At 40.6% G+C, this 511,121-nt stretch overlaps 2 protein-coding genes across 43 annotated transcripts in view; one reads left to right on the plus strand and one right to left on the minus strand.

Moving 5' to 3' along the window:
- Positions 1–209,764: 209,764 nt before the first annotated feature.
- Positions 209,765–463,251, minus strand: EPB41L2 (erythrocyte membrane protein band 4.1 like 2). 34 transcript variants are annotated; one of them, XM_038396891.2, is made up of 24 exons: positions 463,013–463,053; positions 436,167–436,226; positions 358,629–359,113; positions 357,339–357,551; positions 310,461–310,565; positions 298,142–298,184; positions 273,977–274,052; positions 271,559–271,777; positions 269,384–269,471; positions 267,555–267,707; positions 266,486–266,583; positions 260,726–260,898; positions 251,398–251,582; positions 248,972–249,607; positions 240,451–240,483; positions 236,684–236,830; positions 230,847–231,014; positions 229,426–229,479; positions 228,665–229,228; positions 227,123–227,245; positions 226,387–226,485; positions 224,015–224,095; positions 219,237–219,351; positions 209,765–210,982 (listed from the first exon to the last, which is right to left on the minus strand). In XM_038396891.2, exons 3-23 carry the CDS (start codon positions 359,097–359,099, stop codon positions 219,244–219,246), a joined length of 3,837 nt encoding a protein of 1,278 aa, XP_038252819.1. In that variant the 5' UTR covers positions 359,100–359,113; positions 436,167–436,226; positions 463,013–463,053; the 3' UTR covers positions 209,765–210,982; positions 219,237–219,243. The 34 variants fall into 34 exon arrangements, with proteins under 34 accessions (XP_038252819.1, XP_043366876.1, XP_043366875.1 ...); XM_043510941.1 differs by lacking the exon at positions 463,013–463,053 and adding an exon at positions 437,393–437,569; XM_043510940.1 differs by lacking the exon at positions 436,167–436,226 and having other exon boundaries at positions 463,013–463,116.
- A 33,790-nt stretch (positions 463,252–497,041) lies between these two features.
- The window catches only part of AKAP7 (A-kinase anchoring protein 7), a 148,438-nt gene continuing 134,358 nt past the window's right edge, over positions 497,042–511,121 (plus strand). For 3 of the 9 annotated variants that reach the window (XR_005292145.2, XM_038396895.2, XM_043510974.1), the window contains exons 1-3: positions 497,049–497,409; positions 508,207–508,359; positions 509,188–509,324. Coding sequence is in view for 8 of the 9 variants with exons in the window: in XM_038396895.2 (XP_038252823.1) it covers positions 497,145–497,409; positions 508,207–508,359; positions 509,188–509,324 (555 nt within the window). In the remaining variant the exon portion in view is untranslated. Of the gene's footprint in view, positions 497,410–506,092; positions 506,130–506,282; positions 506,372–508,206; positions 508,360–509,187; positions 509,325–511,121 lie in introns of those variants that run through there. The other 6 variants (XM_038396894.2, XM_043510972.1, XM_038396897.2 and 3 more) reach the window with 5 other exon arrangements.

Below are 511,121 nucleotides of genomic sequence, written 5' to 3' on the forward strand. Positions count from 1 at the left end.
CTACTTTCTACTCATGTATTTGATATTTTTAAGTATCTACCAGATAGTTTGTTTGAACAATTTTCAGCCTGTGGAATGTCTACAAACTGTTCACTTTTATTATTAACTAGTTATTATTCATCATTTGTGGTGTGTGATTGTTCATCTAAACTGAGATTTTCAAAAGAGCCCAAGGAAGTTAATTCAACGTCAGGAGAATCTGGGAACCTAACTCATCAGGCTCCTTTAAAAATCCCAACCCTAATCTAATGGTGGTGTTTTTCCCCCATATTAGAGGACTGAAACCTTCTAAGCAGGAGAACAATAAAAGCAAATAATAAATATTCTTGTTAATCCACAAATATCCTTCTCTACATGGAGATAGTGGTATTTCTATGAAGAATAAACATTTCCAAACATTTATGTGATCAAAACCCTATTTTCACAAATATTTGCACAGTCAAAAAAAACCCAATTAAATTTCAAATGAATGGTTGTAAATAGTGTTTAGCAGCAATCAACCAGCCCTAGTTACTACCATCCACTAGCTACAGAATCCTAGATGGTATGTGGCAAGGCACTTCCTTTGCCTCGCTTGATTCATTGTTTTCCCCTATGGTGATGGGTTGGGAGGATGGGGGAAATTGGTCCTACTCCAGAGCATTTTTATTCATCACTTGGGTTTTATTTTCCAATATTTACAAGGAGGATTTTGGGGGAGGCCCAAGCAGTACTCTTCAGCCAAATTAAAAAAAATAAAAAAAGAAACTTGGAACACAATAAGGGAATAACTTTCCCTGCCCCCTCTCTGGGGTGTTATCTTATTATGCTGGCTGCTGGGTTCCAGACTTTCCCCAAACTATTCATTAGCTTGGTTGTTTCCTCTATAGGGAAGAGAGCAGCCTTCCACACAGGAGAAACCTCTTCTCCCTGCTGGCATTAACCCTTCTGCAGTTTGTCTCTCACCTCTCCAAGAAGAAGAGGGGTTTTTAAAGGACACTGGCATCCCTTAATTGGACTCAGGTGTCCCTAGTTGACCTGATGTAACTTTTTCAGCTCATAGAAAAAGGGCCTTTAGCATTCTGAGGCTAAAATACCTGTCTTCCACCACACTTTGGTGGCCCGCCCACTTCCTGAAACCCAACAGGACCACTCTCTGGTGGCTGTCCAATATGACTTTGTCACAGGGGCCTATGTGAAATGAATTGGCAGACCAGTTCAGTATCTCTGCAAAATTCCCAACATAAAGAATTAAAAGTGAATGAGTATAGAATCTGAACTGTACTCTTATCTTTAGGGTTGTTCTCTCATGGTTGAAGCAGATTGACAAGACAGTGTCTGGAAGCTACTACTGCACTGAAAATTGATCTATCATCTGGCACCTTTCACAAGTACTAAATAAAACTAAAATAAATTACAGACCTGTTTCTGTCAACCATACATAAAGTAGTATCTTATAGTAGTTAGCTATTACTCCACAGGAGTAAAGGTGCCAGAATCTGGCACTAAAGAAGCAGACCACCTTGATTTTGGTAAATACTTGTAATAGGAGAGCCTTCTTTCTTCGTAACCATCCCTAAAATAGACAGAGAGTTAGTACTCCTTTAAGAAACAAATGCTAATTTCTGTCTCATCATTATTCATGTAATACTGTCTCTCATTTTTGATGAGGAAGGATATCCTCTTAAATGAGTTCTGAATCTCTGAGTATTTTCCTGAACACATATATAAAATACGGCAGTCTGAGCAAGTAACCCAAATTCCTAATTCTTCTTGTGTGGCATTTTCGTATAACATCTTGATAATGAGTATTTTCTTTTAACTGTTGCTTTGATTTATGGCATACTCAGTGTGACTAAGAATTAATTAATTCTGACTTGATAAAATATACATGTGTGACTCACGTACTGTATCTAAATTTAAAGCAACTATAAACCACATTGCAATACTGATGGCATTTCTTTGATGCACACAGTTAGAGATGGACTGAACTGGTACTGAAAAGTTCACTTGACGGAATATGAAGATGCCTTTTGCTTCTAAATTAAGCATGTTGAAAGGCTTAATTTAAATTATATATATATTTGATTCACATACAGTATACAAGAATATTATATATATATATATAAAGTGGATGAATATTTAGTTAGTTAAGAATAAGATAGGAATGTTGGCTTGTGTGCTGCCTGTACTACTCTTGCTTTTTGGAATGATACTAAACCACACAACCATGGAATGAAGATTAAATCAGGCCTGTTTTGATACAAAGCCTATTTTAACGTGAAAGAAAAAAAGAGGAAGATTGTAATTATGAAAGATTACCTTTTGGCTGCAATGGTCTTTGTTGTGACTATTACATAGAAACAAACAACAAAGCCCATAATACGTGTCTGATGCAAATGGTCTGCCAGTAAGAAACTGGTTTTTATTTCCTGGCTCTAGTCACATGATCTGGATCAATACCCCTGCCATCCAATAGGTGTCAGTATGCACTTCTGTGGCTACTGTTACTTCAGTTTTATAGGCTTTGTATCAAGGAGACTTCCCCTGCAAGATCTGGTCATAAGTAAATGAAAGCAAAAGTAATTAGCTGTGAGTCACACACACAGACTGGAAACTTGATTTACAGGCACAAGTTCTTTATTATTATTGTTTATTATTTGTATTACCATAGCACCTAGGAGCCTTTGTCATGGAATTTGTAAATACTATTTTAATTGTATAAGTGTTGCACAACCTTACTTTGACCCTAGATGTCTGATCTGCAAACAATACTATTAATAAAGTTTCATGCAACAATATAAAAAAATTTAAGAAAAATGTGACTAAAGCTGTATTTCACCTTACGTTTCTTTGCTCTTAAACAATCCTTTACATAGCATTTAAACAGAAAAATAAACCCCTCACCTAATTTATTTCTAGGGAAAAGCTGTGACAACCATATCTAGTGTTCCAGCTTGCAGTGATCCTGGGATTTTAGATCTGAGTTTATGAGACAGATATGAATTTGGTGGTTTCAGATTTCTTTGTTTGTGATAACTATATGCTAAAAAAACTGACCTACTAAAGAAGAAATTCTGAAGGTAGGCTTGTGCAGCATGGTGTAACTCATGCTTATAGTGTGGCTCATTGTCCTTTGTGCCTGCAGTAGCTAGACCACACAGAGAAGGTTTAGTTCACTACTGCCTGTGAACTCATGGACCTGGTTGTTTAGCAGTAGAGGCTCATGCTTTTAGATGCAAAGGTTACAAGTCCCACCAAGACTGAATCATTTCAATGGCATAAGCCAGATGTCATTATGTTGAATTTGAAAAGGCCTCTATAGGTATGTCTACATGGCAATAAAAGATCCATGACAGAGTCCCAAAGCCTGGATCAGCTGACTAAGGCTTGTCAGGCTGGGCTGTGGGGCTCAAAATAGAAGTATAGCTGCTGTCAGGCTGGCTGGAGTCCGGGCTCTAAAATGCTCCCCCTTCGCAGGTTCTCAGACCCTGGGCTCCAGCCAAAGTCCAAACATCTACACAGCTATTTTTAGCATCACCGCTGAAACCCAGCCAGCCCAAACCAGCTGACCCAGACTCTGAGACTCACTGTCACAGATTTTTTTTTTTACTGCAGTGTAGACATATCCTCTATGATCCAAGTGTTGTTTTAGGCTGATGACTGAGATCATCTTCATCTGCTAATAAATCAGGACTACTATATTTGCTGTATTTAGAAATTCCAGAACTTCATCTATTTTTGGTAGGAGATCATAGAATCATAGATCATCAGGGTTGGAAGGGACCTCAGGAGGTCATCTAGTCCAACCCCTTACTCAAAGCAGGGCCAATCCCCAACTAAATCATCCCAGCCAGGGATTTGTCAAGCCTGACCTTCAAACCCCTAGGTAACCCATTCCAGTGCTTCACCGCCCTCGTAGTGAAATAGTTTTTCCTAATATCCAACCAAAACCTCCCCCACTGCAACTTGAGACCATTAATCCTCATTCTGTCATCTGCTACCACTGAGAACAGTCTAGATCCATCCTCTTTGGAACCCCCTTTCAGGTAGTTGAAAGCAGCTATCAAATCCCCCCTCATTCTTCTCTTCTGCAGACTAAACAATCCCAGTTCCCTCAGCCTCTCCTCATAAGTCATGTGTTCTAGTCCCTTAATCATTTTTGTTGCCCTCTGCTGGACGTTTTCCAATTTTTCCACATCCTTCTTGTAGTGTGGGGCCAAAAACTGGACACAGTATTCCAGATGAGGCCTCACCAATGTCAAATAGAGGGGAACGATCACATCCCTCAATCTGCTGGCAATGCCCCTACTTATACAGCCCAAAATGCCATTGGCCTTCTTGGCAACAATGGCACACTGTTGACTCATATCCAGCTTCTCGTCCACTGTAACCCCTAGGTCCTTTTCTGTAGAACTGCTCTGAGCCATTCGGTCCCTAGTCTGTAGCGGAGTATGGGATTTTTCCATCCTAAGTGCAGGACTCTGCACTTGTCCTTGTTGAATCTCATCAGATTTCTTTTGGCCCAATCCTCTAATTTGTCTAGGGCCCTTTGTATCTTATTCCTACCCTCCAGCATATCTACCTCTCCTCCCAGTTTAGTGTCATCCGCAAACTTGCTCAGGGTGCAATCCACACCATCCTCCAGATCATTAATGAAGATATTGAACAAAACAGGTCCCAGGACCGACCCTTGGGGCACTCCGCTTGATACCGGCTGCCAACTAGACAGGAGCCATTGATCACTACCCGTTGAGCCCGACAATCTAGCCAGCTTTCTATCCACCTTATAGTCCATTCATCTAGCCCATACTTCTTTAACTTGCTGGCAAGAATACTGTGGGAGACTGTGTCAAAAGCTTTGCTAAAGTCAAGGAACAACACGTCCACTGCTTTCCCCTCATCCACAGAGCCAGTTATCTCATCATAGAAGGCAATTAAATTACTCAGGCATGACTTGCCCTTGGTGAATCCATGCTGACTGTTCCTGATCACTTTCCTCTCCTCTAAGTGCTTCAGAATTGATTCCTTGAGGACCTGCTCCATGATTTTTCCAGAGACTGAGGTGAGGCTGACTGGTCTGTAGTTCCCAGGATCCTCCTTCCCTTTTTTTAAAGATGGGCACTTCATTAGCCTTTTTCCAGTTGTCTGGGACCTTCCCCGATGGCCATGAGTTTTCAAAGATAATGGCCAATGGCTCTGCAATCACATCCGCCAACTCCTTTAGCACTCTCGGATGCAGTGCATCTGGCCCCATGGACTTGTCCTCGTCCAGCTTTTCTAAATAGTCCTGAACCACTTCTTTCTTCACAGAGGGCTGGTCACCTTCTCCCCACGCTGTGCTGCCCAGTGCAGTAGTCTGGGAGCTGACTTTGTTTGTGAAGACAGAGGCAAAAAAAGCATTGAATACATTAGCTTTTTCTACATCCTCTGTCACTCTGTTGTCTTCCTCATTCAGTAAGGGGCCCACGCTTTCCTTGACTTTCTTCTTGTTTCTAACATACCTGAAGAAACCCTTCTTGTTACTCTTAACATCTCTTGCTAGCTGCAACTCCAGGTGTGATTTGGCCTTCCTGATTTCACTCCTGGATGCCTGAGCAATATTTTTATACTCTTCCCTGGTCATTTGTCCAATCTTCCACTTCTTGTAAGCTTCTTTTTTGTGTGTAAGATCAGCGAGGATTTCACTGTTAAGCCAAGCTGGTCGCCTGCCATATTTACTATTCTTTTTACACTTTGGATGGTTTGTCCCTGTAACCCCAATAAGGATTCTTTAAAATACAGCCAGCTCTCCTGGACTCCTTTCCCCCTTATGTTACTCTCCCAGGGAATCCTGCCCATCAGTTCCCTGAGGGAGTCAAAGTCTGCTTTTCTGAAGTCCAGGGTCCATATTCTGCTGCTCTCCTTTCTTCCCTTTGTCAGGATTCTGAACTCGACCATCTCATGGTCACTGCCTCCCAGGTTCCCATCCACTTTTGCTTCCCCTACTAATTCTACCCAGTTTGTGAGCAACAGGTCAAGAAGAGCTCTTCCCCTAGTTGGTTCCTCCAGCACTTGCACCAGGAAATTGTCCCCTACACTTTCCAAAAACTTCCTGGATTGTCTGTGCACCACTGTATTGCTCTCCCAGCTGATATCAGGGTGATTGAAGTCTCCCATAAGAACAGGAGCCTGCAATCTAGTAACTTCTGTTAATTGCTGGAAGAAAGCCTCGTCCACCTCATCCCCCTGGTCCGGTGGTCTATAGCAGACTCCCACCATGACATCACCCTTGTTGCTCATGCTTCTAAAAGTAATCCAGAGACACTCAGGTTTTTCTGCAGTTTCATACCGGAGCTCTGAGCAGTCATACTGCTCTCTTACATACAGTGCAACTCCCCTACCTTTTCTGCCCTGCCTGTCCTTCCTGAACAGTTTATATCCATCCATGACAGTACTCCAGTCATGTGAGTTATCCCATGTGTCTGTTATTCCAATCACATCATAATTCCTTGACTGTGCCAGGACTTCCAGTTTTCCCTGCTTGTTTCCCAGGCTTCTTGCATTTGTGTATAGGCACTTGAGATAACTTGCCGTTTGTCCTGCTTTCTTAATATGAGGCAGGAGCCTTCCCCTCTCGCACTCTCCTGCTCGTGCTTCCTACTGGTATCCCACGTCCCCACTTACCTCAGGGCTTTGGTCTTCTTCCCCCAGTGAACCTAGCTTAAAGCCCTCCTCACTAGGTTAGCCAGCCTGCTTGTGAAGATTCTCTTCCCTCTCTGTTAGGTGGAGCCCGTCTCTGCCTAGCACTCCTCCTTCTTGGAACACCATCCCCATGGTCAAAGAATCCAAAGCCTTCTCTCCGACACCACCTGTGTAGCCATTCGTTGACTTCCATGATGCGATGGTCTCTACCCAGGCCTTTTCCTTCCATGGGGAGGATGGAAGAGAACACAAATTGCGCCTCAAACTCCTTTATCCTTCCTCCCAGAGCCATGTAGTCTGCAGTGATCCACTCAAGGACATTCTTGGAAGTATCATTGGTACCCATGTGGAGAAGCAGGAAGGGGTAGCTATCCGAGGGCTTGATGAGTCTCGGCAGTCTCTCCATCACATCGTGAATCCTAGCTCCTGGCAAGCAGCAGACTTCTCTGTTTTCCCAGTCGGGGTGGCAGATAGATGACTCAGTCCCTCTGACGAGAGAGTCCCTCACCACCACCACCCTCCTCTTGGGAGCAGTGGTCGTGGACCCCCCATCCCTAGGACAGTGCATCTCATGCCTTCCAATCGGCAGAGTCTCCCTCTGTTCCCTTCCCTCAGATGTATCACCTAGTCCACTCTCCGCATTAGTCGAGAGAACATGAAAATGGTTGCTTACCTGTATCTGCGCTGCTGGTACATGGACGCTCCCCTTTCTTCTTCTGGAGGTCACATGCTGCCAAATTTCTTCACTGTCCTCCTGTCCCCTCTGCACAGCCTGCTCTAAATCTTCAGAACATCATGTCCATAGAAGCATATCCAGACATCTGTCCAGGAAATCTTCAGTTTCTCTTATGTAACGCAGGGTCGATACTTGTTTCTCTGAACCTTGAACCTTCTCTTCCAATATGGAGACCAACTTGCACTTTGTACAGACTTTGTACAGACAAAGTCACTTCTGTCCTGTGGAAGAAAGACAAACATGGCACATCCAGTGCAGGTCACAACAGCTGAATGCTCCCCGTCCATATTACTTGCCTTTTACAAGCTTCCTCAGGAGTTGTAGTAACTACTCAGAGAAGCCGGCAAAATGTAAGCCTCAGTGGGCTCTCCCCAGGCGAACTCCCAGGCAAACTCCCTCTGTTAGCCTCTCTGCTGTTTGCCGCTCAGCTGGTTTGCAGCTGACTGGCTTTTTGTAACAGTCAGGCCCACTCAAGACTCACCTGGAACAAAGGATTCCCAATTCACACTTTTCAAATAACCAGTCAAGCACCTGGTCAAACTGTCAAACTGTATAAGTCACCTGCATTTGCTAATCATTACCATGTTTCTGGCACTGCTATATGTGTTTTTATTTCAGTGTTAATATGGGTGCTTTCAAAACATCCTCCAGTTCTCTCTAATTAAATATTTACCTGCTTTTACTTTAGTCAGTTTAGCTCCTTTTTATTACAAAGGTTTTTTCCTTACATTTTTGTTCAGGTACCATTTCGTAAGTGAGCACTGTTTACAATGGAGAAGCAAACTTATCAGAATTAGTTAGGGCTGCAGAGGAGCTGAATATTTATTTTAGTTAAAATGATCCTTTAACAACAGAGTCCAGACAAAAAAAATTCTACTTCTCCTTTTGTCCAATTATCATCTTCTAGCTTGTTCTTTCACTCTCCTTTCCCACATGTTTTGCAGCCTCCTCCTATTCTTCCTTCCCTCATTCTCATACGGTTTCCAACTCCCTTTTGATATCTGATCACCAAGGCCCCATCTTGCAAAGAGTTCAACGTGGGTAGACACCAGAGCCCATGAGGAGCACTGTTGATTTCCTTGCAAAATCCAGGCTCCAGTCATGATACACGAGCATGGGGTAAGGGGTGGAGGTGGGAGTGATGGATGGGACAGGCCTTCTATAGAAAAGGAAGGGGAAGGATTGACAGAGAAGGGTCTTTTAGGAGCAGTGAAGGGATGTGAGATGATTGCAACCTCTTCTGGGCCGAGGTTTTATACATGTCTTTATATGAATTTTTATGACACCTAGCACAGGCAAGCCCTGATTATGATGGGGGCCTCACATAGTATAAATCTTACAAAATAAAAGGTGGATGCAAGGCTTATATAAGCTTCAGATAAATATCCAAATTTTAGATGCTGATCCAAACTGAACTGACCTGCCATGCCGTATCAACTTTGTCCTTCTCTCTCCTGCCAAAAAGGAAATTGAAGGAGCTATCTGCACAAACCAAAGAAATGCCTTTTAAACAGGAAAATGAAATGCACTCTAGCCACTTCCCAACTCTGAAAAAGATTAATTCTCAATAGCTCTTTCAGTTTTTGTAGAATATTATTTAATAGTAAAACTTTACCGATCATGTGCTGCTTTGCTTTTTTTCATTAAAGCAAATTACATAGTGTTTCTATTGGTTATGGTAAGTGATATGATGCTTCCCCTGGCCCCTCAGGAGTATGTGGATAAAACCTGTCACTAGTCAGAATTGGATTTCATTAGTTTTAAAGCATCACAGACACTTTCATTGTAGATGGGGCTTGACTGACAACACAAAGCAAATGAGCCCATTGAGAGCACTGACAGGACCCATCTATGCTACAAATATAACTGAATCATGGGACCTAAGTACAGACACAGATGGTTCAAGATTTGAACCCATGGTTGCCTGATGATGTGGCCAGGTCCCATCCACTCTACACATTTTAACCATGCTGTAGCTGGGTTATTGGACAGCTGTGTCATAACTGATGCCTTGAGTTGGTTTTATTTGTGAGGCAGACAGGGCCTTAAGTCCCACCATAGCACAGTCTTTTATTCATACAGTTTTCTTGGGAAGCTGGAGAACAGCAATGAATTAAAATGAGGGGAAAGAGTCGAGTTAAGCTTCCGTTCCAGAAGAATATCCTTTCGTATTACAGAAAGAGTTCTAAAAGTCACTAGAAAAAATGGGTTGCAAAGGGTTTATATCTTCACAAAGTAAGTTTAGTTAAAGATGGTGTTTTTCGCTTTAAAAAAAAACAACCCAGAAGGAGTTTAAGGAGCCTGGCTACAAAAGAGCAGGGTTAGCACAGAGAACCTTTCCCATCTCAACACAGAATAGGATTTATCAATTAGTAATTATTCTTGTCAAGGATGGATTCATCCTGACAGCAGCAATGAAAAATTCATGACAGAGACTTACCATTTCTAATCAGCTGTATTACTATGTGGAGACTGCCAAACTTCGGAGACCAGCCAGTGCTAAGAACACAAACAAACATCATAGTTTCCATAGTAACTGAGATCACCTTGGAGATGATTAATACCAGTATGATGTACAATGGGTGTTCCAAAGATATCATCCTTTGCTGATTTAATCATGATCCAATATAATGTCATTTAACATCTTAGTGAAGATAAAGGAAACTGTATCTCGCAAGTATTTTCTCTTATTCATTAGGGGTTGGGTCCCAGAGGGAAATGCCTACTATCTGCTTTTATTCTATTTCTTGCTAGCAGAAGAAAAACAACATATGGCCATGGCATTTGAGCTATAAGAACACGGATAAAGTGGATACTTTATAGGAATGGTAGGTAATTTCCTGAAAGAAAAATACCATAAAAGCATGAATTACTCATCCACTGTATGAAGAACCATGCAAAACAACCACTGAAATATTTCAGCTTGAGAAGCACTGCTCCAAAGCCTATCTGATGTGGGGGACCAGCAATTTTTTTTCCCAGTGTTTTTCCCAATTTTTTTTTTTGCAGCCGATGGCTTGCGGACTGGCACTGGTCCACGGACCACCAGTTTGAATAGCACTGCTTTGGAGAACACATGAACTGGTGAAAAAAGGATTTTTGCCTTCTGTGAGAAACACTGTTTGTATGACAAAATAATGGAAACATTCTGGATGGGACCAAATCCAAAAGTTTCCAAGTTTTTGCGCAAGGTGAAATTTTGCCATCTTCACAAAAGCCATGTTGTGGAAAATCAGAACAGAGACAAAAATCCCATTTGTCGTGGATGCTGTCAGAAAGAAACTTGCATTGTCTAGGAACTAGCACAGGACTAGGAAAAGAAAAGTGTGGATTCTGTTCTTGACTTTCATTATGTCATTGGTTTAGTAAAAAGTGGATAATACTACTTATAAAGACGACGAGGAGTCCGGTGGCACCTTAAAGACTAACAGATTTATTTGTTAGTCTTTAAAGGTGCCACCGGTCTCCTCATTGTTTTTGTGGATACAGACTAACACAGCTATCCCTCTGATAAATAATACTTATGTGGCACCAGTTAATCAGTATTTCTAAAGCACTTGAATAGAAGGTGCTAGAGAAGTAATAATTTTATTATTTTCATGAAATTAGCATAAAATTTGATTTTCATTGAATTTGTCATTGGTGTGAATTTTTTCACATATTCTATCGTATATAAGTTTCAAAGTGGCAACTCCATGTTAGAGATATGAAATATTTCCCAAAATGGGCCTTGATCCTCTTAATTCCAAAATAGCTATATCAGTTACATTCAGTTCTTATTTTCTCAAATAAGAACTGTGAACAACAGGTTTAGGATAGTTTTATCATTCTAATAGGTTAAAAATTACAGGGGAAAACTTACCTATGAATAAATTAATACTTACCTAAGTAAGGGGTGTAAGACAAGGTCCTTACTTTGTACCTTTTTTCTACACATTAATTTTCTAATTCAGCTCAATTCAAATGCAGGATTCTCTGAGGAAGAAGTGAGAGTGGTTTATTCTTCTGTCAAAATTTTACTAAGGTCCAGATAATTAAAAGTACTTAGGTGTCAAACTCCTATTGATAGCAACAGATTTAGGTACCTAAAGAACTTTGAGTATCTGGGCCTAACTTTTTGATTTGATTCTTATATCTAATTCCCAAGTGATTCTTGCTAGCAATGATTGATAAAATGATTGATTGTGCTGAAAACTAAGAACTGTATCATATCCTTTCCAAACAAAAGAGCATATAATCCAAACATATTGGTGATTCTCTGTACATTTTTATGTAGGATACCAGATTCCTGCTATATTCATCCCTTTCAATAACACAGCTGTTGTTCTGCAGAGCTGGCAGTGGAACATATATGCAGATATGGGAGGGAAGCTTTGCAGATAATTAGGTGCAGATTCTCTTCTCACATATTCCAGTTTTATACTGGTGTCATTCCATTCACTTCAGTGGAATTACTCTGATTTAACACTAGCATAATTAGCCAATATTTTGCTCTATATCTGAGGCATATTTGAACATTTTTAGTTAATTCAAGTGCTTCAGTTAGAACTCAAAGCATGCAGGAGAGTTTAACAGAATTAGGTACATTGTTTATTAACTTGTAATTGTGAAGTATTACTTTTTCTTAGTCATTTTAAATATAATAAATCATTTATAGGCTTCTACACAAAATACTAGAAGTCAAGAGATTCTGTTCAAGAAGTCTATTTTCAACTCTGCCTCAAATTTCCAGTGACAGATCACAAACAATCTGATTGAAATCAATGGTAGCTACAGGTGTCGTCCCCTTGAAAATCAGGCCTTGAGCATTTCAAATTCACTATCCAAATTAACGTACCCTTTAGACAATTTTGAACTTACCTTCTCTCTCCCCTCTTTGGTAAAATGTGGACAATTGTACTTTTTTGTAGTTCCTCCTGTTAATGTTTTGACGCTTATTTCATTAATCTTTATATCATTCTTTAGGAATCCTTGGATGTGTTCCTTACAAGTGCAAAACAGTACTGTATGATTTGATATAAATAGGCTTTTGACTCAGGGAGTCAAACACAATTTTTGAGCCTATTTCTGATTTTGGCCAGTATGCCGAAAAAGTGATACCATCTGATACACCAGAAGTAGCCAAGAGTGGCAAACACATTTATATCCTATGTCATTACTAGTTTAACAATCAAACTACAGACTTGATCTGACAAACACTTAGGCACATGCTTAGCTTTGCTGTCATGAATAGTTTAATTGATTTCAGTAAGACTACTCATGGTAGTAAAATATAACCCATGCATAAGCCTTCCTATTCTAGTCTATAAGGGTTCTTATGCTGTGCTTATCACAGTAATAACTGAGTGCTGGATGTCTGCAGGACTGGGTGCTTAATGTTGAAACATAGAACTTTTAATCAAGCTATTAAATAGCAAAATGTAGGCTCCCCACCCCATATGCAATCAGTGCAAGTTTGAGCACAAATAGTCACCTTTTAACAGAGCTAGCGGTAGAGTTGAAAATGCCTATTGCAATTTAAAGCATTTCACAGTTTACAGACTTCACAGAAAATTATTTGGATCATATAAGCTTCAGAATACATACTAACAAAAATAAGAGCAATTTCCTTTCCTTTCAAAGCACCATATTGTGACTTTCAACCCTCCCTCTGTGTGCAGACAGACTCCTGATTTAGGGAAGCCACTGTAGCAATAGATAGAGACAATCCTCAGAAAAGTTTTGAATTTGTATTAATCGAGCATGCATTAATATGCTAATAATGAAGAGCTTTGTACAGTTTTCAGCTGCCCTCCTGCTCTGAGTGACAAGAACTGATTTGCTTTTCGTCTGGGATGACTGTTTTTTGTTTTGTTTTTTGGATTAATTATGCTAAGGTGTCTGAAATAACACAAAAAAGTTCAGAAATGCAATCGTATTTTCCTGATACTTCTTCAGATATGGCATTATCCTCACTGTAATCCAAGTGGGATACATGTAATATTAAAAAATCAAAAAATCAAGGCTCTCTCTTATCTCAATGCAACAAATATTATACGTTTTATGTTTCTTAATGCCTCCTTAGAATTCAGATCAGTGATAGATATGTAATAAAGGAAACAACTTGTTGAATTACATTTATTATAAAAAAAGAGAAGGAAAGCCGATTAAACAAATTTCTCCATATGTCTATAAAAAAAAAGTCCACAAATGATTGCTAAGTTCCTTCCATTTGAGAAGGATTCGCCACCCAAAAAATGAAAATTTTTTTAAAAAGATCAATGGACTAGATTTGTTTATCTTTTTTCCCTTGTTTTTACGCCAAATTCTTTCCAGGTAACATCTATAAGCTATTGCTTTTCCTATCCATCTGTTCCACTAAAACTCTTGTCCAGGTTCTCAATCTCATTTCATGATTATTCCAACAACATTCTCTCTGGCCTTGACATATGCAATCCACTCATATTCATTCAGAATGCTGCTGAAAGATAATTTCCTAGCCCATCGCTTGGACCACGTCACTCCTCTCTTTGAATCTCTCTTCTATTGCATCAGATATAAGCTGACTATTTTCATTTTCCACATCCTACAAATTATCTTTCATTCACTATTGAAATGTCAGCTCCCACCTCTGACTGGCCCATAACACTAGAATCCATCATCCACTTAAGTTTTCAAACATGCACCTTCGTGTTTCTCCCAGTTTTCCCCTCCTGTTTGGGAGGAGTTCCCTGCAAACAAAGTCACCTCGTTATGCTCCTTCAGATACTCCTTAAAACTCTCCTTTTCCATCATGTCTACAAAAAAATTGACAACTGTGAGGCCTAGGTAGGCAACTGGTGTGCAGAGACCCCTGCCTATCACACTGACTAATGCGGTCTCATTGTTTCCTTGTACCTTCCATCTGTCTGTCCGCTCTTTTCTCATACTTAGATTATAACTCTTTGGGGCAGGGACTGTCTTTTGTTCTGTCTTTGGATAATGCCTAGAATCTGTGACGGGACTCCTAGGCACTATAGTACTACAAATAAAAATAATGAGTGTTAGTTATCTTGGTATAAAATCTTAGTGGAGACAAGACATAGCTAGCTTTTATCATAAGATAGTTAGGTAAGGTCAACATTAGACCCTCCACCCATGATTGACCTCACCTGGATACATTGCAATGAAAACTACATAGCCTTGTCTCCATTAGGATTTTACAATGAACTCACTAATGTATACTATTACACCCTGTATATGCATAACCCTTTTGGCAGTGAAGACATAGCCTAAGAGCTAGATCATGCCACTGAGACACTGCCCTTAGCAGTGGGCAATATGGCACTGCTACTCATATGCAGATTCTCACTGCAAACTTTGTTTGTTTTTATAAACAGAAATGCTTCCAATATTTTAGGCAGCACTAACTAAACTGACTTTTCAGTAGTTTAGATGCATTCTTTGATCTTCTCAAAACTTTTCTTTGAACTTAAACCAAACCTAATTTGCAAATAGAATATCTTGCAAGTTGCTTGCTCATTAATGTAGAATTAGTTCCTTTTGATATTTTGACAAAGAAAATGTCAAATAATTAAGCACCACTACAAATTGGGTTTACTGAGATTTCCAAAACATTACAGGCATTCATGTTGTTCAGACAATAAAAAAAACAGCACTTAAGCCCTTAGGTCATTGTGGAATCCTATGAAACCTTAAAGTATATTACTCCTATGTTGAGCCTTTGTATGCCAAGTTTCAGCCTGTCATGGTTACTGGATGGTCTCCATCCCACACTTGCCGCCCAACATATATTTTGTAGCTTTAGATAGGAATTGTTGCAAAACATTTCCTTATCTGAGCTATTTATAGATCAATCATTAAGCAGTAATTAAGGATTTAATCCACCATTTTGATAAACTATTATTTTCAGTTTAGATGTGTAGTGAAGTCAATTAAATCAGCGCCCAATGATAAAAAGTGCCTGTCAAAGGAATTCAGTTACTTGTGGACTAATTTCTGTAGCACTTACATTCATACAGAATTCTGGGTCTGATTCTCCACTATCTTACACCTCGTGTATTCAATTACGGCTTGGGCCTACAAACACTTAACTTTAAACCAAGGGTTTTCAATTCAGGTGTCCACCCTGCCTTTCTCATATTGCAAATTAAGAAGGGAATCCTGGCTAGTTGGGAGAAGGTACTAGAGAGGGTCTTGCTATGGAAAATGGGTTTCCTGAATGGGAACTTTGAGAACAGTTTTAAGCATATGAGTAGGCCAACTGAAGACAATGGAAATACTCCTGCTTAAAATTTTGGATGGATGTAAACTAAAATGTTAGAAATGTTGGGGCCTTACAACTGAGCAAAGTGGGTGTAAAATGCTGCCAAATCAGAATGCTCCATTTCTTCTGGTGGTAGTTTGTAACACTCACTTTTGCCAGGTATAATTACAAAAGGAGCAAAGCAGATGAGACCCAGCCATCCTGGCTTAATTTTAAACATCAGAAATACTATTATTATTCCTTGTATTACTGAAGTGCTTAGGATAAAAGGAGTACTTGTGGCACCTTAGAGACTAACAAATTTATTTGAACATAAGTTTTCGTGAGCTACAGCTCACTTCATCGGATGCATTTGGTGGAAAAATACAGAGGGGAGATTGATATACATACATAGAGAACATGAAACAATGGGTTTTATCATACACTCTGTAAGGAGAGTGATCACTTAAGATAAGCCATCACCAGCAGCAGGGGGGGAAAGGAGGAAAACCTTTCTTGGTGACAAGCAAGGTAGGCTATTTCCAGCAGTTAACAAGAACATCTGAGGAACAGTGGGGGGTGGGGTGAGGGGGAGAAATAACATGGGGAAATAGTTTTACTTTTTGTAATGACTCATCAATTCCCAGTCTCTATTCAAGCCTAAATTAATTGTATCCAGTTTGCAAATTAATTCCAATTCAGCAGTCTCTCGTTGGAGTCTGTTTTTGAAGTTTTTTTGTTGAAGGATAGCCACCCTCTGGTCTGTAATCGAGTGACCAGAGAGATTGAAGTGTTCTCCAACTGGTTTTTGAATGTTATAATTCTTGACGTCTGATTTGTGTCCATTCATTCTTTTACGTAGAGACTGTCCAGTTTGACCAATGTACATGGCAGAGGGGCATTGCTGGCACATGGTGGCATATATCACATTGGTAGATGCGCAGGTGAACGAGCCTCTGATAGTGTGGCTGATGTGATTAGGCCCTATGATGGTGTCCCCTGAATAGATATGTGGACAGAGTTGGCAACGGGCTTTGTGGCAAGGACAGTTTCCTGGGTTAGTGGTTCTGTTGTGTGGTGTGTGGTTGCTGGTGAGTATTTGCTTCAGATTGGGGGGCTGTCTGTAAGCAAGGACTGGTCTGTCTCCCAAGATCTGTGAGAGTGATGGGTCATCCTTCAGGATAGGTAGTACATCCTTGATGATGCGTTGAAGAGGTTTTAGTTGAGGGCTGAACGTGATGGCTAGTGGCGTTCTGTTATTTTCTTTGTTGGGCCTGTCCTGTAGTAGGTGACTTCTGGGTACTCTTCTGGCTCTGTCAATCTGTTTCTTCACTTCAGCAGGTGGGTATTGTAGTTGTAGGAATGCATGATAGAGATCGTGTAGGTGTTTGTCTCTGTCTGAGGGGTTGGAGCAAATGCGGTTATATCGTAGAGCTTGGCTGTAGACAATGGATCGTGTGGTATGATCTGGATGAAAGCTAGAGGCATGTAGGTAGGAATAGCGGTCAGTAGGTTTCCGATATAGGGTGGTGTTTATGTGACCATCGCTTATTAGCACCGTAGTGTCCAGGAAGTGGATCTCTTGTGTGGACTGGTCCAGGCTGAGGTTGATGGTGGGATGGAAATTGTTGAAATCCTGGTGGAATTCCTCAAGAGCTTCTTTTCCATGGGTCCAGATGATGAAGATGTCATCAATGTAGCGCAAGTAGAGTAGGGGCATTAGGAGACGAGAGCTGAGGAAGCGTTGTTCTAAGTCAGCCATAAAAATGTTGGCATACTGTGGGGCCATGCGGGTACCCATCAGGGAGTTTCTTGAGCAAATGCTGTAGTTTCTTTTGGTAACTCTCAGTGGGATCAGAGGGTAATGGCTTGTAGAAAGTGGTGTTGGAGAGCTGCCTAGTAGCCTCTTGTTCATACTCCGACCTATTCATGATGACGACAGCACCTCCTTTGTCAGCCTTTTTGATTATGATGTCAGAGTTGTTTCTGAGGCTGTGGATGGCATTGTGTTCTGCATGGCTGAGGTTATGGGGCAAGCAATGCTGCTTTTCCACAATTTCAGCTTGTGTACGTCGGCGGAAGCACTCTATGTAGAAGTCCAGGCTGCTGTTTTGACCTTCAGGAGGAGTCCAGCCAGAATCCTTCTTTTTGTAGTGTTGGTAGGAAGGTCTCTGCGGGTTAATATGTTGGTCAGAGGTGTGTTGGAAATATTCCTTGAGTCGGAGATGTCGAAAATAGGATTCTAGGTCACCACAGAACTGTATCATGTTTGTGGGGGTGGAGGGGCAAAAGGAGAGGCCCTGAGATAGGACAGATTCTTCTGCTGGGCTAAGAGTATAGTTGGATAGATTAACAATATTGCTGGGTGGGTTACGGGAACCAATGTTGTGGCCCCTTGTGGCATGTAGTAGTTTAGATAGCTTAGTGTCCTTTTTCTTTTGTAGAGAAGCAAAGTGTGTTTTGTAATTGGCTTGTCTAGTTTTTGTAAATCCGCACAGACACACCCCTAGAACCCCGACCTGGGGTATTCTATCTGCTACCCAAGATCCATAAACGTGGAAATCCTGGTCGCCCCATCATCTCAGGCATTGGCACTCTGACAGCGGGATTGTCTGGCTATGTAGACTCCCTCCTCAGGCCCTACGTTACCAGCACTCCCAACTATCTTCGAGACACCACCAACTTCCTGAGGAAACTACAGTCCATTGGTGATCTTCCTAAAAACACCATCCTAGCCGCTATGGATGTAGAAGCCCTCTACACCAACATTCCACACAAAGATGGACTACAAGCTGTCAGGAACAGCATCCCCGATAATGTCACGGAGGGGATACCATCATAGGGCCTAATCACATCAGCCACACTATCAGAGGCTCGTTCACCTGCGCATCTACCAATGTGATATATGCCATCATGTGCCAGCAATGCCCCTCTGCCATGTACATTGGTCAAACTGGACAGTCTCTACGTAAAAGAATGAATGGACACAAATCAGACGTCAAGAATTATAACATTCAAAAACCAGTTGGAGAACACTTCAATCTCTCTGGTCACTCGATTACAGACCTAAGAGTGGCTATCCTTCAACAACAGACTCCAATGAGAGACTGCTGAATTGGAATTAATTTGCAAACTGGATACAATTAACTTAGGCTTGAATAGAGACTGGGAATGGATGAGTCATTACACAAAGTAAAACTATTCCCCATGTTATTTCTCCCCCCCACCCCACCCCCCACTGTTCCTCAGATATTCTTGTTAACTGCTGGAAATAGCCTACCTTGTTTGTCACCAAGAAAGGTTTTCCTCCCCCCCCCCCCCCCCCCCCCGCTGCTGGTGATGGCTTATCTTAAGAGATCACTCTCCTTACAGTGTGTATGATTGTTTCATGTTCTCTGTGTGTGTATATCAATCTCCCCTCTGTATTTTCCACCAAATGCATCTGATGACGTGAGCTGTAGCTCACGAAAACTTATGCTCTAATAAATTTGTTAGTCTCTAAGGTGCCACAAGTACTCCTTTTCTTCTTGTAAATGTCGGTGCGCATATATTGGGCTCATACGTACCATAAGATAATGTTATTATCTTATGGTACGTATGAGCCCAATATATGCACACTGACATTTATTTAATGGACAAATGTACAGTGGCTTTAACTTTTGTACAACTTCTGCCCTTTGTGGTATAACTACAACCTCACAAAATAAACTGTAGCTCTGACTTGAGGAACATGCATATCCAAAGACAAAATAATGAAATTAGGAATAAATGGCTGGGTAGATGGTCATCTTAGATTAAAAGCTCTTCTGGTCAAAGGACCATTTCTTCATATGCATTTGCACAGCACCTAGCAGAATTGAGTACTAGTCCTGACCGGAGTATCTGGGCACTGCATTAATACAAATTTTAAATAAATACATAAAAGATTTTGGACTTTGGAAACAAGATCTATCCCAAGTTCCCAATCATTATCAGTAAAATGTATATCAGAGCTGGAGAATGTTATTAAAATTCAATTTAGTAGCTTTGAGGCCTGTCCCTCCAGGGGAAGACAAGCTAATACTGACTTGTTCGCTGCACAGCCATAATGAGAAGACATCCTAGAGTGAGTGTAAGGTCTTGTAATATAACAAGCTCCTATTTTGCACACTTTTTTAATTAAGTGCCCTATTCTGAGCGCTAATGTCACACTGTGGACACTAACCAGGAAATGCCTACTAGCATCACTCATATGAATACTTTATTAAAGGGAGACTGCATGAGTTTTCAGGTGTAATTAATATAATACTAAAAGCAACCTCTGATTTTACATCTTGCAGATTTGCATCCAGAGCACATTCCCCTCCCCGCACCCCGCAGCCATATATGTATATTTCACTTAGAGTAATTGCAATTACTTATGCTCAAATACATTTGTTAGTCTCTAAGGTGCCACAAGTACTCCTTTTTTGCAATTAAAAGGTGCCCACTAAAAATGTGTCACAAACTTGGAGCTAGCATTGCTGCAGGGTGTTGTTTTGCCCACACATTATATTAACAACCATTCTTAATTTACATTGGGCTGTTTCACCTGTTTTATCAAACCCTTTTTCTTTTCTGCAAACATACAATGTAATCCACCCTTCATACATGCATCTTACTAAATGTTAACATATCTACCTCTTTGTTCACACACAGCTAGCTTCCCAACGGAGGAAAACAGAACGCCTCTCCTTAGAGCACCACTGGCTTTAGAGATTTCTTTTCAAGACCATACACAATGAGTAAGATGAGTTTAAAATGAAAATGTCTGTGCGAAGTTGCCTTGTAAAAGTTTCAAGCCTTATGGGACTATTCTGACAAGTAGGCTGTCTGGCATTCATATACCTACTTCATATACCTATACCTATAGTCATATACCTACTTCATTTCAAGCCCCGATTTTGATTTTGATTTAATATTCATTTAGGCATTTTAAAGGGAATATTTTCATGGGTGTCTGCCTTCCTATGTGTCTATAATTGAGGACATGGGAGGAAGGGAGTTTGTTAGATTAATTTCTCCTGAGGATGAACTTGACATTTCCTAGAAACATTGTGTCATGACCAATGGGTCTCAAACTCAAGTCCACAGGGTTCATGAGAGGCAAGCCTCCACCTAGCAGCATTCTGACAATGGCTTACCTGGGACCCACGAAGCCCATTCCCACTGCGAAGCTCCATCCCTGAGCTCCAATTGGTGGAGCCCCAGAACAGCTTATTGGCCCACTGGCCCTACTTTTGCCAGCAGCAGGAACAGGAAGCTGTCCAAATAACTCAGCTCTGGCTCTTGCTCCAGAATTTCCTGGCATCCCAACCCAGCTTGACTCTTGACACCTGATCTGTAATTTCTGACCTCCAGTTGGTTTCCTGTCCTGTCCTGACTTTGGTTCCCAACTTGGGGTTCTGATCTCCAGTTTCTCTTCTGCTTCTGATCTTCTGGTATCCTGATCCTTGACCCTATTTTGTGACTGTGGACTCTGGCTTTCGCTACTAGGTCTAGCTGTCCACAACCTGACTGTGACATAGGGTTTTGTTGTACACCACCATCTTCTCTGACATTGACTAAAGAGAGATTTCAGCGAGCCATATAAACAGTCACTCTGTCCCCTCTCAGACAAATACTAGGATAAAGAAAAGTCAAAAGGCAATTTCAGTTTTTATGTTCCATTGCTGTTGATGCAGCAAAATGTATACAGTATCTTTGCTATAAATGTCTCTTGTGGAATTGTGTGTTCACATGTCAAAATGAAAAAAAAAATCTGAATTCAGACATAAGCTGTTAAAAATTGAGTAACCCAAAGAAATTAACTACTCTACATGCAATTGCAACCAAAGAAAGGAATATCATATTTCCTTGATTTCTGGACATGAGAAAGTCCAATATTGAGTTAATGAGTTTTTAAAAATAGAATTTATATGGTTACTTCACTGTTCTTCATTCTGATAGTCTCCAAAATAAAACTGAGCCTGGAGGGAACATGTTCTAAAAGGTTACATAAACCTGAAAAAATTTTGTTTGGTTTAGGAACAATTTCTCAGAGCCATTTTTAAATGTACATCAGTCCCTGCAACTTAGCATATTTCTGAAATGTTACTGTAGAACTTTTCTTAACATTATTTCCTTGTAGCCCTAGGGGAGCATCATAAAAGTACAGATGACCTATGAAGAGAGCTCAAAAATTGCTCACAAATGGCTTCTTTTCAGATTCTCAGCAATACTAAAGGTGGAAGGTTTTAACTGAATATTCCTAACACCCCAGTTTATGTAAATGTTAAGTTATCTCAGAATGAGGAAATTAAACAATGATGGTGTTCAGAAAAGAATACACTAATAATTCTCCATGTGTTCTTTGCTTTACTCAGACCGTACACTTGAATGTTGATTTCTATTCCACTGCTTTTCATACAAGATACTGTTGCAATGCTCCCTAAAGCCTTCCCTGGGTCTTTTTGTAGCAACTGATTTATACACCAAGTATCAAAACCATTAAAGACTGTGAAAGTGACAATTATATTATACAGTGTACTGTCTAGTGTTAGAAAAGGGGCAAATTAATTCCCAGGGTGATCACAGTGACAAATATATCAGGAAAAGTCTTAAGAATAAAAGATAGTTCTCAGCAAAGAGAGACTTCAATTGTCTTCAGACTTTAGATCAGGGTCTAAATGCACAACAGATAGTGGTGAATGTCTACAAAGTTTAATTTTAAAAATATGTATTTACTGAATATTAATATCTTCAGTATGAATGCTTAACATGACATCTGTACCCATAAGCATAGTTTGACTTCTATATGGGTGGAGAAAAGGGCAGCTCCAACCAGTCCAACAGGGCATACATTCGGGGAGGGCAAATTTTGTGCCTGCCAAGACTTGCAGTTTGGGGGTGGCAATACCCCCCATGCCCATCCCAAACTACAGCCATGTCTGTCATGTGTAACATGGTAGAAAGTTCTATTGCTCCAGAGGATTGGAGTTGGTGACCACAATCTTTATCCTGGAGTTTTAGTGGGTCTTTTTGATATCTTGGGCCCAGGCCATAGAGCACCCTGAAGATAAGGACTAAGACCTTTAAATTAATTCAAAATTCTATAGAAGCCTGCATAGAAGGTGCAGAACAGAATTGATGCATTTGTGGTGGCCTGTATTGTTGAGAATGGGTGTAGTATTCTGTACTTGTTGAAATTTCCTGTGTGCTGAAGGCTTCATTCCCAATACATTTGTATATTGATTGCTGTATTCCAGATGGGAGATGATGAAAGCATGAATAACTGAGGCCAGGTCATTATCCATCAAGAAAGGATGTCATCTCCTAAGAAAGCATTACTTGGAGATGCAGCTATGTGAGAAGTCAGTCAGTGAGGACCACAGGAGCACTCCTGAACTACAGTCTGAATTGACTGATTGTGGATAGGTACCTTCAACCAAAGGAAAGAGAACCATGGCTACAAACTCTTCATAGTACTTTCCTCTGCCAACCAGCATCACCTGTGTATTGTTTGGGTTTAGCTTCAACCTGCTGTTCTTCATTCATGAGCCGATATTGTCCAAGCACTGGCTCATCTTGATGGTGGTGGGGTGGTTCTGAGTGGTGTAGAAATTTGTCATCCTTATGTTGTTGGTACTTGAGTCCATATTTGTCTGACCAGCTCACCTAGTGGCTGCATGTAGATGTTAAATAGCACTGGAGAAAGAATTGATGCTTAGCTGGCAGGCAGACTTTTGTTTTCTGGGAGTGAGACAAGGCTCACTGTATAACATTTGTTTCAGGAGAGTCAGCCCAAAAAAACTGCACAAAAATGCTTTGAAATCTGAAAAAAAAAAATCTGGAATCCAGCAAATCTCTAAAGACTTCACTAAAGATGGCTCTCAGTCTCTTCTTCCACAAAATGGCTATCCAAGAAGAGGCGAGCTGCGTGGGTACCTCTCTCCCTTTTTTAGATGCCACCAACACTCTTGACTAACTGAATAAAAAAACGTGACTGGTCAACCAACTTTTGAAGTTGAAGTCACTTTATATCATAGAATCATAGGAATGTAGGGCTGGAAGGGACCTTAAGAGGTCATGTAGTCAACCCCCCCGTGCTAAAGCAGGATCACGTATACCTAGACCCTCCCTCACAGATATTTGTCTAACCTGTTCTTAAAAACCTCCAGTGACAAGGATTCCATAAACTTTCCTTGGAAGCCTAAAATCTAGTGGGAGCATCTGATGCGAATAACTAGTGTTTCATATACTGTATGTATTGTAATAACATGGGAAGACTCCATTCTTATTAAACTAAACTACTTACAGAGATGTTCCAGAGGCACCTTAACATTCTTAGCTACACAGACTGACTTCCTCATGCCTCTTCCAAATTCTTCCCTCCTACAACCAATGTTCCCGGTTGCATGGAGGTTGACACAAACAGGAGCACTTCTGTGTGGAAGAAATATGCAGAAAGACAAGAGATGAGTCTTTTGGATCAAGGATCTGACTATTTATCAGGCTCACTCTCTAAACAGCCCATGAAGAAAAACACATTTGTTTTTTAAGATAGCAATTTATGTATGAGACTTTTGGAGAAAATAATAAAGGACATTCCCAAAAATATGGTATGGATATTTAGTTTTTATAAGAACATATTTTGAAGAATGTTAAGTACTTTCAGTTGCCACAGTTGAGCCTTATTGGTTCCCTGTTTTACACCTTTTGCAAGGTGTTAGTTTATAACATGCAGTTCTAAGGTGATGAAGAATTTGTCTACCATGTGGGGGCATAACTCCCAAAACCTTTATGGTGCTAATAGGCCTGGCACTGCAAGGGAGACATCAAGGCCATTTACAGCTAGTAGCAGTTCAGCGTAGCTCAGCTGAAGCTGCCTCCTTCTGATCCCCTAAATCTCCCCTCCGCTAGAAACTGCTGCCAATGACTCAGGACTTCTTCTACATGTCCTCTTAGCTGTCAACTCCTCTGCCTTCCACCACCTCACTCAGATTAGTGTGCATTGAAGGCTGAAGACATGAGACACTCTGCTTTCCTTATACTTAGTATTATAATGAAGAATTTGCTAATGATGCCAAGCAGAGAGCCTTAATCTTCATTACTTTCTCTGAATATTCCCATTCCATCCGTTGTTACATTTCCCCACACTTACAATGAGTTTTGATGGGGGAGGGGGGGAATGCATTGACCTAGAGTCATTCATTTCCCATAGAAATATTCATCACTTACACACCATAATTTCAGCGGTAACTCAAGCAGTATGCTTACAGCCTTTGAAATACATAAACTTCTTTCAATAGCATCTTGGAGAATCCATTTGTTTTATAATAAGGGAACTTGTTATGCATGGAGAACCAGATGCTGCTGGTACAAGTGATTTTGAAATACTCTGCAAATGATTTAGGTAATATGTATGATAATTCTTCACAATAAAGCCACTATTCATGTTTGCAGCAAAACACTAATAATTTATATTCCTTGTTCCTGCTCTGCCCTGGTTTTTGCAAGATAATTGCTACTGCTATTACAAAAAGCCAAATAGATTTCTATATTATTGTTTACTATGTAATACACTTTTTAAAAGCCTGACATGGGGGAGGAAGGAGTTTAAATATAAAGATCAAATCCAAAGCTTCATTCAGAGCTGCGGGTGTGGGAATTTTAGGGCTATTTTCCTAGTGAAGTATATTTGTTTTAAATGTCAGAAATGTAGTTTCTCTATAAAAGGCTGAAGGATCACTGTCCAATTCCTGGAGAATAACTGTCCACATCACCAAAACCATCATCACAATTGGCACTAATTGGCAGCCTTTCTGGAAATCTCAGCAGAGAGACAAACACCCACTCACCCTTTAAGGTTGGCTTCTCCAAGGCAGGATTGAGACACATTGTCATAGCAATAGGGGAAGTTTGCACTGTGGTGCTGTAGATAATGAGAGGATTTGAGTCTCCAGAACTTTTATTCTGGAACCCTTCCAAACATTAAATTCATTCATATTATTATTAACTATTCTTATTTTAAAGGAAGAATAAAGTTGTTTCCTTGAAATACCTGCAGTACACAGTTCAGCTTATAGAACAGCACAGGAGAGCATAAAGTAGATAATCCATACCACCTCTCAGTTCTGATTAATGCTTTTCTATAACTACAGGCTAATGAACCTGAACAAATCTTAGTGCCTTGCTGATGTTTCTCCCTTAGACAATGTGAACTGCACCTTAATTACCTGCCTTTGAATGCTCTATTCAATAGATTCTTTTCAATTACTTCCTGGAAGAGACTTTCAGGGAGAAATTATGGCTGGCCCTGCAAGAGTACACTAGCTAGAGCGTGCAATGGGTACATTGAACTCTCCCTCAGCACACCACACCACTCTAGGGCGCAGGCATAGTCGGGCTAGCTGCATGGCGCAGGAGATGGCCTGTATTAGTAGTTCCAAAAGGGGAACATCCAGACCGGGAAGGAGAGGGACCATGTCCACCAATCCTGCACCAGCAGACCTGTACTGCAGGTGCGGGGAGGTGGCGGTGAGTACTGATTACATTTTTAACAAGATCTAGAATGTGAATCACTGCTGCCTCCAAGACACAGCTTTGTTGTTCCCATTACTCAGGCTATTATGAGGAATAACTGAACAAAAACTTTTCAAAGCATATATGCAGCTGTTCTGTTGTGTGTATGTGTTGACTATCAGAATAGCTAATAGCACTTAGCCCTCGGGAGCCAAAGGAGCACCAGCGGCATTCATAAAGCTTCTTAGAGTTCCATGGCACCACACACACTGTTACCCCTCCTTAAGGAGTAAAGCATCCTTGCCAGCTTTTACGGCCAGAGCATTGGTGGGGCACAGCCTGGTTGTACCTAATAATCTCCCCATCCATTCTCCACTATGCTGTCCATTTACATACATACACACACAGAGAAATATGCACACTACTATATACCTATTATTATGTGAACAGGCACATAACAGACTAGCCCTACCTCAATGAGCTTACAGTTGAAGTCTCTGATCCTACAAATGCTTACATACAAGAGTAACTTTACCCAACAAGGTAGTATAGCAAACAGAGGCCTTGAGGGTGGCAGTATGAGGGTAACAGTGGGAAGAACAGATAGTAATGCAGGATGGAAATGTGCAGAGATTTGAGGGATAAGGGGCATGGATTGGGATTTTTTTTAAAGGTATAAATAAGCAAGACATTATAGATGGCAATTGTCCTTACTGGCTACCTAACTAATCATTATATAACGTACTGTTAATTTATAACCCATAAAACTGAATGCGTAAAATAGGTTGCTTTTTCTAAAAAAGAAAAAAAAAGGACTGGAGTATTATTTGATCATTTTCCCTCCTGCATCATAAACCTTCATACCTCCCACATGTGTTAGCTAATTACTTAGTGAGGACAGGAGAAACAACAAACATCAGGTACATTAGATCCAATTAGAATTCATATATTTAGCTCTGTGTGTGCCTTGCTGATTCATTTATGCTACACACCAGGTAACATTTGTTTTACCTACAGTGGGCTGGGAGGGCTATCCAAGAAAGAAGCAGGGAGGGAGATTGAGAGGCATCATTAAGAAGCATTTTTGTTCTCATCAATTCCCTTTATTGCCTTTCCCTTTCATGCTTGTTTTTTTTGATCCCATGGCAGCAGTGCTGAACACCAATACAGTAAGGAGATTATCCTAGTACTTGCACCAAATTTAGGTAGTCATATTCACATTAATAATCTGAGTGGTGCACACCAGACCAAAATCTCTGGATGCGGTTTTTGCAGTGAGGTAATCTGCCTGTTCATAGTAATTACTCTTAATTACAGTCCAGAAGAACCATAGCAGGGGAAAGTATTTTAATTCTACCTTGTCTCTATGTTAGCCCTTCTAATGCAGCGCAACAAAGGATGATATAAACTCTCTCTGTACCATCCAAGCAGGACAAGACAACCCTAGAGCTTCCTTAGTTCATGTCTTGTGGATTCCCATACATTGAAGAGCCCTCATGCTGCAGAGAGTTGCCTTAGTAGCTCCTATGTCTACCTTTTGAGGTAAGACGACTTGTCTTTTGAGGTGAGGTGTGTAGGACTGGGTTGTCTCTACACTCTGGTGATTCCTGGCTATTGGAACATCCTCTGGGGGTCCACAGATAGCTTGCATAAAATAGAGCAGCTCTGATGATCCTCTAAATCATGTCAGAAGTCCAGACCGCAGATTGTCCTCAGGATCTGGGGGGGCTGCAAATGTCTGACTTAAAGGCACCCATGTCTCCTTCCTGCCTGCCCCCCTCCAGTCTTGTGACAAACACAGCATGGTTAGCCTGAAAGGTCTGTCCCACTGATTTGCAAAAGATAGGCTGTTCCCTCCACTGTAAATCATGAGGAGATACACAGAGGTGAAACTGGCTTTAAGTGAAAGCAGAATCAAGTCCAAAGGGATTGCATTCTAACTAGAGCTTGTAAGGATGTAACTCGGGATAAAACTTGGCCCACCTACTGTCAACAATTTTAGATCAAAAGTAATTGACCCTAACTGTCCACAGCGCCTCTAAAAATGGCTCCCTCAGATACCAAGAATACAAAGGGCATGAAGCCTGAATTGTTGTCTCGTCTTTAGAAACTATCCACCCAGAACAGTGCTGAATGGCAAACACAGTCTAATCAGATTAAGGGGCCATTTCTGCAAAGTGTACTCATAATCCCAATAGTTTATTACTTTGTAAAAGGACTAAACCTCAATATTTGCAGCTTTGTTCTTAATTCAGAGACCCATTTTAAAGAAAGAAAAGGAAGTTTCTTCTGTGTAAACAGGGTGTTTTATTTTAATAGCAAATACAGTACAAGTGCAATGACAGCATGCTAATCAAGGGCCTGATCCTGAGCTCCTTTTTGACTGAGTAATGATGGCTGAATTGAGTTCAGACAATTTTTAGCAGGCTAGCTTGTTCAAAGCGAACGCAGATAGATCTCCTTGACCTGGAATTTACACTTACCAGACCTAGTGTAGACATACCATAGATTGTGATCAAATCACCCCTTAACCTTCTCTTTAATAAGATAAATAGACTGAACTCCTTGTTATCAATCCCTTAATCATTCCTGGGGCTCTTCTCTGAAACCTCTTTATTTTTTTCAACATTCTTTTTGAAATGTGGACACCAAAACTGGATACAGTATTCAAGTGGTGGTTGCCAATGTCAAATACAGAGGTAATATAACCTTCCTAGTCTTACTCTATATTCCCCTATTTATACCTAAGGGCTGCATTACCCCTTTAAGCAACAGCATAGCACTGAGAGTTTGTGTTCAGCTAATTATCCACTATGACCCCCAACTCTATCATGTGAATCAGTGACTCTGAGAAAGAGTCTCCCATCTCATAAATAATGGCCAACCTTTCTTGGTTCCTAGATATATAACCTCACATTTGGGTTTATTGAAACACATATGGTTTGATTGAGCCCAATTTAGCAAGCAATCCGTATTGGTCTGTATCAGTGACTCATCCTCTTCATTATTTACCATTCCTCAATCTTTGTCATCTCCAAATTTACTCAGTAATGATTTTATGTTTATTGGTATTAATTATATTATTCTCCTTTAGTTCTTCACTGAGTCCCAGACCAGCCATTCCATTATTTTGTCAGGATCAATATCAGGCTGATAGCCTCTGGGTTATCCTGTTTACTCTTTTTATATATGGCACAACATAAGTTTTCTTCTAGTCCTCTGGAACTTCCCCAGTGTTCCAAGATTTATTAAAAACCAATATTAACAGTCCAGAGAGCTCCTTTGCCATCTCTTTTAAAACTCTTTGATACAAGTTACTCAGACCTTCTGATTTAAAAATATCTAACTTGAGTAGCTGCTTGCTATGTAACACCATCCTGAGTAACTGTTGGGATAGAAAGTATTTCATCATCATGATACAATATGAATACACCCCACATACAGACAAATATTTAAATAAATAATAATAATAATAATAATAAAATGTTGCAAACTGTTATTTATAAAGGAGGCTTTTAGTCTGTGAATAAATATAGTCATTACATTGGCAAACTTCATTATTCACAAAACAGTTGCTATCCACACAAAACTGACAAAGTAATAACCTGTAGTCTTTAATATAATTAAGATAGCATCTAGGAAGTAAATTGGATGTTTTGATTTCAGTAAAAAGTATTTTATAATGTAGAAATATAATAGTTATTAGTAAACTGTTATTAGTAAAATAAAAAATTAGTAAAAAATGTCAACAATTCTGTTTAATCTTTAAAAAAAAGTTCATAGCTAAGCAGGAAAAATTTAGTGGCAGTTATCAATCTGTGCTATCTAGACAGTATAAGAAAATACTAGGAGTATTTACTGTAAAGGCCTCTTCTTGCTTCACCTTTTGGTAGGCTGCAAAATCCTGCCCTCTTTCCCTTTGGGTCATTGGTGGAAAGAGTATTGTTTTGGAATAATATCGTTAGGAGACATCTTGTATAGTGAAATGCTTAATAAAGTCACAGCACTTCATAAGGATCCTAATTCCTGTCTCTTTCCTCCTGGCCCTCTGGCTATTGCAATACAGATACAAACTAATAAACAAATGGCCACACTAGGAGAAAAAACTAATTTAGGTGAACTGTGTTTGTGAAGCAGCTTTCAAAGTAGGTCAGTGTGCCTCAGAGTTCCCAGAACTGTAACAAACTGGCTTAGATCAGAATCACAAGTCACTTTCTATAAGAAGCCCTCAGTTTTGGAGTTTGTTTCCCCCCCATCCCCCTTCATCTGCCAAAGCCCGGATGTATTAAATTTCTTGGGAACAGTACAAAATTAATCTTGTTTCCTGAACTTTTGAGGATGGGAAAGGAGGAAGAGGTGTTCTTATGTCTGAAAGGAGGGAATGATATTTTCTTTACTGGTGGATATTGATCTATTCACTGAAGAGGGTTAGGTAGTCCATTCTATCAGATCAGTTTATCTTTTATAATGTGAACATTACACATGCCTAGACTGTCATAGCACAGTTTCAAAATGACACGCCCTGTTAGGTGATTTTAAATCATATTAAGGCATTTGGCAATATGAACAGGATTGTAGCAGTCATTGCATGCTTCTAGCATTTCTCTACTTATGTCAAATAAGAAATACAAATCCAAAACAACAATTAAAGGGTAAAAAATAAAAGACACAAAACAGGTGGACAAGAGCTATTTGGACTAACAGGCTAGTGGTAGTGCGGATATTGGCAGGGCCAGCTCTAGGATTTTTGCCACCCAAGCAAAAATTTTTGGCTTTTACATGTTTGCACTTTGTTTGGGGTTTTTTGTTTTGTTTTTTTACTGCTTAAATTTTTTAAAAAATGAAAACAGAGAATTTATAGTTAGTGAAATAAAATAAATTTCCTACTAGTGTACTCATTTATTCACCGGGCTGGCCACAGAGTGACCTGGGCTGTGTCTGCCTGGGCAGACCTAGGGCTGCCCCTGCGCTGGAGGCCTTGCCATAGGCAGGACGTCAGAGCCGACCCCAGGGCTCACGTGGTCCGTGCAGGTCGGACCAAGTCACACTGCTGGTGGGGTGCCCAGCCTGGCTGTCGCTGACGAGTAACCAGAGGGGCCTGGAGCTGCATGGGAGGCATCAAACAGCTCTGCCTCCTGTCTCTCCTTCCCCACCAGCATGCCCGGGAGCTTGGCGCTGCCCTCCGGAGCTGGGCGCCGCAGCCCCGTGCCGGCAGGAGCAAGCAGCGGGGGTTGGAGGGGGGTTGCCCGGTCCCCCCAGCCAGGGCACAATCACCTTCACTCCCCTGGTGCCAATCCCAGTCTGAAATGGCTGTAGCAGCCCTGACCCCCGCTCCTCCTCCCGTGCTGCATAGCAAGACGTGGGGCTGTGGGCAGGCTGCTACAGCCATTTCAGACTGGGATTGGCACCGGGGGAGTGGAGGTAATTGTGCCCTGGCTGGGGGGACTGGGCAGCCCCCCCCATGCCCGCTGCTTGCTCCTGCCGGCACGGGGCTGCAATACCCAGCTCCGGAGGGCAGCGCCAAGCCCCTGGGCATGCTTGCGGGGAAGGAGACAGGACCAGCTCTAGGCACCAGCAAAGCAAGCACATGCTTGGGATGGCCGGAATGCCACCCCTGGAAATGTGCCACCCCAAGCATATGCTTACTTTTGCTGGTACCTAGAGCCGGTCCTGGATATTGGATGTGGTTATGCCAGGCATGTGAGCAAGAAGGGTTGTATATTGTGGTGAAGGGCAGTTTTTATTCTGCAATTTCGCTAGCAAGAGAGGAGAGCATAAGAGACTGAATACGGATAATAGAATGTACTGATCTAAGTAACCATCAAAGTGAAAGAGCAAGGAATCAATCACATAAAGGTGTTGGAGGATCTGTAGCCATTCATCCTCCCACTCTTACAATTCTGGCTGGGAATTTTCCCTCCTGAGATCTCTTGCCCTTAGCATTTCTTCTTTAGTTTCTTCCAAAAGCAATTCCTGTTCTCACTAGCCTCATTTTTACCTCACATGGGCTCTTATTAGAGCCACCTGTTGTCGGTAGCTACTGGTGTGGTGCTCTGCTCTTGTTCGATGATGATAACAGTTGGCTGTGTGCGTGTTCCTTCTGTGTGCTGCCCCAGCTCTTTGCAGATAGCTGACACAGAAGACCCCGAGAGAACCCCCAAAGACCACAGACTCTAGTAAGGTACGAAGGCACCCGGCCAGGTTTATTGTCAAACAAAGCACAGTAATAGTTTCCTATAGACTCTACAGGACATACTATGAATATGTGCACCCTAGCAATGGACACAGCTCAGTCAGTGGCAGGACACTCCACTGCCCCCTAGGCTGGACAAAGATATGCACTCCGGGACCTATTTTTATACAGTTGCAGGACAGATTACTCATCCCTACTGACTTATTAAGGTACAGCCCCTTGACTCATTAGGGTGCTGTCTCCCCCTTTGATCATGTTGGTTCAAACAAACAGATCTGTCCATCATGCTTTTGACCGTCTTTGGGATGTACCTGGCTGTTTCTTGTATCTCTGTGAAGTGTCCTCGTATCGGGATGTCCAGGTGCTATCTTGGCACACGTTCCTCTTATTACTACTTATATCATTAGTGCGTGCTTTCTAGGATCCCTTTTCTTGCCAAGTTCTGCAATTAGGGCCTGCCTCTGGCTCGCAGCCCAGCTTTACTTAGCAATGCCTGAAAGTACTTTGGTTCAGGCTTTAGGCCTCAGACCAGGCCTCTGATAACAAGGGTTTATGTTTCAGGGCCTCTTACTACACCACCCATAAAGTCTGAATGGAATGAGTTCCCCTGTATCCTGTTGTCAGAACCGGATGAGTTTGTTGAAACTTGGTTCTCTTTCAAAGTTTCTGCTCTTGCTAAATGTTTCATTTACTGTGATCAGAAAAATAGGTCTCAGCTAATTTGCAAATTGCGCATGGGAGGCATTTCTTGATTTGTTTGGTATTATTTATCAGTTCTTCTCATTCATATTTTCTAGTACCTTCTATTTAGTATCAGCAGCAAATTCCTTTACTGTACTGCTTACTCTCCCTCTCAGATCATTAATGAAGACAGGATCCAAAAAAAAAGATCCCTGCATCAACCCACTTGACACTACCTCCAAAAAGTGATACAAAACAATGGACCAGACTGGACCAGTGACCTTCCATGTGCGGATCTCCTGCTCCCATGTGGGAAAGGAGTCCAGCCACCTCTTCTTTTCCCCTTTGTGGACGGCTGTCAACAGCTGTAGGTTTCTGTGCATTGAGAGTGGTTGGGCTGAGCTGGATGTGAGATATACATTAAACCCCAGTCACACAGCAATGATAATACAACAAGAGGGTATAACTTCCCAGCAGGGACCCTTCCATACAGGGGAACTATCTTAAAAAGGGGATGCTAAAGGTTGGCATTGGATGGGGAGTCTCTGGCAGTGTGGATCCAATGGAGATGCGCTGTGAGGGAGAGGGAAAAGGGTCACTGGGGCCCCAGACTTGGTGCAGAGGCACAGGGCCTCCATGCAGATGGCCCTGTGGCCCCAGTGAATCCCTGAGAAGAACACAGATCTGAGGGGATCAGTGAGGTTTTTAGAATGGAACATTGACCCTGCCCATTTATACCCCCATGAGGATCCCATGCTATGATGCAAAGCAGAGAAAACTCCCCGATGAGGACAACCTATTTCTAGATAGTGACATTATCTGGGCCATTGTCATTTATCATCCTTTCTATATAGTCCTTAAGCAATTGTGCATCCATATGGTGGTATTGCAGGCTAGATTCTCATCCCAGTTACACTGATGTATATCTGCTGTAACTGAGATCAGAATCTGGCCCAATGCCTGAGGAATTAATGTATAACAATCAAGAGAAACGGGGAAGTTATTTAAAAAGAAGAACGCATTTGAAGCTCAGAGTGCTTCACCACCCTCCATTTCACTAGGAGGGTGGTGAAGCACTGGAATGGGTTACCTAGGGAGGTGGTGGAATCTCCATCCTTAGAGGTTTTTAAGGCTCAGCTCGACAAAGCCCTGGCTGGGATGATTTAGTTGGGGTGGTCCTGCTTTGAGCAGGTGGTTGGACTAGATGACCTCCTGAGGTCTCTTCCAACTCTAATCTTCAACGATTCTATGAATGTATTATTTGTACATTACTGTAGCCTGGCAAGTGATTTTCAGCAGCCCAGAGGGAAGGAGACAAGTGAAGGCAGGGACTATGCTGGTGAAAACTTTCACACCTCAAGATAAAAAGTAGCATTGGTAGAAGCTCCAAGCCATAGACTGGACCAATAAGTGTATGATCTGACTTTCTGACCCTCAGTACAATTACAAAGAAACGGCTTGCCATCACCCAACTTGCTGCAGGCTTGGATTACACAGAGCTCATCTGGACAAACAGACAACCACCAGGAGGGGAAAGTATAAAAACTCTAATTGTTTTCATTAGAGCTGTGAATGTCATTCTTGATTTCTATTTGATGAAGGGCACCAGAGGGCCAAGTGCCATGACCTGTAAATTAACCTAGATCCTGGAGAATGAGATATTTTCTCTATCATGAAAAACCATTCCAGCTACAAAAAATAAAATGCAAGTAATGCCTGTTTCTCCTCCCCCTTCGCTGTATATTTAGTTCCTTCACCCATGTCAGATCATTTTAAAAATGAGATCTGTATCTGGGTTTGATTAACAAACGAAAAGAAGAAAGTGATCCAAACTGTACTGGAATCAGCCTCAGATGGTTCTCTTGAATTTTTAGTAATGTAACATCCTAGACACAGTTTCAGAACTGTGAGGCATTCAGCAACTCTTTGTTTACAGTTGAAAAATCACAAATGAATGTTCATAAGTATTTTAAAAAAATAAATGGTTTAATAAAAAGGTGCTGCGGGGGCAGCCCAGAAAATAGACATTGTATATGGATCCACAGAACAGGTACAGCACTGGCAGCAGCAAAATAGGTATATCCAGACTGCAACCAGCGTGCCCAGTTCTTCTCTAGAGCACCCACCTGTAGGGGTGAGAGGGCAATCTAGTCACTATTCCCATTCAGACTTTGGCAACTCTTCTGAGACTGAAAATATGGCCACCAATTAGAATCATAGAATATCAGGGTTGGAAGGGACATCAGGAGGTCATCTAGTCCAATCCCCAATTTTTGCCCCAATCCCTAAATGGCCCCCTCAAGGATTGAACTCATAACCCTGGGTTTAGCAGGCCAATGCTCAACCCACTGAGCTATCCCTCCCCACAGAATCCTGGCAAGATGTTTCCACCTGGACTGGTAGTGTCTAATGTAAACATCCATTCTGACAACCTCCCTACTTCACATAAGGCAATTAACGGTGATCATATGGTAACAAGTTCCAAGTCATTACCAGCCTGAGCTGAACTTAAATTAGTACTCCATTTTTTTAAAATGATATCCATTGCCTTCAAAGGAGCTAGGCCAATTTACACCAGCTAAGGGTCTAATCCCATTTCAAAAGCTATGTGTCCCATTGCTAAATCCCTTGAGCCATCCATTGACCTTTTGTTCTTTTATGTTTGTTTTGTTTTATTTGGGACCAGTGTTCAGTTATCTAGCTAGCTGACTGGCCAACAGAAATTCCTGTGCTATAATTTACCATATCAAGCATAAACTATCCAAATGCCACCAACACATCTTTTGTGTACTTTGGTTGATCTTTTGTCATACTACTGTGCAGCCAAGACTCATCTTTCTGCACAAAAAATCCATGGAGGGGAGGGGAATTGGTTGTTTGTGAGTGCAGGAAGTTAAAATGAGCCATCTGTTGTTTTCAATAGCTACATAAAAATAGTACTTCTAAGCCTTATGACTGTAGTGCAAGGAAAGTGCTTTCATGTTACTGATTTTTTCCTGAATCACCTCAATGCTTGGTAATAAAGTCATAGCTTTGAGGTCTTGTTTTGTTTGCTTTATATTATGACTCAGATTGTGCCCAAGCTTTACATGTGTGCACAAAGGAATAGCTCACAGAGTTTCTCCCTCTTGTGCAATTTCTTGGCAGTAGCTAGACACAATAGGAAGTGCTACACTCAAGGTGTGTGAGGAGGAATTTCAGTTAGCAATGAATCTCTGCAAATGGGGTAAGAGGAGAAGGAAAATGAAAGGCTACAGTTCTTCCGATTCCCCACATCTATGATGACATATGGAATCGTATCTTCTTAAACAGGAGGCATTTAAGAAAGAAAACAGCCGATAACTATAGAAAAACAAACAGCTTTAATTTCAGCTTTGTCTCCTTCATTTACCAGGGACCACACCCTGCCTGAAAACACTGTAGAGCACAGAGTCATCTAAATATGATGAAAAATATATTGCAGGTAAACATACCATTCTACTGCGCTGCAGAGCTGTCCATTGTAAAGAGGAGCAAACATCGCATTTTCTTTAGGGTGAAACACAAGCAGCTTGTGGTTGTTCATATCCAGGGTTTAGATTCAGGAAAGTCTCTGCAATGGACAATACTTTCTCATCCCTTTGTATTTTCATCGAGAACACCATTTATGCATTCTTAAGTTAAATGTGCTGCATGCTATAAGTACAGTACAGACACTTTTCATGCACATTGTAACTACACTGTAATTACCATATAATTTGTTAGGTTAAATACATACATCATAAAATATAACTAAATCACATCTACAGGTATCTGGACCCTAGAAATGGTCACGTTTGAGTTCCGAGCCCATGATGTTAGCATTCCGAGTTTGCCCATCCATACAATGAACCATAGAAGATGTGCATTCTTTTCTCACTTAAATTTCTGATTAAAGTCCATGGGTATTTTGAGTGAGTCAGGATTGAAAAATTGTGCCATAGATATGCATATGTGGGTGATGGTTGTTCCAAATTATTTTTAAACTCTATGGTCCCTCATCAGGCATCATCAACACACTTTCCTGTCCTCTCACCCTATCTAAGGGAGAGGAATTCCCCCCACTGCTGTGTTGCCCTCTTGTGGGAAGGTGGTCAGATGGACTGCTGCCCTTTCTTGTGTTAGGATATCCTCTTCAGGGAATACCACGTGTTTTCAGGAGACACCGTACTTTGCCCACTTCACCTGTCACCTAATGTATTTTCTCCTAGGGCAACAAGATGTCTGCTCCTCCATTGTAATACAACAGAATCTAGGAGACCCCTGAACTGGATCATACTGATCTGCCTCTTTAAAATTTAACACACACACACACACACACACACACACACACACACACACACACACACTTACTTATGCTTTTGAGTTTGCTATGGATTGTAAAATCCTGGAATACACAAAAATCTGTTCTTCATAAAACCCCTGAGGCAGGAATTGGGGAAAATCTGTACCTCCAAACAGGTTCAGATATGTTTAGAGGCAGGAGCTTTGCATCAGTGGGGTTCTTATTTTTATTGAGTAACATTTCACTAAGGAGGGGAGAATCAATTATTTCTAAAGTAAAAACTGTGTTTTGGAGAGGAAATGGTCAAACACAACACACATTATTAAAACAAAGGCATGTCTGTGCTTTGTTCCATCTATAAAACAGAAAATATCAACTTAAATTGAGTCACTGCCAATGCCCACTGACATAAATCGGTACATCTATTTGAATATAACCATAAATGTTGGCCAAACTTTTCAAGCCTGGTGTCTACAGTTAGGCTTCTAATTCATATTCAGGGTCCTCGATAGATGAATTATATAGGAATCTGTATACGAAGAATTTAAAACTCTAACTGTAGAAGTGAAAAAGGTGAGCCAATATTTATAACTGTGGGCTGGGATAATAAAACTCTTACTAGGATGACCTTTTTAGGTGAAGTGCAAATTATTCTTTCAACATCAGAAGTGTGCTTAGAAGGGGGAAAAAACTATTGGATTAATAAAACATTCACAGTTATGCAGAACATGAAAGACAAGGGGTGGATTTTTAACTGGATATCATGCAGTGTAGTTTCCTTTACAAAGATGCAAAATACTCTGAATGTACTGGAGAAGTCATATGCTGCCATGCTGCCACTGGAAATTTTTATTATTTCATTATGGTAGAATGAAAATAAAGGCATACTGCCACTGCGATTGTGACCAGAGTCATTACAGTTCTTTAAACCACAAAGCACAAATTGAAAGAAAATATTGCCATTTATATTAGCAGTGAAATTAAGTTTGTTTAAAACTGTAATACAGAAGAGCAGTGCTTTGTACACTACAGCAACCTCTAACCAACAGAGTTGAGCATTTTAAAATCACAAGATAATAGTGTATGTTTGAATAAATAGAGAGTCTGATTAAAGCCACAAAATCAAGGAAATCCAAAGTAATGAATGAAAAGTAATCAGCAACTCACCATGCTTTGCTATCAGAGTACCATATACTCTAATAATCAAGTTCACTGAATCACACACAGCGTAGGTATATTTCACCACTGAGTTCTGGGCCTGCGCTGCACAATTACACTAAAGATGCTCAGTTCCTTTTGGCATTAAGAGTTTTCTAAATATTGTCATGTACTCTTAAGATGGGTTTGCTTCTGTATATATGCACCACTACCCTAAGCTGTGGCTTATCTGCTCATTACTCTATGTATATAATTTCATCCAGCTGTCTGAAGATTTGATCCCCCCCAGACAGCTGCACTCTGATATTAAATGGTGTGGAAAGGAAAAACAAACAATATTTGCTCATCAGCTACTCAGACAGGCCTTTGAATAGTTTAATCATCATCAACAACAACAATTTTCTATTACTTCCTAGTGGTGGATATCATTTCTTTAACGCCTTCACTTAGTGGTTCAACTGATTCATGATTATGAAACAGATTCAAACCTTATAACCAGAATAATTATTCAGTTTCAGAATTGTTTCTCTTATGATTCCAAGTGTATGTTGACTGTAATTACAGTTGCTGAGGTTAGTAAATAAAGAAGGGGCTGCACCCATAAATAATTGTACTTGCTGAACTCCTTTAACTCTCAAACTACACATTCATTGTGGGATTCATATATTGAGCACTGCAGAAATTTATGTGGGAATTTAATGTTGCATTTCTGAATTTTCATGTTTTGCATCTCTGGAGCATCTTTTCCTCAAGCTGTCATTTCCTCAGACAGTCATTCAGATCTTATGGAATTGCATGTATAACATTTCATTCACTATCACCGAAAATGCTGTAATGTTTCTGCACTTACAACAACCACATGATGTCACAGGATGGGCTCTTCTAGGACCACATGCTAACTCACCCTATTGTCCTCTCAGAAACAAAATAATGTATAAACACAGCCCCAGAAGAAAAACAGACCTCTTTCTCTGATCTTCTGGTCCACAATCTCCTTTTCCTGTGATGAGGTGTGCTTGCTGCATATTCTAGCTCCAGGCTGTCTTACCTGATATTAAAAGCATCTGAGCCTGGTTACCTGATGAGATCCAACATCTCAACTTCTCAGACCATTAGCTCCTTCTTGCTTGTTCCCCAAATCCTGTGAACAAAAATGGAGGTTGGGATGGGTTCCCCAAAGGAAAGCTATTAATAATCTTTAAATTATGCAGTATGAGTACCCTCCCCACCCATTTTTAAAAAAAAACAGGAAAAATCTTCTGAAAAAGTGGTGGGTTTTTATGTTATTTTAGAGTAGGGACCATATGAGGCAGCTGTGCAGGAAGCAAAAACCCTTGGAGCTACCATATCAAAATGTCAATCACCCACTAAACTTAGATGCTCCAGTAAAACCTTGAAAACTGGGTGGTGTCAGATCTATTGGTATCTGCCGGAGAAAGGTTGAAAGATGTGGCATTGAATAATCTCAAATGTTTTCCCTGAATCTGCCCACGTTAATATAAAATACTTTCTGAATATCAGGGGATTTCAGGAAACCGCTAACCTTTTTGGATAGTATAATTATTTCACTTTAATTTCTCAAGAGAACAAATGTAGTTGTTAAAGTTTTTTTTCATATAATCACCTGCCTCAGATTCCCATAGAATATTTATTTAAGATGAATAATTCACAGTTACAGTGAAGTTTTAACAATCTGAAGCATAGTCATTGCTCTTGCTTCAGTAGCCTCTGGACCTTCCCAGCGCTTCATAAGTGTGTACTTATGGGCTGGTTACCCTTCTTTTTGTATATCATTCATATAATATAGAATACAGATACCAGTACTGTAAGCTCTTATTTTTTGGCAACACTCTAGTCTGTAAGTGACTATACAAGTTCTCACTTATGTTTCCATATTCCCTTTGGCCTAAAGCATGAGAGATTGACAATATTATAATAATGAAAAATGCTGAAGGATAAGATAATTAGAGAAGCTAGAGAGACCTGGCTGCTAGAATATGTGACAGATAATTAAACAAACAACGAATTACTTGTTTGATTTCTTGTTCATTAAGAAATGGTTCAACCAGAATTAGAATCCTAGCTGAGGCTGTACTTGTAACAAGGATTTTCACAGCTTCGTAGGAATAAAATGGATTTTAAAATCATGACATATGACATGAAAACAAAAGATCTGAAAAGCTAAAGCTAGTAGCTTGGAGGACATGTCTGATAAGCTTCTGTTTGAATAAAGGATAAATATATCGTCTCCTTAGATTTTCGGATTGGTGCATTTAACCAAGTTTGAACCACGGATAAGAATTGAATGAACAAATTAAAATATAGAAATGAATTGTATATAGAGTAAATATGCTTGCACAAGTAGCTAGAGCTACAGCTTGGCAGCATTACTGGTCTTAAAGGGGGAATCATGCCATCAATCTTTGAAGATGAAGAAAAGGGTGTAATAGGGAATTTGAACATTTAAAAGCACATGATAAGAACGCTCAGTGCATCCATATGTACACACGCACAACTGGTCAGCATGTGATTCACAGTACCCAGCAGAGATGAACTGAGTCTTCTTCAATCTTGTGATCTTGTTACACACAGAGAAGATTAAGCAGCGCTATCCAAAACATTTCAGGTTTTAAAGAGAAAAGGAGGCAAAAATACCCCAACCAATGTGGGCTGTTCCCTTGGTCTTACAAAATGGGGAACAGATTTGGTACATTTTAACTCAAGTGAAGATTTTTAAAACAACAATGGAAACATTTTCTCACAAAATTCAGGTGGGGAACTTCAGAAGATTCAGAGGTTAGTTTAAGATAAATATCCATTAGTACATTATTTATACTTTTAGTTCTACAAAATAGGACTGCCAAGGTAAAAAGAAAAGCCTTTTAACATGCTGTTCCTTTCCTTCCCTGCTGAATCTACAAAGGGCAAAGAGTTTAATTCAGGTTCTTTTTGAAGAATGGGTGAAAATTCAGGTCAGTTTTTAGTTGATCTGAACTGGTTCTCCTTTTCTGTAATAAGAAAGAACTTGTGAGACTAAGTTTTCTTGAATGCTTCTGCATCATTTCTTCCTTGTCCTAAATCCCAGCCTCACTCACTCACTCACTATGCCAAATCATGAGCAATGGGGCAAAACCTGCATACATGGGCTTTCCTCCTTAAGAAAAAAAGTAACATGTCCAAAAGACAATCTCAGCCCCAGCTGCCCAGTTGTCAGTGCATCAGAACTGCAGATGTCACTTCTGGGTATGGGAAGCAGAAGCAGCTGCCCTAGCCCCAGAGTCCAACTTGCCCATCAATGCCTCTTCCACATAATGGATCAGAGATCTGCCACAGAGCTCATCTCTACAACAAGCATGGGATTGTTGTGCAGAGAGCCCTGTATTTTCACCTCTACGTACAATTGTTTATGAAAGTCCGCAAAAAATGGAGACAAACAGACTGATACACACAGTGTTGTTTAAGTTACAAGTACTGTGCTAAGAGGTCTTCAAGGTTCCTAATAAAGTCATTGGTTGGCATGACAATGAACTGACTCTAGAAATGGGAGAAACATTTATGGTTGAAAAAATCACCAAAATGCATTGGGATTGGTTAATTTTAATAAGATGGAGGTTTGTCACCCCTTCTTAGGTATTGCTTATCTGAGGGTCACTAAACAGGAACACCAGGGTGAGTGGACTAGAAGAAGCTTTACTATCATGACTGCCACCCCCATCATATCGTGGGATTCCAAAACCCACCAAGACACTGTTGGGCTTTTGTCACCCTCATCCTAAAAGGAATCCTGATCAGACCCAGCCCAGAGAGAGGGACTCAGATGACACCACCATCTCCACTTGGTTCTTGTCTTAAAAGGAGACAGAGTCAGATGTCAGCAACAACAGCTCTAGAGGATCTAAACTACTTTTCCCTCCCCTCCCCGCCAACAGAAGGAAATTTAATAACCTATTATCTAAAAAACTGCCAAGCCAGGGTGCTCCCCTATAAGACAGTCTATGTAGCTAAAGAGAAAGAGAACAAGGAAAACTGTTCAAATGAAAGCTTTCCTTAAGGCTTTACATTTCAAATGCTTTACTTGTGTTTCTTTCCCCCCTTCTATCTTTAATAAAAGGTTTAAAATATTTTAAATGGTGATTGCTACAGTGCAAGCTGCCATCAATAATGTGATATGAAGCCTCAGACCACACTTAACTGTTCAATGTTGTAACACAGAAAAGGGGTTTTATAATCATCTTATCCCTTTGTTATCAACACAACCGGTTGCAGGTTCTTCCAGTGAGCAGTCCTTGTTGCCTGGTTCTCCTACGTAAGGGAACCATATTTGAGTCCTTGTGTAACGCACATGCCTAATAGGGAGGTATCTCCAAGAGATCTAGAGAGGGGAGGAATGAGTTGTGTCTGGGTCATGGTTGCTTAGCAAATGCACAATTAGGATTCCATGCCCAGAAGTTTCTGGAACTGGGTGTGGTAACTTTGGGCATGCTCAATAGGCTCCCTGTAGCTGGACTAATAGAATGTATTGATAGCAAATAGTCAGGGCAGCTGCTTTACAAAAGGACATTTGGCCTGCCTGAGTTGGGAGAAACTCAGACACAGGAGCAGAAAGCAGGCTGGTGTCCCCCAACTTTGCAGTGGGTTGTCGATATCATTAACTTTACAGCAAGGACACACTGGGAGTGTTTATAGAAAGGGGAAATTGGGAGGGGAAACTAATTAATATAATTTCAATTGTGTACTTTGAATATTATATAATTGTAGCCAAATTGTTTTAATCAAATTGCCTTAACCAGTCTGGTTCACCAACTATCTCTTTCCTTATATAAATGGGATGATGCGGAAAGTGTCATCTATATTTTGCTATTCTGTTTTGCATTTTTCTTGTAACAGAGTTTTTCATATATATACTTAATACTGATTGGTTGGTTAGTTAGCTGATGAGCTAATTCAGAGATTCCACAGTCCAGCAGGTGGAGGAGAAAGTTTGCAGGGGTTCCCGCTAGAGATTTTTGTGAGCAAGAGGGGGAAAGACATTGCTAAGGCAAAAGCACTGCAAACATTATAGAGCTGATGAACAAAGACTCTGAGGGTACGTCTACACTGCAATGAAACATCTGTAACTGACCCATGTCAACTGACTTGGTCTTGAGGCGCTCAGGCTGCTGATCTATAAATTTGCACTGTAGACTTTTGGGCTCAGGTTGGGGTCCCAGAGCCCAAGCTCCAGCCTGGCCTGAACATCTACACTACAATTTTGTAGACCCACAGCCAGAGTCAGCTGATGTGGGCCAGCTGTGGGTGTTTTATTGCAGTGTAAGTCCCTCAGACTCAGGTGAATGCAACCTAAGTTTTTGGAACTCTGTATTTCTGTGGGGACTAACCTGTTCCGATTTAATGCGTTTCTTTTGTTTATATGTATGTATAGCTCTGAAGATAATGTATGTGGATTATGAAATGGCCTTGTTACATAGTAGAAATTAAGCTATTATGTTTATCATTACATTTTATAAAGTTGGTACTTAATTCTTGACTGTGGGGAGGCTGACCCTGTGCAATCCTTGCTGAAAATCCTCAATGACTAAATTCTGGGTCTTAGTGTACTTTTCTATAGGAATTGTATTGAAGCAATAGAAGACGGGCGGTAAAGTAAATGCTAGTCCACCCAAAGGTTACATTTGCACTCCAATGCAGATTGACCACATGGGAGACTAACGAGTTGTTATATAGATTACAGCTGTTACACTTAATTATGGTCTGGGCATCTGGGCAAAGCCAGGGGCAGACTGTGCTTGCTGCTGGGCTCTGTATTTAGCCACACTCCATGCTACATCTGGCACAAAAGATGCAAGGAGCTACAGCCACAAAGGGATTTAGGCATTTAACTACCACTTAAGGTACCTAAAGTACAAATACAAAATTAAGACCCTCAAAACCCCTGCTCAACTGTCATCTAACCCTGTAGGTTCCTAAATTCCCTACGCACCTAAGCTTCTGCAGGTGGGTGTATGCACAGCCAGCTCAGGCCTGGTGTCTACCTTATGCCAAAACCCTGGCAGGATTAACAAACAAAGCATTCTCCCATCTATCTTTTCTGTGGGGCCTGAAGCAGTAGGTGTGCTCTAAGGCTCAGAGATGCCTACTGGATCAGGTCTGAAACAAAAGACAGCTGGAGATGGTGGTGCACCTCCAATAGCCTAGTGGTTAGAGTAGACATCCAGCATGTTGGAGACCCAGGCATAAATCCTCACTCTTCCTGAGAGAAGCAGGGACTTGAACCCAGACATCTCCTCTTCTAGGTGAGTGCCCTAACCACTGGCTAAATAGTCACATTCTCTGGCTCAATGAATATATGTTTCATACAAAGTGGAACAGCTTCAACAGGAGAGACAGAGAGAGACCCATTCCAGAATACCCCATAACTTGACATCAATCCTGGGCAAAGAAATGGAACGGCTAATATGAGATTAAATCAATAAATAATTAAAGAATGAAAATATAATTAATGACAATCACCACAACTCCATGGAAAATTGATTTTGTCAAATAAATTTGATACCATTTGTGACACATGGCCAGAAAAGGTTAAACATCCTGCAAAATAAATAACCCTTTTTTTGTGTATTTACATATGTATGAGTAGGGTCGATAATGTAATCAACAGTCCCTGTCTATGCTGTATTCTGATAATTCAGAGGTCAAAAGAACATCCGATCATTTAAATGAATTGTAAATGCTGTATTCTTCTCTCTTTGAAATGTATAGCAAATAATCTGTGAATGGTGAAGGAACAAGCAAATTGCCGTATGTTAATTCTATAGCTAAGTACCAGTGATGGACCTCCTTCAAAGTCATGCTAATTACCTCTTGGACTCCAACTTCTCAAAAAGGACATGAAATTGGATAAAAGATCTTTGGGTCCTGATTCTTTTATCTCAGATCTGCTTAGGCTTCATCAGGGGAAGTTTGAGTCACAAGACTGAGGTCCTGGTTATGCTAGTACATCCGGAATGTGATATTTGGACATTGGACTATACCCTATGAACTATTTCTAAAAGAACTCTTTGCAACTAAAAAGCTCAGCATCTCTGCTATGAATCTGGACCTAAATGAATTGAACTCATGTCTGTATGTATATTGATGTTTTAACCATACTCACTCCCTTTTGTTTTTTTTTTATAAAGTTTTGTTAATAAGAATTGGCTGTAGCATGTATTTGGGTAAGATCTGGAATATTCATTAACCTGGGAGGTAATGTGTCTGATCCTTTGGGATTGGTAGAACCTTTTCTTTTAGATGATGAAATATGATGAAAATTTCTGTAAATCTTATTTGATGTGGGTACTTCGATGGAGGTCTGAGGCTGGATCACTTTAAGGGAACTGTGTTGTCTGGACTTCTGAGTAGTCAGTAAGGTAATAAACAAGCTGTTTTATGCTGGCTTGGTAAATCTAAATATTGGAATATCCATCAGTTTTGGGGGGATTGTCTGCCCCAATCTTTGCAGTTCACCCTAGTTGAGTGACCACAGCTGGCCCCCACTGGGACCCTGGTCACACCATTCTCTGGCAAAATTACAAGTTTGATTGTAAAAGGTAACTGGTGACATAGTAATCAGCTTTTGGAAGGTATTTGACTTGCACTGGATGATACTCAAATTTAAAAATTAGTACTACACAAAACCAACATGATACATATGAAATGGATTAAAATCTGGTTAACTGAGATCTCAAACTGCAATTGCTTATAAAGAATCATCAACAAGGGGGGGGTTGGTGAGATTGGTCATTGACCCAATGCTATGGCATAATCAACATGCATATCAACATGCAAATCCAAGGTCGTACATTTAAGAATAAAGGATACATTTATAGGATTGGGCATTTTATCCTGGAAAGCAGAAACTCAAAGCAATTTGAGCCAACACCTTCAGCTATTCAGGAGATACCATCATAGGGCCTAATCACATCAGCCACACTATCAGAGGCTCGTTCACCTGCGCATCTACCAATGTGATATATGCCATCATGTGCCAGCAATGCCCCTCTGCCATGTACATTGGCCAAACTGGACAGTCTCTACGTAAAAGAATGAATGGACACAAATCAGACGTCAAGAATTAACACATTTAAAAACCAGTTGGAGAACACTTCAATCTCTCTGGTCACTCGATCACAGACCTAAGAGTGGCTATCCTTCAACAAAAAAGCTTCAAAAACAGACTCCAACGAGAGACTGCTGAATTGGAATTAATTTGCAAACTGGATACAATTAACTTAGGCTTGAATAGAGACTGGGAATGGATGAGTCATTACACAAAGTAAAACTATTTCCCCATGGTATTTCTCCCCCCCCCCCACCCCCCACTGTTCCTCTGATATTCTTGTTAACTGCTGGAATTAGCCTACCTTGCTTGTCACCATGAAAGGTCTTCCTCCTTTCCCCCCCCTGCTGCTGGTGATGGCTTATCTTAAGTGATCACTCTCCTTACAGTGTGTATGATAAACCCATTGTTTCATGTTCTCTCTGTGTGTGTGTATATCAATCTCCCCTCTGTTTTTTCCACCAAATGCATCCGATGAAGTGAGCTATAGCTCACGAAAGCTTATGCTCTAATAAATTTGTTAGTCTCTAAGGTGCCACAAGTACTGCTTTTCTTTTTGCGAATACAGACTAACACGGCTGCTACTCTGAAACCTGTCAAAGCAATTTAGGAGTCATGGAGGATAACCAATTGAATACAAGGTCTCAGTGCGATGCAGTGGCTAAAAGAGATAACAGGAAATTTGGATATGTAAACAGAGGAGTAGGGAGATATCACTACCTCTGTGTGGCATTGGTGAAAGAACTACTGGAATACGTTGTATTGCATCCACAGTTACAAAACATGTTGAAAACTTGGAGGGCATTCAGAGAACAACTACAAGAATGATTTCAAATCTGGAAAAACAAGTCTTTACAATGAGAGTTAAGAAACAATCAAAGAGAAGATCAAGAAGTGACTTAGCACTTTCTATAAGTACCTAAACAGGGAGAAGGTAGCTGACACAAAAGGGCTCTTTAGTTTAGTAGACAAACGCATAAGATCAAATGGCAGGACACTTATGCTAGAAAAATTGAAATATGAAACAACATACAATTTTATCAGTGTGTAAATAACCAGTGAAACAGCCTAGTAAAAGATCTGGTAAATTCTGCGTCACCTGAAGTTTTTAAAAGATGGGATGTATTTTTAATTGATATTCCGAGACTACTTCAACCATATGTTTTTAGGCTCAATGTAATAGTCACTAGGTCAGGTTCTCTGGCCTGGGATAAGCAGGAAGTCACAGTAGAAGATCATAATGATCTTTCTGGCCTATAAATCTATGAATCTTCAGATAAGCATCTATACTTTTAGGTTCTTATCCATACAGAACCCAAAACACCAGTCTCCTGAAGTTTGCCTATGACAAATAGTCACTTCTCTGATTATTGAACAGTTACAGTGTAAAATAATCCATCTTGGGAATTATACAAACATTTAAACCTACATTTCCTTTTCAGTTTATTGGAAACAGTCAATTCAGACACTAAGGAGTAGATTTTTCAGCACAAGAGAATCGGATGCTGAGTTCCCAATATTGCAAATGGAAGCTGTGCATTTTATTGTCTGTTCATTGTCTGATTAAGAGTCACCTTAGGTTTCCAGGTCTGGTCTTCCAACATAGCCACTGAAGGAAAAAGATAAAAAGAAAAAAAGTGATCCGAGAGTTTCCAGTAAGATGACCAGATGTCCCGATTTTATAGGGACAGTCCTGATTTTTGGGTCTTTTTCTTACATAGGCGCCTATTACCCCCCACTTCCTGTCCCGATTTTTGACACTTGCTTTCTGTCAGCCTAGTTTCCAGATGTTCTTCATTGCCAGGGAAATGCTCACCTTTGTGAGCACCAGTTCATAAAAGCTGTTTGAGTGGGGACCAACATTTAGACAATTAAGAGTGTTAGGAAGAAGTTGGATGGGGAAAAATAGATTAAAAATAGAGCAACTGGACAAGTAGCTTCTATGATGTGGTCTGGCAGTGGAGAGGGAACAGAATTTCAAACTACTCTCTCAGGGCTTATCTATACAGCATGAGCAAAGCGCATTAGAGGGATCTTCACTGTAGAGCACTATAATGTGTTGTGCTTTAACTGGCCTTTCCAGACTCTGCTGGCATACCCTGGAAGGAACCTAGTTCACATTGATGTAGTTCTGTTTCAAACAGGACTATATGAACTAGGTACCTTTAAGAGCATAGGTCAGCATGTTAGTGCGCTTTATAGATCGTACCTCTCTGGCGCACATTACAGCACCATTAAGCTCAGGTGCCCATGCCTAGGGGTGTTGAGCAACTGGGGGGGCCCCCAGAAAAATGGGCACCGCCACACACAAACCTGCTCCCCCTCCCAGCACTCCTGCTGAGGAGCAGGGGAAGCTCCCCGCATCCTGACCCCGTTCCCCAGCAGGAGTGCTGGCATGGAGGGGACTGCAGGCAGAGGAGTGGGGACGGGCCCCGCACTTGCTCTGGTCCAGGCCGACACAAACCCCTAATCTGCTTCTCCCTAAGATAGCTACCAATGTCTCAAACAAAACATTCCAAATGTTTTAGGAAATTTTTTTAAAAATAATCAGTCCCCTTCCAGTCCTAATGTTCTCACACAGAAAACAAACAAAACCACACCACAACCTCCCATTAACTGCACAAAGATTGAAATGGGGTGAATTATTCATACCAAATAATTTATTGTATGAATTTGGCTATTATCTGTATATCAGTACTCTAGGTAGTGGTAAGGAGGAAGGAAGGGGAAGATCCACTACCAATAGTTCCCCTAGGCTTGCCCAACTCTCCACTCTCATGTGCAGGCAAGTCTCTATAGAGCTAAGCTCTGAACTATGCATGGCCTTCCCAAATCCTACCCCTCCTTCTGAGAGGTTTGGTTTCCAGTAAGGACCAAATCCAGAAATGCCACAAGAGTGGCTGTTCTAAGCAGGACTGGAACCAGCTCTTTTCTATGGGTGACATACTAGCCCTATTGCAGTCAACGGGAGTTTTGCCATTGATTTTAGCATATCACCCATGGTATTTCTGTCCACCCACCATACCTTGAATATATTTGATTGCATCAAATCAAGATTTTGGAGGGGGTATGCAGGTTAATGAGCCTCCACTGACTCAGGCAGACAATGTAAAGCTAGAAGAGCGAATTACTACTGACAGTGGGAAACCTCCAAATTTAGATTAGCATAAAGTGCTTCATAGCAATCAGAGTTGTAACATCTACTAGGACATCCATGGGATGGTGAGACAATACTGTGGCGCCCTGCAGTTTTTATAACACGGGTCCTGCCCCCACAAACCTATGAGCCTCTTCTCAACATATCTCCAGGAAAAAGGGCTTCCTTGGGGAGCAAGAGAAGAGGGTGGGAAATTTTTCTTCCCTTCCATGCTGGCTATGGCAGTCATGCCTCTACCTTCATTTATCAGCAGCTAACCTACCTGCTACAATTTTACAAACTCTTGGATTTATTTTACTACGAAAAAGATGTTCCATTTTTCTACCCAGTGAGTCAACAGTTTCAAATGAGAAGTAGGTCCATTCTGTGTCTTCAAAAACATTACATTTAAAAGTTTCTTTGGAACAAACAGGCATGCTGAAGTAGTGCAGCACAAGGCAGGAAGAAAAAGGGTTCAAACTAACAGCAAATACTGAGTATATTACACAAAATGTTTTTACTCTCCAGAGAAAATACCCCCTTTTAAAGAACAGTGCATTATATTGATCGATAGAGAACTGGAAATACTACAGTAATAAGAAACAATGTAGAACTTATCATAACATAAACAAACAGGAAATTGGGACTCTTGTGAATTGGCTAAGGACAAGAACATTATTATTAAACTGACAGACAAGGGAATCCATTGTAGTTATGAATTACAATGATTATTTTAGGGAAATACTGTAGCATAGAAACAAAGTATCAAAAGCTTCTTTATATTATAAGCCTCCTGCTTTCCAATACAAGAGTGGAAGAGACACTCATTTTTATCTCATTCATGTTTGGGCCATATGGTAAGAAGACTAGCTTGAAAGATTTTATAAATCCTTCACTAAACCCCAACAGATACTTTGTCGCATTTAAGGCCAAAACATATATAGGTTGGGGTAATAAAATAAAGTAAAAATAACTTGTTAGTAAATAACAATTTAAGGGCACTGTTTATTTTCTGAATAAACCCTTTTCAATGGAAACTCCTTGCCTGAGTAAGAGCTGCAGGATTTAAGTCCTCCAATAACAGGAAAAATGTAAAGATCACACATAGAATATAAAAAAATTGGCCTTAACTAAATACACTCAGGAGCCTTGAATAACTGATATTGGCATGTCTTACATTGTTCATGCTTCTTACATTTTCCCTTAATTTAGGCTGGTTTGTCTTGCTCTTCCTACTAGTTATCCCTCCTAGTCCTCTACCGAAAAGGTAGGAATACATCTCTACTGTGTGTTCATAAAATTCTACATATGTAGTGCTGTATAAGTAAGGCTAGGATTTAGTCGCAGGTATTTTTAGTAAAAGACACGGAGAGGTCACGGGCAATAAACAACAATTCACGGCCCGTAACCTGTCCATGACCTTTACAATATAACCCCCTGACTAAAACTAAGCAGCTCCTGGGGCCTGGGACACCGCTGCTCTGGGAAACCCCAGGGGCCAACAGCTGACCCCTGCTTTGGCAGTGGGAGCTGACTGCCCCCTCCCCACCTGCTGCCCCAATGCCCCTGGGGACTGCTGCTCTGACAGCCTCCAGGGTGGCCCCTTGGACCGCTGTTGCTCCAGGACTGCTGTTGCTCCACTGGCCCCTGGAGCCAACAGCTCCAGACACTGCTCGGGCAGCCAGGGGGCCTCCCCAGCAGCTGCTCAAGTGGCCGGCTACAGGGCCCACCTTAGCAACCAGCCCCTGGGCAAGCTGTTCAGATGGCCCTGGGATCAGATGCACCGGCAGCTGCGGAAGTCACGGGTCTTGGAAAGTCATAACTTTCATGACCTCCATGACAGATTCGCAGCCTTATGTATAAGTGATTTTTAATACCATTACTACTGCTACTTCAGGAAAATGCCCACTCTTGCTATCACTTGTAGGACAGATCCACGCAGAAGCTCCATTTCATTCTTCCTCCCCCAAAACACAATCCCTTTATGACACCTTTTAAGCTATAAATCAATCCAATATGCCTCATATATCAGTCTCCAGCTGACTTCTCTCTATCAATGTAAATACCATAGATTCATAGGTTTCAGAGTAGCAGCCGTGTTAGATTCATAGACTGTCATCTTCATGCCTTATAATGTCATCCTTACAATCTCTCAGATCTATAGACCTTCTTTCCACCACAGATTGAAATGGACCAGTCTAATTTCACTTTGTAAAATGTGTGAAATTTGGCTACCCCCCCCCAGATTTTAAAGATTTCAATTATTTATAACAGATTAAAAAATAAATTTTTTTTTAAAACCTTGTTATAGTTTTCATTATAATGAAATGGGTCATTCCATACCAGCAGTTTTTAAGCAGGACTCCACTGAATGGGGTCTTCTGCTTATAAACTGATGGAATGATACAGTTCACAGGTAAATATGTATGTGAATGTATTTAATGCATTAGGTATTTGACAGATAGTCTTTCAGCATCTTAACATATCCAGCAGTTTAGCGGGTTAGCAATTTCAAAGTGAAATGCTGTTAAAAAAAACAAACTCAAATATATGGAAAAATATGCAGGGGAGTACATGCTTAATGGTGCCAAGCAGTAATAATTTTTAATCTAATAGCATCCCTTTTACACGCAGCTCCAGAATGTCCATAGTACATCCATAAAACAATGATACAACTGTTCTTTGAAACAATAATCTACAGGAGCATCAATTTTTCACAATAATTAGTAATTATGAGCAACAGCTCAAGGGCTGATTTTGTTCATTTATTTGTGGGGATTAATAGTTGTGTGTGTCTGAAATCAGACTGCTACTCTCAGTTTGAAAGGGATGTTAAGAGTGCACATTCTATTTTAATAAGGTCTAAATGCATGTCTTGCAAGCAACAAACAGGATGTGCTGTTTCCATAGAAACAGAAGCTGGTATTATTAAAAAGAAATAAGCCACTCTGTGGCTGGTTCCCCTTAGACACAGTATCATCAACATATATGATCATTTGGATTTTTATTTTGAAAATTGAAAATTAAATCCAAGCCTATTTCCACTTGACTTGATTTTGGAAGCTACTGTTTCTCATTGTCCTGAAGGGAAATCATATGTAAAGAATTAGGGCCCAATTCTGCCTGTAGTTACTCAGGCAAAATTCTCACTGGAATCCTTATGGTTTTGCCTGAATAAGGTCTGAAAGATTGGACTCTCTCTTTTTTTTTTTTTTTTTTTTTTTTTTTTTTTTTTTTAAAGCACCAGACAAATAACATCAGAAATGGGGAATATATTTCAGAACGTTACTGCTCAGACATTACAATTATGAATATATGTATCTTTTGATTGGTATGGAATAGATACAATGCTTTCTAGTGTTGGAGGATAAATAATTTTAAATATAATGATGTTCAAGATAAAAAGTGGGTATTTTTTCTTTTTCTTCTGTAATATTATGCCAATAAGACTAAATTCAGTCCTGTCAGTGTCTCATTTTTTCAATGCTTAAAGAGTAAATGGCAAAGCAGAGGAGTGGTGAGAAAGAGTATCCAGACCTTTCTGCCATTACCATGCTAAATTAGAAGCTGATAATCCAGCTCAACACATCACCAGTGCACAATATTGCTCTATGGAAAGAGAAGTAAGAGGATTGTATAATAAATAGGGGCTTAAAGCCAAGTGTGTGCTATGCTCTTCCCCAAATTTTATTTTATTTCTAGGGCATAAGGATAACACTGTCACTTCTCCAAGTCTTCTACAAACCTAGCAGTTGAGCAGTATGTGCTTTCAATTCCATGTTTATATATAATTGAGGCCATATGGGGCACTCCATATTCATTTCTATTACAGTTACTATGTGGATGTATAGTGCTAGCTGCAACTCATTAGGGAACCACTAAAGACAATGACTTGCATATTGTACATGGATCTCATCTGCACACTGCTGATTGTGGGTGGCCAAATACTGCCACTGCAAATACACATACTGAAGCAACAACCCACAGGAAGTTTTGTATCTCCATGCATGCCATTTCTCTTCATATCAAAACCATTTGTCATGATTTGGCAGCACAATATTGAAAACAGTACTCACTTTGAGGCAACTCTTTCATGCACTAGTTTCCCCCTTTTCTGATAGGCCTAAGTCACATTTGGATGTAAAATATCTTTAGGGCCATGTGTGTTGGCAGCACCCTATCATCACATTGATTATATTGGAGAGATTTCATATTTTAAAGTCGCTTCAGAAAGGTGTTCTTCCATGTGCAATCATAGTGTGTGCATTTAGAATGGAAATTTATATTCAAGTATATTCAATGTAGAACCTGAACACTGTTGTATACTGGTATGTGTGCGGTGTGTATTTTACCATCAATTCTAAGAAATATGCATCCAGTTATTTTTAGGACATTAATAGCATTCTTTCTATTCCAAGCCACGTTGATTGCTATAGGGCTTAGAAGGCGTGTGATGGGGATGTTCATCAGAAACATCTGTCTCAAAGTTTGATATTATTTATTGGTGGAAAGAATAGCAAGATTTTACTAGTCAGGACAGTTTTAATTTGTAATAGATATTTCCATAGCTGACTTTCTCCTGCTAGAGGTTATCAGAAAATATACCCTTATTTTCTTATGCTTACTGTCCTCTTGTCAAAAGTAGAGCTGGTTGAAAGTTTTCCAAATAATGTTTTTCTACTGGAAAATGTCAGTTATCAAAATCAAAACATTCTGCAGGAACATGTTAATGCGGACAAAGCTGCATTTCAATAAGGTACGGTAAGTCTCACATACTGTTATACAAGATCTCTATCATGCATTCCTACAACTACAATACCCACCTGCTGAAGTGAAGAAACAGATTGACAGAGCCAGAAGAGTACCCAGAAGTCACCTACTACAGGACAGGCCCAACAAAGAAAATAACAGAACGCCACTAGCCAGCACCTTCAGCCCCCAACTAAAACCTCTCCATCGCATCATCAAGGATCTACAACCTATCCTGAAGGATGACCCATCACTCTCACAGATCTTGGGAGACAGGCCAGTCCTTGCTTACAGACAGCCCCCCAACCTGAAGCAAATACTCACCAGCAACCACACACCACACAACAGAACCACTAACCCAGGAATCTATCCTTGCAACAAAGCCCGTTGCCAACTCTGTCCACATATCTATTCAGGGGATACCATCATAGGGCCTAATCACATCAGCCACACTATCAGAGGCTCGTTCACCTGCGCATCTACCAATGTGATATATGCCATCATGTGCCAGCAATGCCCCTCTGCCATGTACATTGGCCAAACTGGACAGTCTCTACGTAAAAGAATGAATGGACACAAATCAGACGTCAAGAATTAACACATTCAAAAACCAGTTGGAGAACACTTCAATCTCTCTGGTCACTCAATCACAGACCTAAGAGTGGCTATCCTTCAACAAAAAAGCTTCAAAAACAGACTCCAACGAGAGACTGCTGAATTGGAATTTATTTGCAAACTGGATACAATTAACTTAGGCTTGAATAGAGACTGGGAATGGATGAGTCATTACACAAAGTAAAACTATTTCCCCATGGTATTTCTCCCCCCCCACCCCACCCCCCACTGTTCCTCTGATATTCTTGTTAACTGCTGGAATTAGCCTACCTTGCTTGTCACCATGAAAGGTTTTCCTCCTTTGCCCCCCCTGCTGCTGGTGATGGCTTATCTTAAGTGATCACTCTCCTTACACTGTGTATGATAAACCCATTGTTTCATGTTCTCTGTGTGTGTATATAAATCTCTCCTCTGTTTTTTCCACCAAATGCATCCGATGAAGTGAGCTGTAGCTCATGAAAGCTTATTCTCTAATAAATTTGTTAGTCTCTAAGATGCCACAAGTACTCCTTTTCTTTTTGCGAATACAGACTAACACGGCTGCTACTCTGAAACCTGTTATACATTGGCTGAGTGGATATCTTTTTGTACTAGTTTTCCCTACCCATTTTTGATGTCACTAGCCTCCACTGATAGTGGAGTTTAAGTAACCAAATAGAATATAAATCAGATTCATTCTGCAAAAGAAGCAAGCAAAACAAGCAAGCAGTGACAGGTAGACCCCAAAAAGATCAGGAACAAGCTACAAGTTCAGATGTTTAACATAAACCTCTAAGGTCTGCCAAAGCAAGCCTGAAATCTCACAGTAATAGACTCTCATTTTATTTCTGCTTTCTGTCCCAGCCAGAAAAATGAAATCTAAGGAGAGAAAAGTTAAACTTTTTCAAACTTTAACACATATTTGGTTTGAGTTGGGGCAAAAGTTTGTAAGGAATCCACACTGGTATGCAGATCCCTGAAAACAACATGCAAGGATTTCAAAGCTAGTAAGTAGAGGAGTGTGTGCATGCATGCAATACATAAAGTAACTCATCTCTTCTTGCGTTGTTGCTATAAGAGTTCAGGTTACTTTACCGTCAAGAAAATTAACTATACATTTTCTTAATTGTCTGCCTAGTTTACCAGAACATTTAGCCGTGGCTGCTTAGAGAGCTGCCCAGTAAAGGAAGATTCATCTCTCAAGGAGTCACCCTATATTAAAACCAACATGATACGCTGGAAAGGGACCTCTGGAGATTTTTTCGAAGTGTTAATTAGAGCTGCTGTGGAAGAATACGTTTTGATGGCTGGGTTTTTAAAATGTGAATTTTTGGAAAAGATTTCAACTCAAAGGCAATTGTGCAGACAATTTAACTGTTCAAAGAAAGTAAAACAGCTTTTGCTTTGCTCTTTACGTCCCACCTCTGGAGAATGACCGGGCCAGTCTCAGTCTCCACTCCTCAAGCTTCTCATCCCAGTCCCCTTGCACAGGCCATTCCCAGCCCCTCCCCACAACTACTTCTCCCCAGTGTTCTTGCTCAGCCACTCCCAGCTCTCCCGATACCCTGGGTCCTCATCAGATCCAGCTCCACTCCTCACCCCACTTCTTCCCCCCACCCTACTCTAGTTCTTGATCCCAGTGTCGTTGACTAGCAAATTACAGTCTCTTTCCTCTCTCTTCCCTGGCTCCACATCCATTTTCAGCCTCCCACTCCTAGCTCCTAGTCCTGTCCCCCTGCTCCATTTGCCTTTCTGGCTCTCAGTCCCAGTCTCCTTGCCCAGCCAGTCCCAGTCTCTTCCCCACTCCAACTTCCAGTCCAAATTTTCCTCTCCCTCTTGCTAGCCTCCAGCCCCAATTTCCACCACAACTAACCCTCCTTCCCAGGCTCTTTGTCCCAAGCCACCCCACTTGGCACATCCCACCTCAGCAGGTCGAGCTATTGTCCCCTCGGCATTACAATCAGATAGCTTTCTCCTGCAGGCTACCTGGGCCCAATGTGTGTGTGGTGATGGGGTGTCACTGAGATCACAGAAGAGACCGGTCCCCCTGCTTTCAGTTCAGGTGCCTGGCCCCAGACGTGACTGGGCCCATAGCAGCTCAGAATTACCAGGAAAGTCCAGCTCAGCCCTGCACTGCAGCATGCTGAGAGTAGAAGGGATCTTTGGAGCATTTAGTTGCTAAAACCTAAGGAGTCTCTACTGAACATGAGCAAACCATGATTTTTCGAAGATTTATAACATGGCCAAATTTGGGCAGATTTTCATGGGAGCAGCAAAAAGCACATTTCTAACATCGGACACATCTACAGTGGAATAAGAGACCCACGGCACAGCCACGGCTAGCCCAGGCTCACAGCCCAAGTTGTGTTTACATTTGGGCTCAGGCTCCAGCCCAAGCCTAAACATTTACATCGCTCGATCCTTTCGAGCCCAAGTCAGCTGACCTGGGCCAGATGCGGGTGTTTAATTGCTGTGTAGATGTGCCCACAAAGGCCAACTCCCCTGCCAAATTTCAAGTCCCTGCTTCAAAGCATGAAGATGCCAAAACTTTTCAAAGAAAAGGTCACCAGAACTGACTTACATGGGCAAAACATTTTCTCCTAACTTCATTTTCAGAAACAGTTGAGCCATTCTGGCTGAAATTTTCCAAAAATATTCAGCCTGAGATAGACACCAATGTGGAAGATTCCAGCCCAAAGAGTCTGGCAAAGTTATAAGCAACCAAAAATTGGGTCTTATAACAGGAAGTGTCATGGACCCTTAATAGGCAGTGCGACCAGCCATACCTATAATGACTTATAAAATATCAATTAGTGAATAAATCACACGTTGTAATGCATTCTATGCTATATCGGAAAAAATTACAATAATTGTTTAGTTTGCTTTTGGTTATCAAAATAGCAGTATAGCCAATTCTTGTGATTTTATTGTGTCTCATAATTTTGGGGGTTTTTTTTAAAGCCCCAGCCCCTAGAAGCATGTGATTAGGTGAGAACCTCAGCATTCATTTAGGAAAAAAAAAATGTTTCTAGCACTCATGGTTGTGGAGAAAAGCTTGAAAATGTGACCAAAGTGGATTGATTGTAAAGATTCAAAAACCAGAAGGCAAATTTAAAAAGTACCCATTTATTTTTAAAAATCTCAATACTTGTAAACCAGTCTCATGGTGTTGGGGGTCTGACTTACGACTTTTGAATGCAGGGGTTGGCAATACTGAAATAGTGCCACATGAGAAGAGCAACTGCTGAATGGAAGAGGATTGATTCTCCAGTCACATAGTCTGATGTAAACCTGGAGTAGCTGTACCAAAATAAATAGAATTACAGCGGTGGAGGAGAAGGAGAAAAAAAGGTCCCAAGTAAATTCTCACAAGTTGTGATTAGAATTCCATGATGATTTGGACACAAAAATTGGTGTGTGAAAACTCCACCTCAAAGTAACATTGAAGCATTGAACCCTTGAGTCATTATATAGCACCAGTTTATTTGTATAGTGGGTTGTGAGTTTCAAAAACTGAAGTATTGAAAAATGTTTTCAAAAGGAACAAGTCAGAATTAAAATGAGAAGTGAAACTTGGCTATCAGAATGAAGATAGCAGGCCAGAGCCTCACGTGGTATAATTCAGCGTAGTTCTATTGACCTCAGTGGGGCTATACTGTTCTATACCAATGGAGAAAATGGAACATCACATTTCAAGAGACATTTGTCATAAAAAAAAAAAGACTAATTTATTTGCGACAATATATTTTGTACCACTGAGCTAAACTGGAAGTCATAATGATGAAACAATAAGTGCATTCCTTGCATAAAGAAGTGACATTGAAGACAGCATGGAGATGGCTGTGTCTGAATCAGATGAAATGGGCAACAAGGTTGACATCATTAGCAGAGCAGGTGGTCAGGGAATAATATGGGAAGAGATGGGACTTATTAAATTAACAAGTGGGTTTTTTTTCATGATTTGAGCGGTTGGGGAGGGTTTTGAATAAAGCTTTAAGTCTTTGTTGGGAACATTAACACAAACATTTCTGTTGTGAGTTTGGAAGGTTTTCGAACATCAGAGAAAGTACAGAGTGGGTGGGTGGATAAGACAACCACCACATGATAAGATGGAAACACATTTGTGATCACTTTTCCAGGCACTAGTACTTCTGGCTGAAAATGGTAAAAAAATTAATTCCCAACCCGCTTTTCAGAAAATAAGCCAGCTCTAAAAAGGACGGTGCAAAAAGCTGATACAAAGGTGACCACAAACAAGGACTTATAGCTGTGTCTCTGAAACTCACCCCCCACCCCCGGCTTCAGAACCCAAGCTCCAGCCCAAGCCACAACTTCAAAGTGCTGTCTACACAGCTATTTTTTAGACACCTAGCCCGACCCTGCAAACCCAAGTCTGTTAACCCAGGCTAGGCTGTGAGCTCTGTAGACATACCCTAATGCTCTTCATATCATTTTCTGGTCAAATTCCCCATGTGGACAAGGAGAGAGAGTCTTGTTAAAGTGAAAGTGATTAAATTACAACACCTTGTTACTCAACAAAGTCATGTGTTTACAGGTACATATGCAGATTTCATTGACAACCCTTTCTCCTCGACACATGCGTTTGTGACCATTTGCATTGCTAAAAGGAATGGAGTTCATAAATCTATGGGAGAGTAAATAAGACACTATTTCCCCCCCATGAACAAACTTTTAACTAAGTTCCAGCCATAGAATCTTTATTACTGGTTCTGCCATTGCCATAAAGATCCTAGCTTGACTAAGATCCTGGGTTAAGTTTGCAAGGCTGGCAATTATAAAGACAAGGTTTATTGCACAGTGAGTAAATTTGAAATGGAGTTAGTGAGTCACAGCAAAAACATATAACCCCTTTCCTTTTGTGTCCTATTTACGGTCATCTTTCAGAGTGTAACTGCACTTTACCACCACTACACAGTGCTGTGATGCAGATTCTAGCCAATGCATAATAATAGCAGGTCTGATTTGGATATTTTTGATCAGTTAGACTAAATAGACTGAAGTCAACAAGGTTCCTCCCTTGCTGCAAATATCTCACAAGAGCCTTGCAACATACCAGGTGTGACCCTTGCTGGAGATACCCAGCATAGTGAGGCACCTCGCTCCCACCTGTCCTTAGCGTAAGGAAGTCTTGTCTGTGCCTGCCATGTGCAGCTCCTTGGCACCACCAGCTATGGGCACCACAAGCACTTCCCCTCTCAGCCTGCGCAGGCTCCACTGTCCCTCTGTAGGTTAGCAATAAGCACACCCGACCCCTGAGTTTCTCCCTGGAATGCCCAGCCCATGTTGCACTGGAACTCAGAATTCACAGATTTGATATTCTCAAAGGAATACTACACACCAGCTAATCAGTTTCACTGCTCAGGATCACTGGTCTCTGATCAGCGCATAGCACTTAGAGAAATTAACTTGTCTTCACTATAAATGTAACAAAGAACAGAAATTCAAGAAGCAACAAGTAGAATGGAAACAAATGGTTATATATAAAATACAATCATCACACACTAAACATAACTAACAAGACATTCTCCTTTCTCATAAAGGTTAGGTCGCCCAAAGTTTCTCTCCTGGCATTAAACAGCCACATTAGCTGTGATCCTTCATTCATAAGACAAACCAGCTGGCAGTTTGTTCCCTAAGTGAAGGATAACTAGGTGTACCTCTGCACCCCGAGATATTGTTCCAATCATCCATTGTCTTCACTTATGAACACTTCGCTTTTTCTTGTATAGTATTTCTCCTGGAGACTTTGCAATCACTCGACTAGCATTTGGCTCATAAATCACACAAAGCACAATTTACATATAGCCAGAGAGGTGGTTAAACTTCTCATGCCTGAAAGAAACATGTCACCTTTTGGTGACCATCCCCAACTCATAGACCGTTAGATCATAATTTTCAATATTACATATCTTCTTCATCTTTACATATTAACCATACACATATGTGTCACATGATTATTCTAATCTGTGTGACACTGGCTTCCAGTAGAGACCTTATGTGACATCCTTTGACTAACTATTATCTAGAGAACAGATCCAGGGGATCCCAGTAACCTTATGCACCCTGGTGCCCTCTGCCAGTGGCACCAAGAGATTCCTGGGTCACATCAAATCAACTCCATTAACGGTCACTCATTCTCAAAGGAGGATGACCAGAGTTTCTTTTAGAGATTGCAAAAGAGATTAGGACTGCTGGGGTGTGGTATGGAAAACAAATAAAATTCTTAGGAATGGATCTATACACTAAGTGGGAGAAGTTTTCTTCCAAATAGCCTTGCTTTGTACAGAAACACTAAAGAAAATTGATATGAGTTGCAGATAATGAAGTGAAAGGGTGGAGGTAAAAGTCACAGCCCAAAGGGAGCAAGAAGAATGATGTTTCTTCTCCTCCCCTTCCAAACTCTGTATGGAAATACTGATGCTATGGTGACAAGTTCAGCAGAAGCAACTGTATTATTCCACTACAGGAAGAAACACACACACTTTCATTATGCTGGAAGGATTTGGCTAGAATCTTGCACCACTTTCACAGCATGTGTAGTCAAAGGCACGATATTCTTGTACAAGGCTACTTGTTTTACTTTACCACCATTATTTAAAAGCTGACAAGAGACTCATTGATTCATCAATGGCATAAACTTAGAGATTCTCTCTCTGATTGGCCAGATGAGAGACAACAACAGACTTTTGTGTTGGTAACAAATTAAAAAAAAAGTCAGTCATTTTCTTGGATGAGCATACTCTCTAGTTTACAGTTTAGCTTTCTGATTATCACTTTACTATCTTGATTATAATTTGCAAAACAAAAAAAGTAAAGTAAACTTTCAGTGGAAGAAAAAAAAATCTCCAAACTACATGTTTTGGAAATGCAAAATAGATTTTATCCTTCAATTTTTTGGGTTTTTTTTTAAAGTCTGGTTTTTCATGTTTCATAGACATTCAACTGAAAATGAGTGGGAAGGAGCTTAAAATATATACAAAAATTCTATACATATATATTATAGCACTAAAACATCAATCAAATGTTTAGAAAAGGTCAAACATCTATTTTTTAAACAGCATTTGCCTGCTTGGAAAGGATTTTTACCATCTATATTACTCATGAGTTTTTACCTGCCATATTCCATTTGTGTGTGCACTATAGAATTTTAATTTCAGAACATGAATGGAAGCACAAACTCTTAAGGTGCAAATGTCAGCTAACTGCCATTCTAGATCAGTGATAACAGCTCCTCTGGAAAAAATTAACCTTTATTCCACGTCAGTAAGCAGAAAGACTGCTGACCCATCAGCAAGTTGGTTCAGATAGCTAACTAATAACTAGCCAGGTTAACCATCAAGAGTCACATTTAATAACTGAAAAACATACAGTGTGTAAGGATTAACTGTCTCTGCCTCTTATAAATATCCTCAGAATAATTGCTTATACAAGCTTTCCTCAGCTACAAAGAATATCTGTTCTGCATATTGATACACTTCCACATCTTTAAACCCTAATAACACAACATTTCACCACTCTGAAGCCATCCCATAGATGGCTTTTCACATAGATTCAAGTTCTAATTTTATTTTTGGTTTCAGTTTAGATTTCATTCTTCAAAATATCTTCAAATGTAAAGTACAGTAGAAAGTTCAAATACAAAATAAGAGAACCTGGAGCGTAACAGAAATCATTGGGTTTTCCATGGATGGTATGAAGCATGCTCTAAAGCCCCACTCCAGCAACATACATAAATTAGTGCAAAACTTGTAGCATCTGAATAGTCGCCATTGATTTCAATAAAAAGAAAAGAAGACTTGTGGCACCTTAGAGACTAACAAATTTATTAGAGCATAAGCTTTCGTGAGCTACAGCTCACTTCATCGGATGCTTATGCTCTAATAAATTTGTTAGTCTCTAAGGTGCCACAAGTCCTCCTTTTCTTTTTGTGGATACATACTAACACGGCTGCTACTCTGAAACCATGTTATTCCAATGTGTACTTTCACTGCATGAGGCAGGTGTGATGTGTGGATATTAATGTGATAGTCAGAAGCAGTGCTGGGTAGCTGTCACACTCTTCTTTCCATATCAAATCTGGAAGTCAAAATGATTCTAACGGAGGATGAAGTATATTGGTTTTAGGCAGGATACTGCAGGACAGTGAAATCTGTTCCAATAGCTTTGATTATGGAGAAAGAAGTTTCTCTCCCCCACAGCACTCAAATGCTTCTGAAACAATTTCATTCATTCATTCAAGTTTTCACAACATTCACTACTAAGCTACTTAAGAATGGCCATACTAGGTCAGACAAAAGGTCCATCTAGCGCATATCCTGTCTTCCAACAGTGGTGAATGCCAGGTGTCCCAGAAGGATTGAATAGAACAGGTAAACATCAAGTGATCCATCCCATCACCCATATGGAAAGTTTTGGCCAGAATTTTCAAAGCAGTCTAAGGGAGTTTATGCAGCTAACTCTTGAATATATCAGCCTTCAACTCCAAAGGAATTCATTTCAGAAGCTATAGATAAATAAACACAGAAATTAAAACCCAACATTTAATGAAAAATTACTGGAAATTAAAACCCAACATTAAATTGCGCCTACCTTTGCTTGTCATAATAAGAGCAGAAAAGCTGATCAAAGGCACAATTGCTGGATAAGGTGATGCATGTTCACCATGAGTAAAGCTGCCATACTGAGCATTAATTTTATGGAGTGTTTAATATATTGTAAATAAGTTTTAAAAAAAGTCTCTTTTACTCAGGAATCAGGGCCTGCAGCAGAGCCACGGGCAACTTACTGAGAGCAGATGGCCTGTAGTAGGCTGCCTGTTTGGCTGTGCCACCGGATTGGTTGGAAGAGTCAGCAGACCAGCTCTTATGTCCAGCAGTAGTGTAGCAACTGCACAAAGTATTTGCCCATGACTGTGGTTTCTCTTGTGGCTGTTTATTCCTAGCCTTGCTCCTGCCTTGCCTTATTCCAAGTAACCTAGTTCTGACCCCCTTGGCTCTGATTGCTAACCTCAAAATGGCTCTGACCCATGGTTTCTGACTCCAATTATGATCCTTAGCTCTGACACCTGGTCTCTGGCTCTGACTCTAGGCTCCCGCCTCCTGTTCTAACCTCTAGGCCACAAATTGAATTTGGCTCTTACTATAATTACTACTGATTAGAGCTGATTGAAGTTTCCAGATTTCAATTTTGACAACATTTTCAGTTTTGTTTACTTTTCAGAAGCATAATGACATTTTTCAAATTTTGTAAAAAAAAAAAAAAAGTATTAAAAGTTAGATGAGAAAAGCCAAAAAAATTGATGAATTGATTAAATGTTTTGATCCGCTCTGAGCTTATTCATTAGCATGTAAACTAGTTCCTCTTAGTACAGATAAAACAGTCCCTTTTATATATTACACTACATCTCAATATATCAATTATAAAGCTTTTAGCACACTGGTGGTATTACCATAAGCAAAGAATTAATGATGATGTTTCTATCATCTTACTATTATCCAGATTTATCCCTTCTTATTTAAGGCCAAATTACTTAGGGCAAACATGTGATCAACAGAACAGAGTAGTGAAGGTGAGCATCTGAATTTTCCATCCCTCCTTGGCTAGATGTCTGTTCAGCCATACCCATACAGATACTCCACTGGGAACAGCAGCAGTGGCTCAACAGAGCTGCTCCTATTTAATGGCCAACTGCACATATTTAAGCAGGGCTTTCAGGCCAGAGGATGTGAGTTGTCCGCTGGAAATATTGGCACTATTGTCCCAACCTAGCCACCATGACATTTTCCCCCTATCCCTGAAGAGCTACTACAGAGCTCTGTTCCAAGGCATGCAGAGGTATGCACCAAGCTGCTTTGTCTGCCAGCCATCAAACATAGCAGAAACGTACGACTCCCACTGCATTGGGGTTATGCATTCCTGTATAGGAAGCCACAAGATTTGGCCTTTATGTTACATTATCACAGACTGCAAGTCTTAGGCAGGCACAGATTTGCCCCCTCCCGTTGGCCTGTCTGGAGCTGCCTCCCCAAATATAGAAGTCAAATTCCATTAAAGATAATGAAATTATCTTGAGGTGAAGTTTAAGTGGATTTCCATCAGTGTAAGAGTGGAAGTTGACCGTGTGTGTCATAAGGTTGGTTCATCCTTCTGTCCTGGTTTTAAATTGTGACTCATCCAATTACACTTTGATAAGAGATCAAAGTATTTTCCCTTTTCTTAAAAGATTTAATACTAGATATGTGTTGAAAATTGATAATCCTTAATAAAAAATGAGAGAGGTTCCTGTAACATCTCTGAAGCAAATATTTTGAAGTAGCTGCTAAAGTGGATACCAAGTGAAACATACTTCAGTATAGCCTTGTTGAAAATATTAGGTTATACTGAGGGAAGTTGTTAGACTGTAGACCATTTTGTCTCATATTGTACATTACATCTTGTATATTTTATGTAACATTTGGCTAGAGGATCCCTTGGAAACCACTGGTTATGGGATACATACAAAATGGACACAAACACAAAATGAAAAATAATCTGAGAATGACAGGTATTTCTGGATGCTACATCTGCATCATTTACCAGCCACCTATACTTTCTTGAACTTCCTCTGTGGTATCGTTCAAGTGTGTATAAAGGCAAAGCCTGACCCATTTCACCATTCCACATGCTGATAACTACTGAATGATCCTTTGTTTATTACTTATGAAGCTCTTAACACAAAATGAAAGAGCACAGATATGCACAAGGCAAAAGCAGACGCAAAAGGAAATGCAAAAATTCTGCAAATTATTTATTTAAAAAAAAATCAGCAATTACAGTGAGCTTTTTTTACTGCACAGGAGTGTGTGTCACTTTATGGACATGCGTTATATCTGATAATGTGCTGACTTCAACAGAAGTTGCAGATACTCAACATCTTTCATGACCTGCACCAAAAGGCGTAACTCTGCAAGGCACTGAGAGTTCACTCAGAGGTACTGTGCTCCCTTTATGTCGCATTCAAATCATGGTCACTTCTGGGTGTTCACTAGCTCTCAAAAGGCATTCAGCACCTTGCAGCATCTGGCTGTGAGTAATGACCCAAGTAGATAACTTAAGTGAATAAAGGTTGGAGAAGTAGGCCCCAAGGGCCAGGGCTTGTTATTACTTACTACCATTGCCACACCGGTAGGGCTGCTCAGCATCCAGAGTGGACATTTCAGTGAATGAGGTGGAAAGGGATATGAATCAGGCTTAAGTACTCATCTACTAACCACGGAAACAAGATGGATATCAGCAGGGTTAGGAATTTTTTTTTTAAAATGGAAAATTGGGTTTCTGACTAGATGAAAATTGTCACTGGGGTGTCCGCTTTTCCAGAAAATTTTTTTCCTTGGAAAGCCAAAAACACGGCTGAAGTTTTTAGGTTTCCAGCTTTGACAGAGGGGAAATTTTCCATGCAAAACCTCTTATTTCCTAACCAGCTCTAGTTATCAGCATTACTGACAAAAATGATCCTAATTCTGCCTCCATCAAAGTCATATTGGAGCAGCAGAAGGCTCAAGGTTACACATCCCCAGCAGAAGTAGTTCCTTGAGCAATGTGCTTATCAGTAGGGTTTAATTGTTTATAATGGCTCTCCATAATGGCTAACCTTTCATGGACAAAGTACTGAACAGGACCAATTCCAGACTCCAGCCACCGCAAAGAGTCCCAGAATGTACATTCAGTAGCCTGGCAGGCTCCAGTTTTTTAAAGCATGCAGTATTAAGAAAGTTACAAACACCCAAGACCATCCCCCACAGCCCACATATATTGATGTTAAAACTGAGGGAATCCTGTGTGCCTATGTAATCTGGAGACAGTACAGAACACACATATGCAAGGAGCAGATTTGGTAAGAGATTGCAGTTCCTAGGAACCCACGCTCAAGCATTGAAAATGTAAAACTTGCATAATATGGCAGCTGAGGACAGTCTGTATTCACAATTAGGTTTTCTTTTCTGCCATCACTACACAGCAATGGGATTAAAAGACTTGCTATAAGGAAAAAAACCAACACCCATTAGCCTGACAGTTCCGACAAATTAAACAGCCCACAATGACTTCCAGGCATGTGAACCATACGCTGTCCCTTCAGCTCTTTCTTGGAAATAAGCAATTAATTCCTTAAATGCTAGTCACCATGTGACCAATACACACAAAAATCACTTCTTAAATAGCGCATAGATGTCAGAAATAAGGCTAATCATTCTACCAAAGTTAGCTCAGTATAACACAATCAAGTCTGAAACTAAACAGCAATTCGTATGTCCCAGACAGACACTTGTTTGTTAAACACCTTCTTTTCAAAGAAAATATTCGGAAACACCAGTGCCATAACGGTACGGGCTGCTATACTCAGAGAAAGGAAATAATTACTTCTTAGGAGTCAGTGATGCGCTGCTTCTCAATGCTCCCTGGAGAACTACAGTATGTGCAGAATTAATAAAATGCTAGTCAAATGGTAGAATATTTTAGTTGAAGCTACTCAAGCTCTTGTTTTGATTTTAGGGTTTTATACAATGCTTATCACTGTAGTTCAAAGCAAGGTCCATCTGTTGTGTATCAAAGTGATTTAACTTTTGAAAATATCACACTGTGTAACTGCTTTACTAATGCTCCTGTTTGATCAATGTTTAAATGTTACAGACCTAGGGTGAATTTCATAAGCTTTCTAAATGTTAGGATTTGACACGAGCTTTTACTCCAGAGTCAGTAGCTAGATAATCAGAAGACAGGCTAGTTGCATAGCTGATCATACATATTTTGACAGTGCAAGAATTGCCTTGGGTGGGGAAGGAACATGCCAGTTCCTCCGGCATGTGCAGTCTTCTCTAGCCCAATTCAATCTGTTTCTCCAACCTTAATCCCCCCTTCCCTTCTAGTCCAAATCATTCAGTTACGTTTTCCAGGTCTCCTTCCTAAGTCTCACACCTGATTGACAAGCACAAATGGTCAAGGTCAATTGTTGCCAATAGCCCGCAAAATTCTAATATACTTCCCCCCTTGGTTTACCAGAATCACAATAGTTGCATGTAATGTGCATGAAATACACACTTCAGAAAATCTGGATCATAATAAAGTACCAGTATATGCCCGTAGATGCATAGGTCTGGTAAATGTATGTAAACCAATCAGATAAGTGGTCATTTTGATATTAAATGCAAATTTCTCTCCCCCTTCCTGTGGTGGTTCTTTTCTCCTTGTTACTACTGTCACTCTCCTTAACGTTTGCTGTTTTTCCTTCTAGATTTTTTCATTTTTCCTAAATCTTGTCTGTAATATTTAATGACTCCACTGCTTTTTTCCTTTTCTTTTCCTCCTTCTCAAAAGTCTCACCTTTCCCCCCCCTTGCCCATCCATTCTCCTTTCTTCTGTAGTACTAATGAACAATCTCTATCCTGTTCCTCTTTCCATAAGCAAATAGCTTTTTGTTGCCGCGCAACAACTAGTGCTGGATGATTTCCCCTCTCCCCACTCCCCTCCACAACGAATAGTAAATCTGGGCCAAATTCAGCAAAAAAAAAAAAACAACCCTGAAAACAAATTGAAATGGCTGGTTTTGAAAGTGTCAGTTTGACATTTTGTTTTGAAAACATCAGTTTGAAATTGACATTCAAAACATTGAGTTTCATCCTGAACTAAATGTTTTTTGGTTTAGTGAGGGGAAAAATAGTTTTGGTTAGAAACTAACCGATTTTTTTTTCCTCCATTTGGCCACCATTCCTCCCCTCCCACAATTATTTGCTCAGTTCTAACCACAACCACATAGACAAGGCTTGATCCACATAGACTATGCCACAGCCTGTGTTACACAGAGATGTTGCTGGCCCTCTATCCCATCCTGTTGAGCCTCTGGGATCTGCTTTCCATTGCATTTCAGCTGATATATCTTAGGATAGAACAGGAACTGTTGGTTATGACTTTACAGGGAACCAGTGAGATTTCCACTCCCCTCCATGGCTAGACACAACCAACAGGATGAAAAAGCAGGTGTTTTTGATAATCTCTGGTGGCTAGAGTGGGTTAGCGTGGGCAACAGCTCTAGGGTCTGCTGTTTCTGCTGCCTTGAGTGACATGACCATACTGGGCACCCCACATCTGACACAAGATTGGTATTGGCTAATGGCGCACATGATGAACCATTGGCAATATTAATGTTTTCCTGGTATTTTTATTCTTGTAATTCTTCACTCTTTCACTTGTAATTTGTGTTACTTATGGGGTTACTCTCCCTCAGAAGGAAAATTGTTACATAGTGTTTGCTTATCTGTGAATTGTATATAAAATCCTGCAAACTAATGGAAAGCTTTGTGACACTTCACTCCATATTCTCTATCGAGATATTATGATATGATTATGGCACAATTATGACTATTTTATGCAAGATAGATCATGTGAAATGTCATTGGAAAAGTTATGATTTACTGAATATGATTATCCTATTTTATACTTGTATCATTTTTGTATCTAAAGTTAGGAATATTGACTATTACCTATATTACAAATGTGTTTACACCTGGGGAATGCCCACTATTCAGAATGCTCTCAATCTAGATGGCTGGCTGGGAAAGACCCATTCAGATTAAAGGGCTATTAGAGAAAACAATAGGCCTTCAAAGACGTTTATCTCCCCCCGCTCACTGCCCCCCCGGGCAGAGGGAGGTTGGGGGTCATCACCATGTGCTGGACTCCATCTTGGGATGCCAATGTTTTTCCACTGACTGGCGTGGAAACCAAGCTTTGAAATGAAAGGTTCCCACCATATGCAAAAAGCTGTTTAAGGCTGGGGAGTGACATTATCGTGGTTCTTCACTGACTCCCCACCCAAATCGACTATTGGAAACACCTAAGAAACAAAGACTGACCTGGGAGGAAGTCCTGGACCCAGGCTAGAGGAATTTTTAACCTGTGAATGAAACACCTGGGGATTCCAAGCTGTAAGTTGGTCTAGCTTTCCTCTTAAGAATCTGCAGTCTGCTAGTATTGTTTAGGATGAGAATTTGCTATTCACATCCAATCTATTTAGTATATTAAGCTTAGGTTGCATGTTTTGTTTATTTGCTAGGTATTCTGCTTTGATCTGTTTGCTATCCCTTAAAATTATCTTTTGTAATTAATAAACTTGTTTTGCTTTGTCTAAAACCAGTGTGTGTGGGAATCGTAACTCAGGGCAGAAAGTGGTTGTATATTCCTCTCCACATTGAGGGAGGGGACGAATTTCATGAGCTTATACTGTATAGTTCTCTGTGCAGCACAAGATGATATAATTTTGGGTTTACACTCCAGGGGCGGGGCAGGGGGGAGGCTGGGTTCGTGCCTTAGGACCTGGAAAGTGTCCTAGCTGTTCCTTCCCATGCAGGGGCTGGTTAAAGAACCTGTCTGTATATAACTGCAGCTGGGTTTGTCCCTGACTATATGTGTGCTGGTAAAAGTGCAGGCTGGAGCCCAGGAAAGGGCTTGGCAGGCTGGTCACATCAGTACAGTGTAAAGGAAGCCCAGGCTGGTGGTTTGTGGGGCTCAGTGGTACCCCAGTTCCAGATGGCATCCTGGGGAGAACCCATCACAGGCTTAATAAAGCTTCCTACTGGAGTTAAAAAAACATGATAATGTATTATTTGGTGTATATATTTAAATATTCACAAGAGACACACCAATGCCTTTTCTGTCAGTCATTCAGCTAAGTAGTTCTGCTACTAAATCAAATTTAGAAAGCAAGATACCCGCAATAAGATGAATAGCAACTGATCATGTCTGAACTATTACAACTGTGGAGCACTAAGTTATATGGTTCTGTTCATGTTTAAATAGTCCGCAATACATATACAGCTGACTCACCTACTTCTGAACAGTCTTTCAAATTAAAGCTACAATGCAAGCTGCTTTAATAGCACTGTTGATCTGTCAGAGGTAAAACTTATTACATAATAAGCCCTTTAAGAAGTATTTTTTTTTATTTAAAATTGTGCTCTACACTTCAGAAACATTACATAGAAATTCTAACTGCGGCAAATACTACTACAACCCCTTAATAGGTTGTTCTTTAAAGGTGCCCAAATTAGTCATTAAGAAAAGATGATGTACAAATCAGCTTGCTGAGCCTGACCTCAGAATTGATCATTCTTGTTCTCCAACCCTCATTCTCTTTCTACTGGCAATGGTAGTTTTCTCAGACAGGTCTACAACAAACAAGGATACACTTCACTAACTCTCTGAATTACAGACCCGGTTACATCTCCAATGAAAGCAATTGCAAAAAAAACTCCCACCTTTGCCAACAGAAGGATTATTATCCAGGAGTCAGAATGAGAAGTATGAAAGCTTATTCTAATATAACAGCTTCTTACCTTTGCAGTATCATTTATAGTGTTGGGTAAGAGCAATGCTTGCAGACTAAGATCCCAGTTGTGTAACTGCCTCCATGCAAACAGACTACTTTACCTACATGGCATGACACTGATATTTTGCAAACATGCACACAAGAACTTTACTCAGATGAGTAGTCCCATTAGCTTCTTTATGTCACATGAACTGGTTACTGATCTGGTATATCAAGACAGCATATTCAGCATAGGTTGCTTTCCAGGACCCCAATCCAGATTCCATTGAATTGACGGGAATAGACCAGATTCAGGGAGTTGTCTTCAATGTAACTATTCATGAAGGTAAAACTGGATTATGAATCTATAGGAGTACGTATGTGTTTACAGATTGGTTTTGTCTATTTGGGTATAGGTCTGAAGCTGGCCGCCAAGATCTCTTTGGGCAGATTTCCCAAAAGGAGGAACAGGGTTTTCTTTGGAATTTCTTGCAAGTCCCAGATTGCCTGCAACCCCTGCCTTTGCTTTAAAAGGCATCCTGTTGTTGTGAAATGAACCATAAGAGACCATGTTCCCAACTAAACAAATCCTAAACTGTAGACTGGTCAAGGAGAACACTAATTTTGGAGAGCCTGAGTCAAATGTTCTCCCACTTCAACAGCATTGCCATAAATTGAATTCTGTAGAAATGCTGAGAAATGTGACTAAGTTTTACTACAACTGGTAGGATAGGGATCAGAGAAGCACAATGTTCAGCATGCTTTGGAGTTCTGTAACTTACTCTCTCCTCTGATCACTTCTGCTGCTGTTAGAGGATAGCATCCTAAAAACTTGATCCCGGGAGGTACTTTTCATCCATAACTCCTACTGACTTCAAAGCAAAATGCAGTGCTCAGCACATCTCAGGGCTAAGCCCCATGGTCCCAATACTGTTCCCACTGAAGTAAGAGGCAAAAGGTTTGGAGCAAGATAAGAAAGAGAATAATATTTCATACACCATTGACATGTGGCCAGCAGCAGGGTGAAAATCAGCTATGTAACAGTGCAGAGATTGCTATGCAATGATTTAGGATGTTTAGGGCCAGATTCTGACACCTTTACCCATGAGCACCTTACTGCATGTCATCCTATCGACTTCATGGAGTCAAAGTTCTGTTCAACACAAGTACGGTATCAGAATCCAAGCTTTACTGAAGATATTCTATTTAACAGAGAATGGAGGGATTTATTAAGACAGAATGTGAGGAAGATACTTTTGGAAACAATATCCAAAAGAATACAAGTAGTTTGATTGCTATTAAATGGAGATTGTTGCTCAAAGATGAAAGCCCTATGTGCCCAGTCTTACTATAGCAAACGAGGGTAGCAGTAAAGGTAATAGATATTTGCACTGTGGTTTTCCTCTTTAAGGAAGAATGTAGAGAAAAATATAGGGGGAAAATGTGGATTCAAAATGTCAGGATCAATCACACCTACCAGAATATAGAACAAGAAATACAGCCTCCCATTGTCAGCTCCCCTACACTTTTTAAACAGTAAAAAGAATGGCACAATCATTTATGTGGAGCACAATCAATAGAACAGCAAACAGACATTTCCTAAGGGTGGGGAAAGAATGAGCATAGAGAGGGAAAAAACATTTCAAAGTGGTGAATCAGACTGAGGGCAGGATATGACCTCCAGTAAAGGTTTTTATAAATAGATTCTTCTCTTTATAAGAAAAAAATTAAACTTACCCCATACTCTATTATATTTGAGATATAGCCTCTAGCAGCAAATAAATAGATGTGTTTACACCTGTAGAGAGTTTGCAATTTGATTGGATTTCCTCCCCTCCCCCCAACACCAGAATCTGACAATTGGGATTTTTTAAGACAATAAATTGAATTTTGTCTTGTCTCTATATTTGGTTTTGAATAGAAAAAAAATCAGTTTTCTCCTGGGCAAAAAGTGATGGGCAGACAATGTTTGTCACTTCTTGAAACTGAAATATGTCAGAGTGAAAGTGGAACACTGCTTTTTAAATTTTATAATGTTATAATCTTCCCTTACTCAGGATTCACGGCAATCCTTTACTTGTGCAAGCAAGCCCACTGACTCACACAGTGTCAGGCCCTTACCTCTGGGCTGAGCCCCTGTATGCAAAGTAAATTTCTGAACCCTAAATGTAAGGTCTGTAATGAAAATGCTCTGAAATACTTTACTAGGATTATGCCAGCATTGCTATAATTAGCTCTTCTCTCCTGTCATATTTGAACTCTTGATTTGATAAAGGTTGAGACACTATCCATTTTCTTTGTAAAGATTATTCCAGTCAAAATGTAAATACTACTTGATTTCATATGCACTTTGCATATTCAAGGTATTCACTTTTTATATGGTAATGAGTCAGACAGTGGAAAACCAGCCATTATGCACTCAGTAATAGATCACTGACACTGTTGGATATTTTTATAACAAGAGGATTTTCCCATTCATTTTTGAAAAGGGCTACAGAATCCATAATTTGCACCTAGATATCAACTGGAGGATTTTAGCTTCATGTTTCATCCAAAGGTTTACATGTTCAACAGTTCATCTCTTCCTCCCCAATACCACACAAGTCACAATGGGGCTTAAAACCTAGATCTTTTTAGATTATAAGGCAACTTTTGACCTAATTAAGGCTTCTGTTTTTGTGGGTTTATTTCTCATCTCAATCTGACACTGCAGCTCCAGCTAGCCACCATCTTGGCCACAAGTAATACCCCCATCCATCAGCAATTAAATCCAACTCACAGCAGTGGGAAACAGATCAAGAATATTCAATCACCACAATATCTACAGCACAATCATTTGCATTGGGTGCAGTGTTTTTATCCTGAGGTTAAACTCAATCCATAATCTAATCATCTTTAAAAAAAGATTAGAGTAACATATCCTACTTTTAATTTAAAAACAATAGGATAATCAATTTATAATTCTAAGAGCACTGCATCATTTTTTCCACATTTATATAGTACTATAAAGAAAGACACATGGTGACATTGTACAGTGAGAAGGCTTAAAGTGCAAAGGCATAAGGGAAAACGAAGAACAAATAAGGCAGAACATACACAAAAAGAGAGGTGTAGCCATAATAGCTTAAACATGTTGCGAAAGAGTTTGAGTATTCAAAAGTTTCTTGAATGGGCAGATGAAAGGAGATTGGGATATGTTAGCAGTGAGGCTATTCCAGATAAATGGGGCAGTACAGAACAAGGCACACAGGGTGAAGGAGACAAAATGGGACATGGGACTTTTTAAGGCACAAAGGGGAGTTAGGCACTCCGCTCCCATTAATTTTAAATGTAATTTCTTGGATACCTTTGAAAATCTCCCCCTATATGACAGTACAATAATGGTACTGTTGGGCAAATCTGTCCATCTTAGCATCAGTTCCTCAAATGGGCAAGGAAAGCATGTGTCCTAATAAGAATAAACCTGTAGATCATTCTGTAGTCCACATAAAATACTGTCCACTTAACAGAATTTTATCATATGAATGAGGAAGGAGGACCCTTCTCCTGCTCCCTTTAAGTCAATTGCAAAACTCCCATGGACTTTAATTGGAAGGATGGAGTCCAAAGGGCTTGATGCTGTTCCCATTAAAGACAATGGAAAAACTCTTACCGATTTTAATGGGAGCTGGATCATGTCTTGGGTAAATACCGATGAAGAGAAGGGAAAGCAGATGATGATTGTTCATCGGCTCACGGCTGTCACGAGCTTGGTGGATTGACAGATATGCGAGCACAATCTGCAATACTGGCAGCAGCAAAGTTCCTGTATACAAAAATAGATGATACTAGGTAGGTGTGGGGAAGAGGAGAACACAAGGAGTCCGATTATCTTGTCAGCTACACATGCAATCGGAGTTGGCCATGTGCAACTGATGGGATGATCAGGAACAGAAAACGCAGCAGGAAAAACAAGGTTAGTGGTAGAAGGGTCAAATGACCAGAGCTACCTGGAGAAAGAGACAAAACCAGCAAGGAACAGGTTAAATGAAGGAGGCAAAGCAAGATGTGGGCAGGACATGAAATTATTCAGTGGATGAGACAGAAACAACACTCAGCCAAGCAGAGGAGTATATGTTCTCAAGAATCCACAATGTTCTTGGCAGGCCTGGAATAAGCCACCTGTTTTCCTCTTCCTTTTATGTCTCCCTTTAACTTTGCATATCTCCCTATGTAGATGAAGAGTGGCAGAGTATTTATCTTCATTACACAGTTTGGAAAACACATTTAGTCCTAGATGACTCCTTGCAGAAGTAATCACATCTTGCCAAGAAAGCATCATGCATTTTTTAAAAGTAAATGCAATTAAAAATAAAAAGACTCTCGGATTAGCAAATAAACTATTGAAGTAATAATAATAAAAAAGAGGATAGCAGGGGGAACCCTTTGATTTATATACTTCAGAGAAGAACTGATTTCCTCCAGAAAGTGGTTGGTCTTTTATCTTAAAATCTTTTCCAGTCAGGGCAATCAGGTCACGAGTCACTGGAGTTTTGCAGCAGTAAATATAGTCAGTAAAGTCTTTTGGTCAGTTAGAAAGGGAGCTCTAATTTGGTTCCTTTGCTCTTGGATTGTTCTGTGAAGCATGATGTAGAAACTGAAGGGATCTGTTTAAAAGATTCAATCTCAGATGCGAGAGTTGCAAAAGATAACTTACCATAGGCTGTAGTGACAGGAAAACCCAAACTAAACTAAATAAAGTTTTACTGGGTGATGATTTTAGAGTCCTTTGGCTTGTCCCATATGACCATTTTATATGAAAAGATTTTCACATGACTTCACAACATTATGGCAGGTCACTTTTCTGTGACAAATGTTTTGATCTCAAGGGCTTATTTTTCCCTTTTTATAAAAAAAATTATGCAGAACTAAAGCTTGGACAATATATTTGAAATTATATATACTGATGCGAATGAAATTAGAATGTGGCAGTTGGTGATTAATTGTCCCTATTTATGCCCATTAGAGTTTATAATCTAAGCAGACAAGACAGGCAGAGGGTGGGTGGGCAGTAGCGCTGACTGGGAATTTTCTGATTAAAAAAGTTTTTTTTTTCTTTGTTGATTTGTCAAAAAAAAACTGTTTAAGAACAGGTTGGCTTTGATTAACAATTTGTGATTTTTTTAAAAAAATTGTCAAAATGTCTGTTTGACACTTTCAAAACAAGGTAAGTTAAGTTTAAGTTTTCATTCTGTAATTAGGTTGGCTTAGCTCCAGGCTCTACAGCCCTGGGGAAGTCACCCTGTTACACCCCCCTTTCCTCACTCTGAGGTATTTGGTTGTATTTGCTGGGAAGGTAATGATCTCAACAGTGTTTCCTTTCAGACAGTGGCAGGGGGGACACCTCCCCCTGTTAGCTACCCCATTTTGGCTGTCCCAGTCCCTTGCAGGTTGGAAGCTAATTGAGGGGGTCTGATTTACCTCTTCTGCCTTCAAAGCCAAAATATCATTCCCCATTAACAAAGAAAATGGACTGTCTTCCAACACCCCTACAACCAACACCCCGGGCCCTTCCTCGGTCTGTACAGAAATCAATACTGGTGATAGAGTGAAGGCTTTTACACTGGGAACTCAGATTTCACACCCTGAGAGCATTCAATGGGGTTTCACAACATGGGGTTTAACTACAATCTTAGCACTCCCAGTATCTCTCCATCCAATAAATGTCTCCCCATTTACTACCACCTTCTGTGCCCATTGGGGATCAGACGGATGTGCGGCATAACACGTGGGCAGTGGCTGGGGCGTGAATGGCTTGGCCTGAACATTATATGCCATCAACAGACCGGCTGTGCGATTCCCTCCCTCCAGAGATTGTCACGCAGTTAACTCTGTGAGATTGGGGTACAGTTGGTCTTTCTAGCACTGCACTGGGCCTCAGTTAGTGGAGAAGGCAAACCCAGGCAAAGAGATCGAGCTGGCCACAGATGAGACACCACTTTTCCCCATCCACCCCAGGGTTTCTCAAAGATGGCTTCCCTCCCCATAGGTGTTGGTCTTGGCTTAGCCCAATCCCCATCCTCTGATCCTATTCCATCCCTATTAGGTTTTCTATGAAGGCCAGGCTGACTATCCTCATAATGGTCTGCCAATTTCCAAGCTATGGGTACATCTCTAGGATCTTTGTCTATTAACCCCAGGAGGAGTGGGGGAAGAGTTTGTAGAATTGTTTTAAATCAACCCACCAACCAGTTCCTCACTTTCTTATGTAACCCCTAATTTGTGATGAAACCTCAACATAACATAAGTCATATCCCTGTTTTTTCTTCTGAATTCTCCTGTAGACTTCAGGGATCAATTTAAACTTCTGCAATAAAAGCTTGTTTATATTGCTCATAATCTTTATAGTCCTTTCTGTCTATAGGGGTGAAAATGTCCAAGATCTTTTTCTGTGACAATAGTGGTGCCAGCTATCTTACCATATCCTCCTGCTCTACCAGGTTCAATTCACAGTCTATTTCAAAAGCATTTAGAAACACATCCATGTCATCCCCTTTCCTAAAGTGGGAAAATAATTTGAAGTCTATGCCACCCACTAGAACAGGTACAGGGGGTCTGGCTCTACCTACCATGTTAGGGTTTTGCTGGCACAGTCTCTCCATCTCGAGCTGATGTCTTTGTCTTTTTCTCTCTCCTCATGCTGGTTCAATTTCTCTCGGTTTGCTCTTTCTTGCTCCCGGTCTGCCAGCAGCTGGGCTTCTAGGTGCAGTCTGTCGATCTCCAGCTGAAGCTTCTCTTGGTCTACCTGTAGATCTGTTCACAATCTCTGCTGAAGTCTGGCTGGTACATGGTTATTGTCTCTGTCAGCCTCTGAGATGTCTCTGAGATTTCCCCAACTTGCTGGACTCCCTGCCAGTGGGCTGGATGTTCCTTGTGACCCTGGACCTACTTTCTTTTTCCGGTCCTCAGAGTATAGCAGTCAACTGCTGAGTCTCTGTCTGTTCCTCAGTGTTGAGCCACCTTTCTCTGCATATTGCAATCAGTAGACATTTTTCTTCCAGCTGTTCATAACTCATTTTCCCCTTTCTCTCTTTGCACTATTCCTTTCCTGGAAAAGCTACGAGACTTTCTCTGTGCTTTCCCCTTCTACAGTACTTGATTCTACTGCTGTTGGCACTTTATTGGCAATTCCCCACTGTCATAGAACTGATACATATTGCCACTATATTGTCACAGTTTCAGAGTAACTGCCATTGTATTTTCCCTCCATGGTCCCTCAAGGGCACCCACTTAAGGTTTTACGGCTGCACTGCACTGTGTGATATCCACAGCAAGCCAGTCTCCCTCAAGGCCAGTGTCTGGGTATTGCTTTTTCTCCGAGGGCCATGATCAGCATTTTGGCAACAGTTCACGTTACCACACAGCTTTTTCTAAGTAAGCACCTTTATTATGATGGCAAAAGCATTACAGAGAAAAAATACACATCTAAAAAAACAATAAAACTTTTTATATGCATGCTAAAAGCTTTCCAGAGGTCACCATTGGTCTTATGGGACCCTAGTAGACCAAAGTGTTTGCAACCCTTCCACAAGGGTTGGGGCTCCACTTGGACAGAAGGTCTTCTATGTTTTCTTGATCAGAAAGAAGGTCCTAACGCAGTTTAAATGCAGCCTTTTTAAGCCAAAGGTCCTTTCTTGTTTTTCTAGGCTCTGGAAACTCAGTTTGAAGCAGTATATGCAAACCTCCCCAGGATGTGGTACCTCTCTGGAGATGTTTACAACATGAGTAAGGCACCTTAATCACCTCCCAGTGTTTTAGTTCCTGGAGGAGCTGTGGTAACCTCCCCTGTGGAATAGGACACCAACATACAATTCCTGGCCCATAGTGATATACAATCTTAATACCATATGTTCCCCACAGACACTGTGTGTGACTGCAATGTCTGTCACAATTAGTTCTTGAAAACTTTAAAGATTTTATCCTGTTTCAGGAGAGGAAAATATTCAAAATCTCAAACTCTCACAGGACAGGAAAATCATTTCCCACTCATCTCAAATGGGATCGGAAACAGAGGCACAAAGGGTCTTGCCCAGGGGAACATAGCACTGCATAGATGGGAATAGAATCCAGGTCTCCCAGCCCAGTGTCCTCTCCACTAGAGCAACTTCCAATATGTAAATAGCACCTTAAAGATTATCACTAATGTTGTGCACGTACTTACTGGGGAAGAGTTAATGCTTTAGTATATGAAAGCCACAATTCTATTGATTTCACCATATCTTTTTCATGGCCATTTTGATCAAGTTATTAGGTACCACAGCACTACATTAAATCCTTGTAGTTAAATCTGCTCTCAAGCTTCTGTTTTAGTTTGTCAGACAGCCATAAATTAGTGCCACTGTTTGATTAAAACCACAAACAACCTGTCCACTTGTCCAAATGTGACCTTGCTGAAATAAAAGAAATGAAACATGTCTGGAAAAATGTCAGGGAGAAAAACAGTTAAAAAGTACCACATGTTCTGATGCAGGCCCCCCAGAGCCCTTCTGGAACATAATGCATTATTATTTTTCTTCCCACATTCACAATTGAATTGCTCATGATGGGAAAATTATTAAACAAAATCAAAGATTCTTCCTTTTTTGGGGGGGGAGGGACAAGTGGGGTAAACACAGCTTTGGAGACACATTGGCTCCCTTATCACATGGTTTCTTCTTGATTACTAAAGTGATACTTTTTATGGTGTTGAAGGGCCTGATTCTGCATCCATTAGATACCCACTGAGAGTTCTGAGTGCCAAAGGAAGGAAGAATTGGATCTGAAAAGTACTTTAATGCTTTGGTTTTTATTAAAAAGAAAAGGAGTACTTGTGGCACCTTAGAGACTAACAAATTTATTAGACCATAAGCTTTCGTGAGCTACAGCCACAAGTACTCCTTTTCTTTTTGCGAATACAGACTAACACGGCTGCTACTCTGAAACCTTTGGTTTTTATTGCTTATCAAAGGAATACACAGCTGGTGAGGAAATTAATTGAACATTTATTCACAATAAATTAAAACCCTCTCTGTCTAAGGGACTTATCTGATCCCCACGATAGCAGTATCTGAATCCCTCACAATCTTTCTGAATGTATTCTTACAACACCCTGTGAGGTAAGACCATGCTATTATCCTCATTTTACAGGTGGGAAACTGAGGATAAATAACTTGCCCAAAGTCACACAAGAAATCTGTAGTAGAGTAGGGAATTGAACATGGGTTTCTTAAAGTCTTAGGCTGGTGCCCCTAACCACTGGACCATCCTCTCTAACATACCTCCCTATTAGACAAAAATGCTGCAAAAGGGTGAGTGCTTTTAACACATCTCTGCTGTTAAAGGGTATAGCTTTGGAATGTCTTTATACTCCTTCAGTTGTTTCTTGCCTACTTGTTCCTCCAAACTGGGTTATTCTTGGTTTAATGTTGTTTAAACTAAAGGGGTTAAAACTGGGTGTGTATTTCACTCATTGGGTAGGATTTGGATTTCAATTACTGTGATGTAAATGCATATTAATGAGTTCAGTTGCATTAGCGTTACACAGTATTTACAGTGGTGAAATCGAGTCCAGAGTCTGGTCCATTGACTCTAATCTATATTTCTTCCATGAACTCCTCACCCCAGCTCTGGTCTATTTACACTGGGTTTAAGTACTCTCACTCTGGCCCTTTACAGTAGGTCAGAGAGCTGAAACAGCGTAAAGGGTCCATGAAAGCCCCAGTTCCAGCCAGGGGGAGATTCCTGCAGCACCGGCACTGAGGAAGACAGCAGTAAGGCTTTCACCAAGGATCCCCTTGCAAATTCTAGAGTAGGGGATGTGCTGGGGCATGACTAGGGTGAGAGAGGCATTTTGGGGGCATAGCATCGTCATTGTAGAGAATCCAGTCAGTGCTGTGGCCCACAGGGCAGTCCAGGGAGGCTGCCATAAGTTAGACAGGCCCCCAGGGTTATTTAAATTACATCCAGGGCCTTCTCCAGCTGATGGAATGTGTATCTGCAGTGCAAAGTAAGCCCAGGGTTAATGGGACTCGAATCAGCTGACCCATGTTAGGGAACCCTGGGCTTGAGCATCTACATTATATTTTAACCCTAGGTAAAGAATTTTCTGACCCATGCTCAAATCTAGGGCTCTGGCATCCACACTGCAGTGCGCAGACCTGAGTCAAAGTAACCATATCTCAGAATCCTGGCTCCCTGAAATGTGACTGCTCTAGCCCTAGGAATGTGATGCATGGCAGGAAAACTTTACTGCCTGCCCTGCACATTATCAGGAAGCAGCTTGCTTTGTAAAAGGCTTGATCAGTTCACTCTCCATTGCAAATCCAGGAGGCTCTCTGACAATGTGCTTGCAGATCGGTGATAACAACAGAATGGCAGGTTTCAGAGTAGCAGCCCTGTTAGTCTGTATTCGCAAAAAGAAAAGGAGTACTTGTGGCACCTTAGAGACTAACAAATTTATTAGAGCATAAGCTTTCGTGAGCTACAGCTCACTTCATCGGATGCATTTGGTGGAAAAAACAGAGGAGAGATTTATACACACACACACAGAGAACATGAAACAATGGGTTTATCATACACACTGTAAGGAGAGTGATCACTTAAGATAAGCCATCACCAGCAGCAGGGGGGGAAAGGAGGAAAACCTATCATGGTGACAAGCAAGGTAGGCTAATTCCAGCAGTTAACAAGAATATCAGAGGAACAGTGGGGGGTGGGGTGGGAGGGAGAAATACCATGGGGAAATAGTTTTACTTTGTGTAATGACTCATCCATTCCCAGTCTCTATTCAAGCCTAAGTTAATTGTATCCAGTTTGCAAATTAATTCCAATTCAGCAGTCTCTCGTTGGAGTCTGTTTTTGAAGCTTTTTTGTTGAAGTATAGCCACTCTTAGGTCTGTGATCAAGTGACCAGAGAGATTGAAGTGTTCTCCAACTGGTTTTTGAATGTTATAATTCTTGACGTCTGATTTGTGTCCATTCATTCTTTTACGTAGAGACTGTCCAGTTTGGCCAATGTACATGGCAGAGGGGCATTGCTGGCACATGATGGCATATATCACATTGGTAGATGCGCAGGTGAACGAGCCTCTGATAGTGTGGCTGATGTGATTAGACCCTATGATTGTATCCCCGAATGGATATGTGGTATTACTCCATGGTATTTCTCCCTCCCACCCCACCCGCCACTGTTCCTCAGATATTCTTGTTAACTGCTGGAATTAGCCTACCTTGCTTGTCACCATGAAAGGTTTTCCTCCTCCCCCCCCCCCCCCCCCCCCCCCCGCTGCTGGTGATGGCTTATCTTAAGTGATCACTCTCCTTACAGTGTGTATGATAAACCCATTGTTTCATGTTCTGTGTGTGAGTGTGTGTGTATATAAATCTCTCCTCTGTTTTTTCCACCAAATGCATCCGATGAAGTGAGCTGTAGCTCACGAAAGCTTATGCTCTAATAAATTTTTTAGTCTCTAAGGTGCCACAAGTACTCCTTTTCTTTTTAACAACAGAATGGGTTACACTGACCTGAGCTGCTGCTGTTTGCCAAGGATAGGAGGGGGCTTCTGTTTTCACTTGAGTGGATTGCAGATTGTTGGCATAAAGGAAGTTGTCCTATGGACTTGCAGGATACTTCCAGATGACTCCCCGAACCTGAATCAAGCAGGGCTGTGGCTATACTGCAAAGTAATAGAGTTCAGACCCTGGGTCCTGGCTTGACTTGAGCTTGGACCCTCCAGCCCTGCAGGGTCCTGGGACCCTGAGTTAGGTCAATTGCAGTGTAGACCCAAGGGGAGTTAGCTTTGAGACTAGGCTCAAGCATGGCTGTACACTGAAATGTAGACATACCCAGAGCAGCGCAGGATTGGAAGCATGCAAAGGTGGTTTAAGAGTCACCATGGCATTGGGCTGCAAATTCTGTGCTGCACAGAATCTCACCTTCATGCTTTAGTTTTAACTATCTGGAGAATGTATTAAGATGGACTTGGAAGACTGAGAGGGGACATGATAATAGTTTTCAAATACATAAAAGGTTGTTACAAGGAGGAGGGAGAAAAAATGTTCTCCTTAACCTCTGAGGCTAGGACAAGAAGCAATGGGCTTAAATTGCAGCAAGGGCAGTTTTGGTTAGAGATTAGGAAAAACTTCCTAACTATCAGGGTGGTTAAGCACTGGAATAAATTGCCTAGAGAGGTTGTAGAATCTCCATCATTGGAGATTTTTAAAAACAGGTTAGACAAACACCTATCAGGGATGGTCTAGATAATACGTAGTCCTGCCATGAGTGCAAGGGGCTGGACTAGATGACCTTTCAAGGTCCCTTCCAGTCCTATGATTCTATCTAAGATCCCATTCTTCTGGAAGACATAAATATGGTGTTCAAAGTAAAGCATAAGAGAACACTAGCAGATCTTATACAAACTTGTACATACAATTCGTACGACTGCAGATCAGCACAACTCTTTTGGGAAACATTGTTTTAAAACAATATACTTTGATCTTGGGCTTTCCATAAAACTCCTCCTGGTAGATGATAACACTGTTCCTAGTAATACATCGCTTCCTTCCACCAAATGCATTCCACCAAATGCATCCGATGAAGTGAGCTGTAGCTCACGAAAGCTTATGCTCTAATAAATTTGTTAGTCTCTAAGGTGCCACAAGTACTCCTTTTCTTTTTGCGAATACAGACTAACACAGCTGCTACTCTGAAACCTATCGCTTCCTTTGTTTTCTTTTGATCCAGACCAAATTCTCTTCTAGATCCTCATATTTCCTACATGAATACTTGGCACAACAAAATCTGGGAATTTATTTTATGGAGCAAATTTCTGAAGCACAAACAAAAAGAAAACCCAAAAATTAGCACTGCCCTGCTGTCTGTGCACTCTGAATCCAACACTTATACTATTAGATCCCAGACTCTATTGTCCTTTGACTCTTATTGACAATGTTGCTGGCTAATTTTTCTCTCTTGTAGCAGCTAGGGATAGCCTTAGATTTTTCTTTGCAAATAATGCTTTGCCTTTTCCTTGTCTGTAGTAGTTGTTCCATATGCTGAATTTATTCCTTCTTAGGAGTTAGATGTGTCCCTTGCCCTAAGGCAGCTGCATAGAAGAGTGGATTTCCCGGCTGCGTGTAATCATACTAGGGCTACACAGATTTTGGGCCTGGGTTCTGTGACACATAAGGGTGTCTATATGGTTGCTGATCCTCCACCTAGACAAAGAGACCAGGAAGGGGCAGGAAATAGTCAAAGCCATGACTTTGACCTCCCACATGCTCACCAGCACAGCTAGCTAGATGTGTGGGAAGTAAGCTACAACTTTGACACTGCTGCAGTGAATTATTTACTATATACCCTAGGTGCCTTGGGGATAGACAATGCATTGTACAGCTCATTCTGGGCAGACAGCTACTCACCGCCTCTTAGTGGGTAACCCTATTTTTGTATTATGAAAATTTCTTCTGTTTACTATCTTCAATTTTTGTTGTTGTTTAACACAACTGTTGCTCACAATATGGGACCAATCCTGTAAGGGTCTGACTGCTCTCCACTCCCATTGGAAGTTGAGGATTCTCTATACTTTGCATTAGCCATTCAAATCCTTGTAGGATCAGGAAAAACATTTCAGGGCTTCTTTTAAACCAACAGAATTATTGTGAAGTTCAGCCTAGTGTTCCTAAAATAATAAAAAGAAAAGGAGTACCGGTGGCACCTTAGAGACTAACAAATTTATTAGAGCATAAGCTTTCGTGAGTTACAGCTCACTGTAGCTCACGAAAGCTTATGCTCTAATAAATTTGTTAGTCTCTAAGGTGCCACCGGTACTCCTTTTCTTTTTGCGAATACAGACTAACACGGCTGCTACTCTGAAACCTAAAATAATAAAGGTCTCCATTTGCTTTTCTAGTTAACATCAAAGACCCTGATGATCTTAGCTTGCACTGACAAACATTGATTATGCCTCACAAAACACCTGTGAGCTGGTGCACAAATATTCGTGTGATGTGGGCCATATAAGTATAGCTATACAATAATAAATAATAATACTTCCCAGCTTTTACATAGCGCTTTTCATCTATAGCTCTGAAAGCACTTTACAAAGGAAGTCAGTATTATTTCCCCCATTTTATAGATGGAAAAATTGAGGCACAGAGAAGTTAAATGGCGTATTATTCGTACCAAATAATAGTCAAATACCCAATAATCTATTCTAATTCTACAAAGACTTATGCATGTGTTTATCTCTAACTTTGACTTCACTGGGATTATTCATGTGCTTAAAGTTAAGCAATGTGCATAAGTGTGTCCAGGATCAGGGCCATAGTGATCTGTATGTGAAATAAAATATTCTCCAAACAAACAGCAGCAAAAAAAGAACAAGTTTTAAGCAAGACAGGGCTGGATTCTCTCACCTCAGGATACAAGTAACATATGATGATATCAATGGGACTTGTATTATACAGCAGGAGAATTGGGCCCTAAATAATTAGCATTAAACAGAGTAATGCAAAGATAATGGCAAAACCACATAAGTATTTTACTCAATGAACAATATTTAACTTTGCTTGGCAAAGAAGCACAGGGATATCATGTTCTCCTTCAAACATCTGATCCTGCCCAAAGGAAAATACCAGACAGTCCCAAAAGTCTGCTGATTAGAGATGGGGAATCAATGTCAGTCCAATAAAGGAGACAGGGTGAATAACAATCACCTTTTCTGTATTAGAGTCAAGGTTAGTCCCACTGATATCCAAAAGAGATGAGTCTACACAACGGCTAACGAGCAGCAGAAACTGCAGCCTCAACAATGGTATCAAGAGGCAACTTCTGAAACTGAATTATAAAACCTCATTTGCATTCAAGGCAAAAATTGCTTACTTTATGTAAACAAGAATTGTAAATCAGTAAATACAGCATGCAGTTGCCTGCTGCAACTATGTCAAAACTTAGTTAGTAGACTTAAAACAAAACAATAACAACAAACTTACCTATGCAGTGAGGTGAGCTGTACAGTATCAAAAGAAGAGGGATGAATACCAGGCTTTGGAAGGTGCTTGTGTTGGTGTAGTGACCGTGCTGACCAGGATGTGTGTGAATATTTCACAAGGGGAAAAACAAGAACAAATGTAATTTGATGAGAAAAATTAAGAAAGGTTAGGGAAAAAATGTAGCATTTAAGAAAGCACTTAAATACTGCTAGAGCCAGAGATAAGTTTTCACTTCTATAACACCTTCACCTGAGATTTCCAAAGACAATGAACATTGATCAATTTAGCTTTATAAAACTCCTATGAGGTAGTATTATTACACATTACAGATGAGGAAACTGAGGTATAGGGAGTTTAAGTGACGATATGCCCAAAGTCACATAGTTGTTCATTCAGTGATAAACCCATCATTAGATTTTGGACTCTGGTACTTTAAACTTATTTTAAATATAAAGGAGGCTTCTGCAGAGGACAAACAAACACATTTTGCAAAAAGAAAAGGAGTACTTGTGGCACCTTAGAGACTAACAAATTTATTAGAGCATAAGCTGTTGTGAGCTACAGCTCACTTCATCGGATGCATTTGGTGGAAAAAACAGAGGAGAGATTTATATACACACACACAGAGAACATGAAACAATGGGCCACTAGCCATCACCTTCAGCCCCCAACTAAAACCTCTCCAACGCATCATCAAGGATCTACAACCTATCCTGAAGGACGACCCATCACTCTCACAGATCTTGGGAGACAGACCAGTCCTTGCTTACAGACAGCCCCCCAATCTGAAGCAAATACTCTCCAGCAACCACACACCACACAACAGAACCACTAACCCAGGAACCTATCCTTGCAACAAAGCCCGTTGCCAATTCTGTCCACATATCTATTCAGGGGATACCATCATTAGGGCCTAATCACATCAGCTACACTATCAGAGGCTTGTTCACCTGCGCATCTACCAATGTGATATATGCCATCATGTGCCAGCAATGCCCCTCTTCCATGTACATTGGCCAAACTGGACAGTCTCTACGTAAAAGAATGAATGGACACAAATCAGACGTCAAGAATTAACACATTCAAAAACCAGTTGGAGAACACTTCAATCTCTCTGGTCACTCGATCACAGACCTAAGAGTGGCTATCCTTCAACAAAAAAGCTTCAAAAACAGACTCCAACGAGAAACTGCTGAATTGGAATTAATTTGCAAACTGGATACAATTAACTTAGGCTTGAATAGAGACTGGGAATGGATGAGTCATTACACAAAGTAAAACTATTTCCCCATGGTATTTCTCCCCCCCACCCCACCCCCCACTGTTCCTCTGATATTCTTGTTAACTGCTGGAATTAGCCTACCTGCTTGTCACCATGAAAGGTTTTTCTCCTTTCCCCCCCCTGCTGCTGGTGATGGCTTATCTTAAGTGATCACTCTCCTTACAGTGTGTATGATAAACCCATTGTTTCATGTTCTCTGTGTGTGTGTATATAAATCTCTCCTCTGTTTTTTTCACCAAATGCATCCGATGAAGTGAGCTGTAGCTCACGAAAGCTTATGCTCTAATAAATTTGTTAGTCTCTAAGGTGCCACAAGTACTCCTTTTCTTTTTGCGAATACAGACTAACACGGCTGCTACTCTGAAACACATTTTGCTGAGGCATATGATGGACTATGCTTTGGTAAAAGGATAATGAATGAATATTAGAATAGATGTAGCTCAGATGAGATGTAACATAAATGGATCTATTGGACCAGAATATGAAGGTGATTAAGGCCCACAGCCAGAAGCCCTTGTTCACATGAGGAGCGCAGTTAACGTCACCTGGAGTGCCGCACATGAGGAAGAGCTGCAGAATCTGGCTCAAAGTGTTTAAAAAAATTCTTTAAAAAAATTAAAGATTTTATCATGACATAAAGGAACCCAAACACTGTAGCCATTTAGGAGTATTATTGTGCCTTCTCCTCTAAGAGCTTAGAGTGCTAATTATATTTGCATTAAAAATGTGCCAACACTATGGGGATTGTTTAATTCTGTGATGGTTTAATATTAACTGGTGTTTAAGTAAAAGGTAAGCTAAAAACCAAAAATCAGAGAAATATAGGCTAAATTATTATTGATATGTATAAATTGAAAGGAACTGTTTAAAGAGAAAGAGATTCCTTCCTCTGGGAGGACAATAGTAAATCGCAGAACAAGATAAATTAAAGGTTAAAGCACACCTGAAGCTGCTGAGAGATTGCTTTTATTTTCACTGCCTATATTTTTCCTCTGCCTGGGGATATAAGTAATTTGATTGGAACAAGTAATTTGATGCTATAAAGGGAGAACAAACTCAGAGTTAAATAAGTCAGTTTTCCCAGTTTGAGCAGCTCGTAGACCAAGAGTTATTCTCAGAGCCTGAAGTAGTAGACCTCCATACTAAGGGCCCAAACCTACAAACATGCATGTGATGAGTAGTCCCACTCAAGACAAAGTTAAAATGAATCATATGCAAGACTATTTACAGGACGGGGTGCCTAGGGGAGAGGGGAAGGAAGATAAGAAGACAATGAAAGTAACTGAAGTAGCCCATACTCAACAATCAATTAAGATTCAATAAAAAATGTCAAAGACCACCAAACGCTTACATTAGACTATGAACCTATATGAAATTCCTGCTGGTAGAACACTGGTTATTTTCATAAGGAAGTTCAGGAAAGGAGGCAGGGTGCTCTCCCCAGAGCTTAATTTGTATGATACTTAATACTTTTCTTATTCTTACAAGTACAGAAGAACTCAAAAATTCAGATGACACTAAAAGAATGAACAGTTTTTGACATATTAGGCCTGATACTAGGGTCTATACAGCCACTTTGCACCATTCCAGCAGTATAAAGAAGCCATAATTCCTATTTAATTAGTCCCCCCTTATGCCTAGGGTCAGTGCAGGTGAAGGAGGTGGTGTGCCCCTATTCCCCAGCAGTCCCCAAATGCCAGAATGGTCTCTTAAAGGTTGTGAGAAGCTGATGTAAGATAGAACAGCTTGAAGCTTGTGATCTCTTGTGCTGGGGTCTGGACTGACAATGATCAATTGTGATCACGGAACCGCAGAAGTGACTTAAACCGTAAGCCCACCTTTGGCCCTCCTATCCCCCTCCAGATTTACACCACTCACAACTCATCTTGCCCAGAGACACTGGTAAAAAAACAATGAAGAGAAAAAAATTAATGTCTAAAACTCATTAGGATTCTGTGCACTGAAAACATGCCAGAGAAAATGGTACAGTGGAAGGGAAGGGGACCTGAAGTGTCTAAATTTGCCAGACAAACATGGCCCAGGAAACTACATCTTCAGTCAGAGTTATCAAACCTAAAGACTTTCACTCACCTCCCATCCCATCTCTGCAGTCATTGACAGGAGGCTCACATGCATGCTGCCTTTGGCTCCCTGGCATGCAAGTTCCCCCTCCATGTGTGGGGAAGCTGCAAAAGGGAGATACACTGAAACCTTCAGCATTAACTTACACATTTTCCACACAAGATGCACCATTTTCCCCTTGGGAGCAGGATGTTGCCCTGAGCTGTTCTTCCTTCCCCCACTCCATAATTTACACAAAACTCTGTTGTAGTTCAGAGACTCTTGGTAGCTACCCAGAGAAGGCAGAGTATGCTACTTGAGCAACTTTATTTTGTGTGCTCTCCTTTGCTTCACCATCAGTGCTTCCTTCAACACAATGGGGATTGCTTCCTCTCTTAACAGTGCTATATATTTCTCAGACGTTTGAATGTTTAAAAAATCTGGGTCCAGGTACAAAATGTTGTGGGTTGAGCCCATTTGGTAAATAACATTTTCATTTAAAATTAGTGAATAATCTCTGGGTTTCTATAGAAAGTCTCCTTACTGAAAAGGAGTACTTGTGGCACCTTAGAGACTAACAAATTTATTAGAGCATAAGCTTTCATGAGCTACAGCTCACTTCATCGGATGCATTTGGTGGAAAAAACAGAGGAGAGATTTATATACACACACACAGAGAACATGAAACAATGGGTTTATCATACACACTGTAAGGAGAGTGATCACTTAAGATCACTTACTTAAGTGAAAAATCATTTCCTCCTTACTGAGGAATTCACTGAATGACAAGGACTGTCTTAGCCATGCAGAAATCATTCAGTTGCTAATTTAGTTGGTAGTGGCGAATGATTCCTAACCCTTGAGTCATGAAACAGTGACAGATGGAGAACCCAAGGCACTATTTTTAAATTCAGTAAGAGCCTTTAGTAAGAGCAAAAAAAGATCAATGTTACTACATTATAAGAACACGGGATATTTTTCTATTACTGTTTAAATTCCCTTGCTAAGTTCATGAATCCACTTCTGGCAAATTAGCAGTTGCTTGCGTTTACCAAACCTGAGAGAACCAAGTGCTTTCTACTCTACTGACACTATATTGTGTTGGTCTCATTAGCATTTTGTTAGACCTGTCGTTCATCTCATTAGTATCTCAACTTCATAAAAATTTTGTGGCCCTTTCCTTACATAAGTAAGAAAGCTCAGATCTGAAGGAGTTAATGAAGTTAAGCATTTTCTCTGCTTCCTAAGTACACTTGCTATTGGCACTTGCTGAGCTGTGTCAAGCTGATATTTTTAATAATACACTGTGTTCTTTTTAGCCCATATCTCTGTGAATCACACTGAGCTGAAAGAAATTTCCAGCAGTTTTAGGTTTCATGTACAGCTTGCTATAACATCTTTAACATGGGGGTTCGGATGTGGCATGGGTTTGTGTAAAACGTGTGCCTCTAAATCCTTCCTGACAGTTTGAAACTTGTGTCTGTCACACTCTTAGCAGCAGATGTAAAAATATGTCTTTTAGAAATAAATCTGGGGAAATGTATTTCAGATTTGCTTACTTTAGCAAAAGAAAAAAGGTTTTTGGGGATCATGAGACTCCACTATGCCTTCCTGTTGTATGCATATAACTATGCCTGTTATATTTGGAATAGGAACCATTATCTAATATATTCTGGGCTAAAGATCTTCTGAAGTCATGAGGACAATTTTGCCTGAAATTCCTCCAAGTAAAACCCATCTCTCTAGATAAAGGGCCTAGTTTCAGATAACCACTGAATAACTCCATAGCAGGATGTTCTTCCTATTTCTAAAATTATTTTCTTCCAGTCACCACGCTCTCACAACCTCCACTGTAAGACTGTTCAAATGTGATCTCTCCGGGGCAGTCTTTATGTTATTTGTTTGTATAGTGTCTGGTATAACAGGGCCCTGATCCTTCACTGGTGTATGCAGGTGCTACCACAATGGGAGTAAAATAGTGATATTGAGTACCCCAAAGTTATGCTTGTAAAATGTTTCAGTATGTAGAGAAGGGTGATGCCGAAAGAAAAGGAACTGAGTTTAAATAATTCTACAGGTTCAAAAATTAGGGACTTATTTCATTTCAAAATTTTATGATAATAATGCCAGCTAGCACCATCTATTGGTGTTTACATTCTAAACTCTGATTTTCTCGAGTTTGCTTGTAACTGACTTGTTGCAGATTGCTTCAGGCTGAAACTGGGCATATAAATTGTCAGTACCAAGGCAATGGTGTTTTTAATCAAAAAAAGATCAAAATCAGTTTAAGCTGTTTTCATTTAGAAAACAGCAAAAAAGAGTTGATTGTAGATTTGGGGTGGTTGTTCCAGCAATCCTAAGAAGGTCATTTTCCCCCAGATAAATACATTTTTAATTTGCAGACTGCCAGTGATTTCAGTGGGAATCTATGCATTCAAAAGACTTCACATTTGAAGCTGAAGATCAGAATAGTGTAGGGAGATCTGAGATGGGATTAGAGTAATACATAATTAGCTGACAGAGGAGGATGAAAACACATGAATATTTAAAGAAATGACTTGGCCAAATCTGGGAAACTGAAGTATTACTAGATTTTATTAGGAAATATGCAGAAGCGTGCAAACATCTTAGCTATAACAGTATAGACATTTTTTGTCAGTGATTTGTTGTGATACATTGGCACATTGACTATAGAATGGATGTTCAGTAGAGCCAAAACCATCTCTTCACTTGTTTTTAGGAGGCTTTTAGCACTTAGTAAATCAGGGGTTCTCAAACTGGGGGTTGGGACCTCTCAGGGGGGTCATGAGGCTATTATATGGGGGGTCACAAGTTGTCAGCCTCCACCCCAAGCCCCGCTTTGCCTCCAGCATTTATAATGGCGTTAAATATATAAACAAGTGTTTTTAATTTACTGGGAAGGGGTCGCATTCAGAGGCTTGCTATGTGAAAGGGGTTACCAGTACAATAGTTTGAGAAACACTGTTAATAAATAAATCAAATTATTAAGTAAATATCAGTTGATTTTGAATAGCATAACATGTATTAATAGCCTCCTTGAATATATTTCTAGTGATAGATTATAAGTCACTTTCTTACACTGGTGAGTGGTTACTCATCTGAGTAATCCCATTCACTCTAGGAGGCCCCCTCAGGTGTCTGATCCAATAACTACTTAAGTCAATGGAGAACCTACTATTGGCTATAATGGAATTCAGATCAGGCCCTCACCAAGTAATCACTCCACAATGCAAGTAAGCAGTTCACAATGTGGCCCTTAATATTTATTTAGTATTTCATCAACTTAATAAAGTCCATAATTAAGACCTACTAAAGTGTATGACAAGAAATATTTACTGTTAATTGGCTGGGATTATATTTGGAGAAATACAGAAACATCATTTGAAGAATACTTTTCAATTGGGCTTACTGAGTCATAATTAAACTTCCTTTAAAGATCATTCTTTTTCTTGATTTATGCCTAAAATACCGTAAGCCTTGTCAAGCAGACCAGATATATTGAGCTACATAAATCTTTTAATGTGGTGTAATTTTTATGACAGATTTCAATAATTTATCATGGGACTTTCAAACTTTGAACAGATGTTATATGTTAGAGCAAATTAAGGTTTTTATTTAAGGAACTTCAGGGGTTTTGTTTGTTTGTTTTAGGGAGCATTTTTTACATCCTGTAGCAAGCTTAAGCGTTAACTACAGTAAGATCCCCATCAATTTCAATAGCGAAATATCAGACCCAAGAAGCCCACCTGATACAGGGCCAATCCGTAGCTCATCCAACATGGAGCCAGCTATTCTCAACACAGGTTGCCATGCAAGTGTGAAATCAGATTTTGCAAAGCTGCTACTTTCCACCCTGGTGAGGGAGGCAGGATGGGGTAGAACAAGACAGGGAATGGGCACAGTCTTGGCTTTCCCTACAATGTTCCTGGTAGCATAGCTGCACTGGCACATCAGGTGATGTGTGTTGTACAGGGTAAAGATTCAGCATGGCTCACTCTGTGAGAGAAACATTCAGAGTTACAATCTCCCTCCTGGGCTGCTCTCAGGGCAGGTAACTATCTTGTGATCTCTCCCATAATAATCACGTTCTTAAATTCATTCAAGAACCATAGAGATTTTCTAGGGCTTAGATCAGCAGCCTTCTGCTTGTTAAGATTCTCTTGAAGATTACAATAAAATATTGAGGCTGGATTGAAAATTAGGCATCTCGTGTGGTTAGGATTGGAATGAGAATTCAGGTGAGTGCAAGATTATAGTTCAGTTTTCACTTGGGCCAAATTCTGCTCACCTTACTTACTCAAGGAGCCCCGGTATAGTCAGTGAGCAAGCAAGATCTAGCAGGATTTAGCCCTTTTAGAACCAATTGGAGTTTATCCACTAATTTTAGGAGCAGGTTAAGGTCTTAATATTTTGCCTACTTATTCATGTTGTTGTTTCTGGCATCTGCCAACTTCAGCTGTGCTTACATTCAAAAGACTGAAGTCATTTTATATAGAGGGGGAATGAGAGAGAAATACTCATGGAGAGGAAGTATTACATATAATACAGTGATGTTAGCTTGTTTGTTTGGACTGTCTAAGAACGTCTAAACTTTTCAAACAACATGCTTTCCCCATGTTGTCATTCTTTCTCTCCATGAGTATTTCTCAATTAATATAATTGTGCTTGGCAAAGCTGATGCAAATCACAAAAGGCAAAAAGCACTGTCTAGCTTGCCCCATTAACAAAGGCAGCTCATTGTTTTCTGTTGGTATTCTACTTGGTAGGCCTGAATGCAGTTAATTTACAAGACCAGTACAATAGATTTTGTTTTCTACTCCTATTCTGCCATATCTTGGAAAGCCAATGTCAAGTGGTAGCCAAGACTAGCAGCCTGAGGAACAATGCTTCTACTTTTGAATGTCATTATATCCCTGATCGTTCAAATTATGGAACTGAGCAGTATAAAACATTTTAATCATGGAGGAAGCCAGGAATAGGGTATCTACTAAAGGTGATTGCACTAAAGGGATTCTACTATATAATAAATCAGGGCACCTGCATTCATAAATGGGAATTGGATCTTACAATGATTACCACCAAAATTGTTTGCTTGCTTAGTTTTTGTTTTTAAAAATAAACTTAATTCCAAACACTAACAGACCTAAATCAAGCCATAAGCTACTATGTATCTCCAAAATCAGTCTGAATGCAAATATATCACTATCTCCAGCCATTTCAGCTTTCTTACTGTCAATAAAAGAGCATTGAATGAAAAATGATCATCTGACATCCATATTTGCCAAGTACAGAAGAAAGATATTTCAACCCAACGATCCTTAGTTTGCAAAACTAGCCCTCAAACACTGCATTGCTTGGTATTCCATCAGGGAAGTGGGTTTTCCCTGCCCCCACAGAATGAGCGGTCGTGCCTGCCTACCCAAAAAACACATGGAACTTGGGAAATTAGAAGGATCCTCTTGGGGGAAAATGGCTCTGAAAGAAAAATATCATCACTCTAAGTTTGACAATCTCTATGGGGATGGTGGATGAAATCATCTAATTGGCTCCCCCCATTATGAGGCCACTCACTTCACAGTTCCATCCAGTCCCAGCTCCCTCCTCCGAGTCAGATACCAGCTACATAAACTCCCTGAAAAAGCACAAGAACAAATCTGCACAGACACACCCCTGGAACCCTGACCTGGGGTATTCTATCTGCTACCCAAGATGCATAAACCTGGAAATCCTGGACACCCCATCATCTCAGGCATTGGCACCCTGACAGCAGGATTGTCTGGCTATGTAGACTACCTCCTCAGGCCCTACGTTACCTGCACTCCCAGCTATCTTCGAGAAACCACTGACTTCTTGAGGAAACTACAGTCCATTGGTGATCTTCCTAAAAACACCATCCTAGCCACTATGGATGTAGAAACCCTCTACACCAACTTTTCACACAAAGATGGACTACAAGCCATCAGGAACAGCATCCCCGATACTGTCACGGCTAACCTGGTGGCTGAACTTTGTGACTTTGTCTTCACCCATAACTATTTCACATTTGGGGACAATGTATACCTTCAAATCAGCAGCACTGCGATGGGTACCCGCATGGCCCCACAGTATGCCAACACTTTTATGGCTGACTTAGAACAACGCTTCCTCAGTTCTCGTCCCCTAATGTCCCTACTCTACTTGCACTACATTGATGACATCTTCATCATCTGGACCCATGGAAAAGAAGCCCTTAAGGAATTCCACCATGATTTCAACAATTTCCATCCCACCATCAACCTCAGCCTGGACCAGTCCACACAAGAGATCCACTTCCTGGACACTACGGTGCTAATAAGCAATGGTCACATAAACACCACCCTATATCAGAAACCTACTGACCACTATTCCTACCTACAGGCCTCTAGCTTTCATCCAGATCACACTACACGATCCATTGTCTACAGCCAAACTCTACAATATAACTGCATTTGCTCCAACCCCTCAGACAGAGACAAACACCTACAAGATCTCTATCATGCATTCTTACAACTACAATACTCACCTGCAGAAGTGAAGAAACAAATTGACAGAGCCAGAAGAGTACCCAGAAGTCACCTACTACAGGACAGGCCCAACAAAGAAAACAACAGAACATCACTAGCCAGCACCTTCAGCCCCCAACTAAAACCTCTCCAGCGCATCATCAAGGATCTATAACCTATCCTGAAGGACGACCCATCACTCTCACAGATCTTGGGAGACAGGCCAGTCCTTGCTTACAGACAGCCCCCAAATCTGAAGCAAATATTCACCAGCAACCACACAACAGAACCACTAACCCAGGAACCTATCCTTGCAACAAAGCCCGTTGCCAACTCGGTCCACATATCTATTCAGGGGACACCATCATAGGGCCTAATCACATCAGCCACACTATCAGAGGCTCGTTCACCTGCGCATCTACCAATGTGATATATGCCATCATGTTCCAGCAATGCCCCTCTGCCATGTACATTGGTCAAACTGGACAGTCTCTATGTAAAAGAATAAATGGACACAAATCAGACATCAAGAATTAACACATTCAAAAACCAGTTGGAGAACACTTCAATCTCTCTGGTCACTCGATTACAGACCTGAGAGCGGCTATTCTTCAACAAAAATACTTCAAAAACAGACTCCAGTGGGAGACTACTGAATTGGAATTAATTTGCAAACTGGATACAATTAACTTAGGCTTGAATAGAGACTGGGAGTGGATGAGTCATTACACAAAGTAAAACTATTTCTCCATGTTATTTCTCCCACCCCACCCCCAACTGTTCCTCAGATGTTCTTGTTAACTGCTGGAAATGGCCCACCTTGCTTGTCACCATGAAAGGTTTTCCTCCTTCCCCCCCCACCTCCTGCTGGTGATGGCTCATCTTAAGTGATCACTCTCCTTACAGTGTGTTTGATAAAACCCATTGTTTCATGTTCTTTGTGTGTGTGTATATCAATCTCCCCACTGTATTTTCCACCGAATGCATCTGATGAAGTGAGCTGTAGCTCACGAAAGCGTATGCTCAAATAAATTTGTTAGTCTCTAAGGTGCCACAAGTACTCCTTTTCTTTTTGCAGCTACATAGAGTCTTCTGAAAGAAAGATATTTCAGCAGAGACAGCTGCCTCTCACGTTCATGAATCATGGTGGGGGCAGATCTGTGAACAGAGAGGGATCTTAGGTGCGCAGTCTGGTCCACAATTTGCAGTCCCTTTGGTTAAAAATAGTATATAAATGTAAGGTCCCTTACTATTACTGCCATTATTCCAATTGTCCTGCCCTGCAACAGCTGGTTCTCCGATAACTGACTCCAACTGGGAACCCATCTCTCCTCTGCACAAGCAGGTTTTTGAGTGTAATAAGAATTGTGCCTAGAGCCTCACTTTGAAAATTCTTCCTCTCTTGAAGTGTATTAAAATAGATCAACCTAAGGGATTTCTCAGGGAGATTTTTTTCACCCCTAATATTTCTTTAGAGATCTAGAATATTACAATTTTAATTTTGCTGAGCTCTCACAGAAAGTAGCAGGGCAAAAGGGATGGAAAGCAAAAGAAAGGACAAAGTGGAAATTTGCTGAAGTAGGGTCTGCAAACTAACTTCAAACACAGTTTAAAAGATAATGCTGATTTTTATTAAATGTATTTTTCAAAGGAGGAGATAGATAATAGAATGAAGAAAAAGAGTAAAGACAGAGAAAGGCAGAGACAAAGAAAAAAAAGATGCCAAATGTAAAGGAAGAGGGGTGTAAGGCAGCGATGAGTAAAATAGATAAAATAGTGTGTGTGTACATACATTCCTTCCTCTGCATTGCAATCCCATTCCATATACACATACACAAACCAGATGTGTGTGTTTGCAAAATGTGTAGATTTAAGCCAGAATTAGTAATTTCATAATTACATGTAAATATCAGCAGAATTACAGAAAATTAGGGAGGGCTGACATTTCTGCCCTAAGACTATGCTCCACTTAAGCTTTCAAAAATATGCAGGTAAAGAAGGTGAGGGACAGGCAGAGTAAGCGACTTGCCCAAAATCATACAGGAAATGTGTGGCAGAGTCAAGAAGAGAACCCGTATTGCCTGACCTTCCAATCCTGTTTCTGAGGCACAGGTTCATCTTTTAGCAAATAATTATGGCCTCGATCCTACTCCCACTGAAGTCAATCAAGTTTTACCATAGAATCAATGGGATCTGAATAAATCCTTATGTTCACAAAATTTCACATGCAAAAATATAAGTCACATCATATGAAAATATGACCCGTAACATTATAGATCAAAAGCAAAATTTAATGTCAGTGGGAATTTTACTCCTTGACAATGGGGCCCAATCTTAAGTTCTGCAAGCAGTGTCCTTTTATTTCTACTCACTAGTTTTCTAGGCAGATTTTAGGAGTACTATGCCAAACATCTAGGAATGCTCTTACATAGGGTGACCATATAGGGGGTAATAGGCACCTATGTAAGAAAAAGTCCCAAAAAAGGGACTGTGCCTTTAAAAACGGGACATCTGGTCACCCTACTCTTACGAGTACTGGGATCAAATCATACAGAAAGTCCCGTATTCTACGGTCTCAAAAATCAAAACATTAGCTCTAAAGATTAGCTTGAGAGTGCTGGAGAAAGAAGCTGCTCAGTTTCTCTTGTAAATAAGAAACTGTCCAGAAATGGTTTTAATAAAGGTTCATATCTGAGGTTAATGTCAGTTTCCAGTGTTCATCAATGATGGAATAACTGGAAATTTGAAAATAGGAGACAAAAAGAGCACAGACAGAACAGAGGGAACTACAACACTACTCAAACACAGCAGAGAAAGGAGTAGTAATCACTATCGTATGACACAATTTGAAGAAGACAACCAGACTAAAGATATAAAAAGGCTGCGGTCTTCTTGAAGCTCAAATGATAAAAGTATTTTGATCAAACAAATAAGTCTTTGGAAGTAGGTGTATTAGACATGTGCTGGTTACTATAAGGAACTGAAGATTAGGATGAGGGATAAAATGCTGTAAGTGAAAGTCATTGCATACTGTAGTGATATCAGTTAACATTTTCTGCCTGTTGAAGCAAGAAGGGCACATTCAGAGATCCAGACAACTGGGTCAGATCCTCAGCAGGAGTAAATAAGCAGAGTTTCATTGAGTTCAACAGAGCTATGCTGATTTACACCAACCGAAGATCTGGCACACAAAATTATTGAAACTGTTGATGGTGTCTCTTTAAATGATTTTCAAATGGCAACTTTTGGCCTGAAATGCTCCATGTAGCCCAGCCAGCACACATCTTTTATGGAACTCTCCGATTTAGGTAGGAAGTAGGGCTGTCAAGTGATTAAAAACATTAATTGTGATTAATAGCACAAGTAATTGCACTGTTAAACAATAGAAGACCATTTATTTAAATATTTTTGGATGTTTTCTACATTTTCAAATATATTGATTTCAATTGCAACACAGAATACAAAGTGTACAGTGCTCACTTTATATTTATTTTGTTTACAAATATTTGCACTGTAAAAACAATAGAAATAGTATTTTTCAATTCACCTAATACAAGTACTGTAGTACAATCACTATCATGAAAATTGAACTTATAAGTGTAGAATTATGTACAAAAATAACTGCATTCAAAAATAAAAAAATGTAAAACTTTAGAGCGTACAAGTCCACTCAGTCCTACTTCTTGTTCAGCCAATTGCTCAGCAAATAAGTTTGTTTACATTTGCAGGAAATAATGCTGCTGGTTTGTTTACAATGTCACCTGAAAGTGAGAACAGGCATTCACGTGGAACTTTTGTAGCTGGCACTGCAAGGTATTTACGTGCCAGATGCGCTAAAGATTCATATGTCCCTTCATGCTTCAACCACCATCCGTCCTAATGCTCCTGCTGGAATAGTGCAGCTCTGCACCACCTGCAGCCTGCACCTGTCCAATAATAATATAATCATAGAATTTGGCCCCGAGCCATTGGTGTTTCTTTCTATTTCCCTCTTAGGAAGAAGAAGATAAACAAGGTTTAGACATTAGCTAGTAAGCAAGTGAACTGAACTAATAACCTATTGACTGCTTTTATAATAGAGGCCTAAAAAAATTGCTGGCATAGTTCAAAAGAGCTTAGCCTGGATCAGCTCTGCCATCAGCAATGAAGGTCGCTAGAGTCAAGGAGAATTATTAAAAAGAGAGCATGTAGGCAGTGAAAGAAATAGGACATTCATTTTTTAAAAATATCACCCATCTCCTGTTCCTTGGCTTAGCATTTGGAGAACAGCTGACAGCTGGTTTAAGGAGACTTGGGTAAGTGTGTTGATAAATGAAAAATCAATGCTAGAGAAGCAGATATTATTTGTTTCCCTTTTAGTGGGGAACCTAAGGCTTTCTGGGACTTTACCATTCTGCTGCAGAACTCAGACTTCTGAAACTATTTAAAAACACCGTAACAGAGGCTTAAATTAAATGTATACCTCAAATAAAAGAAAAGAAACAAACAAAAATGCCACCATGGCTAAACAGCAGAGTAAAACAGACAGAAGCAAAAAGGCATCCTTTAGAAATTGGAAGTCAAATCCTACTGACAAAAATACACTTGACTTTCAGAGTTTGTGCTCCTTTGTAAAAGTATAAGGCAGGCCAAGTACGAATTTGAAGAGCAACTAGCTAAAGACACAAAAACTAACAGCAATTTATTTTTAAGTATATCAGAAGCAGAAAGCCTGCCAAACAGCCAGTGGGGCTACCAGATGATCAAGGTGTTAATGAAGTACTCAAGGAAGACAAGGCTGTTGTGGTGAAGCTAAATGAATTGTTTGCATTGGTCTTCACTGGAGAGGATGTGGAGAAGATACCCACACCGGAGCCATTCTTTTTAGATGACAGATCTGAGGAACTGTCCCAGATTGAGGTATTAGTAGAAAGAGGTTTGGAACACACTGATAAATTAAACAATAAGAAATCACCAGGACCAGATGGTATTCACCCATGAGTTCTTAAGGAACTCTGATACAAAATTGCAGAACTACTAACTTTGATATGTATCCTATAATTTAAATCAATCTCTGTAGCAGTGACTGCAGGATAGCTAATTTAAAGCCGATTTTAAAAAAATCTCCAGAGACAATCCTAGCAATTACAGACTGGTAAAACTAATTTCAATACCATGCAAATTGGTTGAAATGATGGTACAGAACAGAATAATCAGACATACAAATGAACACGATATGTTGGGGAATAGGCAACCTGGCTTTAGTAAAGGGAAATCATGTCTCATCAACCTATTAGAATTCTCTGAGGGTGTCGACAGCCATGTGGACAAGGTTGATCTAGTTGATATAAGGTACTTGGACTTTACCTTGATAAAGAAAAAGTAAACAGTCACAGGATAAGAGGGAAGGTCTTCTCCTGGATCAGTAACTGGGTAAAAAATAGAAAACAAAGGGTAGGAATAAAAGATCAGTTTTCACAATGGAGAGAGATAAATAGCAGGGTCCTCCAAGGATCTGTGTTGAGACTGTGGTATTCAACATATTAATAAATTATCTGGACAATGGAGGTGAACAGTAAGGTGGAAAAATTTGCAGACAATACAAAATTATTCAAGATAGTTAAGTCCATAGCTGACTGCGAATTGTTACGAAGAGATTTCGCTAAATGTGGTGACTGGGCAACAAAATGGCAGATGAAGTTCAATGTTGATAAGTGCAAAGTAATGAAGATTGGAAAATATAAAACCAACTCTACATACATACCCCAAAATGATGGTGTTTGAATCACTCTCCATTTACCAATAGTTATGTCTCCTCTCAATCTTCTTTTCTCCATTCCAGAATGAGCCATTCCCATACGGTTAACCTTCCCTTCAAGCTATGGATCTTATCCAAACCTTTTATAATTTTTGTTGCTCTCCTGTGAGCTCTCTCTAATCTATCCACTTGTTTAAAAAGAAACAACAACAGGTGCCTAAAACTCAGTGTTTTTGCTCTAACTAGTGGACTGCTTAGAACATATGACACTTCAACTAAAAACTGACCAATATATGAAGAAAGTAATGACTAATATGACAATTTGTGGTGATTTTCACCCCAGTGCAGAGGGTCTGCACAAGGGTCTATGTTTTTAAACACACACTAAATGCCCCTAATTCAGGTGTTGCTTAGTCTATTGTGTGGGGCCTCTGCACTGTGGTAAACGTCACCCTTAAGGAATATTTGTGAGTCCATTTTAGATTTTTCCTTTATAATTTCCTTGTATCTGAATCAGTCCCTTTTTACCTGTCCTCCAAGAATATGATGACCAATGAATTCTTAGGCAAAGACGTCTGGGGCCCCGTCCTGCTCCTGTTGATGATGTCAGCTCTCCCATTAAATTCAATGGCAGAGGGTAGGGCCTTATGTTCCTAAGTTAGCACTCAGTATCTCTTAGCTGGAATATTAATGTTATGGATAGATAATTAAAAGTTCAAAGCATCCAAATGGAAAAAAAGAGACAGGAATTTGTGAAGAAATGATTAGATGATCTGTTTGAGGCTTGTTTGCATAGCACTGTAAAGTATAACTCATGTTCTTAGTTACAAAGGGAAGAATTATAGTTACAGAATTAAATGACACATATAAGGGAGAAAACTAAATAGGAAATAGTGACATGTCATTCCATATTCTTTATGAAAATAGGCTTATGACATAACTGAGATATACCTTATGTAAGATGGCTCATGTGAGATATCATTGGAAAGGTTATGATTTACTGAATGTGATTATCCAATTTGTATGCATGTATTGTTTCTGTTTCTGAAGTTAGGAATATTGACTATGTGTCTGTATTTCAGTTATGCTGCTTTGGGTGATGCCCTCTGCTAACACTTCTGGTACAATAATGGAAAAGCCAGACAGGGTGGATGGCCCAACAGTGAGGACAATGGACTATGAAAAGCTTGGCCTTCCTGTGGACGCTCCATACTGCCATTGACTCATGGACGCTATGATCCTAGAGATGCAGGTCTTGTCACCTGATCCTAAAACATTACCTGGGACTTCTTGTAACTTTCCACTGTAAGGGAAGGGGGGGGTCAAGTTTGGAAAACAAAGGATCCCCGCCTTATGTAAATCCTATTTAAGGGTGGGAAGGAGGGCAACCAGGACTCCTCCTCTCCATGCCGTCTGCCCAAGAAGAAAAACTGAAGGCAAGTGAGGAGTCCAAACTGAGACTGGGGTCTAGTCTGAAAAGGAATACAACTGGAACTCTGAACCACAGAAGCTTTGCAACCCGCCTGCAACAATATCTAGGGTGAGAAATACTATTGTAACAAATTTCTTTAGTGAAACCAGCTTAGTTTGTGGGTTTGATTTTATTTGCTTAGTAATTGGCTTTGTTCTGTTTGTTACCCCTTTTACCACAAAATCTGCCTTTTATAGTTAATAAAATTTGTTGTGTTTATTATTAAACCCATTTTCTGTAATTTCTAACTGGGGTGGGGGTGGGGGGAGTGGCAAGAAAACACCATTAGGAAGGTTTTCACTAGGCTCTGCACCTGGGCTCTTAGTTCGGGGCAAAGCTGTTCCCTCACCTGCATAGCCCCTGGGGACAGGGTGTAAGGTACTTGGGGCCTGGATCAGAAAGAAGGCTCTGAGTCAGCTTTAACTCAGGCCATTTAACCAAAAGTCTTCTCTTTGTCTGTTGGTCCCTGGAGAATCCAGTTTGAACCAGTACATACAAGACTCTCTCCAGGTGATGGGCACTCCCTAGAGGTGTTACAACCTGAGTGAATTTGCCTAACCACCCCACACTGTTCGTAGTTCCCAGAGTGCTGGGGTTCCCCTCCCCCATGGAAATACAACTACAATTCCTCAGTAGTACATAAACATTTGCATTTTAATACAATGAACTTCTAAAATATTTAAACCTAATTCTGTAAGGTTTAACTTAATTCCATAAAGTTTGTCCAGAATATTGCAGGATATTGTTATATCTGTCAGACCTCTGTCACAGTTCTTTGTAAGGTAGTTCCTCTACAGCATTTCCCCATTAATCTATAACTGTACAACTTTGACTCTCATGTCATTTTTACTCTTAACTTGAAAAAAATACCACTGGGACTTGGAAAATATTGTGTCATTTATTCTATATTATTCAGCAGCAAGGGCAAAAAGATCCGATTTCCTTACAAAAGCCCAAATTTTCTCCTCAGATGCACACATTGAAGAAAGTGAAATCCAAATGAGTATGTCCTAAAGCAGAATTGGCTGAAAGGGTCTATGATGCTAGAATTAGAACTGAACGATTCTGGGACAACTGAGAGTCAATCCTAAATTCCTCCTCCAAACTAGAAAAGGAATCTCTGCCCTTTCCCACTGCCAAAATTTCAAAGAATTTAATGCAGATAAAAAAAAACAGTTTCCCATATGCACAGTTTTTTATATTAATGTTGATTTAGGAAAGACATTTCAAAATTTGCATAATTGCTCTCACAGACCATCTTTTAGTTAGTTACCTTTTGGCAAGACACAAAGTTCATTTACATTCCTTAGAGAAATAACTCAATCGTTTAGATAAAAAAACATTCAGTTTAAAACAGACATTTTAGGCTTGACTATTTTTAATTCCAGTAACACTGTTCAGAAGGAGGGCAGCAGTACTATGATTCCCTTCGGTACAAAATGTGTTTTTTATCATCCAGCCTCAATCATGCAATAGCCCAAGCAATACTAAAGACACCACTGCTTAATACTAGAGATCTTGGACTCCGGTCTCTCTTTTTTAAGCAAAGTAATTGAGCCGCTAATAAAATAAAATAAAAAACCTGTCTCCAGTGCTCCCTACCAACTGTTGCTATTTTGGATGCCTCTCAGTCAGGCTTCAGCCCAGGGTATGGTATTATGGAGAAAGCACTTGTTTCTCTGTGGAATGATGTATGCTGGTCTGAAGACAAGAGAAGCACATCCCCTGCTAGACCTCTGCAGGGCTGCTCATACAGCTACTCATCAAATAATTAACCTCTAAGAAAACTTCAGGGTTCAGTGGAAATGTCCTGAAATGCTTTCAGCCTTTTCTTTCAGATCAAATCCAGAGTGTTGTTATGGGCAACTCTTCATCCACCTCCAAAGCCACACAAGGTTTAATTCTCTGCCCCATGTTATTCAGCATCTGTATGAAGCCATTAGGAGATCAAGTTAGCTGCTGACATACAAAGATGACACACAGCCTTAAATTTCTTGTATGTCAAATGTAAACAGTACCATCTCCCAGCTTTCTTACAGCCTAGCAAAGATCAGCCCCAGGATGATGAGCAACTGGCTAAAGCAGAAACCAGCCAAGACAGGTGATTCTGATAGGAAGGAAAGCCCTTGGGACAATTTGCCTCCCACACTATCAGGTACATTTGTCCTCAGATTATCAAAGAGACATGCACGTTTCTATATAGATCGAAAATATATAGCTTGGACCTGTCTCTACCCACAAGAGAAACATGCTAGTGAGTCACATAAGCTATACTAAGAGGATCTTTTAATCTCTTTGGCCACTTCCTTTCTTCCTTGGAGGTGGAAACATTATATCAATAACTTTTTTTAAAGCTAGAGACTAATTAAATTAACTGCCCAAATATCCTCTTTATAATGTAACAGAAGGAAAATGCAAATCTCAACAAAGCATATCAAGCGCTGGCAGTCAAAGTTCATTAACTATTACAAAACCAAGTACTTGACAATTATAGAGTTATAGGTTTTAAGGCCAGAAGGGACCATTAGATCATTACAGTGTGACCTCCTGTAGATCACAGACCATTAAATCTCACCCATTTACCCTTATATTGAGCTCAATAACTTGTGGCTAAACCATAATTTGTGTTTGGCCAATGCATATACTCCAGAAAGGCAGCTAGTCTTGATCTGAAGACATCGAGAGATGGAGAATCCACCACTTCTCTTGGTGGTTTGTTCCAGTGATCAGTCATTCTTACTGTTAAAAATGTGTACCTTATTTCTAATTTGAAATTGTCTGGCTTCACCTTCCAGCCATTGGTTCTTGTTATAGTTTTCTCTACTTGATTAAAGAGCCCTTTAACACATGGTATCTTTTCTCCATGATGGTTCTTACACACTGTAATCAATCCACTCCTTAATCTTCTTTCTAATAAACTAAACAGATCGAGCTCTTTAAGTCTCTCATTGTCTGGCATTTTCTACACTCCTCAAATCATGTGTGTGACTCTTTTCTGCACCTTCTCAAATTTTTCAACATTCATTTTAAAATGGGATTACCAGAATTGGATACAGTATTCCAGTATCTATCTCACCAATATCGTACAGAGGTAAAATCACCTCCCTACTCCTATTCATTATTCCACTGCTCATACTTCCACAAATCACAATTAGCCACAGCAAAAGTCTAGCTCTTGTTTAGTTGCTTGTCCACTATAACCCTTAAGTTCTGTTCAGAGTCACTGCTTTCCAGGATACAGTTCTCCATTCTGTAGACCTGACCTGCATTCCTTGTTCCTAGATGTATAACTTTACATTTGTCTGTATTAAAATGCATTTTGTTTGAATGAGGCCCACGCTCACCAAGCACCTCTGCCGCCTTGTCCTCATCATGCCATTCCTCCACTCCTTGTTTTATTTTTACAGGTTTTAATCAAGAGAGTGATTTTATATTTATTTCCAGATCATTGACGAAAATGTCAAATAGCTTTTCCACTAGACACACTCTCTTTTGATGATGATTCCCCATTGACAACTACTTTTTGAGATTTGTCAGCCAGTTCTTAATCCATTTAACATGTGCTTTATTAATATGGTATAGTACCGAATTTATAATCGGAATGTTGTGAGGTACGAACTCAAAAACCTTACAAAAGTATATTACATCTACAGTTACCTTTTATCATCAAACTTGCAATCTCATCAAATGACTCAACCTTGCTTCCACAGGCAAATATGGGAGTTTTGCTCTTCATTCACCTCCACAGAAGTAGGATCAGTAGAAAGCTTCATTCATATTTTCTTTAAAAATAAAAAACCATGGTTATTTACAGCTAAGTGTGGTATCCTCCACACTTCACAAGAAAAGACATTCCTTCTTCCGGTAAATTGCCATCAAATAGCATTCTATTTTATGAAAAATGCAAGTATCTCTCTTAGAAACATCTCTCTGTCCTTTGCATCCGATGAAGTGAGCTGTAGCTCACGAAAACTTTTGCTCAAATAAATGTGTTAGTCTCTAAGGTGCCACAAGTACTCCTTTTCTTTTCTGTCCTTTGCAGATACTTCTAGCATACTATGCATAACCTTACAGTTTTCCACCAATCCTTTCTGCCCTAGGATTTATACAAAGTCTTGTCAATAATTAGGGTAAAAAGGGTTATCTGCTGCAGTGAGAGGTGAGCATATTATTCACTGGAATACCCAGTCCTCTCCTCTCTCATGATATTATACTGGCTTATCAACTGTCCCATGAGCTTTGAGACCTGATTTGCCAAAGTGCTGCACCAGTTTTCCATCAGTGTGAGTTCACTGAAATCACAGCGTCACACTGGTATAACCCTGTGGAGAATCAAGCCCATAAAATTTAATAAAACGGTACTTTGTAAAACGTGTAAAGCATTTACACAGCAAAATTTTTCCACTGAGTTTGAATAATCAACTAAGCAAGATGGAAACTCTCTCTTGCAAATAGGCTCTCAATCTGCCAGCATCACAAACAATCTCACCTTTCAGCAAGATGACAGGCACCAACAGCAAGAATCAGAGATGCCCCAGGATTCAAGCACATTTCAGAAATTATATAAGGCAAAAATGTTTCTTTCCACATGAGCTTTTGGAGTGATACACTGATTAGAATGGGCACAACTTTCTTTTAAATTGAACATAAAACTTCCCCCATCCATAGCATTTGCATTATATTGATGTATTCTACAGGAGATAAAAGGGAGGGGGAGGGAAAAAACGGTGACCGTAAGACATTTTCAAACTGTGGAACAAATATCTGACAGGCTCATTTGAAGGATGTGGAAAAGAAAGGCAGCTTTATAGATACACGGATAAAACTTCTGCATGTTTTTGTTTCTGAAACTGTTTATGAGAAATATGAATGGCTGGTATTTACAATATTTCAATGTGAACTGTCTAGTTCTGAATGCATACTGATTGCCCTCTATTTCTATATAAAAAATCCTTAGGATCTGATCCTGTAGTCCTTACATGGGCAAAATTCCTACTATAGTCATTATGTAGGCAAAGCTCCCACTAATTCCAGTGGGAATTGTGTCTGTTTAAGAATACACACTTGCCCCTCCAAATGTATTCTAGAAGATGAGAGTGGTCCTTTCCTCTATTTATTTTTCTATGCAGTTTGTTTTGACTAACTTGTGATATTTGCAACACACCAAAAGCATAGCTGAACAAAATTAAAATGCTGGGAAATGGTTTGTGCGATGTCAATTTCTTTCTCTTAACCACTTTGAATTTCATTTGTATGTGGAATACCAGCAGCTGTTATTAATTTTAAGACTGTATGCTAGCCCTGTGTGATTGATTCCATCCTACTGGACTTCTATTCACTGGATTCCACTAATTACATCAAGTAATTTAGGTATACATTTCATTGAAAAAAAAAAATCTCCCTTTAAATAATATTGTAAAGTCAGGTACACAAGGAGGATGTGTGTCTTTCTGTTATTGGCCTTTGGCAGAAACAGGATATCAAAGCAGATGGACCAATAGCCTGTTTTATGTGGCAATTATTCTGTTCCTAAATCCCCCACCCCAAAAATCACAGGTTTGATATAAATGTCCTCTGAAACACTGAAATGGCTTCTATGTTGCAAACACTGAAGCATGTGCCTAACTTCAGTCACACAAGTAGCTGTATTAAGTCAAGTAGTAAAGATAAACACATGTTTAGTGTTTACAGGATTGGGGCCTAAACTTGATTAAAAGGAAAAATGATAATTAATCATAGGAAAAAAAAGTCCATGTTCTAATACTACATGTCTTTTCTCCATTTCACAATGGAGTTTTTAATAAATATTTAGAATTCATTTTTTCCTTTCCATTTTATCATAGTTCATTGGTTGATAAAGCAAGCTGTGTGGTAGGTAAAAATTAATATTGAGATTAGAGAAGGGCACAGATTAACTCAGGTTTCAAATCACTCTACCTCCTTCTGCAGAGTTTGAGAGTGTCTGGATTCAGAGTTCTGACTAGTCTATTATAGAGGGAAGAGCCATCTGAGAAATTCACACCTGGGTTTGGATTTAAAAAGTTCAGGGGTATTTGGACTTCTTGTTTTGATTCAGACCCATTTCCAATTGAAATGAAAGGGTAACAAACAAGAAAACTCAACACTGGTTTTAGTGCTGTCCTGGAAAATATTCAAGTTTCAAGTGTTATGGTCACTCTCTCTCTCTCACACACACACACACACACACAGTTTTGCTAATTATTAAGTGCCAACAACATGCTCAGTGCTGTAAAAGACACAAATAAATAGCCCCTGCCCTGAAGAGTTTACAGTGTAACAGACACATGGATTATAGGAGGTATGTATTATCTCCAATCTGGGAGCAACCCTTAAACAATTGGGAGACAAATAATCTACGGTTTACATGGATTTATGAATAAGAACACAGTTATCTAAAATATGTATGTACTGTAAGTACTTGCTTTGAAAACCTCAGTATAAAAAGTATTATGGTCCAGATTTTTAAAGGTATTTGGGCATGGCTGCTCAGAGTTGCAATGCCTAACCGATTTTGGAGCATAAATCTCATTTTCAAAAGAGATTTAAACACACAGGAGCAAAAATCCCACCGACTATCAATGAAAATGAGATTTAGTCTCCTAAATCAGTTAGGCATCGCAACAGAGTGCAACACTCAAGTAGCTTTAAAAATCTGGGCCTATGTCTGTGTATGGCGGAAATCTGACTTACCATGTATCTGATATCTGTAATGTCTGTTGTGTTAGTAACGCTTTGATCTAGATCAAGTGATCAAAGGACGAAAATTAGAACAAAATGGTTCCCCCAAAACTCTAAAATATAGTAAGCAAGTACCAGTAACCATAGTCCCATGCAACTGTGAATACTATAAGGGAATAGTACTGCAGCTCCTTGCAGCTTCAATTACGTGCTTTTGATAACCAGAGTTCTCTAAACCATGCCCTTCCTTCATGGAGAACGGTGCTGCCCATTCACTGATTCTGAGTACAACTCAGAGCTCTTTCTCTGTATTTGGCATATTTGGTAACAATCACCAGTATACACTTTTTATTTTTGCTGTCACACATATTATAAGTTAGAATTTGAATAATAGGTATATCTATGTGATTAGTATATTTTCTAGTCTGTTTTGAATGGGTTGGTCACAAGATAAAGGGGTGAACATTTCAAGCCTATTAACTAGGTCTATAGAATCATAGGACTGGAAGGTACCTCGAGAGGTCATCTAAGTCCACCCCCCTGCACTCATGGCAGGAATAAGTATTATCTAAACCAGTGGTGGATAATCTGATTGTGTGCCATGAGACACTTTGCTGACTTTGACCGTCCTCAGGGACAGCCCCACATAGCTCCCACTGGCCGCGGTTCACTGATCCCAGCCAATGGGAGCTGTGGGAAGCACAGGGATGAGAGGTTAAGGAGAACAGTTTTTCTCCCTCCTCTTTGTAACAACCTTTTATGTATTTGAAAACTTAAGTTCCCTCTCAGTCTTCTCTTCTCTAAACTAAACAAACCCAAATTTTTTCAATCTTCCCTCATAGGTCATGTTTTCTAGACCTTTAATAATTTTTGTTGCTCTTCTCTGGACTTTCTCCAATTTGTCCACAACTGCTAATACATCCCAGACCGATGTTTGTTTTTTTTGGCAACAGTGTTACATGGTTGACTCATATTTAACTTGTGATACACTTTTGTTAATCTCTAAGGTGCCACAAGTACTCATTTTGTTTTTACTATGAACCCCAGATTCCTTTCTGCAGTACTCCTTCCTAGGTAGTCATTTCCTATTTTGTATGTGTGCAACTCATTGTTCCTTCTGAAGTGGAGTACTTTGCCTTTGTCCTTATTGAATTTCATTCTATTTACTTCAGACCATTTCTCCAGTTTGTCCAGATCATTTTGAATTATAATCCTATCCTCCAAAGCACTTGCAACGACTCCCAGCTTGGTATCATCCACAAACTTTATAAGTGTACTCTCTATGCCATTATTTAATCATTGATGAAGATATTGAACAGACCAGACCCAGAACTGATCCCTGCAGGACCCCATTTGATATGCCTTCCAGGTTGACTGTGAATACCTGATAATTGTCTGTGAAAGGTTTTCCAACCAGTTGTGCACCCTCCTTATAATAGCACCATCTAGGTTATATTTCCCTAGTTTGTTTATGAGAAGTTCTTGTGAAGCAGTATCAAAGCCTTACTAAAGTCAAGATATACCACATTACCGCTTCTCCCCTGTCCACAGGCTTTTTACAATATACCATAACATGGCCACACATGGGAAGAAAGATTAAAATCACAACCCCTCCTCATGTCGTTGCACAGGTCCAAGTATGGCAGTGGAGAGTGGACAGGGGCATACGCAATCCATGAACAGGTGAGTGGGGAAATGAATGGAGCCTGGGCTCCTCTTCTTCCCATTCTCTCCCCTCCTAAACATGGGACAAGCAGGCAGGGTAGGGGTAAGTTGCATCCTCAGGATGCAGTAAATTAATTTCTACCTGGAGCAAGGAAGACATTTGGTCACAATTCCTTCCTAGGGCTCTTCCTGAGGCAGTGCAGTTACATACCTCTCCTTACTCAGATCTGAGCCTTCCAGCTCAGGCTAGCCTGAAAGCAATGGTGAAGCTGTCTTGGGCACACCAAAGGGGATGTGTAACTACATATCAGAGCTTAGACATTCTAATGACAAAGCACATTAAAAAGTCATTGCTCTGGAAACTTTAGATATTGACGGAGGAAGGTGATAATTACAAAACTGAATAATTTGAATATCTGAAAATCCTTGGAGCATAGTAACCCATTAACACAGCCTGAGTTTACAAGAGGTTAAAACAAATACAGGTTTCGTTTTGCTCCAGCCTCTTAATCTTGAATCACCATTTTCAAGAGAGATTTGTTGCGTCACATCCAATCTGTATAGCATGGTTTAGCAGAAATTGATGCTCCCATACCAAATGCATATACTGGCATGAAATAACAGTGTTGTTTTTGTCTATGGCTAAGACAGCACTAGCCATAGTCACAGCACAACATGAGAGGCTTGGTGACTACATCTTCTGTAGTTAAAATTATGGCACATGTGCAGTGATTACAGTGGCGGAATCGGAGCCAGGACTCCTAACTATTCCCAGGTCTTTGGTATGACCTTGAACAAATCACAGAGGGCCTAATGGGAGTTTGCTATTGGCTTCAATGTGAGCAGAATTATGACTTTACTGTATTTCAGTTTTTCATCTGTAAATTGGCTAGTACATGGAAGACGTGGGGTGCAGTTAGTGCCTGTAAATTCCTTAGGGCAGAATAATTATCTATTGCGATTGCTGAGAGCTGATTCTAGCACTGACTTTTAAATGGGTTTCATACCTTTGAATAAATACAGAATAAACAAAGGAAGTTTTTGAATGGAACAATGGTAAAGAATCACAGAAAGAGTTGGTTTCTTATAACACTGAACATGGAACTTAGTTAGATTAAAGAAAGCATTAACCCTAAAGCGACTGTGTGTTTGCTTCACTACACACTCCTGCCTAGAACCTTCCTCATGAGTCTTACCTGGCTTCCTGCTACACTTTTAAAGAAATAGTTCACCTATCCTCACATCTATGTTTGTGCATAGTGCATTGGAGCAAGGGTGCAAGTTCCATTTTTCTCAAAATGATGTCCTTAGAGATGTTGACGAGTCAGGAAAGTGACAGCCTTTTGTCTATTCCAGTCCCAAATAGTGGGCTACGGCAGAGCAGAGGTTCCTCTCTGGGCTAAATAACTTGTTAAAGTTTTTTGGGGCTTCTCTCATCCATGAGCAAGTGGATTAAAAAGAAGAAAGGAGTGTAGTTTGTACAGGCATCTCCTTTTTGTGCTCTATAGCTGTTTTTCCTGATCACATACACTATGAATTCTCACAATATACCAAACAGCCTGCTTTGAGGAATGCCAGTCTCTAAGCATTTATACAAAGAGGTTTAGTACATTTGATTTCCCATGTAAATAAAACCTAAATCAACAGTAAACAAGAGGCAAGACACTAAGTGAGCTGAAATTGTGTTTTCAGCAAGTGTCAGAAAGTTTTCGAATGAAAACATTTTTGTTCTGATGGTGCAGTGAAACAGCTGGTCATTTGAATAGGAGCCTGTTTTAAAGAGGAATATATAGTTGTAATTAAAGCCCGTCTGCTGTTTTACAGTTTTTGATTATTAAACACAGTTTGCTTTATTAACATAATGCTGGAGATGTAATTGCCTTCAGCTTTTGTTTATTATGATGTAAGCCTGCTGGTTTTGGGGAGTTATGGAGAAGAGTATTCATTTCCCCCCCCTTTCCTGTTGTGTGAACTCCAGCTGAGTTATGTGGTTCTTTTGTTATTGTTTTTAAAAGTGAGTCATTTTTATGGTAGACTGGTTACTTCTCATAGCGTCAGCTGTATACATTAAATGCATACCAAAATGTTAAGGTTTATTTTGTAAAATGTCAGTTTGTTTTAGTTGCTGTTTATTACTGAATTTATCCTACAGTAATAAAACCTGGAAATATGATTCTCCTATAATATTTTGGAGACAGACACTGATGTTGGATACATTCATAAGGGTGAGGAATTCATTCCTATTTTGGCGTTGTGACTTTCTTCACTGCTTGCTGACCTTTCATTTCTTATGAGGGTTCGTGTCCGTCAATTTTTCTGACAGGTTTAAAACCCACAAATTAATAATGTATCAAACTTTAGATTAAACCAGATTTTACACAGACACATGGAGTCTCACACTCAGATGTTGCTTGTTAGAAGGCAATGCTGATATTCATTTTAAACACTTAAATTGTGGTGTGACTAAAGGCCATAACCAGGTTGTGATCCATTTGCTAGGTGTTGCACAAACATATGTATGACAGTAGTTCCTGCTTCAACAGAAGCTCACTTTGGGCCTGATCAAACTGCCTTTGAACTCAAAGGGAGTCCACTGACTTACACATCGCCCCCCTATCCAGACTGATGACTCTTTCATATCAGCTTGAATATCCATGCCTGGAAGACCCACCCAACCACAACAAACCAGGTGTCCACCTTCACACCTGACAACTCATTCCTTCAATAAGCCCTTCAAATGTTAAACCACAGTCTTAGTTAAAGCTGTCTCGTGTGAAAATTAACTCCAATTTAGCTTCATTTTCTGGGTCTTCCATCTATATCTATAAACTCTACAAGGCAGAGATTATACCATCATTTATGTCTTGTACAGCAGCAAATACCTTGTTGACATTTAAATTCCAATGCAAAAACCCATAAGTTTATCAGCAATTCTATCGATCAGTCTTCATAGGCTTATTTTGATGTCACTTAATTTTGAGATTTTTTTTAAAACAAATAATGTATACCCATGGAGCCAATGCAATGGGAAATCATAGTGTACCTACCCCACTGTCATGGTTGGAGGGTGAACTGCATTTTCAACCTCCTTTCAGTCCTTCCTGAATGCATCCCTCAGGTGACAGGCCTGGCTTCCTTCATTCTCTGAAGGATGCAAACCCCCGCCCCAGTTCAACTATCCTTGGATTCCAGTTGGACTGGTGGCAGCCCCAGTTTCCCAACTCTGTAAATGTCATAGGCCCAACTGTACTTAGCACCTGCAATGAAACTTCTCTTCAGGAACCTGTGAGCAGCAGCTGATTAAATTGACTCAAAATAGTTTTATCAATACAAACGTATGATTTATTCACCCCAGGTACACAGTGAACAAAGAAATGGCTTAAAACAACAAATGGCTACACACCTGGGCCTGACCTTAACTTTATCCTTTCCTTGGAAGTTGTGAGTAAGTTCCACGTGGCCCACACCCGCTATTTGTTGTCTGGGAGAAACACTACACTGCTACATTCTCTCAGTGTCTCTCTGTCAGAATCTCACCTCCAGAAGCTGTTGCCTGCTCCTCGCTCTCTCTCTCTCTAGGCAAAGGGTTTTAATATCCCTTTTGATCCTAAGCACTGGCCTTGGGAAAATAAATCTGTTAACCTGACTGAAGTCAGGTAGGTAGGCAGGCATTTCTGATTAATAGTGCCCATGTTGTTCTCTTAACAATGCTTGGTATTCTCTTTGGAGGTCTATTATCTGTGTCATTGTTTCATTTCCTGCTTATTATCCCTAATAGACTACTACTCCCTAACTGTATGGACAGTTTATCCTTCATCTCTTTCTAAATCCCTAACAGACTCCTTTGATTTAACTTGGTGTATTAAAACAAAATAATATCAAGCCTATAAAGTGAAATACATAAAAGATACTCATAACAAATAATATAGATATTGCCCTCATTCTCCATACCCACTAATGGTTGTTAATACAGATCTGGATGGAATACCTCAAGAATATATAACCAATTGACATCCTATTTCTGTTCTGGTTTTGGCTTCATTAGTGTGAATGCCAACATGGTTTCAGTTATTGTCAACTGTGGTTGTACTATTTGTCATGTCGGCACCTCTCCCCAGGGAATTTGACTGGGACCACCAACTCATTTTACATAGGCCACTGACTGCCATCAGACTGTAACAACTTCTAGTCACCTGGGCTGGATTCAAACCATAGAATTAAGCCTCTGTGATTTATAAATCCCTGAGCATTCCCACTGTAACTCTTCTGCCCATCAGAGTTGGCAGCAACGAGGGCCGGGTTCAATATCTAGGGGTTCCATTCCAATAACACATTGCAAAACCAGCTCGAGCCCCCCACCCACTCTACCTGGGACAATTACATACTCCCCCCCCGGGTGCCTCTAAGAGGCAATACTTCCCCTCTCGCAAGAGTCTGAGTGTAGCAAAAGCCTTTTAATAAAGGAGGGAAACAATACGGCATTATGTTGGGGAAACAAACACCAACCATGAGCAAAAGACCCACCCCCAAGTAAGTTTGGCAGAGTCCTTTTCCCCTCAGGGTCTTAATCATCACCAATAGTCCAACAGTCACCCTCCCCCCACCCCAATTTCTGTCCTTGGTCAGTGCAGTCCCCCAGAGTTCAGAAGTTCATCAGTTTACCTCCAAGCCTGGGTGGAAGTGGAGGAAGGTATGGGGGGCATCTTACATGCTCCGCTGCCAGGGTCGACGGCCAAGTGCCACACCTCTCCATGGGTTCTGCTGCAGTCTTCACCACCAGCAGCGCCTCTCTGTCAGCTGCCCTGCTATCTGCTCCACTCTCCACGCCTCTCCGCTAGCTGTCCTGCTGTCCACTCCTCTCCACCAGCCACCTGCTCCACTCTCCAGTAGCTGTCCGATCCTCTGAGCCAGCTGCCCAGCTATCCGCTCCACTCTCCACGCTAGCTGTCCTCTCACCAATTTGTTTTCACTTAACACAGCTCTCAGCAACTTCAGCTCTTTACTGATTTCAGCTCTCAGTGATTTTTAGCTTGTAGCAGGGGGAGCCTCACTGCTGGTGCACCACTAGCCCAAAGTAGGTCTAATGCTTAGACCTAGATTTCGTGATTTCAGCTCTGCAGCATGCAACAAGACTCCTAATGGAGCCAAAATTAGCTCTGTTATTACACTGTGGAGAGAAGAGGGGTCAAAGTAGTGTTTAGGGCCCTCACAAGGGGCCCACACTACCAGGTACACATACCTATCCCCAGCCTCTCTCAATTCCCTGTGTTTTGGAACCCATGTCACTTGCCTAGCAAGTGCTACTTAGTTGAGGGTGAGTCCCTCTGTCATAAAATACCAAGTACAGTTCTACTGTCCTTGATTCACATAACCAGGATAACAACCCTTTATTACTCCTGCCCCAACAACAGAGAGACTGAGGATCCCACAGCAGCCAAAGTAACCATTTGGGCAAGCAGTCCATCATGCTAGGCAGGGTGGGTGTGCCCATGCAAAGGAGAGTGCCCAAGCAAATGAGATCAGCCCCTGAAGTCCTTTTCTACAGCTTACCACAAGATTTCAAGGTAGAGTTCATTCTGACTCTGCTTACACTACTCTGTCATTTCATGTTAATATACTGATATCAACAATTTATGGTTTCAGTGTTGCCTATAGCAGAAGATCAGCTATGAGGGAATCAGCTAACATCTAAGAACGTATCTAAAATAATAAAGGGACTGCAAAAAATAACCAAGTAAATTGCTTTTGGGATGTATGGTCTCTTATTTAATTTTTTTCCTTGCTTGAAAGTCCTTCTAACCCTGAAGACTACCACCTTTTAAAAAGGTTTGGATTAAACATTATTAACCTTTAATTTTTAAAAAACGATTGGTACCACATAATCCATGTAATAGGGCTTGCATGTACAAACAAGTACATGAACAAAAGTGAAATAATCTGAAAGAAAAGTAGGTCTCAGGTCATATAGAACAGCAGCTAGAAAAAATCTATAGCAAAAAGAGGATACAAGAAACACAAATATTCTTTTAGTGAAAGAAAACTGATCTGAAATAAGAAGTGCAAAATGGGGAAAGGGCCATTAAAACAGAGCACTTAAATCAGTTATAAGGGTTGATTCAATGGCCCTTCGTTCAGTGTAATGGTCTAACATACAAGACAAACAGGACACATTTCTGGCTTCAATCTCTCACTTTCCATTCTAGCCACAGCTGTGAGAAAAACAGCAGTGAGTAAGCTCAGCCCCAGGGGAGAGTTTATTCCTTTCATTGCCTCTTCTATCCCAGCAAGCAGTGATGTTTACACTGACGTGCTCCAGAGGGAGTTTCATTCTACTGTCCTTGGACAAAAGACATTCATTATAACATAGGGTCTTTAATGGAGAGAGTGCAATATAGGAATGCAAACCTTAGGGTTTACCCTTCCTAAATTATAGTGGTAATAAAAATCCTCTGAGGAGAATTTGATTCTTTAACAGGTAGCAAATTTGATAAGAATAGAGAGCCTATGCCTTAGTAATCGTTTCCGGATCGGTGGTAGCAATCGATATACTGGGGGTCGATTTATCATGTCTAGTCTAGATGTGATAAATCGATCCCAAGCGCTCTCCCATCAACTCCAGAACTCCAGCACTGTGAGAGACGCAAGCAGAGTCGATGCGGGAGCGGCAGCAGTCGACTCACCGCTGTGAAGATGCCGCGGTAAGTCAATCTAGGTATGTCAACTTCAGCTACACTATTCTCGTAGCTGAAGTTGCGTACCTTATCTCAACTCCCCTCCCAGTGTAGACCAGGGCTTAGTGTCAGAGAACATACCCTTGTGCAGACATAACATACTAACTGATATTCAGTGTGCTTGAAATTTACAAAACATTCAGGTATAGTCTACAATAGACCTATGGGATTGCTGCTCATTTCATATCTTCCTATTTCAAGGCCATTGGCTAGTCAACTAGATTGTGTTATCACTAGCCACTTTATCATATTTTGCACGGTTGCTGTCAAGGTCCAGTTGCATTATCTAATAGTGCTGTCATAAATATAAAGGGAAGAGTAACCACCTTTCTGTACACAGTGCTATAAAATCCCTCCTGGCCAGAGGCAACATCCTGTTACCTGTAAAAGGTTAAGAAGCTCAGCTAACCTAGCTGGCACTTGACCCAAAGGACCAATAAGGGGACAAGATACTTTCAAATCTTGGAAGGGTAGGGGACAAAAGCTTTTGTTTGTGCTCTTTGTTTACGTGGTTATCTCATCTCTTGGGACTGAGAGAGGTCAGACAGAAATCCATCTTCTCCAACCCATCCTAATCCAAGTCTCCAATATTGCAATCAGTATAGGTAAGCCAGGCAAGGCGGATTAGTTTATCTTTTGTTTTATGTGAATTTTCCCTGTGTTAAGAGGGAGGGTTATTCCTGTTTTCTGTAACTTTAAGGTTTTGTCCAGAGGGAGATCCTCTGTGTTTTGAATCTGAATACTCTGTAAAGTATTTTCCATCCTGATTTTACAGAGATGATTTTTACCTCTCTCTCTTTTTTTTTTCATAATATGCTTCTTTTAAGAAGCAGACTGATTTTTCCATTGTTCCAAGATCCAGGGGTTTGGGTCTTTGATGATTTTGTAACAAATTGGTTAGGATATTATTCTCAAGCCTCCCCAGGAAACGGGGTGTGTAGAGCTTGGGCAGATATTTTGGGGAAGACATCTCCAAGTGGTCTCTTTCCTTGTTCTTTGTTTAAAAGACTTGGTGGGAGCAGCATACTGTTCAAGGACAAGGCAAAGTTTGTACCTTGGGGAAGGTTTCAGAGTAGCAGCCGTGTTAGTCTGTATTCGCAAAAAGAAAAGGAGTACTTGTGGCACCTTAGAGAATAACAAATTTATTAGAGCATAAGCTTTCGTGAGCTACAGCTCACTTCATCGGATGCATCTGGTGGAAAATACAGTGGGGAGATTTATTTTTTTATATATATATATATATATATATTATATATATATATATATATATATACTATATATATATACACACACACACACATACATACACACACACACACACAGAGAACATGAAACAATGGGTTTATCATCACACTGTAAGGAGAGTGATCACTTAAGATAAGCCATCACCAGCAGCGGGGGGGGAAAAAGGAGGAAAACCTTCCATGGTGACAAGCAAGGTAGGCTAATTCCAGCAGTTAACAAGAATATCAGAGGAACAGTGGGGGGCGGGGTGGGGGGGAGAAATACCATGGGGAAATAGTTTTACTTTGTGTAATGACTCATCCATTCCCAGTCTCTATTCAAGCCTAAGTTAATTGTATCCAGTTTGCAAATTAATTCCAATTCAGCAGTCTCTCGTTGGAGTCTGTTTTTGAAGCTTTTTTGTTGAAGGATAGCCACTCTTAGGTCTGTGATCGAGTGACCAGAGAGATTGAAGTGTTCTCCAACTGGTTTTTGAATGTGTTAATTCTTGACGTCTGATTTGTGTCCATTCATTCTTTTACGTAGAGACTGTCCAGTTTGGCCAATGTACATGGCAGAGGGGCACTGCTCGCACATGATGGCATGTATCACATTGGTAGATGCGCAGGTGAACGAGCCTCTGATAGTGTGGCTGATGTGATTAGGCCCTATGATGGTATCCCCTGAATAGATATGTGGACAGAGTTGGCAACGGGCTCAAGGAACATTTCCAACACACCTCTGACCAACATATTAACCCACAGAAACCTTCCTGCCAACACTACAAAAAGAAGGATTCTGGGTGGACTCCTCCTGAAAGTCGAAACAGCAGCCTGGATTTCTACATAGACTGCTTCCGCCGACATGCACGAGCTGAAATTGTGGAAAAGCAGCATCGCTTGCCCCATAACCTCAGCCATGCAGAACACAGTGCCATCCACAGCCTCAGAAACAACTCTGACATCATAATCAAAAAGGCTGACAAAGGAGGTGCTGTCGTCATCATGAATAGGTCGGAGTATGAACAAGAGGCTACTAGGCAGCTCTCCAACACCACTTTCTACAAGCCATTATCCTTTGATCCCACTGAGAGTTACCAAAAGAAACTACAGCATTTGCTCAAGAAACTCCCTGAAAAAGGACAAGAACAAATCCGCACAGATACACCCCTAGAACCTCGACCTGGGGTATTCTGCTACCCAAGATCCATAAACCTGGAAATCCTGGAAGCCCCATCATCTCAGGCATTGGCACCCTGACAGCAGGATTGTCTGGCTATGTAGACTCCCTCCTCAGGCTCTTCGTTACCAGCACTCCCAGCTATCTTCGAGACACCACTGACTTCCTGAGGAAACTACAGTCCATTGGTGATCTTCCTAAAAACACCATCCTAGCCACTATGGATGTAGAAGCCCTCTACACCAACATTCCACACAAAGATGGACTACAAGCCGTCAGGAACAGTATCCCCGATACTGTCACGGCTAACCTGGTGGCTGAACTTTGTGACTTTGTCCTCACCCATAACTATTTCACATTTGGGGACAATGTATACCTTCAAATCAGCGGCACTGCGATGGGTACCCGCATGGCCCCACAGTATGCCAACATTTTTATGGCTGACTTAGAACAATGCTTCCTCAGCTCTCGTTCCCTAATGCCCCTACTCTACTTGCGCTACATTGATGACATCATCATCTGGACCCATGGAAAAGAAGCTCTTGAGGAATTCCACCATGATTTCAACAATTTCCATCCCACCATCAATCTCAGCCTGGACCAGTCCACACAAGAGATCCACTTCCTGGACACTACGGTGCTAATAAGCGATGGTCACATAAACACCACCCTATATCGGAAACCTACTGACCGCTATTCCTACCTACATGCCTTTAGCTTTCATCCAGATCATACCACTCGATCCATTGTCTACAGCCAAGCGCTACGATATAACTGCATTTGCTCCAACCCCTCAGACAGAGACAAACACCTACAAGATCTCTATCATGCATTCCTACAACTACAATACCCACCTGCTGAAGTGAAGAAACAGATTGACAGAGCCAGAAGAGTACCCAGAAGTCACCTAGTACAGGACAGGCCCAACAAAGAAAATAACAGAACGCCGCTAGCCATCACCTTCAGCCCCCAACAAAAACCTCTCCAACGCATCATCAAGGATCTACAATCTATCCAGAAGGACGACCCATCACTCTCACAGATCTTGGGAGACAGGCCAGTCCTTGCTTACAGACAGCCCCCCAATCTGAAGCAAATACTCACCAGCAACCACACACCACACAACAGAACCACTAACCCAGGAACCTATCCTTGCAACAAAGCCCGTTGCCAACTCTGTCCACGTATCTATTCAGGGGATACCATCATAGGGCCTAATCACATCAGCCACACTATCAGAGGCTCGTTCACCTGCGCATCTACCAATGTGATATATGCCATCATGTTCCAGCAATGCCCCTCTGCCATGTACATTGGCCAAACTGGACAGTCTCTACGTAAAAGAATGAATGGACACATATCAGACGTCAAGAATTAACACATTCAAAAACCAGTTGGAGAACACTTCAATCTCTCTGGTCACTCGATCACAGACCTAAGAGTGGCTATCCTTCAACAAAAAAGCTTCAAAAACAGACTCCAACGAGAGACTGCTGAATTGGAATTAATTTGCAAACTGGATACAATTAACTTAGGCTTGAATAGAGACTGGGAATGGATGAGTCATTACACAAAGTAAAACTATTTCCCCATGGTACTTCTCCCTCCCACCCCACCCCCCACTGTTCCTCTGATATTCTTGTTAACTGCTGGAATTAGCCTACCTTGCTTGTCACCATGAAAGGTTTTCCTCGTTCCCCCCCTGCTGCTGGTGATGGCTTATCTTAAGTGATCACTCTCCTTACAGTGTGTATGATAAACCCATTGTTTCATGTTCTCTGTGTGTGTGTGTGTGTGTGTGTGTGTGTGTGTGTGTGTGTATATATATATATAAATCTCTCCTCTTTTTTCCACCAAATGCATCCGATGAAGTGAGCTGTAGTTCACGAAAGCTTATGCTCTAATAAATTTGTTAGTCTCTAAGGTGCCACAAGTACTCCTTTTCTTTTTACCTTGGGGAAGTTTTTAACCTAAGCTGGTAAGCATAACCTTAGGGGGTCTTTCATGAGGGTCCCCACATCTGTACCCTAGAGTTCAGAGTGGGGAAGGAACCCTGACAAGTGCCAATTTAAATTCTTACAGATTTGAACTAGGGTGTCCCCAATGTATATACTGATGGTTGAAAACTGAATATATGGGACAGTGATGAGTCAAAAAATAATAGAATCATGGACTACCAGGGTTAGAAGGGACCTCAGGAAGTCATCTAGTCCAACCTCCTGCTCAAAGCAGGACCAATCCCCAACTAAATCATCCCAGCCAGGGATTCGTCAAGCCTGACTTCAAAACCTCAAAGGAAGGAGATTGCAGCACCTCCCTAGGTAATGCATTCCAATGCTTCACCACCCTCCTAGTGAAAAAGTTTTTCCTAATATCCAACCTAAACCTCCCCCACTGCAACTTGAGACTATTACTCCTTGTTCTGTCATCTGCTACCACTGAGAACAGTCTAGATCCATCCTCTTTGGAACCCCCTTTCAGGTAGTTGAAAGCAGCTATCAAATCCCCCCTCATTCTTCTCTTCTGCAGAATGAACAATCCCAGTTCCCTCAGCCTCTCCTCATAAGTCATGTGTTCCAGTCCCCTAATCATTTTTGTTGCCCTCTGCTGGACGTTTTCCAATTTTTCCACATCCTTCTTGTAGTGTGGGGCCCAAAACTGGACACAGTACTCCAGAGGAGGCCTCACCAATGTCGAATAAAGGGGAACGATCACTTCCCTCGATCTGCTGGCAATACTCCTACTTATACAGCCCAAAATGCCGTTAGCCTTCTTGGCAACAAGGGCACACTGTTGACTCATATCCAGCTTTGCGTCCTCTGTAACCCCCATGTCCTGTTCTGCAGAACTGCTGCCTAACCATTCGGTCCCTAGTCTGTAGTGATGCATGAAATTCTTCTGTCCTAAGTGCAAGACTCTGCACTTATCCTTGTTAAACCTCATCAGATTTCTTCTGGCCCAATCCTCTAATTTGTCTAGGTCCCCCTGTATCCTATCTACCACTCCTCCCAGTTTAGTGTCATCTGCAAACTTGCTGAGGGTACAGTCCACCCCATCCTCCAGATCATTTATGAAGATATTAAACAAAACCGTCCCAGGACCGAACCTTGGGGTACTCCGCTTGATACCGCCTGCCAACTATACATGAAGCCATTGATCACTACCCATTTAGCCCGATGATCTAGCCAGCTTTCTATCCACCTAATAGCCCATTCATCCAGCCCATACTTCTTTAACTTGCTGGCAAGAATACTGTGGGAGACAGTGTCAAAAGCTTCGCTAAAGTCAAGGAATAACATGTCCACTGCTTTCCCCTCATCCACAGAGCCAGTTATCTCGTCATAGAAGGCAATTTGATTAGTCAGGCATGACTTGCCCTTGGTGAATCCATGCTGACTGTTCCTGATTACTTTCCTCTCCTCTAAGTGCTTCAGAATTGATTCCTTGAGGACCTGCTCCACGATTTTTCCAGGGACTGAGGGGAGGATGACTGGCCTGTAGTTCCCCAGATCCTCCTCCTTCCCTTTTTTAAAGATGGGCACTACATTAGCCTTTTTCCAATCATCCAGGACCTCCCCTGGTTGCCATGAGTTTTCAAAGATAATGGCCAATGGGTCTGCAATCACATCTGCCAACTCCTTTAGCACTCTTGGATGCAGCACATGTGGCCCCATAGACCTGTGCTCGTTCAGCTTTTCTAAATAGTCCCGAACCACTTCTCCACAGAGGGCTGGTCACCTCCTCCCCATGCTGTGCTGCCCAGTGCAGTAGTCTGGGAGTTGACCTTATTCGTGAAGACAGAGGCAAAAAAAGCATTGAGTACATTGGCTTTTTTCACATCCTCCATCACTAGGTTGCCTCCCCCATTCAGTAAGGGACCCACACTTTCCTTGACTTTCTTCTTGTTGCTAACATACCTGTAGAAACCCTTCTTGTTACTCTTAACATCTCTTGCTAGCTGCAACTCCAAGTGTGATTTGGCCTTCCTGATTTCACTCCTGCATGTCTGAGCATTATTTTTATACTCTTCCCTGGTCATTTGTCCAATCTTCCTCTTCTTGTAAGCTTCTTTTTTGTGTTTACGATCAGCAAGGATTTCACTGTTAAGCCAAGCTGGTCACCTGCCATATTTACTATTCTTTCTACAAGACGGGATGGTTTGTTCCTGTAACCTCAATAAGGATTCTTCCAGCTCTCCTTTCCCCCTCATGTTACTCTCCCAGGGGATCCTGCCCATCAGTTCCCTGAGGGAGTCAAGGTCCGCTTTCCTGAAGTCCAGGGTCCATATTTTGCTGCTCTCCTTTCTTTCTGTATCAAAAAGAAACAAAAGAATCATAGCAATCAGTCTAGATCTTGCGGATAAAACTCAGTTTCAGTTGAATCTGGGTCACTTTTTATGTCTAAAGAATGCATTAAAGAAAAAAGTTCTCAATTCAGCAAAATATTTAAGCACATGCTTACATTCATCTCTATTCAGCAAAGCACTTAAGCACATCATCAGTTTTAGTTCTACTGAAATGAGAAAAGCAGCTTAAACAAATGCTTAATGTTAAGGAATGGGGATAGATTGCTCAACTGGGGCCAAGGTGAACAACATTTCTCAGGGATAAGCTCAGTGATTGAATGGATGGGAAGCTGAAATTCCCAATAGTCCAAGGCTACTTTGCCTCAGAATTTAGGTGTGAAAAAGATACCCAGAAGCTGCTCATGCACGATGCAGCTAGAACACGGTGCGATTCCGCTCTTCAAGCAACTACTTAGTGACAGTTTCACAAGGAACTGAACACTTTTTCTAAGCCCTTGAAGCTTTGCCAGACTACTGGAAAGTCATCGTTGTTGGAGAAGTTGGAAAGGAGTAGCATAGTCTAACTGTGTGGGTTAAATACTCTTTTTCAGGGTTGTTTATTTTAAACTTGCCTCCAAACAGAGAAGCAGCATTAAAGAGCCTGGAGCAGCATGAAACACCATTTTCCATGGTGACTGTAACAGAGTCCTCTCTCCGCCCCTCTTCCTAGGGCCTGCTGACTGCCCAATAAAGCTCAGAGAGGCTTCCTGTTACGCAGCACCCGTGGCTTTATTTACACACAGTTCTCCCACCACCAATGTTGAGCTATGTACAAGGCTTACAGGGTTAGTTACCTCCTTCCCAAGCAGTCAGCCCACAGCGAGGAGACTGCCCATTCTCCTGGCAGCCCTCCTTCATACTGGCTCCCAGCCCTTATAACTGCTGGCTTGTGAGGCCCACAGGTGGAGCCAATCCCCAGGCAAGGCATCATGTCTGTTACACCAGCTCCAATCTATTTCTCTTGATTGGAGCTGGCTGAGCAGGGGTTAATTAGGTGCTTTTGCAGCAGCACCCTGCTACAGTGACATACAACTGCTCCTCCTCCCCTTTCCTCAAGACCTAGACAGAAATAAATAATGAAGAGGCATTTCTAGAATACTGATTTAAATTAGGGGTATTTGCTATGTAAGGTACATCTACACTACAAATGTAAACCCACAGCTGGCCCATGCCGGTTAAACAATCATAGGAACAGGGACTTGAATTGTTTCACTCCCACTTACCACTGAGCTATGGAGTCACTCAGTTTTACGGGCCTGGTGAATATTTAATTATTCAGACAACATGGAACAACGTCAATAGGACAGCCTGAGAAAGCCTAATCCAGAATGGAGGTCTGCTTGGGCCTAATTTTAAAGCATGATTGGAACCTGACTAGACCACTGCCAAGCCAAACCTGAGACTGTCGAGTTGTTTTCATACCCATCTCAACTCTGCCTCTTGTAGTCAGGTCCTGTTGGGTTTGGATCATGTTGTAAGGGTCTACACCCGAATTCCCTATAGCCCAGTGGTTAAAGCACACAGCTGCACTGTTGGAGACCCACATTCAAGTTCCTGTGCCACATCAAGCAGAGTAAGAATTTGAACTTATGTCTCTCATAGCCTGTGTAAGTGCTCTAATCACTGGGGTAACAGTTAGGGGGAGGGGGCGTAACACTACCTCCTAATTTTTGTGCATGAAAGGGCTTAGGCACCTAACTCAAGAAGAGGGTTCACAGCTGTGACCATGCAAGTGGTGATAGAAGTCTCACTCTGGCCTGGATTTAGGCACCTTTAGTCAACCATACAGCATCACCACAAGAGAAGTATGACCATTTATGTCTTTGATATTGCCACTGTTATACAATTGCAACAAATCTTGTACAAAGTATGTCATGTAGGGTGTCAATGGAAATGTCATGATTTGCTAAGTATGATTATTCTGTTTATATGCATTTATCATCTTTGTATCTGGAGTTATGAATATTGGCTATGTACTGGCATACTACACGTGTTGTATCCCTGGGTAACACCACCCTCCCCCCAAATAGAATTTACATTAAAGCCAGACAACTATGTACTGATGGCCCATTAAGGACACTTCACCCTAATAATGGACCATAGAAGAAACTGATCAATTCCAGTAAGCCTTCACCTCAGCGAGAATATGGGCAATGGCTGCATCTGTGAGTCATCAAAGCATGTAAGGACATGTGATCTGCTCATGGACCCTGGACTCCATTTTGGACCAGTAACTTTCCACAAACAGAGGCTGTGAGCTTTGTTTGGGACAAACAATTCCATGCACAAGGCAGAGGAGATAAAAGACCCCTGAAACATCTTGTCTTAATTTCCTGCTTCATTTCTCGGGACTAGATTTTTAACAAGGAAGCTTTGAACAAGGACTGATGAACCCCCAGTATGCTTGGGTAATTTCCAGAGACTTTTGTAAGATAGCAGTTTATCCCATTGCTGCTATTATCCTGATCTATGAATGCTGAAAAATCACTTGTATGTATATGATCTATTAACCATTAAAAACTCTCTTCTTCTTTTATTTTATTATTAAACCTTTAGTTTGTAGTTATTAAAGGGATTGGCATCAGAGTGATTACTGGGTAAGATCTGAGTTATATATTGTCCTAGCTAAGTGGCTGATCTCTTGGGATTGAGAGGACCCTATATCTGATTAAACTGGTTTTCAGTAACCACTCATCATAAAGTCCAGTGTCTGGGTGGTGAGTCAAGGGCTGGGATACCTAAGGAGACTGCATTTTTTGGCTTCTTGTTAACCAGTGTGGTAAGACAGAAGTTCATTTTTGTTACTGGCTAATGATAGAATAACCACCAGTTTCGGGTGAGTCTGGCCTATTTCTCAGCAGTTTGTCCTGAATTTGACATTCTCAGCTTTGACCCAAAGAGGCCCGGTGATGGGGGTGGGCAGGGCTTAGGACCCACCCCTCTCCTCGCATTTCCTATTCACTAGCTCAGGTGGCTCCCCTCCTAGCATGCTAGATTTTGGGGATCCCATTCTTCCCATGCATTGTATAGGGAGCCCGGGTGCCTAATTCAGGGCTGTTGCTTCCACTATGTGATAGGGTGCCTAAACATTAGGCATTGCAAAGTAGAGCGTACATCCCCTTTAGGATCTAGCCCAGAGACTGCAACATATTCATGGTAGTCATACACCTCCTTCCCCCCCAACCCCTAAAGTAAAGCAAATAGAAGATGCATTAAACCAGCAAGCTAAGAGAAAATTTCTAAAAAAACAAGGGAGTTTCTAACATTATAGACATTGATTTGAATCCTTCCTTAGCTGGTGGGCCTCATTGTGCTGTATGAACAAGCGGGGTTCTGCATGACCCACTTCCCCCTACAAGTGGAAAGTAGTGAGGATAGGCAGTTTGTGTTCGTGCTGAGACAGAGGGAAGGAGAGGCTGAGGGAAGCAGTCTCATTTCATTGAAAGGGAGCCCTTTTCTCAGTTCCATAGAATTTAGTGACTCAAAGTTTGAGTAGGTCTAAACTTGGAGTTGGGGGTATGATTCCCAGCTCACAGTGACCCAGATGGGATAGCACTCATCAAGCTAGCACATTAAAAATAGAATGCTGCTGTGGTAGCATGAGTAGGCTGAGGGGCTAGCTGTCTTGAGTATGTACCTACCATCTCTGGGGGGAACACACTCGGAACAGCTTGTGCCACTGAGGCTATCATTCTATTTTTATTGCACAAGCTCAATGACAGCCAGTGTGAAGATGTCTCCTAAGCAGGGAATCACATCCCCCAGCTTCAAGTGTAGACATACTAGGATTTCATCACTAGGGTATTGGCATAATTATATAGATATATTGACTACTTAATCCAAGAGCTTAAAATTGTTTTATCTTTATAAATAATTCAAAATAAAAGTTAAAAATAATTAATTGAACTATCTGCCTCCTACCTAATGTGTTAATGAGACCAAACTTATTCGATAAAGCAGATCACGCTATAACCATTTAATAAGGACAATATAAGCGGTAGTTCATCACTTTGAGAACAATCTGATTTTTCCCCCATACCTGCCAGTACAAAATGAACATGTCACAACATGACCAGACTGCTGTGGTATTAATAAGGGCCACATCCTGGGATGGTGCTGAGCTTCTCTATCTTCAAATGGGAGTTGCAGGTGCTCTGCACTTCTCGTGATTTGGCCTTTAATGTGGCCAACTAGATCCACCATCTTAGGCTCCAATCCTGCACAGGTATTAGATAGTGCAGACCTCTGTTCTCACAATGATGTCATTCTGTCTGCTGGAAACATACACAGTATTCATGCAGACTGGATAATACAACTGTGTTTTAAGTCAATGGGACTCCACATAGGTCTATGGGTCCATGCTAGCAGATTCACATGCAGAACTGGGTCCTAAAAATGCCAGTAAGAATCCTGTCCTGTGGAATACTGAGGCCCCTCAACCACCATTGGCATCAGTAGTAACTGAAGGTCTTCATCAACTCCACCACTTTGCAAGACTGGGCTCAACGAAGCCTTACACACCTATTAAATAGAAAGAAACCATACCCTTAGTGTGGAAAACTGATAAAGGAATAAACTGTCAAGATATTTTATTCAAATAAGCATCATATTAATATTAGTTTTCAATTATAGTATTAAGGTTTGGGGCTTTTACAAAAACCTAATAAGGACAGTAGTTGGCTGACCCCTATTGACACAACCTAGTCTCAATGCATTAGCAGTACCACTTTACTTTTCCCTTTCCCACACCAAGATTTGTTCCAATCATTTTCAGCTCTCTTCCACATTCATGCTGAGGTTGAGGTGTTGGAGCTTGGAGGGACTGGGGGAGGAAAACTAGAGAATGTCAAACAATAGAACTGATGAAAAAAATCTCTTTGTTAGTGTCTTATCTGGTTTATTAATTTAATCAGACACTCCTTTGACAGTTACAGTTACCAGAGTGGCATAGAAAATGAGCTGAGAGAGAATTGTTTCTTACATGTCTCTCTCTTTTATCAGTTATTCTTCCTGTCTCTTTAGCAAAGGATGATATCTATTTAACATGGGATATAGCCTCTACCTGGGAAACGCCTTATGTCCTGTGTTAGGTAGGAGGTCAGACTAGATGATCACAGTGGTCCCTTCTGGCCCTTAGAATCTATGGAAGATATAGCCTGTAAGGAGGGAGCTACCTAGGATTGCATACAGCTACACCAGGGGTGAAGGTACAGCAAGTAACTGCGAGTACAGTGATGCCTATTCTTACAAAAATAATACTTTTCCATCTCCAACAGACTCAGATGATTCTAAATGCTCATAGGTGGGATTCTCTGTGCTTTCATGGTGTCTGGAATCTCTGTACCCAACAGCAACAAGCTACATTCATTGATGCAAATTCTTATGAAGTAACAAAATTATCTACAATCTGACCCCCCCCCCCATTGTATATATATTTTGAATGTCTTGCACAAAAATTTGTAAAAAGAAAAGGAGTACTTGTGGCACCTTAGAGACTAACAAATTTATTAGAGCATAAGCTTTCGTGAGCTACAGCTCACTTCATCGGATGCATTTGGTGGAAAAAACAGAGGGGAGATTGATATACACACACAGAGAACATGAAACAATGGGTTTCATGTTTTCTGTATAAACCCATTGTTTCATGTTCTCTGTGTGTGTATATCAATCTCCCCTCTGTTTTTTCCACCAAATGCATCCGATGAAGTGAGCTGTAGCTCACGAAAGCTTATGCTCTAATAAATTTGTTAGTCTCTAAGGTGCCACAAGTACTCCTTTTCTTTTTGCGAATACAGACTAACACGGCTGCTACTCTGAAACAAAAATTTGTGTAACTGTAACTTCACTAACAGCATATTAGCCTTGGGAACAGTTCACAATCCTCCTCAGGAGCTCAGGTAAGAACTGTAATACTGATAATCAGTGTATTTATAGACTGAATACTCTAGCATTGGATTTTTCCCCCAGTTAATTGGTGGAAACAGGGTCTTCCAGTTTTGAAGCAGAAGCAAGGGGTGTTGGATGGAGGATGTATCTTTCAGTGCCCACTGTAGTGCTGTTTTTCAGTTAATATAAGAAACCTGCCAACTCCACTTTTTCTGATGTGGAAGGAATAAAGAAGAGCTAAAATAAGAGGAGATTAAATAGCAAAAGCCTTCCATAATCTACAGGGAAATGATCCATTAATATTTTATTCATTTGAGGCAATAGATCCCATAGTAATAGTATTACAGCCCTACAGAATTCTCAGACCAGTGTCTCCCCACTCAGTACCATTTTCTAACATCAATCATTTACCTTAATAAGCTTTGCAAATTTATCTCTAGGAAATTTTTCTACTAAAGTGTAATCTATCCTGCTAAAACTGGGTAAACCCGACAGTTTCTCCGAATTAGCCCTCCTAAATAAGCACATACTCTGTGTGCTACAGTAGGCATATTCCCTTAAAATGAAGAAAATTAAGGAAGACAATCTTGACATTAATATAAATAAATTAGCATCTTTCCTTTTGCATAAAGATGTCAGAGCAGCATTCAGGTCCAGGAAACTTAAGCACAGATGCACCTGCATCTAAGCCATATTTCTTACTGCAATAAGAAGAGGAAAGGTGCTTTAACAGAAAGTAGATACGTCTTTGAACCACATATACCTTTACATGGACCAATGGAGTAATGAAATTAAATATGAGTTCAATATAATTTAAGGATCATTGAATATTTTTAAATTCATATTAGTTCAGAGCCTGACAATTTTCAATTACATAAGTGTAGTTTGCCTTCTTACTTTTTTAAACAAAAGTACAACTTTATGGTTAGTTCACCTTTCTGCAAAGAGACAAGGTCAGAAAGGAACAGCTCCCTAAAAGGTACTTTGCATCAACCATCTAGGCCTGTGTAAAACAATAAAACTGGCTCTTTAGATTAAAAAAAATATAGATTTTTCACAGCCATTTACCATTAATGACTCTGTTATTACATACTTGATTAGTTTTGTGTGGATCATCAGGATATCAAAGTTTATACAGATGTTAAAATCCAGACTCTACCAAAAATTAGCAATATTTAACTAAAACTAGAGATAAACTGTGATATTTATGTTTAAATGTAACCTTCCTACAACAAAGCCCCTGATTTAAACATTGAGTTGAGTTCAGGCCAGATTCTGATCCCTAACACAGCAGTGATTGTAGCAATTTCAGAGAAGGTTACTTCCCATACTTATTGCTCACAATCTAGTCAAAGAGAGTTATGTGCATAAAAATCTTGAAAAACTGTGTTCATAATGTAAAATATTATTCTAACTATGGTGATGGGCAACTGTTACAGTGGGAGTCATTCAGGGCCCAATCCAGCAAAGCACTCACTTTAAACATGCTTGACTAACTTGAAGTAGTTTAATTGATTTCAACAGTACTACTTAACATGCTTAAAGTTAGGCATATACTTATGTTCTTTGATGAACTGGGGCCTCGGTGGGAAGGACAAATGCTAGATTCAGAAGAATATAAAGGGAATATTTAATTTTTAACTGTTCTATAAAGTCACATAATCTAGTACACCTAAGAATTAAGATAAAAAAATCTGAGGAAGACATTTAAGCAGCACTGGGAGTCATTGTAAATAAATTTAGGGGCTAAAAAAAGTATAAATTGGAAGTATCCCAAAAATAGGCACTTTCATATTTTTAGATAGTTATTTTTAGAACCATTCATGTGTTTACAAATTTAATTTAAATCAAGCATTGACCTGCTTTATATAAACAAATGCATCAATTATGCTCATTGCCATATGTTTTCTTAGCCAATTATATGAAGAGCTGCCTACATTTTTACAAGGAAATGTATTGTAGACTCCTGAGTGCAATGAAAATATATACAAGCGGGATAAATCCTGGTCTCTTTACTCAACCAAGTGATCGAAAACTTCTTGGAAACTCCATAATCAGAATAAAATTTTATTTAGAAAAAGAAAACCCAGAAAAATAATGGTTTGTGCATGAGTGCATTTGGGTTCACAAAATCTATGGCTTGAAATATGTTTGCCTAAATTTTTGGGAAATTTTCAACATACACATTTGTTAAAATAAAAAAATCTAGTATTAATTTCTGAGCAGAAAAAAAGACTACATTCATCATTGCAATAAATACATTTGTTATAAATAGTTTACCCATAATTGGTCCCAGTTCAGTAAAGCACTTCAACATTTCAACTTTAAGCATGTGTGTTGTCCCACCGATGTAAATGGGGCTGTTCTCATACTTAAAGTTGGTCACATGCTCAAATACTTTGCTGAATTGGGGACCTAATCACCTAGCATAGTTTCTGAAACATCAATATCTGCAAGAATGATAGAGTCCTCCATGTGCCAATCATTCCAGGAGATAAATGGCTAGAAAAAAAGGAGCGTTTCTCAATTTTATATATCACTTCTATTTTCTAGGAGTTCATTCTTTCAAACATGTTTGCTTTAAAAAGGTATTTATAGCTAGAGGTGGTTGGAAAATGTATCATTGGCATTTCAAAAAAAAATTTCAGCACTCTGTAAGCCAGTTGAAAAACACAAACAATTTTTCATGAAAATTTCTGAAAAAAATGTTCACCAAAATTTCAATTTTTTTTTTACTAGCTCTACTTACAGCCTGAAATCACCACCAGAGGAAAGCGAAATAATAGAAGTGTTTATGGCCCACATCTCATGACCCCTCTGCTCACAGAAAACAACAGTTGTCTTCAATAAAATTCTCTCACATCAGGCTCAGATTTGTGTACAACAAGCCTCAAAGCCACATGAATTTTGCCTTGTTTAGGGTTTCACTGCAAACTCAAAACTCAGACTAGATTTGTCAGCCAAACGATGCTGGGCGCAGTTTGGCGTGAATTTAGGCAGATCCATGGTTTGAAATCAGAACTATTCTATTTATGATTTCACATTGGTCTAGCATGAGACCAGGAGACACTCAACAGTTGCAAGTGATGCTTGCTTTGAAATTTTAGGCTTATTTGGAATCAGAACTCCAATAGTGAAATTCATCCCTAAGCAGAGGGCCAGCATAAGGACTACGTGTAGCCCACTGATTAGTGTGTGTTACAAGTCCTCTTCTGTGCTAAGCTACGGAGGATATGAGTTCTTACAGCCCCCAGCTACGTAGCCTGGGCTCTTTAGCTCAAGCTGCAGAAGCTCATGCTTTTTGTCCCCAGCGTGGTGACTCGGTCAAGATGGCAGCCATCAAACTTAAGGTCTATTTTGAGAATGTTAGTGTGACTTACGGGGAATCTAAATGGTGCATTTAGGGCTTAGTGTGGGTCCTCTGCAGAGGAGTGAATTTCACCCCAAGTGACTTGGAACAGGGGTCTGCGGTGGAGGGTTGCAAACCCATGCAGATCTAAATCAAAGAAAATGTGACATAAACCTCCCTAAAGTGAAGCCACCAAATTAGTTTTCATGATTGATGTTCAGTTTTGATGTCTGAAGCCAAACAAAATTTGGGTCCCTGGCTATTTTAGATACTTCACCTCTCTCTTAGGACAGTCCCAGATTGGAATTTTGAGGTTTTCAGTTGTGGGGCTTTGACTCTGAAATTGATCCCCACATTGGTTCAATAGAGCCAGAGCCAAGATTTCATGTTGTCAGGTCTCTCTCTCTCTCTCTTTTCATTCAGGCCCTTGCCACAGGGAGAGTTTCTTTGGTTGTTTGCATTCTCTTAAGCCAACATTCTGTCTTTTGAGTTGTTTTCATTTGTATATGGGTTTATGTGCTTAGAGACAACAAGTATGTGCATCTTAAAAGTTTTTAAATAAATATAATTTGAAAATGTAAGCTCTGGTTTTAGTTCTTTTGCTCTTCCTAAGTTTCTCTCTCCAAACAAATCCATTAATAGAAGTGACTGACATGTAACTGTATCCATTTATTGTCCAATGAATTTATAGACATGGAGACCAAAGGGATGGACTTTTAGTATTTTAAAAGGTCCAGCTATAATCCCTGAGTGAGTGATCAGATACTCCTCACAGACAAAGTGGAAATAGAGCTTCCCTTTAGAACTTATTCACAAAGATCCAGGAAGAGCCGTTTTATAGCTGCAGCATTCCTATTCAATATTGCATGTAAATACATTTGTCTTCATATGTACAAAACAACAAGCCCATGTCTACCAGGTCCTGTATTAATGAAATGCTTTTCTGTACCTCTCCTGATAGACTTCAGGAGATATTGTACCACACATAAAACACTTCGTATGCTAGGTTTCTATGGCAACAGCAACATCTTTTTAAAAAAGTAGCTGTCTTTTTTTCCCAGGTATACTTATTCTTTTGCTGCATTTAAATGAAACTAACTCTACAGAGCTGTGCTTATAACTCCAGAGATCATAATACCGCTGTACTTAAATTATCTTAGCAAATATAGAGGAGCCAAACCCAATCAGCAAATTGTACCTGCTACTTGTGGTAATTTCTCAGTTTCCTTACATTTCTTCCAACTGATACGACAGATTGGGGTAGCTAAGACTTGGGGTTAGAAAACTGTTAATGGATAAAGCTCAGGGTTTTGCCTCAAACTATTTGGGGGGGGTTCAGAAATATTTGCACAGGTACATTAGTTACAATATAGTTAAACTTTTTGATAACAAACTCATGGCTCCAACTGGGCTGGAACTGGTTGGAGCAAACACTGCAATTATGGATTTGTTTCTCTATGTAATAGAACAGTGGTTCTCCACCACAGGTACACGTACCCTGGGAGTATGCAAAGGTCTTCCGGGGGTACAGCAACTTGTCTAGATATTTGCCTAGTTTTACAACAGGCTACATAAAAAGCACTAGCAAAATCAGCACAAACTAAAATTTCATGTAGACAATGACTTGTTTATACTGCTCTATATATTATACAGGGAACTGTAAATACAATATTTATATTCCAGTTGATTTATTTTACAATTGTGTGATAAAAATAAGAAAGTAAGCAATTTGTCAGTAATAGTGTACTGTGACACTTTTGTATTTTTATGTCTGGTTTTGTAAGCAGGTTGATTTTAAGTGTAATTTAGGGGTAAGGAAACTCAGCTGGGGCTCATCCCTCGGCGGGGTGGTGGGGCACCACACCGCATCACTACACTCTCGGCTGGGTTGGGAAATACCCAGTCTATGGCCAGGACCCTCAGCCTGGGTTCCGCAAGCAGTTTGGTATAAGCCCAGGCTTTGGGTCAGGGCGGGGCAGCAAAGAAACAGTCAGGCCCTTAGGCAGGGGCTGAGCAAATAGTTCAGTATAGGCCCAGGCCCTGGCTTTAGCAACCAGGGGGGAGGGTGACAGGGGGGGTCGCGAGGTGGGTGACAGGGGGTCGCAGCCTCACCCACTCCACTGTGTCCCAGCCTGGGGCCCTAGAAGCAGTCAAAGACCCGCTGCTGTGTCAGTGGGGATCCTGGCTGCAACACACTGACATTGACTCTGGCAGTGCTGCAGCCAGACTAGGGTCGGCTGCCCCCAGGCTACTTCCAGACTTCGCCTCGTATGGTGCCTGGTCAGGGTGGTGTCCTCGGAGGGTTCCCGCACCATGGGCTCCTCTGGGCATTGATCAGCATCAGGCCTCGGCCGGTCCAGCCAGTCCTTGGGTCAGCCGCGGCATGCCGGGGTCTCCCAAGTCGGAGCCAGTCCATGGGTGTCTGGCCTCTCCGGCTGCTGTTGCCCAACTGAGCTCCGCGGTTGGGCTTTTCTACTTCCTGTCCTGTGCCTTGACCTCTGAGGGGCGGGTGCAGGATCCACATTGGTGTCTGTGTCGGGGTTCATCCCTTGGCAGGGTGGTGGGGCATCACACTGCCTCACTACAGGTACACAAGACAAATCAGATTCCTGAAGGGGGTACAGTAGTCTGGAAAGGTTGAGAGCCCCTGTAATAGAAAACAAACAAGCAAAAGTCAGAGGGTTAAAGAAGAAACACAAAAGAGGGACTGCACAAGCCATGTGCCAAAGTCTGATGACTTTCAGCTAATTGTGGCTTTGTGTAAGTTTCAGGAGCAGTCCTGGGAAGGAATCATCCTTCCCCTGCTCCTCCTTGGTCTGCAGAGATAGCAATAGTACTCTGGTCCATACAGCAGCAATCATACAGCTGTGAGTAGGTAGAGTCAAGGCTCTGTCTATTCTCTGCTTGTCCCCACACCACAACCCTCCCACATGCTCAGTGGGAAGTAATGGCACACCCAGATTTAAGGTGCAGGCAGCCAAGTAAGGTAGGGTCTTATGCAGTTCGAGGGAAAATTTTACTTATGTGTTGTATCCCATTCCCCTTTTATTTTTCTATTTTTATACTTTAAACTGTATCTTCCTATATGTGTATGCAGCACTCAGAACAATCCATCTCCCATTGCCACATAATGTGAGCACATGGTGGTCTTCAATGTATGTATCCTCACAACACCCCCGTGAGGTAGAAAAGTGCTTTTATCCCCATTTCACACATAGGAAACTGAGACATGGAGAGAATAAGTGACTAGTTCACGCTCACCCAGGAAATCTGTGGCTGAGCAGAGAATTGAACCAGGGTCTCCTAAATCCTAGGCAAGCACCCTACCTGCTAGACCATCCTGGATCAGGGTCTTTCATCATTAACAGGATAGGAATAATTATGCAGGTTTCATTTATACCTTTTCAAAACAATTCATATTTCTACAACTAAAATAATCTTCCTCATCTTCTTCCTTGAATCATTTAATTGATGTCCTGTATCTTACTACCTCAGATTCAAACTTTTTATTTTTATCTCATTATAAAGCTCTTGTCCAACTCTGCCCCTACCACCTATCTGCTGTCATCACTTTTCTTTCCTACATTCTGCTCAGTTCTCACTTTACTAGGAGTTCCCTTTGTCCAAATTCTCCTGCTCTTAATGCATTTTTATCCCTGCTTCTCCCTAATGTTTGGAGCAACATTTATCTGTCAAGCACATTTGATCTCTTTCTTCAAATGCTTCTGTAAAACTCACTTCTTCCAGGATTTCGTGTTCCTTTGCTTTTCGCACCAATAATCCCTCCATGCTATCCCATACCCTAACTGCTGTCTTGTCCTTGTTTGTCTAGTCTTTCTCTTAGGTTGTAAACTCTTCAGGACAGGATTTGGGGCTGGGATTTCATCCTATTAGTTGTTAGGGAGTGACGAGGAGGTGTTGAGAAAGGGCCCCTGTAAAAGGTTTGGACTAGCCAGTACGAGCTGGTAAGCCAAACTAAGGGAACAGAAACATACAATCAATCATTAAGATTTTTGTTGTTTTTTGCCTTGAGATTTCTGAGCTTGCTGGTTTCTAATTGAGCCTGGGCTGAATTTACTCTGTTCACATAGTGCAGCACACAAAAATAGCCCAGATGAAATTTCACAGCAGTATTTGTCTATAATCCCTATACTCCATAGAGACTTTTCATTTATAACATCATTCAAAATCTTGGTGCAGTGATTCCATACAGTCAGTATAAGGTATGCAGATATAATGTAAACATAAAGCTATACGAGTTAATGATGGGTAATTTTTCATAGACTGGGAGGCCAAGCTCAGCTAAACCCTACCATCTTGCATAAACCCCTGTAACCCTGCACAGCAGCAAGCACAGCTAGTCCAGTATGGAGAGAAAGAGAACCTTTACCCAGGGAGCACTTGTATTACAATCCCTCCTGGAAGAAAAGGAGTACTTGTGGCACCTTAGAGACTAACAAATTTATTAGAGCAGAAGCTTTCGTGAGCTACAGCTCACTTCATCGGATGCATTTGGTGGAAAAAACAGAGGAGAGATTTATATACGCACACAGAGAACATGAAACAATGGGTTTATCATACACACTGTAAGGAGAGTGATCACTTAAGATAAGCCATCACCAGCAGCGGGGGGGGGGGGGGTAAAGGAGGAAAACCTTTCATGGTGACAAGCAAGGTAGGCTAATTCCAGCAGTTAACAAGAATATCAGAGGAACAGTGGGGGGTGGGGTGGGGGGGAGAAATACCATGGCGAAATAGTTTTACTTTGTGTAATGACTCATCCATTCCCAGTCTCTATTCAAGCCTAAGTTAATTGTATCCAGTTTGCAAATAAATTCCAATTCAGCAGTCTCTCGTTGGAGTCTGTTTTTGAAGCTTTTTTGTTGAAGGATAGCCACTCTTAGGTCTGTAATCGAGTGACCAGAGAGATTGAAGTGTTCTCCAACTGGTTTTTGAATGTTATAATTCTTGATGTCTGATTTGTGTCCATTCATTCTTTTACGTAGAGACTGTCCAGTTTGACCAATGTACATGGCAGAGGGGCATTGCTGGCACATGATGGCATATATCACATTGGTAGATGCGCAGGTGAACGAGCCTCTGATAGTGTGGCTGATGTGATTAGGCCCTATGATGACGCTTCCTCAGCTCTCGTCCCCTAATGCCCCTACTCTACTTGCGCTACATTGATGACATCTTCATCATCTGGACCCATGGAAAAGAAGCTCTTGAGGAATTCCACCATGATTTCAACAATTTCCATCCCACCATCAACCTCAGCCTGGACCAGTCCACACAAGAGATCCACTTCCTGGACACTACGGTGCTAATAAGCGATGTTTACAAACACCACCTATACCGGAAACCTACTGACCACTATTCCTACCTACATGCTTCCAGCTTTCACATAGATCACACCACATGATCCATTGTCTACAGCCAAGCTCTACGATACAACCGCATTTGCTCCAACCCCTCAGACAGACAAACACCTACAAGATCTCTATCAAGCATTCTTACAACTACAATACCCACCTGCTGAAGTGAAGAAACAGATTGACAGAGCCAGAAGAGTACCCAGAAGTCACCTAGTACAGGACAGGCCCAACAAAGAAAATAACAGAACGCCACTAGCCATCACCTTCAGCCCCCAACTAAAACCTCTCCAACGCTTCATCGAGGATCTACAACCTATCCTGAAGGATGACCCATCACTCTCACAGATCTTGGGAGACAGGCCAGTCCTTGCTTACAGACAGCCCCCCAACCTGAAGCAAATACTCACCAGTAACCACACACCACACAACAGAACCACTAACCCAGGAACCTATCCTTGCAACAAAGCCCGTTGCCAACTCTGTCCACATATCTATTCAGGGGATACCATCATAGGGCCTAATCACATCAGCCACACTATCAGAGGCTCCTTCACCTGCGCATCTACCAATGTGATATATGCCATCATGTGCCAGCAATGCCCCTCTGCCATGTACATTGGTCAAACTGGACAGTCTCTACGTAAAAGAATGAATGGACACAAATCAGACGTCAAGAATTATAACATTCAAAAACCAGTTGGAGAACACTTCAATCTCTCTGGTCACTCGATCACAGACCTAAGAGTGGCTATCCTTCAACAAAAAAGCTTCAAAAACAGACTCCAACGAGAGACTGCTGAATTGGAATTAATTTGCAAACTGGATACAATTAACTTAGGCTTGAATAGAGACTGGGAATGGATGAGTCATTACACAAAGTAAAACTATTTCCCCATGGTACTTCTCCCTCCCACCCCACCCCCCACTGTTCCTCTGATATTCTTGTTAACTGCTGGAATTAGCCTACCTTGCTTGTCACCATGAAAGGTTTTCCTCCTTTACCCCCCCCCCCCCCCCCCCCGCTGCTGGTGATGGCTTATCTTAAGTGATCACTCTCCTTACAGTGTGTATGATAAACCCATTGTTTCATGTTCTCTGTGTGTGTATATAAATCTCTCCTCTGTTTTTTCCACCAAATGCATCCGATGAAGTGAGCTGTAGCTCACGAAAGCTTATGCTCTAATAAATTTGTTAGTCTCTAAGGTGCCACAAGTACTCCTTTTCTTTTTGCGAATACAGACTAACACGGCTGCTACTCTAAATCCCTCCTGGAGTTCACCCAAAGTGGCACAGATCTCCTCCTCCCTACACAGTCCAGCCCAGAACATTTAAACCATTATTTTAACCTCATTTTCAGACTATTCCTCTGTTTAGAAGAACAGAGTTGGTTGGTGTAAAATGTCATAATGCAGCCCCTCTCTCTCTAGGCTCCTCCGAGCAGAAAGGGCCTGAAGCAAAACACCCCAAACTATGCAAAAATTTGGATTCTGATCCATAACCCTCCCTCGCAAATTTGGATGTGTCCAGACCTGTGGTTACAGTGGTGTCTTTTTATGCTCATGCCTGACCCCATAAAGTGCTCTCAATGCTCATTGAAGACAGCAATTCACAGTATCAGACCCAGTGCTGCTACATTCAGCCCAATGAATGAATTTTGGAGTTCAAAGATCTTTCATGCAAACAGCAGCAAGGGATGTGATAATGATGCAAGGGAGGAAAGATGGCTCTTGAAGAATATTGATTTAGCTATATAGTCTAAAGAGCAGATACTTTCACATTAGCATTTACACCACAAATGCTCTCTTTAATTTAACTGGGTTTCTCTTCTGTAATTTAATAGATTAGTCACTCATTGGAGTGAAGCATTGAAGCAACAAATAAATAAAGTAGACAGGATCTGCTGCTGCTGCATGACTTCTGTTTTGTTATGCTGCATGTGTCAGTGAGGAGCAAGGATTGCTTTAATTACCAGCAGCTTTAGTGTCTGATTATTATTATGGTAAAATGTGAATCATGTTAATTTACTCTGGCAGCAGAGCAATGGGGTCATTTGCAATCTTTTGTGGGAGGAAAATAAACTTTACACACCTTGATTTCAGATGGGGTATACTCATTCAGTGGAAATCAGGGAGTGGCACAGCCTCCTGATCTCCTCACTAAGCCATCAGACTTTGCTATGGATATCCAGTATAAAAGCATTGAAGAGTCTCTAGTTCACCAGCTTACAATTAATCTGTAAAACTGCAGTGACTGGTGGAAAAATTGTTCCTACAACTTCTGAGTTTTAAAACTTTACTCGGAACTCCCAGCCCCCTACCCCCAGTTCTATTTTTCCTCCATCTTACCCCAGTTTAGCATTCCCCCACTGCAAGATTCCCCGGTGTATCTTGCAAAGTCAGATGAGGTTCGGAAATCAGTAGGCAGCCGGTTTTTACACAGAATGAAAATGAGGATTCTGTGGTGGCCTCCTTGGCTGAGATGAGTTAGTATTTACCTTAAAAAAAAAGAATGTTTTTACCTTAATGTATTTATCTTAAACAAAAGAATGTTAACCCTCCCCCCCATGCCTTTCTGGAGTGGAAGGTGAACCCCTGTGAACACACGTCTGAACTCTGGGTCTTCGTTAACCAAGGACAGCCAACTGTGAGAGGGCTGTGGCAGAGGAAGAGGGGACTGGCATGTTAAAGGGACATTCATTCATCAGCCTTTCCCACCACAAGGTGGGAAACTAAGGCAAAGGACAGTGCCCAACACACTATGTGGTTGGGTTTACTTATGCATGTTTTGAATGTGGTTGTGATGTTTCCCCAAATCAATGCTTGGTTCTCTTTCCCTTTTAATAAAAGTCCTCTTTTGTTACACACACGTGCAGTGCTTTTGAGAGGGGAAGTGTTGCCTCTTAGAGGCACCCAGAGAAGGTGTTACATTTTCTCAGATTACTGCCTGGGTTCTCGATCTGGTTCTGTTCTGAACCTAGCCCCCTGCTGCCGGCAGAAAGCTTACATTAGGGAAGTGACAGACAGAAATGCAGTCTATGGACTCTGCCAGCGGAACCAGAAATATCTCTATGTTCACCCCATCAAAGTTTAGTAAGGACACTTGTGGACCAGCCTCTCCCCCAGGCCAGATTGGTGGAGAGAGGTGAAACAAAGCAGCTGTCTTTGGGGTGATCACTGGAAAAGGCGTGAGGCAGCCAAGCAACATTGCAGGCTACCAGAAGACTGTAATTGAAGAGCCACCTAGAGAGCCCGGATAGTGCTTTCTCCTAGGGCAGGACACTAGACACCTTCACTCCCAGCTAGTACCTTTAAGGAGGCACCTCCTCTTTCCTTTAATGCATGCAGTTATTCTCACATCTAAGCTACATTTATATTTGGTGAAAGAACAGGTTAAGGACTATTTAGAAAAGCTGGACATGCACAAGTCCATGGGTCCAGATCTAATGCATCCAAGAGTGCTGAGGGAGTTGACCAATGTGATTGCATAGCCATTGGCCATTATCTTTGAAAACTCGTGGCGATCGGGGAAGTCCCGGATGATTAGAAAAGGCAAATATAGCGCCAATCTTTAAAAAGGGAAAGAAGGAGAATTTGGGGAACTACAGACCAGCCTCAACTCAGTCCCTGGAAAAATCATGAAGTAGGTCTTCAAGGAATCCATTTTGAAGCAGTTGGAGGAGAGGAAGGTGATCAGGAACAGTCAATATGGATTCACCAAGGCAAGTCATGCCTGACCAACCTGATTGCCTTCTATGACGAAATAACTGGCTCTGTGGATATGGGGAAAGTGGTGGATGTGATACATCTTGACTTTAGCAAACCTTTTGATATGGTTTCTCGCAGTATTATTGCCAGCAAGTTAAAAAAGTATGGATTGGATGAATGGACTATAAGGTGGATAGAAAGCTGGCTAGATTGTTGGGCTCAGCAGGTAGTGATCAACGACTCGATGTCTAGTTGGCAGCTGGTATCAAGCAGAGTGCCTCAGGGGTAGGTCCTGGGGCGGGTTTTTTTCAACATCTTCATTAATGATCTGAATGATGGAATGGATTGCACCCTCAGCAAGTTTGCAGATGACACTAAGCTGGGGGAGATGTAGATATGCAGGAGGGTAGGGCTAGGGTCCAGAGTGACCTAGACAAATTGGAGGATTGGGCCAAAAGAAATCCGATGAGGTTCAACAAGGACAAGTGCAGATTCCTGCACTTAGGATGGAAGAGACCCATGCACTGCTACAAGGTGGAGACAGACTGGTGGCAGTTCTTCAGAAAAGGACCTGGGGATTAGAGTGGACAAGAAGCTGGATATGAGTCAACAGTGTGCCCTTGTTGCCAAGAAGGCTAACAGCATATTGGGCTGCATTAGTAGGAGCATTGCAGCAGATCGAGGGAAGTGATTATTCCCCTCTATTCGGCACTGTAGAGGCCACATATGGAGTATTGCATCCAGTTTTAGGTCTCCCACCTCAGAAAGGATGTGGAAAAATTGGAGAGAGTCCAGCGGAGGGCAACAAAAATGATTAGGGGGATGGGGCACATGACTTACGAGGAGAGGATGCGGGAACTGGGCTTATTCAGTCTGGAGAAGAGTGAGGGGGGATTTGATAGCAGCCTTCAACTACCTGTAAGGGGGTTTCCAAAGAGGATGGAGCTCAGCTGTTTTCAGTGGTGGCAGTAGACAGAACAAGGAGCAATGGTCTCAAGTTGCTGTGGGGGAGGTCTAGGGTGGATATTAGGAAACACTATTTCACAAGAAGGGTAGTGAAGCACTGGAATGGGTTTACCTAGGGAGGTGGTGGAATCTCCATTCTTGGAGGTTTTTAAGGCCCTGCTTGACAAAGCCCTCATTGGGATGATTTAGTTGGGGTTGGTCCTGCTTTGAGCAGGGAGTTTGACTAGATGACCTCCTGAGGTCTCTTCAAACTCTAATCTTCTATGATTCTATTATTTTAAATTTTGCAAATTATTTCTGCTAATGTCTCTTAAGACATATCCTTTCTTATCCACCCACACAGCTAAAACTCTTGTTAGAGCTCTCCTCTCATGTCTCAATTATGGTAACATCCTTTGTTCTGGCCTTGCTAAAAACAGCCTTGTTCTGCTCATATCTATTCAGAATGCTGCCACGAAGATCATTTTTCTAGCCAGTCAATTTGACCGTGTCACCCCTCTCTTTCCATCTTTTCACTGGCTCTCCCTTCTCTGTCACACCAAACATAAAGTTATATGTCTTCACATCTAACCCTCTTCATGGTTAACTCATGCTCTCCCTATTATCTCTGATTCATTAGCTAGCAAGCACTGGTTGCCTTCAATCAGCCCATGATGCTAGCCTCCCCAGCCTACTTGTCAAATTTTCAAGCAAGTATGTTCATGCTGCTGCCCCATATCTTCAGGAAGTGCTCCCTGTCAACATCCTCAACACTATCTCATTATTCACCTTCAGATCCCTACTCAAACCACTCATTTGTCATGATGCCTACAAAATACTTAACAGCTAGCCTACTGGTATGCAGAGACCACTCCCTAGCATGGTGACCAATATTGTCTCCTTGTTTCCTCATACTCCCCATCTGTCTGTATCTGTTCTCTCCTGTCTTATATTTACAGTTCAAGCTCCTTGAGGCAGGCACTGTCTTTTTGTTCTGAGTTTGTACAGACAGTAGTATAATGGGGATCTGGTCCATAAGTAGAGATCCAACCTACTATGCTAATACAACTAATTAATACTAGTACATAATAATCCACAGCATGATAGCCAGGCCAGTTCAGTGAGTAAGTGGCTGGCAGTTAAAGAAGTGACATATTCAGGCCCAGCAAAGACACAACAGCAGCAGGGAGTTGGCAGGGTTGAGGTAATCAGACAGCTAGGTGATTGTATCACCTGGTCTAATGAAACCAAGATGAAATCCTGAGACCATTAGAACCACCTGAAAATCAAAAACACCCCTGTAAATTGGGCCATCTGGCCACTGTGAACATCTGAACGTAAGAGCTGCCATACCGGTTAGACCCTGGTCCATCTTATCCGGTATCCTGTCTCCAACAGTGGCCTGTGCCAGAGCATAAGTGGGAGTGTACAGAACATGGCAATTATGGAGAGATTCCCCACCTTCCACTCCCAGCTTCTGGTAGTCAGCTGTTTAGGATTACCGGGAGCATGGGCTTGCAACCCTGTCCATCTTGACTAATAGCCACTGATGGACCTATCCTCCATGAATGTATTTAATTCTTTTTTGGATCCAATTATACTTTTGGCCTTCACAAGATCCCTTGGCAATGACTTCCACGGGCTAGTTGTGTGTTGTATGAAAAAGTACTTCCTCTTGTCTCTGTTAAAATGCTGCCCATCAGGTGACCCAAACATTTCTATTGACTTTTTCCACACCACTCATAGGTTTATAGACCTCTATCATTATCCCTCCTTAGTTGTCTCTTTTCAAAGCTGAACAGCCCTAATCCTTTTAGTCTCTCCTTGTACAGAAGCCGTTGCATACCCGTGGTCATCTCTGTTGCCCTTCTCTGAAACTTTTCCAATTTCACTGTATCCTTTTTGAGACTGGGCAACCAGAACAGGACACAGTATTCAAGGTATGGGCTCACCATGGATTTATATTGTGGCATTATGATATTTCTCTCTTTTTATCCCTTTCCTAATAGTTCCTAATATTCTGTTAGCTTCTTTTTGACTGCTGCAGCACACTGAGCAGAAGTTCTCATAGAACTACCCACAATGACTCCAAGATTGCTTTATTGGGTGGTGTCAGCTAATTTAAAACTCATCATTGTATCATCTGTATAGTTGGGATTATTTTTTCCAGTGTGCATTACTTTGCATTTATCAATGAGCATAAGAGTTGCCATTTCATCTGCCATTTTGCTGCTGAGTTACCCAGTTTTTTGAGATTCCCCTGTAACTCCTCACAGTCAGTAGGGGGAAGGGGGATTATAACCATTAGAAAGGCATCGAGTTCCCAAGAAAAGTAAGTGACAGAAAAGAAAAAAAAAAGACCATTACACCTAACAAACAAACCCTAAATTTAGGCTACAAAGAAAAGCCATAAGCATAAAAAAAATGCAGGTAGAAGACCACCAGCAGGGTGGGGGGTTACCCAATTTATTTCACTGAGTGCAACATGCATGATTACCTGCCATGTGGGTACCCAGTCCAAGCAACTCACAGCCCTCAAAACAGAGTACAGGCTCTTTGGGCCACAGTGGCTGAATTGGATGAGCAAAAGGAGACAGAGAAGTACACAGAGAAGATCTTCATAGACAGAACAGTCCCACCTCTTGTCCAACAGTCCCCATATTGTTAAGGAGGAAGAAAGCCTTGAGGCAGGAGATCATCAAGCTGGATTGGAGGGAAACAATCCCATAGTTGGGACCCACCTTTCAGATGATGTCATGATATCTGCACACAGAGGTCCTATAAAGGTAGCCAGGCAGCGGCACAGACAGCTGCAGCGGCACAGGAGCTAGCAAACAGAGCTGTAAACAGGGGAGTTTGAGTGGGAGTTCTGTTGGAAGAGAAGGTATTTGTACTTGGTTTTGTATTTTGTGTGTGTGTGTGTGTGTGTGTATAGAGAGAGAGAGAGAGAGAGAGAGAGAGAGAGAGAGGCTTGTAGGGGCCTTGTGCTGGGAGAGAAGCTGAGCCCTGAGTAGGGGGTGGGGCTTTTCTGACTAGAGGTCCTATAAAGGTAGCCAGCCAGTCAGCGGCACAGGAGCTAGCAAACAGAGTTGTAAACAGGGGAGTTTGGAAGGGGAGTTTGTGTTGTGGTGCTTGTTTGGGGTTTGCTTTTGCTGGGGGGGGGTGGTCTTTTTGGTGTGGCTTGTGTTTCCCAGATTAACAGGACTTGGGTGGGAAGGCTATGACAGATACGGAGGCACCTGTGGGAGTGACTCCTGTAGTGGAAGACACATTGAGGATGACTGGATGTGGAAGCTGTGGTATGTACATGATCCTGGAGGGGGGACCTGAGAGTTTTTTCTGCATGAAATGCCATCTGATAGAGCTGATGGAGGAAAAGATCCGAGGTTTGGAGATGCAGGTAGAAAGTCTGGTTGAGTTTAGGAAGGGCTTTGAGCAGATGATGGAGCAAAGATATGAGGTATCTGAAGGGAAAAGCTCAGACTTACAGATGGAAGCAGGGCTGGGGAATTTTGAGGGGAGACTGGGTGAGGAAAGTGGTCAGTGGAAGCATGTGACTAAAAGAACCAGGCAGAGGAAAAGACAGGCTAGTGAAGGAGAAATAGAGCTTAGGAACAGGTTTGCAGAGTTGGAAAATGAAGAAGGGGCTCAGCAGGTACTTGTTGAAGGTGGAAGGGTAAGGAAGAAGAGAAGAGAGGCTAGTCCTATAGGAAAAGGGGAAGAGTCAAGGGAGACTACACCAAATATGAGCCCCAGGGGGATACAGGATGGGTTGAAGAGGATTATAAGGGAAAATAGGAATGGAAAGAACTTGCAGCCAGAGGGAACAGGGGAGAGACTGGAGAATAGCACTGTCACCAGGAAAAGGCAGGTCTATGTGATAGGGGACTCTTTATTGAGAAGAATAGACAGGCCTGTAACTAGAGCTCATCCAGAGAATAGAAGGGTGTGCTGTCTTCCGGGTGCTAAGATACGGGATGTAGACCTGAGGTTGAAAAGGATCCTAAAGAGAGCGGGAAAGAATCCCCTAATTATCCTTCATGTGGGAACAAATGATACAGCTAGATACTTGCTGGAAAGTATTAAGGGAGACTATGCTAGGCTGGGGAAGATGCTTAAGGAAATTGAGGCTCAGGTGATCTTTAGCAGGATCCTTCCTGTTCCTAGAGAAGGGCAACAAAGGTGTGACAAGATTATGACTGTCAACAGATGGCTTAGGCAGTGGTGCTATAAAGGAGGACTTTGGGATGTATGGCCACTGGGAGGCATTCATGGACAGAGGACAGTTCTCTCGGGATGGATTTCATCTGAGTAGGGAAGGAAATAGACTTCTAGGATGGAGGCTGGCACAACTGATCAAGAGAGCTTTAAACTAGGAATTTGGGGGAGATGGTTGGGAGATGTCCAGGTAATCTCCACGCCAGATTTTAGCATTGAGAGGGAAGACGACGAAGTAAGAAAGGATACAGCCGTGGGTAGGTATATAAGGAGCGAGGGCGGTGTGGATACTAGTCTAATAGGTTATACTGGTTGTAGAATGACTGTGCCTAATAGGGTACAAAATGTGAGCGAGGCCAAACAGCAAAAATTAAGATGTTTGTACACCAATGTGAGGAGTCTAGGTAACAAAATGGAGGAACTAGAGCTACTGGTGCAGGAAGTGAAACCAGATATTATACGGATAACAGAAACATGGTGGAATAGTAGTCATGACTGGACTACAGGTATTGAAGGGTATGTGCTGTTTAGGAAAGACAGAAACAAAGGTAAAGGTGGTGGAGTAGCATTGTATATCAATGATGAGGTAGAATGTAAAGAAATAAGAAGCGATGCAATGGATAAGACAGAGTCCGTCTGGGCAAAAATTACATTGGGGAAGATAACTAGTAAAGCCTCTCCTACGATAGTGCTTGGGGTGTGCTATAGACCTCCAGGATCTAATTTGGATATGGATAGAGCCCTTTTTAATGTCTTTAATAAAGTAAATACTAATGGAAACTGCGTGATCATGGGAGACTAACTTCCCAGATATAGACTGGAGGACCAGTGCTAGTAATAATAATAGGGCTCAGATTTTCCTAGATGCAATAGCTGATGGATTCCTTCATCAAGTAGTTGCTGAACCGACTAGAGGGGATGCCATTTTAGATTTAATTTTGGTGAGTAGCGAGGACCTCATAGAAGAAATGGTTGTAGGGGATAATCTTGGCTCAAGTGATCATGAGCTAATTCAGTTCAAACTGAATGGAAGGATTAACAAAAATAAATCTGCAACTAGAGTTTTTGATTTCAAAAGGGCTGACTTTCAAAAATTAAGGAAATTAGTTAGGGAAGTGGATTGGACTGAAGAACTTATGGATCTAAAGGTAGAGGAGGCCTGGGATTACTTTAAATCAAAGCTGCAGAAGCTATCGGAAGCCTGTATCCCAAGAAAGGGGAAAAAATTCATAGGAAGCAGTTGTAAACCACGCTGGATGAGCAAGCATCTTAGAGAGGTGATTAAGAAGAAGCAGAAAGCATACATGGAGTGGAAGATGGGAGGGATCAGCAAGGAAAGCTATCTAATTGAGGTCAGAACATGTAGGGATAAAGTGAGACAGGCTAAAAGTCGAGTAGAGTTGGACCTTGCAAAGGGAATTAAAACCAATAGTAAAAGATTCTATAGCCATATAAATAAGAAGAAAACTAAGAAAGAAGAAGGGGGGCTGCTAAACACTGAGGATGGAGTGGAGGTTAAAGATAATCTAGGCATGGCCCAATATCTAAACAAATACTTTGCCTTTGTCTTTAATAAGGCTAAAGAGGATCTTGGGGATAAATGGTAGCATGACAAATGGGAATGAGGCTATGGAGGTAGATATTACCATATCTGAGGTAGAAGCGAAACTGAAACAGCTTAATGGGACTAAATCGGGGGTCCAGATCATCTTCATCCAAGAATATTAAAGGAATTGGCACCTGAAATTGCAAGCCCATTAGCAAGAATTTTTAATGAATCTGTAAACTCAGGAGTAGTACCGAATGACTGGAGAGTTGCTAATATAGTTCCTATTTTTAACAAAGGAAAAAAAAAGTGATCTGGGTAACTACAGGCCAGTTAGTTTGACATCTGTAGTATGTAAGGTCCTGGAAAAAATTTTGAAGGAGAAATTAGTTAAGGACATTGAAGTCAATGGTAAATGGGACAAAATACAACATGGTTTTACAAAAGGTAGATCGTGCCAAACCAACCTAATCTCCTTTTTTGAAAAAGTAACAGATTTTTTAGATAAAGGAAATGCAGTGGATCTAATTTACCTAGATTTCAGTAAGGCATTTGATACCGTGCCACATGGGGAATTATTAGTTAAATTGGAGAAGATGGGGATCAATATGAACATCAAAAGGTGGATAAGGAATTGGTTAAAGGGGAGACTGCAACGGGTTCTACTGAAAGGCGAACTGTCAGGTTGGAGGGAGGTTACCAGTGGAGTTCCTCAGGGATCGGTTTTGGGACCAATCTTATTTAATCTTTTTATTACTGACCTTGGCACAAAAAGTGGGAGTGTGCTAATAAAGTTTGCAGATGATACAAAGCTGCGAGGTATTGCCAATTCAGAGAAGGATTGGGATATTATACAGGAGGATCTGGATGACCTTGTAAACTGGAGTAATAGTAATAGGATCAAATTTAATAGTGAGAAGTGTAAGGTTATGCATTTAGGGATTAATAACAAGAATTTTAGTTATAAGTTGGGGACGCATCAATTAGAAGTAACGGAAGAGGAGAAGGACCTTGGAGTATTGGTTGATCATAGGATGACTATGAGCTGCCAATGTGATATGGCTGTGAAAAAAGCTAATGCGGTTTTGGGATGCATCAGGAGAGGCATTTCCAGTAGGGATAAGGAGGTTTTCGTACCGTTATACAAGGCACTGGTGAGACCTCGCCTAGAATACTGTGTGCAGTTCTGGTCTCCCATGTTTAAAAAGGATGAATTCAAACTGGAGCAGGTACAGAGAAGGGCTACTAGGATGATCCGAGGAATGGAAAACTTGTCTTATGAAATGAGACTTAAGGAGCTTGGCTTGTTTAGCCTAACTAAAAGAAGGTTGAGGGGAGATATGATTGCTCTCTATAAATATATCAGAGGGATAAATACAGGAGATGGAGAGGAATTATTTCAGCTCAGCATCAATGTGAACACAAGAACAAATGGGTATAAACTGGCCACCAGGAAGCTTAGACTTGAAATTAGACGAAGGTTTCTAACCATCACTCTAAGGAGTGAAGTTTTGGAATAACCTTCCAACGGAAGCAGTGGGGGCAAAAGATCTATCTGGTTTTAAGATTCTACTCGATAAGTTTATGGAGGAGATGGTATGATGGGATAATGTGATTTTGGTAAGTAATTGATCTTTAAATATTCAGCGTAAATAGGACTAATCCCCTGTGATGGGATATTAGATGGATGGGATCTGAGTTACCCAGGAAAGAATTTTCTGTAGTATCTGGCTGGTGAATCTTGCCCATATGCTCAGGGTTACCTGATTGCCATATTTGGGGTCGGGAAGGAATTTTCCTCCAGGGCAGATTGGAGAGGCCCTGGAGGTTTTTCACCTTCCTCTGTAGCATGGGGCACGGGTCACTTGAGGGAGGCTTCTCTGCTCCTTGAAGTCTTTAAACCACGATTTGAGGACTTCAATAGCTCAGACATAGGTGAGGTTTTTCGTAGGAGTGGGTGGGTGAGATTCTGTGGCCTGCGCTGTGCAGGAGGTCGGACTAGATGATCAGAATGGTCCCTTCTGACCTTAGTATCTATTTATCTATGAATCTAGTGGATCTCAGAAGACATCCAGATAGTGTTGGGGAGAAACCAGTGGTTGTGGTACATGTAGGTACCAATGATGTAGTGAAAGGTAGGAGAAAGGTCCTGGAGGCCAAATTTAGGCTGCTAGGAAAGAGATTTAAGTGCAGGACTTCCAAGGTAGTATTCTCTAATATGTTTCCAGTTCCATGCACAGGGTCAGTAAGACAGGCAAAACTGCAGTCTCAATGCATAGATAAGCTGATGGAAAACCATGATTAGTTTTCATCTTTCTCTCCATTTCTTATGGGAGTGGTTCTGGATACAGCCAAACATTGCACATGATCTGTTTCTCCATGTCACTTACCTGGGTACTACAGCTGCCTGACAGGGAGGGAGATAAAGGGGGCAGGAGTGAGGAGATGGCTTCTCTATCCCAGGCTCAGCCCCTTTTTATGTCCTGTACAGCCAGAAGTGCTTTCCCCTGCATTCAGAAGCATGCACAACCAAGTATTGTATATGGAGATTATTTGACTCCAAGTCTGGTCAATCTCAATTGGCCTTATTTTCAGTATGCACAGCCATGACCATCATACATCTCATCATCAAAAATGGGCCCACAATCTTTAAAAGGAAGTCAGAGTCTTCACTTACTAAACCGTGATACTGTTACCTTGTCACATATAAATGAAAAGTTTCTTTAATTAGAATGTAACCATATAGTCATTTCATTTCCTCTGGTGAGTATTTCCTTTACTAGTGTGTTTCTCAAAACAGAGAAAAAGAAAGATCGAAAGTATTTCAAAGATTACTTCTCCAGTGAAATAAGTGTCAGAAGAGCACATTTACAGTTTAAGGCACTTTGGTCACAGGGAAAAAATTCCTTTACATTTTGAGACCAGAGGCAACGAAAGCTTGATATCTGAAAAGATAATAAAAGATAATAGCCAGGTATCTGTGTCTTTTTCTGTGTTGTTTCTGAGATGGCTTTAAAGACTAATTATACTTCTATTTGAATATCTCAAAATATCTTCAGGCAGTTAGAAATCTGTATAAGTGTAAATTGAAATATGGCTTTCAAGTAAGGCTGTTGATTAATCGTAGTTAATTCGTGATTAACAAAAAATTAACTGCGATTAAAAAATTTATCATGATTAATCACACAGTTAAACAATAGAATACCAATTGACATTTATTAAATATTTTGGATGTTTTTCTACATTTTCAAATATATTGATTTTTATTACAACACAGAATACAAAGTGTACAGTGCTCACTTTATATGATTTTTATTACAAATATTTGCATTGTAAAGATGAAAAACAAAGGAAATAGTTTTCAGAGTAGCAGCCGTGTTGGTCTGTATTTGCAAAAAGAAAAGGAGTACTTGTAGCACCTTAGAGACTAACAAATTTATTTGAGCATAAGCTTTCGTGAGCTACAACTCACTTCATCGGATGCAGTCTGTGGAAAATACAGCGGGGAGATGATTTATATACACAGAGAACATGAAACAATGGGTGTTATCATACACACTGTAAAGAGAGTGATCACTTAAGATGAGCCATTATCAGCAGGAGGCGGGGGAGGAAGAAAACCTTTTGTAGTGATAATCAAGGTGGGCCATTTCCAGCAGATGACAAGAACATTTGAGGAACAGTGGGAGGGAGAAATAACATGGGAAAATAGTTTTACTTTGTGAAATGACCCATCCACTCCCAGTCTCTATTCAAGCTTAAGTTAATTGTATCCAGTTTGCAAATTAATTCCAATTCAGCAGTCCCTCGTTGGAGTCTGTTTTTGAAGTTTTTTTGTTGAAGTATTGCCACTTTTAGGTCTGTAATCGAGTGACCAGAGAGAATGAAGTGTTCTCCGACTGGTTTTTGAATGTTATTCTTGATGTCTGATTTGTGTCATTTATTCTTTTATGTAGAGACTGTCCAGTTTGGCCAATGTGCATGGCAGAGGGGCATTGCTGGCACATGATGGCATATCACATTGGTAGATGCACAGGTGAACGAGCCTCTGATAGTGTGGCTGATGTGATTAGGCCCTATGATGGTGTGCCCTGAATAGATATGTGGACACAGTTGGCAACGGGCTTTGTTGCAAGGATAGGTTCTTGGGTTAGTGTTTTTGTTGTGTGTTGTGTGGTTGCTGGTGAGTATTTGTTTCAGGTTGGGGGGCTGTCTGTAAGCAAGGACTGGCCTGTCTCCCAAGATCTGTGAGAGTGATGGGTCTTCCTTCAGAATAGGTTGTAGATCCTTGATGATGTGTTGGAGAAGTTTTAGTTGGGGGCTGAAGGTGATGGCTGATGGCGTTCTGTTATTTTCTTTGTTGGGCCTGTCCTGTAGTAGGTGACTTCTGGGTACTCTTCTGGCTCTGTCAATCTGTTTCTTCACTTCAGCAGGTGGGTATTGTAGTTGTAAGAATGCTTGATAGAGATCTTGTAGGTGTTTGTCTGTCTGAGGGGTTGGAGCAAATGCGGTTGTATCGTAGAGCTTGGCTGTAGACAATGGATCATGTGGTGTGATCTATGTGAAAGCTGGAAGCATGTAGGTAGGAATAGTGGTCAGTAGGTTTCCGGTATAGGTGGTGTTTGTAAACATCGCTTATTAGCACCGTAGTGTCCAGGAAGTGGATCTCTTGTGTGGACTGGTCCAGGCTGAGGTTGATGGTGGGATGGAAATTGTTGAAATCCTGGTGGAATTCCTCAAGGGCTTCTTTTCATGGGTCCAGATGATGAAGATGACATCAATGTAGCGCAAGTAGAGTAGGGGCATTAGGGGACGAGAGCTGAGGAAGCGTTGTTCTAAGTCAGCCATGAAAATAATATTCTTCAATTCACCTCATGTGAGTACTGTAGTACAATCTCTTTATCATGAAAGCTTTACTTATAAATATAGATTTTTTGTTACTGCATTCAAAAACAAAAAACAATGTAAAACTTCAGAGCCTACAAGTCCACTCAGTCCTACTTCTTGTTCAGCCAGTTGCTAAGACAAACAAGTTTGTTTACGTTTATGGGAGATATTGCTGCCTCTTCTTATTTACAGCATCACCTGAAAGTGAGAATAGGCATTCGCATGGCACTTTTGTAGCCAGCGTTGCAAGGTATTTATGTGCCAGATATGCTAAACATTCATATGCCCCTTCATGCTTTGGCCACCATTGCAGAGGATATGCTTCCATGCTGATAATGCTCGTTAAAAAAAATTGTTAATTGAATTGAGACTGAACTCCTTGGGGGGAATTGCATGTCTCCTGTTCTGTTTTACCCGCATTCTGCCATATTTATCATGTTATAGCAGTCTTGGATGATGACCCAGCACATGTTCATTTTAAAAACATTTTCACAGCACATTTGACAAAATGTAAAGCAGGTACCAATGTGAGATTTCTAAGTTTAGATACAGCACTTAACCCAAGGTTTAAGAATCTGAAGTGCTTTCCAAAATGTGAGAGGGATGAGGTATAGAGCATGCTTTCAGAAGTCTTAAAAGAGCAACTCTCCAATGCGGAAACTACAGAACCCAAACCACCAAATAAGAAAATCAACCTGCTGCTGGTGGCATCTGACTCAGATGATGAAAATGAACATGCATCGGTCTGCTCTGCTTTGAATCATTATCGAGTAGAACCAGTAATCAGCAGGGCGGCAGTGATGGATTCGTCTCTTCCGATCGCACCGACCAATTGCACCGGGCCGCGGGGACCCCCAAAGTCTGTGGCCTGGAGTGGTTGCTCCAATTCGCCCTACACAAGGGACGGCTCTGTTCATCAGCATGGAAGTATGTCCTCTGGAATGGTGGTTGAAGCACGAAGGCACATATGAATCTTTAGCGCATCTGGCACATAAATATCTTGCGAAGCCAGCTACAACAGTGCCATGCAAAAGCTTGTTCTCACCTTCAGGTGACATTGTAAACAAGAAGCAGGCAGCACTATCTCCTGCAAATGTAAACAAACTTGTTTGTCGGTGCAATTGGCTGAAGTAGGACTGAGTGGACTTGTAGGCTCTAAAAGTTTTACTTTGTTTTGTTTTCGAATGCAGGTTTTTTTTGTACATAATTCTATATTTGTAAGTTCAACTTTCATGATAAAGAGATTGCACTACAGTAATTTTATTAGGTGAATTGAAAATACTATTTCTTTTGTTTTACAGTGCAAATATTTGTAATAAAAATATAAAGTGAGCACTGTACGCTGTGTTCTGTGTTGTAATTGAAATCAATATATTTGAAAATGTAGAAAACATCCAAACATATTTAAATATATGGCATTCTATTATTGTTTAACAGCGCGATTAATTTTGATTAATCTTTTTAATCGTGCAATTAATCACAATTTTTTTTAATCGCTTGCCAGCCCTACTTTCAAGAAAAGTAATTAGAATCAGTTACCTGTAAATATGTAATTTCTGTCCTCAAGGGTCATTATACAGTATGTATTGTATGTTTAAACACAGTATAAGTCAGAAAGGATGGCCCACTGGTTAGAGCACTAGCTTATAATGTAGGAAATCTGGGTTCAATTCCTATGGACTTCCTTTGTGACCCTGGTCAAGTCACTATCTCTCAAAGCTTCAGATTCCCATCTGTAAATTGGCAGTAATAATGCTTTCCTACTTCACAGGGGTGTTGTGAGGACAGATGCATTAAACTATGTGAAGTGCTTTGAGATCTAATGATGAAAATAGGCTTTATTGTTTCTGCAGCTAGCGCTGTGCATTTCCTGAGCCCCCATATAGCCCTGACCTCTGTGTACTTTTGAAGATTTTGTTAACTAGAAGTATAACCTTGGGAAGTGTTTATCTTTTAATTAATACTGAGATCTCTGGGCAATGTTAGTTTTTTTGTTCAGTATCCAGACACTCTTGTATATGAGGGCCATAGAAAAAAACTACATTATTTAAATAGTTTTATGTTCTGAATACTCTTTTCCCCAGACACTGCACTAATGGGATCACAACCAGAATAAATGGCTGTGTGTGTTTAACCCAAATAGCTTAGCTTAATTTAGCTCTTAGCTGTGGGATTTGTTCTTCACCGATATTGGTATTTGAGGATTTTTAGAAGATTAATGTTCCAGAATCTTCAGACAGTTTCTGTCAAATTATGGTATCTTGATGATTAGGAAAGCACAGCTTTTAAGATATTTTGTGGTTCCTTGACCAAATTCATCCCTGATGCAATTCAACTGACTTCACTGGAGTTACAGTACAGGTGAATTGGGCTTATTGGGCCATATCCTTTACACTAAATTAGCTGATAAGGACTACTGAGGCAGCTCAAAGCATCCAGAAAGCTGCCACATCTTTGGGAAGAGTCAGCTGGCATGCAGTTGGTATAGCCATCCTCTCCACACCCTCACTTCTATATAGAAGGTGCAGAGGGGGAAAGGATGGAGGGCTCAGCACTTCAGCAGATTCTCAGCCTGGTTCCACATTGTGTAATTTAATTATGTCAGGGGCTGGTTTGGCTCTGGCATCTCCAGGATTGGGAGAAGAAGATGGCTTAGAACTCAGTGCAGAAGAGGATTTGGCCTGCTATTTCACTTTGCCAAATACAATTTCATTTGTAAGATTTTTAGGGGAGAGAGATCGTGGGATAATAGGTAATATTTTGTAGACCTTTAAGTCAAAACTGGAAACTTTTGCAAGGTGACCACTGTAAGGAAAGTAAGAATATTTTAGCTATGTTGTAGCTATTTCATTATAGCACTTAATAGTCACAAATTATACAAAAACCTTCAGGTTACTGTAGCACCACTACACTTGGAATATCTGTGAAATGCACTCTAAAGCATAGCAAAACCTGCTGAGTCAGAATACAAGAAGCACATCAGAAATGTACAATAGCTTTAAGACATGCCCTCATTCTGTAAGAAAATAGCTGGAAAGAGAGTGTTGTCCTCCACAGCTCAAATGTCCATTGCTATTTTCAGTACCCAAGGTGAGAGGCAGTAACGTGATGGATTCACCTTCCTTGACCTTCAGAGTATAGGATAAGACTCATCTCTTCACTAAGGCATTATCCTAATGCATTGGCAAGATTGTTGTGACATCTAATGGAATCTGATCCTTTTTAAGTAAGAGGTCCTAAAAGAGAAAGGGAGAGTTATTGCTTATATGCATGCACAAATGCTTCCATAGAAAATGCCCAGAGACTGGTATAATGGGCTTTTTAGGAGTGTAGATAAAATAAATAATTCAGAGTTTCTCCCCCCACACACACACATACAACATATCTGCAATCTGAAGAGAACTCTATTTTAAAAGCTGCTGATTGGTTGATGAACCAAAGTAAAAAACAGGTAAATTAAGAGCTGCTATTTCTGCACTAAACTGACATCTAAGTGGTAGCAGAGCTGAGAGAGGAGGATCCAGGAGGTTTCAAAGAAGTTCCTATGAATGGAAGTGTCGCTAAAATGCTAATGAATGGATTAATACATTTATTTACATTGCACTGTGCTGGGTGTTCCTGTTTATGTTTTTACAATGCTGTTATTGAAACCTGGCAACCCTACACTCTAAGCAACTATCCCCTTGAAGCTGGCCATTAGAAGGCTTGGCATGGGGCTCAGAGATCATTAGTGTGGTAAGTGGGCGAGGGGTTTTTCATGTTAAAGTCTACCTTTTTTTTAGTCATTATCCTTATTCTGCTTCTCTCACTCCTTCCTTTCTTTAGAAGCATGAAATCTATCATTTTATGATCATTTTCACCCAAATTGCCTTGTACCTTCAGATATATGGCACTAACTTAACTACACATACCTTTGTATGCAGTGTTGTTGTAGCCGTATTGGTCTCAGGATATTAGAGAGACAAGGTGGGTGACACTTGCAGTTAGCAGTGACATTTTGAGTTAGTTTCCCAGACCTGAAGAAGAGCTCTGTATAAGCCTGAAAGCTTGTCTCTCTCAGCAATAGAAGTCAGTCCAATAAAAGATATTACCTCACCCACCTTGTCTCTACACACACCTTTGCCATATAGTGTTGATATATATTTGTAATGTACTTAACAAGTGGTAATATGCATTTAATTAATATGATCTAAATTAGGGCTGTCAATTAATCTCAGTTAACTCACACGATTAACTCAAAAAAATTAACTGTGATTAAAAAAATTAATCGTGATTAATCGCTATGTTAAACAATATACCAATTGAAATTTATTAAATATTTTGGCCGTTTTTCTACATTTTCAAATATTTTGATTTTTATTACAACAGAGAATACAAAGTGTACACTGCTCACTTTATATTATTATTTTTATTACAAATATTTTCACTGTAAAAATGATAAACAAAAGAAATAGTATTTTTCAATTCACCTCATACAAGTACGGTAGTGCAAACTCTTTATCGTGAAAGTGTAATTTACAGATTTAGATTTTTTTTTGTTACATAACTGTACTCAAAAACAAAACAATGCAACACTTTAGAGCCTACAAGTCCACTCAGTACTACTTCTTGTTCAGCGAATTGCTAAGACAAACAAGTTTGTTTACTTTTACAGGACTGTTGACTGCTTCTTATTTACAATGTCACCTGAAAGCAAGAACAGGCATTCACATGGCACTTTTGTAGCCAGCATTGCAAGGTATTTACATGCCAGATATGCTAAACATTTATGTGCTTCTTCAGACTTTGGCCATCCTTCCAGAGGACATGCTTCCATGGTGATGATGCTTTTAAAAAAAAACAAGGTGCTTATGAAATTTGTGACTGAACTCCTTAGGGGAGAATTGTATGTCTCCTGTTCTGTTTTACCCACATTCTGTAATATATTTCATGTTATAGCAGTCTTGGATGATGACCCAGCACATGTTTATTTTAAGAACACTTTCACTGCAGATTTGACAAAACGCAAAGAAGGTACCAATGTGAGATTTCTAAAGATAGATACAGCACTTGACCCAAGGTTTAAGAATCTGAAGTGCTTTCCAAAATGTGAGAGGGACGAGGTGTGGAGAATGCTTTCAGATGTCTTAAAGGAGCAATACTCCAATTCAGAAACTACAAAACCTGAACCACCACAAAAGAAAATCAACCATCTACTTGTGGCATCTGACTCAGCTGATGAAAATGAACATGCGTTGGTCTTCTCTGCTTTGGATCGTTATCGAGCAGAACCAATCATCAGCATGGATGCATGTCCTCTGGAATGGTGGTTGAAGCATGAAGGGACATATGAATCTTTAGTGCATCTGGCACGTAGATATATTGCAACACTGGCTACAACAGTGCCATGTGAACACCTGTTCTCACTTTCAGGTGACACTGTAAACAAGACATGGGCAGCATCATCTCCTGCAAATTGTAACCAAATTTGTTTGTCTGACCAATTGACTGAAGTAGGATTGAGTGGACTTGTAGGCACTAAAGTTTTACATTGTTTTATTTTTGAATGCAGGTTTTTTTGTACATAAATCTACATTTGTAAGTTCAACTTTCATGATAAAGAGATTACATTTGTATTAAGTGAATTGAAATACTATTTCTTTTGTTTTTTACAGTTCAAATATTTGTAATAAAAATAAATATAAAGTGAGCATTGTACACTTTGTGTTCTTTTTTGTAATTGAAATCAATATATTTGAAAATGTAGAAAACACTCAAATATTTAAATAAATGGTAGTCTATTATTGTTTAACAGTGTGATTAATCACAATTCATTTTTTAAAATTGCAGTTTTTAAATCTTTTGACAGACCTAATCTAAATATGAAAATCATATTTACCATTCACAGCACATAACTCATTAGACAAACTTGTTCCATGACACCATCCCAAAAGTTCATTAGATCTTGTACTGAATATTTATCCTGCATTTTTCATAGAATCATAGAATATCAGGGTTGAAAGGGACCTCAAGGAGGTCATCTAGTCCAACCCCCTGCTTAAAGGAGGACCAATCCCCAATTTTGTCCCAGACCCCTCAAGAATTGAACTCCCAACTCTGGGTTTAGCAAGCAAATGCTCAATCCACTGAGCTATCCCTCCCCCACAAAATCCTAGCAGGATGTTTCCATCTGGGGTCGAACTGATGACCTCGAACTGTGTGAGGCGAACGAGATAACCACTACACTACGGAAACCCAGAGTCCCTTTCAGATATTGATGAAATTTCCAAAAGGACAATCCAGAAATGTGGGCCATGTATTACTATTGCAGACATGGACACAACAAACCACTCACTGACAACATAGTGTTAAAAAATTTACCTCATTTGTATCAGAAAGACCTGCACCGGATTTCACAACTAAAGATTTACTTTCAGAAGAGCTCAAATGGCAACTCTTAGATCAAAGAATGGAGAGAATTTATCTCTTGGATAAGACAACACCTGTAGAGTAACCTGTAAAGGAACTTTATACTTTAATTTCAGACTTTTTACTTGAACAGATCTCTGCAGGCCTATGAGTTATCTAGAGTGGATGGGCTTCAGCTTTAGCTGCCATAAAAAGCAAAGGGACTATTTACCAATTCATAAAGCTGATGCATTGTCAAAACCTATTAACCAAAAGAAATTGCTTTATAAAACAAACTTTAGTCCTTGACAATTCAATTATATGTGAATAACCTTACTTGTTCTCCAGAAGATTTACTAGAAAATGAGGCATGCTATTTGCATAAATCTAGATAGTCTGTAGTAAAGAACTTTAATTCAGCAATAAAACTATAATCTTGTGTGTGTTAAAAAAAATTATGAAGTCTTCTTGAAGCACAGGTAAAAAAAAATTCGGCAGCAGTCAGAGTTGTATTTCTATTTCATCTGTGAATAACACAATTTCTATATAGTACAACTGATTTGTATGGCATTTTACAACCAAAGAAAGAGAGTGCGCTGCTCTGAGAAGCTACCAACATAGCAAGGATATGGTATGGTTGATAGTCTAAGTGTAAAGGTACCAGAGAAATGCTTTTTTCATTTAACTGAATAATTTAAAAAGAGTATTAAGATACTGTACTGTATTAATAATAATGCTTATGTTTTGTATAACATTTTTTCATTCATAGAACTCAAAAGGCCTAATAGAAGAGGGTATTTTTGTTCTTGTTTTACTGATGGGGAAACCAAGACTCAGAGAAGTGAAGTGACTTGCCAAGGTCACAAAAAAGTCAAAGTCAGAGCTGGGAATAACCCAGGTCACCTGAGTCCCAGGCTAGTGGCCTCCCTGTCCAGGGACCCATGCTGCCTCTCTTAACTATCACAGGACAGACAAAACATTTGGGGTTGGAGGGAAAAGATCTGTAAATGCTTTGGCTATTTTCAACCAAAACACCACAGAGAAATGCAAACCGTCATTAGTATTATTTATTTTCCTTGGGAGAAGGTGGGCAAGTGCTCCTACCCTCAGCCTCCCTCTCATGGGGGTTCCATCTGCTTTGGCTGTAGCATGGAAGCGCCAAATCAGCTAAAGGAGATCGAATTGGAAGAACCAATGAAGAGCAGACATGAGGCTATAACCTTTCACAATTGATCCCAGGCACACAATGGCTCATCTGTGCAATGTTGATCATAATTGCCTCTTTCCCCTTCATCTGATCCCCCCTCCCCCAATCCAGGAAAACAATCTTTGCTTTTGCATTAGCATCCAGAATTTGCTAGCATCACATTTCTAATTCTCAGCAGGATAGTGAGGATGTGTGGAGAGTGAGAGTGGGGGTGCGTGAGCTAAAGCTCTCGAGCATGTTAGGAATCGCAAATTAGCCCACCAGTGAATGGAACTTCCCCCCTGCAGTTTTTTAAACTGCAAAATGGTCGAATCACGTGAAAACAAATGGTTTCTGACTGTTACATCTTACAGAAAGGGTCTAGTTACTAGCTGTCAGAATTGCCTGTCTGAGTTTTCCCTGGAAGAAGCGATAGGAAAAAAAACTGACAAGCCATCTTGGATGAGAGTAATCAACCCATTTCTACTCTAGTCCATGTTACACAGAGCCAGCCCGTCTCTTTGCTGTAAGATCCAGTTGAAATAGCAAACCCCCAAAGGGAGGATTTTGATGCTCAAAAGAACTGACAAAGAGTTATTTTTTCTTGCACTGTCTCTTTATGCTACAATTGGGCATGGATTGGCCTGAATAGGAAGGACCACCTTGTCAAAATTAAATTGCATTTTCTAGGCTTGACTCCCTCCAATCCAGAGCTAAATTGGGCCTCCTAGGCACAGCTTGTAAAGAGGCATAACCCTAGGAGTGAGGAAGCAGCAGCTCGCCGGCTGCTCTAAAGGGGGAATATTACTATTTAATACATTGCTTCAAGGACGGTAGCACAATCCCCATCCCCCACCAGCTGAATGCTTTTCTGTCCATGGCTCCACCTACTCAGCTGCTCTTGTGGGCAGCAGTCTGATAGCAGTCCCAGCACGAGGGCTGTGATTCGGGTTAGTCCTTATGTTGCCTGGGCTAGTGGGGAGGGTAAGTCATTATTCCTTCCTACTGTACACTGGTATAAGGACTAGCCACCACAATCCAAGGTAAATACCTAGAAGTGCTAAAGAAAAGATAGGAATTGAATGGGTTAAAGATTTGGGGTAAGGGTTTTGTTTGTTTTTAATACTACTGGTTAATGACCCTTAGACAGGCACAAGTCTTTGGTCACACAGATTACTGCTGAATATACTCAGGCTGTATTCAGGAACAAATGCTTTGAGTGAAATTTCCCTCCTCAGTCACACACACATGTAAATGAAACTCTTTCTTCAAGGATTTCCAGGCATGTGCATCAGCCTGTGAAGTACAACAAATATTTTCCAGATGAACTTAAATTGGAATAAGATTTCCCTCTAATTTATGCATTCCTCCTCCTTAACATTATGTTAAGATGTAGTCTTTGCAAGCCCCACTAATTCTTGCAGTCGTCCAAACCATTTTGGACGCACCAAAAAAAACTCCAGAAATGTTTAAAGGTTTCTAATCAATCAAGCTTCTGAAGAATGACAGCTAATTAAACACCAGCATGGCTTTCTTTTTCATGCTGAAATAAATCCAATCCTTTGGAGGCGAAAACTGATGTGGGGTGGGAGGAACCAGTACTGTAGAAACTTGATGGCAGGGCTATACTAGAGAGTTTACAGCAGTGTGCCACAGTAAGCTCTCTAATGTAGCTGCTCTAAGCCAATAGGAGAGAGCTCTCCCATCAGCTTAACAACTCCAGCCCCCATGAGCAGCAGAAGCTATGTCTAGAGAAGCTCTCCTGATAAAACAGCACTGTCCAAACTGGCACTTATGTCGTGTAATTTATGTCACTTGGGGGGTGATTTATTCACACTCAGGAGCGACATAAGTTATACTGCAGTAAGTACTGGTGTAGACATAGCCTAAGATACAGCTAAACTTTTAAACTGATCAAAACACTTTCTCTCTCTCTCTCACACACACACACACACACACACACACACACACACACACACACACACACACACACACACACACTTACTTTTGTAATGGAACTCTCTTGTAGCCCTGGCAATACCTCTTTGGGAGAAATAGCTTAAGCAGGCCAAAAACTCTTTCTAAAGTTCTGCAAAATATTCAAACATTCTGAATCAAAGAAGTTAACATTATCTGTCTCTTTTGGTTGGTTTTACAGGACACACAGAGATTCTTTGAAAGTAACACTGTGAGCAATCCCACCTCATTATGGTAAATGGCTTTGAGTTCCTCCAATCTATTGTGGCATTATATGCTTTCTCATTGAAATGGCAAACTCTGTTCTTCATACAAATGGAGGTGCTATATTATGTAAGATCTGTGAGTGTTGAATAGCTAGAGGATTAATCATCCTGCAGCCATATATTCAATAAGAGACTCTACTGTATGTTAGATCTTCTCTCATATGTACACAGAGGCCATGTGTGCCTCACTACAGCATTAAGTTGACTTTAGTTACGTTGATGTTCATAAACTGTTGTAATTACATTGCTTGTGCATGTTCACACAACACTCCTTGTGTCGGTGGAGCACATCCACAGTTGGTGCTCTAGTGCCGACAGAGAGAGCAGTGCACAGTGAGTAAATATCCTACTGTGCAAAATGCCACCTTCTCCCACTAGGATTTCTGGGAATGGATTACAGTACATTGTGGGCATGGGATCACCACCCCGTGATGCAGTTTTCTCTGTCCCATAATTCCAAGGCCTTCCAAATGCTTTTCATGCCATTTTTCTACTGCCCCTGTAAACTTGTCATCCTCCATCTCTGCCTGAAAGCACGGATCCTGCACTGGTCATAAGTGTTATGAACACAACACGATGCAGCTTATCCTCCAGTATTTCATGAGCTATGAATCTGAACAGGAATCCATGGTGCCTGCCTTGCTGTGTGCCATGCAAAGAAACAATTCAAGACTGATGTTGGCATTCTCTGAGCAGCTGCACACAGCGGACCATTGTTGTTGGGTTCAGGAAACAAGCACTGAGTGGTGGGATCAGATTGTGATGCAGGTATGGGATGACTAGCAGCGTCCGCAGAACTTTTGTATGTGCAAAGCCACCTTCTCTGAACTCTGTGTGGAACTTGTTCCCGCCCTGCGGTGCAAGGACACCAAAAGCTGTCCTAATGGAGGACAAGCATGTGGCAATTGCTTTGTGGAAACTGGCAATTCTAAACTGCTACCAGTCAGTTGTGAATTAGTTTGGAGCTGGGAAGTCAACCATGGGGGCTGTGATGTGCTACGAAGGACTGTGACTCTGGGCAATGTGTGGGAAATAGTAGATGGCTTTGCAGCAATGGAATTCCCTAACTGTGGCGGGGCGATAGATGGAATGCATATTCCAATTTTGGCCCCAGACCATCTTGTGAAGGAGTACATCAACAGAAAGGGCTATTTCACTATGGTATTGAAGGCACTGATGGATCACTGGGGTCATTTCACTGACATCAATGTGGAGAGGTCAGGGAAGGTGCATGACGTACACCTCTTCAGGAACACAGGCCTGTATAGAAAGCTGCAAGCAGGGACTTTCTTTCCAGACCAGAATATTCCAATAGGGGATGTGGAAATGCTCATACTGGTCCTGGGAGACCCAGCCTACTCCTTACTCCCATGGCTCATGAAGCCTGACACCAGAAACCTGGACAGCAGCAAGGAGCGCTTCAACAACAGGCTCAGTAGGTGCAAAATGACCATACTATGTGCATTTGGCAGATTAAGGGTTGTTGGTACTGCCTTTTTGGCAGGTTAGACCTCAGTGAAGAAAATATTCTCAGTCATAACAGCCTGCTTGCTCTGCATAACATTTGTGAAGCCAAGGGGGAAAAGTTTCCCCAGGTGTGGAGCACTGAGGTGGATCTCCTGGCAGCTGATTTCGAGCAGCCAGACACTAGGGCTATTAGAGGGACTCAATGGGGGGCTATTTGAATCAGTGAGACTTTGAAGAAGCATTTTTGACAATGAGCCCCAGTAATGTGTCTTTCGGTAATGGAGTCAGCCAGGCACTGTTTACTTGCCACCTTAAATGACCCCTGAAATGATTCCTGCCTGAGTGTTAATTGTAGAATGCAAATGTGCTAGTTGTCACTGTGTATGAATTTCTGCTACCACCACACTGTGTAGGTCACAAATAAAGAATCACTGTCTTTGTAAGACGAAATTTTTATTAAACACCCATCCAAAGATTAACATTCTTACAAGGGTCATGACAGTGAGCAGCAGTCTCTGAAGTGAAGATCTCACACCTGTGTGTAAGTCCAGCTGTTATGGAAAATATCCCTAGGGGTGGAGTGCAAGGGGTTCTGTGATGGGCTGGGAACATGAGAAGAATGTGTGGCAGGAATTTAGGGAGGGCAAGGAAGGCAGTTCTGTATGGTCTGCAGGGGGAGCATGTAGATGTTCCATCTGCAGCGCAAACAGGGAATTGAGCATCTCTGTTTGGTCCTCCATGAGCTTTATCATCCACTCCTGACCCTCTATTATTGGCTCCTGCCCATCTCCTCTCCTGGCTATCCATTTCTAGTTTTTCATTTATTGTCTTTCTCCAGACTCTGTGTTCACTATTGGCTGATCTGATGATTGCAGCACTTCACAAAACATGTCCTCCTTACGCCTTCTTATCTGATGGAGGCTTTCTGCTGGTGTGTAGGAGCTGGCCCTTAAGGGCACAAATACAGAAATAAAAGAAACACAGAGTCAGTATTGTGTGTGCACTCCTAGTTTTGAATCATAAAAGTTACACACAGCTCATTCTCACTTTCCCTTGGCAAGCATGCAGCGTGGCCAGAGCACTAAACATGGTGAGTTCAGCCTGGTCGTGGGGTTCTGTAAGATGGGATAAAGGGTCTGGGTAGTTTCACAGGGGGATCAGTACATGCACCTATGGACACTATTCTGAATACTGGCCCCATTTTCCACAGGCGGGGTGACTGAAGCTGATATCTCACTATTAAGTGTAACCAAAGATGCAAGGGTGCATCTCCTGCATGTGTGCAGCTTCAAACTGGGTCCACCTGGTGCTTGCCTGGGTGCTACTGGGGTTCCTGCAGAAATAATTGCTGATTGACAAGGCAAAGTTTCCTACAGTGGAGGAAGAAACAAAGCGGTTCTGCTAAGGAACGACAACTGCTGAATGCATCCGATGAAGTGTGCTGTAGCTCACGAAAGCTTCTGCTCAAATAAATTTGTTAGTCTCTAAGGTGCCACAAGTACCCCTTTTCTTTTTGCGGATACAGACTAACACGGCTGCTACTCTGAAACCTGACAATTGAAAGTTTCATAGAGATCTCTGTGGAGGATTCCTGGAAGACCCCAGGGTGCATTAACAAATTTGTTTGCAGGGCTCCCGACTATGTAGCTGCACAGGAGAATGAGAAGCAGATGCAAAGAGTACCTAGTGTGTTGATCCCTTCTCCCATGTGTGCCATCTAACAAAATAAAGGACACCTTTACCTCATGTAACTGTGCAGTATCAAAGCAAAATGAGTACTTACCAGAGCTCCCCTCTGCTGCCTCAGGCACACCAGGTCCAGACTGCTGGGATTGGCTAGACCCCTCCGGAATCAAAAAGAGGTCCTGGCTCGACACATCACCAGACAAGCCTGTCGCCTGTCCCACATTCTCCTCCAACTCGACCTCCTTGTCCACCACTTCGCCCTTGGGGTTGACTCTGCTGGCTGCTGCCTCCAGTCCTCTCTGAATTACCCATGGGACTCTTGGCAGTGGAGGTGGGGTTGCCGCCAAAAATGGCGTGCAGCTACTTCTAGAAGCAGCAATGTTTGGCACCAGAGCAATGGTTGGCCTGCCTTGCCATCTGGTACGCCTGCCTCTGCTCCTTGATCTTAGCACAGCATTGCTGCATGTCCCTTTCCTGCACCTTCTCTTCCATGCCAAGAGCTATCTGCTCAGAGGTGTAAAAGTTTCTAACGCTAGATCAGTGCTGCAATTGCATAGCCTCCTTGCCCCACACACTCAACAGATCCAGCAACTCCAGCACTGGGAGTGCGTTTGCTGTGGAAAGCCAGCATGGTCAGCTGGGAAGATGTGATGTGAGCTGTCCACACGGAGCAAAAAGGAAGCAGAATTTTAAAAATTCCCAGAGCTTTAAAGGAAGAGGGGCACATGCCTGTGTACCTGGCTAAGAGCAGTGGAGTAGAAACTGCTTACCAGAACGGACATGATGAACATTTTGGGACGCCTTCTGGAGGCCACTTAGGGTGACATAAACAAGCACACTGTCTACCCTGATACTGTGTCACTCTAACTTTGTGGCAAAAACTCTATGCAGCTCATCTAAATAGTTTTATTATGTCAGCATGGTAGGAGAGTTAAATCAACATGAGGAGCATTGTTGGGTGTACACCTCCACCATTTTGTGAATGAAACCTGACTTTTGTCGACAAAACTGTGTAGAGTAGACAAGGCCTTATGAAATTGCATTTTTACGGTCCCAGTGGCTGGCCCCCTCTCCCCCATGATTTAATCACAGGTATTTTTAATGTAAGTCATTGACAGGTCACAGGCCATGAATTTTTGTTTATTGCCCGGGACCTGTCCATGACTTACTAAAAATACTCGTGACTAAATCATAGCCTCAGTTATAAGGAATGTTGCAAATACTAGTGAAACTATATCTGTTTATCTAAGATTACACCAGTAAATTTTAAAGGTGACCATGGTATATCTACATTCATAAAAAATTTTTATAAGAATTTGCATCTGCTAATTCCACATATATTATAGAAACACACTCTTATACAGAACTAAAAATGCAACAATTTAAATGAGAGACTTTGCTAGTTGGAACTATGGAGCTAAATTCTGCTTTCAGTCACTAATTACACTAAGAGCAGAATGGCTCATATTTTTTCTGGACTGAATTTTCAGAGGAAGAGAAGCCCCCAGATCTATGTTTTTTCAGAAGGTGGCAATTTTGGATGACAAGGGCAGTACATAAAATAATTTATTTAGATTTGAAGTAGAGAGAAAACAGAAGTGGGCATCTACAGCTACATTAAAAGCATTAAGATACAATTTTAGCATAAACTGACTAGCCTATAAGTTATACTAATAATAATAATAATAATGAATACTCTGGCAAGAGACCTTGGCATCATATTAAAATATTCTACAATGTTTGAAAAAAACCCAATAAATTGCAATGACTTTTCCCTAAAATAAAAAAGTGAGGCTGTTTTAGCTTATTATACCATTCATGGGCAAGCTATTTTAAACGCTATATGTAGTACAACTTAATCAATGGAAAATGAACCTGCACATAGTGAAAATTTTATTATACTGAAGTGAAATGAAATTTCCAAATTGCTTCAATGCAACTGAAGGGAACTCATTCTTCTCACAGTGAAGCTATTTTATTGCTCAAAGTGAGTAAGTACAGTGACGTATGAGATACTTGTGTTTTGTAATGACTTGCCACATATCAGACCTGCAACTCCTCACTTTCATCCTAGATTCCAGGCATAGAGGCAGCTTCTTAGAGTGTACAGAATGTGCTCACCACAACCTTCATGCAGGGGGTTAGGGTTAGGGAGGGTCTTTGTCCAGCTAGCTAGAAGAAAAGACGCATGGCTCCTTTAAGGGCTCCCTTGCTACACGTGGGGCGAAAGTTTACAGGGATGAATAGGAAGGGCAGGAAGCAGTTAGGACCAGGTCAGGAGAAGGTCATTGTACTGCCCATCCTGCTGACCAAAATATATATATGTGGGGGGGAGGGGGGCTATTTACACCCCATGCAGACTCTGAGAGGCCCTATTTCAGGCTGAGGCTGCAACACCCACTCACCTACCCACAAACTTGGCAAAAGGTTCTGGTTTCCTCTTACCACGCTGTGGGTATTACACTAGTTGCCCTTTTCCTTGGGGGTCTGCAAAGGCATTTTTCCTTCACAGCCAGATTGGTTGGGGTGGGTTTTTTCACCTTCCCTATAGCAGCTCAGTGGGGTGGGGTAGGGGAGTTCGGTTATAATGTTGTAATTTAGGATGTAAAACTTGCGGTGGTTGGCCAGTGCAGGTACTCCATATGGAAAGGATACAGTTATTGGATAAAATGGATTGGAAAAGGATTTGAAGGAAAGCATCACTTAGGGGATCTGAGTAAGGGAGTTTTGGGGTTCTGCATCTCATACAGCAGGGACCCAACCCCCCTCCTTTTCGTAGCCCCCTTTAAGGAAACTGATAAAGGGAGGTTGGTCTCCTACATCTCGAACAGCAGGGAGTCAACCCCTCCCTTCTTTTATAGCCCTCTTTTTCCTCACACAAGGGGACGGAAGTGTGGTCCCGACAGTGAAATAGCTAGGACCAGGTTGGAGTTTATGTGGAAATGATTCAGGAAAGGATGATGACCTGCACTGTAGAATTTGTTGCTAGGTTCTCCCAGTTACTTTAAGTGAATAAAGTTGTAGCCTAATTACACCACATCCATCGCCTCCTGTCTTTCTTCCAGCGTGGTCATAAAAAGGCTTTGGTGCCCCACGTTCTGTGGACTCTGAAGCTAAACCCCATATATGGAAGCATGAGAACGAGCTGTGTACACGAGGGAGTGAGAATTCATCAGAGTAAACCTTGATCCATTAAACGTTCACAGGAAACAACCACAAAAGGGGTGCCTGAAAGTGGACAGGCTGGTGGGGGATGAGACTCAGCTGTTAAGGCAATAGGCAGTTCATATCTCTAGCAGGTGCTATGTGCCTAGGAGCTAACACAACGTCTTGTGGCTAATTAGTTACCATGGATTATTTCCTGTCTGGCACTACTGTACAGCGACTTTTACAGGGAAGAAGGGGTAGACAGTAATGTAACTGACCACGCTGTGGGAGTTGCTGTGGTACACACAACCTGTAGAAGTTTGGTAGTGGGCTGGGTGTAGCTCACATGGAGGCAAGTACTGTAGGCACTCCCAGCGCGAGGCCCTTCAGCTTCTAGCCCATGGTGGGTTCCTGTAAACATCAGAGCTTGATGCATAACAAAGAATTGCTTTAATCAGGTTGCCAGAAAACAAATTATTATTCTCGGCACAGTGGCTTTTGGTTATAAACAAAAGATGGCCCAACAATTCCTAATTCAGCTGCACAGGTCGAGTGTAGCAGCACAGGGGTTTGAGGGTGGTGTACCTTGAGCCGAACCACCCCTCTCCCAGAGGCAATCAGTGTTGACCTGCAGATTCCCCACTCAGAGTTCAGTCCCTGTGTCCCCCTTGTTCAGACCCCATCACGCAGCCACTGCCGAGTATCCCAGAACACTGTATTGCCAACCTCAAGAGATCAAAAATTATGAGTCAGACCCGAAAAAAATAATGATTTTTTTTTAAAAGATTACATTGGGGTTTGGAGTTGGTCTTTTAATTTTTGATCTCCCACTGCCCATCCGCAGAGTCATGTGACAATTACATTACCCATTCTTCCAAATTTGTTGGTGTAAGCAGTTTCTCTCACCGCTGTTACTTGTTTCAGGACATGGTATTGCAGGCACTCTCTGCCTCGGTTTACAAGGTGTGGCAGCCAGTCCAGAGGAGGGCAGCCCATGCTGTAAGCGTTGGCATACAGCCTTTAAACAGCTATCAGGGCAGGCAGCCAATCAGAGGGGTTTTCCCTGCATGCCGGGCTCAAATTTGCATGAGGGCTGGAACTTCTTCCCTCATCACCAGACTGGCTCCAACCTCAGCCAAAATTCGGTGATTAACTGCCAAGGTTGGCCTCTGCCAGTAACAAGAAGCTTCCTAGCCTGGCTCTCAGCCTCTCAGACCTGGCTTCCAAGCTGCCTGACCTCACCCCAGAAGCTCCCAGCCTGCAGCTCCAGCATTAGGTAGCTGCCTCCAAACTCAGGCATCCCTTTCATCGTTCATCGTTGACAGTGTCTGCAGAAGACTGTATCATAATAAAGGGCTGTAAGGAAATTGCAGGCTGCAATTTTGTTGTGGAAACTGCAACTTTTAACACGTACCACGATTTTCTATAGTTGCCACAAATTTGAGTGGTGTTGTGACCCCATGCACCAGATTGCAACACCCTCACTCAAATTGCAGTGGGGGGCAGAGTATGGATTTTTGTTTGGTTTTAAACATTTATAAATAGTACTTGAACTGACACACCAAAACCAAAACTTTTACAAACCGTAAAAAAAAAATAAAAAAAAAATCAACTTTCTTACAGCCTTAATCATATTACATATGCACAAGGGGGCCAAACTAAGGTTTGAACAGGCAACTTTTATCCTGGCATTTCCTAACTTCTGAGTGCTTGACATTTGTGACAGATCTGCAAAGCAGGGGACTACAACTGCCACCAGCCCTTTCCCCACTGTACATCCCCTTCCTCCTGGCTAAGCACAGGCTGTTTTTTCTATCATCCTCCTCCCCACTTCACTTCCCTTTCCCAGATAAGGTCCAGAACTAGGAAGTAGCTGGGCACTTTTGGGAGTGGGAGCCATATGGCAGGTGGAAGTTGCAGAGAAACCCCAGACACTGTGGACAGAGCCGCATGTGGAACAGGCTGCATCACAGCTGGGTGCAGGTCTGTGTTGGATTAATGGGGGAGCAGCAGCAGCTGGGTAGGAAACCAGTGCAGAGAGACACTAATGGTATGCTACAGTACAATTAAATACCTCTGGCTGACTCATGTCCGCTGACTCAGGCTCTTGGGGGTTGGGTTACGGAGCTGTTTAAATGCAGTGTAGATGTTCAGGCTCAGGCTGGAGCCTGAGCTCTGGACCCTGCATTTGTGGGTCTCTAAGCCAGACTCAGTTAGGGTATGTCTACACCACACTGTTAGCCCAGGGTTCAATCTCAGGCTCAAGCCTAACCTCCCTTCCAGCTACACACAAATCGTTCTAACTCAGGGTGCCAGGATCCCATGGGAATGGAGGATCCAAGCCTGACTCAAGCTGGGACCTAGGGTTCAAGCTCAAATGCTTTGCAGTGTAGTCAGAGCCCACTGGAATCAGGTTCTGGGAATTTGCCAAAAGTATCCCACAATCCCACATGTCAACTTTCTTTGTCCTCCAAATAGTCTAGTTTGGTGGACAGTCCAGATTTTCCACACTGCACCAGGAGCAAAGAGGTAGAGCACGTGGAAATCTGGGATATAGAATACTTGGACCTGCATAATGCAGTATAGATGCAGGCACCTCAGGTTAGTACCCATGTTTAACAATTCCTAATGTGAGGTTACAAGCGAGTGTAGATGCTCAAGTACTAGGTTAACAATCCTAGGGTCAGCTAGCTTGAGTTCTATTAATCCTGGGCTTACTTTACAGTGTAGACACACCCTAACTGGGCCTAGTTTAGAAAACTGCAAATGCTTATTTACTTGAATAGAGACAGGACTAAAGAGGGGATCCTAGGCACTAGGCCTGAAGAGCCCTGACTCTCAGTTGGAGTGCCCAGGCACATGAACAAGAATCGCTATTGCTCACTTTGAGCTATAACTGTTTAAGCCTCTGTACCTATGGTATTTGCACACTTTCCCCTTTCCTGCCAGCCCTAGTAAAAACCTTTCCCTTATCCATGTGACTGAGTGGTTAATGGAACCCATCAGGGCTAGCTGCCTGCAAGGCCTAGCTGCTGAAGCACCTACAGTGCTTGCCTTCAAAACACAATGCACCAGGCACACTATTGGCACCTCAGGAGTTTGGGATACAGAATAACCCCAATAATTCCATTTTGTAACTTAAATAGTGTTCTCTTAACCTAGTTTTTGTGTGTAATTTCCTAGGTTTTTAGGAAAAACAAACTGAAAAAAAATAAATTCCATCATGTGTCATTGTATCCACACCCACGATTCATCAGCAGCCTTGGAACCTTTAGATACAACACACACATCTCTACCGTTTGAGGTAACAAGAACTGATAGCAGTAGTAGGTCATCATCCTCTATTTGGATTAGCATTAGATGGCGATGAGGCACACACTTTGCCAGTCAGTTTCACAAATACTTGATGACAGAGGAATTGTAAGACTCAAATCTTATATTCTGGGTTCAGTTCCAGACGATGGAAGGGAACATGCTCTAGTGATCACAGATCTTTCTGCTCAACCCCCTTATTTCCCCCCCTCAAAAGCCTTGACCCCTTGTCCTCTCTCCCCTCCAACCTGTCCCTGTTTCCAGGCCCTTGGCTTCTGGTATCAGTCCTTGCCTACACAGACCTAATCTCCACTCCTCAGGCTTCTCATCCCAATCTTCTTGCCCAAACAATCCTAGTCTCTCCTTCCCTAGCTTCATTTTCAGAAATAGCTTAACTGTTTTGGCTGAAATTATCAATAAATAAACAAACAAACAAAGTTCAGCCTTAGGCAGACATCCAGCATGGAAAATTTCAGCCAGAACAATTAAAGTTTGGCAAAATTATAAGCAACTGGAAAGTGTCTTCTAATGAGAGGTGTCAGGCAAGATTAATAATAGTGTATAACAGTGTCAGTAACTACAAATACCTGCACTGAACATCTGAGCATGCCCAGTGTAAACTGAATATTTCCAGAAGCCGGAGCCAATTCAGTGAACTAAGTATCTGTGCTGTTAATGAAAGTGCTATGCCTTTTCTCCTGCCAAATCTGACTACTCATCACTTATTGAGTATTGCACATGGATTTAAAAAATAAAGACACTGACATTCACAAACAGGAGCTATTATCACTCTCAGACATTATTCTACTGCACTGTTTACCAGAGGTTCTCTAAGTATTATTTTAGTGTTTTAATTCTAGTGCTAGTTGGTGCAGCTGGATCAAAGGGTAGAAAAATAATTTGGTTAAAATAATCAACCTGACCTTCACCAAAAACCCAAACTAGACTTTTGGGTGGCTAGGAACATTTCAGTTAACTTTTCCCTTGGCATTATTTTTCATTCTCATGCTTCTTTACATTTGCCTCCATCTGCAAGTGGAAGTACAGAAATATACTGCTAAAAGTCTGTTCTTGTTAGATACCCACCCTGGTTTTACAGATTCAAGAAAGTTTAAGATTTAGGATTAGGCTCAGGTAAACATTCAGAAATACAAATAAATATCTAAACCAGAACAGCTGAGGTTTCCACGTATTAATCTGTTTCTTGGACATCTGTAATCACAGAGATAAAAGAGCAAGGATGGTCATGTGATAAAGGTACCAGGTACCAGGGCTCAAGAGATACGGGTGTTATTCTTGGCTCAGCCAAAGGCTATCTGTGTGATCTTTGGCAAGTCATTTAGCTTCTCTATTAGTTCACTGTATATAAAATGGGCGTAACACCCATCCTTGGTATTGTCCATTTAGTTTGTAAACTCTTCAGGGCAGGGGACTGTGAGTCCCCTATCTCTGCTGGCGCTGGTAGAGATTACTGAAATATAAACAGTAATTAATAAATAGAACTGCATACTGCAAAACATCCCCTTCCTCATCACTTAAGTAATTTGTTTCTTAAGAAAATGACAAACTTGAAGATACGTTTGGGTAAAGAAGAATATTTCATAAAACCCTATGAATAGAGGTTTAAGAAAGATGTATACAATTTAAAAAGTATGCTTATTGCAAAAGAGTTTGCCAGTAATTTTAAGAATTGAATTTACTTCCTGTTTTCTAAAGCAAAAGTGCTAACATGCTGTAGAGAACAGCAGTAGATTAAAGTGGTATCTTTCTATTGTAAGATGACTTCAAGGGAAAGGTCAGTTGGAATTGTACTGTCACTAACCAGTTCTGAAATGGATTGTACACAAAGCAAAAATGAGCAGTGATTGAAGAAACGGGAACAAAAGAGGGGATTGTGCAATGGAATAGGTATTGAGAGAAATAACAGTGTGTTCACATTTTAATGAAGTATTTCACCTATAGTCACAAGTTAAAGCGGAGCTCGACTATTTGAAGAGGTAAGGGACACTACAACGAAGTGAAGCTTATACAGATTTATAAAACTAGCCTTCATTCCTACGTCTTCATACATACAGCCTCAGTTTTGTTACAGAAGGTCACGACAGTGGTTATAGCTGAACAGCTAGAGGAGTCCAAAGATTGTCCTGATTGTTAGAAATGTGAATACAGCAGTTAAAAAGAAACTGCATCCAATTTCCCACATTCATTGAGATCCTATCAAGGTTTACTGAAACCGTACCAAGTATGTTAGCATTTTGAAGGCAAAAATTAGGAGTTTGTCAGCTTTAAATTAGATGAACGTACCAGCAAGCTTATCGTTTTTCAAAGCTCCTTGATTTTTACAGATCAAAGGTTACTCGTCAGGAGAGTTTCACAGATCTCAAAGTGTTTCACAACTAGTAAGTATGATAACAGTAGCTGTTCAAATATATATATATATATATATATATATATATATATATATATATATATATATATAAGTTGATATTTGGTTTGGGATACCACAAAACAGGAATGTGTGTTTAAACTCCTAAAATAGGTTATTATCTTCCCCTTATTAAAAATCTGAGGCAGGGTATATATCCATGCCAAAAATTCAAAGTCAGAAAAGATTAAATCAATGCAAGTCTAGAGGAAAATATATATATTTTTAAAAAAGCCTAAGCCTTAAAACAATTTTTTTCAATAGAATTTCCCAGATAAAAAAATAGATTACAAACAAAATTTCCCAGATCTCGTTGCACATGCCAAAACTAATTCCTACGTTAGCCATGGTGCATTTTCCATTATGAGAACTAATGAAGCAAGATGCTGAAGGCACTGACAATAAAGAAAAGGACATGTTGTCCGAGACTTGTGGTTTATTGCCAACTACCCTGAAATGCAACAATGGAGATCTGTGCTTTTACCACTCAAGATTAACTGTTACCACTCAAGAAAGTGATCTTGGAGTCATTGTGGATAGTTCTCTGAAAACATCCATTCAATATGCAGAGGCAGTCAAAAAACAAACAGAATGCTGGGAATCATTAAGAAAGGGATAGATAATAAGACAGAAAATATCATAATTGCCTCTATATAAATTCACGGTATGCCCACATTTTGAATACTGCATGCAGATCTAGTCACCCCATCTCAAAAAAGATGTATTGGAATTGAAAAAGGTTCAGAAAAGGTCAACAAAAATGATTAGGGGTATGGAATGGCTAGCGGATAATAAGACTGGGACTTTTCAATTTGGAAAAGAGACGACTAAGAAGGGATATGATAAATATCTATAAAATCACGACTGATGTGGAGAAAGTAAATAAGGAAGTGTTATTTAGTCCTTCTCATAACACAAGAACTAGAGGTCACCCAATGAAATTAATAGGCAGCAGGTTTAAAACATACACAAGGAAGTATTTCTTCACACAAAGCACAGTCTGTGGAACTCTTTGCCTGAGGATGTTGTGAAGACCAACACTATAACAGGGTTCAAAAAAGAATTAGATAAATTCATGAAGGCTAGGTCCATCAATAGCTATTAGCCAGGATGGGCAGGGATGGGGTCCCTGGCCTCTGGTTGCCAGAAGCTGGGAATGGACGACAGGACATGGATCATTTGATGGTTACCTGTTCTGTTCATTCCTTCTGGGGCACCTGGCATTGGCCACTGTCAGAAGACAGGATACTAGGCAAGATAGACATTTGGTCTAACCAGTATGGCCATTCTTATGTGCTGATGGTTGAAAAGAAAGTATACATTACCTGGGTCCTGGCAAAAATATTAAAATAATATTATTAAAAAAATAATAATCAGAGAGATGGGCTATTGTCATATAAGGAATCTAAGGGTCAAATTTTCAAAAGTATGTATGTAATTTAGGCACATTTTCAAAAATGGCAGGCCCTTAAGAGTTTAAGTCTCATTGAAAGTCATCCCAAGTGCCTAAATCACTTTTGAAAATTTTGTCTCAAGTCAAGAGAAGTATTCAGGACACTTAATGAATGTAGTGTAATAAAAATGAGTAGAAGATGCTACATGTATATCTAAGCTTGCAGACATTGTGTGAGATAATATTTAATGTGAGAAATAATATTAAAATATTCGCAAAAAGAAAAGGAGTACTTGTGGCACCTTAGAGACTAACAAATTTATTAGAGCATAAGCTTTCGTGAGCTACAGCTCACTTCATCGGATGCATTAGAGCTTATGCTCTAATAAATTTGTTAGTCTCTAAGGTGCCACAAGTACTCCTTTTCTTTTTGCGAATACAGACTAACACGGCTGCTACTCTGAAACCTATTAAAATATTAAAGACTATAATATACGGACACAAAAGGAAGTGGCGCTAAGGTTGTATGTGCCATCTTCACTGTCAAATTTTGACATTTGAGTTTTTAGGCTTGCAACAGTGCCCTTAACTTGCTCTTAAGAGGTATTTTGATATAATTTGCCATTATATCAAATGAACTGGCCAGAAAAATGGGAGTTTCCTTCAGAATTTCTCACAGGAACAATTTCCATATGACATTGTACCATCAAGAAATCACAGTTTTTCCTCAGCAAAAGCCAAAAAAAATTTAGACAGTGAAGAAAAAACCCCTACCTTTCCTCATTTTGATTGTTTTCTAATTTTTGCCAATAAGAAGATATTATAAAAGTTTCCTTCAGAAAAAAAAAGCAATTTCACTTTTACTTGGGAACCTAGGAAAGGTTGGCATTTTCTTACAATTTCAAAATGAAAAATATCAAAAATGCAAAAAAAAAACCACACCACCCCCAAATCCTTTTGTTGTTCAAAAAAATCAAAACATTGTCAAAAATGAGATTTTCTGTAAAAAAAAAATTTGCTTTTGACAAAACCACATATTTCAACCAACCCTTCCCTCCAACTTTTTGTTGACAGTTTTTTTGACCAGTTTTATTTATATTGATGTTCACAGCAAACAGAGTTAGGATTAAAGGGTAAGTATAAAAACTTCTTCAAAACTAGAAAGAATCAGCCTGTTTATGCTTTGAGAGCAAATTATAAACCTAACACTGCAAGCTCTTCCTGCCCTTAATGCACTCTCCAGTGACAGCAATTTAAACCATAGAAGATTACTCAGACAACTGAAATCTTCACTTTAAGCCAAGAAAATCTAACAAGGGAGCCATCAATGTGTATGTACTATTAGAGTGAAAGGGGACATGATGTTTTCAGATAACAAATTGTACTGTATTTTATAGGATTTGGTATGGGAAAATAGTGTCTTTTAGTCACAAAATCTTACAGAAACTAAGAGCCTTGTTATTTTTCAGCAGTTCATCACTTTGTCATTTAGTGATCAGCACCACATACTCCATTTCCCACAGAGAACACATTCAACATTTCAAGTTAGGCTGAGAATGAGAGGAAAGGGGGCCAGACTGCATGATAGGGAAAGGAACCAACTATAGCAAAAGAGAACCAAAGTGGGAGAGTTACTCAGTTACTGACAAATTTACCTCATGCCAAGACATCATGGCCATGATTCAGGTCACAGCTGTTCTCATATTGGTTTCTTAATAAAAAGAAACAGGTGCTCTGTCCCTTTTGCAGCACTTGATGGATCCTTTAATTTGCTATGAAAATCAAGTTGGTACTAGTAATTTTTAGAGACACTGAACTTTAGAAAATTACACAAGTAGCTTTACTACTGTACTTGCAGATTTGTCTATTTGTAGACTTTTTGATGATACATGTGTATGGATAAGAGGAGCACTGGGGCACAGGAAAAAGCTTAAAACTAGAGAGTACTGCAGGCTTAGATGAATATTCACATTTAATTAAAGACAGCCATATGTGCCATCAAAAATATTGTCTTCTGGGCAATGTCCTTTCTAACAGATGTGGTTACAGATGCAGAATAAATATTTTGCAGAAAGGCATAATGGCTGTACAGCTCATCAGGAGAAAAATAGTATATGAAAAAGATACAATAAGCAGCTGCGTGCTGTTTGCCAAGGATGTTGATCTACTCTGGAAAATATCTTCCTTTAAATCTTGCCTGGAAAATCTCACAAGCTTCCTGACATTTACTACTTAGACTCAGGATGAAATTATATGTCAGATACACACACAGTGAGATTTGTGTTTAATCTTAGAATGAGACCAGGTAGCAAAAAAAAAAACAACCTTAGGGCAAAATTGCATATTTTAGTCTGCTTGGTTGCACTTTTCTCTATTGCACAAATGAAGTTTAAGCACTCCCTAGTGATCACAGGTTAGATCTTGGTGCCTGCTCTATGCCCTTTGGGCCACTTAGGTGACACAAAGTGGATGACAATTTGCTGCACCTGCTCAGCAGGTACACAACTGGCATAGCTGGCTCCTGCACCACTTTCATACAGCCCCCATGCAAGGAATATGTCAAGGGTAATGTGCTATGCTCTGGCCTTCCCCAGCTGGCACAGTTTAGAGCAGCTCCCAGGCTTCTCTAAACTCTGTTGGGAATGACATAAAATGACAACCAGGATCAGCGAGCCATTTATTTGATTCCTGATGCCCACCATCCCCACCATGCGAAGCAGAGGATCTGGGCCACAAGCCAAAAAAACAATTAATGAGAAAAAACAAAAGAAAGCGCAATGAAAAAGGTGAAATTAAAAAGTGATCATGAAAATGAGCTGGATAGATGACTAGGAGTTCTGAGCTCTGACAAATCCCACCATATGATTTATACAGAAAGAACTATTGTGCATCCATCTACATCCCCATTACTATTACTGTTAAAATATCATGGATAAGATTTCTGTAAATCCACTCCAGTTACTGTAAGTTATAATAATTACTAATGACTTAATACATGCTAAATATGAGACTTGAGCTGTAAGGTTCAGAGATTGTAGATTGTTATATTATGATATAGTAGTTGTTGAGCTGAATTATTCTTCCCTGATGACATGGAAACATACTTTCAAACTGCTTTTGGTTATGGTCATTTAGATTCGTCTCCAAATCCAGTTAAAGGCAATGGAAATAATAATACCACCTAGATTTCATATAGCACTTTTCATCAGCGGATCTCAAAGTGCTTTACTCTGCCATTAATTTCAGTGGGATATGTCTCAGGCCTTCAGAAAATATGTTGTAATTCAGAGCAGTGCATGTGTTTGAGTAGAGATTAATCCACAAAGGTGATTTCTGAACTGGATCCATCTAAAGAGAGAGATATCTAAAAGCTTCTTATCATCTACCAACCAGAGTGCTCCATGATCTTGGCTTCCAAAACTCCTGAATTTCCAACTCAAAGCAGAACCTCCCAACATGACATAATATAATTTGTAAACACTGATCGTTATGAGCAATGTCCTTCCTAGAATTATAGCCTTCTGGAAACTGTACCTAAGGGGTGAGAAAACATGGTGGCACCACACAGGCATAGGAGTGGAAGGGCAAAGAAAGTTTTTCACTCTATTTTAATATCATTAACTGATGGCCTTGACTGAGGGGAACAGCAGTGGAAATCCAGATCACAGCAATTGTGGGAATTGTATTCCCGAAGAAGCCAATTACCCACCTTCCTCATCCTTCAAGCAGTAGCCAATACAAGATGCTTTGTAGTTTGAAAAAAAAAAAACCAACCAAAAACCAAAAAACCCTGATCTGTCCATTTGTGCAAAAGAGAAGAGCAAAGTCTTAATTTTCTTAATTTATAAATGGAGAACATTTCAACTTGTAAACACATTCTTTAAGAAACCAAACCCCGACAGGGTTGGATCATATAAAAAAGTAGTGTCTTTTAAGAACATTTGTTAGACCTGCTTTTTTCCTAAGATGTTTCCATAAAATACATAGCTTGAATTGAAGCCTCATAACATAGCCATGATTATTATATTTTTAGGAACAGCTAATTACTTAAATTATGTCTTTTTTGACGTTAGGGATGCTAATTTGATTTTTCACAACACAAAATAATCCATACAAATGGAAAACTTGCTGGCCAGGCTGTTTTTACTAGGTACTAGAGGATACCGCTTACATTAGGGAAATAGTAGTCCACTTACAGTATTTTTAATATTATTTGTCCTAGTCACATCAATTCATATATAAAATAATGTAGGATGAGTATTTGAAAACTTGCAACAGTAATTAATTTTAATCTCTTCAGTAAGTTAAGGTGTTTAAACTTGGGTTTTCTTATTAACTCAGACAGAGGAAATTTAGTTCAGGCAGCTCTTGTGCTCTTTACACTAAAGTTACAATAAACTACCCATGCCTGGGGAATCATATAGTTAGCCCTTTGTTAGCTAATATTTGGGGCCTTGAAGGTTGTTTCTATTAGGGAGAAAAAATAATGATAGTATCAGACGTTTCTTTGATGCAAGCCTGTTGCTGTTGTTCTTGACAAGGAATGTACATGTTTGGTCTCCCTGAACACAGCAGGAATCAAAGTAAAGGAGACAGTTTCTTTGCTCACAGGTCCAAGCCTCGTTCCAACCAACGCTCAGCCCAAAAAGCGCTCTCTCTCTCTCGGCTTTCTCTCAGAGCTACATAAGCACCGCTTTTCTTGTTGTCTTCTTGGCTTTCTTGTTGCCTTCTCTGTCTGCATCTCATTCAGACACACATAGCTCCAAATGATAACCATTTGAATTTGAATTCAGAACCCAGGGAAAGCCCACTGGACTATATGGCTCAACTCCTACTCCAGCCTTATCATACTAGCCTGTGACATGGGTGAAAACAACAAGGAGTCCGGTGGCACCTTAAAGACAAACAGATTTAATGATATGGGTGGTGGCTTCTGTTCCTTAGCTATTACTTAACAAAGGGATATTTAATTGCTCCCTCATTCAGATTCAATGGAAGCTGGCTATCATCCCCATCAGCTTCAGTAAGGTTTGTGACTGTCCATAGATCAAAGACATTCTTGCTGGGAACCACCCAACTCCAACATAACAGTATAATTTGGATGGCTCAGAAATGGACTTTTGTGGTTAATGTAAGGAAGCCAGAAGATAGGGATTCTGTTTTCTGTTCTGCAATAGGCTTGTGGTGTGACCTTGGATAAGAAACAATTCAAAGTGTCCCCACGCCAGGAAAACACACTTCAGTGTCTCAGTCCTTTATCTGTAAAATGAAGCAAATTAGGTATCTCTCGAGTGTGGTGGCTTAATTCCCAAAGAGTGCTGAGGGGCTTAATTCATTAATTTGTTTGGCGATTCTTGAATGGAAGGCACCGTTAAAAGGCAAAATTTTAATATTATTATGAGACTCTTTGCCTTTAAAGCCAGCGGCACAAACACATGCCACAAAAATATTGCAGAGCAGAGCTTTCTAATGTCTTTGATTGTAACCCATTATCTAAGTACCCCTGAGCGCACTGCGCCTTTGAAGTGCCACTGATTGAAGAGTGCTGGATAAGAAATGCTGTTGGAAGCCATTGAACATTCAGCAGGTTGCTGCCATGCAATGCTATAATAAGAAGAAAGACAATGCTACAAAAAAGAAAAAGCAGCAGGAAGGAAAAGAACCGAGAACAGTATGTGGGAAGAGAGACCAGCACAAGTTCTGAGAGAAATGGGATTCAGAAACTCACCACAATTTAGACCAGTTTAACACAAAATGTAATTTTTAATTTTTTTTTTAATTTCCTTCTTGCTGTTAAATCTACAATTGAGAACATGCAGTAATTATCCTTGTTACTAATTTTAGGTCTACAGATACCATGTAATTTTCTGTTGTAAAACAACAGAAGTGCCCAGTCATGCTAGACTGATAAACAGTCTCAGAACATAGTCAACAATAAACTTTAGTTACAAGGAATCGGAGGATTCTGAGCCATCCATCTGTTCAACTAACAGACTCAAAGTAGTGTCTGTTGTGCTCATTTCTGCAGTCTCTTACTGACATGTCTTTTATTTGGCCTTGTTGACACCTGTGACATTTATAGCATCTTCAGGAGCCAGTCAGATTTGTCAGCCTCTTGTTATTGAACAGCAGACACTGACCCACGTTGGTAGCTAGGAGATTATATATATATCTGTATGTGTGTGTGTGCGTGTGTGTACCTGTGCTGGTAATGCTGGTGCCCACTCTTCAGTTAAGTATTATTTGGTTCTTATCCTACTGAAACATGCAACTAACCCTCAGCACAACAGCAAAGGTCTTCCTATACCCTGGCAACTCTCACCTAGGCCACTTCAGACAAAATCTCTCATTTATGTGGGCACCTCTTTTTTATGTAATTTCTCCCTGGGGCCAGATGAGTTACATTGACTTAGCACATTCCTCAGCTGGAAATTCAAATGTACTTGACAGCAGGCATTCAGGCACCTGAATACGGCCTGGATGACCACATACTTGAATATGTGCTTCAGCTATAGGTAGGGTGACCAGCTGTCTGGTTTTTGAACAGAACACCTGGTCGAAAAGAGATCCTGGCAGCTCTGGTCAGCACCGCCGCCCAGGCCATTAAAAGTCAGGTCGGCGGTGCTGCGGGGCTAAGGCAGGATAGTCCCTACTGCGCCCAGGAAGCAGCCAGCAGGTCTCGCTCCTAGGCAGGGGGCCACGGGGCTCCACACACTACCCCCTCCCCGAGCACTGGCTCCGCACTCCCATTGGCTGGGAACCACCCAATGGAATCGGGGGGGGGGACGGTGCCTGTGGGTGAGAGCAGCATGTGGAGCCTCCTGACCCCCCAGCCTAGGACCCAGACCTGCTGGCCCCTTCTGGGGCACAATGCAGTGCCAGGACAGGCAGGGAGCCTGCCTTAGTCCTGCTGCACTGCTGACCAGGAGCACCCTAAGGTAAGCCCAGGCCCCAACCCTGAGCCCCCCACAAACCCAAAGCACCCTACTGCACTTCAAACCTCTCATCCCTAGCCCCACCCCAGAACACACCCCCCCAGCCCAGAGCCCTCAACCTCCCCTGCCTCCTAACCCCTGCCCCAGCCCAGAGCCCCCTCCCACACCTTGAACCCCTCATCTCTGGCCTCAGCCCCCTCCAGCACCCAACCCCCTGCCTCAACCTGCAGCCCTCTCCAGCACTCTGAATCCCTTGGCCCCCTCCTGCACCCCAAACCCCTCATCCCCAGCCTGACCCCAGAGCCCCCACCCCCAGCTGGACCCCTCTCCTGCACCCCAACTCCCTGCCCCAGCCCAGAAATCCCTCCCACACTCTGAACCCCCATTCTTGGCCCCACCCCAGAGCCCGCACCCCTTCCCGCACCTCAACCCCCTACCCCAGCCCAGTGAAAGTGAGTCAGGGTGGGGGAGAGTGAGCCACAGAGGGAGTCAGAATGTAGTGAGTAGGAGGTGGGGCCTCGTGGAAGGGGCGGGGCTAGGGTGTTCAGTTTTATGCAATTAGAAAGTTGGCAACCCTAGCTATAGGTAGAAATAACTCCACACAAGTGAATTCACACATTCACAGAAAACAGACACCCATTCAAAGGCATTGTCAAGAAGAAGTGGGTTTCCTAGGACAGTGAGAAAGAAGTACTTCAACATCTGCTCCCTTTCCATTTGATGCTACTTTTACCCATATGTATCCAGGCTTTGAATCAGAGGTGAGTCATTCTTATTTTATTAAAATTAGCAAATATAGTAATAAGTGCTGGATTAACAACCCTGGAAACTGAATCCTATGTACAAGATCAGAAGCTTCCCTATCTTGACCGTGATGGTCCACCTTCAGGAGGCTGAGAGAAGAATTTAGTGTCTATGCTCAGACAGTACTTGTTTGCTGAGATGCCAACAAAGGTGCTAATCATGGTGATTGGGGTGTATTTGGGAGATAGGGGCACATGTTCACTGATAATTGGACTAAGACAAAATATCTTAACAATTTAGCTAGGGGGCGTGGTGCATCCTCCATCACTTCATGTCTTTAAGTCAAGACTGAATGTCTTTCTAAAAGATCTGCTCTAGTTCATCCACAAGATACAGGCTTGATGCAACAGTTACTGGGTGAAATTCTATTACCCGTATTATGCAGGAAGTCAGACTAGATCATCATAATGGCCCCTTCTGGCTTTAATAATCTATAATTCATTTCATACAGACCACTTAAAAGCAGGTGTTCATTTCCACATTGTTCTCACATTAACTAGGTCTAAGAAACAGAGCTATAGTGTGTATAAAGTTATAGAAAATCAGAATTTGCTCAGCATTACTGGTGTAAAAGCAATCCTTCAAGTACATGATCCAAAGTCCACTGAGGTCAAAGAAAAGTCTTCCGCTGTCTTCAATGGACTTTGGGACAGATTCCAGACAGACAATACATCCCTTCACTGGGATGCATCCTTCACAGTGATGTGTTCCTTTTAAAAATGACACTATTTAATTTAAAAACCGTTTACTGGGATGACATATTCCAGAAAACCTAGTGCTAATGACATTTACATGAACACAAAAAAACTTCAGGCAAAAAAGTTTTTGTATCGAGTCTTGGAGAAGGAACACTCTCAAAGGGGAAAGAAAGAAAATAAAAAAGAGAAATGAAATTCTGTAAAATCCTACCTTCCTCTGGACAGGAGAATATAAGGTTTCTGAGTAGGCCATTCACAGATTTAAATATCTGTAAGGTGATTAGATACTGTGGTGATGGGCATGATATTAAAAACTAGACAGATGTTCTAGCAGACACTTGATTACCACTTGTGTCAACAGAATGTTAATATGTGAACAAATAAAGAAATTGATTGAAATAACAAGCTATGATTCATCATGTCAGTATTTGGTGAGATTAGCAGAGACTGAAGCCCAGAGCGTGACTCTATTGTTCGAAGGACCTGGTAGGGTTTTGAGAAGGATTTACTAAACCAGATGCAGTAAGTCAATGCTTCTCATTCAGAGGGACATGATCCCGGGGAGGGGGGCGGGGAAGCATCTTGAATGGCAATGTGGGGGGGGGCGGAGTCTTGAGGGATTGAAAATTGTATTACAATGTAATGCAAAGAAAATCTCACTCCCTGTTCACCCTTCTAGACTTTATGGTCAGAAGGGACCATCGTGATCATCTATTCTGGTCTAACCTCCTTCAGGGTCAAGTATTCGCTGCCAACCTATTGAAACGCACACAAATTAAATAGGGCTATCATTGTCACTTTTATTAATGATTGTTACTATACTTTTAATTAACCCCGAAGGGGTTGTGAAAATTTTTCATTTCAAATACGGGGTCATCAACCTCAAAACGTTGAGAAACCACGATGTAAGTGATCCACCTTGTAGCATTGCTTTTACAAATAGAAATCTTTTCTTATCCGAGTCTCCCCCTCCGCCCCAAACTGTGACTTTTGGAGTTGTACCTCCATTGTGCCACAATCACACATGTATCCGAGGCTGTCATGCACTAAGAAACCCATAGCAGAGAACTTGCTGCTTATTAACAGGTTTCTGACTGCTTACTAATGTGTTCTATTTTAATTAAATTTTGATTGCATTTGCTTTAACACTTGAATTGATAAAAAGTCTTGCACTGCACACATCATACAACCATGGCCCTACATACTGAATCTTGGTCACAGAAAGAATCTAGAATACTTTAGCATTAATAAATTCCAAATTATCAGAGAGAAGCACAGGAGTGGGATTATTATTATTTTTTTGGATAGGTTATCATATCAAGCAGGGCATGAAGGCCTGAATTTCTCATTCCTTTCAGGATAAGAGAGAAGGATAATACTGAATTGGCAGATGGCTGCAACTCATTACTGTGTGGAACTACAGCACTGAGGGTGAAACGATGGCAAATTAATCATCATTCACTAAGAATGAGTGGCAGGGAATGATGTGTGCTGTTGCTATTTTATTTCATGTCATATTAAACCTGTACTGGATAACTGACAAAATGTGTTAAACTCACTGTGGCCTGTGTTAACATCAACAGATGAGCTAAGTGTCTCTTCTTGCATAAACAACTATTTATTATTGTCTTGCAAATACTGTACCAGAAGTTGCAGTTATAGACCGAGCACAATCATGCATGAACATAGACCCTTGAATATTGATATATAATTACCTCTGATGGAAATTACCTTATTTTATTGTAAATGATATCTTAATTTTAAACTACATTATGCCTCAACCTGATTCATTTAAATTTAAACCAGATCCCAATTGCCTATGGAGTCAGGATTAAACGCTGTTTTTTTCAACCCTAATGTAGTTCTCTTTAGCTTGTGCTGTCGCTTAAGGCAGAAACAAAAAGGTTTAATGTCTGGCTGCTTTCTAGATCTCACTAACTACCAATTTCCTTCCCTGATGCCTGGCTGCTTAAAAGAAAAATTATTTACAAAGGGGATATCAGATTGCATCTAATTTATTAACAAAGGTTCTTACAGAAGATGCTGCATTCAGGCTGCTGCTCAGTTCACTTGCTTTTGGACTTTTTCAATTGGATAGTTACTTCTCAGGTAAAGTACTTCTTGGGTACTGCACAAATAATGGTCTGTATTTTTAAGTGACTAGTGATTGAGATGCCTTAATAGATGATTTTTCAGTAGTGATGAGCCCCCACTCTATGAAAGTCAGGCCCCTTTAAAGGTGTTAAGTTGAACACCCAAAGATGAGGCACCCCAAAATCACCAGTCACTTTTGAAAGTAAGGCCAATAATGATTTGTACTTTTTAAATGGCTTGTAAATAGATTTTAAAGGGCACGCCCATGGCCTATGAGGCACCGTGATTTGTAATACTCTTATGAACTGGGTGAAACCTTGTTATGGGATTGAGGCTGATGGCTGTGAACTCACCCTTCAGATAACATAACTGTAAGCATAAACATCACCTTAGACAAAGGGAGTGTGTGAACCTGCCCAGGAACTTTTCCTGAGTATTGTTTTGGATAGAGAGATGAGGAGGCAGAACACAAAGAAACTGAGAACAGACAAAAGAAGACAGAGAGAGAGATAGACAGACAAGGGAGCAGCTGAAAGCACGGTGGCTGACTGGGGAAGAAACATGGGGAGAGGTTTTTGGGTTCGGGTGCAGGCTGAAGAGAGTGCTTGGTGATGTGAACAAAATGAGTTGTTTCCTGCTATTTGATTCCATCTGTGTTCAGAGACACAGGACTTCATACATAAACAAAACTGAATCAAAGAAATAACTGATTACCACGAATTTCTACTCCCAACTCCCACATAAACTTTGATTAGCTGCTCAGTCAAAAGGGGCAGTAGTGAACATTTGTCCAACACAGCAAACAGCATATAGTTTGCTACAATTAGCTGCCTCTGCAGACAAGGGCCAGCACTGGAATAGCTGTGGTTTTGTAGGTCAGGGCACATAAGAACAGCCATACTGGGTTAGACCAGTGATCTATATAGCCCAGTATTCTGTCTTCCCACAGTGGCCAATTCCAGATACTTCAGAGGGAACGAACAGAACAGGCAATTGCTAAGTGATCCAAACCCTATCACCCATTCCCAGCTTCTGGCAAATAGAGGCTATGGACACTTCAGAGCATTGTGTTGCATCCCTGCTCATCCTCGCTAATAGCCATTGATGAACCTATCCACCATGAACTTATCTAGTCCTTTTTTTAGAACCTGGATCACTAGTTAAGCTGGGACCATTCAAACAAACAGCGTTTTAATACAATCAAATGGAAGGTCATAAATTTGGGAACAAAGTATACAAGCTATACCTACAGAATGGGGTCTGTGGGGGGGGGGGGAGGATTGTATCCTAGAATACTGTGACTCTGAAAAGGATTTAGGGGCCATAGCTGATAAATAACTCAACACAAGCTCCCAGTGTGACACTGTGGCAAAGGGGATAATGAGATCCTTGTATGTATAAACAGAGGAGCTGTGAGCAGGGAGGTAGATTTTACCTCTGTATATGATATTGGTGAAACTGATACTAAAATACTGCAAACAGTTCTGGCACCCACATTTTAAAAAGGATGTTGAATAATTGGAAAAGTGCAGAAAACAGCCACACAAATTATTCAAGGGCTAGAGAAAATGTCTTACAGTGAAGGACTTGAAGAGCTTAATCTGTTTAGTTTACTAAAAAAAATTGAGCAATGACTTGATTACAGCGTATAAGTGCCTCAACAGTGAGAAAATGCCAGGTACTAAATAAAGGGCTTTCTAATCTTGTGGAGAAACTCATAACAAGAGCCAATGGCTGGAAGCTGAAGCCAGACAAATTCAAATTAGACACACGTTTTTAACAGTGAGGGTAATTAATCACTGGAACAAACTACTAAGGGAAGTGGTGGACTCTCCATCTCTTGATGTCTTCAAGTCAAAATTGGATGTCTTTCTGGAAGATATGGTTTAGCCTAACACAAACTATTGGGCTCAATACAGGAATAACTGAATGAACTATGATATACAGGAGATCAAACTAGATGATTTAATGGTCCCTTCTGGCCTTAATCTATGAATAAAAATGCCAAGGTTATTGTGTTCCAGTAGAAAGACATGGGCGGCCATCAGTAGGAATAACATTTTTAGTGTCCAAACTTAAACTTCAGTTTTAATAAAATTATGCAGTGTTCTGGACATGTACTAGCTTGACAGTCCAGGAGACTCAGGTCCTTTGTCCATCCACACAAAGAGGTGCATCCTCAATGATAGACCCAGCTTAGCCACACCAGAGTGCAGATATGCCTCAATTGAGAACTGTAGGTGAAATATTGGTCCCATTTGCTTCCTTCATTTCAGTGAGACCAGGATCTCATCCCATGTTCAGGAGCAGATAATAGTTCAGTCTTAATGGTTATTCAATTCTTGGTCTCATTGCTGTGACTGACATAATTAGGGCCAGCTGTTACATGAGCACTTGTCCATCAGAATTTGGACACCAAATTCATATCACATAACTCCCTAGAAGATGAGAGATTATTAATTTTGGCCACTGCCAAATTTGAGCCAATGACCTAGAGCTGTAAGGCTCTGTCATTACCAAGTTCCTGAGCAAGCCTCCCCTTTCCACTATAATTTCAGTAAAATTGATTTTAACAAGTATACCAAATTAAAGTAGCCCAGTCCCAATCTCATAGCAGATTTTCTTCAGTATTTGCTCTGAGGAAGAGCAATCCAGACTGTCAGTTCAGCTGTCATTTGTCTGACTCACACTTGGGCATGTCATATTAATAGATTGTTATGTTTTGATTACTATTCAAAATGCTCTCAAACACCTAGAATAACTCCCTTGTTTACTCTGCTTCAATAAGCTTGTTTTGATATTTCCAAAACTTTTTTAAAATTTTATTTGACAGGAAATTTTAAAATGTTGACTTTGTTCTGATGTTGGACAAAGGGGAGTTTTAAAACATTGGAATTTCCTGCAAAATGCAAATTGTGAGTTTTGACCTGTACTATTCTCTGCCTCTTTCAAAGATATACCATCAAATGTCAATATTGGTAACACTAGTTAGATGGCAACCAAAAGGACTTCTTGTTCAGTCTTTTTACAAACAGTGGCATTTCATCAAAACAGGCACATCAACTTCTTTCCCAAGTTACTATCAAGTTCTACAGATCATTCAGGGCATCAGGTATTCCCCTTAATTTCTACTAGATGTAGATCAGTTTATCTGATTTTCTTCTGGCTCTTATGAACCCCGCTCAGGAAAACACAGAAACATAAAAACTAAAGAAGTGTAATCACATCATTCCACATTTTAAAATTGATTATACAAGTGTGATACTTTAGATTTACTTGTGTGAGAGCTGTAGCAGTGCTTTCTGAAAAACAAAATGTCATTGCTCTGACAGGGTACCTGTTCCCTTTGTCACCCATACTGTAAAGACAGCCATGCATCCCAAACAATTGATCTGAGATCAGTACAATTTTTGAAGCAGGGTTGTTGATTTTACAGATAGAGTAATTGCTGTTTAGACAAACAGATGGAACTGACAGGATAATTTTCAACAATATTGACAGCAACTTGTCTTCCAAATGTGTCACTTTTCATTTGGCAACCAGATCATACCAGTGTGGAGGATGGAGAATTTTCTTAATTCCTTTCCAGTCAGAAACCAACCAGTCAACAACTACCTGTTCTATAATCCATCAACTGTCTATCCCTAAAATTATGAAATGTGACTAGGGAAGGTAAAGGTATATGTTATCCTCTTCTGAACATAATTTCTCAGCTAACCATACCTCAAATACATGAGGAAATCAAACCAAAAAGTCTAAGTGATTGTTTTGTACGTAGATGCATGTTATGATCATCTACTCTAACCTCCAGCATAACACAGGCCATAGAACTTCTCCAAAATAAATTCCTAGAGCAGATCTTTCAGAAAAACCTCCATTCTTGATTTTAAAATTGCCAGTGATGGAGAATCCACCACGACTCTTGGTAAATTATTCTAATGGTTACTCTTGTTATTTTTAACAGCGAGAGAGGAGTCCGGTGGCACCTTAAAGACAAACAGATTTATTTGGGCAAAAGCTTTTGTGGGCAAAAAACCCACTTCTTCAGATGAATGAAGTGAAAATTACAGATGCAGGCATTATTATACTGACACATGAAGAGAAGAGAGTTACCTCACAAGTAGAGAACCAGTGCTGACAGGGCCAATTCAATCAGGGTGGATGTAGTCCACTCCCAATAATTGATGAGGAGGTGTCTATTCCAGGAGTGGGAAAGTTGCTTTTGTAGTGAGCCAGCCACTCTCAGTCCCTATGCAAGCCCATTGCTGGCACATGATGGCATATACCAATGCCCCTCTGCCATATACATTGGCCAAACCAGACAGTCTCTAGGTAAAAAAATAAATGGACACAAATCAGACATCAGGAATGGTAACATACAAAAGCCAGTAGGAAAACACTTCAATCTTCCTGGACATTCTATAACAGATTTAAAAGTGGCCATCCTTCAACAAAAAAAACTTCAGAAACAGACTTCAAAGAGAAACTGCAGAACTAAAATTAATTTGCAAATTTAACATCATTAATTTGGGCTTGAATGGGGACTGGGGAGTGGCTGGCTCACTACAAAAGCAACTTTCCCTCTCCTGGAATAGACACCTCCTCCTCAATTATTGGGAGTGGACTACATCCACCCTGATTGAATTGGCCCTGTCAGCACTGGTTCTCTACTTGTGAGGTAACTCTCTTCTCTTCATGTGTCAGTATAATAATGCCTGCATCTGTAATTTTCACTTCATTCATCTGAAGAAGTGGGTTTTTTGCCCACAAAAGCTTTTGCCCAAATAAATCTGTTTGTCTTTAAGGTGCCACCAGACTCTTTGTTGTTTTTGTGGATACAGACTAACATGGCTACCCCCTGATACTGTTAAAAATGTATGCCTTATTTCCAGTCTGAATTAGTCTAGCTTCAACTTCCAGTCATTGGATCGTGTTATACCTTTCTCTGCAAGATTGAAAAACCTATTACAGTATCAAATATTTGCTCCCCAGGTAGGTATTTCTAGATGGCAATCAAGTTAACTCAAACTTCTTTTTGTTAAACTACACAAATAGAGCTCCCTGAGTTTATCACTATAAGGCACGTTTTCTAAACCTCATTCTTGTGGCTCTTCTCTAAAACGTCTCCAATTTATCAACATCCTTTTTGAATTGTGGACACCAGAACTGGACACCGCATTCCAGCAACAATCGCACCAGTGCAAAATACAGAGGTAAAATAACCTGTTCACTTCTACCTGAGAGTCCCGTTTATGCATCCAAGGATTACATTATGCTTCTTGGCCACAGAGTTGCACTGGGATCTCATGTTCAGCTGATTATTCACCATAAGCTGCAAATCTTTTTCAGAGTCTGCACCCCACAATAGAGTTCCCTCATCCTGCAAGTGTGACCTACCTTCTTTGTTCTTATATCTACATTGTGACTGATACGGCTATTTCCTGCATATCCTCTGAAGACCTTTTTGAATTATGTTTAAGTATATTTGGTTCCACTGCATTGCATTACATGCAAAGTTTATGTATTATTGTGGATCGCATGTTATCTCTCTAGGAGGGAGGATGTGCTGTGAGACCTGGGAGTTCAAGGACTGAATTGAAAATGTGTCAAACAAGAATGGATTTTTGGACAATTAAATTTGAAGTGCATTTCCTGGGGAATACCTAGGGAGAGGTTAATGCAAATTCCCCACAACTGAGTATGCAAAACCCCAGCCTTTTGAAGCTATACCCTGAGCAGTGGATCAGTCTACTAATTACCTATTCCCAGAAACTTGAGCCCAAAGGCCTCAGCTGTGTAAAGAAATGACTGAACTGCCCAGCTGGGGTTCTGGTTGTGAATCTTAGCCAACTATGAACTTGTAACCAAGGGGAAAACCCAGTTGTGGGTTTTGAATGACTGACACCTATCAGAGCCCAAGGTTGGAGACTGGTAAGATTTTTAGCATGTTTGTAAGTTATTTTATTGTTTTTAATATATTGTCATTGTAATGCTATCACCTTAAGAATAAATGTGCTTGTTTATAAAGAGCTGTGTGGTAATTTATAACTGCAGGCTATTATACTGTTCATAGCCACTGGAGAGAAAGTAAAGCACATACTAGCTTGTTTAGGCAGTCTGGCTTGCTGGGAATATCACAGCAGAGGCAGAGAACTATGCAGTCTTAAAACCCCTGGTCAGAAGAGAGTGGGGAAACAGGTCTCTGTCCAGAAGAGATGATGGGTGGGAGCTGCAAACCTTTCAGTGGGTGCCCCTGATGGGCCAGAAGGGGGTATATATATTTACATTTAACCATATTAAAATGCATATTATTTGCTTGCACCTTACCAAGCAATTCAAATTGTTGTGTCAGTAACCTGTCCTTGTCATTATCTCCCTAGTTTTTATGTCATCTGCAAATTTTATCAATGGTGATTTTATGTTTTCTTCCAAGTCATTGATAAAAATGTTAAATAGTCTAGTGACAAGAACCAATCCCTGAAGGACGCCCCTAGAAACAAAAACTCAATAATGATTTTCCTGTTTTCCATTGAGACCTACCAATTAGCCAGCTTTTTATCCATTTAATGTGCGCTATGCTAATTTTATATTGTTCTAGCTTTTTAATCAAAATGTTGAAGAGTACGAAGTCAAACACGTTACCGAAATCTAAGTATATTACATCAACACTATTACCTTTATCTACCAAATTTGCAATCTCATCAAAAAAAGATACCAAGTTAGTTTGACAGGATTTATTTTCCATTAACCTATGTTGATTGCAATTAATTATAATTAATTACCCTCTTCTTGTTCTTTATTAATCAATTCCTATATCAGCTGCTTCATTATCTTGCCTGAGATCAATGTTAGACAGGCCTATAATTACCTATTTTCTCTTTTTTAAATATTGGCACAACATTAGCTTTTTTCCAATTCATGGAATTTTCCTGGTATTACAAGACTTATTGAAAATCAACATTAATGGTCCAGTGAGAGCCTCTTTTAAAACTTTTGGATGCAAGTTATCTGGACCTGCTGATATTAAAATGTTTAACTTCGGTAACTGCCGTTTTTTGGGTGAGCTTTTGTTCTATAAGACATGAAGCATCTATTTAAGTATGTCTAGGTTCTAGGATGTGTGTTATGTTTTTATATGTAACCACTTGTTGCCAATATTTCTACTTGCTATTATTAGAATCTCTATATTGTGTTAAGCTTTTACTTGTCTAAGTGCTGTGGTGTGTGAAGCTGGGTGTTGATCTGAGGTGTAACTGGTAAGCCAGGGTGAACTGATCTGTGAATATTGCAAGTGTCCACTGGAACAGGGGCTGCACACTCCAGGGAGACTCTCAGAAGGTTTGGGGGTTGGAGTGTGCCTATCACGAACTGTAGAGAGAGCAGGCCCTGGATAGGCCTGGAGAGGAGTGCTGGTGTTGCCAGTGACTGCTAGAGATAGGGAGCTGACCCACAGCAGGCATAGACAAAGCTACTTAATGCTAAAGGCAGATGGTAGTGAGCTGGGTATGCCTGAGAAGCCTCACACCCATCCTGAGGGTATTAAGACAACTTAAAAGTTGCCAAGTCTATCAGTCTAACACCTTTAAATTATTTCTCGTGCTGTGGAAAGTTTGGAGAAAGTCTCTAGAGATGTACAGGAATGAAGGCCTTTTGCTTAAAGCCCTGGACTTGTCCTCAGTATCAGTGTTCTATTTACATTCTGCCACAGACTTCCAGTGTGACCTGGGGCCAGATTTTCCAAAGAGCTCAGCACACTGCATGCTGAGCTGTTGAAATCTAGCCACTTATTTGGGTGCTTAAATGGGAGCTGAACTCTTTGGAAAGTCTGGGCCCAATTGTGGGTTCTGAGCTCTGTTGAAAAACTGGCCCTTAATCTCTCTGGACCTCAATTCCTCATCTGTAAAATGAGGAGAATATTATTTCCTTTCTCCCATCTTTGGTCTGTCTTGTCTATTTAGACTACAAGCTCTTTGGGGCAGGGATTGTCATAGTGTGTGTGTGTGTGTGTGTGTGTGTGTGTGTGTATAGAAAGAGAGAGAGAGAGATTAGGGCCTTTAGGTGCTAGTGTAATACAAATAATAAATAAATAATACTGAGTAAAAATGCCCAGTGTTCAAAAACACATCAATTTTCCTGCAAAAAGCTGGCTGGCAAAGAAAACTGCTAAAAATGCAAGCGAACAAAACCCAACAAATCCAAACCTTCCAGTCACAAGGCGGATTGTGTCATGCCAATGCGCACTTCAGGAACTTTGTAACCCCGTTACAATCCTATTAGAAATCACAGGCCTGAACAAACAGAGCAAAGTCCAAACAAAGCAATAATGCTCAGAGCAAAGGGCAGAAAGCGTGTATGTGTGGGGAGAGGGGGAAACAGAGAGAAAGGCCTACAGCGTCTCTTTCAGCAAGAAAGTTGCCAATGAGACTTGCCATGGGTTATACGCTGTCAGCATTTGCAAAGGAGCTGCCTGCCTGGATTATCTTCACTGGGATCTTCCTGCCGGTGGTTTTGCTCCTATTGTTGCTCATTGCCTACTTCAGGATCAAGCTGATAGAGGGTGAGTGAGACCCCGGGGGATGACACGGGGTGGATAGACGAATCTCCTTGTATAATCAAATATATTTTGCATATACTAAACAACTAACCTTCAGTGAATAGCGGAAGCTGGGAACGGGTGGCAGGGGATGGATCACTTGATGCTTACCTGCTCTGTTCATTCCCTCTGGGGCACCTGGCATTGGCCACTGTCAGAAGACAGGACACTGGGCTAGATGGACCTTTGGTCTGACCCAGTATGGCCGTTCTTATGTAAAAAGCAAAACTTGCCAAGCTTTTTGAAGCTGTTGTGCCACATTTAAACTGTTTTTCCAACCAGAAGATGGCTTATAGCCACAGTTCAGGACTTTGACTGAAACTACATTTAAGCCCCACAATTTTACTGACTGCGTGAACTGAAGCAGAAAAGAGCCACACACACATTTGTATTAGAAGTAATCATAAAGGAGAAAATATAGTGCAGCTAAACTACAAATCAGGTTCTGCTGCACCTTTGCTGCTCAAGCTTCAGTGTGAGGTTAATAGTGATTGAGTCTTATGTCTATTTGTTCATTAAGTTGAATGTCTGCACTCCTGAAATAAAATTAAGAGCAGTGTACCTGCCCTTTTTACCAAGTGCATTGGTCAAGCTCCTCAGCTGGCATGTCACAGCTTTAGCTGGTCCATAAATCAATTAGAGATCTACATTCAGATTGTTTTTAACCCCTAACTCAGATACCAAAGACTGTGCGTGAGAGTGCGCCCACAAATGTGTGTATATCCACATATTGTAAATTAGGCTCCAGAGTGCTAGAACAATCAAATGACCCTTGTGCAAGAAAGGCCATGGGATAGCAGGACTGTTGCAGTAAAAGCTTGAATGATAAACATTTTATCCTTTCATGTGTCATTCTGACAAATTATCCATACAAGGAGATCTGCGCTGCATTCCTTCTCAGCTCATATCAAGGCTGCAGGTCAAGACTGAGCTGTAGTGGCAGACTGGTGCAGTGCTGCTTGCACTTCAAACTGCCAGGCTCAAGCCAAAGCTGTTCAGGCCTGATCCAAAGCACATTCAGGCCAATGGACAGAAACTCCTTGATTTCTGTGAGCTTTGGATCAGGCCCTTAGCAAACAGAAAAGAGTAAACTCCTTGGTTGCTTCACAGGGAGTTCGCAGAGACCACAGATTCCATTGGATTCCATGTCTAGACTCTATAGGATGCTCTTCATTGGGCACAATGTATGCCAATACTCACCAAAGTTGTCTGATAGCACTTTTGCTGCTGCTATCAAACTGACAGACTGTTTCGCTTTGGTTCTTCCTTGTTCGATTAGGCTGTATAAGGCATGTTAGAATTCAGCTACTGCTGTACTTGAAAAGTCTGTGTTCATTATTTGAGGCAGAATGGGAGAGCACCTTGAATCTGATCAGGAGGATGTGTTAATTGTAAAGGGTGGCAAAGTACAATTGAAAGAGAAACACTGAAGCAGTCAAAATAGCAATGCCAGATTAGGAATGTGCTCCACACAAAGTCTTAGAAGTGCCAGTGAACATCAGACAAACCTACCACAGGCAGTGCTCACTAACGCTGACTGGGCATAGAAGAACACTAGAGGAATTATCCAGACAGTTGCTAGCACTGCACAGTTTGTTTTGAACACGTTAATCCCATTAGCACATTAAACAGATCAAATCTTCTTGACAAAGTACTAAAATCATCACTTTGGAGTAATTGCATCTGATGCCATCTCTTCTGCCTAGAATGGGTGTTTCTTTTAATTAATTGAGTTTCGGTGTAACTGATATTAGCTGCCTTTGACTGTATCTGAGATGCCAGGTGGCATCATCACAAAGAGTGCTGTCAATTCTGTGTATCTGAATGAATTAGGAATTAGCACTCAAAGAAAAGCTAGTTTGTCTGCTGTGGCACAGTCCTTCTCAGACCTCTTCATGAGCCTGTCTGTTATTTTAACTGCTTTCAGCACCACTCCTCCAGAGGAGCTTAAACTTAGTCCTCACATGGAGAGATGTGATGCTACACTAGGCCTCACCTCTCAGGATAGGACACTCTAGGCAGACTCAGTACAATTAGCATCCTCTAGGGCACTCCGTGTCAACAACCACAGAGCTGCAGCTCAGAGCATAGTAACCACCACCGTCCAACCCACCCATGGCCATAGACTCAGAGTGACATGGGGCAGTGTCCTGGCCAGCACCCCTGACCACAAGGCTCTAAGTGCTGTAACTAGGGTGCTGCAGCTGGAGCCCCATATCCTCGCCCCCCCTTCCAGGGAGCAAGAGGCACCAACTGCCAAAGCTGGGCACCCCACTAGAGACCCTGGGCAAGAGCCACAAAAGGGCTTAAGTGCCTAACTGCCATTATAGGCTCCTAAATCCAACATTTTAGGTTGCCAGAGATCCTCAAAATCTTTGCTGAGTTGCCACCCTACCACGCTGGTGCCCAAAGTCCCCGAGTCTATATTTTTGCTACTGAACTGCCCTAGGTGCCTATGTCCTGCAGGCTGGGCATGCATAGTTGCCTCAATCCTGACCTCTCCCAGCAGCTCAATGCCTAACTCACCCCTAAGCACCAGCTAGATGCTTAGATCAGGTGAGCCACTACCTCTCTCACCTGCGGGGCTTTGAGCCTAACTGCTCACAACAGGGCTGGGAGGGAGTGAAGTGGTGGCCTCCCTTATAACCTTTAGCCCGGGGTCCAGCTACTCATCCAGGATGCGAGACACCCTGATTCAACTCCTCCCTCTGCTTGATGTGGAGAAGGGATTTGAACTAGGGTTTCTTACCTCTCAGGTGGATCTCTAACCAATGGGCTAGAGAGCCATTCTTACGGTCTCTCTGGACCAATTGACACTTAATTGTTTAAGTATTTCATACACAGTAGAACTGCTTTAACAGGAGACACTGAAAGTGAGCCATGTCAGAATATCCCATAGCTCCGTTGTTAAGGCACTCCCATGAGAGCAGGGAGACTCCCAGTTCAAATCCCTCCTCTATATCAGGTAGATGGGGGAATTGAACAGGGTCTCACATGTGAGTGCCCTAACCACTGGGCTAAATGTTATAAGGGAGGGTCATTTCCCTCCCTCCTCCCCCCAGCCCTTTTGTGTGGAGTTAGGCTGGAGTGCTGCCACTTTACTTGCAAGGAACGGTTTCAATGCCAGACTCCAGCAGAGGATTCACAGCTGTGGATCCCAGGCAGATATAGGCACCTCTCTCTATCTTGGACTCGGGCACCTAACTCCCTGACAGGGGCAGCGCTTAGGACGCAGCCTATCCTCAGCATCTGCTCTTGGCTGATTTACGCACCCGCCCACTAAGTGTGCTGGCTTTTGTGGATCCCATTGGCAGGTGCCTGTCTTGCCCCAGGCATTGAATAGGAAGCCGAGGCACCTCACTCCGGGTTTGTGAAGTCCACTGAGTGACTAGCTACCGCAATGTTGAGCATTGCAACCCTGAGTCCCTTTATGGATTTATCCCTATCAACCCAGCCAGAACATCCCCGCAGGAAGCAGCCAGATTTCCCAGTCAGCAGCAGGGGCCACCAACCCAGCTACAATTCCCCGACATGTCCAGGACAAGGAGCAACCAGGGCAGAGTCTCCTGCATTATGTGGATGCCAGTCCAAGTAAATGCCAGAGCCCACCGGGGCACAGCACTTCCTCTGTTTCCATGCTGTAGCAGTGTTTCAGGCTTAAGTTCTGGTAATCAGGATGTTTGTTGTAGTCAATATATAAATAAGGTGATACATATTCAAAGATGCAAAATAGGGAAGTATACCATTTGCATAACATCTCCAGGTTTCTGAACTTTCGGCCTTAACAAGTGTTGTGTGTGTGTGTGTGTGTGTGTGTGTGTGTGTGTGTGTGTGTGTGTGTGTGTGTGTAAATGCACAAACTGTGTTACCTGCCAAGCTGCTAAAACAGTTACTCAAGCAGCCCCTTGTTCAACGTGCACTTTTCAGACACTGACCATATCAGTGAAGCCCAGTTTCCTTGCTTAAATCAGTTCGGTCTTTGCCTCTCTCTGACTAAGAATAATTTATAGCTACCGAAAACCTATATACACACAGAAAACCAACCACACACTATGGTACCAAAACATGACACTATACAGTATCTATCAAAACGTGAGGAAGCTCAAGTGTTGAGGTGCTATTAGAAACACCCAATATTACCACAAAGAGCTGATGTAATGGGAGAACAGGAGATGGCCAATGAAGTCCAATTATTGTGAAAGTGAACATTTACATTAGACTTTTCTTGAACTACAAACAAAGGCTCTCTCTTTTAGTAAAGAGCCATCTCAGTGACTGCCTGTGTATTAAATATACCATAGCAGTGATGAAATAATATTAAGGTAAACCTACGCAGTGGTTTCCAATCTTTTCAATAGCACGATACCTTTTTCCATACTGGGACACCCTCCCTTGACATGTAGCAGGGATGTAGCTAGGATTGCCCCTCCCATTTATCAATATGGAAAGGGCAGGATGATCACAACCCCTCCTATGCTGAGTCCATGCCATTGTGTTTTAAGTAACATTTTTTCTCTTTTGGATGGGGGGGGGGAAGAAAGGAAGACGAGCTGTTCAAGGCTATGTCATTGGTTGCTGAAGGCAGACTCGCTCTTGCTGCTCTAGACAGTCATTACAATACCAGTATCATTACTCTGAAAGTGCTTTGGGATGATCACGTCTATGAATGTCTTTATGTAAAACCAGATCTTTAAATGTACTACTAAAGTTTAGGATTTTGTTCACTTATGTTTGGATTTTGTTAAGGCAACTGATGTTTCCTAACATCACACAGAGCCATACAAGACTAATCAGTGGACTAATTGGCAGAGGAGTTCGCCAAAGGGATCTAGAACCTTTATATTGCCAATTCAAATCCAATAAAGATTGTTGTGACTGAAAACCACAGGACCATCAAATGTTAGGTGAAAAATTCAGTTCAGTTTCAAGTGGACACATGTATATGGTGCAATTTTCAAAAGGGCCTGTTACCAGATCACCTTATCGTCTTTTGGAGCCCAGTTCTCTGTGCCTCGGTTTCCCATCTCCAGGCGTTAGACACCTCCATTTCCTGCATGCAAGCCAATTCCCAACTCTTCAGATTATTTAGTTCTCTTACCAAATCACAAAGACTACTCTCCTCCCTTCTGGGAAAAAACAAGAAGCCCAAAAAACTTCAAAACTTCCAGCAACCTCATACTGAATCTTCAGCCTGACTCCAGGCTCAAGAGGCCTTCTGCACTTTCATACTGCACTTTTCAGTGGCCTTGTAGGGTCTTCCTGTGCCTGGGGTTCCAGTCCAGAGACTCAGTAGTAATCAGAGAAGTTCCACCAACTCAGACCCAGTGCTTCACTTTGCTGGCCACTTCTAATCTAGGCCTGTCTCTAAATCTTTCTCACAGCCCCTTGCTCAGCTCTCTAATAACCCCCTTCACAGGTTTCAGAGTAGCAGCCGTGTTAGTCTGTATTCGCAAAAAACAAAAGGAGTACTTGTGGCACCTTAGAGACTAACAAATTTATTTGAGCATAAGCTTTCGTGAGCTACAGCTCACTTCATCAGATGCATTCAGTGGAAAGGCTTCTCAAATCCAGTCAATCCCTTTTCTTCACGGCTTATCAATTACATTCATATCAGGGTTCCAGCTCTGGGTTTACTGGCACTCCTAGACTCTCCTTCCCAGCTCTTCACAGAGAGACTCCGAAGGACTATGTACCCCTGGCTCACAGCAAGAGAGCCTTTCTGCTCCCAACAGGTACTTCTGAGCAGGCTTCCTCCTATAGGAGGCCCTACCTCCAGGCTATCATGTGATCCTGATCATCTGATCCAGCCACCAGCCCAAGTCCATCACTTGGGGGCTGGGAAACTAGGCACAAGGCAGAGCTGAGCACAACTCTTTTGAAGGACCAGTCCAACCAGTGACAGGACCTCAGGCATTCAGGAGGAGCTGGGTGCCTCATTCGTTGAGACCCCTTTGAAAACACCATCCACGCTACCAAAACCAGTGTCTACTTATTCAATTTTTAAACACTGTCTTGCACTTTCTTCCATATGCCCTTCAAGCACAAGGCGGCCTCATTGTCCTCCTCCGAATTCCCCCTTTAAGGTCTCCTTTGTGTGAGGCCTCAGAAAACTCAACAATGGTTAGACAGCTTGTGCACTGTGACCAGTTTTTTATGCTAATCAGTTTTGTCTCATTGTTACTTTGTTCTCTCTGTCTGCTGTACCCCTCTGTTGTATCTTACCTTAGACTGGATTGTAGGTTCCATGGGGCAGGGACTGTCTTTTTGTTCTGTGCTTGTACAGCACCTAGCGTAATAGGGCTTTGGCCAGTGATTGGGGCCCCTAGGTACTATCAAAACACAAAATAAAATATCACCATTAGCACAACTGGCCCAAGGACTCAGAGACTGATCTAAAGCCCACTGAAGTAAATAGGAGTCTTTCCTTTTACTTCATTAAGTTTTGGATTAGGCCTTCAATGGGCATATAGTCTTAACTACCTTCTAATGCCCCGAAGAGGTTCCTCCAGCAATGTTGGTAAGCTTATCCTACTGTTACCTTTTCTGTGTAACAAGTTCAGAGCTGCTAATTAACACGACTGTTTCTGCTTTTCAGTTAACGAGGAATTGGCCATGGGCAATGATCCCACAGATGCCATCCTGAACTTCCACATCCAGTACCAGAAACTGAGATCTGAAAGAAAGAGATTAACCAAAAGAACATGACGACGTTTAAGGGAGGTTCGCCTCAGAAAACAAGTTCGACACTAGCAAGCAACTCAGGAGGTTTAAAAATAACCTACTGTATTATAAAAGTCATGGGGGAAACAAAATGGTGGGAAGTTAGTACAGGACTGTACAAATGAAGCAGCTGCTGCTATCTGAAAAGGCCTTGGAACAGTTTTGCTATCTCTATATGATACCTAGTAAGCAACACTTTCCTGAACTGGTCAACACCTGTGACTCAATACAATGCACTTTATCAGCTGGTTTCTGAGACACAGCATTTGGGAAAAAACCTCATTGCTCACTATTCCTTAGATGCTTATATCAAGTCGAAATAGCTCTAGGAGTCTTCATGTGACAGCAGAAGTCTACGTAGGTCTATGAATCAGCAGCAGTCTTGTTGAGTCACAGGTGCACGAACAGTAGGTTAACATGAATTAAGATTTTTTTTTTTTAAACATACTTATTGACAAAAGCATGCTCTCTGAACTGATGAGAAACTACAGAAAAACTTGGAAAGTGGAAGACAACAGTGATGGAAGGAAAAAAAAAAGAATTTTTTCATTTATTTTTCCTGTTTCATATTTTATTAAACTCGCCTCCACTTCATTCTGTATTGTCTTCTGTTTGTGAGGCAAAGTATTCAAGTTGGTACAAGTTGCCACCAAACCAAATACCAAACCATGGAAAGAAGCAACAAATATCTTCTTAAAGGGTCCGAGTTATTTTAGTTTGGAAGCACAAAGAACTCCTCTTACAATACTTAAATAAGATGATTTTTTAAACTAACAAGTGTAAATATGTTGTGAAATTTCCTCTCCATCATGTTTTTTCATTAGTTGGAAACAAATTATAAATATGACTTCATTGCCATGTGTCTGAAACAGATCACCTTACAAGAATGTACCAGTGGCCATTATTAGAAGAAAGCAACAAGAAGCCAAATAGCACTCAACTTTACCATGTGCAAAGTCTTCTTGGTATTATAATTTAATCTTATTCCTCTTGCTTCAAATTCATGACAAATGGCATTACTTTACAGTTACACACTTAGCATACTGTACACTGTACTGTATCAGTGCATACACAGAAGGGGGCTCAATTAAGGCTGCATGGGCAACGTTCATACTGGCATTTCCTAACTTGGGCATGTTTGACTTTGTAACCTTTTAATTCTTAACTTTGTATTTCCTGATATGGTTTAGTTTGAGAATAACCATAACTAATATTAAATAAGGGGTTTTTTGTTGGGAGTTTAAATTGGGACTGAAGCAAGAATTACATGACTATTCAGATCAAGCCACAAAGGTGGAATATTACAAAGAGTGGCGACTACATATATTGATACATTTTCTGATGTCTTGTAAACCTGACAAAATGAAAGGTTTATCCAGCTTTATTTCAGAACAGGCTATTTACTTTTATAGTCTCAGTAGAATGTAGACTAAATCCATTGAATGTCAAACAATCTTTGTATAACTGTAGAGAATCCAAACTTCATGTTACTTTTTTATAAACTCTACCAATTTAATATGCAATTTCTTCATTCAGTCAATAAAATAATTTTACTGGTTAACACAGAAAGAGTTATGTTAAATGGTTCTCATATTGTGTACAATACAAATTGGCCCCCATCTGCACATCCTATAAATATTTGTAAACACAGTTCTGACATTACCATATGGTTAAATAATGGAACTCTCTGATGCTTGTTTAATACACCTTAACTGTTTTGCATGGTGATAGAAGCAGAGGCTGTGAAAAAAACCTGAAAATGTACATCCCCTCACCCCAGTAACCTCCAGTAGATATTGCAGATTTTCAGTGAGAAGCACCAGTATTTCCATAAGTCATGCTTAGTATTAACATGTAACCATTTAGGGCAGGACTATTGGTTCAGTGGGAGCAGGGTTAGACCAATGCTAATAGATATGAAGGGTAAGATTTGCAAAAGCTAAGAGGGCTTTCATTAGCTATAGCTAGGCTTGGAGGAATTAATTTTTTTATATACAACTTCAACGGATAATATTGATGTTTATTTTTAAGCCTCTCCCCCCCCTTTTTTTTTTAACCAATTCAAATAATTTTCACAATTGCACAAATACAGCTTTTAAGCATTCCCCCCCCATTTTTATTTATTTAAATTTTCAAAGCTGTGGAAAATTATTGTGGGGAGATCAGACAACAGGGCTGATCAGACAGTAATGATGATGCTGGTCCCCTTGAATTTGAGGACAACATGGACAATCATAGTTTGTACTAATGAGTCTTCACACAACTCCACAGACCAAATTAGAATGTTGAAGGCTGTGTGAGAATTTGTTTAAAGTGGATGAGCAGTTGTGCACCAACTCGCATACTCTCTTGGTCAACAAGACCATTTCCAGTAGCAAGGTAAACCAACACAACTGAAGGACTTGCTGGCTGCAGGTTTATTTTCAGAGTAATGGTCTCTTAGGCCAATTACCCAGGCTAACGAGCCTGGTCCACCCAGCCAGAGCCCCATTAGCCAGGGTGTTTCGGAATGAATCCCTGTAAGCCTTCCTGGCTACCATAGCATCCCAGAGAACAAAGCTCACCACCATACTTCACCCTACAGCACAATTTCCTACTGGCCCTGTTTCCACCATCCCACCAAGGGAAGAAGGAGGGGTTGGACTCAGAGGAGGCAGGTGAGACAATTATTTCATGTCAGGAGACACTAATTTCAAAAACAGTTTTTAATCACCATTAAAAATGAAACTGTCAACATCGCATGTCAAAACATACAAAGTAAATACCCTTAAATTAAACTCTAGTTAAAGTTTTCAAGAAACTTTTTTCTTACTTGGCCTAGCTTGGTCTTACTTGGGCCTTCTATGTGCACAGTGAAATCAATGTTTATTGACGTTTACCAGTAAGAATCTAATCCTTTCAAGTCGAAATCTAGCTGTTACCTTGATGAACAAACTTATATCCTGTATAAAATTAGTGGTAAAGAAGTATACTCATCCTTATGAATGCAGCATGTTGAAAAGTCATGTCTTGCATGTTTCTATTAAGTCCAGACAGAACATCTTGAAACTCCTGAAGAATTTAAGTTAGAATGCGAGACAGAGGAGGCAGTGATTGAGCTACAGATTTCTCTGGCAACTGAATGGGATGGGAATTTATCTTAGGGGATGATTAAATTGCAAATTCATGCTCGTGATTGGCCCTTTCCTGCTGATTGAGGCTTGCGGGGTTGGATTGCTGTTTAATTGTTTGGGCTTGGGCTGGAGCTCGAACTCTGGGACCATGGGCAGAGAGTGAAGCTTCCCCTTGGGGAGGCTAGCCGCCTGCCCCGTCTCTTCTGGCAGAGGCCACCCCCACTTGCTGCTCCCAGCCCCCTCATGGCCCTCGCCAGGTCATGGGGGGGGGGGGCTGAGAGCTCAGTTGGGGCCATAGGGGAGCTGAGCGCTCGGCCCCAGTTGTGGTTGAGCTCTCAGCCTTATCTGAGAGCACAGCAGAGCTCTCTGCCCTGGCTGGAGCTTGGAGCCCTTCCCCCGTTCTGCCCCTTTCACCTATGGCCACACCCATGGCCCCACCCCATTCCACCCCCACTCCATCTCTTCCCCCTGAGGCCCTGCCCCCTGCTCATTCCTCCCGCATTCCCCTTGCTGCAGCCTCAAGATTGGAAAAGCTCTGGGGCCATGGTGGGAGCGAAAGCTCTTCCAGCCCTGGGGCTCTGGCAGTGGTGTTGGAACAGTTTTTGGAGTGGGTGTGCTATGAGTTCCACATTTTGGGACCTTTTATCATGCAAACCTCACAAATTTAGTGAAAAACCTAGGTGCTTCAGAAAAACACTTCTTCCAACTTATTGTTTGCATATAAAATCCTTGAAGACTTCTCTTAAATGCAAGCCTCTCCATTTTGACCCACTTTTCAGCTCACCTTGCTGCTTTTTGGCTGACAAGCCTTTCCAGTTTATTATGCTCATTTCTCCTATTCCATCCTGGGCTGCAGTTAATGAAAAGTCTTTTCTATTATTTAAGTGACAGAGTGCCTCCATTATCTTTGCAGGAAAGGAGATATTAGATAGTTTGCCAGTTTTCAGCATATTGTGACAAGTAATTAAAAACATTTAAGTGCTTTATATTGTTTGATGTTAATATATAAGTTAACATACCAGTTATTGGTGACTTACTTTATCCAGCTTGTATTAGGTAAGGACTGATCCTGCCTCATTCCCCCACTACCATATTCTCTACCAGCGAGCCCCAAAAGCAGTGGAAATGCTGTGGTCCCACTGGGGATGGGTGGGACAGTAGTTGGCCATGAGTTCACATGGGGAATACTACATCCTAGGTGCACCTCAGGGTATTGTTTTGTTCCACTGCTTTGAGCTGAGGTTACTGTTGAGGGGGGAGGGGCATACTGCAAGGATAGGGGCCACACCTTTAATCGTATCAAGTACAAGCTTTTTGTCATATTCCAAGACCCTTCAAACCCCCCCTCCCTGCTTATTTTGTTCTTTTAGTGTTGCCACACTGTTGGAACTCTAGTAATATAAATAATACTTAGCAGTGATAAGAATTTTCACAGACAACTTGAGGTGAAAACGTGATGGATTGACCAAAATTGTGAAGTCTGTCTTTGTCAAACCCAAATTAAATTAATGAATTGCAGTGTATTATCTTTTTAAAGGAACAATGAACTTCACTTCTGTGAATGTTCCAGGACTCATCTCTGGGGAACCTGAGAGTTGGAGTTCATTGTTATTTGCAAAGCAAGGATTGGACTGGCAGAGTCCTGAAGAGTTTGCTGGAAAGATAGACAAGCTGGTGTGTCAGGGAGTTGTCCCACTGCTTAGCAGCAGCAAAATTCTCATTTGTTGTGGCTGAGAGGGGTAACAGTAACTCACTGTTCTGGGAACCCCAGCAGATTGTCACACTGGCAGATAATTTGGGGGAAATTTGGGAATTGGATGGTGTGGGGGTCACTTTCCAAAAAGTAACTGGGCGGGTGAAGCCAGGGTATGACCTGCATACTTGTCTGCTGGCTGTTGGTGTCAGGGCTGCAAGTCACAGCAGCATAGCATTTAAGGCACCCAAAGTTGCAGGGCAGGCCGTGATACAACTGCTTACTGGTCTGGGTTTAAACCCCAACACATCAGAGAGGTTCCAATTAGAGAAGACATCAAAGTCACTGGCACTGTAATAGAAGGAAGAAAAGCTGGAATATTGAGTAATATGGTCTCAAGTCAGACAGCAATGAAGCCTCCAACTAATTACTTTTGAAGGCTCTCTATTTTTTATACCTAATAAGGTCTCAAGAGTTCCAGATATTTCCCAGTTGGTTTGCTCACTTTAAAACAGCCAGCATCTTCCAAGTGTTGTGTGTCCAACTAAGTGCTACAAATACTGTGCATTTTATATCAAAAATAAGAAAAATGACATGTAGAGAATAAACAAACTTTATTTTATAACAGTATTACAGAAAGCAAAATATCACTTAATACAACTTCAAGCTGCTATAAATCTAATTTGGCATCTTAACTATACACAGTGTCAACAGCAAAGAAATTAACATAGTTAACAGGTTTCTATACAGGTTTCCCCAGTGGCAGCCTCAACAAATGGTGTTGCTTTTTTATTACCTACAAGAATGGAACCACACCTTTCCCTTAGTTTCCTAAAAACCTGTATTGATCATTAAACTATCTGAAACATATACCTGCTCAACATCAGAAACGTCAGTTCTAACAGATAGACAATGAGGTTTAATAGAAAGCAAGCATTCTACACATGTACGTGATTGGGAAGTGCTAAAGTTTGGAAACGTTAAGAAAAAAGCACTAAGGTTTTAAGCTGCCTGGGCCACCTTTTATTGAAAGGGGAGAAAGTGTTTTTTTCCAACCTTCCTTATCTGGAATGTTATAGACAGCAAAGTGTCTGTGAAAGAGCTGAGCACTGGCACTGCAGTGCAAAGGTATCTGAAACACAGTGCTCAGTCAGAAGAAACTCATTTACAACTCTCGCTCTTCTATAGACTACCAGCACCAGTTCCCCACAGAAAGGAGGAGACCCTCAGAACAGAAAGAGTTATAAGGTGTTAGAAAAAAAAATCCATCCAGTCAAAGCAAAATTCTCAATTTTTTTTTTCAAATTGTACGAAATGTTTTGTTTTTACCAACCCTCCTCCCCCCTCTATTTTTATGTTATCTGATAAACCTGAATAAGCTGAGAAAATCTGTAAATTACTCCAGTAACAGACTTGAGTTGAAATATTTGGAAAAAACTACTTCTAAATTAGTCAAAGATTCTTCTTTCTGCACAACTTCACCTATTCCAGTGAACAGTGCTATCAGAATGCTTTTTGTTCACTTGCATATGATCAAGAATCATTTATAAAAATGGCAGGCAGTTGTGCAAATAAACCAACCCCCCCTAAAACCTCAAAAAAGTTATGTTAAGAAGTGGTAATAAAAATAAAGAAAGATGTAAGGGAACTATATAGACCAGGGTAGTTAAGGTAGTGTTTGGCGTTGGCATTTGAACCTTGAGTGTCTGGTCATTGTTGCTAGATCTGGTGAATTCAATGCAGTAGTGATGGTGTCACCAACTTGGAATGGTCAAAGTTCTTCATGGTCATGAAGTGGGTGGCTTTTTTTCCCCTCTAAAAAAAAAATAAGTTTATGTAAATATTCATGAAGAAGACAGTCTTCTAATACAGTATCACCTATAAGAACATAAGAACGGCCATACTGGGTCAAACCAAAGGTCCATCTAGCCCAGTATCTTATCTTCTGACAGTGGCCAGTGCAATGTGCTTCAGAGGGAATGAACAGAACAAGTAATCAAATCATTCATCCCGTTGTCCATTCCCAGCTTCTGGCAAACAGAGGGTAGGAGAGTCCAAAGGTTGTTTTCCCATGCAGATCTTTCATTTCAGCTAAACTTCCTGAGTGATACAAGAGCTCTCTCCTCCCCATTCATGGGATAAATTGCTTAGTGTGTGGCCATATCTTGCTGCACTACACTTGCTGTTTCCTGCAAATCCATCCACCAATTCCCTTGACGTTTAATAGTTTGTGTCTCAGGGCTTGTCTATACTACTGCGGTAAATCGACCTAAGTTCTGCTACTTTGCTGAGTTGACGTAGCTTAGATTTACTTACTGCGATGTCTACACTGCGCTGCCTTGATGGGAGATGCTCTCCCGTCGACTTCCCTTACTCTTCTGGGACTGATAGATTACTGGAGTCGACCGAAGAGCGCTCTTCACTAGACCTGCTAAATCAATACCCACTACATCGATTGCAACAGCACCAATCTACCGGTAAGCGTAGACTAGACCTCAGTCTGTTGCAGCTCATAGTATTTTTCTCTTTTTCTGACATTTAATAGTGCTTTTAAAAGTCTGCTGAAATTTTTATTCTACAATTTACTGGACAAATTCAATGAATAAGTTCTAGTTATCCAGGTGTGATCTTTTGCATCTCTATCAGCAAATGCAAGAGTATAATTCTCCTCCAATCACAGCCAAGACAGAACCTTGACTGGTCTACGTGCAAGTAATCAAGACTGGATGCCTTTCTGCAAGGTATGCTTTAGTTAAACACAAGTTACTGGGATTGTAGAGTGGTGACTAGGTGAAAATAAATGGCCAGTGATATATAGGAGGTCAGAATAAATGATCTAATAGTCCCTTCTGGCCTTAAAATCTTTGCATGGAAGCATGTAAAAATGAAAGCTGGGAAGAGGACTCTATTATTTAGAACTCCTTCACATTGGTCCTATCCGACTCCCATATAATCCTTTCAGAGCAACAGAATTCCTTCACATTGGTCCTATCTGACTTCCATATAATCCTTTCAGAGCAATAGCTATGATGGAATTGCTGAACTCATTCTGTAGCAGGCAAGCACCCTTTGAAACATTGCAAAACACTGCTTTGTAACTACCAGTGACAATTTTATACATGCACAATGTATGTCAGACCTTTCCAAAATCACAGTGATCTTAATAGGCACAAAGGACTCTGCTGATTTGCTTGCAGGATTTTCTCTTCCTCTATCCTGCACTTTGACAAAAGATTTTACTACTTTCTCTCCTCAATGAAAATCAATTTCACAGCTGGTCACCACTTCACTTCCTTTCAGTGGAATCACAGCACAGCCCCCTCATGTCAAGATAATTTCCTCTTCCCACAACACATACCCAGGAGAGTCTCATAAGGAAAACTTACTTTTTCTTCTTATGCTGGGTCATTCATTGGCAGGGTATATTACTTGGATTTTGGTAACACCCAACACATGCAGCCCACAATGGTAAACAGGTTGAGAACCACTGTTCTACTAAGATTTAGCTACACAGACTCGTGAGTAGATATGTAACAGTTTCCACCCAGAGGCTTAAGAAAGAACATAAAAAGCAATATCCTTTCTAACTGAAAGAGGTAACCTTTCTTATGCTTAACTGTTAGAAAAGGGGACAGGATATGATTAAAATCCAGATAATTAAAACTGTATTCCTACAACAAGGAACTGCCACTGCAACTCAAACTAGCATTCTTCCATGCAAAAGAAATATAATACGGCTACACTGGCTTCCTTTAACTGCTAAGGGAAATAAATGTAACACAAATGGATACCAATTTTTAGATCTGTTCTGTTACTGTTTGACCAGCCCAATCAATAGCTTTTCCTCTGAACTGAATTTAGAGCTACCGAAAGATATCAAATTAACAGTAGTAAAATCACAGTCCTATTAAATCAGCCAGTGTGGCAAGCTTCCTGCACCCCAATCTGCTATGGTATCTCAAACCTGCCACAGAATTGATCAGATAGCACGTTCAACTCAGTGCTCATTCTAGCATTTCTGCTGAAACTGCCAAGTATGTTGGTGGCTTTTGTGACATCTCTATACATTAGGAAATGAATGGACACTACAAATGTACTATCTGCACTTACAAATATGAATATTGACCACCTTCGCACCAGTGTGGCTCTTCCTGGTTATTAGAGCAAACTTTTTACAACAGAAGCTGATTCCCCATTAATAAAAGATCATAAAATGGTAGATTCTTTTCTAAGACTAACTGCAAATACACATACAGAGAAATGTGAGGGGGGCTGTGTTTTCCATCACTTTCCCTTTACCATAGTTGATAAGGGGAGTTGCTATTGAGATGTAAGACTAAATTTTGTATCTGTGACACTTAGGTGAATCAAGAGCAACTCTTCTGAAGTAATTTTGGATTTACATTAGTTATATTGTTGCCCTGGATTTGAATGCGACGAAGCTAATTACAACCATATTATGTGCATTCAGCTACCCTGAATTAATGAAATAAAACATCACATAGTTAAGGATTAATTTGAAGATAGGCTTTCAGAAACAAGGTCGAAACTAGCTACAGTTTCTGCTAATCAAAATGGGAAGAGGGGACAGACAAGTAAACATCTGAGGGTATGTCTATACTGGCAGAGCTACAGCGTCGCTCACAGATTGCTGAAGGGAAACTGCTGTTGTGTTTTCACACAGTCAGCTGTTTGCGCAAGAGTGTGTTCATACTTGTGACACCTGCAGCAATATTCAGAGTGGTGCACTCTGGGCAGCTAACCCATCGAGAATCTCTTCTTCTTCTGCCACTAAGAGCTGTGGGAAGGCAGAGGGGGTTGCGGGGCATCCTGAGTCCTGTCCCAATGCCCAGTGATGCATTGCTTCACATCCCAGCAATCCCTGTGCTTCCATCCACATTTGACACCATCTTTCAACGGTTTGTGTCCTGCACACTCTGCCTCTTTGGTCTGCAGGAACGGATCCCGCAATGTTGACCAATATGCTGCTCGCTCTCACTCACACGTCACGAATGGCAGTGGACTTATTCCTTAAACTACAAAGGCAAGAGCCGTTTGACATTGATATTGCCACGCGTAGAAGCTACAACACTAGATTGCTTGTGGCATTCACAAAAGTGCTGACCACAGTGGAACGCCGCTTTTGGGCTCAGGAAAAGAGCACTGAGTGGTGGGATCACATCATCATGGACATCTGGGATGACTAGCAGTGGCTGCAGAACTTTTGGATGAGGAAAGCCACATTCATGGGACTGTGTGATGAGCTCACCCCAGCCTTGCGGTGCAAGGACATGAGAAGAGAACTGCCCTGCCATTGGAGAAGCATGTGGCGATTGCACTGTGGAAGTTGGACTCGTGTTGACGGAAGCGTGCAGGGCCATTAATCGCATCCTGCTCCAAAAGACCGTGACTCTGGGCAACATGCATGACACTGTGGATGGCTTTGCACAAATGGGTTTCCCAATTGCGGAGGGGTGATAGAGGGCACGCATATTCCAATTCTGGCACCAGATCACCTAGCCACCAAGTACATTAATCGGAAGGGGTATTTCTCAATGGTTTTCCAGAGGCTTGTGGATCACTGTGGGCATTTCACAGACATTAATGCAGGCATGACACATGCATCTTTTGTAACACTGGCCTGTTCAGGAAGCTGCAAGCACAGACTTTCTTCCCGGACCAAAAGATCACTGCAGGGGAACTCAAAATGCCCAGTGTGATCCTGTGAGACACTGCCTACCTCTTAGCGCCGTAGCTTACAAAGCCTTACAAGGGGTACATCTTGAAAGCAGCAAGGAGTGGTTCAACAACAGGCTGAGCAAGTGCAAAATGACTGTTGAGTGTGCATTTGGCTGTTTAAAAGCCTGCTGGCGCTGCCTATGAGGCGGGACTTGGCCGATGACAATATTCCTATGCTTATAGCCATGTGCTGTACACTCCATAATATTTGTGAAGAGAAGAGTGAAAGCTTCACTCAGGGCTGGACAGCTGAATTCAGTGCTTGGAGGCTGAATTTGAAGAGCCAGCGACCAGGGCTATTAGAGGGGCGCAGTGCGGGGACATAAGGATCAGGGATGTCTTGAGGCAGCAATTTGAAGCTGAAAGCCACTAATATTTGTTGCTATCTTCGGGAGTGCAGTGCTTGTAGTGCTCGGAGGTGATTGTGATTGGTGCAGACAATGCACTATGAAGGTTTAAGTAAATTACCTGTTGCTTTGCAGGGCTCTATTTGCTTTCAATTAATGGAATAAAGTTTGCTTGCAAACCAAAACAATTATTTTATTAAAAAACAACTGGAGGAGGAGAGAGACAAACAAAAAAACACATCAGCACTGAAGGGGATGAGGGAAGGGAGGATCAGGAGATGGTGGGGTCCCGGGATGATTAAGGATTTGTGTTTCTCCAGGTATCAGATCCAGCCTTCTCCTTTGGAGTACAATGCAATGGGTACTGTACTTCATTAAGGCTAAACTGCAGAGTGATGGGTGTTGAGTGCAGTGGGTACTGGGAGTCCGCAGGGCTGGACTGTGATGGGGGGGGGGGGGGGAAGAATGGAATGCTTGTACTGTGATGGGGGTACAGACTGGAGCCAGGAGGTTGATAAGAGTGTGCTGGTAGTGTCTGGGGGGCACATGTGAAAGAGTTTTGTGACAACGGCTGCAGGGGAGGGTGGGCATGGAGCTGCTTGGTTTGCAGTGCTAATAGCTAGCATGTCCGCTCGGCACTCCATAATGTTTAAGAGTTGCTCCATGGCTTCGTTCTGGCTCGCCGCATTCACCTTTCGGTCCCTCTTCTCATTGTTCCACCACAAACCATTCCACTGAGGCACCGTATTAGCAACTAATTACCTACAAATTCTCAGGACATCAATACTAACATTTAATTGCCTATACTATCTCGTCGTACGCACAATGCTCTAAAGCAACAGTGAGAAGGACAAAATGTCCCTCTCCAGGCCTTATGAAAATAAGCTGGTTATCTTCTAAGCAATTCTGGCCTCGAGCAAGACCATTTATCATGAATTAGTTACTGAGTGGTGTAAATGGCCTTCATCTTTGCCCAGGATTAATCGACTAATCCACCTACTTTTGGCCTACATTGCTTCACTGCTTAACAGAACAGGTAGTACCATGTTTCGTCTTGTACCTCACATGTATTTTGAATGGCACAAAAACATGTTGGGACTCTAAATTAAAATATTGGAGCATCCAGTAAGATATTATCTTGATTATAACAATATGAAATTCAATCAAAACAAAGAAAGCATTCCGTTCTTCAATCAATCCTACATGTAGCCAACAACAATTCATAGAATCATAGAATATCAGGGTTGGAAGGGACCTCAGGAGGTCATCTAGTCCAACCCCCTGCTCAAAGCAGGACCAATCCCCAACTAAATCATCCCAGCCAGGGCATTGTCAAGACTGACCTTAAAAACCTCAAAGGAAGATTCCACCACCTCCCTAGGTAACCCATTCCAGTGCTTCACCACCCTCTGAGTGAACAAGTTTTTCTTCATATCCAACCTAAACCTCCCCCACTGCAACTTGAGACCATTACTCCTTGTTCTGTCATCTGCTATCACTGAAAAAAGTCTAGATCCATCCTCTTTGGAACCCCCTTTCAGGTAGTTGAAAGCAGCTATCAAATCCCCCCTCATTCTTCTCTTCTGCAGACTAAACAATCCCAGTTCCCTCAGCCTCTCCTCATAAGTCATGTGTTCCAGTCCCCTAATCATTTTTGTTGCCCTCTGCTGGACGCTTTCCAATTTTTCCACATCTTTCTTGTAGTGTGGGGCCCAAAACTGGACACAGTACTATAGATGAGACCTCACCAATGTCGAATAGAGGGGAATGATCACATCCCTCTATCTGCTGGCAAAGGCCCTATGTATACAGCCCAAAATGCCATTAGCCTTCTTGGCAACAAGGGCACGCTGTTGACTCATATCCAGCTTCTCGTCCACTGTAACCCCTAGGTCTTTTTCTGCAGAACTGCTGCCTAGCCATTTGGTCCCTAGTCTGTAGCAGTACATGGGAGTCTTCTGTCCTAAGTGCAGGACTCTGCACTTGTCTTTGTTGAACAGTTAGTATGACTAAATTAAATTTAAAGAATCTAATATAGCTACTGTTTTAAATTGCCCATTATTTCACTATTAACACTAGATAACTCCTGGGTAAATAGAGAGAACGTAAGAATAAAATATTCTCATTTAAAACAGTAACTTCTGCTTTTGGCCCATAATGTTACAGGTCATTTAGTTCTTTTATCACAGTAGTAATAGATTTTCTAGTTTTACAAATTCAACAAGGATGTGAATTTTTCCAAGTTTTCTTACCACAACAGGAACATACTCTAATCCCAAATGTCCTAACACCAGGATATACAGTAATTTTCCATCTACACAGAGACATTCTGAAATGAGGACATAACAAATCAGGATTCCTTAAAATACTTCACTCAATGGATAAACAGCTTAAATACTTTAGCCTCCAAATTGTTGACCCCGACCTAATCTTGGATTGCTTATAGTTTTGGGTAAAATAGAATTTATTTGCCAAGCATGCTTATAGGAATAACAACAGAAGTTATTGAAGCTGTAACAGCAAGTAGGAAAACAGAAATAGGGTGGTTAGGATTATATCCGATGTGAGGATTACAAGTAGTTGTTTGTGGTCTAACAAAGTAGGGTGCAGGTGGTGACCCTTGGTTGCATATTTTTGCCAGCTCATGATGAGAGAACAAACAATTGACCCCAAGTTAACAGGTACACTGCAAGTTTTGAAATTTAATATAAGGAATTTGGGGACTTTTTATAAATTTTGTTGCTAGGCAGTTAGATTATATTGATGCATGTGATTAACTCTCGTAAATTGCATAGTTACTGGAAGTATAAATATTAGGTAACTGAATGAACCATATGGAAAAAGGTGGGCTGACGTTGCTGACCAATGTAGGAAAAGGTGAGCTGATGATGCCTATGTCCGTGTTAGTTGAACAACCTAAGGGAATTAAAGATTTGGAACTTTCCTTGCTTCCTTGGGAGCATCCAGTTGTAGAACAGCACATTGGTTGATCTGGGACCAACTTCCAGATATATACCACTTACCTTTTTTTCCCTATCTTTGTCACTAATGGTCTCCAGGAGGTTGTAAGTATGGACAATGTAAGATTCTAAGTATGAACAATGCAGGAAACCACTTTCCTGCACTTATCTTATTTTTATTCTGACATAATTGATTCTTCTATAATTCCAATTATAGTTGTTTGCATTAACTAAGCTCAAAGTTGGTGTTTTACCAATTTCATCTCCTTAATTAACTCTAAGCAGCTGCCTAAATAAAGAACCCATTATCTGTGACAAGGGCATGTTGCATCCCAATAAATTATTTTATAATTGCAATAATTGATCAGGCTACAAAACTTGATTTAATTCCATCCCGGGGTGGGGAGGAAAGGTTAAACATTTCAGAATGTTAAGATGGCAAAATAATTGACTGCATTGATTCAGGAGCAGAGTAGAACCCCTTCATGACTGCAGGACTGTATATGGTCTCCATACCAATACAGTAACTATTCAAACAATGGAACCCTAAACATATGGCAGGTATAAGTGTGCAAATATACAGGTGAGTAGGGAGTTTGCTTCATATTTCATACTTTGCAGGAAACACAACTCAGGCAGTGTACTAAAGTAACATGATGGGATATCAAAGTAAATGCCATAACAGGACCTTGTGACAAAATTATTGGATATTTTTATAGGATACTTGAAATTAAAATTGAGAATGAGTTTCAGACTGGACTTTAGATAAAACCGCACCATACACTTGGAATTATAAATGATTGCTCTCGTGCCAGTTTTCAGTGACACACACTATAGATAAGTGTATGCTTTTTTAAAAAAAAGCATCTATTACAAAATTCAAGTATGGGTGTATTAAAGAAAGATGAAGCAATTTTCAAACTATACTGTATTTAAAGGACAATTGTGAGGAATAAAGACCAATACAGATGGCCTTGTACCTCAGCCCTAGTTGTACTATTTTGATGTTGCAGGCTTTCTTACCTTGACCTTACTCCTCGCCTTCCTCAGCAAGTTCAGTTTCTTTATGCACCACTACCCTTGTGACAGACATGTCAGGGTGCTGCTCTTTGGCTTCTTTGATTGCCTGTGCCAGTGCCTACAAAATATTGGAAAGATTTAGTTGAACAACAGCAGAGTGAAATTAAAAAGTGCACTGGAGTGGTGGGCTAATGACAATACATTATGATATCATTTAATCACACAGTTATTCAGGACAAAAGCTCCTGAGTCTAAAGGGGATCAGGAAAGGAAACTGAAGAGGAGCCCTTGATACCCTCTTCTTCTGTTCAGTGCTGGAAACTAGATAAAAAATACCCTCCATGCATCCAACAACAGATTTACATGCTGGGTCAGAGAAGCATACAAGTGTAGGACTGAAAGGGACCTTGAGAGTTCGTCTAGTCCATTCCCCCACACTGAGGAAGATAAAAGGGGAAAAAACAGGAGCGACATCATGGTAGAACATATCAGGAGGCGGCGGGGAGGAGACATTTCTAGAACAGAAATATCCCACACACAAGATCTGATAGTAATGGGGGACTTTACCCAGACATCTGTTGGAAATGTAATATGGAAAAATACGTTCTTGGAATGTAATAGGGACAACTTCTTGTTTCAGAAGGTAGAGGAAATAATCCGAGGAACAGCCATTTTAGACTTGATTCTAACTGGGAGGAATTGTTTGTGAATCTGGAAGTGAAAGGGAACTTGGGTGAAAGTGATCATGAAGTGATGATTTCATGATTCTGAGGAAAGGAAAGATGGAGAGCAGCAGAATAAGGAAATAAAAGAACCTGTAAGCTTTTGACCTGCTGCAGACTAGCAATAGAAAGCAGACTCACATGTTTGCCTAATACAATGCACAATATGGGAATCTTATTGCATAGAATTTCCCCACTTCTGAAATTTGTGATATGATTTTGCAGATTATCTCCAAAGATTACAGAGAGTAGACAATGAGGTTATACTCCTGTATTGGTTTCTTTGTGAAAAATAATATTTTCAGGTATGAAATTTCTAGTATTGTTCTGTCTCATTTGAGTACTAATTGCTTAGATTCATTAGAGATTATTTCCTTATTTGCCATCACTTAATGGCCTTCACTCTCATATTGGAGAGTCCCAAACCATTAGATAAAAGGGGACAATTCAAGTGGTACAAAAAGATAATCAGGGGCACTTACTAAATTCCAAATAGTTTTTAATTAGGGAATACCTTTAATGCAGCGAGCCTAAATGGGTCTGTACTTTACATCAATATTCACACTGGAAAGCTAGCATGACAGGACAGTCACATGACATATGTCTTTAGCTGTAGGTACATTGGGAAAACCAGCAGGGAAATCCCTTGGTAGTGATACATTGGGAGTACTTCCTCCTATCCCCATTTAAAAAGCCTCAAGTTAGAAGTTTCTGGGTACACAGTATACAGTGATTCTGCAAGAGAGGCACTAATATTTTAGCAAGGCTTCAAAAAGCAAATAGTCACAGAAAATGATCAGTTCTTGACTGTTGGAAGAGGTTTTTGACGAATAAAGTGCGGATGCACACTGTGCTAAAAAATAAGCTTCCTTCGGGGTCCTCCTTGAAGTTTTATCACATGGTAACTGGACCACACTTGTTTTCAACACCCATACATTCCTTTCTACAAAATCTTACCCCTCACCTTTTATCTACAGGAATACTGAAACTATTAAAATACATTTCCTTCAGTTTACCAAATGTTCCTGTTTTGAGGGTCCTCACCTCCCCATAATCTTGAAAAATACTGCCACAGTACCAGTGACTTTGGTGTTACGTTAGGGGGAAAACAATTTGAGATGGGATAGCATACAACAAAGGAAGCAGATAGTATCAAATGATGTTAAATGAAACCTAGAAGGCCATATTACTCTCACTCTTTCATGAAGGTGTTTATAGTAACTGTGACAAACAATGTAGTTGTCAATAAATTGATATATGATAACTAAGGGACAAGGAAGGTGTGTTAAATGAGGAAAAGCTGCTCTCAGACAGCACTGAACTACTTTTGCCCAAGAACAATGGATAGTCTCAACAAAGACCAAATTACTCGATGTATCAGGCAGAAACTTGCATACCAACCCAGGAAAGTGCCAGACGTGTGGCTTATGAAAGAGGGGACTCCAACTGAAATAGGGTCAGGTCTGAGGGAAAATCCTTTTGGGAAGGAAAGTGATCCTTATGCAATATGATAATGAATTCCGAATACCAAAGGCTTGAAAAACAAGTGAAACTGTAGGGAGATGTGCTTTGCTGTCTTCGGACATACAAGATTCTCTTCTTTTTCTGTAACTAGGCTGAAATTACCTTAATTAGTTTAGCTAAGATGAAGCGTAATTCTAGATATTAAGTAAATGGTTTCTTTTTACTCCGGTTTTCTCTGTTTTTAATAAATCTTGTTTTATTAAGAGATAAATAAGTGATAACTCAGTCTCGACTTGCACCTGCAACCTCAAAGGAAACATACACCAAGCAAGAGAGTTTTTGGAATCTACATGCCACACTTGATCTCAGTCAAGAGTCATGGGCAAGGATGTACTACGTCACTGAGCTGTGTTGCTATGCAGTGAGTGAACACAAGGGAAGATGCCAAAGAACCAAGTAGGAGACAAGAGTTGGAGATAGTGTTTCATAACAGTAATAAATCCATATACATTTTTAATGACAAAACAGCCTAAAACTCTACTGAACCCTAAAAAGAATACAGGGTGCTGCAAAATAAGCATCTTAGCTTGGAGGGCAGGGAGTTGAAGAGTGCCATTTCTTGAACTAATAGGGTAATGTGGGAGAGGAAATAATCAGATCTGTGAAGGGAGATTTGAAGGCTAAGAAAAAATGCCATGGTTAGAAAGGAGATGTACTGATTAAGGATAAAGAGTACAGAGTCTTATTAAGAAAACTTGTGGACCCAAAAGGGAATGCTTCACTAGTACAGCTTGGTGCTTGCTGTCATCTCTTAAACCTGACAATTTTATAACTAGTTTGCATTTTAAGCAGCACCGTATACTTGTATTTAAGGGACCAGCCTGTTTAGGTAATGGTCATGGCTACAAGGCAAAGCAAACTACATCTTAGATCCCGTTAATCCCTCTGAGTGTACCACTTAGGGAACAGGCCTGGCTTCCTACACCTCACTTTGGTGGAACCTTGGAGTCCAATCACACAGAGTGGATCTCTGGGCTGCAGCCCCCCGGTTCACAATCATGTTAATGACATGATTCAACTTGCTTCTGGCACCTCTAATAGTTACCCTTTGGGAGCCCGTGAGAGTAAAAGTTTCCCCTGACAAAGAACAGTACCTTGACACAAAATATTATGTACTCATGCCTCAAAGGTACAACACAAGTAGAGCAGAAGGTAAAAACAATCAAAGGCCTACACACACAAGGTTTATTTACACCCCAAAACTTTTCTTGATAGCTTTTATAAGTTCCTCTTAGCCCAGCTAACTGTCCCTGATAGGGAAAAGAAGCCTGTCCTGACCTGGATAGCCTCTGTGTTCCTGGGTAGCCTGCCTGCCTCACCCTGGATAGCCTCTGACTACTCACTCCATCCACTTTCCTGGTTCTGAATCATGTTATGGCACAATTTCCTCATTCTCCACAGCAGTCATGTACAGTGCCAACAGTCAAGAAGGACTCAATCTCCATGGTATAGTTTGTTTGTATTATGAACTTCAAAGATGCTTTGCAGAGTCAATGGTAGAGGAATCTATAATTTGTCTAAGCTAAATGTCATGGTGAACTTTAGTACAAAAATGTACTGTGTAGTCAATACTTACAACTTATTTTTCTGCTTCATAATGTTTATTTCAGTATAAGAAGAGGACTTGGAGAACAGTGGAGGGAATAAATGGAGTTTTATTAAAGCAAAGGTACTGTCTGACCTTTTCAGATGTCCCAAATGTATTAAATACATTTCAGGGTAGACATAACCCATGCCTAATGCTAAACAGTTCTGGCATTTAATTACAAGCTTCAAGGAGAGATTGAACTTGTCATGAGCCACTTCCTACAGGCACATCAAAATCTGAAATTAAATTTACTCAGAGCCCTCGGTACATTACCATTAAAAAGTGAAAATTAAATTCCTATTTGTTGATTTGTACACAACTTAGAAACTGGCTCCACTGCATCATCATGGAAAGTGCAGACTTTCTTGACTAAATAACTCAACGATAATGATTTTTTGTTTCAGCTTTGTCACCATTACCTCTTAAATGAAAAGTTATGCAAATAATCTGAGCAATCACGATCCCAAGGGACAAATTGCATTCTTCTGATTTTCCTGTTCTCCACTTTTCGAAGTCTTTTTTTTCTATGGGACAGGTGAAATATTCTAACCCTGCTCTTTCTTGTGAGCATGAAAAAATTGTGCTTGGTTTTGGGTACCTAGTGCTAATAAAGATTAACTTCTCTGTGCAAGATACCAAAGGGATCCACAATTGAGTACTATGCTTAATTTATTGCTGATATACATTAACACACTAAGAAATATTGGTTTTCTTGATATTAAAGGAAAGATCTTGGTGTCCTAATATTCATCAAAACTCGCATCATCACTCAGAAAACTGAGGATCTGCCCAGGAAGCACATATGATAACATAATTAGTTGATGGAATTGACATCTCAGAATCTACTTGCTCCTATGAATTCTGCTGATCTCTTCCTTTTCTGTATCGCACAGATCTTAGAGGGACATAGACAGCATACTGTAAAAGGGAACTGCATATGTACTCACCTGGTCATGGTCAATATCTGCATCTCCAGTGATGACAATGCGCTTCTCAATCCTTGTTTCTGATACTCCACCTTTTACTGTCTACAGATGGCACAAAACAAAGAAATTCATCTTTAAAATGATTCCATATAGGTAAGGAGGGAGAATCATAGAGCACGTCTACTCCTACTCTCCAATGCACAAGTTGGAACTGAGAGTTGGTATGAAAGGGTTGCAGTTAGTGATACAGATTCTTGGTCCTACATCTAATCATCCTTTTCTGCTTATGGTTAATTGTATAGCAGTGATGTCCAAGAGCAAGTTGCCCAAGACCACCAACCCACAGAGAAGGCCTTAAGACATTATCTGAGGTCAGGTCTGGACAGATATGGAAATGGGGCTGATAGATCAGGGTTCCAGTTGTCTTTGTCATCATTTGGGTCTTGGTAAGTGACAAGTTTCCTGAAACTTCCTTAACTACTGTGTGTCAGCTCATCTGTTCGCCACACAATCTCACAACTATCAGTAAGGCGCTCTCTCATCTGCAGTTCTGACCTTTGTGCATCTTTCTGCCTCATCAATTAACCATCTAATTTCAAATCTCAAATGAAAACTTCATTTTCCGTCTCTATTTAATGCTTAAGGCATTTTGGGAAACAGTTTGTAAGGAAAATAATACAGATGATAAAATTGTATTGTATTTTATATAAGTATTTGGCCAGAGATGAGATTAACTTCTTCCTTGGAGAATATTATAAATGGATTGTTCTCTGAAGACAGTTACGAAAGACTTCCATACAGCTATCAAGAACAACATTGAGGTTGGAGGTACAAAATTTTAAGCCACTTTATTTTACATTAATCAAGAGAAATTAGTTATAAAACAACTCTGGAATTATTTCCAGTATGAGGAGTCCTTTGAGAATTCCATCGGAAGATTCAAATCATCTTGACAGTTTCTGTATTTCAAACAGATAATGAAAAATTCTGGATGCAAAATCTGAGCCAACACTGAGAAGTGGCTAGAATATTTTGAATCCAAAACCACAAATTTACTGTATTTATAGAGAGGCTGTTAATGATGAAGTAGCAAATTTGCTATCAGATAGCTCTTCCATTTGTCTTTTTGGCCTCCTGGTTGACAAAGCATCATCTAATTTAATTTTAAAAATATGGCTCCTTTCAATGAGACGATATTATCTAACAGTTATTTTAGCTCCATGTACATTTGATAAGAGAATTATTTTTTCTGTTGGAACAGAGGTGGCATTTTATTCCACATAGTCTTTTCCGAAAGGTGCTGAAGGATTCTAAAAGCAAGAGGAAATTGAAAAGGAGCTGTTCTAAATTTTCTGATGAGACACTTCGTTTTAAATTCTGAGTTCAGAGTTTATTTTTTGGTGACTTTCACTGGACAATTTCCAACATCCTTCTCTCCTGACCTATTCTGTGAATATATTTTGCTCTCTTTAGGATATTCCATTATGAACTTAATTCAGTGCTCACAGAATTACTATCAAATAAAATTAAGATCCTTGTCTTGAAATAAGATTTACTGTGCACCTTTCACTTCCCCTCTTCCTTTTTGTTTCACCATAAACTGGAGTCCTTCTTGAATTTTTCCTTCTAGAACTGCATTAGAAAATCATCAGAATTCAGTTACTCTGTTTTTTGCATACCTCTTTTAAAAACAAAAACATGTTTATTCACCATTCAGGAAAAATAATATTTCTCAGCTGGAAGGGGGAGACACAGAAAAGTGTCACACAGGACAGAAATGGAAATAGACCCAACTTCTTGCTGACTGAGCTTCTCGACTGACTCAATGCTGAACATTCAGGACTTGATTCAGCCCTGGCATATGCCAATTTCTAAAGTAATCGAAGGCACAAAGTCACCAATAGCAGAATCTGCTCAGAAAGATAACAAAAATTGATCAATGCAGTCCCAAGAGAGGATGAGTAAAGAGGATTGAAGCCAGGAGATAAGTTGTTTCAGCATATCCCCTGAGCTGACTCCATTAGTGGGGCTCAATCACATTAATTACCCCTTCCACTGGCAGAACCCCCAGCAAAGATAATCAAGAAGTGAGATGAACAGAGACAGTAAAGGCTGGGTGCCAAGCTGTGTCCCCAAAACCCACAAAAGCCAGAAGTAACACCAGCTGCAGGTACTGCAAAAACCCTGATTTTATTTCTCTCTTCCCCAGTTCTCCCTCCTGATTTCATGATATTGCATTAAGACTTGGTTTAGGGAAGTCAATTAAAGCTCATAACTGGGAATGGCACAATCGATTTTAAATATCAAATTTGTTCAGAGTAATCATTTTGAAGGAACCAATGTACATTTTGACAGGGTCATTTTTTAATGCACAGAGAAGTTGTCAGTTTTACCTTAGTGATGTGTGTGGTTGTAGTTGTAGAAACTGATTCAGATGTGATAGTCTGTGCACTCAACAGCACACCAGCATCACCACCTGAGCTGCCATCAAACTGTAGACAGTTGGGAAAAGAAAAACAAAAGTTGCATTTTCATGCCTAAGGATTTAAAACTTGTGTGTTAACAGAACACAGTTAATGCAACATTCACTACTAATACCTACATAATTCTCCTTTAGCTCAAGTGGAAAAGTGCTTTTGGAATAGAAATGTCTGTGGTTTTGCTGGCAAACAGAATGACCATATGAAGACAAACACAGGTTTCATACACATTACCACTCTAGAATAAAAGCTAACTGGTTTGCTGAACCACATCAACCATTTTAACATGTCCTTTGTGGACCAAATTATAATCAAAGTTACTCTTCCCTTTTGGGAGCTCAGAGGTGAGTTAAGTCAGATCTCTGAACCCATACATTTTTAGACAACCAGATCCTATACTATTTGATTTAAAAGAAAAAATCAACCACTACTGAATCTTTAATGTTAGAATGATACCTGCTCTTCTGTCTACTTAGAATCATTTTTAAATTGTTCCATGTTAACAAAATAATCAGTGCCATTATAGGGAAGTACTGATTTGTAAAAAAACATTACCATGTTATCATATCTCTTAAATTTGGAGTTGATCATAAAGCCCAACTTGTAAACAGCATTATAAATGATATTCCAAATCACATGGCCCCGGTACCTGTGGAGATTCATATGTGATAGTTTTAGTCTCTGTCTGAACAATTGGGACTTCCTTGGTGGAGATTTCTGTTCTCTGTGTGGCATCTGAAATGGTCACCATCTCGGTCTTTACTACTGGAGGCTGTGGTGGAAGAGATAGGGTACAATTAATTCAAGGGATGTAAAACAAAGATTTGCATAGTGGAGTAAGATGAAATAGAACAAAAACACAAAATACAGTAATGATATAATATACATTAAGAATGTCTCCCACATACGCACACAAAAGCCACTATGAGAAGAATAAAGATGATAAAACAAATAGCACACCAGCCCTTTAATACCCTCTCTACAAGAATCATAGGAGATCTAAGTTTCATGTCTTAGCCAGTAGTAGACACTGAAATCACATTATCATCACTTCAATACTTCTTCAGATATCTATTTAAAATGTGTGAAGGGCCATCAATGGGAGAATCTTAGTTCAGCTACAGTTTCTTTCATCAGACAAACGTTGCAAGTGTTACATAAAATAAGCCTTGCATTAAAAATGGAGAATGAAGTTACTATAATATTTGACACGTATCCCTAACAGTGGATAAAAACTTGCAATGTTTTCTAAGCATTTCTAAAGTTTAATTTTATTTTTTAATGTAAGCAACTTCTGGAGTAGACAAAACTACTGTCTATGGATTTTAAATAGCATATAGCTAAACTACATGTCTAGAATCAGGTTTAGGTACCAACTGTTTTCCTCTGAAAACAAACTTTAAGAGCCATTTTAGCCCTTATTGTAGGAGATTTTTTTCAGTACTGTTCTCTGCTTGGGAACCAAAAAGTGATGACAAACTAGAGCTCTGCAAGGTCAGTAGAAACTATAATGGTCTTAGACGTGATGGACCAGATTTTCATGACCTAGTCAGATTTTCAAAAGAACCTAGATACCTAACTCTCATTGAAATCAAGTATCTACTGGTACTAGAGGAGGCTGCTATAAAACAATCATAGATGTGCCAGCCCCTTACTGCTTAATCGGCTTTAACTGTAGGTATTCTTAATGCCCCCAGAAATTTGTATCTATATAGATTCCAGGCAGTGCTTTCATAATAAAAAGATTTAGAGAAAGAAAAATCTGTGGATAGTAAGAAAAAAATGGAAAAAGGTGTGAAAAATTGTTTTTAAATAACTTTCCAACTACACCTACAAGTCATGGGTATGTCAAAAACAGCCAACAAAACAGACAAGACAAGACTTGAAAACACTAAAGACATTCAAATAAAAGTAAAAATTATGTAATAAGGAAAAAAAGGAGATGGTACAGTCATAGGAAGGTTTGCTTTACTGGGCAATGCCTATCTGTTTCAGCAGAAAGCCAGAAACCATGACTGAAGTAGGCAGAGTTTCACTGCTCATCAGTGGTTTCCCCCTTCCATAAGATTTGAATCTTGGTGAACACCTGAAGAGCTGGGAGAACAGGAGAAGAAGAAAGGAAGGTATATTTCAACCCCAAGGAATGTAATATCTCTATATAATCTAGTTCTCAAGCTGTGCTACCATTTACCTCAGAACAACAAATTATTTGTGGCACAACATCAATGTCAACATGAGACCCATCTCCGTTTATTTTGAGCTGTTCTTCCTCATCTTCTGCTCTCAGGTCTTGCTTCCCCTCTTCCATTACATTCTTCTCTCCAGTTTTTATAGCAACTGCATTTTCCTGGGCCAAAGCCTTTGCTGTAACTTGCGTGTGCTCAACTGTTACTTTACTGCCTTCTTGTACAGTTTCCACACTTTGTATTACTTTTGTTGCACACTCCTCCTTTCTTTTGGCATCTTCATTTTCTTCTTGTTCTTCCCTTATGATGTCCTCAGCCGCTCTGTGGTGGGGCTGATACTCTCCCACCACTTCATCCTCACTCTCACTACTGCTGCTGCTGCTGCTGCTGCTATCTGATGACAATGAAGAAGAGTCCTTTTTTGACAGGTGTTCCACCTTACGGGTCTCCCCAGCACCAGTGACTGCTTGCATTTTCCCTCTGTTGATTTCGTCTATGACTACAGTCTCTTCTATCCCAACCTCTGCCTGCTGCTTCTCCTCCACTATGTTCAGAGTCTCATGTGAACTCTGCACAAAAAACACGGATGAGGAAAAACAAAAGTACAGTATATGAATAAATCAAAATGATGAAAACAAAATGAACTGATGGCTGGTTCATGTCATGTAGAGAACAAAGGTGACTGTGGTTAACTGAAAAAAGGAAAGAAAGAATGAAGGTGGATCAGAAATGTCAGACCCAAGTTAAATGGAAAAATCAGTAGAACCTTATCAGCATCGCTGGCTGCAGTGCAAGGCCCTTCTGCTCTGGAAGCAAGTTTCTGTGAAACAAAAAGCAACCAGAGGACACAAATCAGTATGTGTTTTAAACACCAGATGAGACAAACATTTAACATCTCAGACAAAACATGCAGACACTCTTTCATATACTCTTATTGATGACACAATACTGTCTGCATAAAAAGATTTAAAATGTATGCATTCTGAAAACTCTGTGGGTATAACTATGTTTGATTCAAGATCCATACTGAATTTACTGTTTGTTTTCTACAAGCAATTCTTTAATCTACTTTGTAAAATACCTATTTAAGATTTTGGATACCACTGGAATCATGCAAGATCTTTACCAAAAAGATTTGGAACAGAAGCATAAACATCAGCCAAGTCTGCTTACTACAGGGGCAATCAATTATTTACTGCTAAAATAGTTAAAATCAGTCAAAATTACTATACATGGAAAGAAAAAAGTCTTCACACATTATTCCAATGTCAGTTTATTCCCCCTCTCCTCCCCCCCTTGTATTTTTAAATGTTTTGATGACTGGACTTTATTTGGTCTGTTGCTTTAAAGAATTTGGCAGATCACTTCAATAATTTTATAAATTGCAATAGAATATCACGATGAGAACATCTAGAATACTCTGATGTGAGAATGTCAAAGGGACCATGTTTCAAGATTACTGAGAAGAGCTATTAAAATCCCATTTGGATAGCCCAAAATGTGAGATAAGAAATTCTATTAGCATTTGTGCCATAACAAAACAATTTGTGATGGGTATGCATGTATTATCATACTATGTAAAAATAATTTTTATCAGATTTAAATAGCCATGAAAATTAAACAACGACAACAAAAAAAACACTAAAACAATGTTCAGGATCAAATGCACAAAAGCAAAAATATCATTAAAACCAGCACACCATCTGTGACTTAATCCTGTTTTGTTTACCAACTGCAGTATGAACAGGGCCTGATCCAGCTCTCCTGGGGAATCAAAAATGGGAGTCAAGTGATATTTTGTGAATGCAAAGAACAGAGGATTAAGCCTGTAGTTTACCAAGTGATACTCCCTCACCCTAATAGAAGTTAAGATTTGCTGAACTGCTTTGATACAATAGGATTGAATAAAAAGTTACCTTCATGTAGATTTTTGGTTTTGTGGGTCAATGTCTAAATTTTAACATTAAATTTAACCTAGTTTGTATTTGTGGTGAATCTATTTCTCCTCTATTATCTTTTATATTAAATATTTTAATACATATATTTTCTTAGGGACACATGGCATCAAATAGGGCAGCCTGTTTAATTACTAGATTATAAAAATGTATGCATCAAATTTTATTTGACGTTAGTGAATACCCATTTCGGTATATGTTGACATAGTGGAGAAATAAAGCAAAAAAGCACCTCAGGCAGTTGTAAGAAGGGTGAGGCAGAAAGCATTTCAGAAGGTACATTATCTTTCACAACAGTGCCCTCTGCTGTCCGTGCGGTGGATGAAGTGAAGGTAGATTTCATGCTAGTGGAAAAGCCCTCTTTACTAAATAAAATTGACGTTATTTCCTCTTCTAGGCTCTAGACAAGTTATAAAATGGAAAGCAAAGAATTAAAATAGTGGGAGACACAACAGTAATGATCTACAGAAGAAAGGAGAGGTTAGGCAAGAAAGAAAACAAATAGCACACACAGAAGGATTTGCTTCTGAAATAATTCTACAAGATCAAAGGAAAAACTAAAATGTGTCCCTTAAAAGGAAAAATATGACAATATGACAAGCTTTATTGACAAAAACTTGCTGTGTACCAAAGAAACGACAATATTTAGCCATGCTAGAATATGATATATCCCCACTTCAGTTACTGTCTTACACATTATTTCAGATTGTAAATATCATATATATAAACAAAAGGAGGATTAACAAGACCCTCCCATAACTGTCAGAACAGGACTACAATTTTCTTTTAGACTGAATTTCAGATTCAATATTTGGAATATTTTTAAATTCATTAATACTTTTCCTGTTTCCCTGGTGGCATTAGCCCTGAACAGAGGGGTAGGCATAACTGCAGAGTTCTACTTTTGATGGTTATTTAAATAGATTGTGTTCACCTTAACTTCAAAAGGCTGTTTTAAAAAACAATTACTTTAATCAGGAATCAAATGTGTATTTATCCAAGAATTCAGCATTAAAAAAATTTAGAGCTGCTCCCATCTATTGAGCAAATACATATTTATCCAAATACTTCTTTTAAAGTACTAATGATATTTATAGAAAGCCTACAGTTCTTGCCACATAATGCTATGAACCTGTATTTAGATACACAATAAAAATAGTGAACTATACATTTGAAAAATATTACAATGTATGCACAGCAGCTGTCTTTTAAAGCTGAATCTTTCATTTGTTTCATTTCCACCTTCCAAAACAAAAAAAAAAAACCCACAACCCCACCCCCAAGAGGATATATCCCATTAAAAGCTAAATTTTATTTTTAAAATATGAGTTTGTGCTTTATAAGCTTGAGAACAGTACAATAATTAATATTTTTATACTGGTGTAACTTAGCAGCTGAATAAATTTGGTACTGACTACAACAAAATTTATTTCTTGCTCAGGACCTTGTATGCCGCAAGATTAACCCAAAGTACACTTTAGGACAAAGCTGTATTTTAAGCACATATTTTATTATGAACTGTGGACACAAAGAACTTGTGTTATAGACTCTGAACACTTATACAGTAGACTGTGTTGCTGCACTTACTACATATATGGCAAGAGGAAGAAAGACTCCTATATTCATCCTATAGTAAAATTACAGCATACTTTCAAGATAGTCAAGGCAAATTTGGATGGGAGTTGATTAATTTTACCCTAGTATTGTGTTTGACATTCATAGGGGACAACTACTTTTTTTCTGGCTACTTTTGACAAAAGTTCATATACACAAGACCTTAAGAACTTTTGACTTCAGCCTGCGTGTAGGCAAGCAGGCTCATGGTCATCTGGTTAATCCCTAAACTGTAGTCCTACAGCATGCTGTTATTTCAGCGAATCAGAGTTGACAAAAAGAAAAGCAGTACTTGTGGCACCTTAGAGACTAACAAATTTGTTAAATTTGTCAAATTTGTTAAATTTGTCAAATTTGTTAAATTTGTCAAATTTGTTAGTCTCTAAGGTGCCACAAGTACTGCTTTTCTTTTTGCGAATACAGACTAACACGGCTGCTACTCTGAGAGTTGACAAACACACTCTGGCTGTAGTTTTGTCTGTGTATACATAAATATGCACACCATTTGTTTGCACTTTACTACCACTGATTTTTTAGCCCGTCTAACCTTTGTGGTTGTATGTGCATATCTACACACCAAAGCTGTGCATGGGCTAACCTACCCGAGCAATCTGGAATCCAGCTAACAATAATAGTGAAAACAGTGCAGCACATGCTTCAATACAGGCTCGAGCGCCAAATATGTGCCCAGGGTTTGTGTCAGACTTGTACTAGCTGCGTGCAGACCCACGCTATGTACACTGTTATTACCTGTGCTAGCTATATTCAAGCAAGCTTGAGTAGGCTAGCCCATGCACAGCTTTGGCTGTGTAGACATACAAATGCAAGTAGATTGGCATTTGTGTTAAAACCGATGTTTTCTCTACTGTGACCAGTTGGCTGGTAAGGAGGTTGGCAGACTTCTACTATTATCAGTATATACCTAAAATGGAAGCTTTCATCAAAATATAAAAACTGTACAACAGTTATCCACTGTAGATACTGTGTGTTAGCATCAAACAATCCTTTGGGTTAAATGTACAAAACATAAACCAATATGAATGAATGTATAAAAACATTACGGGATTTTATTTTATATTTGTTTTGGTTAAAAATGGGGCATGACTGTAATAGTACTGGACATTCAAGACGTAAGAGAGTTATAACCATAGTTTTCCTTCATAAATATTAAGTCACAGATGCTATGCAATCAAAAAGATGGTGGTACAAATAGTGTTAACCAAATGTAAAATTTCTCTCACACAGAGAATACAGTTAATTAGCGTGAACTTTCAATGCAGCAGTAGGGGAGAAGAAGTAGGTACAAATAAGGAAAATGGCCGTGCACTCCTTAGACTTAAAGTATATACACACATGCTTAATGCCAGTTTGCAAAATTGCTATGGAAGTTTATCATACCTGAAACAAGATTTAGCAATCTGCTGGCCAACTTAATACCATAAGGATGAAAAAATGGAAGGGGGCATGGTGGAAATGAGTATTTTATTCCTCCATAAAAAAAGGCACTACTATTTGCTTATTTTAGGGCTCAAAGCAGGTCCCATTATTATTAGAAGGTTGGAAAGTTTCCTATGCCCCACTTCCTGCTTGACAATTGGCAAAACAGCAAAATATTTTATACACTGTGTGTTACTGAAATAACGTTTACAGCATTTGTTCTCTGTTTTTAATCTGATTCTAAATTTCTAGCTAAAAACAAGTCAAAGGTGATCAATTAGTAGCATGGCAATTGCTACTTTATAATAATAAATAATACTTAGCTCTTATATAGCACTTTTTATCAATAGATCTCAATGTGCTTAACAAAGGAAGAATCATTTTTCTCATTTTACAGATGGGGAAAGAGGCAGAGAGGTGAACACACATTTAGATCTGGGGGAGTATTCAGAATGAATCTATTTCCCCAGCATTACTGATTTGCAGAACAGCTGCAGTAGTCACATAACTGATTTATTCCCTGTAGAGTGTTGAACAATTACAGAAGTGCATTTTGGTATGGAAATGCATGTTTCTCTGTCCCCCTAAACAAATAAAGATACCACGATGTTTTCAGTGATAGAATATAATACACTGAATTTCTTGTTGCCTTTTAAAAAGTATTAATTATTCAGAACTTCAAAGCCAGTTTGATAGCAGAGATCAACACCTTTGTTTAACCAACACTGATCTATATGGAGATCTTAAACATCATCTCAAAGTTGGGTTTTTTATTGGTTTAAACACATCATTTTAAAAAATAATCTGGTTAACTCATGTCATACAACAATGTTAAAAAAAACAACCACCCCTAAACCAAACCAAAAACAAAAAACCGCCACAGGTTTGAAGGTAGCCATCTGGTTAGTTTCTTCTGTTTTTGCCTCAGTAATCCATGTCACTGCAGTCCATTGCTTCTCCTTCACAGGCAGTTTTTTCCTTTGGAAAATGTGGTCTCCTTTTTTCTATTAAGTTTTTTTAAGTTTTTGGTTTTATAAAACCAACATAAATCAACAAATAACGAGACAGACAGACGTACATCATACAAAACATTAAAAGAAATTGGCCTGAAAGCAGCACAAGCATACCAGGTAGCAGGACTATGCAGATAGAGGGAAATGTAATACCTGGATTTACCCCCTCCTCAATATAAATTAATTCAACACAAAAACACATACACAAAAAAAATAAACCACTAGGATTTATTATATGTAGTCCCTTGTATATTGGAGCTAGTATATTTATCAGCAAAATACGAACAATAAATCCATCCACATTTCTGGAATATCATAAAGGAGGCTATAATTTTTGTTTACAAATATACTGTGATGGTTGCAAAGTCTGAGTAATCATATCCTGAAATGGAATTTTCCACTGAATGCATCCGATGAAGTGAGCTGTAGCTCACGAAAGCTTATGCTCAAATAAATTTGTTAGTCTCTAAGGTGCCACAAGTACCCTTTTCTTTTTGCGAATACAGACTAACATGGCTACTACTCTGAAACATATCCTGGAAACGGCCATGTAGGCCAACAATTCAAAAAATTCAGTTAAGAAGTTGGCTAATGATCTGTCGGAGATTTTTTTCTTTCAAGTGAGCCACCAAGGACCCAAATCAGCAAGATATTTAATCACAGGAGTAGTCCACTGGTTTTACCAGGACTTCTCAAGTGCTTAAAGTTCTAAATGCTTAGAACCTTCCTGAGCTCGGGCCTTAATAAGGAAAAAAATTGTTTGACAGTGTTTAGCAAATTTAACATGTGGGAATTTTAAAAAGGTCCCCATATCTTGTAGTCTCAAGAACCATTAAACTTCCTGGAGCAATAATCAAGATAGCACACTCACTTATCAGAGGGAAAATGAGGTTAGGTCAAGAGGCAGATTGATAGATGCTAAAGCAGAACATACTTGTGAGCAGCTATTTAGTCTTTATAAAACCACAAGTAGATTTAAAGTATTGTAAAAATCACTAAGCGTTTTTGAACTGTGACAGCAACGTGTGTGTCTAGTTCTGACCAAAAACATGTAATAGATTTTGGAAATAATGCTTTCTAAATTGCTAGTTCAACCTGCTGTTTATCAAGAGACATGAGAAACTGAAAACCTTCTCAATCTTTTTATAGTCTTATTAAAAAAAAAAAAAAGTTAGCCATAAGCCCAAGTGGTTTTAAAAAGCGAATACAGCTTAAGAGCTATCCAGGGATTGGCAACCCTTGGCAGGCGGCCTGCCAGGGTAAGCCCCCTGCTGCGCCAGGCCAGTTTGTTTACCTGCTGCGTCTGCAGGTTTGGCCGACTGCAGCTCCCACTGGCCATGGTTTGCCGCTCCAGGCCAATGGGGGCGGCGGGAAGCGGCAGCCAGCACATCCCTCAGCCCATGCTGCTTCCCGCAGCCCTCATTAGCCTAGAGAGGTGAACCGCGGCCAGTGGGAGCTGCGATTGGCTGAACCTGCAGACGTGGCAGGTAAAAAAACCGGCCCAGCCTGGTAGGGGGCTTACCCTGGCGGGCCACGTGCCAAAGGTTGCTGATCCCTGAGCTATGCCATACTACTGCCTGAAAAACAAGTGACATTATCAAATATTTTATCATCATGTATGTTCTTACTGAACCAAGTTTAAACGTGAGCTTGAGAGCAGTTTACATGCAACTGCCTAAGCAGAGTTAAGGACGGAAACTTCTTTCTCACAATTTTACAGCCGCTGTAAAACCAATTTGTAAGAATAGCAGTCCTAAACCAGAATAAAGCACAATCCTTGTTTCAATTGCTTTGTTCTGAGTTACTCTCTCATACTGAAACTCAAACAAGTTATTTAAAGTCTGGATCAAAAGTAAGTAACAAAATGTTAATGGGTATTTAGTATAAAGAAAAATGTTACATTCACACAAAAGAAAATGTTAATATAGGAGGGCAATTTACATTTATTATATTTTCTAAACAGTTGTATGGAAATGCATGCTGACAAGTGTCTGCAATGACATACCCCTTGTGTCTGTAGAGACAGAGGTGTGATACGCCGCTTTTCCCATTCATTGGGGCGTGGCTCAGGTGTGGATTCCATGAAATTGCGCTTGAGTTCACTAATGCTAGCCTGATGTTTCAGTAAGTTGTCCTGGGTCTTATCCAGGTCCTAGCAATGTGCAATGTAAAAAAACAGTAGGACAAAACAACAACAGCAAAAGCAAACGTATCCTCAAAAAAGTCAAAGCAAGAAAAGTGCCCTGTGTCTCAAGAGCCGTTCTACTGTGGTACATTTTAAAAAAAAAGATTAAGACCATAAAAGACTCAGATTTGTATTACCTTTTAGGAACAAGGCCACACTATACTGTTCCTGACACAACTGTATGTACAGGAAAAAAACTTTTTATGATCAGTAAACAAAGGACTACTTTATCTCAATATGAAGACACCACATTTTTAAAATTATTTTCAAAGGTTGCTGGCTTTTACTTGAAAGTTAAAGAAATTGAAGCAAGAATACCAAGATCAACATAGGTAACCCTCAATAATGCTAATGGACATAAGTAGTGCTCACCACAAGAATGGTCATAAACATGTAAGTATGTTTCTTAATAAGAAACTAAGCCAAAAATAAAGTACTTATAAATACGGATACTGTATTAAGTCCAAATCATGCAAACAGCTATGCATACGTTTACACATGAGTAGTCCCATTAAAGTCAAGGGCTACTCATTGCTTATAAAGTTAAGCAGGAACATAACTATGTGCAGGATCAAGGTTAAGATTGCTAATAACTGCTGTGTATTGAAGGGTGGGATGGCAGATGAACAACCATAGAGAGAGAGCCTGTGCACATCTACATACCAAAAAGGGTCTCTGAGATAGCCCATGCAGATTAGCACAGGAGGTGACAATGAGCTGTAAGTAAGTAACAAATTCCATTTTTACAAGGATCCATTGACCCCTAACATTGTGCAACTTGGATCAAAGGGCTATAGCTGCTCTTCCAGGCTACAAGGTAGAGGAACAGGCATGGGGATTGGGACTATGCAGCAACCTGCTCAATAGCCCTTGTTTGGGAAGTAGATTTCAGCTCCTCAACATTTCTGAAACTTCACACTTGGGCTTTATGCAGGAGTAGTAAATTACACACTGCAAGCATAATCTTTAACTTCATACCATTCCTCATCTTGTGGAAAAAACTATGCTGGGTATGCAAACACAGACATCTGAGTAGTTGACTTTACAAGAGGTACAGTTCAACAGTCAGTGATTAAATTTAGTATTGAGACCCCAAAATAAGTGTACTATGAAATCAAAGTACCTACAGTAACTAAGAAAAGTATTTGGACTTTTCATAATATTTAATAATTTAGTTTTCATAAAAAGAGGCGTTATGTAGCTACATACAAAACATGTCTGAATTTTTATTAAAACATTTTGGCTATGATTTTAAAGGGTTCCTCTGCAGTAACAGAGGAGTAGCCATGTAACTCTGTATCCACAAAAACAATGAGGAGTCTGGTGGCACCTTAAAGACTAACAGATTTATTTGGGCATAAGCTTTCGTGGAAAAAACCCACTTCTTCAGATGCATGGAGTGAAATTACTGAAACAGGCTTAAAATATATTGTCAAATAAGAGAGGGAGTTGCCCTTTTTCTATAATTATCACTCCATGCATCTGAAGAACTGGGTTTTTTTTTTTACCCACGAAAGCTTATGCCCAAATAAATCTGTTAGTCTTCAATATGCCACCAGACTCCTCGTTGTTCCTCTGCAGTGTTACAACACAAACAATACAGAACCGTACTAGTGCATGAAAATCAGAAAGTGATACTGACTAATCAGCTTCTACTTCGTTTCATTGTCAATTCTGAAGTAAACCTGTAAAAAATAAATTTGATACTAAAAATTTAGGCCTGGATCCTGGATGCATGTGTTTAACTTTACATACTATAAATAGCCCCACCAAAGTCCATAGGTCCACCCACCATCCACAAGTCTTTGCAGGACCAGGGCCTAAGTTTTCATCTAAAATTAATTTTTAGTACAAATACAACCCTTTACATATCTATTTTGAGATTTTTTTTAAAAAGCTGTTTGATTTAAACAAAAAAGTTTTCTTAATTATTGGTGGAATAAAAAAACAGGTTATACCATAGCAATTCCATAGAACTGCAGTGATATTAAACAACTGAAGCCAATGACATATTTTTATGGGTTGTTGTAAACAATTATTGTGGCTTGAGAGACCAGGCACATTTCTTGGACTTGTTCAAAGCAAGGTTATGAAGAACATGCTTTCATTGTTTTAGTAAATTATGCAAAAGTAAATTTTGAACAGTTATCAAAAGCTGCCAAAAGCAACAGATTAGTCAAGTTACTGTAATCTACAAATCTTCATATTACTGTATAAATACAACAGTCATTAAATAAGAGAAGCTCTTTCGTGACAGAGGGAATTCCCGATAGCCCCATTTGGATGGGCAAGGCTAGGATAGGATTTTTCTATATATTTTGTGCATGTTTTGTTAGTTTACTTTCAGTTATGCATCACCATTCAAACTACACTGACTGCAACAAGAGGTACTACCATACTATATTCCACTTTAATGAACTGTAAAAACTATTTGAAACAAAATGTCTCTACTCCAATAATAAATAACAGTACTTAAATGTACTCCAGATTCAAAGCCATTTACAAACATTAATCCTCACTAAGAATTAATTCTTTAGGAAATAATTATTCACATTTCAAAAATGGGAATACTAAAACAGGAACACTAAGTGATTTGCCTAAAGCCACACAGCAGGTCACTGGCAGAGCCAGGATTAAAAATTCAAGATTATGGGACCTCTATCACTGAGTATATTTGTAACAGTGAGGGTAGTTAAGCACTAGAACATTTTACCCTGGGTTGTGGTGGATTTTCTATCAGTGACAATTTTTAAATCAAGATCAAATATTTTTCTAAAAGATATGATCTAGGAATTATGCTGGGGAGTTCCATGGCAGGTCTTATACAGGAAGTCAGACTAGTTGATCACAATGTTCCCATCTGGCCTTGGAATCCATGCTTATTCCTCCATAGCACACCAGCTTACATTTCAAGTATACATGTGTAGGAAATTAAATGAAAAATATTAAGTGAGAGCCTTAAACTACAGCCTATATGGGGTACCCATTAAGTAGTAGGTTTGTGTGGCAAGTAAAAATCCCATTTTATGGTAATTAACGAATGAATTACCATATCAATGGATCAATGAATTTGATTTATTACCTAAACAGGGCTATTATTCCCAATTGCCACTTCGAAAACTTCTAGTAGATTCACATTTACAAACTGCTCCTTTATGGAAAAACTAGAATTTACAACATGCATCTCCAAGTTGCATTTCCCCATGCATTTCATGCACTGTGTCCTTAACAGCCTGCAAGTGACCTCCCAACCCATGCAACCTGGCAGCCCATGAGAACAGAAAGTGTTCCTTATGTTATACAAACCTCCAACATTAAATTGCTATGTCTGACATAAATATTTTCCCCGTTTACTCTCAAGGAATTGTTCTGTGAAATTAAACCACACACACACAAAAAAGCAAAATGAACATAAAATGTATCAGCAAGTAACCAAAAAGGACCCTCAGATCGATAACCGACTTTAAAAAAATAAACAGGGGGATAATGGTAAGAACAAAAGCCACTATTCAGACAAAACCTACAGAAGCTTTGAAACACTAACAATGGCAGGCAACAACCAGATTTAACTGAAAAATAGCATCCACCTGCTGCTGCGTTTCTTCCTTTCCGGTCTCCACCTACATGAAGGCACGTGGCAAATCATTAAAAGAAAGGAGTTATTAGTGTGACCTACGGGAGCAACAGAGGGGCTTCCTTTGTTTGTAAAAGCTGCAAACCACATGCTATGTTTATATACCTTTATTGTTTCAGCCACAGATGCTGCTGAAATTATTAAGCCTCTTTGATCTTCCTCCAGTGTTGTAGAAATGGCTGAAGTAATATTTGGCATATGTGAAATGGAAAATGGAAGTTTCTCTCTCTCCCCCCACATCTCTCTGTTGCTGCATTTTTCATGCTTTCCCCACTGATGGGTGGAAAATTAAGATGGAAGAGAAGGAGAAAAGCCATATTGCCCCAAATCTTGATGTCAAATTTAACTACAGAGAAACTTTATAAAAGCATTTAAAGTGGAGTTTATACTATGAATTGGTTTTGGTAAAATGGCAAATGATTACTGTAAATGCCTGATAATGTGTGGTATACATGTAGATTTTTGCTTTTTTTAATGCAAAATATGAGAACTTAAAAAAATTACATCCTGCTTATAAGTATTCTGAATGCAACTTTAAGGAGAGAAATTATTTTCTGAAAATACCGAGGTACAAACATCAATTGCCAGGTTTTCAAAGGATCACTGTGCAAGATTGCAAGTACTGGATAAGTTGTTTACTTTTATTACATATATTGCTTAATTCCAAATTTTGTGTGAGGGAGTACACATCACATTGTATGCCTTTTTTCCTTAGTTTATCACATTTTCCTTCAACTTTCACTTATTTGAGGTTAGTGCACTCATTGCAATTTCACATCAAAAAGTATGTTGAACTATATTATGGACGGAGAAAATCTTTAGTGGTGTTTATTTACACCATTTGAGACTTCCTTTACTATATGTATGTCTTTTACAGATGTCATGTCACATATCTAAGAGAAAGTACTCTTCTGTATATAACACGGTTTCAGAGAGTTATTTCTTAATTACTACAAAATTTGAAATAAATAATGGGCTCACTCTTTTCAAGGTTCTCAATTATAAGGCTATAGTATTTTGCTTCATATTGCCATTGAAGTTCATAGTAAACACCCCCCTTTTACAGTGCATGGTGTATTTGCTATGACATGCAGCAGCAAGCATATGGAGAGCAGGCACTGTATCATCAGCCAGATCAGATGTTCAGAGTGCACACACTTAATGAGACTGATGCTTTTGCATAGCAACTTTAAAATTACATACTTTAACATTTCTAAAATTTTTACATGTTGATGATTAAAGTCAGCTACTTAATTAGCAATCCAGTTGAATAAAAGAAACTAGTCTTCACTTTAACTATTGCTAAATATGACTAAAAAAACAAAAAAAAAAAAAAAACAAAAAAACAAAAAAAAAAAAAAAAAAAAAAGGTAAAAGTCAGGGAGAACCTTGGGCAGACACTCAACTTTGCACACACCCATGTAAAGTCATAATTCTAGTGCCCTCTTTGAAGACATGAATTACAAAAAAAGAAAGGAAATGTTACTCACCCTGTGCAGTAACTGTAGTTCTTTGAGATGTGTCCCCATATGGATGCTCCACTTCAGGTGCTCATGTGCCTCAAACCCTTGATTGGCGATTTCTAGCTAGCACTGTCCATTTAACTCACGTGTATGCCCTATGCCAGGGGTCTTCAAACTTTTTGAATCGCGCACCCCCAGGGAAGCAAAAAAAAAAAAAAAAAGCTGCTGCCAAATACCGAGTGGGGAGAGCCGAGATGCCGCCAGCATGCTGCTGAAGAATCAAAGGTCCAGGAGCGCTGCTGCGGCGGTGCTCCTTCGGTGGAGCTCCTCCTGCCGCGCATCCCCACAGATGGTCTTGCGCATCCCCTGGGGTGCGTGCACCGCACTTTGGAGACCACTGCCCTATGCCTCCTCATGATAGACACTGAGGCTATATAGAGGTGTGGAAGCAAAATGCTCTTGGTTCTTCCTCTACTTACTCATTCCCTAGGGAGTAACCAAAGCAGAGGGGAAGGAGGATGAGTAGTGGAGCACCCATAGGACATCTTAGCACTGTAAGAACTACAGTTCCTGCACAGGGTGAGTAACATTTTCTTCTTCTTTGAGTAGTGTCCCTATGAGTGCTCCACTTCAGATGACTTCTGAGCAGTATCCCTAGAAGGAGGAAGGCTTTAGAACATGGCTCACAACTGAAAACAGTACTGCATCCTCCTTTCCAGAGGCCAAGGCCAAGACTATAACAGGGTTAAAAAAAAGAACTGGATAAGTTCGTGGAGGATAGGTCCATCAATGGCTATTAGCCAGGATGGGCAGGGATGTTATCCCTTGCCTCTGTTTGCCAGAAGTTGGGAATGGGCGACAGCAGATGGATCACTTGATGATTACCTTTTCTGTTTGTTCCCTCTGGGGCACCTGGCATTGACCTCTGTCAGAAGACAGAATATTGGGCTAGATGGACTTTTGGTCTGACCCAGTATGGCCGTTCTTATGTGTTGCATCGGATCTCATGGCATAGAGCAGGGCATAATGCTTTGAAAACATATAGATTGAAGTTCATGTAGCGGCTCTACAATTCTCATATACTGGGATATTCTTCAAAAATATAGTAGATGTTGCCTGCAATCTGGCCCCGTGTATGGTGTGTGTGGGGGGGAGGGGGGGTGCTGAGAACCTGAAGATTCATAACAGGCATAGATAAAACCCAATATCCATTTTGAAAGCCTGTAAGCAGAAATAGGAGTCCCCTTAGACCTATCTGAGATGGATATGAAGAGTCTAAGTGATTTCATAAACTGCTTAGTCATCCCTAGGCAGAAGGCCAAGGCCCTTCTAATTCCAGGGTATGGAAATAGAATTCCTGTTGAGAACTAAGATTTTGGAAAAAACACTGGCAGATGGATATATTGGTTAAGATGACAGATAATCTGATGCAACTTTTGGGAGGAATTTAGGATGCGGATGTAAAGACATCTTATTAAAAAAAAAACCAAACAAAAACACATGATAAAGAGGGTATCTCCCTGACCCTACATGCCAACGTGATGGCAACTAAGAAGGCCATCTTTGCAGATAAAAGAAGAGAACAGGTTGCCATTGGTTCGAATGTAGGTCTTGGGAGGTGGTTGAAAACCAGGATGAGGTCCCAAGACAGGATATGGGATGTCTAGTGTGTGGGAAAAGATTGCCCAGATTCTTAATAATCTGTATGATAACAGGTTAGCAAAAATGGAGAATCCCTCAACAGCCGGAAGAAAGGCTGATATGATGGCCAGGTATATCTTGACTGAACTGATGGATACCCTGGATGTCTTCAGATCTGGCAGGTAATCTAGAATAGGGAACTGATTCTAGCTGGAGGTAGCGAAGACCACACCACTGGATGAATCTCTTCCATTTCTGTAGATAGAAAAATCAACCCAAACTATCAATTGTTTAATAACACCTGCTGCACCTTTGTAGAGGAGGAAACATCTATTCCTGAGAACCATGCTTGAGCCACACCCTGAGGTGCAGAACTGCCAGACGGAGTGGAGCACGGAACCCCCACCCTGAGACAGGAGATGACGAATGGTTGGGAGCTTGATTAGTGGTTGGACACAGAGTTGAAGCAGGTCTCGGTCAAGTAGGTACTACGAGTATAACTCTGGCCTTGTGCTGCTTGATCTTGTTCAGCACCCTTAGAATTAGGGACATTGGTGAAAAGGCATAGAACAGACTTCTTCCATGGCAGAAGGAAGGAGTCCCCCAGACACATCTGGAGCGGTGATCCAGATCCCCTGCCTTGACCCCTTCTCTGGAATATATCATGGAGAACCTTAGCATCCAGCTCCCTTTCGTAGTCCTGGGAGAAGTGTCTGCTGAGGGCATTGCTATGGTGTTCCAGATGCCTAGAAAGTAGACTGCTGAAACCTGGATATGGGTGGTTATGCACCAGTTCCAGAGTTTTATAACTTCACTGCACAAGGAGGTGGATCTTGCTCTTCCCTGCTTGCTGATGTAAAACATGCAGGACATGTACGTCATAACCCTCATCGTTTTTGCTTCTGATGATGGCAGGAAATAGAGACAAGTGTTCCTGACCACCCTGAGCTCCAACAGGTTGATGTGGAGATTGGTTTCATGGACTGTCCACCTACCCTGAACTGTGAGGTTGGCTCCCCAACAGGAATCTTAACATGGATGACCTGGTTGTTAGAGTCACTGATGGGGTTGGGTGACAAAGGGATGCCTACACAGACATGGAGTTGCTCTTTCCACCAGTTTAGAGAGTTCTTTACGTGCAAGGAGATTGTTACCCTCCTGTCCAAGATGTACCTGGTTGGAGAAGAGGCAGCTCTTAGCCAACCCTGGAAACAATGGAAGCATAGCCTTGCATGATTGGTCACAAAGTGAAAGTTGCCATATGGCCCAAGAGTTGAAGACAGTTCCTTACTGTGGTTGTGGGCTTCCCTGAATCGTACCTGACAGTCTTGACATGGTTTAGAAATCTGTCTAAAGACCAGTATGCTTTTGCTGTCACTGAGTCCAAGAACACCCCTATAATCTGTATCCTTTGTACTGGTACTAGCGTGGATTTCTTTATATTCAGTTGTAGCTCTGTTCAAAGAATTGGGCCAAGCACCTTCTGGGTGGACGATAAGTCTGCCTTGAAAGAATGGCCCTTGAGTAGCCAGTCATAAAGGTATGGGAGGACAAGAATCGCTTCCTGACAAGGGTAAGCCACCACTATCATCAGAACCTTTGAAAACCCCATTGGAGCTGAGGGTAGGCCGAAGGGATGCACTCCATACTGGAAATGATCTTGGACTACAGTGAATCATAGGTATTTCCTGTGTGACAGAGGTGACACATTTGGGGGGAGGGGGGAAAATACTGGGTATGCAGGGTCACATCCCTCCCCTTCCTCCCAATTTGCTGCTTGGCTTGTACTGAGCATGCTCACATGGATTAAACATGCTCAGTAGCACTGCTGAAGCCAGCTGCCCTCACTCTGCCCCCTCCCCCCCATCAGCAGGCATGGGTCATCTCTGCTGTGTGATTAGTGTATAGTTATATGGAAGTAGGCATCTTGTCGGCCAAGGGATGAAAACCAATTCCCTTCCTCTAGTGAAGGATTTATATTTGCTAGAGTCAACACCCGGAACTTTTGAGGTGTCACAAAGTTGTTCAGCTGTCTCAGATCTAAGAGCGGCCTCCAACCTCCATCCTTCTTTAGGTAGTATTTTGAGTAGAACTCCCTGCCCCTGTAAGGGAAGGGACCACTTCCATTGCTCCTAGTCGGAAGAGAATCTCCACCTCTTGCATTAGTAGAAGTTGTGAAAGGGATCCCTGAAGGGGGTGGAAGGGAAGGAGTGCCAGAAACTGCATGGCATAGCATATGACCTCCAAGAGCCACTGGAGATTCGCTCCAAAGCCTGGTGGAAATGGACAAGACAGTCTCCAAAGAGAAGGTTAAAGGATACAACTGTAAAATCAGAGGAGTGGGAGGATTCGAACTCTCAATCAACTCATCAAAACTACTATTTAGATGATGCTTGAGTGGTGGTGAAGGGTGGTTGGGTAGCCCTCTTTCTCTGAAACCCGTCTCTTCCTGGGGAGTTCTGCAGGTCTGTGGTACCCCAAGAACTGAGCATAGTACGTCGTCTGAGCACTCTGTGCCCTATTAAAACGTTTCTTGCTCATCAGGTATGTAAATGCCCAAGGAACAAAGGGTAACCCCGGATTTCTTCAGCGTGTGCAGGGAGTCATTTGTGGTGTCCGAGAAGAGCTTATGAACATCAAAGGGGAGATCTCCTACAATGTTCTGAACCTCTATCAGAAACCCTGAAAGTTGGAGTCATGATGTCCTGTGCACAGCTACTGCTATGGAGATGGATCCGGCAGCAGTGTCTGAGAGTCTAGGGACTCTTGGAGAGCTGTTCAGGCCAATAGTTCACTCTCCGTAACTATGGACTGGAATTCCTCCCTGCAGTTGTGTGGCTCTCAATAAGTGCTGTGAACTTCTTGTAATTAGTAAGGTTGTATTTGGCCATGACTTAGTTAGGTGCGGGACAGGAAAATAAAAGTCTGAATCCTTCAGAGGCAAAGAGTATTTATCATCTGCCCTTTTGCACATTGGTGGAACAGCATCTGCCATACCATTTTAGCTGGAACCAGGAGAGCCTCATTAACTGGTAGTGCTGGTCTGGAGGGTGTTGCTGACTGCAAAATATCTAGCAGCTTGTGCTGTGTATTTTTGACCTCCTCCAGAGGGATCTGGAAGGGGTCAACTACCCTTCTAATTAAGTCCTGAAATTGTCTGAAGTTGTCAGCCAGGGAAGGTGGTGGAGGCATAACTGCTTAATTCAGTGATGACTATGAAATGGGAATCTCAGGGGTAACTTCCTCATTTGCCCTAGCCTCCTGCTCTTCAAACGTCTCCTCCTGTCATGAATGGGTATAGGAGGACACGAAACCCTGGTCTCCCTGAGAGAAGGTATTGGTGGACTGTTAAATTGCTGGTGATAGGCAGGCCACACATCAAAATATGGCCACTGCATGGATCCTTAAGGAATGGGGGTGACATACAAGGTTAGTTCCACCATCTTTGGTGTCACACAAGGTCCACTCTGTGCAAGGGCGATTTCCCAAAGGGGCACGTAAGAGAACTCCTGGCAGAAACTGAGGAGACCGATTGGGAGTCGTCGTCCTCTGCATCCTCCCATGGGGGACATCCAGTGTAGATGGAGGAGAGTCCTGTATCACAGAAAGGCCACACAAAGACTGAGGTCTCTGTACTGAGACACACTCGGTACCAGACAACAAGAGGGATTCTGGTTTCTCCACTGAGAGGTCCCTCAGGTATCAGAACTCCTATGGTACTGGATGCCATAGCTGGAGGTGACAGCATCAACAGTGATGGGTGAACTCAGATGTAGATGTCAGGCACTGATGCTTGCTCGGTACAGAGGGTACCGCTTGTATAGGCACCCCCTGCTGAGCTGTTTGCATTGCTACCGCTGGCTGGATTAAGGTGCACAACACCAGAAGCTCATTAGAATGCTTTGGTGCCGATGGCTTACCATCCTTACTTGTGGAGGGTACAGGTACCCTAACAGAGCTGTGCCTCCTGTCCTTAGAGCTCCAAGACTTTGCAATACCCAAGAAAGAGTCCTTGGTCTCAACGGTAACATTGGACACTGAGGACCTTGACAGGGACCGGGTCTTTTTTGAAGCTGGCTCATTAGAGATAAAGTCTGCGCTTCTCTTTTTGGGAGTCTTTCCAGCATCCAAAGATTTCCCGTCCTTAGGGGAAGCATGCTCTGAAGCTGATGGGGCACTGGATCTGTCTGGGGACAGATGTATGGGCAGGTGCGGGCGTGTCTATTTTATTAGACATTTTATTAGGTTTATTAATAAACTGCTTAAAGAGCAGTTGCCTGGAACGTTCCATAGCCAACAGTCCGAGTTCTATCTCCCTGTTCTTCCAAGCCCTGGACTTAAGGGCCAAACAGAAGGAACACTTCTGAGATATGTGGGACTCCCCCAGGCAAAGGATGCACTTGGAGTGCCTGCTGTTTACCACTTCAGCCTCCCAGCAAGAGTGGTAACGTTTGAAGCATGACAAACCAGGCATACCCCGCCAGGAAAAGACAAATATCCCGGGATAAAAGGGAGGGAAAAAACAGTGTCCTCAGCTAAAAACTAACTAACTATACTGAACTCTAAACACAAACCTACAACTATAAAGTAACTAACTTTAAGAAAGAAAAGTCCAAGAATGCTGTAGGAGGACAATGTTCTGTCTTGGGCCAAGGCAGTAGAGGAGAAACTAAGGGCTATTTGTCTGTGCACCCCTATATAGCCTGGTGTCTCCCTTGAAAAGGCATACGGGAACATGCATGGGCTGACTGGACAGTGCTAGCTAGAAATCTATGATCCAGGGATCAAGAGGCACATGCACACCACCTGAAGTGGAGCATACACAGGGATACTATTATAAGAACACTGTTTACGGCTTTCACAGTTTGCTGAACTAAAATAAGAGACAGACTTTTAGAGATTTTTACTTTACAGTTTTAAACAGAACCTCCGAGATTCAGCTCCATGACTGCATTTCAAAGTTAACGGACTGAGAAGGGCAATAGGTTGTGACTGATTTAACAATTAATTAGTCTAACAGAGGAATGTCGCTCAATAATTTTACTGATTTAACCAAAATATGTCTAATAAAAAATAATAATAATAAGCTCAAATCTTTTCTACTACAAAAAAAATTTCCTCCTTAGATACAGCACCCAGGGGATATAATCAAATTATGTATGTTGCAACACACTGTTATTCATGCAGAAAAAAACAGACATTTATTTATTAAGAGAAACTCAGTATATCAGTGGCAAGTTACCATTAATGAGCACCGTTACAAAGACATTTATATTGTACACTAGAATGTGTGCAAGGTTGAGCACTTCTCAGTGTGCACATGCAAAGTCCAAGTGCAAGTGGCAGCATTTAAGTGACAAAGTTACACACCTCCTCTTCCTCTGCTTTGTCATTCAGGTCATTGTCATAAGAGGCGCTCAGTGAAGTCGCCTTAGGCTCCAGGTAGCAGAGGGACAGAGCAAGAGGAAGGGAAAATGTGAGTGAGAAAGGAACAGATTGAAAAGCAGAGAGAAGCAGCACAAAGAGAAGGAGAAAAGAGGGAATGAATGAGGGAGAGGTGATAGGAACATAGTGTTGAAGGCCAGGTGGGAGGTAGGAGATGCAAACCTTAGGGAGGCTAGGAAAACTGATGTAACCCTCCCTATCAAGCAGTGAAAGGAAGTTAAAAGCAAAGAGTTTGCTAAAGCTTAATGAAAAACTAAACTCAGTATCTTTGTAGTCAACTGTTTTATGGGGCTTTCCCTCTATTGCAGAAGAATGGTGACTAACTGGGAGTCTCATAGGCTCCAAGATATTATTAGGCAATGTCACTTCATTTCCACTGTGAGTTGGTATTACTCTCATGGGACTGCACTCCCAGCAGTCCGAGGGGCTATGGACATATTCCCAAAAGAGATCTTCCTCTGAAATGTCCAAAAGCATGTCCATCTCAGGGACAGTTGGCAGGTTTGTGGGACAGGATGAAACACAGTGAAGGCGTGGTGATGGTGGATACATGTGAAGGGACTGAAAAAAACAAGTCCAGCCACAGTTGAATACGAAAACACAACAAAATGTAAGTTTGTAGGCAGAAAGAATGCACAAGAAGAGGGGGGAAAAAAAGAAATGGTTAGTTAGTGAAACCTTTTACTCAGAAGTAGAGCTAGCACTACCAATGCAATATAAAAGCCAAATAAAAATTGGAAAGCTCCATGTATTTTTAAAAATTAGCCCACTTGTCCAGTTTTAAGAATTCTAAATCTGAATTCATTACAGATTTTTTGCTTTAAGGTTGTGACAAACTTTGCTCTTTTGAACAGTAGTAAGTGCAGTCACTTACAACAGATGGGAGCAAACAAACATTAAAAGCTTTGGCAGAAAGTTCATGGTATACAGCAGGACGTAAAAAGACAAGCAAGCACTTTGATCCTAGGTTTTATATCCATTTCCTCTGGAATTTATAAACAGCAAAAATAGAAAATGCTGTTTGCAGAGCTAGTACATGTAACAAGTTACACCGAATAGCTTCATAAAACATGCTAGCCCTTCCCAAACCATTGAGCTTTTCCATCCCATGGCTGAGGAATCTTTCTTGGTTACCTAATCTATCCTAGGGCGCCCCAGCTTTGTGACTCTGAGGGACCATGCCAACATCTTGCCAAGAGCCAAAATTTGCATATTAGTTTACCTAAATACATGTTTTCATCAAATATAGAATTGTGTGTGTCTTCCTTGATTGGCTAGAAGTTAGTTGTTTAAGTTGTTTAGTTGTTTTTTAGCAATAAAAACATGAGGCTGTTCATGTTTGGTCTCACATTGCAGTTATAGGATGAGGTGGGCTGGGCTGTGAGCTGCATTGGGAGACTCAGCAGCCCAAATGTTGTCCCCTGGGCAGTGAATTGGGTACCCTTTGCCTAACTCACAAATATGCAGTTTTCAAAATGAAGATTCCTTAAGGTTTTTTTTTTTTTTGTTAAACCCAATAGCAAGGAAAATTCCTGGATGTCTCCCAGGAAAAACAGGAATACATGTCAGAGAAGATACACAGGCTATTACGTCTGAACTCCAAAGCTTGAGCTTACATTTAGGAAAGAGGTGTTGCCTCAAATATTGACGTGAAAGCACATAAAACAAATCCAAATTAAAGTTTATGATCCGCTTCCTCGCTAACTCCAATAAATAAGACAAGTAAATTGCCACTTGCATTAGAATTTCTCCATCATCAACAAACCAAACTTTCCCTGGAAAGCTGTCTTTCAGTTCTACATGGAAATTATTTTAATAAGCCAATGTGTTTCTATAACAGATACTGATATATAAAAGGACAGCTTAAAAGATTTTTGCAGTTGGCAAATAAAGCAAGCACCATGTTAAGCACTGAAATTTACTCAACAAAGACAAAATATATATAACCAAACAGGTTGTGTATGACAGCACAATTTTTAGAAGTTTGTTCACAATAAAAATTGTACAAACTAACTTACTTTGAGCCACATTTAGCTAAATTCAGTTTGAACAATTATATACTGCAAGTGTTTAAGTAGTGCCTAATTATGACAAATTAAAATTAACTTGTAGCAACAATTAAAGGAAAAAATTCACAAGATTAAATGTCACACATGCAAATTTGCAATTTGTTCCTCTCTTTCGGTTATATAAAATACGCTGTGTGTATATGTATGGTTAAACATAAAGGAGGAGTTTGAAATAATTTAACAACAATATCTTCTAGTATGTTGCTTGTTATTTTTAAGAAACCTACAACTCCACTTTAAATGTTTGTTAAGAGTTGTTTTTGTTGTTACAATCCATCATACCTTTTCATCCTGGGTTAATTCCAGTTGTGGAATTTTAGTTGGGCTTCCATTCACATCTCTACCTTCGCCGTTTTTTAACTTAGTCTGGCCAACAGCTTCACCAGCAAAGACTATATCGCCAGCAGGTCCCACTGTGGCAGCAGAAAAGTCCCTTAGCAGACTTTGGTCCGTGATACCCACAGGAGCTATTAGAGAATCAAAAATGTTGGTTATTCTGGGTATGCTGGAAAGTTTTATTTTTGGGACTTCTGAACATAAAATACTCTGTTCCACAATGGCTTAGCCATTCAGGAATAAGAACAATGCAGGGGAAACCTGCATAACTGAACACTAAATGAAGTTATGATAACATCCCAAGTGTATGAGTCTAACTGCATTTATTCAACCTGCAATGGATAACTGTTCCTAATTGTGATGTGTATGTACTATACAGAGAAAACACTATAGTCAAGTAGCCATTTTAAAAATCACCACATTTCTGGTGACAATAGAAACCACAAGAACAAAAAGAAAAGGAGTACTTGTGGCACCTTAGAGACTAACCAATTTATATGAGTATAAGCTTTCGTAAGCTACAGCTCACTTCATCGGATGCATGAACACAAAAGACAGATATTGAATTAATTTTATTCTGACAGCTAGAATCACTATAATAGTATTAACCAGCAGAAGGAGCTCTAAGACCAGCTGGCTCAGCCAAAACACTGGCAATAATGACAGACATTCAACCTGAAATTAAAAAATGTTTAAATAAGTTAGGGGGACCAAACAGCAAGTGTGAAAAATCAGGACTGGGTGAGGGATAATAGGGGCCTATATAAGACAAAGCCCCAAATATCGGGATTCTCCCTACAAAATTGGTATATCTGGTCACCCTAAAATAAGTACGCCTTTGAGAAGAGATGCAAGAAGCAGTGAAAAGTGGGCAGAAGAATAAATATACATGAGTGAAGAATTCTGACAGGATTACACAAGTCAAGAAAGCTAACAGAAATGGTAGGTGTGACAGAGTGGGAATTTTTTATAATATTTTGTATTAATATTGTGCATGCCTCAGTTTCCCTTGCGTGAGGTCTGGTTAACTAGGTGGTGGGAAAAAGTTGTTTTTCTTTGTAGAGATGCAGAGATACAGATTTGACTGACCCCTAGTGGCCTGTGGTGTGCACCCCCATGACCATGGAGAGTCTGAGAAGACAATGGCCACTCCAATTGCCCAGACATTTAGCACCTAGCAATTAATGACAATGGATGATCCACCCTACTTAGGAAGCCAGCCAGGTTTGACCAGCTGGAAATCAAAAGGTTAAGGAAAAGGACAGGGTGACAATGTTTGCCTGGGAACAAGAACAAAGGACTGAGGAGCGGCCAGGTGGAGGTGTTAAGTGTTGGCTGCTGGAAGAGGATGCTCCAAGACTGGGACTAACAAGGGGTCAGATGGCTTTGAGACAGACCAAGATTGATTATGCTGTCTATGTTAACCAAGGACTTTCTATACTGCGTTCCAGACTGCTAATAAACCCTTCAGCTTTTACAACGATGGCTGATAGTCACTGCAGATTAAGATGGGAGAGTGCATTGCTCCCTTTGGGTGTACTCATGTGGACTCGCTGGAGGGAGCTCATGGTGTGAAGCAAGGGTGCTGAATGCTCCAAGGTTTGATCTAAGGAGGCAGTGAAGCCAACTGGCTTACTCTAGTGAGTAAGTGTGACCCTAAAGTGGGTCTGGCACACTGAAGGGGTCCTCCCAGGGACTGTTTCAGAGCTGTTCCAGAGCACTGGACCTGTATATCTGTGACAGTAGCACACCACAGGGAGATGCTCACAGGAACTTGAAAGCAGAAGCAGCAGCTGTATGGGTATGGATGAATCACTTTAATATTACAATAATCTATACAGGTAACCACACTTTTACTGGGCAAAAATAGAATCTAATTACCCTAGAAGATGGTGGTAAACTATTAAAATCTCATATTTGGGGCAGTATAGGCAGATATGGAATTGACACTGTACCAAGAACAATATCTATATGTAAACATCTGATCTTAAACATTTGCTTGCCTCGAAGTTGCAAAATAATTACTCAAGAAAGTTTTATTGACTTAGTGTAAACCAAGAAGAGAATGCCTTGCAGTGTACATTACAAAAGGAGATTGTCAAAGGCACAAATATCAGTTAGGTGCCTAATTCCCATTGAAAGTCAGTGAGAATTTAAACTCCTTATTTTATTGGGTCCCTGGGAAAGTGATTTATGCCTGTGCTCTTTTGCAGAGCAACGCTCTGACCTACACCTCTCAGAAGCTAGTCACAAAGACTTGAGAGTAGGAATAGCAGAAAGCGTCTTTTACAAAGAAGATGCCTGGGAGTTTACAGCAGAGTCAGAGTTCACTGTTACCCACGATTTTCAGAACCCAAACCTATGGTAACTTAACTGTTTCACTCCAGGTGATGTCAGGATTAAATCAATGGGAACACAACACTTCCTACTAATGAAAGATTGGTACAAGCAAGCATGATCTTATCTAAAAGAACTATTGATTAGATTTAAGCACACACAGACGTAAACAATTGGTTTAGAACATCCAATAAGTACCTAAAATGTGAGATGGTATTGAGTAATTAGTAGCAGGCCAGCGATGGCTGGTCGCTTCCCAGCTGTGGAGTATGGTGTCAGAAAAAAGTCTCAGGATAGCTTAAGGGAACTGCTCCAAAGCACTCTATTATCTAGTCTTTTTATAACTATTTTTTTACAAAAAACATAACTCATACTGACCCCTACTGGGTCATCACTTCTCCTAACTTCAATCAACTACTTATCAACAAAACACTAACAATCTTAGCCATAATAAGCTTCTATATCAAAAGCACCCAAACTCAAGGTCTCCGTGCACTTTTCTTTCGATCTCATAATTTGCCGTCTCTTTTCTCCCCTCCTTCCATTCTGATTAGCAGAAACTGCAAACCTGCAACTAATATTTGACCTTGCCTCCAAAAGCCCAACTTGTCCAAATTAACCCTTAACTATGTGGTGTTCTATTTTATTAATTCTTGATGGCTGAATGCACACAATATGGTTGCAATTAGCTTGATTAAATTCGGGGGTAACACAGCCCTCAATTCTGGGATAATACTCACCAGAGCACTCTTGGAAGAAGACTGCTCTATTCTGAGAGGGGCCTTAGTGCCTGGATCAAAATGATATCTCATGGACTGGTTTTATACGAAAAGTTTCAGGCGAGTGTCCCTCGCCTTCTAAGTTCATTTGGAAAGTAATCTATAGGTTGAGCACTTTAGCAATATGCCCCTCACCCAGACAAAATAAACATGGTATGCTTTCACTAAGAAGCATGGCTGCCTCACATGAGCAGCAGTATCTAAAACTGGAGGATTTGGGCTCAGTCATTACAGCTGGAGCTCAGTATCTAGTATATTTAAAAAAAATCCAAACAAAACAAAATCAACCAACCAAAGTTATCAAAAGACCTATCAACTAACTACAACTAAAGTGGTTGAGTTCAACTAAAGTAACTGCTAACTCACTAAGATAATATACAAAAAGCTAGTCAAGTTGCAGGAGAAAGAATTCCCCATGTGCAGTAAGAAGGAACTGAGGGGTGGCTGGCCTCTCTCCACCCTTTATGCCACCAGTTTGAGTATGTGTGGGGAATGGTGTGACATCACTCAGGGTGCAGGCACAACCCAATGCAAGTGGCTAGCCAAAGGATTTCAACCTTGAGAGCATGGGCACATACTTACCAATAATGGAACACAAAGGACAATCACTCAAGGAAGAACATGAGATATTTTACAAAGGTGCTGAGGACGATTAGCTCATATCTGTACAGTGCTGTGAAAACGTAAATATTGTGTACCCAACATATAACACCACCACCACTGAAGGTCAAGTATTTCCATTTTAATAGATCTTTAATTTTGTATAGCTTCCTCAAACCTCTACTATTTACAGTGGTTTGTTGAAAATAGATTTTGATCTGATCAAGGGTTTTAAAAAGACTGCACATATGCATCAATTTTTTATGCATTCATATGAATGTTGAGTAGAATTTTTCAATTAATATACAAATACATATGGAATATGATATATATGCTGATTCTATAAGATCTTTTAATGTATATACTGAATGCAGTAAGGCTTCACTACAGCCACTACCTAATTTGCACCGGTGTATCATAGCATATTTAGCGTTTTAGTTGACAGGATAAATAGTGTATAGTGAATAAAATGGGGTGACTCAATGAGCAGCAAAAGTAACAGCAGTTGCCTCATTCACTCCACACCAACCAACATGGAAACTGAAAAAGGCAGTGGTCTTGTGGAAATTATAATACAATCAGATATTTAGAGAGTACATCATAATGAATAGGCACAAAGAGGGCAGAAAATAAGTCTGTGAAGGTGATCTGCAATTTGCCATAACCAACTTATAACTGTTTTTCTTCATAACCTTGATGTTCTTTTAACATAAATTTTTGGTGCGGAATTACATGCTTGGGAGTAGCAGAGAGCAGCACAATCACAGATGAGAATCAGCCCTCGTATCCTAGTTCTCACTGATTGTTCAGAGAGATGGAAAAGTCTCTGTGCATGTCAGTTTAAGTAAGGGAAGGAGAACACTTGGTAGAAGCATATTCTGCCAAGAGAAAAGTTAGAATGACAATGGCAATGAAGCTTTAAGGCTGTGTTGGAGGAGGTGACTTAGTCTGAATATGAAGCGCAAGGCTCATGATATAGTTGACAGTTACTATTATTTATTCTTTGTTGTTTATTTTAACGGAGCTGATAAAGATAACAGAGAGGAGTAAGGTATTTAACCTGATGTAAAGAGCCATTATCAGATTATTTTCTTATTATACAACAAGGTACGGAAGATCAAAATTCTTTATTAAGGGCAATGAATAATAGAACAAGTACAATTATTAACTGGCTAAAGAGATTTTCCTGTACTATTATGTAGTAATGGTTATTTTGTTATTCAGCCCCAGTTTGGGGTTTTTAGTAAAGTAAGATCATAAACTAAATCTCCAGAATTACTCCTTTTCAAAAAAAGGAGAAGCAGAAGAGAAAAAGTAGCACCGAGTACAGAAGGCCAAAGAAAAGCCTGAAAGGTAGGTAAAGGGGATAGCAAATGAATGATAGGACAGAGAGGAAAGGGTTGTTGGGGGGAAGAGAGAGAGAGAGAGAATCCTACCCCTGGGTTACTACATGATAAAGATCTAGTAAATGAGTCAGTAATACAAGAAGCCTATAGGTCCAAGCTTAAATTGTGAGTATAAGAATGAGGTCAAGCATCTTTACCATAGTTATACAGTATAGTTAGCAGAAGGGAGTTAACAAGCAGTCACCCTAAGTCACAAGATGGCATACAACAGAGTTTTGCAATATCTGATTTTGCTGAAACTAAAGTATAAAACTGCTGATAGGTAACTGCAACAAGCCAGCTGGTACCAGTTTAGGGTATTTTTAAATAGGAACGTCAGCAGATGCCCAACCACATATTGCTATAGCAACCAATTGATATATATGCTTATAAGCTTAGGATAATAAATATACTAACCTATAGGATAAGGACACCCCAACTGTGAGGAAATTTAGATATGGAAAAGGATGGACATTCTTGTACATATTCATGGCAGCCATTAAGGGCTATACAACAACTAAGAGAATGTTAGGTGTCTTATGGATGCTCCACTCTATGTGCGTACGCACCTCAAATGGGAGATTTTAGGTAGCAGTGTCTGTTCGGCTGCGCACATGTTTCCTGCAGCCTCTTGGCCAGCACCATGGATAAACAGAGCTGCACAGCTGAACTGCCCTCAATTCCTTCTCTTCTGCAGAGCTCCACTGTAAAGAACTCCGAATCAGAAAGGAAGAGGATTGGTAGTGAGCACTCATAGGGGGACATCTCGAAAAACCAGTTTCTGCACAGGGTGAGCAACCTTCTCTTCTTCAGTTAGTATCCCTGTAGGTGCTTCTATCTAGGCAACTACTGAGCAGTACCCTCTATGGAGGGGAGGGGCTTCAGAGTTGAGTCTAATATTGAAGGTAGTACAGTAGAGCCAAACATGGCATCAGAACCTTAGGTGTGAGTAACTGCATAGTGTTCACAAAATGTATGAATGGAGGTCCAAGTCATGGCTCTACATATTTTTGTGATGGGAACATTCTTAAGAAAGGCTACTGAAGTAGAAAAGGATCTCATGGAGTGAGTTAATACTCTAGAAGGAGGCTGAAGATCATGAGACTGATAGCAGTAGGTAATGCAGTCAGATATCCATCTAGAGTGTCTTAGCTTGGAAACTGGAGATCCCTTAGTTCTGTCCACAATGGAAAGAAATAAGCTGGGAGATTTTCCAAAGGGCTTAGTCCTGTCTAGATAAACGGCTAATGCCATCCTTGCATCAAGTGTATATAATGCCACATCTCCTTTATCTTGGTGTGACTTAGGGAAGAAAACTGGAAAATGGATAGGTTGATTTATGTAGATGTCCAAGGATACCTTTGGTAAGAACTTGGAATGTGGTCACAAGATGACCTTATCCTTAAAAAAGGCTTTGAAGGGCATATATGCCATCAGAGCCCCATTGCTACAACTCTTCAAGCAGAAATAATGGTTACAAGATAGACTGTTTTCATAGACAAGTATAGAAGGGAGCAGGTAGCCAGAGGTTCAAAGGGGGGGGAGGGGGCCTTGTATGGAATCTGAGCACCAAGTTGAGATCCCATGCCAGTGTAGGGTATCTGACTTCTGGGAAGTGGTTCTCCAGTCCCTGGAGAAACCACCTTGTTGTAGGCTCCGCAACCCAAAAAGTATGCATCTGTTACTACTGATGTTGGAGATGGTTGAGCAAAGGAGACCCCTGAACAAACACTGTGAGGGTCCTTACACCAGTCGAGGGAGTTTTTCATGACTAAAGGCACCAAGATTAGTTTGTTCAAACTGTTTCAGCCGGCAAGCCATTTAGGTCTGGGGCTTTACCCGATTTCATGTCACTTACAGAAGACAATTGCAGAGTTATGGAATGGGGAAAATCAAGCCAAATTTACTGTTCTTCTGTTTGCTGGGGAGTTGTAGATTTTGGGTGGGTATTCCTCAAGTAAGTGATTGTCAGGGGGTCTTCCTCGAAGTACAAGCTTTGGATACATTTGGATAATTGTTCATTAACACATTTTTTATTAGTATCTGGCCCTGACTTGAGCAAATTGAGGGAATTTTAGCTTTTAGTGAATTAAAATCTATGCAGTAATAGATACCCAGTACATCTGTTTTAATCTAAACAAAGCAAATTCAGCCTGAGCTAAGGTTATTTTATTAATTTCATACCAGAGACTGGAGTTTATCTGAAGAGGGAGAATCAGCATAGCTGAGATCTGCCTCACTGGGCTTTTTCATTACATTCATCAGCGCAGTCTGCCTGGCTCTCTTGTGAGAGAAGTAGGATATTATCCTGTTCCTTAACTATGTCTTGAAAGTGTCTTACAAGTTCGACCGGGAAACTGAAGGGCCACTGTTGGTCTTAAAGGAAAATTGTATCTCTTCTTCCACAAGCTTTTTACACTACACTAAAGTCCCTTACTACAGTCAAATTTTCTAGTGGGGGGGGGAGGGGAGGAGTCAATCTCGAAAATAATTGATTGAAAAAGAAGGGATCATCTTTGTTGGGAGTTGAGGATACAAGAATATATGTAACAATGGAGATGCAAACTTTAACAATTACAAATCTTCCCTCCATGTCTTTGTCAGTTGATGGGATGTGTGCTCAGTTTTTTATGGAACAGGATTGACACCTCCACTCTCTTAGATTTGGCTGAGTAATTACTACTAATGCTGTCACCAATCCAGCCTTTAAGCTTTTCAGCCTCAGACTCAATGCGGTGTGCTTCATGGAGAAATATAATATCAGCTTTCAAGTGAGACACCTTTTTTTCCCCTTTCATAGGGTGAAAGATTCCTTTTATGTTCCAAGAAACACAAGTAAGTAAATTAGCCATAGGTACTCAAGGCGAGAAGTAGGCATAGCAGAAAATGTTTGCTGGGACAACAAAACTCAGGGCTATAGGTAGGGTGAGGTGTATCTAGGGGAATTCAGAGTTGAGTTCAGAGAAGAGAAGCTGAGGGGCCTAGCATTAGTTGATGGCTTGGGGGCTGGGGAGCAACAGGCTTTCTAGAACCAGGTCTGTATCAAGGGGTAAGGAAAGTATCTTGGACAAAAATTCTACTGGCTTGTCCTTTTCTACTTCCACAGGGTACCCAGCCACTCTCAAATCTTCTGGACCGGACTTCCAGGTCACTGATTTCATCATGTAGCTTTTGAATCAGACATTGTTTGTCTCTAGTGATCCTAACAGAGCCCACGTGGTCTTCTAAAGTAGAGGTTCTAGTTTCTGCCTCCCCAGTGCTGGAGGATAGCCTCTGAAAACTCAGCTGGTGTGGTGTAGTCGCAGCTTTAATTTCAGAGATATCCTTGATATTTCCTTAAAGCAGGATCTGTTATTTGGATATCTGCTTTTGAATTTTGTAGACTTGATTCAGGCCTACTAGGCACTCCTCCTTGAGTGCTGCCATGCTGCCCTGCACAGGGCTGAAAGAGATCCTCTGTTTCTTTGTGATTTTTGGGGAACCCGGGGAGAGAGAGAGGGGTTAAAAACCAGGTCAATTTGCTACTAGGATGTTAAAGAACAGAATGAATCACCCAGAGACAAAAAACCTGTAACCTTAATATAGTGATGTTGGTGGATTTTTGTGGGCCTGAGCAGATCTAGGCATCCATTTTCCTCTGCTGGCTCCCAGAACTCCTGTGTTTTAGTCCAATTCCATGCTTAACATTTCTTCATTAAGCAATTTAGCAAGTAGACATACCAATGTTATTTCTAAATATCCATAATTTACAATTACATTATAATTATTTGTAATGTGTGTAGTAAACCTTTAAAAAAAAAAGTCTGGCTTAGCAAAATTTGTATTTACTCTACAAAGCTTTTTCAAAAAGATTTACAGCTCATGATGTTAGCACACTCACAGTATCACTGCTAAAAAAGGTTATTTCCCCCCCAAAGAAAACACAAAAACAGTAACACATTAGGAATTGCAGAAAATGCTTTTACAAAGCACCTGGGAATAGGTGTAATATAGTTGGCAGTCAACACACATGAATCTGTAGAATTGAGCTGCAAATTTCATAAAGTCTGATTATTAACATTCTAGGCATGCAGATGTTAGGATTTTCTAAAGTTATAAACTGAATTTAGAAAGCAGCAAGATGCAATGAAACAGTCACGTAATACATGATATCTCCTTATCAGAATCTCTTACCCCCATCAAGACTCCTGGAGACACGTTTGCTTGAGGTGCGCTCAAAGTACGGAGCTGGTCTGTCTATAAGGTTGCTAGCCTGCTGCGTCTGTGCTTGAGTACGGCCACTGTAGCGGAACTTGGAACCCAAGGTCAGGAATTTCGCTTTCGGAGGCTGTTCTGGTGATACAAGTCTAAAAAACAAATATGAGATTAAAAGTCATTTCTCTAGTTTTAGTAAATGCTTTACTGCAGCACTTCATAACTGCTCATCATACTATGAGTTAATTTGGAAAGGAAAATTGTTTAATGATAAAATTCAAGCTTCAGATAAAAATAGCATACAAGATCGTTAAAATTTGGTAAAAGTTGGTCTTATCTTGCAAAAAAGTACAAAGAAAATTAAGCTACAAGTATCAAAATAACTGAATTTAATAAATTTGGCAGTGGATTACACTTAAATTTTTTTTTGCTTTAATTGCTAATCATGATATTCAGAAATTTGCTATAGGTCTAGATATCACTGAGAATTAGTAATGTTCTACTGTATTTCAACAATAGAAATTAGTAACACTAACAGCAGTTAATAGCATCTGGCTAAAAGATCAATGCTCTAGCAATTAAAAGATTGGTGTTTTCATTTAAGATACTGATAATTGAAAAAGATTAAAAGTTCGGTTTGAGCAAGGCAGAGGGAAAAAGCCAGTAATGGTCCAGCAACATACAAAAATCATAAAATGCTAAATCCCTGGAAATTACTCAAAGCATCTCAATGGATATAGATCTTACATTATTTGTTTGGTGTCCACAGCTTTAGCATTTACTGCCTATACCAACTTTAAGGTTTTTCATGTTGCAAACTCTGACAGTTCCAGAACTGTGATCTATGAAGAACTGGCTGGTCATGTGATACTGAGTCTCTGTTTCTAGCTACTTCTTTTGATATCCAGGATCTTTATTGCAAAAGAGAGATCTATTACTTGTAGAATAGCTGGATGAGGAGCAGCCAGCCTAGTTGTCACTGTTACATTAGAAGAAAAGAAACAGGAGGTGACCACCAAAAGGACTGGAACTGGTGGCACAGCAAGGAAGGAATGTCCAGAGAAGCAAGGGGATGAGAGAACCAGATGCCTAGGCATAGGCAAAGTATGCTGGGACAGACCATAAAAGCAACAGGGAATCCAAAAAAAAAAAAAAATCCAAAAGGGGAGAGGGAGATAAAGAGTAGAAGTATGTTCCTTAATACTTTCTCATGCAAGCAACTGCTTTAGATGCCATATGGCTATTATGCAAGGAGTAGTATGAAAAGAAATTTCCTTGTGGACAATCTCCTCTACTAAGCTGTGGTCCACATTGCACTAAGTTTGGGATAACCTGAAATTGGAGAAAATGCGGTCACAAAAAATGGAGAGCCTATTAATTCTTGAATTTTGCAGCACAAAATCCACATTTATTTTCAAAGGCTCTTGCTGCTGCCATTTCCAATCTGGTCCCTTTTAGAGACTCCCCTTCTGCAATATTTGAAACCTTTAGAAGTCCTCTGTGAATTTAGAAAAAGCATCTGAGCATTCCCTGTAGCTTCTGCAAATTCCTCAGGAAGCATCTGAGTTTAAAATATATTTTTAAGATCTTCCATTGATTGCAGAGATTCCCTCCTCAGGTAAGTAGGCAAAAATGGTGACCATCTTAATGCCAATACAGTGTTTCCTAAAGTAATTCTATTATGGAATGAGGAGAAAAAAGGCAGAGAATGTATTTCCAGGGTTGTTACTGTTCTTTGTTTTCCAATGTTGGCAAGGCTACAGCATTAACTTCCATTTTTATCCTCTACCCTGCTGAGATAAACTTTTAATAAGGAAAAAACAAGAGCGCTAATTACTTCCTGATTAAGGGTATTTTAAAGGATATTTTATATTTCAAGCTTAATTACATGTAATAACCGACAAAGCTATGGTTACAGCAGTGCAAGAAGTTCTGGGGAAGACACTGAAAAAAATGAAAATTTCAAATACAACAACATCACAAGAACTATATGCATTAATGTATACATGGGTATACACACACAGTCTCTGAATATGGTAAGTTTCAAGGCTGAAGAGTAAGACTACCTGCAAAGAGCAGAGTAGATAACCAGTTTGACAGCAGCTCTTAAAGTGGATTGTTACTTACTGGAAATATAACTGGAATTCTATACCGTTTGAATTTCCATAATTATAAAAGAAAGGCACAGATTGGCTTGTTTTCACATTTAATAGTGTATGTACAAAGTTTGGAAAGTCATCTTTTAAACTAAGAGGGATACCATTCAATATACAAAGCTTATGTTAACATACATCTTCAGTTATCTAAAAGGAATTACTAACCTTACAAAAAGAGTTTTCCTTAAACCTGGAAGTTGAATTGTATGTGTGAATTACATGCAAAATTCGCTGTCATGTAGAATGCACAGAACACGTGGCACAAGCAGAGAAAAACATTAAAAAATTTTGGGCTGTAACAGTTGTGATCCTGTTTATTTCTGGCATTCAATGAGAGAAGAGAGATCAGGATTTATTTATTTTAAAATCCTGATGAGAGGTTCTGGGGATTTTCTGCCTGATGACGTCAGTGGAAATACATGATGGTGAGAGTATCTGAATCTTAGTACTTGTTATAATACCATGCCTGACTAGAAAAATCTATTTCTGGTTGGAATGAAACCCAATTAAATTCTGTTCTATTTCTGTGGAAAGATTTTCTGATAAATATAAAGTGTCAATGAAAACATTTACAGTTGCAAATTACCTTTTAAAAATCTAAGCTGATCAGCTACTATAGATGTAGCTCAATTAAGGATTCTTTCCTATTTTGGACTAGATACTAATTTAATAATGACAAAATATAAATTATCAAGCACATTTCAAAGCAACTATTGCAACGGTCTGAATCATTTCAAGAACACGGATTTATCCCAGCCATGCAGCAGAGAGGCCTGTGCTGCAGGTCACTTCTGGTCATGGATTGCACTCACCAAATGATTCGATTTTCTTAACTTCATATTCAGTTTGAGAAAAATCACATATCGCATATTGACATTTTTATTAATCAGACAACCTTCCATGCCTTATATGCTTGTGAGGTTTATAATGTCAAATGTCAAATTTCTTGAGACAGAGTGTCAGGTGTGACGCTCTATGAACTGCTTTAAAAAAGGAATGCTTTCTAAATTATGTATTTAATGAGTGATTCACAGCTGAAACTTAACAGTGCAAATAGCAAACCAGGATTTTCTTTAAAAATAAAGCCTAGAGGAGGTATGCCTGAGAGAAGAGAAATTCCAATTTCTACTGACAATTAATATAATGGGCCCAAAGCCATACAAATATTAGAAATCACAGAAATTTAGACCTGGAAGGGACCTCAATAAGCCATCTACTCCACTCCCCTGCACTGAGGCAGGAATACCTATACAAGTGTTTGTCTAATCTCTTCTTAAAAACCTCCAGTGGGGGAGATTCCACAACTTCCCCAAGTAATTTGTTCCAGTGCTTAACTACACGTATAGTTAAAAGGGTTTTCCTAATGTCTAACCTAAGTTTCCTTAGTTGCAATTTAAGCCCATTATTTCTTATCCTGCCCTCAGAGGATAAGGAGAACAATTTATCACCCTTCTTTTTGTACAACCTTCTACGTACTTGAATATTATGTTCCCCCCGCAGTCTTCTCCAGACTAAACAAACCTAGTTTTTTCAATCTTCCCTCATAAGTCATGTTTTCTGACTTGTAATAAATTTTACTGCTCTCCTCTGAACTTTCTCCAATTTGTCCAAGTCTTTCCCGAAATGTGGTGCCCAGAACTGGACACAATACTCTAGCTGAGGCCATATCAGCACTGAGTAGAGTGGAATAATTACATCTTGTGTCTTGCTCACAAAACACTCCTGCTAATACATCCCAGAATGATGCTTGCAGTTTTCACAACAGTATTGCCTTGTTGATTCGTATTTAATTTGTGATCCACTATAACCACATCATTCCCATTAGAAAATATACAACTGCCACAAAAAGCTGTCTAGCGAGATGGCTATTATTTAACTGCTTTTTTGTTCACTGCAAGGTTTATGAGACTGTATACTATCAATCTAGAGTAATCTCATTACCCACTTTCAAATATTCCAAAAGGTAGAAGGAGCTGAAAAATATTAGAGGAACATATCTGTTCATGAGTTACTAATAGGAGGGTAAACAACAATTGCAATACATCTCAACTAAATTTATTTGTGAGCAGGTTTATTTTCTGAAATACAGCACAGTAAATTTTTGATGTACATTTTTTCTGAAGAAAGCATTAACAAGGGCAACTTGTTCACTTGTTGTGACAAGTACTGCACAAAAATACAGGCTGTCCTTTCACTTGATAGATTCTGGGGTACTACAGTGTAAATGCAAGTATACAATTTAATTATGTACAACAAGATTTCCGGTTTTCAGGAGAAATTTGACAGTACATTTGAAAATAAAGCATTCTTTGAAAGTATGGGAGGGCAAACAAGATATCTTAATACAATTAGCAAGTGCATATATTCCCACAGAAAAGTGGTTATATTCTTAATTCTTAATAGTTGGGTATATAACTAGCATGCAAACTAGAGCTGGACAAATAATAGATTTTTTGGTTTGCTGGAAATTCTGAAAAATTGAAAAAAGGTTATTTGTAGGTCAAACTGAAAAGAATTTTGCAAAAAATCCCTGAAAATCAAAAAGCCTATTTTTTTTTAAATCTGGGTCAAGATGAAATGTTTTTGTTTTGACAACTTGAAATTTTGTTTAATTTTGGGCATTTCTACAAAAGCTAAGGAGGACAAGAGTCACGAAAATAAGCAGGAGGGGGGAAGAGGCTCTCCCCTTAATCACCTTTGGCCCAGTGATTTGGGTACTCACACAGGATATGGGAGACCAATTCAATTCCCCCTTCTGCCTCATGAGTAAAGGGGATTTGAACTTCCGTCTCCTAAATTGCAGGAGAATGGCCTCACTACTGGGCGGTGGGATATTCTGGCATGAGGTTCTCTCATTCTCTCCTATTGAACCTGTTCTACTTTTTATAAATAGTATTTGGAGCAGGGGCTTGAACCTGCATCTCCAACATCATAGGTGAGTGCTCTAAATAGCCAACTATGAAGTCATTTTCACTCTCATTCCCTGCTCTAGTGACTAAGAATTGCCATTATGAAGGACAATTGATAACCATTGGGCAAGGAAAGAGCGTGAGAATTACTCTATAGCCTGCTTGTTAGAGCACTCACGTAGGACAAGAGAGACCCTAGTTCAGGTCCCTGCTCCAACGATGAGAGCAGTCTTTAGCCAGAACACCCTGAAAAGATGGCAGCACATGGTCCCAACTACTACTGCATATAGTGCTCAGTGATAAGAGGACCTGATGCTTAACAAGGCCTCATATCCAAACAGTAGCTGGGTTCTTGCAAGTTTTGGTTTCCTCTTAAGTGTTCAGCTGCTGCACAAACTGAAATCTTAGAGAGCTACACTCTTACTCATGCAGATCTGGATGGTCAATTAGGAATTGAGCTATAAAGTTGAATTTAATTAACCTTTTATCTAAGATATTACAAATTAATAGTCCAGGATCAGTGATCTATGTGTATTTTTCACATGGTTTCAATAGGAGCTAGAACTGGATGCAAAACAAGTGGAGAAAATATAGTCTCCCCCACACACTTTCCTGGGGAAAAAAAATAGTTTTGACTTTTAGAAGAAGGAGGAGAAGACTTCCTAAGTATTTACCTGTAGAAAGTATGGTGCTCCACACAAACCTTCCATAACCTTTTCGCAGCCCGATGGTTTGGCAATTTGAACCCAATGGTGCTTTCAAACTGTTCCAGCTGGAAAGGAGCCACAAAATAAATTAACACATTTCCTGAAAGCTGGCCAGATTAGCAGACTGAGCGAGTTCAGACATTTCCATTACTGTGACAAGCACTAATTCTCCTTTCTTGAGACTCAAAATGTCTCAAATTTTCCATACTTCTAATATAATTGCACCGGGTGGACTACTCATGCAGGGTAATAATCACATCATCACTTCCTACCTGTACTTACTAATGATTCTTCTTTGGGAAAAACCAATAGTGCCTTAGTTTTCTCAACAAGTTTCATGACTAGCTGCCCAGAATTAAAAAAACAAACAAACAAAAAAATAAAACATACTGCAAAAAGCCAATTGTACTGAGAATTGTAGCAGCAGCCATGCACACTTTCTCCCCTTAGTTCACTAAATACTGTACTAGGCAGTGTTCAAGCTACACAGCATATTAAGTTTGTCTCAATTTCTAAGCCAAAAATGTTATGTAAATGCAAGTACAAGATGTACACGTGAATGGACAATACACCTATGTCTACGATGAATCACAAGGAAAGAGGAAGAGATATCTTTTTCAAATTAAGGTTTCATATTAATCACATCATCTATTGAAATATAGCAATCTCCATTAGCACTGCTAACAGTTCACATCATTTCATGTAAAAGCTACTTATATTTTTAATTGACTTCAAGTAAGTAAATAAAAGGAATTAGCTAGTTAATAAGGATTCGTTAATTAGAATACCACATACAAGTTTTTGGTCTGACTGGTCACCTATGAAGAGGATTCAGAGATCCCTTATTCTCAAACAGGTGCTGATAGAAATCCAACATTTGAACTCTGGGGAAGTTTGGAAAATATTATCTTGCTGGTGGGCTGAACTTTAGCTTTCACTCTTGACCAGCAGCAGTAAGGTTGGCCACTATTTTCTATAAAACATCTCAACATGTTTATGAACAGAACTGCAAGAAATGAATAAAAGCCCTACTTACCTCTGCTGGCCTGACTTTTATGTAGAAGTTACTGCGTTTATAAGAGATTTTCAAAATTTTGGCCCAAGCAAAACGGTTGATTCGGAGTCTATCCTTGTAAATGAGTAGCCCATTAGCGCATACACCCAGCATGATGTCTACACCTTCAGAATCCTACCGCAAATGAGAATTTTAGACAAAATTTAAATATTTCATGGAGTTCATTATGTTAATACAATTGGGAGGAGGGATGTCTGTTACACTGGTTTCATGCTGAAATTACAATAGTGCCAAAAGGGTTTGCAAAGAAAAGGTACACAACAGCAGGAAAAATCTGCATTTATTAATCTTATAAACAAGGTTGGGACTCCTGCAATGGTTTAGCATTCATCAGTCCAGTCCGCAGTGACAAGACACATCTGTGTGTACAGGCTGCAATTTTAGAAAACATACCAATATTATGGTGAGGGGGAGGCATATAAAAACCTAAATTAGAAATTTATCAGCAGTAGAAATGTGATGGATGTTAAACATTTCAGCAAGCATTAAAGGAAGAAGAAAAAATGAAAGGCCTTGCAAACTTTACAGATTTTATCAAAAATACAGCAGGTTGGTTATATCATATTGTGCTGTTATATGTAACTATTACTTCAATTAAGATGGAGAAAAGTGGATATTTGGCTGACAATGTCATCTTAGCCACTTCAATCAAGGTGCTGGCAGATAGTATTTTAATCATTTTGGCCCAATGACAATGTCTGATCTCAGTTTACCAGTTTACAGAAGCAAATATTTACTGATTGGACTTGCATGTAATGCAAATCTGAGAAGAGACTTCCCCACGTTATAGCACAACAAATACCAACATCCTCCCAACCAACCAGCAATAATACAAAGTGCTGACATCCAGCTGTCACTAAATTCTAGACTGACTGGCAGAATTCTTAAGGGCTGCAAACTGTTCTCATAAAATAGAGTTCTTGTCAGAGCTTTTACCTGCCATGAGAAATCGCTGTGGAGTAATTGCAAGCATTAGAACCACTGAGAGTGAAAATTCTTAAAGCCATTCAAGACAAGAGTGAGCTGGCATCATGAACTTCTACTAGTGGTGGAAATAAGGTTGCAGATGTATTTACCATACACCTCCAGTAAATATAAGAGTACCTACATCAAACGTTTCCAGGACCAACTGGGAAAGGCCATTAATAAAATTACAAAAACATTTGACAAGACCCAACTACCTTTCCTAGTTCCACTGAATAAAACAGAAGGTTTCTCTAGTATTTTTACACTATATAAAAAATTTGGCTTTAGCTTCTCTTTTTAAATATAGGATTAATCATTCTTAATCCATTAAATGAATTTTGCTACTGATTTTCTGGGAACATTGATTTTTTAAAAATTGGATTATACTTTTTGTTTACTTTTAAAAATTAAAATATCAATAGAAATGGAAGTTCATTTCCAACATCCAGATTAAAAATCTGTACTTAACACCCACTGGTACAAAAAACAACTATAGACATTTTAGGCTCCAATTTGCCTCTCCAAGCCTATCGCTGAAATAAACATTTGACATTTAAAACGAACTTAGTTGCTTCTAAAAATAAAGAATATTTTCCCCCAACTTTTAAGTATGGAGCCACATGGGCTAAATAACCCTTGACTGAAGATAAACTCTCAGAGTCCCTATACCTATAAATTGAATAATTAACGTGACTGCCAGATAGTATAGAGTTGAAGGGCTTGCATTTAAGTATCCTTAAGCGTACATATATCTTCAGGTTGAGTGGTCCATGTTTATTGTGCTCTGTAGTGGTAAGTATTTTTCAGATAAATTAGTTCAATACCTTGGCATGATGTAAATCCACTCCATACATGGAAAGCCTCTTGGCATTTTCTAAGAAATGAGAATCTGCCTGTGCTGGAGTCAAGCTCCTAGAACCATTAAAGATACCTTCAGTTTACTGTCAAAAATAAATGTCAAGATAATAAAACCAAGTGAAAGTAGCTACATTTAGGGTATTTTAAATATTTCAGATTAGAAGAGTCTAAATCATGAGTACTTTTGCACTTCTGTATTTCTCGCCCCAAAATCTTAGGTATGTATATTCTCATTCATGGTATATTATATTCACTATCTTTAGTGTTGCAAAACCATTTTAATTATAACCTATTGTATAATAATAATATAATAATAATATAACCTATACTTATAATTATAATTGCCCTGCCCCAAACACTTTTTTCACTTCAAAGAACTGTCTTCCACTTTGCCGTCACTTCCTCTCCCCAAAACACAATCAAGGATCTCTTCCATGACTCGCTATAACTCTATCAGTATTTTTTTTATGAAGTTATGAGATTGAAAAGTCACTTTGGATCATGTTAAACAGTCATCTGCTGAATTTGCCCAGCCCTCTGACACTGGAGTAGATGTTCTCCCTAACTGCCCTGACAGAAGGGCTGTGGTTAGCACTGTTTTGTTTTCAATTCTAAAGAGCTTAAAAACAAAAACAAAAAACAAAACCAAAACCAAAACCATACCACTCTCCTAAAGACACATTCACTAACTTATCAGGAAAAGAGAAAGTCATGAGCATGACCATCATGGATCTCAGTGCTTTTACGGGTTCTACACAATTTTTACCGCATTCTGGAATATTCCATATTCTAGTCTTTCATTTAAAAAATATTGACCCTTTTCAGTTGTCAGGACAGATACATAAACATTTCAAATGCTTTGCTTCCCTGGTAAGCCATCCTTGCAAAAAATTGTGTCTAGGTCAACAGTACCACCAACAAAGGAAGGAATCTATTCTCCCCCCCTTCTCCCCCCCCACGTTGCTGAGGTATGAATTTCAGAATTTCACTGGTATCCTTTAAAATGCCAAGATCAGTAAATAAGGCATGTTTATTTTATCAAATGTCCAACACTAAAAGGTTAATCTTTTCTGACTTAGACTGTACCCTTTGCTATTAACACTACAGTATCTAGAGACCAATATATGCCCAAATTGTGGCCCATTGAAGACAGTGGTGGTTTTGCTCCCAATATAGCTCCCAATTTCATTCATTCATTATTATTATTATTATTTGTATTGTAGTAATGCCTAGTCATGGACGAAGACCCCATTGTGCTAGATCCTATACAAACTGAACATAAAGACTGTTCCTGCCCCAAGAAGTTTACAATCTACCTTCATAACATAGCATTTATCTAACAAAAGATAACCTTCCTTCCGTCAGTATGAGAGGAACAAGAATAGTTTTTCCTATTGTCAGTGAAACTAAAGCAGTGACCATGGTTTATTTAAGGTAAAACAACAACACTAAAAAGAGAGTGTATAGTTCAGGGCAGTGGGCTTTGGCCTTTGGTCAATGCAAAGAAACGTATGATTTATTTTGCTGACTGAAAGCAATTGCCAGTGTACTTATATTTTTCATGTAATGAGACTTTGGGATTTTAATTCTATCTGCACATCAGTCATAAAATGGCTCCTCATAATCAGATTACAATGTATTTTTAATAAACCAAAAGGTAGCTAGTTTAGAGACTGAATATTTGTGGCTCATTTAAATGAAAAATTTCAGATTCTGAATGTTTTCTTCATATTATTCAAAACATCTCTGAATGAAATAAATTCAGACTATTGTTCTTACAAAGCAAGTAAAAAAGCCTGTATCATGAAATATAGCTTCAAAACTTTCCCAGCTGAAATGTTTATTGCTATTTTTACTGGCTAAAGCAAGAAGCAATCCATAATTGACTTTTTTGATGGAAAGCCTACTAAGGGGCTATAATAAACAGAAGAAAAAGAGATGAAAGGAAAGTCAAACTAAAGACAAGTGCCATTTAAATGCATAAGAAAAATGTTGTAGCTATGTAATTGATGTAAGACTTTTATAGTAGTGCTAAACTTCTTCAATCTAATACAATTTTATACATATCTTTAAGAGCAAGAGAAATGACAGATGTAACCAACACCATATCAACATATTTTATTCCATCAGGTCTGACACACCTGTGTGTTTTGTGCAGTTCTACTACTTTGTCCTCCATCTCTTTTGTTTGATTGGGTGCAAATTGGAATTCACTGATGTAATGGTTATTGTGTTCCTCTGAATCATAGTCGCCTAGCTCGGCCTGCAGAGTATATGAACCAAGGAGGGCATGAGTCACAAAAGAACATGGCAGTCGGCCAGAAGCAATATCCTGACGAAGCTGTAGGCACAGGAAATATCTGCAAAAAGAAAAAAAAAAAGTTACTTATGGTAAACAGAAATATTCCTGCAGGATATTTGAGAGAGCACACATGCTGAGTAAAATCTGTCCAAACATGTAGTTCCAATAGTCTGTTTTTAAAAACCCAATGCACCGATAGAACCATTACACAGAGACAAAGTTCCATTTCTGATAGATCTTGTCAACTAAAAACAAAGGATTTGGAGTTACAGTTTTAATACAAGAATCAATACATCTTTCATAAATCAGTTAAATTAGAAATATTCTGGTTCCCTGTACAAATGTATGTCTAGTTTTACATAATAAACTTGCTTACCAACTCTGTCATGTTCATAGTCAGGCTTGGTACAATCCATTTAAAAATGGATGATCTATTTCCCCTTGAAATCTAGGGTTTGGTTTTAAAACTTCAGTAATATATCTAAATTGTTTTGCACGATGTAATCCAGCCAGTCATGCCATACAACATAGGAATGCACACTATATCAATAAGCAGTGAACACTTGCATCCCTCAGACAGGTCGTATCCATGTGAGTAATTACATTTATCTCGTACCTTGCAACTCTTGTCCATAAAGCCTCGTGCTATGCATACACAAAGTAATCTTACATGGCATACTAAACAAAAGTAAATTTTATTTACTTGTTTATTTTGAATTCATAGTGAAGCTCAAATTATTGGGGATTTAGAAAATTTCAAAGATAAATCAAGGATAACACTATTTTACATTAACTGAACACAATCTAAAAGCCCAGCTTAATTTCCTGAAAATAGTTTTATAGCAAGCATGGACACCCAAAGCTAGTTTTAGATTAACTGAACACTAATACAATTAGCTATACTACTACATGTAGAATGAGAGACATACGATGAAGTGAGCTGTAGCTCACAAAAGCTTATGCTCAAATTAATTTGTTAGTCTCTAAGGTGCCACAAGTACTCCTTTTCTTTTTGCGAATACAGACTAACACGGCTGCTACTCTGAAACCTGTAATTAGAGACTGTATATCTAGGTTTGTTTTGTATATCATATGTTTGGAGTGGTCATTTTTCTCCCAAATGCAAAAGCTACCAAGTGGTGAGTTATGTAAATAATTTTAAATGAGTACCAATAAAACTTTTATATACCACTGTGTTTGCTACAAACAAATTCTATTGGATAAATGTTTGACAATTAAAAATAAATTATCTGGACTATTTCTGTATCCCCCTCAAAACACTTAAAGATACAAACCACAATTAACTGTTCAATGTTGAAACAGTAAACCAAGACACCTCGAGGGAAAAAAATATTTCCCGTTTTCTTTGAACTCTTTCTACTTTTCTCTGTTCTCAGATTCTTCCTCCTTGGTTATCTGAAAAGCATTTAGCACATGGGTGCTATTATGAAGAAAAAATAAAGGATAACAATTCTGTTGTACTATCTTATTTGTGCGTTTGTTACCATCTCTAATACCTATCTATGAAAATGTATTCTCAGCAATTCAGTTTATGTTTAATATAGCGCTAGCATATAAAGCACCTTAACATCTTTGAGCTCAGTACTCCTATCAACATAAGTTACCCTACTGCTTACATCCCAACTTCCACTGGCTCCACGCCCCTGACCCTTAAGAAGTTCATTCCCTTTTCTGGTCTCCTTCCTGCTATTTCACTCTATCCCACTTCTATCCTCATCGTCTGGGGTCTTTTACTTTTTCCCCCTCTTCCTTCTGGACCCCTTCATTAGCACCTCTCACCATTTCAACTAGCTTTCCCCCCTTCATTTGGGAGCTTTCCTGGAGGCCTTATCAGATCCACCAAGTCCCAGGTCTCACCCCAGCTCAGGACTGCTCATGCTGTGAACTGGGGCAAGAAAAGCTGTGTGGTATCATCATGCAGTCGCCAACTACAACTCACTCCCTACTGGCTACAAAAAGCAGCAGCATAGCACAGTATAGTCAAACTGTGCTGTAGCAACAGACAGAATATTTAAACTTCCAGGCCATATTGGAGCCTGTGCCCAGGATAACTATCCCAGTTTCCTCCCACACCTCGGGCCTCTATGTTCCCTTATTCTATGAGGGAGAGTGGGAGGGAGTGGGGAGAGAAAATCTGCAATGAATTCAAAACATAGGAAGCAAGTAAGTTGTTAACTTGCAGAGTGTACAATATAAAAAACACTGATTATCAAGTTTTATATTAAAATATGCATACCTGGTAATGTCTTCAGTCAATTGTGAAGGATCAGGAGGATAAAACTTCACATTAAAGGTGAATAGCCAGGGTAAACCTACAAATGGGAAATGTCTGATTATTACTCCACAGAATTTTAACAAGCAACCAAAAAACAAACAAAAATTTCTTATTGGAAGATTTAAAACACTTGTGACTAGCATTTCAGCAATTAAGACTTTCACATCAATAGAAGTCAAATTTAAAATGCAAGAAATTTAAGAAATTATATGGTAAATAGAGGGAAAGTTAACAGAAGAGTGGGTTCTCTTCAATGCCAGGTAATTACACTTGTAAACTGAAAGATCAGACCAACAGGTTAAGATAATATATTTACATTTCTGAAAAATGTGTTACAATGTTTTTCTTATAATTTATGAAAACATCTACAAAAGTATTTAGAGTTTTGAATTATCAGTCAACCATAATAATTTGATTTAGCAGCTTTAAAGGGTATCTTTTGTTCAAACAAGCATTTTAGAGGGTTTCAGCCCTGAGCAACTTTTTTTTTTTTTGCATTGATTGTGAACTAATATAACCAATGTTTTCCAGCTTCTTCCAAGGTAAGTCTCTCTCCTCTGTTGAGATAAGCTCATAAAACAACAAATTCCTTTTAATTTGGGAGACTGTAGAATCACTCCTGGGGAAGAAAATCTGAAAGAACTGAGGTTTGTGATGCATACACTAAAGTATGAAGTAGAAATAGCGAAGTTGTAAAGCACTCTATTTGCTGGCAAATACTGAAGTCCAAAAAAAATGGCTGTTCTCATCAAACATATAAAACCATATACACGTTACAGTTTCTCCTATATTAGAATCATAGACATGCAAGACTGGAAGGGCTCTCAAAAGGTCATCAAGTCTAACCCCTTGCGCTGAAGCAGGACCAAGTAAACCTAGACCATCCCTGAAGGCGTTTCTCCAACCTCTTCTGAAAAACCTCCAATGATGGGGCTTTCACAAGCTCCCTTAGAACCCTATTCCAATGCTTAACAACCCTTGTAGTCAGAAAGCTAATATCCCACCTAAATTTCCCTTGCTGCAGATGAAGCCCATTACTTCTTGCCCTGCCATCAGTGGACATTGTTGGGGTATCATTAAAAGCAACTATCAAGATCCTAAAATCGAGACACCACTCAATGCATTCACAGAAAAAATTTCTCACAAATAAAACTGGAATTTGAAGTGAAAAAACCTCATGTTTAAAGAAGGTAGGAAATGTTGACATTAAAGAATCATGTTTCCCATAACTCTCCCTCATACTGACTTATAACATTAAAATATAAAATGAGTAATTGTAAATAGTGAGATTAAGCACTTTAATAGCTATAGTTTTAATGATTTATAATTATGTACAGTGAATGAATACAGATAAGATAACACTTAGGCCAAGTCATTGCTGGCGTAAACGTGGTTTTGTCAATTCTCCTTTTTCATAGAATTGCTAATTTGCTTAAAATGTTATTGCTATCAAAAAGGTAACACATCATGTTGGAAGACGTAAGTGGACGTTGATGTCCCTCCTCTTTCTTTAACCTTTGATCCAGGAATTTATTAAGTTTTCAAATGTTCTTGTTTTTAACTTGTACAGAATTTTTTAAAGTGTTTTCATTACTCTATAAAACAGTATTGTTTGGAAAATAATTACTGGTTCCCAACATATGCTGCCTGGTGGTACTGAAAGCACCCACTTAGTTACTGAACACTGACACAACTCATAGGATCTGTGACAAATAGTGTCAATCATAAACCAAGCACCACAAAATGAACAGACACATTCTCAGTGTTCTATTAATAAATTTGCACCAAGCACCACACAGTTCCTAGTAGGCCCCCAAACTACAGGGCCAGGTAGAGCGTAGCACACCACAACACATTACTATGGCTCACTGTTAAAATGCTCTTTTAAAGCCTTCCTGAGCCATACACCTCCTGGCTGAGCTCTTCTGATAACCCTTGTATCTGGCTGTTCAAACTCAGCAGACAGACGTTCCACCTTTACCTTCCACCCAGAGGCAACTTTTCTCCCTTGGCTTCACAGATATTATGCAGGACACTGCAGGCAGCTATAATCACTGGGATATTTTTCTCAGTGAGATCCAGTCTTGTGAGTAAACGTCACCACCCCTTCAAACGACTAAAAGCACATTCAACTGCCACTCTGCACCTGCTGAACCAGTAGAGTTGAATTGTTCCTTGGTGCTGTTGAGGTCACCAATGTACAGCTTAATGAGCTGTAGAATAAGGGGTAAGCTGGGTTTCCCAGGATCACTACTAGCATTTTGGCATTGCCAATGGTAAATCTGGTAAGTCAGGAAAGAAAGTCTCTACTTTCAGCTTTTTGAACAGTCCTGTGTTCTTAAAGATGTTAGTGTCAGGCACCTTCCCTGACCAGCCAACACTGATGTCAGTGAAGTATCCCCAATGATCCACCAGCATTTGCATTAGCATAGAAAAATAGTCCTTTCTGCTGATGTATTCTGGGGCAAGGTGTTCTGGTGCCAAAATGTGTGCTGTTTATCACTTCACCACAGTTCACGAATCCGATCATTGCAAATCCATCCGTTATATCCTGCAAGTTGCACAGAGTCACAGTCCTGTGTAGCAGGAGATGATTAAGGGCCCTGCACATTTGCATGACAATCGCCTGCACACTGGATTTTTCCAACTCCAGTATGATTTCCCACTGACTAGTAGCAATCTGTCTTTGCAAATTTCCACAGTATGATTGGTTTCACAGTAGCAGCCATGTTAGTCTGTATTCACAAAAAGAAAAGGAGTACTTGTGGCACCTTAGAGACTAACATTTATTTGAGCATTTATTTGATGCATCCAATGAAGTGAGCTGTAGCTCACGAAAGCTTATGCTCAAATAAATTTGTTAGTCTCTAAGGTGCCACAAGTACTCCTTTTCTTTTCACAGTATAATTGATGCTCACTTCTCCTCTGTCAGTGAAGCTCTCACTCTAGTGTCCAGATGCTGAAGGGCTAGGGCAAGCTCAATGCACAGTTCCAGGAATGTGGCCTTGCACATCCAAAAGTTCTGTAGAATTTGTCATCCCAACCCTGCATTACAGTGTGATCTCATCAGTCAGTGCTCATTTCTCATGCCCAAAAGAAGCACTCCACCATTTGCAACCACTCTGTGAACCACCATCAATCAGGAATGCTGGGACAATTTGTATAATGGGGGTGCTAAGAGCTATTGAAACAAACTGTAAACCCTGTACATAATGGAAAGCACTTCAAGCCAAGGGGTGTGGCACCCCCAGTACCTATGCCAACAATGTTGAGTTGGTTCTTGTTATGTCCTACAGCAATTTGCCCTCTGGGAAATGGTTATGTTCCCCACTGCTCTTTCTGCCGCTCTGCAAATACTGGAGAGTCATGCATCCTGTGCTTGCAACACTCATAACAATATTGCAGAGCTGTGCAGGCTCCATGCTTTTGTCAGAGATGGTGGATAGTGGCAAGCCCCATGTGGGTTTATGGAATTTTAAAAATGTGGAAAATTATGGAATAAAGATGGCATTTGATGGTGGAAAAAGCTGCACGATGGGAATGTCGCACAATTCCAGTCATCCCAGTGAAATTCACTTCTGCCCCATTATGCATTGCCAAAACTTCCCAAGAGAGAGTGTGCTGAATGGTGGCCATCCCATTGTGCACCACGCTGCATTGAAACAAGCACTCATGTTGAGTAGGAACTGCACCAATGCAAGACGCCAAGTATGCACACATGTACGCAAGTGATATACTACCTGTGGCAGCTTTATGCCAACCTAACTTGAGTTAGCAAAAGTTTAGTGTAGACATGCCCTAGGTCTGGGGGAAAGAAATCAGTGTCTCTAAGATGAATACAAGTTGTGACAGATAGTTAAGCATAAAGGGTAACATTGTAGGAGGTTGCTTGAACTGGCCTGGGTGATAAGGATTAGATTTATGTAAACCTCTTTTACATAACAAAGATCGCATTAAGGATCAGCTGGCAGATGTGTGTCACAGATTGTTGTAATGAGCTATGAAACCAGTGTCTCTTGAATCCATGGTTTCTGGTGTCTGGGAGCATTATTAATTTAAGTTCCCAGGCTCATCTTTTGAAGTGCTTATGCACGTTTCCTTTGAGGACGAGTATTGAAAGGTCAGATATGTGGTGATCATTCTGTGAAAAGTGTTCATTCATAGCCGATATTATGGTTTTGTGCCTTATTTTCTGCGAGAGTTCTCTTGAGAGGATAGTGATTGTCTGGTTTCACTCACATAATTGTTACTGGGGTATTTGATGCACTGGATGAGGTACACCACATGTGATAAGTATGTGTAGGACCCATGAATCTTGAAAGGTGTGGTGTAGGGGGGTATTTATCATTGTAGCAGTGGAGATATGTCTGCAGGTTTTGTATCTGTTCTTCTGGCAGGATCTGGTGCCACTTTTAGTTGGTGCATCCCAATCCATGGGAAGCTTGCTTCTGATGACTAGCTTGGCAAGTTTTGGGGGATTGTTTTAAGGCCAGAAGAGGAGGGTGTGGGAAAGATTTCTTTCAGGATGTGGTCCCCATCAAATATTGGTTGCAACTATTTGATGATACCCCATTTGGATTCCAGTGTGAGGTGGTAGATGATGGATAGAGGTGTGTGCTATCAGTGTTTTTTTTGCCCCCTGTACTGAAGTGGGTTCTTCCAGAGTATTTGGGTGGTCCTTTCCATGATGCAATCTACTTCTCTAGTGGTATCCTTGATTAACGAAGGTGGTTTTAAGTATATTTCCTGGACTTTCTCTTCATAGCAAATTCTGTAGTATCTAAGTGCTTGGCTGTAGATAACAGATTTCTTGGTGTGTCTGGGATGGTTGCTGAATCTGTGGAGATAAGGATGGCGATCCATGCGTTTCTTATATATAGTCATTTGTAGGGTTTCACTGTTGAAGCTAACTGTGGCATCCAGGGAGTTGATGCTTTGTGAGAATGTTGTAGATAGTTTGATGGATGAGTGGTGGTTGTTGAAGTTGTGGTAGAAATCTATGAAATTTAGGTCTTTCGTCCAGAAGATGAAAATATAATCAATATATATAAAACCCGCTCACCCTTAATGGCCTACTCCAAACTTCTTTTAGAGAACATTATAATCCGTATTGCCCCCCCCACATGTGTTACCCTTTATGTTTAACTATTTGTCCCAACTTGTACTTAGCTCAGACACACTGATTTCTCTTCCCAGACCTGAAGAACTTTGAGTAGTTGGAAAGCTTGTATCTTCCAACAACAGAAGTTACTCCAGTAAAAGATTACTTGATGATTACCTGTTCTGTTCATTCCCTTTGAAGCACCTGGCACTGGCCACTGCTGGAAGACAGGATACTGGGATGGATGGACCTTTGGTTTGACCCAGTATGGCCGTTCTTATGTACCTTACCCACCTTGTCTCGCTCATAAATAACTAATTTCTGTTCTGAGAATGATACCATTTATTAGGTTTGTAGTATTTTGTGGGCCAAGGAATGAAACTATTAACATGTAACAATATTTCAACATTGTCTTAAACTCAAAAAAACCAAATTACCACCAACTAGAAGGGGGAAGAGTTTGAGTTTATGAATTATATGTCAAATGAAGCATTGTTTAATGTCTAAACATGAAAATTCAACATTGTGAATTTCTCTTTACATTAAAATCTTCTATCAAGATTTTTAAAAGTGACTAGTGATTTGGGGTACTTCGATTTTTGGGTGCCCAGCTTGAACAACCTTCTATGAATTAGATTTTCAGATGGAGTGCTCAGTACTTTCTGCAAGTCTGGCCTCCGAGGTGTCGAACTGGGGTACCCAAAGTCACTAGTCACTTTTGAAATTCATGGCCCCTTGTACCTCAAGATATTTCTATCACAAAACATCCTTAGGACAACAAGGATTTCTGAAGTGTTTGCAGTGATGCATATACTAACACAGGACAGGATCAAGTCCAAAAGTTGTCACTGGAGAAAAAATGTCTAATGGTAGATAATGGGTCAAATGCACATACAATTGGAACACCATTTTAATGTAGTACTATTGAATGAAAGCCGTAACTGATAGAAACGGGTTAATCAATTCTCTCCCTGGGGACTGGCATCAATTAAAAATAGCTAATGTTTAATTCTCTCAAAAGGAAAAAAAAATCTATCACCATGAACCTATATAACAGTAAATATAACATTTCATTACAGTTATGGGGAGAGGCAATATACTTGCCGCTGAAATATACCAGGCTTCTCACAAAAAGACACATCAGAAAAGTCAATAATGGTGAGTACAGTCTTACAATAATACTGCATGAAAACTACCTGATTAAAAAAAGAAGTTGCTAACGAAAAACAAAGGTAAGTAAGAACACTACAGAAGTACATGGACTGAAAGACTGTACAGAGAAGTTAATCATAAGAAAACTAATTGTACTGCTATGAAAATACTAATTTTCTGTGAACAAAAAAATCTATTATACTAAATAATTATTAGGCATCTAAATTAACTATTAAGAGAAGTGAAAGAGTTCCTCTCTTGAGAGTAACAGGGCAACTGACAACTCTCAGTGGTAACGTTTCACTGTTCCAACTGCAGACTTAGCATTAGAAGAGTGCATTGGTTATCTTTTAGGTATGGTCTACACAAATAAATTAAATAACCCATTCCTGACTCACAGTTCATCTGCACCTGGTTTATCTGCAACTGTAGACGGGGGGGATGGGAGGAGAAACTGTTCACTATATTTGAGGGGTTGGGGGCAGATGCTGAAGACTTGTTTGATGCTCAGCTCAGTTTTTAATGGTTTATACTTGCAGTTAAACCAGGTATAGATGAACTGACAGTTAACCCATTGCTGGCTCCTGTTGGCAATGTAATTTTTTCCTAGCATAGATCAGAGCTTTTAGAAGGCTCTGTAACCAGAAGGTCTAGAATTTTGCTTGTTTTAAGTGAAAGCTTATCTTCTGAAACACTGATGTTAGGAAAAATGCTCCTGGAGTTTGAATCCATGGGATATGTGGAAATTCCAGGGGAATACATCTTCAGTACATATGCTAAATTACCACAATTTATTTAGACTATTATTACAGCCACAAACAAAATTCAGTAAAGCTGTCTGAAACTGACAAATTAACAATTTTGCACTAGTCACAGTATGAATATCTGGCCGCCTTATATTTTAAATGGTTATGGAAAACTGTTTCTCCTTTGAACATAAACTAAATGTATTAAACTGCTTGTGTACAGTCTGTTTCTGTACTTCTGACTTAGTCTTTGGGTATAGCTCATGTGACAAAAGCATACAAAAACTTGATTGTATAAAACTTTATACTGTGATACTGACATTATAAACTGCTAGGCAAGGTAAAAAATGTTGATGTTTACATGATATTTAGAATTTTGTCTGTACTAGTGCTCTCTGTTTATTGGAGCTTAATAATATGGCCTACTGAAATGTCAAGAATTTGTATAGCCAACTTGCTACCTCAAAAATGCTTCAGAAGCAACATTAGACACATTCTTCAAGGAAAAGAATGTAATAACCAACAGTGCACAATTAACGATTCATCCTATCTATACTGGAGAATCAGTGTTTTATCCCAATAAAGGCATTCTTGTATCTTTTACTGTTGGTGTATATGCTGTTTTTATGGCTCATCTAATAGTTCTGTGGTAGTGTGGCAAGAACAAATAAATTAAGTGCACACAGGGAACTGTAAAAAGGACACCCAAAATTAAGGGAATTATTTTCTCTGCAACGTATTGCACCTGAAATTAATGTAGGGATTCAAGATAATCTATAATCAGTCCTTGTTCTGAAAACCCTTCATGTACTTAGTCCAGCCCATGTCATGGATCCTGTCTCTTCCCCGCACCCCAGTCTCTCTCTCGTCACACAGTCTCAACACAGATGATGAAAAAGCAACTCTTCAGCAACTTCTCCTGTCTTTTGATTAACCTTATCTGTCACTCCATCTGAATTAAGCTCTCAAATGCAGAGGTTTTCCATTGTCTATACCTCTTAAAATCTTCTTTTCCTTTTCACACCAATTCATTTCAACTCCATTTAACATTACAAAGCCTTTGAGATAAAGTTTATAGGAAAGAGGTTATATAAAGCAAAATTTCTTTGTATACAACTTGATGCACAGGCCCTTAGCCATACAGTTCTCCTCATAAAATGAAAATCAGCTACAGCTGAGTTTAAACTGAAACATTTACATACCAGCAACACTAAGTAATATAAAGTCTTGCAAAATTCCCAACTCATGGACTACATATTACACTAGTGTAAGATTTTAAGATTTTTAAGATTTTATTTGTGAAGTAAACATCATCTGATCTGACGTTTGATTTGATTTGGAAGTTCACCTAATTAATCATGGCATTACCCTTTCTTATCCATCATCATTTCTGAGCAGCAAGGAGATTAGCCTACATTACAGCATGCCTACTAACACTATTGTAATTCACCCTTACAGAACGAAGGTAGAATTTTTCCATACTCAAACTGCACTTACAAATGAATACATTCATTTTCAGTTCCCAGCCAGCCACTCTTATCCCCCAACTCTTCACGCTACAAAAGAAAAGTCCTGCCCATCTCCATAGCCTTCATCCCCTTTTACAGTTCTGAACTTGTACCTAGTCACTGGGTGTAAATGTAAATCATGTCCCAGTACTACCAAGGGACCAAAGGTTCTGGGGACCCTGAAAAGGCGAAGTCAGATTTCAAAGGCTGCCACTCACTCTTGCCTCTTCTTGGAGTTTTGGCAGAGGGGAAGGAAGAGAAAAACAGCAGGGCAAAAGGAAAGTTTTCAAATTTCCTCCTGTGCTGCAGGGAATTCCTGTGACTGCCACAGAAGAGGGCGAGGGGTGGCGGAGGGATGGGAACTATCCAGCTGCGGAAGCCGCTCACATATGTATTTGTCTGCTTGTGGCCACCCTCTACTCTTAGCTCCCTAGATGATCCCTGATCCATTTTGCCACTACCAGTTTAAATGCTCGAATGAGTCTGCAAGATGCCATGAACTCTGGCCTCAAGCCAGCCAAACATTTAAACATGTGCCTAACATTAAGCATGTGAGTAATTTCATTGAATTCAATGAGACTACTCACATTTCAAGTTAAGCACACAGAATCACAGAAGTGTAGGGTTGGAATTGACCTCAAGAGGTCATCTAGTCCAGTCCCCTGCTCTCAACGCAGGACTAAATAATAATTAGACAATTCCTGACAGGTGTTTGTCTAACCTGTTCTTAAAAACCTCCAACAACAGAGATTCCACAATCACTCGAGGCACTTTATTCCAGTGCTTAACTACTCTGACAATTAGGAAGTTTCTCCAAAGATGTTTAAATGCTTTGTTGGATTGAGACGTGGGTGTTCATCACCTTGCAGCATGAAGCCCAAGTGGACAGAGACATGGGAAGGTAGTGGTTTTAAGAGCTGCCAAGCCACCAGTGCCATCTGCTTTGGTTTCCCGCCCTGATACCAGAGATGTGCTTTTGAGCAACACGTCTCCTTCACTGATTCCCAGCCTGAAATTGAGTCAAGAACAAGTAGCAGGGTGCTGAGACGCACACTGGTGCAGACTTCTGATCAAGGTCTCATACTTCAAGAATCTTTCCAGCAATAAGCCTTTGCCTCCCAAAAGAGTTACAAAGTGATCTACTTATTTTTAAAGTTACTGGAGTATCCAGACAGCATCCTACCTGGTTTGGAATAATTAATAAATACAAGAAAAGGGTTCAGTCTATGCTGCTTTCTTACTATACAAATCTCCTCAACATCCTGTCAGATAGAGGTGTCTGCCACAAAACTTACAGCACCTCCTTTAGTGTTTTGCTAAAAACTCTTGATCTAGATGATGATGCAAGATAGAGAGATGTTAACCCCATTTGTTAATTTGATTGTTAACCATCTCCCAGAGCCTACATCAAATGAAAGCTGCAATATGGTTATGTTTACTTTAATAATGCAAATATTTTCAGATTGCCCTTGACAAGATGGCCTCAAAGTTTATGTGAAGATAGATAAGAATCTGGCTCATAATTAGGCTATGTTGGTTTTCCACACTTATGGGGAAGAAATTTAAGGGCTTTGGCTTCCTAAATTCACATTAGCAGAGACCTTGTACCCTCACACACCTGTAATCCCACCACCCATCTATAACTAAGTGGATAAAGAAACTGAGGATCAAAGTGCAAGAGTGAACCTCTTTCCATTTTTATTAATACTGAAAGGCACCGACTGGACATTGTGTGCCCAATTCTATTCTCAGTTACACAGACTTGTACACAGATCTGTAGACAAAATCAGGTCCAGTAATATCTGGTTCATGTTGGCTGTTTTAAAAATAGTTTGACAAATCTTTTCTGTAAGAATAAATTCTCTCACAGCTAATTTTCCAAATTAAGTTGAAATGTGTTCAAGTCAGGACACTTTGACAGAGGAGTCAGAAGGTCAGTGTTATGTGAGTAAAAGGAAGCAACACCTCTGGCTTCAAACACTTGAACACATTATCTGAATTATATGCATCTAAAAGAAACTATGTTCTAATCACATTCCACAAAAAAGGGTTGATATATACTCTTCCAGGGGAAAAAAAAAAGGTTTAGAATTAAGGCTGAAACCAATCTAATTCACCACTTGTGCATCCAGCCACCCACCTACCAACACTTTTAACAGTGCATACTAACATTTGGAGACTTGCATTAACAACAAGCACAATGGTGTAAATCAAAGTAAGCAAGTTTCATCACGACCACTATTCAAAAATCGTGTTTTAATTGTTTTCCTGCCCAACCCTTACCCATGAGGTCTATTGGGTCGGGATTTTACTTCCAAAGTTATTTCCAAAAGGCAAGGACCATGGCATAAATTTTCAACAAAAGTACAGTGATTCTGGTTGCCAAATTTAGGAAACCTTAAACAGGCCTTGATTTTCCAACATAAAATGTGGTTGCTCAGCACTTTCCGAAAATCAGGCCCCTTTTAAGGGGTCTCAAGTTGGGCACCCAAAAACTGAGGAACCCATAATCAGTGGACACTATTGAAAATTCAGGCTTTTATCTTTATGCATCATGGACATCTACTGTGCTAATAATAACAACAGCAAATGTCTTAACTGTAAGATGTGTTCATGGTATAAATCCAATTTAGATAAATTCTAAAAACATCTACACAATGAGATTAGCCTCTATCTGGTATGGTTCGACAACTAAAAAATGCTCACTGTGGGTCACTAAAGTAGTTCATCTCCAGTGCAAATCTGTATAGAAAAGTTAATGTTCAGCATTTGCCAAGAAAGTGGGGCCAGTGGAAACTAGAAGTAGATGACTTGAGTAGAAGAGATGTCTTTTGGCCTTTTTGGCATTGCTCTGCCCAGTCTCATACTACTTGATACCATTTCTATCCTTATTACTGAAAGCACAAAGATTTGAAGGGCTCTAGCCATTGTTGCTCTACATTAGTTACAGAAAGTAATGTCACTCAATATATCAATTCATTAAAGAAAAACTCCTTTCACAATTCCTTCAGTTCTGTGGACAAAGTCTTCAACATTTGTAAATCAGAACCATTCTATAAACTATAATGTGAAAATCAGATTATGCTTATCCACATTTAAATAGGACTTTATTGAGTATTAGAAGCATTTTGCAATACCCATCCTTCCACCTTGCTTCACTCTAAAGTTTGACCCCAAATTTCTTCCAGATGAAGTGGAGAAACTGGCAGGGGATCATTCCACTTTGCCCATGAGAGGGGTCCCTGAAGAGAGATGGGAAAAGGAGTTGTGGAGACGGATGCTAAACTGAAGGGTGTATCCCAATTCCTCCATGAAGACCCACTGATCTGTGCTAAACATGTGGGTCCACATATGCAGAAAGTGGGATAACATGGTGGAAAAAAATGGGATAGGAGAAGCTGTCATAAAGCAAACTGGTAAGCTAACTGAGAAGACAGTCAAACAGACTGCTTGGTACTTCCAGGCTGTCTACATGAGCTTGCTGAAGATGAAAAGTGAGACGCTAGTGGTCACCAGTCTAGAAGAAAAAAGGAAAGTCATAGAAGGTCAGGCTACCTAGGCATAAAGGACTGGTAACAGTGGAATCCTTGAGGGAGGAATTACTTCTTTTTAGGGAGTAGACTGTAAATCCTCAAAAACTTCAATGTAGCCTACAAGTCCTTGAGACTGTGAATCTTGTCATCAGTCTGTTGAGAAAAGAGGGTCTGTTCCTCAAAAAGTCTATAGGGCCTCCTGCGGAATACCTGATGATTGAAGCCATGAACACCTACATATTGTTATCGCAGATGCCACAGCCCTAGTTAGAGTCTGCTCCATGCAATGAAGCCTGGAGAGAGGTCCTTGCTTGCAGTTTACCCTCTTCCACTACTGCCTGACATCCCCTGGTAACCTGTCTTCAAACTTGAGATCATTGTCCCAGAGGTAGAAATTGTATCTACCCAGCTAGGATTGCTGGTTCAAGATACAAAACTGGAAACCACTCAGTCCTTTTGACTGTTGGCAACAGAGAAGATAGCATTTCTCACAAAATCCTAATGGGTTCCCGAATGGTCTCATTTATAAGGAGAGCTATTAAGTATATCCCTTCTGATCTCAAAACATCCATCAACCTGTAGGAGCTCTCTTGAATTACCTCCACCTGTATGCCCAGGGAGGAAGGAATCCTCTTGAACAGGTCCTGACAGGTCCTGTAATCATTTTGAAAAAGCAAAGACACTCAAGACACTACCGCCTCATTGGGCAATGACAAAGAAGAACACAAAGCAGGTTGAATGGAGCCTCTTATAACTCCTCCAAAGGAGATTCTACTGGGCCTGCTCAGCACCCTACTCAGTACTTGGGATAACTTCCTGAGCCTTTTCACACAAACTATCCTGGCATCTACTGGCATAGACGTGGAGGGAGAAGTGTGCAGGGAAGATCTGGTGGTGGGAAGAAACCCCCTAGGCTCCAATATGGCAATTGGTAGGGCATTGGACCACCACCTCTTTGTCCCTTGATCAACGTGGAACCTCTGCCAGATACCAAGGACAAAAATCCCTCAATGATTGAGAGTGACACCTCCTATCTTGGGACCAAGACACATGACTAAGTCTCTGATTCTGAATAACAGCCTGAGTCACCCAACCCGTATCACTCTGTGCAGATACAAAAATTTACATCTGCATCTGATCCACGTTGGTAAACCAGTGCTCCCAAAACTGTGGGGTACACTCCCATAGGAGGGTGCAGAGGAACATTCAGAGGGGGCATGCAGAGAGCCTCAGGTCAACCCCCATGTGGGGGAGAGAAGGGGCAGGCAGAGAGCACCACCCAGCCGCACTCTGATCCCAGCCTAGCTCTGACCCCAGCCAGCTCCACTCTGGGCCCTGCTCTACCCTCAGCCCAGCCACAGTTCCATTCTGCCCCCTGCTCCGCCCCAGTCCAGCTCTGCATTCATTTCCTCTTTAACCCCAGGCCAGCCCCACCTCTTCCCCCGTCTCCAGTTCAGCCCCTAGCTCTGCTTTCAGCCCAAGCTCCTCCGCTGAGCCAACTATGCAGTAATGGAGGTGGGAACATCGACGAAAACTGGTAAGGGGGGGTGGGGTGGCAACAGAAAAAGTTTGGGCACCATTGTGGTAAAAAGTACAACCGTATCCGTGGATATCTATGTCCACAGATTTGCAGGGCTCTACCGACTGGGACTGTGGTACTCCCAAGTGCTGAGGACCACTGCTAAGACCAGAGATGACGGTATCAAAGGGAGCATATTGGCCTTGCCTCTAGACAGCACAGGGCAAGGAGGCGTAAGAGGGTCTGATGCTGGCCACGGTACCAGAAGGTGATCTCTACCAGTAGGCAAGTCTGATGCAGACTGAGGGTTCACTGGTACCAGTCAAGATGTCTCCTGTACTGCTGGAGAGGCCATTATCCAGAGGTATAGGAGATCCTGTGCCACAGCATATGCCTCATACGAGTCAATCTCTGATTCTGAAGAAGAGCCTGAGTCGCCCAACTGGTGGAGCCCTGTGGGGATACGAAAAGGTGGATCCAAATCCGATCCACGATCCGCAAAGATGGTAATACAGTGGTCCCCAAACTGTGGTATCAAGAAGGTCCCCTGACAACTGCTGTTACACTGAAGGGGTTGGTACATCAACAGGGATCAGTCTCAACAGCACAGGCACCATCAGTGCCGGAATTAATGACCCAACATAAGAAGCTGTCACAACATCTGGGAGTGCCTCTTCTCAGAGGACACATTACCCTCTTTTCCAGCCCGTTTATTGGTGGAATGTACCGGGCTCCTTGATCTCTTGGAGCATGAGTCCTTTGAAGCTTTCTTTGAGGTACTGGGGAAGGAGAGAGGCACTAAGATGCAGCAATGTCTAAAGGAGCACTTTTGACTGAAGTAGAAGCAGGAAGGCTCTGATGGTGGACGCAGGGATGATTCCATGAGAAGGTGAAAGAGCCTCACCTCCCTATACTTTTTAGGTCTGACACCTGTTCTGAATGTGACCCTTGCTGAGGCACTTCAGACACCTAGAATGGATTTCCTTCTGCTTATGCAACATTTAAAGCCCAGAGACCAAGGCATTCCCCAGTACCATGTGTTGGCACCCAGAACAAGTGGGAACAGACACTCCAATAAACTATGAAAAACAACTCAAACAAAATTCTTACAACTACAATACCCACCTGCTGAAGTGAAGAAACAGATTGACAGAGCCAGAAGAGTACCGAGAAGTTACCTACTACAGGACAGCCCAACAAAGAAAATAACAGAACGCCACTAGCCATCACCTTCAGCACCCAACTAAAACCTCTCCAACGCATCATCAAGGATCTACAACCTATCCTGAAGGACGAGCCATCACTCTCACAGATCTTGGGAGACAGGCCAGTCCTTGCTTACAGACAGCCCCCCAATCTGAAGCAAATACTCACCAGCAACCACACACCACACAACAGAACCACTAACCCAGGAACCTATCCTTGCAACAAAGCCCGTTGCCAACTCTGTCCACATATCTATTCAGAGAACATCATCATAGGCCTAACAACATCAGCCACACTATCAGACGCTCGTTCACCTGCAAATCATGTGCCAGCAATACCCCTCTGCCATGTACATTGGCCAAACTGGACAGTCTCTACGTAAAAGAATAAATGGACACAAATCCGACAAGAATTATAACATTCAAAAACCAGCTGGAGAACACTTCAACCTCTATGGTCACTCGATTACAGACCAAAAAGTGGCAATTCTTCAACAAAAAAAACTTGAAAAATAGTCTCCAACGAGAGACTGCTGAATTGGAATTAATTGTAAACTGGATATAATTAACTTAGGCTTGAATAAAGACTGGGAGTGGATGGGTCATTATATAAAGGTAAAACTATTTCCCCATATTTATTCCCTGCCTGTCTCCCCCGCCCGCTGTTCCTCAGACGTCCTTGTCAACTGCTGGAAATGGCCCATCTTGATCATCACTGCAAAAGTTCCCCTCGCCCCCCCGCTGGTAATAGCTCACCTTACCTGATCACTCTCGTTACAGTCTGTATGGTAACACCCATTGTTTCATGTTCTCTGTGTATATAAATCTCCCCACTGTATTTTACACTGCATGCATCCGATGAAGTGAGCTGTAGCTCACAAAAGCTTATGCTCAAATAAATTTGTTAGTCTCTAAGGTACCACAAGTCCTCCTTTTCTTTAAACTAGCTATGAATGAGTACCAAACTACATACAAGAGAAAACAAATTCCCTGAAAGGGAGAACACTTGCACAAGCAAGCTAACACACTTGACTACCAATCATGGGGGGTGAGAAGGAACCGAGGGGAGTAATGGGTGGCTCTACCCTTTACACCTTTGTGCAGTAGCACAAGGAGCAGAGGGTACATATGATGCCCGAATGGCTACTGCTAAGGGGAAAACCTCCTAGTCTGAAGCACTGGGCATGCACATAGTGAAATAGCCATGTGCAATTACTCAAAGAAAAAAAATAATATGAATAATTTTCTTTATTAGTAGGTGGAAGGTTAATTACATATGTATATAAATATGTAGATAAATTAATGAATCTGCCATTTTAATCAGGACTAATCTAGTTACACAAATGATTGTACTTCAGCTATATTTTCAGCATAATCTATTCACCACAGGAAATGAAACTACATGGTCTGCAGAGAATCAATTGTAATTTTCATTCCTTCAGTAGAAAATGAGCCAAGTTTTCTTAAACATAATTATAGGGCTTTTGAAATTAATGAACTCCATAGCAAAAATGATTAGTGAAAATGTAAAGCTTTTGGAGAAAGATCAGAATTAAAAAAAAAAGTGTAGGTTTAACAAAGAACCTTCCACTTCAGTTGCAGTGAACACACTGTTCCTCTCAATTACAGGTGCTTTCACTTGGTGACATGTGGTGAAAAGATTACACAGGTGAGCCCCTGGAATAATTTACAATGCTCTTGTGTTTCAAGTACAGAAATGGAAATCTTATTCTTGACTAGCATATCTCCCCATAAAATCTACATTATCCAATATGCACATTAGTGTGACATTTTATGCAATACTACAGACACACTAAATTATTTTAACTAAAAGTAATTTTGTTCTACTTGTATAACATTAATGGATCTGTAGTAAGTGACATGAGTTTGTATACAATATACTTTTACTTACTAGTATATTTTATTCTCAAGTTGCTATCACCATTTTCAATCTTAATAAAAATGAATTCAGTAAATTGGGAAAATTGGGAACATTCCAAGCTGGAGACAATGAAAATACTGGCAAGAGTACACCATTATGCTTGCTGAGGTGCTAGTACAATAGGAATTTTATCATGACTTAAGAAGAAGCATGATAAAGCTCTTATTAGTATTACCCCTGAAATAAAGGTGGCATGCATTTTACATTAGACTCTGAACTACCACAACATGGTATGTCTAAGAATGATGCAATAATACTGGCAATGAAGAATGACCTAATATCTGGAGATTCTACATTAGTAAAATTGATCCTTTCTTCAAGTAATTAAGGTCCACAAATTTACTACAATAGATACTTCAGCCTGCTTGCAGGTTGAGGGGAGAGCCAGACCTGTTATCCACTCACAGCAGGGGAATGTTCCACCTCTTCAAGTTCCATCCAGTTGAGATAACTTCCGCAATCAGGATAATTCAAATTTACTTTTCTAAATGACAGATTGTGTTAAATATACTTTGATGGGAAAGTACAACAATTTCTCCTACTGGAGAAAATGACATATTACACCAATCAACAATTAACAGAAATCCTCTCTCTCATCTTAATGATCCATTTCTTTCCCGTGTGGGTTGGATCTGTGGACCTTATTACTATAAGGAAGGAAACTGTCAGGAAAACACAAAAAATATTCTATTCCTCTTCATGCTAAGGTCCACAGTCTGTTAAAGTGGGTTTTTCATAGCAGTGTGCCTCCAGGGAAGCATGATTATCCTTTAAATATGGATATCCAAAATGAGGTAGGATTGTATGTAATCCATCTCCCCTTGGGCACTAAAGTATGGAGGAGAAGACTTCTGTCAAAAGAAAGGAAATGGCACCGAGTAAGAATGGATAACCAATAAGCAGAACTTGGTGAACTAGTGGATATCAAGCAGATCTCAACAGGCAGACATGACTACTCTAACCTGACACTGACACTGAATCGAAGGACGGAATTTTCCTGAATTTACTTAAGGAATGAATGCCATGACAGTTGTGAGGACTACTTGTCTGAATTAAAAGCACAATACCGGGTTTTCCAACTTCAAATAAACTCCGGATTGGAGCTCCTGGCAGTCCTACTCTAAAGGATAGGAAGTAAGACCACATCTCCTTCAGAAGTCCAATCCAAGTATGGCTGTAAAGAGGAACTCTATGACCTTGTGGGGATTAAATGAAGTTATACCCGAAGGAAGTATTTAATATGGGGACTTGTACAAAACTTCCTCTTCTTGAACATGCCAAGAATATTATACTAAAGAGATATGACCTTTTTGCATGGACACTCATTCATCCACAATAAAGGACTCCTGGGGGAACTCAAGGATCACAGGTGCTGGAAGTAGGGAGGCTCGAGGTGCTGCCACATCCCCTGGCTTAAAGTGGTTTCCATCATATACAGGGTTTACAGGTTGATTCAATGGCTCTCAGCACCCCCACTATACAAATTGTTCTGGCACCTCTGTCAAGGATATGTTTTGCTAGTTTTAACATGATAATTAAACTGTGGACTTTGCACCAGCCTGTAGAATAAGTTCTATTGGTTTGACTTCTCTTTTGGGTCCATCAGAGCAATACTCATTTCAATCAAGTGTTCATTTGAAACCATCTAGTCTCAGCTGGAGGACCAGTCTTGCAATAGCAGACCTCCTCTGAAAATCCAGTGCTAGATTATTCAGGTCTCAGAACCATAACCTCTTCAGCCAGAAAAGCATTCACTGCTATTCTCTCATTCCTATTTTTTGTGTTAACTTGGGAAAAAATGATCAAGGTGGAAAGACACATAAAAGAGGAGACCTTGCTCAGTTTTGCAAGATGTCACTGCCACCTCACATTCTGGTCCCGGCACACAGAGGCTACAGGACATTTTATTTACCATTTTTAGATGCAAAGGTTGATCACTAGCCTTCCAATTTTACTTACAATGATTCAGATACCTCTGGGTGTAGGAGCAACTCTGCTAGTTCGATTTCTGACATGCAATTCTTGGTGTTTATTTCCCCCTTGGTGAGCATTTTGCTCCACCCAGGACAGACTAATCTTTCTCTGGGGTACAGCCGATAGGGTTTTCATAAGAACTGGGAAGAAAACAATCAGACAAATTGACTGTCATGATCAGAACACATCTGTTTTCAAAGGACGGACCAGTGTCCTGAGACCTTAACTCAATCTGTTCCAGTTGGTGGACACACTCTTTTTCTGGTAACCATTCCCTGAACTGAGTGGGGAAGATCCCTTCAAAATAAGAACATTGGGAGATTAGAGAATATACAACTAGAGCTAGATCTCTGTCAATTGAAGAGACAGGGTGATCTGGAGAGGGGATATACAAGATTACTGAGTAGGTATCATATGAACTCTGGATTGCTGAAGTGTACCTACATAGGAGTTCAGAATTCAAAATGGGTTCCAATAAGAATTGGATGTTTGTGTCTGTGACACATGTTTTTCATGATGCCATCTTCCTCTTGTGTTAACATTCTTCTGAGATGAGACCTTGTACCTGATAGTATTCATCTTCAGTTCAAGCCTATGGGTTACTTCCCTGGCACCACATGTTTTTGTTTGTATTGAATTCGGCAACCATATCACTGTGTGCTTGCTTCAGCTTTCTATCTGCACAGAATCCTGATCAGAAAAATTGTCTGAAGAGAAAAGTAAAGTAATTTGCCTTCTTCCCTAAAGCCAATATTATTGCTACTCCCTGGGAGCATATGTAAAGATGAAATAGTAATGCTCGAAAAAAAGATAAAGGCTGCCAGCCTTTTGCAGAACATAAACATTGTCTGAAGATGGTAAAATGGGAATGTTTTGAAGGCAAGCTTCTTTTAGGAACTTTAGAGATTTCAGAGAGGGCCTTGTGCTGTGTCCCCCAGATTATCCAGAGGAAGAAATAGGATAGGAAGCAAGCTGTAATACTCCAACCTGAAATAGAAATAGATCACTTTATAGATTATTTAATTCATGCCATGACCTTTCACCTGGTTGCTGAGATTGGGAATGGGACAAAGCTGTTCCTGGAATTCTTGCACAATTCCACAGGGTATTCTCTCTAGATAATTTCTGCTGACTTCATTTAATCAAAACTATAGATAGCCCATTTACTGCCAAACTGACAGAGCCTGGTACCAGTTGGGGTTCTAGCTCCAAACTGGGCTGGTTGGGAGAACTGCAGATAACTAAAGCAAAAGAGTAGTTATTGACCCTGCATTTGTTCTAGCTACTACCTGCAAAGAGGTATTTTCTCTTGTACTTAGAATCATAGAATCATAGAATATCAGGGTTGGAAGGGACCCCAGAAGGTCATCTAGTCCAACCCCCTGCTCAAAGCAGGACCAAGTCCCAGTTAAATCATCCTAGCCAGGGCTTTGTCAAGCCTGACCTTAAAAACCTCTAAGGAAGGAGATTCTACCACCTCCCTAGGTAACGCATTCCAGTGTTTCACCACCCTCTTAGTGAAAAAGTTTTTCCTAATATCCAATCTAAACCTCCCCCATTGCAACTTGAGACCATTACTCCTCATTCTGTCATCTGCTACCATTGAGAACAGTCTAGAGCCATCCTCTTTGAAACCCCCTTTCAGGTAGTTGAAAGCAGCTATCAAATCCCCCCTCATTCTTCTCTTCTGCAGACTAAACAATCCCAGCTCCCTCAGCCTCTCCTCATAAGTCATGTGCTCTAGACCCCTAATCATTTTTGTTGCCCTTCGCTGTACTCTTTCCAATTTATCCACATCCTTCTTGTAGTGTGGGGCCCAAAACTGGACACAGTACTCCAGATGAGGCCTCACCAGTGTCGAATAGAGGGGAACGATCACGTCCCTCGATCTGCTCGCTATGCCCCTACTTATACATCCCAAAATGCCATTGGCCTTCTTGGCAACAAGGGCACACTGCTGACTCATATCCAGCTTCTCGTCCACTGTCACCCCTAGGTCCTTTTCCGCAGAACTGCTGCCGAGCCATTCGGTCCCTAGTCTGTAGCGGTGCATTGGATTCTTCCATCCTAAGTGCAGGACCCTGCACTTATCCTTATTGAACCTCATTAGATTTCTTTTGGCCCAATCTTCCAATTTGTCTAGGTCCTTCTGTATCCTATCCCTCCCCTCCAGCGTATCTACCACTCCTCCCAGTTTAGTATCATCCGCAAATTTGCTCAGAGTGCAATCCACACCATCCTCCAGATCATTTATGAAGATATTGAACAAAAAGGGCCCCAGGACCGACCCCTGGGGCACTCCACTTGACACCGGCTGCCAACTAGACATGGAGCCATTGATCACTACCCGTTGAGCCCGACAATCTAGCCAGCTTTCTACCCACCTTATAGTGCATTCATCCAGCCCATACTTCCTTAACTTGCTGACAAGAATGCTGTGGGAGACCGTGTCAAAAGCTTTGCTAAAGTCAAGAAACAATACATCCACTGCTTTCCCTTCATCCACAGAACCAGTAATCTCATCATAAAAGGCGATTAGATTAGTCAGGCATGACCTTCCCTTGGTGAATCCATGCTGACTGTTCCTGATCACTTTCCTCTCCTCTAAGTGCTTCAGGATTGATTCTTTGAGGACCTGCTCCATGATTTTTCCAGGGACTGAGGTGAGGCTGACCGGCCTGTAGTTCCCAGGATCCTCCTTCTTCCCTTTTTTAAAGATGGGCACTACATTAGCCTTTTTCCAGTCATCCGGGACTTCCCCCGTTCGCCACGAGTTTTCAAAGATAATGGCCAAGGGCTCTGCAATCACAGCCGCCAATTCCCTCAGCACTCTCGGATGCAATTCGTCCGGCCCCATGAACTTGTGCACGTCCAGCTTTTCTAAATAGTCCCTAACCACCTCTATCTCTACAGAGGGCTGGCCATCTCTTCCCCATTTTGTGATGCCCAGCACAGCAGTCTGGGAGCTGACCTTGTTAGTGAAAACAGAGGCAAAAAAAGCATTGAGTACATTAGCTTTTTCCACATCCTCTGTCACTAGCTTGCCTCCCTCATTCAGTAAGGGGCCCACACTTTCCTTGGCTTTCTTCTTGTTGCCAACATACCTGAAGAAACCCTTCTTGTTACTCTTGACATCTCTTGCTAGCTGCAGCTCCAGGTGCGATTTGGCCCTCCTGATATCTTTCCTACATGCCCGAGCAATATTTTTATACTCTTCCCTGGTCATATGTCCAACCTTCCACTTCTTGTAAGCTTCTTTTTTATGTTTAAGATCCGCTAGGATTTCACCATTAAGCCAAGCTGGTCGCCTGCCATATTTACTATTCTTTCGACTCATCGGGATGGTTTGTCCCTGTAACCTCAACAGGGATTCCTTGAAATACAGCCAGCTCTCCTGGACTCCCTTCCCTTTCATGTTAGTCCCCCAGGGGATCCTGGCCATCTGTTCCCTGAGGGAGTCAAAGTCTGCTTTCCTGAAGTCCAGGAAAGCTACTTCCCAGACGACTTGATCTTGTCGCATGACTGCCTTTCTGTAGAGTCTGTCAGAAGCCAGGATTACAAGAGGACTTTTCTGGAAACTCTGAATAGCCACAGCTTCTCATGAAGTTTCCAGTTGTATCACTGGTAACGGATTTGTGTGAGCATCTGATCCCAAAACCTCATATCTATGAGAGCCAGATTTTAATCCCACTTTTTAAAAACTGATTGCTAGTCTAAAAATGTGAAAGTTCAGAATTTTCCTCAGAAAAGCTCTGCAGCAGGGAGGTCTAGTGGGGCCAGAAAAAAAACCTAAAGGGAATTTCAATGCTGTCAGTGACTAACAGGTCTGGTTCTGCCCCATATGCAAAGCAGGGTGAAGTATAAATGCATGGACTTTAGCATGAAGAAAAACCACCTCTACCAGAAAACAGTGGATAAAAGCTTTGGGAGTCTTTAAAGACTCCCTGGGTGTTTATTAAAAAAAAAAGTATTTCAAAGGCTGATATAAACAAGCAAGCATCATAATAACCATATTTGATACACAAGGTGCTTGCAAGAGACATTTAATTTAACGAGTTACATAAAATGTCTCCCAACAGTCACTGAAGACCACATTTTAACACAACTAACATTTAACAGACACGGAAAAGTTCAGATACCCATTTTATTGATTAACCCCTGATCATCACTTTAGGCGGTATCATGTACAGTAATTACAGAGTACTTATTACCGCATGACATCTCAGCAGAGTCAACAAAAAACTGGAAAGAAAATTGTAAGTACAGACAACTATGAAAATCTATATCCATCTTTTCTTCAATTTTACTAACACTAATTTGTTTCAACCCCTTCAACAATTTAAGGGTTTAAAAATTATTGAAACTTAATTACAATAATTTTGGAAAAGACCAGATATTTCATAATAGGGATCCTTTTATTGCCTTTTCTTTTTATTGTATGAGGGAACTGGGAGAAATTCACTGAGAATTCCATATTCTGGAATGACTGCTCCTCTGTTTACCATGTAGGCTGCATTTGGCACATATACATAAAACACCAGGTCTTAAAACAAAGTAGAAAGAACTCTGACATTGAAAAAAAAAAACAAGAAAAAAAAAAACCTTTCTATAGTTCAATATCCTTCTAGAATAATCAATCATTGTTTCTATGATTTCTTTAGATTAAGCATGGAAATCAAGATGACAGGAATCAGGTTAATAAGATCATGCAAAAAGGTAAACATACATACATGACTCCCTAAATCAAACAGTTTTCCTGAAGTTATCAGGACAGTTATCCCACAGAATTGCAACTCCAGGTGAGCTGGAGAAAAGAGCTCTAAATTTAGCATTAGTACTGAAAAGCTTTGCCTACGTAAAGGATGTGATTACTAAACTAACTAGGATTCCCTTGTATTTTCCTATAATTATGATAGGAAGCACTCTGAATACTGCAAATACCAGAGTTACCTGATTAGTAACTGTATAAAATTTACAAAGTCAATTAACAATGATTAAATATCATGACAGTTTACAACAGGCTAATAACATTAGCTCTCTGGTAAACTGTCCAAACCCATCCAATAACCAGGCAAAAGGTTCAACTGCGATAGTGCACAGTTCTTCACCACAGTAGGGGATCGCATGTTAAAAACATTTCCAGTGTCATCACAACACACTGTTGACTAATTAGGTTAGCGAGCGATGTTTTAATCCAGGCATAAAACGTATATAGACCTGAATAATCCTATCCACACTGCTAATAAAAATCTACCATGGACACCATAGCTCCTGAACTATCTGTAGATGGGACAGGGGAGTCAGTAGAAATCATGTTTTAAAAACCTTCATAACTGGTTTCCTGACATATACAAGGTTTTGCTTTAAATAGTTTAACTTTAAGAAAACATATTTCTGTATTAGAAAATTGAGTTCAAGAATTTAACATCAGTACAGGAGTACTTACTTCGAATTTGCCTCTTGATTTCCTTTGAAGAATCTAACCAGTTCTAAAAAAGGAAGAACATCAGTACATAAGGAAATAATTCAGACGAACGAAAGTGTGTGATATAATTTCATGAATTTAAACAAACACTTGTACAGTACATTCTTCTGATATTCTACTTTGATATTCTACATCCACTCCACAGGTGTCTGCTTTAAAATCTCCCAGGGATTCCAGAGGTGCTATACTGTCAAGACTGTTGAGAAAATATCTGTATCAGTGTATTTGTTGCCTGACCTAGCTACATGCTCTTCCTTCCAATGCAGCACACTTTTGGGGTTGTGCTTACATGCTCCCAAGGTCTGTACCAGAGTCTTTTCTTGCCTTAGGTAAATTTAGCTCAGTAACACCAAATGCACTAAGCTGCAGTTCCTTAGGGCTTGTGTGGAGCAGGGAAATTTGCACCAAAGTAACCACATCGATATTTTCACTCTAGTGGAATCCTTTAACAGAGACATGCCTTACAACAGTGTGACTTACCCCCACAAACTTCCTGGGCTGAACCATGCTGGTCCAAGTGTGATTTTTTTTGCACCAGTGCAGTGTATCTACAATGGGGTTTGCATGGTTATAAACTATATCCACTTGGTTACACTCGTGTAAATTTCTCTTGTCCAGAAAAGCCCTTAAACTGCTTTAAAAACTAACGATAGCACCTTCAAGAAAAACATGATCAGAACAAAAGATGAAAAAGATTTCCACTCTTGTTCTATACCTTAACTTATTTGCACACATATAGCTACTGATTTGGGATTTTTAGTTAACCGTGTTTCACTTCACCTGAGAAAAACAAAACTAAATCCCAGAGCTCCAAGAAAATTCCTCTGAATAAGATCTCATCATTTTGGAGTGAGCACTGAAGATTTTTCAATAGCATTCTATAATATAAGCAACTATATTTTAACTTTTATAAGTAGAAGTGATTATAAATTTCTTTCTCTATAAAAATTTCTTAAAATTATGAAAATCATTCAAGATTTCTTATAGGAGAAGGACTAAATCAGCCTGCTTCTGCATTGGCTATTACAAATTTGTTCCAGACTACTGCAATCTGTATAGTAGTTTTAGATCTTCTTGTTTTTTGTAACAAAAAACAAAAAACCTGGACATCACTTACTCTTCATAAACCACCCAACTGCCATCTAGTGGAAAAGACTTTCCAGGTAAAATCCTAGTCCAATTGAAGTTAATGGAAGTTTTGCCATTGGTTTCAAAATGAGGCCAGGATTTCACCTTCCGTGTGTCTAGCTAGGCTTTCAGGTCTAGCATTAACACAATTCTTCAAAATGAGCAAGGAAGAGTTTTATGCTATTTTAAATCAACGATTTACAGGCTAAGTCAATAGCTTTCCCCCTAGAGGTTTCCCACATCAAGTTTGTAAATAAGAAAGCTCATATTTGTCATAATGTTCTTTCAAATACAGTGATAATGGTTTAGAACTTATATGAAATTGTGTTTTGCATAATTGACTATGTACCACTTTTATATAATATTTTGGCATTACCATTACAAAATACTTTGATGCAGTAATATACTTAACAGTGATATCTGCTTATAAAGAGCAACATTCTTTATTTTAAATTATATTGGTGGAAAACAGGAACATAAAAACAAGAAAGTTTTAAAATGAAAAAGGTAGCCTTTTGTTTTGTAAAAGATACTAGGTTCACTTTTTCTGATTATTTCTAAACCTGGAAGTAGTTCATAGTTTGAGCAGCAATTTTCTAAATTTGTTAGTTAACTTTATGTTGCATAACTTTGCCACTGATTTCAGGGCAGCTCTGCCAGATAAAATCAATGGTCCTCACTGCATAACGTAGGTCTAATGTTCTACATAATATATGGGACCTTGGCTACAATACATAGGAATAGTTCTGTAAATTAATACATTTCTCATGCATGTAAGAATATGGTTTTTTTCCCTATACCCTTCATTTTGGCTAGAGTATTGTAAATCTATCTAAACAGTCTATCCTGATATGGACCATTTTGCTTTGACTTATTGTGAAAAGGAAAGGACAGTGCTTTAGCATAGAAGATTTAAATGTATGCACGTTAAGTTTGATCCAGTAGGCAAAAAAAGATCATTCTGTTACATTTGTAAATGGTAGGGTTAGAGAAGTAGACAGAGTAATGAATTGTCAGAGAATGTCAAAATATTCTCCACCATTACAAATACAAAAAGTGTTTTTGTACAAATCCAGAAAAGCAGCATTTCCAGCTGTGATACAGATCATCATAAGAGCACAAAACAGTATTAATGGAGCATTCATGAACTCCCGGTTGATTTCATTACCCTACATGCCACCTAAACTTTTAGCAAACAACTTTAATATTTCTACAAACTCTAAAATTTCAGAGAACAGTGTAATTTTACTTTATAACAGGTTTTCTATAAGTTTAATAAATGCTAATGAAGTCTAGTTTTAAGTTTCGATACATCTCTCCCAGCTGCACAGAACACTGGCATGGAAAAAAATCAATAGGATCCCCTCTATTCGCACTCCTGATGTTGCATTAGGGAACAGCTCTAATTCTCCACTCAGAAGAGTGCCTGGCATTCAGTTTCCACACCCCACAGCTGCGGTCTAGCACAACAGCTGGCTCATAAATGAGTGGCTGTGATAAGTGCACAAGAATGGGAAAAACACATCATTCAGCATTTAGCACTGACTGGGCTAGAGGTCAGAGATTTGTGGCATTTTAATCTAAGGAGGCAACAAACAGCAGGAAAAAATGGATCAGAACGAGCTGGCGCCAAAATGAAGAAACAATCCAAATCTTCAGAATCTTAATACAGAAAGGGGGAATAGAAAAAAAGACCAGCCCATAAAAACTGAAGCTTCCAACCCTCTGCTTTTATTTTAAATCTGTGGCTCAAAGGAGCTAATAACAGTTTTGTTTTTTCTGGATCAATTAATTCAAGAGGCGAGATGATCATTTTGAAACAAAGGAAAAGAGTTGTGCAAAAGAGTAGGTAGGAATGTAACAGGAGATGGAGAATTTCAAGCATATGGTCTTTCCCTAAAACCCAGATATGTGCAAAAGACCTTAAGCTTTACACAGCAAAGAGGAACATACAGTTTTTACCATTCTGAAAAATACTACAAATATGAAATATTTCCATATTTTATATATATATACACATATACATACATACACATACATACACACACACACACACACACACACACACACGTATATATTCAGACTATGACTAGAACAGATGACTTAAAATTATAAAAATCTGAGTCCACCTTTTTTATGTGGTCCCACTCTGTATAGCTACACAGTCGCAACCACCAAGTATTTTGTGAACATGCACCAAGGATGCAAGTCTGAAAAAAACCACTACATGGAACTGGTAGTGTTGCCCTGATAAAAAACGGAAATAAATGCACCTCAGTTCAGACAAAGGAAGAAAGTATATATAAGATTCACAGCACATGCCCGGCCAGCCATCCTTATCTAGAAACGGCATAATTATTCAGAGACACCATTTAAATTTATTTCACTAGATATGTCAAGATTCAGGATGGGCCTGTCATCATTACTAAGGATATCAGAAAATACAAGGAATAAAAAAACCTTTCCACTCCTACCTAGTGGTATGAATTCAGTGGCATTCTTTGCTAGAAGAGATTGGAGCACCTGCAGTTCTTGCTATTGTTAAGCTTTAAAAGTACACACATTTTGGGGGACTAGGGAGTATTATTTAGAGGAGTTTATTTAAATCTCACTTTACAGTCTCTCTATTATGGACTCATATTTAGCATTCAGTGGTTAACAAGTATTAAACAAACAAGCCTCTCAAACAGACTGGTCTTTGAAGGTGAATACTGGCAAGATTGAAATGTTATAGAGTGAATACCTAACAACAAGAGATTACTGCTTTTGCTTCTGTGGGAAGGGATGCCAAACACTCTTGCTTCAGTCATACTGAACAATTAATATCGAACTGTCAAGGAACCATGAGATCTCATCATAAGATGGTTGAAGGCATCATTTGTGTCTCGCTTCAGATTTTATTGTGAAAGAACAGTTGCAAATGAATCCAGCAGAAGCCAGCTAAGTAATCAACATCTTCTAATTTGTTCTATGAGAAACACAAAAGACTGTTTTCTCCTCAAATTTATCTTCTTGCTTTACAACATTAATGCATTAAATGAATGCTGGTGCTCATAAAAGTAACAGACTTAAAATACAGGTGAGATCCAGTTTAAAAAAAAAATCAAGCTTTCATGCACAGCTATGTCAAAGCATCTCAAACCTGACCTGAGGACCTTTCTTAGGCCTTGGCTACACTTGTGAGTTACAGCACAATAAAAGAGCCCTGGGCACACTAGTCCACTACCTGGCTGGCACGTAGCGCGTTCTGACTCCGCAGCTAGAACACTCCTGGTACTCCACCTCGGCGAGTGGAATAATTTTTGCTGTGCCCCCGCTGGAGCACCGCAGCACCAGCGTGGACACCCTGGTCTGTTAGTGCGCTCTGATCGGCCTCCAGAAGTGTCCCACAATGCCTGTTCCAGCATGACTCTGGTCATCACTTTGAACTCTACTGCCCTGCCCTCAGGTGACCAACTGTCACACCCGCTCTTTAAATTCTCTTGGAATTTTGAAAAATCCCTTCTTGTTTGCTCAGCCAGGCATGGAGTGCTCTCAGTGAATCTTTCCAGGTGACCATGCCTCCACGCACCAGGCAATCCCCAGTATGGAGCAATGGCGGGTTGCTGGACCTCATCAGTGTTTGGGGGGAGGAAGCTGTCCAGTCCCAGCTGCGCTCCAGCTGTAGGAATTATGATACCTTTGGGCACATATCAAGGGACATGATGGAATGGGGCCATGACCAGGACGCACTGCAGTGCAGGATTAAAGCTGCGGAATGCCTACCAGAAAGCCTGCAAGGCAAACAGCTGCTCCGGTGCTGCCCCCACGACCTGCCATTTCTACAAAGAGCTGGATGCGATACTTGGGGGGCGACCCCACCTCCACACAGGGGACCACCATGGACACGACAGAGCCCAGTGCAACAAAGCAGGAGGAGGAGGACCACCAAACCAGGAGCGAGGGTGCTGAGGCAGAGGAAGACACCCCGGAATCCCTAGATGCAGCCAGGAGGAAGGTAGCCAGTTGCAACGACCGGTGCTCAGGGAAAAACACCAGAGGAGGTTCCCGGTAAGCGGCTTTTATTTTGGGAAGGAAGTTATTTGGTGTGGGGGTCTTGGGGCAAGGAGGGTTAGGGCTGCATGCATGCCTAGATGCAGAATAGTGCATTGATGTGCTCTCTCACATCGTGGTAATCGGCCTCAGTGATCTCTTCAAAGGTCTCATCCAGAACTTGGGCAATGCGTTTGCGCAGGTTTCTCGGGAGAGCCACTGTGATCCTTGTCCCAGGTAGGCTAACTTGTCCGTGCCACTGTGCTGTGAGGGGCGGCAGGACCATTGCTGCACACAGGCAAGCTGCATATGGGCCAGGGCAGAAGCCTCATTACAGTAGAAGACCCTCCCTTGCTTCGCAGGTCACCCTCAGCAGCGAGATATCTTCCAGGACGAACTCCTGTGGAAAATGTGGGGACAGTGTTCAGAATAGGGACCCCCTGCCAATGTTGGCTCTTCCCAAGGCACAGAAACCCAGAGAACAGTACAGCCGTGAAACAATCAATCAGTCACGCTTGACCCTGTGCTTACTCACCATTTTGGGGCTCCCGTGGGTTATGTGTGCTCGCTTTGTGATGGGGAAATTATGCTATTGTGTAGACTGTGCTTGCCCTTAAGTGTGGGGGAATCATTGTTCTGTCTGGTGTGAACAATGCTGCCTCTGTTAAGTGTTGCATTTTGCCTTTACAGATGCAACCTTGAGATCTCAGCTGTCCGTGTTATCACCGGCCGAAAGACTCCAAAGAATTAGAAAGAGGCCATGTAGAAGCAAGGAGGACATGTTGCATGAAGTAATGCAGCATTCAAGTAATGAAAATCAAGAAGTGCAGGAGTGGTGGGAGAATGAAAGGAGGGTCCACTAACAGAATGCAGATCGCCGGCACCAAAGTACGGAGCAGCTGCTAAGAATCATGGAGAGCCAAGCGGACTCAATACAGGCACTCGCAGCAATGTAGGTGGAGCACTACCTCACTCCCCACCCCCGCAGCCCTTGTCCCAAAGCTCTTTCCCTTGTGTCCCCATGTCACCTCCAACCCACTTTCCGCAACATCCAGGTTCTTACCACCACCAGCTGCCTCTAAACACCTGTAGCTTCACCACCCAGCCCTCAAAACTACAACCCTTACCCACTGCACTCACCCCCCATCACCATGCAGTATAGCCATCCTGAAGCACAGCACTCATTGCACAGCAGTCCAGACAGGACATACGCAAATCTGTGATTGTACTGTTCCCCACCCCCTTGCCCTTTCTTTCTGTTTCCCAAACAGTTGTGCTTCTTTTCAATAAATGGATTTTTTTGGCTTTGAAAGCATTCTTTATTATTGCATAAAGTAAAAGATACCTTAGCCCAGGAAAGAAAACAGGCACTGCAAGTCAGTGTAGCAAACACGGATTCCTACTAACATTGGAACCACTGCATTTCACTCCCAGGCAGGGCACCAGACATTACTGGTGGCTTTCAGACTCAAATTGCTCCCTCAAGGCATCCCTAAGCCTTGCAGCCCCACGCTGGGCCCCTCTAATAGCCCTGCTCTCTGGCTGTTCAAATTCAGCCTCCAGGTGTTGAACCTCCAAGTTCCATGCCTGAGTGAATCGTTCACTCTTCCCTTCCCTTCACAAATGTTATGGAGGGTACAGCACATGGATATAATCACGAGGATGTGGCATCAGCCAAGTCCAGCTTCCCATACAGAGAGTGTCAGCGGCCCTTTAAACGGCCAAAAGCACACTCCACAGTCATTCTTCACTGGCTCAGCCTGTTGTTGAACTGCTCCTTGCTGCTATCAAGGCTCCCTGTGTATGGTTTCATGAGCCATGGCATTAAAGGGCAAGCGGGGTCTCCAAGGATCACAATGGGCATTTCGACTTCTAGTCAGTGATCTTCTGGTCTGGGAAAAAAGTCCCAGCTTGTAGCTTCCTGAACAGGCCAGTGTTCCGAAAGATGCATGCGTCAGGGACCTTTCCAGGCCAGCCTGCGATAATGTCAATGAAATGCCCACGGTGATCCACAAGCGCCTGGAGAACCATCGAGAAATACCCCTTCCGATTAACATACTCTAAGGCTAGGTGGGCTGGTGCCAGAATTGGAATATGCATGCCGTCTATCGCCCCTCTGCAGCTAGGGAAATCCATTTGTGCAAAGCCTGCCACAATGTCACGCACGTTACCCAGAGTCATGGTTCTTCTAAGCAGGATGCGATTAATGGCCCTGCAAACTTGCATCAACTTGATTCCAACGGTCGACTTCCCCACTCCAAACTGGTTAGCGATCAATCGGTAGCTGTCTGGAGTTGCCAGCTTCCAGACTGCAATAGCCACCCACTTCTCCACCATCAGGGCAGCTTTCAATCTCGTGTCCTTGCGGTTCAGGGTGGGGGCGAGCTCCTCACACAGTCCCATGAAAGTGACTTTTCTCATCCGAAAGTTCTGCAGCCACTGCTCGTCATCCCAAACTTGCACGACGATGTGATCCCACTATTTAGTGCTTGTTTCCCAAGCCCAAAAGCAGCATTCCATGGTGGTGAGCATGTCCGTGAATGCCACAAGCAAACTCGTGCCATATGCATTACTCGAGTCGATATCATCATCTGAGTTCTCACTGTCACTTTGGATCATAAGGAATAACTCGACTGCCAAACGTAATGTGCTGGCGAGACTCGTCCGCATACTCCTCAGCAGTTTGGGCTCCATTTCCACAGACCGAAAGGGAAGACAGAGCATGCAGTACAAAAAACGTTGAAAGATGGCACCAAATGTGGACAGAAGCAAAGGGAATGCTGGGATGCAAACTGATGCATCACGGGATGTTGGGACAGGACCCAGAATGCCCTGCACTCCCAGCCCCCTTCCCACAAGCCACAGTGCAGGAATGGGAAGAGGTGCTCTGTGGGATAGCTGCCCATAATGCACCACTTCCAATGCCGCTGAAAGTGCCGCAAATGTGGCTACGCCAGTGTGCTTGCAGCTGTCAGTGTGGACAGACTGCAGTACCTTCCCTGCTGCACTCTCCGAAGGCGGGTTTAACTCACAGCGCTCTACATCAAGCAAGTGTAGCCATGCCCTTAGTTCCAAGTTAGATCATATAATTTTTGTTTCCTAACAGTTTTATTTAGTATTAAGTACTGCAACACTTTTCTCTGTGTGGCAGGGAGCCAACAATATGTGCAGGAGTCTTGGGAAGTGGGAGATGGGCAGTAACAAATGTGGGGAAGTCAGAGGGTTAAGGGGTTGGATGGATGTGTTTACTTGGGCTTCCAGCAGAGTTTCTAACTACTGACAAGCAAAAAGTTTAAGACTTGAAAGCAATTTTATTTTAAAATTGCTCATGTCCTTTTTTTTATTCCTTAAGTGGCTTAAGGTACAGGGGGACCAAAGACACAGCTAACTGGAATCACCACAGAGAGGAACTGGAACCACAGCTAAGGCAGATGTTGAAAGAGCAGTAGAAGAACTACTAAGGAAGGACAAGGCTGCAAAACTCCAGGGAAGATGGGATGGCAATAAGGAGAATGTGATTGACAATATAAAAAGACAGCAGAAAAGGTAAAGAAGTATATACAAATGTACATACCATAATACAAAGAAACCCATACTGATATTAATAGCAGCTATAGTAGTAATTGTTCAACTTTGAATTCCCAATAATGAAGGCATTACTGTATGCAACTATCCACTTACATAAGCGGTAGTGACAATACAGTGAGTCCTTTTAGAAACTGCAGCAACTGTGGTTTCCTCCACAGCAGGAGACACCGCTGTGCAGCAATCACTGAGGAGAAGCAAGAGTTAAGTATTTCATAGTGCACAATGTAAATTACATGCAGAGTATGAAAAGATTCAATATCCATTCATTTTTATTCAAATTTTTTATAATAATGTTTCAGAAACTATTTTATGAGGTGGCATTCAGTCTTCAGAACAATACTATGTCAGTAGGGTTGTTTTTTATACCCAGTACTGGATGTACTGAAATGGTTCTCACTTGAAAATTTGTCAAGAATATCTAAGGATCCAAGGCTCTGAATGAAAAGATTAGAATTTGCTAACAGTGGAAAACTCAGACCTTCAATCACCTTGTTCAGCCTAATTATAGCAATATGACTGTATAAAGACTACTAAATCTGAGAAATGCTGTGAATGGCAAGCATAACTTAGGTAAGTAAAGTAATACCCTTAAAACAGTAAATGCAAAGGCATTGAGATTAAGTCATCCCTGTATTGTTTTAATGTAGATTTTTTTAAATTTAATTCTAAACAAAATGAGTATTTAATAATAAGGGCCATATGGCATAGGCAATCATACAGAAATTATGCTTGCATTTTAAAAATGAACTTATTCTCTTACATAGAAATAGGTTGCTACCCTTAGCTCCAGGGTATAGGAAAACACTGCCAATAAGTTTTACAGGGCCTACACCAAGAACAGTAAATGCCTACCAAGCCGGTACCGTATTGAACTATGCCAGATAGCAGCTGTAAGCTCTGAACAGTTACAAGTCATTGTCTCCTTGTAGGTATTACAATTTGAAGTGTTAGTATTAAAAAAACCCAAAACATTATTTTCAAATAACTGGTTTGTAATATACATGAAACTTTGGTCTATCCCTGTTGGGATTGTCTTGTGCTTTGATCACAAAAGGGTTTCAGTGAAACAATGAACTCTGACTTTTTTTTTTCTTCTCTTTTTAACAAGTTGCAGCTAGAAGCCTCTGTTATATTCTAAAAAAAGCTTATCAACAGTTCATGTCACAAATGAATAAGAACACTAAATGTGCTTGAAAGCGGTCACATTTCTGCCCTTCAGTGTGCCTCAATCTCTCAAGCCAACTATTTCCATGACTATTTATAAACATTCAAATTAGTAGGGAAAAATGAATGGAAGGAGGTTTCCTCAACTCACGAACTCTCTCTCTTTTAACCAAAAGAAAAGGAGTACTTGTGGCACCTTAGAGACTAACAAATGTATTTGAGCATAAGCTTTCGTGAGCTACAGCTCACTGTAGCTCACGAAAGCTTATACTCAAATACATTTGTTAGTCTCTACGGTGCCACAAGTACTCCTTTTCTTTTTGCAAATACAGACTAACACGGCTGCTACTCTGAAACCTCTCAACATTGTACTGAAGAGTTAATATTGTAAAGCATAGAGCTGAAACGTGGTCAGGTTTCCCTTTTGTTCTCCCCTCCCCACCTCTCCATTTAAGACAAGTTCTGAATAACTTAAGTAGTTTCTCTTATCAACTCCCTACGTTAAACCGTTTCTTACTTGGGGGCCAGCTCTACATGTTTATTCAGACAAAACTCACATTTCTGATTTTAGGTGGAATCATTAAAAAACCTCTCCCCATAGACCAAAACGCCAGCATTGGGGAACTAGCTGCAGTCTCATCTTTACAAATGTTGAGGCTTCCCTCAAGAGCGAGATTTGGGAGCAAAGAAACACATTTTGGAGAAGTGCTAGAATTCATTACATTTGAAAACTAGAGCTTAACAGTTAAAGTGTTAGGCCTGGGATTCTCAAAATATTACTAAATTACAAAATATTACTAAAGATATCAGGAAATGCAAAGAAGCCATTTGAAAATGGGGATAAAGCTCTGATTTGGTTGGGAGACACGGAAGACACGGAAAAGAAGAAGAGAAACTCAAAGATAGACTAAACTTCCCAGCTTTGGTGGCTCACCCAAAGTTTGCTAAGTTTGCCCATTACTAAAAATGATGTGCCTTCACAGAAAGAAATGACATGCTTATATATTAAAATATCACTCCCACATACAGGTTTGCATACACAAAGATTAAAAAAACCTCAAAAACCTAAAGCAACATAACATCTCAGACATTTCACCTTATGAGCCAATATGTCACACTAGAACTTTAGCCAATTTCCAGCAGATTAAAATTAATTCACATTTTACGGGCTTCATACCAAGATTATTTCCAGCATGATTTAGGTCTCACAGTTTAGACTCAGACTTTAAGGCCAAAAGGGACCATCATGATCATCTAGTCTGACCTCCTGCACACCACAGGCCACAGAAGCTCACCCACCTAGTCCTGTAATACACCCATAACCTCTGGCTGAGTTACTGAAGTTCTCAAATCATGATTAAGAGTTCAAGTTACATAGAATCTACTATTTACTTTGGTTTAAACCTGCAAGTTACCTGTGCCCCATGCTGCAGAGGAAGGAGAAAAAAAACCCAAGGTCTCTGCCAATCTGACCTTGGGGAAAATTCCTTCCTGACCCCAAATATGGGGATTACTGAACCCTGAGCATTTCAGCAAGACCCACCAGCCAGATACCTATGAAATAATTCTCTGTAGTAACTCAGAGCCCTCCCCATCTAGCGTCCCATCACCAGCTATTGGGGATATTTGCTACTAGCAGTCCCAGATCAGCTACCTGCCACTGTAGGCAATCTCATCATATCATCCCCTCCATAAACTTATCAAGCTCAGTCATGAAGCCAGTTAGGTTTTTGGCGCCCTCTGCTCCCCTTGTAAGGCTGTTCCAGAACTTCACTCCTCTGATGTTTAGAAATCAGTATGGTGATAGCCAGTTTATATCCATTTGTTCTTGCATCCACATTAAACACTTAACTCCTCTCCCTCCCTGGCATTTATCCCTCTGATGTAGTTATAGAGAGCAATTATATCTCCCCTCAGTCTTCTTTTGGTTAGGGTAAACAAGTTTGTTAATGAAGTTATGCTAAAAAAGAATCTAACACAGAGGTGGACAGTGCCACATCAGACAGCGCGGTAAGGGGGCACGGAGGGTTGGATAGAGAGCAGGGGAGTTCAGGGTGGTGGTTGGGGATTGAATGTGGGCAGGGGTCCCGGGGGGAAGTCAGGAATGAGAGGAGGGGTTGTATGGGGCGGTGGGGGGGCAGTCAGGGGCAGGGGTTCCAGGGGCGGTCAGGGGACAAGAAGGGGTGGATGGGGCGGGGAAAATCAGATAGGGGGCGGGGGCCAGGCCATGTCTGGCTGTTCGGGGAGGCACAGCCTCCCCTAACCGGCCTTCCATACAATTTTGGAAACCCGACGTGGCCCTCGAGCCAAAAAGTTTGCCCGCCCTGATCTAACATTCCAGTAACATGAAACAACTCTTAGTGCTTACCTTCTGATCTGAGTTATCTTGAAACAACAGGCCAAAATAGTCCTTTTCCAGTAAATTGAGCTGTTCACACACCTTGTCAAATAGTACCTGGCCTTTAGCTCTTTTCTGAAAAATTAAAAAAAAAAAAACCAAAAAACCCATAAATAGCTGGTTAGCTTAATGAAAGTATTTAATTATAGTTACACAATTCTAGCTAGGAAGATTCTAAATATACTGTACCTGTATAAACTGAATATTGAAAAAAAATTATGTTTCCTAACAGTTTATTACCTCTTATTCAGAATCTTAGGCTGCTATAAATATTTCAAAAACATTGATAAAAAATTTAAAAAAAACAGTTTTCATTTCTAAAAATTTCACCTTGAAAGCTTTGCAGACAAGATTAACAAAAACTGGTCACTTAAAAATGGATGCTATGCATAGTAATAAAACTGAACTTGTTTTCATTTAACACACTTAACCAATTCCTGAAAGAGATGTGTTCAGAAATAATGGTAGATTTCAAGGCTATGGTATAGAGTATCATAGGAAGAATTCAAAGGACAGTGCTCTTATTCTTTTATCAGAAGGAGTTTCAATCTGTTCATATGAAAACATTCACAAACTGAGAACAGGTTATTTTCTGCCATTCAAAAGGTATTATTCAACGTGATCCTGAATAGGCAAAATTATTATGATTGCCCCAATCTTAGCGGTTTTTCAATCTTGCTGTGCTGTTGTTGCATCATACCATGATACAATTATGTCTCATACTGTACCTCTTTACCAACATCTGCTTTCACTTATTCAACCCAGAGAACGTTTGAAGACTTTCTTTGCAAACTATTTTTTTTTTATGTAACTACCTTAAATTCAGCAAATGAGGCAGAAATGCAATAGGTCGGCAGAGCAAAACAGTACTTTGCCTAGATGAGCTGCATCTATGTTTTTTAAACTAACCAAAGGCTGCTTGATATTCAACCAGAAGTTCCCCATGGTCTGAGGGGACAATGTCTAGAGAAACCCCTGAACCCAGGTTTCAGAGTAGCAGCCGTGTTAGTCCGTATTCGCAAAAAGAAAAGGAGTACTTGCGGCACCTTAGAGACTAAAATTTATTAGAGCATAAGCTTTCGTGAGCTACAGCTCACTTCATCGGATGCATTTGGTGGAAAAACAAATGCATCCGATGAAGTGAGCTGTAGCTCACGAAAGCTTATGCTCTAATAAATTTGTTAGTCTCTAAGGTGCCCTGAACCCAATTAGCTTTCAGATGCTAAAGCCTTTAGGTGTCTTAATTGCCTTACACTATGCATGTGACTATGTAGTTAATCATAAGATCAAAGATGTGAGATACTGCAGGAAACTAATATTATCTACATTGTCTCAGCTTACCTCTCTCTTATAATGGAGGACCGGGTAATTGCTATGTAAATGAATGTAACTAGTTTACTTGTGTGCATAGGAAATAAAAGATTAACTTCAAAGCAAAAGTCCACAAATTATCTGCATTGCCTATTCTTCCTGGGAGGAAATCCCTGCTGTGACAATTTCTGTGAGGAGGCTTGTCAGCCTGCTGGAGAGCTATAAATATTGGACCTTGGGCACGATCCTTTCATCTCTAGTCTTCTGAGCTTTAAACAGAGAAAGTTTAAGATATCGGACTGAGATCTTCCAAGTAGTTATTTAGAATACCCTGGAAAATGCAAGGAAAGACTTTATATCTAATCTGCCTTTGGGTTCTAACCTATTGGAATAACTGCAAAGCGAAGTCACTTGTATATATATGATTCCTTAACCATTCAAAAGACTCTTCTTGTGTTTTATTAATAAATCTTTAGTAAGTTTGCATAAGATTGCAAATTTTATAGATAGATTATATTGACCTGAGAGTAAGTGTGTGATCTTTTGGGATTGGTAAAATTTTACGTAGGGTTACTGAAAACCCTATCACTATATTAGACTTGTTTCAGAGTAGCAGCCATGTTAGTCTGTATTCACAAAAAGAAAAGAAGTACTTGTGGCACCTTAGAGACTAACGGCTGTAGCTCACGAAAGCTCATGCTCAAATAAAATTAGTTAGTTTCCAAGGTGCCACAACTACTCCTTTTCTTTATATTAGACTTGCTTGCTTAGATGAGAGCCAAGGACTAGAATGCCTAAAGGGACTGGGTTTGGCTTCTTGTTAAGGAGCATAGTAATACAGAAGCTCTTTTGATACTGGTTCGGTTACTATCATAGATCAAACCACCAGATTTGGGGGATTGCATGCCCTATTTCTTGCAGTCTGCCCAGAGTATGGGATTCTTAGCGAGGGCCACTGAGACACACATGTATAACTGAGGCCTGGTCATCATCCACCAACATGGATGACAGTTGCCTAGCTAACTGGAGATGGTAGAAAGTGTTACTTGGCAATGCCACTGTCAGTGAGGAATCTAGAAGTACTCCTAAATTAGGGACTAACTGACTGAGTATATACCTTCAATCAAAAGAGGTTGCACCATCGCTGCAAATTCCTCAAATATTTTCCTCTGGCCACCAGCATAACCTGCTTCTTGCTCGGGTTCATCTTCAATCACCTATTCTTCATCCATGAGCTGATCTCATCCAAGCACTCAGCCATCTTGATAACAGTGGTAATGTTTTGTATAGTGAAGAATAAGTAGAGTTGTGGGTGATCTGCATATTGCTGACACTTGAATACCTGTCATCCTACCAGTTCACCTAAATGGCTGCATGTAGATGCTGAAAAGGACTGGAGAGAGAATTGATCCTTGTGTGATTCCAAGTGAAGAATCTACTGGCTGAGGTACAGTTTCCCATTACTATTCTTTGGGTACATCCTCTGTCAGATGCGATGCTATGGAAATATGGACTATTAAAAGACTACAGTACTGAACTATGACAGACGCTGTAGGATCATGGAATATTCTTACAGCTTCAGTTTTATAAATATTATACGTACCTTTATGGGCTAGTTAGTGATTTTATTCCTGGCTAATTGAAGTAAAGTAAAAAGTTCCAGAAGGAACTAAACTCAATGGAGGGTAACAAATGCAAATTGCCCCAATATAAAAACAATGCAAGTAACAAGCCCTCTTGAAGTTTTGCTTCAGGTTGGTACTAGCAGATTGGTGTGACTTGATTGGAAGGCCTTGGGAGAGAAAGGACTTGAAACCGTATAAAACAACAGCCCTGACATGGGAAGAGTTTCACAGATACCAGCCAAAAACTGGTTTCAGAGCAGCAGCTGTGTTAGTCTGTATTCTCAAAAAGCAAAGGAGTACTTGTGGCACCTTAGAGACTAACAAATTTATTTGGGCATAAGCTTTCGAGAGCTACAACTCACTTCATCGGATGCATTCAGTGAAAAATACAGTGGGGAGATTTATATACACACACAGAACATGAAACAATGGGTTTTATCATACACACTGTAAGGAGAGTGATCACTTAAGATGAGCTATTACCAGCAGGAAGGGGGGGGAGAGAAAAAGGAAGAAAACTTTTGTGGTAATCATCAATCATCAACGTGGGCCATTTCCAGCAGCTGAAAAGAACGTCTGAGGAACTTTTTTTTTTTTGTTTTTTGTTGAATAGCCACTCTCAGGTCTGTAATCAAGTGACCAGAGAGACTGAAGTGTTCTCCGACTGGTTTTTGAATGTTATAATTCTTGACATCTGATTTGTGTCCATTTATTCTTTTACGTAGAGACTGTCCAGTTTGACCAATGTACTTGGCAGAGGGGCATTCCTGGCACATGATGGCACATATCATATTGGTAGATGCGCAGGTGAACAAGCCTCTGATAGTGTGGCTGATGTGATTAGGCCCTATGATGGTGTCCCCTGAATAGATACGTGGACACAGTTGGCAACGGGCTTTGTTGCAAGGATAGGTTCCTGGGTTAGTGGTTCTGTTGTTTGGTGTGGGGTTGCTGGTGAGTATTTGCTTCAGTTTGGGGGGGGCTGTCTGTAAGCAAGGACTGGCCTGTCTCCCAAGATCTGTGAGAGTGATGGGTCGTCCTTCAGGATAGGTTGTAGATCCTTGATGATGTGTTGGAGAGGTTTTAGTTGGGGGCTGAAGGTGATGGCTAGTGGCGTTCTGTTATTTTCTTTTCACCTGCTGAAGTGAAGAAACAGATTGACAGAGCCAGAAGTCACTTACTAAAGGACAGGCCCAACAAAGAAAATAACAGAACGCCACTAGCCATCACCTTCAGCCCCCAACTAAAACCTCTCCAGCGCATCATCAAGGATCTACAAACTATCCTGAAGGAAGAGATTCATAGATTCATAGATACTAAGGTCAGAATGGACCATTCTGATCATCTAGTCCGACCTCCTGCACAGCGCAGGCCACAGAATCTCACCCACCCACTCCTATGAAAAACCTCACCTATGTCTGAGCTATTGAATTCCTCAAATCGTGGTTTAAAGACTTCGAGGAGCAGAGAAACCTCCCTCAAGTCAACCATGCCCCATGCTACAGAGGAAGGCGAAAAACCTCCAGGGCCTCTCCAATCTGCCCTGGAGGAAAAATTCCTTCCCAACCCCAAATATGGCAATCAGCTAAACCCTGAGCATATGGGCAAGATTCACCAGCCAGATACTACAGAAAATTCTTTCCTGGGTAACTCAGATCCCATCCATCTAATATCCCATCTCAGGGGATTTGGCCTATTTACCCTGAATATTTAAAGATCAATTACTTACCAAAATCACATTATCTCAGCATACCATCTCCTCCATAAACTTATCGAGTAGAATCTTAAAACCAGACAGATCTTTTGCCCCCCACTGCTTCCCTCAGAAGGCTATTCCAAAACTTCACTCCTCTGATGGTTAGAAACCTTCGTCTAATTTCAAGTCTAAACTTCCTGGTGGCCAGTTTATACCCATTTGTTCTCGTGTCCACATTGGTGCTGAGCTTAAATAATTCCTCTCCCTCTCCTGTATTTATCCCTCTGATATATTTACAGAGGGCAATCATATCTCCCCTCAACCTTCTTTTAGTTAGGCTAAAGAAGCCAAGCTCCTTAAATCTCCTTTCATAAGACAAGTTTTCCATTCCTCGGATCATCCTAGTAGCTCTTCTCTGTACCTGCTCCAGTTTGAATTCATCCTTTTTGAACATGGGAGACCAGAACTGCAAACAGTATTCTAGGCGAGGTCTCACCAGTGCCTTGTAAATGGTACTAAAACCTCTTTATCCCTACTGGAAATGCCTCTCCTGATGCATCCCAAAACCGCATTAGCTTTTTTCACAGCCATATCACATTGGCAGCTCATAGTCATCCTATGATCAACCAATACTCCAAGGTCCTTCTCCTCTTCCGTTACTTCTAATTGATGGATCCCCAACTTAACTAAAATTCTTGTTATTAATCCCTAAATGCATAACCTTACACTTCTCACTATTAAATTTCATCTTATTACTATTACTCCAGTTTACAAGGTCATCCAGATCCTCCTGTATAATATCCCGATCCTTCTCCGAATTGGCAATACCTCCCAGCTTTGTATCATCTGCAAACTATATTAGCACACTCCCACTTTTTGTGCCAAGGTCAGTAATAAAAAGATTAAGTAAGATTGGTCCCAAAACCGATCCCTGAGGAACTCCACTGGTAACCTCCCTCCAACCTGACAGTTCGCCTTTCAGTAGGACCCGTTGCAGTGTCACATTTAACCAATTCCTTATCCACCTTTTGATGTTCATATTGATCCGCATGTTCTCCAATTTAACTAATAATTCCCCATGTGGCACAGTATCAAACGCCTTACTGAAATCTAGGTAAATTAGATCCACTGCATTTCCTTTATCTAAAAAATCTGTTACTTTTTCAAAAAAGGAGATTAGGTTGGTTTGGCACGATCTACCTTTTGTAAAACCATGTTGTATTTTGTCCCATTTACCATTGACTTCAATGTCCTTAACTAATTTCTCCTTCAAAATTTTTTCCAGGACCTTGCATACTACAGACGTCAAACTAACTGGCCTGTAGTTACCCGGATCACTTTTTTTTCCTTTCTTAAAAATAGGAACTATATTAGCAATTCTCCAATCATTCGGTACTACTCCTGAGTTTACAGATTCATTAAAAATTCTTGCTAATGGGCTTGCAATTTCAGGTGCCAATTCCTTTAATATTCTTGGATGAAGATTATCTGGGCCCCCCGATTTAGTCCCATTAAGCTGTTTCAGTTTCGCTTCTACCTCTGATATGGTAATATCTACCCCCATAGCCTCATTCCCATTTGTCATGCTACCATTATCCCCAAGATCCTCTTTAGCCTTATTAAAGACTGAGGCAAAGTATTTGTTTAGATATTGGGCCATGCCTAGATTATCTTTAACCTCCACTCCATCCTCAGTGTTAAGCGGCCCCACTTCTTTCTTAGTTTTCTTCTTATTTATATGACTATAGAACCTTTTACTATTGGTTTTAATTCCCTTTGCAAGGTCCAACTCTACTCGACTTTTAGCCTGTCTCACTTTATCCCTACATGTTCTGACCTCAATTAGGTAGCTTTCCTTGCTGATCCCTCCCATCTTCCACTCCCTGTATGCTTTCTGCTTCTTCTTAATCACCTCTCTAAGATGCTTGCTCATCCAGCTTGGTCTACAACTCCTTCCTATGAATTTTTTCCTCTTTCTTGGGATACAGGCTTCCGATAGCTTCTGCAGCTTTGATTTAAAGTAATCCCAGGCCTCCTCTACCTTTAGATCCATAAGTTCTTCAGTCCAATCCACTTCCCTAACTAATTTCCTTAATTTTTGAAAGTCAGCCCTTTTGAAATCAAAACCCCTAGTTGCAGATTTATTTTTGTTAATCCTTCCATTTAGTTTGAACTGAATTAGCTCATGATCACTTGAGCCAAGACTGTCCCCTACAACCATTTCTTCTATGAGGTCCTCGCTACTCACCAAAATTAAACCTAAAATGGCATCCCCTCTAGTTGGTTCAGCAACTACTTGATGAAGGAATCCATCAGCTATCGCATCTAGGAAAATCTGAGCCCTATTATTATTACTAGCACTGGTCCTCCAGTCTATATCTGGGAAGTTAAAGTCTCCCATGATCATGCAGTTTCCATTAGTATTTACTTTATTAAAGACATTAAAAAGGGCTCTATCCATATCCAAATTAGATCCCGGAGGTCTATAGCACACCCCAAGCACTATCGTAGGAGAGGCTTTACTAGTTATCTTCCCCAATGTAATTTTTGCCCAGACGGACTCTGTCTTATCCATTGCATCGCTTCTTATTTCTTTACATTCTACCTCATCATTGATATACAATGCTACTCCACCACCTTTACCTTTGTTTCTGTCTTTCCTAAACAGCACATACCCTTCAATACCTGTAGTCCAGTCATGACTACTATTCCACCATGTTTCTGTTATCCCTATAATATCTGGTTTCACTTCCTGCACCAGTAGCTCTAGTTCCTCCATTTTGTTACCTAGACTCCTCGCATTGGTGTATAAACATCTTAATTTTTGCTGTTTGGCCTCGCTCACATTTTGTACCCTATTAGGCACAGTCATTCTACAACCAGTATAACCTATTAGACTAGTATCCACACCGCCCTCGCTCCTTATATACATTCTCCTACCCACGGCTGTATCTTTTCTTACTTTGTCTTCTTCCCTCTCAATGCTAAAATCTGGCATGGAGATTTCCTGGAATCTCCCAACCATCTCCCCCTAATTCCTAGTTTAAAGCTCTCTTTATCAGTTGTGCCAGCCTTGATCCTAGAAGTCTATTTCCTTCCCTACTCAGATGAAGTCCATCCCAAGAGAACTGTCCTCTGTCCGTGAATGCCTCCCAGTGACCATACATCCCAAAGCCCTCTTTATAGCACCACTGCCTAAGCCATCTGTTGATAGTCATAATCTTGTCACACCTTTGTTGCCCTTCTCTAGGAACAGGAAGGAGCCCGCTAAAGATCACCTGAGCCTCAATTTCCTTAAGCGTCTTCCCCAGCCTAGCATCGTCTTCCTTAATACTTTCCAGCGAGAATCTAGCTGTATCATTTGTTCCCACATGATCACTCTTTCAGATCTTGGGAGACAGGCCAGTCCTTGCTTTTCTTCCTCCCCTCGCCCCCTTCTTGCTGGTAATAGCTCATCTTAAGTGATCACTCTCCTTACAGTGTGTATGATAAAACCCATTTTTTCATGTTCTCTGTGTGTGTGTGTACATAAATCTCCCCACTGTATTTTCCACTGAATACATCCGATGAAGTGAGCTGTAGCTCATGAAAACTTATGCTCAAATAAATTTGTTAGTCTCTAAGGTGCCACAAGTACAGCCAAAAACTGACAGGCATGAGACTGTGTCCAACAGCATCAAGTCCTGTGAGAAGACTTCAAATACTTCAGATCTGCCAGGGTCTCCTTAAGGAAGATGGGTGATTCCTGGAAAGCCAGGCATGCATATACGCTATTTATTATTTTCAGATAGAATTATAATTTAAGAGAAAATGCGTCATTCACCCTAAGGGAAGAAGAACTGCAGGTGCTGAACTGAAGTCAGACCTGGTGACAACATCACAGTGAATTGCAGCCTAAGACCCTGACCTGGAGGAAGCAGACTGCAGAATTCCACTTAGAAAAAAGGTCTGACCTCCAATCACCACCAAGTAGGGTGCCCTTCAGGCAGCCCCAAGAGGGTCAGAGGTGCATTTAACTCAGGAACTGCAATACATCCTGACACAAAGGACTTAAAAACATTTCAGTATTTTTCTGGATCCCTGCCACATCTGTTACGCAGGACAGTGGTATCTAATAGTCAGTATCAATGCTGACTAGAGGTTCAGGAAAATAGATGCAAGTGCTCTGTCCATTGACAGCAGGAGAAGATCATCCTTCAGAGTCATTAAAGTGGTTTCCCTTCCCAGGTGACAAAACAAATCTCTGAACAGTTTAGCCTCTATAGAAATAATTTCTTCAGTGGTTAACTGAAAATAAGAATTTAGATAATTTTATTAAATTCAAGATTTCTGGCAGATACTGTGTATACAGTAATCTGAGAATGTGTGTCATTTGACCAGACAGGCACTCCTAAAATAGTTTCTTTCCACAGAATCAAAATACTACAATCTGTGCAAATGACTATAGCTTTAATCAGTTTTTCCCTATACAAGTGACTGGCAGTACAAACAAGGAACTTCCTTATGCTTTTATAGTTGATAATTAAAAGCAGACCTATGTTCTACTTGCTGGGTACCAGATTTTTGGCACAGGATTCATTGCACTGGAGACAGCAGCAGACACGAGACAAAACAAAGAGGTTCAGACCAGTTTGCTTACAATATATAAACAGGGGTGGGGAGATTAGGCATTCAGCTTTTGGAAACTTTCTTTCAAAAGCTAAATACAATCTGTTGCTGGCACAACTGTACATGAGCGGCATGCAGCCTTACATTTTTTTAAACTGAATCCTACATGCCTGTTCCGCTATTTGTGGCATTTATCAATGGGGCCAAAACATGGCATTTTTGGAGGCCTGGCAGTTTAAAGGAATTTTTGCATTTGCTTATCCTGCAGATTTCAGTAGACACCATAAACACTGTGATTCCACAGAAACGCCATCAGCTGTATATGTGTAGGCTCTTGTGACACTGAAGTTATTGTGTCTAGCAGACAGTAATAGAAAGCTCACAATATGTTCTCCTTGAGCTATGTATTTCACTATAGTTTTTGTACAATTACACTATACAAATGAAAATGGCAATGAAAGAAAGGTATGCAGAGAACAAACAAAAATAGTGAAGGCATTGTTTTTGCCCCCCTCCCCAAGAAATCAAAGCATATTAATTCAGGACTGCATTGTTCAGTTGACATCAGGGACTTTAGACTTCGCTAGAGTAAAAACTTTCAAAAGTATCCTACGAGTTTAAGATCTATTTTCAAATACGACTTGAGACTTAGGTGCTGCTGAAATTTTTACCCTTGATCCTTAAAGACCGAGAGAACTATTTCCTCACCAATTTGAAGCAATAACTAATTTTCCTAGTTTATCCTCAAATTTACTTGGAAAAAACTCAAGTATACTTTCTTCCAGATTGCATCCTCTCCAACATATACAATTGATTCTGACAAGCATATTTAGAGGAGGGAGAAGGATCTCTTGTGAAATCTATCAACGGTTCATAGTAGAGAGGTTTTTGAAGTTTCTTATCCTGCTTTATAAAGAACACAGAGGAAACAATGATAATCTCTGAGCTTAACTGACAAAACTGACTACATGCAAGTTGCATATCAAAAGCAATCCTCTGGGTTACTTCAGAAACAGTACATGCCATGGATAATTAAATCATGTGCATCACTTGCTAGTAGTATAACTTTTCACATCAGAGTCAAAAACTTTATATAGAAAATAGTACAATATGCTCTTCAGTTAAATAGGAGGCCCCACTTTGCTAGGCACTTTAAAAACAGAGCGTAGTAGACAGTCCCTGCCTCGAAGAATTTACAGTCTAAATAGACAAGACAGACGCAGGATGGGAGAAGGGATTTAACACACAAGCAGAGTGACTATTGATGGCAACAACTGCTATGTTAGTTTCATGATTATTATTATTATTATTTTGGAGGGGAGTGGGTATTTAACAGAGGATAAGCTAAATGGGAAGAAAAGGGAAGGGGAGTGGGTGAAGGGGACAGGACAGGAGAGAAGGGGGTCAGAGGGCAGGTGTGGCATGAAGCTGAGGAGAACAGACTGTGATGGAAGGGGAGGGAGAGGTTTGAAGAAATCAGCCAATCAGTATAGGGCAAAGAAAGTCCAAATAAAAATTGTAGACAGTTTGCTGAATGTCACTGCTTTGGCTCCTTCTAGTCCTACTGGCTCCTTGCAGTTTTCCCCAAAAGTCACACTGCGGAGTGGGGGAAAAAGAGGCACCATTCAGATGCTAATGCTAATGTTCCCAGAGTAGAAGGGTGTTGCTACCTTTGCCACTTATAACCTAGTGTGAAGAGATTGCAATTAAGGGGTCCAATCCTGTAAACTTTTACTTGCATGAGTAGTCTATTCTTATGTAAGTAGACACACAAGAATTCCTCATGAATATTTAAAAATACTGGACTCAATCCAGCAAAGTGTACCAAATTTAACACTATTACAATTTTAGAAAATGTGGTATCCCACTAATAGAGCTGTGAAAATAACTATTTTGCTGTCAGCTCTAAAAACATATTTAAAAAAAAAACCGGTTTCGTCTGGGTAGAACCAAAACCAACATTTTTGAAATCAAAAGCATCAGAAAAATTCAAACAAAACATTTTGTTTCAGGTATTTTTAACAAAAGCAAAGGAAATGAAGGTCTAGATTCATAAAATAGAGGAGGAAGTGCCCCTCTGATGTTTAAGTTACTGCATACTCAACTAGGATATGGGATACCCAGGTTCAAATCCCAATGCTGGAGTACATCCCAAGTGAGCACAATACCCACCAGGCTATAGCATATTCTATGATAGATCTCTTTAAATCTCTCCAATTGAAACTCCACTTTTATATAAAATACTTGAATAGTCATTGGGCCAAGAGGTGTGTGTGTGTGTGTGTGTGTGTGTGTGTGTGTGTGTGTGTGTGTGTGTGTGAGTGAGAGAGAGAGAGAGAGAGAGAGAGAGAGTCTATACAATTCATGAAATGTTTCAGTCAACCCAAATATGCATTTTTGGGTGATAAATTTCAGCTGAAAAATTCCACTCAGCTCTACTGAACAGAGCAGTTACTTGTATTCATACACCAGGCTCCAGATTTTACAACTCCAAGAATCAGATTTTCAAGGAAACAAACAAAAATCCACTATAGACTATTCAAAGGTTTCTGTTTTCCCAAGACCAAAGGTTTGTTTTTTTTCCATTTTCCAGATCAGTGCAGTCTTAATACAAAATGAGGATCCAACTTTAAAGATAATGGCACCAACGTTCATGCCTTAAAATACAACACGTTCACAACACCGTCTGTTCTGTGGCATATTATTTTGGAAAATTATGATGTGCATTAAAAATGGTTACCCACCTTCTCATAACTGTTATTCTTTGAGATGTGTTCCATACATCTATTACACTGTAGGTATGTGAGAGTGTCCCATGTCCTGGTGCTGGAGCATTTTCCCTAACAGTACCCACAGGAACATCCCCACCAACCATCAAGCCTCCTGTTTTAAAGCGAGGGTATAAAGGGTGGAGGTGCCCCACCTCTCCTTCATTTCCTTCACATCAGAAGCCTACAGTAGACTCTGATGTATCAGGAAAGGAAGGTGGATAGTGTAATGGATATATGCCACACATCTTGAAGAAAAAGTTACAAGAAAGAGAGTAACTTTTTTCTTCGAGTGCTTGCGTACACTGTCAGTAACTCCCAAGCTCCATCGGGAGAGGGACTATAGGACTGCTCTTCCTACATTTCCATCTTCCCTTGAGGAGGTGGAGAGCGTACGTCTGGTGAATTTATGAATGGAAGACCACATCAAGTGCCTGCAGATATCCATAATTGGGACATGCGCCACAAATGCTACTGAGGCCGAATGTCCTCTGATTGAAAGTGCCAAGAGTTTGTCAGGAGGTGTTATTGGACATCGTAACACATCGTGATGCACCTGGTGACCCATTTCAAGAGTCTCTGCATTGGGATTGGTTGATCTCTCATTCGTTCTGCATAAGAAAGAAAAAGCTGGGAAGAAACTTGAAAGGGCTTTGTGCAGTGACACTCAAAAAAACGTCCAGTGTGCGAAACATCCTTGTGAGTATGTGGCTTTGGGAAGAAAGCCAGAAGGTATGTAGACTGATTTAGATGGAAATCGCATATCACTTTTGAAAGAAACTTACAATGTGGTTCTAAACTGACCCTGGGCCTTGTAGAAATCTGTGTATGGCAGATCAGTGACTAATACATTCAGTTTCTCCCATTCTCCTAGCGAAGGTGATGGCCACTAAAAGTTACCTTCACTGTCAGGTGCAAGAGCAAACCCAGTGCTAAAGGCTCAATAGGAGGACCCATCACAGTGGACAACACTAAATTCAGATCCTAAGGAGTTGAGTCCCTGATAGGCAGAAGCTACCTATCGAGACCTTTCAGGTATCTGGTTGTGATAGGGTGTGTGAAAACGGTCTTATCTAAAGATAAAGATAAAACACAGATGGCCGCCAGAAACGAAATAATGGAGCTGATGGCTAGACCTCATTCCTTAAGATGAAAGTCCAGAAATTGTATGAATCTTAGACTGAACCAGGGACACTTTATGGGAGGCTGCTGAGAGAGAAATTCTTCCACTTACTCAGACAAATAGTTCTTGTGGGAGGTTTTCTGCTGTGAAGGAAAATATTCTGGACTGCCACTGAGCTATGTGCCTCCTTCTGCATTCAACTACTAATGAACCATGCCATGGGATGTAACACTTCAGGATTTGGGTGCAACACCTGCCATGGTTCTGCGTTATGAGGTCTCTGGTTATCGGTAACAGCAAGGGGTCTGAGTGGACAGTTTGTGAAGATCTGAATACCAAGTCAGTCTTGGCCAGCCTAGAGCTATAAGACAAGGTTATTTACCTTACAGTAATTGGAGGCTCTATGAGATGAGATATGTGGTCCCTAACAGTATTCCACTGCGGGTACTAGTACACTCCATGAACACGGAGAATTTTGAAAGCAGTGTCCTTGGCTCACCTTGTGCCTCTGACAACAAATCATAGAAGACCCAAAGCAAAAAAGGAAGGAGGGCGGGTAGTGCAATACACATAGGGACCACACATATCGAAGAACCTCCAGTTACTATAAGATAGTTGTTCTCAATCTTTCTAGGCTACTGTACTCCTTTCAGGAATCTGATTTGTCTTGCATATCTCAAGTTTCACCCCATTTTAAAACTATTCGCTTACAAAATCAGACAAAAATACAAAAAGTGTCACTGCACACTATTACTAAAAAACTGCTTACTTTCTCATTTTGTCTGTATGAAATTTCAGTTTTTACTGACTTTGCTAGTGTTTTTATGTAGCCTGTTGTAAAATTAGGCAAATATCTAGATGAGTTGATGTACCCCCTGGAAGACCTCTGCGTATCCCCAGGAGTATGCATACCCCTGGCTGAGAACCACTGCTATCAGGATCAGGTAAGTAACTTTCTTCTTTTCTGAGTGCTGATTCCTATGTGTATTCCACTGTAGGCGAGTGACAAGTAGTAGGAGAGGGGTAAGAGATTGTAGGTGGCAGAGCTGAACAAAGGACTGATTCCAAAAGATGCATCAGCAGAGGAGCTCTATCAAGGCACAGTGTCTTGCACAGTGTCTTGCAAACGTGGAGTTCCACGTAGCTGCCTTGCAGATGTCAAGTAGTGGCACGGTCTTGATGTGATGCCATAGGCATTGCTTGAGGTTACAATGGCAGTAACCATTGCCCTGGAAGACACATTAGCCATATCTACTGCTAATTGTAGAGCAGTCCTGGCAACCATTTTGCTTTCCTTTGTGAGAGCCTGGAAACAAGCGCTGTTCTACTGGGGAAGACTGTCATGAATTTTGACTAGTTCAGGGAGTCATACTTAGCCATTAGTGCTTGGTAGTTGGCTGTCCTGAACTGGAGGCTAGAAGAATAGACCTTCCTTCCCAAGAAGTCGAGATGCTTGCCTTTCCTATCAGTCGGAGTAGATTGGGGGTGTTGCTGCCTAGATCTCCCTGCAGTGACCTAGACCACCAAATTTTAGGAGCAGGGGGAACAAAATAGAAATTCCTCCCCTTCTGCTGGGACACAGTACCAGTTCTCTGGCCTCTTGGGAGTAGGGGCAGCTTGGATATCCCAGACCACTCTAGTGCGCTACAGGATGGCTGTTAATTTGACTAGAGCTGGAGGACTAAAGGATGCCCAAGAGCTTATGCTGAAGATCCTGAACGTCCTCAAGAGGAATCTGCAACTTCCTGGCTACTCTGTGAAGAAGCTCCTGGAAATGTTTGTAGTCAATGCTTGTAGGGGGGACAGGAATGGAGACATAGGAGTCACTGCTTCATCGGGAGACAAAAACTGCAATCTCATCGGTTTCAGTGCAACCACCTGATCTGACATGTACTCCTCAGCAGGATCTGGGAGCAGCTCTGATTGCCCTCTCAGAGGAGAGGGAACGGGCGACTGACCCAACTCTGTAGGATGGTACTGGTCCCATGGCTCCCAGTGTGACCAACAGGATGGATTGAATGGGGATTGCAGACGTTCCCATGGCACGGGTACCAAGAGTTCCAAGGCAGGTGATGAGGTTGAGGATGGTCCCAAGCTGGTCCTGGTTTTCTGACCGGGGAGGTATGTAATGGAGGAGGGAATAATGGTTCATGGTGTGGTTCAGACTCTCTCAATGAGAAGAAATAGGATTCCAGTTCTGATGGTGGTACCACCCATGGCACTGGAGGGAAATCACAGCCCAAAGAGGCAATAAGAGACAGACTCCTCTCAAAGGCCAGCTCTTCTGGTGAAGTCGTAACCTCTTTCAAGAAAGAGGGACCTGATGGAGTGGGAACTTCATATCCAGGAAAGCGAAGATGGCCTCAGGAGAAGTGTAGGTCTTGGATCTTCCATGAGAGAGAGAGGGGCCTCGTTTGCCTGAACCATCAGAGCCACTGTAGAAACAGTCTATGCTACAGCCACTGAAGACAAAGACGGTACTGCAGGTAACCAGTGCTCTCAGTAATGAGTCTGTCAGTGCCTGCAGATCCCCAGCTTTGGGTTTGAGGCACCAGTGCTGCCAGATTGCGATCCGGTACCAATGGAGCTCTAGTCTTCTGGCTTTCTTCTAATGCCTCTGAGACTTAGGACATAATAAGTTCTCTTGTGATGAACTTATAAAATTACTCGGTATAGGCAGGGCTTGAATCCAACTTCTTCGAAGTGGGTGTGGAGAAAGACTTAGCCTCATGCTTAAGAAAATACTCCCTGCTCTCCCAAAAACACCTAGTCAAGGGGCCTGTGGGGATAGACTCTCTCACTCTTGAGTCAGACCTTGAGGCAGGAAGCATGTTCCTTGCAGAGTCAGGCTGATATACAGAGGGGTCCCCCAGCCTGGGTCCTATTGTGGCCTCATGGCCTTTTCCATTAGGTGCAACGTAAGACAAAGTTCTTGCACTTCCTGGGTATGGCTGGGGAATGAATGGCAGATACTGAACCTTGTCATGATGTGAGCTTCCCCAAGGCAGTACAAGCAGTATTAGTGGTCACTGCTGACCAAGAATTGCGGGCAGGAAGCACAGTTTTTGAAGCCTGGAGTCCTGGGCATAGTCCAAGTGCAGTATGGGGTGGTGCTCCCCAGGTCAGGGAAAACAGAATCCTAAAGCTAGGAGATAAAAACTTTCAAACTCTAGAACTATAAAAACTATGTATAGATCTCTAAATATACTCACAGATAAAGAAGACAGCTGAAGTTTCGGACACTGGAAGTTCAGGCTTGGACCATGTGGCAGTGAGAAGGAACTTGAGAGGCAGGCAGTCTGCCATTCTCTATCTCCTCGGTCAGAGGCACCAAGCAAGCTAGGTCGCAAATGCGGACAAGCAGACACGGCTTTCAAAATTCTCTGGCTCCGGGCGCATGCATACGCATAATGGAATACACATAAAGGACCAGCATTCAAAGGAGGAGGATCATTCTGCTATGATCTTGCTTGAGCTTGAGGACGACCCTGGGAAATCAGGATACTGGTGGGTATACATACAGCAGACCCGTCTCACAGGAACAGGAAACTATCTACTGTTGATCTGGGGTTATGACCCATCCCGGAACAGAATTGGGGACATGAGTCACATGTAGATCCTCAAACAGAAAACCCCCTATGAGCAACACCTAAGCTAGAATGTTTATACTGAGAGACCATCTGTGGTCTAAATTAGGGCTGTCAATTAATCGCAGTTAAATTACACGATTAACTAAAAAAATTAATCGCGATTAATCAACGTTTTAATCACACTGTTAAATTTCAATTAGTATTTTGTTGTTTATTAAATTTTTTTGATGTTTTTCTACATTTTCAAATATATTGCCTTCAATTACAACACTGAATACAAAGTGTACAGTGCTCACTTAATATTTTTTATTACAAATATTTGCATTGTAAAAATGATAAACTAAAGAAATGGTATTTTTCATTTCATTTCATACAAGTACTGAAGTGCAATCTCTATCATGAAAGTGCAACTTACAAATGTAGATTTTTTTTGTTACATCACTGCACTCAAAAACACAACAATGTAAAACTTTAAAGCTACAAGTCCATTCAGTCCTACATCTTGTTCAGCTAATCGCTAAGACAAAACAAGTTTGTTTACATTTACAGGAGATAACATGCCCGCTTCTTATGTACAATGTCACCAGAAAGTGAGAACAGGCATTCGCATGGCACTTTTGTAGCTGGCACTGTAAGATATGCTAAACATTCGTATGCTCCTTCATGCTTTGGCCACCATTCTGATGATGCTCATTAAAAAATAATGCATTAATTAAATTTGTGACTGAACTACTTGGGGAAAATTGTAGGTCTCCTGCTCTGTTTTACTCACATTCTGCAATACATTTTGTGTTATGAGAGTGTCTCAGATGATGACCCAGCACATGTTATTTGATTTAAAGAATACTTTCACTGCAGATCTGACAAAATGCAAAGAAGGTACCAATGTGAGACTTCTAAAGATAGATACAGCACTCGACCCAAGGTTTAAGAATCTGAAATGTCTTCCAAAATCTGAGAGGGATGAGGTGAGGAGCATGCTTTTAGGAGTCTTGAAAGAGCAACAATGCAATGTGAAACTACAGAATCTGAACCACCAAAAAAAGAAAATCAACCTTCTGCTGGTGGCAACCGACTCAGATGACGAAAATGAACATGCACTGGGCCACACTGCTTTGGATTGTTATCGAGCAGAACCTGTCATCAGGATGGATACGTCCTCTAGAAGGGTGGTTGAAGCATGAAGGGACATATGAATATTTAGCACATCTGGCATGTAAATATCTTGCGACACCAGCTACAACGGTAATGGGCATTAACCTGTCTTTCAGGTGATATCACTTTCAGGTGATATTGTGAACAAGAAGAAGGCAGGATTATCTCATGCAAATGTAAACAAAACTTGTTTGTCTGAGCGATTGGCTGAACAAGAAGTAGGACTACGTGAACTTATCGGTTCTAAAGTTTCATTGTTTTGTTTTTGAATGCAGTTATTTTTTGTACTTAATTCTACACTTGTAAGTTCAACTTTCACGATAAAGAAATTGCACTACGGTACTTGTATTAGGTGAATTGAAAAATACTATTTCTTTTGTTTTTTTACAGTGCAAGTATTTGTAATCAAAGATATAAAGTGAACACGGTAAATTTTATATTCTGTGTTGTAATTGAAATCAATACATTTGAAAATGTAGAAAACATCCAAAATAATTAAATACATGGCATTCTATTATTGTTTAACAGCGCGATTAATCGCCATTAAGTTTTTTTTTAATCGCTTGACCATCCTAGTCTAAATTTAAGGATGTGCTTGGCCATTCTGAACCCTTGGCAAGTGTGACACCCTGAAGGTGACAGCTCCGAATACAGAAATTCCACAACTTGACTGCCTCCGGACAGAGACTGTCTGAACTGGCACCCCCTTGCTTGCTCATATAAAATACTGCTGTATTATGTCAGTGAGTATATGAATAATCCAGATGAGGGTCCCGCAGTGCCATGCGGGGCCCAAAGGTCCAGCTGAACAGAAAAAAGGTCAAATAGTAAAATGTGAAATGAAATAAAAACTAAACAAAATAAAATACAGGTGTTTAAGCATCAAGCGATGAAAAAGAGTATCACTAGGTATAACCAAGTGGATATGTTTTTGTTCACAGGGAACACAAATGCTAAGACCACCGATGGAGGGGTAGTTTCAGCTTTTATACTCTTGCTCTGGAGCAAGAGGAGTTTGGTGGTGGGCAGGGCCATCTGTACAGATACCCCTAGGGAAAACTCTCCAAAACAAGATGTGTAAGTCTATTACACAGTAAGTGTGTATGCAAGCAAAAAAGAACAAATTATTTTTATGAAAATGCTCTTATTTTGAACAAGCATGTCTATTCTTGTAATATCCTCAATTAAGTAGCTGTAATGCATGCTTAAGAACTAGGATCTAGCTCGTATATTAAGTTATTATAAATAAAGACCTTTAAAGATAAAGTTAGCATATTCTTAACTATACTACAGTGTTCCTTTCTGCTGTTTCCCTAAGCTGAGAGGTGATATTTTTCAAACTAATTTTAAGCTTTGTCAAATTCAGTTCAGAGTTTTTTGGGTAGATTCAGCATTTTTTAAAATTTAGACCTTCCTAGGGCATAGAGGGAAAAAAAGTTCATTTTTACTTTATATTAGCAAACAATCTTCATTTGCTTCAAATTAACAACTATTATATAGGTTTCAGAGTAGCAGCCGTGTTAGTCTGTATTCACAAAAAGAAAAGGAGTACTTGTGGCACCTTAGAGACTAACAAATTTATTAGAGCATAAGCTTTCGTGAGCTACAGCTCACTTCATCGGATGCATTTGGTGGGAAAAATAAAAATTATATAGCCAACACTTTATAGTATATTGAAATTATTCTATCCTCTACTAGAGTGTAGACAAATTAGACTCAAAACAAATAAAACCTCGCAAAATGATTTACATCTGCAATAAGGCATTGCTTTCTCCTGCCCTAGAGACTGCAGTACTACAAGGAGAAAGGTTTCTATTCTCAGAGCAAGAATGACATTTGCATCATCCTAAAAAAGAACATGGATTTACACTTGAGCTCACACAATTAAATTACCAGGAAGGGTGTTGGTCAAAATAAGATAGTTTTCACAATGCTTCAAAGGAACAGTTTAATTCTGGTTCATAGACGTTACCTCATGCATTTTAAGATTCCTCTCCCCCTTGTTCATATCCCAAAACTATTAAAAGCCAATGGCTCTACAATCACATCTCCCAAGTATTACAAATACTTGATTGTAACTAAATTGTTTCATTCCTTTAACATTTTTTAAAATTTCATTACACATGTATGCACATGGGCTCAATCATCTCTGTTTAAAACACTTGGAAATTGTTACTAAAATCTTTCACCACTACCATTTTGAAGACTCTCTTTTTGTTAATTTTACATTGTGTTATTCCTATAAATGAACTGAAATTGCTTTTAATGAAACTTTGAGACCATTTTAAAGTGTAGAATATCTGAAGTTTGTTTCAACTCCTATTTCTCCAGAAGTTGAACTATTGGGAGACAGGTTTTTTTTTCCCCCCCTCCCCTCCTTCTCTCCATAATACTGTGAGGCGTTGTTAACATATGGATATTGTCATTAACAGGAATAGTAATTTTAAGGTTAAAACATTAATCTACAGTGCTAACATTTTCTCTGCATACACCTCTTCTCCTGTTCTAACAATCTTTGAACTTTAGTGTCCTTTTTTGGTAAAGTAGATCATACTTGAATATTTAAGTCATCCACCCATGCCCGAATCATCTCTAGCCTCAAATACTGCAACCGCTTTCTCAATCTTCTTAATACCCACATGGTTTCACTCCAGTCTGTCCAAAATGCTTAAGTCTTCCTCTCCTGCAAAAACAGTATTACCCCCTCTGAATTACTCCTTTGTTTCACTGCTACTCAGTATAACAATTTCAAACTTCTTGTTCTCACTTTCAGAACCTTACACCCTTCTCCTGTCTATATCTTCTTACCTTATCTCTCAGTGCTTCTCCCCCACCCTCTATTCTGCTAATAAATTGGGCCTTGGTGTGCCTTCATTCCACTTTGTTCCATTGCATCCCATTCCCTCTGCATGGAATAGTCTTCCAAACCCTCTTTACTAAGAAAACTCCTGTGTCAAATACCTCCTAAAAACTAAAATTACCATGTCACCTACAAGCACAGAGTTAATTCATTAGGTTACAAGTTTGACAGAAACATCAAGATGCACAGCCAAAACTAAACCTTCCCATTTGGAGCCCTTATCCTTCCTTCCCCGACAGCCTTATTTCCCAGGCAAAGTTAGGTTGTAAAACCCTTGTGGGAGAGACTTGCATTATCTGTTCCTGAAAGCACATTGACAAGACAGTGGTGGCTTTTACAAACTGGTGGTTTTTGCTCAGAAGAATCCCCAAGCAAAATGGCAAAAGGTACTTTTGGTTCCCCAAATCAGAATGGTGAAAGACTAGATGAAATGTGCCTGGTACCAGGGCTCATAATTACTGGAACACTATTTCCACACAAAGATACCCATAAAGTAAAGATAAAGTTACCATTCAGTAACTGTGGTTTTTTGAGCTGTGTCATTCACATATATTCCACTTCTGGGTGTGCATGTGCTCCAGGTGCATGAGATCAGAATCTTTTTGAATAGCAATGTCTGTTTGGGTCACTTCTGTGCTCTGCATGCCTCTGGTCCTCCATAGCCAAGAATATAAAAAGGGCTGGATGGATGCAACTGCTCTCCAGTTCCTTTGCCAAAATGGAATCCATATGACCAGGATTCTGTAGTAATGGGGACAGAGGGTGGACCATGGAATACACATGAACAATATATGGTATATAAGAAAAGGAGTACTTGTGGCACAAAGGAGCACTTGTGAGCTACAGCTCATTTCAAAGCTTATGCTCTAATAAATTTGTTAGTCTCTAAGGTGCCGCAAGTACTCCTTTTCTTTTTGCGAATACAGACTAACACGGCTGCTACTCTGAAACCAGTCATATGGTATATGTAAGTAAATGTTCTTTCTTCTAATATTCCACTTTGTTGACTCATAAGCAGTAATTAATGATCCAGAGGTGGGTGCTCAGATTCTACCAGAATAATGACAGCAAGGCAGCTCTACCAAAGTGGGCATCATATCTGGAGCCTAATACTAAGGAGCAGAGCTGAGTGAGGTGTGACTGAACTGCAGGTAACTGCTTTACAGAGCTTCGAAAATCTGTAGAGAAGTTGTTTGTGATTTACTGGAATGGGCCCTAGCAAGTCCAGGTGTGTCCAAGAGGACTACTATAGAGCACGTTCAGATGCTGCCAGGATCCATTTAGACATTCCTGGCTGGAGATTGGTTCATTGCTTCAACCTTTTAGCAGTGCTAGAAACAAACAATCTAGGAGAATTTCCAAAACGTTTTGTTCTATCCAAACAATAGGAAAGAGCTCTGATAACATCCAAAGTGTGATGTTTGGCCTCTTCTCAAGTAGTATGAGGTTTGGGAAAGAAAACCAGTAGGGGGATCATATGGTTAGGATGCAACTCAAAGACCACTTCAGGTAAGAAGTTCAGGTGAGGTTTCATCACCACCTTGTCCTTGTAGAATATTATACAGGGAGGTCCTGCCACAAGGGTTGATCTCCCCTATAAAGTTTATAGCTGCCAAAGAAAGCAGTCTTCATAGATAGGTGGTATAAAGATCAGATAGCAAAGGGTTCAAAAGGAGGTCCAATCACTTCTGTTAAAACTGTGTTGTCCTCCTGGCTCGTGGGAAGACAAGAATAATCCCTTTGAGGAATCAAGCCTGTTGGATGAGAGAAGGCACTGTATCCCTCCACAGGAGGAGGATAAGCAGAGACAGCTGCCAGATGTACACTTCTGGAACTAATCAGGATTAGTGAGTAATCTAGGACTACTGGAGACTCTAAAAGGCAGTAAGTGAACGTTCTCCCATTTGCTGCATAAATTTTTCTAGTGGAGTCTTTTCTAATGCAAGCAAAGATGTCCTGGACTGCTAAAAAGCAAGATTTGTCTGTGGTTGTTAGCCATCTAGCAGCTAATACAAGATATGAGTCAATTCAGAGACCTTGGCACCATGCAAGTCAGCAGAGATATCCAGAAGGAAATAATGTCATGGATTGGCAAGACAGCAGCTGCATTCACTAACTTGTATGAGATTTGGTCATTGCAAATCTACATCTTGACAAAACTATGAATCCTCAACTCAAATGTTATTTTTACCTTAACATTAGATGTGAAATCCGAAAATCCACCAAAGGTATAGACAGACATCTAAATGCCTGAGGCCATGTCTACATTCCACTTATGTCAGCAAAACTTCTGTCATTCAGGGGTGTGAATATTCCACATTATCCAAATATTCCAAATTATCCCAGCATAAGTGGTAGCATGCACAGCACTGTGTTGACGGACAGCTTCTCCAACCAACATAGCTACTGCTGCTTGTTAGGGGTGGTTTAATTATGCCAATGGAAGAACTCTTCCCCAGTCGGCACGAGCAAATACACAAGAGATCTTGAAGTGGTACAGCTGTGCCACTGTAAGCTCTAGTGCAAGGGTTCTCACAATAAATTTTTTGGTGGCCTCACTCTTGCTGGTGGTCAGTTACAGTTTTAATTAAAAAATTCCCAATTAAGTTTAGGAAAGACAAATAAATATGCACATATACATGTCAAAATCATTGCAATTTATGTTGGGATTTTTTTTAAAGACTCAATAATAAAAATAATATATACACTTGTCTCTATTCTTTACTGTACCTAAACAGGATAAAAACACAAATAAGGCGCTTTGCACATTCTTGCCTTTTGTTGTTGATTTTGCCCCCCCCTTCTGTTTTTTTTAAAGACTTGCTAGCTAGTAAGTCTGCTGCTATGGAAAGTGATATTAATAAACATACAAATATCATTTTTCACAGCAGTAGACTTACTCAGCCCTGGCAAGCCCAGGGACAAATTAATCCCTGGATGGGGAGCTGGGTAGGGAGGCAGTGGGGGCCAGAGAGGATGGGGAGAATGGACGGGGGTGAGCCCGGGGCCTGAGCCTGTTGCCCACCACCCCAGGGAAGATAGGGAACCCAATAGAAGCCTGCTCCACCAGCATGTCTCCCCCCTGCTGGCGGCCTTGGGGGAGGAGCCACTGTTTTTGCCCTCCTCACCCATCATTGCCCAGGAGGCTGTGGCTGCAAGAAAAGCCCCTGGTGGCCACATGCAGCAACAGTGGCCACATTTGAGAAATGCTTCTCTAGTGTACACATAGCCTGAGGCTATGTCTACACTACTGTGGTAAGTTGACCTACGCTACGCAACTCCGGCTACGTGAACAACATAGCTGGAGTCGACATACCTTAGGTCGAATTACCGCAGGGTCTGCACCACAGGGGGTTGACAGGAGAAACTCTCCCATCAACTTACCTTACTCTTCTTCTCAGGCATAGAGTATGGGGTCAACTGGAGAGTGATCTGCTGTCAATTTGGCAGGTCTTCACTGGACCTGCTAAATCGACTGCCAGTGGATCGATCTCAGAGCATTGATCCTGGCTGTAGTGTAGACCTGTCCTTAAAATGCAAATGCCTCAAGGAAATACCTGGTATTAAACATAATGGATTTATAATAAATGCCAAGATCTGTCAGACTCCACCATCCCTAAGCTACATTTCATGAAGGAGGAAAGATTCAAATTAAGAACTATGAAATGACAGCCATTACACCACAATTTATCTGTTACACTTGCAAAAAGCTTGCTAAGTGTTTGCGACAGGTTTTAGTTTTAAAACATATCTGATAAAAGAAAAAAACTTGCTTTTCTAAGGGCAGGTCTACACTTAAAACACTGCAATGGTACAGCTGCGTTGAGGTTCTCCCATCAGCATAGTTAATCCATTTAGGTGAGAGGTGATAGCTATGTGCTGTATATCCTGGTGGTTAGGTTGGTGTAACTGCATCACTAAGGACTTGTCTACACTTACATTTTATAGTGCTCTAACTTGATGGCTCTGGGGTCACCCCCCTGAGCGCAGCAAGTCTGAGCTCTTTAAAGCACTGGTGTGGACAGGCTCTGAGCTAATGCCCTCATGGAGGTGGATTACCAGGAGTGCCGGGAGAGTTCTCCCAGTGCTCGTGTGCAACCACACTCGCACTTCAAAGCGCTGCTACAGGAGCACTCCCACAGCAGCGCTTTGAAGTTTCCAGTGTAGCCATGCTCTAAGGCTCCAGTGATCAGCTTCTCTCGGTCTGCTTTCAGAGACTGGTGCTATCTAAGTGCTCTATACCTCAAAAGCACTCACTTGTGAAGAACAGTGCTCAATCTTTTCACCTATCCTTTTTATCTGGATGAAGGAGGGTGGGAGGGAAGAGAGGAATGAAAAATAATATGAGCTACATCAGTCCGCTCTAAGTTATGAACTCAAATGTTAGAGTCACATAGTATAGTTGTATGGCCTAAAATGTAGGATTAGGGCAATCAGCAATAGGAAGGGGGCAGAATTAAGATTGTTTAACAGTCAATTCAGAGTCAATTCAAACACTTGGATTTCTTATCTTTTGGGTGGCTTAATAGTTAGTTTTGTAAGCAGAAGTAAGGTTGTAAAGACATATCCATAACTGTGTGTGACAAAGTTGTGCCTGAGAAATGGAGAGAGTATACGTTTAGGACAAATCCATCTGTGATACTTTAGGAATTCACCCAAATTAGTAAGGGGCTGAGTCACTTCCTGCCCTATAATCCTGGGTGCTTCTGTGCTTGCAGCTTTGGCTCAAAGCCCTGACACCAAGAGTCTGCTCACAGCACAATTACCTCACCCTGGCTTCCACCAGACTGCTTACTCCTTGCAAGTTGACACCAGCAGCTCCTCCAGTCCCAAGTCTCCCCAAAACCATCTCCTCTGCAGTACTTAGCCCCTCTCGCTGTAGTACTCACAATCTTATCAATTTTGCTGCTCCTTTAAAGAAACAGTACACACCACCAGTCTTAGCTTGGTTGAGGATTTTACTCTTCACTTTGAAACACTATGCTGATATGGTTGAGTAATAAAACAAAATTAAGTTTATTAAATAGACATTTAAGTGATACCAAGTAGAAGAAATTGAGCTAGAAATGGTTACAAACAAAAATAAAAATACACTTAAGACTAAAAAACTTAACCTAAACTAGAGCCTTTTGTTCAAAGTAATTTTCTCAGAGTTCTTCCAGCATGGCTGGCCAGTTTAGCTGGATTCCAACACAGAGCTCAAAGTGCTTGGTTTCTGTGTCTCTTCAGGTGAAGGATGCCAAAATGTCTGTCTCTGCTCAGATCCTTGTTTTCAAAGTCAGGAAGCCCTCCTGGGGGCTCAGTTTGCCGTGTCCACCAGGGATCTGACACAATGTTAATTTTTGCAGTCTCCTCCCTCTGTCAGGATAGTTAAGTAATCATCTCCCCCACATGCTAATTTGATGGTTTTGCTTACCTTTTACATAAATGTACTTCCATTGTCTCCACTGCTCAATTTACACTAGACACACATTCAAGCAGGCTGAACCACATTCCTTTGTCTAGGGCAGGGTGCTTTAAGCACTACCTGCCAAACACATTTTAAGAACATATTGCCAGCACATATTTATTTTTCATATATCACCAATACTTGCACAACATAATATTATTAAATGGCCAGTGTGTTACCAGTTCTCAGATGATACTTTACATGACACCTTTTATACACAGATTATGACAACAGTTGAGTTGGGGTACACTCAGTTGGTCAGACCAGCTGAGACTCACTGCAAGATACCAAGGAGTCTCTTGCCCTCTAGCACTGGGGTGCTCTTAGGGATACACCATGTACAGATCTATTTTGACAGCCCACCTGTTAACATCAGGTCATTACTGGGTCATTAAAATATTTAAAATAAACTAATATATCTAAGCATCTATGCTAAATTATAGTTAAGCTATATCTTCATAAAGCTGCTAGAAATGTTAAAAATATTTGTCTTTCCTAATATAATCCACTAAGTAACAAAATAAATAGGCTCCTGATGTTAGAAGTATTTGACAAGCAAGATATGATCTTAAAATATGCTTTTAGGCTCATTATGTGTCAAAATATAACTACTTGTTGATTTTTTTCGCCCAGTTCCACAGCTTTTAGCACCCAGCGGTCTAGAGTCAACTTTCAAAGCAAAACAGCAATAACCTCAGAAGAAAATGTCTCAATTATAAAAGCACAGTTAGCATGTTGTTCATGAAAAACTGCAGCTTTGAATTTTTGGGTGGAGACAAGATAGCAATGCTGTGAATTTCACACTTACACTTTTCAATAGTAAAAAAAGTTCTGATACCTTCTACATTTCTTTAGGAATTATAATGGCAACATTCATATATAGAATTTCAGCATTTTAAAAAGCATATTTTCTGTTACACCAAAGAACGATCACACCTACTGTAGCAAATTATGTCCACTAGTTTAGGATTGGGTATATTGTAGTCCCTCATTTCATTATTCTGTTAGATGCTTGTTCAGAAGCATTTAAAATGACCTCATCCCTAATATTAGCAGTGCTTCCAGCAAATTAACCCTTAGACCAGAGTGGCCAACCTGAGCCTGAGAAGGAGCCAGAATTTACTGACATACATTTCCAAAGAGCCACAGTAATATATCAGCAGCCCCCCACCCCCTTGCTGGCCCCGGTAGCCTTGCCGATCAGTGCCTAACCCTACGCTGTTTCGTGCTGTGCAGGAGGCTCTGGGGGAGGGAGCGAGGGCACAGCAGGCTCGGGGAGGGGGTGGGAAGGGGTGGAGTGGGGCAGCGCCTGTGGCAGAGCCAGGGGTTGAGCAGTGAGAACATTGGAAAGTTCGCACCTGTAGCTCCAGCCCCGGAGTCAGTGCCTACTCAATGAGCCGGATATTAGCTTCTGAAAAGCCACATGTGGGCCACAGGTTGGCCGCCCCTGCCTTAGCTGAAAGATTCCTCATCAGCGCCAGATAATTTTCCCAACTGTTTCCTACGAATAAAAACTAAGGAAGGAATAGGATACTTCAGAAGACTAGAGAAACCTCAGATAAACTTAATATTTTAAGGTATCTGCTGCTTTAGCATTCCTCTTTCAACTAGTCCAGATAGATGAAGCTACAAACAGCAGATCTAGAAAACAAAAGAATTAATACTATCTTGATGCAAAATAGTTTCCTGAAAAGTCAGCCAAAAGAAGTAGCCATACAAAATGCCACACTGAATTTACTGTTGAAAGAATCCCACAGTCACTCTTAACTATTTCATCCAACCTTGCCACTAACTGTAGCATAGCAGTAGCCATGGGCTAGGACCCCATTGTGCTGGGAACCGTACAAAACAAAAAACAGTTCCTGACCATTATAATCCAAGTATAAAATGAGAGACAACAGCTTGATACAGACAGACAAACAGGGGAGTACAAGGAAACAATGAGACAATATTGGTCAGAATGTTAAGCAGCAGTCCCAGCACACCAGCATCTGAACAATTGTCAATGTTTTGGTAGGTGTCATGGCAAAGGAGAGAGTTTAGGGAGGAATCTGGAGGAGAATAATGATCTGGCTTTGCAGAGGTTTATGGGGAGTACTTCTCAAGCATAAGGGGCAGCATGGGAGGAAGCCTAAAAGTGCTTGTTTGAAAATTTAACAAGTATGGAGGCTGGAGTCAAGGGTCAATTGGAGGTGGAAGTTGACCTTTTGATACTGAATGAGAGGTGGTAGGGTAAAGATAGATTGTGAAGGGCACTGAAAGTGAAGACAAAATAGCTTATGATTGACATGACAGAACGGTAGCCAGTAGAAGGAGGCAAAGAGAGGGGTGACATGGTCAAAGTAATGGACTAGGCAAATGATCTTTGCATCAGCATTCTAAAGAGGTATGTGTGGGGCAAGATTGCCTTTGTCAAGAGTTGCAGTAATCTAGACGGGAGATGAGAGCCTAGATGACTGTTTTAGCTGTGCGAATGGATAGTAAAGTCTGCATCTTCAAGATGCTATGCAGAAACAATCTGCAATCCTTAGATGTAGCCTGGATGAAAGGACTTAAAGAGGTTTGACTCAGATGACCCCCAGTTTATGGAGCTTAGTGAGAGGAAGGATTGGTGGGAGTGTCCACAGTGAGCAAGAAAGGAAGTAGCAGAGAGGGCTCCAGGTGACATACTGTGGTTATTGAATTTGACCCCATTTCCTCCATGCACTGCGAGTTTGAGCTCTATCCTTGACAGTTTTCAGGGAATGTGTGTTGTGCATGTTCCTTGCTTTCTGTTGTGCATTCAACGGGGGGTCCCGTCCCTTTAGAGGTTTTTCCCTGAGACCACCATTTATGGTTTATCAAAGTGTTCTAAAATCCACACGCAGACTGATTTTACTTAAGTGTTGTCAAGTAAATTAGCATTAAATTAAATCAAGGGAAGATGAAAGAGTAAGCAATTAGGGTAATGTAATCACCCCAACTATTTCCTAAGCAATAGGAATGAGTGTAATCAAAAGGAAAGCAAGTCGCTGGCTCACTTGGTCAAGGAAATTTTGATGCACAGCCCCCCTAATGTGAGCTGTTCATAACGTTTTCAGATTATAACAACTTTTTTGGTGGATTCATAAGGAATATGAGTAGTTGGAGCGATCAGGGGAAATAGGGGGACTGCTGAAGCCATGTAAGGGAAGTGAGGGTTGGAAAGGTAAAGGATCTGCCCCTTTTGGCCTGAGCTCTCGCACAGCGATCGCAGGGCCAGCACACTCCTAGATGATTACTCTTATTAGTGTAAAGGATCATCCAAACACTATTTTTGAAAACCCAGTTCAGTAACTAGATTTTTGATGAAAAACTGGGTTTCCAAAAAAGTAGTTTTTTTATGATTCCTCAACAAGTCGGGGAGAGTCTTCAAAAGTGACCTTTGCTCTCTGGGTACTCAGACGTGTTGACCATAAACATGGAAAGTTGGGTACCTTTATTATTATTTATTTTTCCAAGTACATCACATTATATAGTATTTCATATGTTCAAAGCACAGCTCCCATTCTCTTCAGTTTCAGCTGCGAGTGCTCAGCACTTCTGCAAATCAGATCATAGGGTCTCTCATCAGGCACCCAGAAAATAAGGCACGTGACCACCTTTGAAAAGTTTGGTTTAAGTGATTTGCCCAGCATCATTTAGGAACTCTATTGCAGAGGCAGGAGTAAAATCAGATTTTCCAGGGCAGCAGTCAACTGCCTTAACCATAAGAGACTGTCCTATCTCTTCCTGCAATCCCCTGCTTTGTTCAGTACGGACCTTCCAACTTCTGCAACAGTATGAAGCAGGGGTCACAAAGATTATGGATGTCTTCATTATTCAACCTCAATTCATGCCCAGAGTAACTCCATCCAGTGACTTATGAATATGTAATCAAAGACTGTATCATAATGCATTTGCATTAAAGGTTGCACACACAGCCTTAATTCTTACATTTCCTAACATCTGAATGCTTGATTTGCAATCTTAAAATTGTTTTTTCACTGTAGCTTATGTGTAATATTATTTGCATTGTGGAATCTCCGGTCACAGCTCCATACGCAAGGTACAAACCTGTAGTCAGAGTAAGTGCTATATAATACATATGAGAATTTACAAGTAAATCCATTAATTCGTTTATAAGATTAAAGCAAATTTAAGTAGTTTAACATCTGTTTCAGTCTTCATCCCAAATGATCTTAATATCTGAACACAGACTTCAAGAATTTTAATATAGTCTTGTACATACGCTAAATTTCAAGAAATAAGGTTGTAATTAAGCTTAGTTGTTAACAAATGTTTCTCGTTATGATTATATAGGCTACAAGAGGTTAAAGCAATCCTCTAATGCAGGCCACAATTAACTCAACTAATCACTACTCTTCCTCTAGAGTTAATTTGCATGCAACAACTCTATTGGTTATAATTAAGGCTACGATTTAGTCATGGGTATTTTTAGTAAAACTCATGGACACGTCACAGGCAGTAAACAAAATTTCACAGCTCATGACCTGTCCATGACATACTATAAATACCCCTGACTAAATCTGGGCGGGGAGGAGGAGGGGGAAAACTGCTGGAGGGGAGCACCTTTAAATATTAATTGCTAGAAAGAATTTAAGTTGCTACTGTCAGTTTCAGGGTAACTGCACTTGTATTTCCTCCTCTGTGGTCCCTCAAGAGCATTCATTTAGAGGTTTCTGGCTCCCAGTTACCACCTCTTCTGGACAGAGGCCCACATCTCATTTCCTTCTGATCAGGGGGTTTTAAAGCTGCACAGCTCCCTACCTTACACAGCAATATCCCCAAGAATACCAAACTGTAACTGGCCAGCACCTTCGCTTTTCTCTCTCTCCAAGGTCTATGCCCAGTGTATTGCCTGCAGCTACAAGTTACTGCACAGCTCCTTCTAAGCAACTCCATTTATACTTAAAGTAAAAGCATTACAGAGAAAACATATTAAAAAGAACCTACACGCATGCTAGAAAGCTTACCAGAAGTTACCCCAACCCCAACCTTGGGCTCTGGTAGGTTTTAGTCCTTCAAAAGCCACAAGATTTTCTCCATGTTTACAAGTTCATCCATGCCACATCCAGAACGATAAGCAGATCAGCCATTTCTTTATATAGCTTGGGCCTCTGATCTTGGTCTTTTGTAACAGGTACTCAGGGCATAGCTTCAAAAGGCTGGGATTTTTCATAATAGGAGTTGGGGAATTGCATTAAACCTCTCCCTAGGGATTTCCCAGGAAATCCACTTCATATTTATGGTCTCAAAAGTTCATACTTTTGGCACATTTTCAGTATATAGTCTTCTGAACTCAGGTCTCACATCTATCACATCTCCCCCCTAGAGAGATTACATACAATCCCAGCCCACAATAATACATAAACTTAATACAATAAGGCCTTCTGAGGATATTGCAGGAAATTGCCGGAAATTGTCATATCTGTCACAACTACTACTTATTGTTTAAATCATTAAAAATATCTAGAGTGCTACTGTGTGATATTTTATTTAGTATAACATTTTTAATAATTTTGAAAAACAAGGAAATTCCAAATCAAAACAAAAATCTACACTAAGATCAAGTTAAAGCTGAGCATACATATAAGCAACTTAAAGGAAAAAACACCACCGCAGGAATGTTGTAATTGACTTAAAACCAACTACTGAAAAACCAGGAAATTTTGAATAAGGTTAAGGTTAACAGAAATCATGTTAGGGTATGGAAGTGTACAAGTTAATATTATCTTAACTCTGTTCTGTAGTGACACAATGGGGGAGAGGGTTTTTTAAATCTAATCTCTCTTTAAAAATTAGTTTTATCTAGTTTGGGACCAAAAACTCCAAAATGCCTTAACTAAGGAATCACACTCTGTTGCTTCTGTAGACCAACCTTATTGCACACACCATGGGCTCCCTGTATCCCTCCATTCCCCCACTACCCTCCCATCCCCCTCTATTTCAGGGACTCCCTGCAATTCCCCTCCACCAGTCTCCCACTGCCAGAAATGCTGTGTATACCCAGTCTCTGCTCTCCTCCCATATCAGGGTCCACCATTCTTTTCCCTTCCATGGCTCAGTATGCACCTCTACTCTCACTTCCCCCCTATGCAAGAGGTCTGTGTTGCCATCTTCCTTACCACCATGGGTTCCATGTGCCCCCACCCATTCAACTATTCCAGGGTCTCTCACTGTCCCCTGCCAGGGGTTCTGTGTGTCCATCTCGTATTACCCCATACCTGGACCCCTCCTCCCAACCATAGTTTCTCTGTTAGCCATTCCCCCTACCCCAGTGACTCTGTGTAGGAACTCTCTACCCCTTCCTCCATACTAGCATCTCCTAATCTTCCTACAGACTGAGGTTTTATATGTCCCATTCTCCCACACAGGGTACCCCCCCCACACCAGAGACTATGTGCCTGCTCCCAATCCTCCCTTCCTCACCTTCCCTTCAATGGCAGGGGCTCATTACCCCCTTTTCCCAATACAAGAATCCCACAATTCCATCCACGTCAGTGGCTGTTGTGTACGCTCTCATTCGCTCATCACCACTACCATCTTCTGACCCGGAGATAAGTCATTCAGGGTGTTAACATGTTAAACTATTAGGAGGATTATCAGAGCTGAAACAGAAGTATTGTTATTGCTATAATGAAAGGAGTTAACAGTTGCCATCAACCAGTTTGGTCTATAGACATGTGCAGAGGTACCTGAAGCTGTGGCTGTGCTAATTAGATGCCAGGGACATCATGTGTCCCCCATTTCCTCCTTTTCAGCTTTCTGATTCCTGCCCCCCTGACCCGAAATCAATAGGGTTTTGTCCATTTTTGCTCAGAACATTCCCTGAAGTTTTAGAATTGATCAGATGAGACATTCAAAAGTTACTGTGTTATATACAGATAAAGAAATGCCCTTGAGTTGACTATAAGGTCTTGTCAGCTTGATCAATCATAATTGCATTGCTTTTGCATGGCACTTACTACAAATCAGCCCTGAGTCCTTCAGCATTCTGTTGAGGCAGAATGGAAACTCTGCAACAGATCTATTTAAATTTAATTGCTTTTATATTTAATTTGTTTTTTAAAAAAACAAAGTACAATCTGAAAACAAAACAGATTATCTCTATACTAAATTCAGTTCTATATACAATTCTCAGTATACCACCAATGTATACATAAGCACCACACAACTGCCTAATAAAAGACAATTTTAAATTTTTCTCCTGAACTACATTCTTTCCCAAGTTTATAAAAATATTGATTCACATTTTCAGATTAACTAGTTTTTGCATTTAAAATTTACTGGTTACCTAGAAATAGCATTAATTTTGTGAGTTAATACTACTGTTACCAACTCATATAGCAAAAAAATATACTTTTAAAACTGTTGTCACATGCTGTCCCATTTCATCATTTTTAGCAATTTGGTATGTATGTGAAGGAGAAACTAGTGGCTAATTTACAGACGTGACTGCCATATATTACACACTATAATGATAAAATCCAAATTAAATTATCACACACCCACAGAGTAATTCAATATAGAATCATTCATACAAACTACAATAGCTGGTTGCAGCTTTTTTCTGGTATGTTGGTTCCATGCTTTTCCCAACCCACATCCCCAGGCTTTTCTCATGCTAGAGCAAACAGATTCCACCAACCATTCACTGATGAGCACTGGATCAAGCTGGGAAAGTAAAAAGCTTTTATGACTATAAAAGGATTATAGATCAACAGTAATGCTACAGTGTTTAATTTATTTATTTTTAACTAACTCTGAAAGGAATGGACACTGGTCTAGCAAACGTTCATCAACTAGTATACAATCCACTGCTGACTTTAACCACAATTCCAACAACAAAATGGGACATAACTGAGCCTAAATTTCAGGTTTTCATTGTGATTATGCAGCTCTTTATCAACTAAATAACGCTGTCAGAAAATAGGATACCAGCCAGCCACATAGAAATGAACACTGCAGCAGCCTAAGAAACGTATCATTTCACATTAGCAAGCAGAGAATTGCTGTCATATCAGCAAGCAAACTCTTATTTCATCTTAATCTTCTGGTTATGATGGTGATAATTAGCTAACAGAAGTGAGGAGGGAGAAATTATCTGTATCATTAAAACTAATAAATCTTGAATTTAATGAATTTTACGATTTCTGATAATTTTTGTTCTCTCCCTTGCTCCAGGCAAAGTAACACAAACCCAGATTTAATTTAAATGGGTGGAAATGAAAGACTATTTCTAATCCAAACCAAGAAAAAAAGCAGAAAAACAGTAATGTATTAATAATGCCACATCCTGAATCTAAAGAGGGGTTTTGTTTGTTTGCTTATTTGTTTTAACATACAAGTGAGTGTGATTTAAAAATTCACATTCAAAAAAGAAAAAAATTAAGGTCATTATTCTTTTACTACAGTAATTAATTTCACAAAATTATTGCTCATCTTTATTTCTCTACCAGTAAGGAATATTTATACAAATAATATCTTAATGTGAAAAAACCAAAACACAAAACAAAACATTACAATAGAGATGCTAACCGTGTACACTCAGAATTGCAAAGAATGACAGTTTCCAATAACTCAACATGAAAATTTGCTCAAAACATAATTTAGTCAAATATGAAATATTAAAAGGACTCAAAGGACTAGTACCTGGAAGTATTAAAACCCTTTGAAGATAGCTGCTTCTTAAATGTCAGTTATCTTGTGAAGTAACTTTCTAAAGGCTTTTACTACCATCCTTGTGGTAATAGTACAATATGCAGAATATTTTATATACTTTTAAGCTCAAAAATAAATTGACATTATAGGCTGAAATGGGTTTCTAGTAGTCAGTGTTGTCTGCTCATGTCCCACATTTTTATATTTTTTAACAGGGTATGGCTATAGTAATTGACATTCTTATTTGAATATCTATGTTGACCTCTGATGATGTTCCATTTTCATTAATTTCTGCTTCTATTCCTCAAGGTAGCTCTTAATTCACTATAATTGCAATTATATAAAATTGTCGTGGCAATTTAGTTGATATTTTTTAACCAAGAATTAATTTGGTTCTGCTCAAGTTTTAAACAATTCTAATTTAAAATTGTGTTAGGATGAAGATGTTGCAACTGTAAATGCATGTCCCAGTCTAACTGCAAAAGCAAGATATTTTAATTAACACATTACAGAACTAATCCATTTATAAACTCAAAACCTAATTTTCATGGAAACGTCATTCTGCATTATCTTAAATCTAAATGACATTTATTTACATACCCATACATCTTCAGATTTCATTGTACACTGCCTACATGGAAATATGATTCTGCTTAAGCACTGCTCCATTTATGTATTTTTTTCCATTGTTCTAACTAATAACTAAGAAATCACCAAGAAGCACTGTTGGTCTTCATCACATGATTATGTAAATTCTTATTACAATGTGTTTTTGTAAAGCTATTAAACACGTTTTGTACAAAAAGAAATTAATCACACTGTGCAGCAAATTCATAGTACAGTAACTCCCCACTTAACGTTCTCTCACTTAATGTTTTGATTTTACATCCCTGCTCCATTACAGAACCTGCTTGTTTAAAGTTGTGAAATGCTCCCCTATAACATCGTTTGGCTGCCTGCTTTGTCCATGGCTGGCAGCCGCCCTACTCACCCCTCCCTAGCGTGATGTGAGAATATACCTACAGTAACTCCTCACTTAATGCTGTAGTTATGTTCTTGAAAAATGCGACTTTAAGCAAAATAATGTTAAGTGAATCCAATTTCCCCATAAGAATTAATGCAAATGGGGGGGGAGGGGGTTAGGTTCCAGGGAAACTTTCTTTTGCCAGACAAAAGGCATTATATACATGTTAAACAATTTTAAACAAGCAATTTAATACAGATATTAAACAGGCTGGCAGCCCCCTATCAGCTCCCCTACATGGGGGCCCCCCTCCTCACGCCCGCTGGCAGACCCCACTGATCATCCCCCTTGCAGCATTCAGGAGGCCGGGGGGGGGGGGTGCAGCGAGGATGCAGCGCATAGCCTCCCACCTCCCTCCCCTGCCACCTGCCTGCAGCAATCAGCTGGTTTGCAGCATTCAGGAGGCTTGGGGGAGGAGCAAGTACGCGGTGCACAGCCTCCCTCCTACCTCCCCTGCCTCCTGAATGCTGCAAACCAGCTGATTGCCACCGTCAGGAGACGGGTGGAGCACAGGGAAGGCGGTGATCCGTGGGGTCTGCCAGAGAGCAGGAGGCGTGAGGAGGGGGGCCCCCCATGTAGGGGAGCTGATAGGGGGCTGCCAGCCTGTTTAATACCTGTATTAAATTGCTTGTTTAAAATTGTTTAACATGTATATAATGCCTTTTGTCTGGCAAAAGAAAGTTTCCCTGGAACCTAACACCCCCCCCCATTTACATTAATTCTTATGGAGAAATTGGATTCACTTAACATTATTTTGCTTAAAGTCGCATTTTTCAAGAACATAACTACAGCATTAAGTGAGGAGTTACTGTAGGTATATTCTCACATCACGTTTCATGGAAATCCATAGGCATTTCCTTTAAAAATATTTTAAAGAGCTTTGTGACACAAAACCACTGCCATTTTAGAAACACTGTTGTTGATAATTGCTCATTTTACTCTCACCCTCTAATACTCTCCTGTATCTTGAACACATGCATGCATGGAGTGCAACAAAGAACAAAACCCCCAGGTAACAGCTTTGTCTCTTTCCTCTGAAATCAGAGTGGATTTGTGGAGGACAGGAGAAAGGTTAAATAGTCTTTTTGGTTAGGCATTTCCTCGAAAGATTTATGAAAGCCTTCTAAAGTATTTAAGCAACCTGCTCCTAGTATTTAAGCACCAGTGTATATTGGCACTAAACAGTATGTTTTGGAAGGATAAAAATACATTATGCCCCTTCAGGGGACATTTCTTCCATGAATGCTTCTATTTACCCTGCCACAAAAAAATTGCTTTTTGTAAAGGATTTAACCAAAATTAAGTGGAAGCTTGATTATACATCTGTATAGCTGAACTAATTGTTTTATACCTAAATGTAATTGTATAAAATTGATACTGGCAGAAAAAGATCCCTGACGTACTGTAAGAAATATACACTGCCCTTGAGATTTTACATCTAACGGGAACTCTGCATATTTTCAACTGCCAAAGGCTTCAAAAGAAGCCTTCGTTAAAAGAAACAGATGTAGTTACAAAATAAAAAAAATATTGAAAACTCTATGGCCACATCTACTTACATTAAAAAAAAAAGTGTCAATTCACCAGAATATAATCTCAAATAAGTATTTGCTGGCATCGTAGATCAGAAATACCTCAAATACACTGTCCTAATGGAAACCTAATGGAAACACTAGGCCTCCTCTTTCTGAGCTAACAAGAGCACCATGCAGAAAATTCTCCATTGCAGGGGTCTGGGAGGAAGAGATGGCAGTTTTGTTGCTCCACAGCATTTCTAAAAGCCATCCCAAAGAACATCATTGTTGTCAGTTTTTCAGGAAGCTGACCATATCTTACTCTTCCAATCATGTTAGAAGTGCAATATTTGTGACTGACAATATGGAAGGCCTCAGGGAGCACAGGTAGAGAAATGAAACCAAGATTGGCCTAATACTATCAGTTCCTTGGAGATCACAACTCCCTTGGTATGTGTCCTGCATTAGAAAAGAATAAGTAGTAGTGTCTTTCCCAGATGTTGCGTGAGCAACTACTCTTAAAAATACAGTTAGAAGCAAACCCCAAATTAAACTGAATATGGCTTTTCATTTTGCAAAAAGAGGAAGGACAACATAATATAAAAGGTTCCTATTAGTATTTCTTTTACAAACATTGCTGCTGTTGCTGCTTGTGTGGAAGTATACACAGGCAGAGAAATAAAAACACATTGCGGAATGCATGCATATACAGGGTATGCCTCCAAGCCAGAGAGTCTGGGGACAGCAGCAGTCAGAGGAAGTAGTTGTTGCTCTTTAGAAAGGATGCTTGCATTCCATTTCCCTGCAGGCAGGGGAGAGCTAGTGCTTATTTTTCCAGTATGAAGAGAAAAAGAGGCAAGAAGGAAGACTCTACAGTCTTAGACAATGGGTAAGAGTTTGAAAATAAGGGGGCCAAGAAAAGAGGTCTATTTAGAAGGTAGAAGTGGTTAAAGAAACCGAAATTACAAAATGAGATTGTTTGTAGAATGTATCTAGCACCAGGAGATTATGGAACACAGGGTACCCATACATATGGACATAAAAATACCAAGAAAAATAGTGGTGATATGTTGGTGTGAACAGAAACACTTTGAATAAATGAAGGTGTCAAACTTGTACAATAGCAATTACTTTTTTTAAATGTGAAATTACACTTTATAATAAGAGTTTCTTTATCTACAGCTCATTCGCTCCATGTGAAATTCTGAAACAAACAGAAAATAAATTTGCTCACTATGTGCTCTCTTCACTTAAGTATTTAAAGTGCAACCAAGCGCCAGGATTTCCAGCAAATATTGATAGATTCAGTGAACCTATTGCTGCAGAAAGCACAAAGTCATTTAAAAAGCTAAATTCAAAATTATATTCCAATTAAAGACGAAAAAAGCTTAGTAGCTATTTTTAAAAGGAGTAGTCTTTGTACAGCTTTATCTTCACATTGATTGCATCTGTATTTTGAATTTCATAATGGTACTATTTCCACTCATTTGGCAGTACAATGAAATAAAGGAAGGAGCAGCTATTAGAACCATAAAGATCATCCAGTATGAGATTCTAATGAATGTTTTGGGAAACAATTCTTTCTAATAAGGTGATCAAAGCAGTAGTTGTGTTTGTGGTTGATTATATATTTTTCTTTTTTGCAGTGAGGAAGGATACAGAAAACAAAAACCCTATCAGGCTACACATAATTAGAACATAAAAACAGCCATACCGTGTGTGATGCTGCACTCTATATGATTTTATAAAAATATGCTAATGAGTGTGAATATAATATAACTGGAATATGCTTCATGCAAAAGGTCTCCTGTAAGGTATCATTACAAAGCTTATAATCTACTGAGTGTGATCATCCTATTTGTATAAATGTATCACTCTTGTATCTGAAACTAGAAATATGAACTATAACCCTGAGGTCCTATTGTAGTTATGCGAAGTGTGGGCCATTAATGGTGGTTTGGAATCTTGATGGCTCCCATTAATCAGGACAATTGTCTGTAAATGGCTCTGTTTTACTTGCAAGTCTTCCTGTGGGCTGGCAAGTGGGTAATGAAGTTTTACAGTGACATGTGATCATTTCACCTGAACTGGAATCCATCTTTAATTTGGTGCTTTTTCATTGATAAGAGGGGTGGCAACCCAGAGGGACAAAGGATTCCCGCCTTATGCAAAAGATATATAAAAGTGGGTGGAACAGAACAAAAGGGAGAATCATGAGAAATCCCCTAGCTACCACCTTAGCTGGAACAAGGGCTGTACCAGGGAAAAGGATTGTGCCCAGACTAGGAAGGCGTGCAGCCTGTGAAAGAAATTTATTGAAACTTCTGAGGGTGAGATTTTATCTGTATTCAGTTTTATTACTGTACTAGACTTAGACTTGCATATTTTATATTATTTTGCTTGGTAAGTCACTTTGTTCTGTCTATTACTATTTGGAACCACTTAAATCCTACTTTCTGTATTTAATAAAATCACTTTTTACTTATTAATTAACCCAAAGTATGTATTAGTACTTGGGGGGACGGGACAGCTGTGCACATCTCTATCAGTGTTACAGAGGGCGAACAATTTATGAGTTTACCCTGTATAAGCTTTATACAGGGTAAAACAGATTTATTTGGGGTTTGGACCCCATTGGGAGTTGGGCATCTGAGTGTTAAAGGCAGGAACACTTCTTAAGTTGCTTTCAGCTAAGTCAGCAGCTTTGGGGCATGTGGTTCAGACCCTGGGTCTGTGTTGAAGCAGACTGGCGTGTCTGGCTCAGCAAGACAGGGTGCTTGAGTCTCAAGCTGGCAGGGAAAGCAGGGGCAGAAGTAGGCTTGGCACATCAGGTGGCAGTCCCCAGGGGGTTTCTGTGATCCAACCCGTCACACTGAGTTAGACCAAAGGTCTATCTTGCCCAGTATCCTGTCTTCCGACAGTGGCCAATGCCAAGTGCCCGAGAGGGAATGAACAGAACAGGTAGTCATCATGTGATCCAGGCCCTGTCGCCCAATCCCATCTTCTGGCAAAGAGTATGTTTGTATAATCTACCTTTTGACAGTATTTCCTGCCCCCCAGAATAAATATGCCAAATTGGTCAAGTACATGATTGACACAGGACAATAGTCTTCCAGTGGTTTTGTAGAGAAATAATTTCAGCTTTGAGATACAGTATGAATTTTCCATTGGAGTGCTGCTAAATGCGTGGGAGAACTTTTAGATGAGTGTAGCATAAGAGCACATCCATTTCAGTTGCACAAAAGAGTTTCAAGAACAGCTCCCTAGGGCAGTGGTCTCCAAACTGGGGTGCACGAGATGATCCCAGGGATGCGCGGCAGTAGTAGTGCCACCGGACAGCATTTGGCTGTTTTTTTTCTTCGGTGGCAGCTCTGCACATCCACTGCTGGTGTTCCCCTCCAGCAGCATGCCTGCGGCAGGTCTTCCACTCTTCTTTGTCGATGGCGTGCCTGCGGCAGGTCACCATGGGGGGTGCACGAGCCAAAAAGTTTGGAGAACACTGCTCTACGAAACAATCTTCTTTATAATGTAGTTAAAGCTTCTTTTACTCCAGGAGGACGTTTCAGATACTGCAGCTGGGTCCTGAATTGGAGAACACCTGGTCTCCATCTGTTAAGGACCATCTATTCCTGTCCCCCAAAACACATTTTAAAGTTGGCAATGAATATTATTCCTAAATATTTATTTAGGAATATTATTCCTAAAGAGATTTTAATACCTCAAGAGATTCAGTAAACCTGTATTATGAAATGTCTGATCAAAAGATACAGCTTACATATTATTCTGAAGGTGGATGTGGTTCCACAGATGGAAGCTCTTAAAAAAAATAAATAAATAAAAAAGTCAACAAAAAAAACAAAAACAAAAAAACAAAAACACACACACACAATCTATGTCCTTATTCCCTGCCTGAAGCACCTGGGCACAGTGTACAGGAGAATCCCTTGAAACTTCAGGATACGGTGTAAAACCTCTCATTGGGCAGGCATTTCTTATGAATCAAACAGAACTGGACCCCTGAGAATGTAGAGGCTCTAAAAACAGAAAAAGGGGGAAGAGGACCACATACCCCATTTTTCTTTATATAGTTAACATCTGTAAAATGTGCCATGACTTTGACTAGCTCAAGATGTTTGTACAACAAATTAAAAAAAAAAAAAAAGACCTCAATGCTCAAAAAAAAAAATCACACTGGCAGAAGAGGTTTATTTATGCTTGATGAACACTTAGTCACACAAAAATGTTACAAGTTTCTGTACAGAGTTCATTTCTTGGACCATGAATCCACCAGGGTTCTGACAGAATAGCTTTGGATTTAATTGAGCAAGTGGTTCCTATCTGGGAGTAAACCTCTCCTATTTATGTTACAAAGTACCTAGCTACCGTGAAATAGAAAGCTGCTTTGACCCTATCCTTTTGTTTGGTTTGGTTCATGCTCACATGTTTTATCAGTGTCTAATTTCTCCCACTGGCAAGTTAGCTAAAATTCTGTATTGGGTAATATCAGCTGGGATTACTTTTTCTAACAAAGTGCCTTGAAATGTTTCCCACTCCTCTAAGGAAATTGCTTCTCTTTATGAAGTTTTCCAGGAAATAATCTTTGGGTCATTTTTTCACTTCCCTCCTGCTTCTTCAAACATGGATTTGACTCTTATCCATATATAGTACACTTAACTACAAACACCAGAGCTATACAATGATGCTTTAAAAATACCAATATTTCTCAAAATGCTTTCCTGTCTAAAGAGTGATTAGTGATACTTTGGCTAATTCCGTGATATGCTGACTGTACCAATACTAGCAAGCACTGAAAACCTAGCAAACTGTTCACTCTTTTTCTTTACTGTATGGGAAACAACAACAAATGTGCTGAAAAGCAGATATGTTGTGATGATGGTGCACCACAACTGAAGCATATAGTGCTATTGTAATATTCCACCAAAAACACATCAAACACATAGAAGCAGAAAAGAAACAGGGCGAGAGGAAAGGAAACAAAGGCAGACAAGGAATGTGAACATTAGACACCACATACTGACAAACAGCAATGCAACCAAGTGAAGCTGGATCTAAAATAACTGCCCAGTATAGCTAGACTATAGCAAGTTTAGCATTCTGTCTTGGGGAAGAAAAAAAAAAAGTTGAAGTCAAGCTAAATGTTAAGTTTCATCTTGACCAGTCAAACTAGAATGTAGGTTTTCTGACTCCAAACAACAAGAGGACTTAAAATATAAATCTAATTATTCAATTTCCAATTCCTTAGACTAACATCCTAGTGTAGCTTTCACATTGTATAGTTTATAAATAGGCAATTCAACTTTGGAATGGAAAGTAGTCATTATTTTGTACTAGCAATATTCAAGTTTAAAGAGGGAAATAACTTTAACCGAGAGCTACAGGAAGCATTTTATGTAGGCAAAATATAACTAGTTTAACTAATCTGGTCAGGACAACTGCTTTGTACACGTGATTCAGATGCCAGTTTTGAATTCTTACATAAGTTTTACATTGATTTAAGTCCACGAACATCAAAGGAATTATTCCTGATTTACACCAGCATAGATTAAAATGATTAATAATCAATCCCCAATAGTCTACGCTAATGCTTTGGTGAAAGAGGACTAGGAACACTTTCAGAAGCAACGGTTACTAACCTTTCCATAACTGTTGTTCGTAGAGATACATTGCACATGTCTGTCCCACTGACTGTGTGTGCGTGTGCGCTCACTCCAGTGCGCAGTTGGAGAGTTTTTCCCCATAACAGTACCTGTTGGGGTGGCATAAGCATCCTCTCTTGCCTCGCACCATGCACGCAGGCATAAAGGATGGAGCCACCACTTATCCCACTAAGTTCCATCCTATCGGAAGAGTCCAAAAGACAGAAAACGAGGGGAGGTTGTGGAATGGACACGTACAAAATCTCTCGAAGAGCTACTTACAGTGGGTAACTCACAAGCAATCCAAACTGGAGATGGGTTTGAGGTTTATTTGAACTACTTGTCCAAATATAACATAGTATCTAGATTGTTGAGCGAGCGCGAGCGCATAGTGACAGGCAAACATGTGACATGATGACCCTCTATCTGGTGACTTCACATTAGCCAACTGGTAACATAGGCAAATACAACTAGATCTCAAAAATGATATCCTTTGAGTGGAAAAGGACTTCCTCTCATTCTGTTCATTGTATTTGCAGATAATTGAGTAGAAAACCTGAAAGATTTATTTCAGAGTAGCAGCCGTGTTAGTCTGTATTCGCAAAAAGAAAAGGAGTACTTGTGGCACCTTAGAGACTAAAATTTATTAGAGCATAAGCTTTCGTGAGCTACAGCTCACTTCGTCGGATGCATTTGGTGGAAAAAACAGAGGAGAGATTTGTTAAATCTCTCCTCTGTTTTTTCCACCAAATGCATCCGACGAAGTGAGCTGTAGCTCACGAAAGCTTATGCTCTAATAAATTTGTTAGTCTCTAAGGTGCCACAAGTACTCCTTTTCTTTTTTCTGAAAGATTTAGTCTGTTCCAGATAAAACTCTAAAGCTCTTAAGTCCGGAGTGTGCAGTCTCTCCTAACCATTATTACCACGAGGCTTTGGAAAGAAGGTTGGAAAGAAAATTGCTTGGTTAATATAAAGTGTTATTCACCTACCGTAAGAAACTCTGGGTGATGACGAAAGAAGACTTTGTATACAAAACTGTTTACAGAGTGTCTGATACTAATGCACTCAACTCCCCCAATCTCCTGGCTGATGGCTACTAAAAATGCTACCTTCATTGAAAGATGCAACAAACAGTACGTCGCTAGAGGCTCAAGTGGGGCTCAAGGGGGGGAGAGGGGGCAGGGGTGGCATTTGTTAAGGTAAGATTCAGGTTGTGGGGGGCAGAGGGGGGGCATAGGGTTCTCTATGTGCAGAAATAGTCTGTCCAATCTCTTTAAAAATCTTAGACATTGGGTTGGAAAAAAAGAGCAGTTATCAATAGGTAGATGGAACATCAATATAGCTGCTAAGTGTACTCTGATTGAGCTAATTGACAATCCTTGACATTTCAGGGACAGAAGATTATTCAGCACACACTGAATAGAAGTGAGGACTGGGGAAACTCCTTTCAGTTAGAACCAAATGGAAAAACCTCTTTCGTTTAGCCAGATAAGTAGTTCGAGCTGATGGTTTTCTACTATTCAGCAGCACATCCTGAACTTCTCTAGAGCAGGACTTCTCCACCAATGTTAACCATGAAGACTTCAGGTGAAAAGCCCGAAGATTGTGGGGGATGGGGGGGATGTGGCATGAAGCGAGTGTGACTGAGGGGGACTGATTGATAGGTCTAGGAGCTCTGAAAACCAGCATTGACCAGGCCATGCCAGAGCAATCAGTATAACATGGGCCTTATCCTGCTTGACCTTGCATAGAACTCTGGGCGAAGAGATATATGGGGAAAAGCATATAGGAGAGACACTGACCACAGCAGCAGGAAAGCGTCCATCAATGAACCCAGACTGTGGCCTACCTGGGAGCAAAACTGATGATATTTCCTGTTGTCTTTTACTGCAAACATATCCATTTGAGGAGCTCCCCAGAGCTGGGAAATGGTCTGGGCTATGTCTGGGCTGAGGAACCACTCACGATGGATTAACAACCTGCTCAGGTAATTGGCCAGCATATTCTGAGACTTGGGAGGCAGGCCGCTTTCAGAAGTTGCTGATGAAGTCTCAAAGCAGAATTGCTTCCCAGCAGGCTAATGAGGAGCAGCTCCCACCCTGTTTGTTTACATAAAACATGGCCATGGGATTGTCAGTCAGCACCAACATGCTTCTTTTCCAGTGTGTGGAATGAATGCCATGCAGGATAAATCAATAGCTCACAACCAAGGACACCAGAACTGGGAGGCCAGGGGCCATGGCCCTCCTACTTTTTGGAATTGGACAGGCCTGGTCCATCCACTTTTTACCATGCGTCTCCCCGCCCCCGACAAGTAGAGGGTCCATGGCTGCTGGCCCACTCCAGCTTCTGGGTTGGCCAGGGATGGAGTGGGACCTCTGGCGGAAGGGGCCCCGGAGGGGATGGGGGGCACTGGGGAAGAAACTGAGTGGGAGGGTAGGGGCAGCCCCACCTTTTATATCTGCATGAGGCAGCAGAGAGGGCTCGTGCTGCCACGATTGGTACCACTAAGGGAAAAACTCTGACAACTGTATACTGGAATTCACGCACACCTACAGTGCAATGGAGTGTGAAAAATCACTCGAAGATCAATCAATTAGTTGTGCACTTTTCTGAAACACATATACACATAGCATTTTCCATACCTAACCTATACTAACTGAGTTTTGTGGAAGGAGGATAAGCTGAGAAATGCATTAAGAGATTGCATAAGGACTAGAAACATTTTAACATTTGCCATTTCAAAATATAAAGCAGCCTGTGAACAAAAAAAATAAAAAATAAAAAAAATAAACACAGTAAGCACATACCCAGTCCTAATCTCCCACAGGTTTAAAATCCTGTAAGCTTGTCGTGCAAAGCTGTTTATTCAATTCCCACTGTGGTCTGACTTTTATTAAGAATGTAATTCCTCAAGGACAGAATCCCATTTACATTACATTAACTAAAAGAAAAAAAATTAAATGTACATTTAACTACAACTGAAAATCTAAATTTATTTCTGCTGTATTTAATGCAGACACCATTTTTACTCAGCCTAGCAGTAAATATGCAAAAGAATGCTCAAGTATTAGAAAAATGAGCATCTACCTTTCCTTTTTTAACCTTAGCATTTCCTGCTTTTGTCAGTTTCTTAAGGCCAATTTTAAATATGGAAATAAGCAGAAAATTTTTAGAAAATCTAAACAAAGATTTAAGATGTGAAAAAATAAAGAGGCTACAGGGAGGATTAAGATTTGGCACAAATATGTAAATAAAAATCAGTAGTGATCTGCATTAAATCACACAGTTAAACCAGTTAACGCACTGTCTAGAGTTCTTCATTACACCGATGAAATAATTCTAAAAAATAAAATTAAGCCCAACTTTCTAGTTTGTAGTTAAACGCTTATTTTAAAATAAAATACTGTTTTAAGTACAAACAGCAAAAAAGATAGTGCCTTGAGGGAAATCTTTACTCTTTTGGGGAGGAGGCAAGTTCAGTTACCAAAAGACATCAATTTACCCAAAGAATGTTGTTGTTGCTGAATTTGTATCATTTTTGTGAAATTGCTGCTCAGAGTATCTTTTTATGGCTTAACTGAGAAGTCTTAACGATAGGGTTTTAAAATGGAAATATTATCTCACCCTTAACTACAGCAATGTGAATGTGACAACGTAATGAACTCATTCCATTTACCAAAAACAAACATGCATTCGTTAACTCACACTGCAGTGAAAGCATACTGTACTCATTGCTGTCTTACTACAGAGAAAGATCTCTTTATATAAGGCTTGCTGCCTTACCTCTAGGTCACAGCTGTATTCTGTGCCATCCAGGAGCATCACTTTGCATGGCACAGTTTTAATCTTCTTGAGAGCTTTCTGAGGCGCCTTCTCCAATTTGATTTCGGCTGTCTGTACCTCTTTGGTTTCCCTCTTTTCTTCTACTTTTTGTTGTTCTTCTTGCTCATTGGCAACTTTCTCTGCTTCACTCTCTTTATTGTCTTCTTTAGCAGGCTGTAAGAAAGATGTAGTTTAATACAACAAGTCCAACCCTTTCAGGATGAAGTTGAAAGAAAAATTCTTCTTTTCTGTACATCAATAATTAATTATTCTTATAACTATCCATTAAGGTTGTGCTCCCAGCTGGTGGTGTTTGGATGCATAATATATAGTTTTTAAGGTTTCCCCTTCGAGAAAAGTTACTGAAAAACAATTTTTCTATCCTAAAGACCACTATCTTGTGGTTAAAATTCTAGCAGAGGCAACCAGTCTCCCTATAGAAATCAAAATAAAAGTTACACTTTTTTCTTAAAATGAACTCAAAATATAATGAGAAATTGCATTAGAACAAGACAACATTTAAGAAAAACTCAAGCCATAAGTGACACAGGTTTGTATTTAAGAACTGACATCTGACTCTTCTGAAGGCAAGGCTTTGGAGCACTACAGAGGAGAGGCACATGTACGGCATAGTGCCTCACATTTCAACCCACAGCCACCAGCATCTCAACACCAACATCCAGGCAGCAAGAAGAGACAGTATCCATAATACATAGAGAATGGAAGAGTAAAGCATGGAATAAAATAATTGAGACCCTCAGGACTCAAAAATCACTACAGCAGATAATAAATGGATTGCTTCAGTCACTAAGGGTATGTCTACATAGAAAAAAAAAATAAAAAATCCACAGCAGCGAGTTTCAGAGCCCAGTTCAACAGACTTGGGCTCACAGGATTTGTATTACAGTGCTAAAAATAGCTGTATGTGCACATCCTGGCTCAAGCTGATACTTGGGCTTTAGCCTGAGCCAGATCATCATAGTGCAAATCCATGTCTGAAGAACTGGGCTTAGACTTGCTGCCTGGCCGCTTTTTTTTTTTTTGGTGGCTATGTAGACATACCGTCAGTAGCATGTCACTAAAGTCAGCCCAAGCAGAAAACCTGCACAAAAGTACAAAAAATGAGCCATATTAATCCTTGGTATATTTTCAATACATGACATGGAATTCAGAGAAGTTACAGTAGCAATAAATCTGGTTCACTGACTAGCCATTAATGTTTTCATTAATTTATTATTTTTCCACACATACCTGTGTGTCAGCACTGCTCACAGAATGCTTCTCCTCCTCCTTGTCATTTTTTTTAGTCTCCTGTTGACTCTCAATTGTTGCTTCTTCCAAGTTTCCCTTTGGCTGAGCTATGTCCTCTGGAAGTTGACTTTCCCTCTCCTCCGCTGCCTGTCTCTCCTCTACAGGTTTTTTCTTGGCTTCATCTTTGGGCTCCACCAAGCTGTAGGATTTTTGTTTCTTAAGCCATGGGGGGATAAAGCGAGAGATCCCCTTGCCTTCAGGTGGATCTTTTTCCTTCTTCTGACTACTTGGGCTGCTTTGGGTAGCTAGTTCTGGGGAAGGAGTACTTTGTGCCTCTTCAGAGAGTGTCTTTTCAGACTTTTGATTTTCCTGACTCTCTGTTGCTTCCTCACGTTTTTCGTTGACTGCATCTGCTCCCAGCTGCTCAGATTCCTTCTTTACTTCAGTCTCTGGGCCAACTTCAGTCGTCATTGTCACAGGTTATGCTAGAAATAAATAAAATATTATTATGCATTGTTTCAACATTATACTTTTTGACTCTCAACACCATTAATAGGAATTATCTAAAAATTAAGGCACCATAGATCAATTTAGTTAGGATTAAAGAGCTGTTTTAATCCATCCTATTTAAGATCTTCAACCAAAAATAAAAGTAGCAACAGACCAAAATCTGCTGCCATATTGGACATCTGGAATTTTCAAAAATGCTTATGCTAAAGAGAGATACATTATGCTTCAATACACCACTGCTTTCCTCTTGAAAAAGTGATGGGAGTGCTTCATGGTTCCTAGAATTAACACTGAAATACACTTGCTGCAATAGGGTGCTCTTAATGTTAAAGACAGACTAAACATAAGAATTTTTCAGTACGTAATTTTCACTCTTTTCCTGCAGGCTTTTCAAAGCAGTCTAATGGAGCTCAAATTTCAAGAGGAGTTGGGCACCTACCTCTCCTGGGCTTGTTTGAAAATCCCAGCCATACACTGACATCCTGGCTTCATTTAAGTCAATGGAATTTCTACCATTGACTTCCAATCAGAAAAGGGTTTAATCCATAGTGTTTACACCATTTTTATACATTTCCAACTTGATGAAAAACACAGTGTATAAGGGGAAATTATTCAAATGAAAAATGCTCTCCCCTCTTTTGTGCTTTTTGGGAGTACATTTCCAATCCCATCACTATTCACACCCAGCATTCTAATTAACTTTAATCAAAAATATTAAAGGCTATTTTAATTGGAATAGCTACATGGTCTCCTTGTTAAAAATAAAGTTTAGTTGTTGGTACAGAGAAAGGAAGACATGTAGAATGCTAGCAATCAAGCCCACGTGTTTCACTGCTGCATACTAACAACTGTTAATCAATAGGCAATTTTTGTAATTTTATTTTAATCTAAAAATCAAATGCGTCTCATGAATTTGGCAGGATGAGAATTACAAAAAAAAAAAAACCCACCTCTGATTCCCTAAAACAAACTTTAACTCAGGGACAGAGAAAGTGGAGTGCATCCGTATTTAATTCAGAATGCCTTGAATCAAGTCTGGTCTCTGAATCACAAGAAAGCACCAGAACATGATACTTTTAATCCCCATACATCTTTGCCCAACCCTTTCTTAAAAGCTTAGGATAAACTATTGGCATAGCAAGATGGCCTTAAAGTCAGCATCTTGCAACAGAATTCATCCTAACCACTGACACGAACAGGGCATCCCACTGAAATATGCCTGCCATCAACCCCCTCTTGTTTAAAGAACAATAGATTATTAGTTCAGGGCCCCTATTGGTCTTCAAAAATGCTAAATCATGCAAGCACAGAGGTAGTCTCTACATTAATTAATTTAGTGATTTTAAGTCATACATGACACCTTAAATTGCACTCAGAAACCAACTGGAAAAATTGGGGTATTTTATTCCTGGCAGGGAGCACCACCAAGTGGGCTCCCAGTTTCTGCAGTAGCTAATGTCTCCAAACGGACTTCACATCTAACCACAAATGGAATGAATACAGCGAGCCACACTGAAGTGACAATGATATGGATAACAAATGAGAGCTGCATCCACATAAGAGGTCATAAACCTTTTTATCAAATGGTAGTTTTATCAAAACTACCACTACTGATGCTTGGACATCCAAAAGCAGCATATGGTGCCTTTATTTAACACAGTTAACATAACTCATTTTCACCGAGAGTCTTGACGGATACACAAGGCACAGTTTAAAATCAACTACTCATTATTACAGTTGTGCTGAGCAACCAGGCATGACCAGCAGCAAGAGAATGGAGGTCAGTCAAAGCATTGCATGTTTGGGGCTAGGATCCACCTCCGCCACCAAAAGTAGAACCAAATAATCAAAGGACACTTCCTGGAATGAGATACTGTAGTAAGTGAGAAGTTACAAGCATGGTAATGGATAATATTTGAGTCCTACAGTCACAAACAAAGATTTGATTTAAGCTCACATTTAAATACTCAAGTTTTATACTTGTTATTTTCCCTAAGTTGTTATAAAAACTGAAGGAAAGAATTTTTATCGTGTTTAATAGATTTCTAGTGGCACTGAATGCTGCTTTTAAATAACTGCCTAATTTCAAGATTAAAGCAGAATTTAATTTGTGATTTAAAATATGGACTGTCCAAATTTCCCTAAAACTAATTTCTAAATAAATCTATGATTTCAGGAAACGCCTGGATTTAATATAAATTATGCCAAATCTGAAATGCTAGCTATAAATTTGCCAGATTCTGAGAAGTCATTCCTCCAGAAAACATTTGGGTACAAATGGGCAACAAATTCTATAAGAAAACTGGGAATTCACATCTCAAATCAACCTAGAAGAGCTTTACAATTTAAATATCAAACCACTACTTCAGCAAACAGAAAAAGATCTGGAGTGTTAGGGGAAATATGCAATTTCTTGGTTGGGAAAAAACAGCCACAGTCAAAAAATGAACATTTTGCCAAAGATACATCTTTCTTATTTCAAAATCTTTCTGTAATCATCCCAGATAAAACTCTGGCAGGAACACAGAGGATGTCATTAGAATTTATATGGAATAAGGGGGAAAAAAAACAACCACCAAGAGTGAGTGCAGATACTTTGTACAAACCCATTGAACTGGATGGACTAGCTGTTCTAAATATTCAGTGGTACTTGCAAGCCAGCCAGCATGCAAAGCAGTAGTGGACATTGAGCACTCTGTCCCAGCCCAACCCAGGTCTTTACTGAACACGAAAACTGTGGCAGTGTAAACGTTGCTTGGCTACCAATTAATAATTAAAAAAAAATCACTCTCCACATATTATACACTTTCTTTTAGAAAAGGCTATTCTATGGGCTTGCGGTAGAACTGAAGATAAAATAAATTATTTCCCTTCACCAATGACACCCATTGCAAATAATCCTGATCTTAACCCAAATCATGAATCAAGAGAGCTTGAAAGACCGTGAGAGCCATGGAATACATATAGTTGTCCAGCTACTCTTTTCTAAAAATTTAGACATCAAAACTAACTTTAACTGACCCACTCTCCTGTGGTACCTGTACTGTCAAGTTAGACACTATGTTTCTCAACTGTTTTATACAGAAAACTAACTTTAATAGAAGCAATGGAATCTCGTCAATTAGGAAATTATCCCCAATTGTTAAATATTTATTACCAAATAACCTTTTGGTAATCCTCCTAGGGCTTCCTAGCAGAAATTGTCACACAAAAGGAAATGAATTATTTCTCATCTGCTAGGCTACCTCTCACTGAAAAAAGAAAAATAGTCCAACTATAGAGGAATAGTTAAAAATATATATAAGGGAGGTTGTTATGGAAAAATTAACACACCAATTACATACCCAGAAAAAAATAGGTCAAGTATTATATACTTGAATAAATGGCAACCAAATATTGAATATTAAAAGTACATTTACTAGCAAAAAAGGCATAACTGTTCATTTTTTTATTATTAACAATTGATAGGCATGCCTGCTTTGTGAAATATGTATAATTAGAGATTTCACTCAATTTAATAAAAAAAACTAGAAACAATGTCATCGGTATTGTAATTTTGTTCACTCTGTAATATGGTAACACTGCAGAGAGGTCTGATTACATTACTGTATATCTCTTTAAACAAAAGTTCACTGTTGTAATGATTGTTTTGTTTGACATTTACATGGCAAAGATTTTTTAAGTCTGTCTATACTTCCTAAAACTGACACACTTATGTTGCTACTAGTCAAATTACATTTTGCTATTTATTTCTACTTTCTACTTATTAGCACTACCAAACTACTGTTTTATTTCTCTCACATTCACATATCCATCCCAACACTGCTACCAGAGCTAGAAATTAGCTTTTCTGGGAAACAATCCACAAATATCTGCTTGCCAAAGAAAACTGATCTATTAGGCATTTTTTTTGTAAGTATAGTATAATCAAATTGTAAGTTTCAGTGTTAACTGTGGCAGTGCCAATTGAAACTGATTAGCTAGGAAACAGTAATCTAGCCTTATGAAAAAAATTAAGTGAACTTCAAAGTGGCATCTTCTATTTGAGAGCACATTTTCACATATTTATTGTTCCAACTACCATCCTAAAACAATATTAGTGTATCTATATAAACTGCATCCTCTTCCCTATCATTATAAGGGGTTTGTCTACACAAACATTTAGTTCATAGCAAAGCTGGGGTGCTAGCCTGCTGGGGACTACCTGTCCAGGTGGACTTGGCTGACTGGAGACTACATCAAAGCTCATTAACAAACTATTAATGTGCGTGAGCAAAGTCTACATGGACAGCTAGTCTGCAGCAGGCTAATGTGAAGTAGATTCATACCCCAGTTTGCCAAGAACTAAAGTGTTGGTGTAGACAAACCAAAGCTTTTGGAGGCTATCGTTGTCTCTTCTGAGAACATGGACCATACAAGTTGTAGTGCACATTGTGGGCACTACAGGAATCCCTTCTGGTGAAAGACTAAAGTCTATTTTATTTTAAAAAGATAGTTCAGTAACCAAATAGCTAGCTTTCCAGTTTAAGAAGGAAGCAATATTCTATTCGGCATCTTTCCCCAAAAGCCTCAAATAAAACTTTTCATTAAATTTAAAATTGCTTCTCCTTTAGAGTGTTTTAAGTTTCATACTTCCAGTATTTTGAGCTTTCCCTCATGATTCTCTATTTTTCCCAAGTTAGCTAATCAATTCTAAAATGCCCATCACAATGTATTTAATTTTATTATTGTGTGACTAAAATCGCTGGCATTTGGCAAAAAGGCATTATAAGGCACTTTGATGCCTGTGCTACCTATTATGGGAATTCAATATTCAAAAACAAAATGTGTGTTTTTGAGACAGTTTGGGGAATATTTTTATGCATTTATTAATCTCATTTTTTGTGAATTTCATTATGCTTGTATCCTGCTTTGTGGACTAGAACCTCTATTTTGTATTTGACCCTACTTTGTCTCTTGTATGAAAAGATAGTTTAAGATGGTATATGAATAGCCTGCTTCAGATGTATAATATAGCTGGAGGAGGAGGAGGAAGTGTTTCTCACCTTGTGACGAGCTAACACAGAAAGTGTCATCCAGCCAGCTTCTAACAACTATTGACTTGTTAGTGATCGTCTGCTTTCCCTTTCCTCCCCCATGTAACAAGGCATACTGTGCACATGAACTCAGCATGACAGGGTCATGAGCTTTCACACTGGGGAAATCATGACTAAAACAATGTTTATAACCTCAAGGACTTCTGAGTACAGGGACTGACCACTAGCAGCAGCAAGAGAGACTTGCTGCAGGGGAAACAAAGCACTCTCCACCTAATTTAAACACGGACATAGCTCAAGCACAGATGGAGGGGTGAGTTCAGACGAGGATGCAATTGTGCTCAGGTTTATTTTTCCATAGATGTGTGCGCGCACGCATGTTTCTTGCTTTCGCTGTCACATGGTTCCTGACAAGGTGTAACTAGAGAAACAAGAGCTCACCCAGTCAGGTGAGCATGTCTGCAGGAAACGCATCTAAGTAATTTGGAAGCTCCGTATAGTTGAGGCCCCAGTTCCAGGGTCCGGACAGCAATGTTCCAATGCCAAGAGGGGTTCCAGACATGGGATCTGCACCCGACGAGTGCGCCTCAGACACCCAGAGATAGGAGCAGTGTTCAGTCACTACCCAGAGCCAAGGGGCTTAGCGGCAGATGGAATTCAGTGGTGGAATCACCTCAAACAAACTAGTGTCCATCCATAGATCAGGACTAGACCAGATTGTGCCAGTTTTCTTTTCAATTCTCCCACACCTCCCCAAGATAAACAAGCCACAAAAAAAAAAAAAAAAAAATCAAAGAAGAGTAATCCTTTAGGGGAGATAAACTTACTGGAAAAAAAAAATCAGACAGTGGGCCGTTTCTTTCAGCTAAATATATGGGTATTAGAAGGGGGGCCTTGGGAGATGGTTGCCCTTGGGAAAAATGTATGCAGTGGTGACATCAGTTATTTGCTTGTAAGTTTTGGAGTATTCTTTATCCAAACATTAGTAGATGGAAGCCAAATTTTAAAACAGTCACCTTTTCATTTTCATTTCAAGTACAGCATGTTAATTTCTCCATTATGTGTGTGTAATATATCCTGGTCATCCAGCCTATGCCAGGTTAATCTGTCTTTTTCCAAGAGGCTCCTATAGTTCATTGTGCAGCCACCAGAAGTTTAGAAATCAACTGTGCTTCCTTTGATCCTGTATCTGAGTTGTAATCTCAGGGAAAAGGTATTGCATTATCCTATGAAAGAGATACAGCTGAGATGCAGAAGAAGATATTGGTTCATAAGAGTGATTTTGTGATCTCTACTAAATATAGAGGAAGAGGAAAAAAAATGCATCTATGCTAACATAAAAGTTTCTCTTTTTCAACTAATAAGGTCCACAGATTCATTTCCATGGGTACTTCAGCCTGCTTTCAGTTTGGGGTGGACAAAACCAGACCTTTCGGTCACTGGAAGCAGAAGAATGCCCCATCTCCTAAACTCCCTATGATAAAGGTATACCACAGTCAGGATAATCCAAATCAGATTGTGTTAAATACAATTTGAAGAAAAAATACTTCTATTGGAGAGAATGTAAATTCCACCAAAAAATGAACCCAAATCCTTGGATGTCAATTTCCATCTATTCTAGATGCTCCATTTGTCCCCAGGTAGCCTATACTTGATGAAAGGACGTTTCCAGGTAAGCATGTGTTAAGGTCCACAGATCTATAGCAATGGGATTTTCATAGAAAATGTGACTCTAGGGTGGGAAACATGATCATCCTTTAAATAGGGACATCCAAAATGAGCTAGAATATCTCCTCCATCTTTCCTTAGGCTCAAAGGTCTGGAGGAGATTTCTGCCAAAAGAAAGGAAACGGCATTAACTAAACTTGGATAGCCAATATGTAGATCTTGAACTAATGGCAGTCTAGCAAATCTCAATACAGGACACATGATTACTCTGCCCTGAGATTGAGGCTTAAGTGAAGGAGGAATATTTCTTCAGTTTACTTAAAGGAATGAATGCTATGACAATACCTCTCTGAATTAAAAAGTACATTAATGGGCCTTATTAGAGAAAGTTCTAAATGTCAAATAAATTAATTCTGTTTGGAAACAGTAGCCACTGGGAGGCCCTCTCTAAAGGACAGGAAGTATAACAATGCCTTCTACAGGGGATCAATTGGAATATGTTGTAATGAGCAGAGTGAGGTTCCAAGGTGGTGATCTGTGATCTTGCAGGGTTGAAATAATGTTGATGTCTTAAGGAAACATTTAATGTTGAATTTGTACAAAACTTCCTGCTCTTGAACGTGTCAATAATATTATACCACAGAGACTTGACCCTTTTGTTAGAGCACTCATACACCCACAATAAAAAGCCCTCAAAGTTGTGTTTTACCAGTTTAACATGTTAAACAATGGACTTTCCACCAGTCAGTACAATAAGTTCTATTTGTTGACTTCTCTTTTGGGGTCCATGAGAGTAATAATCCAGCATTCATTGTAACTTGTGTGGGCCAGATGGATGGATGGTCTTGCAATAGCAGACCTCCTCAGGGAGGTAAAGGCATCTGAAGATCCTTTAGGTCTCTAAAGGTTAACCTCTAGATAGGTTAATCAGGCCCGAGGACCATAGCCTCTTCAGCCAGAAAGAAAAACAGAATCACTAACACTCTCTCATCCTATCTTCTGTACAGTGGAAAAGGTAGGAAAACATACAGAGGGGACCCTTCCATCTTTGCAAGATGTCATTACCACCTCACATTCTGGGTCCTGGAACACACAAGCTGCAGGACATTTTATTATGGTTTCCAGATGCAAAGAGGTAGATCAACAGCCCACCAAGTTGACTTATGTTGAGTGAGATATTTTTGGGTACAGAAATCACTCTGCTAATCTGACTTCTGCCAAGCAAGTCTCCATGTTCCTTTCCTTCTTGTTAGGAGGTGCACACAGAGATATGAATTTGCTCTGCTAGGATAGGAGTAGGGGTAGGCCTGATCATGTCCTTCCTTGCTACTATGAAAACCCTATCAGACACCTTGGTTATACACCTTGGTGACCAGAACAGGTATGTTAGATATGGAAGGAGTTTCAGAGTAGCAGCCGTGTTAGTCTGTATTCGCAAATAGAAAAAGGAGTACTTGTGGCACCTTAGAGAGACTAACAAATTTATTAGAGCATAAGCTTTCGTGAGCTACAGCTCACTTCATCGGATGCATTTGGTGGAAAATACAGAGGAGAGATTGATATACACACACACAGAACATGAAACAATGGGTTTTATCGTACACAGTGTAAGGAGAGTGATCACTTAAGATGAGCCATCACCAGCAGCAGGGGGGGAGGGAGGAAAACCTTTCATGGTGACAAGCAAGGTAGGCTATTTCCAGCAGTTATTACACAAAGTAAAACTAAGTTAATTGTATCCAGTTTGCAAATTAATTCCAATTCCGCAGTCTCTCGTTGGAGTCTGTTTTTGAAGTTTTTTTGTTGAAGAATAGCAACCCTCAGGTCTGTAATCGAGTGACCGGAGAGATTGAAGTGTTCTCCAATTGGTTTTTGAATGTTATAATTCTTGACGTCTGATTTGTGTCCATTTATTATCTTTTACGTAGAGACTGTCCAGTTTGACCAATGTACATGGCAGAGGGGCATTGCTGGCACATGATGGCATATATCACACTGGTAGATGCGCAGGTGAACGAGTCTCTGATAGTGTGGCTGATGTGATTAGGCCCTATGATGGTGTCCCCTGAATAGATATGTGGAATGAGTTGGCAACGGGCTTTGTTGCAAGGATAGGTTCCTGGGTAGTGGTTTTATTGTGTGGTGTGTGGTTGCTGGTGAGTATTTGCTTCAGACTGGGGGGCTGTCTGTAAGCAAGGACTGGCCTGTCTCCCAAGATCTGTGAGTGATGGGTCGCCCTTCAGGATGGGTTGTAGATCCTTGATGATGCGTTGGAGAGGTTTTAGTTGGGGGCTGAAGGTGATGGCTAGCGGCGTTCTGTTATTTTCTTTGTTAGGCCTGTCCTGTAGTAGGTGACTTCTGGGTACTCTTCTGGCTCTGTCAATCTGTTTCTTCACTTCAGCAGGTGGGTATTGTAGGTGTAGGAATGCATGATAGAGATCTTGTAGGTGTTTGTCTCTGTCTGAGGGGTTGGAGCAAATGCGGTTATATCGTAGAGCTTGGCTGTAGACAATGGATCATGTGGTATGATCTGGATGAAAGCTAGAGTCATGTAGGTAGGAATAGCAGTCAGTAGGTTTCCGATATAGGGTGGTGTTTATGTGACCATCGCTTATTAGCACCGTAGTGTCCAGGAAGTGGATCTCTTGTGTGGACTGGTCCAGGCTGAGGTTGATGGTCGGATGGAAATTGTTGAAATCATGGTGGAATCCTCAAGGGCTTCTTTTCCATGGGTCCAGATGATGAAGATGTCATCAATGTAGCGCAAGTAGAGTAGGGGCATTAGGGGATGAGAGCTGAGGAAGTGTTGTTCTAAGTCAGTCATAAAAATGTTGGCATACTGTGGGGCCATGCGGGTACCCATCGCAGTGCCGCTCCTTTTCTTTCTCCTTACAGTGTGTATGATAAAACCCATTGTTTCATGTTCTCTGTGTGTGTGTGTATATAAATCTCCCCACTGTATTTTCCACCAGATGCATCCGATGAAGTGAGCTGTAGCTCACGAAAGCTTATGCTCAAATAAATTTGTTAGTCTCTAAGGTGCCACAAGTACTCCTTTTCTTTATGGAAGGAGTAACGTTGTGTGTGAGATCTCAATGGATCAAAGTTTCCAAGCTAGTGGATACTGTGCTTTTTCTGGTAGCCATTCCCTGCACTCAGTGGGGAAAGATTTTTATTATGAAGGAATCTGATTCTCTGCATTCACCAATTGAGGGATTAGAGAACACACAGTTGGACCTAGAGCTCTGCTAATGGATGATATAGGGGTGAGCTGTGGACGGGATACTCAGGATTACTGAAGAGATCATATGAATGATAACCGTCGAAAAATGCCTGTGTCAGAGATCACAATTCCCAACGGGTTCCAATAAAAATTAGATGTTTGTTTGTGACATTTGTATTTCATTATGGACACCTTCCTCTTCTGTTAAGATTTTTCTGAGATGAAAACTTGTACCTGATAGCAGTCATCTTCAGTCCAAGCCTATGATGGACTTCCCGAGTATCATGTGTCTTGTGTTTGTACTGAATCCAAGGTGTTTCAGGAACTGCATTGCTGAGTTTTTGCTTCAGCTTTCTTTTTACATAGAATCCTGATCAGAAAAATTGTCTGGAAAGAGAAATAATTTTCCTTCTTCCCAAAAGCCAACTTTATTGCAACCATGATCCTGGAGAAACACCCTGGAAGCATATGCAAGATCAAATGATAATGATTGAAGATGGATAAGGAAAAAGGCTGCCGGCCAACTGCAGAATGTAAGAATTGTCCGAGGATGGGTAAAATGGGGTGTTCTGTAGACAAGCCTCCTTTAGGAACTTATTTAGATATTTCAAATAGGGCCAGCACTGCTTTTCCGTGATTCACTGAGGGTAGAAATAGGATAAAGAGCTTGCTCCCCTTGAGGATCTGTATCATCAAATTTAAGCTTCACAAGTCTAAGCAGCAATCTTAATGCACTGAAAGTGGAAGGCAAGAGGAATTCCACATTAGGAAGTACTGTAAAGAATACTCTTTGAATACATTATAGAAAAATTAGTATCTGAAAAAGGAATGTATGGTAATTGCCCCAATGGCAAGGTATTGAAGGACATGCAATTATAAACAAAGACGACGTGAGATTGACTCAGTTGAGAGCTTCAGGACTAGCATTGGATGAAGTGAACATTATTTCTCTAACTGGAGATAAATAAATTAGATAAGATATTTTGTATCACTCGTATTTATGACCAGCTAACTGTTCTACTTGAGAGCCAAGTTCAGCTACTTAAAAAAATTCCCTTGCTCATTACCATTTATGATATGTAAATTTCATACCAGGTTTAACTGTTCACAGAAGCATGAGTAACTATTACCATCTGGCATTAATACCTTTAAGTACAGAACACAGTAAAATCTAATATTCTGGTTACCTTAGTGCTGTTCATTCTGGTCATCACTGTATTGGTTTATTGCAGAGAAAACAATTCTCATAGTATGACTAACCTGCCCACAGTAACCCTCAAGAACAGTTCTTGTCAACTTTCCCTTATGGTACGTGTTGACTATTGGTCTCATGCCATTATTTAGCCTTAGATGGAGTATACAACCAGCTTTGGACTGCATTTCCAAGCAACCCAACTCCAAAAAGACCTGGTCCCGTCGTGCCGTTAAGTGATAAACGGGTGCGGTCCACGCAGTCCGTGGATGGTGCGAGGCCGGCAGCGGCCCCCCAGTGCACCGGAACCAAGTCTTCTTGAAGTCTGGTTGCTTGGGAATGCAGCCCAAAGCTGGTGGTAAACTTCATCTAAGGCTGAATACTGCCTCAAGAATAGTGCATGAAAAGGAGTGACAGTGACAAGGGATTACCTAGCAAGCCTGAGATCTCTTTGTTCAGTACACTTTTCAACAGGAAACTGCCTTACATGAGGATAGATGGAGGATAGATAAATGCCTTATAGAACAGATTTCATGCCTTCATCTCTGCAACAAGAGAAGCCTACTTACATTAATGACAACCTGAAAGAAAACCAGTCCTGACAAATTTAATTAAAGTTTCATTGATACAAATATTCCTATATATTGTTCAAGAACTCAAAACAGAATTACTACTTTTACTTAGATTGTAAGCTCTTTAAAGTATGTGTCTTTGTTTTGTACATCGCTGAGCACAATGGGATCCTAATCCAAGACTGTGGCTCCTAGGCACTATACTAATACAATAATAGTAATAAAACATAATAGCCAGTTCTTGGAAACATATATTTGAGAACATATGACCAAGAATGATCAAGAATCTGTAGTAGCTATTAGGAATTAAGATAACAGAAACTAGTGATTTCTGTACTGGGTAAAAATCGAGTTTTATTTTCCTAATGCAAATAAGCCAAACAAAAGCAACCGAAGGTTTATTTTTAAACTAGCTGTGCAATATTTTAAAATTCTTTTGTCTACTGTGTGATCATGCAATTTCAAATGGATAGCAGAATCAGTCATTTGTCTCCAGAGGCACAAGGTACATGAAGATAGATTCATTTCATGCCTGCTCTTCAAAGACTAAGCATTTGTTAGGCAAGAGAATAAAAAGGGGGAAAATTACTTTAGATTGACTTAATTTAAAACAAAACAAAAACAGTTTCCTGGTGAAGGATTAATTGAAACTACTATTAGTTTACAAAATGTTATTCTAGCTCAATGGTTTAAATGAGAAATTGTGAACAGCATGAGATAGTACTGGAGACTGATCAATAAAAATTACTCTTACTTTGAAAGAGATTTTGTATACTGTTTTGCTTTTAAATGTACATTTTTTTATGTTTGATCACTGGCCAAAATCACAGTAATTGAAACATGGTCAAAGGCATTTTAGGTTTTAAGTGCTCATTTGTGAGCACTCAGTTTATCTTTTTATAGTGGAAGAAATACATTTTCTATTATTTCTTCTTTCATTACCAAATTAAAAACCAATTTATTTAAAAGCAGAAAACTGGCTTGTTTGCATTTTACCCTTCATTAGTGCAGACCATCTGCTAACAATACAATTTATTCCTGGGAGAATTATATGCTACTGTGTGAGTGCATAATTAATGAGCCCCACGGATTTCTAATTTTTGGCGCAGAAAAAAGCTGCTGCTGCAATGTTGCTGCAGTTCTGCGTTTTGCTCACCAGAGGGTGCTGTGGCAATAGAACAAAGCTGCAGCTCACGGCCAGCGCAGGAAGAGAGAGAGCTGACTTCTTTGCAGAGCTTGTCAGGCCAGGTCAGGAGACAGGGGCTATGGGGAGACAGACAGCACAGGGTACTGGGGGATTAGACAGGGCCTCGTAAGGTATAGTGGGGGAGGACAGACTGGGGCAGGGGCTGAATGGGAGTGGAGGCACAAGGCTACAGGGGGAGGGAGCTGCAGAGACACCTGGGGACAAAGGATTGGATTGGTGGGGGCACAGACACCTGGGGACAGGAGGAGGGGGGACAGAGAGGGCGCACACACACCTAGGAACAGGGGCGGATGTGCCTGACTGAATGGGAGAGGCTAGGGGTCAGACAGGGTCTGCATGGGGGAAGCTCCTAACAATCCCTTCCTGCCCCCCCAAAAAATCTCTTCCATACTTTTCCCATCCATACCCAACAACCCTCCAAGTTCACACCCAGACTCCTTCCAAGCAATTTACTTCCCTCTCCCTCATCTCCTCTGTTACCCCCGACTCCCCAAAGCCTTTGCACTGCTTCTGAAGGGTGTGGGAAATAAGGTTCTGTATTGTAGTTTAAATAAATTACTCAGAGTTCTGTATTAATATGCCTAGTAAGGAATCTATTTGTCAAAAAACATTTCCCGACTCTTTTTTGTTGGCTATATTGTTAAAGACATACTCGTGACAGATATTTTGAAATAAATGACCAAAAATAATTGAAACGGATGTGATTATATGGTGTTATTTTGACAAATAAAATATGCATAATTTTTAAATATTGTGCGCACAATTTTTTGGTGCAGAACTCCACCAGGAGTAACAGTTGTAGATTTCACCACAGATCCATACAGAAAACATTTATATTTTGACAGTCCCAAAAGTAGAATCCTTCTTGGAAGAGCCAATCAGGAGTTCACACACTTTAACCACCAAGTAATACTTGAAGGGCCTGATGCTTCTCTCATTACAGATTTCTCACTAGCATAACTCCACTGACTTGAGTACAGTCTCTCTGTTACACCAGTATAAAGAAGATCAGAATCAGGAGGAGTACATCTAGAAAATAGTTCTGTTTATAGTTTTTGCTATCAATTCTACATTTTACCACCTAATACTAATGGAAAAGAGTTCTTGTACTGTATGGTTGTCTGTAGTAGAGATCATTTTCTGAAGAGGCATGCTAAAGAATAATCCAAATATAAAAAGAGCCGGTTCAAAAATATTAAAGATGAATATCAGTTTATAGCATTCAGAATGTCTTGTTAGCAAACTAAGTGGACAGGAAATCCAAATTTGCTCTTCAGTTGTGAAAGATGACAATCTACTACTGTAGGAATTAAGAGAGGCTTTTCAAACTCTGGGAACCAAATTACTAACACAATGGGTGTGGTTTCCAATTTCAGGATCCTTGAGATACAAGCCAAGAAAAAAGCCTGCAAATTAGGTTTATCCAGTACAATTAAAGTAAGCCAGTTTTACTTTATTTATCTTAATTGTATCGCTACCAGCTTACCCACTACTGGTTTGTTTCCCAGTAATAGCTCCAAAATTAAATCCAAATTAGGCATGGTATTTAACTTTTGAAAAAATTTAGTTGCCTATATGCAAAAGAAATTGATTAAACTTGCACTGGTCGCAATCTTCATTTTAACAATGATAGACTCTTTAAAAATGGAGACAAAACCAAGACTATATTTTAAACTTTAGCCTGATAGTTCAGTGAAATTTAAAAACAAAAAGTTTAGTTAAGACACCTACATCAAGTACTTCTCAGACTGTATACCTATTCTATTTATATTAACTGTTTAAACAGGAAGCTAATTATGTATACCAATAAACCCAAATATAAAATATTTACATACTAAAGCTGGGAAAAAGCAGCCCAAACAGTGCTTATGATAACAATCATACTAAATCCAAGTCAAGGTGCACAGACTAAATAAGAAGACTGCGTACTCAACTTTTGTTTGTTTGAAAAGCAGTCATATGACAAAAGCCTGTCAGAGCCAATCAGCTTCCCATGCTACTATGACAATCCTACCAGATCTAATGCCTGAACTGATCTCATGCTGTCAAATCCTCTTCTCTGCAAGCTTAGAAACTACAGTATTGATGGGCACAAATACCACAGTGATTCAACACATGGAACCAAATCAACAAAATTTGGTTTCTTTTAAAGGTCTACAGCTGTAGTGGAGTCTTTTGTGATAGCCTAGGCAACTGGACAACTCAAACTACATTATAGTAAACAGATCCTTTCATTTTCCTTACTGTCAAAATCTTATTTCCAAACAATTATAAACTGACTAGCCTATGGTTCTGTTTCTTTCCTCTTGATGCCAAGTTGTGAGTACACTTCAAGCTAAGCAAACACGTAAGCAGACCAAAATGTCATTGCCACGCCATAGGTTGGTCAGCAGATGGTGCTAGAATAGTGCTACAAATTAGCAATTCCACAGACCAAACTCATTACAGCAATGATTTCCCCAGCCAAAGTCAGACACCCAAACGTATGGCAAAAGTAAGCTCTCCCTGTTCATATTGTTACACACCATTTTGTTTTAAACCACATTTAAAAAAAAAAGATTTTTATATAAATAGAGCCAAACATGTACTGAAATACTTTAACATAATGCCAGAAAATATCGAGTCAACCAAGTATTGTGAGGCCAGATTTAATACCTCCTCTGAAGGTACGGTTTCTATAAAAATAGTATTTCCCACAGAACCATTGTTCCAAAAACAAATATGGTATGCAGGCTGGCAAATTTACCCAGACATAATACTTGTGAGGAAGTTACTTCTAGGCGTCAGTCCTTCCCAGATGGTGAAAGTCACTAGTTACAGTTAGGGCTGTCAAGAGATTAAAAACATTAATTGTGATTTTAAAAATTGCATAATACCATTTATTTAAATATTTTTGGATGTTTTCTACATTTCAAATATATTGATTTAAATTACAACACAGAATACACAGTGTGCAGTGCTCATTTTATATTATTTTTATTATAAATATTTGCTCAGTAAAAATTGATAAGTATTTTTCAACTCCCCTAATATAAATAACGTAGTACAATCTCATGAAAGTTGAACTTACAAAATGTAGAATTATGTACAAAAAAAGAACTGTGCTCAAAAACAAAATAATGTAAAACTTTAAAGCCTAGAAGTCCACTCAGTCCTACTTCTTGTTCAGCCAATCGCTAAATCATACAAGTTTGTTTACATTTGCAGAGGATAATGCTGCCCGCTTCTAGTTTACAATGTTACCTGAAAGTGACAATAGGTGATTGCATGGCACTCTTGTAGCCAACCTTGCAAGATTCATATTTCCCTTCATGCTTCAACTACTCTTTCATGCCAATGACTGGTTCTGCTCGATAACAATCCAAAGCAGCAATGCATATTAGTTTTCATCATACAAGTCAGATGCCACCAGCGGAAGGTTGATCATGTTTTTTGGTGGTTCAGTTCTGTAGTTTCCACATCGGAGTGTTGCTCTTTTAAGACTTCTGAAAGCACGCTCCACACCTCATCCCTCTCAGATTTTGGAAGCCCTTCAGATTCTTCAACCTTGAGTCAAGTGTTGTAGTGATCTTTAAAAATCTCACATTCACTCACTTAAGAGACACACTCACTTCTTTGCATGTTTTCAACTCTGCTGTAAAAGTGTTCTTAAAACGAACAACGTGTACTGGGTAGTTATCCTATATGCTATAAACATGAAATATATGGCAGAATGCAAGTAAAACAGAGCAGGAAATGTACAATTCTCTCCAAAGAGTTCAGTCACAAATGTAATGAACCCTTAATTTACATTTGTAAATTGCATTTTCATGATAAAGAGATTGCACTACAGTATTTGTAGGAGGTGAATTGAAAAATATTCTAATTTTTACAGTGCATATATTTGTAATAAAAATAATACAAGGTGAGCACTGTACTCTGTGTTGTAATTGAAATAAATATATTTGAAAATGTACAAAACTTCCAAAAATATTTAATACATTTTAATTGGTATTCTATTGTTTAAAAGTGATTAATCGCAATTCATTTTTTTTGAGTTAATCAAGCGAGTTAACTGCGATTAATCGACAGCCCTAGTTACAATATTTATTATCTTTTGTTATTCTATTTACCTGCTTGCTGCCCCAACAAGCAGTTGAGTGTTGAGGCACACAATATTTTTCCCCCAGTCACAATAATCCACCTCCATTTCCAATATATTATTTTAGTGATCTGTGCAAATAGGTATACAACATGAATTCTGTAAAACTGAATTCCCTGCTTGTTTATAAAACTGGTGTACACATTACATCACTCTATTTACATTTCCCAAAACACATGAGAGTTATCACTAATTTGAGCTGACAAGTCCCTATAGAAAAGGTGAGAACTGAACACCAGCTCCCATAGCACAGAATATTTGCTGTAATAATCACGTTTAATGTTGAAGATCAAGGTAGAGACAAAACACACTTAAGAGCCCAGTAGCAGTAAAAATGCTGTAGCATGCACAAAAAAAAGCTATTTTTTAATAAAACTGGAAAAGGAATTGCTACAATCAAAACAGGATGCTATCACAACGCTAATACACTGAAAGTTATCTGTAAACCAACTGTAGAAAGCTACTTCAGAAAGCAGTGTTCCCTCATTTTAAAGTCAAAACAATTTACAAATATGAATATTGTCAACATGACATTAAAAAATTGATACTTGCACACATTCTGTATTAGCCAAATGCCTCTGACCATTACTTGCATAGTTGTTGGTCATTTTGCAAATCAGTATCTTCTGTCTAGAAACTGACTCAGAGCCACTGCTGTCCAAAATTTTTTTTTTTTTTTTTTACACTTTTATACTAAGATGCACAGAAGTGTTAATTTTCTCTTTTCAGATATACTGTATATTCTTTAAAAAGAGATTTTGCCAGAAAACATTAGGTACAGAAAAAGAATTTCAGTAAATAATTGAAATTTCTTGAAACTTGTATTTTTAAATGATTGTTTGCTGCTGTCCATGTACTATAAAATATATGTTTTATTAGAATTTGAAAGAAAACTAAAAAGCATCTAAAAAACTGATTTGTCTCAAAGCAACCCTATGATTAACAAAAATCAAATATTAAACCTCATGAATTTTAAAAGAAACTAAGTTCAGATTAAAAACAAACCAAACAAACAAGGGTACCTTTGAAGTGTTACACATTACCAGGTGCCATTCTCTTCCATATCCTGGGTCCTGGTCAGAATATCCTTCTATCTGAGATGAAATTTAAGCAAATACACATCTTCCAAATAGCCTGACAACAATGCCACCTATTCAGATTCCCTTGCCAGAGACAATGGGAATCTAGTTTGCGTTTTGTTTACAAGCTACAAATACCTGACATGTTAATGCAAAATCTCAAGTACAGCAACTTAAAGTCTATATAACAAAATACATACATATGTAATTTTTATTTTGTACATCAAGCCAGTTCTCTGTTGTTCCCTGTCATTAAATAAATGTGGCCAGCTGATGAAATCCAACAGTCTGTTTGAAAAGCTTAATGAACAAGAGAGTGACCCCACCCAAGCCCTGACATTGCTGGAGAAGGACATGCTCAGTGGAAAACCAGGCTGCAGTTCCAACTCATTTCATTACAGCAGCCAGAATATGCACACGGGTCAAACAACTCCTCCGTTTTCCTGTTATCTGTCCAACAGACCAAGAGATGAACAATTCATGTGGGAAAATCCTTACAGAATTTTTTCAAAGAAGAAATCTGTCCAAGCAGAAGATTTCTTGTTTGTTTTGGGGTAGATTTTTGGCTCTTCAAATTAAGTTCTCGTAGCAGCCACAAAGACAAACAAAAATAAGCCATAATGCAATCATCTATTCTGTCCTTTGAGCAACTCCTCCCCAGTAATAAAAAGTAAGTAAGTAAGTAAATAAATAAAACCCACAAAACACACTTTGGATCTGTTTATGCAACATTGCTAATGTTCTACATACAATCCAGCTGGAACAGGGAAACATTTCACTTTTGATTCTGATTAAAGAAACCTAAACAAAACACTGATGAGGTCTGTATATTTAACATCATCTTATTTTGTATGATTTTATAGAGATTTCCTTCATTACTTCTATAGTTTGCAATAAGCAAAAGGTTGGGGTTTTTTGGACTTTCACCTTCCAAAAGCTACAATATATTGACAGTTTATTACAAATTCAGTTAATTCTTGTTGAGTTTTTAGCTAATTTTATAAAAAAAAAGTTAAAGCTAACTCTTTACTTCTTTCACATGCCACCGCCCTAAAAGTTAAGAGCACAGTTATTACCACAGCCTTTTCTAGCACATATTGAAGAATAAATGTATTCATAATTTAAACTGAGAAACACAAAAGTACTATAAAGTTCACCTGATATCCCAACCACGTAGTCATTTCTGTTTTGCTTGGCAGAATTAATTTAATAATTGACAAACATCAAATGTTTATTTTAAAGAACTTTGCCTATTTTGTATAGTGTGTATGGGCACGCACACAGAGTTACTTTCAGTTATGCAAAATTATGGATTTTAAACATTTTTATTTTTATTGATTTAATTTTCCATTTGAGGGGCATGATGGGGAGGGTCAGAAAATAATTAAATGATATACGCTGAGATTCAAAAAGTTAAAGCTTTAGAACAGTTAAGCGCAAGTCACCAATATGTCAAAATATACAAAGTATCCATCCTTAAATCAAATTCTAGTAATTTCTCAGGCAGCATCTCTATCTGTAAATTTCAGTTACTATTGATGGAAAATATTTTTTGTCAGTTTGTGCATGTGTATGGTGAAATTAACATTGACATTTACCAATAAAAACCTAAATTCTTCCAAGCCTCTCTATTATCAATAAGTTATATATGCCAATTACTATTTCATGAGTGGAGAACATGTACCAGAGCCTGCAAAATAAAGGCAACTGCAAGGTTCAAGGTCAAAGAGAACTGGGAAATGACTAATTTTCTCCCTTAGCTTTTGGTATGCTCACCATGCTAGATCCAACAAGCAGGATATTGCAAGTTCCTTTTGTGAGGGGATCCAACCTTCAAAATGTATTTTATCAATACAGCTAGACTGAGTGCTGTACTACTGCCAGAGCTAATTTTTGGACACATTCACAGTAAACACCTGTCTTGGTTTCTAGTACTTTCCTCAATTTATGAACAATGATCAGACATCATTGTGAAAAATGCATAAATAACTGCTTATTCTGAATAAAGTACAAGCAAAGAATAGAAGCAAAAGTTTACTGGACAAAATGTTTAAACAGCTCCGGGGCTATTCATGCCCATAAAAGCAAAGAAAATCATGTATTCTGATATAAAAATGTAAAAGGGACATGGTCACATTGAAATGTAGGCTTTATTTATTTATTTTATGAAGTTGAGTAGTTTCTGCTCCGGTCTCTCCTGCCCATTTTTGTGGTTTTATAATCACTTTTCTGCAGGGTTTTTTTTTTAATTGTTTTTTTGATATTAAAGTTTTTCTTCCCTCTTGCTGGGTGAAAGATCCACAGATATTCCCAAGAACCCCACTCGCCAATGAAAGCTGACTCTGTACAGGGAACTGCCAAAGAAAATGCTGTCACTGCACAAAAGAAAGTGAAATACAGAAATGATTCTTACCTCAAATATTTCAAGTTTCAGTAATCTTAGCTGTGTTGTGTGACAGCAGCAAGCAAACATTCTTCAGACGAAACTAATTTTTAAAGAACTCTGATGTTCCTTTAAAGGAGAGTTGTACTCTAAAACTTTGAAAAGACTTCATTCAGTGCCATGACCTCAATCTAAAATCCATGGTGGTAACAAAAACTACTAGCAGCTGTATAGCGATATACTTCTAGATTCTCCAGATAAATTCCAGCTGCCTTTTCCACTAGTTAAGATTCTTCAGATATCAGAAGAACAGCAAGAGCTGAAAAGGCAGTTTTGTCACACATTCAAGGAAACAAAACTGTGCCATTTCCTCCAACAGCACAACAAGTACCAATTAACCAGACGAACAAACTAGAATGGCTAGGCAGACAGCAAATTGCATACCCGGCTCCTGAAAGAGTAAACAGTACACACATCCTCTCTCCTATCCTGTCTCCCTTGTCATTGCCCCAACCCCCTTTGTCTCATCAACCATTAAGCCTTTGTTTATTTTGTAAGTTCTTTGGGGCAGGGATGGTCATTTTTTATATATTTGCACAGTGCCTAACATAATGTGGCCCAACCTAATTGCTATTGAAGTACAAGTGTTTAATAAAGAGAAAAGGACTGATTCTCCAATTGTTTTCTCCCTCCTTGCTCACTACAATGCATACCAACTGCAAGATCCTGCTCCATAAAAGTTAAGTTCTACCACACTGTTTGTCTCGTACTTTGACATTTACTGCATGCTCTAACTATGCATTTGGGAGTGCATGAAATATCACCATTCTTTGGAAAGTATGTATTCATTGTCTGTGTGGGACCACTGTATGTCCAACTTCCAAACCCAAGTTTTCAAAAGTCATGAGTCAGGCACCAAAGCAGCACAAGAAACTTACTGTCAAGCCACCATTTTGAGGAAGCAAACTGTTGAAATTAAAAAAAAAAGAAAAAGAAAAAGAAAAGAATCTTACTTGAAGTGAAAACTCACTCAGCTACAAAAAGCCACAAAAGGAGATAAAAAGAAAAGGAGTACTTGTGGCACCTTAGAGCACTCCTCAAACAAAAACGCCAATAAAAATTTCAAAGCTCTCATGGAACTCTACTAAACCTTGCAGTTTGTTGTAGGATGTAGATGTATAATTCACTTATGGACATCAGGATAAAAATGACTCTCTAGGGGGGACTTGGAGATAATTAATGTGATGGCTTACCAAGACATGACTGGGAGGCTATTACTGTATAAATACGTATTTACCAAAGAAAACCAACTCATTTCAAAAAAACGTGGGTGCCAAAATATAGATGGAAAATTATAGTAAGTTTGTATTTCAAATTAAATGGAGGATTTAAACAGACTTATTGAGTCACATTTTCTGCTTCTGTTCCATGTGCAGTACATTTTAAAGCATTAGACTAGAGTTAAGTGGACAAATATTTGAAATTCAAACCAAAATTGGCAACCATTCGTCATTTGATCTAATGGCTTTATTTAAAAAAATTGTTTAGCAAGACACTGCGGGTGATATTCACACATAGTGCATGATAAATTCAATGGAGCAGTACTTTCTTGCACCATGGCTAAATTCAATTCAACGCAAGTTTACTACCACCAAGTTATGTCCTTGGGGAAATAAGGACACGTTACTATAACAATCTAAGAAACTCTTAACTTCAAAGTAGTATACTTGCTGCTTTAAGTATTTTCGCATCAATTCACTCCAAACTTGTGCCACATCGCATTTTGCTAGGAAGAAGATCTGAACAGCTTAAGTATGAATTCTTTGACTGCACATACTGAAGCTTGTGTCTAATAATGGTGCTAAGAGTCACATTAACTAAAGTACTGAAAACAGTATATAAATACTTCTTTAAAGAAGTTCTGCAGATTTGAATCCTACTTGAGTGGATATTTGAAACTACCAACAGTGCTCATAAGAGCAGCCATACTGGGTCAGACCAATGGTCCATCTAGCCAGTATCCTGTCTTTTGTGCTTCAGAGGAAATGAACAGAACAGGGCAATTTCAAGTGATCCTGTCATCCAGTCCCAGCTTCAGGAAATCAGAGGTTAAGGGACACCCAGAGCATAGGGTTGCATCCCTGATCATCTTGTCTAATACCCATTGATGAACCTACCCCTCCATGAACTTATCTAATTCTTTTCTGAACCCAGTTATACTCTTGGTCTTCACAGCATTCCCGGACAACGAATTTCCACAGGTTGACTGCACTGTGTAAAGTACTTTTATTTGTTTTAAACCTGCTCCTTATTAATTTTGTCAGGAGACCCCTAGATTTTGTTATGCGAGGGAGTAAATACACTTCCCTTTTCACCTTCTCCTTACTATTCATGATTTTATACACCTCTATCATAATTTCCCTTTAGTTGCACCTTTTCTAACAAACAGTTATAATCTCTCCTCATATGGAAGCTATTCCAGACCCCTAATGATTTTTCTTGCCTTTCACTGCACCTTTTCCAACTCTAATGCATCTTTTTTGAGATGGGGTGACAGAACTGTACGCTATATTCAAGGTGTGGGCATAGATTTATATAGTGGCATTATGACATTATTTATCCCTTTCCTCATTAGTTCCTAATATTCTTAGGTTTTTTTTTTTGGTTTTTGTTTTTTGTTTAAAAAACATTGCTTCTACAAACTGAGTGGATGTTTTCAGAGAACTATCCATGATGACTCCAAGATCTCTGAGTGGTAACAGCTAATTTAGACCTCATCATTTTTAATTTATAGTTGGGATTATTTTTTCCCATTTGCATTACTTTGCACTTGTAAACATTGAATTTCATCTGCCATTTTTTTTGCCCAGTCACCCAGTTTTGTGAGATCTTTGTAACTCTTCAGAGTCAGCTTTCGACTTATCTTGAGTAATTTTGTATTGTCTGCAAAGTTTGCCACCTCACTATTTACCCCCTTTTCTAGATCACTTATGAATATGTTGAACAGCTCTGATCTCAGTACACATCCTTGGGGGACCCCATTACTTACCTCTTTCTATTGTGGAAACTGACCATTTATTCCTACCCTTTGTTTCCTATCTTTTAACTAGTTACTGATCCATGAGAGGATCTTTCCCGTTATCACATGACTGCTTACTGTGCTTAAGAGACTTTGCTTGAGGGACCTCTGTGACACTTTATACCCCAATCCTGTACCCCATGTTCACCACTGTTATATGATTATGATATATTGTGTACTCTGTGCACGTGTAATTGTGTATTCTGACAGGTTTCAGAGTGGTAGCCGTGTTAGTATCAGCAAAAAGAACAAGGAGTACTTGTGGCACCTTAGAGACTAAAATTTATTTGAGCATAACCTTTCATGGGCTAAAACCCACTTCATGGGATGCATGCAATGGAAAATACAGTAGGAAGATTATATACACATACACAGAGAGAACATGAAAAAATGGGTGTTGCCATACACACTATAACGAGAGTGATCAATTAAGGTTAGATATTATCAGCAGGAGAAAAAAACCTTTTGTAGTGATAATCAGGATGGCTCATTTCCAACAGTTGACAAGAAGGTGTGAGTAACAGTGGTGGGGGGAGGAGGGAGAAAATAAGCAGGGGAAATAGTTACACAAAGTAAAACTAATTTCCCCATGTTTATTCCCCCTCTCCCCACTGTTACTCACAACTTCTTGTCAACTGTTGGAAATGGGCCATTTACTCATGTGCTGAAATAACTGAAGAAAGCCAAAAGACAAGCAGATTAATGGTTATTCATTTTCCCTCTCTCCCGCTTGCCAAGTTTGATTGTAGTCTAGCAGCATGCGTTGTACTTTTCAGGATGTATAACAATATAGGTCAGAAATTTAAACCCACCATAAATCTCAGTTCAAATTTAATCCCTATTGCTCTTAAAAGCCTACAACTTCCAGAAACTAAAATTACAAATAATCCACCATAAATTAGCAAAATTATTCAGATAAATCTATACAACTCTCAAGTGTTGTCCTGGTGCACTATTGATACGTTTCTATAGCAATGAGTTCCTGGCTAGCTGTAGCCAATTAAAAAGATACACCTACATCATCAAGCACTCATCTGCCATGACTTTCAGTCTAAGTAAGAGGACTGAAGTCAGCAGGTTACTAGACTGCACACTGATTTATTTTTCATGCCTTTCTTAGTTTCAGCTTTATTCGTTCACCTATCCAAGACAAAAGGTGGAGTCAAGTGCACGTCAATTACATCTGTACTTAAATATGACATGTTTTCAAAGACCCTCGTAAACTAAGGCACGATCAAGCAAAGCACTTCAGCACATGCTTAACTATAATCATGTGCTGAAGTACTTTGCTCAAATCAAGATGTAAATTAGTGATACTCGGCCTGAGGTTTGCAATCGGCTTTTTAATGTCTCCTGCAGCTCTTTGCGGCACATGATATTAAAACACTGGATTTAATTATTAACCAAAGTTATTAACCAATCAGGATGCTTTTACTATGTTATTAAATAAGTGTAGTTGATAAATAAATAATAAATAAAATAATAAAATAATAATAATAATAATAATACTTGGTCACTCATTTTGCTGTGAGAATATAAATATTTCCCCCATCATACTGTTTAAATATGAATATATAGTAGCATAGTAAATGAAACGATGAATTCACACTACTGGCCCTTTTGGGTACTGTTTGCTAATTTGGCTCCAGAATCATGAAGATCTGAGTTTCACTGACATTCAGTAACTCAGGAAACAAGGTGACCTTTCTTTCTCATACTCCCAACCATCCACAAGAAAAATCCTTTATCTGTCCATAATATTATCACACTTACAAGAGTAAACACTGGTAGAATAAAGCTATGTCTGTTGTACCTTTGAACTGAAGTCATCATGTGCTGCATAATACATTTTAGGGAAATATCTCCATGTAAGAATACAAAACTGTACTTCCTTGTCTCATCTCCTGATTTTCATAAGCCTTTCTCCAAATGGTATCCTCCACACTAAAGACCTTTCCAGCCTCATACTTCCTATGCAAGTTGCTAATAGTTATATTTTCTGCATAAATTATATATTATACACATATTATGGCTATACTTTGATAGCCTTTATTTATCTTTAAGGCAGTAGTTTAATGTTGGAATTCTTTATCATACACGCAAAACCTTTCAGCTGTCCAGTATGAACTGGATCTGCTATATGGATATATTGCATTTAAGAGAAATTGTGAAAACTGATTAGATTCAGGTCAGTTTTCATTTTTTTTTCTCTTCAGTAAAATTAGTTGAAGCAGTGGCAATGGAACAACCTGTATGAAAACTTAATGCCAGACTGGCTCTTCCTGGGTGCCTGTGCAGGAATAATGTGCCCCTCACCTCCCTTTGCACCAGTTCTACCTATTACATTGGTTGACAGTATGGAAAAAAAAGCCACTGCCATGTGGGTTCTATATATCCCCCACACATGCAGTTGACAGGAAATTAGTGGACCCGTTGCAGCATACATGGGAGCCAGCACAGCCATGCTCTGCATGTATGATCTACTAGGCATCAAGGTCTAGGGATAGCTGCAGGGGGGGAATGATTGAGCGGTTTGAGCATTGGCCTGCTAAACCCAGGGTTGTGAGTTCAATCCTTGAGGGGGCTGGTTGCGATCGGGGCAAAAATTGGGGATTGGTCCTGCTTTGAGCAGGGGGGTTGGACTAGATGACCTCCTGAGGTCCCTTCCAACCCTGGTATTTTATTATTCCAAGGTCCTTTTTCCTAGCTCTCCCCACCTACAAAGGCATATTGGGACAATCTACTACCCCATATACACACCTTGTGGCAAAGCCACAAATGACCCTTTAGAAGGAGTACAGCAACAGTTCCAAGACAGAGCAAAATTCTCTATGATCATAAACGCTGGAAAAATTTTGCACACAGCCCACAACTTCTACTTTTACCAAAAGTACAATGGCTATCATTCATTTCATAAATGCATCCGATGAAGTGAGCATTTTTTTTTCTCTTCAGTAAAATTAGTTGAAGCAGTGGCAATGGAACAACCTGTATGAAAACTTAATGCCAGACTGGCTCTTCCTGGGTGCCTGTGCAGGAATAATGTGCCCCTCACCTCCCTTTGCACCAGTTCTACCTATTACATTGGTTGACAGTATGGAAAAAAAAGCCACTGCCATGTGGGTTCTATATATCCCCCACACATGCAGTTGACAGGAAATTAGTGGACCCGTTGCAGCATACATGGGAGCCAGCACAGCCATGCTCTGCATGTATGATCTACTAGGCATCAAGGTCTAGGGATAGCTGCAGGGGGGGAATGATTGAGCGGTTTGAGCATTGGCCTGCTAAACCCAGGGTTGTGAGTTCAATCCTTGAGGGGGCTGGTTGCGATCGGGGCAAAAATTGGGGATTGGTCCTGCTTTGAGCAGGGGGGTTGGACTAGATGACCTCCTGAGGTCCCTTCCAACCCTGGTATTTTATTATTCCAAGGTCCTTTTTCCTAGCTCTCCCCACCTACAAAGGCATATTGGGACAATCTACTACCCCATATACACACCTTGTGGCAAAGCCACAAATGACCCTTTAGAAGGAGTACAGCAACAGTTCCAAGACAGAGCAAAATTCTCTATGATCATAAACGCTGGAAAAATTTTGCACACAGCCCACAACTTCTACTTTTACCAAAAGTACAATGGCTATCATTCATTTCATAAATGCATCCGATGAAGTGAGCTGTAGCTCACGAAAGCTTATGCTCTAATAAATTTGTTAGTCTCTAAGGTGCCACAAGTACTCCTTTTCTTTTTGCGAATACAGACTAACACGTCTGCTACTCTGAAACCTGAAAATATGAAGATTCACTATTGAAGAGGAACAAGGGAATGAGGAGTTTTCTTTTTTTGTATTTCTTTATTTTCCCCTCATTAGATCCTCCACCAAAAAGACAAAGACTGACAAAACGTCCACAGCAGGCTAAATAAAATATAAAATAAAATATGTTTATAAAACATAAAATAGGAATATTGAGCAGCCATTGTACATGCAGAAATTAGGACATAACATTAAAATTCAAGATCGTAAATGTCATCTCAGCAAACAGAACAATTCCCAGCACTCAAAAGCTAGGATAGAATTTTTAAAAGTTTATTCTCAAGAGGGGCTGAATGAACATTTTCCTGTTGAACAAGCCAAGTTTTAAGAAAAATAAATAATTGTATTACATCAGCTAACATCTAAGATCAAGTTTAAGACAGACTCTGCTAGCTAACCATACAGCTCACTAGAAATATGCATACATGAACTGCATCAGGTCAAGAGAGAATCCTCTGAGCTGTTAAGTTCATCACATGAGCAACACCATGGTTAGCAACTGAGTCCCTGCAACTTCATTAAGATGTTGTGCCCATAATCACACATACACACATACACACACACACACACACTTACTTCTTTGGCTCCCTTAAAGGCAACAACAATTCTGATGAAAATGGTCTAGACATCTACAAAAAAATCCAAGCATTAAGACACAAATTTAAAGATTAAAACAAGCATCTTCATTGAGAAAACAAAAGAAAAGGTAAGGTATGCCTTATTTTAAAAAAAAGTGCTAGAATACAATACAGCACAGTTGACTTTTTAAAACTTGAAAAAGTCTCAAATATTTGCTGTGATAAATGAAGGGGGGGGGGAGAGAGAGAGAATGAATCTCCCTTTTATGGGCACCCAGCCAGTCAATTAGCTGTAAAATCCCTAGATAGCTGTTCTCTACTTGCTTTACCTGTAAAGGGTTAAAAAGCCTCCCTACATAGGTTTAAAAAAGCATGGGCACCTGACCAAAAGAGCCAATGGTAGGCTCTTTTGGTAGAAAAAAAGAAATTTTAAAATTGGGATAAACCTTCCCTTTGTTGTCTGTTGTTCTCTCTGGGCTGCAGGGACTCGGAGCAACAATGCTATAAACAGGAATGCTGTGTAAATAATCTTCCATACCTAAAAGGAATCATTAGGATAGGAAATGTTTAGATAGACACGATCAGATTTATTTCTTATTTTGGCTTGTGGATCTCCTCTGGGCTAACCCCAGATACTTTTCTTTGCTTCAGAGTAGCAGCCGTGTTAGTCTGTATTCGCAAAAAGAAAAGGAGTACTTGTGGCACCTTAGAGACTAGTCTCTAAGGTGCCACAAGTACTCCTTTTCTTTTTGCGAATACAGACTAACACGGCTGCTACTCTGAAACCTGTCATTATGCAAGGCACTGAATTTAGCCGTATAGAGTGGAAATCTGTCAACTTCATGAAAAACTCGCACAGATACAAACAGACATCTTCCTCTCCAAATGCAAACAGATGGACATCATACCGAAAGGACTGAAGGTAAAAAATCCATTACAATCTACATACCACACAGACTATGCTGACAGCTTGTGCCACACACCCTCAAAGAAACTACGGAACCACCTGATCAACATCCTCTACAGCAAACAGGAAAGATTAAGAATGAGCTCTCAAAACTGGATACTCTCATAAAGAACCAACCTTCCACACAAACTTCCTCGTGGCTGGACTTTACAAAAACTAGACAAGCCATTTACAACACACACTTTGCTTCTCTATAGTTTCTAAGGTGCCACAAGTACTCCTTTTCTTTTTTCTTTGCTTGTAACCTTTAAACTGAACCCCCATTTTTGGAATTACTCCTTTAAAATCTAGCAAAAGCCTAAAGTTCCAGATGTATTTTCTTCCTTTTTGTTTTTAATCAAATGTACCTTTAAGAACAGAATTGAATTTTTGGTGTCCTAAGATGTTTGTGCATATGTTGTTCAGCTGTTGCCACCAGCTAATTAAAATTTCTTTGTTTTCTCTCTCAGCTCTTCCCTGTGGGGTACCCTCAAGACCTTTCACCCCCCCTCCGGGGAGGAGTCCCAAGTGCGCCTTCCTGGGTTGAAGCAGGTTTTTTGTATTTGGGTGATGGCAGAGTTTACCAAGACAAGGTCAGAGAAAAGCTGTATGCATCCGATGAAGTGAGCTGTAGCTCACGAAAGCTTATGCTCTAATAAATTTGTTAGTCTCTAAGGTGCCACAAGTACTCCTTTTCTTTTTGCAAATACAGACTAACACGGCTGCTACTCTGAAACCTTGGGAGTGTAATACAAGCCTGGAGTGGAAGGTATTAATTTTTAAAATCCTTGCGGGTCCCCACCTTCTACACTCTAAGTACCAGAGTGGGGATTCAGCCTTGACATTTGCATAAAAGGCAAATACATTTTTCATTCCTGAGATTTTTAGGAAATGAAACTGTAGTACACTTGTTTCTTAAGTGTCCAAAATAGGATAGCCTAATCAAAATTCTTTCAAAAAAATCTTCACATTGAAAAGTTTAACTGAAATTCTTATCTTCAGAAGGGGCTATAATTGTATCAATTTGTTCTAGCCGATATTTAGATGTGCATTTACCTAGTTTACTCTCCCCAATCACAATCTGGGAGCTAAAGATTCAGGAGAAGGATCTCTTACGGTATTTGACTTTAAATCCTTTTCTTTAAATTATTTACACCAAACAAACTGCAAATAAGAAAAAATTAAATAGAATAAAGACTTTCTGAAAAACAGTGTGAAGGTGCAAAACTGTTAGTAGTAGGATTTTATGTTTGTATTTTATATAAATTTAAAATAAAAAATAAATTTAATTATAATTTTTTTCCAGCCACTCTCTTTAAATAGCAAAAATGAATGGCCTAATGGGCCATTGGTAAAGATGCATGAGCCAAAAATGTGTGCTTGAGCTAATTTTAAAGGCAGTAACAGACCTTTTAGGGTCACCATTTCCCTCTATGTTGGGGATTTTAAAATAAATAAATAAATAAATAAATAAAATTTAAAAAAAACACTTTTTGCATCGCAATTTAATGTTTTCTGTTTAAATGTTTTGTGTAAATTATTTTTGTTTTGCTTGGCTATTGTAGTGTTGATGTGTTTTTATTTAGGCTATTATCATAGGAAGGGAGTAGGGTGAATATTCAGGTTTTAATTTAGACATTTAAATTAGTTTAATTTATATTAATTTGTATTTTTATTAATAGTGGAACAAAACTTATTGGATTATTTTTTTAACACATTTCTTATTTGTATACAAAATTATTGCATTTTTTAATCTTATTTTAAAATGCTAAGCTACAACAAAGTGGTGTTACTACCTAAAAGGTCTGTTACTGCCTTAAAATTAGCTCAGACACACATTCTAGCTAATGCAATCTTTACCAATGGCCCATTAGGCCATTCCTTTTTGCTATTTAAGCAGAGTGGCTGGAAAAAAATATAATTAAATTATATACCAGTACATTTAATACACGCTACATTTTTATTTTTATTCTACATTATATAAAATACAAACAAAATCCTATTACTACAACACCACTGTTTTAATACAATGTTATTTGGGTTTGACCCTTTTGTACAGATGCACAAACTCTGATCTCATTGCATATCATGCTTTTATATGAACTCTTTCAGCCCCTGCTTTTCTTCCCCCACCAATCCCCATTGTGCCTTTACCTAATCTTACTTTTTTAGACCCTTCTTGATCATCAAGTAATGTGCCATGCACTCCTAATGCTGTATCTATTGCTAGAAAGCCAGCATGCCAAACTGTGCCAAAAGCCTGACTTATGTCTAAGCACATTAGTCTATCATCTTGCTTGAAGAAAAAGGCAACAATTTTATATGCAGGCTAGTTGGTTTCGATAGCATCCACAGGAATGTGTGTCAAATGAGCCGTTTGCAAAATTGCTGGAACACACTTATAGTTACCACTATGTATTGATCAGAAAAAACTACTTAAATTATTAAATTATTGAACCACAGCCAAATTTCTAAGACACACGAAGCCGGTTTCAGAAATAGCAAAAGCTTTTAGCAATTGACTTTGGGGTCCCAATGTTAGCTAGACAAAGCCTTTATGCTTGATATGACTAGCGGCTCAATATCCAATAATAGACATATTTAGGATAAATAAATGTACACATTTCCTATAGGCTTAAAAACAAAAACAAAAACCCACTAGATGATTGATTTCTTCAGAAGGAATATTGCTCCAACTATAATACTTGCTTGCTACCTGTATCTCCCACTGGCTACAAAGTAGTCCAATGGCAAGAGAAACGTACTTCCCAAGAATAGTGTTAGTCACAAACTCAGTGTTACACCACCTATTTTTATATTCTCTTGTCAGAAGTTTTGACTGAAGAATTACTTAGGTATGTAGCTAAACTTGAGTATCTCGTGGATTCCTAGTACGTGAAAACATCCGTTTTCTCTGGTTGAGGGAAGTGGGGGTGTCACAACTCCATACTAGACCTACTTTGACACAGACTCCCTTCTGTAATATGTCTGAAAACTATCCTTGAAGGAAGAGCTTGCCTAACAGAAAACCCAAAACAAAGTATCTGAATGATAAACACCATGTGCCGACCTTCTTTAAATTGGGACGGATGGGATAAACAGCATAGTCACCAATCCATTTCATGATGCCTCAATCTAAGGCAGGTCTTCGACAACATGCTGGGTGATAATGTCCTGTATAGGGTGGGTTAATCAGTCTGCAAAACTAAGATGCAAGGACAGCTATAATCTGCATCTGCTCAGCACATGAATAAAAATCCCCCTTGACTTAGGATACAAGTATAGTTATCTTTTCTTTATTTTGAGGAAATTCCAGAATGCATTCAGAAGTCCCAGGAAAAAACAACAGACTCTGATTCAGAGGAAGGCCATTTTATTTGGAGAAGTGAGGAGAGCCAGTGGGCCTGTACGGGGCGGGGGTGGAGGGAGGGAGGAAGTGTGTGTGTGTGTGTGTGTGTGTGTGTGTGTGTGTGTGTGTGTGTGTGTGTGTGTGTGTGTGTGTGTGTGTGTGTGTGTGTGTGAGAGAGAGAGATCTGAGATTCTGGCTCAATATGTCAGGGTTTCTCTCTTTATCTTGGACATGGAAACCATGTCAAGATCATTTCAGCATTATTGAGCCCTATCTAACTAATCCCTAATGAAACTGATAAAGAATTAAGTCAATAAAGTGGTTATAAGAGGTATTTATCAACTGAAGAAGAATTGCAGCAGGTCACGTGCCTTGTATCTTTTCCTTAAGCCCCAGCATTATAGGTTTGAGGAAAAGAAAGGACACTTCAACATGCCTGTTGGAGTGAGTGATTCATCCCTTCAGTATTCAGAGTAGCAGCCGTGTTAGTCTGTATTTGCAAAAAGAAAAGGAGTACTTGTGGCACCTTAGAGACTAACAAATTTATTAGAGCATAAGCTTTCGTGATGTCATCCGATGAAGTGAGCTGTAGCTCACGAAAGCTTATGCTCTAATAAATTTGTTAGTCTCTAAGGTGCCACAAGTACTCCTTTTCTTTTTGCGGATCCCTTCAGTAAGCACAGTGGAGAAGGAATGGAAAGAAGAAACTAAAAAAATCTGTGTTGGAGAGCAATGGTTTCTTTCCACTGTTGCTCACCAGTTTGATTATCCAGAGAAGCCAAAAAAGACCTTAAGAAAAAAATATTCAAAGATAGATTTTACAGACCAATGTTAATATTTTATAAGTATAGGTGAAGTCTACTGTAACAAAATATTGTTTAGTTTGTTTCTGAACAGTGTTTCTTCATTTCTTCTTCTGTGGTCTTATTCTAAAGAAGTGTCATAGACAAAGACTATTAAAGTTCTAAAAAGTTTAAAGGCTACTAAGTTTTAATTTAGGCTACATTAGCCATATGATTTTCCATATCTTATTTCATAAATCGTTTTAGATTTTATTGCTTTAAAAAACTGTTTTAAGAAGTTATCACAAGCATTCCCCAAAATGTTCTGAGAGAATTTAAAGATTTGCTATATAGGATCTGGGAAAGCCTTTCCTAAATATTCAGTCTTTTTAGGAATGAAATTCTTCATGGTGGATAACCTGCAACAGTTAAAATAACGTCCAGTGTGTGACAAGCTAAAAGAATAAGCAATGTTGCAAGATGGTGATGAGGATTACTTTTTATTTACAATGACTGCCACTAATATTGGAATATTTACAGTAATATTGGAATTTTTATAGTAGAATCATTGTGGTATTTTCCAGTCTAAGTGCACAGAATATTACAAATACCTTATCACAGTGCAGTAAACACGCATATTTTTAATGGAAATTATTCTAGCCAAGATTAAACTCCAGGATTCATTCCCCAAGAGCTCCAGCAGAGACATTTCCTTAAATTTTTTCCCTTGTCCTTACTGCAGTCACGGTCTGCGGAAAAATGATGAGAAGCAACTCTGAGGAACAATACATGCGGTGTCAGTTGGTCAGACACAGAATGCCCAATGTCATGTGCTGTACAGTTGTATACTTGGATAAGTAAAAGGAGGATGCACATAGTAGGAGGAAAAACCAGAGATACCCCAGAAAGAACACATTATCTATACTGGTGACAAATTTATAAGAACATAAGAACTGTCATACTGGACCAGACCAAAGGTCCATCTAGCCCAGTATTCTGTCTTCAGACAGTTGCCAATGCCAGGTGCCCCAGAGGGAATCAACAGAACAGGTAAACATCAAGTGATTCATCCCGTCGCCTATTCCCAGCTTCTGGCAAACAGAGGCTAGGGACATCATCCCTGCCTGGCTAATAGTAATTGATGGACCTATCCTCCATGAACTTATCTAGTTCTTTTTTCAACCCTGTTATAGTCTTGGCCTTCACAAAATTCTCTGGCAAAAAGTTCCACAGATTGACTGTGTATAGTGTGGAAAAAAAACAACTTGCTTTTGTTCTAAAACATGCTGCCTATTAATTTCATTTGGGGATATGTTACTATACATGCAAAATAAAATTGCAACCATTAAGCTTTTTTGGCTTAGGATGTTTGAGGTATAATTATGCCAATACCATAAATGTGTGTGGTGGAATAGCTTTCATCTTCCCAGGATTAGCCATCAGAGAATGGTACTCTACAAATTAAGATTTTGGTTAGAATACATGTCGGCTGAAAACAAGTTTGAGGTCCTTGAATTGGGCATACAAATTTAACTTTTCTAATTAAAAATGGATGTATACCAAAAATATATGCACAGCTGTGAATAAGCGCCAGGTTGGAATGGGTTGGAGGGGGGGGTGTTTTGTTTGTTTCACACATTAACACACAGAGTTTTGGGTCAATGCAGTTAGAAATGGATTTTAAACACAGACTTTCCACTGTCTCAGCCTTTTCTGTGATGGGAATGAACAGAAACACAGACACTTCAAATGTTTTGTGTAGTAAAAACACAAATTTTTTGCACAAGCGCTATGTGAGATTATGTTTTAATTAAGCTAAATCAACAAGTGTAACTAATTTTTATTATTGGTGGCATTGGGCAACTCTCCCTATTAAGGTTGCTGGACATTTCCCATTATCAGACCCTGTTTGAGTTGCTTATAAAAAAAACTTTACCAAAAGTTCTAATTGTTTGGGCTGTAATCTATGCTGAATGTCTGCCTCAGGCTGAATTTTTTGGAAAGTTTTAACTAAAATCAGTTCAGATGATTCTGAGAAAGGGGGAGAATGTTATTTTGCCAATGTTCTGGGCAAATTCTGGTGATTTTTTCTTTGCAAAGCTCTAGTACCTCCATGCTTTGGGACAAGGACTTGAAAATTGGACAGATGGGATGGCCTGTGCATCAGGCATTGGCCTTTTACTGTACCTGTAAAAATCCACCCAGAATTGGCCAAATTACTAGCCTCTGAAAAACTTCAGTTTGTACATGCTCAGTAGAGATTTGTTTGAGCTTCGCAGCTAAATTCTTTGCAAATTCTGTCCTCATTGAACGTGCCGCAGCCCAGGGCTGCAGTGGCTGAGAAGGACTTCCCCTGAAGTTGCTGGAATTTGCATGTGGCAGCAGAATCTCACCTAAAATATCTACATGTTATAACACTGGACTGCTTCTGTTCCTGTACCAGTTTATACAAAGCACCAATCCTGTTCCTTCAGCAAACAATAGACAGATAAGCAAGTTACTGTACTACCAGCATTAATATTGGCAGAATAAATGGAATGCACATCCCAGTGATACTAGCATTTTCATGGTTCATGTCTACACAAGCACAGTAGTACTGTGCGAGAAGCTCTCGGTACTTTTATCAGGGTTTCTCTTTTTAAATCAGAAAATCCCAAGATACCTATATTAGGATGGTGTCTCATTACAACAGTATACGTATGACTAGTGGAAAGGAAGGTCCCCTGTCACAGATTATTTTTGCATAATTCCTGTTACTAACTGTGAATATTTTAATGTGTAATAAACATCTGAAGACATCCACTCAATGTGCAGCAGCAGTCAAAAGCTAACAGAATGTTGGGAATCATTAAGGGATAAGATAATAAGACAAAATATTATATTGCCCCTATATAAATCCATGGTACTTGAATACTATGTGCAGATGTGGTCACCCCAACTCAAAAAAAAAATTGGAATTGAAAAGGGTTCAGAAAAGGGCAACAAAAATTAGGTATGTGGAATGGCTTCCATATGAGGAGAGATTAATAAGAGTGGGACTTTTCAGCTTGGAAAAAAGAGACAACTAAGGGGGGGATATGATTGAGGTCTATGAAATCATGATTGGAGAAAGTAAATCAATATCATTTGTTGACCCCTAGTTCTTGTGTTAATAGGCAGCAGGTTTAAGACAAACAAAAGGAAATTTTTTTCACACAACGCAGTCAGTCAGTGGAACTCTTTGCCAGAGGATGTTGTGAAGGCCAAGACTATATATAAACAGGGTTCAAAAAAGAACTAAATACTGTTACGGAGGATAGGTTCATCAATGGCTATTAGCCAGGATGGGCAGGGATGGTGTCCCTACCCACTCTTTGCCAGAAGATAGGAATGGGTGACAGGGGATGGATCATTTGACGATTACCTGTTCTGATCACTCCACCTGGGGCACCTGGCATTGAACACTGTCGGAAGACAGGATAGTGGGCTAGATGGACCTTTGGTCTGACCCAGTATGGCTGTTCTTATGTTCTTAAACATTTTAAAGCCCCACACAGAAACCAAACTCAGAATATAGAAATGTATTTTCACAAATGTCTTCAATATAAATATGTCTTTGTTCAACTATACCAATACAAATCAGGTTTCTATGAAGGACTCTGAATTCTGAAGACTGTTTAAAGTTGGATAGAAAGAGTATCAATCACCACAGGTAACAGTTACTCATGAAAAAGGATCTAGTCTTACTGTGCAAATACCCTATCATGTTAGTTCCCACACAATCTAAAATCTGGTAGCATTATTACTGTAAATTATTTACATGAGAAATGCACAGCATCTAAAAATGAATCCAATTTTTCCTAAGTCAGCTCCATATTTTATGTAAACCCAAATAAAAATATAAAATCCAGTAATTGAATATATTCAACAGATAGGTGGAATGTAGAAAAACAAATGAAAAGTGGAATGACTACAAAATGCCACCACAAGATAGTAAATTCAAGAGTCAATGGAAAGAACCTGAATACATGCTATACAAGAAACTTCTGGAAATTTTGCCAAAAAAAAAAAAAAGAGTGGAAACACTCTGAAAGGTATTCTCTGTGATAAAAAAAAAAAAAAAGATTACTTAGAACAGCTTTCAGACTAGCAGCTGTGTTAGTCTGTATTCTCAAAAAGAAAATGAATACTTGTGGCACCTTAGAGACGAACAAATTTATTTGAGCATAAGCTTTCGTGAGCTACAGCTCACTTCATCGGATGCATTCATAGGTGCATTGGAACAGTTTGTGTCTAAGCTTACATTTTCAGGGTGGGAAATGTGCTGAAAGGCAGAACAGTAGAAAAAAAGCAAAGATAAGAAAGAGGAGGATACTTATGGTGCCATATCAAGCAACTGGCTTTTAATGGTCTATCAAACCATAGTTCTTAACCTCCAGACCCTTTTGCCCCAGAGTACTACTATTTTTGCTTTGTGCTGGACTCTTCTCTTGCCCTGTTTTCTATTAATCCATGGCAAAAGGAGAAAAATGGAGGCTGTAATCCAGCTACGGTTACTGTACACACTGAAGTATTAAATACTATGCTAAGGCCATATAATCATTAGGTAAACTAGAGGACTATCCAACTGTTGGGCCACAGCTTGGCTATTGCTGCTTCTGTGGATGATATTGTGTGCATTTTTAAGTGTTGTGGTATAGGGCATTGGTTTTGTATTATGGAAACCCTTGTGTGATGGGGGAAGCATCTTGGGTTCCATCCATAGTTCATTCTAAATTACAGCCTGCCATAAATCTTTAGACCACCCATAGTTTAAAGCCTACCACAACCTGAGGACAAGAAGTTATAGTAATAAAAACTTGAATTAAGTACAGTGTTCACCATTACAAAAAGGCAGTTGTAAGTTAAAGTAAATGCTTACCGGTTTTGACACTCCTTTGATTTAATATTTTTTAGTTGGAAGAGTAGCTATGAGATTGACGTTTGCTCCAAACGTCATACAAATTAAAAAGGATAATACCATTCATGAATTTAACCAAATGAAAGTCAATTAAGAACAAACACACATTCAACTATTTAACACTGATCTATTGTGTTCACTAATATCCATCATTCTTGGTATCCAAGACAGAATACATGTCTGGGTCGGTTCTTGGTGCAACAGACAGAGACCAGACAGTGCTGATGTTATTGTAGCTTCAATCTAGGTGAAATCCTTGGCTTGGGCATAGGTCATCAGCATATATAAAAAACTTTTTGTGCTGAGATGGATCAGTTGATCATTCATATACATTATGAAAAGTATTGATAAGAATACGCTGTCTTGTGGTAGGCCATTTTTCTGTTGCCACCATTGGCTACCATTCCATAGTTCAACATAAAAACATTGCAATCTCTTCAAAGAGCCATCAGTTATATAGTGATCTTTCATCATGTTTATTTTAGAAAGGAGCCTTCAGTGATTCACTGTGTCATATGCTGCTGATAGGTGCTGTGTTTGTTGACCAGTTACTATACCCTTTTTAAAGCCATCTTTGATATATTAAGTGATGTTCAGCACTCAACCAGTGCATTATTTGCCTGGAGTAACCCTGCTTGCTCTAGGATTAAATGCTTTTCAATGAACGGTGATAGGTAGTTTAGAATGAGACACTTATACAGTTTGTAGAGGTGGCATAGTAGCAATATAGGCCTGAAGTCCTTCGGCTTCATTGCGTCCTTCCTGGGCTTCAGGGCCATAACAGGAACATTCACGTCATGACCCGTCAGATTCTCTAGATCTGCGAATCCTGCTGTACACTTATTACAATATAATCAAAGTGAATGGCTGACTCCTAGCATGTATTACAACTACAAATCAAAGGAAATCATCAAACCCAGAGTGCTTTTACACATTTCTTACATTCCTTCATGATGAAACTGGACTGGCAAAGTGATACTATAGTAGGAAGGCAAACGATAAATCACTTAATTATCAGAAATGCTAATGGGCCTAAAAATTCATGCATTACAACCCTCACCAAATCTGTAAATAAAGACATTATGGTAACTTTTATTGCTGTTAATAGTGTGCAGTATCTTACGGATGCATCATTTTCCTCCTTTACGTTTTGTATGGTATTCTTCTGTACTTTGAGGGCTTTAAACAGGGAAACTCCCTTTGTAGCCACTCAAAGAATGTGTTTCACAATTCCTTATAATTTACTCATTAGTCATAACAGTCTATTGTCAAAATATAATTTGCTCATTTATTTTACCATCAGAGCACTCAAGCATGTTCAAATTTATGAGCAACACAGTCACATGCAATGGATCTAATTTACCTAGATTTCAGTAAGGCATTTGATACCGTGCCACATGGGGAATTATTAGTTAAATTGGAGAAGATGGGGATCAATATGATCATCAAAAGGTGGATAAGGAATTGGTTAAAGGGGAGACTGCAACAGGTCCTACTGAAAGGCGAACTGTCAGGTTGGAGGGAGGTTACCAGTGGAGTTCCTCAGGGATCGGTTTTGGGACCAATCTTATTTAATCTTTTTATTACTGACCTTGGCACAAAAAGTGGGAGTGTGCTAATAAAGTTTGCAGATGATACAAAGCTGGGAGGTATTGCCAATTCGGAGAAGGATCGGGATATTATACAGGAGGATCTGGATGACCTTGTAAACTGGAGTAATAGTAATAGGATCAAATTTAATAGTGAGAAGTGTAAGGTTATGCATTTAGGGATTAATAACAAGAATTTTAGCTATAAGTTGGGGACGCATCAATTAGAAGTAACAGAAGAGGAGAAGGACCTTGGAGTATTGGTTGATCATAGGATGACTATGAGCTGCCAATGTGATATGGCTGTGAAAAAAGCTAATGCGGTTTTGGGATGCATCAGGAGAGGCATTTCCAGTAGGGATAAGGAGGTTTTAGTACCGTTATACAAGGCACTGGTGAGACCTCACCTAGAATACTGTAAAAAGAAAAGGAGTACTTGTGGCACCTTAGAGACTAACAAATTTATTAGAGCATAAGCTTTCGTGAGCTACAGCTCACTTCATCGGATGCATTTGGTGGAAAAAACAGAGGAGAGATTTATATACACACACACACACACACACAGAACATGAAACAATGGGTTTATCATACACAATGTAAGGAGAGTGATCACTTAAGATAAGTCATCACCAACAGCAGGGGGGGGAAGGAGGAAAACCTTTCATGGTGACAAGCAGGTAGGCTAATTCCAGCAGTTAACAAGAATATCAGAGGAACAGTGGGGGGTGGGGTGGGAGGGAGAAATACCATGGGGAAATAGTTTTACTTTGTGTAATGACTCATCCATTCCCAGTCTCTATTCAAGCCTAAGTTAATTGTATCCAGTTTGCAAATTAATTCCAATTCAGCAGTCTCTCGTTGGAGTCTGTTTTTGAAGCTTTTTTGTTGAAGGATAGCCACTCTTAGGTCTGTGATCGAGTGACCAGAGAGATTGAAGTGTTCTCCAACTGGTTTTTGAATGTTATAATTCTTGACCCACTAGCCATCACCTTCAGCCCCCAACTAAAACCTCTCCAACGCATCATCAAGGATCTACAACCTATCCTGAAGGACGAGCCATCGCTCTCTCAGATCTTGGGAGACAGACCAGTCCTTGCTTACAGACAGCCCCCCAATCTGAAGCAAATACTCACCAGCAACCACACACCACACAACAGAACCACTAACCCAGGAACCTATCCTTGCAACAAAGCCCGTTGCCAACTCTGTCCACATATCTATTCAGGGGATACCATCATAGGGCCTAATCACATCAGCCACACTATCAGAGGCTCGTTCACCTGCGCATCTACCAATGTGATATATGCCATCATGTGCCAGCAATGCCCTTCTGCCATGTACATTGGCCAAACTGGACAGTCTCTACGTAAAAGAATGAATGGACACAAATCAGACGTCAAGAATTATAACATTCAAAAATGTCATAAGAAAAACAGTGAGTAGTCAGAACACCAGTAAGGTGCATCACATGCACTACCTATGCAGCCAACTTGCTAGCAGGTTATACTTACGCAAATAACAGCAGGAACTTCTATGAGATAGAACTGAGGGGATTTGTCAAAACTCAGGAGTTACCCCGGGTTGGGGGTCGGAGGAGAAAAATCAAAGTAACTGAGTGAACATTAGCCATTATTGCAAGCTAATGGCCTGGACACGAAGACTGAAGGAAAGAAACAAACCATGAAGTCTAGGGCGGACAGCCACTAAATCACTTTACAAAAAGTGGCTAACCAAAACTCCAGTTAAAAACACGAGTCCCAAATTAAGCCCCAGCATGAAGATTAAAACCAAGAGCATGTCAGTGGCAAAAAAGACCCACTGCATGTGGTAGATGTGTATGTAGAATGAAATCATACCAGTCAATAGCACCTAACCTAACAGTCTGCTGCATGACAAGACGTATCTCATGCTCTGAGGGCACGATAGGAATACTGGAATTGAGACAATTTTAATTGTGCATGCCCAGATCTTCACTGAAAGGATCTTCATCCTCCAAAGCACTGCTACCAGGTATAGCAAAGGTTGTACACTAATTTCATATGTAACCCTGCTTTCTCACCCAGTCCTCTAAAATGTCTGAAAAAAGAGATACCCCTACTTACTACACAGAACAATAAGGGACTGCATTTGAAACATTTAAAACTTCAGCCTGGCATATCAACAGATCAGGAGGAAGACTACAACCAACTTTTAAATAATAGTGCAATTATTGGAGAACCACTTCTGTGCACACTTGGTGCACATTTAGGATTTCTGACAGAGGCTAAGGAAGCCCCCTCCACCCATCTTTCCATGGCATCTTTTTTGCATGTTCTCTGTCCAGCTGATGCCCAGATAATATGCATTGAGTTCATGTTTATCATAACACACCAAGCTCTGCCAAAACTTAAAAATGCATTTCTTAATAAATAAGTGTAAAATATTAAGCTGCAAAAGAATTGTGGATGCTAACATTTCAGAGGTCCCTGCAATTTGTGCTATACACTCTTCAAGTTATAGAATATAAAAAATTCAATTGCTACACCTTTCTATTATTCAGATAAAGCCACCACAACATACAAAGACGACACACTGCTCTACTAACCCTACTTTGCAGAAAGCCATTTCCAGGCAAGTCATTGCCCCAGCAGAGGATGGAACTTATTCTGTTCAATGCAATGAGGTGTGAACTTGAAAGTTAGTGTTAGTTAATTAAATTAATTAATTATTAATAAACTGCCACCATCACCTCCTACACAGCAGTAGCATCCAGACATCCAATCAGGTTATGGCCCCATTGTGCTACATGATATACAAGCATGTTGAATGACATGATCCCTGCCCTGAAGGTGCATCATGAAAATTTGTCATTCTGTTTTGGAAATATCCATATTAAGAACTGAAAGTCTGCAACGGCCTTACAGGTCAGCATTAAAGTGCATTGGAACAACTGTGTAAGGAAACTTAGGTATTGTTATCAATATTTAATTAAAGAACATGACAATGTATCAAAGTCTCACTCCCCCTTTTTAAAGAGCTTACATAGTTTCTCAAAATAAAGTGTAGTTTTATAAGAAACAGTAACAATGTTTTGCATTTAGCTGAAGTTTCACAGATGAGTCATTTACAAACAAAAGAGCAGGATAACAAAAGACCTTTACAGTTACCTAGCACGCTACAAACTACCAGACAGTTCAGCTTTCAGATGCCAAAGCTTTAATGCAATGAAACAGCACCACAACTACCTGATAAAAGGATGTATCATTAATCCAAGCAATATTTTACAGAAAACCTTTTCAGTCTCCAAAGGTTACTGGGGATTCCTGAAAAAGATCCAGTAATGATGCAGAGGTAATTTCTCAAGCAATGTTCAATTTTGAAATCTGTCTAAACTTCAAAAAAGGCTAAGGATAAAAGTGGAATTTACTTTCCAATTAGGTCACGCATCATAGTACACCAATAGCTAAATGATGTCAACTATAGTACTCCTTTGTCGCACTTAGTTCTGTATTAATTTGAAATACACATATATGGGATCCATCCAAAACAATCTACATTGTGAGTAGCAGAATTAAGGTTTCACAGAGCAAAAGCCTCTAGAAGGCAAGATAGAGAAAGCTAATGTATTACAGAGCAACAGTAGTGACCCCAAAGTTACAACCGAGTTTCTATTATAAAACCTTTTGGAATGGTCCACCTCTGGGATTTCTCTGGTAATATAGAATAGGTTCAAGTTCAAAGGACACTGGGCGGTACAAGTCCCAAACTGCATGTTATTTAAAACTTTTCAGAAGTTCCATGGCATTATTACTGGGGAAGCACCAGAATTTCAGCAGTAAGGAGAAAATGTAATGTTCACTTGCAAGGATGGGTAGTAGGAAAGTTTATCTGAGCTCACCTGAAAGTTTCCTCTTCTCGAATGATAGGATACACAGATCTATTATGAGGAGTACTTCAACCTGCTTACAGGTTGGAGGGCAGAACCAGACCAATTAGTAATTGATAGTAGGGGAATACCCCAATCCATGAAGTTTTACCAAACTCCCATAGCCGTCCGACTTCAATGAATTAGAGATTAAATTGAGTTTTGATCAGTATAGTCAAAACAAGGAAACTTTCTTTGGCCAAAAAACCATGGACAGCATCACTTCTGATCTCTCCTCTCCATGACCCAGGGAACAGTGGAGAGGGTGGAAACACCTACTATAGCAATGAACTTTGCCAGCTCTGAAAGTGTCCTTCTGCATCCTAGGCCCCAAAAATGTGGAGAGGCCATGAGGTCTTTTGTTGTGCTTTATAGATACAAAGAAGTCAATCAACCCACCAAATAGTCTACCAAATTACTACTAATAAATGACAAGACAATTCTGGGGGCATGCACAGTTCTGCTTCATCAAACTTCTGTCACAAACCCCCATCTACCTTTCTGTTTACCTCCTTCTTGATATATAGTGCACACCAAACAGGAAGCTTTGCTCTGCCCAGGATTCTCTTTGGCATAGGGCTGTTCATACTGTTCCTGGTTTATGAAAACTCAGACAGATTTGTCAATCACAACCATATCAAGCCTGTTATTGATGGAACCGTGCTCCAAGACCAAGTTTCCAGCTTCTAATGCTGTCCTTTTACTGCTAATCATTCCCTGCATTGAATCAGGATTTGAATTAGAATTCCACATCTCATCATTCATATCTGGTATCTGTCAATGATTGTGCTGTCCGGTTCACTAATGGGTGAAGAAGGAATGTTTACAAGAGTGTTTCTCTATAAATGGCAGTTAAGGAAGTGGAGAATAGACAGTGAGACCTTGACCTCAGATTGGACTGAGAGGGGGAAAAAACAACACATTCTAACAGAGAAAGCAGAGCTCCTCAATGAGACACTTAAAGGGGTGGAGCTGGAGAGAGATCTGTCCTTATGCCTGAGAGATGCCATATAGTTTTCTACTTGAAGTCTTCAGGGGCATCAACTTCTGCAGTACCTCAGAGGAGGGAGAAGAGCTGAAGGGAAAAAAAGTCCCTAAAGCAAACCATACTTGGGATCTGACTGGGATTAAGACATATGATTGAGATGGAATTTAGTTTTCCCTCAAAAAAAGCTCTGCAGCAGTACGTAGAATTTGAGTGACCAGGCACTGTGGAGACACAAGAAAAACTAGTGGGAACTTCAGAGACTGACAGGTCTGGTTCTGCCCTCCCACAATGCAAGCAGGCTGAGAACTCATAGTAATGCATTTGTAGATATTAGCATGATGAAAACAGATTCTAGTCACTTATTTAAATCAACCTAGCTGATCCATCTCCACTTTCCCCTCATTGCAATAGAAATACAAGTTCAACAAAAGTTCTTCTAAATCAGGGGTCTCAAACACGTGGCCCGCGGTTATTTTCTGCGGCCCAAAAGCCCCCCACAGGCCACCCACAGCATTTACTTAGAGTGGCTCTGGCTCAGCGCGCACCGGGGGCAAGGCAGGCTCCCGCCCTGCCTGCCTGCCTTGCTCCCGTGCCACTCCAGGAAGCGGCCAGGACCTGGGGGAGGAGGGGCACAGGGGTCTGTGTGTTGCCCTGGCTGCTCCTCCAGGTACCTCCCCCGAAGCTCCCATTGGCCGCGGTTCCCCGTTCTCGGCCAATGGGGGCTTCAGGGGAGGTACCTAGAGGCACAGCCAGGGGAACACACAGACCCCTGTGTCCCTCATCAGGTCCCGGCCACTTCCCAGAGGTAAAGGGTTGGAATGGGGGCAGGAAGGGGTGGAGTGGTCAGTGGTGCGGCCCTCGGGCCAATGTACTAGTCCTCATGTGGCCCTCGTGGTCATTTGAGTTTGAGACCCCTGTTCTAAAACCATTTTTACTGCTCATTTTAGAAAACCAAGAGAAATTCAATTTTGCGTTGGGTGCAAGATCAGTGGAAGAAATTCTTGGAACTATATTACTAAGAAGTTTTACCTTAAAGATATTTTATTAAAAGGAATATTCGGGTTAAGGCATAAATTAAGAAAGTGGTTTTATCTATATTGCAGACAATTGAAAAAAAAAAAAAAAAGACTAAGCTGTTCAACTTTCAGTTCTCATGCACTAGCACAATGCAGCAATGTTTGTGCATCAAACCCTGCAGAGGAATGTACAAGAATTCTTTCCATTGGAACGGATAATTTAATGTAAACATTTATATTATCTTAGATTTTGTACAAGCCTACTTTTACAAAATACATTTTGGGATAAGTTTCAAAGGATATTTTCTGTAACTAGGCTGAGAACTCAAGAGTATTTGAAAGGGAACCTTACAAATACCAAAACTAAGAGGAGAAACCAGTAAATCTCTTATTGTAATGAATCCACAAGAAATAGTGACAATGATATATTATATTATTTTATAATTCATTATCCAAGAAATACTGCATGATTTATGTCCAAAGTAATAAATATTGAGCAAGCCAAGGATGAATGAACGCAATGTTTATCTTTACAGCCAGCTGTATGATGGAGATGGATGGTTCCAAGATGAACATTAAATCCCTCAAAGACAACTGAAGAATAAGAAAACGGCTAACCCTTACAAATGAAATGTTTATTTTGTGTTGAAAAAGCTTTTGCAGTATTATGTATTCATATCTTTTGGAGCAAAGAGACTGTTCTGCATTCATTTTCATAAGGGATCATTAGAAAAAGGTGCTTTCAAACACAGCCACAATTTTCTCCACTGTTTCCATCTTTTCAAAGCTAGGAAACTCTCAGCCTCCCACCATACCAGTGAAAATGTTTTGCTTGGGTTCTTCTTTGAAGCTTGGATGTCAAATTGCACCAAACACTTGGCTTTCATGCTAATAAATGCATTTATTTAACCAGTTTCTTTTATCAGTTATTCACTGAAATAATTTCATTCTAAATAATACAGGTTATGACTGATAGTGAATTTACCAGTTTGGGTAATTTAGTCAATTCAGAATGCTAAATCAAGTCATATGACTGGCCAGGTGATAAGGTGAACTGGTATCTGTAACTTGATGCATTGTAAGTGGTGGAATAAAGCCATATGCCTTTGCAAGCCATCTTTCCTCCTTCAGTTCCAAAAGCATGATACCTCACAGACTGAAAGAACTGCAATTAAATATTTCAAGGTCTTTTTAAAGCCAATTTATGCCACTAGAAAAAATACTGCACCATTTACCATTAAAATAGAAGCATTATGCATACAAGCTATAAAGAGGTACTACTTAAAAAAAAAAGCCTACATTTTCAAAAAGAGTTGTTTGACATTTGGCCACAAGTCTATTTGAAGTCACGAAGTGACTGGCTTGCGTGCAGTTAAATTACAGGTAACACTGAAATAAGGAGTGTTAGCCCACTGCTTGCATGCAAGTTTGGGGACAGGAGAGAAGCTGGGAGGGTAGCCTTCCTAGTAAAAAAATGCAACACCTTTCATGTAGGACTACTGAGGTCATGGTATGTAACCAGTTAATTTTTAGGCTCATCATAAATGGATTATAACCTTGTAGTACTAACTGTTTATACAGTAGCAACAGCTCTGATTTTGCATCCAAGTTCTATTCTACCTGGTGTTCAGCTCAACTGACACAGGTTTGCCACCTTTTATACATGTTAGGGCTGTCCATTAATCGCAGTTAACTCAAATTAATTCAGATTAAAAAATTAATCTCAATTAATTGCAGTTTTAATTGCACTGCTAAACATTGGAATACCAATTGAAATGTATTAATTTTGGATGTTTTTCCTACATTTTCATATATTCATATACATATAGTATTCTGTGTTGTAATTGAAATCAAAGTGTGTATTTGTTACAAATATTTGCACTGTAAAAATGATTAGTATTTTTCAATTCACCTCATACAAGTACTGTAGTGCAATTTCTATCAGAAAGTTGAACTTACAAATGTAGAATTGTGTACAAAAAAACCTGCATTCAAAAATAAAACAACCTAAAACTTTAGAACCTACAAGTTCACTCAGTCCTACTTCTTGGCCAGCCAATCGCTAAAACAAACAATGTTGTTTACATTTACAGGAGATAATACTGCCCTCTCCTTCTTATTTACAATGTCACCAGAAAGAGAGAACAGGCATTTGCATGGCAGTTTTGTAACTGGCATTGCAAGGTATTTACGTGCCAGATATGCCCCTTCATTCTTATGCCACCATTCTGATGATGCTCGTTAAAAATAAATAAATAAATAAATAAATGAGTTAATTAAATCTGACTGAACTCCTTGGTGGAGAATTGTATGTCCCCTACTCGGTCCTACCCACTTTCCACCATTTCTTTCATGTTATAGCAGTCTTGGATGATGACCCAGCACATGTTGTTAGTTAAGAACACTGTCACAAAACGCAAAGAAGGTACCAATGTGAGATTTCTAAAGATAGTTACAGCACTCGACCAAAGGTTTAAGAATCTGAAGTGCCTTCCAAAATCTGAGAGGGATGAGGTATGGAACATGCTTTTAGAAGTCTTAAAAGAGCAACACTCTGATGTGGAAACTACAGAACCCAAACCACCAAAAAAAGAAAAAAAAAAATCCAACCTTCTGCTGGTGGCATCTGACTCACCTATGAAAATGAACAGATGTCGATCTGCACTGCTTTGGATTGTTATCGAGCAGAACCAGTTATCAGCATGGATGCACGTCCCCTGGAATGATGGCTGAAGCACGAAGGGACATGTGAATCTTTAGTGCACCTGGGACATAAATATCTTGCAATGCCGGCTACAACAGTGCCATGAGCACACCTGTTCTCACTTTCAGGTGACATTGTAAAAAAAGAAATGGGCAGCATTATCTCCTGAAAATGTAAACAAACTTGTTTGAGCAATTGGTTGAACAAGGAGAAAGACTGAGTAGACTTGCTAGCTCTAAAATTTTAAGATTGTTTTAAATTTTTAATGCAGGGTTTGTTTTTTTACATACTTCTACATTCACAAGTTCAATGTTCATGGTAAAGAGATTGCACTACTGTACTTGTGTTAGGTGAATTGAAAATACTATTTCTTTTGTTTTTACAGTGCAAATACTTGTAACCAAAAATAAATAAAAAGTGAGCACTGTACACTTTGTATTCTGTGTTGTAATTGAAATCAATACATCTGAAAAATGTAGAAAACATCTAAAAATATTTAAATAAAATGGTATTCTATTAACATTGTGATTAATTAATTAAATTAATCAAGATTAATTTTTTAAAAATCGCTTGACAGCCCTAATACATATATATGGGTGGGATTTTAAGAAGCACTCAAAGTTTGCCTAATAATGTGATAGGTGATGGGTGTGTCCACATTGTGGTGGGACAATGGGGTGCTTGTAATGGGTGTACACCCCGCAAAAGGCATGAACAGATAAAATAGGCCAGTTAACCTATAAGCTTCACTTGAAGGGGAGCCAAGGACTAATAAGAACTAATAGCTGATGAAGCCCACTTGGGGGAGGAGCTGGGCTAGGCTTATCAAGAAAGGAGTTGATAGTAAGAAGGAGCTGCAGGAGGCGCTCTGCAGACACTATAGAGAGAAGGGGAATCGGCAATATACATGGTGTACAGGGAGAGTAAGCCCCGGGATCCTGCCTTGGAATAGAAAATGCTACAAAAACCTGAGGGCAGGTCTACATTACAAACGTACTGAGATGCAGCTGCACCACTGTACCACCTGTAGGAAGGCACTCCAAGCCGATGGGAGAGAGTTACAAGAGAGCTCTCCTGTCGGCTTAATAACTGCACCTCCACAAGAGACAGTAGCTATGTTGGTGGGAGAAGCTGGCTGTATAATTACATCATTCGTGAGTATAGATTATTCACACCCAGACCAACGTAGTTATACTGAAGTAATTTTGTACTGTACACCAGTGCTAAGTGGGGGTGAAGTAGCCACAGGAAGCAGAAGCAGCTCAGAGGTGGGCCAGAAGGTGGAGAAGAAAGGTAGGAAAGAGTCTATGGAAACAGCAATAAGGTCCAAGCTTGACCAGACCATGGTTGCTGGGCGTAAGGTCTCCGGTTGGAACCCAGAGTAGAAGGCATGCCCAGGTTCTCCTTCTGTCAAGTGGGAAAGTGGCAGACTGTGCAATACATCAGAAGTCCATCTGAGACAGTTTGTCCAGTGGGGATTCATTATCCTGGTATGGGGAGAGGGGACTATAGTGACCTGGCTGGAGGACCAAGACACAGAGGGAGCAATCAAGTTGTGTGTGAGAGAGAGAGACACACACACACACACACACACACACACACACAGACCAACCAAAGGAGGTGGTGTCTGATTGGTCAAGAGTTGTCACAAGGAGGTGCCCCAGCAATGGAAGGGTAAACTTCAAGATACTGCTCCCATGCAAGTTGATCATAAAACTCCCATGGACTTGAATGGAGGCACAGGTAGGCTAACGCTTAATAACACTAAGTGTTTAAAATCCCAGCCTTTGCTTGTTGCAATATGCTGGTGCCCCTTCAGCCATAAAGATTGTGTTCTGGATGTCCATTGTTGGGTGAGGAGGCAGGAAAAACGGAAGGGAATAAGAATACACGTCAACCTTATAAACGGAAGATTAAAAGAAAAGGTAGATGGACAAGTAAAGAAGGAGTTAAGTTCATTCACTCATTAGAGATCTTTACTGAAAACTGTGCTTCCTTTAGTTTATTTTTAGGGTCTTTAACAGTTCAGATCACTGAAAAAAATCTTTAGCTACATTATGGTTTTGCTGCAAGGGAAATATAGAAATATTTTCATTAAGAGTATGAGTGTTCCTCTGTTCAACTATGTGAAAGACTATGGCAGTAGTAGTTTTAAGACTTGTAACATGACCCCAGGCAAATGAAACATTGGGGGTGTATCTCGGTCAGAAACTGAGTTGCTTTGCAGTCTTTTCAGGCAGCTGACAGCAGCTCAGTTATCCAATTTCACTGGAATTCAGAGGGAAAAAAAAAAAGGATAGGCTAGAAAACCGTAAGAGAGCATTTGTAAGCAAAAGGTTTATGCAATAGCCCAGCGGTTAAAGAGTGCAGAAAAAACAAAACTGTCTATTAAACTCACCTCTCCTGGTTACCAGGAATAGGAAAAGAAACTACATTATACAAGGCTTACAGAACTGAATCCAGAGTCAAGAAGATTACCAGTTAGGTAAAATACACAGTGAACATTTATGACCAAATTATGATGCCTGGAAATTGCCTTTTTATACAGCAGTGAGATTAAATGAGTAGGATACAGAGAATGATCCCCAAATACAGGAATTATTGTTAATACTATAGAACAGAAACATTTATCCACATTAATTGTTTGGCTTCTATGAAAACAAAAATGATGTTTTAGAATGAAAAAGAGCCATATAAATAGCCTATAAAAATATGGGCATTCAGATGGCAATATGTGCATGTACAATCTCTGACCAGCTTTCCTCAACAACTTCAGCTACTTATTCAATAGGGATACCTCAGTGTACCCTCTCATTCCATTCCTAAGCTTTTCTTTCCTCCTTTTCCTAAATTTGGTCTTGTATCATTTCGACTGCAAGCCTTTCAGAGCAAAGAAATTTCATTCTTATTTGTAAGTGCAACAAACAAAAACCAAGAAATTCTTGCGTTGTCCTAGCAGTTTATTTTCTTACCAATTCCTTTGTAGGGAAAGTACATCTACACTTCACTTTTTTTCTTTTATCTCCTTCCTCTGAAGCATCAGGGATGGAGATGGGACATTGGAGAGAGGAGCGGCGCATGGCTCTGAAGTGGCACAGAGCATTTGCTCTCTTAAGTGCTTACCTGGCTGGTTCTTGCTTATATACTCAGGGACTAATTCATCATCAATCATCATCATATGCGAGTTTGGGCAAGAATCATCCCCCAGGTCAGATTGGCCTTGGAGGGCAGGGAGGAAGGAGGACAGGGTTTGCCTTCCCCTGCAGCGAGGGGGTGTAATTCACTTGCCAGGATTATCTGAGTATCTCATATTTAGATCATTTAGCTGCCATTGCAGGGGCCATGGGGCAAAGGTGCACCTCAGGTCCTCCTATGCCACATAAAAGTCTCCTGTGGGCTGTAATAACTATGGTCTAATTTCAGTTGTTGGATTGAGTGTGCAGAGTTTGAATGGTGTTGGTGGCCTGTGATATACAAGAGGTCAGACTAGATTATCTACTGGTCCCTTCTGGCCTTAAACTCTATGACCTCTACTAAGAATCTCAGTAAAAAGAAACCACTTTACTTTTAAGGACATGACCACACAGTTCATCTATTTAAATTTTTTACACCATGCCAATTTATCCTGGTATTTAAACAAGTAGTTTGAGCACAGTTTTTATAAAATCACGTGTTATTTAAATAATTCTCAGCTGATGTTCAGAACACTGAACTAGTACAGCTTGAGAACCAGAAAATGAGATCCACTCAACAGCTCTGATCTCACTATCCAAACTGAGTTAAAGAATTCTCACATTTCTTGAAAGCTTGTTTAAACCAGTATCCTGACAGTTTTCTCCAAAAGTCTTTTTAAAAATAGTACTTTAAAAGAGTTTTGTCAGGCTACATTTCAGAAAAGGCACATCAAAAATTTCAAACTATTGAAGATTTTGGTAAGTAATTGATCTTTAAATATTCAAGGTAAATAGGCCAAATCCCCTGAGATGGGATATTAGATGGATGGGATCTGAGTTACTATAGAAAATTCTTTCCTGGGTATCTGGCTGGTGAATCTTGCCCATATGCTCAGGGTTTAGCTGACTGCCATATTTGGGGTCGGGAAGGAATTTTCCTCCAGGGCAGATTGGAGAGGCCCTGGAGGTTTTTCGCCTTCCTCTGTAGCATGGGGCATGGTTGACTTGAGGGAGGCTTCTCTGCTCCTTGAAGTCTTTGAACCATGATTTAAGGACTTCAATAGCTCAGACATGGGTGAGGTTTTTCATAGGAGTGGGTGGGTGAGATTCTGTGGCCTGCGCTGTGCAGGAGGTCGGACTAGATGATCAGAATGGTCCCTTCTGACCTTAGTATCTATAAGACAGTTCTATGTACAGCAGCTAGCACCATCGGGTCCCATAGCGCTATGGTATTAATATGTAGTTAAATGTTTTTTCTATCTTTCCTTAGCAAATCAACCATAATTACAGATTAATGCACACTGGAAAACAATCCCAACTATGCACATCAAATCATGGGATCTAAATTAGATGTTACAACTCAAGATCTTGGAGTCACTGTGGATCATTCTCTGAAAACAGCCACTCAATGTGCAGCGGCAATCAAAAAGCTAGCAGAATATTGGGAATCATTAGGAAAGATAATGGACAAAAATATCAGATTGCCTCTATATAAGGTACGTCCGCATCTTGAATACTGCATGCAGATCTGGTCGTCCCATCTCAAAAGAAGATATACTGGAATTGGAAAAGGGCAACAAAAATAATTAGGGGTATGGAACAGCTTGTGTAGGAGAGACTAATAAGACTGGGACTCTTCAGCTTGGAAAAGAGAAGACTAAGGGAGGATATGACAGAGGTCTATAAAATCATGACTGGTGTGGAGAAAGTAAACAAGAAAGTGTTATTTACTCCTTATCATAATACAAGACCTAAGGGTCACTAGTGACATTAATGGGCAGCAGGTTTAACACAAACAAAAGGAAGCATTTCCTCACACAATGCACAGTCAACCTGCAGAACTCTGCCAGAGGATGTTGTGAAGGCCAAAACAACAACAGGGTTCACAAAGAACTAGATAAGTTCATGAAGGATAGGTACATCAATGGCTATTAGCCAGGCTGGAAAGGAATGCAAAACCATGCTCTGAAGTGTCCCTAGCCTCTGTTAGCCAGAAGTTGGGAAATGTGCGATAGGGGATGGATCACTTGATTTCTTGTTTTGTTCATTCCCTCTGAAGCACCTGGCATTGGCCACTGTCAGAATACTGGGCAAGATGGACCATTAGTCTGACCCAGTAGGACTGCTTTTATAAGGAGATTAAATATGGAACAGATGGCTTTAGTTAATCTAGCATGGCAGGAAATGAGAGTACATTACCTTGATGGGAAGTTACAGCTCAAGGACCAATAGTCTTGCATCTCCTAACCTCTATTCCTTGGTAACCATAAATGGAAATTTATGTCTTGCTATCAACTGGTGGACTCCTGAGAGAACTTATCCAAGAATGAATTAGGTTTAAAGAATGTATACCATGTGTGGCACTACAAATTTGCTAATAAGCCAACTGACAACACAAAAAAACCAAAAACATCTCCGAAGCTAAAAGCTCAAACGTTTTTTTTGCTAAGCCCTCCTTAGGAAATTCACATCCTAGGCATGCTGCCATCAGAGGGACTCAGTTCCCTGCCAGCCTCGCTCCCTCATAGCAAAGGGGCAGCAAGTGGGGTCATGAAGGGCTGGGCTCAGGAGGGGCGTGGAAAACTACACTGTGAGTACCTGCCCCTGTGCTCGACACAGACCCTTCAGCACAACTTCATCTGCTTCTACCCCTTCAGGCTCTGCCTGGCAGGGGAAGCAGATAGGGCTCTGTGCCTTGGGGCCATGACAAAGGGATAGGGTAAGCAGGCAGCTCTATCTGGTAGAGGGGTCAATACTCCCGGGTGCAGCCTTCAGCTCCCTGCTGGTAGAGTCCCCACCACCTTCCTCTGCTGAGCAGGCCAACTGGTAGCTAAGGCAGTGGGTAGTGAGACAGGCCTGGAACCTGGTCCCAGCAGCTGAGACCACCCACACAGAGCCCCCTCAGCACAGTCACATCAGATTCTCCCCCACCCTCAATAACAATAACCCTGTGGCCCCACCCCCCCAAGGCGGCACATTCCACAGTTTGTGAATCTCTGTTCTAGACCATAAAGAAAATGAAGTGTTCCAGCCACAGACTTCATATTTATTCTGTTCTGCAAGTGTCCAAGTGCACGCATTGATATAGATACATAGGCTTCTACGGGTCACCACACAAAAGGACTCCTCTTATTGACCCTTCCCAATAACCCAGTCCTCCTCCTCCTGTTTTGTTCTTAATGTTACATTCTGCAGATTGCCAGTACAGGCTTCACAGAACACATTTGGTGAATGCTGATTGCTTTAGTACAGAGGTGGGCAAACTACGGCGAGCAGGCCACATCCAGCCCATGGGACCCTCCTGCCCAGCCCGAGCTCCTAGCCCAGGAGAGCCCCCAGCCCCGCCCCTGCTGTTTCCCCTCCCCCACAGCCTCACCTCGCCACAGCACAATGCTCTGGGCAACGAGCTCCTGGGGCAGCACAGTTTAGCCTGACCTGGTGCTCTGAGCTGTGCTGTGTGTGGCTGGCTCCAGCCGGGCAGTGCGGCTGTAGCGCTGCCAGCCTCCGTGCTCCAAGCAGCGTGGTAAGGGGGGGCGGGAAGGAGGGAAGTGTTGGATAAAGGGAAGGAGAATTTGGGGGGGGATGGTCAGAGGGCAGGGAACAGGGGGGTTGAATGGGGGCAGGGGTCCCATGGGGACAGTCAGGAAGGAGGAGGGTTGGATAGGGCAGAGGGGGGGGGAAGAGAAACAAAAACAGTCAGGGACAGGGAGAAGGGGTGATTGGATAGGGCAAGGGTCCTGGAGGGGCCGTCAGGGAACAAGAAGTGGGGGGGAGGGAGGGTAGATAAGGGGGCAGGGCCACAACTGGCTGTTTGGGGAGGCACAGCCTCCCCTTACCAGCCCTTCATACAAATTTCCAAAACCTGATGTGGCCCTCAGACCAAAAAGTTTGCCCGCCCCTGCTTTAGTAAATCAACAAGGGGAAATTCAATTAAAAAAAAGACAAGTACTACAATTAGAAAGGGAAAAAAAATCAAATGTAAAATGGAGAATAACTGCAGTGGTGTGGTAGTACTGCAGATGGTAGCAGTGCAAATGGTGTGGTAGTGTTGCAGAGAAGGATCTCAGGGATAGAGAGAATCAAATTGAACACGAGTAATGTGATGCAGTTGTGAAAAAGGCTAACATTCCAGGATGTATTGCCAGGAGTGTTGTAAGACAGACATAGCAGCTAACTGTCCCAACTCTACTCAGCCCTGGTGAGCCCTCAGCTGGAGTACTCAGTCCAGTTCTGGACACCATATTTTAAGAAAGATGTGGACACACTGGAGAAAGTCCAGAGGAGAGCAACAAAAATAGGTTTAGAAAACCTGAGCTATAAGGAAAGGTTAAAAATCCTAAACCTGTTCAGTATCGAGAACAGATGGAGGGGGAAATCTGATAACTCTTCAAATACGTTAAGGGCTGTTTTAAAGAGGATAGTGATTAATTACTTTCCATTGCCCACTGAAGGTAGGACAAGTAGCAATGGGCTTCATCTGCATTCACCTTCATCAGATTAGGTTATAAATTAGGAAAAACTTTCCAACTATCAGGATAGTTAAGCACTGAAATCAGCTTCCAAGGGAGGTTGTAGAATCCCTGTCATTGGACGTTTTTAAGAACAGGACAGACACACACACACACACACACACACACACACACACACGTCAGGAAAGAGCTAGGTATACTTATCCTGCCGGCAACCAAGGGAGCTGGACTAGATGGCTTCTCAAAGTCCCTTCCAGCCCTACATTGCCATGATTCTTTAAGGAGCTATATATTGATTTTTTTGTGCACTATCAATAATAAAACAAACTCTAGGGTATGTAGCATGGTTTGGTACCTCAGATTGCCTGGCTCTCCCCATGCCCACAAGTGACTCTCAACACCCCTCTTGTGCCAATTGTTTTACAAGCATGACCTTTTATCTAAGCAGTTACCCCACCTCTATCTCCCTTGCAGAGGCCAGGACACTCTGTTCCCTCTCCAGGTGCACCAATAAAACTGCCCCAGCTAACAGTTCCACGGTTGTCTTAACAAAGAGGGGGTGATGGTGCTAATAATCCCTTACATCCACCCACCACCAAGGGACCAGGGGGGGAGGGGGGAGAGAAATACTCCACAATGAATACAACAGATTGCCAATACAATTTATGACAGGTTTCAGAGTAGCAGCCACGTTAGTCTGTATTCGCAAAAAGAAAAGGAGTACTTGTGGCACCTTAGAGACTAAAATTTATTAGAGCATAAGCTTTCATGAGTTACAGCTCACTTCATCGGATGCATTGAATGTAGCTCACGAAAGCTTATGCTCAAATAAATTTGTTAGTCTCTAAGGTGCCACAAGTACTCCTTTTCTTTTTGAGAATACAATTTATGTTAATTTACAAAATAGACCCTATAGTATCTGAAATCTCACATGGCAGGCAGGACCCTGGTGTCTCCCACAGATACAAAACTGGAGATCCTGAAGATATAGTTTATGAGTTTTGTCAATTCAAATATCAAATCACAATGTACATTTGGGATCACATACAGGTCTAGACTAGAAAAGGATATAAAGTCAACTGTAATTACAATCCCTCCCAAAATTCAAAAGGTCCTCAAATGTAAATGAATTCTGGATAATATTCTTTAGCTACCCATTCCAAAAAGGGGCGGGGGGGGAGGAGAGAACACTTATATTTTTGAGAGGACCCATTTCTCTCTCATCCTATCCCTTCCATATATTTCTTAATGTTCTTAATGATTCACTAGACACCTCTGAAGCAAACCCTTGGTAAATATTGTTTGGATAACCTTAGCTACCTTTTTATTTACAACACTCCACATATACCACAGTGGAAATTAGCTATGAAGTCAGATAGAAAACAAAACAAGACAAACTGGGTTTACTAGTGATAAATAGTATGTGCACAACTACTAATGCAAAAATACACAAGAGCAAGCGTCCATGGATACACTTGTCTTCAATGGCTAAAGAATCCCCTTCCCCCCCTCCCCCCAAAGTGGCTGCTTGGGAAACAATGAGGAAAGTGCCTTTGGGAAGGTATAGCTTCAAACAAACAGACTAGGCTGGGTTGTGTCCCAATCTGGGGAGTTTCTTTACTTTTTACTTATGATAAATTTTACTTTGTCACAATATTAACTCTTGAAAAAAGAATCTGCTGACAGTCATTCCCACCAGCTCAGACAACAGTGTTTTGTTTTAAAAATTAACATAAAACTGTTCATTATAAAGTCACAGTAGAGTTACTGCTAAGGCAAACTGAATGAGAAGAAATAAGTATCTTACATTTTCTGCTACAATTAGATTAACTATGAAGTATGTATTTGATTAAAACTATCTGGGTGTGCCTCAAAATTTCTTTAGTTAAGCTTAGAATTACTGTAAAAATAGTCTGGAAAGCATTCCCTTTTCTCTAGTATTGCCACTCCCTTTATAGCTACACTCAATCCTATGATCCTAATGCATCCGATGAAGTGAGCTGTAGCTCACGAAAGCTTATGCTCTAATAAATTTGTTAGTCTCTAAGGTGCCACAAGTACTCCTTTTCTTTTTACTCAATCCTATGTTAGTGGAACTCATTCCATCAATTACCTGTATTCTACATAGCCTCAAGCTAGACAATACATGTTGCCAAAAACTCTCCTCTGACACCTACACTCTTCAGACTCAATATAACAGCCTCTCACTGCTCTTGGAAGCTATTGTTCACCTGCTCTTCTGTGCAAGAAACTCAATCTTAAGAATCTATTTAATCCATTCTCTACATATTTGCAGCCAAGGACTGCTATGTACTATCACACACTTTATTTACATACCATTTACACCAACTTTATTTAGATGCTATTTAAAACAGGTGGGTTGTTGACAATATCAAGGGAAACTGGGAGAAACATGGAACATGCTTGAGGAAGTGAGTCCCACCTACAAGTTACAGACTCTTTCCCTTAATCTTTGATATTATTATGGAAAACCATCTTTCAGTCAGCCATGGGAGAGCACTAATGGGGCCATATTTGTGGCCACATAAAATATATATTTCAACTATCTCACCATAGCACTACATGACTAATACTGTTTCACCTTCTCACAGCATCTGAAAGGAGGAGAAACCAATCAGAACAATCCTTTAGGAACCATTATGGGTAGTCTTACCTACTACTGTAGATATCCTTCCCCTATATTTATCCCCCAGCCTCAGTAAACAAAACAAGAAACCAGGAAATAATGAATCCAAAACAAAATTATATTTCTTTTCAGGGTACATAGGCTTGGGGCGGGGCGGGAAAGGAGGTGGAAGGCTCTGAAAATTCTCATTGTACAAGGAATAGAAGGGAAGTTGTGAAATGATGTCTTATAGGGTTGCCAGGCACTCGGTTTTCAACCAGAATGCTCTGTCAAAAAGGGACCCTAGCAGCTCTGGTCAGCACCATCAACCAGACTGTTAAAAGTCTAGTTGGCAGTGCTGCGGGTCTAAGGCAGGCTAGTCCCTACTTCTCCTAGCACCGCACTGCGCCCCAGAAGCAGCCGGCAGCAGGCCCGACTCCTAGATGGGGGCAGCCACGGGGCTCTGCACTCCCACTGGCCAGGAACCATGGGCCAGTGGGAGCTGGGGGGGGGAGGGAGGAGTGCCTGCACACGAGAGCAGCACATGGAGCCTCCTAGCTCCATCCCCAGCTAGGAGCTGGACCTGCTGCTGGCCACGTCTGGGGCACAGTGTGGAGCCAGGACAGGCAAGGAGCCTGCCTTAGCCCTGCTGACTGGGAGCTGCCCAAAGCAAGTCCGTGCCCCAACCCCCTGCCCGAGCCCTGAGCCCCCACAAAAAAACTCAGAGCCCCCTCCTGTACCCCAAACCTCTCATCCCCAGCCCCAACTCAGAACCTGCACATCCAGCTAAGAGCCCATACCCCCTCCCACAGCCCCCTCCCCTGCCTCAACCTGCAGCCCCCTCCTGTACCCCAAATCTCTGGCCCAAGCCCAGAGCCTGCACCCCAGCCAGAGCCCTCACCCTCTCCCACACCCCAACTCCCTGCCCGAAACCCCTCCCTCACCCTGAAACCCTCATTTCTGGCCCCACCCCACAGCCCACTGAAGTTAGAGCCCTCACCCCATCCTGCCCGCTGAAAGTGAATGAGAGTGGGGGAGAGTGAGCCAAGGGAGGGGGAAATGTAGTGAGCAGGGGGTGGGGCCAGAGCGTTTGGTTTTGTGCGATTAGAAAGTTGGCAACCCTAGTGTCTTAAATTACAGAAATTTAATGGCATGTGTGATTTCTGTACATTTCTATCTAGGCATCTATTTACCACCACCAGGTTAGCTATATTATTACTCCAATTAGCAATGCTCAGAAACCAAACAAACATTAACCTAGTCAAATTGGAAATAGTAGTTTAAAAAAAAAAAAAGAAAAAGAATCTAGAATTTACCTTTTGTGGGTGCTTTGGGCTAAGCTAAGCTCAGCTCCAAAATTTTAAGATGTAAGGAAATCATCAAAGGTTATTTTTCTGTCTCAACTAACTGTTTGCAACATGAATCCTACCAAATTGCCTCAAGTGGAAAAATGCTAGTCCAAATTAAGGAAGACATTTTCTGGTAGGACGCCTGAGACAGTAGACATGGATCTCAAAAAAACCCTCACTTAGTACATAAAACACAGCGGTTCTCAAACTGTGAGTCAGGACCCCAAAGTGGGTTGCCACCCCATTTTAATGGGGTTGCCAGGGCTGGCATTAGACTTGCTGGGGCCTGGGACTGAAGCTGAAGTCCAAGCCATAGTTCCTGGGGTTGAAGCCTGAGCCCGAGCCCCACCGCCTTGGGTGGTAGGGCTCAGATTACAGGCCCCCAACCTGGGGCCGAAAACTTTGGGGGGGCAGAGGGGCTCAGGGGACTAAAGTCTGATCCTGCCTCTTGTGGGATCATGTAGTATTTTTTGTTGTCAGAAGGGGATCACAGTGCAATGAAGTTTGAGAACCCCTGAACTAACAGATCCACCACACGTCATCTTCAACCTAATACTAAATTGTGTCTACGCTAGACTTCTATTGGCACATTGGTGCTGGTCAGGGATCAGATCACTTCACAGTCCTGACCAACACAGCCATGCCACCAGAAGTCCCTAGAGTAGGTGCACCTATACCAGCAAAGCTTTGCTTTCACAGAGATAGCTTATTTTGTTCATGGGTGTGTTTTGCTATACAGTCAAAGCACAGTTTTGGAACACAACAACTAGAAGCACTCTGCCAGTATAGTATACTGATATTCCTGTAACAGTATAGCACTCCTAATGTAGACATGGCCTAAGAGTAAACCTAACAGAAAAGCCAATTGTTGTGGTAGGACTGAACTGGGCACAGAGATATGGGTCAAAGTAGAATCTTCTAGCTAAAAGGCAAGGCAACTTAAAGAGTCCTAAAAGTCTCAAATTTAGGAGTGGTTTGCCATGATTCAGTTCAAGTATAGGTCAATAGAGGTAGGGGGAAAAGTCAAAAATGCCATTTTTCCTAAAAAGGATTATGATCTAGATAGATAAAACCTGAACACCCTAAACACATCTAGAGATTGTGAAGATGTCTTCACTTCTCCAAAGATGGAGAAAACAAGATCTCATGGTTGTAACTAATGACAACCACTTCAGAGAAATTCCCATGAATGTATACGGTATTCTCTTGTCTTCATACAAGATTAAAAGGAAGGCTTGCACAAGAGCTGTCAGTTTCCCCACTCTAGTATACATTTTTGCAATTAGAAAGACTCCTTTATAAGTAAGTCTAGGAAAAAGTTCAGGCTGATGGGCTAAAAGGAGAAGAGCAGAGTGTTTTAACATTATCTTGAAACTAGGAGGCCATGTGAGTAACAGAACAGAGATCTCAGTTGAGGGAATCACCCAGTCTTTGGAATTTGATAGCCTTAAACAGACCAGAACCCGAGTATAGTACCTTTCAGGGTACAATGCACTTGTGTTCTTGTTTTGCATTTTCTCTAATTAAAGCTATAGCATCTAGGTGCTATCTGCACTAGAAATTAGTAAACAACTTTTAAATACCATTAAACCTGTTCTCTAGAAGTACTGCATACAGAGTCACCTGCCACAATATTGAAATCCAGTTTATTTCTAACTTTTCTGGAATCTTGTTCCAATTCATTGGAAAACTCCTGCAATCAGGTCATCAGGGAGCCTGGCAGAGAACAATGCACCAAGGTTATTCCTAGCTTTTTGACCAGAAATTGAAAAATTTCTTTTTACAGTGGGATTGGTTCCTTAATCTTTTGGATCATTGAAGAAATTTGTCTAAGGAAAAGAAGAACTCCACAGTTCCCAGAATGCTACTTTGTACCACAGAAACCTGTATGACCACGAAGCCTTTTGAAGAAAGCGAGTGTTTTGCCTTCAGTAGCTATCTGGGCTTTCTTTATCACTTCTTCTAACTTGGGTTGAAAGAGAAGACTACCACCTTCTTGATATCTTTGAGCTTTTAATCAGTTATTTCTCCCCTTGCCTTCATTTAGAAGTGTCAAAAGCCCCAATCAAGGCATTCACTTTATCCATGTTGAAGGGCTTGTGGGATTTAGGACTTTCCAAGCAGAAGGAAGATTTCCATTAAGCTCTATGCAGATTTGCCCTTTTGCCTTTTTCTCTGCTCATTCTGCCCGCATTACCTTTAAAATCCTCCGAGGCAGAAAATGGGGAATTCACCATCAGCATCTTGTGTCTTAACAGGATGTACTCTTTAAATCTGTTTCAGTCCAAGTAGATAAAGGATCTCCAGTACTTTTCAGAATATACTTCCCAAGAATAGGCCCATTCAGAGGACCCTCTCTCTGGTGGGAGAGAAGTTATTTTCTTGATCCATAGATAACGCTTGTAGTTATTACAATAAGCCAATTGCTATAGGCCAATGATAGAGACACTGACAGGAGCAGCAAGTTGTGTTTCTTTTCCATGTCATGCTGTACTCCATTTGATCTACCAGAGATGCAGAAGACTAGAATGTTTCTAGTATAAAGATTACAAGGTCTCCACTAAGTGGGAGAAGTTTTACATTAACTGGCCCATCTTCCTGTCCTCAGCTGACAGAATGGATTGAATCTGGATTAATGAATTTCTGCTAATCAGTTCTACCACTATTCTATATGAATCACTTAAATCTGCAGATGACCCATCATCAAGAAATCTTTAGGGAGGTTCTTTTTGTGTTGCAAAAGCAGCTATTTAAAAAGGAAGGCAGAAGTCCAGACATGGAGGCCTGGATGCACAAAGCAACTTAGGCATCACAACACTTAACTTTGGGGGGGGGGGGGTTTGGCACCTCAGGAAATCACTGGAACAACAACAGGATCCAAAAAGTCTGAGTTAGGCAGCTACACTCTCTACACAATGAATAGGGAGACAGGCAACTCTGAGTGTGATTCACAAAAGCCAGCCTGCTAAGCTGTGAGCTACCCAAAGTAGTCAAAAAGAGGTGTACGTCCTAAACCATGCTATTCCGAGTTTGGAACCTAATCCTGGGAGGCTGCAAGGAGGCACCCATAGCTGCTAACAATCCACAGCCTGGAATTCCCCTCCTGAAGTAAGGCAGCTTATCAGTCTACAAAACATCTCCCTTATAAATCTTTAATTCAGTGGTAAGTGTACTCAACAGGGAGGTAGGTGACTCCAGTTCAATTCCCCCTCTGCCTCATGTAAAGGGATTTGAACAAGGACCTCATCTCTCATGTGAATACCCTAGCCAATGGGCTAGGGAGTGTTTATCACTCTCTGCCCCAATTAATATTATTTAGTTGAAGTAGAACAGCTCCAACAAGAAACAGAGACCCCCACTCCAATCAGAATATCCCATAGTCCAGTGGTTATGGCACTCAGCTGAGAGATGGGAAACACCTATGCAAATCACTTGTCAGAGTGGGGAATGCAAAACACAAGAGAACTCTTCTTTGTGATGGCAGATGTTAAGCCTGAAGCTTCTGCTAGTGAGGGTTGCCTGTATGTAGTTTGCAGCCTATGCTTCAAGGACCAGGACATGTGTACATTTTGTAAATATGAAAAAAAAAAAAAAAATACACGACTGCTTCACCAATTTCTATTCCAAAACAGGAAACATACCTGCAAGGCCCCTGCTTGACAGAGGGGCAACAGTAATTTACAACATATATCCACTTATACAACTCATGTCAGACCACAGGGTTACAAAACCCAGGATGCCAGTGAGGTACATCAGTATATATTAAAGCCATTTTCTCTAAGATTTTGCAATACCCTTCAAATGTATAAAAATGCAAGCACTAGTAAACATGTAGATCTTATGGTTCTGAATGGAACACTTCAAACACCATTCATTGTTAGCATGCCATGAGAATTCCCTCACATATTTAGAGACTGCCATATGTCAATTAACTGGTTAGCCTACTGTACAGATGGGCTCTTTAATAAATAATAGTAACTTGTGGCAATTAAGCAAGCTAATTCAAAGCATTTTGGAATCTTTACAATACCATACTCTTCATCTTACTACGTGGTGTTATTTAAGCTTTTATTATTATTATTATTATTATTATTATTATTAAACATTTTAAAAACAAAAAAGCAGTTTCTCTCAAACTGTCACCACCAGGGATATTTGGGAACCCTTCCTGAACGTGCTTAGAAAAAAGTAAAACTTTTTTGTATCTAATGCATTTTACCTAATGCCAGGTTGTAGAGGCTCCAATGACGACATTTTTAATAAAGCTGAAAGACAACTGAAAAATAACTATCAACGTACACCAATGAGAGAAAGTTTAGGCTACCATTGGAATATAGCAAATAGATTCACAACTGACTGTTGGCTAGGACGTAAACACCTCCTGCCTGTTCTCCACCCATTATCTCAAGGTCACAGAGACAAAAAACTTCTGGCAAATAAAGAAGCTCCAACAATGAATGCAGCAATTTAGTAGTGATTAACAGTGCCTGAATCTGCCAAGTGTCAGGGCCAAAGGGCTGGCACAGTGCTGAATGTGGAATTACATCAGCAGCAAAGGAAGTGTCAGATATTAATTGCCAAAAAATTAAACTAAAGTCTTGCTAAAGGAACAAGCATTATAAATCTTATTGAAAAGATTAGGCAGTAAATGTCAGACTACTTTATTTTCACTCTGCCATCAAGCTGATTAAACCTGCCTTCAACTACTACAGCAACATGTTTTTACATATTACATGCACAATTTTCATTCAAACTCATTTGCAAGGATATAGTGGTCTGTCAACTTTTCAGTGCAATGCACTAAATATGCACTTCACTGCATTTTTAAAATTAAACAAGAAATGGTTGAATGGCAAAGAAATAACTTGAACACTTTTTTGTTGTTGCTATTAACAGAAATCTAATACAAGTGATTATGTTACTACTTAGGCCATCCAGATTACAACAACTAATTTTATAAGAGTCATCCATGACTACAAAAACAGACTGGACAGTCCCTAGTGAAATTACACCAGATTTTAGGAATAAAACCCAGAACCTTTGCTTCCAACAGATCTACAATTTGGAGGTAAAGGAGAATCTCTATGAGCTACTGTATTGTGGCTTACCTTTCCAAGCCAGCCCCTAGAGGGTTGTTGCATATAGATAGATATTGACAGATCCAATATTCTGCCCAGAATATACACAGAAAAATATATCACTAGTTAGTATTTTACAACTGAGTGCCTCTTCTTTAAAAAAAAAGAGTGCATTACAACAGCACCTGCCCCATCAAAAACCAACACACTTATTATTCATGACTTGTTGCTAGGAAGTCTGAGATTTTAAACTTATAGTCGAGATACAGAACTGTGAGGGAATAACTATTCTAAACTCAACAGAAAAATCCCTTTATCGTCAAACCTAAGAGATACAAAATATTTTCATTCTTTCAAGACACGAAATACCTTACACATCTGTTAAATGCTATAGTTTTGGGACTCTTTAGGACTCCCTCTCTTCAGGCTGCTTGAACAACTGAATTCTTTTCTGTTAGCACAACTTCATTTCTATTCTGCAGTGTAACAACGATTTGTCCTGTTAGTCCACTTTTTTGGAAGACAAAAAGTAATTTTTATACACACAATCAAGGCCATTCCTCTTTCCTTGCCGCAAACTGAAAGACCCACATTTGAGACCAGATTCCAGACACCATATTCCAGATTAATGGAGATCTGATTACTTTTTCCTGAGGAAAAAGAGCCAACAATTCATTATCAGCAGGCCCTCTAGCCAATTAACTAAAACTGAAGTTGGTGACATTAGCTTGAAAAGCTAGAAAATGATACCAGGCTGCAAGGCTAATAGGAGAAAGGAGAAGACTGAAAGTAGTACACAGAATGTCCCGCTTCATTTCAGGTAGAATCTTCAATTCCTTTAGCATTGTAGTAACAAAAACCTGGATTTCAGGAGTGGAATAAAAGGGGGAAGACAACAAGACCCATCTTCAGACAAACTGACTGGTTTCATTAAAGAACATTTTAAGGATTGCCACATACCAGCATACTAAATTAAAAAAAAAAAAAAAAAAAAAAAAAAAAAAACCATCCAGTACCTCCTCCAAAACAGTCAGAAGATGCTGTTCAACATCCCAGAGTCTACATAATTGTTTAATGTTTGAAATCAGCAGATATGCTTTCTCAAAGTCTGCATCACAAAACAAAAGAAGACATATTTAAATTGTTCCATCAAGAATAATCCGACAGTTAAAACCAAACCAACTATATGTAATGTTCATATTCCAGTTCTACATTGTTCATCACCCTCAAAAAGGTCAAAGTATCTTTTAATATGAAATCTAGACATTTTAGAGTATACTTTCCATACACTAAATCGCTGGAAGTAGTAGGATTTTGAAAGAAGCATTTTAGACAAGTCCATTATCTAGTTCTCCCCTGTATGCACCACAGAGTCTCACTGGAAGACTATATCTTGTACACAGATATAAACTTCAAGTGTTTATCAGAACTACTTAAGCTTTGCCTTAAATTATAAACACAAAAGAGTTTGTTTTAATCTAAACTTTCTCATTTACAGCATTCTGAGTGTCAAAGCCTTACTTTAGTCTAGTATAAAGAAAAGAAGTACTTATGGCACCTTAGAGACTAAAATTTATTTGAGCATAAGCTTTCGTGAGCTACAGCTCACTTCCTCGAATGCATACAGTGTAAAATACAGTCTAGTATGAGTCACTAGTGTGAAGGTAATGATTTAAAGGAAGATTTTCAAAGGCACACAGAAGTGTTAGGGTTTGTCTACACTAGCACTTTACAACGCTGCAACTTGAGAAATGGTCTGGAACTGTATGGCATAACAATCCTAAATGATCTGAACAATCCATTGGTCTCTAGTTAGTTATTCCAAACCAAGTCTCTATAAAAAAAAAAAAAAAAAAAAAAAAGAAAGGCAGGGTGGGGGGGGCAGAAGGAGAGGAGGTGTAATGGATAAATTTGAGGAGTTCCTCCTCTGGAATCTTGGTCTCTGCCTACTCTGTTCAAAAGAAGGATCTCTGATGGGAGAAGTAGCCAGAAGTGTAAGACTGACACGTCTATTTAGTGAAAGTTTGGTGTCTACATCACTTCCTCTTAAAGCTGAAGCTTAGAGGCCCAAGATTCTTAAAGATAGGTAGCTCATGAGTCCTTTTAAAGAATGTAAAGTGTCATCTGTTTTGGAGCTAAACAGATCCTGACTTACAAAAGGGTAAGTCCTGTACCAGACTCTGAACCTATTTAGGTAGGCCTGATGTGGACAGCCAAGAATCTCTCCTTATGACAATACCTGTTTGCCCTTCATTCCCATACATGTTCCTGCATCTGCTGCACCAAATGCTGCTTGTAATGAGGCTTTAGCAATTAACAAGTCCTCAGAAAATAGGTAAGTAAAACTCTCCTCTGAATTGAGAAGAGAGTTATCTTGAAAACTTGTTACTCTGTCCCACTAAATGTAACTATATTCAGCCAACATTGCTTGATAGTTGTAAATTCTAACCTGAAGAGAGGCAGGAGTAGTGTTTTAAAAAAACAAAAACAAAAAACCCCACAACAAACCACAACCCCCCCCACACACCCTAAGTTAGGGGTCCCCCTCTTTTTTTGTTTTTCCTCTTTTAGTGCAGATCTCCAAGCCTTTTAGTAATTACTATTGGATTTTTTCATTCACAATGATGGATTCAGGGTAGTATAAAATACTTGAACCCTTTAGGAGGAACTTTATATTTCTGATCTGCTTATTTGAAAGTCACCAGCATAGAAGATAGTATCACCCGCAATTCCTTTGCCAGTTTAAGGATAGCCTCATTAATGGGTATTTATTCTGGGTAGAAAGTTGTAAGATATCAGAGAGAGCGAGAGCACGCGCGCACCTGTCTTTTCTTACACAAATTCTAAAGGAATTTGTAATGTCTCTGCTCTCTTGTTTGACAGCTCTTGAAAAGCATACGGTCATGGACACAGAAGAAGCCACAGCCATAACAGGAGAAGGAGATACCAGCTGCCCTTCTGGGGAACGATCATTCTGAATCTCCTTTTTGTAGCCCTCGGGAAGAGGCTGTTTTGTTTCCAAGTTTGGGGATTTCTGAGGAGACTATAGTCTGTGGGCATCTGCATCCTTAGAGGAAGGAGGGAACTGTTGATTCAGATTGTGCTAAAGTATCCAAGTATGGTCAGGACTGATATTCATACAGATAGGATATAGCATGTTAAGGTACTACCATCTACAGACGTATCAGAGAATCATAGGGTCAATTCTCAGCCTGAGTAGCTTGAAGATGAATTTTTATGAATCTTGAATTTATTAGGTACTGAAGGCGGCTCCCTCCTAGACTTAGCTGAAGAGGAAAGAAAAATTCTGACAGTTGGACTACTTCAGGAGGTGCAATAACTTTCTTAGGAATGGATAGGACCAGTCTTGGAAGCAGGAAGTCACATAGTAATTTTCATTATAGGTATTTTATCATCTTGTTGTACCAGAGATTTTGGTGAGAAAGAAGCAGGAGATGTCTGCAGAATACGGATTTGAGCTCTGGAGTAGCCCTGATCTCCTGAGAGGATACAAATGCATCTCCAGATAACCATACCAAGGAAGAAGCCAAGTTCTTCTGAGTTGAGATCTTTGGTACTGAATCCCCTGATACTGAGCAATTAGTTGAAATATGTTCTCACTGTTCAGCTACCACAGTCGAGGGCATTGTTCGTGAGGCACTTGAGGCTGTGAGCACTAGTACCAATGAATCACTGAGTTTCCCTAATGCTGCAGCAGCCCGCAGCAATGAAATTGACAAGGATGCTAGATGACAGTGTTGCAGTTAAATTTACAAGGGTTCCCAGTGAGAGGCATGCTTTGGTGTTAATAACCACTTATCTGACCTCTTCTGAGTAGGTACCAATGATATTGAACAGTGGTGGGCTGAATGGCCCGAGCATTGTTTTTCTTCCCACAGGTAACAAGGGTCTCTGACTACTCTATCGGGATTCTAGTCTGTTGTGATTTATGAGGTCTCTTAATATAATCTCCTTCATTTCTGAAGCACTGGAGGAATGACTGGAACAGGAGGGGACAGAAATCTCCTGTTCCCGCAAAGCTGTGTCTGAAGTTGCTTGAGGTCTTTTCCATGAGAAACAGTTTGTCTTGATTCTCTAGCCTTCTGTGTGTGTTTTTTAAAAGCTTTGCAAATCACACACTTCACTGTGAAATGACTCTTCCCGAGGCAGTATAAACAGTTATGTCTGTCTTCTAGAGGGATCACTCTTCCACAACAGACATGATCCAAAGCTGGGGACTGAGGCTGAGGCATATCACAGACAGCCCAGTGAGTTATTGACTACTTACAATTAACCTACTCTGTCTTTTTTCTTTTTTGTGCCAACAGGCCAAAAGAAACAAAGGCAAAACAAAAACTATAATTAGTTTTAGATTAGGATAGGTTGATCTAAACAAATTAAAAGTGAAGGAGGGACATTGAAAAGTTCCAACTCTCTCACAGGACAGTCAGAAAGAACTGGTTGGCAGTCAGGGGTCACTTCACCCCTTATGGTCTTAGTAGGGGGAGCACAAGAGCCTGAGGGATACAGGTGCAAACTATCAGACGCTCCAAGAGGGGGGTGGGGGAAGTGTGATCTTTAAGGACTAGGATTCACATGCACCTGAACTCAAAGAACCTGTAGTTTCTCTCTACCCTTCAGCAACCCTTGCCTGCTTTAACATAAATTTACTCTCAGTCTTGAGCTAAGAGCTGCTTGTCTGCCTTTGGAGAGTTAAGATTGTGCTACTAAGGAAAAGGGTGATGTCCTTTTGCAGAGCAACTGCAGAAGGAAAGCTAAAAGGAACTCTTCATACAGAAACTGATGCTTCCCCACTTAACCCACCCACAGCTCTCAACAAGCTCCCAGACAGCTCTACACATTAAAAACCTATGTTGTTCCCAGATGTTGAATCTTCTGTTTTGGTGTGTTCCAATTTATACCCACAGACAAAGAATTCCAGGGAAACTGCAAATATGGCATCTCAGTCACTTTTTGCACTACTGTAACATATACTAAAGTAGGCTCCAAATTGCACAACATTAGGGCAAAGTACAAGAAACCAGAAATGATGATAGGCGGTTAACTCCTGGATTCCCAAGTCTAGGCAAGTGTTACTTGACTTAAAATGTGCAGGAAATTCTTTTTACAATGTACGTGCTTACCCATAGACAAGGCAGTCATTTCTAAACTGAACTGCTTGACAACACCGGGCATGCATCAAAATAAGCAGCATGTTCTTGATATTTTAGCAATAGTTGCTGTGGATGTTTGGGGGAGGGGGGAGAGGAAGAGGAGAGAACTAGCCATAGCTTTACAATAAAATCTGGAGTGATGTGGACATACCAAGCCATGAGAAATTCTGCTTCTGCCTTACCAGATTACTATAGATGTTTAGACCTCTATAGTGTTTTTTATTTTTAAAAAGTAGTAAGTTTCTAGACCTCAGAGCAGCAGAGGCAACCCTCCAAAAAGTAACGAATGCAGTGACATCTGCCAGAACGTGCAAACAGTCTGAAACAAGAGGGCAAACACCACTATCATCTATTAATCTGACTGGAGCATCAACTCTGAAGATATCACTGGAATTTAATGTCAATATTATTTAATTAGATATGTTAGTGGATGAATCAGGGTAGGTGGTTAGAGTGAAGCATATTAGGTTGGCAGTTACTCTAGGTTATGAAATGCAAAGAAAAAAACCCAGCAGACTCACAAAAACAGGGAACACAGAAAAACAAAGAAAAGGAGTACTTGTGGCACCTTAGAGACTAACAAATTTATTAGAGCATAAGCTTTCGTGAGCTACAGCTCACTTCATTGGAGCTGTAGCTCACGAAAGCTTATGCTCTAATAAATTTGTTAGTCTCTAAGGTGCCACAAGTACTCCTTTTCTTTTTGCGAATACAGACTAACACGGCTGCTACTCTGAAACCTGTGATTATGCAAGAAAAACAAAGGAGGACGGAAAAAAAATAAAGAGGAAAAAAGAGGGCAGAGATTGTGGTGACAAAGAGGAGCAGATTCTCATTGATTAATCCTGAATATGACAAGTCAACAAATAACTAAGTTACCACTGTGTAGGAACGAAGCATATTCTCATCTTGATTTCTGTGCAAGCCTCCAGATATCAGAGGGCATTCCACTGTGCATTTTGGGGTGAATACCGTTCTGAATTTACAACCCAAATCATGGACCATACTTACACATTAAATTCAGTCCTCTCCTGTGGAGGAGTTTCACATGTCTGAAGAACAGAACCAAAACCCACAGCATTTTTAGTTTTGTACATGAATTATTATGTCCTTCATTCTAGGTACTTGTTATAATTGCATTCCACATCTGGGCCCTAGCAGGTTGAGAAGTATGCCTGCTGCCATATCTCACAATGCTAAATATTGATTCATCTGCACACAAGCAGCTTTACAGAACGGCCCAGAACGGCCAGATATCTTCTGTGTAAAGCTATCCACTGAAGTCAGAGCGAAGATCTTCCCCTGTAAATTTAGGCTAGAACTTTTCAAATGCGCATTCCCCAGGACTCCCTGGAGAGCATCTCTCAGCTATAACAGTGGTTGTGGCAAGTTCAGGCTACTGAGGAACTTGGGATATACCTCAAAGCAATTCTGAAAACAGACTACAGATGCCAACCACAAAACCCAGAACACTTGCTAGCATCAGTTCTTCACTAATCACAGATTAACTCAGACCCAGTCACCTTCTTTGAAAATTCCATGCTGATTTAACTTGCTTCATAGCAGAATCCTAATATGGATACTTTTTACAAATTCAGCCCCAAATTAGGACAGTTTAATTTCTGTAGTCCAGAGTCATGCCTTACCCACAAGACAGAAGTATTACAAGTTTTGAATATTAAGAAAGCTGAAAATAAAATAGAACAACCTACTAGGCTAACTTTTCAAAAATAGAGAAAGTTGATGGACACTATTATTTCTGAAAAAAATCCACGCCAACACTAGAGTTTCAACAAAGGTTAGGGTTTGGGAAGATTTAAAAAAAAAAAAAAAAAAAAGCGCAGCGCAAAGCAGCTTCACAGACATGAGATGAGTGACCCAAGAATACCACCAAATTTCAACAGCCAACTGATTTTCTTGCCTAATACGCTAGGAGAAAGAAAATGGAAACTTAAGTGTTATGAATAGGTGTCAAGCAACAGAAACTGTCTCCCTACATAAAGACACTGAATCAGAAAAGTCAAGACAATTTTCAGCCAAATGCCACGCTTTCTAATTTTAAAAGGCTTAGAAGAAAAAGATAACTCATTTGGCAACTAGTCTACATAGCAGCAGAGAAGTCATTGGTCATTTTTTGTTACTAGAGTATAGAACTTGCTGACATATTGAACTCAGAACGCCAAACAACTTTTTCTGAAATGGAATCCATATTGAATTGTAACTATCGAACTGTCATTGCTATATTCCTCACTGCCAAAACCATTCTGTAACTTGGAGGGAAAAAAATAAATAGTACTTTGATCTGCAACAAAACATGAGGAAGTAAGACTTTTGAGTCATCTAGTAAGTTTCAGAGTAGCAGTCGTGTTAGTCTGTATTCGCAAAAAGAAAAGGAGTACTTGTGGCACCTTAGAGACTAACAAATTTATTTGAGCATAAGCTTTCGTGAGCTACAGCTCACTTCATAGAAAGCTTATGCTCAAATAAATTTGTTAGTCTCTAAGGTGCCACAAGTACTCCTTTTGTTTTTTGCAAATACAGACTAACACGGCTGCTACTCTGAAACTGTAAGGAGAGCAATCAGGCAAGGTGAGCTATTACCAGCAGGAGAGGGGAAAAAAAAAAAAAAAACAACAACACCTTTTGTAGTGATAATCAAGGTGGGCCATTTCCAGCAGTTGACATCATGGGGGGGGGGGGAGAAGAGAAGAGGAGAGAGAGAACAAACATGGGGAATAGTTTTACTTTGTGTAATGACACATCCACATAAATTTTGACACAGATTTTAGTTGCTGAATGAAACGCACTCAGCAAAGTGAACTTAAGACCCCACAAAGGATAAAGCAAAACTAACATGCTTTTGGAATTAGAGGGACTCAGATAGTAAATGTATGCAATGACTGAATTTGCATAATAACCGATGACACTGCAGAATCTCAAAAGATACCCAATTTTGGGAAGACACTGATCAGTCTTTTCTTCCCCCTCCCCATCTCTTGTGGTTCACTCTTGGTAGGACAAATTGATTTAGGAATCAGTTAAGAACCCATGTCTCTTCTCCCAACAATTCACTTTCTAAAGTTTCCAGAAGCGCACCAATGCTGCCTCACAGTCACATAGTTTACTTAAGGAGTATCCTCTTGATACAAGCCTGGCAGTCAGAAGAACCTCCAACAAAGGGTTCTTAAATACTTATCATTCAACAAGTGGGTTTAGAAGTGGGATCCTAGACAAGCTTTAAAATGAAAATACTATAGCTACCTGTACAAGGTTATGACCAAAGTGAAGGTGAAGATAAAGAAATCTGTTCCCTTCCATTTAGGCTATGTCTACACTGGCAATTGAACGACAAAACTTATGTCTTTCAGAGGCGTTTACCCAGCCCCCATGAAAGAAAAAAGTTTTGCCGCAACAAGTGCGGGTACGAACAGCGCTTTGTTGGCAGAAGCACTCTCCTGCTGACAATGCAAATGCCACTCGTTGGGAGTGGAAATTTAACAGTGGCTACACTGCATGACTTTTAGGTGGCACAGCTGTAGCAACACAGCCACGTCCCTAAAAGCTGCATAGTGTAGACTAGCCTTAGAAACTCATCTATACAACAGCTCTTACTTTTAACCCTTGAAATCTATAAATAATATTTGTTGTTGAACTGAACACGTGTCATAAGGATCCCTATAAGTTTCATCTGTCAGCAAATAAATAGTGTTGCTTTCTACACTTATCTTCAGTTTTAAAAATCAGCAACTAAGTTGTAATTAATTCTGAAATGACCCTCCATCTCTTATTACTACCATATGAAACACTTTACATGAGACTGACAGCTGGACCTTAGAACCAAATATAAACACTATATTTTTGTAAGGAATCACAGAATAATACATACATACAGTGCATATATGACAGAGCCATGGGAAGGAAAGGAGGGAACCACTAAAACACTCCTGCACAGATGTTAGATGTACACAGACCTTCTGTTCCCCAGTTTTTGGCATTATGTTTTCTTGCCAGCCACTATGACATGGGTACATTAGTGACAATTAAGCTGAAGAACCACATACCCTCAGAGGAGCACAAAGAGAAAATAAAAAAGGGGAGGAAGCAGAGTCTCTGCCCCAAACAGCATACAGACTAAGTTGAGATAAGAACAGGAATAGTTATGGAGCAAAAGGATGAGGATAAAGACTATATAACCATGTAGTCCTTCAGCAATGTGTATGTTTTGAGGGTTACAGTTTGGCTTCCCCCCTCTTCCCCCAATTTTGTAGGACTGAAGATCAGACATCAACTTGAAATGTGTTTGATTGCGATTAGAAGAAAAATGATATAGTACCACTCAGTCAATGATAGCCAAAGAAACTGGGAAATCTAGTCAATATAAAAAACTGACTACATACCAAGCTTGTGACTTTAGCAAGCATGTGAATTTGGGTCTCCAGAGGTGAAAGGCTAGAGCAACTACACACACTGCCATTTGGCACTCATTACTGCATGTTTAACAGTCTCATACCAACATCATGCTTTTGTGCTACTGAATATTTCAGTGGAATAGAAGGGAAAAGGGGGGAGATAATGTAGGGAGAGCAGCATTTCAAATATTTCTAATACATTAAAAAAAACTCTGGGGAATCATTATCCCAGTACCATTCTGTTGGCAGCACCAATTACCACAGATACCACATTACAAAGCTCTGAGGTGACTCAGAAATTTTCCAGCATAAATCAAAACTGGTTACCAAACAAGATTTTTCATTCGGAGATTCCTTCAGACCTTTGTGGTAAGCCCTGCCTTCTCACCAGCACTACCTCCCTGATTTCTCTCCAGCAGCAATTCCTCACAATAAGGAGAGGGGGAAAGCAGAGCTGGAATTAATTTGTTGGTAGTGCCCTTGCACCATCACACATGCAGATCATGTGTTATAGATAACTATCTGAAGTGTGGTGAAAATCTGAAGGATTAAAGACAGAGGTCAGTCTCCCATGCATGCTCAAAAAAAAGTCCTACTCAGATTTCCTTTGCTAACCCTTGAGCCAAAAATTCTCTTCCTCCATAGTTGTGTAAAATGTTTAGCACAGTTGTCCAGTTGGCTGTAATCTGAGCAACACTAGAGATGATTTCCAGTGCATGATACTTTGCATGAACATGAACACAATATATAGAGCACTGTGGGCTCCCACAGGCTGAAAACGCAGAACTCATGCATGCAGCATTCTGAAACTTCTCAAACAAATTTCCAACAAAAATTTCAATGTATTTCAATTTTTGTTGAAGAGTTTCTGCTACACATCTGCTCATAGAATTTCCTTACATTTCCAACTCAAATACGATTTAGGTTGCTTTAATTCATAGTTGCTTCATTTACAGGATGAGAAAAGGAAAATGAAGTACAAATCAAATTTCCCTTTTTCTTCAAATTGTCTGAGGAAGAAAAACAGCTTATTATAGTAAATTAGCTATATCTACTATCGAAAACTCTTGTAATGCCATTCTCATTTTTGAAATTAATAAAAATTACATGGTCTTTGGGTCAGAAGTAAATCACCGCACTAATGTATTCACAATTCAAAAACTGATATAGAATTTGTAAAAAAAAAATAATAATAAAAAATAATAATAATAATAATAATGTTTATCATATTTTGAAACCTAGCTACATAAACATTTCAGCATTCAGTCTTTATATTCTGGAATAAGATAGAACATTGTACTTTATGGTAGATTAAAGGCTATTACAATTAAAGAAGTATTTTTCTTATTTTTGCCTACCATTTGATATGTGCCCAAGCTATTTATTTTTAATAACTAACTGCAAGCAATTCTGGCAAATTAAAAAAAGCCTGATGTCACTGGGAATGAGTGCAGTCAGGCACAAATATGAAGAAAGGGCAGATTTATACATGCAAGTTAATACTAAACTTTTATAATGCATTTGTGTAAAATATTTAAGTCAACAGTTACTGCACCTGGAGCAACCTTGTAAAGGGTATTCTATCATTTCTTTACTGCGCTTTATAAACAGAGTTAAAAATGTTTAAAATGACTTACACAAATAAGAGGATACAATACTATCTACAGGAAACAAAACAGCAGTTTATTGATCATACATTGCTAGGTTGACTCAAATGTCTGGTGCATCACTTTGCCACAATACTGTAGAGTATGGAGCCAAAGGTTAGAATGCAAGCTCCCTTTGTTTCCTGCAATGATGCATTTTTATGCTTCATAAACGTTATTCAGAAAGTATCTGCTTGCCAGCCTTGAAGTTTTCCTTAAACATCTCGCATCTAAACATGAAACTAGAATAGCACCAAAAACTATCAGCTGTGAATAGAAACAGGGAAGCAACATATTTGCATTTACAACATACATATATACACACAAAATTTTGCCACACCCGAATATTTTCATTTTTGCCCTCATTTGCTAAGTAAATTTGAACACAAGATGTTTATCGTCCTCTGATAGCATAGTATAGAATTAGATACAAGAATAACCACTTGAAGAAAAAAAAATACTGTGGTTGTAAGGTATTTCTAATGGTTAATATACAGGCAGTGAGATGGAAGCTAGATAAATCAAGAGACATGTCCAAAAAAATCCAGAATTTAATACATTTTATAGCTTCTTTTGAGGACTATCTAGGAAATTAGGCTTTTTCCCCAGTTATACTGTACTAGTCCAGATTCAGGGATGTGCTTTTCCCTGCCCGACAGGGGAAAAAACAAACAAACAAAAGCAAAAGTTGCTGTGAGATTATTCCCTATTATACAGGGTATTCCAGCTCTCATTCCTCCTTCTAAGGAGCTTGCTGCCTCCTCACAAGTTGAATTCCTATAATACTAAATATCAGCGTTGTCTAGGAAGTCTTTTACATAGTATTCTCCTTCCACTACAAACAAAGCAAAACCAAAACACACAGTTCAGATGTCTAGGCTTGTACAACAGAACTTGAGGAAAGGTATTTTCTTACCTGATTGGTTCCTCAAACAAACCGTCTTCGATACCCGTATAGGCAAATGGACTTCAGTAACTATACCAAAAAGGAAAGCAGATAGACAACTACTTAGAAGCAGTTGAACACATAATTCAAACAAGAAGCTACATCCAAGTAACTAACTAGAAATCCAGGTAGAAAATACCAATGTTATCTCAATTGAAAAGGAAGAAAGCCTTTCAATTAAAAAAGCACTAATTGCTAAGAACGCTAGCAGAGTTTTTGCATAGCAACCAATTCTTTAGGGCTGTCAGCACCAAAGATAATTTTATCATGTGAATCAACCACATCCTGCTGAGAAATAAATGCTTGCCTATGGAATTGCTTTTTCCCAGCACCAGAAACTGAGGTCAGTAGAAATAGCTTCTCATTTAGAGGAAAGAGTGAGCTTTAGAGAGAAACACAAACCATATTCCTTTTTTGACTACTGAGTAAAAGGAACAAGAAATATTTCAAAAAAGAAGTTTTAAGACGTTAAGATAAAGGAAACAGAAAGATACATGCTTACATGCTAGAGATTTCCCAAAAAAGTTACTCCCAAATAGCCGAGCCTCAAAGAGCATCTTATACCCTCTGGGATTTTACTCTTCTTCAACCCAGACCAAAACAAAACTGAAAAAAAAATCACTCTAGCGTGAACCTTTTTCCATTAGTACCATATGATCTGAACAACAAGAGGGGGAAAAACAAAAAACAAACAAACAAACCACACCACATATCTCCAGGCCCCTAAGCTCCAATGCAGTTCAAAGGAAAGAGGACTGAAACTGAAAGAGGACATATAATAGCTTTGGCTACTAGATTATAAAATATTTGCAACCACCGAAAATACTAGAACAATATTTATAACGTTCTTTGTTGTGTCAACCATAAGGGGTAGCCATCGAAAGAACATGAACTAACCTAGAGTCCCACAGTTTTACCAGGTCTTCCAATTCCCAAAGTGGCAGTACCTAGAATTGATGGATCCATCCCATATCCTAAATTATTGTAGCAAAGGGACAGCTACAAATATAAAAATCTTCAGACAGTACAGATATTACATTTTTCAGCTGAAAGGATATAGTCCCAATCCTCCTGCTGTTTGGCTGAAAATTCCAGAAATGAGATCTCTATGGGCTTGTCTACACCACCACGTGGGGTTGATCTAAGATACGCAACTTCAGCTACATTAGCAGCTTAGCTGAACTCGACATACTTACCTCTACTTACTGCGGGGTCTTCACTGAGGTAAGTCAACAGCTGACGCTCTGCCGTCGATTCCGTGAGAAGTTCTGGTGGAGTACTGGAGTAGACAGGAGAGTGCTCAGCAGTCAATTTATAAAAGTCAACCCCCGCTGGATCAATCGCTGCCCACTGATCCAGTGGGCAGTGTAGACAAGCCCTATGTCAAACAGAGATATACATGGCAACCGCTTTTTCCAGTAAGATACTGGGCCATTGAAGAAAAACTCTGTTTGCCAGCCTCCGAAAGACCAAGCCACTCTTCATTCTTTGATAAAATAACTGATTTTTAAGAGAAATGCAGTAGATCTAATATAGTTGGACTTGGATAAAACATTTGACACAGTACCACATGGGAAACTATTTGTTAAATTAGAGAAGATGAGGATTAGTACACGAATTGGAAGGTGGATAAGAAACTGCTTAAAAGAGCAAAGCGAGTGGGTTGTGCTAAAAGATGAACTATTGGACTGCAGGGAGTTTACTAGCCGAGTTCCTCAAGGACCTGTCTTAGAACCAGTCTTATTCCATATTTCTATTAATGACCTTGGCACAAGAAGGAGTGTACTAAAGAAACTGACTGATGATACAAAGTTGGGAGGCATTATCAATACAGAAGAGGACTGGATTATTATACAAGAAGATCTGGATGACCTTGAAGATTGGAATAACAGAAATGGGATGAAATTCAATACTACAAAATGCAAGGTCATGCATTTAGGGTCTAATTATCTAAATTTCTGCTACAAGCTGGGGGCTCATCAGTTGGAAGTGACAGAGGAAAGAAACCTGGGTGTGTTAGTCAATCATAGTATGACCATGAGCCACACCAACATGATTCAGTGGTAAAAGACACAAATAGGCTACTTGGCTGTATCAGGAAAGGCATTTCCAACAGAGAAAGAATCATCATCATTGTACAATGCATTGGAAGAGCTCAGCTCATTTAATTTCACAAAAAGAAGGGTAAGAGCAGTGAAGCTGAAACAGTTTTTATAGTGTGGGGGGGGTGGATTGCTGAAAGCTATTGAACTGTAAAATCTGTATATGACAGAAACCACTTTAAGCCAAGGGGTGCTGCCGTACCCGTACGCCCAGCACCCCCGAGTAAGATGGGATATGATTGTTCTCTATAATACTTCAGGGGATAAACACCAGAGAGGGTGAAGAGCTATTTCAGTTAAAGGACAATACTGGCACAAGAACAAATGTGTATAAACTGGCTCTGGAGACACTCAGACTGGAAATTAAAAGGAGGTTTCTCACCATCAGAGGAGAAACTGGGAGGCTATTCCAGAACCTAAGAATTGTTTCAGAGTAGCAGCCGTGTTAGTCTGTATCCGCAAAAAGAAAAGGAGTATTTGTGGCACCTTAGAGAATAACACATTTATTTGAGCATAAGCTTTCATGAGCTACAGCTTACTTCATCGGATGCAACTCACGAAAGCTTATGCTCAAATAAATGTGGCACCTTAGAGGCAAACACAAGTACTCCTTTTCCTTTTCCAGTAAGAATTGTGAGGCAAACAACTTAGTTTTATGAGAGAACTGGACAAATTTATGATTGCAATTTTATGACAGGGTTGATTGTGATGGGAGAGAGCAGCCCTAGGGCTCACTTCCTGGTTATGCCTTATGTTCCTAAAACATTTTTCGTTTTTCAAGTCTTCAGCCAACCATTGGCAGGGGACAGGAAGGGATTCCCCCTCCATTTCTGCCTGAAACACAAGAGGGGCGGTGGCCTTCTTCTGAAATATCAGAGATGCCAAGACTGGAGAAAGGACACTATTCAGGATGGGCAAGTGCTCCGAGGTGGCACCAAGCACGCTCTCCCCCTCAGGTGCTGGGCTAGCTGGTTCTTGCTCACATGCTCAGGGTCTAATCGATTGCCATATGTGGGGTAGGGAAGGAATTTTCCCACAAGTCAGCCTAGCAGCGACATTGGAGGTTTTTCACTTTCGTCTGCAGCATCTGGCTAAACCTCAGTTAAACATTTCCCTGTCATTGCAGGGGGTCTCAGACATTCATGCATCTTGGTACCCCCTATTCTACACAGGCAGAGTTTAGTCTTCTCTGGGCTGCAATATTTTGGTCTATCTTCAGTTGTTGGATACAGCGTGCAGGTGCTGTGTTGTGTTGGTGGCCTGTGATAAACAGGATCATCTAGTAGAACTGATGATCCATTGGTCCCTTCTGGCTTTAAAAACTGACTATTGAACTAGAGGACAGGCATAAACCCTGACATCATTGTACCACAATGTGCACAGAATCCATATACATCTGTTTTTCAGGCAGCCCATAAAAGGACAGCTATTAGAAGTCCCTGAATGAAAAGCATACCCTTCAAATGTGCCTTTGGAGCAGAGACCCTATCTTTTAGATTGTGTCCTATGCATCACCGGTATTACCATAATGCCTAGAAACATTAGTCATGGAGCAGGACCCCACTTTGCTAGGTGCTGCATATACATTGAACACTATGGTAGTAGGTGTTTCACATAACACATACATCAGCTACTTCTTACCCCAACATGCATGGGATGCCTCTAAAAAGGATTAGCATGGCAGTGAGCAAGACATGAGAAACAGTCTAGCTCCTACTCGACTCAGTATCACTGCTGAACCGTAGACTCAAGGCAAAGGCCAAAGGAGAAAAACAAAAGGAGAATCACAGAAGGAAAGCAATAAGGGAAGACTGATGCACAAGGGGAAAGAGAGAAGAATAAATCATAGACTATTAGGGTTGGAAGAGAACTCAGGAGGTCATCTAGTTCAATCCCCTGCTGAAAGCAGGACCAAAACCAACTAAATCATCCCAGCCAAGGCTTTGTCAATCCGGGCCTTAAAAACCCCTAAGGATGGAGATTCCACCACCTCCCTAGGTAACCCATTGCAGTGCTTCACCACCCTCCTAGTGAAACAGTGTTTCCTAATATCGAACCTAGACCTCCCCAACTGCAACTTGAGGCCATTGCTTCTTGTTCTGTCATCTGCCACCACAGAGAACAGCTGAAGTCCATCCTCTTTGGAACCCACCCTCAGGTAATTGAAGGCTCATATCAAATCCCCCCCCCCACTCTTCTCTTCTGCAGACTAAATAAGCCCAGTTCCCTCAGCCTCTCCTCGTAAGTCATGCGCCCCAGCCCCTAATCATTTTCATTGCCCTCCACTGGACTCTCTCCAATTTGTTCACATCCCTTCTGTAGTGGGGGGGGATCAAAACTAGACGCAATACTCCAGGTGTGGCCTCACCAGTGCCGAATACAGGGGAATAATCACTTCCCGCGATCTGCTGGCAATGCTCCTACCAATACAGCCCAATATGCCATTGGTCTTCTTGGCAACAAGGGTACACTTCTTGACTCATATCCAGCTTCTTGTCCACTCTAATCCCAAGGTCCTTTTCTGCAGAACTGCTGCTTAGACAGTCGGTCCCCAGCCTGTAGCAGTGCATGGGATTCTTCCTTCCTAAGTGCAGAACTCTGCACTTGTCCTTGTTGAACCTCATCAGATTTCTTTTGGCCCAATCCTCTAATTTGTCTAGGTCACTCTGGGCCCTATCCCTACCCTCCAGTGTATCTACCTCCCCAGTTTTAGTGTCATCTGAAAATTTGCTGAGGTGCAATTAATCCCATCATCCCGATTAATAAAGATGTAGAACAAAACTGGTTCCTGGACTGACCCCTGGGACACTCCGTTTGATCCCAGCTGCCAACTAGACATCGAGCTGTTGATCACTACCCGTTGAGCCCAACAATCTAGCCAGCTTTCTATCCACCTTATAGTCCATTCATCCAATCCATACTTTTTTTAACTTGCTGGCAAGAATACTGTGGGAGACCGTATCAAAAGCTTTGCTAACGTCAAGATATATCACATTCACCGCTTTCCCCTTATCCACAGAGTCAGTTCTCTCATCATAGAAGGGAATCAGGTTGGTCAGGCATGACTTGCCCTTGGGGAATCCATGTTGACTGTTCCTGATCACCTCCCTCTCCTCCAAGTGCTTCAAAATGGATTCCTTGAGGACCTGCTCCATGATTTTGCCAGGGACTGAAGTGAGGCTGACCGATCTGTAGTTCCCCAGGTTCTCTCCCCCCCCGCCTTTAAAAATATGGGCACTATATTTGCCTTTTTCCAGTCATCCTGGACCTCCCCTGATCGCCAAGAATTTTCAAAGATAATGACCAATGGCTCTACAATCACATCAGCCAACTCCCTTAGCAACCTTGGATGCATTAGATCTGGACCCATGGACTTGTTCATGTCCAGCTTTTCTAAATAGTCCTTAACCTGTTCTTTCACCACCAGGCCTGCTTACCTACTCCCCACGCTGTGTTGCCCAGTGCAGCAGTCCTTCTGTGAAGACTGAGACACCCAAAAAAAAAAAAAAAAAAAAAAAAACCACGCATCAAGTACTTCAGCTTTTTCCACATCTGTCACTATGCTGCCTCCCCCATTCAGTAAGGGTCCCACACTTTCCATGACCAGCTTCTTGTTGCTAACGTACCTGTAGAAACCCTTCTTACCATTCACATCCCTTACTAGCTGCAACTCCAGTTGTGCCTTGGCCTTCCTGATTACAGCCCTGCATGCTCTAGCCATATTTTTATACTCCTCCCTAGTCATCTGTCCAAATTTCCACTTCTTGTAAGCTTCCTTTTTTAGTTTAAGCTCACCAAAATTTCACAGTTCACCAAGCCGGTCGCCTGCCATATTTGCTATTCTTTCTGCACTTCGGGATGGTTTGGGAAGGGACCTCGTGAGGTCAACCAGTTCAGTCCCCCGCACTCATGGCAGGAGTGGAGTATTATCTAGATCATCCCAGACAAGTGATGGTCTAAACTGCTCTTAAAAATCTCCAGTGATGGAAAGTCCACAACCCTCCCTGGGCTATTTATTCTAGTGCTTAACTACCCTGACAGGAAATTTTTCCTAATGTCCAACCCAAACCACGCTAGCTACAATTTAAGCCTATTGCTTCTTGTCCTAGCCTCAGAGGTTAAGGAGAACATATTTTTCTCCCTCCTCCTTATAAGAGCCTTTTAATGTCCCCCCTCAGTCTTCTCTTCTCCAGACTAAACAAACCCCATTTTATCATCAATCTTCCCTCATAGGTCATGTTTTCTAGACCTTTAATCATTTTTGTTGCTCTTCTCTGGATTTTCTCCAATTTGTCCACATCTTTCCTGAAATGTGGTACCCAGAACCGGATACAATACTCCAGTTGAGGCCTAATCAGAGCGGAGTAGAGCAGAAGAATTATTTCTCGTGTCACGCTTACAACACTCCTGCTAATGCATCCTAGAATGATGTTTGCTTTTTCTGCAACAGTGTTACACTGTTGACTCATTTAGCTTGTGATCCATTATGCTTCAGACCCTATGACCTTCAGACCCTTTCTGCAGTACTCCTTCCTAGGCAGTCATTTCCCATTTTGTATGTGTGCAAATGATTGTTCCTTCTCAAGTGAAGTACTTTGCATTTGTCCTTATTGAATTTTATCCTATTTACTTCAGACCATTTCTCCAGTTTGTCCAGATCATTTTGAATTGTAATCCTATCCACTAAAGCACATGCAACCCCTCCCATCTTGGTATCATTCACAAACTTAAGCATAAGCTCTCTATTATTATCTAAATCACTATAAAATAAAGGGAAACGAGTCCTCTGAGGAAAGACCAGGGGAAAAAAATACATTAAGTTTAAAAGACACACACACACCCACCCACCCAGGAACCCAGAATAGTAAACATAAATAGAAGAAGTAGGTGTGGGAAAAATACCAGCAGTGTGTCCTGATGATTCTAGTTTGGATACATGATCATGACAGCTATACTAATTTAACTTGTTCTTTCTCTCCTGCTTCATCAGCATGGGGGAGGGGAGAAATGAGCAAGTGGCAATTAGCCTGGATAAAGTTAAGTAGATAATTTGTAAGAGATCAAAGTCTAATTCTTAGCCTCAAATTCCAGACAAAATAAATCTAAAAAAATTCTACACATACTGCAACTTGTCTAAGGTGGACTTTAGATCACATTGCTATTGCGTAGGCAATCTACAGCAGGACCCACACAAACTGGACTTTTGAGCCTCAAAGGACTCAACTTAAAGCGAGCCCCCTACTGAGTCTGTTTTTTCAGCTCCGATTCGAAACATTCTCCTGTTAACCATTAGTTCCGCGACCGGGACCTTTAAACATGAAATGCTGAAGTTAACTGTCTCCATGGCTAAAAATACTACCCATAACTTAAAACTGACTCATCATCATGGTTTCAGAGTAGCAGCCGTGTTAGTCTGTATTCGCAAAAAGAAAAGGAGTACTTGGGGCACCTTAGAGACTAACATTTATTAGAGCATAAGCTTTCGTGAGCTACAGCTCACTTCATCGGATGCATTTGGTGGAAAAAACTCATCACTGCAGACTTATTCCCACTTCCAAACCTAGCTTTTTATCAAAATCCAGGTTCTCAAATTCGCTGTTCAAAATGTCTAATTTGCAACATAAATAAGGTTAGACCTAGGAATTGAATGCATTACCTTACCCTTCACTCCTGGACTCTACCAGACTAAAAGCAATGGACCATTATTGTTATTTATACAGAGCCATACTTATGAAATGTACCACAAGGATCCATAGCTGCAATCCCCTATCATGTGGTAGCATATTTTGCTACACCAACTGCCCAGCCCAATTGACTAGTAGTTAGTGGCTTGCTTTCCAAAAATACTACATAAAAGAGTCTTGCCTCAGAGGTTTTGGGCAGCAATTTTAAAAAAATGAGAGTAGTACATTATGACTTTAGTGCTAGAAAATTTGAAGTGATGTGGCATAGTACAGTTTTCCCCCCTTTTCTAAAAAAAAAAAAAAAAAAAAAAAAAAAAAAGATCAAGTGTAATAACTCAACTGATGTGAATATTTGGGAAATGCATATTATGGGATTTTCCATTACAGTAGCATTTACTATTTTACTAAGAACATTTTGTTACCCAGTTCCAACAAATATTATTATTTAAAAATATGACACAGACAACAACATTATTGTATTATGTTCATGCTCTTTCCAGGAAAATAAAAAAGTGAATATGAATTGCACAGCTACCTGTAACTTTGCTTATCTTTGTACATATACCAGACTGACATTGTTCTGCCTTGCAGAAAAATGAGTCAGCTTAGTTCAACATCCTGGGCAAGGAACTTGAGCAAACGAGTTCAATATACTTATTAAAATACCAATTACATTCTAAACAAGCTATGACAGAGTAATAGTGTAATGGAATCCATTAGGGCAAAAAATAAAATAAAATAGAATTGTTCAAAGTCAAGCATTCTCTGCATTTATACTTGAAAAATATGGAACAACATAATGATGTATTATACACTGGTAAAGGATAATTAGTATGAAACTTTTTTGCATCTCTTTTCCATGGTATTGCATTTGGGAGTTCTCTGTATCATAGTTGTATAATCCACATTCAAGAATTTGTGCACAATCCTACATCAGTCCTGCTCTACCTTACATTCCCACTCCTACGTGCACATGTCAAGCATTAGTCGGGGAGGGAGTGACTGAATCAAACACAAAAAAGCACATTCAGAAAGGTGGAGTCTGGTGTCAACTAAACAGAAGATAGAGGAGCAGCTTCAGATAGAGCAACTGAAAAAATTAATACACAAAAAAAATTTTGTTTTCCAAATAAATGGAAAAAGGATTCTCTGCCTACCTTTAGGAGGGGTAAGTAGAAAGTATGGAAGAGTAATGGGGAAGACAGACAGGACTGATTTTTTCAAGCTACAGAAATCTAGGCAGTGGAAGAGTGAACCTTGAAGAAGAGTTTAGAAGGTGTTAGCCAACATGTTCTAAAACTCTAGTGTAGACAAGGCAGTGTATATTCTTAACACGTGCTAGCTGATCCCATTGAAGCCTATTATCTTCCTAGATTTCAACAGGACTACCTTATTACACGTTAAAGTACAGCTTACCTTGTCTTGACTATAGTTTTAGAAGGTATTAGATTGAACTAACAAAATCCAACACCACATGTTTAAATCCTAATTTAAAAGAGCTTTGAGTCCTCTTTCTTTACAATAAATTATTTTGGCCCTCCATAGGTGCAACCAGGTTGTCTAAGCAGCATCTCCTTGTGGCTCCAAAACTCCCCTGCTGGAGATCCCTGCCAGTCAGGTGTCCCCAACCCCTCACAGATCCAGTGCCATGGAGTCCAAAACAAAAAGGAAAAACAAACTAAAAATTAGGATCATCCAAGGATGTGTCAGCAGGACCCACACTTCTGCTCCAGGTTTTTGTCCCTCCTTGTCCAGCTTCCTGGGTCTAGCTGTACCATCCACCAAATGGCTCATCCAGGTAGCAAGCTCCCTTAGCCTCTTGCCTGGGACCAGGCTTCCCTTGTTGTGGAAATAGCAGAATTTTGCTCTCCTTTCTGGTCAGCCCTCAACCGGGCTAGGTCTCCTCCTTTTAACTCCCTTCCCCATGTCTGATATTGGCTGCACATATAGCGGGTAGGGTCATCTAGGTCCAAAGGCTCTCCTAAAGCCTCTCCTTGCCAGTGAGGAGTCTATCTGCCCAATTAATGGCCTCATGCCAGTATAGGACTTATCTGACCCATCACAATAGTATACAGATAAAACTTGTTTTGTAGAAAGCCTGTCTCTTAAACTGAAAGTGGTTTCTGGAAAACAGCCTCAGATTCAAGAGTTTCCAGGAACGAGCAGCAAATAAACCACCTGGAATATGATCTTAAAGAAACAAAGGACACTGCAAAGAAAACTTTAAACAAGGGATTTTACAAAAAAAAAAAAAATACTCTTTGCCAGAAAGAAAATTAGAAGTAACTGGAGGGGTGGGGGAGAGTCAATCAGGGTTTGAAGTGTCCATACTCTTGCAAATCTGGATATTAATGCCTGGACTCCCAATACTGGAAATCAAGTTATCCCATATAGAAAAGGAAACAAAATAATAATGCTTCTTACTTATACATCAGTAAGTTTTAGGCTCCCTACATGTAGAAACAAGTATATAGAATAAAGGCAGCACTATTATTTTGTCTGTCTAATGACAGAGAAAAGGAGCAAATCCTAAAAGCAGATTCAGCCATCAGGGCACCTACCTACCAAGAACATAAGATTTCTTTTCGGTGGCTTTAGCTCTATCAGAGGCAGATCAAAAGAAGGTTATACATTTTAAATGATCTGATTAAGAGGCAGAAGCGGGGGCATGACCTTCTCATGCCCAGCCAAATTCTGGATTATTTATGAAAAACCCCTATAGTTTCTAGATCTTTGTAGGCAGGGTTTAAAAGCCAAACGGCCAAGCTCTTTGAGTTCTCTGAAGAGGATGACAGCTTAAAAAAAAAAAATTTAAGAGTCACCTATTAAGAGACATTCTTACTCACATTAAATCTTAATCCACTTGTTTGCCCAGTCCACACCCTGTAGTGAACTATGGATGGACCTGAGGTATTCTATATTAAAATGCCTTCTTTCAGAATTGTTTTAGCTCCATTAGAATGGCAGTACACACAGTAAGAAAAGGAGTACTTGTGGCACCTTAGAGACTAACAAATTTATTAGAGCATAAGCTTTTGTGAGCTACAGCTCACTTCATCGGATGCATTTGGTGGAAAAAACAGAGGGGAGATTGATATACATAGGAGAACATGAAACAATGGGTTTATCATACACACTGTAAGGAGAGTGATCACTTAAGGTAAGCCATCACCAGCAGCGGGGGGGAGGGGGGGGGAAAGAGGAAAACCTTTCATGGTGACAAACAAGGTAGGCAATTTCCAGCAGTTAACAAGAATATCTGAGGAACAGTGGGGGGTGGGGTGGGAGAAATAACATGGGGAAATAGTTTTACTTTGTGTAATGACTCATCCATTCCCAGTCTCTATTCAAGCCTAAGTTAATTGTATCCAGTTTGCAAATTAATTCCAATTCAGCAGTCTCTCATTGGAGTCAGTTTTTGAAGCTTTTTTGTTGAAGGATAGCCACTCTTAGGTCTGTGATCGAGTGACCAGAGAGATGGAAGTGTTCTCCAACTGGTTTTTGAATGTTATAATTCTTGACGTCTGATTTGTGTCCATTCATTTTTTTACGTAGAGACTGTCCAGTTTGACCAATGTACATGGCAGAGGGGCACTGCTGGAGCATGATGGCATATATCACATTGGTAGATGTGCAGGTGAACGAGCCTCCGATAGTGTGGCTGATGTGATTAGGCACTATGATAGTGTCCCCTGAATAGATATGTGGACAGAGTTGGCAACGGGCTTTGTTGCAAGGATAGGTTCCTGGGTTGGTGGTTCTGTTGTGTGGTTGCTAGTGAGTATTTGCTTCAGATTGGGGGGCTGTCTGTAAGCAAGGACTGGCCTGTCTCCCAAGATCTGTGGGAGTGATGGGTCGTCCTTCAGGATAGGTTGTAGATCCTTGAGGATGCATTGGAGAGGTTTTAGTTGGGGCTGAAGGTGATGGCTAGTGGCGTTCTGTATTTTCTTTGTTGGGTGCCTGAGATGCATTGGAGAGGTTTTAGTTGGGGGCTGAAGGTGATGGCTAGTGGCGTTCTGTTATTTTCTTTGTTGGGCCTGTCCTGGAGTAGGTGACTTCTGGGTACTCTTCTGGCTCTGTCAATCTGTTTCTTCACTTTAGCAGGTGGGTATTGTAGTTGTAGGAATGCATGATAGAGATCGTGTAGGTGTTTGTCTCTGTCTGAGGGGTTGGAGCAAATGCGGTTATATCGAAGAGATTGGCTGTAGACAATGGATCGTGTGGTATGATCTGGATGAAAGCTAGAGGCATGTAGGTAGGAATAGCAGTCAGTAGGTTTCCAATATAGGGTGGTGTTTATGTGACCATCGCTTATTAGCACCGTAGTGTCCAGGAAGTGGATCTCTTGTGTGGACTGGTCCAGGCTGAGGTTGACGGTGGGATGGAAATTGTTGAAATCATGGTGGAATTCCTCAAGGGCTTCTTTTCCATGGGTCCAGATGATGAAGATGTCATCAATGTAGCGCAAGTAGAGTAGGGGCATTAGGGGACGAGAGCTGAGGAAGCGTTGTTCTAAGTCAGCCATAAAAATGTTGGCATACTGTGGGGCCATGCCCATCGCAGTGCCGCTGACTTGAAGGTATACATTGTCCCCAAATGTGAAATAGTTATGGGTGAGGACAAAGTCACAAAGTTCAGCCACCAGGTTAGCCGTGACAGCATTGGGGATGCTGTACCTGATGGCTTGTAGTCCATCTTTGTGTGGAATGTTGGTGTAGAGGGCTTCTACATCCATAGTGGCTAGGATGGTGTTTTTAGGAAAATCACCAATGGACTGTAGTTTCCTCAGGAAGTCAGTGGTGTCTTGAAGATAGCTGGGAGTGTTGGTAACGTAGGGCCTGAGGAGGGAGTCTACATAGCCAGACAATCCTGCTGTCAGGGTGCCAATGCCTGAGATGATGGGGCGTCCAGGATTTCCAGGTTTATGGATCTTGGGTAGCAGATAGAATACCCCAGGTTGGGGTTCTAGGGGTGTGTCTGTGCAGATTTGTTCTTGTGCTTTTTCAGGGAGTTTCTTGAGCAAATGCTGTAGTTTTTTTTGGTAACTCTCAGTGGGATCAGAGGGTAATGGCTTGTAGAAAGTGGTGTTGGAGAGCTGCTAGTAGCCTCTTGTTCATACTGGACCTATTCATGATGACGACAGCACCTCCTTTGTCAGCCTTTTTGATTATGATGTCAGAGTTGTTTCTGAGGCTGTGGATGGCATTGTGTTCTGCATGGCTGAGGTTATGGGGCAAGCGATGCTGCTTTTCCACAATTTCAGCTCGTGCACGTTGGCGGAAGCACTCTATGTAGAAGTCCAGGCTGCTGTTTTGACCTTCAGGAGGAGTCCACCCAGAATCCTTCTTTTTGTAGTGTTGGTAGGAAGGTCTCTGTGGGTTAATATGTTGGTCAGAGGTGTGTTGGAAATATTCCTTGAGTCGGAGACGTCGAAAATAGGATTCTACGTCACCACAGAACTGTATCATGTTCGTGGGGGTGGAGGGGCAAAAGGAGAGGCCCCGAGATAGCCCAGCAGAAGAATCTGTCCTAAGAGTATACACATAATGAATGCCATTAGAACTCTTGTGTCACCAGACAAGACTCAAGGCTTCAGAAAGTGTAGTTCAACATTTAATCCACCGTATTACAAAAAATGGGGTTGGGTAGAATCTTTGCTTAAGATAATTAGTTATGGATGACAGTTTGATTTTAACTGTACAATTGTGTTTGTTATTCCATTCTTTTTGAGAGATGTTATCCTTTGCTGTAAAGTTCTCTATTAATTTTAACAAAAGAATTTCATAGGCTCTATGAAAGTCTAGTCAGTCAATTTAACTTTACACCAGATTTGCCTTCATAGCCATACAGACTGATTTATAGAGCGATCTCTATAAATTTACTACTTTATTTATCTGAAACTATGCTTGAGCAGCAGAGAATTAAAATGTATCAATGGAATAAAGAATCCTCACATATCATCCACAACAGTTTTCCGAATGAAGAATCAAAATGATAAACGTTTAAAATGTAGGCAGGTGTGTTCAGTGCCTTTTATCCACTATTCGTTGGAGTCTATTTTGTGGTATTTTCCCTAGTTTAGTTTTTAATTTTTCATGCAGTCATCCAGCCATTACACTGCTTCCAACACAATTAAAAAAAAAAACCCACACCTTTCAGAGTTTAAGTATTCCGCCAGTGGTGTGTGTCACTTTAAAAAGCACTTACTTACATAGATGCTCAAAATATTTGCCAAAACCATTTGCCTACTTTACATCTGAATTATGCTATCTTGATTTAACAGTCATATCCAACATACTTACAGAAGTTATCCTATTTTTAACTGGTACAAAAACACAGAAGAGACATTATGGAAACAAAGCAAACATCTCTAATTCAGACATGAGAAATGGAAGCAAGCCGATTCCTATCGTCCATCAGAGAGGACCAAGTTTTCTCTCATTGAGATCTGAATTTACAACAATCAGCATAGTAGCATTTTTCAGTCTACCAGCCAAATGAATATCCCCATAGCAGTCAACAGATTAATGTTTAGGGCCATAGAGAAGTTGAAACTAAAAATATAGGGTGTCATGGCAGTGACTGAGAAATTCAGTCATTAAAAACTGATCATGTTTCAAAAGTTATAACACCAGTATGTATGGTATACGACTTGTATTTTAAACATATTCATCATACTGTATAGCATTCCAACAGCTGGGGAATGTTATGGTAAATCAACCATCCCCATGGAACAAGCTCCTGGGGGGGGAGGGGGGGGGGAAGAGGAGTCGGAGTTCTGAGATAGTGAAATCAAGACTGTTTAAAACATAAGGAAACCTATGAATAGACAGGCTTAGAGGTGTAGAGAAACTGCACTTTTTGAAAGTGACACATGGCCCAACAAACCAGCAGCACTCAGATATCAATATACAAGTCTTTAATAAAGCCCTGGCTGGGATGATTTAGTTGGGGCTGGCCCTGCTCTGAGCAGGGCGTTGGACTAGATGACCTTCTGAGGTCTTTTCCAACTCTACTCTTCTATGAATCTGGAATTACTACATTAGTTGTTTCTAAATATAATGTACAACTTATTTTGGTCTGCAGGAACTGAAATTTGGGCATGTCTTTCAAGTTACTGAAACAGCATAACTATATTCTACTTTGCGTAGTTACATGCAGGGCTTTTAAAAATTCACTCACCAGTAGTAAGTGGGAAGTTTTTCCTGGCTAGTCCAGGATCCAACTCAAATCAATCAGTCCTTGCACATGGATTTGCCAAGAAAAGTTAAACAAGACTAACAAGTGGGTCAGCGCAACAAAAAACACCCTAATATTTACACTTGTAAATATTCTATTGTAAATACACTTGTTTTTAGTTTAAAAAGTTAAATTTAACATTTATGAAAGCATTGTAGACAGAAGTCTTGTCTTTTGTATACATGAAGAAGTACTGATGTTTTACATGTCAGGGTTGTGATAAACTTTAGACTATCTTCTCCTGAAGTGAGGGGCTATTCCATGTAGCATTTAATCCCTGGCCTCTAGTGAAGGCTGCAAATAGAAGTATCAATTATTTCCAGTTATGATGGTCGTTTTTCATGTAAACACCCCCATCCACTTACTGACTCGATCAATTCATTACACATAATTTGGCCCATCAAATGGTAATGACTAACTGGTTCACTACCAGACTGGTCTAGTTTTTAAACCAGTGATCTTGAAGTTACAGCTTGTATTATGTATTCTACAACTAAACCCCATGAACCATCCACTCCCAATACACAAAAGAGTTAATATTTTGGCAGTAATAAACACACTTTCACCATGAGAACATTAGATAACTTAAATACAGGTTTAGATGACAGGCATTTAATATCAGAATGTCCACACTTCAGGAAAGATATGAGATTTTACCACATACTCAAAATGGAGGTGGCAAATGAGTCAGTGTATCCCAAAAGCTAAGCCAAAATGAGACATTTTAGAAGAAACTACATTACCAAGTATTTCCTGATGTTTTGCATTTTATAAGATGGAGAATTTATTTTGTAAAAACATTTAGAAGGCACAGTGATGTCTGTCACATATGGACCATACAATAAATGTCTCTCCAGGAACTGATAAAATTAAAATCCATTCTTCCACCACTCATTAACTACTCTATTTACTACACATTCACCATGCTAGCATAATTTAAAGCAGAGGGTCTTCAAGAGGTTATGAGTGAGTTTGCAATTAGTGTTATTAATGGGTATGGACCCAGAATATTTGTGGTTGAAAGCCTAAGGACAATATTCTAGCTTCTACTTTCAATACCACACAGACCATGTCCTGTTTAGCTCAAAAGCTTGTGGTTTGCTACCATTTTTAGTAATGGGTTAAACATCTCATCCAAAGGAATGAAAATAAAGACAGGATGAGAACCCAAGTCACTACAAAAAATAATTTTCCCTGTTGAAATTCACACCTTCTTGTCAACTGTTGGGAATGAGCCACATCCACCCTAATTAAACTAGCCTCGTTAGCACTGACCCCCCCCACTTGGCAAGGCAACTCCCATCTTTTCATGGGCTGTATATTTATTTATACCTGCTTACTGTATTTTCCACTCCATTCATCTGATGAAGTGGCCTATAGCTCACGAAAGCTTATGCCCAAATAAGTTAGTCTAAGGTTCCACAAGGACTCATCGTTGTTTTTACTGATACAGACTAACACGGCTACCCCTCTGAAATAAGTCCTTTCTGATAGTCTCTTGTGTAAGGTAAAGGTTCTACAGCAATTTTTAAAAAGCTACCCCATTCTCCTTCCCAAGGATTCTCTCACTCCACAGAGCAGGATTCAAAATGCTAATGAACTCAGGAATAGCTTACATACAGCTTAACCTTTACTACATTTGAATGTTAGACACTGTATTATCAGCACTTTCTTGGCAACATTTTTTATAATACCAAGTAGGAAAGGTAGTGTAACACCAAATTCTATTTTGCAATTATCCCATATAATTTAAATCAACTCCCTTAATTCTCTGAAGGATGTTAGGAAATCAGACTCACCCCCCACCCCAAAAAAAAACCAAACCAAAAAAAAAAAAAAAACAAACACACCACAACGATATTTCTCTATGAATTAAACCATGATAAAGAGTTATTTTGGATTTTTAATGTTTCATACCAGATGTTGAGTTCTTTATTGAACAGAATTAGAAAGCAAACATTGAGATACCCTAAGGGATTTTGTCCTGCTCACATTTAATAGGCACAAATGAAAAAATAAAATGGTCTTTCAAGTTGCAAGTAATTACCACAATCAGAAAATCCTGGAAATGCAGAAATCTCAGCCAACTCTAGAAATTGTCATCTGTTTCCACCACTCACACCATCCCTATAATACATATAAAAGACACAGAAAAACCTACCATGAAATATAGCCAAGGGAAGTAATTAGTTGCTTCTATCACTCTACAATTAAGTGCAAATGTTCAACTAGTAAAATGTGAGAATAAAGTGGATGAGGTAATATCTTTTTTTGGACCAACTTCCATTGGTGAAAGAGAAGCTTTCAAGCTTAAACAGAACTCTGTAAAAGCTTGTCCCTTTCAGCAACAGAAGTTGGTTCAATAAAAGATATTACCTCATTCACCTTGTCTCTAAGATCCTGGAACCAACATAGCTACAGCAAATAACTTTAAGTATACTTAACAAAACTTGAAATAATTAAACCTTGAGTACCAAAAGTGTAAACACTGTTTTCCTGTTAGGTCACTTGAAATCTAGGTTAGCAGCACGCTCAGTCTTGGGCAAAATAGGAGCATCATGTATTGGTCAGTTGCCATCACTGTGGCTGAACAAAGAAGTGACACAGACGACCGTACGTTTATCATAAAGCCCTCCTCTATCAAAGCCTGGCCACTGTAGGCATTTTAAGAGAGGAGTCCACTGAGAAGGGGACCCAAAGCAGTTTTAAGATTAGGCATTAATCTGAGTATGAAGATTATGACACCAGGTTTTTAACTATCCCTGTTACAGGCACTAAATTCATGTCAGATGCATGTTGTAATGGGACAATGTCCAATCAAAGAAAGTATCCAAAAAGCAAGATGGTAGAGAAAGGAGTAGGTTCACTAATAGGGACAGGATTAGTGATAAGAAAGCTGATACTTGTTATTTTCCTTGAGCTACCATTTAGGAAAAAAAAATATATGACAAAAATAGTGAAGACTGTTATTGCAACTCAGAATCAGAAATCATAGAATCATAGGATTGGAAGGGATCACTCAAGAAGTGATCTAATCCAATCCCCTGCACTCATGGCAGGCCTAAGTATTACCTGTCAGGCATGATACAGATGTTTGTCTAACCTGCTCTTAAAAATCTCCAAAGATGGAGATTCCACAACCTCCCTAGGCAATTTATATGAATGAACAAGTTAATCACTGCATAGTTAACTAAAACATATTACTATTAGTCAGGTCATATGAAAGTCACTTCAGTATACTAAATGAACTAATGAAACACTGGTGATTGTTTTGGGGAATTCCATCGCTAACAGAGAATTTGAAAATGGTATACGCTGAAGCTATTTAGGAAATGGGACACCGATCTGGAGGTTAAAGACCAATAACTTCAACAGCCAATTAATTTATTACACATTCCTTCAATTTAAGTAGTAAACACCTACAGGAATAGTAATTGTGCAATTGGCAAGCAAACACAAGTTTGTTTAAAATAGAAGGGTGACCACAAGATAGGGTGTTTTTGAGAGAAGAAAACAAGGAAGGAGTAGAGAGACTTGAAGACAAATTTCCTCCCAGAGGGAAAACAAGTTCACTTTTGTTTGTAAAAAATTGTAGCCAGCTGTTGCACAATTCTTTAAAAAAAAAAAATTCAAACCAAAAAGGAGATTATATGGTATATTTGTGAGAGATGTCTAAAGTATTGTATGAAAAGACAAGTTTATTTTTGCCACAGATTCACATTTCAAAGCACTGCATGTTATCAATATATAAAATAGATATTTTTGCTGCAAGGTTTGACACCATAGACAGAATTAAAAAAAAATAAAAAAAGTACTGTGCAGGCAACTTCAATTAAAAAAGAAAACAAACTGCTCTAGTTTTCCATTGTGGTAAGAGATCACATCATGTGTTTTAAAATTATACTGAAGAATACTATTAAAAATATATAAAAACCTACATTCTTAAAACACTGTAGTCAAGTTTTTAATCCAGGCCACTACGTAAAGAAAGCCATGGTTCTTCTTTGTAGTTTTCAAGCCACAGTAATAAGAGGTTAGTAATTTTGAGTAAAACCCGGTGTTACATTTAGCCTTACAACATTACTAATTACAGAGTAATTTGAACAATAAATATTTTGGTTAAACTCTGCTTTGTCATCAATGCATGTAATTTTAGTCAAAACTGATCTTTCAGGAAGTACAGACATTTCCTTGGCTTTTAAAATTCTATTTTTATTTTCTGGTGACAGGGTAGCTTTTGCAACAAGAACACTTCTCTAGAACTGGTGCTTTGCAAACACCAAGCCATAGAGACAATGTTAGACAGGCAAAGGAACTGACTTAGATCTGTAGCAGTAAGGCAATTCAGGGTTTGCCTTCAAACTGTGTCCTTAATTCGTCCTATTGTGCATCCGTGTAATGCATGAATCTCCAAATAATGACCTTGCATACCACACATGCTGCATTACCTAAGGTTAGCAGAATAAATTAAAATCAAAGGATCAAATCAAATCTTCTTGCAAAAATAATTCCAGGAGCAAGACAAGAGGAACAGGAAACTTCCTGAAGCTCACCCTGGATTTTCTGTCAAGTTGTCTTTTCAAAGTGGAGCAGTGAGGTATCATAAATAAATCGTCAGCCAAAACCATCCTCAGGATACATAACGAAAAGAACCTGCAGTCCCAGAGAGTCCCTGCACACTGTTACTACACCCCAGCCCCTTGGCAGCAAGGCTTCTGAAGAACCTCTTTCAGCTATTGACAAAATCTTCCACGGGTGAGCTGTAGCAGAAGCTATGGAAGAATCCAATGGGAATTAATGCCGTTTCAAAGCAGCACTAGTTCTCAGGACGTCTGCATTGATATTTACAGGCTCAACAAGAGATGATGGGTTCAGCTGTGCCAAGACAAGTTCCTTCCCTATCATCCCATTCCCAAAAAACCTCATGGTACTACTGGAGGAGCATCTGATGTTAAAGGGAAAAAGTGCAAAACTGCAGCTCCCTCATCTGGGAGTTTACAAAGATCTCCTAGATTGGAGTCTCCTGTGCTCACAAAAGTAGAGGTGCAATCCAGCCCACAAGTGAGGGAAATGAACAACTATTTTCTTGTTTTATAAATCAGTTACATATTTGTTTTGTTTTTGCATGTACTCTCCCCAACATCCAACAAACTCGCTGGAAGTGCCACTACACACTACCCTTTCCCTCTTTTTTTTTTTTTTAAAAATAAGCAGTTCAGGACTGAGCAACATTGGATTATGCAACATAGTGGGATAGATATGCACTTTCTTCACCTGTAGGTGAAGCTGGAATTCAGGCTGCAGTCAATTACACTGGCTTCACAACAAGTGCTTCACAATAATGTCAGACCTGGAAATTAAAAGTTAAGGTTGTACTTCTTAAACAAGAAACCAAGCCCATCTCTGCCTCTGCAGAGCTGCTCACAAGAAATACAGAAAATCAAACTACCTTATCCTTCCATAACACTTTCATTGTATCCGTCTCCTCAAGAGATATAAAAAGCACAAATTTATTTATATAGTCCAATCCATCTTTCCTTTTTACATCAATAGGAGTTGGGTCAAGCCCATAGTATACTTGCTCTTTATAACAAAGAATGCCACTTTATCAGTTATGACCACTACTCTAAACCAGAACTACCATTCCTATACTCCAGCATGTCCCTCTGTTCTGTCCATGCAATACCAACTGTCTATAGAGTAGGTTTCAGAGTAGCAGCCGTGTTAGTCTGTATTCGCAAAAAGAAAAGGAGTACTTGTGGCACCTTAGAGACTAACAAATTTATTAGAGCATAAGCTTTCGTGAGCTACAGCTCACTTCATCGGATGCATTTGGTGGAAAAAACAGAGGGGAGATTTATATACACACACACAGAGAACATGAAACAATGGGTTTATCATACACACTGTAAGGAGAGTGATGATAAACCCAAATTAGCAATGGGACAGAAGGTACATTATGAAAGATTGCACATGCAAGAAGAGGCGGCTCAAAAGACAGACTATTATCCATGCACTGGCCTTCCCTCAGAAACTGACTTAAGAAAAGCTGGTTTATCTTTTGTTTGAAACTTAAAGCTATCGTGCCAAGGGTAACTGCAAATTTTATTTCTGACAGCCAAAATAAAGGAATCCTTTATCACTTTATCAGCCTCAGTGGGCGTTTATGGGAAACGCCAAAGACTATAACCTGTGAAGCCTAATGTTTGGAATGTCTACAGGACTTACCTCCAAGCTCACGATACACCCAAAACTCTACCACGGGGGTGGGCAAACTTTTTGGCCTGAGGGCCACATCTGGGAACAGAAATTGTATGGCAGGCCATGAATGCTCATAAAATTGGGGATGGGATACAGGCTCTGGTGGGGGGTGCAGACTCTGGGGTGGGGCTCCAGATGAGGAGTTTGGGGTGTAGGAGGATGCTCTGGGCTGGGACTGAGGGATTTGAAGAGTGGGGGGAAAGGGGGAAAGGCTTCGGGGTGCAGGGTCCAAGCGGCCCTTACCTCAAGCGACTCCCGGAAGCAGTGACATGTCCCTTCTCCAGCTCCTACGCAGAGGCGCGGCCAGGCAGCTCTGCACGCTGCCCCATCCGCAGGGACCGCCCCTGCGCTGGAGGGGGCCATTGGAGCATGTGGGAGACAGAACGGGGACATGCTACAGCTTCCGGGTGCCACATAGTGCGCCCCCCAGCCCAGCACTCTGGCTGAAGCAGGGCAAGCCGCAGACCCCGCTCCCCAGCGAGAGCTCATGGGCCAGCTTAAAATAGCTCACTGTACTTTGCCAACCCCTGCTCTACCAGATGCTCAGGAACCGATGTACCACAACACTCAGTTACACCCTGTAATGGGGTAATTTTCCTATGTGAAATATAAAGTCAATGTTCTGTGGTGCACGTTTACAGTACTCTCTATGCAAAGAGCATTACTCAAGTGCAGTCAAACTAGTCTGTGCCTGCTTTGTTCAAGAAGGTCAACCTTCATTTTGCATTTTTAGTTCTCTGACATTTTGTTTTCAAGTCTTATAGCATATGTATTGGGCAACCAGGGAAGCAACCCTAATTCAGGTATTAAGTTTGTCTTGTAACTGCATCTGTAAGTTTATAGTACAGCTCATAATTAAAAATTATCCACAAAATGAACAACACTCCTGATATAAGCTTCTCTGTCACCCATCACCATAAAGTTTGAGCATCTTGGCCAACCAAATGTACCAAACTTGCTACTGTTTGTTCACTTTGTTTCAGAAGTTAGTCTTTGCTGATGGTCTATCAACTACATATCAGAGCCGAGAAAAAAAAATATCACTTCTTATGACACTCAAAGGTCCTCAAAGATTATGATTTAATAAAATATCCTCTTTTAAGTCCAGTCTTACTACACTTAAGTCAATATAGTTGTTGTGTGTGCATAAGTAGGAAATAATTTCAACTCAGTGGGAGTTCCATCAGTGGAAAAACTATAGGCTCAGGCCTCTGTTCTGAACTTCCCCCATCTGACCTTTTGGTACGACAGTAATTATGGTTAAAAGCATTACAGTACTTAGGTCTAAAAACAATGGTTGAGCTAAGGTAGCATATGCTTTGCAATACTGTAGGCCAGAAGTCCTCAAACTAAGTATGTAAGAGACTAATGGGGTTACGCTCAAGTTTATAAATTAGGCATCACTACACACTGATGTAATTGTAAGTGTAATTCAATATGAAGAGGCAAAGGCCCACCCCAAAAGTTGTGATTGGCTAGCGGTGGAGGGTACTCTCCTGTGGAGTTCTTTCTGGTTCTGCCCCCCTATTGAGAGGGCAGGATAGACACAGGAGATAGATAACAGATAGAGACTTTAATTGGAAAGAGCGTCACTCCCAACCAAAAAACCCTTAATGGGTTGGCTGACAGTATCTTCAATTCATAGTCTAGAGTCCAGAGAGATCTAATCTGACCTCCTGTGTAGCACATGCCATAGAATTGCCCTGAAATTAATTCCTTTTGAACTACAGCATATCTAACAAAAAAAGAAATATTTGCCAGTGATGGAGAATCCACCATGACTCTTGGTAAATTGTTCCAATGATTAATTACCCTTACTGTGAAAAATGCATGCCTTATTTCCAGTCTGAATTTGTCTAGCTTTAGCTTCCATGCATTGGATCATTATACCTTTGTCCGTTAGTGCTTGTCTACATGGGCACTTTACAGTACACAGCCACGTTAAAGCACTGCCATGGCAGCGCTTTAACGTTGCTAGTGAAGATATGTCCCGAGCCTGAAGAGCCCATTTTCAAATATTTGTAACCTATATGGGTACTTTATACTGATCATGTCACCCTTTAACATTTTTTTTAAATTGACTCAAAGAGCTGAATCTATCAATCACTACATGCATGTTCTCTAATCCTTAAATTGGAGAAGAGCTATGAGAATGATTAATCTACAACCTTCTTGAATTGTGGACATCAGAACTAGACAGTATTGTCCTGATCGCATCAGTGCCATACACCGAGATGAAACAGCTTCTCTAGGATAGAGTCCTCGTACAAGTATGGGCTACATTCTTCTTTCCCAGATGTGTACATATACAATTAGCCATATTAAAACACATATTGTTCGCTTGCACCCAGCTTATCAAGCGATCCAGATCACACCATGTCTGTGACCTGTCCCCTACATTGTTTACCATTCTCCCCATCCTCTGGTCATCTGCAAACTTTATCAGTGATGATTAACATTTTTGTCAATGATCTGGAAGAAAACACAAACAGTATAGGACCAAGAGTCTATCCCAGCAGGACCCCACTAGAAACATACCTGCTCAGTGACAATTCCTCTTTCACAATTACATTTTGAGACCTATCAGTTACCCAGTTTTTAAACCATTTACTGTATGTAATGTTAGTTATACATCGTTCTAGTTTTGTTTTGAAATCAAAATCTCATATGGTACCAAGTAAAACACCATATAGAAGTCTAAGCATATTATATCAACACTATTACCTTTATCAACCAAACTTGTAATCTCATCCAAATAAAAATATTATAAAAAATATAATTATATATATCACGTTAGTTTGACAGGCTCTATTACCCATAAACCCATGGTTCTTTGCATTAAATTACATAACACTCCTTTAATTCTTGGATTAATGAAGTCCCTTATCAGCTGCTTCATTATCTTGCCTGGGGTCAATGTCAAACTGACAGACCTTTAATTAGGCAGATCATCCTGTTTAACCTTTTTAAATATTAGGAGAACATTAGCTTTCATCCTACTCTAAAACTTCCAGAGCGCGCCAAGACTCATTGAAAATCAACATTAAGAGTCCAGTGAGCTCCTCGGCCAGCTTTTTTTTTTTTTTTTTTTTAAAAAACCTCTTGGATGCAAGTTATCTGGACCTGCTGATTTAAGAATGTCTAACTTTAGTAGCCGTGATTTAACATCTTCCTCAGTTATTATTGGAATGTAAAGTGTTTCATCATCATCATAAGATATGACTACAATATCTGGCGTTTTGCCAAATACAGAAAAGAAATACTTATTGAACACCTCTACTTTTTCTTCATTATTGTTCATAATTTTTATCACTTCCATCTAGTAATGGACCAATACCATTGTTAAGATTTTTTTTTGTTCCTAATATACTTTAGGAAGCTCCTTATTAACCTTAACTCTGCTGGTCATAGCTTTCACCTTCGTTTCCCTTATCAATTTCCTACAATTTCTAGCTTCCAATTCATATTGCTATCAATTTTTCCTTTCTTCTATTTGTTATATATTGAATTGGGGGATGGACTGTTAGTAACTCCAAGCCCGAGAGAGGAATGACCTTGAGCCAATCAGCTGATTGGAAGGACACAGGCAAGAAAAATATGCTACCACTGTGAGAATATTTTAAGAGGTTTTGGTGCAAAAAGAGAGCAACTCAATTGAGTTGGGAGCTTTAAAGAAGGAGCTTGATCCCAAGAACAGCTGGACTGAGGCAGAAGGTCCAGACCAACCCAGCAACATAAGGAACAGAGTCCAGACAACTGGAATCAGAATCCAGAAGTAAATGAGCTCACAGCACACACTCGCATCAATGACTGCAGCAAAAACTTGGAGACAGAAGTCAGACAAGGAATTATGGAATGCTTAATCAGGTCAGAGAGCATTGAACTGTATATTTACGCATTGGACAGAAGACACTGTATTATTGCTGGGGAATATGGATGTATAACTTCCCATAGGGGTCTCCTCCTGGTATTAACCGTGATACAGACTGGAGGTTTGCCCTGCTTAGATAAAATTACTGCTTTATTGTTGAAAGTTATGTCCATTTCTGGGATTACCTCCTGCTTCAAAGGAAGTTCATGCTTCTCAGAAGTAAGAGGGTTACACCCAGACCCAGCAGGTAAGGAGCTGGGAGCCACTAAATCAACCCCAGTTGGCTCCCACATGACAAGACCTTGCTAGCACACCTTGACAAATGGACTACTTTTTATTTACCCAACTTTTGTTTGTCAAATATTCAGGACACGTAGACAAAGAGAGGCACTAAGCTCTGCACTGAATTGTTTTCTCTATAGAGCATGAAACCGATTAGGACTGTACAATCCTAGTCAGTTGCATTCTCAGCAGGCACCAGAGGCACACAGCTTCAGTACAGGGTCACAGTTCTCTAGCTGGTTTCAGAGTAGCAGCCGTGTTACCCTGTATTCGCAAAAAGAAAAGGAGTACTTGTGGCACCTTAGAGACTAACAAATTTATTTGAGCAGAAGCTCACAAAAGCTTATGCTCAAATACATTTGTTAGTCTCTGCATTGCCACAAGTCCTCCTTTTCTTTTTGCAAAATTTCATAGCGATTCAGGGCAGTTTGCAATAGTTTGGGATTATCTAGTTTTCCTCCCAAAAAAATCAGACCAGGAAGTTTGAGACCCACCAGTGCAGACAGATGTACAAGTACTGAAATTAGAACAGGATAGCAAACCTCAGCCAGAGACTTCTAATAAGCAACTAGTGTCTCTCAATCAGTTTTGCTGTAATAACTACAAAAATCAAGGTTTGCAAACACAGGCGATACTCTACACGCTCACAGGTCGAGAAAGGCCCCTAGGCTTTAATACGGAAGTCGTCACCACCCCATAGAGATGAAGGACACTTAGGGGGTCAGTTTCCAGGCTTACAGCTCTTCTGCTTTTGACTAAGGGGGACAGAGTAAAGCGTCTCCGCTGTGTGTGGGACTCCCAGCCCGCGGGAATCTAAGCGAGGGAGATTTAAATGACAGGATGATGGTGCGTGTCTCACCGAGCCACGGCAGCAGCCCCCCTGGGACGGTGGGAGGGAGAGAAGCTAACGCCAGCCGCCCTACTTAGTGAGCGGTGAGCCCCCCCCCTTCTCCCCAGTTGCCGGGGGGGTTCCGTGCGAACACGCCGGGCGCATCGCGCCAGCGCCGCCCAGAGCGTCTCCCCTCCAGCCCCTGGATGAGCCCCCCGCCGCCACAGGCAGGCAGGGGCCGCTGGGCTTTGACGGCCGCGCCGACCCAGCTCGGGCCTGCAGGGGTGCGTGGGGGGGGGGGGGAAGGCAGCGTCCCCCCAGACCCTCCAGCCCGCGCCGGGCGCAACGACACCAGCGAGCCGCGGGGATCCCGCCCAGGGACCAGGTAGCCAACCCCACGGCGGGGCACCGGGCAGAGCCCGTCACAGCCCCTCGCCACCGGGCGGCCCCGGGGCATCTGCCCCTGTCACTCCTGCGCCCAGCTCGCACCCGCCGCCCCGAGCGGGAGCGGAGCGGAGGGTGAACAGGCGCGCGCGCGGCGCTGCTACCTGCCTGCCGCCCGCCACCGCCGCCTTCAGCTCCGCCACATCCGAAGTTGAAATTCCCTGACCGGAGCCGTCAGCATAACCCCTGCGAAACCCCGCCCCGGCCAATCCCCGCGCGGCCGCGGCCGCGGCCCCGCCCACGCCTGGTCACGCCTCTCCCTCCTCCTCACTCAGGGCCTCTCGCTCCACCCAACCCCCCCCCCCCGACCCGTCCAGTTTCCTAGCCCCGCCCAGTCCTCCTCAGGCCCCGCCTCCACACGGCCAAGCATCCGTCCTTCACCCCAGACCACGCTTGCCACGCCCCATTAATCCCGCCCCCCTCACGTAAGCCCCTACCTCTCAGAGACCACCATCAGCGCTGCCGGCCATCCTCTACAAATCTATTGGCTGAGTCCTATGTCTGTCATGAGAATTGGCTCCGCCTTTTCTCCCCTTCCTTCCTACTCTCCTGTCTGAAACAGGATTGAGTTTAATGCCTTGGGGAAGGTACCCACTGGAGTGAGTGGCCCAGTCTAGCCTCAAAGGAGAAAGAAGAGAGAGACTGCGGGATACAGGCTGGCCAAGTGCTATGGGAGCCTTAGCAGAACAGTGGCGTCTGCAGTCATATTCAGGAACGTTGCCTCTGAAACCTTAATTCAGCAGCCTTTTTCATATGAATTCTCATACAATCTCTAATTACACAATCACACACTGTTTTTTCCTACAGGATTTCTGCCTACATAATTTGCTCCCCAAGTTTCCCCTAGGCCTACACCGGCTCAAAGAGTTCAAGAATCATAACAATCTTCTCCAACTCCCCAAGGAAATTATATTCTATCTTCAGAGGTTTCAGAGTAGCAGCCGTGTTAGTCTGTATTCGCAAAAAGAAAAGGAGTACTTGTGGCACCTTAGAGACTAACAAATTTATTAGAGCATAAGCTTTCGTGAGCTACAGCTCACTTCATCGGATGCATCCAATGAAGTGAGCTGTAGCTCACGAAAGCTTATGCTCTAATAAATTTGTTAGTCTCTAAGGTGCCACAAGTACTCCTTTTCTTTTATCTTCAGAGGCTGGTTTTCCTCTCCAGAAATAGCAGCTCCCTGCTTCACCCTGTGCTGCCTCATGAAGGCTTATTTTATTTAGGTAGTAGGAGAGGTTCTCAATCTCACCTGCTTCCCTAAGGCTACCTGAGTCCCTTTCATCCACATTTTCTAAACACTTCCTAGCATTGCTAGCACCAGTGCAACTGCCAGCATTTTTAATACCATTGGTCTGAGAAGGTTTAATCAGCACAAAACTAAAAGCAGCTCTGGCCGTAGCAGCCTTATCTACAGTAGGGCTACCAATACTGTTAACACTTGTGGGAATGTTTTAGAACATTTCCCTGGATTAGACAAGTCAAAGGAGAATATAAAGGGAGCAGCTCCAACTCCTCTCTTCTTCCTCCTGCCAACTGTCTATCTCAACATCCACAGAATCTCGTACCCATAGAGAGATTTATTACTTCTGAAATTTCTTCTCATGCAGTTTTAGGCCATTTGTCTCCAGAAAGAACTGTTGCCCTGTGACACACACATAAATTGAAAAGAGGACTGCTGTAGAAAAGTAAATAACGCTAGCTGTCAATTTTGTTGATTTAAATGACAACATTGCTGCCTTACTGTTTGCTTGTCTCTTTCTTTAATATCAAGAAGTTTATAATCTATAATGCAGTTTTTGGTTTGTGTTTTTCTTTTGTTCCTTCACTAAGGGAAAAAGAAGACACTTGCTCTCAGGAATGCAGGGTATAGACAGGGTCTATAGCATATGAGTGGCCAAATGTGCTATTACATATGGATGGCCAAATGTGGTCTATGGAATTCTGTAGTGTGGTTCACTCACCCTGTTAGGCAATTTTCAGGAAGTTCCCCATTATAGCAATAGCACCAGTGCAGCTCCAGTGGACCAACTGCAAGCATTTTTTCCACTTTGTCATCTAAACCTGGTCTAGATCCCACGGTAGTAAGAACAACTGCAGCTGTTGTTACGCTGTTGCTACCACTAATGGGAGATTTCCTGAAAATTGCCAAGATAGCCAAGGCACTATTTAACACAGAGGTGCCAGCAAATACAAGTTCCAGCCAAATACAGCAAATACAAGTTCCAGCCACCATTTTTCAACCTTGAGCATTATGCTGTGATCTGTAATCTTTTAACATTGAATCTTTGCATGCAAGAAGAGGTTAGCTGCAATCCACTCTATTTTATACAAGGTAGGTACAGTCCTTGGGCTCTGGCAAGTTGGCATTGTATGCCCTCATTTGGATAAAATTAAACTCTCCAGCTATAGCATATTTCCTGCAACGGCACCATGTTATCCTGATGACCCAGACCTTCAACAGAGTAGTTTTCTTGATAGATATAACAAGAAATAAATATATTTCTCCAATTATAAACTGCCTGATGGTAAAAGAAAAAAAATACAAGTAGAAAGTAATACATGAGCTTCCTCCTTTTCTTTCTTTCTTTTTTTTCCAAAGAATTAACGTTAGATTTTTTAATAAAGAGGAACAGTTCTACTCAACAAGTGTAAAACCGGGTGTACAAAAATAACAGCTAATGTGTAAATACAATAGTAATGCAACCACCTGATTCATAGTACATAATTATGTAATTATTATGACAGCAAGTAAAAAGAATACTTAAGCATTTAGCATTGACATTGTAGTATAGTTGTAGCCATGTTGGTCCCAGGTTAAGAGAGAGATAAGTTGGGTGAGGTAATATCTTTTGTTGGACAAACTTCTGTTGGTGAGAGAGACAAGCTTTCAAGCCACGGACCACTCTAACTTGAATGGTCCTTTACAATATGTGCTAACTACTTATGCTAAACCATCCGTTTCACCTTGCATTTTAGGAGTATGTTTCCCAGACCCGAGAAGAGCTCTGTGTGGCTCAAAAGCTTGTCTCTCTTACCAACAGAAGTTGGTCCAATAAAATATATTACCACACCCATCCTGTCTCTCTAGCATTGACATTGGCAGTACTGGATGCTAATACATTCCAGGGGGAATTCAAAGTGTTGTTTTAACCTGTAAAACCATGAGAGACCACCTCTCTCTCCATACTATTCTGCTCCAATTGAGATTAGAGGAGGTACTCATGCTGCAGCTTCTTTTTTTATAAATGGAAAGACACTGTTGGCATAGGGCTTTCTGTGAAGGGGCTTTTCTTCAGATTTGGAATTCACTGTCTCTTCCCACCTGCACACCAGAGTCCAATGTGTTAACCCACAGGGTGCACTGCAAGGCCCAACTTTTCTCCCAGGCATTTGAAGATGGGGAGAATTGGGAAAATTTTGTTGTTTGTTGTAGGGGTTATTTCTTCTGCTGTTGTGTATTTCCTTTTCACCTTGGTAAATCCATGTTATATGAAATTTTATTGTGAAATTAAATTAAGTCAGATGCACAGAGCTTTGGGACAGGAGCCTCTGTGGTTATTATAAAACAAATAAACAAATGCAAATGTTAACAATTTCAGAAACAGCCAAGAGTCCAATCCTACAGACATTTACTGCTGGAAAAAGTGCTTTCTGTGAGCAAATCTTTGAAGTCAATGGGATTATTTGTGGTTAGCACCATACTGGGTAGTAAGAGTTTGTAAGGTTACATCAAATAAAAAAGGTCTTATAAAGAGGAAGCTTGCCTTCCAGTTGTGGAGAGGGAGAGCTACTTCATAGACCTTTGCATTTTTTTGGGTCAGATTCATAGGTCCTTACTCAGTTTAGTCACTGGCTGTTCGGCTGAGTAACAACACAGAAAGAAATTTATGATTTGATCCAAAATAATCAAGATTTACTTTGAAGATCTGTTTGTTTTAAAAATCTGTGTCCACCACCTCCCTAGAAATGGATTTAAAAATGCAGGGTTTAAAGAAGGATTTTTACTCAACTTAAAATGTGAAGAAAAAACAATAAAAGAAGTACACAGAAAACGATTCATTTTGGCAACAAATTATTCCATCTAATATTACAGTATTTTTGTCCCTACAAATGAAATTTCTCTTTCACCATCCAGCTTTCTTGTTCACTTGATCCTGCAATGATGTCAAGGGCCAAAATCTACCTTCTGGTTTAATTGCCCCCAAATGGATACACATACACTGATGAAACAACATTATACTAACCTGCACTGGGCCATCCCACAACTATCTCATGATTATTCCTGCTATGAGCACATGTAATCTCCGTTTGAAGATCTGACTAGTTGCCATTGCCATGGCATGAGAACTATATACATTGTTGTATGACCAGTGGCCGGTGACTCAGTCAGAACTAAATTCCACTGGCAACTAGTCACATCTTCAAATGGAGCTTACATGTGCTCATAGCAAGAATAATCTTCATGAGATAGCTGTGGGATGGCCCAGTGCAGGTTAGTATCATGTTGTTTCACCAGTAATGTATGTGTATCCATAAAGATCCTGCAGAATAGTATAAATAAAGTTTTTCTAGCAATTAGCCTATATGCCACCAGCAACCAGAATTTAGATAATTATCTCATATTTTAAAAATCTGTTTACAGTGGTCTTTCAATATTAGCCTGTGCTTTCATGATCAATGTCTTATAATTTTAAAAGTTTACCATTTCAGCTCAAATTTATTCTTGAAGTTTTCATGTATGGAGAAGATTCTCAAGGAGCATTTCTTTGGAATGTTTGGTAAAATTCCTTTCAGTTCTTCTTTCAGATCTGCGGCAGATGGGCTTGGGCCCAAACTTGCTCCCATTAAAATTAGTGGCAAAACATCCATTGACTTCATTTCAAAGAAAGATCTGCAGTAAGTAAAGTGGGAGTTAGGTGCCTAAATCTTTTTGTGTATTAGAGCCCTACTCCCTAGCTCATTCAAAGGAGCCAGTAGTTGAAATTAACTTCATGGACTAAGGCTTAAGTCTTAGCTCCAGCACACTATCCAATTAGAAAAACTAAGTAGTGGGGTCTTCATTAGGGCCTTGTCGGAGGGATGAAGAAAGACTCTTCCATGAGCAGAAAGCTACCATACAGCCACTACTCCAGACACACGGCTAGAGAAGCCACTGGAACACCTACACCTCCTGCTATGTTGGGGAAAACAGCCAGTCAGTCCAGACAATGGCAGATCCTCACTACCAACCTATCCCCAACAACTACAGCATAATGGTTCACAGAGACAATAGAAGGGCTCTGTAGAACTGGGTTCCAAGAGTCACATTCACTGTTCAAGCTTCTCAAGCTCTGCCATCTCAGATCCAACTTCTTGCAGACAGGTGGGCCCTATGTACCTGCAAATTAGAGGGCAGCATTTGATGACTTTTCAGACTACACCAATATTTACAAATAAAATCTTGCTAAAATAGTAGAGTATACTTGCCAATAAATGTAGCTTATATTAAGAGACAATAAACATGAAAATGTCTCTTCTCCAAACACTTCTCCAAACGCCAACAGCACTGACCATCAAGTTTCCACTGCTCTTAGTCAATAAGTTTACTTCTCAAAAGAGGGGTCTTTGAGTTGAGTCTTTCCTGTTCATTCATCAAAACATCGTGTTGAAACCAGATTGCTTTAAAATCTACAGATCAGACATAATTGCTAATGATCATTATTACAACTTCAGAGAGAGATTTTCCAAGGAATAACATCCTAAAAAGTTGCATATGTTGACAGCTCTTTAATTCTGGTTATGTCACAGTGAAAATTAGCATGGTGATTTCCTCCCATGATCTTATGGACATACGTCCACCTCACTAAGCCTCCACACAGTTTAGCATGCTTGCTAGTCTCTGTTCAGAAAATACAAGGACTAGCAGGGGTGTTAGTGGTCAGAAACGGGTTGAATGGGCACTGCTGTCTGAGGAAGCTTGCCGAGCACTCATTTGAATTTTGCTTCCCTTCCCCTAAAACGGGTTATTGTAATGTCCCTCACTTTCAGATAGGGATGCGATGAATGTTTTTTGTAATCAATTCATCATGCCATTTTATATGTATGTATATTCTGAATAGTACTCCAAGGAAAAAGTATGAATGTCAAACAGGTGCATGATCATAATGTTGGGATTTTTAAAATTTCTTTAAAATTTCTTTTAACTACCTCCAAAGTATGTACAAAAGTCCACAAAAGGCAGCCTGATTCATAACTTGATCCTGAAAAATGGAGAATTTTCTGCATTTTGGAGAACTGCACCCTTAAAAATCAACCATCTTAAATGTGATGACTTTTACTCAGGCCACTTTTAAGTTAAAAGACAGTAGTGCCTACCACAATAGAGCCCTGATCCGGCTTAGGATGCTACTACAATTCAATTGTTAAATAGAATATTGAAACATTTTGAATTACATTTTTTTTTTTAGTTCTCAGATCATTTAAAAATAGCATGTCCTAAAAACTCTGCGTGCCATCCCTCCTCAATAGGAGCTAATCTCTTTCCTTCAGTAAGAAAAATTAATTAAGAAAGGTACTTATCACAAACATGGAGGTACTGAGTACGCAGAGATTGTCATTTTCATAATTTTGCATCCAGTTATGATATAAAGTGTTATCTAAAATGGCTGTTTTATATTTCACCACGACTATCATTTTGATTGTAACCTGTATAACAATTTGCAAGTATTTTGGATTTACCTAAATAGTATCAGGGGGGTAGCCATGTTAGTCTGTATCCACAAAAGCAATGAGGAATTCGGTGGCACCTTAACGACTAACAGATTTATTTGGGTATAAGCTTTCATGGGTAAAAAATCCCTACTTCTTCAGATGCATGGAGTGAAAATATTTCTTTACCAATTAAAATTTGTGTGGGTAATGAGTGACATCACTTGATTGCTTGGCCTTCATATCATTTTAGATTCATTTGAATTAGGGGATTTTTTTAAACTGTAATTGCTGTTTATATGGGTGATAGTGGTTTTGACACATTTGTTTACTTCTCTCATCTTCTCTACATTACAAAGCCAGCCTCCTGCAGCTGGTCTCCCAATCTAAAAATCTCACTAATTTAACTAAAAGTGTATCGATTTAAACATTGTAAATACCAGGTTACTTCCCACTAGTAAATTTACAGGCACAAGCTAAACAGATATAACCAGTTTTAAACTGATTTAAATATTGTCTACACAGAGGTTTGCACTATTTTCACTAAATTGATTTTTCAACGGATTCGGATAAATCAGTGCAACTTCTGTATTTAGAGAACTCCTATGACTTTTGGAGAAGGGGCAATAAGAAAATTGGCATTAACTGCAATTGTCCTTGTGAGGAGAATGGAACACCAGTGCTCTTGGGCCAATTGTAAGTACCTTAAAACTGTTTGAGTGTGTTGCTGAGTGCCAAAGTGGGGCAAAGGTATAATATGACTGACTCTACCTACCATGCCCTGGCAGTCAGTAATCCACAAACCTCATTAATCTGCACTGAGTCTTCCCTGCAGTACTGTGGATTAGTGAAGTTTTACTATATAATACAGCATATTCTGCAGAGAATAGGGGATTTAGCTCATGGGGAGCACTGCTCAATAGCCTGTTGGATCAACAATAAATCTATTCAGCTTTTTCACCTGGTGCAAGTAGAAAAATAAAAACACACTATTGTTGTGTAGAGGTATTTTGGAAAGAACTACTTATACAAGGGGAAAGAGCTGCTGCAGTTCACCCCAGGGAATGGGTAATAGTCCAGTCTCTCCCTTACAAACACACACACCCTGTGATGCTCCCCAGGGTACCCAGGGTTGAATCTTGTCCATGCCTGCTGTGAATCAGCTCCCTGAAACCATCTGAAACCACAAGCACTGCCTTCCAGGCCTTCACAAGCCTTGCTCTCTCTGTACAGGTCAGCAATAGGCCCACACAACCTCCGAGTCCTCTGAGTGTTCACTGTAATGTCCAGTCCTTTATCCCCAGAACACACACAGAATTACCAAGTCTGTTGACAAAGGAACAGTAAACACCAACTTGCAAGATTCAGCTCAGGACCAGCACTTTGTTTAACACACAGCACTTAGATATATTTATAATGAAAACAAGAATAAGATTATTATTAAAGAACAGAGATTCAAGTGATAGTGAATATGAATATTGGAAACAAATGGCTACCTATAAATCAAAATCATAATACATTTTCTAGCAATTAAACTTACCTAACAAGTTATCCTCCTGCCTAAAGAAGCTTGTCTCACCCAAAGTTCTCACCAGTGTTTTCAATGAAGCCTGACTGAGACCCCTCTTTTGAGAAATAAACTCACTGTTTATTTCTTAGGTGAAGGATGATAGGATGTCTTCTTTGTGCTCTTCTATTTACTTCTTCCTCTTACTTTTCTCTCTCTCTCTCCCTCTCAAGTTTTCATAATCTTTCATTAACATTCGGTTCAGACTGGTGAGAAGAGACCCATTCTGAACCACACAATATTTAATGTACGTGTAAATAGCCAGACGGATGAACATTTTTGAAAACGTTCATCTGTCTGACTATTTACACGTACATTAAATATATATAACATCTTATATATATATAAATAAAACATCTTACCCAACATCCATACGTTCATTTCATGATTATATCAATGACTAGTGTGACACTGACTTTTATTTGAGACCTCACATGTCACTTTTGGTGAACTAAAATGTATATGCCAGACCCAATAAATCCCTGTAACCTCTATGTATCCCTTGTGTGCCTCTTTGCAGTTGGCACTAAGAGGTTCCTCCTTTATTGCTCTCTATTTCATTCATACCCACATTCTTTTAACACTGAATAAAGAACTTCAGTGTAATCCCTCAAGCTACTGCATCCCTACCTTTCACTCTGCTTCAATGTAGAGCTCCTCTTTAAAGCCTTCTGAAGCCCCTCCCACTGGATTTCCTGCTACAAAGTAAAAGAAACTGTACACATATCTTCACATATTTCCTCCTTTTTCAATATAAACACTGGTTAACACAAATTAGGTATTTAGCAATAAATTATAGATCCAGATAATAGCTAGGAGTGTGAAAATTGTGAATAAAACACATCCTTCCACATTTATACAGATTTGGTCATCTTCTGGCCTTGAGGGTGGTTTTGTGCAGGTGATTCCTTTGAGTTAGCAAATCACATCAGTGAAGACTCCTGTTCAATAGATTTAGGACTCTTATCGTCAGGATTATCTCTCTTCACTAGGGTTGTAGTGAGAAGATCTACTAGGATCATACAACCTTTCAGCTGGGTTTGGAACTAACTAGAAGTGCCACCTTTTTCTTCTGTACTGATTACTTTGATCAGTGTCAACGAGTAAAATAAGATCTCAGGCTGCAACTACATCTGATGATGCCCATCATTTTTCCTTATCTAATGTTGAGAGAATAAGATTGTCTGGTTGAAACTTGGGTAAACTAGTGATGATTAAAGAAGAAATTCTGAGGCTTCTTAGACTCCCAGACTTCAAGGCCAGAAGGGACCATTATGATTATCTAGTCTGAACTCTTACACATCGCAAGCCACAGAACCTCACCCATCCATTCCTGTAATAGGCCCATAACCTCTGGCTGAGTTGCTAAAGTTCTCAAATCTTGATATAAAAAGACTTCAAGTTACAGAGAATCCACCATTTACTCTAGTTCAAACCATCAAGTTACCTGCAGAGAAAGATGATCTCTTGATCTGGCATCTTTCAGCTTCACACACATCATACCCACCCAGCTCTCTTGTATGTGTGTGTGTTCAATTAATTCATTTTCTTAAACTTATCGTACAAAACATGTAAGTATGAATATTTTATGTGAATAAAAAAAGCCTATGAAGAAGCCTACAAAGAACTGCAGTATAATAAACCTTATTATAAATAACATATTAGCAAATGAAAATGTATCAAATTAAAGTTCAAAATCAGTCACATATCTTTCTAAGTATCTCTGGATAAGTATTATGTTCTAATGGAATCCTTTTATTCCTACTTTAGTCCATTCAATAAAAGGTACAGATTCCTTTGTCCAGCATTTTCATGCTACTGACAACGCCAGTTCCACTATTCTCTGGTGTCTCTTTGACTTCACTTCTAAAATATTTAACATGGAAGCATCTCAAGTCTTGTTAATTCAATTTAGCTGCTCTGTTCACATTTGGAGCCCAGCAGCTGAGGTGCTAGCAATAAGTGTTTCTATTGACTAATACCAACTTGCTTTGATCCTTAACTGCCTCAGCCATTTCTCTTTTTCACTAGGAGGGTGGTGAAACACTGAAATGCATTATCTAGGGAGGTAGTGGAATCTCCTTCCTTAGAAGTTTTTAAGGTCAGGCTTGACAAAGCCCTGGCTGGGATGATTTAGTTGGGGATTGGTCTTGCTTTGAGCAGGGGGTTGGACTAGATGACCTCCTGAGGACCCTTCCAACCCTGATATTCTATGATTCTTTCTCTCTTTATTTATTTTTGCCACTATTATGTCTCATTGTATTGTTAAAGTTAGAATAGACAGGTATGTTCAGAAAGAAGTGGAATGTAAGATGTGTATTTGAAAGGCAGTATGGAATTTATTTAGGGACACTGAAGTGAATGAGAGTTTTGACATTGAATTCAATAGGACCAGAAATCAGCCACCATCACAGTACAATAATCAGCACTTTGTTGTTAACATTTTCATAGAACACTGATTGAGTAAGTAAAGACAGATCAGCAGGCTGTAGAAGAACAGTATAAACTATTGACCTCGGGTAACCCAGGGCATGCATAATAATTGAGACTGTACAGTTTAGTTTTACACAATGTCCTTCATACACATTATTGCGAAACATTTTAGAGAAAGAATTCATCATAAGCTAATGAGGTGAGTTTTAATAGCTGAGGCAATGACTCAGGATGTTGGAAGAAGAGGGAAATTTTGATACAGATAAAGTATGGCAAGGAAGAAAATCTTTTAAGTGGGAAAAACCTCTAAATAGAATAAAAGATCAATACAGAATTAAAAATCAACCACTCCGGATAGAACACATTCAGTTATTCTGCTTATGAGGCCTTTCTGTTCTTTGTACTGCTATTAGCCATGCATAGCTGGCTCTTATTTATAAAATTTATAAAGAAGCTAACAAAGTCTTTATAACCAAAAACATGATTCAATATAATAATATTGTTTTATGTCCTGTTAATTGACTGAGTTTTACAAGTAATTTTCTCCTTTGGACAAAAATTCTTTTCATTTGTCTTAAATGTCAAGTCCTGTTTTTTTCTCCTGTTTACATTATTTATTCAGCGCTGGCAGATTCAAAACTATTCTGTTGGTTGTTATATTATTTGCTGTTTCCCATCCCAATAGTATCGCAGTCCTGTGTGTCTAAATCTCAAAGCACTACACTATGGACTTCCTAAGTGATTAGTGTTGAGCATTATCACCCTACACCATCTGGCTGTCTGATATAGAAATAATATTAAAGAAATCCAGTGAATTATACGTTCTTCTGTATCTTAGATATAAACTCCAATTACACATTCAAAAAGTGAATGCCGAGTTTAAATCAAGATATATATTTAAAAATGTGCCTTCTGATTGCAAAGAAGGCATATTCCTGTTCCTCTTCATTTTAATTACTTGAGAGTTTATTAACCCATACATATGTACACCCAGATAATACAGCTTAGCACGTATAGACAGCCTGCATATTCAACATGCGAGGAGACTAAAGTGTGCCATCTGCTTAAATTAAAAGACTAGTTCAATTTCTGACCTCACCACAGTTAGTTGATATATCTAGTGGATTTCTACACTTTGATTAATCCAGATTCTAAAGCTTTTTGAAATAAAACATTTCAGATAAAAGTTAAATCAAAGAGCTGTCACAAATTTAAATGTTAAGGCTCTGTGCTGCAAAACTATAAAAACTCTTGCAACCCAGTGTACTGTATATCCTTGCATGTAAAAATATCTCTTTATAAGGAAGAACAAAAGATGCTTCCCCACTCCAGGAACATTACACAGAATAAAGAGCCACTGAAGCACAGAATGCAAGCTTGTACTGGCAGACAAAAGTGAAAGCCTATCCTGTTTTCTCTGTGTCCAGTGTAGATGCTGTGTCAGAGGAGGGAATCAGGGTAGATTCAAAAGTCAGCAAAAGAAAAGTAAAACCATGCAGAAGAAGCTAAAATCTGGTGAAATAGTACTTATGAGCACCTAGGTTTCTTTTTGCAAACACTGCTTTTGGCTGTTCTGCAGATGTGCAAGGAAAGAGGAAAATTCAAAACTGGTTAGTTTTACTTCCTCCACTTGCAGAGATGTTGAATATCTTGTTATATTTGTTGGTTGGTATATGGCCCAGGCTATTCCTTGAAAGTGACCAGCAAACGGTAAAAAAAAGTCTTTCTACCTTTAGGATGTTTATCTTTCTCTATAAATTTTTCTTGCTTGTTTTTACCTTTAAAAAGTCACAAAAGTAAACCTTATTTTCTCCTTTTGCAAAGAATATATTGAGATCTCAACGACAAAGACATCTTTCCTTTCAACTGTGTGTAGGGCATTAGCATTCAGTGTGTTAACAATCAATAAAAAAAAAAATTTCCATCTCAGTTTATCAGATTTCACTTTCTTGGTATCGGTGATGCCATAATCCAAGTAGTTCTTTAGTTAGCTGGAGTCTTCTAGTGTAGACAAGTGAAATTTTCAGAGTAAAAACAAAACAAAAACACCCACAACAACCCCATCCTCCCTATTTTCAAGTCTCCTTTTAATCTCAGGAAGAAGCAAATGAAAGCACAGCAATTCACACCCACCCTCCTTTGCATATAGATCCTCTTACTAAGGTTGAAATCCTGGCCTCATTTAGATCAATAGGAATTTTTCCATTGACTTCAATGGGGACAGAATTTCTACCTATGTCTGCATAGTCTGAGAGTGAAATCCTGGCCCCATTGAAATCAGTGGCAAAACTTCCATTGACCTAAATAAGGCCAGGATTTCACCCTGAGCAACTACACACTGACAAAAGTCCCAAAGTCCTGGCTCAGCTTGCATTAGACGCAGTGTAAACCTGTGAAAGATTCTCCGGGGCAGTCACTTTTCTTCTGTTCCAAAGTCCTGGTCATGAATATAGAGGGCATCTCTGCAGGCCATGGAAATAAATTGAATAATTTATTATAGATTTAGTTGTCAGGACTTATTCTGAAATCCCTTGGGTCAGAGGCTGCACTAAATTTCAGCATGTCTAAATTTAATTCACATTCTATACTACCTTTAAAATATTTTGGGACAAATTCTGCTCTCATTTGACTGTAAAGGTTTTTACAAGTGTAAACGAGTACAGAATATGTCCATTGTCTATAACGTTGACATTCCAAAACTTCAGATGAATATTAAAAAACAGGAATTTAAAATTTTGACCATATTAAAAAGTGATTTTTAGAAAGAAGAATGTGATCAGACAATCAATGTACACATACTGTCTTTTGAAAGCAAGCTAGCAGAGCACTGATCTGAAAGGGACAAAAATTACAAGCATCTATGCATACTGATCTAGTCACATCAGCTTCTAATAATCCTTTGTGCATTACTGGTACACACTGCACAGGATCTGATCCCGCAGTTCTTATTCAGGCAAAAATCTTAATTGCCTGAGTAAGGAATGCAAGATTAAGCTTATGAATAGTATGCAGGGTAAGTACCAGCATGTAAATACCTGTCTGAGTTATCAGTAAATAACAACATGAGGAAATTTTAAAAGCAACATATTTAGTAATTAGCACTTCCTGGCTATGTTGAAAATGTTTAGATTTAAGCCAGAAGACAAAGAACCTACAACAGGTAAATACATTTGCACTAAACAGTTGTTTTACTGCCGGACACTTATAGTACATGGCTGAATGCAGGAATGCATAACAGCAACAGTGTTTCTTCCTGGTCCCAATGGCACTGTGTTCTTGGCAGAGACTGCCCTGGTATTCCATATATGCCCTCTCTCCTTTCAGCATTTTAGTAGGCTTACAAGTGAATATTCAGTAAGATGCATGGGGATTTAGCTGCTCTTTGCCAGCAGTGGGAGAATCACACAGATAAATCTGTGTCCATCGTAATCACATTGAACACTTACCCTTTGTCTGAGAAATACCACTTCATATTACTACTGTATTCAGAAACTGGAAGGTGAAATATACATTTTCTTTTTCAATATGATAGTTATTTGTAAAATTCAGTTTTTGAATTACAAAATTAAACAAATATTTTTACAAATAGTAGGACAGGTATAAAAAACATAAAGGCATCTTATGCTTTGGGAACTATGATTTCTTTTCAAATATTTTATTTTTAAAAATTAAAAGGCAACAAGTCTTAATATACCTGCACGCCACCAACTTAAATGTCATCTCTCATTACATCTCATGAGTATAACACTAGTCACATACAACGTTGCTAACTGAACCTGATGAGATGAGTCATACAGAAATAAATATTAGAAAATATGATTGGAAGAAACAATACTTTCTTCAAATAGTCTTAGCCTAAAAAAAATTCAGAATATGCATTTGCAGAAATTCTTACATCTAATATTACATTTGGAGTTATTGGATTTTTTTCCCTACAGTTCTTGCTGGAGTGGGATGATATGTCAAGCCCACTTTATGATAGCAATTCAGACTGAGAATTTTTAAAAAGGACTGTGGCTTTTTCTGTCAAAGTTTGAGCTGATAGCATCTGCCACTCAGAAAATTCTCATGTTCAAAGCTGACGACAGAAAATGCAGACAAATCCCTACCTATTTTGCAATCGTAATGCACACAAGCTCCTGTGGAAGCAGATGAGGATATGAATGTGTAGAGATAGCACTAAGTACCATGGCTAATAGTGCTGTACATATAGCATATTTGTATTGTGTCCTTGCATCCTTGTCAGGATAGGATAGTGTGAAAATAATGATACACGTGCTACTAGAAATGTAGTGGGTCAATCAAAACATACAGTAACATAGTAAAATGAACTGGGATCACATCCACAACAAACATCTGACCCATTCAGATACTAATTAATGGACTCAAGCCCCCCCCCACTCAATTACATATGAACTTGGACCCCAAACAGCATACATCCCAAAGCATACCGGTTCCATTATATGACATAGGGGGTTATTTTCAAAGTCACAAATAGGGCAGTTAGGCATTTGACTCAATCAATAAAATCAAGGCATGTTGAGCACCTAAATGTCTTTTGTGCCCTTGAAAATCTCCTCCCTTATTAATAGAATATTTATGAAAATCTGTATGACAGATCAGTCATATTGCAGGTACATCCCACAAGTCTCTGGAGCCTTCAAATACCCCACATCAGCACCAATATTTTGCTGCAGACCCATGTGCTAATTTGACAAAGGTGCACTTCTAAGTTGCTTTGTGTGGTTTTATTTGCTTCCTTCTTGCTCCTTTTTTATGCAGCTTGTGAAGGGGAAATCTCACCATGTGGGGGATAGGGCCCTGGCCACAAAGCTTTTTTGGAGGACAACCAACCACCATTTTCTGCAGAATCCTTCAAATATGAGCAAGCCTTGGTAGTACATTAGTCCCTTCTTAGGACCCCCAAAAGGATAAAGCAAAATATGTTTGGGTGTAACTTCACTCTTTTTGAGAAGATTATATGTAACTTGCCCTCTTTCTGTCAATCGTATACCATGGACCAGATAGAAGAAACAGGCCTCAGAATTTTAGGTATTACTTTTTTAGGATTTCATACAAATGGCAGAATGATATCAGAAAATACTAAGAGTTTATACCCATTGTCTTCTTTTGATATATGGTATATCTGTTGTGCCCAGAATTATGGTGATTAAGGACTTAAGAACAAGTGTAAAATAAGAGAGGACAGCTTTCTCATAATGTATTGTTACAGAAAAAGCTATCCCATCTCTTGGATTGGTTAAAGTTAATGTGAGTGTATCTGATATTGCAGCATTTTGAACCAAATCTGAATTCCTTAAGAATATAGCAGAGGAAGACTCAGATTTTGGAGTCCCCTCCTCCTTCCACCAAAGAAGGAATTTTCAAAAGTGTGTTTCTTAATGCATCCGTAGGCTCCTTTCTCTGTGGCTGGCTTGTTTCAGAATGGATGGTTGAGCCTCAGCTCACTTTGGTTTTGGGATGATTTTTTTAAATAGAAGATGAACTGGCAGATGTCACTTTTAAATAGGAAATCACTTGGACATTAACTAAAATCCAAGGACGGTTGTGGTTTTGCCTACATGAATGTGAGTTCTAAGGAAGGAACTAAATTGGTGATATGTATCCTACAGTTCTTTTGGACCCCCCGGGGAAAATTCATTTCTGCCCTGTATCCCCTTTGCAGCAATTATGTTAGTGCCAAAAGGCTGCATAGCAGGTGATAGGCCCTGTTCGATTAGCAACAAGGGAAGCTGAATGGAGCTTAAGTTGAACAAGCAGAACTTTCTTAACCCCTAGGCACTGCTCTGTCCCTGTGGCTGAGTTGCTTGCAGCTTAACTCCACATACTCCCAGTTCACTTGGGAATATGGGCCCTCTTACTCCAGTTCCACTGATCATGGTACAAACATTAAAAAAATAATTGAGACCCAGACTCCCACCCTGTGCCCCTTCGGCCACATGTTGCCAGCACACAGCTGAGTTGGAGTCTCATCTGTATGAAAGATTCAATTGGTTACACAGTGTTTGAGATAGTTTAGTCTCCTCAACAGGCAACAACACTGTGCGTGACTGATCTCTGTCTCCCTGACAACTGTCTCTTAGTTTAGCAAACTCTCTCTCTGTGGAATCTTCTCCCTCTGTAGATTTCGCCTCTGGATGGTTCTTTGTCTTTCCATTCTGTAGGCTCTCTCTGAGTGTTGTCTGCTTGCTCTAACTGTCTCCTTCTTCCTTCAGATCACTTGTCTTCTTGCGTAGTCCCTTCATACAACCTGGTAGTTGCTTCGTACACCACTGCAATCCTCACAACTCCTTTTGCCCACTCCTTCTGGTGTCTCTGTAATGGCTGGATCCTCACAGGAATGCCTTGATGTAGGTCCTTGTTTGACCTGTTGTTCTCTAGGGCCTGCTTTCTCAGATTGTTGCCCATCTTCACTCAGCAGTGTCTCCATCCTTCTAGCTGCAATGGGTCTCTCCTCACTAGTAACAAGGTTTTGGTCCTTTGTCCCATCAGTGCCTGCACTGGACTGTATTGGCACCGCTATAATGGGGTATTCCTGTGTGCCAAAACTGCTAACGGGGTCTGAACCAGAAGAAACAGCCTCGTGTAATAGTCTCCTAACTGTTTTTATAGCTGATTACCCATCACATTATTCTGTGCTGTGCTGGGGAGGACATGTGGTGGTCAAACTCCTATTTATGTGCAAATTTCTTGAATTATTCTGAGACAAATTGGGGTCCACTGTTGGTGAATACAGTGTCTGGAATGCCACATCTCACAAAGTGGGCGCTCCATTTGCCAGTCATTGACTTGCTCCTTGTACTAGGAAAGGCACGGATGTTCCCAAAATTTGTGTAGTAGTCCACTGTAATCACTGCTTTTCCATGAAGGTAAATAAATCTGCTGCCATCTTTTCCCATGCTCAGGTGGGCAGCTCATGGTAATATAGTCTCTTTCTGCTGGTGGTTATCTTATAACCAGCAAGTGTCACAGCCTTACATCAAGAGTTATGTATTTATTCCCAGCCAGTAAATACAATCTCAAGTCCCTCAAAGACAGCTATCAAAGTCCAGGTATGAGCCGTGTATGTTTTGCATGACATTTTTACAGAATGAGGCAGGAATAACAGCTCTCTCTCCTTGAAATAGAATTCCATCCTGCACGCTCAGCTCATCTTTAATATAAAAATATGGTTCTGCGCCTACCAGTACTTGGCTTTTGTCTTCTGGCTACCCTGACAGCATTACTCTCTTGGCCTGTAGTTGGATGCCCTTTTCCATAGCCTCTTTGATTTGCATCAGCTTCACTGTTGAGACTGGGAGATAATGCAGTATGATAATAGATTCAATGTTCTGACCCCTTTCCCCCAACTTTCTGATACTGGATATACATACCCTGCTCAGGGTGTCATCTTACATCAATATCTTGGACAATATCTGATCTCTGCCTTGTAGCACAGGAGGTACATCGGTATGAAACTGCAGAAAAACCTGAGAATCTCTGGATTAAGTTTAGAAGTGTGAGCAACAAGGGTGATGTTATGGTGGGAGTCTGCTATAGATCAGCAGACCAGAGGGATGAGGTAGATGAGGCTTTCTTCCGGCAACTAATGGAAGTTACTAGATCGCAGGCCTTGGTTCTTATGGGAGACTTCAATCACCCTGATATCTGCTGGGAGAGCAATACAGCAGTGCACAGACAATCCAATAAGGGTTTTGGAAACTGTAGGGCACAATTTCCTGATGCAAGTGCTGGAGGAACCAACTAGGGGCAGAGCTCTTCTTGACCTGCTGCTCACAAACCGGGAAGAATTAGTACGGGAAGTAAAAGTGGATGGGAACCTGAGATGGTCGAGGTCAGGATCCTGACACAAGGAAGAAAGGAGAGCAGCAGAATACAGACCTTGGACTTCAGAAAAGCAGACTTTGACTCCCTCAGGGAACCGATGGGCAGAATCCCCTGGGAGAATAACATGAGAGGGAAAGAAGTCCGGAGAGCTAGCTGTATTTTAAAGAATCCTTATTGAGGTTACAGGGACAAAACCATCCCGATGTGTAGAAAGAATAGTAAATATGGCAGGCGACCAGCTTGGCTGAACAGTGAAATCCTTGCTGATCTTAAACACAAAAAAGAAGCTTACAAGAAGTGGAAGATTCGAACCAGGGAAGAGTATAAAAATATTGCTCAGGCATGCAGGAGTGAAATCAGGAAGGCCAAATCACACTTGGAGTTGCAGTTAGCAAGAGATGTTAAGAGTAACAAGAAGGGTTTCTTCAGGTATGTTAGCAACAAGAAGAAAGTCAAGGAAAGTGTGGGCCTCTTACTGAGGGAAGCAACAGAGGGACAGAGGATGTGGAAAAAGCTAATGTATGCAATGCTTTTTTTCCCTCTGTCTTCACGAACAAGGTCAGCTCCCAGACTACTGCACTGGGCAGCACAGCATGGGGAGGAGGTGACCAGCCCCCTGTGGAGAAAGAAGTGGTCCGGGACTATTTAGAAAAGCTGGACGAGCACAAGTCCATGGAGCCGCATGCGCTGCATCCGAGAGTGCTAAAGGACTTGGCGAATGTGATTGCAGAGCCATTGGCCATTATCTTTGAAAACTCATGGCAATCGGGGGAGGGCCCAGACGACTGGAAAAAGGCTAATGTAATGCCCATCTTTTAAAAAGGGAAGAAGGAGGATCCAGAGAACTACAGGCCAGTCAGCCTCACCTCAGTCCCTGGAAAAATCATGGAGCAGGTCCTCAAGGAATCAAGCATTTAAGAGGAGAGGAAAATGATCAGGAACAGTCAGCATGGCTTCACCAAAGGCAAGTCATGCCTAACTAATCGAATTGCCTTCTATGATGAGATAACTGGCTCTGTGGATGAGGGGAAAGTAGTGGACATGTTATTCCCTGATTTTAGCAAAGCTTTTGATACGGTCTCCCATGCTATTCTTGCCAGCAAGTTAAAGAAGTATGGGCTGGATGAATGGACAATAAAGGTGGCTAGAAAGCGGGCTCGATCGTCAGGCTTAACGGGTAGTGATCAATGGCTCCATGTCTAGTTGGCAGCTGGTATCAAGCGGAGTGCCCCAAGGGTCGGTCCTGGGGCCTGTTTTGTTCAATATCTTCATTAATGATCTGGAGGATGGTGTGGACTGCACCCTCAGCAAGTTTGCAGATGATACTAAACTGGGAGGAGTGGTAGATACACTGGAGGGGAGGGATAGGATACTGAGGGACCTAGACAAATTAGAGGATTGGGCCAAAAGAAATCTGAAGTGCAGAGTCCTGCGCTTAGGACGGAAGAATCCCATGCACCGCTACAGATGAGGGACCGAACGCTAGGCAGCAGTTCTGCTGAAAAGGACCTAGGGGTTACAGTGGACGAGAAGCTGGATATGAGTCAACAGTGTGCCCTTGTTGCCAAGAAGGCCAATGGCATTTTGGGATGTATAAGTAGGGGCATTGCCAGCAGATTGAGGGACGTGATCGTTCCCCTCTATTCGACATCGGTGAAGCCTCATCTGGAGCACTCTGTCCAGGTTTGGACCCACAATACAAGAAGGATGTGGAAAAATTGGAAAGTTCCAGCGGAGGGCAACAAAAATTATTAGGGGGCTGGAACACATGACTTATGAGGAGAGGCTGAGGGAACTGGGATTGTTTAGTCTGCAGAAGAGAAGAATGAGGGGGGATTTGATAGCTGCTTTCAACTACCTGAAAGGGGGTTCCAAAGAGGATGGATCTAGACTGTTCTCAGTGGCAGCAGATGACAGAACAAGGAGTAATGGTCTCAAGTTGCAGTGTGGGAGGTTTAGGTTGGATATTAGGAAAAACTTTTTCACCAGGAGGATGGTGAAGCACTGGAATGCGTTACCTAGGGAAGTGGTGGAATCTCCTTCCTTTGAGGTTTTTAAGGTCAGGCTTGACAAAGCCCTAGGTGGGATGATTTAGTTGGGGATTGGTCCTGCTTTGAGCAGGGGGTTGGACTAGATGACCTCCTGAGGTCCCTTCAAACCCTGATATTCTATGATTCTTTGTGCTGCAATCTTTCTGGAGCACATAGAAGGGGTTTTGCCAGATTGTCTCTAAGGGTTTGTGATCTAATTGCACTATTACTTTGTGGCCATCAGTGTACTGATGAAATTGATTCATTCCAAATACCACAGCCAGAGACTCTTTTGCTATTTGTGCATACCCCTGTTCAGTCTCTGGCAGGGTTCTGCTGGCACAAGTGATCAGCTGCTCTTACAAAAAACCTACACCCAATCCTTTCTCTGATGCATCACACTGGAGTGTCTGTGGCTCTTCTGGCTGATAGAAATGTAGGGCTGGAAGGGACCTTGTAGAGGGTCAGTCTGATAGCCAGCTGGTATAGTGGTCAGACAGTGGCTCCACAGTGTTCTAGAAGAGAGCATTGCCAGGTTGTATACAGCAATGGCCTCATCTTCTGGTGTATGTCTTCTTCTCTCCTAGGCACTCTGTCACAACAGAGGGGAAGAGGAGCTGGGGAGGGAGATCTGGGCCTTCCCTCTCCACCAGGTCACAACCCAAGGCCCTAAAGGGATGTTGCAGTGTCATCACTTGTTGGTCCACCGCAAGTTACACTCCACCCTATGTCACTTCCTACCAGGCTGTGGCTCCTCTGTTTGGGGTGTAGTCAGAGTCTTTGCAGTACCAGCATAGTCTGCCCGGGGTAAAACATCATGTTCTTCAGGGCCTTTCTTGGGTTCCCAACTCAAAAGGAGGGATAGAAGGGAATTCAGCTCATTGCTTCCAGAATGTCCTTATCAATGCTATAGTCACTCTTCCTACAGCTCCAGGTGTCAGCCTTATTTCCTGATGCAGCCTGTAACTCTTTGCCCCGGGGCTACCGGTGCCCTTTTAAATTGTGTCTCCACCTGGAGCATGCCCTGAAGCTGCTGAGTGCTGGGACCTCCCTGTCCCAGTACTGCTCCATGCCTTGCTCTGGTTTAGTTTGGGATCCATAAACCCCATTATATACCCTCATTGCCCTCGGCTCCAGAGACATGAGCTGGACTATCCCTGCCCCTCCTGGCCACCTCGTGAAGAGATGTTCACAGTTTTATGATCTCTGTTGGCTTGATATAGCATTTCAAAGTAGTATGATTACAGAGACAAATACCACCATATGATTCAGGACTTGTGGTCTTTCATGCACTGTACTGATCAGAGGGGTCTGTGGTCAGTCACCGGCCAGAATGGGTGACCCCACAGGTAGTAGTCTAGGCATCTACAGTTCACTTTACTGCTAAAGCCTCCTTCTCAGTCACCAAACAGGTGACTTTCTGGGAGAACGATTTTTTTGCTGAAGGACAGGATGTTTCTCTCCCCCCCACTTCTTGGGACAGTACGGCTCCAAGGCCAACTTCAGATGCATCCATTTGCAAAATAAAAGACTTCAAGAAGGCTTCGGAAATGAAACAGGTTCCTGGCTCAGTCATTCTTTTGATATCCACTAGACCGCATTTTACTAATTTGCTTATGAGAATGTAAGGTGGGACTGTGACAAAACCCTTACTAAAAACCAAGATCACAGCTAGTGCTTCCACTTCCATCCAGGAGGCCAGTAACCCTCCCAAAGAAGGAAATCAGGTTGGTTTGGCATGATTTGTTCTAGACAAATCCATGCAGGCTATTCCTTATAACCATATTATCCTCCAAGTGCTTACCAATTGATTGTTTAATAATTTTTTCCAGTATCTTTCCAGGTATTGGCTATAGGCCAACTGGTCTATAAATTCCCCAGGCCCTGTTTGTTCCCCCTTTTAAAGATTGATACTATGTTAGCCTTGTCCAGTCTCCTGGGACCTCGCCTGTCCTCCAGGAAACTCAGGCTAATTTCTAATAGTCCCGAGATTGCTTTACCCAGCTCTTTAAGTACCCTAGAAGAATGTCATCAGGCCCTGCTGACTGGAATACATGTAACGTACCTAAATATTCTTTAGCCTGTTCTTTCCCTCTTTTGGCTTGCATTCCTTCCCTCACATTGTTAATATTAATTATATTGAGTATCGGGTCACCACTAACCTTTTTTGTGAAGGCTGAAGCAAAATAGGCATTACACACTTCAGCATTCTTCATGTCATCCATAATTAGCTAAGTAGAGGACCTACACTTTCCTTCATCTTTCTCTTGCTCCTAATGTATTTACAGAATCTCTTTGTATTGGCTTTTGTATCTCTTGCTAGGTGTAACTCATTTTGTGCTTTAGCCTTTCAGATTTTGTCCTTACATGGTTGTTCTATTATTTTGTACCCCTCCTTAGCAATTTATCCGTGTTTCCACTTTTTGTAGGATTCCTTTCTGATTTTCAGGTCATCAGAATGGCTCCATTAGGAGTTCTGCAGTTTCTTATCTTACCTTCATGCTGGAATAGTTTGGGGTCGCACCTTTCACGTTGTGTCTTTGAAAAACAGCTCTCCTGAACTGCTTTTCCCCCTACATTGTCTTTCCATGGGATCTTACCTACCAGTTCTCTGAGTTTGTTAAAATCTGCTTTTTTGAAGTCCATAGTCCTTATTCTGCTGCTCTTCCTCCTTCCTTTCTTTAGAATCATGAAATCTACCATTTCATGATCACTTTCACTTGAATTGCTTTCACTCTTTAGATTTGCGACCAATTCCTCCATGTTAGTCAGACTCAGGTCTGTCCTCCTGGTTATTTCCTCCACCTTCTGAAACATGAATCTCTCCCCAATACATTCCAAGAACTTGTTGGACATTTGTGTTTTGCCATATTATTTTCCAACATTGCCTGAGGAGTTAGTCTCCCCTTACTACCATGTCTTGTGTTTGGATATTTCTGATATTTGTTCTCGAAATTCCTCATCCACCTCCTCCTCCTCCTGATTTGGTGATCTATAGCAGATGCCTACCCTGACATTGTCCCTTTCCCCCCTTTTATCCTCACCCAGAGAGGTTTGCCTCTCACCTCCTTTTGGACCTCAGAACCAGTGTATATATACTCTGGACATAGTGAATATATTCAGGACAAGGGCATCCATTATCATTTGTTTCAACACGTCAAATGCTTGCTGTTGGGGTCCTGCCCAGTCCCACTCAGTATCCTGCCTTGTTAGCAGATGTATGGGTTCTGCTACCTCAGTCAGATGGGGACAGAACTTGGACAGAAAATATATCATTTCTATGAAGCGCAGTACCCCTTTCATATCCACTTGGGCTGGTGTGTCTCTGACTGTCTTAATCTTTTTGGGATCTGCTTTCAGTCCCTCCGCTGTGAGCAGATTTCCAATGCATGTCACCTTGTGCAGTTTGACTCACATTTTGGAGGGATTCAGTTTTATGTTCTTGTATTGCGGAGGAAAAGCTTGTAATTTTCTGTCATGGTCTCATTCATCTTCTGTAACATTGCTCCCTTCACCTACACTGAAGATATTATCTGCAATATTTCCATTCCAAGCAGTCCTTCTAGTGCTTGTGTGAGTCTTCTCTGGAAGACTTCTGATGCTGGGTTTATGCCCACTGGCACATGCGGCCGTCTGTAGTCACCAAACGGTGTTGCAAAATGTGTCAGCATGCTGGACTTTTTATCCAGGCTTATGTGCAAAAACCTGTTCCTCACATCACAGACCATAAAGATTCTGGCTTTGGAAATTTCTGATAAGATGTCATCAGTTGTGGGCAGTGGATAGTGGCATTTTTCAAATACTCGTTCAGTGGCTTTGGGTCTTTGCAGATGAGTAATTTGCCTGATGACCTCTTTACCACCACTATGCTGCTTATCCGGGATGTACTGCCCTCTACGGGAGCCATGATATGCCTGCTCTGCAAACTTTTGAGCTCCTTGTGGATTGCATAGTAAATACTCTGGGAATTTTACTTCATGGTAAGCACACAGGTTCCACGGTCGGCTCTACTTCCAGTTGCCGCTTTCCTTTGATGCACTCATCATCTCTATGCTTTCAATATTGGCTCCATTATTTGTGGGACTCTCCTTTTGCTCCTTGCATCGCAGCTATAAAATTGTGATGCTGCATGCTGGTCAGATCCTTGGTTTATATGGCACTTTCCCCAGTAGGAGTCTGTAGTGCTTACCATCCACCACCACAAGCTTCAGTTGGTATTGTATTATTTTGGGGGTTGGTTACTTTGAAGTCACATTTTGCTCTGGGCTGTACTATGCTCTTGTTGTACATTATTAGAATATTCCTGCCAAAGAATAGGTCCCGCTATCCAGCTGAAATTGCGCAGGGCATTTCCCTATTAACATTGTTGCATGCACAGAGGTTAACATTGTCCCTTGTTGCTTTCCTGTCCCAACAGCTTGAACCTAATAGGGTTAGGGTTATTTCCAGTGTGAATTTGTCTAGCTTCAACTTCCAGCCATTGGATCATGTTATACCTTTCTCTGCTAGATTGGCATTCTCTTTCCTGCTTGGGAACTTTATTCCAGCCATTCTGGGTTTTCTGCTGTGTGGTCTCTTGTTTAAGCGGTGGCATCCAATGCACAAGTTTCCTTATAAAGTTCTGGTTTGCCCTGTGGGTGCAGAGACTTGTCATCGGTCTCCCTCTCAGTTGCTCTGTAGCCAGTCAGCTATTTCTGAAGCACAGTCACTTTCCAGCAGGTTGCTGCCTTTTCCTGTGACAAGCTTCTCCCTTTTAAGCTTGCTTCCGCCAGCTGTACCAGGCTCTACAGTTGTGCCTATTTGGTAGTGTTTGAGCTCAGAGGAGCTCATTAGCCTTCTCCTGATTGGAATGCGGGTGTGCCCCATCATGTACCCCACCCTTCAAGATGGTAATGGATTCCTGGTTGTGTGTGTCCATATCTCCAATTTCCCTTAGGGAAAGAAAAAAAAAATCAGCATTGGCATGACCTTTCCCCCAGTGATATTGTACTTTGGACCTATATGATTGGAATGCCAGGTACCCCTGCATCACACAGGGGTTTATGTCCTTCATGATATTCCACTTACATAAGGGAGCAGGATCGATGATCAACGAGAAGCAATTGCAGAGCAGGTAGTATCTGAGAGACACTATGGACCATTTAATTGCCAGTGCCTCTTTCTCAGTAATCAAATAGGCACTCTCCCTGGGAAACAATTTTCCACTTAAATGTAGAACAGGGTGCTCCTCGCATGCTGAGAAAGCACAGTACCTAGGCAGACATTTGAGGCGTCCATATGCAATATAAATCATCATGGGAAAAGTTGGGATTGAAAAGGACGAACGCCTGACAAAGATGTATTGTCAAAGTGTTAATTCTCACAGTTTGTATCCCGTCGGATCTTCCTGGAATTGCTGCCTTTTATAAGGTCTGTTAGAGGAGCCACGATTGAAGGGAAGTTAAGAACAAATCTCCAGTAATATCTAGCCAGGCTCAAGGAGTGCTTCACTTGCCTTTTTGACTGGGGGACTGGACATATGGTTAAAGCCTGCGCTTTGTTGATGACTGGCTTCAAGAGTTCATCTCTTACATGATATCCTAGATAGGTCACCTACATGATTGCTAACTTACATTTTGTTAGGTTCACCGTTAGACTGGCTTCTTGTAGTAATCCTAATACTCTCTTCATATGTTGTAAGTGATCTTCCCATGTGGAGCTATAGATGAGGATATCATCCAAGTAGGCAATGGCATATTGATCTTGGGGGCTGAGAACTTTATTCATGAGCTGTTGAAAGTTGCTGTGGCCCCATGTAGTTCCTAGTTCAAATGGTATGGCATGGCCTTTAATTTAAAGTGCCCAAATGGGGGTCAAAAAGGTGCCCTTCTCTCACAATGAGAGGATTAGGGGATCTGCCAATGTCCCTTTGTGAGATTGATGATACTAACGTATCTATGCTCATCTATCCGTGGCATTCGATAAGCATCAAATTTTGAATTGGTGTTAACTTTACAGAAATGGATAGAAAAATGAATCCCACTATCAGATTTGGGGACCAGAAATATAGGGCTCCTCCACTCACTTTTGGACTCTTCTAAAATCCCATTTTTACCATTGCCTGTACTTCTTCCCATACTATGTTCCACACTATGTCCCAAAATAGGAGTTAGGGATTCTCCCTAACTTTTTTGTCCAGATGTTGTTTCCAGGTAGCAGTGGACTTAAGTGAGTTTTTCTGAGTATCGAGAAGAACAGATGAGCGAATCTCTCAGTCATTTGGGGGAGTTGTGCTCTTTGTCTAAGAGAGTGTGGTACCTACCCTCACAAGTGTCACCCCTAGCAAATGTGGATGTGAGGTCCTAATTTGGGGCTTGCAGGGAAAGGAATTATCAGCAAACTTCCGACATTTTCCATGGCTTAAGAAGATTCACAAGATAGATTATGGTCTCTTTTCTTCCTCCTGGTAACCGTATTTCATGACCTACTAATCTTACTTGTCTAGTTACTTCAAAAGAACTCTGCCAACATTAATTTAGATTCATCTAATGATAATACTAGGATTCAGTCTCCTGGTTAGAAAATACGCAGATGGGCCCCTTGGTTATAGGCTTGTTCTTGTGTTTGTTGCACCTTCCCTAGGTTTTCCCTAGCAAAATATACTCAGCCTTTTAAGGCATTCCCTTAGATGGATAATATACTGGGTCATTTTGATGGTACTTGCATCCTATTCCTCCCAGCCTTTATGCAGCAAATTTAAGATCCCCTAGGCCAGGGGTTCTCAAATTTCATTGTACCACAACCCCCTTCTGATAATAAAAATTACTACACAATCCCACAAGGGGGGACCAAAGTCTGAGCCCACCCAAGCCCCGCTGCCCCAGAACCCGAATCACCAAAAAAGAAAATCAACTTTCTATTGTGGCATCTGACTCAGATGATGAAAATGTATGGAGTTGGAGGAGATGCAGAAGTGTAGGCGGTGGGGCTGGAGGTTCTGCTCCTTTCTCCACTGCCCCTCCCAGCAGCAAAGAGCAGAACTCCCAGTCCTGCCCCCTGCCCTTCCACAGAGCTGGGTCTGCTCAGTGCCTGGAAGGGCAGGGTGTGGGGCTGGGGTTCTGCTCCTTTCCCTGCTGGGAGGGACAGAGGGAAAAGGAGCAGAACACCGGCAGCTCCTCTGGCTGCCGTAACGCTCCCAGTTCCCCCTGTTCCTCAGCCCTGTTCTCTTGAGAGGTAGCTCTGTGGAGGGGCTGAGGGCGGTACAGTGTCTTTCCGGTACACCATAGCGGCTATAAATAGCTTACTGGTACAGCATACCTGCTTACTTTCACTGCTGAGCAGAACCCATCATCAGCATGGATGTATGTCCTCTGGAATGGTGGTCGAAGCATGAAGGGACACATGAATCTTTAGCGCATCTGGTATGCATATATTTTGCGACACTGACTACAACAGTGCCATGAGAACTCCTGTTCTCACTTTCAGGTGGCATTGTAAACAAGAAGTGAGCAGCATTATCTTCTGCAAATGTAAAGAAACTTGTTTGTCTGAGCGATTGGCTGAAGAAGGACTGCGTGGACTTGTAGGCTCTAAAGTTTTACATTGTATTATTTTTGAATGTAGTTATTTTTTATACATAATTCTGTATTTGTAAGTTCAACTTTCATGAGAAAGATATTGCACTGCAGTACTTGTATTGTATTAATCAATTAGGTGAATTGAAAAATACTATTTCTTTTGTTTTTATAGTGCAAATATTTGTAATAAAAATAAATATAAAGTGAGCACTGTACACTTTGTATTCTGTGTTGTAATTGAAATCAATAGATTTGAAAATGTAGAAAACATCAAAAATATTTAAATAAAAGGTATTCTATTATTGTTTAACAGTGCGATTAATCGTGATTAATTTTTTAAATCATGCAATTATCGAGATTAATTTTTTTAATCACTTGATAGTCCTAATAAATAATAATATCATGTTAGTTCAGTAACCAGGTTTTCTGGGGGGTGGGGAGGAAGAGGCTAACGTAGGAAAGGAGGAGAAAGCAAGAAGCACAACAGACAGGGAAAACTGAAGTTGAGAAGCTGAGGTTCTAAAGAAGCCAGATTTCTGTCAATTAGTTTAGACTAACAAATGTTTGACTAGTCAGTAACTATGTACTTCCCCCTCCCATCTGGTATAACTGAATTTTGGGCTCTGTGCTGCATTCCTTACTAAGACTCCCAATGAAGTCACTTAAAGTGTTTCTTGTACACGGAATGCAGGATCTGTCCCCCTCAGCTGGAAAGGAAATAGCTGCTTGACTGCCACATCATGCTGGTAATATTCACAAAGTTTAAATTAAAATGGTTTTCTAACAGCTAAGTCTGGATTCTCTCATATGGGTTCTCTCTCCTACATAAAACACTTTATAGTCTTGTATTTTTCTTAAAACTCTATTTGGGTCAGAAAATCAAAGTAGATAAAACTGCACAACAATCTGGAGCAATCAAATCCAAATTCCCCACCCTTTGATCCAAAAAGACCATTTTTAAAAAAAAATTAGGCACACACTTTTCCTTCGGTATAGAATGTGTCATGTCCCAAAATGTATCAAGAGTTTTCTACCACACTTAACTGTTCCATGACACCCCAGCTTTGCAGACTAGATTTGTCAGTGCTCTCTGGAAAGTGAATCTTTTTGCTTAAAGACAAGATTTTTTTGGCAAGAGCAAGAGAGACAAAAATGTAGTTCTCTAAATCATTTAAAATAGTTTCCTGCTTTGTACTCATATTTTTCAGAACACTGCAAGATCCTGTAGTGGCGTCCAAATCCTGTATTTTTGAAGCATAAATTAGACATCTGTTGCCTTTAACGTACATAGTACTGTACATTGTGTGTGAAAAGGATGTCAAACAAATTAAAATGTCTCTAAAGAGATTATACATCTGAAAAAGGCCTGGGTAGAAGTACAATTATCCAAACAAAACAACACCCTTCATTTAAAAAAACTAGATAGTTATATAAATTGTTCTTAGCTAACAATGCTATCCATCACATACAAAACCAAAGAACATAAAAGCAAGAAAATACTTATTAAGAAATCTACAATTCTTATATTGTCCACATAATAAACAAGCTACATTATTCTTCTCTAGTACAAAGAAATGCATTTTTCAGTCAAAGCACAACTTTAACTCTGACACATTATTTTTGTTATATGTATTCTGGTAAGGAAACATGTTACATGGGAAATATTATCGGTTAAAGTATCAGTTACTTTTATCAACTGACAATAGAATTTGTTAGAGCACTTGCAACGGCCATTTTTGAGACTAGGTAAGGTTACAAAACTGCCCATTTGCTGCTTTTGAAGTGTAGCCATCTTTCTTTAAACCATATGTATGTGTGTTCCCCCTCCCACCTGCCTCCTATTATCTATAGTTGGCATTTTCTCATCAAACCCATTCTTTAGCATATGGCAGACTTCTAACTTATTCATTGCCGTATTTTCTGGACTGGATTTCTCCTCTGTATGACTCTAGATAGGTCAATGAATTTTCCATTAGTTTCTTCCTGCTCTGTATGCTTACTGTAATGTAAGTTGTCTCTCTCTGAGATCAATAGATCATGAAAGTACTGAATCCCTCCACAGAGAATACTTTACACAGTGATTTTAAAATTATTATATTCTATAAGTATCTACACAGGGAACATATATTTAGTAATGGGTTCTCAGCCACCAGAGAAAGGTATCACATGATCCAATGGCTGGAGGCTGAAACTAGACTGATTTAGACTGGAAATAAGACATACATTTTTAACAGTGAGGGTAATTTAACCATTGAAATAATTTACCAAGGATTATGGTGGATTCTCCATCGTGGCAATTGTTAAATCAAGATTGGATGTTTTTTTAAAAGATATGATCTAGGACTTATTTTGGAGAAATTCTACAACCTGTTACACAGGAGGTCAGACTAGATGATCACAATCACAGAATCATATGATCATAGAAATGTAGGGCTGGAAGGGACCTTGAAAAGTCATGAAGTCCAACCCCCAGCGCTAATACAGGACCAAGTAAACCTAGACCATCCCTGACAGGTGTTTATCCAACCTGTTTTTAAAATTCTCCAGTGATTTGGATTCCTCAACCTCCTTTGGAAACCTATTCCAGATATGAACTATCCTTATAGTTAAAGTTTTCCCCTAATATCTAACCTGAATCTCCCTTGCTGCAGATTAAGCCCATTACTATTTGTCCTACCTTCGATGGACATGGAGAACAATGGATCAAGGCCCTCTTTATAACAGCCCTCCTCGGTCCTCTTTTCCCAAGAATAAACATGCTTAGTTTTTTTTAACCTTTCCTCAGGTTTTCTAAACTTTTTATCATTTTGATTACTCTCCTCTGGACTCTCTCCCATTTGTCCACATCTTTCCTCAAGTGTGGTGCAGAGAATTGGACAGAGTACTCCAACTGAGGCCTCAACAGCACTGAGTAGAGTGGAACAATTACCTCCCGGGTCTTACATACAACACGTCTGTTAATATTCCTCAGCATGATATTAGCCTTTTTTGTGACTTCATCACATTAATGTTGACTCAATTTGTGATCCACTGTAACTTCCAGATTTTTTTCAGCAATACTACCACCTAGACAGTTACATACTCCCCATTTTGTAGTGCTGCATTTGATTTTTTCCTTCCTAAGTGAAGTACTTTGCACTTGTCTTTACTGAATTTCATTTTGTTGAATTCAGACCAATTTGTCAAGGTCATTTTGAATTCTAAATCCTGTTCTCCGAATTCCTTGCAACTGCTCCCAGCTTGGTGTCACCCACAAATTTTATAAGAATGTTCTCCATTCCATTATTCAAATCATTAATGAAAATGTTGACTAGTAAGGGATCCAGTACTGACCCTGCAGAGTCCCTTCTGGCCTAAAGAAAACGAGTACTTGTGGCACCTTAGAGACTAACAAATTTATTTGAGCATAAGCTTTCGTGAGCTACATCTCACTTCATGGATTCCACTGAATGCATCCGATGAAGTGAGCTGTAGCTCACGAAAGCTTATGCTCAAATAAATTTGTTAGTCTCTAAGGTGCCACGGGTACTCCTTTTCTTTTTGTGAATACAGACTAACATGGCTGCTACTCTGAAACCTTCTGGCCATGGAATCTATTAAATATCTTTGAGTATATGAAAATTCATGCTAATCAGCTGCTAATTAAATATTCTCTCCAAGAAGTACGTACACTTCCATCAGAAGCAGTTTTTTTTTCTTTTTGTATTGGTTTAAGGAACTCTGCCATAGCATTACTGACTTTCCTAGTTGTCATATTAACTTTAAATTATTTTTGTAACAGGCTTTTTTTCTCTCCCTTCTATTTTCCAGTTTCTGTAGGTTTGTGACCTAAATTTTTCCTTTCTTTCCCTAGTATGCAACTTATTACTATCCAGAACAGAGATGGGCAAACTACAGCCCACAGGCCACATCCGGCCCGCAGGACCGTCCTGCCCGGCCCCTGAGCTCCTGGCCAGGGAGGCTAGCCCCTCAGCGTGCCGTGCCACCAGCGCTCTGGCCCGCCGCTCCCAGCAGCATAGTAATGGGGTAAGGGGGCTGGATGAGGGAGAGGGGGTCCCGGGAGGCAGTCAGGGGACAGGGAGCGGGGGGGTTGGATAGGGGGTGGGGTCGGGGTGAGGGCAGTGAGGGGACAGGGAGAGGTTGGATAAGGGGCAGGGGTTCCAGGAGGCAGTCAGGGGACAGGGAGCAGGAGGAGGTTGGATGGGGCAGAGGTTTGGGGGTGTGTGTCAGGGGACAGGGAACGGGGGGGTTGGATAGGTGTAGGAGTCCCATGGGGTCTATCGGGGGCAGGGGTGTGGATAGGGGTCAGGGCAGTCAAGGGACAGGGTGGGGTTGGATAGGGGGTGGAGTCCTGGGCGGAGGCGCTCAAGGAGCACAGGGGGTTGGATGGGTCAGGGGTTCTGATGGGAGCAGTCAGGAGGCAGGAAGTGGGAGGGGGAGGATAGGGGGCAGAGGCCAGGCTGTTTGGGAAGACACAGTCTTGTCTAACCAGCCCTCCATACAGTTTTGCAACCCCAATGTGGCCCTCAGGCAAAAAGTTTGCCCACCCCAATCCAGAGTGTCAGTTTTGCTTTGTTCTTCATTCCATCAGAAAAAAACCACATCTGTGGCCATCTTTGTTCTAACTTTTTCTTGACAATTTAACTCATACTTTCACTTTGTGGGAGTTGACTGTGGGGTTGACTTTTCTCCATCCCAACTGCTCCTTTCCGAGGTTAAGCTGGGCTTATTTTAATGAAGTCTGTGCCACCAAAATCTTAACAAAGGGCTTGCTGCAGTCTAAACTTAAATGGTCATGAAAATCCCAGGGCTGACTTGCTTAGTCCAAGCCCCTGCCTAGTATCCATAAAGGGTATATCTGCACTGCAATAAAAAAAAACAACCCCCACACACCCTGCGACAGCAAGTTTCAGAGTCTGTGTTAACTGACTTGGGTGCACTACAAAGCTAAAAATAGCAGCGCAAACGTTCCTGTTGGAGCTGAAGCCCAGGCCCTTCCTAGAGGTTAGTTTGAAACCCAAACATAATTCCCAGAGGGCAGCTGTAAGATCCAGTATTAGTTCTCCTAAATATATATGGTGGTACTTCTACAGCTACTATGAAACGCATTAAATGTCCACCTGTCTGATTGTAACAGGTTTCAGAGTAGCAGCCGTGTCAGTCTGTACTGGCAAAAAAGAAAAGGAGTACTTGTGGCACCTTAAAGACTCAAATAAATGTGTTAGTCTCTACGGTGCCACAAGTACTCCTTTTCTGTCTGATTGTTGCACTCGCGGTAGTACATTTATGCTCTAGAAAAAATTGTTTAGCTGAAGCTGCAAATCGCCATTGTACAAACCGAAATTTTCATAAGGACGTTTGCGCGAGGCCACGAGCTGAAGTTCACAGCAAACACGCAGAGAAACTGAACAAAAACGAAACACTCTTTGTGCAACCTGACACTTTATTTACGGATGGAGGGGCGGCCAGGCCAAACCTACGCGCCGGGCGGGTCGCGCTGCCCGGAGCAGGAATTTGGACCAGCCCTGCGGGACAGGAGCCAGCCACTCAGTGGGGTCCCTGGCAGAGCTCACCCCCGCCCCGGGACAGGACTCCAGCCCCCTGGCGCTTGGAGCGCATGGGTGCCACGGGCACTGGCCTCTGTGCGCTCGGGTAACAGCCTCCCCCTGAAAGCCACAAGCGCAGAGCCAGCAGCCCAGCTCACACTGCGCTGGCGATGCCCAAACTCTGCCCGCGCGCCCGGAGCTGGAGGACCCCGCCCCTTAAGGCCTGGGGCTGAGCGGCCCCGAGCTGCCACCGCCAGCCGCAGCCAGAGGCAGGCCTCCGCCCCGGGCTCCCTCCGCGGGATCAGCCCCTCCCAGCGCGCGAGCCAGAGCCAGGCACGTATTTCTCCGAACCAGAGAGCACCCGATCCCCGTGCGACACGCGCGCGGACGGCGCTCCCGGCCTCCCGAAGCGCTGCACGCTGGGAGCCGTAGTCCCCGGGAGCCACATTCCCTCCTCTCTCCCAAGCGCGCTCGCCCCGGGGCGCGGTGACTGAATTTGGCCCCCGTCCCGTCCCGTCCCGTCCCGTCGCACTGGAACGACTCTCGCCCCCACCCACCCCCTCCAGTCATGCGGAGGCTGCTGGCGACTCTCCCATTCCCTCACGCCCGGCTATTGGCGGCGGCTGCCGAGCTCCCCGCCCCGGGGCCTAGGGCGCCACCGGCTGGCTGGGGGGAGCGGCGGGCAGCGGCGGTCGCTTGGCTGCTGGGCTCGGGGCGCTCCATGGCGCAGTGCGGGGGCGTCGCGCCGCCCTCACCCGCCGCGGAGGAGGCGCAGGGGCCGGGGGCAGCCGCCGGGGACCCGCCCCCCAGAGCCGGCCAGTCCCTGGAACATGGTGAGAAGGCGGCCGGGCGGCCCGGGCCTCAGAGCTTCCCGGGGGTGGGTCCCGCGCGCAGCCAGGCTCTAACCCCCCCCCGGCCCGGTCTCGCCCCAGCTCCGGCCCCTGCTCTGCGGCCCATTCTGCCGAGTGCGGGGCCAGACCCCGCCGCTGCGAGCCCGGCCCGCCGAGTGCAGGCACCAGCCCCACCCCGCGGCCAGCCAGCCGGCCGCCGCGCCCCCCCCCCGGCATCGCCTGTCCCCCCCCCCCCCGCTGGTGCTACGCGGGCGTGTGGCCCCCCCCCCAGCGCTGCCGTGCTGGCTCCAGCCACGCCACCGCTAGCGGTGCCGCCCTGCTCTCCCGAGTCCCGGCCCAGGCCCCCCTGCAGCCAGTCCCAGATAACATGGGTCTGTATCGTGCGCGCAGCCGCAAACCCCCTTCCCCAGCTGCGCCGAGGGAAGGGAGGCGTCAAGGCGCTGCCGAGTCCTTGTGCCCGAGCTGTGCTGTTGATAGCACGCACAGACGCCGCCCCCGTGGTCGGCGCTGTAGTAATAGTCTCCCCTCCAAGGAGCTCACGCTGTAAATAGGCAAGAGCCAAAGAAACGTTTAGCCCTCTGTTTGCAGATGGGGAACTGACAAGAGATTTAAGTGAGGTGAGGTAATTCCAGAAGGCGATGACAGAGCAACGAGTGAGCCCACCTCCCCTGAGGCCCAGTTCCGAGCCATAAACACAACACCATCCTCCCTGTAAAGAGGGAGGGAGGGAGAAAGTGCAATATGCGGAGCAGCATCCACTCTCCTTCCTGTCTTTGAGGGTAGGAAGAGACTAAGGTTGCATAGGCGGTATAAGTACAGCCCTGTTTTTGTAGTTAGCGTATGACTCATTTAACTGACTAAAACATTCAGGGTTGTGTCCACATAGCAGCTTTTAATATCAAGTTGTTTGAGATAATTTAGGTTTCAGAGTAGCAGCCGTGTTAGTCTGTATTCGCAAAAAGAAAAGGAGTACTTGTGGCACCTTAGTTAGTCTCTAAGGTGCCACAAGTACTCCTTTTCTTTTTGAGATATTTTAGGTGCATCAACATCTACCAACTCAGGCAGCCAGGGTTTCAGACCAGTCTAGGAAAATCAGAGCAGGTATCCCCTCCTATAGTATCTTAGTAAAGGACAGGGTGTGCAGAGGACATTTGCACAGAGTGGCAGCATCAACGTGGGGCAATGAACTTTGGTATATTCTTACACACAGGCAACCTGAGAGAAAGGAAGATAATCTGTACTAATTATAAAGAGGCATAGCTAGGGTCCTAGGTACACGGCAAAAGTAGTGTTACCAGCTAGTTGCAGAACAACAATGGAGACCCTCTGCCTTTCTTGGTGACAGATTTCAGAGTGGTAGCTGTGTTAGTCTGTATCAGCAAAAAGAACAAGGAGTCCTTGTGGCACCTTAGAGACTAACAAATTTATTTGGGGATAAGCTTTCATGGGCTAAAACCCACTTCATGGGATGCATGCAGTAGAAAATACAGTAGGAAGATATACACACACACACACACACACACCATGAAAAAAATGGGTGTTGCCTAACGCCCACTAAAGCTTATGCCCAAATAAATTTGTAGTCTCTGAGGTGCCACAAGGACTCCTTGTTCTTTGCCCCCCTCTGTCTTATAGCCAAATCAAAATACTCCTAGCTTTTGCAGTTTAACAGTAATAGTTAATAATGTGTGGACAGCAACCATAGTTAGAGACAATCATATCCAATTGTAAATGCTTAAACTCTTATGTATAGTTTTAACATACACCTCCATCCTCCTTTTCCTTTGAAAGGGAAAAGTTAAACACCAGGGGCTAGATCTACAAAAGCATTTAGGTCAAGGGGTTCTCAAACTCAGTTTGCCTTAGGGCCAGTGCCAGTCCTCAAATCCTCCAAGCGGGCCAATCATGTCACTCATGCTACCCCACAAACCCACCCGACAAAACTCCAGCCCCCACCTGGCTAAGGCTCTGGGAGGGAGTTTGGGTGGGGAGGAGGTCGGGGTAGGGGATTGGGGTGCAGACTCTGGGCGGGAGTTTGGGTGTAGAAGGGGTGAGAGGTTGGGCTCTGGGAGGGAGTTTGGGGGCTGGTGGGATAAGGAGAGAGGGTGCAGGTTCTGGAAGGGGATTGAGGGTGCAGCGTGCTGCTGCCCCCAGGCACTGCCCCTGCAGCGTCCCATTGGCTGCAGGGGTGCTGGCAGCGCATGGAGGCACAGCCCCACCCCTCCTTGGGCTGCAAGGAGGGGCCTGCAGCCACTGGAGCAAGCAGGCAGACGCCCCTCAGCTCCACTGTGCTGCCGGGCACCCGGTGGCAGCAGGTGGGACCAAGGGAGAGACCCGGCCCCAAAACTGCTGGAGCCCCACAGGCCACATGGGGGAGGCTCGCAGGCCGGGAGTTTGAGACCCCTTATTTAGATCCTCAAAATCCTTGTTCAGCTGCCACCAAACACGGCATCCAAAGTCCTTAGGTGCTGAAATTTCCACTGGTAAAGTCTCAAAAGGCAGCTAAAAATCTGCTAGTTAGCATTCACACAAGTGCCTCCGTCCTGACACTTGGGCACCTAGCTCATGCCTAAGTCTTGGCAGAATCCTTAAACTAGGTGTTCCCCTGCCTGTCTTACCTTGGTGCCCAATCTGGTAGGCAGCTTTTGAGAACACCAACCAGATCAGGCCCCACTTGAAACACCAGTGGAGGAAGTGGTGCAACCCCTCCCCTCACCCCCCCATTACCTTTGCCCAAGTGTTGAGAGCACTCACCCAGGATATGTGAGACCACAATTCAATTCCTGCTTCCGCCTGAAGTTGAGTAGGAACTTGAGCTTTGTTCTCTCCCATCCACCCAGGAAGGTGCCCAACCCACTGGACTATAGGGTATTTTGGGACAGGTCTCACCTTGAAAGGGAGAGAAAGAGGAATGCAGTAAGATATATTTAAATAGATAAGAGCTATCCCCCTCTTCTTATATTCTTTTTGTTAATCACAAAGTGTATTTTAGATGATAGTAGGGATCAGAACTCTTAACTCTTTCCCATTTTAAATTCAGATATGCTGCTTTCCCCTACTGAAAGATGCTCTCATTTTTTTACTAGAAAATTTGGATGAAACATGCTGAGTCACAAATAGGTTATGAAAAAGGTGATTTGTGCTTAAGAAGGTAGTTCCATTTGCATCCCTAACTTTTGACCTATCATAATCAGACTTCAGTTGAGAGGTAAAATGAGAATGAGAGAATTGCAGCCTACTTAAAGGAATGCCAGTGGCACTGGAACATTTTTAATAGTGGGCATGCTGAAAGCCAGCCCACTTAGCCCGTCTGCATCCCCCAATCCCAGAGCTGGGGCCGGGAGCAAGGCCATGTCTCTCGGAGAAGGGGGACTCAGACAGGGTAAGGGGGCCAACGCTCTGGCCACAGCTGGGGGGGGGGGGGGAGCATGGGGCCGGCAGCTGGGACCCTCAGGAACAGGACTGGTGGGGGCTTTGGGGGCCAGAAGTGTAGACGCAGGACCGGGCTGTGTGCAGGGCCTGAAGCAGAGACATGGGGCCAGCAGCCGGGACTCCCAGGCATGGGACCAGGACCCTGCTGCAGCACCCCCGAACTTCCCTAGTTCCCACGCCTATGAGGAATGCTATCACACACAAATAAGTAGTTTGTGTGTATACACACACACACGTTTTCAAAGTAGTAATAGCCATCAGTTTCACTTTCTCCTTAACTATGAATGTCTGTCAGTGGACTACCATTTTACTGATACTTCCCCAATAAAAGTTTCACTCTGGTAACTGAAAGAGAGTCAGTTATCCATTAGAGTAAATAAAAATGAGGAAGTATTGCAGTTTCATATTAAAATTATAAAGATCTGGCTAAGGTAACTAAAGTGAATTTAAAAAAAATAAAATTCCCCCCTACTGTTCCTCACATGTTCTTGTCAACTGCTGGAAATGGCCCACCTTGATTATCACTACAAAAGGTTTTTTTTCCTCTCCTGCTGGTAATAGCTCACCTTACCTGATCACTCTCCTTACAGTGTGTATGGTAACCCATTGTTTCACGTTCTCTGTGTATATAAAATCTCCCTACTGTATTTTCCACTGCATGCATCCGATGAAGTAAGCTTATACTTTAAGCTCATAAAAGCTTATGCTCAAATAAATTTGTTAGTCTCTAAGGTGCCACAAGTACTCCTTTTCTTTTTGAACTTCTAACAGCCTTTGATAGTCAAGGCATTCATTCATACTGTATGCTCTATTACATAAATATCAGACTAGCAAGATGTCAGTTTAAACTATTGTTAAATTTAAGACTTTTAAAACAAAGTAGACAGCTTTTTCTCTTTCATTAGATTTAGTGCTTAGAGTACATTTTCTTTGAGTAATGACGAACTCATTTCAGTGAATGAAAAAGGAGGGAGTTGTTTACTTGGAACTCATACCATAGGATTTAGGCACACTCTTGGTGCTTGCCAACTTAGGCCAATTGCACATCCATCACTCAGTGACTGAAAGAGGGACATTGTCAAGACTAGTTGTTCCTCTGCTCTGCCCATCTGTTATTGTAAACAGGCAGAATTTTTCAGAGTGGCATTTGTTTTTCAATACACAGCTTTCTTAGAAGCCTGAGAAAAGGGAGGAAGTAACATACTGAACAAATGCCAACATGCATACTGCCCTCAGTCCTGCCACTGACTCCATGTGGACAGACCCCTGTGTTTACATGGAGCCCCACAAATCAGTGGGGCTTGTGATAGGCATCGATTGCAGGCCTGGGATCTAAGAAACCCAAATCAAGTTATCTTCTGGATGCTTAAATGGAAATGTGGACTTCTATGTAGGATTCACATTTTAAAGGATTGAAGTGAGTGGAAGCATGTTTAAAGTCAGACTAAACAAAGCCTGTATACCTTGACAGTGGCTTTCATCTGTAACATGTAGTTGTCTTTGTTATTTACACATGAGTAAGATTGTCTTATCATCTAGCATCTCAGATATAGGGTTTACAAATGAAAAGCAGAGGAAAACAAAGGCAATGAAAATAAAAGGATTATAAAAAGCCACCAAGAACATATTATTTCTTCTAGTTAGTTACATAAAGGAGACAATTTTTGATTATACATCTGTAAATGAGAAATCTGGTGCAGGAACCTTATGCAACATGCTTTAATACAGGGGTCTCAAACTCCCGACCTACGGTCCATCTGCAGCCTGGAAGCTTCCCCAGTGTGGCCTGCGGGGCTCCAGCAGTTTTGGGGCTGGGTCTCTCCCTTGACCCACCTGCTGCCCCTGGGCACTCCCCTGCCAGCGGCCCCAGCAGCGCAGCACAGGTGAAAGGTGTCTGCCTGCTCCCTCCAGTGGCTGCTGGCCTCTCCCTGTGGCCCAAGGGCAGGGCTGTGCCTCTGTGCGCTGCCCCCGCCCTGAGCGCCCCTGCGGCCAATGGGATGCTGAGGGGGCAGTGCCTGGGGGCAGCAGCGCAGAGAGACCTCCCTACCCGCCCCACCTTGGAGCCCCAGGTAAGCACCATACCCCCAACTCCCTCCCAGAGCCTGCACCCCCCAAACTTCCTCCCAGAGCCCAACCTCTCACCTCTTCTGCACCCAAACTCCCTCCCAGAGCCCGCACCCCAATCCCCTACCCCAGACCTCTCCCTAACCCAAACTCCCAGAGCCTTAGGCACGTGGGGGGCGGAGTTTTGGGGGGCGGGTTCTGGGCGGCATGAGTGACATTGGCCCGCTTGGAGGATTTGAGGACTGGCACTGGCCCTAAGGTAAATTTAGTTTGAGACCCCTGCTTTAATATAAAGTAAGACTAAAACATCTACTATCACAATGGAGTCTAGTCCAAACATATTCTTAGTTTGTGAAGGATAAGGAAAAAAAAAAAAGGTCACATGCATACACCCACCCAGTTCCTAAACCCAATAAAAATACACCAGCCTCATAGATCGTCCTTAAGGGAATTCCGTTAGCTTTCGCTATTTCAAATTAAATATAGTTATTGGTCTCAGTTGTCCAAGAATTACACACATCCTGTTATTTTTGTTAGCCCATCTCCCTCTTCAACACTCTGACCTGCTTGTTTGTTTCCTTCATTGGTTAGGTCTTGTCCTTTAGATTGTAATCTCCTTGGGGCAGGGATTATCATTTTGCATAGGTTTGTACACCTCGTTCAATTGGACCCCAGCTTGATTGGCCCCTGGACTTACCACAGTCTAAGTTAAATAATAAATAAATAATAATAAGTAGAATACTGTTCAAAGAGTGCTCACAGAAAAACTTTTGTATCTCTGCTTCTTAGTGTCCACTAAGCGAGCAGGCAACCCACCTAAATACCTTATTTCTTTTGAAAGAGAGGAGGTGGGTGAGGTAATCTTTTATTGGACAACCGTTGGTGAGAGGGACAAACTTTTGTGCTTACCCAGGACACTTCTTCAGGTCTTTTTCTTTTTAGTCATTTAATACCCAGTTCAGTAACTGGAACAGCTCCGGGGTAGCCTCAGTACTCAGATCACAGTTTACTTTGTGATTTCCCCTCCCCCACTTTATGGTGAAGCCAATTAGTACTTAATCAGTTGTCTTATCTTCCCTAACACTAGGGATGAGGTATCCAAGAAACAGTCTACAGGGTCTTAACAACACAGATCAGGTTTGTTACACTACATTTGTCAAATCAGTGGTTGCTTTGCATGCCACAAGAACATAATGTGGATGTTTACTGCCAAATTTTCCCCTGGGGTTAGATTTGGAATATCTGCATTAGTTACCAGTGGAGCTTTGAAAATGTGCTTGTCTGTGGTAATGAGGTGTCCTGTGATAAACTGCAATTCTGACATAAGTTTATTTTCCAGTACACTAACACCACTGTAATGTGGAGTTTTCCTAGGGGAATACTGCTGGATGCTTGCTTTTGTGCACAGTTGTTGTTGAGAGATGCAAAAGAAGCTTTCAGCTTTACATTTTTTAGAAGATATAATTGGATATGTATAATGTCAGAATAAAATGAAAGTCTGAAGCAAACATAGGGAAAGATGACTTGTGGATAAATTTATGTTGCATAATTATTAAATTTAGAAAAAACATTTTGTACAAATCATTGGTTAGGCTGACCCTTTCATTATCTTGTTGGCTTGATATCCTGCCACCTGTAGTTCACAAAGAAGCTTAGAAACTGAACGTAGCTCTCTTAAATGAAAATCAAAATATATTGAGTGGAGACAAGTGAATTGTGATTTATGCTGGCTCCCTATCTACAGCTTTCAAAACTCTTAGTAGATGGAAATACTGTAGTGATTGACAATTTTTAGGAAATGTTAAATTGTCCTGTTGCTTATTAATTATATTTGAATGACCTGTTAACTTCAAAGAGACTTGCCATAGCTCATGTATTTCATGTGACACTTATGCATTTTCAAAGTCTGTCACATGTTTCTGCACAAACAGGAAAATGTCAGACATTTCAGAAAGAAACCCTTTCCCCACAGATTATTTAATAGAGGAAGGTGCTATACAAGACACCATGGGTTCTAATTTTAGCACTTTTACTGACTATTCTTAATATTTCGGTGTACTTCCTAACTTTTATTAACCCAGGCCTCTGACCTCTACCTCAGGTGAGGCAAACATTTACCCATTTTACAGATAAGAGAGGTTGGATAAGGCACGGTAGACAATGCTAGTACAAACAGTCCCAAGTTTCACCCATCTTGCGATGCTGCCTTTCAGATGTAATGGGCCAAATTATGCAGTGTCGATCTTTATCCTGCTTTAGCCACTAGACCAGAGAGACTTAGGAGTCTGTTGCTGCCTCACTGCTATATACAGTGATTTTTAACCCAAATGATAGAAGCTCAGGTTTTTAGAATTGGCGATCCCAGGTTTAGTCACTGCAGGTTACTCAAACAGGGGAGTCACTATGATGTCTTTAACCTATAGACCGTATGCTACTCATAGAGCCAGGAATAGAATCCTCATGCCCAACCTACAGTTGCTAGTTCACAGTTATGTAACCCAGTTATTAAAAAGTGTGTTCTCTCTCTCTCTCTCTGGGATGCCTGTCACAGAGGATAACAGCATATCTCAGGTAGTCATTCCTATAGCGAAAGTGGTAGACATCTATGGTGTCTATTGGAGGGCTATGGATTCAGTTCTCGTTTATGACCCACCCAGGAAAAAATACAGGCAAGTTAGTGTGCAGATCCTATAATAAATGAATATTTCATATTCCAAGTCACATTGAGGTGAAGTTGTATATTTGTTTTATTATTTTTTAGTCTTTGTACTTTGGTTAAGGAGTGCTTTCTCTTTAAGAACAGGGTAGGGGCATATATTATGGCATTTTTTTGAAGAAAACAGAGCAGTGTGTGGGTGGTGTTGGGTGTGTGTATGTGCACAGAGAGGAAGATCCTGCCTGCAATATTGCTAACCATTTGTATTCGAAGATAACGAGTCTGACCCCTCAAGTCTTGAGATTGGCTATAAATCAGATCATTTTAAAAATATATATTTTGAGAATTTTTTATTTGCCTTCTGCTTCCAAAAAAGTAAGAATTTGATTTTTAAAAAAAAATCTTACCTTTCTAGAAGACAAACTTAACTCTTGCTGAAGATGTAATGTTAACTCTTATCAGGGGATTAGATACCTCATGACATTGTTAATGATCTTCAGAGTCTTTTTGTCCCTGTAGGTCACAAGTATGACTCCAACCAACTCAGCAGGTATTAAAGATTGTTCATGTCTAATAATGGATGTTTGGGTTTAGTGAGTGTCAGTTTCAGCTCCTGTATCATAAAGTCATCACTACCATACTTTGCCCTAATTGACAGACTCAGTATGGGCCTTGGAGACTGACTTCGCCCTCTTGTCTCTAGAAATCACCCCAGATCAGAGCTGAGCTATGATGGTAGGGCAACCTTCCTTGTTGTTGCCCTATAGATGAGCAGGACAGCAGACAGCCAAGGTATATGAGCACTAAAACCACTTTGCTTATAGCTAGAGTTTATGGTTATATGAAAATGAATTAAAATATGCAACATATTTACTTAAATATTTTGCATAAAGTGTCTGCGAAGTGCCCAAAACTTTGGCAGCTCTGTATTTCAAAGTAAAAAAAGTTTTCTTGAACATAAGTCAAAACCTCACAAATATATTGAAATACAAACAAAACATAACTACTTTCCTGTGAGTGTGGAAAAAACAAAAAAGTTACAGTTGTGACTAGTAAGGATACGCCACTATTACTGGGAACCTTTAACTGTTCTCTTCCTGAATGAGAGAAGAACCAACCAACCAATCACTATTTCTCTTATATAAAAGTGGATTGCAAAGGTACATATCAGTTACTAAATATTAAGGCTTACCCACCAATCAGCTTTCCATATTTGAGAAGAGTAATGAACCTTTTGTACATTTGTACAGCCTAATCATTTGGATTGGGTTACATACCAAGGCCCCAGTGCTGCAGATGCTCATGTGCTTAACTTTACTGACAGTAGTAGTCCCACTGAATTCAAGAGAAACTCACAAGGGGGAATTTTAAAGAAGAATTTTTACCCAGTGGCTTAAAGAGGCAATCTTCCTCCCCCGAGTTATTTTTGAGTGAGGGGGTTGGATCAGTGGACTGAAGAAAGACCCTTCAGTGCAATGGGGTCATATTAGAGAGGTATCATGGGTCCACTCACCATTGGAGCACCCCCTCCTGGTTCCTTTGGGGATTAGATGATTCTAGGTTTGATGCCCCCTCTGTTGGTTCCTCACTCCGTTGTCTTTTTCTTTCTCTGGGACTGAGGGTGGTCCTTCTTCATGACTCAGCCCTCCAAGGTATCAAAGTCCCTCCATACAAAAATGGCAGCATTCCCTTCTCTGCCCTGACTATGTCAGTCCTCCTGTGGCTGGTAGGGAAACGCAGGCCCACCCTCTACTCCAGGTTCCAGTCCAGCATCTGTAACAATAGCCTGCTTTATTCCAGATTATGGTACTCTTGCCCTGGACTCCTTCCTATTTCTCAGCTCTACATTCTGACTCCCCCCCGTTTTATCAGCCCAAACATACTCCTCCCAAGGAGCAGCTTGGCACTGTAACTCCCAAACATACCTCCCCTTTCCCATGGAGTAACTGCAAACTATTTCCTGACAGCCCCTTTCTGTTGGGATGGCCCAGCTCCCCCCCAGCTGGAGTTGATCAGCAATTAGGTCTTAGCACACCCTGGCTTTCCTCCAGGTGCAGCCTATAGTTTAATTTACCCCTTCAGGCTTTGTGTGAGTTGGACACTCCATCACAGGAGGACATTGTCACCTTAGAATTCCACCTAATGATGGCTCCACAGTCTTAAAAGAAGGACCAGGATCAATGGAGAGATACTTAACCTGTTAACTATGCCCAGCTCACATGTTTCTAAACTTCATTGACTTTGTTAACACTAGGTACTAAGTAATGTTTAAAAACATGTTAATTTTTTACAGAGAAGTTAAACATGTTTTTGAGCATCACTCATTTTCCCAGTCTAGATATGCCTGTAGTGACCCCTTCTACATCTGTCTGCCTTTCCTTAGGACTGGAAAAGATGATATGGAGCCAGCATATGTGGCTAAATGGACCGATACACTCCTTTACTCCAATGTAATGTAAGATCAGGATTGAGGTCCAACTTTGATTAAGCATATTTACGGATATGTTGAAGCAGGAAAAAAATGGGAAAGAGCAATTTGGTCTTACTGATAGAGTAATACAGACTGTATATATATAGTCTCAAATTGGAAATCTAAGACTAAATGTGTTATTTTAAATATATTCCAGATGGGCTGGAAAATGTGCAGAGGAAAAAAATCATTCCAAAGAAAAAGAAAAGAACAAAAAGAAGAAAAGGGTCACAAACTCCTCCTGACTCCATGGATAGTTTGATGGCAGAAATGCCATTTGCCAGTACAGATACTAGAGATGAATTTGGCAGTAAGTATATTTAAAAAAACAAAACAAAACTGGTTTAAACATATGTAGATCAAACATTTAGGCTCTTATTTGATAGTTGGCCCATGCAAGGAACCGCGACCAATGAGAGCTTCGGGGGAGGTACCCGTAGGCAACGGCAGCGCCTGGAGCCCTCTTTCCCCTCTCCCCCAGGGGCTGCAGGGACATAGTGCCGATCGCTTCCGGGAGTGGCGTGGGGCCAGGGCAGGCGGGCAGGCAGGGAGCTTGCCTTGGTCCCAGTGCATGCCGTTGCCACCCCGGAGCCTCTCCAGGTAAGTGGTGCCGGGCCGGAGCCCGCACCCCAACCCCCTGTCCTGAACCCTCTGCTGCACCCCATATGCCTCCTGCACCTCGAACCCCTACCTTCAGCCCCCTGCCACACCCCACCCCTTCCCGCATTCCAACCCCCTGCTCTGAGCCCCCTGCTGCATCCTGCACTCCAACCCCTGCTCTGAGCCCCTCCCACACTCCACCCAAACCCCTGCCCTGAGCCCCTTCCTCCACACTGCACCCCCTCTCCCACCCCCTCCTGTACTCCAACCCCCTGCCCCAGCCCTACATTCATGGCCCTGCATGCAGTTTCCCCACCCAGATGTGGCCCTTGGGCCAAAAAGTTTGCCCAGCCCTGCTATATAAGTATATTATTTTTGAAAACTTAGTAAGAATGGGGGCCTTTTAATGGGATATAGTGCCTTTTACCTTTATGTTGCTGGCTTAAGACCAACTCACATTGGTGTAGTATTTCCTATTGTGTATGTTTTTTTATTAATCTGTAAATAAATGTTTTGCCTTCTCCTCCTCTTCCCCCAGTTACTAGTACATTTGAAATGTATTTTAAAAAGAGGAGAAAAAGAACTACTAGAAAGACTGAAGACAACGATCAAACAAAGAAGAAAAAGCAAGATCAGCCAAACTATTTCATCTCTCTTCCAATTACAAACCCAAAGGTGGTATTTTTTTTCTATTATTCTCTTTTTCTATGGGCAAAATTACTTCAAACAGGAGTAAATAAGGCAAGCAGTATTTAGCCTAAAGGAGCAGTTCTCAAACTATTGGGCGTGCCTCCCATGGGAGGCGTAGGAATGTGTCAAGGGAGGTGTGAGCTGTATTCCTTTAAAAAAAAAAAGCGCTCTGGCTGTCAGCACCCGTGGTTAGGGCTTATGCAGATGGGCTATGCACACCTGGGAGGCAGAGATAAAGGGGACAGCCGAAGCCCCGCCACCTGGACTTGAACTGTCTTCCTCTACCCAATCCCTCACCTCTTCTCCCTTTCCCCACCCTTTGCTCATCAGGAGGCAGCTTGGACTCAGGCTCTTCTCTCCTCCCCACCCCCACAATCCATCACCTGGAGGCAGTGGAACTCTGTCTGTCAGCCCTAGAGTGCAGCAGCAGTGCAGAAATAAGGGTGGCAATGGGGTGCTAAGTCTTCTGTGAAAAGTGTTATTGACAAATATTACTTTCACATTGCCACCCTTCTTTGCTGCTGCTGGCATGGCACTGCCTTCAGAGCTGTGTGGTGGTATATGGACTTTGGGGTGGGAGAGCAAGGCGTAAACAACTACTGACACAAAGAAGGGGGGCCTGATCAAATAAGTTTGAGAAGCATCAGCCTAAAGTATAACAAATTTTATATTATTCTTTAAGGAACAGTGTCAAATTAAGAATTACACTGTCTGAAACTTTTTTTACTAACCATTATTACAAACAACAATGGATTACTCAAACAAAGATATTAGAGAACATTTTTTCTCTTGTTATCCAGTTGTTAGATTTGTGGATTTGACAGCAGTTTGTGTGTAATCAGTTTTACTGTTTCCCTCTGTATACTCAGATTGTTTGTGAAAGTCATTCACTCAGCAACAGGGGAGAGGAACACTTTAAAAAATAGGAAAAAGTGTAAATTGTGAATCCACAAAATTGTAGGAGGACTGAGGACAGATGTATATGAAACTACCTTAGCTCATTTTATGAAATTGAGTAGATTTAATTTGGACTGTTTTCCTTTAATAACATGGAATTTGTCCAATTTGCTGTATAATTCATGGTGAACAAATCACCTCAATCCAAAAACTGTAAACCTGTTATGTAAAGGACATATTTCAGGGTCATTATTGTCTAAAAAGAGGCATTTATAGGCATACTATGTGATTTTTTTGATATACTACTATTTTCTCACTAATATTTCAGTCCTAGTAGCAATGCTCATTTTTGGTTCTGATTTTGCCACTTACTGCACAGATAGACCTCTGATCCATGCACAGCCTCGCTAAAGTCAGTGAGACTCCATCCTCTTGGATGCAGGATCAGGGCCAATGTGTCAAATATCATTAGGGACCACAGCTACTTAAATAATTATTTTTATTCTGAAATTTGCTTTTAAAAATAATTACTTACTGTTTACTCTAGGTTAGGTGGAATATTAAAGTCTGATTTGCCCTGAGTAGAAGAGCAACTCACCCAATAGGGGTGTGTGTGTGATTTGATTTTTAATGTGGATAGGCTTTAGTTAAAAATAGACTAATACAGTATGTCAGACAAACTCCAATCAAGTGCCACCAATCCTGCAAACACTCATATATGCTTAAATTTATGTTCATGAGTATTCCCATTGATTTGGACTACTCAGGTGAGTAAAGTTGCATGAATGCATACGTGTTTGCAGTACTGGGACCCAAGAAATACCAGTTGGTTCTCTTCCTCCTCTAAAAGGGGTTCTTCAGTGATTTCTTCCATCCATAAGACAG

The sequence above is a fragment of the Dermochelys coriacea genome, chromosome 3 (assembly GCF_009764565.3).
Source record: "Dermochelys coriacea isolate rDerCor1 chromosome 3, rDerCor1.pri.v4, whole genome shotgun sequence".
Classification (NCBI taxonomy): domain Eukaryota; kingdom Metazoa; phylum Chordata; order Testudines; family Dermochelyidae; genus Dermochelys; species Dermochelys coriacea.

Excerpts from the sequence above, each read along its gene's own strand:
- EPB41L2 (XM_043510940.1), bottom strand. The coding sequence starts at position 359,099 with ATGACGACTGAAGTTGGCCCAGAGACTGAAGTAAAGAAGGAATCTGAG. Across the intron at positions 266,584-267,554 it reads TAAAAGTCAGGCCAGCAGAG|CTGGAACAGTTTGAAAGCAC; the intron begins GTAAGTAGGGCT and ends GCTCCTTTCCAG. Across the intron at positions 229,229-229,425 it reads CAGCCAGCGATGCTGATAAG|AGTTCACATGAGACTCTGAA; the intron begins GTTCTACTGATT and ends TTTTTTGTGCAG.